Source organism: Eublepharis macularius, chromosome 9, assembly GCF_028583425.1.
Source record: "Eublepharis macularius isolate TG4126 chromosome 9, MPM_Emac_v1.0, whole genome shotgun sequence".
NCBI lineage: Eukaryota > Metazoa > Chordata > Lepidosauria > Squamata > Eublepharidae > Eublepharis > Eublepharis macularius.
In genome coordinates this window covers 46,959,227-47,393,159 of record NC_072798.1, presented here as the reverse complement: position 1 = coordinate 47,393,159, position 433,933 = coordinate 46,959,227, and the positions used below count along the sequence as shown (strand labels likewise).

General features: G+C 42.8%; 2 protein-coding genes across 4 annotated transcripts; both read left to right on the top strand.

Annotated features, from left to right (window-relative positions):
* Nucleotides 1-28,906: 28,906 nt before the first annotated feature.
* CFAP54 (cilia and flagella associated protein 54) lies at nt 28,907-340,786 on the top strand. The gene is given in 71 exon segments (XM_054987752.1): nt 28,907-29,106; nt 30,838-30,943; nt 42,991-43,137; nt 44,015-44,186; nt 45,454-45,512; nt 53,913-54,056; nt 54,721-54,834; nt 54,919-55,020; nt 55,413-55,611; nt 58,291-58,371; nt 58,917-59,029; nt 59,914-60,088; nt 60,861-60,952; nt 71,429-71,554; nt 74,743-74,900; nt 77,218-77,281; nt 78,081-78,203; nt 79,330-79,480; nt 81,943-82,014; nt 82,112-82,233; nt 89,807-89,977; nt 92,678-92,770; nt 95,135-95,323; nt 97,130-97,272; nt 99,591-99,738; nt 106,568-106,723; nt 113,443-113,565; nt 128,449-128,583; nt 129,958-130,057; nt 156,828-156,911; nt 159,652-159,778; nt 160,684-160,774; nt 168,932-169,008; nt 181,696-181,926; nt 187,947-188,089; nt 191,497-191,671; nt 192,742-192,931; nt 205,533-205,760; nt 206,514-206,737; nt 206,829-206,967; nt 207,312-207,399; nt 207,974-208,126; nt 212,894-213,100; nt 213,619-213,706; nt 214,484-214,690; nt 215,996-216,062; nt 220,136-220,318; nt 222,805-222,891; nt 231,033-231,155; nt 231,556-231,609; nt 232,618-232,834; nt 239,040-239,140; nt 256,385-256,554; nt 258,218-258,318; nt 258,600-258,767; nt 259,280-259,437; nt 260,031-260,210; nt 262,131-262,257; nt 273,587-273,739; nt 273,866-273,974; nt 291,920-292,025; nt 299,190-299,282; nt 301,460-301,601; nt 310,423-310,605; nt 313,174-313,382; nt 314,925-314,956; nt 328,188-328,338; nt 334,348-334,454; nt 335,398-335,557; nt 339,198-339,275; nt 340,042-340,786. Coding segments are annotated over 71 exon segments (9,609 nt in total). The 3' UTR covers nt 340,162-340,786.
* A 9,610-nt stretch (nt 340,787-350,396) lies between these two features.
* On the top strand, nt 350,397-393,549 carry NEDD1 (NEDD1 gamma-tubulin ring complex targeting factor). 3 transcript variants are annotated; one of them, XM_054989310.1, is made up of 15 exons: nt 350,397-350,585; nt 354,277-354,423; nt 360,263-360,357; nt 362,059-362,175; nt 363,642-363,782; nt 369,867-370,096; nt 370,922-371,123; nt 374,737-374,926; nt 377,550-377,681; nt 383,501-383,548; nt 383,785-384,011; nt 386,953-387,100; nt 388,228-388,384; nt 392,376-392,442; nt 392,820-393,549. In XM_054989310.1, the coding sequence occupies exons 2-15, from the start codon at nt 354,285-354,287 to the stop codon at nt 392,922-392,924; spliced, it is 1,998 nt and encodes a 665-aa protein (XP_054845285.1). In that variant the 5' UTR covers nt 350,397-350,585; nt 354,277-354,284; the 3' UTR covers nt 392,925-393,549. The 3 variants fall into 3 exon arrangements, with proteins under 3 accessions (XP_054845285.1, XP_054845284.1, XP_054845286.1); XM_054989309.1 differs by lacking the exon at nt 350,397-350,585 and adding an exon at nt 350,658-350,891; XM_054989311.1 differs by lacking the exon at nt 350,397-350,585 and adding an exon at nt 350,899-350,946.
* Nucleotides 393,550-433,933: the final 40,384 nt, after the last annotated feature.

Here is a 433,933-nt window from a genome sequence, read left to right as displayed (position 1 = left end):
AGGGCTTTTTAACATCTCCATGAAGGTGCTGGGAAGAGGTCATCTGGAGATTTATGCCAACGTGTGGATGACGTTCACCCTGTCTTGCACTTCTAGCAGTTCCCAGGGAGGCTGTGGAAACCATTAACTGCCTGGAGGCAGTTTGGGAATAGATGAGGGCTAACAAGCTGAAAGTTAATCTTGACAAAATGGAGGAGTTACTGGTGGGGGGAAGGTCCAATCCAGGAACTGAAATGACTCAGGTTCTGGATCCAGAGGAGTTAGCCCTGTTAGTCTGTAGTAGCAAAATCAAAAAGAGTCCAGTAGCACCTTTAAGACTAACCAATTTTATTGTAGCATAAGCTTTCGAGAATCACAGTTCTGACGAAGAGAACTGATTCTTGAAAGCTTATGCTACAATAAAATTGGTTAGTCTTAAAGGTGCTACTGGACTCTTTTTGATTCAGGTTCTGTATGGAATTGAACTCCTAAAAAAGCTGGTTTGTTGCTTGGAGGTGCTGCTGGACTCAGGCCTCCTGTTGGATAAACAGGTGTCATGGTGACTAACTAGCTTGGGCTGGTGAGCCAGTTGCGCCCTTCTTGGGCAGGAAAGATCCTGCCACTGTGATACATGCCCTGGTAACATCCAGATTAGATTATTGCAATGTACTCTGCATGGGGCTGCTTTTGAAGACTGTTCAGAAGCTACGGTTGGCTCAGGATACTGAGGCTAGAATGTTGACTGGAGGAGGTCATAGGGATCATATCACTACAGCCTGATCCCATCTACACCGATCCCCAATTTGCTTCCAGACCCAATTCAAGGTGTGGATACTGACCTTTAAAGCATAAATGGCTTAGGGTCAGCATACCAGAAGGACTGCCCACTCCCATATGAACCAACCTGACTCCAGTCATCTTCAGAGGTCCTGCTTTGGGCCATCTGGATGGTAACCTGGGAAACGGCCTTCTTGGTTATTGCACCAAACTTTGGAACTCCTTCCCGAGGGAGACTTGTCTGTCTCCCTCTATTGTTGTTTTCTGCCAGTACGTTTTGACATTCCCTCACTAACTCTTATTAGCCTTCCTCCACGTTTCTGAGTTTGTATGTGTTTATATGTTTTTTAATGTTTGAAATGTTTTAATGTTTGAAATATTTTAATGTTTGCCTCTTTGGGGATCCTAAATTGGGTGGAAAGGCAGCAAAGAAATGTTTTAAATAAATAAATGGGTCCCAGAAAGTAAATACAATTTGCAGTGGGTTCCTCTTCAAAAAGTTTGAGAACCATTATTGCACCCTGTTCTATTTAACAACTACATTAAGCTGCTAGGAGAAATCAATTATAGATTTTGAGTTCAGTGCCATCAATAGACTGATGACAGGGAACTCTGTGTCTTCTCCATTTACTTCTAGGGTGGTGTGGAAATTCTACATCAGTGTCAGGAGTCAGTGAAGGATTGGATGAGAGTAAACAAATTGAAATTTAAATCAGACTAAATAAAAGTACCGTGGGTTAGAAGTAAATATGATGCAGGAATTTGTGTCTGACCTGTTTTAGGTGGGGTAATACTTCCTCTGATGGAGCAGGTATGCATCTTTTGGAAATTTATCGATACCTCTTTATTGCTAGATAAACAGGTGACTGAAGTGACTAGGAATGCATTTTACCAGCTTAGGCAGGTATACCAGCTGTTGCCATCCCTGAAGAAAGAGGACCACAGGCCACAGTTACACATGCTTTGGGAAGATTTTGTTTCCATTACTGTAACATATTCTGTGTGGGGCCACCCACAGAAATTTCAATTGGTACAAAATGCAGTAGCAAAAACTATACTTATGCTCTCCATACGATATCAGCCCCCCCCCTGCAATCTCAGGCTCAGGCTTACCTTCCTATTCATTCCCCCTTGCCTCCTTCCACATATTTAGGCTTCCATACCCACTCACTTATCTTCCTCTCCCAAGTGGGGAAAGAAGCAAGCAGATGAAGGAAAGAAAACTAAAACCCATTCCAGTTTCACCTCTGCACCTGCTCTTGGCTGCATTTAGCATGTGGTTTTGGTTGCTTTGGCAACCCCCAAGGCTGTCTGAACTCTGGGAAACAGTGGTGTTACTACATCTGCATGTACACAGACATTGCTATCAACTTTTTGAAAGGGTGGTATTCCAAATTAGGGAGGTTTTCCCCAAAAAATCTTTTGGGGGGGAATTTCTACACAATTTTTTTACAAACTATCTGATTTATAAGAACACTCAATTTGTATAATTCTATATTGTAGCCATGACTGGCCCTGTTGTACAGATTTGCTTAGCCGCATGAAAGTCAGTCCTTGGCTATTAGATATATACAGAGGATGCATGTGAATATTCAAAGGGGGCAGATGGGAAGCAGGATGAAGCGAGGGGTGGGAACTCAAGGGCATCTTGCCCATGGCTTCCAAAATCTAGGATCAGTCCTGCTAGGCTCTCTTGGAAGAGAACAAAGATGTCTAATGGTGCCATCCTCAGCAGAGTCACGCCATTCTAAGGCCATTGAAATCCATGGACTTTGAAGGGTATAACTCTACTTAGGATGGGCCTGTCCGGGGTCTGGGTCCCAGCCCCCAGACTTGGTAGGAGGGAACAGCAGGTCAGCCGGGCTGACGGGCAAACAGAGGGGGCAGCCAGCAGACAGCAGGTCAACTGGTCAGCCAGCTGACAGCAGGTCAACCGGTCTGACTGGCAGGCAGAGGGGGCAGCTGGGGGACAGCAGGTCAACCCCTCCCACAGGCAAATGGAGCCAGAACCTGCCGGTGCCAGGGGCAAGGAGCAAAAGCCCAGGGCCTCAGGAGGCAGGGGGAGACAGAGAGAGGCCAGCGAGTCCCACTCCCCTAGGGAGGGAAAGGGGGCTAGGCAAGGCGGAAGGGGGCAAGGGCAGAGGGATTGGGAGCCCAGCAGTCACCCACCCAAAGACCTTACCTGAGGAGGAGAAGCAGCAGCAGCCCCAACAACCCAAAGCCATGCCCCAGCTAGAAAATAGTAGCCTGGCCCAGGAGTTGCCAAAAGCCAAGCCACTCCAGGTGGGGCTATTGGAGGCACTCTGCAGGAAGCCCTGGGCAACCAGCCAAGGAGCCGCAGCTGGACCCACCTCCAGCCATCAGCTCTGCCAGGGAGGCTGGGCTGCTAGCCAGGGGACTGCAGCTGGACATGCCTTCAGCAATCAGCCAAGGCAGGGAGGCTGGGCAGCCAGAGAACAAGGCACAGCTGGTGCTGGTCAGTGGGGCCAGATCAGCTACCCCAGCTGCAACTGCTTGGTGCAGCCCAAGGCCAGGCTGGAAGAGGGGTGGGGCAGTAGAAGGAAGCCCTATAAAAGCTGGCTGGGAAGAGCCCTGTGGTGGTGGGTGTGAGTGAGGAGTGATGATGTGGAGTGAGAGCAGTAAGATGCAAGGGTGGAGGTTTGGAGGAGAGTTCTGGAAGGAGCAGATGAAGGAGGACGCAGAGGGTAAGCAGGCCAGGTTGAGCAGGCCAGCGAGTGGACTGAGAGGGAGTCTGGGTGAGGTATACCGCCCCTCCTTCCACAGAGCAGGGTCCTGCAGAATCCCTGGCCCCCCTGTGACGTCAGGAGCAGACCGCCCAGTGCCACGCCCAGCGGCAGCGGCGGCAAGCCCTGACAAGTTGGTGGCCCGTACGGGGAGAGACGTTCCAACGCAGGCACCAGTCAAGGGGCGGCCTCCCAAGGCCGCCGCCCCAGCGGAGCTTGGACCGTGGCTGGAGGAACGCCAGGATAGGATGTGGGGAAAGCTGGAGGCAACCTACCCAGCCGCTCCAGTAGAACTAGCACAGTCAACGGAGCTGCAGAGGCAAGCCGGCGTGCTCACTGAGGCCTTGCCAAGGGTTTGCGCCCTCGTTTGGGAAAATAACCCACCGCCTGGCAAGCAGGTGCAGCGTCTATGTGCCACCGTGAAGATAGGCCGGCTGATCCTACAAGCCCTGTTGGACTCTGGGAGTGCAGTCTCAGCAATTCGGCCCCAGCTCCTCCCAGCTGCCACCCCAGTGTACCGCTGGATCCCAGTGACGGATGTGATGGGCCGCACCCAGCCGTACCCTACGGCCCTAATCATGATAGAGTACCTAGGGGTCCGCCACCAAATGGAAGTTGCCCAGTTAGCTCACCTACCCGTACCAATACTGCTGGGAAGAGATGCCCCAGGGTTCTTCAGGCTCCTCCAGCAGGCAGCGAAGAAATTGGGAAGAGACACCCCAGGGACCGCCGGGTCTCGGCTGAAGGCGGCAGGGGAAGTGACAGACCCACAAGTTGCCACCGCTCTGCAAGTGGAGGAGGCCAACGACCCGGGAGAGGGTCCCTCCACCAGGCCAGGGGAAGAACCACGGACTGGAGGCCCAGCTGGAACCCTGGCAGACCGCCCATTCCGTGATGCCCAAGGGGCAGATGAGTCCTTGCAGCGCTTGCGAGAGACAGCCGCTCGTGAGGAGGAGCAAGTGCGGGATGAACGGAGGTCCCAACGGCTCCCTCGCATCGAGAAGCAAGGAGGGGTCTGGGTTCGCATAGCTCGTGCCCCAAATGGCCAGGGGGAGGTCCGCCAACTACTTGTGCCAGCAGCCTATCGGGCGGAAGTCCTCCGCACGGCCCATGAGCATGCTTGGGCCGGGCACCTCGGGCACCACAAGACCCTGAGGAAGGTTCTTGAGCAATTCTTCTGGCCCTCCGTGAATGCAGACGTGAAGGCCCACTGCCGCTCGTGTCCCACCTGCCAGCGGGCGGCAGCCCGCCGCCCGCCGAAGGCCCCCCTCTCCCCGCTGCCCGTCATGGAGACGCCCTTCCAACGCATCGCAATGGACTTCATCGGACCGCTGCCACGCACACCCCGGGGCCATCGCTTTGCCCTGGTGATTGTGGACTATGCCACGCGGTTCCCCGAGGTCATCCCGCTGAAGACCATGCAGACCCCGGGGATGGTACGGGCCCTGTCCAAGTTTTTCGCGATGGTGGGGCTGCCAGATGAAATTTTGACGGATCGGGGGAGCCCGTTCCGTGCCACAGCCATGCGTCAGCTCTGCCGGAATTTGGGGATCCGGCAGGTGTTCACCTCGGCGTACCACCCTCAAACAGACGGGTTGGCAGAGCGGCTGAACCAGACCATCAAGGAGGCCCTGATGACGCGGGACAAGCCTCACCAGTGGGACTTGTACATCGACCCGCTCATGTTCGCCCTCCGGGAGACCACGCAGGCCTCCACTGGCTTCAGCCCATTCGAGCTGCTATATGGGCGCAAGCCAAGGGGGATGCTCTCCCGGCTGACGGAACGCTGGGGGCCCCGGGCCAGCAGCCCCGCGCCCCCCATACAGGAGTACGTGAGCCGGCTCCGTGACCGGGTGCAACAGTCCCAAGCGGAGGCAAATCGCAGACTGACTCGCACCCAGTCAAAGCAAAAGGCCGCCTATGACCGGGGTGCGCGGATGAGGACTTTCCAGGCCGGAGAGAAGGTCCTCGTGCACCACTTGGTGTTCCCAAGAGAGGAAGGGGACCCATGGAGGGGTCCCTACCAGATTCGAAGGGTGCTGGGCCCCACCACCTACGAAGTCCAGTGTGGGGTCGGCCGGCGTCAGCGGAAGACCCTGCATGTGAACCTCCTAAAGCAGTGGCACGAGCGCCCAAAAGAGGAGTGCGGCGTGGCTGAGGACCCGCTAGAGCTCCCTGACAGTGTGCTGCCTTGGACCACTGATGCCCCGGAGTTTGAGGAGCCCAAGGTGGACCCTCAGCTCAACCCAGCTCAGAGGGCCCAGCTACAAGACCTCTGGGCTCGGATTCCCGGGGTCTTCTCCCGCAGGCCGGGCAGCACGAGCCTGATCCAACATGCCATTCCAACGGACCCGGGGCAGACAGCCCGGGCTACCTGGCGCCCCATCCCCAGGAAGCGGTGGGAGGCAGTGGAGAAGGAGACCGATGAGATGCTCAGGCTTGGGGTAATCGAGCCCTCGCGAAGCGCTTGGAGGAGCCCGATAGTCTTGGTGCCCAAGCCGGATGGGACCACCCGATTCTGCATCGACTATCGCGAACTGAATAAGGTGGCCCAGTTCGATGCATACCCCATGACCCGAGCAGATGTGTTGGTAGACCACCTAGGGTCCGCCCGCTATCTGTCGGCCCTAGACTTGACGAAGGGCTACTGGCAAGTGCCCGTGCGGCCAGCGGACCGGGAGAAGACAGCCTTTGCCACCCCACGAGGCCTGTTCCAGTTCAAGAAGATGCCGTTTGGTCTACACGGGGCAGCTGCCACGTTTCAGCGGCTGGTGGACCAAGTGCTGGGAGAGTGCCGGGCGTATGCAATGGCGTACATAGATGACATCATCATCTTCAGCCCGGACTGGCCCACCCACCTCCAACACTTGGAAGCTGTCATGAGGGCCCTCCAGCGAGCCGGACTACGGGCTAACCCAAAGAAGAGCCACCTGGGGTTCCAGGAACTCCAGTACCTGGGCTTTGTGGTCGGGGGAGGCCGAGTTCGCCCACCACCAGACAAGGTGGCCTCAATAGCTGATGCCCCCCAGCCCCGGACCAAGAAGCAGGTCCGACGTTTCCTGGGACTACTGGGGTATTACGGGCGGTTCATCCCCCACTTTGCCTCCCGAGCCGCCCCCCTGACAGACTGCTTAAAGAAGGGGCTGCCCAACCAAGTCCGGTGGACCCCAGCACTAGAAGCAGCTTTCAAGGACCTGCGGTCAGCCCTCTCTAATACCACAGCCCTGTGGAACCCGGACTTTGACCGACCCTTTACGCTGGCCACAGACGCTTCTGACACCGGCCTTGGGGCAGTCCTGACTCAGGAACGTGACGGAACCGACGTCCCCAACCTCTTCCTGAGTCGGAAGCTGCAGCCTGCAGAGAGGCGCTATGCAACAGTGGAGCGGGAGGCCCTAGCGGTCAAGTGGGCAGTGGGGGCCCTGCAATACTACCTGGCCAATAATCCCTTTGTCCTACTAACGGACCATGCGCCCCTGCAGTGGCTCCACCACATGAAGGCACACAACCCCCGTGTGCTGCGGTGGTACCTCTCCCTCCTCCCCTTCCGGTTCACCATCAAGTACCGCAAGGGGGCGCAGCATGTGGATGTGGACTTCATGTCCCGCATGTTTGAGTCTGACCCTGACCCCCACAACTCAAAGCTAAGCGGGGGTGTGTGTCCGGGGTCTGGGTCCCAGCCCCCAGACTTGGTAGGAGGGAACAGCAGGTCAGCCGGGCTGACGGGCAAACAGAGGGGGCAGCCAGCAGACAGCAGGTCAACTGGTCAGCCAGCTGACAGCAGGTCAACCGGTCTGACTGGCAGGCAGAGGGTGCAGCTGGGGGACAGCAGGTCAACCCCTCCCACAGGCAAATGGAGCCAGAACCTGCCGGTGCCAGGGGCAAGGAGCAAAAGCCCAGGGCCTCAGGAGGCAGGGGGAGACAGAGAGAGGCCAGCGAGTCCCACTCCCCTAGGGAGGGAAAGGGGGCTAGGCAAGGCGGAAGGGGGCAAGGGCAGAGGGATTGGGAGCCCAGCAGTCACCCACCCAAAGACCTTACCTGAGGAGGAGAAGCAGCAGCAGCCCCAACAACCCAAAGCCATGCCCCAGCTAGAAAATAGTAGCCTGGCCCAGGAGTTGCCAAAAGCCAAGCCACTCCAGGTGGGGCTATTGGAGGCACTCTGCAGGAAGCCCTGGGCAACCAGCCAAGGAGCCGCAGCTGGACCCACCTCCAGCCATCAGCTCTGCCAGGGAGGCTGGGCTGCTAGCCAGGGGACTGCAGCTGGACATGCCTTCAGCAATCAGCCAAGGCAGGGAGGCTGGGCAGCCAGAGAACAAGGCACAGCTGGTGCTGGTCAGTGGGGCCAGATCAGCTACCCCAGCTGCAACTGCTTGGTGCAGCCCAAGGCCAGGCTGGAAGAGGGGTGGGGCAGTAGAAGGAAGCCCTATAAAAGCTGGCTGGGAAGAGCCCTGTGGTGGTGGGTGTGAGTGAGGAGTGATGATGTGGAGTGAGAGCAGTAAGATGCAAGGGTGGAGGTTTGGAGGAGAGTTCTGGAAGGAGCAGATGAAGGAGGACGCAGAGGGTAAGCAGGCCAGGTTGAGCAGGCCAGCGAGTGGACTGAGAGGGAGTCTGGGTGAGGTATACCGCCCCTCCTTCCACAGAGCAGGGTCCTGCAGAATCCCTGGCCCCCCTGTGACGTCAGGAGCAGACCGCCCAGTGCCACGCCCAGCGGCAGCGGCGGCAAGCCCTGACAGGGCCTGCTATCTATTGTACTCTGTTCTGGCACATCCTTCTCCCTCTGCCATTACTTCCACATTAGGGACACACACACACTGCTAATGGTGACAGTAACACTTATTTGCTCATACTGCTACACTCACATTCATTATACGCAACTTTACCTACTCAAACACTGCGAAGCAAGAGGGGAAGAAGCCCAAAATTTTAAACCACAACTTTGCACATAGGAAAAAATACAGTGTTACCTTGTTGTTGAAGTGATGTGTATTTGGACCCCTTTGGTTGCAAGGGATATAAGGGCTTGCTTCTCTGCATCAACAATCATCTTTATGTTATCCTTCAGACTCTCCAACAACCCACTCTGTTTGCTTCTTTCAAGAACTGGAACGGGTGGGGTTGCCAATGCTGGCAACAACCCCCTGAGTCTTGGGATAATACCTGGGGAGGGACTTCCATTTCTTCCAGGCTTTATGGTGTGCCATACAGTCTGTCTTCCAAAGTGGCAATTTTCTCTGTGTGCCAGGATTTCTTGGCAGGATGATGGGTGAGAAAAGGGGCAGCAGGGGGAAAGTGCCTTTCACTAGTATATATTCCTAAGCATTTACCTGAGATAATAGATTACTTCAAAGCAACGTTTCCCAGACTTGTGGGGAAGGAGAGGGGTGGAAAACAGATTACGATGTCTTAGTAGCTCTGTTCACAAGTTATAGTGAATGCATGTATGAATGATGGTTGTTGTGGATTTTCCAGGCTGTATCGCCGTGGTCTTGGCATAGTAGTTCCTGACGTTTCGCCAGCAGCTGTGACTGGCATCCTCAGAGGTGTAGCACTGAAAGACAGAGATCTCTCAGTGTCAAACTATGGAGAAGATGTTAGCAGGTAATTTGTATCTACTCAGGAAGGTGGGTTTGGGTTGTGTCATCCTGTAAGAGTTTCCCAGGGTGTGGAATGCTAATGGAATGCTAATGCTTCACTGTATCCTGAGGAGGTTCTTTTGCATATGGATTGGTGCTTGATATGCTAATCTTATCTGCAGGGCTATTGTAAGATGTAGAGTATTTTGTTAGCCTGGTGTTTTTCAGGACTGGAAACCATGCTCTATTCATTCTTAAAGTCTCTTCTTTCCTGTTGAAGTTGTGCTTATGCTTATGAATTTCAATGGCTTCCCTGTGCAATCTGACAAAGTAGTTGGAAGTGTTGTCCAGTATTTTAGTGACCTGGAATAAGGTACTGTGTCCTGTTTGAGTTAGGCTATGTCTAGCCGCTGCTGATTTTTCAGGTTGGCCAAGTCTGCAGTGTCTTTCATGTTCTATTATTCTTGTCTGGATGCTAAGCTGTGTGGTCCCGATGTAAACTTGTCCACAGCTGCAGGGTTTACATCGGGACCACACAGCGTAGCATCCAAACCAGGGCTTTTTTTTCAGCTGGAACGCGGTGGAACGGAGTTCCAGAACCTCTTGAAAATGGTTACATGGCTGGTGGCCCTGCCCCCTTATCTCCAGACAGGGGAGTTTAGATTGCCCCCCGCGCCGCAGAGGGTGGTAGAACCCACTGAGTTCCACCACCCCTTTTCCCAGAAAAAAAGCCCTGCCCAGTATTAACAATTTTTTTAAAAAAAATTTTATTGGTGAGTTTAAATTTTCAAATTTAATACATACATTCCCTTCATATCTAATTAGTTCTGTTCCCCACCCTTTTCCTCCCCCCTCCCTATTGACTTCCAACAGCTTTCCAACCCTTACCCCCTTTTATTACTTAATTCTATTTCACTTATTTTTTTCTCCAACACATAGATCATAATATCTCTTACTCTAAGCATATTCTAATTCTTTTGTACATATACTCTATCAAATATACTATCAATATAGTATTTGTTATATACTATACCATACAATATAGCATAGTATGCATTGTAATATAACATAACATATATTTATCTGCAACATATAGATCATAATATCTCTTACTCTAAACATGATCTAGTTCTTTTATACATATTCTCTATCAAATATACTATCAATATAGTATTTGTTATATACTATTCCATACAATATAACATAGCATGCATTATAATATAACATATCATAACATCTCAATATAGTATGCAGTATAATATACCAACACCATACATCATAGTATATTATCTATAGTGTATAGTATACATTTTCTAATATATCCATAATATTAGCTTAGATTGTTATAATTCAATTTCCCCCTTAATGGTAAAGTCACTTCTCTCCTCCATTTACAACACCACCCTTTAGAAATTCTCAAACTGCCACAGTTCTCCTTTCACATCCCATTTTTTCTCTAAATATTGTTTCAATTTCCCCCAATCAGCAATATATTGTCCTAGGTCAAGATCTTTAAGCTTCCTTGTCATTTTGTCCATTTCTGCCATGTACAGCAATTTGTAAATCCAGTCTTCTATGGTTGGTATTTCTTGTACTTTCCACTTCTGTGCGTACAAAAGTCTTGCCGCTGTAGTCATATAAAATAGCAATGTTTTATACTGCATAGGAACAACTTCCATCCCCAAGTTCAGTAGCAACAATTCTGGGTTCTTATTTATTTGAATTTGTAAAATCTCATTAATTACTTCAGTTATATCTCCCCAATATTGCTTAGCTACTTCACAAGTCCACCACATATGGTACAATGATCCTTCATGCTTTTTACATTTCCAGCATTTGACTGACATATTCGTATTCCCTAGCGCAATTTTCTTTGGTGTTAAGTACCATCTGTAGATCATTTTGTATACATTCTCTTTAATATTCGTACAAGTTGAAATCTTCAGTGTATTTTTCCACAGATGTTCCCACGCCTCCATTGTTATTTCTTTATGAAAGTTTATTGCCCACTTCACCATCTGGGTTTTAACTGTTTCATCCTCCGTATACCATTTCAGAAGTAATTTATAAATCTTAGATATTTCTTTCTTGCCTTCTTGTAGCATCACTTCTTCTAGTTCAGAATTTCCCATTCTTATACCTCCTTTTAAGCAGTCCGAGTTATAAAGATCTCTGATCTGTCTATATTGAAACCATCCATAACAAGGAGACAATTATACAACCCTAGCAACATTTCATCTACTTTGGCCCTCAGTAGCAGCACCAGAGGCTTCTTTTTGGCTTGAATGTTTTCCACCTGATCCCTCTTCATCCTCCATTTTGTTGACATTAGTCTCTACCATTTGTCTATGACCAGCCCACCTGTTCTGTTCTAAAAGGTCTGGCAACCCCCAGGTTAGGAATTTTTTGTTGAAAGAATTGTACAAGCCTCAGTTGAAGTGACAAAGGGGGTAAGTTATATATCAGAACAGGCAGGAGCATGATATAAATTTAGGCATGTTATAGAATGACTAGTTGGCAACCCAGAAAAGATGAAACCTGACACAAAGAAAAAACCAGTCAGGCACAGTCAGCTCCAAGACTATTATTAATAACATAATAACATTCGATTTATATACCGCCCTTCAGGACAACTTAATGCCCACTCAGAGCGGTTTACAAAGTGTTATTATTACCCCACAACAATCACCCTGTGAGGTGGGTGGGGCTAAGAGAGCTCAAGAGAACTGTGACTCGCCCAAGGTCACCCAGCTGGCTTTGTGGAGGAGTGGGGAATCAAACCCGGCTCTCCAGATTAGAGTCCCGTGCTCTTAACCACTACACCAAACTGACACAAAGAAAAAACCAGTCAGGCACAGTCAGCTCCAAGACTATTATTATTGCCTAAATCAACCCCCAGCTTCCAGCTCTGCTCCTGGAACTCCAAGCCTCTATGTTTATACAGGTCTGAAGTTTGCTTGGATCATTTTGAGTTCTGAACCTCCATATGCCACCACAGATGACATCCCAACAAAGAAAGGTATTAGGGGCGGATCTACATTTTTGGGGCCCTGAAGCTTGAACTGTTATGGGGGCCCCTTTGCAACCAGCAACAATAGGGCAACATCCAACAGGGTTCAAAGGGCCTTGCTACCCTTGCAAGAACCCTGAGGCCCAAATGGCAGAGAACGGGGTGGTGAGAGGGAGCCCTTGAAAATGGGCCATACAGTGATCCCCTTCCCACCAGCAACAAGGCCTGTGTAACCACTGTTATCTTCTTCAGTGGGGTTGTTCCGTGGCAGATCACCACAATTTTTAAAAAAGTTTAACCACTATATCTCAGATTTTGATTAAAATTGCTGTACTGGGTTATCTCACATATCAAAGTCATTTGTGTGAATAAAAATTTCCTAGTCTATGCCTTATCGTTTCTGAGTTATGCGGGATAAAAAAATATGGAAATATTGTATACATACATGATGCATCATAGAATCTTTAAACATAAAAGCCAAGCTGTGTTCCCAACTACTCACTTTTTATCTTGGCGTAGGTGCACTGAGGGCCCTGCAGTGTGCTTGTGCCTGGATAAAAAGTGAGTCAGCGACAGCAGGCCTCTGAGGGGCTGCAGAGATGGCAAGGAGGCGAAGTGTGGGGAGCCCTCCAGTGCGACATCCCCCTGGCTCCACAGCCCCCAGAGGCCTGCCTGGGAGCTGGCGGGGAGGCAAAGTGAGGGGGGAGACCTCCTGCGCAGCCTCCCTGTCAGCTCTGCAGCCCCTCAGAGTCCTGCCTGTGGAGCCGGTGAGGAACCACGGCATGGAGGACCCCCCTTGCGTGGCCTTCCTGCAACTTCCATGGCAGCAGCGTGGCCTTGGACCCGTAGTATTTACTTTTGCAACAGGCTCTGTTGCTAGTCTCTAATAACTGCACAGGTTACCAACATTTACCTGCAATAATCCGAAGCAGGCCTTGAAATTACAAGATCTGTGCAGGCCTTTCCCCACCCTTATGGTTCTGTAGCCAGGCCGAACTCCTCAGAAGCATTAACAAATAGAATACTACAAAAGATGTATTGCAATAGTTCTAAAAGGATTAACAACTATAACATTACGTATTTTTCATGATCATATGAATTTCCCATGAAAAGTCTTAATAATTCCAAATCACATTTAATAACTTCCCAAGAAGTAACTTCACCTTTGTTTTAAATAATTTACCTGCAATAATCCAAAGCAGACCTTGAAACAACAAGATCTGTGCAGGCCTTTTCCTACTCTTATGAAGCTGTTGCTTCTTCCCCGGCCAGCCTGAACTGCTAGACTGCTGGGAACAACCAGCCCACTTTAGGGGAAGCTTCAACACTGAGCATGCTCCATTCTAAGGTCAATATTAAGTACTTCAGCCTATTGGCTTATAATTCTATCACTAAAATAGCCTTATTTTAGTAACAAACACTTTTTAAAAACTCCATTAATTTTTGTTGAAAAATTCACTCATTTTTTTTAAAAAAAGTTGCTTCAGGGGCCCTCTGGGATTAGGGGCCCTGAAGCTTAAACTTCATTAGTTTCACAGTAGATCTGCCTCTGAAAGGTATAGGTAACATCCCCCTCACTTTGCTTGCTGTCCTTTCTTTTCATCTCCACACCTTTATTCCTTGAAGTTCATGTTGTATAAGTAGGGTTGCCAGCTCCAAGTTGGGAAATTCCTGGAGATCTGGGGGAGGAAACCTGGAGAAACCAGGAGAAAGTGGGGTTTGGGGAGGGAAAAGACCTTGGCATGGCATAATTCCATAGAGTCCACCCCCCCAAAGTAGCCATTTTCTCCAGGTGAACTGATCTCTGTGGCCTGGAGACCAGTTGTAATTCCAGGAGATCTCCAGCCACTACCTGGAGGCTGGCAACCCTATGTATAAGGGGTTTGTGTGGGCGTTGGAACTGTACACAGGTATTGCAGACATTTTGGCATTCTGTACTATAACATACATGAATATTACTTTAACTACATATGTACATTCCTCCCACCTATCCACCCTAGTATCTCTGATTCTTCTGGAAAATTTTCCCTTCTGTTTTCCTTCCATGACTGCTTGGAGCCCTCAAAAGTGTGTATGTGTGAGTACTTCAGCTGTTAAAACCCAGACATGCTTCCTCTTTAGAACAGATACGAGAGATGGTGGAAGAGAACCGTATGGGTCTGTCAGAGAGAAGCCCCTTGGCTCCCCCAAAGTGACTATGGACCAGAGCAGGGAGGCCTCACTCACATAGACGAGTCTTCTCAAGCACACATCATAACCTCCTGCCTTCCGTTTGCATTTTCTTTGCTTTCTCTCTTTACTAGATTCCCTTATTAGACTGTAAACTTGTGATCAGGGCCTGTCTTCAGTTTTCACATTTGATTTTCTGTACAGCACCTATTTCTTTTCTTTCTGAGTAATAATAATCACTATTATATAAGTTCTTCTGTCCATTTATGGTGTTGATCATAATGCAGCTGTTCATTTCCTGTTGTCAGAAGAATGTCAAATTGACATTCATATCCCACTCATTACCACAAGCTTCTGTACATTTCTTGCTATTAAGACTCTTGATCCTTTTGTAGAACAATAGGTAGAAAATACAGAATTTAAATTAACTGTGAAAGTAATACACAGGAAAGAAAGGGAAATAAATTCCAAGTATGTATTAACATGATTTTTGGGAAGGAAAAATTCCAGGCATGCTAGAAATTGTATGCTATGCTCCAGAAATTTGAAATAGCTTTCAAATTAATTTGTATTTTGTTTCTCCAAAATGTCATAGTTTAATGTACCTGCTCCTTCTGTAAAGAAATTCTCTATAGAAACAGCTGTATCTTAGTAACGTGCCAAGAATAGATTGAAGGAGGTGTGTGACACACCACAATTTTTAACCAAATTTTGCAAACCAAATATTGAAGATTGCTACCACACTAGATGGGACAACTGAATGATGAGACATGTATGTGGTCAAGGCACATTTGTTTTCTATTTAACCACTGTTTCATATGTTGAGATCTGAGTTGGACCTTATAATAATGTATGGAAAACAGTTTTTGAGCATGGGCTTAGATAGTCTAACATGTACATTAGATTCTCGTAAGACTTTGCGGAAAGGAGAGTCTTTTACATTGCATGACTTACTTCCCATTAGTGTTGTTTCACCTATGCTACTGTTGTTCTGTAACAAACCCACTTGTCAACTGATTGCTATTTTATCCAATGTGCCTGCTTTTAGCTTGAAATTGGCCCAAACTGCAAACATTCTGGGTAATTTCTTGACATTTATTTAAGCATGTCATTAAGAAAAACTTTTAAGATAATGCTTGCATCTGTAATTCCAGTAACTTGTATACTCAGTTATAATCATTGTTATATGATTATGATTATGATTTACATTATTATAATTATTGCAATATATGCAATAATAAAATGGCTGGTTCCTGCCAATCAAGAAGCAGCAAAATCAAACTGCTTACACATAAAGCAAGGGTTTCTATGTGCTGAGGGGGACTTCCCAGGAGTGCAAAAAAATATGTCTTTGGAAATTAACATAATTTTGGTGGGGGGGGGATCTTAATGTGGACCAATAAGGTTGTAGCATTCTCATTGTAAAGGGCAGTTGATAGCCATTTGGAGGAGGAGAAGAGAGAGGAAGATGAGCTGCTCCGGTTTATGTTATCCCAGATTAGGAGAATTGTGGTGGCTGTGGAATTCCTTATCATGTATTCTATTTCTTTCATTTTAACCCACTCTTCCTGCAGGGAAATTAGGGTTGTATACAGGGCTTTATGTCTGGGAAAAGAGGTGGTGGAACTCAGTGGGTTGCCCTCAGAGAAAATGGTCACATGGCTGGTGGCCCTATCCCCTGATCTCCAGACAGAGGGGAGTTTAGATTGCCCTCGGCAATCTCAACTCCCCTCTGTCTGGAGATCAGGGGGCGGGGCCACCAGCCATGTGACCATTTTCAAGAGGTTCCAGAACTCCGTTCCCCCGCGTTCCCCCTGAAAAAAAGCCCTGGTTGTATACATAGTTCTCCTTTCCTCCATTTCATGCTCATATCAACTCTGTAATAGGTTAGGCTGAGAAAGAGTGACTGGGCCAAGGTCAGCCAGTGAACGTAATAATGGAGAGGGGATTTGAGGCGAAGCCTCTAGAGTCCTGTTCCAACGCACTAGCCCAGGAACCATGCTGGCTTTCTGTTCTTTCTCCTCCATGATTCTTCATCCAGCTTGTTCACTCTAATAATAAAGTTCATGGTCATCTTTATCTGTAGGACACTGAAATGGGGACACCCATTTGAGGTATTAGTTTCTGCAGAGTCCTTTGATAGGATTGCCAGCCTCTAGGTAGTGGCTGGAGATCTCCTGGAATTGCAACTGGTCTCCAGGCCACAGAGATCAGTTCACCTGGAGAAAATGGCTACTTTGGGGGGTGGACTCTATGGAATTATGCCATGCCAAGGTCCTTTCCCTCCCCAAACCCCACTTTCTCCAGGTTTCTCCAGGTTTCACTCCCCAGATCTCCCGGAATTTCCAAGCTTGGAACTGGCAGCCCTATCCTTTGAGGACTCCCTAATCATACTGATAAATACTGTGTGAATTGAAAGCAGTGTGGGGGGAGAGTATAATGAGGAATAAACATGCACTTTGATCTCCAGGAGATATACACGTTGAGGGCAGATGAAAATCATGGTTAAATAGAAGAAACAAGAATTAGGTCCAGTAGCACAGAAACAGAAGGGACTATTGAAATGCTGCAATAGGAGCAATTCCTTGCAGTGCACATACAGTTTATCAAAGGATCATTTATTGAAACTCCACCATTAAGAATTTTCTTGTGAACTGTATAATTCATCTTTTTTGTAACAATGTTGGATATCCTCCTTTGCCTACTTGTAAGCAGAAGTGTCATGTAGTTTGAAGATAAACACAACAGCTTGGAAATCAGTATATGAACTGGCACCAGTAAGGACCACCTGCTTTAATTTACAGGTGAAACATTATACTGGAAGAGCTCTCTAATAAGTGCTCAGAATGAAAGAGCCATTCATTATTCCATGTTAGGTTGCCAGCTACCTCTCTTCTGACAAAGGCACTCTGTCTTAACATTTTTAAAGGTCAGAAATGTAACAGGTGCCTATGGCTCCATCATCTTCAGGTGAAGCAAAACTATACTTGTTGAATTTGTCCTTGTCACCCAGGTGTTCAAGACAAAAAGCCTTCTTCTGGAAAAACTGCAGCACAATCCTATTTGGCATTAACTGGATGAAATTACTCTTACACCTATACATTAATGAAAGTACACTATTTTGAAATTCATAAATCAGTATAATTGAAAGAAACCAAAAGTCACAACTCAAAGACAGCATCTCCTACTCATAATGATGTTTTACCTGTAGATGCTTATTTCCCCAGACATAGTATGTTACATATTCATAACAGTTAAGGGTAGAGTTACCAACTTGGGCTTGGGATATTCCTGGAGATTTGTGGATAGTGCCTGGAAAGGATGGAAATATTTGAGTCTGGTGATACCTTAAAGACCAACAAGATTTTAAAAGTATAAGCTTTTCAGAGTCAAGGCTCCCTTCTTCTGATTAGGGTTGCCAGCTCTAAGTTGGGAAATTCCTGGAGATCTGGAGAAATTCCTGAAGATCTGGAGACCTGGAGAAACCTGGAGAAAGTGGGGTTTGGGGAGGGAAAGGACCTTGGCATGGCATAATTCCATAGAGTCCACCCCCTAAAGTAGCCATTTTCTCCAGGTGAACTGATCTCTGTGCCCTGAAGACCAGTTGTAATTCCAGGAGATCTCCAGCCACTACCTGGAGGCTGGCAACCCTACTTCTGATACAAGAAGGAATGGAAATCCCTGAGCCTTTATATCTCTATATCACTTAGGATGTAGGAGTGGTAAAGCAAAGAAAAGAATCAGGATGCAAAGATACAACACAGTTTGATTAGAACAGAAATTAGTATCTGTAGTGAGATAAGAATCCTGTGACTCTGTTCAGCCCTGGGGGTCCATTGTTCTGAATTTGTGAATACACTCAGGTTCAGCAATCTCCCCTTGAATCTTCTCTGAGTGCTGCCACTTTGGGGTTAACAGTGGAATATCCTGGAAGGTAGATTAAAATGTTCACCCACTGTTTCTTGAGTGTTGTTATTTTTAATGTCAGATTTATGTCTGTTTATTCTTTTACGTAGGAACTGACCTGTTTATCCAATGTAAAGAGTGAAAGGGTATTACTGACAATTGGTAGCATATATCATGTTGGAAGCTGAACAAGTGAATGAACATGAGATGGTATAACTGATGTTGTTACGTTCAGTTACGTGCTGTTGGAGTGAATATGTGGACAGAGTTGGAATCTTGGTTTGTTGAAGGACCTGGTCTCAGAATAGATTGGGGAGGATGGAGTTTGGAGAGGGGATGGACCTCTGTGGGTATGTGATGCCATACACTCTGCACTCTGAAGCTGCCATTTCTTCCAGGAGAACTGATCTCTGTAGTCTGGAGATTAGCTGTCATTCCAGAAGAAGTCCACGCCCCACCTTGAGTTTGGTAACCTTAGTTAAGGAAGAAAAGATGATTCTAGTTTTACTTCCTGGCATCTCTAATTAAATGATCTCATGTATCATGGGTTGGGAAGAACGTTTCTCTGCCTGGAATCTTGGAGAGCCATTGCCAGTCAGGTTGAAAATGGAAGATCCCTTTCTGCTGGCAAAAGCAGGGTGGGAGGGAAACTGGAAGCTCCTCCTCCTCCCGCACAGCACCCTCTTGCTGTGCCGAGCCAATGAATGCTTTTTAAGATGGGCTACTTGTCTGTTTGCGAATCCTATCATGCACCTGTGACCCTGCATGTGTTGGACGTGCCATATAATTACAACCTTAGATCAGACGTTTATCTGGATATCCAAATGCATATTAACCTCTGTATAAAAGTTTATAGATCAATGGCTATCTTGATCTAGTAAGCTTTGACAAGACTGTCTAGAAAGTGTTAAGATTTTAATAAAGAACAGCAACATCCTTGATAAATTTATGGTAAGAGCTCTCAGGGAATGGAGCACTGACTGGCAAGTAAAAGATGAGGGGCTGGAAGAAACAGAAGGCAAGATATGGTAGTTCAGCAAAGCATAAAATACAAATGTTACTAAAAGAATATCTCAATCTCAGAATCCTACTTTAGGAAAGAATTCACAGTATATTTTTAAGAAGCCGCAAAGGGTTTATCTAACTCTGGACAAAGCTAAGAAAAAGGGAAGCAGTGGAGTGATACCCTGGGCAACTGCATGCATTGAATAACTAAGTCAAATGGTTTGTGCCACAATAGCTAAAATAGCTCAATAGGCAATAAGAAAGAACTTTCCTCCTAAATCTTATCACAGTTAGCCAAGCTACTATTTCTCCTTCTTACAGGTTCTGTCCTACCCATATAACTGGATGGTGTCTGATGATCCAGTTAGGAAAACTGATTGCAGTATCGAACCCTTTGCTTCCCCAAGGACAGGTCCATTTTCTCACCAGCAAAGTTTGGGAACACAGAGCTTCTGAATTAATATACTGCAGCAGCCTAAAGCACTTAGCAACAGAAAGTGTGTGGGATGCAGTGACAGCAGCATGTATGTAGCAACCCAGTGACATCAAGAAAATTGTGCATGGCGGGGGGGAAGCTTTAATTTCTTTCTGTCTATAACTGTGAAGACATGATGGACACTGTCATCTTCATTTAGAAGAATGTGGTGCCATCCAACCATTTATTTGTTAAGCATCTTACAGGTTAATAGAATGGGATGGTAGGTTGATGTTTTATCAGTAAGAAATAATGGTTAGTATGGATGTGCAGGGGGGGTTTCATTTTGTTTCAAAAGCTTGATTAGTTTTCATCTTTTTAATGATATGTTAATTTTCATTATCACATGAAATCCACTGGAATGCCACTGCTGTCCTGCTCCTGCCCCATCTCTTCTCTGTGCTGTCCCCCATCACCCTTCCAATCCTGGTTGGGACCAGCCAGCCAATTGGTGAGCAGGAGTAAAACCTCACTTTCCCTCAGTTGGGTACTGATTGTGCCACATTAAAGGTGCTGTGCCTTGGTGCACCCTGGGAAATGTTATCTTCAGATCACCTGATGTCTTAATTTCACAAGGTGTGGTGCTTTAGCCACTGCAGAAACAACATCCAAGGTACCAGGGATTGCAGAAGATAGGGGAGGGGGTGGCATTCGCCTTTCCACCACTACAAACCATGCAATACTTTTGCCTCAGTAATAGCCCTCAGCACAGGAAGTATGGTAGGTGGAGACTCCCAAGGAGACGGGAGAAAGAAGGAATACCAGTTGGAAGAGATTCTGTTGAGGTTGTACCAATAGTCAAATAGTTTTATAATAGATTGTTTTTAAAATGCCAGCAATAAATGTAACAACTCTTAATGTAAAAAGGATGGCACATGCCTACAAATGAACAAAATAGCCATCTCTAATATAAATAACCACATAATTTTTATCTTGGAGACATACCTGGGACAATCATAGTGAATATAGTGAGTGAGTTATGAGTTGTGTAATTGCACTAAACCCTGGAGTTAGATTGCTTAGCAATATCAATGAATACATTGAAATGTCAAATTTACAACTAGCGGAGCTAACGAAGGAGCTTAACAAATGGTGATATATAGCCAATTTGATAAAATTGTCAATTTAGTTACAGTTTAAAAAAAACAGCTCAAGACAGACTAATTTGCTAACAAGGTTCTTTTGTTAGATCTAGGTAGGGCCACACAAACTAAGTATTGTTGCTTGGTTGGAAAATTCCTGGAGATTTTGGGAGTGGAGCTTGAAGTTGGAGGGGTTTAGGGAAGGAAGGGATCTCAGTGGGGTATAATGCAAAAGCAGCCATTCTCTCCAGGGGAACTGATTTCTGTGGCCTGGAGATTAGTTGCAATTCCAGGAGATCTCCAGCTACCACCTGGGACGTTGGCAGCCTTAAAATTGAGTAATACAGAACAATGGGTATTGTGATTTTTTAAAATTCTTTTTGGCACTTCCATGAAACACAGTATAGTCCTTCTGCAGTGCTTATACTTTGCTCCTATTGCAGCACCCACCAGTGCAAGGGGCTTTGTGAAGTGGGTGGGAAAGAAAGATTGGACTGGAAATGGGGCTGACAACAGCCAATTATGTTTTATCCTAAAAGTTGCTGAAGCGGCCATACCTCCTTCAAGGTGGCAAAGGTAATAGGGTACGTTTCTATAAGCTTCTAAAAGTTTCAGAGGAGTAAGATGTGTTTTTTGCTGTGACAGTATAAAATTAAACCACAGTATGTGAACTAGAAATATAGGATCAAACTTCCCATCAGATACTTTTTTGTCCTTGCTTTAATGGCAAGTTTTCCTACAATCATAATGGTCTTCTAATCAGGTCATAATAAAGAGAAGACAGGGAATGAAGGGATTTCTGAAGTAGTCTTTCAGCCCAGTTATATTAGAGGGGGCTGATGGGGGAGCTGCGTGGCACAGCCCACTCCTCCTTCCCAAAGCTTTTTCTGCAGTCTTATATGTCATGTTCTTCAGGCAATTTGCTGCCTGCTGCCAAATAAATTTGTGAGCACTCCTGTGGGAAGTTGCCTGTACATTCATCCACCTTTGTCAGAAGCTGCTGTTTGCATTCCTACTTGTGCCTTTTATAGAATCATACAGTTTTAATATGTATTTTTGGAGACTGCCATGTGTTCATAAATGAAGGTCAGACTTTATCCTGCCTTTTATATGGCACAAGGACCTCCTCTATCTACTTATAGCAAAAAATGATCAAAAGTTGCAGCATGGTTTATCAATATAAAATTGAGCTCTGGCAAACCTTTACTTTTACTTAAAAGCAGCAGAAGTTTCAGGCTATCCCCAGTCATTCCAGCAATTACATTACTATTTTTCTCCTTCATAGCAGGCCTACATAATGTGACCCACAAAGCTGAACGCAGTTCAAAAGGGATCACAAAGCGTCCCTTTTGATGCTTGCTGAGGACTGAAAAATAAACATAAAATTCAGAGGGTTTGCTTTTATAGGTTGCGAATGCTCGACATTACAAACGAATAAGCATGGATGCATATCTGCACAGGCAGCTGCCTGCCTGCTGTAGGAACATGAGAAATATCATCTTTGGCAAGAGGAATTATATGGCTGCAGCAAGTAAGCAGACTAATCGTGCAATCCTAAGGAGAGTTATATTTGAGGCAAAAGATGTGCTGTGTTTCCTAACCCAGATACTTATTTTATTTAAAATATTTCTACACTGCCTTCCCACCCAAATAGGGTCCCCAAGGCAGCAAACATCAAACAATTTCAGCATTAAAACATTTAAAATAAATTATGTATACAGTAATTCAGTAAAACATATAAACTGACATAACACCCAGGAAGTACGCCAGACAGAATAAAAAAGTCTTCTTCAGCAGACCGAATACAACAACGGGGGAGACAACTGAATCTCCCAGGAGAGGGAGTTCTAAAGTTTGGGCACCACGATCAAGGACACCTGAAGCAGGGTCTCTAAAGATTACCAGAGTGGCAGCCAGGTTTGTACGGAAGAAAGTAGTCCTTAAGGTCTGCTGGTCCCAAACCACATAGGGCTTTGAAGGTAAATACTGGCATCTTGAACTGGGTCCAGAAGCAAACTGGAAACCAGTGTAGGTGGAACAAGACTGGAGTGATCTGGTCCCTATGACTAGACATGGGCACGAACGGAAAAAAAACCATGAACACCTTGTTCGTCGTTTGGTGCCATCCATGAACAACAAACAACGAACATGGACAAACATGAACTGTTCCCGGACATGTTCATTGTTCGTGGGGGCCAGAACCCCCCCACCCAACCCCCCCACTTAGCCCCCCTCCCCTCAAACCCACTTACCTGGCCCTTTAAAGATCCCTTTAAACTATCAGCTGGCAGGCGGCAGGGTATCCATCATATAAATTGATCCCTCACCCTTACGGAGGCAGGGCTGCCGGACCTCCAGCCTCTACTCCCTGCTACCACTCAACTGGACAGTGGAGGGGAGAAAGGCATGGGGAATGGACCCAGGAGGCAAAATACCTCCTGGGCAAGCCTGCAGTGGGTGCGCTCCCGGCGGGTTGTGACAACATCACTTCCAGGAGTGATGTCATCATGCTTTGCTTGTGGCTGATTTGGGCCCAAATGAGTTGATTCTTAAAGAATCAACCCCACACAAATTGCACAATGTCACTCCTGGAAGTGATGCCGTCGCGTCATTGCTAGGAGTGTGCATGTGTAAAGCACACATGTGTAGTTCAAAATGGTGAGTACTGGGTCACCTCTCCCACCAGGAGGGTAAGGGAGCTTGACAATCCTATATGGAGTCTTGTTATCCCTGTTACTCTAAAGCCCAGCTGGCAGTGATCTGTCCATGACAAGGGGACTGTCTTCAGTCTCCTCACCTTCAGATCACCTTCTTCCTGCTCAAACAAAAAATCAAGACTGAACTGCACAGTTTGTGGAGCCTGTTAATATGTGAGACAGGCCTATAGTTTTCATGAAGACCATGAAATCCTGAGTCACTCCCAACAAGGATGCTGAAGTCCCCCAAAACAACCAGCCTCTAAGACTACCTCCACCTGCTCAGACAAGGAGACAGTTGGATAGTGTGGTGTCTCTCACTATTGTATATAGCCTTTGGCTGTTACAAGATTACAAAACTCTCAACAGTGAGGGTACAAATTATATACAAACAATAGATCAGTAAGTACACAAAAAATAAGATGTAAAAGTGGAAACTGATTTTAAAATATGACTACAAGCGCAGTACGGTAGGAATAATAAAAAGAACAATTATCTAGGTAGCCTCCCTTCGCGTTGCCACTTTGGAGCATATGTTCTTTGCAGCAAGGGCAAATAATGGACACGCAAACATCTGTGTCAGATAACAGGAATGAGACTTTCTCCCCCAGTGAGTATGACTTTAGTCCGGATAAGATTCCTTTCAAAAACTTGGCCCTCGGGCTAGAGTAAAGTGGGCAGAGAAGGATGTAATGAGGTAAATCCTTGGGTACATGGGAACCACAGATACATAAGCGTAGGGCCTTTGGGATTTGCTTAAAGCGACCCTCCAGAAGTGCCATTGGCACTGACTGGAATCATAGAAGGTCACTCTAAGTGTGAAGTTGGAGATATTAACTAGATAGAGAGATCTAGTATGGTCCAGTTTAATTAGTTTAAACCATGGAGCTGCTTTTGATTTTAAAATTGAGGAATGGTCTAACCTGGCATCGGAAACATATATCCAATTTTTAAGTTGGAAGTTGTCGCTTGATGATCCTAAAATATCATCTGGGATGGAGTATCTTGCAAGAATGGTATTCAGAAATGCAAGACATTGCGGATCCTTGGTTAGTAACAAATTAAAGGATTGATGACTAAAGGTATTGGATCTCGATTTTTTAGCTCTTTTTCAATATCTGAGAATTATTAAATGGGACCGAGCCTTGAGGGAAGGGATACTGGTTTCAGTTCTGATCAGAGCAGCTGGAGAGCCCTTAGGAAGTGCTAGAATACGCCTTAGGAATTAATTCTGCACTACTTCCAGGCTAGCCAAGTTAACATCGTTCCATTCCCAGACTTCGACTCCATAGAGGAGATGAGGTATAACATTATATATAATTTTATGACAGGATCTATGAGGCATCCACCTTTAGAATAATAGAAACTCATGGTAGATCCAACCATTCTTAGAGCTGATGCTTTGACTGATGTCCCATGGTGGACCAATTTAGAGTCTCTCTAAATATAACTCCAAGATATTTAAAAAAGAGTTGCATTGTTTGATTGGGTTACTCAAGATACTCCAGAAAGAATTTTTTGCTGATTTTCAAAAAACCATTACTTTAGTTTTATCAAAATTGATAGTGGGAGCTTTTTCTTTACAATAAACCCCAAGTTAGTGTAATAACCTTGTCAGACCCATTTTAGTTAGGGAAATTAGGACCATGTCATCTGCATATAACAAGATTGAGATTTTTGCTGGCCCAGTGAAGGCAGAGTGAAGCGGGGACCTGATAGGCTTCCAACTATATTGTTAATATACAGATTGAATAGTAGGGGAGCCAGCACGCTGCCCTGCTTCATGCCTTTCAAGATTGGAATTCTGTCAGTTTGTGAGCCAGAAGTTCCTTCTCTGACTTGGGCATAAGTATTTGCTTTGTAGGTTTTTCAAGTAGGATAGCAGCCTTTAAATATTTACAATAAACAAACCAGCATATAATGAATTCATTACAGGCTGCATTCCTCTCCTTATCAAAGGAACTGCATATGACTGTTGCTGGCAGTTGGCCAAGCAAATTTTAGTTGCCCATAAGCTGTTCAGACCCGTAGCATGTAAACTTGGGTTTCAGTCAGTCCTAGTTTGGATACATGCATCTATACCATATTGGGGAGAATAAGGGAATAAGGGAAGATCCTCAGTTAATATTACCCTCTGACTTCTCTGTAGGAGGCCGTTGTATGAGGTGTAGGATTTGTATGTGTTTGCTCTGTCAAACTCATAGCAGAGTATGCCCTGATCCACATGTACCTCCTTTTACAAAAATGCAGATATACAAATATTGAAAAGAATCACATAGTAAGGAATTTGATATATATGATTAATATCCGTAAACATTGTATTATAATCTAGGGATCACCACAGAACCCAAGTTCTGAGATAGGGCCCAAAGTCTGAGACTGTGCTTAAGCACTGAAAGGCTAAGAGACCAAAGAAATATTGCTGAACAAAGATACAGCTGAGACAAAAATTTTCCAGACAGAAAAGGCAACCTATCTGCTAAGAAGAGATTTTTGAAGTAAGATAACAAGTTAAGCAAGTTTGTGGTTAAACTGGACATAAGTTCATTCTATTGTGGTCTCTACATGGACAGACTGGAACTTTAAGCAGCATCTGTTAATTCATTGGTCAGTTCAATAAGTAGCTGCTAGCTAGGTAACTGGGACACCTGGATGCTTTTATGTTTATATGTCTGGCAATTCTAATCATTCTTGCCAAATGACAACTGTCAACTCTCTATTCAGAAACTGAAGTGTGCTGTAACATTTGAAGAATGCTATCATTATAGTAAGCAGGAGGAAGATAGTATAGGAGTTGTTAGCAATTGCCAAATCTTGTTTAAGTCCGTCCCTTCACCCATTCACGTGAAAAGATCCTGTCTTGAGTAAATGTTGCTGGATCACACACAGAATAACCTATTTCAAGAAGATGGTGCAACTGACCTTTGACATTCACTGAAAGCAATCTTCCTTGAATGTAACTAAAGGTGAATGGTTAGTCCCTGAGCAGACTCTCAGAGGTATCATTTGAACTATCATGTATGAGGCAATATACCAGGTGTATATGCACGTTACTTGTTTATTTGTAGTTGCTAGAATAGTGCACTATTGTGATTAATAAACTGATTCAATTCACAAATATAAGCAGTAGCTTGCGTGGTTGTCTTGCTCTCACTGGAATCCTAGAGAACATGGTGCACCATGAAATACATGGAAGGACAAAGCAAGCTATAACATTCTACACTGTAAGAATCCAGAACAATTTCTCAAGAAAAAGCAAGCAACAAAAAGACACAAACAAGAACTCAAGCTAAACATATACATAATAACCAGTGTATTAAATTACAGATATACAATAAATAACACCTTTCACTTATAAACACATCAACCATGATAAATGTAAAACTCTTCTGTAATTCAAACAAGTTTATTTGACAATAGGTACCTTTGTACTGTACTTATACAACAGGAAAGTATTTCTCCTACCATGTGTCAGTCCACTACACACATTACAGCGAATACAAGTACAAGCTGTGTATAGCATACACATTTTCTTTGTATGCCACACATAGTAATTTTTATATGTTCAGCAGAATGTGCAATTTTAACCCAATGTTTATCCAGGTATTTGTTCTTGGTTGGCTCTTCTTTACAAATAAATGCGCTTTTTTTGTTTTGTTAAAAAAGATGCCTGTACTCATGATGTTTGTCACTTTGGGGACCTTAATAGCAAACAGATCACTGCAAAAATACATTCTACAATTGTTAATTGCTTTATGCAATGTGCATATTTTGAAAAGGATGCAGGCACTCCAAAGAGGAACAGAGTTCCTCAAAGTAAGTAAAGAAGTGGGGGAACAGACCTTTCTTGCAGATTTAAGCTCATCTACAAATAAATTAACTTAAAATCCCCTTTGAAGTTAGCTTTTTAAAACAAATTATGAGTGGGAGAAACAAGAAAATGGGTGCAATTTGTCTGCAGAATTAGCTAACAGTTTCCCACTAGCGTCACACAAAATCTTAGAAGCCTTGGCTTCTCCCAAGATGGCTTGATTCACAGTAGCAATCTGTCATGCCACAGAAGACAACAGCTCTACAATATCACCACCATTTCTCATGCCCAAAGAAGTGTCTACACCAAGTCACACTGGGAGGGGAGAGACAGGGAAACCTGGCCGTTGCTGGCCTCTGTCTGTCTCCTCAAACTTGACTGTGATGAAGAGAAAGCTGATCCCACGCCATACCACCAAAGCAGAATGGGCCACTTCCAGGAAGAATTTTGACCATGATGTGGAGAATTTGAGTCCAGTGGCCTTAGAGGCCAACAAGATTTTCAGGGTATGAGCTTTGGAGTGTGAAAACTCCCTTCATCAGATACAAGTAGGAATGGCGATTCCTGACTCTTTATATCCCAGCCAGAAGGTGGGAAGCGTGTTACATGGAAGGGCATCAGCATGCAAAGGTACAATGCAGCTTGATTAGGCAGGAGGGGTTAACAAAGGAAGATTTATGTATTTTATAGTCTGCCTTTCTCACCGAGATCCAAGGCAGATTAGACACTGCACGTGAATACAATATAATTGATAGCTAGGACATTCACTGAGCAAAAATACAGTATAATCAATAGTTAGGACATTCCATGAAAACAGATACAATGGAGTACGGTGGCATCAATTTGAGAACTAGCATAAAGCCAAAAACAAAGATATAAAGGTACAATGCAGCTTGATTAGAGCAGAAATTAGTATCTGTAGTGAGAAGGTGGTGGAGAGTGCCATTAAGTCATAGCTGACTTCTGGCAGGGTTTCCAATGCAAGAGACTAACAGAGGTGGTGTTACCATTGCCTACCTCAGCAACTTTGGTCTTTAGTGGAGGTCTCCCATACAATTACTAACCAAGACCAACCCTACTTAGCATCTGAGATCTGAGACGATCAGGCTCACCTGGGGTATCCAGGTAGGAGAATCTGTAGTGAGATAAGAATCCTAAATCTCAGTTGCGGGGGTGGGGAGGTGTCCATTGTTCTGAATTTGTAAATGAACTCAATTTCAGAAATCTCACACTAATTTCCCCTTGAAATTTCTCTGTTTGAGGACAGTGATCCTGTGCTCCGGAAACATTCGAGTGGAATAAGCCACCAGTCTCTGGGGAGAGAAAAGCGGGAGCGACTCCGGGGCGCAGGAGCAGCCCAGCAAAAGGGGCGCGTGCCAAACTGCAACTGCTACGCAATTTGCCCGACCTGGCCTCGGCAGAAAGGCACAGGCACAAAAAAAGCCAGTATGTGACGCGTATACGGGGTAGAGCAACACACTAACAACTCGACCGCCTCCCCACGAAGAAGAGCGAAAAGGAGCCCAGGACGCAGGCGCAAAGGACTTAAGCGAAACTCCGCTTCCCAAGCTCCCCTTTCCTACCTCTCACGGCTCCGCCCTTCTCCTTCGTCGCTCTCGCTCCGCCCGCGGCCTTGTTGCCTAGCAACTGTGTGCTTGCCGCTTTTCGGGCCGTTCGCCATGGCTGAGGTTCCGAAAGGGAGAGCCAGGTCCCCGTCTCGGCCTCCCCCGCCGCCCGCCATTTTTTATGGGCCGGTGGGCCCTGGGAACCCGGTGGTCGATAGCTTCGAGAAAGACCTGCACGAGTGCCTGAGCTTCTTGCGGCGGAACCGAGAAGCTGAGAATGAAGGCTGCAGGGCGCAGGAGCTGCACAGGCGAGGGTAACAGGGGAGGGAGAGGGGGGGAGTCTATCCACCTGTCTATAATTATTAAAAGAAAAATCTGCAAAAGTCGGGTCATCATCTCAGCCTACTGCATCCTACTGGGTGAAGCCTAAAACGAGCTATGTGCATTCTATGTTATATACACCGTTTATGCAGTTTGAAACTTCAGAGCATCCAAGCAGTATGGGCTCAACTGATTGAGCTTTCCTAATTCTCACAGCTCTGCCTTACAGTGGCAGCCAAATCATCGTACCAGTCTTAGTGGGATAAAGCTTCCAGGGTTCAGCATTCCTGCACCATTTGTTTAGGGGGGAGGGCAAAATCCAGGTCTCCTTAATATATCTGGCTGGGCCTTCTCATCCATCCCTTGAACACTTGCACCACAGGCAAAAATTCAACCAGGGGAAACGTCTCTCATCAAAAGTCACAAAATGTCTTTTTTCTCATTGCAAAATAGATCAGATCTTCTCTGACCACCTTCATTCTACATTACACTAGTCTTTTTAGTAGACTGCTCACATGAGCGCAACTTAGCTCAGTTGTAGTAACGTTTGCATGAGTGCTTGGATTGTTTGTCCTATAAAACATTGAAACTATCAAGCACCTTTTCTCAATATCTGTGTGGTAACTTTCTGTTAGAAGTATGCAAATTTTTAACCTCCTGTACTCTAAAGAACATAAGAGTTGATGTGGTGTAGTGGTTAAAGTTTCAGAGTAGGACCTGGAAGATCCGGATTCGAATCCCCACTCTTCCCTGAAAGCTTGGGTGACCCTGGACCAGCCCTTCTCTCTCAGCCTAACTTACCTAACAGATGTAGTAAAGATAAAATGGAGGAAAGGAGAATGAAGTTGTAAGAGAAAAGGAAGTATAACTATTTAAACCAAAAGGACATAAAAACAGCCCAGCGAGGTCAGACTGACAGTCCATCTACTCCAACATCCTGTTTCACATAGTGGAGAACCAGACAAGGCCAAAACTTTTCTCTATTCTCATATCCCCTAGTATTCAGAGGGTTATTGCCTCTGAACATGGAGTTTCCATTGTGGCCAATAATAATTAATGAACATATTCTCCATAAATTTGTCTAAAGTAGTATCAGAGTTGTTTAGAGGTAGAATTCAGTGTTCAGTGCCTCACTGGACAAATGCAACATTTGGTAACTTTTCATTTTGTTCCCCATCTGTAACTCCCAGGCAGTATCTTTAGTAGCTGTATATCTTCTGCTTATTTTTTCTACTTTGGGGTTGTGTTATCTGGTACTATTTTACACTGACCAGTATCAGTTTTGCTTTCTGTATTCACTTCCTTGCCTTGTGGCTCCCTGATCAGCTTTACTGATTCTGACATTTTTCTTTTTCTGTTTTTGTTATTTATTGTTCAATCCAATGATTTTTCCACACAGCATCCAATAAATCCATTTAAATATAATAGAAGGCCTGGAGAACACAGACAATTTCCAGTATTTCATGATTTTCAGAAGTATAACTAATATAGTAAAAAAGTATCTAATACATTTTACTACTTATGTTAAATTCATTTAAAATGTTTTGTGATAAAATCACTTTATGACTTGGAGGCCTGACATCTGACTCTTTTTATTTTATTTTATTGATAATTTTGGGGATTTCTGTGGCTTTTGAAAAAAAAGTCCCAACATGTTTCTCCCGTGTTTGATATAATAAAATTGCTATCATAATTCAGTCTGTAATATTACATTTTTTTTTTAGAGCATCTAATTTGTTTAACATTTTGAACAAGTACAAACATCGATTTCCAGATTGGTATTACAAAGAAAAACTTGTGAAAGTTGGTGATCAACTTATGGAAATAAAAGTAAGAGAAACTCCTGTTATATTGCATTCTAGGGAGATTCATGTTTTGTCACAAATCAAAATGTGAATAATTGCTTACAGTTTTTTTGGTATTGCTAACTATGCATCTGTTGAACTGGGCTCTAGTCCACTGGAGAGGCACTGTTGCTCTGTTGTTAGTATGTTGGAATAGGACCGGTGAGTTCTGGGATCTGATTTCTTTTATGAATCTTACTGGGGCTGCAATTCTATGCACATTAGGAGTAAGCATTATTGAAATTGGTTGATACTACTTGAAGCAAACATGTTTAGAGTTGGTTTGCATGAGATCTGGTCAGTCACTATTTCTCATCCTAACCTATATCTTGCAGCATAGCTGTGAGGATAAAATGGGAGTGGTAAGCATGTATACTTAGAAAAATGATGGTATAAAAATGCAATAATTTAGTATATCCCCAATTTTTATGACACAATACTTCTGTTAGTCTAAGATATCAATAATACTTTGTTGCAAATAAGTAAAATGTCTGCTCTTCTGGAAGTTATCACATTTTGATTAAAAGCAATCTGAAGTCAGGAGAGTGGGAGCTTTCCCAACCTCTTTAGGTAGGCTGGTCCATAAAGGTTGTTCCATAAAGTGAGGGCCACCACAGAGAATGCATGTGTACAGGCAGCTGTTGATTCTGCCCATGTACAAGGTGACACTTACCTGTGGAGTACCGAATCAGATTCAAGGTTTTGGTTTTAACCTCTAAAGCCCTATGCGGACTGGGACCTGCATATCTTTGGGACCGCCTCTTCCCATATGTACCCCAGAGGACACTTCGGAAAAAATCCAGCTATTAATGGTCCCTGGCCCCAGAGAGGCCCACCTAGCGTCAACTAGAGCCAGGGCCTTTTCTGTCCTGGCTCCAACCTGGTGGAACACTCTGTCTAATGAGACCAGGACCCATCAGGATCTGGTAACCTTCCACTGGCCCTGTAAGACAGAGCTGTTCCGCCAGGCATATAGTTGATGCTGGGAAGGGCCCCTACCAGCCGAATTGAATCGAACGGGGCCCTCCCTATCAGAGCATCCACCCCCTAAAACCTTCTTTCTAGTATTTTTCAGTGACGGTTGGATGTTGGAATAGTCAAACTATTTTTGTGCTGCTCTATGTTTTTAAATATTTACATTGTATTTATTGTAATTTTAATTCTCCCTATCGATGGAGGCCCAGGTCACGGCAGTTGCCAAGTCTGCATTTTTCCATCTTCGTCAGATCAGGCAACTTGCCCCCTACCTGACGCCCCAGGACCTGACTACAGTGATCCATGCAACGGTCACCTCCAGGCTAGATTACTGTAACTCACTCTACGCTGGGCTACCTCTGGGCCTGATCCGGAAACTACAACTGGTCCAGAATGCGGCGGCGTGGGTCCTGACTGGTATATCTTACCAGTCACATATTACACCTGTCCTGCGCCAGCTGCACTGGCTTCCGGTTGAATTCCGAATCAGGTTCAAGGTATTGGTTCTTATGTATTGTCGAAGGCTTTCACGGCCGGAGAACAATGGTTGTTGTGGGTTTTCCGGGCTGTATTGCCGTGGTCTTGGCATTGTAGTTCCTGACGTTTCGCCAGCAGCTGTGGCTGGCATCTTCAGAGGTGTAGCACCAAAAGACAGAGATCTCTCAGTGTCACAGTGTGGAAAAGATGTTGGCAGGTCATTTATATCTACTCAGGAGGGGTGGGGTTGAGCTGAGTCATCCTGTAAGAGTTTCCCAGGGTGTGGAATGCTAATGGCGGGAGGCTTAACTGTATCCTGAGGAGGTTCTTTTGCATATGGATTGGTACTTGATGTGCTAATCTTCTCTGCAGGGCTACTGTCGGGTGTAGAGTGTTTTGTTAGCCTAGTGTTTTTCAGAACTGGAAACCATGCTCTGTTCATTCTTAAGGTTTCTTCTTTCCTGTTGAAGTTTTGCTTATGCTTATGAATTTCAATGGCTTCTCTGTGCAGTCTGACAAAGTAGTTGGAAGTGTTGTCCAGTATTTTGTTGTCCTGGAATAAGATACTGTGCCCTGTTTGAGTTAGGCTATGTTCAGCCACTGCTGATTTTTCAGGTTGTCCAAGTCTGCAGTGTCTTTCATGTTCTTTTATTCTTGTCTGGATGCTACGCTTTGTGGTCCCGATGTACACTTGTCCACAGCTGGAGGGTATACGGTATACTCCTGCAGAGGTGAGGGGGTCTCTAGTGTCTTTTGCTGATCGTAGCATCTGTTGTATTTTTCGGGTGGGTCTGAATACTGCTTGAAGGTTATGCTTTTTCATAAACTTTCCCATCTGATCAGTAATTCCTTTGATATATGGCAAAAACACTTTTCCTGTAGGAGATTGTTTTTCCTTGGTTGTTTGATTCATCCTGGGTTTGATTGCTCTTCTGATTTCATTTCTGGAGTAGCCATTTGCCTGAAGTGTGTGGTTTAGATGATTAATTTCCTCATTGAGAAAGTGCGGCTCACATATCCGTCTTGCACAATCCACTAATGTTTTCATTATGCCTCTTTTCTGTCGGGGGTGGTGATTGGAGTTTTTGTGTAAGTACCGATCAGTGTGAGTTGGTTTCCTGTAGACCTTGTGACCTAACTGAAAGTTTGCTTTGCGGATGACCAAGGTATCCAGGAATGGGAGTTTTCCCTCCCATCATCATTGTCTGACAACCAGTTACTTCCAATGGGATAATGAATTCTATGAACAGATGGATGGGGTGGTCATGGGAGCCCTCTCAGCCCAGTTATAGCAAACTTCTACATGGAACATTTTGAAAAAACAGCTCTAGAATCAGCACCCCACAAACCTAGTGTATGGTTTCGGTTTGTGGATGATACATTTATCATTTGGAGCCATGGGGAGGAAGAATTGATGGGGTTTTTGAATCATCTCAACAACATCCACCTGAACATACAATTCACAATGGAGAAAGAAATCGAGGGAATGACTCAGGATGACTCAGCTCAACCCCACCCCTCCTGAGTAGATATAAATGACCTGCCAACATCTTTTCCACACTGTGACACTGAGAGATCTCTGTTTTTTGGTGCTACACCTCTGAAGATGCCAGCCACAGCTGCTGGCGAAACGTCAGGAACTACAATGCCAAGACCACGGCAATACATCCCGGAAAACCCACAACAACCTATTGGTTCTTACCTTTAAAGCCCTGAGCGGGTTGGGACCGGCATATCTTCGGGACTGCCTCTCCCTGTATGTTCCCCGGAGACCACTTCGATCAGCGGATAAATGTTTATTGGTGGTCCCCAGCCCTAAGGATGCCTGCCTCGCTTCAACCAGGGCCAGGGCCTTTTCAGTCCTGGCCCCAGCCTGGGGGAACGCTGTTGGAATCTGTGCAAGTGTCCTACGCACAGTTGTGAAAGAGTTAAATTGTTGTTCTGTTTGTTTAGTCAGATAGCTAGTTAGCATAGGACCACTTAGGCCTCGAGAGAAGTTCCCGCCAGAGAAAGTGGGAGTCTTTAGTCTTAATGAGGGAATCCAGGATTGTCTATTGGATGAGCCAGTTTATTGGGGGGCAATTAGCTAGCAACATATACTAAGGTTTTATTGCTCTTTGCTCAGTCTGCTACAATACTTCTACTACTTCACTAGACCATGCAGTCTAAGCTTTTCTCTCTCTAGTACCTAGTTGAGACTATCAAGATGTAGTCAGAAACTGTTTGTTGTTTTTCCTATCAAATGTACCCTTTTTACCCTATTATGTAGTAAAGTATTTTTATAGAGCTAGAATCACAGAAGTCTGTCTACTTATTTCCGCTGTGCTATTATCAAACCCTGCTACTCTGCAAACATTATTATTATTATTATTATCATATCTTGCTGCTGCAACCACCAACAAGGTTATGGCGCCAGATGTTTAAGAGGCATGACTCTGTGAGTTCTCAGCTTGAAAAAGCAAGATATTTTTAAGAAGAAACTTTTTCCAAGATTTTTCCCTGGACTTGCAAACTAGAGGACCTTTTCTGATTTGAGCTACCCCTGAGGAGACAACCAGAAGAGCCGAAAGAAAGCTTATGCCAGGAGGAAAGAAGAAATGAAGCAAATCAGCACATCAAAGAAATTCAAACAGCCTGTAGAAAGCAGAGGCAGTGAATGGAAACCGAGGAGCTGTGGGTGAGAGAAATCCAATCTCTTCCTTTATGCACATCCCTAAACTGAATGACCATAAGTTTTTAGTATGGAAGACAAGAATTTTACATGCCCTAGATGTTAATGATGAGAAACACGTAATCTCAGAGGACCCACCTGAAAATCAGGCTGAGAGGCAAAAGTTCATGAAACTAGATTCTCAAGCCAGAATTATTATTCTGAGTGCAGTTGGAGATGATGAATCCCCTTTAATAATAAGTGCCAGCACGGTCAAACAGTTGTGGAATCAGATTGAGCAAAAATATTCCCAGAATTCTGACAAGAGAATCCAACTCTTAAGAATGAGACTTTATAGCATGAGGCTTTCTGAGCATGATGATATTCAGGCCCACTTAAAGGAAAGCATCCAGATCGTTGGGCAGATTCAAACGTCTGGAACAGAAATCAGCAATTCTGAAATTAATGCTGTAATCTTAAACAGTCTTCCTAAATCATATTCAAGTGTACAATCTGTCTTGGAATCGCAAGACAAAATAGACTAATTGTACTTTGAATTTTTTAAGGGACGACTCCATAAAAAGATCTCTTGAGCAGTCAGAAATCAAAATGAGTGTATTAAAGGTAACTGAAAGACCCAGAGAGATCAAATGCAGCATCTGCCAAAAGGCTGGTCATTTGACCCAATACTGTAGACAAAGGGAAAGACCACGAGGTTGTTTTGAATATCAAAGCAGAAGGGGACATTCCAATCCTCATGATAACAGAAGCACACCAAAAGGCTTTACTTGTAAGATATCAGACAGTGATTTTAACATGAAAGATTTATTCCTTTTAGATAGTGGCAGCTGTGAACATATTTGCTCAAATTTAAACTCTTTCCTAAGTTTCAATGGAGAAAGCAGAAAGAATCTTTTCCTAGCCAATGGGGATCCTATAGAGATCAAAGGATCTGGAGATCTTAAGCTGAAAGTTGTTGATTCAAAAGGAGATGCTGTGAAGTTAATTCTAAAAGATTGTGTTTATTCTCCACAAATAAATCAAAATATTCTGTCAGCTGGTAAACTTCTTGATGATGGGCACAAAATAACAATGGATAAAGATAATTGTAGCATTCATATTTCTGAATCGAAAGCTGAAATTAAGGCTTTAACAATTGGCAAGAGCTTTTACTTAAGAAGTGCTGATTCTGTGATGGAACAGCAAAGCGAGGTGAAAAGTGATGCCTGTGAATATGCATATCAAAGGGACGGCTCTCTCAGCCACAGAGCTGAGGAATTCTCTTTTACTGATCTGGCAAGACCCCTATCTGCTGACTGGGTTGCCAGCCTGCAGGGAGAAAAGCAAGCAGTTCCCCTGCCAGAAAGGGATGCAGAAAACCAGGGTTCAGAAGGGGCAGGAATGGGTGAGTCAGAGGAAACTAATGTGAGTCAGTCTCAACAATTAACCCAGGCACCAAACTTAAAGCTATGTGCAAATGAGCAACCTAACTTTGAAGCTGCTAAAATACCCATCTCTAAGCAAATTGCAATGAGAGCTATGCTCAGTGTAGCAAACTTCAAGGAAATGCATGTTGAATACTTTAAAATCAAAGCAGGATTTTCCAAAGAGAAACTGACTATGCTGTTAAGAAGGATATACTTCCAATCAGGAAGGGCAGAGCCAAGCCAGTTTGCAAAATTAAAAAATGGACAGTTTCAATACCTGCTAATCTTGGATGAGAATTTAATTTTGTGTTGTGCAAACAGAAAGGATGCAAAGGAAATTTCTAAATACTTGAGTAGGGACATGGACTTAATATCTCTCACAAAACTGAGTGAATGTCTTGGATTACAAATTAATAAACTAACAGATAAAAATGTTCTCCTAAGCCAGATAGATGAAATCTTCAACTTTCTACAGTCTCTAGGAATGCAGAATGCCACAAGAAAAGACATATCAATGGAACAAGCTTATCTCAACCTCACTGAGGGAAAGCAACTTGAAAACAACCAAAGCAGCTGGACAAGCCAAAGGCAACATCTAGTGACCAAGCCTACCACTGAAGCACAAGCCTGCAATGAGCTGGAATTCATCCTCCATCTACTCAAAGACTTTGGCATAGACAAACTAAACCAATGTTTATATTTTGCAGGTACCCTCATCAAACCACCTAAGAAGGAGAAGCTGGAACAGCTACACAAGAAGAAGAACCTTCATGACCTGAGCTTCAGAACTTGAGAAGGGGTTGTTGGAATCTGTGCAAGTGTCCTACGCTCAGTCATGAAAGAGTTAAATTGCTGTTCTGTTTGTTTAGTCAGATAGCTAGTTAGCATAGGACCACTTAGGCCTCGAGAGAAGTTCCTGCCAGAGAAAGTGGGAGTCTTTAGTCTTAATGAGGGAATCCAGGATTGTCTATTGGATGAGCCAGTTTATTGGGGGGCAGTTAGCTAGCAACATATACTAAGGTTTTATTGCTCTTTGTTCAGTCTGCTACAATACTTCTACTACCTCACTAGACCATGCAGTCTAAGCTTTTCTCTCTCTAGTACCTAGTTGAGACTATCAAGATGTAGTCAGAAACTGTTTGTTGTTTTTCCTATCAAATGTACCCTTTTTACCCTATTATGTAGTAAAGTATTTTTATAGAGCTAGAATCACAGAAGTTTGTCTACTTATTTCCGCTGTGCTATTATCAAACTCTGCTACTCTGCAAACTTATTATTATTATTATCATATCTCATTGCTGCTGCAACTACCAACAAACGCTCTGTCAATGGAGACCTGGGCCCAGCGGGACATATTATCGTTCCACTGGGCCTGTAAGACAAAGCTGTTCCGCCAGGCGTTCGGTTGTTGAAGGGGGCGGTGCCATGTCAGCCTCCCACCTTTGGGGGGGGGAGTTCTCCCCACCATTGGACTTGGTTAATTTATTTCATTATTGTTTTGTATATTGATTTTAGTATTGTTGTTTTCTTGTTTTTATTGATTTTAAACTGTTCACTGCCCAGAGCCCCTGGGGATGGGTGGTATATAAATGAAATATAAAAATATAAATAAATAAAGGTTTCTGTTGAACTACAGTGACCTATAAGTCCTTGATGGAATGTCCTGGTAGATTGAAGTGTTCTCCCACTGGTTTCTGGATGTTGTCATTTTTAATGTCAGATTTGTGTCCATTCTTTTGCATAGAGGTTGGCTGGTTTGTCCAATGTACAGAGCAGATGGACATTGTTGGCACATGAGGGCATATATCACATTGGAGGATGAGCAGTTGTAAGAGCCAGAGACAGTGTAGTTGACGCCATTGGGTCCTGTAATTGTATTTCCTGGGTAGATATAAGGGCAGAGCTGGGATCTGGGTTTGTTGCAGGGTCTGGTACCTGTGCTAGTGACTCTGCTAGCCGATTCATGATTGTAAGTGAGAAGTCGTTTAAGGTTGGGGGGCTGTCTGTAGGCAAGGAGAGGTCTTCCATCATGGGTCCATGGGAAGGAAGCCCTTGAGAGATTTCATCAGGACTTCAACAACTTTCACCCTACTGTCAACCTGAGCCTGGACCACTCTACACAACAGGTACACTTCCTGGACACCACTGTACAACTACATAATGGACGGATAACTACCACTTTATACCGGAAACCCACAGACTGATACTCATATCTACATGCCTCCAGCTACCACCCTAAACATACCACTCGGTCAATTGTCTACAGCCAAGCCTTACGTTACAACCGTATCTGCTCCAATGCTCTTGATCGGGACTCCCATTTAAGAGATTTACAACAAGCGTTTTTGGGACTACAGTACCCACCAAATGAAGTGAGGAAACAAATCGACAGGGCCAGACTAGTACCCAGAAACAGCCTGCTCCAGGACAAACCTAAAGGAACTAACAACAGAACACCACTGGTTGTCACCTATAGTTCCCAGCTCAAAACCATCCAACGTATCATCAGTGATCTACAACCCATCCTGGAAAATGATGCCTCTCTCTCAGAAGCCCTGGGTGGAAGACCTCTTCAATCTACCAGGACATTCCATCAAGGACTTAAAAGTCACTGTAGTTCAACAGAAAACCTTTCAAAAACAAAATCCAACGGGAAGGTGCTAAATTGGAATTCATATGTAAATTTGACTCTGTCAAGCTGGGATTGAGTAGAGACTATGAATGGTTATCTCATTATCAGAAATAACGGACTTCCTTGACAGAAGTAAACTGATCGCCATATCAGAAGCTACTGTTTGCATCTACTTCTCCCTCCCCTCTCCCTATATATCTGACCAGTTTCTTCTTGTCCTCCATGCATCTGACGAAGAGAACTGTGGTTCTTGAAAGCTTATGCTACAATAAAGTTGGTTAGTCTTAAAGGTGCTACTGGACTCTTTTTGATTTAGCATCCATTCTGCCTCCATTGAGTGAGTTCTCCTTGCCTGCAAGCCTCAGATTAAATGCTCTTCCCAATTTAATTGTGTAATTGTTACTTGCTGCTATTTTTGTATTTATGTGATATTTAACTGTTTTCTGAGATCTAGTCAGCATGTATAGGACGCTTAGCACTGTACAGAGTATTGCAAGCCTTAGGAAGCAGCCACTACCACCAGCGGACATTCTAGAAAGAGAAGTGGCTAATAAATAGTTCAGATAAATAGATCTTAATATAATGGTGCTAGGTCAAAGATGACAGGTGTAGTGTGTGTGATAGCCCTCTTTCATCCTGACTAGCTTGCTTTCTTCTAGTCAATTTCTTTACCCTAAGGAGTAACATTATGCTGTGACATAAGTTCTATTATTTTCATCATGTTGCTTTGCATTCTCAGCCTGCATAGCTCCTTTCTTCTCCTAGCTAATGGGCACTTTCTGTTCAAGGGCCTTGGACAGCCTTAACTTTCATTTCTTCCTGCCTACTATTATATGCATCAGTAGTAAGAAAAGTACATATGAAACAAACTGGAAAAGGAAATATAATCACTTATGGCTCAAGATGATAAATATGGCTTAAGTATCAGAAGATGAACTCTCATATCCTTACAAAAAGTCTATTGGAGAAAAGAGGATAAAGTTGTATGTATAGTCATTGCTTGAATTTGCATTATGTAGTCTTATTCCACTAGTCAAGGTTACTAAGGATTTACTAAGGAAATCTTGCTTTGAGAAGTTAGTGATAATGTTGCTGGTTTAGTAGCTGACATAAAACTCCTGATCAGCAACAGAATGGTAGTCTTCTGGCCACTCAAACAGGCAGTTATCCGCCCACTAATTCAAAAACCATTGTAGACAAAACTGATGTGGCCAATTATCACCCAGTCTCTTAATCTGCCCTTTATGAGCAAAATGATTGAGAGAGCAATAACTGACCAACTCGAGATCTTTTTGGAAAACTCTAGCACTCTAGACCCTTTCTAGTCTGGATTCAGACCAGGGCATGGGACAGAGACAGCATTAGTAGCATTAATGGATGATCTCTATCTGATTATAGACAAAGGCCATGCCTCGTTATTGCTCCTCCTGAATCTATCTACAGCCTTTGACACAGTAGACCATGGGCAAATCCACATGCCCTCAGAGTGTCCTGGCGTTGCACTAAATGTTTGCTAAACACCCGGAAGTGTAGCATCTTTCTATTGCGATTTCTAAAATCGTGCTAAAAAGACGCTATACTTCTGGGTGTTTAGCGAACATTTAGTGCAACGCTGGGACGTGCCAAGGGTGTGTGGATTTGCCCCATGCCATCCTTTTGAGGTGTTTAGAAACAGAAGTGGGTATCAAAGGATGTGCTTTGAATTGGTTTAAATTGTTTCTCATGGAACGGACCTGAAGGGTTGCCATCAGAGATCAGCTATCTCTATAAAGGGAACTATCTTGTGGGCTTCCACAGGGCGCAATCTTACCTCTCATGTTATTCAACCTCTATGTAAAACCTTTAGGAGAACTCTTTTGCAGCTATGGAGTGGGATGTCATCAATATGCAGATGACACCCAACTCTGTATCTTGCTATCCAGATCCCCACAGGATGCAGTAGAAATCTTAGATTGCTGCCTGACAGCTGTGGTGAAATGGCTGAAAAATAACAAATTGAAATTGAATTGAGACAAGACTGTAGTGATGCATGTTGGGAAGGCAGAGATCTTGAAAGACATTGTACTCCCCACTTCTGATGGAATTTGTCTGACCCTTGCAGACTTGGTTAAGAGCCTAGGGGTTATACTGGATCCAGCACTACTATTAGAAAAACAAGTTAAGGCAGCCACAAAAAATGCTTACTACAGTCTCACTCTAGCCAGGAAGATGGCTTCTTACCCTTGACACGACTGACCTTACCCTAAGGAGCCGCCTGGATCCATGCTATAATAACATCACAACTTGACTATGTAATGCCGTATACATTGGTTTCCCATCTAAGTTAACTAGGAGGCTCCAATTAGTGCAAAATGCTGTGGCTCGACTGTTAACAGGAGCTAGCAAGAGCATGAACATTACTCCCATCCTACAGTCACTCTATTGGCTATCTATCAGTTACCTTGCTCAATTCAAGGTATTGGTTATTACATACAAAGCTCTTCACGGCCTTGGTCTGGCATACCTACGGGACTGCCTCCCTCCCTACGTCCCTCCGCGGCAGCTTCACTCATCTGAACAGGGTCTCTTGCAGGTGCCAGCCTGCACACGGGCAAAATCAACAGCAGCCTGTACAGGGGCTTTTTCTGTGGTGGCACCTACCCTGTGGAATGACCTGCCTGAGGAGGTCAGGTGAGCCCCTACTCTCCAGGCTTTTCGCAAACGATGCAAAACTGAATTATTTAAAAAGTCTTTTTAATCAGAAAGGAGGGCGGTATTGTAGGGAGGGGGTCTCAGATGCTTCACTAATGAGTTAAGGACCATAGACTTCACCACTATGTTGCCTTACATATTATCTGTTGCTTTAAATTTGTACACCTATATTCTACCTGTGCTTCATGTTGTCTAATGTCAGTCCTAGAATTGATTATATTCTATTTCAGCAATTCTTCAACTCTGTATTGGATCCTTGCTAATGCTATGTCTTTGTAAACTGTATTTATTTATCCTATGGCATTGTCTATGGAAATGTCCTTGACACTGTATGGAAATGTCTTTGATACTGATTGTACTAATCTCACACTATGTAACCCGCCTTGAGTGTCAGTGAGAAAGGTGGACTACAAACAAACAAACAAACAAACAAACAAACAAATAAATAAATAAATAAATAAATAAATAAATAAATAGTCAAGCAAGAGATAATTATTGCAAGAAATTTTTGTGCCAATGAACCCTTCTTTTTGAGTTACACAAACTTTATACAGTCATAGCTAGGGCCTGTTTTTGTTTCTTTAAAACTCCATGTAGTTCACAACTCTCGAACTTTATCTAGTACAGGTGTCTAAACACCATTTGCAGTTTCAATGTACATGGTTGTTGCTTCCTTTTAAAAACATTGCTATGTATTAGGTTTCCATTTGATCAGGAAGTGGTTGCAGGCTAGAAGCAGTGATCTCAATGTGTAAAAGTAAAGCATTTTATTCTGATACAGAAAGATAGAGAACTGCTAAATTGCTACGTCCCTCTGTTTACCAAAGCTTTCAAACAAATGATTCCCCCACTCCTCCACTTGAAGCCAGCTGGGTGTCCTTGGGCTAGTCACAGTTCTCTGGAGCTCTCTCAGCCCCACCCACCTCACAGGGTGTTTTGTTGTGGGGATAATAGTGACATACTTTGTAAACCACTCTGAGCGGGCATTAAGTTGTTCTGAAGGGCGGTATATAAATCGAATGTTGTTATTATTGTTGCTATTATCATCATCTCATCATGACACAACCTATTTTTGTGATATATTGGCTGTTCAAGATCTGATTTATTTTCTCATAAATGCTTTACAGCAAATAGTTTATAAAAATGAAAATGAATGCACAACTCATTGTGTTTGTTTTCAGGAATATAAACTGGCAGTTGTACAGTGCTATAGGCAGTATCTTCAACAAATCAGTACCATAGACATCGATAAGCTTGAATTAGATGTGCATCAGTTTCAGTCTATTTTTTTCCCAAATGGATTTAGAGATAAAACAGCTGCAATTACAGTAAGTATCAACACCATATATTTTAAACTATGTTATTTTGCTTGATATTTTACTATTTTAGTATTAACCAGCCTTCATCAAGTATTCAATAAACGCCATGTTGGATCAAAGTCCCAATAAACACATTTTATGTTACTGTTAAATAGTTCATCATTGTGTGAGAGTAGTTGTTTTAGGTTAGCCGGCTGTCTGTATCTGATCAAGTGAGCTGTGACTCACAAAAGCTCATAGCCTACCACAAGTTTTGTTAGTCTTATAGGTGCTACTGGACTCTTGCTCCTTTCTATTCTGTCATACGTTGATTAGGATCCAAGGCTGTTCAGTAGCTCAACCATATATTTCTATCCCGCATATTTTCCCTTGGAGAGGCATTAAATGTTATTTGTTACATGGAAAAATTGCAGTTGTCTGATCATTTGAAGGTTAAAAAAAATCGAGTTTCTACAATAGCAGCTGCGGCTTGAGGAAAGGTCTCTGGGTCCCTTGCAATCAGTAAGTAATAAATGAGCAATAGTTGCATAAAAAAATACAGTTGCAGGTGGCTGATATGGTGTTTCATTGGAGTACTTTTTGGAACTGCTGGTGAACATCTTGGGGGTGGTGGTGGTGATCTGACACCCTTACTGGAAGGAGTCAGAAGGTGGCAGAGGAACTGAGGCTGCTCCCACAGTTGGTATGGGCCCTGGTATTGAAATCACTGGACCTTCAGCAAATTATCATGAGTCATCTCTGGAGAGAAGGTTAAGAGATGGAGAAGGAGAGGGAGCTGTTGACTGAATACCTGTCAAATCAAGGAGGCCAGTTAGGGAAGAAGGAGTGAATTCCACATGTTGATTTGAAGCATTCCTTCACTTTAATTTATTACAATTTGTTTTAGTTCCATGTGTTGCAAGCAAAGAATGTTTGCATGTACAGAATTGTATGCAACAGTGATATGGGTCTTCTGAATCGGGAGTCTTTGAAGACATGTTTTACAGTCTTGTCCATATTGCAACTTATCATGCAAATGACTCTACCTCATGAAGACTTGTGTTGGATTGTCTATAATGGTATGTTGCTCATTTTTAACTTCCATATGCACTTTAAATATTATTTCTACTCTAAGCTCTGAGAAATAGTTTTTGAGTAAACTCTCCAGATTTAAGCAGAGATTTTACTTTTGTGAGCTCAATTTCAACAGATTGAAATTTATGAATAATTTTAATTTTGCTAATTCTGTTTTCCTTTTGTGTCGATCTTTTGCTGTAAAGCAAATTACTGCTTATCTGCATACTTTGGTGATAGTTTAAACCTGGTATGAATAAGCATGAAATATTTTTGCAAGTGGGAACATTTTTCATATGTAGGCAATTTAGTTCTTAAAGTTTAGAAATAAACTCCCAGAACTACTTGAATTAAAAAAAAGATGTGGTTTCATGTGATTCTACAAGCATTTAATATTCATTTCATGTCAAGGGTTCTGCATACGGCTTAAAGGTGTACTACATATTTTTATTTATTCAATTACCCAGAAAATTAGCAGAACTCCAAATAATGTGAATGGAAAAACATGTAACGATTGATATTGAGAAAGTTAGATTATTGGGGCTGGTTTGAATATTGGACTGAGACCTGTGATGACTGGATTTGACTCTCTTGCTAAACTGTGGAAACCTGCCAGGCGATCTTGGGCCATCACAGTCTCCCAGCCTAACTTACTCTCACAAGGTTGTTGTTGGGATTAAGTGAAGGAGGGGGGAATATTGTGAAAAGCTGCTTTGGGTCCCCAATCAGGGAGAAAAGTGGGATATAAATAAAAATATGCATAATAAGCATAAGTAATAAGCAATAATAGTATATAGCCTATGCTTAAGTTTCATAAGAAGAAATAAGATTGTCCTACCCTTTGCCATATATGCACATCCTTGGCTGATTCTTTTGTACAAATAAATAAATACTGACAAGGCAGGAAACTGGTAGCAAGCTAGCAGCAGTTTAGTTAACATCTTAGCTATATTTCTTCTCTCCTTGCAGGTACTTATAAAGGCTGGATGGGGCCAGAGGTGTGAGTCTTTGGATGTAAGCCAAAGGCAGGAGCCCAAAGGCACCTGTCCTTTGCTCTTAGTTTGTGACTCACTGCCTGGGGGCCTGTGTTCGGAAGCCTCTTTGACTGAGGCCAGCACTGATTTGTTTTATGTAATTGGATTATTTGTTTAAACTGATGAATTCTATTTTGGTATTGTTCTGTTTTGGTCTTTTAAGTGAAAAAATGCACACAAACGCCATAAATAAATACATACATGTGCTTAAGTATATTGAAATATATTTTCCTTACAGGTACAATTCATATGTACACCATATGTAGACATTTGATGACTGTTGGTCAGTCTGCTAAGGTATGGCAAGATAAATTAGAAACATTTATCTCTTTTCAATTTGTATGTCAAAACAAATAGAAATAGTTTGTCTTGACAGCTCAGTTCTAGTGGCTGTTGTAATTTTTTTTAAAAGAGAAAGGCTTGGGCTTTATGCTAGTCAGTATGAACAGACCTATATGACTAGAGGAACAGCTCTTCTCCCTTTGAGGCAGAGGACATCTTGGGTGATTCCCACCATCCAATCAGGGAGGCAGGAACTCAATTATTTCTTCCTCTTCCTGTTGGTGCGTGGGTCACCCCCTCCTTTCAGTTCTTTCCTACCTCCAGGGAGAGCAGAAGCCTGCAGCATGCTTGCTGAACCTTCCTTCACTTTCAATTTCTCTTCACTCCTACTTCTGCTTCTAGCTTATCTAGACTGACTTCACATCTGTTTCCTCTCTCTTCTCTGTCTTATTCTACCTTTGAGAGCAAGCTTGACCACCAATTGGAGATGGACTCCGATGTGAGCTTCATGGAGGAAGATAGATGCAGAGGAGTTAGCCGTGTTAGTCTGTGGTAGCAAAATCAAAAAGTTAGTCTGTGGTAGCAAAATCAAAAAGGTGCTACTGGACTCTTTTTGATGGAGGAAGATGGAGAGGAAACTGGCCTCCCTGCGAATGCCGTGGCCATGGTCGATTTGCAACTAACCGGTGCCATCCTGCCTTCATGGCTGCAGTGTGCTCCTGGCTCTGGAGCTGTGCATTCCCGACAAGAAGCCCAGATGACAGACAACAGAGGCTCAAGGGAAAAGCCTAGAAAGCCCACCTCCTGGCCTGCTAAGGCTGCCCTGAAGGCCACCCTGAGTAATCAGACCACCGCAGGGTCTCACTGGGGAGAAGGATCATCCTCTGACAGCGATAACCGGGAGGAGGGCGAATTTCTGTCAGAGGAGGAAGAGGAAACTATCTCCACTCCAGAACAGCCTGATAGGCTATTTAAGATGGAGGGTTACCAGTACCTCCTTTCCAAGTCTCTAGCAGCTTTGGACTTGCAAGAAAAGAGGGGGAGGGAGGATCAGAACCCTAAAGCAGGCAAGATCAGGCCCAAAGGGTGTCGTGAGTTCTTTCCCAGGGCTAACACAGCCGAGAAAGTGTTCCCATTTCCTGAATATTTTGAAAGACAAATGAAAGCTAAATGGGAAATGCCTGCTGCCAATAAACAGTGTTCTAATGCATCCAAAAAGTTATATGCCTTACCCTCTTATGCAAATGAGTTATTGCAGGTTATGAGGATAGACACGCCAGTAGCAGCTCTACAGTCATCAGGCCTTCTATCCAAAGATGGTCAAGGTTCCGTCAAGGACAGCCTAGATAGAAAAGTGAAAATTTCTCTCAGAACGGCACACTAGGCTGCAGCAGTGGCCATCAAGGCATCAAACACAGCATCCATCGTGTCAAGGGCATCAGTTGTTTGGGTGTGCAAACTGCTGCAGCTAATTCCCAACGGTAATAGTCGCTTGCTTGAGGGAGCAAACAGAATTCTCAAGGCAAGCACTTTTGTGGCAGATGTGACCCTAGATGCCATATCTTTTTCCTCACGATCCCTGGCCTTGGCTGCTGTGGCTAGAAGGCACCTTTGGCTTCGAGCCTGGCAAGCTGACATTTGATCAAAGATCCTCCTAGTAGCATACTCCCTTCAAGGCAACAAACTCTTCAGGGACTGCCTAGACAAGATTCTAGTGGAAACAAAAGACAAGACAGAACTGACAGGCGCCCGTTTGGCACACAGTCCTTTCTAAACTACCATACCATGGCTAGACCAAGACAGGATTCAAAACGTCCATCCTGGAACAACCCCAAACAGAGCTTCAAGCGTGGACCATTTGGAACCAAATCCAGCAGGCATTCCCAACCCAGAGGGGACAGACAGGACTTTGAGAACAAGACGTCTAAATCCTGACTCCTGTCAGGAACCAGTAGGGAGGAGACTGCTTCAATTCCACCAAGCATGGATTGACTCCAGAGCAGACGAATGGACCCTAGAAATTGTCTCCAGAGGCTACTCGATAGAGTTCAAAACCCATCCTCCAGACAGATTCATCTCATCCCCCCTACAAGAAAAATGCACAAAGAAACCATATTACTCATCAGGTAATCAACCATCTACTGAGGATTCAAGCAATAGAACCTGTCCCTCCCCAGGAGCGAGGCAAAAGAGTCTACTCTATCTTTTTTACAGTTCCAAAAAGGAACGGAGATTGGAGAGTGATATTAGATATAAAATTTGTGAACAAATTCCTAAGGGTTAAGAAGATTCCGGATGGAGACGCTCCGCTCAATATCAGAGGCCCTCCAACCGGGAGAGTTTATGACGTTAATAGACTTGATGGAAGCTTACCTTCATATTCCCATCAACGCATCTCATTGCCGTTACCTGTGCTTCCACGTCAACCGCAACCACTACCAGTTCTGTGCCTTACTGTTCGGACTGGCCACAGCACCAAGGGTCTTCACCAAGGTACTCATCAACTCAGTGGTCCGACTCAAGGAGAAAGGCATCTGTGTTCATCCATATCTGGACGACATCCTCATCTGGACCAACTCCTGAGAAAAAGCTCTACAGGACACCTGCAGCATCATGGTTTCCTGATAAACTTGGAAAAATGCTCCCTTCAGCCCACTCAAGCTATCCAACACCTGGGTTTGATAATTGACACGAAAAGGTGCGGTTTCTTACTTCCTCAGGAGAAAATACAGAAGACCAAGAATCTAATCAGCTCTGTCCTCCAGAGCAGGTCAGCACCCCTGATGGCACTATCCAAACTCGTTGGTACACTAACAGCAAACTGCGAGGCCATTTACTGGGGGCAACTGCACTCTTGAGCTCTGATGCTCCTATTATGTCCTTATCAATTTCTCATCACGTACCTTGGAAGGTAAAAGAAAGTCTTCTGTGGTGGATCAAGGACCAAAACCTGAGGCAAGGATAGAGTTTCCTGACTCCCCCAGTAACCCAGTTATTCACGGATGCAAGTCTCACAGGATAGGGAGCATCCTTGGAAGGAATCCCGACCCAGGGGCAATAGTCTCCAGAGGAGTCGCGGCTCCCGATCAACATACTAGAATTGAGAACCATCAAACTAGCCTTAATCAAATTCTCTGACAAGATTGTGGGCTGACACATCCTGATCCACACCAACATGTCAGCAAAACCTTACATCAGTCGACAAGGGGGGACCTGCTCCTCAGCACTCCTCAAGGAAGTGACCAAGATCCTGTTTGGCCAGAATCCCACCTGAAGTCGATTTTGGCAGAACACATGAGAGGGCTGGACAATGTCCAAGCAGACAGCCTGAGCAGACAAACCATTCAGCCGGGGAGTGGACCCTCAAGAGAGAAACCTTTCAGGCAGTGACTCATTTTGGAATGCCCATGATGGACTTGTTCGCATCCCATCTGAACCACCAGGTGCCTAGATTCATGTCCAGATTTCAGCACTCACGTTCAGAGAACACAGACGCACTCACCTCTCAATGGCTTCAGGGATTACTGTATGCCTTCCTGCTGATACCGATCCTTCCAAAGCTCCTGCAGAAGATACGAGAGCAGGGAGCTCAAGTCATAGTGATAGCCCCCTGGTGGTCGAGACATCCATGGTTCTCATCACTGCAGAAAATGGCGGAGGCACCCCCTCTACCACTTCAGATGACCCTGGACCTGCTGCATCCGGGTCCGATCTGGCGCCTCCGTCCAGAGCAATTGTGCCTGACCACCTGGAAATTGTGAGAGGGGCTCCCTAACTAGCCTAGGCTTCCAACCAAAGGTAGTCAGTACGATACTGGCCTCAAGAAAGGGTTCGACAATAAGAATATATAACACCACTTGGAAGGCCTTCACCAGGTGGGATAGGAGGAAGAAGGTAGACCCTCTACACCCATCACTGAGTGAGGTGTTGACGTTCTTACAAGACGACCTGGACTCAGGCTTAAAGCTAGCCACTATCAAGAGACAGATTGCAGCCCTGGACTCGATCTTACTGCTTACAGAGGGACTAAAGTTGTCTAGCCAACCACATGTTCAGCGCTTTGTTAAAGGGGCAGCATTGCTAAACCCACGGACAGTTCATCGATTCCCGACTTGGAGAATTACATCGTTCTCCAGGCTCTGACCAAACCACCGTTCGAGCCACTGGAAGAAATTCCACTGAAGTGGCTGAGGTTAAAAACTATTTTCCCAGTCACTATCACTTCCACTAGAAGAATATCGGAACTCAGCGCACTGAAACCTCACCTATGCATATTCCATAAAGACAAGGTGATCTTGTGTATGGATCCTACCTTCATTCCAAAAGCAAGTTCCACCTTTCACAGAAGTCAAGAGATTAACCTACCTTCCTTCTGTCCATCGCTGAGACACCCTAAGGAGAGGGAGTGGCATTGTCTGGATGTGAGAAGGGCCCTCAAAGCCTATATCACCAGGACAGAGGGCATCAGACAGAGTCCATTTTCATTAACATCAGTCCTCCTAACGTTGGGAGAAAAATGTCTTCAGTAGCCGTAGGGCAGTGTATCAGATCCTGCATTGCAGAGGCATACAGAGTATCAAACAGAGAGGTGCCAGAAGGCATTACAGCTCACTCTATAAGGAGCACAGCTACCAATGCGGCGTTCAACAACTGAGCATCGGTAGAAGTGTCCAAGGCCACCACGTGGTCATCAGTCTCCACATTTGTAAAACACTATAGGCTAAACGGATATGACTTGGCAGATGCCGCCTTTGGGAGAAGAGTTCTTCAACGTGTAATCCAGAATGAAGACCATAACCCACCTGCGGGAAACTGACTGCTTTGGGAGCACCCAAGATGTCCTCCGCCTCAGAGGGAGAACGGACCATTGGACACTTACCGTGAAGGGTCCTTCTCCTCTGAGGAATGGAGGACATCTTGCCCTCCCAGGGTCTTCGTATGCTGGTCTCTCCTTGCTTCTCCCTCAAGTATTATGCTTCCTTTTAAATATCATTCTTCCTCTTGCATTTCAGAGTTAAATAGTTAAAGTTGAGTTCTACATGTTGAGTTACTGCTTCGTGGAGTCATCCGAACTGAGCGGAAGGGTGACCCACACACCAACAGGAAGAGGAAGAAATAATTGAGTTCCTGCCTCCCTGATTGGATGGTGGGAATCACCCAAGATGTCCTCCGTTCCTCAGAGGAGAAGGACCCTTCATGGTAAGTGTCCAACGGTCTGTTCTCCATGGAATTAAATAAAATACTTTGGTATTATCCCCGTTAAAAGCAACATTTTATGAGGATTTTAGGACATTCTCACTTTAGGTACAAGTAATTCATGTCCAATTGTCTGCAATGTTTGTACCCAATACTAAAAACATTAAAATGTGTGCTAAAATAAGCTGAATTCTCTGGACTGTATGTTATGCATTTCTCTTGTTCTGTTAATTTTTTTTTACTATTTTTCATAATTTACATTAATGTTATGAGCCCTAAGGAGGAACAAGAAGCTATATAAGGAAAATGAAGCTTCACCCACAACTACTGGACATCTTGTTTGCTCCCCCCGCCCCTGAGATTTTAGCTATCTTTGCCTACACGCTTTCAAAAATATGTTCAAAGCCTGTAGGGATAGATTTTTTTTTAAAGTTGAGATTCTGTGTCCAGTACCACGTTTTCAGTGCAATACTAAGAAAAGTTACTCCAGTCTACGACTATTGGTTCCAAGAGGCATACTTGAGTAACTCTGCTTAGGATTGCACTGTTTATGCCTTTTGTGCACTTCTGCATGTCACAGCATGCATACAGTTCTTGCTTAGAAAAACAAATCCTGTAATCGGGCAGACTGGCCCTTTAACTTAAGGATAAAGTTTCTGGGGGGCTGCTAGGGCCACTTGGCCCAGCTTGCTCCAGGGCTGTTGTATTTAGGGATGTGCATCTGAAAAAAAACCCACAGTATTTTTTGGATTCCAATTTTGCAAAGGGCACACATTCTGGTATCTAATGGTATTTGGGTTTCTCTGGGATTCTGGAATTACTTGGGTTCCATTATTTGCTATGGTGGACCTTTCTTGGGGAGCTGGAGTGGCTGTTTTTCAACCAAATGTCACCAAAATAACAGAGGAGTTAGTGCTGCCTGTCCACTAAAGACATGCCAAGTTTCAAGTGAATGGGACCAAGGGGACCAGTTCTACAGGCCCCTGAACAAGGTACACTCAGCCATCCTACTTGCAGGGAGGAAAAATGTCATTGGAAAAGAGGAAAATCCAGTATAATTGGCTATACATTCGGAAACAGAGGAGCTGGAATCCTGAGAAGTATGCAACTAATTCCAGATGTCCAGGAATTTTTGTTTTTCTCAAAGTCCCTGAGGCTGCATGGCAAAAAAGTAAATATGCTAAATTTGTAACAGACAGTGCTCGTAATAATCATTGAAGGTCTGGTGCTCTGTGAAAAAATAAAATATACCAGACATGAAAAAGTCCTTGAGCATACCTAGGGTAGCTTTTTAGATGTTTTGAGCTAGATAGTGTATTGATTGATTGTCTAGCTACTGAACTATAAAGATATGCGGACTTGTGACTATAAGCCTTACTATTTAGTATTTTGTATGATATGTCCTCCAACCAAATTCAGATTTAAATAAAAGGAAGTTATACAAGCAGGTACATGTTGATTAGTTTTTAATTTTAGAATAACCTACCATGTAAATAATATATTGGATACATAAATTTGTAATCTCAATGCAATGTGTATCATTCTGATATGGATGATTTTACTATTATATGTATTTAAGTTAAGCTGTAGTGCCATCAAGTGGATTTTTAAAATAGTGGAAAGTTAACTTGTAATGACCTGGATAGCTGAAATCTGTGTGCAGAGAAAGTCAGTGTTAGGCAGGGTTGAAAACAAATAACTAGGCCTGGCAAATAAAGTCTACAAAAATTTCTTGCCCATTGGCCTATGTATTGGTATAACCAAAACAAAGGGAGAAGATTACACTTCCACAATAGTTAAGTACACACCAATACAAGGAAGTGTGCCAACACAGCTATTATTATTGCAGCACAAGTAAATTATTCAATCAATATAATCAATATAAACACACCAGTTTCGATTCCATTCAATACAATGTGGCTGCAAACTTGTTCCAATAGAATGAGAGAGTCAAGTCCCATATATTAACGGAACCTCTTTATCACAGGCTGCAAACGGTGCCAATTGAAGTTAATCGGTGGCGTCCAAGATTTATGAGCTCCAAGGTGGCGACGAGCTATACCGGTCTATTCCTTTCGGCTCGTTTCAAACCCAGTTCTTCATCAGGCCACCAGTGTCCTACAATTTATATCACAAACTATCAGAAATCAGCCCAATATTGGCTGCCCCTGCGTTGCCGTCTGCCAGTTCATACTTACAGTTAATCAAAGTATTTCGTATCCAAACTCAAAAAGCATTCCGGTTAACATTCAGATTTAATATTTACAGATCCAGCTCCCGAGTTAGGTGCGGGGGGCGTAGATATCCACCATTAAATACAAGCCACTAGATCAATTATCAATTACCATACAATTAATTGATTTAAAGACATATCAGTACCAGATACATTTATTTCAAATGACTAATGTCTAAGTGGGACCTTAACAAGGGAAGGGGGGGGAAGGAAAAACAAAGGAAAAAGAAAAGCAGGAAAGAAGAGAGAAGGAGGAAAACACAGTATAAAAAGAAAAAGGAGCCAGAAAAGGGGGAGGGAGCCAGGAGAGGGGGAGGGGGGAGGGAGCAAGGAGAGGGGGGAGGGGGGGAAGGGAGGGGAAGAAAACGGAGAAAAAAGCGAAAAGAGAGGAAACCAAAAACCAGAAACAGGAAGAAAAGGAGCGGGGGAAGGAATGCCAGTTCATACTTACAGTTACAAAGAGAGCCTGTCTGACGGGGAGGGCGGTCTAGAAGTGTAAAATAATAATAATAATAATAATAATAATAATAATAATAATGTTTGTCTTTTTTAGCATTTGATTCAGGTCTGATGTAAGCATTATGCTGACTGCGGGGGGAGGGAAATGCTCTTTTGCACTCTCATTTAAGATGGGCATCTATTTGTGCTATTTAACATGGAACTGCTTTGTACAGGTAGCAGTCCAGTTTAATCAGGACACTGTAAATGCAAAGTTCCATGGGAGAGTGATTTTGCCTCAATCTGCTGCATATATATATCATGTTTCAACACATGAAAATCAAATTTAATTTTCTTGAAATGAAGTATTTTGTGTATATTTCCTTTTGCTTTTAAGAGTGAATAGCACTCTTCTGAAGTACTGTTGCTTAAACCTACCACTTTAATATTTTTTGAATATAAACATATAATTATATAACAGGGACTAATTAGGTTAATATAATCTGTTGTAGAATGTGTTTAATTTATAGTTATATTTTCTTTAACAGGTGCTAGAATATTTACTTTGGGCTTGTGTATGTATGGAGTCATCAGTTCCACTTTTAGCTGTATACTACTTGACATGGAGAACCACACTTTATGTTGCTGTTTGCCAATGTTACTATGACTGCCAGTTGGGCATTCATGGAGAGGTAGCAATTTACAATTTCAAATACATTTTAATTTTTATTAAAAATGGTACAAGGAAAAATATTTGCTTTTAGGAGCTTCTGTTAAGATCTGTGCAAAGAGTGCTGTCTTCCCTTTGTGTACTTAGTGCAGAACAGAAAGATAATGTTAGTCGACCTGTCCTTAACTATCAACAATTGGGATCATTGATCTCATTGAATAGAGGATATTGTTATATTCAGCTGTGATAAGGAATCAGTTGGCCATTTTCCATATAATTATGGCTGAATTTGTCGCCAGCTGATGCCTTCAGCCCCACTGTGCTCATTTCTTATCCTGTCTCTAGCCTACTTCATTGTTCAGGTACTCTTTATTCAACTCACAGCTTTGCTGCTTCTTCCTTCATGGTTATATGCACCCTCAGTATTAGGCAGTTAATCATAGAATGGTCATCTATCACCACTACTGATTGGACCTGCTCCTCTATAACTTTCTGAACCTTTGCAGTCTCCTATTGGACTTCCTATTGGAAGCTGACCTTAGGATAGGCGTTGGAGATTTGAATGCTTGAGGACGGTTGGACTCAAACAGGTCATTACTGCCATTCTTTTCCCTTCCATACTCCACTCTTTTTAAAGATAAAACAGTCTCATATATTAAAGTTATACATGTATTTTTATTCTGTAGGTATTTGCACGCCGTGGTTTGAGCAAAATTGATGAACTAAAACAAATGGAAAACATGAGTTCTTCATCATTAAGTGTGGAAACAAAGCAAATATTCAAAGAAGCCACTGTGAAGGTACCAAGATTTTATGCAAATTATATATTTAAATAGCTAGATAATATAAACATTTCTACATTTCCCTCTCCCTCCTTGAGTTAGATGGCTGCAATGATCTTCAAAAGATCTGTATTTGAATCTAGAAGAAAACCAAAAGGGATTCTTCGACCAAGACTCAGAACTAATCTTAGAGAAGCTCAATATGTAAGTTTTGACATTTGTGACAGTTTTTAAATTTTGATTTGTGTTTATTAGTATTTTATAATTCTGCACCAATACATACACAGTCCTTTGGAATTATTTCTGCAGTGCTGCACAAATTAGTTTTCTTTAGAAATTCTGTTCCATGAGGATTTACCCCCTTCATATTATGAATACAATATAAATAAGCAAAACTTTCCTTGAAGAACATTAACTAAGTATAATATTTTTTATAAATTTATAACACTCCTTGAACAGTGCCATTGACCATATTAGTTTGGAATAAATTTCAGCCTTTAATTTTTTTGCTTACTGTATTATGGGGAGCTATTTCTCTATAATGATTGATTTGAAATGGAAATGATTCTTGATGCTTTCTTTTTGCTTTACTTTAGCTGCCATGGCCTCGAACAATCACAGAACGGCTACTGCTGGAGTTCTTTGATTGCAATTCATCTCATTTTTTTGCCATCCTGGAAGCTCTGTTTGATAGAAATAGGAGGACACTGATCCCTAGTCCTCCTGTTCCTGATGAAGTAGAAATTCGTGATGTGGTTTCGGAACTCTTTTTTGCAGGCATGGATGTTATTTCAGGTAATTGGATAAAAATAATACTTTTGGAAAATCAACTACAGGGAGAAATAAAGTTATAACAATAGTACATAAGGAAAACAAAATATATTCCTTTTATTCTTCTTTTACCAGTATTGGAAGTAATTAACAGAGCAGTCCTCTGCACTTACTCCAGTTTAAGATCATTCATTTCAGTAGGGTCAGACTAGAGTGGGATTGCACTCTAAATTGACCCTGGACTTTAAGAAGCATAAGCAGAATCATATTAGGGGAAGCAACTTTCCTGCCTCACTCTCTCAATGCAGTTTTCTTTGCTCCACAAAATTGTATTCCTGCAGGTCAAATATTCCTGAAGGAACAGTGTAGGGAGCGAACTGGGAGTCTGCAGCAGGATGGAAGAACTGGCAAAAATCTCCTTTCCCACCTTTATAGGTGGAAGAGCTATTCTGTCAGAGGAGCTGCTGCTGGACCAGTGGAACAGCCCCTTAGGATCCAACCCTAGATCGTGTGTCATTGTTAAAACAGGAATTCTGTTCATTTTCAATCAACATTGATTTTTTTAAAAAAAATATTATTCATACTGTCTGAGGGTGGACTCTGCTCTCACCCAGTCATTGATAGCATACTAAAAGTTATGAAGGAAAGAGGAAAAAAACTGCTGTTCTAGTCCCATGCATGCATGGATATTCAAAAATTAGCAGAGGAAATTAAGCCACATGGGAGACAATGGAACCATTGTAGGGCCTTCAGCACATAAAAAAGCTTGCTAACTTTATTGTGTCATATGAGATTCTACCACAAACTGAATGAGGGAAGAAGTTCTCTTGTTATGGTGGATAATTACTGTAAAAGAACTATGATCCCCCCACCCCCCGATACCTGGGTTAAATGTAGGCTGTACTCAAAAGGGGAAAAAAAACAGAATCTTTGGTGTGGTGGTGATTTTTTTCCTATGTTTTTTACCCCATCCATGCATTTCTAACAAAAACAACAACAACAATAACAACATTCAGTATGTATACCGCCCTTCAGGACAACTTAACACCCACTCAGAGCAGTTTACAAAATGTGTTATTACTATCTTGATGACAATCACCCTGTGAGGTCGGTGGGGCTGAGATAGCTCCAAGAAGTTGTGACTGACCCAAGGTTACCCAGCTAGCTTCTAGGGGAGGAGAAGGGAATCAAATCCGGTTCTCCAGATTAGAGTCCTGCAGCTCTTAACTAGAGATGGGCATGAAGTGGGAAAAATCTGAACCATGTGGTTCGTGGTTCGTCACATTTCACGAACTATGAACCACGAACTTCCATGAACTTGCCCCCGTTTGCGAACTGGTTTGTTTGGTTCGTGAAAACATCACTTTCAGGGCAGCAGAAGGTCTGCAGAATAGATGTTTGCACTTCTGTTTTCCATCTTTTAAATGCCTGCCGCTTTTCAGCTGATGTGAGGGGGACCCCCCATCAGCTGAAAAAAGCTGCCAGCTTGAAAGCAGCAATACTTTTCTTGTGGCAAGAAAAGTGTTGCTGCTTTCAAATTCCTGCTGCTTTTTTCAGCTGAGGGGAGGGGCATCCTCCTCCTATCAGCTGAGATCCTTTTCACACTGAGACTTTAAAGCATTTCAATATCAGTTCTGCTTCCCATGTTTGCAGGAGTTTGCTTATTCCCTGCTGGCCTTAAAAGCCAGGAAAGGGTTAAATGGCTGGGTTTTCCCTTCCTCCTTTGGGGTATGCACACTCTCTCTCTTTTTTCAAAAGCAAGGAAAGGTTGTAACATTGTAACGTTGCAACGTTGCAACATTGCAGTGTTACTGCACATTCCTCCTGGCTTTAAAAGGATTAAATGGCTCCTTTTACCTCCCTCTCAGACATGTTTCAGGCTTTGAAAAAGAGAGAAAAAAACAAACGTTTTGCACAGCCCTTTGGAAACAAAGTAGCTGGGAAGCTGGGAGGAGATGAAGCAGCAGCTTCCCTGCCACTTTTTTCCAATGCGAAAAGGACCTCAGCTGATGGAAGGGGGATGCCCCTCCTCTCAGCAGAAAAAAAGCAGCAGGCCCTTTGAAAGCAACAACACTTTTCTTGCAGGCAAGAAAAGCGTTGCTGCTTTCAAACGCCTCCTATCAGCTGAAAAGCGGCCGGGTGAACTCCTCTACTTCAGAAAGCCCATCTCTGGTTGCCTAGGAAATTGATTGATGGTGCCAGGCTGTCTGCAGTGACGAAACGAAAAATGAACCGGCCTAAAGTTCATTGTGGTTCATCAGAAATGGGCTCTGACCAACTACCAGTTCATGAACCGGCTCAGTTCATGATGAACTTTGGTTTGTATTTCGGTTTGTGCCCATCTCTATTCTTAACCACTTCACCAAACTGGCTCTCTGGGTTACTTTCTGGTTGACAATGTAGAATACATGATTGTCTCCAGTGCACCTTGAGTTTTAGCAATGGGATACATTAAATGAAAAAAGACTAGTGATTCCAGTAGACATAACTTGCACAGCTACCAAGCTATGGTCTGGGACACAATAATGAATTTGAACAAGTTAACTTATTTTAAATATGTGCTGAATTGTTATTAGAAAACGCTCTGTTAAGAAACTGATGTAAAAGAAATGCATTTGAAAATTATATTACTTCTAATGCACTGTAAACTGAACTAATGTAACTGTTCTAATGGAAAAAAATCACAAGTTAGTTCTGTTAAAGGTGGTGTACATGGAATTGCATCCACTGACCATCCTAGTGTAATAACCGCATCATCATCACTTATGGAGCTGATACTAGCAGGTGAATTCTTTTTTTTATTAAGTCATTTTTTGTGTCTTTTAAAAAATAGAACATTGTGCATTATAGAAGAGGCTGTGATAAAGATTTTTCTGATTCAAGGGAACATTTAGCTGCCCCCTTCTAGCGTTTTCTTCATAAGGTTTTCTTCATTCATGTTCCTTTGAAACTGATGATTGTGCTATACATTTTTTTCTTTCTAGGTTAGACCCTGAGCTGATTGTATAAATTCACTGATTGTTCCTCTGTGCATAGTAGGAAATGAGTGCATCTTTGCTGTCCCGTCCCAGTCCCACTCAACATTCCTGCACATTCCTGTGGGGGGTTATTCAACTATTAGCATATTTTGTAATTGGCTTATTGATTGACTGGATAGTTCTATTGTACTTGTAATATACCTTGATTCCCACATGTAGCTTCTGAGCCACTGAGTGAATATTGCTAGTTAAAAAGTTATATAAATGAGTAGAAAAAAACTTATAGCTTCATTGTTTAAATTATAGATGTTTTACTTTCTTACTTTTTACACATTTTGGATTATCTTGTAGGGAAGAATGCGGTTACTGGTGATGCTACCTTGAGGTTTATGAAGATGGCTTTCAGCTATGAAGAATGGGATGCATTTGATCAGGCAGCTGGATTGTTTTCTACTTTTATTAAGGTAAACTAATACTTTGTTAACCCTCTCAAGGAAAAAAACCTGATTACACTACTTTGGAATTGGAGTCAAAATGACCCCAACTTACAACCCAAAAAAATGGAAACCTGATAGCTCTCTCAATCATGGCATTAGCTACTAAAAAAAAAAAATCAGGTCTCAAGAATAACTTTCTTCAGCAATGTAAGACAAAGAAGTGTAAAATCCGGAATTGGGGTCAAAAATACCCCTCATTGAAAACATCAAATCTCACAGAAATGTAAATGGGGTAAAATTGACCCCTACCACTTTTAAAGCACAAGACAGTTTATTTTAAAGAAATCAAACATTTTAAACTGTTATAATACTGAAACTGCCACCATGTGTGACTTACCTGCTGTTGCCACCCTGTGTAACTTGACCGCTATTGCCAGTATGTGGCTGATTCACACCTGGTGGCAGTGGCGGGCAAGTCACACATAGTGGCAGTTCCAACTTCCTATAAAATGGAGGTAATAGGTGTTGGTCCATCTATTTATACAGCGCTAAAATCATTTTTCAATATTTGTTGGGGTCACTAGAACCCCCATTTACAATTATGAAAAGTACTTTCACTTTCTAGCCAAGTCTACTGGGGGCCAGAATGATTCGCTTTATACTTTTGATGAACCTCAAACATAAAAAAGAAAGGAAGAGAGGGTCTTCGGGGCATTGGAGTTCATTCAGGAGAAAGCATAACAGGAAATTTACCCAGTTTTAAATGGGTAAAGTAATTTTTTCCAATGACTTCTTGAGTCAAAATAACCCCTGTTTTCTTGGGAGGGAATGAATCAAAATAATTTAATTTATATTTTTGCAATATATTGAGGCCAATATAAAAATCTATTATTTCTCTAAATATTTATTAGACTCAAGAAGATAAGTCAGTATGGAAGAAGGCAGAAGCAGAACTCAAACTACTACTTATAATGCAGTCTTTATTGTCTCCAAGAAAGCCAAGGCATAATTTGTATGTCCAAGAAAATGCTATCAAAGATGTAGTTTTTGGTCGAAGTTCACGAAAAAGATCCATTGCATTTCAAGGTGTGCCATTGTTACAGTTATCTGTCATCTGAAAGAGTTTATATTAGTTAATAACATCATTAAGAGATTTTAGCACAAAATCAGGAGAACCTTTTTATAAAGTACCCTGTATGGTTTCTTGTAACATTAATAAAGACATAATAATGTACTGCTTGACATTTTCCCAAATGTGACTAACACCCTTAAATGTTAATTTGCCAATGCAACTGTTGGTATAATATCCTTGAAGTACTTTTGTATTAGACCATATGACATTGTACAGATACAGCAATTGTTATTTCAGATCTCATATACTTTATTTGTTGCTACAGTAACAGTGAAATCCTAAGCAGAGTTACTCCAGTCTGAGTCCATTGAAAGCAATGGATTTAAGAATAACTCTGTTTAGGATTTCAGTGTAAGATTTGGATTAAGCTGTTAATTTATTTCTCATCCAAAGAACACATCCTGGCTGTTTTTTAGAAGGGGGGAAAATAACCTTTTATGGGAGTAGGGGGATTAATCTTTTCTGTATATTTTTTGCCTGTAAATGATTTCTTATTAATATCACCTAACTCTAAAAATCATGATTTTTGAAGTTTTTAAACAGTCATATTTTTTCTGCCATATTTAGAGCTAAATACTGGATAACATACTTCATTTTCACTACTCTTACTTCATAAATTGAAATCTCAGCTGATATAGTTTTAAGTCTAAATTGTATTTGATGAAATTAACCGTTTTAAGTCAAAGAATTTCCCTCCTCTCTTTCAACAAATTACAACTCTCCAAGTGTCAGGAAAAGCGGGAGAAACTACTGATGATCTTTTTCGATTGGCCAAGACACTGTATTCTTGCATCTGTAAAGAGGTAAAGTAAAATTGTGTCCATTAGTTTATGAAATATTTGGTAGTCATATACTCAGTATCTTAAAATCAAAATAAGCTGTGCATTGCTACAAACAAACTAAAAAGTTATAGATATTACGTCAGTTTTAGAAAGTTGGTATCTTTAGCTTTTTAACACTCTAGAAGGCAATATAACACCTCCAAACTGTAAACAAGGGAACAGACACTAATATTAAATAACATTTATGTGATTGAAAGTTGTAAAAAGGAGAGTAGTTGAATGGTGATCTGCCTGCTGTATATACAAGCCATATGTCTGAAATAAGCTGCAGAAGCTTCAGATAATCAAGCATCACAAATGAGTTCTTAATATGATCAAACTGACATAAATGAAAAAATAGTATAAACTATAAGTTTTTTGAAGTATAAGTTGATCCATAGCATCATCTTAAATCCTTTGGGAAGCTTTGGGGCCTCCGGGGATTAAATTTAAAGGGCCCTTTTGCAAGTGGCAGGGCCCTTAAAACTTACCCATTTTTCACCCTTACCCCCCCTCCCCACCCCCATTTCTCCCCACCCCCACTTACCGCTGGAGGAGGCAGCCTCCCTCCTGCCCATGGCAATGGTGGCAGAAAAAGCCCTCTCTGTCGGCCGGCCGCGACGGCCGCAGCTGCGCAGCTCTGATGGCAGGGAAGGCCTTTTCCGCCGGCCAGTTGGCCAGTGTGGTATTGAGCCACTCCAGCCTTCCGGCTGACCAGGTAAGTGGGGTGGGGGGTAGGGGTGGAGGTTTGAAGGTGTGAGTGGGAGTTTAAGGGTGGTAGTGGGCCTCTGCCTGTCAGACTGTGGCTAGATAAGGCACTCTCTGCAAGGTTCCCTTTAGAAGCAAGAATAAGTCCAGTGTCTGGCAAAGGAAGTTTTATTGCAGAAAAGGTCCATTATAGTCCACTGTCCTGAATAGGAGACTCAGGATGGTACATGGTCATTGTTACCAATGAAGAGCAAGCATAGGATACAGAGTAACAATACCCATCTGGAACAGCCTCCCCCCACAGTTCTCAAAACAACATCTTTCAGTCCTGGGAAGCTGCTCTCCTTCAAGGCCAATGCTTGGTGGAACGGTGTTAGACACAACAATCTCCTCTGGTGGGAATGCTGCCTGGGAACTGGTGCACCTGGGGAGAAAGCACTTAAACACTAGAAGCATTAGAAAATGGAGTCAGTACAGTTTAGATATACACTGGACCTGACATTCTGCCCCCCTTAAAATAGATCCCCCCCTGGCTTATATGGATAACGAGTATGAAAAGCTTTGGTTAATCTAGGAGCATGAACATGTGCAGAGTTCACCCATTCATCGTAACCAGAATCAAAGTCCTTCCAGCGAATGAGGTAAAAAAGCTGGTTTCGCTTGAGCTTAGAGTCCAAGATTTGTTGTACCTCATAGTGTATTTGGTCGTCAATCAAAGTTGGAATGGGGGGAGCTTTGATGTGCCATTTGTTGTCGGTGGGAGCTCTCTTTAGCAGGCTGACGTGGAACGTATCATGCACATGGCGCAGGTTTTTAGGCAAAGTTACAGCAACAGTCACCTTATTTATTATTTTGCGCACAGGAAAAGGTCCCAGGAATTTTAGAGCGAGTTTGCGGCTGGTTTGAGCTAGCTTTAGGTTTTTTGTGGAAATATACACATGATCTCCAGGTTGTAATTCCCATTCGGCCACACGATGGCGATCTGCGTATTTTTTGTAATCCAGTTTGGCTTTTTCAAGGTGTTTCTTAATAAGAGTCCACTGCTGCGCCGCCTCCCCCCACCATGAAGATACATCTGGCAGTTTAGAGGAATGGAGAGGGGGTGCGTCTAACGGGAAGGGATCGAAGTGAGTCCCGTACACAATTTTGAATGGAGCCTCTCCCGTTGAAGCGTGTACACTGTTGTTATAGGAGAATTCGGCTAGGGGGAGAAGGTCCACCCAATTATCTTGTTGAAAATTAATGTAGCAACGAAGAAATTGTTCTAAAATTTGGTTAGTTTTTTCGGATTGTCCGTCGGTTTGTGGGTGGTGGCTTGAACTGATGCCTTGTTCAATATTCAACATTTTCAAAAGCTCCCGCCAGAAGTTGGCAACGAACTGTCCGCCGCGATCCGAAATCACCTTGGACGGAAAAGAATGTAATTTCACGATGTGTTTTAAAAACAGATCCGCTAGCTTTCGCGCGGAGGGTATAGCAGTACAGGGGATAAAATGGGCTTGTTTGGAGAACAGATCTACCACCACTAAAATACAATTATGTCCTTTTGAGATGGGTAGATCAGTAATAAAATCCATGGATATTACTTCCCAGGGTTTGTTTGGTGTTTCCAATGGTTGCAGGAGACCCGGAGGCTTCCCTTTTCTGGTCTTGGCGCTGAGGCAAACAGGACAGGAACTAACGTATTGGGAAATGTCTTTGCGCATGCCCGGCCACCAGAATTGCCTTTGGACGAGATGTAAAGTTTTTAAATACCCATAATGTCCAGCAGTGGGAGCATCATGACAGCGCTGCAAAATTTCCAGTCGGAGGCTGTCTGGGACATACAACTTGCCCCCGGCCAGCCAATCCCCTTGTGGGGATTGGGTCAGTTTGCTCCGCGGAGCTCTATCCCCCTCCTTCTCTATTTCAGCTTTAAGTTTCGATTTCCATTCCTGGTTGGCTGGGAGGGGCTGCTTGGCGCGGCTGCGAGTAGTCACCACGCCCCCAAGTTGCTTAGGCGAGAAGACCGTGTCGACCGTCTCCGCCCGTTTGCTCTTATGTTGGGGCATGCGCGATAGGGCGTCCGCCAGAAAGTTAGTTTTGCCCGGGAGATAATTTAGAGTGAAGTTGAATTTCGAAAAGAATTCCGCCCACCGCAATTGCTTGGCATTCAGTCTACGTGGGCTTCGGAGGGCCTCCAAATTTTTATGATCTGTCCAGACCTCAAAAGGGTATCGCGCCCCCTCCAGCCAATGTCTCCAGTTAGTAAGGGCTGCTTTTACTGCAAAGGCCTCCTTCTCCCACACATTCCAATTCCTTTCCGCCGCAGAAAATTTTCTAGACAAGAACGCACAAGGACGCAATTTCCCATCCTCCCCCTTCTGCAGCAAAACCCCCCCTATCGCCGTATCGCTGGCGTCGACCTGTACTATGAAGGGGGATTGTTCGTTGGGGTGGGAGAGGATGGGTTCTGTTACAAATTGTTCTTTTAGGCAGTCGAAAGCCGTTTGGCAATCGGGGGTCCATTGTAATTTGGAAGAGGGCTTCTTAGCTTGGTCCCCTTTATCTTTGGTTTTCAGCAGTTCGGTTAAGGGGAGCGTGATTTGGGCGAAATTTGCTATGAAGTCTCTATAAAAGTTGGCAAAACCCAGGAAGGATTGCAGCTCTTTGCGGGTGGTGGGCGTTTGCCAATCTTGTATCGCCTGTATTTTGGCTGGATCCATTTTCAGACCCTCTTGGGAGATACAATATCCAAGGTAAGTGAGTTCTGTTTTATGGAATTCACATTTGGACAATTTGATGGGCAGTTTATTCCTCATCAAGGTGGCTAGGACCTTTTGTACCATTTGAACATGCTCTTCCTCGGTGTCCGAATAAATTAAAACATCATCAAGGTACACCACCACCCCTTTGTACAGAAATTCGTGTAGAACTTCGTTTATCATGGACATGAATACAGACGGGGCTCCCGTCAATCCAAAGGGCATAACTAAGTATTCATATTGTCCGAGGGGCGTATTAAACGCGGTTTTCCACTCATCCCCTGCCTTGATACGAACGTGGAAGTAGGCATCTTTTAGATCTAATTTCGTAAAGATCTTACCTTGGGCCACGACGTTGAGAAGGTCTCGGATGAGCGGTAGAGGATAGGCGTTGTTGGTGGCCACTGCGTTCAGTCCTCGGAAATCCGTGCAGAGTCTGAGTCCCCCATCCTTCTTTTTTACGAAGAGGACCGGAGCGGCATGGGGGCTAGAGGCTGGGCGGATGAACCCACGTTGAAGGTTGGTGTCGATGAATTTCCGGAGTTCTTCGCGTTCATGGAGACTCATGGGGTAGAGTCTCCCTTTGGGTAGCGAGGCTCCTGGTAAGATTTCCACCGCACAGTCCGTTCGTCGATGCGGGGGCAGTGTGTCCGCTTCCTCCTCCGAGAAAGCGTTTAGGAAAGGCCAGTAAGGTTCGGGTATTTGGTTGACTTCTTCTTGGGTAAGGAGGGCCTTTTCTTTCTGAGTAGGGTCTTCGCCCCAGTTTTGATTCCAACGGTGATTTTCACAGTTGGCGTGGCTGAAGGTAATGCATCCCTGTGCCCAGTCTATGTAGGGGTTGTGATCACATAGCCATTTGCTGCCTAGGATTAGCGGGTACTTGGCAGTAGAGCTGATGACAAAGGACCTCTTCTCCCAATGTTGTCCCATGCCTGTGATCACCGGGATGGTTTCAGTTGTAACAGGATTCATATTGGTACCATCCATTTGTTCAAAGATTACTGGATTTTGTAAATCCCGAGTTGGTAAAACCAGTCCATTGACTAGAGCAGGGGCTATGATGTCTCTTGAGCAGCCCGAGTCGATTAGGGCTTGCACTCGAATGTGCATTTTTCTCTCTGGGTTGATCAGAGTCACGGGCATGAATAAAATGGACCCAGGTGGCCGGTTCGGTGCAGGAACGGGCTTGGGGCGGATCTGTCGTTTGGGCCCTTTTATGACAGATCCATTTCGTTTCCCGACTGGGGGCTCTCTGGATTGACTTCTGCGTTTGGGGAAGCGGGGTCGTATTCCATAACTTCTTCCGCTTCTAATCCCCTCTCTGAGGCGGGCCTTTGTGAAGCGCCGCGGCCTCTGTTCGCTCGAGGTGCGGGAATCGGGCGTTGGAGAGTAGGAAATGGAGCAAGGGTTGGGCGCCTTAGTTGAAGCGGAGGTCTTTGCACAGGCCGGTAGGGGCATTGTGCTGCAAAGTGACCGGCTTGTCCGCATTGCAAACACAGCCCTTGTTGCCATCTAGCATCTCTCGCTCCACGGGTGGCGTACCCAGCTCCCCGTCCTCCCTTCTGCAAAGTCAAGGGTCTTCTTTGTCCCGTTTGTTGTTGCTGTTCAACCAAACGGACTTCCAAAATGCGATTCTCAACTTCGCATGCAAGTTGAATCCAACCCAACAAGGTAGGGGGATTGTCCTGCATGAGGGCTCTGTCCAAAAGTCTCGGGTTTAGTCCTTGTTTGAACAGGATGATTTTGGTGGACTCCTCACACCTAGGGCATTTGGCAGCCAATTGTCGGAATTTCGTGATATAGTCTCTCGCTGACATGCTGCCCTGCTTAATGGCCTGCAATTCTGTTCGGGCCCTGGTTTCCTCTAAGGGGTCTTCATATTGTGCTCGAATAGCATCCACCAACCCCTGGAGAGTATCGAGTTCTGGGGCCCCGATATTATATAGTCCTACGTACCAGTCTGCTGCTTTTCCTTGTAAGCGGGAGCCGAGATGTTCGATTTGGCTGGCCTCGCTGCCAAAGAGGTGTCCCCACCGGTTGAAGAATTGCACGACTTGCACTAGAAAAAAGCCCAGTTTGGAGGGATCCCCATCAAAAGTGGCTTCCAGTTTCACCCAACCCATTGGAAGGTCTTGCCTCGGAGCCGGTGCTGGGTAGAAGTCCGCCGGAAGCATCAATGGCACTTGAGGTATGGGGGGATCCGGTTGTGCTAGCGGTGCTGGTTGCGCTGGTGGCGGCATCATCGGGTGAGCCGGGGGTAGCGGCCTCGGCTGGGCTGGCGGTGGTGCTCTCGGCTGGGCTGGTGGTGGTGCTCTCGGCTGGGCTGGTGGTGGTGCTCTCGGCTGGGCTGGTGGCGGCAGTCTGGGTCGGGCAGGCGGCTGCAATCTCGGTCTGGCTGGTGGCAATGCAGGAGGTGCTGGCCGTAGCGGTTGAGGTTGGTGCGGCGGAGTAATGATCGGCCGCTGAGGGGTGGGTTGGTGGGGTCGCAGTGGTGTAGGCCCCATCGGTTGGTTCGGAGGTGGTCTTACGGGCTGCTCCAGTGGCAAACGTATCGGCTGCAGCGGCGGGGTTAGTTGTGGTCGAAGCGGAAGGGGCCGCAGCGGCGAAGGCTTAATGGGTGGTGGGCCGCGCGGGCTTGCCCCTCTTGGCGTCGTGTCTCTGGGACGCACAGGCTGGTCTTGTGGCGCCGGTAGAACTTCCCCCGAGGTTTGCTGACTAGGAACCACTTCTAGCGGTCGTTGCGGTAATTCCTCCTCAGAAGGGGCCGGGAGTTCTTCCGTCTGACCCGGCCGAACTGTTGTTGGAGAAGCGGGAGGGTGTATCACTGTCGTCTCGGTTGGACGGGTTGGTCCCTCTCCTTCTCTTGGCTCATCCGCTGGAGTCTCCTCGGGAGACGGATCCCCGTCCAGTTTAGGGGGTTCCGTTGGAGTCCCTCCGGGCACCTCAGCTGGAGTATCCCCGTTCGGCGGAGTTTCGTTTAGTCCAGGGTGTTCCGCGGGCGATTCTCCCGGTTCTTCAGGGTAGGTTTCTTCCTCTCCCGAAGGTAGCGGCTGCTGCGGGTCGACCTCCACTGGATAGGACATGACACTTTGAAGGGTGGCAATTTGTATCGCCATTTCTTCGGGCGAGATTCTCTCTCCTGCCCCCATTGACGAGATTAGGTGAATGGCATGAGCCAAACTTTCCTCCATATCGATCAGCCTAGCTTCCAACTGTTGCATTCGGCTAGGCTCCGGTTGCCCCATCACGGAACCTCCCTCAGTTGTACTCACCGGGGAAAACGGCCCCCAGGGCGGAGGATCGCCTTGATCGACTCGCGATCTCGCTGCTAGAATTCCTTTGGCTAGGCCCGTCACGGCCGAGATGCCGGAGTCTACAGCATGGGTACGGCTTTGTATTTGCACCCAACTTTGCTCAGGAACTTCCGTTGGCTCTTTCCACGGGGCAAGTTCCGAATAGTCCCAACTCAGGGCGCCGCGGTGAGATGTGTTCCCGTCCGTCCGTTCGGTCGTCCGGTTCCAAAACAGCCACGGTTGGCTGCTGTCCAGCTCAGGGACCGTCTCTAGGCTTCGGCGCCCGTCCATCGAAACTCTTGGATGTAGCCCTCCGGCCCGGCGCTCCCGTGTTTCTCGGGGTCGGGCTCCCCACTCTGACGGGGTGGGTAGCGAGAGCAAGGGAAGAGCTGTAGCCCTCGGCCTTGTCCCCTCACTGCTGAGGTCGATGAGAGGCGGTGTAGGCGTCGAAGCACCAGCCCCGGCTGGCACCTGCGATTCTTGGGGTTGCACTGTTTGACTGTCGGGGGACGCATACGGATCAAACAAAGGATCCCTGTCCGGGACTACCTTGGAATCCGCTGGGCCCGACTCAGGCATGATTGGTAACAAAATGTCAGACTGTGGCTAGATAAGGCACTCTCTGCAAGGTTCCCTTTAGAAGCAAGAATAAGTCCAGTGTCTGGCAAAGGAAGTTTTATTGCAGAAAAGGTCCATTATAGTCCACTGTCCTGAATAGGAGACTCAGGATGGTACATGGTCATTGTTACCAATGAAGAGCAAGCATAGGATACAGAGTAACAATACCCATCTGGAACAGCCTCCCCCCACAGTTCTCAAAACAACATCTTTCAGTCCTGGGAAGCTGCTCTCCTTCAAGGCCAATGCTTGGTGGAACGGTGTTAGACACAACAATCTCCTCTGGTGGGAATGCTGCCTGGGAACTGGTGCACCTGGGGAGAAAGCACTTAAACACTAGAAGCATTAGAAAATGGAGTCAGTACAGTTTAGATATACACTGGACCTGACACTGCCCTCCCCCTCCCCTGTCACTTCAGTATGCTCTAAATCTTTCCAGAGCATACCGAAGCGACTTGGAAACCCGAATCTGAAGCAGCATGCCGCTTGTCTATTAATGTAGTGAAATCAAAGGTCATGGTATTTAGCTGAAAGAAAAGGGGGGAAATCTTTAGATAGTATATAGCAGGGCAACCTGTGGAACAGCTTAACCAATTTAAATATCTGGGAATCTATTTTTGAAACACCTTCTGCATGGAAAATACATTTGGATCTGGTGAGGAATACTGCCTTGAGAGAAGGGAGGAGAATTGTAAAATACTTCTATAAGGTGGGAGGTGAATTTATCCCCTCGGCCTAAAAAGTATATAACACCAAGGTTTCAAATCAATTTCTGTGTGGTGAGGAGATCTGGATTCAGGCTGCTACCAAGAGAATGGACAACATCCAGTATAATTTTTTCTGATGTATATTAACTATTCCTAGATGTGTTTTAGGCATAGCGCTGAGATCTTAATTGGACAAATTATCGCTAGAAGCTAAGGCAAGGATAAAAGCATTCCTTTTTAATGTAAAGATTTTAAAATCTGCCTACTTTACTTGGACTCATCCAGGCAGATAAACGTAACAGTCAATGGGACCCAGGGCCGGATCAAGGGGGGCAGGGGGGGTAGTCTGCCCCCTGCTCCGCCAAAGAGGAGGCGCCGGGCGCAGCTGCCAGCCCTGGGAGTGTGTGGGTGGCAGGACAGGGAGCATGCTTGGCACGCACCCCCTGTCCTGTGGGGCAGGCAAACGGTGCAGGCAGCCTCCCAGCCACTTGCGCTGCCGTCATCAGCTCTGCGGTGCGCCGGGACAGCTGGCTTGCCATGGGGTGGCACGCGCTGCCCTATGTGATGATGTCACGAAAGTGACATCATCACGCAGCACCGGGAGAGCACGCGTACGCTGTGCGCACGCACGAGTGGTAAGTCTTCGGTTGCTCTGGGAGCTGGCAACCATTGATCCAGCCCTGATGGGACCAACTGCTGGGAAAGAAAATGAAATGTCTAGGAATAACAAATGACATGGTCAAGATTACAGAGACTAAAGATATAATCAGGCAAATAAAAATGTGTGTCAGGAAGTTGGATATTATGAGTACATCTGTTAGGGTGCGGAGGGTATGTTTGAGTCTTTATTTAGGTATTGCCATCCTAATGCAACTGCCAAAGTATTTTTATTATTTGACAGTTCCAAAGCTTAGAAGAGCTTTTACTCTGGCAAGAATGAATGCTCTTCTCTCAGTGATTTTGGAGGGTAGATACAAGAAAGTACCGTATACTGTCAGAACAAGCAGATGCCCATATGATAAAGTTGAAACCATTGAACACATGAGTATAGAGTGTCCCTTATTTAATGAGTTAAGGGCTAGTTTAATTATTCCTCTACTTAAAAATATAAAAGTACGTAATATGAGAGCCCAGGTGATGTGGTTATTATCAGATACAAATGATTCCGTTACCCTTTCTGTGGCAAAATACATAGGGGCAATAATTAAATACCAGAGAAATAATATTAAGTAAGGTTTTTCCATTTTAATTTATGCTTAATGTTATAGCTGAATGAGCAGTACTAGACAGACAGACAGACAGACAGACAGAGCTAAACTCACTGATGCAGATGGGCTGGATGCCATGTTGGAAAATAGAGATCTGCCACTGCCAAGCAGTAGTTTGTGGTGTAGGTATGCACCCACCATATCCATTATAATAGTAGGTGTTCCACACGAGTTGCCAGTGAGGTCTAGGTTTGGCTACTGCTGTTAATGCAATGTTAAAAAACATGTTATCTATAACTTTTTTGAATTAAATACTGTAAACATATTAACAACATGCTAAATAATAGTGGTTAAGTGGTAGAGCTGTGAGTTAGTATTGTCTGGTTTGAATCCCATTACTGCCATGAACTCAGCAGATTGCCTTGAGTAAGCCACTTCTCTCACTCCCAGCTCCTCAGCTGTATCGTGGGGATAATGATAAAACTGACTTTGTTTACTTATCTGAGTGGGGCACTAATCTGTCTAGAAGAGCAGTAAGTAAGTACACTTACGCTTATTAAACAGTCAGGTTGTGAGGTTTTTTGTGGTAGGATCAGTCCTTTGGAATGGTTTACTGGAATGGGTGCAGAGGCAGCCTTCATCTTCCTTATTCAGGAAGGTGTATAATGCAGTTTTAATTCACAGGGAATTTAGTGAAGGGTCAACTGTTTTGGCAGATCTGGCTGTTTTTCTTTTGTGCGTTTTTATCTTGCTGATAGACAGTTACATTGCTTCTTAATGTATTTATATCTTTATTATTATCTGCTTTCAGTCTAATAAGATAAGGAGGGATATAAATATTTAAAATAAATAAATTAGTTGAAGTTGTTTCGGAGCAAATGGGAAAACCCCACGGGGAGGGAGACTTGGTTACTGTCCATGCCAGTGATATTGATTCCCTGAGAAGAGCAGAGGTGATATAACAAGTAAATGTGTCAACTGCTAATTCTATGGGATGTTCTCATTTCAGGCTTCACCAGAGCAGCATGGCATATAACCATATAGGAATGACCATATTTTTAAAGTAATGCAAGGATCAAACTTTTCAAAAGTACTAATTTGGCAAAATACAAATTGGTGTGCATACTGTACTATGACCAATTAAACAGTACTTGTTTATGAAACTTGAAAATATGCTTTTTTTTAGGGTCTCCAGCCAGACAGAGAAATGGTAATAGATGCAATGATGTTTTTGTGGCAAAGGTGTAAGGTAGGAATTCAGAAGATCCTTATGAGTGGAAACAACTACTTAAAGACTGCTCGTAAATACCAAACCTCTAAGGTAATCTTTTATTATAAATGTATGTTGAGGAGGGAAAAAATTGCCTGTTATTTGCTTGCACCACAGTTGTCAATGGTGTTACAAAATGTTTATTAATACTTTGCCTGTTCAATGCAAGTAGTGACAGTCTTGCCAAATAATTCCATTCCTGTGAGGGAAATTATAGGTCAGTTTGTTTATGAATAATACTGCACAAAAGAAAGGGTTGTGTGTGCAATTTAGGCAGGCAGGGCAAATGAAATAAGAGGGTCTAAGAAGTGAGAGAAGCTTTGATAGCTAACCCCCCCCCCCCCACCCACAGAAAACAATTCATAATACAGCAGCAAATACAAAAAACAATAGGTAAAAGAGCAGTGAGTAAAAACCACTGTTGCATGGGGCTGAGGGCATGGCTTCTTCATATCCAGTAGTATGTCAACATTAAGTGAAAACTCTTGAACAGATTAAAAACAAAAATGTTAAGAGATAAAGCCATCAAATGCCCTCTAGAATAATTTGAGGGCCAAAAACAAGGGTGTGAAGCAAACAGTCTGGATCAGAAAATTCCACAGTCTGGGGGCCATCCCCGAAAAGCCCTGTACTGCATGCTTGTAATGTCACTTCTCATTGATGACATGCAGAGCAGAGCACTAGCAAATGATCTTCAGTCCTGGGAAGGCTCATGTAGGCAGAGGTATAGTCCTTCAAGTACTCTGGCCCCAAGTTAGTTAGGGCTTCACCTCCAGGATTCTGAATTAAGTCTAGCAACAAGTCTGGCATTGAGTGCAGCTCACTGGCATAGCACTGGTGTAACAGCAGGTTCCACTCAGAGCCCTCACCACTGCCTTTTTGACCAGCTGAAATATCTAGACAGTTTTCAAAGGCAGCACCACACAAGGACATTAGCTTAGATGTTATAGATGCCCTTTTAAAAGACCAAAGTTGAACAGCATATTTTACATCTTTGTGAATGTGGATTTCTAAGCAGTGCAAGTCTTGATCTTGTTAAAATGGATCCTTTGTGGTACTTTGGATGAGGAGAAACTTCAAGCGGAAATTCTGATACGCGATTACTGAAATGGAGTTCATTCACAAATTCAGAAAAATGAACACCCCCTGCCCTGCACCCCTGGGGCTGAATAGCTATTTAAGAGTCTTATCTCACTACAGATGCTAATTTCTTGTCATGGCTGAGCCACATCCATGCCTTTAACAGTCCTTTTGTGCTGAACCAATGTATCCTGCTGTAACTCGATACATTTTACCAGTGTCATAACTATTTCTTTCACAGGCTTTCACAGGTGTTTATCTGATGGACTGTAACAGCGTCCAGTGTTTCTGACCTTGTACTCCCTCTCAGACTTTGCTATGTCTTGCTTCCTAGTGACTCAACTCGATAGTACAAATATGTGAAACGTTCTCACACCAGAGAAGCGGCAAAATCTTGTTTATGATTGGGAGGGGGGAAAAGAGCAGACTCGAATGTTAAAAGAGAAGTCTCTTTCACATGATGTCATTTCTATCAACTTTTACTCTTGCTGCTTAGATGCTTACCTTGCTTCTGAGTAGTCCTATGGACATATATATGGAAATGATCTGATTTCTGATTAAAAACCATTTAACCAAGAACCTGTGTTTTGCTGCAATGGTCCAGAGAGCTGTCTACTATATTCTGTCATTCATAGCCTGACATTTCTGCTCTAACCAAGCTGCATTGTGCCTTTACATCCTGACATCTTCCTTTGTTATATCCTTCTCATCTAATCAAGCTACATTGTACCTTTACATCCTGATGCTCTCCCTTGTAACACCCCACTGGCCTTTCGGCTGGGCTATAAAGGCTAAGGGATCTCCATTCCTACTTGTGTCTGAAGAAGGGAGCCCCAACTCATGAAAGCTTACACCATGAAAATTTTGTGGGTCTCTGTGGTGCCATTGAACTCAAACCCTGCAGTTCTACTGCAAACTAACATGGCTACCCACCTAAAACTGTCATCTTGGATAGGCATGGTATGATTCATGAGGTGGTGTGTGGGTTTGAGGGCACGGCTTCCTTATGTTCTGTTACTGGTGTAGCAGTGCTGGCTGAGTACTTTGAGGCTTCTGGATATTTAATATTCTATTGTTAATGGGAGTTTTTCTGCTTCCTGTGAGATACTTAAGTTGGACACTTTCTAGATTTCCGAGAATCGTATTACCTGCTATATTCAGCAAGGAACTTCTGAAATTGATGTAATCCAATGTGGATTGGCAATCTGTGATGAGTTAATTGAGTTATACAACAAGAGTTGATTTTAGATTGGCAAAAAATCTTGCCAAAGCAGTTCCTACTTTCAGATATATTGTGTAGACAAGAAGGCTCTAAGTACCCCCTACACAAATTTCTTGCTCCACTGGCTAAGACCTCTATTTCCTCCTTTTTGTCTTTTTCTTTGAGGCGTGTTTTCACTTATGGTGATCCTATGAATGAATAACCTCCAAAACATCCTATCATTAACAGACTTGCTCAGATCTTGCAAATTGGAGGACATGGCTTCCTTTATTGAGTTAAGCCATCATTTGCTTCTTCCTTTTTTCCTACTGCTTTCAGCTTTTCCAGCGAGTCTTGTCTTCTCAATCCTTTGTGGACATGTTTAATATAAGCTATCTTTTCTATTATCTATTTGGCCTAATTCTCTATCTATTCATTCAAAAACTTGTTTGTGCAATTAAAGTTAATCTACCAGATGTATTTGACAAATGCTTGTTTGTGTATGAACTCTTATCTTTCTCACCTCCCAGAAAAGAGGATGTTCTCCCCACCTTGCCAACTGTGTGGTAAGGTAGCTGTGAAGAACATCACCGTTCAATAAACTGTGGTATCTGAATTAAGACATTACAATAAACCACAATCAGTACAAACTGTGGTTAATAAACCAACTATAATGCCTCCTATTGAAATCCTGGTTTGATGCCACCAGCAAAGTTGCTGTGTTGGACCTTTTTCATTTGGATTGTACAAGTATCCAGGGGTTTGATCAAATCACAATTTATAAGCCACATTTTATCATGATGTTGAAATCCACCTATTAATTCATGCAGTGAGGCGTGGAACCTTTTTCTATAAATTATATTATTAGGCAAATGGATTGGTGGTAATCTGCATACGTAGTCATATGCATGTATTTTGTGGTAAACCACATTTAAAAAAGATTTTGTTTTCTCTTTAGTGGGTTCATATTCTTTATATGCTTAATGAAGTAATTCACACAGTGAATTTTGGAGATGCTAATGCTGTGGTGATGGCTGAAGTTGTCTTACGTTTAACTGAAGTGATGGAGAATACAGCAGAATACACACTCAAATCTGAAACCCTATCAGGTATACTGTTTAAGAAGACAGTAGCTTGTCAATGATACTGATTTATATTTTTATGACATCATCTAGGAAATATTAGAAGAAAGTGTAATTGTATTCAGGAAACTCTTCTAACATTGCTTTCTGTTGAACTGATGTCCTTCGTGAGAAACTGGCTTTGATATAAGCTACATCAAAGAAGGCCGAAGGACTCTATAAGACTAAGGAAGACAACTGTGTCTTCTTATTTATGCACCCTCCACCGTCATCCTTGATAATGGAGGAAATGCAATCCACACAGTGCCAAGGAATGCACTCAACCATGGATGACAAGGAGGGCAAGAAATTGGATGAAGTGGGTAGGAACATACTTACCTCATCAGCGTTAAACATCACAATGGTCAACTATATTGCTATAATGGGCACTATAGTGACAGTCCTCTTACCTTTCACGCCCCTTGCCACCCACCACAAACCTCCCTTCACAGATTTGGGGCGTCACAGGCAGGTAGGCTGGGTCACCACATGCACCTGTCTAGCCTCCATATAGCAGGCAGAGACCACTGACCCAAATTCTCACAATGTCCCCTCTCTCCTCTTCCAGAGGCTCCACCAGACAGGCAGCCAGTTCCCTGTATGACCCTGGCCTAACCCAGCTACAGCCCAGGGATATTGGGGAAAAGGGAACATAGAGGTTATTTTTCCTATGTATATGCTGCCACCATTTAAACTTGGCCCAATCAGCATTAAAGATCCAGACACTGCTTGTCTTCAACCACAGTGGCTTCACCTCTATCAAGGTTGAACATGAAACAATTACAAGTTTGGCTCCTTTTGGTCCATATAACCCAGATGGGGTAAGTGTACTGATTCTGGATGCTAGAAAGCCAAACACCAGATTATCATATGCAAGAAAATGGAATAAGTTTGAGACCTGAGCACAGTCAAGGGAGGGGTATGTGTGTGTCACACCTCACTCTTGTTCTATAGCTACTCTATTAGAATACCTGCTGAAATTAAAATGACAAGAACTGTCATTTTGTCCATTAAAGTTCATCCGGCAGCTATAGCTGCTTTCCATGCCCCAGTTGATAAGATGCTTTTCTCACAATAGAGGCCTACACTGTACCTTAAGGGTCTCAACATGTTCCCACCAGCATTACCTATAGTGGTTGCTGTCGTTAGTACTTTCCAAGTTGAACCCATGTCCACCTGTTCACTGAAATCCTAAAGGTGGCATTTCTGGTGGCCATCACCTTGGCTAGGCATGGCCAAGGTGCTAAGGATGGGCCTGCCATTTATCAAGGTACATATGGAGAAAGTGGTACTTAGGCCTAGCTTGCAGTTTCTTGCCAAATCGTGTTTAAATTCCATATCTCGCAAGAAGTTGTGCTTCCAACCTTCTTCCCCTTGCCTACCTCAGATGTGGAGAAAGCCCTTTACATCCAAGACGTGTGCAGAGCAATATTGTTTGACTTGGATTGTACTGCACTCTTCAGGTTGGAGGTCAAATTGTTCATTTGTTATGCAGGAGCCAGAAAAGGAACTAGGGCTTCATCACAGCCTATCTTCAAATGGGTAGTCCAGGCAACTAGGCTGTGTTATGAACGGGTCTACTTACTTTGTCCATAGCGGTTATATGCTCGTTCCATTAGGTCTCAGGCATCCTCAGCAGCCTTCATCAGAGGAGTTCCAATTCAGAACATTTGTAAGGCTGTGACTTGGTTGTCCGCAGACACCTTTATAAGGCACTATGCTCTGGATGTCAACACCAGGAGAAATGATTTGTGGGTCAAGTGATCCTTCAGTCATTATTCCTGTGAAGAGACTCACTCACCTCCTATAGTGTTTGTTAAATTCCCATGTGGGACTGCACAGAAGACTGACGGTGAGAATAGGGTTCACTTATCTGTACTCCAATGTTTTTCATTGGAGTTTTCTGTGCAGGCACACATACCCTCTCTCCTGCTCTACTGTGTTCTTCATAACTTACTTTGAGTGGGAAATAGCTGTGTAGATGCTTTGGGAGAGGAGGATGCCCCTTTGCAGATTTAAGCTACAGAATCCTACTGATAAGCAGACCTGTGCATACAGGTCTGCTTATCTGTGCAGACTATATGGGACTGCACAGAAGACTCCAGTGAACAACAGTTACAGGTAAGTGTAACCCTGTTTTTTAGAGCCCAGTGGAGGTATACAGTTGTGGTAATCAGGTGAAGAAATAGGGGACTTTCATATTACTAGAGTCTTCAGTTACCTTAGTTACCCCTGTATTGGTGGTTAATATTAAAGGGATATATTTAGTACAGGGCTCCTTTAACTACTTGTGTTTTTATTTCTGTAGTAAGAGAAAAAATGGACTCCATGGCACTATCAGAATTCTGTATTGGAGATGTGCCTTCATTGATACAGGTATAATTTCTTTTTATGTTTGAAGTTTGAATAATAATGATATAATTTTGAATATAGTAAACACACCTTGAAACCTGAGAGGGTAGCATAAACTGCCGCTATTTTGGTTGTTGCATTATAGAAAACAAAAGATAATCTAGAGACTGGAAAATATACAGAATATTCCTAATTCTATAGCAATCAGAACTCCATGTGGAGTAAAGTGGACCTTTACTATGTGTGGTAAAACAAGGACAGGTTAAATAAGGGTGAGAGCAAAGTGTGAATTGTTTAGATGATTGTCGGGTCTGGAATAATGGCCTTGTGCATGCAAATGTTAAATACTTTTATTTAAAAGTATTTATGCATTTATTTACTTGTTAGCAAATTTGTGGTAGATTTGAAAGCAACCTGTGACGGCAAAATGAACTACTAAGAATTGCTGTGAATCATGAAATGTGGACTGTTGTCAGACTGCAGATTACTACTCTCTTATTCAAGTCCAAGGAAGGGATATTGTCATTACTTGCTTCCTACTTCGTTGTTCATCTTGAGCCCCTTTATTAGCTCTTCATACTGTCAGTTGCCTTGGAGATACCATTCTTGGGTTGCTCAGAATGCAACCATACCTCAATCTGCGGTCTTGGGTAAAGTTTCAGAATTCACCAACAGCAGCAAAACATAAGTTTGACACCTCAGACATATTTAATGTGTTCCATTTTGCCCATCTCTGTTTTAGTGGTTCAGGTCTGAGATTCAAAATTAACTCTGTTTCTATTTTATTTGTCATTATTGGTCCTTACGTATGGATTCCTTTCAGAGATCCCCTCCAGAACAACTGCATTTCGCTTTTGAGTGTCTGGATAGAGCAATTAGTGCAATGACCCATGCTCGCTCAGTTTTACCTGCTGGGACATCAGTATTGGATAGCTGTTGCAAAAAGGTAAGGACTGTAAATGATACGGTGGACATAGGGTTGTACCTAGAGCATTCCCTCTCCACAGGATTTTTTTCCGACCCCAGCAAAGTTGATTCCCCGGGTTGTTGGCCCTGTGTGGACCAATAGACATGTAGGTTGTAGGGCTGCACAGAGAAGAGGAAAGGGAGTGGAATTAGCCCTCGTATGATTTCCATTTAAAAAATAAGCTGTCATTCTTTTTAATAAACTGCTGTAATTTTCCTTAGTTGAATTATATAACTTAGACAGAGAAAAACTGGGATTTACATGCCAGGGGTAGATATGATTAGGGGTGTGCAAGGCCTGCCTGTTTCGTTTAACCTGATTCAGTTTTAACTGAATCAGAAAACCGATTCGGTATTCAGGGAATACCGAAACAGCAAGCTGATTCGGTATTCGCGTTTCGGCTTGATTCGGCCATTGTTTTCAATGAGAAAACCTCCCAGCTTTCCGGGAGTCTGGGGGGGGGCATTTTCTGTCCAAATCACACCAAACTTGGTGGAGACCTTCTCCTAACTCTCCTCTAACAACCCCCCAAGTTTCAGAAAGATTGGACTTTGGGGGGCCATGTTATGCCCCCCCAAATAAGATGCCCCCATCCTCCTACACTCTCTATGGTTCTCTATGGGGAAAAACAAGTCATCTTTCTATTTAATACAAGATGATTAATGGTGGTGGTATTCACAAGAGTAGTGCCATTTGGAGAATTAGTGACTAACATATCCATTAAATGCGAGAGCTGAAGCTCCTTCTATGTGGAAAACAGAAAGCATCTTACAAAGCGGGATTAAGAAGAATGTGGGACACTGTGAAGCTTGTTTATTTTGAGTAACAGAACAAAAGAATGCATGTCTTCATAAATAATTGGAATTTTGGAATAGAACATGTACTCAAAATATTTAAAACAATATTCTTCATTAACTTTCATTTAAGTATCTCGATATTGTGTCTTGTTATTACAGGAATAAGTGTGTATATATTGTTCTGTCTCTGTCTGACATAACTGTGGTGTAATCATTACTTTCTATTGTTTTAAATTTTAAAACAAATTTATCAAGGGATTGTATAATCTAAATATTTAAGAGTGAGTTTTATTTAATTTTTTTATCAGCTGACATTAAATAAGCAAAATTTGAATGGGTCTGCAGAAAATGAAACTGCTCAGAAATCAATGATAGGAAACAATTTTATTATGGATTTACATCTTGAACTTATTTTGGTTCAGCATCGAGTAGCTATTAAACTACTTAACTTGGCACAAGGTAAGAACAAGATAAAGTGGCATAATAGCACAGACTGATATACATTAGTGTTGTCTTTGGAAATAAAATTTTATCCCAAAACACCTTTCTGTCTCTGTGATTATATGTCATAAAACATTATTCATTATAGTGTTTATTCTAGGCACAATCCAGATGTCTTTAACCAAATTAGTAGTTCCATTGCGTGTATTGGGTGTTTTTGAGAACAAAGCAGGATATAAATTACCAAAATACATAAATATACATTTCCCTCCAAACTGTATTATTATGGTTTGCATTGTATTGTATATATTGTATTGTATAAATTTTATAATGTATATCGTTAAATTGTATTATTATGGAATAAGGTCATTCCAACTAGAGTTGCCTTTGCTCTTTTATTGTGCATATTGTGGTTTCATGAGTATCAGAGGCATCTATTGAATAGTACATGTAAATCAGTAATAATGAATAGCCGTATCATTTTAAGAGCTTTTCAAATTTCTTAATTTTTTAAAAAATTCACCCATAGCTGCATACTCCCCATACAGTGCATACTCCCAACACTCATCAGCATCTGGCTGGGGATTTGGACTTGTCTGTCTGGAACTTGCTTCATATTATTGAAGTGATCACCTGGCTTATCTGCAGGCTTGTAGTATCCAGGGGTCACCACTTACACTGTCAGGCTGCAGGCTGATCCAATAGTGGGAGGAGATGCTGGATAGGGTTAGCAATAGAGTGATCCTTTAAAAGGCTGAGGACAAGAAAAATTATTGTACCATTTCCTCATGTTTCCCCAGCAAGAAAATGTGGCCTCCTGACTGTTCTCTGCAATACCTGGCCCTTCCTGTGTCCAATTCACCCTCCTGGGGTGAGAGATCCTCTCTTGCTGTTATCTGCTGCTCTGCCTCTCATATCCTGGGAGAACACTAACCCCTTTAAGAGGGCCTTATTTTACTTTTCTCTTGGTCCACTCTCCTCAGTGATCATTGGCCTTCCTTTCCCCTTCAATTTCCCTTAGTCATATCCTAAAGCTAGGAAGGATCTTGGGAAATGTAGGCCAGCAAGGGAATAGGCAGTCAGGTCTAATGGAAATTTTTAAGGCCTCAGGTTTCCTTTAGGCCAACACCATTTTGCAGAGTTTTTGTTGTTAGGATAAAAAGGAAATGAGGAAAATAATGTTATAAGCTGCTTTGAGTTCTTGTTAGGGGGAGAAGCAAGGTGTAAATATCTAAAATTAATAAAGATTCAAACCAATGTAGACAATAAAACTTCAGCAAGCCTTCTCCATGGCAAAGTGGAGGGCTTCGGAAATATTTGCGACCCTTGTGGCACCTTCAAAAATGGTGGATCCATCCAAAGTTCCATTATCCTAAATACCCCGTTTTTTTACTCTGATAAGCGTATTGAGTCCTTTCTTTTCCTTCTGTTCTAGCAACTGTTATTACTCTTATTTGGATGGAAGAGTTCATCAGCTTTTTACTTTTTGATACGTTTGCAGGTTCTGGAAGAGAGCTAGTTATTCTAGACGTATCTCACTGTATTTGTACAGTTGTAACACCTGGAGAAAGCTGTCCAATAATGTTAGCTTCTTTCATGGTGTTTTTTTCTTCAAACTTTAAAATGATTGACACTTGGTTTCAGAATTCTGCAAGCAGACTGATAAATTACAGTGTGCTTTGGGGAGCCCCAGCTTAATCGGGGACCTGGTGGGACCCAGGTGTATAAAGGTATGACTGTATTATCCAAGTTTTACATGTTTGCTGTGGGAAACTCTGGTTTAGCTACCTTTGTTCCCAGAACAGTTATGTCCATTGTGAAAAGTGTGGAGTTACCCAGAGTGGCACAAAAGACTAATGAAATTTTACTTACTCCGATGCATACTTCAATTTTAGATATTCCTAAGATTCAGATGCAATGAAATAGAGTAGTATTAATGTTGCTTTGAGATAGGGCTCTTAGGTAACTGCTGGTGGCAGGCAAATTCTTGGGGATTTGCCACCTTGCCTGCCTGACCCCTTGGTGGGAGGTGGCAAGCTCCTGGAGGTTGCTCACCACCAGCAGGCACCTCAGGAATGTGCACTGTGCACACACTCCAACAAGGCACGGCAATGTCATTTCCAGAAGTGACGTCATTGCGCCGGCCACTGGAGCATTCCTGCGCTTCGTTTGGGGGCTGATTTGGGCCCCAAATGGGCCAAATTGGCCCTGCATGGAGCACGGGAACGTTCCTGTGGCTGGCATAATAACATCACTTCCGGAAGTGATGTTGCTGGCACTCGTGCTTTGTGCACACGCAAAGAAGACTTCACTGCTGGCACAAGGTAAGTGCCAGGTCCCCCCCTGCTCCTGTCGAGAGGGTATAGGAACCTGCCAGCCTTATAGATCTGGGAGCATAGATACACTGAACTTTATGCATTGTATTGTCTTATGTAAATAGCATATGTGATACATATAAACTAATACTCCCTTTCTTGTAGACAACCAATATGATAAAAGCATTACATTGAATTCCCCTATGAAAGATGTGAACCAGGTTAAACATTTAACAGGTAATGTACATTTATGTATACTTGCAGAATGTCATATGGAATTATCATATTTTGTACAAAGGAAATTTATTATCTTGCTTTAAAAATTGTTTCACAGAACAAGATGTAATGAATAAAATAAAAAAGAATAAATTGTCCAAGGCGCTCTTTCTGATGCAGAAGGCTGTTCTGATGCTTCCAGTAGAAGTAGCCAATTCTTCTCCAAACCAGCTTCTTGAGGTAATATATATTGAAAATTAATTACTGTCCTAATATAGTGCATTTTGTGACCTGGGAGAGAATGTGGGGTGTTTGCTGCATCTGGGGGAGCACTCACACGTTCTTCTTCCCCTTGGTGATATCCTTACTTCAATCTACCACCACCAAAATTAAAAGGGTTGCCTTTCACCAGCAATTTGGAAACTGGTGAATCCCTGACCGTGTTCCAAGTACTAGCAATGGATGAGCCTCTAGGCTTGTGGGTAAGGAAAAGACTGACACAATTGGCTCTTAATCAAAGACAGATCTTTATTGTACTACACTAGTATATATGCAGAGCAGGGAAGACTATATCATGACAAGGAAGATAGGTAAGAAAAGGAAAAGACAAGATTACACCCTAAGGTCTAACTACATTACTTGAGAGTCATAGGGTTACCATAGCATATCACTCTTTAGGAGGGATGTATATCTTTTGGAATTGGGGAAGGAAAGACAAGACACTCTCCTACCCCCTGCTCCAGTTCCCAGATGTACAATAGACACTGCACGAAGGACTGGAGAGCTTTTAAATCCTTCTTCAGAGAAGTGGATCCCCCCCCCTTCCTGAGTTAGGACAAGCCTCAGGTAAGGCTCCATAGCATTCCCAAATCCTTGTCAAGCCGTCACCCACATAGCCCAGGCTAGAAAAACACCATCCCTCCATGAGAGGGTGAAAGCTATAACAAATGGCTATACACAGGGTCTATTAATTGCGCTCTTTTTTCTGAGAAGTAATCAGCTTTCTTAGGGCTTGTTAGAAAGCGAATTAAAGGGCACAGTGATAACTACATTATCTGAGAATCTTAAGTTACATGGAGACCAGGAGCAGCAGGCATAGTGTAATACCTATTGGACACTGTCAAGTTTGGTATATCACAACTGTAGCCCTGGACTTTTGCATGGTTATCTGTGGACACTAGCTTGTTGATTGTGAGGTACCTGAGATTTATTTTTTTCCTATTGTGGGGGCTACCTCTTCCTGGAGCAGAATGTATAAGGTATGCACTGTCCCAGTACAGATATGGGGTTTTTATTAAATATGGCTTACATCAGGCAAGGTTACTCAATGCTTGCTGAACCTCTGAAGCATTCCTGGAGTTGATGATGCAAGGCCTTCTTCTTTCCCAACCTTAATGCTATGCAATGCCAGATCAGTGAGGCACAAATCTACCTGCCTGTCTGCATTGTTGCAGGAGAAGATAATTGACCTGGCTTGCATAACTGAGACATGGTTGGATGAAACTGGTGTGGTGTCCCTATCCCAGCTAACTCCACCTGGTTATGCTGTTCTCCACCAACCCCTCTTAGCTGTCAAGAGAGGTATTGTTATTATTGTACTCCATGAGACCTTCAGTTTCTGCAGACTCCTGATACAAACTATAACAGGCATTGACTATATGCTCCTTACATTGGGAACTAAGGACAATTTGGGTATTCTGTTAGTTTACTGGCTACCTAGCACCCACAAAGCATTCCCTCTGAGCTGGAAGAAATGCTCTCAGATTTGATGCTGGAGTCACCTGGACTGATATGTCTGAGTGACTTCAACATCCATGCTGAATGCTCCATGTCAAGGCTGGTTCCTTAGGAGCCCTGGACCTCTCTCAAATAGTGACAGGACCCACACATGAAAAGGGCCACACCTTTTGCACTGAGCCTTTGAAGGAAGGTCTTCTCTCGGGATTGGAGATTCAGCCTGAACCATGGACTGACAATTACCTGCTGAAATCAAGGGTGAATATAGCCCTGGTATCCAAGAAAATGGGGGGGCCAAGCTAAAATGGTCCGCCCCAAAGGCTCATGGATTCTTCTGGATTCCAGAATTCCAAACTCAGGCCCTATTGAGGCTGTGGTGAAAGCATAGAATCTGAAGCTCTTTGAAGCTATTGACAAGATTGCTCCTTGTTGACCCTTCCCTCCCATGCAGCGGAATCTAGCCCCTTGGTTCACCATAGAGTTGGGTGATCTAAAGAGGACTGGAAGAGGTCTGAAAAGAAGCTGGTGGAAAACTAGTGCTGAATCTGATAGTGCATGCTACAGAGCCCATTGGAAGACTTATGAAGCAGTGGTGAAAACAGCAAAGAAATATTACTTCTCTGCAATCATTGCATCAGCTAAATTGCATCCATCCCAGCTGTTTATATCTCAACACCTTTTGACGCCTCACTCTGAACTTTCGCTGGTTTAAGAACAGACAGCTATGACACCTTTGCAAAGTTTTTTGCTGATAAAATAGCTCAAATATTGGTCTGACCTGGATGCCACCTGTAATATAGGTGAGCCAGAAGTAATGCTTAACACACCGTCTGGACTGTTTCTGAATCATTTTGACCCAGTCACAGTGATAGATATTGACAGAATTCTAGCATCTGTGAAAGCCTCTACTTGTACTCTGGATCCTTGCCCTCCTAGCTACTAAAATCCTGTAATAACCACATAAAGGAGCCATTGATGTCTATTATAAATCAGTCACTAACTCAAGGTACCATCCCTCAGTCTCTCAAAGAGGTAGTCATCTACCCACTCCTTAAAAAACCATCCTTAGACAAAAATGATATTGCTAATTGATGATTGTTGTGGGTTTTCCGGGCTGTATTGCCGTGGTCTTGGCATTGTAGTTCCTGACGTTTCGCCAGCAGCTGTGGCTGGCATCTTCAGAGGTGTAGCACCAAAAGTGCTACACCTCTGAAGATGCCAGCCACAGCTGCTGGCGAAACGTCAGGAACTACAATGCCAAGACCACGGCAATACAGCCCAGAAAACCCACAACAACCATCGTTCTCCGGCCGTGAAAGCCTTCGACAATACATCGATATTGCTAATTATTGCCCATTCTCTAATCTACCCTTTCTGGGCAGAGTGGTTGAGAGATCAATAGCTGACCAACTCCAGGCCTTCTTGGACAACTCTGGTGCTTTGAACCTTTTCAGTCTGGTTTTAGGCCAGGCTATGGGATGGAAATGGTTCTTGTGGCTCTAGTTGATGACCTCTGCCTGAACGTAGACAAAGATCATGCTTCTTTGTTGCTCCTCCTGGATCTGTCAGCAGCCTTCAACAATGTAGACCATTTCACCCTGCTGTGGCCTTTGGAGGTAGAAATAGGTATCGGGATGTGCCTTGGACTGGTTTAAATTGTTCCTCATGGGACGAACTCAACGGGTTGCTGTTGTAGACCAGCTGTTGTCCATGTGGGAATTATCTTGTGGGGTTCTACAAGGCACCATGTTATTTAACTTCTGTGTAAAGACTTTGGACAACTCATTTGTAGCTATGGAATTAAATGTCATCAATATGCAGGTGACACCCAGCTCTATATCTCATTATCCAAATCCCCTGCCAATGCAGTGAATGTAGTGAGTAGCTGCTTGACAGCTGTTGTCAATTGGCTGAAAGCAACCAAATTGAAATTGAACTCAGACAAGATGAAAGTGATGTTGGTTGGAAAAGCAGAGATCTTGAAGGATGTGCTTCTGACCTTTGATGGGACTCTGGTTGACTCAGTTAAGAGCTTAGGAGTTATACTAGATCCAGCACTGTTGCTAGGGAAATAAGTAAATGCAGCTGCAAAAAAAAAAGCGCCTTCTCACAATTCATACTAGCCTGGAACATGGCCTCCTGTTTTAACATGGCTGATCTGGCCACCTGAATTCATGGCACAGTAACATTGATACTAGACTACTGTAATGCTCTCTACATAGGTTTCCTAGAGACTCCAGCTGGTGCAGAACACTGCAGCTTGTTTACTCTCAGAAGCTAGACGAAGCATGCATATCACTCCTATTCTACAGTCACACCATCGGCTTCCCATCAGTTACCAGGTTCAATTCAAGGTCATGACTATTACATTCAAAGACCTTCATAGCTTTGGCCCCACGTATCTGTGTGATTGCCTCTCTCTCTGTGTTCCGCCACATTAACTTTGCTCATCTGGACAGGGCTTTTTGTAGATACCACCCTGCAGTTGGGCAAAGTCAACAGCTGCCCATATGCATACTTTCTCTGTGGTAGTTCCCACCTTATGGAATAGCCTGCCTGAAGGGGTGAGGAACGCTCCCACTATCCTGGCTTTCCACAAACTATGCAAGACTGAATTATTCAGGAGGGCTTTCTACCAAGGTTATAGGGCTGTATCGTAAGAGGTAGCTGAGAGACATGTCTTGGTAAGGACAGGGACTATACGCTTCTCTGTTGGGTACTGTCTGCTGATGTAGTCATGCACCTTTTAGGGAGTTTCCATGTTACTAAACATGCCATGTAAATGTGCTATGCTTTGTTTCAGAAAGATTTCATCTCTGTGCTTGGCTTTGTGCTTGTTCACCTTTGTTCTTCTGTGCAGTCCTACGTTGGAACTATACATGTGCAGGACAGACACTTGGCAGAGTTTCCCTCTAAAGCTTCATTAGGAGCTGTTTCTCTCTGAGCACATAGGCACTATTTTCCTGCCTAAACAGTCACATGCTCTGAGAGTGGAGCAGCCCCTTTCCTCAGTTCTTTCTTAGCTGCTGCCAGGAGAGGTCTTCCCTTCTAAGTGCTGTCTTTTTTTCTCTTTCCAGTGCTTCCCTTGGACTGATTTTTGGCCCTGTTCAAAGCACAGAGTAACTTTATTCATCAGAATCAAATAAAAGAACATTAGGCCCAGCACAGGCCTTCCCTACATCCAGTTTACCCAGACATGAGTAAAACCAGAACTGGAACTGCTCCAGATTTTAGTATCCTGGGACTAACAAAACATGAAACAGACTTCACAGCATTACAATTGCCACTGCATGGAGAGAGTTCTTGTTGCCATTGTTTTCATCCTGTCTCTGGGGTCATTCCTGTATGATACCATTTCTAACAAGAGCCAGTTTTGTATAGCGGTTATAGCACTGGTCTATGATCTGGGATATCCAGATTCAAATGCCATTGTGCCTATGACTTTGGCTCGTAGCATTCCCTTATCCTGGTCTGCTTTGCAGGGTTGTTGTGTAGATGGATAGGAAAGTTATAAAATATTATAACAAGTTTGAGTCCCCATTGGGGCTTAAAGGTGGGGTTTAGATAAATTCCACACCCATCTTTCTAAAGGACGTCTTATGTTTCTTCACAGAAAAGGTGTCCCAGGGCAAGAAGTCCTTGATACACAAACTTTATTAAATTGGCTGTTGTGAGGGCCCCTTTGTAATCCTTTAGCAAATTTATACTTCATTCCATTGATCATTATTGTTGTTGATGGCTTGCAGATTAAATAGCACTTCATCTCTAATTCAGTAACTGTAGTGTGTGAATGCTATAAGATGTTGGCATATGTGGGAAGCAGAATTCTCCTGCTGCCATTTTTCTTTTAAGCTGTTAATCAACAGGTCATTATGATCCTTTTACCATTCCCTTTGAAGTGAGCATAAAACATGTTTTAACCCTATCGTGGGGTATAAAGGGTATTGGCCAAAGTGTTATAAAGTGAGGCCATTGAACATATCCAATGGCAGATTGTCTCTTTGTATAATAAGATAAAAGGCCAATAATTCTCTAAGGAATAAAATGTATTTGATTTGAGCTTTTGTGAATTTAGCTTATGCCTTCACATGTCTGGGTCTTTCATAACATAACTGTAGTCTATGTGACAAGGCTGTTCATTTAATCTGGAACTGGATTTGCTATGTTTTCACTCCTGGTGACAACGTTGGCAGTTTTGATCAGTTTCTTTTCCTGCACTATAGCAGTAGTCTCAGTTTTTTCTGAGTAGCAACTGGTGCCCCTTGACTACCATATCTTGCACCCCTAAGTGGAGAAGGGTCTCTACTGAGGTTATAGCAGGACTTGGACTCTACTTCTTGCGATATTGATTGTGAACGTGCACATCACCCACAGTGCTGGCTCCGCCTTCACTGTTCTTGTCCACCTGGGAGTGCTCCCTCAGCCTCAGATATGGGTAGGGGAGGAGGCTTACAGCACCAGTCTCCTCCTCCTACCCTGCTGTGCTCTGACTTCTCCTCCCTCTATCTGTCCCTTTGTGTGTCAGGACAGCCGTCTCCTCCCCGGCGTCCCTCAGAGCACCCCTTTTATTCCTCTTCCTCCACCAACCCCACCAATCCCTGAATCACTCTGATTCCTTGGCTTGCCCCTGCTCAGGTGGGGCCTCTGGTTGCTTTCCCCCATACTGGCTCCTGTCCTCTTCTGCCCTGGCTCCTGGTGCTCTCTGTCAACTCAGCGCTGTCTTCTCTCCCCCCCATCCCTCCCCCCATCCTGGCCAAGCCCATCCCACGTTGGCTGGACGCAACTTCTTTTGGCTATTCCCGGTGTCCACTGCTGCTGAGGAGGCCTGCTCCCATTGACTCTCCTCCGCTGGGTCACCAGGAATAGTGACCCAATAGTCACCCTTTAGGCAGGCCCAGGACACTGGCAGCGATGGCTGCAGGAGCTGCTGCCACATCACCATGAGCATGAGTTGGTTGGCGGCATCGGGCGGCTTTTCCTGTGGTTTCCTGCCAGAGCAGTAGGAGAAGGGGGCTGTCAGTTTCACAGATCTCGTGCTGGGTTCAGCCGCGGGGTCTGTGAAACTGACAGCCTCTTTTCCTGCTGCCCAGGCTGTCAGTTTTACAGACCCTGAACCGGTTCCAGCGCGGGGTCTGTGAAACTGACAGCCCGGGCAGCAGGAGAAAGGGGCTGTCAGTTTCACAGACCCTGTGCTGGGTTCAGCCGACATTATCCATGAAAGTCTGGAGTTGATTGCTACTGCTCTCTCATTCACTTTGCCCAGAAAGGGCAAATTAGAGACTGGGCCATAATTGGCCACATAATTTTCTCTAAGGATGTTATTTATTTATTTATCTATCACTTTTTCGAGGACTGGAAATCCAGTTTGTGGGCATGACACAAGCCCCAATTTATCACAGTGCTTAAATTTGGATGTCACCAGATTGTGATTCGAATGAGGATTTTCTAAACAAGGAAGTCTTCAGTTGTGGCTCTGTGTGTGAGAGGCAGAGGGATGGGGAGGAGGCATTGAAAGACACCAGGTTCATTTTTGGATTGAAGAAACTGGTGTTGGACATCCATTTGATGTCCAAATGGAGCTGTTGATTTCCCAGGTGCATATATAACGGCATGTCCAGACCAGTACTCTTTTTGGAAAATTTTATTTAAGTTTGCTTCTCATTGTACCAGCAATGATCTCATATATGCAACCTCTTGCCATCAAATTGCAAACACAGATAAAGTACTGCAAATTCAGCACCTAAATAAATAAAAAGAGAAGGGGAAGGGAAAAAGTCTGTGAAGACAGACACTGAAAATCCTGTCGGTACTAATTGCAAGAAGGTCCTATTATAGTGCTATAAACCTTCACCCCTTAAATCCTGCAAACTGCAATGACCAGTTACTAGATATAATGCAGAGTGTATTGACTCCTTGCATAAACAAAACAAAAAAAATTATGTGAAAAACTGATTGTATGGATAACCCATAATAGTCTTGTTCATTGGATCTTTTTTGTACCATTACAGTGCTTTATTTTATGTGTCGTATAAATAAGCCAATAACATATTTCTTTGGCTTTGATTTTAAACCACAGGAAGCATTAATTTTAATTCAGAAGGCAGAAGCTGAACAAAATATATTATGTACCAGTCTCCAGCAACCTGCAACTACTGTGAAAAGAAAAGTTCCACCTCCTCCTATATTGCTTTCCAGATCTCATAGTTTCATGTTATTTAAACCAGCTCCATTTATTTCGGAAGTGAAGGTGATTATTTTCACGATTGGGGTATTACTCTAAGAAAGCTTGTTTGGTCTTGAAAATTGGATCAATTTGCATAGTATTATATTTTGCTTGATTATTGAAAGTATAAGTGTTTCACTTTTTTCTTTAGTAGTGTTTTTGTTTAAAGTCTGAAAGATTTTATCAGTTAATTAAATCTTTCACATATCAGCGTTGACAATGAAGTCTTTTTCTACAAATGTAGGCTGCTTGCCACAGGGTGGTGCAATGTGCTCAGTTTTATCCTTTTAAATGTCTTTTAACTTTTAAAATTTTTTTAATACTGGATAAAATATAAAATCCACTTTATTCCCTATTTTTAAAAAACAAATCCTTAATGATTTTGTTTGATTTTATAAATTCTGTTGAAATATAAATGTATAAAATATTTATCCACAACGTTAGTACAACTCATCATATTAATTATGATGTATTTCAGTTGGAAAGTTATTCCTTTTCTATTAAAACGAGTATTTGTTTTTTTAACAACTTACCATATGCTACACCTTCCATTATTGTATTTCTGTGGTGTGTGGGTACACAAAAGGCTTCAGCATCGGAACAAACACAGGAATGGCTTTAATTGTTGTGTTAGTACAGCACTAGAGAGGTAAAATTTCTGAAAATTTTGAAGCCACAGCAAAAACCAGGTATTTGGGGAAAAAATGTACTGTCCTGTCAAACCTAAACTAATTTTACTGCTTTATTTGGGGGAAAATATTACTGTCCTGTGAAACCTAAACTAATTTTACTGCTTTAACAACATAAAATGAATCACATCTTATTTAGTATATAAGATTGCAATAGTTGACGTATTTATGGAATTTAAAAGTTATAAATACCTTAGTTTTCTACAGTCGACATTGCACATGTACCCAAAACTTGAGAGAAAACTGCAAGCTGATGCTCACTATGCTACCTTAGCACACGTACCTTAATTTTTGCAATCTAAAAAAAGAAAAAAATAGGAGTTAAACAGAAAATACAAGCTTTATGGTAAATAACATGAAGTATATTATTTGATCAAAGAAAGGGTCACACAAAGGGTCAATATATGCATAACTATATGTAATTCCAGCTACATGATGCCTTCTTAGTTCTGCCTCTACTGGTTAGAGAGATCTCAGTTCTCAATGAGGCTTTCAGAGTTTTCTTCTGAGGCTTTGGTGCAGTTTCTGCCCTACTTCCTTCTGATCTTTTTCTCCTCCAGCAAGGTAGAGCAATATGCTTCTTTTCATGCAATCTGTGGGTATATGTGTCACAGTGGTTTGAGGGAATGGTGAAAAGGTCAGCCACAAGGGAAGAGTCAGGTCAGAAGGACAACAGAAGGCGTTTAGCAGTTGAGAAGCGATGAAAGCCCTGCATGTTCTCCACTTGAAATTAGGCTTCCTTTTAGATGTTGAAATGCATCTTTGATTTAAGAGCTGTAGTATCTACAGCATGCCCATCTCTATCATTAAAAGCATTTCACTTATTCAAAGAGAAAATAGGAAGTTTTTTGCAGTACTCCCCTAAATTTCCAATTTTTCCAGTGGAAAAATGGGAGAGGAGGACATTGGAAAAAACCTCCCCTCCTCCACAATTTGACCAAGTTTTATCCAGGCCTTCACAATGCTATACAGCACTATTGCAGTCATGTCTCAGGAAGCCAGGTCTCTTTTCTGCTACAGCGGGAGACCTCCTGGCTCCACTTCCTGCTGTTGTCTAGTGCAGTAGAGGGAGAATGGTGGGGAATTGATGATGTGAACCTGAAAGTTATGCATCAGTACAATGCTCTAGGATTCCACCCAAACTCTGGTACCATGCGAGAAGTAATGTTACGGCATTGATTTCAATGTCCCCACTCACTAAAACTCCACTGGTTACCAGAGCCATGGAGTAGTCTTTTTTTTTTGCAGCAGAGAGAGATGTGATAGCAAAGTTAGACCAAGCTTGCAAAAAAAAGTGATATTGCAGGGAAAAGTTCCCATATTGGAGACAAATAAAGCAATATTTTTTTCTGTTTGAAAACTGAATATGAACTGGTGATGTATACAAGCTCCAAATTTTGTCATTACCTCTAGGTTACAGAGGTTGCAAGTTTCCTGAAGGGGCAAAAGCTCATTTAAACCCTGAAATTGCAAACTATGACTTTTGTGCCCCAAACTACAGTACTTGTGTGTCAGTCAGTTTGAACTTTAGATTTTTCATATGTGTAAATTAGTAGTGTAATGAACTGAAGTTAGCAAAACATTTGGTAGCTATTAAGTTAAAGAAGACTCTAGAGACTGTGGTCATAATGCTATATAGTATTTGCACAGGGTTATTGAGCAGTCTCACTCAGTGGGTTAAAGAAAATATGTATTGATATCATGCAAATATTTCCATTATGTTTAATCTTTACAGCCTCACTTTCATACTTAATTATAAGTGCTGTTGTGGATCCAAGCTTCGCTAGGGATCACTGGAAGAATTCATTTTATAGTGCATTTTATTTGATAGACATTGATAAAAATAACTTCAGAAATTAAAATTATAGTGATTTTGAAAACATTTCCCCCGTAACTTACAATTTAACTCTTTAATAAGTGAGTAGTCATATAACTAGAAAATTTGGAGATATATTTCCTCTTAACTATATTTAGGATTGCATCTTCAAAGGTTACAGTACATCCATATATTTTAGTAGTCGTTTTTTTTTTAAAGGTTTCATGGTATGCTATTTTTGGCTGTGTAGCAGAAGGAAGCAATCCAAAAGTCCGGTTAAATAATTACAGTCTTCAGAACACTGCAGAACTGGTAAGATCTCTTACACTTCCCCTCTCTGAGTCTATTTTATCTGTCTCTTTCTGAACCACTCTGATTGCATGTGTGGGAGAGGTCCTGGCTGACATGTAATATTGTATATAGACATGGTCACAAAATGGAAAAAAACCCAAATGAGAGGTTCGTGTTTCATCATGTTTCACACTTCATGAACCACGAATTTTCACAAAATCGATCCGTTTCATGAAACGATTCGTTAGTTTCGTGATTCATCAGAACCAGGGGCATTTCAACAGCTCCCTTCACCCAGAGATGCCAGAGAAAGACAAGCAAAGAATAAATAAGGGAGGCCTCAGTCAAGCTAGGCCCCAGAACCAGGCACGTGCCTGAGGATAGGGGGGGTTGGGTTGGAACTTAGAGGGAAAAAGGCACCCTCACCCAAAAGACTTTCCCAGCAAGCTCCCAAATCCATTCTCCCTCTCTTCCCAAAAAGCCAAATGCTTCCCAAAAAAATCTCCACTCCACTCTCTCTTCCCCAAAGCTTCCAAATCCACTCTCCCAATTCCAGCAACTATTCCTCCCTCTCCCTCTGTCTACTGGAATTGAACCACGAGGCAGGGCGAGCTGTGCCTGAATAAGAAATGCTCACATAGAGCAGAATAGGAGTTCTCTGGTGATTGGCAGACAGACCTTACCATCAGGGTTTGGAGGGAAGAGATTGGTGTTCCCATGGCTACAGAAGGCCCATCTCAGTTGCCTAATCCCCTGCCCCTTGCTGTATAGGGCGAAGTGGGAGATCTCCAGTTGGCAGGGAGAACTGCCTATCAGGGTTTTGAGGGCTAAGATTGGGGTTTCCAGGGCAATGAAAGGTCTGCAGCCTTTCCCGGCCTCCGTTGCCTATGGAATCAATAGATTGGTGCCAGCCTATCTGGCGTTACAAATCAACTACGAAGCTTACGGATTGGCCCAAAGAGTCGTGGATTTCATGAAGAACACAGCCCCATGAATCATGTTTTCGCAAAGCATGAAATGGCCTGATTTGTCATGAAATTCGAGTCGTATTTCAATTCGTGCTCATGTCTAACTATATATTAATAAAGACACATTTGTAGTTCATAATCTGAATGCTGTCTTATGGGCAGACGCTGAAAGCAATAAGGAACATTGTCCCCCTCAGAATGAAAGGATAATTTGTTGTTGAGCATAACCTAACTGCAAAGAGAGAGAGGAATTAAAACACCACATATAATGGAACATATAGGCACACTTGTTAGGTGGACAATTTTTCTTTTATTTGCTGATTTAAAGGGCCTGGGGAGATGAAAAAATTGATTATTGTTCTGTAGAAAAGCAAATCAAATTAACTTGGATTCATTCAGAGCTGAGATGTTTCTGGTAATGGCAAGTCTCTGAATCTGATGGGTAATCTACATACATTTTCTTCTTCTAGGGGATTTATGACTGACTGTTTTTGCTTAACCAGTGTATTAAATAGTATATATGCTATAGTAAAAGCTTTGTTAACTGGACAACTCAGTTAACTGACATGCTTGGGATCTAGGGGCTACCCAAGTAACGTGTGCTGCCTCCTACTGCTATCTTGCTGCCACTGGGCTGGGGTGGTAACAGGTGAATGAGAGACTCAGACAAATGCTGTGGTAAGACTGCTGAGGGGGTGACATTGGAGAGGGCCACAGGTCCTGGCCAAATAGCAGGTATGATGACCACATGCTTGCCTCTTGCTGCCAGAGAAAAGCTTTGTTAATTGACATATTTAATTAACCAGCAACCCCCATTTCCCATGGATGTTGGTTAGCAAAGCATTTACTGTGTCATACTTTATTGTGATGTCAATATTTGTAGTAAAATCAAAAAGAGTCCAGTAACACCTTTAAGACTAACCAACTTTATTGTAGCATAAGCTTTCGAGAATCACAGTTCTCTTCATCAGATGCATGCATCTGATGAAGAGAACTGTGATTCTCGAAAGCTTATGCTACAATAAAGTTGGTTAGTCTTTAAGGTGCTACTGGACTCTTTTTGATTTTGCTACTACAGACTAACACAGCTAACTCCTCTGCAATATTTGTAGTGTATCTATTGTATTGTATCTACAGCCCTGAGACTGCTTATTTAAATGTAGGCTGTTCATTATCCTAGAATTTAATTTTCTTTGATTACTCTGTTTTTAAGTTTGTTTTAATCATTTGATTCTGCTGTTGATTTTGTTAGTTCTAAATTGTTAGGTGAGGTTTTGGTTCTATTGTACTTTATTTTAAAAATTTTGTGCAAGATTTTATCTTGTCTGAAAGCCCATGAGATGTAGTAGACAAACCTGCTAAGAAATGGAATGGAAATGTTTTTTTTTCTTTTAACAAAATTATTCTATATTAACAGGTACAAGCTGATGATGAAAACTGTGTTTTAGAAGTAAAAGATTTAGAACCCAATGAAAAGTATATATTTGCAGTTGCAGCATATTCCTCAGATGGAAAACTCATTGGTGATGGCATTGGGGAAACAACAAAGCCAGTTCTTGCATACCCACCTCTTTCTGCTGCTACTGCCCGAGCGTACCTGATTCAGGTAGCAATGATTTTTCAGTGAGCTGTTTTGTATCTTTAATTTATAACTTTTTTATTTGTAAAATTACTGTTCTTCCATCCCTCCTCTTGATATTTTTGGAATACAAGCATTGTTAAAAATAGAAAACAGAATGGAGGGTTGGACTCTGGAGAAGAGCTCACATGAGCAGTTGCAGAGCAGATCTTTCTCCATCTTCCTCTTTTTCATGGAGCCTGCCTTTTGTCATAAAAATCCTCTCTGGGTTCAAAAAATTCTTGCAAATGACATACACCAGTGGACAGTGTGCTGCAACAATGAGGAAAGAGCAAATAAAATTTAGGGGTGTGCACCCAAAAAATATTCAGGTTTCCTGCTTCCTGGTAAAAGCTTCAGAAAAACCTGCAATATGGAGTGGCCTGCTGCTTTGGATTCGGGTTTCTCTCTTCAGTATGCTCTGTAAAGATTCGGAGCATAGTGAAGTGACGGGGGAGGCACAGAGGGCTGTTGCTGCCGCTGCCACTGCCACCGCCGGAGGCCAGCGGGGAGGCGGGAGTGTCGCCTCCTCCAGCATGGTGCCAGGTAAGTGGGGGGTGGGGAAGGTAAGGGTAGGGAATGGGAAAGTTTAAAGGGCCCTTTCCTGCTGCTTGAAAGCGACAGGGCTCTTTAAACTTCAGCAGGGAGGTGAGGGGGGTGAAATTCCCCTGCCTGCCAGCTGAAGTTTAAAAGGTCCTGCCGCTTGCGAAAGGGCCCTTTAAACTTAACCCCCGGGGCCCCGAAGCTTCCTGAAACATTACAAATACTTTGGGAAGCTTTGATTCAGGATTTCCGAATTGGGGCCAGCATGCTGGCTGACTGTGGGATTGGACACTCCTAACTCCCCCTCCCTTCCCTGATTCCCCTCCCTCCTCCCCCTTGTACTCACTCACCCCTCCTCACCCCTCCCATCCTGTAAATTAGGCGGGAATCTCTGCAAACTTTGCTGGCTGCCTGCCTGCTTGCATTACAATGCATTGCAAACAGTCAGCAAAGTTCTGAAGCTAATTCAAGCTTCCTGCCTTTTTTTACAAGATGGGAGGGGTAAGGAGGATGTTGTAGTGAGTCACTCACTCCTCCCCCCTCCCCTCTTCTAAGAAAGCGTGCAAAGCTTGATTTAGCCTCAGAACTTTGCTGGCTGTTTGCAAACAGCTGGCAAAGTAGTGCTCCTAGCTGCCCCAAAGCTTTCCGAAGCGATCCGAATCGCTTCAGAAAGCTTTACTTCGGTATTTCCAAATCGGGGCCAGGTTCAGAAATACCAAATCTTTCTGAATCAGGCCAGATTTGAGTAAAAAACCCGAATCGGATACCCAAAGCACATATCCCTATTACTCACCACAAAAGCTTCAATGGATGCATCTACTAAAGCACATTTCTTTTACTTCTTATTCTAAACTGCTCAGCTTCTCCATTTTCTTTGCCTATCCCAGCTCCTACTCTAAGTTCTGCAATCTTCCCCCCCCCCGCCCTACCCCCACATTCTCAATTTGATGTATTTTTGCTCACAGGTATCTGGGTTTTCTGATCTCACATCAACCCATTCCTCCATTTCAGCAGGTTTATAAACCCCCTTTGTGATCAGTATGACAAGACAAAATGTTTGTGCTTCCTCATATCTAGTATGAGAGTCCACCTTCTTAGTTGAGATGTGGTACTGTGTGATGTATTCTTTTGTGTATAACTAAAGAAATGTTAATTATTTTTGCTGATGATTTAATGATTAGCTTTGATATTGATTAATGCGGCTGCAGATATTCACAGAACAAAATACCATGAAGTGTTCTTTTCTTCTAGTGTGCTTTTCAGACTGAGAACTATATGTTATCCAAAAAGGCATTTCAACCCCTATGGAACTATTTTGTCTCAGCTTCTCATACTGCCATTGCTAATGCTGAAATCATTTCTATAAGCAGCAGTTTGTCCATATCTCAGTACAGGTAACCAGCAGAGGGGATTTTTAAATTATGAATAGAGTTATAGGCCGGTTTAAATAGAGAAGCTGTATATTATGTATGTAGTCTATATGATTTTTTTTTTACAAATGATCAAGGAAAGTAACTATCCAAATATTTAAGATAATAAATCCAGCATATTATTCTTTCTTCATCAATTATATTTTGAATTTTTTTGTAATGTTATTTCCCCAAATCATCTAATTTGAAAGCCAATGATTTGATACTATGATGCCAAATGAACATGCAGAGCCAGCTGCAAAGAGAGCATACTAACGTAACTTCACAATTTGCAGCATTGTACTGATTCCTGATGATGCCTGTCCTTTACAACACCACTACACTACTGACAGCTCTTGTTATCAGATAGGGCATAGTGACAATGGTACACTGCACAGAAATTGATGTAGATAAGGTCGGTTGAGGAGCAAATCTCAAGGATAGTTAGGTACCATCCAGAAGTTTATGTGGCACCACCGAACTAGTCATGTTGATACATCAGATATATTGCAGTAATCAGTTTTTACCATCCAAATATCCAAAATATTGTCTCTATCATTGCAGCTGTGAATATATCCCAATTACTTAGACAGTGAACATTCTAAAAAGCAGTGTCTAGCTTTTAAAAATGAGATATCCTAGGAGGAGTACAATGTGAATACTTTTGGTTCTGGATATAAGAAACACGGCTTTAAATTCCTACTGAACTCTGAAATGCATTTTATTATAAACTCTCAGCCTAAACTACTTCAGATTGCCGTGCACTTAAAATGATACTCTTGAGTTTCTTGGGGGAAGTGGAGACATACATGGAACAAATTAATGTACAAACAAGCTGACATATTTTGGATTGGAAATACTAGGTTGCGTTCAACTAGCTTTTCTGTATGTTAAAAAGCAAAGAGATGTCATCTTTGATCAAATAGAAAATCTATGCTGAGAACCACGGGACCTGCATATACAAAAACCTTTGTGGGATTGGGGTATTTATTTATTTATTTTTAAAATTTATATACCGCCCATCCCCAGGGGCTCAGGGCGGTGAACAGTTTAAAATCAATAAAAACAAGAAAACAACAATACTAAAACCAATATACAAAACAATAATGAAATAAATTAACCAAGTGCAATGGTGGAGAGAACCCCACCATATGAAAAGGAATTGGGTGAAATTGAGTGAAAAAGCTGGTTGGATCCAACCCGTTGTTACATTGTGTGTATATTTGTGAGTATAAAGTGTGTCTGTGAATGTAAATATAAAAGGGATTCACTCTACCCCAAGAACACAATTTTGGGGAACATTTCAGGCTGTTTTGGTAGGGATGATGTGGGAAGATCATGCTTTATGACCAGAAATTCTTGCATCCATGGAAATGTCTTGTCTGAACTCAAGCCATTTTTATTAAGTTTAAATAGACTGGTTATATTTAAAAGTTTAGTACTTGCTGAAATGGGCTTGGGACATATCTGCATAAAACAGATCTTCAAAATCTGTTTTTCCTGGCTGTGTTGAAAAGATGTGAACATTTTCTAGTGGTGTAATTTGATTAACAGAATCCCAGATGCATTGGAAACAACTCCCTAGTTGGAGGGCAGAATAATGTAGATGGTGATTGTGGGGTCACAGTCACACTTAAATAACCTCTCTGAACATCAGCAAACAGCTTGAATATTTCAAATGCAAGTGGAAAACCCACATGATAATACACATGATGCATGATAATAGAAATGACCTAATTTATCTTAAAAACTATTAACTATTCTCAGATTAGAAGTATTCAGATCATTCCGTGTTATGTAGAGGCATACTAAATCCATTGTAAAAGGGAAAAGGTGTGAGAGAGATTCTGTAGATTTTCCCCAAGAATCAAAATTCAGAGAAGTGGCTTGGCAGAAGGAACAGAAATCAAATGTATACATAAATAGTGAATTTTTCAGAGCACTCCTAAGTAGCACTACAGCCTTCTTAATTCATTGCAAGTCAGTGAATGTGCAAAGAAGATGACATATTTTGCTGAGAATTAGAATTTAGATTTAAGATTCCGCCCCCTCAAATTAACGATTCTGTTCCCCTCAAATTAGGATTTAGGATTCCACCCCCCTCAAATTAACGATTTCACAAAGGATTCCGCCCCCCTCAAATTAACGATTTTACAAAGCATGATTCAGTGGCAAGAATCTGCCCAATAGCAGGAGATGAAAGCTTTCTGTGTGGAGTTCTGAAACTAATGTCTATTAATATTAATTACTGTTAATTATTGTCATATATATGTGTATGTTAACAGGGTTTTCATGTTTTGCAGATTGATTCCTGATACTCTATGTCATGCATCTCCAAACCTTTTATACCTGTTTCTCAGGAGCATTTTTATTATCAATGACATCTGTGTGAATGATAAAGCTCTCTTCTCTGATTCTGTTTCTTTCAATGAGCTAAAATACAGCAGACAGGTATGTGTGGTATGCTTGGGTTTGATCTTTTTTTTACTTGTCAGATTTTTAACACACATATTAAAAGTTGTTTTTCCCCATAAAATAGAACTTTCTAAGAAGAATTGATGAGGAAAGTTAACTTCTTGAATTTGGGAACCAGTTTCTCTCCCTTAGGGTCTGTAAGTCTCTAAGAGAGTCCTAAAGAGGCTATCTGAGAAGACTTCTTGTCGTAAAGTCCACAAGTTACCCCAAAGGGGCCATATTCAGGTATCATGAGCCAGCCCACTTCCTTTTATGTGTCCTATAAAAGTCCGTCTCTAGCCATGTAATTGTGGATGGAGGCTAGTACAAGAAATCTCTGAAAAACAAAGTTGCTGTTTTTCCTATGTAGAACCATACTGGCTCAAGCTTAACACAAACATACCACATCCTCAGGATCTGATTCAGCATATTGACCTTTCTCAGTTCTGTGTGCCCTGCTGAAACCAGTAGGCCCTATTAAATTGCTTGTCTCAGTCTTTCAGTCTAGCTTTACATGTGAAACTGGTATTCACCTGGTTCTAACTGCTCCTCTCCTGTGACGCTTCATGAAATTGTTTTGTGAACCTGTTCTGTGCAAATTATCAGCCCTGAGAAAAAACTAGTGCTTGGATTGCCCATATTGCTTTGCTGTGAGCATTATTTAACAGAGAGCAGCAAGGAAGCAGGAAGGATTATCAATGAATAACTTGTTAAGAAAAATCTGCATTATTTTGCCTCCTTCTACCCCACAATCCAAATGTTTTATTTTTAGAGACTGTTGCAGAAGTAATATGGTTTCTAGATTTAAATGATGTCCCATTCTCATGAATGATACCTATAGGGACAAGTTATTGTTCATCGGCGGTCTTCCTGTGCAGTCCCACATGGGACTGCGCACGTGCAGGCCTGCCGACTTTGGAGATTTTTACAGCTCAGAACCAATAGGGGGCGCTCCCGCCTCTCAGCGCGCATGCGCAGCCGTCTTCCTGCCGAAAACAGCTCCTAAGAAGCGGGGTGCCCCCGACGTACCCTCAGTTCCTCTTTTGCTGCTGACTTGAGAGGTTCTTGGCTAGTTCTGCTCCTTGGATTGGCGTCCTTCGTTCTTCCAGGATGTCTGAGAAAGCTTTGTTTAAACGTTGTACAATGTGCGATAGAAAGATGACCAAATTGGATGGTCATTCCCAGTGTCTATATTGCTTGGGCGAAACTCACAACCCGCAGATTTGTAAGTACTGCCACACCTTCACTGCGAAGGCCAGGGCAGAACAGTCGGGTAGACTTCAGGCCTATCTATGGTGACGCGCGATGGCGGTAACAGACCCGTCTACTTCGGGCAAATCCCCCACGCTTGGGAAATCCACTACTCCGACTTCAAAATCTGCGGAGAAATTGCCTAGCTCCCGCCATTCTTCCGCGCACACCGACTCGAGACCACTGACCCCGGTTAAATTGGCGCGCAGCTCTTCGGATCCAGTTGCTACAACCTCATCGGATCCGACCTCGAGGTTGAGGCCCGCCTCGGAACCACCGGAGTCGAGGTCTGGAGATCGCCCCGAGAGGGAAGCCTCCGTGTCTCGCTCGGAACCTAGAACCCCTCGGAACGACTTGCAGTCTGACCAACGCAGCACCTCACAAAAGTCATCAGAACCAAGATCTTCGGACCCGGTGGGATTGAGTGGGGAGAAGAAAAGGAAGAAGAAGAAGCACCGGTCCTCGAAGTCGGACACACAGGTGCTTGAGAGTGTCATTACTCCTCAGCGAGATGCTTCAGAGTGGGAACCACCTACTAAGTGTCATCGAGGCTCAGGAGATGCAACCTCCCAGAAGACAACCCCTGTATCTGAGAGATCCCGTGAATCGGACGTGATTATGATAGAGAAACCTCCGACTCCGTCGGGTGTACCTCGTTCCCTTTCCTGTGATTCATGGTCCTCGCGTTCCTCCCGGGAGAGAGGTCGATCACGACACCGATCAGATAGGTATAGCCCGTATTCTACCAGACACCGTTATTACGAGGAAGGACCCTATGGTTCTGACCATGGTTCCGGGAGACGGTCCCGTTCACCTTCTATGCGTGCGTCTTCTCCCAGGGGTTCCAGACGGACCCCTGTTTTCTCGGATGCTGAATTTGATCTTCCTCTTGAGAGGTCCTATGGCTCTCCTTCGGATTCGCCAGAAATGGTCATTGGCCCTTCGGAGGAAGCTTCCCCGACGGAAGATTTTTGAGCATACAATGACCTACTCCAAAGGATGGTGAAAGTGCTGGAGATTGAGGTGTCTTCCTCGGAACTACGTTCCAAGGATAAGATCCTGAAGCATATGTACTCAGGTTCCACTCCAACGATTGCCTTCCCTATGATTGAAGGATTTGTGGAGCTTCTGACAGGATTGAATTTAAAACCTGCCTCCACTCTGGCGACCAACAAAAAGGTTGAAAACCTGTACAGGGTCAAGGATGATCAGTGTCCATTCCTATCACTTCACCTGCCTCCCTCTTCTTTGGTCATGGAAGACATGCAATCGAAACCGAAGCAAGGATCCCTTTCAGTTCCAGCGGATAAGGATAGTAGAAAGATTGACTCTCTAGCAAGAAAGGCGTATGCTTCGTCAGCGTTTAGTATAAAAATTGCTAACTATGCGGCGATGATGGCCGCTTACCAGCTGCTGTTATGGACAAAGGTCGCAACATTTGTTCCTCAGCTTCCTGAACACCAAAGAATTTTTCTTCGAGTTATCCAGGAGGAGGCTGTGCGCCTGTAGCGCCACCAAATCACTGTTAGCAGAAATATGGCTGATTCATCTGCCAGAGCTCTTCTATCTGCACTTGTACTCCGTAGATTCACGTGGTTGAGAACTACCGCTCTGCCCCAAGACACCAGAGTCAAGGTGGAAGACCTCCCCTTCGAAGGGCAGAATTTGTTTTCCGACAGAACGGACGAATATTTGTCCAAGAAACGGAAGGACAGACTAACGGCCTGCTCTTACGGGGTCATGCATCAACAACAATCTACTCGAGTGCAATACCGGTCTTATGCTAAGAATCGCCAACAGCGCTTTCACCCTTACTATGGGTATGGGTTCCAATCTCAACGCCGTTACCAAAGCCTACAAGCTACCTTCTACAAGAGAAGGCAGAACAACAAGGGTAGACAGGGAAACAACCAACACCAGTCCACAGAACCTGGACATTCCCTAAAACAGTTCTGACAATTACAGGGCCCTGAGCCCTATTTTGGGGACAGGCTCTCTCTCTTTTTTGCTGAATGGCATGCCATTACTTCAGATGTTTGGGTGTTACATTTAGTTAAAGTTGGTTATAAAGTTGAGTTTGTTCAGTGGCCTGGTCTCCGGCTCCCTGTTTTTTCCTCTCGAACACCCCAAGCTGGGGTGGTTTCTGAACTGTCAGCCCTATTATCTAAAGGGGCTATTGAAGAGGTAGCCCCCTCTGATTCCCCATCTGGCTTCTATTCGAACGTTTTTGTAGTAAACAAGAAGGATGGGGGTTTGCGTCCCATTTTGGATCTTAGGGGACTGAATAAGTTCATAAAAAATCATAAGTTCAAAATGACTACATTACAGACAGTTTTGAATTTATTACCTCTTGATTCCTGGTTTGGAGTCTTAGATCTTAAAGATGCGTATTTCCATGTCTCTATTTTTCCTGAGCATAGAAAATTTTTGCATTTTATCTATGGTACTAGGATTTTTCAGTACCGGGTGCTCCCCTTTGGATTATCCACGGCCCCTAGGGTGTTCACTAAATGTGTGGCAGTAGTTATTGCCTTCCTTAGAACCCAAGGGTGCTGCGTTTTTCCATATCTTGATGACTGGTTGATCGTTGGCCAGTCAGAGCAGGATGTTACTAATCAAGTGTCTCTGACCTTGGATATTTGTTTAAAACTGGGGTTATTTGTAAATCAGAAGAAATCTAAACTTGTCCCAGCTAAAGTGATTCAGTTTATTGGAGCTACTATTGACGGATCCCAAAATATGGGTTTTTTGCCTTCAGATAGGGCCTGCAGGATTAAGGCCCTTATTAGAAGGTTTAAGAAACGCAAGTTCCAGCCTGCTAAACTTATCCAGGTTCTTTTGGGTCATATGGCTGCCACTACTGCTGTAATCGCTCTAGCGAGGCTTCGAATGAGACCTTTACAACTTTGGCTCTCTAGAGTTTTCTTCCCTGACAGGGATTCCCAGAGGAAGAGATTTAGTATCCCCCGGAAAGTTATCTTGTCCTTAGATTGGTGGTTACAGGATTCTTATTTATTTGGGGGAGTCAGCTTTGGTTATAGACAGCCGAATGTTTCAGTCACTACAGATGCATCTACCCTAGGATGGTGTGCACACTGTGAGGGTTCATATGCGCATGGTCTGTGGGATGACTCGGAGTGCACAGAGCACATTAATCTTTTGGAACTATTATGCTTTAATTTCCTTTTCTGACTTAGTACAGAATAAAACAGTCCAGGTCCTTACAGACAACACCACCACAATGTTTTATTTGAATAAACAAGGAGGTATTATGTCTCCAGCTCTATGTGAGGAGACGATGAAGATTTGGGAGTGGGCCATTCATCACGCAGTTTGGATAGTGGCTGTCCATATACCAGATGTTGACAATGTAACAGCCGATCACCTTAGTAGACTGGGAGGCGATACACATGAATGGTCGCTTCACGACAAGTATTTAACTCCTGTCTTTTCAGAGTGGGGAATCCCAGACCTTTTTGCTACAGAGGAAAATCGCAAGATTCCCAGATACTGCTCCAGAGGAGGTGTCGGCCTCGAGTCACTTGGGGACGCGTTTCAGTTAACTTGGTCCAGTTGTCTCCATTACATGTTTCCCCCGTTCCCCCTGTTAGCCAGGGTGTTCTCCAAGATCCAAATGGACAAAACATCTGCCATTCTCGTAACCCCCTACTGGCCGAGACAACCATGGTTTCACGCTCTTCTGAGACTTCACTGTCAGATGCACCAGTTCCCGGTACATCCGGATCTTCTATCCTTTCGGGGGGTGTTCCATCACACACACTCAGACTGACGGCACGGCTGATTCTACAGGACGAGCCCTTTCTGAAGGAGTGATGCATGTGCTTCAGAATGCACGTCGCTTATCCACTCGGCAGTCGTATTCCCTTAAATGGAATAGATTTTCTACTTGGTGTGCGGGTAGAGGACTGGACCCATTGACCTCCCCTCTTTCTGAGATTCTGGAATTTTTGTGGGGACTAAAGCAGTTGGGGTTATCAAATTCCTCTGTAAAGGTTTATTTAGCTGCGATTTCCGCTTTCCACCCCCCGGTGGATCGGAAGACATTTTTTCCCCATTACACGTCTAAATTGTTTTTGAAGGGACTGAATAATTTGTTTCCCCCGGTAAGGGTGATGGTGCCCCAATGGTCCCTTCCCCTGGTGTTAACCAAACTTATTTCCAAACCGTTTGAACCTTTAGGTACTTGTCCCTTGAATTTTCTTTCATTTAAGGTTGCATTCTTAGTAGCCGTCACATCTGCCAGGAGGGTAGGTGAATTGGCGGCTCTGTCTTGTGATGTCCCTTACTTGAACATCCATCCTGATAAGGTGGTTCTCAGGACTAAAGTAGAGTTTTTACCTAAGGTAGTTTCCAAATTTCATTTATCGCAAGAAATTTCTTTACCTGTATTTTTCAAGGATTATTCTTCAGAAGCAGAGAGATCCCTTCATGCTCTAGATGTTCGTAGGGCTCTTTTATTTGGATAGGGTGAAACCTTTTAGGAAGGACTCTCATCTGTTTATTTGCTTTGCGGGCCCAAAGAAGGGTTGAGAGCCAATCCTCAGACTGTGGCTCGATGGGTGGTGCAAGCTATTTTGTTGAGTTACAAATGTGCTAACCTATCTTGTCCGTTGGAGGTGCATGCTCACTCCACTAGGCCGCAGGCAGCTTCTGCGGCGCTCCTGAGAGGCGTCCCTCTGCAAGACATCTGTAAAGCGGCAACCTCGGCTTCTGCGGACACCTTCGTTAGACACTATGCTCTGGATGTGATGGACAGGAAGGAAACGATAGTGGGCACGGTGGTCTTGCAATCGATCTTCCTGTGATGAGGCGTTCTTACCTACCACCCAGGTATGTAGCTATGTAATCTCCCATGTGGGACTGCACAGGAAGACCACCGATGAAAAACAGTGTTTCATACCTGTAACTGTTGTTCATCTAGGTCTTCCGTGCAGGCACACATGCCCTCCCTCCTTCTCCGCTAATTCTCTTGGTACTTACCTTGCAGTCAGTGGTGAAAGACGACTGAGGGTACGTCGGGGGCGCCCCGCCTCTTAGGAGCCGTTTTCGGCGGGAAGACGGCTGTGCATGCACGCTGAGAGGCGGGAGCGCCCCCTAGTGGTTCTGAGCTGTAAAAATCTCCGAAGTCGGCAGGCCTGCACATGCGCAGTCCCATGTGTGCCTGCACAGAAGACAGTTACAGGTATGAAACACTGTTTTTACTTTGCTACTCACTAGGTGGCAGACATTCTATTACATTTTCACAATTAGAGTTTTAATGTTTTAATTTTCTAATAGAAAAAATCATGAAGATGTGACTTCAGATTCACATGTGTTATAAAACTTGTTTCTAAACTTACAACATGGAGGAAAATACAACTTTTTTAGTTTTATGAAAAGTACTAAATTTGTAGCTAGGCATGTTAGAAGCACCTGGAATATAAAACTCTTGTGCTGGGCATGGTTTCAAATACTATAAGCATATTTCTCTTTCTAATTCTTGCAATGTGTATGGTAAATGTAACATAATATATATATATATATATATATATATATGTATATTTTTCCACTACAGGTTGCTAGGTTAGCTGAATGTGAGAGGATGTTAGTAGCACTTGAACTCAGTAACTGGTTGAATGATATGCAGTATGCCCTGCAGTCTGTTGTTCATTGTTATGGCCTTATAGCTCCCCTGATCTTTCACAAGATTCACTCAGTCCCACTTATTCAGGTAAGAGTACTTTTTAAAATATTAAGCCACATAATTTTCATTTAACTGTGATGGTGAAAAAGCAACTAATCAACAACAACAAAACCCTCAAAGCTATCTAACAGTACAATCCCAATTTTGTTAATTAATTACCACTAATTTTGTTAGTCTTTTGTTTAATAAAATTTTTATTGGATGGGTTAACATACAATTAAGATTATAACAGTTACATTTTCCTTCGTTTCCCATGGTTATATGCTTCCCACCCCTCCCCTCCTCCCCCTTTTCTGTGTTGACTTCCAACAGCACTCCAGCCCCCTGTTTTCTAATCTTATTTCTAAATCCTAGTTGTCACATTTTTTTATTACTGGTAAAGATCTAAACTATATCTTATCTTATTTAATAACTTTCAAAAGACCATAATTGTCCTTTAACATCCCATTTTTTCTCTAAATATTTTCTCAGTTTCCCCCAATTCCCAAAGTATCCCTTTGGATCTTGATCCCTCAATTTTCTTGTTAATGTGTCCATTTCTGCCATGTACAACAATTTTTGTGTCCATTCTTCAATTTCTGGTATTTCTTCTCTCTTCCAATATTGTGCATATAACGTTCTTGCTGCTGTTATCATATAATACAATAGTACGCTGTTATCATATAATACAATATTTTTTTCTGTTAACGTCCTCTAAATGCAAGGATAATAATAACATTTCTGGATTCTTAACAAAATTATATTGAAGTATTGAAGACATTTCAGCACATATTTTAGACCAGAAGTCTCTAGCCTTGCCACAAGTCCACCACATATGAAATAGAGAACCTTCATGCTCCTTACATTTCCAACACTTACTAGATAGCTGTTTGTTCGCAATGGCTAACTTCTTCGGTGTTAAATAGCATCTATATATCATTTTATAGCCATTTTCTTTATTACTGGTACAAGTTGAAATGTTTAATGTATTTTTCCACATTTGCTCCCAAGCTTCCATCATAATTTCATTATTACAATTTATTGCCCACTTTACCATTTGAACCTTAACTGTCTCATCTTCTGTGTACCATTTTAATAACAATTTATACATTTTAGAAACTGCTTTGTTATTATCCCCCAGCAAAAGTTCTTCTAACTCTGAATTTTTAATTCTAAAACCTGTCCTCCTTTGATCTGACTCAAATAGATCTTTGATCTGTCGGTATTGTAGCCAGCCATATTTGAATGGTAATTCCTCATTTGACCTGAGTTTCAACTCATTATTTTCTATTTCTATAAGCTCTTTAAAGGTAAGCCATTCTTTTCCCTTATACTCTAAGTTCGGGTTGATTACTTCAGCTGGAACAATCCATAGTGGTTGCTCTTGATCAACTTTTTATATTTTAGCCAGGTTAAAAATAAATTCCTTCACAAATAGTGGTGCTGGAACATTGCATCCATTTTATGTTTATCGTACCACAAATATGCATGCCATCCAAAAAGCTTGTTATATCCGTCCAACGTTAACAATTTATGATTGGATAAAGACACCCATTCTTTTAACCATACTAGACATATTGCTTCATGGTATAATCGAAGATCAGGTAACTGCATTCCTCCTCTTTCCTTAGCGTCACAGAGCACTTTCATTTTAACTCTAGATTTCCTTCCTGCCCACACAAATTCCGTTATCTTCCTCTGCCATTTTTCAAATTGTTTTTTGTCTTTAATAATTGGTATCATTTGCATCAGAAACATAATTCTAAGCAGCTCATTCATTTTAACTGTGGCAATCAGACCTAACCATGATAAATTTAATTTGTTCCATTTTATCATATCCCTTTCAATTTGTGTCCAAAGCTTTTCATAATTATTCTTAAACAAGTCAATATTTTTAGCTGTCAGCTCTATTACCAGATATTTGGTTTTGTGTACCACCTCACAGTCTGTTACTTCCCCCAATTCTTGTTGCTTCTTCTTGGTCATGTTTTTGGTTATTATTTTTGACTTTTTTATTTATATAAAAACCTGCCAGGTCTCCAAATTCTTTAATCTTGTCTAGTAATCTTGGCAGAATTTGTATTGGGTCTTCTACTATGAACATCACATCATCTACAAAAGCTCTCAACTTGTATGAAGATCCCTTTATTTTAATTCCTTTTATATTTTCATCATCTCTAATCTGCCTTAACAATATTTCTAGAGCCATGACAAACAGTAACGGTGATAGTGGACAGCCTTGTCTTGTTCCTTTTCTTATTTCAAATTTCTCTGTCAAGTCGTCATTGACACAGATTGTCGCTCTGTTTCTTATAAATCGACTTTACTGCTTCTATAAATTCTTTACCTAAATCCATCTTCTCCATCGATGCAAACATAAAATCCCAATTCAGGTTGTCAAAGGCCTTCTCTGCATCCGCAAAGAAGAACCCAACTTCTTTGTCTGGACGTTTATCAAAGTACTCAATGGTGTTTATGACCACCCTCAGGTTGTCTTTTAGTTGTCTGTTTGGCAAAAATCCAGCCTGTTCTTCTCCTACAAAATCCATTAGCCATATTTTAAGTCTGTCTGCTAGTATTCTTGCAAATATTTTATAGTCATTATTTATCAACAAAATTGGTCTATAGTTTTTAACGTCGGTCAGTTCCTGTGATTCCTTCAGTATCAAGGCAATACTCGCTTCATTCCACGTATCTGGAAGTCCTTTTCCTTGCAATATATCATTCATTACAATTTTTAGTACTGGTACAAGGTCTTCCTTCATTACTTTATAGAATTTAGCTGTAATTCCATCCAGTCCTGGTGCTTTACCAATCTTTGCCACGTCTATAGCTTGTTTGATTTCTTCTTCTGTTATTGGAGCATTTAACCTCTCCTTCATATTCATTGGTATAATTGGTAAATCTATTCTCTGTAAATATTGATCAATATTCTCCTGAGCTATTGCTTTCTTTTGAAATAATTTTGCATATTTATAAAAAGCACATTTGATTGTTTGTTGATCTTTTAACTCTTTCCCTTCTTCAATTATTCTGTTGATTATTTTCTTTTCTCTCTTTTTTTTTTCAATTGCCAGGCTAGGTACCTTCCCGGTTTATTTGCTCCCTCAAATGATTTTTGCTGCAACGTCTTCAATTTCCATTCTAGTTCTTTATTTCCAATCGCTCTTATTTGTTCCTGCAATATTTTAATTTCTTGTGTTATTGATTTTTTCCCTGTTTTTTTAATTCCTGTTCTTTTTTGTGTAGTTTCTCTTGTATCTCTTGCCATTTTTCTTTCTTTCTCTTTTTATCATTGTTATTTAGTGTAATTAAAATTCCTCTTATCACTGTTTTATATGTATCCCATACCATCTGGGTTGAAACTTCATTGTTATTATTAATTTGAAAAAACTGTTTTGTTTCTTTCTGTATATATTCCATATTTTCCTGATCTTGCAATAAATCTTCATTTATTCTCAATCGTAATTTCTTCTGTCCCATTGTAGCTTTCCATAATACTGGATTATGGTCAGACCTCACTCTTGGCATTATTTCCACTTTTTTTGTCCATAAAGCTAATTCTTTCGTTGTCCAAATCATGTCAATTCTTGAGAATGATAGATGTCTCGCAGAGTAGTACGTATAATCTTTACATTTAGGATTTTCCTTCCTCCAAATATCCTCCAATTTTTCTTGTTCTATTAATTCAAAAAAAGATTTTGGTAATTTCCCAGCTTTCTGTTTGCCGCCTTTTGTTTTCCTGTCCATTTGTAAGTCCACAACTCCATTAAAATCTCTTACCATTATCATCTGATCATATGAGTCTTGGTCTAATTTATTATTTCCCTATAAAACTGATCTTTTGCACCATTAGGTGCATACAGACCTATTACTAAGGTTTTCTTACCATTTACATTGATTTCCAAAGCAAAATATCTTCCATTTTGATCTCGAAAAATTAATTTAGAGTCCAGATCATTCTTAATATAAATCACTACTCCTTTTTTCTTTTGTTTTGTTGACGCTATATATTCTCTTCCTAATTGGTTATTTTTTAAGAATTTAACATCTTGTTCCTTGATATGTGTTTCTTGTAGGCAAATTATATTGCAATTTTGTTTCTTTAGCCAATGAAAAATTGTCATTTTTTGAGGTGAGTTTACTCCATTTACATTCCATGATATTAATTTGTATTCCATTCTGTTATTTCCTTAATACTCTAGGAAAGTCATTTACGTTTTCCTCAAAAAACAATTCCATTTCATGTCTTGTTTTAATTGTGACTCTCAAGCCCTTAAATTGAAAGCTGAGCCCTTCTGGTAATTCCCGTCTGTATCTGATATCCTTCTCTCTTAACTTTTGGGCCAGCTCTCTCTATTTTTTTCTCTCTTGGAGAATTCTTCTAGGCATCTCTCATTGTCTTAATCCTGTTTCCATCCAGTGATATGGGATTTTCAAAATGTCTTTTAATAATTTCCTCTTTCATTCTTTTTGTTATTAGCTGCACAATAACATCTCTTGGTAGATTCTTTTGTTGTGTATAGGCGGAATTGACCCTGTATACTAGATCCAAATTTGCTGTAATTTCTTCTGGCTGTTTATTCAGGAATTCTGCTAAAATATCCCTCATTGTTCTTGCACACTTTGTGTCGTTGATTCTAACACGCCCCTAAATAATTTTTTTAGTCTTATAGGTGTTACTGGACTATTGCTCTTTTCCACTGCTACAGACAGACTAACATGGCTACCTATTTTGATCTAGTACAATCCTAAGCAGAGTTGCACCCTTCTAAATCCATTGAAGTCCTTAAATTTAGAAGTAGGGATGTGCGATTTGGGTTTCCGATTCGGGAAAAATACCTGAATCGGACCTGATTCGCAAAGATACAGGATTTCCGAAGCGGCCCCAGCATGACGGATCTGTTTCGGAAAACCCAAATCAAAGATTCCCGAAGCTATTTGTATAGCTTTGGGAAGCTTCGTGTCAAGGAGTTTAAATGCCCATTTCTGTGCCCCTGCGCAGCAGCACAGAAAGGGGTATTTAAACCCCAGAATCAGCTGCTTGTCGGGGGCTTCCCCGACAAGCAGCTGAGTGCCAGCTGTGGGGCTTAAAATGCCTCTTTTGTTGCTGCTGCGCAGGGGTAGGAAAGATGCATTTGAAGCACTGAATCAGCTGCTCCACTGGAGCTGGAGCCACTGGGTTTACTGCACCCGGTGTGAGAGGGGCGAGGGAATCTCCCCGGCCCTCTTGCACCGGGTGCAGCAGCCAAGTGGCACCTCTCTTCCTCTCCCGATGCGAGAGGGATGGGGAGATTCTCCCCGCCGCTCTTGCACTGGTGCAGCAGCCTGGTGGCGCTGCTCTCCCGATGCAAGAGGGACGGGGAGATTCTTCCCGCCACTCTTGCGCCGGGTGCAGCAGCCCTGCAGTGCCTTTCCTGATGCACGTGGGATGGGGAGATTCTCCCCACCGCTCTTGCACCAGATGCAGCACCCCTGGTTGATTGTAATATCTAACATGTCATCTTAGCCATACTTTGTCTGGAGTTGTGCAAATCCTTATCTCCACTTATAGTAAGTCCTGATTTAAATTGTTAGATGTTAGTTAGCATATTCTTGCCTTTTAGTAGCATTGCATTAGTATGTTTTAGTTTTTGATTGGTCCTGATGGACTTCTTTTAATTTTATGAAATTTGTTTGTTATGAAACTATGTATCCACATATAGTCTTGTTACACTCTTGCTGTATTTTATATATGCTATATTCTGGTCATTTTTATCTCATTCCTCTCTGGTCATGGACTGTAATAAAGAAAGAAAGATCTCTCCTTCCTGTCTTCACTACTACTGGAAAAAGCAGGAGCAGGAGCTTAGTTTACTTCTATTGATTGCAGAGATGCCAGCTTCCATACTGCAGTTTACTGAGAACATTACAGATTTCTCAAGTTTCCTGTGGGATATGTCCAATACCTGCCATAACCCCTCTGACCAGCCTTCTGACTGGCTCAGTGACTCTGTCTCAGAGTATGCTGGCTCAGAGTGTCCAGGAGAAGGCCCTGAGGAGCCTGAACCAGGAGGACCAGGAGGCACAAGATAGGTTTGATGCTGCAGAGGTACCTACTGACCATGCCCCAGCATTACCAGAAACCACTGTGCCAGAGCTTGCTAGTGTGCTCACACCCCGCCCTGAAACAACCATTAGGTCTTCACCAGGCAGGAGATCTAACGGGGCCCACTGCCCCTCAAGACCTGCCTTAGCTTCCAGCTCCTGCTTCCAGTTCCCAGCTCCAGGTCCCTGCTGCTCTGCCCTCCTGACACCAGCCAGCCGAATGACTGGCTTACTCTTGAGGAGTCTGGTCCTACAGAGTGCAAGACAGTACCAGTACAACATGTTGTCCTCTGACCTCTCTGCCACCATCAAAGTCTTCATCAGCTGCATGGCAGTGGTTGTAGGACTTCTTCAACATCAAGAGTTAACTGTCTTTCCTACAAAAATTACATGGACTATTTCACCAAACAGAAAAAAGTAACCGGTTTTCATCTCTGTTAGGTAAGGGTACTAGCACAAATTACCTTCAATGGAGCATAGTAATCTAACCATAAATATTTTATCCCTTGAAACCTATGAGTATAATTAATTATAATATTAATGCTGAAACTTCATTGTGGAAAGCAACTGCAGAAATTTAAACATTTTAAATTGAAATGAAAAACAAGGGTGCATTTTTAAATACCTGTTGTATAGTACTGTGCAGCTGTGATGTTACATTTCTATTCCTTTATTTTTAGGTTCTCATTAAGTTTCTCACAGTTCTTCAAGAAATCCCTTGTACTACACTGCAAAGAAAATCAGCAGAGTATTATGAGAGCATTCAGCACATGATAGCCTGCTCTTCTTTTTTCACAGCAAAGGTATTTATTGTTTCTGTGATTGCCTATTAATAATTTATTTATCTGGCGAACACATATTTGATATCACAGTATTTGGGACACATGAAACATTATTCAGCAAAAAAATCTCATTATGGAATTTTACATTATATCTTCATTAATCAAAGTTGTTTACTGCTTGTTGAAGACTAGCAAAACTCTCATTAAGTTCAATAGATCACATTTCCTCTATGATTATAATGAACACAATTTCATTGTCTGCATGTTCTGAATATTCACTGGATTGGTAGACCATTTCAGATATCAGTTTAATTCTGCTCCCTCTGTTTTTTATAAAGCTTAATTTTCAGATGATTTTCAATAGTGGCTTGGTGCAAATACGCTGTTTCTACATCTCTTAACCATAATGAAGAGATTGGAAGTACTTCTCAGGGTTGTCTACCTCTCCCTCCTCCTAATGTAGGACAGCTTTTCAACGTATTTTAATTTTGTTCTTTATTGTTCTTTTTTGGTACAGTTTAATGTTTTTTATATTTTACATTGTAAGCTGTCTTGATCACCTTTGGAAAAAGGTGACTAATAAATGTTTCAGACAGGCAGACAGAAAATATTCTTGGTCTTGCGCATTCCTCCTTCCTTTCTCCGGTGGTCCTAGGAGTGGGGCAGTCCTTACTCTTGGGATATAGCACCTCCTCTCCGAAGGCAGTGTCAGTCAGCTGATTTTGATCCCAGAGGGGAGAGGCTTGTCCCTGGAATTGCCAGTGTTTCTGGCCCTGCCTTCCGAGCAGGATGTTTTCAGCAATGCTCTGTAGAGTGCAGCGATCCCAATGAAGAAGAACCTGCCAGACACAGGCAGCGCGGAGCTCGCACGGGGAGGGAAAGGCCCTACCGTCCTACCCCACCCCTCTATCATTTTGGAGCGAATGCGAGCATTAGAGCCAACGGTTCTAGGTCCTCCTAGGTTCCACGGCCTCAACTGCAAAGGCGAGCGAAGAGCCAATGGTCCCTAGGTTCTCCTAGGTTCCATGGCTGCAACCGCAAACTCCACCGAGGTTCCCCAACTACAGGCTGGGAGGAAACCCTCCCCCCCCATCAGAAGACCAGAGGGTGCGGTGTTTGCGTCCGCAGTAGCCTGTTATGGAGACTGATATTTCCAGGAACTCCCTCAGGCTTGATAGGAGTAGCCTTCAGCAGCAGCAGAACTGCTCCAATCCCGGCAGCCCCGACTGAACCACAGTAAGACTGATCTAGTGGGGAATGGGGGCCGTGAAAGGAAAGGGAGAGGAGAAAGAAGTAGCAGAAGCCCCCGAGCCAGCTTGCCCCAAATAAAATGGAGCCTTTTATTTCTCCCTGTTTCAGCTGGGTTTTTCTGATATGCACCTTTCACTTTTGTTTTCTCCCTTTGGTGGAAAAAATTCTGTTGGCGGGAATGTCAGTAATGGCATGCCTCAGACATTTCCCAGGCCCCAGAGAGCCCAAATCTGTGGCCTAGATGTGCCAAACTCTCAGGCTTCATCTCTCTTCTGGGCCTCTCAACAGGCCAGTGAAAGAGAGAAGGCCCAAGGGCCTGCCTGAAAATTCCTGTTGGGTGGAATGCCAACAAAGGCAGGCCTAGCAACCTTCCAGGCCTCAGAGAGTACAAATCTGTGGACTAGATGTGCCAAACTCCCAGGCTTCTGCCCTCTCCTGGGCCTCTCAACAGGCCAGTAAAAGAGAGAAGGTCCAAGGGCCTGGAACCTACAGGCAAGGACGCCTGAAAAAAAATTTCTGTGGGCAAAATTGCTGTCAAAGGTAGGCCTAGCCACCTCCTAGGCCTCAGAGAGCACAAGCCTGCGACCTAGACTTGCCAAACTCCTAGGCTTTGGCCTGCTCCTGGGCCGTGAAGTGAGCTGCTGTAACATTGTAGTTAAGTGATTGGGCCGTGAATTCAGCACTCTGCTGGTTCAAATTCCTTACTTACATGAGCTCAGTAGCTGGTCTTGGGCAAACCTCCCTTCTCAGCCTCAGGTACCCAGTAGTATTGGGGTAGGATAATGATAATTCTGATCTCCTTGTTATTTGCTATGGCTGTGCTGAAGCAATAAAGATATATGTATGTATATGTATGATAATTCTGATCTTATCACAGCTCTGACTGGTACTAATCTGCCTAGAAGTGCAGTAGGAAAGCACAGTTATTGTTATTATTTAACAAACCTACTGGCATGGCTCAAGACGGAAATAAGGAATCCTAAGAGGTTCTGAAGGAGTATCAACAAGTATCCTAGCACCTGCACTCTTAGATGGGCAAGAGGGTCAACCTGGGGCGGGTTCAACTCCAAGACAGGAAAATGAGTGGGATCCTCTCCCCCCAGCTTAAAGAGACAAGTGCCATTGAGAACACAACCCTCTGTTAAGTAGACATGGGCACGATACAAAAAATAATCCCGATTTAGCTGATCGTGATTCTGCGGCGCCGCCAAACCCTGGTTCCTGAACCTCACCGATCAAGTTCCGTTTCCGATGCAGAATCAGGAATTGGGAATCGGGAAGGCCGATGCGGGAGGGCGCCCCGCGGTTTCCAGCGCTAAAGGAATGGTGGGTGACGGCAGCTGCCGGGCCCGGCAGGCCTGGGGAGGCAGCAGCGAGCCACCTCCCTGTGGGGGCGGGGGGGGGTCTGGCTGCTCGCCGGCGGCACCCCCCATGTGCCCGGCCGCCGGGCCAAAGTGGAGCGGGGCGTATTCCCCACCAAGGAAGGGAGGTGGGTGAGGAAATTCGAGGAGATTCGAGTGCCCATGGCTACAGAAGAACACCCCCTTCCCCCGCTCTCCCCTCTCTTCTCCCAAATGGACAAGACGGGTACGCGCTTTTCTGGCTGCTCCATGGTTGGAAGGAAGCCCTGCTGACCAAGGAAAGCTGGGCTTCCATTCGCGTTTCCAGGGCGACAGAAGGAGGGCAAACAGCTCCGGCATTCCCCAGGCTCCGTTCCCACGGGGCTCCGTTCCCTCAGGAATAGATGGCTGGCGCAAGACTGTCTGCAGACTGCAATCCCGAACGTAAACTGATCGATCCGTTCGAGACCCGATAGAGCGCCCCACCCGAGAGCTGAACCGGGAGCCGTGGATGGAACCGATCAGCCCGGTCCTGATGGCGCAAACGCCAAAATCGGGGCAATTTTCATTTTTTTTTTAAATTTTTTATTGGTGAGTACATAAATTTTACATAAATTCCCCATATTACCTAAATTATAACAACCCCCCTTTCCCCCCTCCTTATTGACTTCCAACAGCTTTCCAACCCTTAACCCATCTTATCGTTTAAATTATTTTTAACTATATTCTTCTAAATCTTATATATACTGTATCCCTTATTCTAAGCATATTCAAATTATTCTGTGTCTCGGATTCTGTAATATATCCATTCTATTCCTAACTGGTTAACCTATCTATTTTTAATACAATCTTCTTAACAATAGTGTTAGCTTAGATTAATTAATGACTAAATTTCCCCATTAATGGTAGTTACTTCTCTCTCCCCTTTATAAAATCCCAAATTAATAATTCTCAAACTGCCACAGTCCTCCTTTCACATCCCATTTTTTTCTAAATATTGTTTCAGTTTCCCCCAGTCTGCAAAATATTCTCCTGGATCCAGATCTTTCAGTTTTCTTGTCATTTTGTCCATTTCTGCCATGTACAACAATTTGTAAATCCAATCTTCTATAGTTGGTATTTCTTGCACTTTCCATTTCTGCGCATACAAAAGTCTTGCTGCTGTAATCATGTAAAATAGCAATATTCTATACTGCATTGGAACATCTTCCATTCCCAAATTCAGTAGCAGCAATTCTGGGTTCTTATTTATTTGGGTTTGCAAAACCTCATTAATTATTTCTATTATATCTCCCCAGTATTGCTTAGCTACCTCACAAGTCCACCACATATGATACAATGATCCTTCATGCTTTTTACATTTCCAGCATTTGTCTGACATATTTGTATTTCCAAGCGCAATCTTCTTAGGCGTTAAATACCACCTATACATCATTTTGTATACATTCTCTTTAATATTGGTACAAGTTGAAATCTTCAAAGTGTTTTTCCACAAGTGTTCCCATGATTCCATTGTTATTTCTTTATGAAAGTTTATTGCCCATTGCACCATCTGGAATTTGACTGTCTCGTCTTCCGTAAACCATTTTAAAAGTATTTTGTATATTTTCGAAATGTCTTTTTTACCTTCTTGTAAAATCACTTCTTCTAACTCCGAGTTTTTCAGTCTTATTCCTCCCTTTAAACAGTCCGAGTTGTAAAGATCCCTGATTTGCCTATATTGAAACCATCCATAGTGAGGAGATAACTCTTCTTGTGTCTTTATTTTTAGTATTCTATGTTCCATCGACATTATCTCTTTATAAGTTAAACATTGTTGTTCATTATAGACAGCTCTCGGATCTATTACTTCATATGGTACCACCCATGAAGGGATGCCACTTTCCATGTAATTCTTATATTTCTTCCAGATTGTGAAAAGGCTTCTTCTAATATAGTGATGCAAAAACAGAGTCTGCTTTAACTTTATCATACCACAAGTAGGCATGCTATCCAAACAATTTTTTGTGTCCCTCCAAGGCCAGTAGTTTATAGTCTCTTAGTGTTATCCAGTCTTTTAACCAAGTCAGACAAATTGCTTCGTAATATAATCTTATGTTTGGCAGTTGCAGTCCCCAACTTTCTTTCAAATCTTGTAATACTTTCATTTTCACTTGGGTTTTCCTGCCTGCCCACACGAAGTCTGAAATTTTTCTTTGCCATTTGTCAAATTGTTTGAAGTCTCGGATAATTGGAATAGTTTGCAGCAAAAACATCACACGTGGTAATACATTCATCTTCACTGCTGCTATTCTTCCCAACCATGACAAATTTAATTTATTCCATTTTATCAAATCTCTTTCTATTTGTTGCCACAGTTTCTCGTAATTATTTTTGAATAAATCTATGTTTTTTGTAGTCAACTCAATTCCTAAATATTTCACTTTGTTAGTTACCTCGCAGTCTGTTATCTCCATTAATTCTTGCTGTTTTTGCTTCGTCATATTCTTACACAATATCTTCGACTTCTTTTTGTTCACATAAAATCCAGCCAAGTCTCCAAATTCCTTAATTTTATCCATTATTTTTGGCATGCTATATATCGGATATTCCACTATCAACATTACATCATCCGCAAATGCTCTGACTTTGTAGAAAAATTCCTTTATTTTTATGCCACGAATTGTATTGTCCTCTCGTATTTGGGTCAACAAAATTTCCAAGATCAAAATAAACAACAATGGAGACAATGGGCAACCTTGTCTTGTACCTTTGCTTATTTTCAATTTTTTAGTCAAATCATCATTAACTACAATCGCTGCACACTGGTCTTTATAAATTCCTTTAACTGCTTGTATGAACTTTTCTCCCATTTGCAGCTTTTCCATAGGGGCAAACAAAGTCCCAATTCAAATTGTCAAATGCTTTTTCCGTGTCCACAAAAAAGAAACCAACTTCCCTATCACAGTGCTTGTTGTAGTATTCAATAGCTTTTATTACTGTCCTTAAATTGTCCTTAATTTGTCTATTAAGTAGGAATCCAGCCTGTTCTTCTGCAATAAATTCCGACATCCATCCCTTTAACCTTTCCGCCATAATTTTCGCAAATATTTTATAATCATTATTCAACAGCGAAATAGGCGACAATTCTTAACATTAGTCAAATCTTGTCCATCTTTCGGAATCAGTGATATATTAGCTTCATTCCATGAGTCGGGAATCTTTTGGCCTTGCAAAATTCCATTCATTACCTCTCTTAGAAACGGTGTCAGGTCATTGGCCATCATTCTATAAAACTTTGCTGTTATTCCATCCAGTCCAGGCGCTTTCCCTAATTTTGTTGATTGTATGGCTTCTTTTATTTCTTCCTCTGTCACTTCCCTATTTAACTTCTCTTTCCATTTCTCTGAAATTGTTAGAAGCTTCATTTTCTCCAAATATTCCGCTATTGAATCTCTATTCACCTCCTTTTCTTGGTACAGTTTTGCATAAAATTTGAAAAAGGCTCTACTAATGGCAGATTGATCCATCAATATATTATCCTCTTCTCTAATCTTAGTTATGGTTTTCTTCTCCTTTTTTTTCTTTAGCTGCCACGCTAAGTATTTCCCAGGCTTATTTGCACCCTCAAACGACTTCTGCTTCATTTTTTAAAAATTCCACTCCAATTCTTTGTTATTCATTGCCGTCAATTGTTCCTGCAGGATTTTCATATCCTGTTATATTTTCTTTTTCCCTGGTCTTTTCTTAAGCTGTATCTCTTTGGCTTTAATTTTTTCCATAATTTCAAGTCTCTTTCCATCCTTTCTCTTCCTATCTCTTGCATTCAGATCCATTAGTATTCCTCTAATCACAGCTTTATATGTGTCCCATACCTTATAGGTTGATACATCCTTATTCAAATTGTACTGTATAAAGAATTTGGTTTCTCTTCGTAGCAATGCAATGTTTTCTTCCGTCTACAGCAAGTCTTCATTTATCCTCCATCCTCTTCTTTTAGTATTTTTCCCAAATCTCCACATAATTGAATTATTATCTGAGCCTACCTTGGGCATTATCTCCACATCTCTAGTCCATACCACCAGTTCTTTGGAGGCTCAGATCATGTCAATTCTTGATAGTGTGAAATGTCTTGCAGAGTAAAATGTATATTGTCTATTTTTAGGATTTTGTCTCCTCCATACATCTTCCAGACTTTCTTGTTCCCTGATCGCAAAAAACGATTTTGGCAAATGTCCTCTTTTTTTCTGTGCGCTTTTAGATTTCTTGTCTTCTTCCAAGTTTGTAACTCCATTGAAGTCACCTGCCAGAATTATTTGATCATAGGTCAGTTCATCTAGCTGTTTCTGTAAATCCTTGAAAAAAATTTCTTTTGCCCCATTAGGCGCGTAAATTCCAATCACCAAAGTCTTCTTTGAATTCCAAATTATTTCCACTGCTATATATCTGGCTTCTGTATCACTTAAAACTAATTTTGGCTGCAGCTCTTCCTTAATATACAATACAACTCTCTTCTTCTTTTTGGAAGCTGCTGCAAGTTCATTTCCAAGTTTTGCAAGTTTCAGATATTTTATATCCTGCTTTTTGTTATGTGTCTCTTGCAAACACACTATATTACATTTTTGTTTTAAAAGCCAGTGGAAAATAGTCTTGCGTTTTTAAGGTGAATTTAGTCCGTTTTCATTCCAAGATACAATTTTACACTCCATGATCAAATTTTAGCTCCTTTTGGTAAGTCTTTTTCATTGTCTTTAATAAACGCTTCCATCTCCTGGCCAGATCTGATGTTTCTCCTAGCTCCACCAAATTCGAAAGCCAGTCCTTCAGGTATTTCCCATCTGTATCTGATTTTCAAATCTTTTAACATCTGGACCAACTCTCTATACTTTTTCCTCTCTAACAACACTGATCTGGGCAGTTCTTTCATGATTCTCACCACTTGTCCATCGACTTCTAATGGATCCTGGAATTGTTTACTCATGATTGACTCTCTTGTATTCCTAGTTGTAAATTGCACAATCATATCTCTTAGTAACTTCTTTTGAGCTGCAAATTTTGAATTAATTCTGTATGCCACGTCCAGAAGCGCTGCTATTTCCCCTTCTTCTTTACCCAGGTAACCCACCAAGATTTCTGTAATCTGCTTTTGGGCTGATTTTTCCAAAATTTCTGGAATTCCGCAAAATCTAAGTTTTTTTCCATTTGTTTACATTCAGCTACGGCCATTCTTCCCTTCACTCCTCTCATCTCCATTCTCTGCACATCTGCCAAGGTGTCAGCCGTATTTTCTATTGCATTAACTCTCTGCTGTGTAACTTGCAAGTCTTTTTGAACTTGATCCATGTTCTTAACTAGTTCTGCCATCTCCGATTTAAGTGCCTCTTTAAAATCTTTCAAATTTTTCACCATCTCTTGCATCATACCTTTAAGCTCTTTATTTCCTTCCGAAACTTTATCTAAATTTTCTAGCGCCGCTTGCCAGTCCTTTTTCGACATCGTGGAGCTAGCTTTACTTCGCTCCCACGAGTCTGCTCTTTTCCTTAACTCTGTGGCGCTACTTTATTATTTTCTTTTATTTTTAAAAGCCCAAATTTAGGTTGTTTTTCTAAAAGCTAGTATTTACGCAATCCAAAATGTCGGGTGTCTTTTCTCTATGGTTTTATTTTGAGGCAACCGCCCTTACCCTTGTCAAAGATGGCCTACTTCCGTTTTCCTTGAAGTCGCAGATTTGCCCTTCTTCAAAATGGTGATATTCCACTTCCTTTGTTTACAAGCCGCTTCTCGCCAGTCTCTTTATGGTTCTGACGCACTTCCTTTTCCTCTCCGTTTCACAGCAGTTCTCGCGATGTTAAAACTTTCTCACAGTCTGCTATCTCTTCCTAGCCGCAGGTATGTAAACAATAATCGTTTTTCCGTGCAAACTTCTCCTTAAAATGTCACTTTTTAGTAATTTATTTGCCGGAGTTTTCTCAATTATATATCAAGTCTCTCACAGTTCCTAATTCTCTTTGTCACTTTTTTTCTTATTGTAATCTGTCCCGTATTGAGAGAGAGCAATCTTTACCTTCTTAGATGTTTCTCTTGGGTTGTAGTCACTGCTTCGATTATCCAATCGATTCAGGTTCCCTTCTTGGTTTGCTGAAGCTTGGGCATGCAGGTCTTATGCCAAAAATTGACTCCAGAGCCGCTGCAGAGATCTTGGCTACCTTTCTTTGGGTGGGACCTCAAGGGTGGATGGGGGCTCATTGCGTAGAAGCCCCCTCACACCCAAGATCAACTCTCCCTCGAGGTCTTGAGCGTACTTGCCTGTTCTCTGCCTGAGAACAGGGGGCTTGGGCAGTTTGCGCCCCTCCAGCCCCTAGAAACAGCGGCACGGATAGCTCAGCTCCCTGAGCTGCGTTAGACCTTCATGAATCCCAAACCGGAAGTCCAAAATCAGGGCAATTTTCAGACCGTAATTCTGATTGTGCCCATGTCTACTGTTAAGCCTCCAGCTGGAGGACTCTTGAGCTACTGGGTTATCCTTCAGCCAAGGAAAAAAAGGGAACTGTTAAAAGAAGGGAATTTTCCCTAGTACACATAGTCACCTCGAGGCAAACAAGCTATTTCCCCAGGAGCTCTATTCTAGATTGCTCCCTAAGGTATTGAGGACCCAGAGTTCCCAGAAGGGTGGGAGAAGATTCTCCCCAAAATTGGGAGCAACTCTGCCAGGGATTCCCTTTTCCAGTAGCCTTTTATACGTGAAGAAGGCTAAGAGGGAAACTCCAGCAAAACCCCAAAAGCTAACCACTCTATTTCCTTTTTCCCAAGTCTTATATGCTGATTCCAGAGACTACTAAAAGGATCGAGTTGCCAGTGGTGGATGATCCAGTAACCAGCCTGCTGTCCAATCCCGTTGTGCCCACTGACACAGATAGCCATACCCAAGGATTCCTGTGTCAGGTGGTTTGAACTGGCTCTATGCAGAAACTTGGAAGCTTCTACTACGTTTCTCAGAACATGGGCAACAGCTTCACTCTTAGCTAGAGTTGCATTTTCTTGGGCCTCAGACATGGCTGCAGTAGTGAGCAGCAAATCTTCAAAGAGCTGAAGAACAGAACTAAGAAAATAGCCCTGGAAATAGTCTTTGCACCTCCATGGATGCTCTGTTATGGTCAACAAGGACCATGGTGTCAACATGTCAGCCAGGCACAACGCTTGGCTTAGTAACTAGAACGTCGACCCTTAGGCCTAAGCCAAAGTAAGTGTGGTTCCCTTCAAAGACATCAACCTGTTTAGAGAAGCTCTGGATAAAGAAAAGCAGAAAGTCCTTCCCTCAAAAAAGAAGGAAGGGAATTCAAGGAAGAGGCTTTAGTCCTTTCAAGAGCCTAAGTATCCTTTCCACTTGGGATGCACTAGACCATTCAAGGAAGGTCACAGACCAAACATTGAGAGGAGGGTAGTCCCTCCTCAATAAATCTGGTTGGAATACCAAGGGACCTGAGAAGGAAACTCAGCACGATTACTCTAAGGCAGCAGACACAAGTGTGATTGGAGGGCGTTTACAATGCTTTGCAAAATCTTAGCAGCAAACAGCGACAGGTGGGTGCCGGATACAGTGATCAATGGATATTTACTGGAAATTCAACTCTGTACCACCTGGGTTTTTTCCTCCAGATCCAAAAGAATTGGTCAAATAAAACAGACACATAAGGACAAGAAAGTTCAGAATGGAAATGCACAAATTTATCTGGTCTTCCATTCAGAAGGAAAATTGTCTGGCTTTCATCCATCTCTCAGAGGCATTTCTAATAGAGGGCTCTGCCTTTTGACCTTAAAGCACCACCTTGGGTGTTCACCAGAATCCTAGTAGCACTGGTAGTACGGCTAGACTGCAGAGAGTGGCTCCTTTCCTGTATCTGGACTACATCTTTGTCATGGTTCCATCCCTGCTACAGTGGGCGGAAGTAATTAAATTGATGCTAACCTGTCTACAGGATCATGGATTCATGATCAATGAAGTAAAGACCAGTTTTACTTCCAACCCAGTAAATATTGCACTTGGGGATAGTGATAGACAGGGATTAAGGCAGAGTTTTTGTGTCACAGGAAAGGCAACAAAAGATCCGGATGATGGCGGCAGAGATCTTAAGGAGCCAGAAGGTGGAAGTGATGCTACTGACTGAGCTGCTGGGGATGAGGGTATCCTATCAGGATGTCCTCCAAGAGGGAAGGTTCTAGGTCCGTGCACTCCATAGAGTCATGTTACTATACCAAGAGATGTTAGAGCAAGAGGTTCAAGATAGTTAGCTGCCAGAGATCATCAAACAGGAGACTAACCAGTGGCTGGACCTCATCAGATACCATGATGGCATCCCACTCAGGGAACCAAAAAGAATGGCGATGACCATGGACACAAGCCCATGGAGCTAGGGAACCCACACCCAGGGAAGAATGACATAGGGCATCTGGTTGAAGAAGAGATGATCAACAGTGTAAACCCTTTTAGAACTCAGAGCTATCAGACTGGGTCTGGTGAAATTCCAGGATCTTCCCACAGGTCATCGCATGTGAATAGTGATGAAGGTTCAACTCAAATCTCTAAAAGCAACACATGTAGCAGACCAGGACAATTCCCTGGTGACTAGCTAAGCCAGAGATGGACCCATTAGAATGGATGCTATCTAGAGAGATATTTCAACTGATCTGCCAGTGATTGACAAGATTCAAGAAGAAGAAACCCTTGAGCCGTAGGGGTAGATGCCATGATTTGCGGGCTGCCTCCAGAACTTCTAAACGCTTTCCCCAGTACAGCTATTTCACAGGGTTGTTCAGAACAATACACAGCAATATGCAGAAGTGATTCTAATAGCATCCTTCTGGTCCAGAAGGATGTGGTCTCATGACCTGAAGAGACTATCAAGCATGGATCCTTAGTACCTCCCAACGAAGTAGGGCCTGTTGATGCAGGAACCATACCACATCCTCAACCAGCTCTGCCAAGCCTCACAGTCAAGAGGTTGAATGCAAACAACCAATATGGTTGTATCATGCACAAGGCGTAGTTGGTACTATGTTAGCCTCCAGAAAGAGTTCCACAGAGTCTATAACAGTACCTGCCAAGTTTCCAGACGGGGTGCATGGATAGAGGCATGGAACCCCTTAAGGGGCCAATTAGAGAGATACTATCCTTCCTTCAAGAAGGGTTGAATAAAAATTTTAATGCCAGCACCTTTAGACAGCAGGTAGTGAACATCTCAACAATTAGGGGTTCTAGGAAGGGACATTCCCTTATATATCACCATCATATCAACAGATTCCAAAGGGGGACCTCATTGTTGAATCCTCCAAGGGTTCACCAGTTTTCCCAAGTGAAATCTTAATTTGGTACTGGAAACATTATCCAAAGACCCCTTTGAGCCTATGTCCTCATGTCCTCTAAAGGAGTTGGCCTTTAAGACCATCTTTCTGATGGGAATCACATCAACTAGACAAGTGTCAGAACTGTAGGCACTAGCAATCGATAGGGGGCTCTGCTCTTTCCTTCAAGATGACAGTAGAGATAGTACTACTCTCCTTCTATCCTAATCCAAAGCACAGGAAGGAAAGGGAATCTCACTACCTTGATATACATAGAACCATGAGCTTCTACTTGAGTAGGACTAAAACAGTTTTCAAAAGTCTGAGACGCTAGTTGTGTTTTTCTTCTTTTCAGGAGGTCTTTCTTGGGACAGAGAGTGCCCTTTTCCATGTTAAGTAGGTAGAGCAGAGGGTAATTCTGGCATATCAAGCCAGAGGTTTGGAGATGCCTCAGGGCGACATGGTGTACTCACTAAGGGGGGCAGTGACATTGGCAACCTATAAATTCTTTAGTCGTTAGAGACAATCAATAAGACGGCAACATGGATAGCAATTAGGCACTACAGGATAAGATAAATTGGCTGCCACTGAGGCAGTTTTTGACAGGAGGATACTACAACACCCCCTCTAGACCTGGAAGCTGGACAACCCACCCTGGGGCACACTGCTTTTGTATGTCCCAAGAGTGAGGACTGCCCCACTCCTAGGACCACTGTTGAATGGAAGATTTGTTTTCACTTACCATGAAGCTTCCTTTCTCAGTGGTCCAGGTGTGGGGCAGTCCTACCCACTCGAGTTTCTTGGGAGCGGCTCCTAGGATTGGATGGAGAGTTAGGACAATGTTCTTCCTCCCACAGGAGTCAGGGGAGGGACCTTACTATTTTTTTAAAAAAAGTTGAGGGAAGTGGTTTTCCCTCATGGTATCATGATGGGGAGTCAGTGCTTGGGAATGGACTGGTGATTCCAGCGACAAGCCCCTCCCCTCTGGGATCAAAATCAGCTGACTGACCCTGCCTTTGGAGAGGAGGAGCTATATCCTAAGAGTAAGGACTGCCCCACTCCTGGACCACTGAGAAAGGAAGCTTCACGGTAAGTGAAAGCAAATCTTCCATTCTCATTTGAATTTTCCCTCCCATCTATTTTCAGTGTTTTGGCTAGTATTATGCCTGCACCAAGCTGTGTTGCAATCAAGTTAGCTTTAAATGGGAGTTTGAAACCTACTTCTAACCATGATTTCATACTTTGGTCTACCCCAGCTTACAGGGTAGAAGGAAAAGGCTGCAAAGGAGAATATGAACCCAAGAGGTGCTCCCAATCTTTAAATAGTTGTTAAGGGTGTCCGGGGTCAGCAGCCCGGCCCCTGGACTTGCTGGCAGGCAGCGGCGGGGGGGGGGGCAGCTGGGAGACAGCAGTTCAACCATTCTGACTGGCAAACAGAGCCAGAACCTGCCTACTCCAGGGGGAAGGGGTGAAAGGCCAAAGCCTCAGAAGGCTGGGGGGAGCAGGGAGAGGCCAACTAGTCCCACCCTCCAGGGGGAAGAGAGGGGGCTAAACAGGCTAGAGGAAAAGGGCCAAGGCAGGGGGAATAGGGACCCAGCAACAGCCCAAACAGAGCCCTTACCAGCCAAGGAGGAGAAGCAGCCACTACAGCCCAGAGCCACGCCCCGGCGAGAGGACAGTAGCCTGGCTCAGGAGTTACTAGGAGCCAAGCCCCTCCAGGTGGAGCTGCCACAGGCATTCTGGGGGAGGAGATGGGTAGCCCCGCCCAGCAGCAATGAGCAGGCAGCCCAGAAGCTGGCCAGGGCAATTCCTCGTGAGGAAGGCCAAGGAGACTCAGCAGCACAGCAGCCGGCTGGGGCAGTTCCTCATGACCAAGGCCAGGCTAGCTCAGCAGTTCAAAGGCCTACTGGGGCAGTTCCTCATGAGCAAGGCCAAGGAGACCTCAGCTGGGGATGGCTCGCATTCAACCCCACCCTGCCAGTAAGGCAAGGAAGCCCAGAAGGGATTAGTGGTAGGAGGGAAACACCTGAGGGAAGGCACAGCTGGGCCAAGTCAGGAGAGGGAACAAGCCTAGAAGGAGGGCGGGGTGGGGAAAGGAAACCCTATATAAGGTGGCTGGGAAGAACTCTGAAGTGGTGGGTGCGAGTAAGGAGTGATGGTGTGGAGTGAGAGCAGAGCAGTGCGAGAGTGAAGGCTTGGAGGAGAGTTCTGGGAGGAGGAGATGATGGAGGACGCAGAGAGTAAGCAGACCAGGTTGAGCAGGCCAGCGAGTGGATTGAGAGGGAGCCAGGGTGATGTATACCGTCCCTCCTTCCACAGAGCAGGGTCCTGCAGCATCCCTGGTGCCCCTCTGATGTCAGGGCCAGCCCAGCTGGGGCTCTGCCCAATGGCGGCAGCGACAAGCCCTGACAAAGGGAGCCAATATGCCCTGAGCCAATATGAAGTTTTACTGTTAAACTGTAGTAGTTTCTTTTTTCTCTTGCTTTTTCTAAGGAGTTCAGCATTCTGTAGGTGAGGGCACTTGCATTTTTTAGTTCCTTGGATGATCATGTGAAGTTCTTGCAGTTAAAACGAGTAGGGTTGAAGTTGAAACCCAGCTTGCCAACTTTCCTTTAAGGAGGAAGGACTGTTGTACCTGGATGATCCTTATTTATAGAGGAGGAATTCTAGAACTCTAGTCAGCCGCTCTGTGCATGTTTGTGCTGACTTTCAGTCTGCAGTTGTGTCTGTGCATTGTTGGCATTAAACACAGTAAACTGAAGGTCAATGAGGAATCAGGGAAGGGGAGAAATAAGCAACTGGGAAATTTTCCTCCAGCTTCAAAGCTACTCCCCCCTTCATATTACTAGAAGGTTCCTGAACAGCCAAGCAGCAAAACTGAACATTCCCCAATCTCTGCAGTGCATGCACAGAAATGCTTCCTGGTATCCAATTCTTAGTACTTAAGATACCGTAGGACTATATGTATTATATGGAAATGATGTGTATTCAATAGGTACTGCGATCATGGAAAGAATATGAATTAGCAATAGTTATTATCAACTATGGGAAAAAGTTACTGGATTCCTCACAGTCCATAACCTGTATTACTACTGCTGGAGAAGGAGTGGATGAAATACTAGAAGACGAGGTAACCTCTCTTTTTAATTTTTTTTTCTTTCCCATAAATATTATTAGAGTTCACTTAGTGAAGAGATTAACTAACATAAACTTGAAATACTTGAGACCAACATAGTAGAATACCCTACAGCTGTATACTGTGGTTGACCAATCCTTAGTTTTTGCAGTCTGCAGTGATAAACTAAACCAGTTGGTTAATCAATTCCCCTGTCAGATCACTCATGAATGGCTGATAGGCTGTGCTCAGCTTGGTAGGTCTTAAATTGTGCATGCTTAAACTAACAAAATTCTAGTGATTTAAGGATACCCCATGGGTGGTGCACTTATACAGCCTGTTCAGCTTTCCAGAAACCTCAGCAATGAAGAGGAGAATTGTTAACCAAATAGGCAATCTTCTAATTAGTTGAGGGGAATTTAGCTTAAACGAGACAAAGAGAGAAAGAATAATTGGGATTCTCCACCAATGTTTACAGGGATTTTTCCCTTAAGAGAACTCTTGAAAAAAACCAGCCAGATGTTCAGCTGGAAAAATTGTTATTAAAAGAGAAAGGAAAACCATCAAACACGCACAGAACATACATGAGGCTAACTAAGAGGAAATCAGGGAGGAAAGAGGAGAAAGCAATTTTGGGGAAGGTTATAATAACCAGTCTCGAAGATGGAGGTCCATGGAGACAACAGTGAAATAACCAGCATTTCACAGAGAGAAGAGAAGGCCCAAATGGATTTGGGGGTATATGTACGAGTCCCAACACAGACACATATACTGGTGGCTAGGGACCCCAGATATAGGGCAAAATGCTCCCTGGGGCAAGCTGATGTATTCAACCCTCAGTGTCTTGCACTTAAACTGCTCCTCAGTGAGGGGAGGGATGTGATTGCTAACAAAACTACCAGAGTAGATTTATGAAGTAAGAAAAAAATAGCTGGAGATCAGTGAATAAATTTCCCAATGTCTAGTCAAGTTTGGTTCTGACTTATGTTTCACTTCACAGTTTTTCTTTTAACTTTTTCATAATGCTCAAGAAAACGGGGTAATGAAATGTCAAGTTATAAAAACTCTAGACTAAAAAAATTAAAGGGCAATGTTGTAGAAGCACCTTATAATCAGGGAAATCACACATGGCCAAAAGGTGCAATTTATGCTATCCCATTAATTTCAGAAGCTTGTTGTCATGAATGAAACATAGGCTAGTCTTTGGAGAGTAGGTGCAAATGCAATGTAATTCATTTTTTTAAAATAAAAAATTATGATTATTTTTTAAAATAAAAATGTTAGCTATTTGGTCAGATTTTGAAAAATACTGTTTAAGTAATCCTGTAACAGTAGTTTTGTCTTTCAGATGATGTATAAATAGAAATTATTTTCAATTGATTATTGTAGACTCCTTCTAGAAGGCTAAAATCACAAATTGCTGCAGCTGAAAAAGTCAATGAGAATTTAGAGGCTCTGGAAAACACACTGCTGAAACTGACAAAACCAGGTACATTTTAATACATAATTATTTTTATCTTATGTCATGACTAATAATCTCATCAAGCCTTCTTGTTCATCATTAAAAATGTTACTGCATTAGCTCAAAAGTTATAGCAAATTATGTATGACATGCCATACTTGGAAACCACATGGTTTCCAATAGGAGGAATTTTTTCAAGATTTGAGCTTGAAAAAAACAAGATTTTGTTTGTTAAAAATTTTGTTCAGATTTTAAAATATTATTCTTCAGGTTTGGGCTAGTGATAATACTATACTGTTCTGGGATAGTACATTTCCTCTGCCAAAGTAGGATGAAATACTAAGTGTGTCTGGGGACAAAGGTCCTGCCCCCCTGGACTTACCTCCACAGGTAAGGGCTGCCCCAGAGAGGGCCCTTTCTGGAGCCACAGGGGATGACAGCAGGGAGACCAAAGTCACGAGGGCAGCAACAGAGGGAGCAGTGGTCCCTGGGGAAGCTACAAGAGCATGTGCAGTGGGCACAGGCAGCAAGGCCAGCTGCAGGAAGCACCTCCATGCCGCTGCCAACTCTAGGATGAGGCAGAAGCAAGCTGCCAGGGTCAGACTGCAGGAAGAGACACCGATGCAGTGGTCAGGCCGCACCAGCTATTGAGGGATGGCCAGCCCCACCCTACAGACGGGCCATAATGAACCAGGGAGGAGCCAGGTGCGTGAGGTCCCCAAGGAGGCCCTAGACAGGCCAGCAGCACTGGCAATCACCATGGAGCTGGGGAGGGTCCTCCAGAGTCAGGATGAAACCTGGGGGAGGGGCAGGAAATCCTCTAGGGCAGCCCTATAAAGTTGAGCCCAGCAGGGTAGCTGGGGTGAAGGGGAGAGCTGGGATTTTGGGAGTGTGAGAGAGCACAAGCGAGCGAGCAGAGAGAGGGCCACAACAGGTGAGAGAGAGGTGAGAGAGTGCTGTAAACCCCCCTCCTCCCCCCACTTCTGAGGCACACCCCAAAGCTAGGACTTGCATGCAGGCTATTTGGGTATGTGAGCCCCACCCCTGATACCGACACCCCGATGTGGAGCCTGACAGAGTGATTACATCCCTCATTCAGTATAGCCTCTGTTCTAAATTTCAGACAAATAGGAGATAGTGTCTCCATTCTAGAGGCCATTATTCTTTCTTGCAAAGTGGGCACATGGGGACATGGTGATAAACACCCCCCCTCTTTGTGGGATGATGCCAGTAGAAAACCTGCATGCAGTCAGCCAACAAAGTGACAGAGCTGTGGGAGGAGGGGCTACCTCAACTACTTCCCTGGAGGAGCTCCTTCCAGACAGCGCACAGGGAAGAGGGGTCGGAATATATTGCTGACTGGAGCTGGGGTTTGATTACTGATCCTACTTGATTAGTTGAGTTTGGGATGGGGTCTGGTGCCGGGATTTGCGAATCCCCAGGAACAAGGGAGTTAAATGGACCAAGGGAGGAAGAAGTAAGGAAAGATGGGGACACAGAGAAGACAAATAGGAGACAAGATGAAGTAGTGGCACAACAGCAAGGTATAAAAAGAAGAGGGATGAGAAGGGAGGGATTGTGGAAGTCAGAAGTGAGGTGTTGTCTAGCAGAGCCCCTTTAAGTCCATTGCCTGTATTGGTTCAGGCTTCTAAGTTTCAACAGGTCCAGTTCTAGCTTAACATCCTGGGAGCAGAATGTCTGGCTCAGCTAATTAACTGCACCTGCAAGCTGTTGCAGAGAGAGGGGGCCTTGAGAAACAAGGGAGTCTTATCTCAGTTCCTGCCTAGCAATGCTGATTGACGGCACCTCTGATTGGCTAGGAATCTGAGAGGGGGATGTTGGCTCCTCTCAGCCCTCAGATTGTGCCAGGCTACTTTTCCATCAGCATGAGGGAGATTTTTGCTCTATGCAAGGCCTGACGACCAGACCTGCCTGGTATAGTTTAAGGAGTATGTTAGTGAGTATAAACCTCAAGTTTTCCTCAGAGAAATGCTAAGTTAGCCAGCTTTATGTTTTAGTTAGTCAGCTATAGTTACAATAGACAAGCTTTTATTGTTTAAAATGCCCTTTGCTTGTGCCTTAGTAGAGTGGTTCCTGCTACTTGCATACATTTTTCTGAAGTAATAAACACCTTTTATGTAAGCCTTATGTCTGTGAGTGTCTGACCAAGTGTGTGCAGAGTCCCCCAGGTTGGAAAAGAACCCAGAGACCGGTGAGTCTCAACAGGAGGGGTAAGGGCTATTCTTCCAGGAGGCCTGCTAGGGGTTTGAGTGGCTATAAGCAGCACTTGAAAGGGCAGGTGGGAGGTAGCCCCTTGGACCCCTATCCTGGATAGGTGTAAACAGCTGGTGGAAGATCAGGCAGAAACAGGGAAACAATGGAGGGTGACACTGAGGAAAGGAGAAGAGGCTATCCTGTGTAGAACTTCAAGGATCTGAAAAACTCTAGTGGCTCTTTCTCATGGTCCTGGTTACCAGTTCCTGGACAGTTCAGTTATGGTGGTGTGAACCTCATGTAAGCATCAAAAAAGCAATAAGTCCTGTTTTATCTGTTAAAGGAGCCATGTTATTTGTGAATAGAAGCTATGAAGGGGGGCTGCCCCCCAGTCCTGTCATACTCCTCTATCTTTTTCTTGCCAGATGATAGCTTGCATTTAAAGCAGAAAATAGAGGGGCTGTTGAATATCCTGTCCGAGGCGTTTAGTGACTTGTTATGGAAGAGTGAGAACTAAAATAATATACAAGTTGCTTATTATACTTCTGAAAATATTCCTTAACATTTCTTCTATTTCTCCCTTCTCCCTCCACTTCCCATTGCTTTATGAAAATGTAGTCCTATAGGTCAGGCTACAAATTTTCTGTGTGAATGAAGTTCAGAAAAATAAATAAAGGAACAGTCTTCATTAAGATACAACAAGATATCCCTCCTCCAAAATTTACACTCATTCTCCCCCCGCCCCCAGTGCTATCCATTGAGGTTGTCAGGTGCTTAGCATCACCTGTCATACCTAGCAATACCCTGCTGCTTTAATGCTTTATATTATGGTTATGGTTAACTGCTGAGGCTATTATTTAACTGCAAATGTTACTCGCCTTGTCTTTTGGACCCGCAATGTGAAACTATGTAAGGGAGGCGTTTGTTCCTGCTATTATCTGTATGCATCTTTGAACTGCACCAGGGCCCTCTCTCTTTAGTCTAGGAAGAGGCACCTGCACAGACACCATGACCTTGAAAATCCCATACATAACTTCTGCTGTTTTCCCACTGATGCTTTCCTGCTGAGCTCAGCTTATGTTAGACTGGGGGTGGGGGGTGGATTTTAGAATTTGCCCGTGCTTTGGAAGCCTATATATGTTTGATGTTTGCGGGTGAACATTATTCCTGGCAAAGATGAAGTTGTCAGACTGTGGCTTACTAAAAGTTGCAATCCAGCCTATCTCTTGCAATTAGACATGAGTCCATTGGTTTCAAAAGATTTTACTGAATATAAACAACCATTATAGTCCACTGACCAAGATGCAATATCTTGGCTGGTACACGGGTATTGTTACGAATGACAGGCAAAAGTTAAGGTACAGAATAGCAAAGCCCAGCAAGTCCCATCCTCCCCCCATAGTTCTCAAAACAAACAGCTTGAAGCTGAGAGAGTGAAACTTTCCCAAGGCTGGAGAGGCTGTAGTCATAACATTCCTCTTATTTGAGATAACTGTTACTGGGCTGCTTGTCACCTGCAAGAGAAGAGCTTAAAACACTGACAGGATTAAAATGGAGTCTGTTTGGTTAGATCATACAAAGAACATAGTCAGACCTGACATTTCTGCCCCCTCTAAAATGTCCTTCCCCCAGGTTTGAGAGGGTAGAGATTGTGAAAAGATTTTACTAATCTAGGAGCATGAACATGAATAGCCTCCACCCACTCATCAAACCCAGAATCAAAGTCCTTCCATCTGATGAGGCAAAACAACTTATTACGTTTGATTTTAGAGTGCCACTGATTTGATGGTTGTTGGGGGTTTTCCGGGCTGTATTGCCGTGGTCTTGGCATTGTAGTTCCTGACGTTTCGCCAGCAGCTGTGGCTGGCATCTTCAGAGGTGTAGCACCAAAAGACAGAGATCTCTCAGTGTCGCAGTGTGGAAAAGATGTAGGTCATTTGTATCTACTCAGGAGGGGTGGGGTTGAGCTGAGTCATTCTGTAAGAGTTTCCCAGGGTGTGGAATGCTAATGGCGGGAGGCTTCACTGTAACCTGAGGAGGTTCTTTTGCATATGGATTGGTGCTTGATGTGCTAATCTTCTCTGCAGGGCTATTGTCGGGTGTGGCGTGTTTTGTTGGCCTGGTGTTTTTCAGAACTGGAGCCCATGCTCTGTTCATTCTTAAGGTTTCTTCTTTCCTGTTGAAGTTTTGCTTATGCTTGTGAATTTCAATGGCTTCCCTGTGCAGTCTGACAAAGTAGTTGGAAGTGTTGTCCAGTATTTTGGTGTCCTGGAATAACATACTGTGCCCTGTTTGAGTTAGGCTATGTTCAGCCACTGCTGATTTTTCAGGCTGTCCAAGTCTGCAGTGTCTTTCATGTTCTTTTATTCTTGTCTGGATGCTACGCTTTGTGGTCCCGATGTAAACTTGTCCACAGCTGCAGGGTATACGGTATACTCCTGCAGAGGTGAGGGGGTCTCTGCTGTCTTTTGCTGATCGTAGCATCTGTTGTATTTTTCGGGTGGGTCTGAATACTGCTTGAAGGTTATGCTTTTCCATAAGCTTTCCCATCTGATCAGTAATACCTTTGATATATGGCAAAAACACTTTTCCTGTAGGTGACTGTTTTTCCTTGGTTGTTTGATTCATCCTGGGTTTGATTGCTCTTCGGATTTCATTTCTGGAGTAGCCATTTGCCTGAAGTGCGTGGTTTAGATGATTAATTTCCTCATTGAGAAAGCGCGGCTCACATATCCGTCTTGCACGATCCACTAATGTTTTCATTATGCCTCTTTTCTGTCGGGGGTGGTGATTGGAGTTTTTGTGTAAGTACCGATCAGTGTGAGTTGGTTTCCTGTAGACCTTGTGACCTAACTGAAAGTTTGCTTTGCGGATGACCAAGGTATCCAGGAATGAGAGTTTTCCCTCACTTTCTTTCTCCATTGTGAATTGTATGTTCAGGTGGATGTTGTTGAGATGATTCAAAAAACTCCCTCAATTCTTCCTCCCCATGGCTCCAAATGATGAATGTATCATCCACAAACCGGAACCATACACTGGGTTTGTGGGGTGCTGATTCTAGAGCTGTTTTTTCAAAATGTTCCATGTAGAAGTTTGCTATAACTGGGCTGAGTGGGCTCCCCATGGCCACCCCATCCATCTGTTCATAGAATTCGTTGTCCCATTGGAAGTAACTGGTTGTCAGACAATGATGGAATAAGGCTGTTACATCCTCTGGGAAAATCTGATTAATCAGTGCAATAGTGTCTTTTACTGGAACCTTGCCACTGATTTGTTGGGGGGACTTTCTTCAACAAGCTGATGTGGAAAGTAGGATGGACGTGGTGAAGGTTCTTTGGTAAATCAAGTGCTACAGTCACTTTGTTGATGATTTTACGAACAGGAAAAGGTCCCAAATACTTTAGTGCTAATTTACGGCTGGTTTGAGCGACTTTCAATTTTTTTGTAGACAAATAAACAAGGTCTCCTGGATGCAATTCCCAGTCGGCCACACGATGGCGATCAGCGTATTTCTTATAGTCCTGTTTAGCTTTGTTAAGATGTTGTTGAATGAGAGTCCATTGTTGAGCTGCCTCCCCCCACCATTCTGAAACGTCATTGGAGGCTGTTGCGGGGGGAAGAGCTTCAAAAGGAAATGGTTTAAAGTGATAGCCATAAACTACTTTGAATGGTGTTTCTCCGGTGGATGCATGTACACTGTTGTTGTAAGAAAATTCTGCTAGAGGCAATAAATCAATCCAGTTGTCCTGCTGAAAATTGATGTAGCAACGGAGAAACTGTTCTAATAATTGATTAGTTTTTTCTGACTGTCTGTCGGTTTGCGGATGGTGGGCGGAGCTTAAACCTTGTTCAATTCCCATGAGTTGCATAAGCTCCCGCCAGAAGTTTGCAACGAATTGTCCGCCTCGGTCAGATATCACCTTTGATGGAAAAGAATGAAGCTTTACAATATATTTCAGAAAAATATCCGCCAACCTTTTTGCCGAAGGCATAGTAGTGCAGGGAATGAAGTGGGCTTGTTTTGAAAATAGATCCACTACAACCAAAATGCAGGTGTGATTTTTGGAAGGGGGAAGATCTGTGATGAAATCCATAGAAATAATTTCCCACGGTCTACTTGGAGTTTCAAGGGGCTGTAAAAGTCCAGGAGGCTTGCCTTTTCGCGTTTTGGCGCTGAGGCAAATGGGACACGAAGCTACATATTGCAAAATGTCTTTGCGCATGCCTGGCCACCAAAATTGTCTTTGGATCAAATGAAGGGTTTTTAAATATCCGTAACGGCCAGCTGTTGGGGCATCATGACAGCATTGTAGTACTTCTTTTCTTAAACTATTAGGTACATAAAATCGATCACCCCAAAGCCATTCCCCTTGTGCGGATTGGATTAATTTCTCTTTGGGTACATTCTCCCCCTCCTTTTCGACTTCGCTTTTCAGTTTTTGTCTCCACCCCTGATCTGAGTGATGAGGTTGTGTTGTACGGCGACTTCCGGTTTGGGATTCATGGAGGTCTAACACAGCTCCACTTGCGGAGCTGACCGGACTGCCGTTTTAACCGGCCGGCGGGGTGAAAATAGCCCGCGGCCAACTGCTCTCAGGCAGAGAGCAGGCAAAGAACGCTCAAGACCCTAGGGTGAGTTAGATCTCGGACGAAGGGGGGCTCTACACAACGGGTCCCCTCTCGATCCTTGAGGTCCCACCTTGCGACGGGTCGGCTACAATCTCTGCGGCAGTTTTGGGGCCAATTCGGCTGGCATAAGACCTACATACCTAAGCTTCGATTGGGGGAAGAAGCTGAGAGGAGAACTTAAAATCGAAACAGCGATTACAACCCGAGAAAAGTGAAGAGAAGGTAAAGATCATTATCTTCCGATACGGGACAGATTGACAAAAACAGAGAGGAAAAAAAGTAGATTTTTAAACTGCAACAGACTAGTGAAAAGGAGGGGAAGACTCGGCAGGAGTTGTATTTGAAAAGAGACTAAGTTTAAAGAAGTTATTAAAGAAAAAGGACTATTGTTTTGAATACCTGTGGCTTTGGAGCTGTGAGAAAAAGACACCATCGCGAGATCTGCTGTGGGAAGACGGGAGACAGGAAGTGCGTAATAACAATAGAGTGGCTGGAGAGAAGCGGCCCTTGCAGGAGGGCAGGAAGAAGGGAATCGCCATCTTTGAAAGGGGAAGGGTCGCGGCTTCAGCGGAAAAGGAAGTAGGCCATCTTGGATTACAAAATTATAGAGAAACCATAGAGAAAAGACGCCCGACATTTTGGACTCTTTAAAATCTAATTTTTGCAAGAAGACCGGGACATTTAAAATAAAAAGACTTTAAATTTTACGCCACGGAGTTAAGGAAGAGAGCGGACTCGTGGGAGCGAGCTAAAGCAAGCCCCACGATGTCAAAAAAAGAGTGGCAATCGGCAATAGAAAACCTGGACAAAAAACTTTTAGATGTGATTAAAGAACTTAAGGACACGAAACTGGAACTGATTAAAGAGGTTAAAGAGGTTACACAGACAGTAAAATCGGAGCTGTCAGAAGTGAAAAAAGGTATGGAAACAATACAAAGTGAACTACAAGGAACGCAGCAGAGAGTTAAAACAGTAGAAGACGCGATGGAGAATTTAGCAGACACGCAACAAACAGAGATGAGGCTGGTGAAGGGGAGAACGTCAGTTGCAGAAACTAAACTTATGGAGAAGCAGCTACGTTTTCGTGGCTTGCCAGAAGTGGAAGGAAAGTCAGCGCAAGAACAGATGACTGAGGTGTTAGCTGAATACCTGGGGAAGGAGGAGGAGGAAGTTGTGGCTATCCTAGATGTGGCATATCGTGTGAACTCGAGAATTGCAACCCAGAGGAAACTACCAAGAGATGTGATTGTGCAGTTTACGACACGGAATATGAAAGAGAAGATTGTGACAAAACAGTTTCAAGATCCATTGGAGATTGATGGCAAGACGATCATTATAATGAAGGAACTACCTAGGTCAGTGTTATTGGACCGGAAAAAATATAAAGTGCTAATTCAGATCTTGAAGGACATGAAAATCAGGTACAGATGGGAGTTACCAGAAGGAGTGTCCTTCGAGTTTGGAGGGGTCAAAAAACGTATCAGATCTGAGCGAGAGATGGAGCGATTTATTAAGGACAATGAAAAAGACTTACCAACAAGACTATGAGCATGGAATGTAAAGTAATATCTTGGAATGTAAATGGACTAAACTCACCGAATAAGAGGAAAAATATTTTTCACTGGCTACTAAAACAAAAATGTGACATTGTTTGTTTGCAAGAGACCCATATTAGAAAGCAGGATGTAAAATATTTAAAATCTGGAAAATTGGGCAAAGAATTTGTAGCGGCCTCCAACAAGAAAAAAAGGGGAGTGGTGCTGTACATAAAAGAGGAGCTACAGCCAAATTTGTTATGAGAGATGTGGAAGCCAGATTTGTAGCAGTGGAATGTATTTGGAATTTAAAGAGAGTGTTGGTAGTCGGACTTTATGCACCTAACGGTGCAAAAGAAAGCTTCTTTGAGGATTTGAGGAAGCATTTAGACGACCTTTCATATGACCAGATAATTCTTGCTGGAGACTTCAATGGAGTGACAGACTTGGAACTAGATAAAAAGACTACAACGGCACAAAAGAAAAGAGGATTATTGCCAAAGTTCTTTTTTGAGTTGATTCAACAAGAGACTCTCGAAGATGTATGGAGGAGAGAATATCCTAAAAGTAGACAGTTTACTTTTTATTCTGCAAGGCACTCTACATTATCAAGAATTGACATGATCTGGGCCTCAAAAGACTTAGCGTTATGGACTAAGGAGGTAGAAATAATGCCGATGGTAGGCTCAGATCACAATCCAATTATGTGGAAACTAGGAAAAAGGAGAAAAAGGAAAGCATGGAGAATAAATGAGGACTTGTTACAGGAAAGAGAGAATATGGAAGTATTGAGAAGAGAGACAAAGTTTTTTATACAATATAATGTGAATAAAGAAGTACCAACCAATAAAGTTTGGGATGCTTATAAGGCGGTTATAAGGGGCATACTAATGGACTTAAATGGTAGAGCAAGAAAGAAGAAAGAGGAGAAAAGACAAGAGATTGAGGAGAAAATAAAAGCCAAAGAAATACAGCTAAAAAAGAGACCAGGGAAAAAGAAATTATACCAGGAAATTAAAATACTTCAAGAGCAGTTAACAGCAATGAGTAATAAAGAATTGGAGTGGAATCTTAAAAGGCTGAATCAAAAAGCGTTTGAGGGTGCCAATAAACCTGGGAAGTACCTGGCATGGCAATTGAAGAAGAGAAGGGAAAAGAAAATAATAAACAAAATTTGTGAAGACAACAAAACGTATCTGGAGCAGACTACCATTAGTAGAGCCTTTTATAAATTTTACGCTAAGCTGTACAATAAGAAAGAAGTAAATAAGGACTCTATAGCGACATATCTGGAGAAAACCAAACTTCCAGAAATCTCGGAAGCTTGGAGAAATAAATTGAACAGTGAAGTAACTGACGAGGAAATAAGCAAGGCAATACAATCCGCAAATTTAGGAAAGGCGCCAGGGCCAGATGGACTTACGGCTAAATTTTATAAGACAATGGCTAATGAACTGGCACCATTCCTAAAAGAGGTGATGAATGGGGTTTTTAGGGATCAAAGGATTCCAGACACTTGGAGTGAAGCGAACATATCATTGATCCCAAAAGAGGGCCAAGACTTGACTAATGTGAAAAATTATAGACCTATATCGCTACTTAACAATGACTATAAAATTTTTGTGAAGATATTGGCGGAGAGACTGAAGGGATGGCTCTCGGAAGTCATAGAAGAGGAACAAGCAGGCTTTTTGCCAGACAGACAAATAAGAGATAACTTAAGGACAGTGATCAATGCTATTGAATATTATGACAAGCGTTGTGATAAAGAGGTTGGTTTCTTCTTTGTTGACGCTGAAAAGGCGTTTGACAATTTAAACTGGGACTTTATGCTTGCCACTATGGAAAAGCTACAATTGGGAGAAAGATTCATCAGAGCAATCAAGGAAATTTACAGAGACCAGACTGCAGCAATTGTAGTGAATGATGAAGTGACTAAGAAACTGACGATTAGTAAAGGAACAAGACAAGGTTGCCCGTTGTCTCCACTGTTGTTTATTTTAGTATTGGAGATTCTGATGATACAAATACGACAAGATGAGGAAATTCGTGGAATAAAAATAAAGGACTATTCATATAAGGTCAGAGCATTTGCGGATGACATAATGTTAATTGTAGAGGACCCATTGGAGAACATGCCAAAAGTGATAGATAAGATCAAGGAGTTTGGAGATTTGGCAGGTTTTTATATCAACAAAAAGAAGTCAAAGATATTATGTAAAAATATGACTAAGCAGAAACAACAATTGTTAACGGAAACAACGGATTGTGAAGTAACAAGCAAAGTGAAATATTTGGGAGTTGAACTGACTGCAAAGAATATAGATTTATTCAAAAACAACTATGAAAAACTATGGACTCAGATAGAGAGAGACTTGATCAAATGGAATAGACTGAATTTGTCATGGTTGGGCAGGATTGCAGCAGTTAAGATGAATGTGTTACCAAGAGTAATGTTTTTGCTACAGACAATACCAATCATCAGAGACTCTAAACAATTTGAAAAATGGCAGAGGAAAATATCAGATTTTGTTTGGGCAGGCAAGAAGCCTCGAGTGAAAGTAAAAGTTTTACAAGATGCAAAGGAAAGAGGCGGAATGCAACTGCCCAATCTGAGACTTTACCATGATGCAATCTGCCTAGTTTGGTTGAAAGAGTGGATGACATTAAAGAACAAGAAACTATTAGCCCTAGAGGGATATAAAAAAATATTTGGATGGCACGCATACCTATGGCATGACAAAGTAAAGGTCAACTCGATGTTCCTGCACCATTTTGTACGGAGAAGTCTATATATAATCTGGAAGAAGTACAGAATTTACTTACAAGAAGGAACTCCCTTGTGGGTGGTTCCATATGAGGTGATAGATCCGAGAGCTGTTGATAATGAACAATGTTTAACGTACAAAGAAATAACTAAAACTGAAGCATTTAAACTTAGAATAAAGACGCAAGAGGAACTATCACCTAATTACGACTGGTTCCAGTATAGACAGATCAGAGATTTATATAACTCGGACTCTGTAAAGGGGGGTATACGAACAGAGAATTCGGAACTAGAGCAGACCCTTCTTAAAGAAGACAAGAAAAGAATATCCAAGGTATACCAAGTACTGTTGAAATGGTATACCGAGGACGAGACAGTTAAAACACAGATGGTGAAATGGGCTATAAATTTTAATAAAGAAATAACAATGGAGGCATGGGAATACTTGTGGAAAACTACAATGAAGACAACGACATGCACTAATATTAAAGAGAACATTTACAAAATGATCTATCGTTGGTACATGACACCAAAGAAGATTGCGCTAGGGAATTTGAACACTTCTAATAAATGCTGGAAATGTAAAAAGCATGAGGGCTCCCTCTATCATATGTGGTGGTCATGTGAGGTAGCCAGGCAGTACTGGGGGGAAATAATAAGAGAAATGAGTGAAATTTTACAATTTCAAATTAATAAGAACCCAGAACTCCTGCTACTAAACTTGGGAATGGAGGGAATTCCAGCCCATCATAGGACGTTAATATTTTATATGACAGCAGCAGCTAGACTTTTGTATGCGCAAAAATGGAAAGTACGAGAAGTGCCAACTATTGAATATTGGATCTACAAATTGCTGTATATGGCAGAGATGGACAAGATGACAAGAAAACTGAGAAATCTGGACTCAGGGCAGTTTAACACAGATTGGGAGAAGCTGAAACAATATTTGGAGAAGAAATGGGAGGTGGGAGGAAAACTGTGGCAGTTTGAGAACTACTGAAGTATAGTAAAAGTATAATAGAGGGGGGTGACTTTACCGGGGGAGGAAGAGATAAATGTGAATTTATAAGCAGTTAGATTAACAGATTGATATATATATAGATATATATAGGTTAATAGATGGAATATTGATAGAAAATAATTAATGATAAGGTTTAAATATAAGGATTGAGTAACCAACAATATTTTCTTTCTTTGATAAGATTTATATAATGCACCAAACTGAATGTATAGAAGAGTCAAATTGATTGACTATGTGATGAGCTATATAGAATTACCATAAAAAGATAGAATGAGTAATATATAGAGAATAAGTCAAATTGTTTGATTTAAATGTAAGATTTTTATGGTTTATGATATATAGGTTTATGATATATAGAAATATTTAAAACTGGAAAATGGGATAAATTGTTTATCCAAGATGGAAACAAAGATTTACAGTTTGGGTATATAATAAGAAAAGTAGTTAAGGATGTACTGCTTAATATAATGGAGAATGTATATCTGTTTTAGATAGAGGAATTTAATAGAAGTAAGGGAAAAGGGACAGAGGGTGGGAAAGCTGTTGGAAGTCAACAAAAGGGGGGGAAAGGGAGGGGGTTAGAAATGAAAAATGTGGGGAAAATTGAATGTAATGTAAAAATAACGGATTCTAACCCAATAAAATTTTTTTCAAAAAAAAAAAAAGGTTGTGTTGTACGGCTGTGCATAGTAACCACACCCCCCAGTTGGGTAGGTGAAAATACTGTGTCTATTGTCTCCTCCCTCCTGCTTTTGAGTTGGGGCATGCGCGAGAGGGCGTCCGCTAGGAAATTAGTTTTGCCAGGCAAGAATTTGAGGGTGAAATTGAATTTTGAAAAGTATTCTGCCCATTTCAATTGTTTGGCGTTGAGTCTCCGAGGACTGCGTAACGCTTCTAAATTTTTGTGATCTGTCCAAACCTCAAAAGGATGGCGGGCCCCTTCCAGCCAATGTCTCCAAGTGGAGAGTGCCGCTTTTACAGCAAAAGCTTCCTTTCCCCAAACATTCCAATTTCTTTTGGCTTCAGAAAATTTACGTGAAAGGTATGCACAAGGTTTGAGAATATTGTCCGTCCCCCGCTGCAGGAGGACGCCCCCAATCGCGTTATCGCTGGCGTCCACCTGTACTATGAATGGGCAATTTTCATCGGGGTGTTGCAGCACTGGTTCGGATATGAATTGCTGCTTTAACTAATCAAAGGCTAATTGGCATTGCGGTGTCCATATTAATTTTGCTTTTGGTTTTTTAGCTTGCTCCCCTTTGTCTTTAGTTTTTAAGAGTTCTGTGAGGGGGAGAGTTATTTGGGCAAAGTTTTGTATAAATTCTCTATAGAAATTGGCAAACCCCAAAAAGAATTGCAGTTCTTTACGATTTGTGGGGGTTTGCCAGTCCTGAACCACTTTCACTTTGCCTGGATCCATTTTTAACCCATCTTTTGAGATGCAATATCCCAAGTAATTAAGTTCAGTTTTGTGAAATTCACATTTAGACAATTTGATGGGCAATTTATTGCACATGAGAGTGGTTAATACTCGTTGCACCAAGTGTACATGTTCTTCTTCGGTTTCTGAGTAAATTAACACATCATCCAGGTAAACAACTACTCCTTTATATAAAAATTCATGCAATACTTCATTGATCATGGACATGAAAACTGAAGGGGCCCCAGATAAGCCAAAAGGCATAACTAAGTATTCGTACTGCCCTAAGGGCGTATTGAACGCGGTTTTCCACTCATCCCCCTCTCTTATACGAACGTGGAAATAAGCATCTTTTAAGTCCAATTTTGTGAAGATCTTACCTTGGGCCACGACGTTGAGTAGATCTCTGATGAGAGGTATGGGATAGGCGTTTGTGGAGGAGACTGCATTAAGTCCTCTGAAGTCAGTGCAGTCTTAGCCCTCCATCCTTCTTTTTAACAAACAGTACTGGTGCAGCATGAGGACTGTTTGCAGGTCGAATGAACCCCCTTTGTAGATTAGTGTCAATGAATTTTCTGAGCTCCACTCTTTCATTTGGGCTCATTGGATAAAGTCTACCTTTGGGCAATGTGGCTCCAGGGATGATTTCCACTGCACAATCTGTCCTCCTGTGGGGAGGTAAGGTGTTGGCCTCTTCTTCGGTGAAGGCTTGCAAATAGGTTCTATACTGTTTAGGTATTTGGTTAATTTCTTCCTGTGTTAGGAGTGCTTGTTCTATGAGGGTAGGATTGTTGCCCCAATTTTGGTCCCAGCGATGATTTTTGCAGTTATCCCTTTTGAAGGTGATGCTTCCAACTGTCCAATTTATGTCTGGGTTGTGGTCCTACAACCATCTGCTCCCCAAAATCAAAGGGTACTTCGCTGTAGAGCTAATTACAAACGATCTTGTCTCCCAATGTTGACCCATGCCTGTGATGACAGGTACTGTTTCAGTGGTGACGGGATTCATATTAGTGCCATCCATTTGTTCGAAAATGACTGGCATTTCCAGTTCTTTTACTGGGAGTACTAATCCGTTCACTAGAGCTGGTGCAATAATATCTCTGGAACATCCAGAATCAATGAGTGCTTGCACCCGAATATGAGTCTTTCTTTCAGGATTGATTAACGTAACAGGCATGAACAGTATGGACCCTTGAGGTCTATCCACTATGGGAACTGACTGAGTTTTGATCTGCTATTTGGGTCCATTTACGACAGATCCATTTCGTTTTCCGAATTAGGATTCAGGTGCTTCTTCACCGATTAGAGCGGTTGAATCAAAGTCCATAATTTATTCTAGCTCTAATCCTTTCTCGGGAGGATTTTTTCTAAATGTCCCTCTCCCTCTCGTAGTTTGCAGAGCGGGCGTTGGGCGGGACGGCTGGGGAAGTGGCAGGGGCTGGGCGCCTTGGTGGGAATGGAGTTCTCTGCACAGGCCGGAACGGACTTTGTGCTGCCAAGTGACCACTTTGGCCACAATGTAGACACAGTCCTTGTTGCCATCTAGCATCTCTCGCTCCTCTAGCTGCATATCCTGCTCCCCTGCCCCCTCTTACAATTATGGAGGTTCACCGGTGCCCTGCCGTTTGTTGTTGTTCTACGAGACGCACTTCTTGCATGCGGTTTTCCACTTCGCAAGCTAATTGAATCCAACCCAAGAGTGTGGGGGGATTATCTTGCATGAGGGCCCGATCCAACAGTCTGGGATTCATGCCCTGCTTGAACAAAATTATTTTGGTGGATTCCTCACACCTTGGACATTTGGCGGCTAGCTGTCGGAACTTTGTAACATAGTCTCTGGCCGACATGCTACCTTGTCTAATTGATTGTAATTCCGTTCGGGCTCTGCTCCCCTCTAATGGGTCTTCATATTGTGCTCGGAGCGCGTCTACCGAACCCTGTAGGGAGTCTAGTTCTGGGGCCCCCAATTCGTACAAGGCTACATACCATTCCGCTGCCTTTCCTTGCAACCGGGACCCCAAATGTTTGATTTGACTGGCCTCATCTTCGAATAAATGTCCCCAACGATTGAAGAATTGTAGTGCTTGTACTAGAAAAAATCCCAACTTCGCTGGGTCCCCGTCAAAAGTAGCTTCCAATTTTACCCATCCCATCGGTAACTCTTGAGGTCTGGTAACCGGTGCTGGAAGTGGGTAGTAAGGTACGGGCGGCAGTTCCTGCCTTGGCTGTCAGTCAGGTCTACGTGGGGGCGGTTGCATTGGTGGGTGCTGGGGCCTCTGCTGCGGAATTCCTTGGGGTCTCTGTATTGGAAGGACTTGCGGCCTCAGTTGCAGTCTCTGCGGTTGCGGAGCTGGAGGGCCTTGCGGAGGTGGACCTCTTGGTCTCAGTGGTGGAGGTAGCCTAGGCACTGGAAGTCGTGGGAGAAGCGGCTGCCCTTGAGGTGGTGGTGGGAGTACCGGAGCCTCTTCCTGCGGCTGTAGCGGCTGTTCTCCTGGGAGAACCGGGAGCTCTTGTGGCTGTTCTTGTGGCTGCTCCTGCGGTGCCTCTTCCTCTCCTCCCGGAGGCCCTATGGGCGCGTCAGGGGGTAGTTCCTCCGGTCTCCTGTCTGCTGGCCCCTGAGGTTGTTCCGGAGGTTGCACCAGTTGTTGCAGATCGTCTATTAGTACGAGCGGTTGCTCCCTCGTGGTGACATTTGGACCCGGGACAATAGCCTGCAGGGTCGCCAGACAATTCGGCTGTGGGCGCCCTCTTCCTGTGAGGTGTCCTCTTCTGATCCTCCAACAACGAGTATGGAGAGCAGGTGAACAGCTTGTGCTAAGCTCTCCTCCATACTACAAAGTCTCTCCTCTAACATTTGAACACGTCCTGGGGTCGCCGTGGCACCCCCCCCGTTTCCGAATATTCCTGAGGAGGTTCATTGGGAACTTGGGTAGTCTCCATATATTCCGCATAGGAAGCCGATGCACGAGGCCATGGCCGAATTTCTCCCATGCCCCGGGCCCCGTTACCTTGGTCTTCCTCCGGACTTCCTGTTTGGGATCCATGGAGGTCTAACGCAGCTCCACTTGCGGAGCTGATCGGACTGCCGTTTTAACCGGCCGGCGGGGTGAAAATAGCCCGCGGCCGACTGCTCTCAGGCGGGGAGCAGGCAAAGAACGCTCAAGACCCTAGGGTGAGCTAGATCTCGGACGAGGGGGGGCTCTATACAACGAGTCTCCCCCCGATCCTTGAGGTCCTACCTTGCGACGGGTCGGCTATAATCTCTGCGGCAGTTTTGGGGCCAATTCGGCTGGCATAAGACCTACATACCCAAGCATCGATTGGGGGAAGAAGCTGAGAGGAGAACTTAAAATCGAAACAGCGATTACAACCCGAGAAAAGTGAAGAGAAGGTAAAGATCATTATCTTCTGAGACGGGACAGATTGATAAAAACAGAGAGGAAAAAAAGTAGATTTTTAAACTGCAACAGACTAGTGAAAAGGAGGGGAAGACTCGGCAGGAATCGAATTTAAAGAGACTAAGTTTAAAGAAGTTATTAAAGAAATGGGACTATTGTTTTGAATACCTGTGGCCTTGGAGCTGTGAGAAAAAGACACCATCGCGAGATCTGCTGTGGGAAGACGGGAGACAGGAAGTGCGTAATAACAATAGAGTGGCTGGAGAGAAGCGGCCCTTGCTGGAGGGCAGGAAGTAGGGAATCGCCATTTTTGAAAGGGGAAGGGTCGCGGCTTCAGCAGAAGAGGAAGTAGGCCATCTTGGATTACAAAATCATAGAGAAACCATAGAGAAAAGACGCCCGACATTTTGGACTCTTTAAAACTTAATTTCTATAAGACGACCGGGACATTTAAAATAGAAAAACGTTAAATTTTACGCCACGGAGTTAAGGAAGAGAGCGGATTCGTGGGAGCGAGCTAAAGCAAGCCCCACGATGTCAAAAAAAGAGTGGCAATCGGCAATAGAAAACCTGGATAAAAACCTGGACAAAAAACTTTTAGATATGATTAAAGAACTTAAGGACACGAAATTGGAGCTGATAAAAGAGGTTAAAGAGGTTACACAGACAGTAAAATCGGAGCTGTCAGAAGTGAAAAAAGGTATGGAAACAATACGAAGTGAATTACAAGGAACGCAGCAGAGAGTTAAAACAGTAGAAGACGCGATGGAGAATTTAGCAGACACGCAACAAACAGAGATGAGATTGGTGAAGGGGAGAATGTCAGTTGCAGAAACTAAACATATGGAGAAGCAGCTACGTTTTCGTGGCTTGCCAGAAGTGGAAGGAAAGTCAGCGCAAGAACAGATGACTGAGGTGTTGGCTGAGTACCTGGGGAAGGAGGAGGAGGAAGTTGTGGCTATCCTATATGTGGCATACCGTGTGAATTCGAGAATAGCAACCCAGAGGAAACTACCAAGAGATGTGATTGTGCAGTTTACGACACGAAATATGAAAGAGAGGATTGTGACAAAACAGTTTCAAGATCCATTGGAGATTGATGGCACGACGATTATTATAATGAAGGAACTGCCCAGATCAGTGTTACTGGACCGGAAAAAATATAAAGTGCTAATTCAGATTTTGAAGGACATGAAAATCAGGTACAGATGGGAGTTACCGGAAGGAGTGTCCTTTGAGTTTGGAGGGGCCAAAAAACGCATCAGATCTGAGCGAGAGATGGAGCGATTTATTAAGGACAATGAAAAAGACTTACCAACAAGATCATGAGTATGGAGTGTAAAGTATTATCTTGGAATGTAAATGGACTAAACTCACCGAATAAGAGGAAAAATACTTTTCACTGGCTACTAAAACAAAAATGTGACATTGTTTGTTTGCAAGAGACCCATATCAGAAAGCAGGATGTAAAATATTTAAAATCTGGAAAATTGGGCAAAGAATATGTAGCGGCCTCGAACAAGAAAAAAAGAGGAGTGGTGTTGTACATAAAAGAGGAGCTACAGCCAAAATTTGTTATGAGAGATGTGGAAGCTAGATTTGTAGCAGTGGAATGTATTTGGAATTTAAAGAGAGTGTTGGTAGTCGGACTTTATGCACCTAACGGTGCAAAAGAAAGCTTCTTTGAGGATTTAAGGAAGCATTTAGACGATCTTGCATACGACCAGATAATTCTTGCTGGAGACTTCAATGGAGTGACAGACTTGGAACTAGACAAAAAGACTACAACGGCACAAAAGAAAAGAGGACTATTACCAAAGCTTTTTTTTGAGTTGATTCAACAAGAGACTCTTGAAGATGTATGGAGGAGAGAATATCCTAAAAGCAGACAGTTTACTTTTTATTCTGCAAGGCATTCTACATTATCAAGAATTGATATGATCTGGGCCTCAAAAGACTTAGCATTATGGACTAAGGAGGTAGAAATAATGCCTATGGTAGGCTCAGATCACAACCCAATTATGTGGAAATTTGGAAAAAAGAGAAAAAGGAAAGCATGGAGAATAAATGAGGACTTGTTACAGGAAAGAGAGAATATGGAAATACTGAGAAGAGAGACAAAGTTTTTTATACAATACAACGTGAATAAAGAAGTACCAACCAATAAAGTTTGGGATGCTTACAAGGCGGTTGTAAGGGGCATACTAATGGACTTAAATGGTAGAGCAAGAAAGAAGAAAGAGGAGAAAAGACAAGAGATTGAGGAGAAAATAAAAGCCAAAGAAATACAGCTAAAAAAGAGACCAGGGAAAAAGAAGGTATACCAGGAAATTAAAATACTTCAAGAACAGCTAACAGCAATGAGCAATAAAGAATTGGAGTGGAATCTCAAAAGACTGAATCAAAAAGCGTTTGAGGGTGCTAATAAACCTGGGAAGTACCTGGCATGGCAATTGAAGAAGAAAAGGGAAAAGAAGATAATAAATAAAATTTGCGAAGATAACAAAACGTATTCGGAGCAGGCTACCATTAGTAGAGCCTTTTATAAATTTTACGCTAAGCTGTATAATAAAAAAGAAGTAAACAAAGAATCAATAGCGTCATATTTGGAGAAAACCAAACTTCCAGAAATCTCGGAAGCTTGGAGAAATAAGTTGAATAGGGAAGTAACTGACGAGGAAATAAGTAAGGCAATACAATCTGCAAATCTAGGAAAGGCGCCAGGGCCAGATGGACTTACGGCTAAATTCTATAAGACAATGGCTAATGAACTGGCACCATTCCTAAAAGAGGTGATGAATGGGGTTTTAAGGGATCAAAGGATTCCAGAAACTTGGAGTGAAGCGAATATATCATTGATCCCAAAAGAGGGCCAAGACCTGACTAATGTGAAAAATTATAGACCTATATCGCTACTCAACAATGACTACAAAATTTTTGCGAAGATATTGGCGGAGAGATTGAAGGGGTGGCTCTCGGAAGTCATAGAGGAGGAACAAGCAGGCTTTTTGCCAGACAGACAAATAAGAGACAACTTAAGGACAGTGATCAATGCTATTGAATATTATGACAAGCGTTGTGACAAAGAGGTTGGTTTCTTCTTTGTTGACGCTGAAAAAGCGTTTGACAATTTAAACTGGGACTTTATGTTTGCCACTATGGAAAAGCTACAATTGGGAGAAAGATTCATCAGAGCAATTAAGGAAATTTATAGAGACCAGACTGCAGCAATTGTGGTGAATGATGAATTGACCAAGAAATTGACGATAAGTAAAGGAACAAGACAAGGTTGCCCGTTATCTCCATTGTTGTTCATTTTAGTATTGGAGATTCTGATGATACAAATACGTCAAGATGATGAAATTCGTGGAATAAAAATAAAGGACTATTCATACAAGGTCAGAGCATTTGCGGATGACATAATGTTAATTGTAGAGGACCCATTGGAGAACATGCCAAGAGTGATAGATAAGATCAAGGAGTTTGGAGACTTGGCAGGTTTCTTCATTAACAAAAAGAAGTCAAAGATATTATGCAAAAATATGACTAAGCAGAAACAACAATTGTTAAGGGAAACAACGGATTGTGAAGTAACAAGTAAAGTGAAATATTTGGGAGTCGAATTAACTGCAAAGAACATAGATCTATTCAAAAACAATTATGAAAAACTATGGACTCAGATAGAGAGAGATTTGATTAAATGGAATAGATTGAATTTGTCATGGTTGGGCAGGATCGCAGCAGTTAAGATGAATGTGTTACCAAGAGTAATGTTTTTGCTACAGACAATACCAATCATCAGAGACTCCAAACAATTTGAAAAATGGCAGAGGAAAATATCAGATTTTGTTTGGGCAGGCAAGAAGCCTCGAGTGAAAGTGAAAGTTTTACAAGATGCAAAGGAAAGAGGCGGAATGCAACTGCCCAATCTGAGACTTTATCATGATGCAATCTGCCTAGTTTGGTTGAAAGAATGGATGACATTAAAGAACAAGAAACTATTAGCCCTAGAGGGATATAAAAAAATATTTGGATGGCATGCATATTTATGGCATGACAAAGTAAAGGTCAACTCGATGTTCCTGCATCACTTTGTTCGGAGAAGTCTATACATAATCTGGAAGAAGTACAGAATTTATCTACAAGAAGGAACCCCTTTGTGGGTGGTTCCATATGAGGTGATAGACCCGAGAGCTGTTGTTAATGAACAACAATGTTTAACGTATAAAGAAATAACTAAAACTGAAGCATCCAAACTTAGAATAAAGACACAAGAGGAACTATCACCTAACTACGATTGGTTCCAGTATAGACAGATCAGAGACTTATATAATTCGGACTCTGTAAAGGGAGGTATACGAATAGAGAATTCGGAACTAGAGCAGACCCTTCTTAAAGAAGATAAGAAAAGAATATCCAAGGTATACCAAGTACTGTTGAAGTGGTATACCGAGGATGAGATAGTTAAAACACAAATGGTGAAATGGGCTATAAACTTTAATAAAGAAATAACAATGGAGGCATGGGAATACTTGTGGGAAACTACAATGAAGACAACGACATGTATTAATATCAAAGAGAACATTTATAAAATGATCTATCGTTGGTACATGACACCAAAGAAGATTGCGCTAGGGAATTTGAATACTTCTAATAAATGCTGGAAATGTAAGAAGCATGAGGGCTCCCTCTATCATATGTGGTGGTCGTGTGAGGTAGCCAGGCAGTACTGGGGGGAAATAATAAGAGAAATGAGTGAAATTTTACAATTTCAAATTAATAAGAATCCAGAACTCCTGCTACTGAACTTGGGAATGGAGGGAATTCCAGCCCAACACAGGACGTTGATATTTTATATGACAGCAGCAGCTAGACTTTTGTATGCGCAAAAATGGAAAGTACAAGAAGTGCCAACTATTGAAGATTGGACTTACAAATTGCTGTATATGGCTGAAATGGACAAGATGACAAGAAAATTGAGAGATCTGGACTCAGGGCAGTTCAACACAGACTGGGAGAAGCTGAAACAATACCTGGAGAAGAAATGGGAGGTGGGAGGAAAACTGTGGCAGTTTGAGAACTACTGAAGTATTGAAGTAGAGGGGGGTGACTTTACCGGGGGGAGAAGAGATAAATGTGAATTAATAAGCAGTCAGATTAATAGATTGACATATATATAGATATATATAGGTTAACAAACAGAACATAGAGAAAATAATTAATTATAAGGATTAAATATAAGGAGCGATTAACTAACAATATTTTCTTTTTTTTCTGACAAGTTTTGTACCAAACTGAATGTCTGAAGATATAGATGGGTCAAATTGATTGACTACGTGAGGAGAGATATATAGAACTATTATAAAAAGATAGAATGAGTAATATATATAGAGAATAAGTCAAATTGTTTGATATAAACGAATGTATGATCTATATGGTTTATGATATATAGAAATACCTGAAATTGAAAAATTGGGATAAATTGTTTATCTAAGATGGAAACAAAGGCTTACAGTTTGGGCATATAATGTTAAAAATAGTTAAGGATGTACTGCTTAGAATAATGGAGAATATATATTTGTTTTAGATAGAGGAAGCTAATAAAAGTAAGGGAAAGGGGACAAAGGGTTGGAAAGCTGTTGGAAGTCACCAAAAAGGGGGGGGAAAGGGAGGGGGTTAGAGATGAAAAAATTGGGGAAAATTGAATGTAAATGTGGAAATAATGGATTCTAACCCAATAAAAATTTTTCAAAAAAAAAAAAAACCTTGGTCTTCCTCCGATATCCCCGCCAGGATTCCTTTCGCTAATCCGGTTACCGCCGAAATTCCAGCATCCACCGCTAAAGTTCGGCTCTGCAATTGTACCCAACTTTGTTCAGTTGGCTCGCGTTGCCCCGTCCACGGGGTAACTTCCGCGTAGTCCCAACTCATCACGTCGCGACGGGAGATATCCCACACCTGGGTACTTTCCGAACCTCTTCGGTCCCACTCTAGTTTGTCGGCTTCTCGATTCCAGTGATACCACGGTTGGCTACTTGAATGCTCTGCTATCGAGCCAACACTTCGTTTCCCGTCCATTTGCAACTTAGTAAATACCGCACTCGCTCTCCTTTCCCTCGTGTCTCTTGGCCTCGAACCCCACTGCCTTGGCGTAGGCAGGGATATCAGAGGGTCTGCTGCCACCCTGGGCCTAGTATCAGGTGCGAGCGTATACAGCGTAGTACGGCTGGACTCCGTTCCTCCCTGAACAGGTTGTGGAGGTTCCAGTCCTTCCAAACCGGGGGAGGTATAAGGATCAAACAAAGGGTTCCTGTTGGACGCGGCCTTGGTATCCGTCTGCCCCGGTATAGACATTGGAACAGATGTGATTCGTAACAAAATGTCAGACTGTGGCTTACTAAAAGTTGTAATCCAGCCTATCTCTTGCAATTAGACATGAGTCCATTGGTTTCAAAAGATTTTACTGAATATAAACAACCATTATAGTCCACTGATCAAGATGCAATATCTTGGCTGGTATACGGGTATTGTTACGAATGACAGGCAAAAGTTAAGGTACAGAATAGCAAAGCCCAGCAAGTCCTATCCTCCCACCATAGTTCTCAAAACAAACGGCTTGAAGCTGAGAGAGTGAAACTTTCCCAAGGCTGGAAAGGCTGTAGTCATAACATTCCTCTTCCTTGAGATAACTGTTACTGGGCTGCTTGTCACCTGCAAGAGAAGAGCTTAAAACACTGACAGGATTAAAATGGAGTCTGTTTGGTTAGATCATACAAAGAACATAGTCAGACCTGACAGAAGTAAGCTCATGATACTAGCAGCTTTTCAATAATGTTCTTTTACTGCCTGTAGTGAAGTCTTTTGAGAGTTGCTTGGCAGATGCTAACAGAGGTGGGGCTCAGTGATAGTGAGGACTCCTCAGGAGGAGAGGAGCCTCATGTAGCCAGCCCTGACTCAGCAGAAGCCAGTGATCAGGAAGAACAGCTGCTGGCTGATCAGCATCCAGAGCCAGCAGCTGAGGCAGAGGCGCTGACACCCTCCAACTCTAGCACTGCAGCTGAAGCACAGCCAAGGACTTCCAAACCTCCAGCTTCATCCAGAGAGCGCCGCAGACAAAGGCAACACATGGGGCTGCAAGAGAGATGGCAAAGCACATGCCTCCTGGCCTGACACCAGCTGCTTGTGGATAGTGATGAGAAGTAACCACGGGATAGTTCCCAAACTGCTGGCTGCAAGCCCAGCCTCACTATAAAACCCAGCCACAGAAGACCAGGAGGTGTGGAAGCAACATGTTAGATTCCTGCTACTACTGCAACCATTCCCTTGCACCTTGCTTTGCTCCTGTAGCTTTCAGACCGTGTCCTGTCTCTGCCTGCATCTAGACCTGACCTCACTGGTAATTGACCTATGGACCTCCTGTCTTGGCTTTGGACTTTGGACTCTCCCCGGCTTTGGATTTGTGCTCTGACTTCACACTGGATCCTGACTACTCTGCTTGGGCTGGCCCAGCCCACGACAGAGGTGCTGGCAGTCTCGTTTGGAGAAATGAATTGTTTCACTCAACAAGATAAGATGCAGAAGGGGCCTGTTCCCTCTAACACATGCTCTATTTTGTAATCAACTTCATCAAACAAATTTAAGAGCCACAGAACTCTAATCTGGAGAACTGGGTTTGATTCCCCATTCCTCTGCTTGAAGCCAGCTGGTTGACCTTGGGTCAGTCACAGCTCTCTTAGAGCTTTCGCAGCCCCACCCACCTCACAGGGTAATTGTCATGAGGATAAAAATAACACACTTTGTAAACTGCTCTGAGTGTGGCATTGTTGTCCTGAAGGGCAGTATATACATTGAATGTTATTGTTATTAAATTTGCAGTCCCCTCCTTGCTCCCATTCTCATATTTGTTTTACATGTGAATGGCTAGTATTGTGTATAAACAGATTCCTCCTAAGCTGCATTTTACCTGAAGAGAATCACCATTTCTCTGTTCTTCTCTACTTTTTATACTATGGGTGGGTGGAAGCTTAGAGGCCCTTCCTTTACAGATAATATAAGCAAAGCTTTTTTCTTTTCCTTAATGGCATCAGACATATTGGCAAACTTAGGCTATACCTCTGGTTTTTTGTCTCACCCCTGGTTTGCTGCTGGCTACAAGCAAGGCATGTCCTCGTTTTAACAAGCATTTTACTCATTCTAGAAGAGAAAATGTTAGGTTCTTTAATGTGTGTGTTATTTGCTGTCAAATTGCTCCCGACCTATGGCAACCCTATGAATGAAAGACCTCCAAAACATCCTACCCTTGGCAGACTTGCTCAGATCCTGCAAACTGGAGGACGTGGCTTCTTTTATTGAGTCAAGCCATCTAATTTTAGGTCTTCCTCTTTTCCTAGCGTTATTGACTTTTCTAGAGAATCTTGTTTTCTCATGATGTGACCAAAGTACGATAGCCTGTTTTGTCTTTTTAGCTTCTAGGGAGAATTCAGGCTTGATTTGATCTAGTACCCACTTATTTGTCTTTTTAGCTGTCCATGGTATCTGCAAAACTCTCCTGCAGCACCACATTTCAAATGAATCATTTTTCTTCCTGTTCGCTTTCTTCAACGTCCATACATAGTAATGGGGAATACCACAATTTGGATTATCTTGATCTTGGTTCCCAGAGAGACATCTTTATCTTTAAGGATGTTTTCTAGCTTGCTCACAGCTGTTCTTCCAAGTCTCAGGCTTCTGATTTTTTCATTGCAGTCTTCCTTTTTGTTGACGATTGAGACAAGAAATAGAATATTATTTGAAATTATTTAGTTCCTCAATAGTCATTACTTTTGTATTCTTAATGAACAGCTGTAATCCTGCCTTGGTGCTTTCTTCTTTAACCTTCATCAGTAGTCGTTTCAAGTCTTCACTCTTCTGCCAGTAACGTGGCGTCATCTGCATATCTCAGATTGTTAATGTTCCTTCCACCAATTTTCACTCCACCTTTTTCTAGAGCTAATCCAGATTTCTTTATGATATAATCTGTTTAGAGGTTGAACAGGTAGGGAGATAATATGCATCCTTGTCTGACACCTTTGCCAACTGGAAACCAGACTGTTTCTCCATATTCTGTCCTGACCATAGCCTCTTGTTCTGCAGTTTGCGCATCAAAACAATCAGATGTTGTGGCACCCCTATTTCTTTTAACACTCTCCATAGCTTTTCATGATCCACACAGTCAAAAGCTTTGCTGTAATCTATAAAACTCAGGCTGATTTTCTTCTGAAATTCCCTGCAGTGTGATCTCTAGTGGCTCTTCCTTTCCTGAATCCAGCTTGAACACCTGGCATTTCTTGTTCCTTATATGATAAGGAACAAGCAAGCATCACTTTGCTTACATGGGAAATTAACATGATTGTGTAATATTTGCTGCACTCTTTGGCATCCCCTTTTTTTGCAATTGGAATGTAGACTGAGCATTTCCAGTCCATAGGCCATTGTTTTGTTTTCCATATTTGTTGACTTGTTTAGATTTTGATGGACTCCATTTCTGTAGCTTGAAATAGCTTTATTGGTATTCCATCTACTCCAGGTGCTTTGTTTCTCCCAATTGCATTGACTGCAGCTTTTATTATCAAGGATTTCTGGTTCTTCATTGAAAGATTCTTCATCAAAAGTATCTGTCATCCTTCCATCTCGTTTGGTTCTTTAATGCTCCCCCAAATTTCCTAATTTTTCCATTGGAAAAATTAACTTTGATTGTATTGTACCTGATGTATCAAAATCTGTGTTGATCTTTGTCATGTTGTTCTTTGTTTTATTTTCATCTCAATCTAGGACAGGAACTTACAGGAGACGAAGATGAACTGTGCTTGTATCCTGTTGTTAAAAATTGGCAAACAAAGTCTGCTTATAAAGAAGGTAACAGTTTTTAAATCTTGGTCATGAACTATTAACATATTTAATTTTACTGGAAAGTTGAAAATACAAATATTTTATTTTTCTTTCAACAATTGAATTCTTGGAAAATACAAATGCAAATTACTTCTAAAATGGCTTAATTATTTGAAATTTGTATTATTTTTCTAGCTGCTCTGACTGAAGCTTCTCCATTTGAAGTGTGCAGATATTAACACTGTATTGTAAGACACAAGATAATTATGGTCCTTAAGAACTAGATGACACCTTGTATTTTAGTAAAAAAAAATATTATTTACAGATGAAAATTATTCTTGGACTTGTACATCTATGCCCTTGAAAAAGTTTCAGATGAAATGCATGTTTTAAATTGCTGGTCCACTATTGGACACCTGGGGATCAGCAGTTGCGCTCCCTGAATATAAGGTCCTTCTCAGGAGAAAATATTTGCATTGGTTTAAGCTCTTCTTCTCTGGAGACCCTGTGTGTTTGCTTTTTTGCATTTGTTAGAAAGACTCCCTGTGTTCCTCTTCAATACACTCAGAAGGAAAACACCTGTGAAAAAAGAAACAACATTACTTACATGATTGGTCTCTTTATCTTTCTGCAGAAAGGCTCTTGACTTTCCTTATGATATTGTAAACATTTACATGGAATGTTCTGACCATTATATTTATTATCTTTGTACCATTTTATATGAAAAACTTTGATAACTTGAGATGTGAATTATTCATATATGTGCACTGTGTCACTTTATAGTTAAATCAGATTTATTTTGCAACTATAAGGAGTGAGATATTGATTCTTTGACATTATAGTTGCTCTCTAGCCTCGGTTATGGTTTATCCATTCTGTTTTTTGGCTCTCACTCCTGGGAATTACCTCTTTTGTTTGCCTTCGACTGTGGCTGCCTATGGCAGCTGTCTACATCTCCCTACTGTGGTCAGACAATCTGGCCAGGTAGAGGTTAGTCCCCTTGTCTGATCTGGGGGTTGACCAGGGCAACTGGCAAAGCTGGATTATGCTGAGTCAGCATAAATCTTGCTTTTTAGCATGAAACTGGATCGCACATTCCCCAGTTGTGACAAGTAGCTATAATCCTGTGCTCAGATACTTGTTGGTAAATTCCACTGAGATCAATAAGACAATAGTTTCTTGTTACAGGTAGCAAAATTGTGTTTTTAAATCTAACATAATTTATTATAGATCAAGATGAGTAGCTGTGTTAGTCTGTAGCAAAAGAAAAGAGCAACAGTCTAGTAGCACCTGTAAGACTAACAAAATTTGTGGTAGGGTACGAGCTTTTGTGAGTCACAGCTCTCTTCTGTGACTCATGAAAGCTCATACCTTATCCCAAATTTTGTTAGTCTTATAATTTAGTGTGGTACTAATATTTCTGAAAAAGGACAAAGGTATCTGTTCTGGCCAACAGCCTAGGAGTATTCCTGGATCTAACTCTTTTCTTTGTGAGTCAGGTTGAAACTCTGGCCAAGAGTGCCACCTTTCACCTATATCTTGTTTGATGGCTGTCCCCCGTCCTAGACAGAGAAGCTCTTGATACATTGATCCATGCTTCAGTAACTTCCAGGCTCAACTGCTTTATCCTTTACATTGTACAATCCTTGAAAAAACTGAGAACCTTCAGTTGATACATAATGCAACTGCCCGCTTATTTGTTGTAGGGCACCATGACCACAACACAGCCAACTTGTGACTGCTACATTTGTAACTGATTTGCTTCAAACTGTTGGTTGCAAACAACCCTTTGTTGGTTGTTGTGGATTTTCCGGGCTGTATAGCCGTGGTCTTGGCATTGTAGTTCCTGACATTTCGCCAGCAGCTGTGGCTGGCATCTTCAGAGGTGTAGCCCCAAAAGACAGAGATCTCTCAGTATCACAGTGACAACAACCCTTTGTTGTTTGGAACTTGCATACTTAAAGGACTGCTTCTCCCCATGTGATCCCCTCTGCTAGTTGACTAGCAGGCATTATTAATGGTTCCTCTATTTGTCAGGAAAGAATGAAGAAGACCAAGTGGACTGCCTTTCTATTGAGGTTCCAATTCTCTGGAATCAGCTGCTAGAGGAAGCTGTAGAAAATTTCTTTTCTGATTGGCTTTCATATGAGAGTTCTGGTTTAGAGCAGAGGTGCACAACTCATTTATATGAGCAGAAGGGATCTTGACTTGAACTAATTGGGCCATTCTGTGATGTCTTTGTGACAATGCCTGAGTTCATTATGACCCACGGAACTGTTTGAGTGGGTGGAGAGAGAACTCTGCCATTCAGATTTTTCTTGTACTGAAAGGTGGCATCCTGACTCCCCCCCCCCCCCCGATTTCTTTGTTGAATCCCTGGAAGATCTATTGGAAAATTTCCTTGTGTTACAAACTACCTGGGAGAACATATTTTCCTATGGGAGAATATTTTCATCCTTCTGTTCCATTGGATTGGTTTTGTCTTAAACAGTTTTTTTATTGTTAATTTTAATTATAGCGTGTTTCATTGTTCCTTTAAAAGTATCCAAAGTTTACTACCCAAGTGCCTATTATGTTTTACCTTGAAGGGTTTTTTTTGCTAGTATAGATTTTATACTTTAAAAAAAATTGAGGCGTGTACTCTCTCTTACATAGCATTACTCAGTATATCTTGTGAAATCCTCTGATAAAAAGTAATAATGAAAAGTTGAAAAATGCTAAATATAAGATTACATGTAATAACTACAATTGTTTTATATCTATGCAGTGATGAAATTTAAGAAGAGCCCTCGCTTCCTTGAATTTTTTGTTCAGTTTTTGCTTAGAGTTGTTAATGAAGAAAAATTTTCACGAATAATAGAGTGGGCAGATGAAATACAAGACTACCTTAAAAAGTAATGTACAATATATACATTTCTTGTGAAGAAAATGTCTTTCAAAAATGTAAAAAAAATGGGACAATCTTTAATTTCTTTACACTTGGGGCCTTTTTCTTCTATAAATTGTACATGCTGTAATTTCTTTAAACTTGTTAGGAGCACTGTATATTTGTTGTTAGAAGGGCCAGTAAAATACTGACCTTAAATTCCTATCTAAAACCATTTGTAACATAAGTGAAGAGGACTGATAGGTTTTTAAAGAAAAAGTGGTTCTGTGGCACATTTCTGGTTATAAGGATTTATAGAGTAGGTCCACTTTTTCAGATAGAGTTTTTTCCAGATAAGGTTGGGGAGACAAATTAGTGGTAGAGTATATGCTTTGACTACAGAAGGGTCCCCAAGCCCAGAAAGTAGATCCTCTAGAAAAAATAGATTCCTGGTAGCATGGCTGGGAGTGATCTGTAGACGAGACCCTGGAATCCATTGCTAATCAAAGTACACAGTGCTGAACCAAAGATCTGACCGATTACAGTCATCTGTCTTTTTTCTGGTTAATGGGGACATAACATGAGAGAGAGAGAGAGAGAAGCTTTCTTTTGAGGTACAGAAAGGCTTCACTGAAAATAAAAGTAAAGACGCCTACAAGGTTGGTCTGCAAAGATCTGAAAAGGCATAGTACAACTTTTTTTAGCCTTATAAAGCACTGGGCAGTTTTAAAAATGGCTTCTCCCCCATTTCCTTAATGTGGGGGGAAAACCAATAACTTTACCTGGCAACCAGTTAGAAGGGGACAATGGAGTACTGGTCAGTTGGCAACTCTATCTGTAAGTGTGTTTTGGAAAATGGTTGCCTGCACAGAATGTCGAAAACTTTTCAAAACACTCACATATATGATTATTTTCACTGTTGTTGTTTACCAGACGGAATAAATTCATTCTTGGTGTCAAGCGGAGAAAAAAGCCAAAACTACTCATAGATGCAAAGAAGTATACATCAATGGAGTTGCGCAAAGTAAGCTGTTTGTTGTTTCTTCACTTGCAGTCCCAAGAACACTTTTCTAGGAAGAATAAAATAGGACTTACTTCCAAATAGACCTGTTTAGAATTGCTCCTTAGGGCAATACATTTTAGTTTAGTGCCCATGGTACTTGGTGCCTCCACAATCTGCTGTGTGGCTCCTTTCCCAAAGCTATTTACTTGTTTTGAGAGTCAATCTTCTAACCCAGCTCAGCTCCTTGATCTATCTTGCAAGGAGCTATGAGTTCATAAAATGAAAACTATAGTGTGTTGTAAAAAGGAAGATGGCTAATATTGACCAGGAAGAACATTTTTTACTTCATGTTAAATAAACTGCAGACTTTAAGATACTGGTCCTTTTAGCAAAACTCTAGATCATTTAGGGATTCAGTTCATTAATGTGTTGCAACTTGTAAGCTTCTAAGAACATAAAAAGAGCCCTGCTGGATCAGACTAGCAGCTGATATAGTCTAGCATCCTGTCTTACACAGTGGCCAACCAGTTACTATGTAGGGCCAACAGTGGGGCGTAGAGGCTGAGGCCTTCCCCTGAAATTGCCTCGTGGCACTGCTATTCAGAAGTTTAATGCCTCTGAATGTGGAGGTTCTTTTTAATCTATTCATTTAGGTTCCAGAAATTGTTTTCAGTTGGAAGCAATCAATCAATAAACCCGGAAAAATATTTAGTTTACTTCTCTTCAAACACATTCAAGCTCATTAGGGACATGGTTGTTGTTCTGTTTAGAAAAGATAAGAGAGGTGAAACTATCTATCCTCAGATAATGGAGGATGGATAGTTCCATCCTTTCCCGTACAGGCATTTACTGCATGCTGCTAACCATCCCATGAAGTATCATGGGCTTAGCTGGTTGCTTTTGGGACAAGCAAGAATTTTTGGGTTCCCTTGTTTGGCTTGTCAGGGGAATACATTTGTTGCTTGCTTCACAACATTTCTAGGGTGTAGAGTAATTAAGCCTTGTCTTTGATAAGTTAGGCCATAAATAGTTTAGCAGAATTTGGGGAGAGTCACTCAGGTTAAGCAGGACTAATTGGCAACACCTTGAGCCATCAGGTATGATGGAGGGCTCTTCCTGTAACAACCTATCATTTGTCTTACTACAGGGTGGGTAGAGAATGCTCTTGGTACTAAGCTGCATCAACCAAACCCATTGTTTTCTGGATGGCACATGGGGGGAGGGGGATGAAGGTTGACATCTCTTAGCACACTTCATGTGCAGGAAAGGATAAACAAGGCCTACATAATCACTGACCAAGGCCGTTTTCACACTGTCTATAAATCTCGCGAGAAGGCTGCCTGCTTCCTTGCGTGATTTTTAACACCATCCGATTACAAAATGCCGTAAATCACTGTTTGTGGCGTTTTGTAAACAGATGACGTCAAAAATCGTACAAGAAAACCGGCAGCCTTCCGTGAGTCTGTTAGGTTCTGATTGTGTTCTAAACAAAGAAACTCCATTTTGATCCTGTCTGTATATTAAGTATTTTTGTTGCAGGTGGCAAGCTTTCCACTGGAAGCTCACACAGAGAAGAGGAATGTTATGTCTACATATATCTGCCTTTCAGACACCCTTGGAAAACTTTCACTTTCTCACCCTCAGGCCGATTGTTTTGAGAACTGAGGGGGAGGATGGGGCCCTCAGGGAACTGCTATTCTGTACCTTTGCTTTTGCCTGTCATTCATAACAATTTCTAAGCTCAGCCCTGATCTATTGTCGAAGGCTTTCACGGCCGGAGAACGATGGTTGTTGGGGGTTTTCCGGGCTGTATTGCCGTGGTCTTGGCATTGTAGTTCCTGACGTTTCACCAGCAGCTGCCAGCAGATGCCAGCCACAGCTGCTGGCGAAACGTCAGGAACTACAATGCCAAGACCACGGCAATACAGCCCGGAAAACCCCCAACAACCATCAGCCCTGATCCTTGGATCTGGGAGTGTGGACTTATATTGGTTGTTTATCTTCAGTAAAGCCTTTTGAAATCAATGAACTCTTGTCTCATTGCAAGGGGTAGTCTGGATTGCAACTTTTATTCAAGCCTCAGTCTGACATTTTGTTACGAATCACTTCTGTTCCAATGCCTTGGCCGGAGGAGACGGATACCAAGGCCGCACCCGACAGGGACCCTTTGTTTGATCCATATGTCTCCAACACGGAAGGAGTGGAACCTACTACAACAATTCAACCCGTTCCGGGGGGAATGGAGTCAGGTCTTGCTACAGTGTATCCCCTCGCACCCAACAGAGCTGGCACCCATGACGTCTGGAGAGACTTGGGAGCTCGACCACGGGTGGCGGCGGAACCCCTGATATCTTTGCCTACACCGAGGCAGTGGGGCTCCAGGCCTAGAGAGACGAGGGAGAGGAGAGCAAGCACGGTGTTTTCCAGGTCGCTCATTGACGTGAGGCGGACGGTCGGTTAGTCAATGGAGGAAGGACCTAGCATCATTTGGGAGCTTCCCAAGCAATCCCGAACGCCGATCGAGGCACAGGCCAGCAACCAGCCGTGGTACATGTGGAATAAAGAATCCGAGCAACTGGAGGAATGGGATCCCAGAGGGACCGAGTATACCCAGGATTGGGAGACCACCCGTTGCGACTTGATGAGTTGGGATTATGCCGAAGTCGCCACGTGGACGGGGCAATGTGAATCAAGTAATCAAAGTTGGCAGCAATTACAGGGCCGAACTTTAGCTGTCGACGCGGGAATTTCGGCAATAACGGGGCTAGCGAAAGGAATCCTTGCTGGTATATCTGAGGAAGGTGAAACTACCGGGGCCACTGGAATGGGAGAGATTCAACCTTGGTCCCGTGCAACCACCTCCTCTGAAAAATATGCAGATGCAGTGCCATTCCAACCGGAGTTGCCCCAAGAATTGCCTTATGAGGATGTCAATACTTCAGTGCCTATTCATGTTCAAAGACTGGAAGATAGAATTGGCACCATGGAGGAGAGCTTGGCCCATGCAGTGCACTTATTATCGGTACTAGTTATGGAAGGACGAGGTGAGGAGCCGCGACAAGAAGCTGGGGAGCGTCCTAGGATCTCGATAGGTCGAGGCATAGCAGCCCTCCAACAGCTAGCACCTATCCCGAGGGGATCACCAGTTGCCGATGGGATGGGTAAAGCTGGAAGCTACGTTTGATGGAGATCCTTCGAAACTAGGATTTTTCTTAGTACAAGCGCTTCAGTTTTTCAATCGTTGGGGACATTTGTTCGAGGACGAAGCCAGTCAAATCGAACATCTAGGATCCCGACTGCAAGGGAAAGCGGCAGAATGGTATGTGACTTTGTATGAATTGGGGGCCCCGGCGCTAAACACCTTACAAGGCTTAGTAGCAGCTCTCCGTGCCCAATATGAAGACCCATTAGAAGAAGATATAGCCCGAACGGAATTGCAAACCATTAGGCAAGGCAATCTGTCGGCCAGGGACTATGTAACTAAATTCCGACAGCTAGCCGCCAAATGCTCGAGATGTGAGGAGTCTACAAAAATAATTTTGTTTAAACAAGGCATGAATCCTAAATTGTTTGATCGGGCTCTTATGCAAGACAACCCCCCAACACTATTGGGTTGGATCCAATTGGCGTGTGAAGTAGAAAACCGGATGCAGGAGGTACGGCTCGTAGAGCAACAACAAGCAAGAGGGCATCGAAGAACTTCGATAATTGTCAGAGGGGGAAGAACAGCTGGATACGTGGCTAGAGGAGCGCGAGAAGCTAGATGGCGTCAAGTACTGTGCTTACATTGTGGCCAAAGCGGTCATTATGCAGCACAATGTCCACTCAGGCCTGTGCAACGAGCTCTGTAACAGCCAGCACGTACAACCTCAACCACCCTTCCCCCGCCGTACCACCCAATGCCAGCTCCTTGGACTACTAGAGGGCGCGGCGCCAACTGAAGAAATCCTCCAGAAAAGGGTTTGGAGCTGGAGAAAGTTATGGAATTCGATTCAACCGCTCTAATTGGAGAAGAAGGACCAGAGAGCCCAAGTTCGGGAAACGAGATGGATCTGTCGTAACAGGACCCAAATGGCAGATTAAAAAACAGTCCGTTCCCATAGTGGAAAGACCACGAGGGTCCATATTATTCATGCCCGTTTCGCTAGTTAATCCCGAAAGAAAGACTCATATCCATGTACAAGCACTCATCGATTCTGGATGCTCCCGAGATATTATTGCACACGCTCTAGTTAATGGATTAGTCCTCCCAATGAAGGAACTAGAAACTCCAGTTATTTTTGAACAAATGGACAGCTCCAATATGAACCCAGTCACCACTGAAACCATACCTGTGATCACAGGAATGGGACAGCATTGGGAGATGAGATCCTTTGTGATTAGCTCTACAGCCAAGTACCCGCTGATTTTGGGTAGCAGGTGGTTGTGGGACCACAACCCAGACAGTGATTGGCCGTCCGGGAGCGTTACTTTTCGGCAAGACGACTGCAGAGATCACCGTTGGAATCAAAATTGGGGTATCAATCCTACTCTAATGGAATAGGCTCTCTTAACCCAAGAGGAAATCAACCAAATACCTAAAGAATACTGAGCCTATCTACAAGCGTTCACAGAAGAAGAAGCTAACACCCTACCTCCCCATAGGAGGACCGATTGTGCAGTAGAAATTCTTCCAGGAACCACCTTACCCAAGGACAGATTGTATCCAATGGGCCCTATCGAAAGAGAGGAACTACGCAAATTTATTGACACCAATTTAGAAAGGGGATTTATCCGACCAGCTAATAGTCCTCATGCTGCCCCAATACTATTTGTTAAGAAGGATGGAGGATTAAGATTATGTACCGATTTCAGAGGACTCAATGCAGTCTCCTCCACAAATGCTTATCCAATACCCCTTATCAGAGATCTACTCAACGTCATGGCTCAAGGTAAGATCTTTACAAAATTGGACTTAAAAGATGCTTACTTCCACGTTCGCATAAGAGAGAGGGATGAATGGAAAACCGCGTTCAATACGCCCTTAGGACAGTATGAATATTTAGTCATGCCTTTTGGCCTGGCTGGAGTCCCTTCAGTTTTCATGTCCATGATCAATGAAGTACTACATGAATTTTTATATAAAGGGGTGGTCATTTATCTAGATGATGTCTTAATTTACTCTGAGACAGAAGAAGAACATATACAATTAGTACAACAAGTATTAACCACCCTCATGTGCAATAAATTGCCCATCAAATTATCCAAATGTAAATTTCACAAGTCTGAACTCAGTTATTTAGGATACTGCATTTCAAAAAATGGGCTAAAAATGGATCCAGGCAAAGTTAAAGCAGTACAAGAATGGCAAACCCCCACAACCCGTAAAGAACTACAATCCTTTCTGGGGTTTGCCAACTTCTATCGAGAATTCATACAGAATTTTGCCCAAATCACTCTCCCCCTCACAGAACTACTTAAGACAAAAAACAAAGGGGAGCAAGCCAAAAAGCCATCCTCCAAGCTATTATGGACACCACAATGCCAATTGGCTTTTAATCTTTTAAAACAGCAATTTATATCCGAGCCGGTGCTACAACACCCCGATGAAAATCGCCCCTTCATTGTGCAAGTAGACGCCAGCGATACGGCGATTGGGGGTGTGCTTCTGCAAAAGGGGGAAGATAGTATAGCTTTAAACCGTGTGCCTATCTATCTCGCAAGTTTTCAGAATCAGAGAGAAATTGGAATGTCTGGGAAAAGGAAGCGTTTGCAGTTAAAGCAGCGCTCTCCTCTTGGAGGCATTGGCTAGAAGGGGCCCGTCATCCTTTTGAAGTTTGGACGGATCACAAAAACCTGGAGGCCTTACACAGCCCTAGGAGATTGAATGCAAAACAGTTACGATGGGCAGAATATTTTTCTAAATTTAATTTCACTCTCAAATTTTTGCCTGGCAAAACAAATTTCCTAGCAGACGCTCTATCACGCGTGCCCCAACTCAAAAGCAAGAGGGAGGAAACAGTAGACACAGTATTTTCGCCTATGCAATTAGGAGGTGTGGTCACAACACGCAGCCGTGCAGCCCAACCTCCTCACCCAGATAAGGGGTGGAGACAAACACTAAAAGACGAAGTGGAAAAGGAGGGGGAAAATGTGCCCAAAGAGAAGCTAATGCAATCTGCACAAGGGGAATGGCTTTGGGGCAATCGTTTTTATGTACCTGCTAGCTTAAGAAAAGAAGTTTTGCAACGTTGTCACGATGCCCCAACTTCTGGCCATTATGGATATTTAAAAACCCTTCACCTATTACAGAGACAATTCTGGTGGCCAGGCTTACGCAAAGATGTTTCCCAGTATGTGGCCTCCTGCCCAATTTGTCTCAGCGCCAAAACGCGAAAAGGGAAGCCTCCAGGACTCTTACAACCCCTTGAAGCCCCAAGCAGACCTTGGGAAATTATTTCTATGGACTTTATCACTGATCTTCCCCCCTCCAAGAACCACACATGTATACTGGTTGTAGTGGATGTATTTTCAAAACAAGCCCATTTCATTCCTTGTACCACTATACCTTCAGCAAAGAAATTAGCGGACATTTTTATGAAACATATTGTAAAACTACATTCTTTTCCATCAAGGGTAATATCTGACCGCGGCGGACAGTTCGTTGCCAACTTCTGGCGGGAGCTCCTTCAACTTATGGGCGTGGAACAAGGTTTGGGCTCCGCCCACCATCCACAAACCGACGGACAATTGGAAAAAACTAATCAAATATTAGAACAATTCCTCAGATGTTATATTAATTTTCAACAAGATAATTGGACTGATCTATTACCTTTGGCAGAATTTTCCTATAACAACAGTGTACATGCCTCTACTGGAGAAACGCCCTTCAAAGTAGTTTATGGCTATGACTTTAAACCCTATCCTTTTGAAGCTCTTCCCCCTTCAACAGCTCCCAAAGATGTTTCAGAATGGTGGGGGGAAGCTGTGCAACAATGGACTCAAATTCAGGCACATCTTGACAAAGCCAAACAGGATTATAAAAAATACGCCGATCGCCATCGTGTGGCCGGATGGGAATTACATCCAGGAGATCTTGTTTACCTTTCAACAAAGAACTTAAGAGTAGCTCAAACAAGCCGTAAATTGGCTCTAAAATTCCTGGGCCCTTTTCCTGTTCGCAAGGTGATCAACAAAGTTACTGTAGCACTTGACTTACCAAAAAATTTACGTCAAGTCCATCCTACATTCCACATCAGTTTGCTGAAAAAGGTCCCCCCTGGAAATCAATGGCGTACCACCTCTCCACCAATACCTACTTTGATTGATGATCAAATCCACTATGAAGTGCAAGAAGTTTTGGACTCTAAAATTAGACACAATAAATTGTTTTACCTCATTAGGTGGAAGGATTTTGACTCTGGGCATGATGAGTGGGTGGAGTCTATTCACATTCAAGCCCCTAAGTTGTTAAAAGCATTTCACACTCTATATCCTCTTAAACCTGGGGGAGGAACATTTTAGAGGAGGCAGAATGTCAGGTTCTGACTGTGTTCTAACCAAAGAAACTCCATTTTGATCCTGTCTGTATATTAAGTACTTTCGTTGCAGGTGGCAAGCCTTCCACTGGAAGCTCACACAGAGAAGAGGAATGTTATATCTACATATATCTGCCTTTCAGACACCCTTGGAAAACTTTCACTTTCTCACCCTTGGGCCGATTGTTTTGAGAACTGAGGGGGAGGATGGGGCCCGCAGGGAACTGCTATTCTGTACCTTTGATTTGCCTGTCATTCGTAACAATTTCTAAGCTCAGCCCTGATCCTTGGATCTGGGAGTGTGGACTTATATTGGTTGTCTATCTTCAGTAAAGCCTTTTGAAATCAATGAACTCTTGTCTCATTGCAAGGGGTAGTCTGGATTGCAACTTTTATTCAAGCCTCAGTCTGACAGAGTCTGCGCGATTTATAGACAGTGTGAAAACGGCCCAAGTTTGGAGCTAGGGTACAATTGCCCAAATGATGGCAGCCACAGTAAATATTTTTTTACATGTGGTTCAGAACTATTTGTTTTATTCTGTGCTGTGATCCTCATGGACTGGATTACAGCATACATTAAATAAAAATCTGGAGGTCCATGTACTGAAATTATAGTTTTGTGAGTTTTATTATGTTAATATAACAAATACAATTTTTTAAGGTGGCAAAGAGGAGAAAAGATTTATTGAAAAGTGGCTCAAAATGCCAGGGCACAAGCAAAGCTCTTGAAGCGCAGAGGTAATTTACCCATTTTAAGTTTTTAACTGGATTTCAATCAAATGTGAATTAATTTCTAAATGTATATCATATTATGTTAAACAAACTAGAAAATATTTGATAACTGTCTTTTACAGTAATCTCCATAAAATATCTAGTAAAATCCTTATTCTTAACTGATATAAATCTATAAAATATGTAGTATGTGCACTAATTTTTTAGAGATTGTCAACTTTTAAACATAAATTGACTTCATCAGGCATGAAATGGGAAAAATATAGGGTTACCATAAGTTTGAACTGTGTTAGTAACAACGTAAGTAGCACCTATACCTATATAGTACCTAATTAACTGGCATATGAATGCCAGATCACACACCTCTACTAGGTTTAATTCATGTCTTTAACCCAGTTAAAGTATCCTAGTCTCTACTTTTGCTGATATTATGGTAGCTGATAACCAAGTGAAGTATTTTAGTTGAAAGAACAGAGAGGGTGCCCCTTAAATGGTTCAATGAGCCAAAATTTTGATCATATGGCCTTTCTGTTTCTTTAATTCTTATCAAGATACTGTTTAGTCCTATACCCCCCTCACAGAAAAATGGAACTGTCACTTCTCCCTAGAAACCTCCTATTACTCTGAGGGCCTATGTAGCCAGAGGTACAAAGAGACTCCATCTTGAATCAAGCTAGAAAATCATAATTTGGGTTAAAGGCAATAAAATGCCATTTCATTATGAGATATGTGAGGAATTAGTATACCCCTTAATCAAGAGCTTGTTTTAACCTTTTTCTTTCCTTTCCCTGATATCCCTCTAGCGTCTCCCCTTTTCCTGTTTCCTTCTTTCCTTCCCACACATGAGCTGACCTACCTTTATTTCCCCTGGAAGGGCCATGGCTCAGCGGAAGACACTTTGCTTGGCATGCAGAAAGTCCCATGGAATCTCCAGTTTAAAAAGGGCCTGGCATTAGGTGATGTGAAAGACCTCCGTCTGACGGTCTAGAGAGCCACTGCCAGTTAGAGTAGACAAGACTTAATGGATGGATGGTATAAGGCAGTTTCATGGAAAAGAGAGCCAGTGTGGTGTGGTTAGACTAGAATCTGGGAGACCCAGGTTTGAATCCCCACTCTGCCATGGAAGCATGCAAGGTGGCTTTGGGCCAGTTACATGCTCTCAGCCTAACCTACTTCACAGGGTTGTTATGAGGTTAAGATGAAAGGGGGGAGAACAATGTAAGCTGTTTTGGTTCCCCATTGGGGAGAAAGGTAGGGTATAAATGAAGTAAATAAATAAATGTGTGTCTATGTGTGTCCTTCCCTCTCTGTGGCAGCATTGTTACCCAAATAAGAGGTCTCCTTAATTGATTGGAGAATTAGCAGTAAAGGAAACAAGCAGGAGGGAGTAACTAGGATTCTAAGTTATGCCTGTCTCCATGGAAGGGTCGTCAATCAGTCAGCCACCTATCACTCACATTCTGGTAGTTTTTCATGCTCCTATCCAGCAGGCATCCACCCTGCTCTAGGTAGTGCATTGTGCTTATGGCATATGAGGAGGGGGTTTGTAATATTACATCCATAACCTGCCCTCTTAGCTTGAGAGGGGTCTGACTGCTAACAGCTTGTCTTCGGAAAATGAGTTGTGTGATACCAACTGCTGGGCCAGGGCCCAGTTGTACAGTGGAGGACCTGCAAGGATTTGCATAGGTGCTTCATTTTCCTCTGTATCTCCTCCCCTACTATTTTCTCTTTCCCTCCTCCTGGCAACCTCCATATCATCACTTTTTACTGTTTCCTTCTCTTCTCCCACCTGTCCATCAATCTACTTCCTTTTACCTTCAGCTATATTTATTTATTTACTTCATTTATACCCCACTTTTCTTCACAGTGGGATCCATGGAGATCCAAATTAACTTGCATCATTTTTCTTCAGTGGGGGAAGGCATTCAGACTGGTTAGATCACACCTCTTCTTGCTCCAGGCAGGGCTGTGCAATTTTTTGTGTATGCCGTCCTGAGATTGTGCTTGTGCGTTCCTCCCATTTGAATAGCCCTGCTGCTCCAGCAGGATGTTAGAGCTTTGCTCTACAATCTAGACTGGAGTGATTGAATCCTTGTCGGGTCTTCAGCCTTCAGCACAATGGATACTATTCCCTCAAAAAGGATCCAAGGGTCTGGATCTCTGTGGAAGAAGAACTGCATGAAGGATAAGTCCTCCCCGTCTGAGTTTACAGACAAAAGAGATGGACAGATGGAGGTTGCTTTCCCTGCTCCATATGCAGGAGAAAGATCGGAAGCATCCAAAGAGTTTGATGTCTCCCCAATTAGACCACCGTAACTCACTCATCAATCTCTGAGGTGATCAGACATGGATGTTTCTCCTGGTTTGGATAAGGACTAACAGGAATGGTCTGGTGACAACAATGGGGTCTTGATGCTTGGTGTAAACCCTACTTTCATGGGCAGATTCAGCCAAATAGTGGGTGAGTTGACTGCTGTCTTTATGACTTCCAGTGCCATGAACACCTTCCCTGTGTGCCCAGATACCAGGTTTGGCTTTCCCTTGGTGGGTGGCTCTCTTTGCTGGTAAGTTCCACCAGCAATTTCAATGGGACCAGAGGTCATGGGAACAAGCAATATGTCGAGCATGCCATTTCCCCCCACCTTTTACGGCCAGCCTCCACCTGATTGGATAGCGCAGGCCTGGAGATTAGCCTGGGGAGCTCCCCCTCTCAGCCTGTGGGCTCTAACTCAGGCCTCCTCCAAAATACTAGGGAGGAGAGCAGAAGACTAAGGATTTATCAGTGAGTATAAAGCAGGAAAATCAAATGATGCAAGAAAGAATGGCACTGATGGAATGTAAAGTGACGGAGAGGCAATTAAGATTTAGGGGCGTGCAAGATTCGGATACACAAAGTGTACAGGAACAAATGACAGAAATTCTAGCAGGATTTTTTGACAAAGAACCAGAAGAAATAACAGCAAACATGGATCTAGTATATAGAATCAATTCAGCTTATGCACAACAAAAGAAGATACCAAGAGATATCATTGTGCAATTAATAACAAAAAGAATGAAAGAGGAAATTATCAAAAGGCACTTTGAAGATCCCTTACCAGTGGAGGGAAACAAGATCAAGATAATGAAAGAAATGCCAAAAAGGATTCTCCAAGAGGAAAAAATACAGGGAGCTGACCCAAAAACTAAGAGAAAAGAATATTAGATACAGATGGGAGTTACCAGAAGGACTAAGTTTTTATTTTAATGGGCTAAGAGTCATAATCAAGACAAGAGAATAGATGGAAAAGTTTTTTTGAAGAAAATTTAGAGGACTTTCCCAGATTATTAAGAGTGTAATACAATGGAATACAAATTACTATTGTGGAATGTAAATGGACTAAACTCACCCCAAAAGAGAAAAGCAATTTTTCACTGGCTAAAGAAACAAAATTGTAATATAATTTGTCTACAAGAAACACATATTAAGGATCAAGATATTAAATATTTGAAAAATAAACAATTAGGAAAAGAGTATGCAGCATTGTCAAAACAAAAGAAAAAAGGAGTAGTGATGTATATCAAAGAAGATATAGACTCTAAATTAATTTTTCAAGATCAGAATGGAAGGTATCTGGCTGTGGAAATTAATGTAAATGCAAAAAACCCACTGATAATAGGTTTATATGCACCTAATGGTGCAAAAGACCAGTTTTACAGAGAAATAATAGAGAAATTGGATCAGGACTCATATGACCAGATGAATGGCTGGAGATTTCAATGGCATGGTGGATTTACAAATGGACAAGAGGTTAAAGGGAGGCAAGCAGAAATCTGGGAAATTACCGAAAGTATTTTTTGTGTGGAGAAGAGAAAATCCTAAAGGTAAAGACTTTACATACTACTCTGCGAGACATGAATCTTTTTCAAGAATAGGTATGATTTGGACATTGAAAGAACTAGCTTTACAGACAAAAAGAGTGGAAATTTTGCCAAGGGTGAGTTCAGACCACAACCCAATATTATGGAAAACTATAATGGGCCAAAAAAAATTACGATGGAGAATAAATGAAGATTTATTGCAAAATCAGGAAAATATAAAATATTTAAAAGAAGAGACAAAGCATTTTTTCCAAATAAATAATAACAATGAAGTTTCAACCCAGATGGTATGGGACACATATAAGGCAGTAATAAAAGGAAATTTAATTTCATTACATAACAAGGATAAGAAAAGAAAGCAAGAGAAGTGGCAAGAGATACAGGAGAAACTATATAAAAAAGAACAGGAGTTAAAGAAAAAACCTGGGAAAAAATCAATAAGACAAGAGATTAAAATACTGCAGGAACAAGTAAGAGCCATTAGTAACAAAGAACTAGAATGGAGATTAAAGACACTTCAGCAGAAATCATTTGAAGGAGCAAACAAACCAGGAAAGTACCTAGCCTGGCAATTGAAAAAGAAAAAAGAGAAGAAAATTGTTAATAGGATAATGGAAGAAGGAAAGGAATTGAAAGACCAGCAAACAATTAAGCGTGCCTTTTACAAATATTATGCGAAATTATTTCAAAGAAAGGCAGTAAACTTGGAAGAAATAGACCAATATTTACAAAAAACACATTTACCAAGGATATCAGAAAAAATGAAGCAGAGACTGAATGCTCCAGTAACAGAGGAAGAAATTATACAAGCAATAGAAGTAGCAAAGATTGGAAAAGCACCAGGACCGGATGGGATCACAGCTAAATTTTATAAAGTAATGAAGGAAGACCTTGTACCGGTATTAAAAAATATAATGAATGATATACTTCAAGGAAAAGGGCTTCCAGATACATGGAATGAAGCGAGCATTGCCCTGATCCTGAAAGAATCACAAGATTTGACAGATGTGAAAAATTATAGACCAATTTCGCTTATAAATAATGACTATAAAATATTGGCAAGAATACTAGCAGACAGACTTAAAATATGGCTAATGGACTTTATAGGAGAGGACCAGGCTGGATTTCTACCAAACAGACAACTAAAAGACAACTTGAGAGTGGTTATAAATGCCATTGAATATTTTGACAAGCGACCAGATAAAGAAGTTGGTTTTTTCTTTGCAGATGCAGAGAAGGCCTTTGACAACTTGAACTGGGACTTTATGTTCGCATCAATGGAAAAGATGGACTTAGGTAAAGAATTTATAGAAGCAGTAAAAACAATATATAAGGAACAAAGAGCGACAATCTGTGTCAACGATGACCTGACAGAGAAGTTTGAAATAAGGAAAGGTACAAGACAAGGATGTCCACTATCACCATTGTTATTTGTTATGGTCTTAGAAATATTACTAAGGCAGATTAGAGAAGATGACAACATAAAAGGAATAAAAATAAAGGGATCTTCATGCAAGTTGAGAGCTTTTGCAGATGATGTGATGTTTATAGCAGAAGATCCACTACAAACATTGCCAAGACTGCTGCATAAAATTAAGGAATTTGGAGATCTGGCAGGCTTTTTTATAAAAAGAAGTCAAAAATAATAACCAAGAATATGACCAAGAAGAAGCAACAGGAACTGAGTGAATTAACAAAGTGTGAAGTGGTACACAAGACTAAATATTTGGAAATAGAGCTGACAGCAAAAAATATTGATTTATTCAAGAATAATTATGAAAAGCTCTGGACACAAATGGAAAGAGATATGATAAAATGGAATAAATTAAACTTATTGTGGTTTGGTCAGATTGCCACAGTTAAAATGAATGTGCTGCCTAGAATTATGTTCCTAATGCAAACAATACCAATTATAAAAGACAAAAAATAATTTGAAAAATGGCAGAAGAAAATATCGGAATTTGTCTGGGCAGGGAAGAAACCAAGAGTAAAGGTGAAAGTACTTTGTGATGCTAAGGAAAGAGGTGGAATGCAATTACCTGATCTTCGACTTTACCATGAGGCGATATGTCTAGTCTGGTTAAAAGAATCGGTGTCTTTAGCCAATCATAAATTGCTAACTTTGGAAGGCTATAACAAACTTTTTGGATGGCATGCGTATATGTGGTACGATAAGTATAAAATGGATGCAGTGTTTCAGCACCACTATCTGAGAAGAAATTTATTGCTGACTTGGCTAAAGTATAAAAAATTTATAGATCAGAAGAAACCACTGTGGATTATTCCAGCTGAGGTGATCAACCCAAACCTAGAATATAAAGAAAAAGAATGGCTTACCCTCAAGGACTTAACAGAAGTAGTAGTTAATGAGGTAAAACTCAAACCAAATGAGAAGTTGCCATTTAAATATAGTTGGTTACAATATAGACAAATTAAAGACCTATTTGATACAGATCAAAGGAAGACTGGTTTTAGAACTAAGAATTCAGAATTTGAGGACCTTTTGTTAGGAGACAGTAATAAAGCAATTTCTAAAATGTATAAATTGTTATTGAAATGGTTCACAGAAGATGAAACAGTCAAGGCACAAATGGTAAAGTGGGCAATAAACTGTAATAATGAAATAAAGATGGAAGCATGGGAACAATTGTGGAAAAATACGTTAAAAATATCAACATGTACCAGTATCAGAGAGAATGGCTATAAAATGTTATATAGATGGTATTTAACACCGAAAAAATTAGCCATAGCCAATAAGCAGCTATCTAATAAGTGTTGGAAATGTAAGGAGCATGAAGGTTCTCTGTTTCATATGTGGTGGACTTGCCGTAAGGCTAGAGACTTTTGGACTAAAATATGTGCTGAGATGTCTTTGATACTCCAGTATAATGTGGTTAAAATCCAGAAATGCTGTTGTTATCTTTGCATTTAGAAGATGTTAATAGAAATGATAGGACATTGCTATATTATATGATAACAGCAACAAGAATATTATATGCTCAATACTGGAAGAAAGAAGAAATACCTGAAATTGAAGAATGGACAAGCAAATTGTTGTAAATGGCTGAAATGGACAAAATAACAAGAAACCTGAAGGATCAAGAACCAAAAACATTTTGGAAGATTGGAAAAATCTGAAAAAATATATGGAAAAGAAATGGGATGTTAAGGGACAATTATGGTCTTTTGAAGGGTTTTAATGATACTAAGTAAGATAAGATATAGTTAAGATCTTTACCAATAACAAGGTAAGAACAACTATAATATAGAAATAATGTGATATTAATAGCGAGGGGTTCGAGTGCTGTTGGAAGTCAACATTGAAAAGGGGGAGGGGCGGGGCGGGGAAATATACTTGTGGGAATTGAATTGGATTGTATTTGTGTTTTAATTTGAATATATATTGACTCATCCAATAAAAATTTATGAAACAAAATACTAGGGAGGAGAGAAGGCCACTGAGGAGAAACCAGACGGCGATAGATCAGCAGAGGCCCCTACGAGACATAAATGGTCTCATAGGCAAATCCCCTTCCCCCTCTTCTATACTACACTTCTCCAAGCTCTTGTCCACTTCCATCATTTAGGATGAGCAACCCAGATGCAAATTATACAAAGAGATCCAGGTTAAAGAGACAGAGATCTTCTACCCCTCCTCATGCCTCTAAGGTCCCCAGATACTCTCGAGATCCTAATTGCAATCACAGGATTCAAAGGGTAAAGACAGACTATTGGTCAATTCCTCAGTAAACGCTATTCCTGCTAGAGAAAAGGGTGAGTGGTCAGGAGAGGACTCAGAAAATAATGATGTCTCTACCTGGCTTTTCCAGCAGGATTTTTTTGAGGCTTCTGAAAAAGGTGGTCTCCACTCTAAATTACCTGCTAGAGACAGACTAGGGCCAGGCAGCTCCTGCATCACCTTCCTTCCAAAAGGAGTCTGTCACACTAAGGACAAATCTGTCCTTCACTCCTAAAGGAAATTTGGCCTTTCACATCAATCAACAGTTAATACTACTTTCCTTTTGATTGAAACCCAAACACCCAGGGGAAGTATTGTGACACAAATTAGATGTCAGGAGGGCACTGCGTATTTACATCAAACAAATAGCCACATTTTGATCCTCAGATTCGTTTTTTTGTTTCTCATGGAACATTGAACCCAGGAAGAAAAGTATCAAAATCTACGTTACCCTTTTGGATAAAAATGTGCATCTGTGAGGCTTACGAGATTCAGGGTCTAAGGGCACCCCTAGGAATCACAGCACATTCCACTAGAGCAGCCGCTACTTCAGCCATATTTTCCACCAGGGTCTCCCGTGGAGGAGATCTGCAGAGCTGCAACATGGTCCTCCTCTGCGACATTTGTAGAATAGATCAACAAAATTCTAGAGAAGTTGCATTTGGGAGATGAATTTTACAACAGATAGTAGAAAAGTAAAATAAAAGTGTCACTCTTCCTAAGCCTGCTCATGTACATAACCAGTTTGGATGCCTTCCTCCACTGAAGGAGAACGAAACATTAGCCTTATCTAAAGGTTTCTTCTCTTCATTGGGGTGAAGGCATCCAAATCTTCCATTCTGTTTCTGTTATAGAGTTCTATTGTTGTTGGTTACACTTTAATAAATAAGTGTTCTGAGAAAATCTCTTTGAGCTAAGCTATTTTTTGTCTGGAGGGACACATACGCACTATCCCAAGAAGGCATACCCAAAAATTTGCATAGCTCTACCTGGAGCAAGAGGAGGCGTGACCTAACAAGTTTGGATGCCTTTGCCCCACTGAAGAGAAGAAACCTTCAGGTAAGGCCAATTTTTCTTTATTCAGGACTCCATTTTATCCTCACAACAACTCTGTGGTTAGGCTGAGAGTGTACGATTAGTACAAGGACACCCAGTGAACTTCCATGACAGATTCAAACCTGGGGCTTGGAGATCCAGATCTTACTCTGAAATTCTAACTGATACACCACATTGGCTTTTGTGGGATGGCTGCTCTTGAAGCCATGGAAGTCACATAGTATCCGGTTGCTGGCAGACTGGCTCTGAAAAATCCTCCCTCAAAGACCAGCCAAAGGAACCTTCATGTGCATATATAAAATGTACAATTTTAAATGCAGAGAAGGCTCATACTGCATTGGAATTGGATGGTTTAGCTGTTTGGCTGCTACAAACTAACAGGGCAACCTCCTTTGAAGCCAACTGATCCACACACCAAAAGGAGATGTTTACATATACTAGCAAAGGAATGTTTTATGTATTGTCGAAGGCTTTCACGGCCGGAGAACGATGGTTGTTGTGGGTTTTCCGGGCTGTATTGCCGTGGTCTTGGCATTGTAGTTCCTGACGTTTCGCCAGCAGCTGTGGCTGGCATCTTCAGAGGTGTAGCACCAAAAGACAGAGATCTCTCTGTTTTGGTTTTGGTTGCACCCTTTGGTTTTGGTTTTGGTTGCACCCTCCCCTTTCCCCCCCTAATTGCCTCTTCTCCTCCCCTTCTCTCCCTCCTCTTCTATATTTGACCAGTCTCTGTATCATGCATCTGAGGAAGAGAACTTGATTCTCGAAAGCTTATGCTACAATAAAATTGGTTAGTCTTAAAGGTGCTACTGGACTCTTTTTGATCATACAAAATGAGATTAAAATACAGATAGGAGCAGGGCAACAGTGCGGCAAAACCAGTACAGAATATTACTTGTCATGGCGTATAGCCATGGCACTGTAGAGAAACTTAGCTACTATTTCAGTTATTTCCCCATCTGGGTTGTCAAGCAGGAACTGAACCTTAAAATCATCAGAAAACTCTGAAAGTTGGGCTAATATAGGATGCAGACGATCCCGGTGTGGCGCCAGATAAAAAGAGCACTGGAGAAGAACATGGAAAACAGTTTCAACACAGTCCATCAAACGAGGACAACACCTGCTATAATGAAATCTGCCAGATAAAATGGCTGAAGAAAGAACATTAAATCTGGCCAGAGAAAAGGCTCTACGTAAATTGGGAGCCAGGAGTTGGTAAAGGTATACTGCTGGGAAAATTACATTAGGGACAATCCCCAAGTTTAGGGGAGAACAAGTTCTATTAGCAGAACTATAAAGAGTTTGTAACTCTGATCCCAAAAGACTGGATTTTCTTTTTGAGAAGGCCTCAGACTCAGATAGCAGGGATAAAGATTCTATAGATAAGTTCAAGGAACTTATTTTAGCTTCAATACAGGCTGACCAACTAGAGTTGGCAAATTCAGATAATAAATGGTATGTATAACTGGGTGGATATATGCCAATAAAGGCTTGCTTGACTTGAACCTTCATGTGCTGTATTTAGGAAAGCATGGAAAATAATTATTTAAAGGACATTTGGTGGAGGGTAAATTGTTTTCTCAGATTTGACTGTTTTGTTTTAAATCTTGCTAATATTTGTTTTAATCTTGCTAATGTTTTTATGTCTTTGCAACTTGTCACATTGTTAACTTCCTTGAGTCTAAGCAGATATGGCAGAATATAAAAATTTAAAATAAATTAAATTAAAAATAAGACAAACACAATCCTTTTAGTTATAGACATGTAAAAACTGGTACACTTTGAATACATTCTTTTTTTTTAAGTAATATTTTTATTAACATATTAAAATCAGTGAACAGAGTTAACAAAGAACAACAAAGTAATAGTTAACTATATACAATTATGTACAGGAATACTTAATCACGATTGGTTATAGCTTCGAACAAGAAACAAGGATAACAGATAATAGTCAATAAGTCAGCTTTGTTAAGGTTCATATAACTAGATCTTTGGGAGCTATTACTTCAATCTTGAGTAACAAAAAGTAAATGTTTGGGAGGATGCTGATCTGTGATAGAAATAAATTCAATAAATGGTTGCCATTTTGCCATAAAATCAGTTTCCCTTGGGTAATGTTCAGTTTGATATAATTTATCATATATTTTTTCTTGTACATAGTGATCCCAAATTTTTTCTAACCATTTATCTTTTGTGGGGATTATTTTGGATTTCCAATATAAAGCCAGCAAGTTCTTTGCCACAACCAAGAGATTGCCAATGAGGTCTTTTCTGATCTGTGGGATTTCAATTGTATCCCATAAATTTAAAAAAATGATCTTCGGGTCTAAAGGAATTTTATAGCCTGTTATTTCTTTAATATAATCTAAAATTTCATTCCAAAAAGATTCTATTTTAGGGCATCCCCACCAGCAATGTTTGAACGTTCCTATTTCACCGCACTCCTTCCAACCAAGTGGGGAGTTTGTTTTGGTTATAAGTGAAAGTTTTCTTGGCATTAAATGCCACCTGTGAATTATTTCATGATTTTGAATTCGAGATGTAATCGTTTTGGTGTTTAATATATTTGAAGTCCAAATTTTCCCCCATTGTTCTTGTGTTAAATCTATGTTGCAATCTGAGTGCCAGTTTGTTTGACATTTTAAAGTGTCAATTGGGCCAAGGGATAATAGGATGTTGTAAATTTTAGAGATTAAACCTTTTTGTTTAAATGATTTGGTGTCTAGTAAAAGTTCAAATACGGTCAGGTTTTGTTTGAATATTTCCTGTATTTTCAGTTGTTGTAGCATGCTGGAAAGTTGAAAGTAAGTGAACCAGTGGATCTTATGTTTTGTTTTCTGTTCAATTTCTGTTTTGTTTATGATTCCTTGTTTTGTTGTTATATCTATAATGCGGGTCACGTTTGACTGAAGCCATATGTTTTTGAAGGTTTTAGTTTGCCCTGGCGGGAACCATTGTTGTTCTATAAAGGAAGAAAATCTTGAAACCTGTGGCAGAAGTTTGAGTCTGGTGTGGTCCCAAACATTGATTATTGATTCTAAGAAGGGGTTATTTATTTTATGGGCCCGGTCCTTTTTTTTGTTCCAAAACAGATTTTGAATGTTGCTGTATTCAGTTTCTGGTTCCAAGATAGTAATCCAATCAATTTTGTTTGCTGTAGTTAAAATTTGTATTGTATTGGACAGCCTGATGGCTGTCTGGTAAAGTTCTAGGTGTAAGGGTATTTAAAGCCTCCTTGCTGTTTTCTGAGTTTAAGAACTTTAAAGGCAATTCTTGGGTGTTTCTTCTCCCATAGAAATTGGTTTAGTATATTTTGCCATGATTTAATTGTCTTTTGTGGAATTGCCACTGGTATTGCTCTTAAGAAAAAGAGTAATTTTGGTAGGGGGAATGATTTAACCAGATGGTAACATTCAAACCATGAGTGGGCAATTTCCCCCCATTTATGTAGAATACATTCTTATAGCATGCTTGAGTTTCAAACTGTCATGTATCAGAGGTTGTTTGCCTTGAGAAAATACACATACCTTTGTGAATATGGCCATAAAACCCTCACTTTATGCTCAGGGAAGGAAACAAACACATTTATGGAGATAAATGCCAGGAAGAGCAGAAATTATTTGTACTCACCAAATGAAATTGCTGATAATGGTTGAGCATAATGAGTATCAGGAATAGCCTGAAGAATTCTCAGTTAGGAAAGACACCAAGCAGTGATTAGATTGAAACAATTACTATAACTCCTGGTGTTCCTCATCCCCCTCCCCCACCCATCACTTGCTCTAAGATCTCAAGTGGCCAAGAGAGCTGAGTTGCTGGGATGCGTGGTTGCCAGGAATACCAACCTCACCTGAGATTCCTATTCCTCCCCAAATCCCCTTGCAGGCCTTGCAGTGCCCTGGTAGAATCTGCCACTAGGGATGTGTGATTCAGGTTCGGAATTTGATAAAAAATACCGAATTTTACCTGATACCTCAGTATAACTGAACATAATTCTATATTATAGACTTAAGAGCTAAAATACTGTGTTTTTTATTCAGGAGAGAAAAAGAAGCATTACGAAGAATAGGTTTCCACATACTTGCACAAAAGCTGAATTTTTATGGAAATGAGTTCATAAAACGAAGAAGGTTCCATCAAATTTGTATTGAAGAGATGCCATGGAGAGCGCAGATGAACATTTATTTAGCAATTGTTCATTTCAGTTTGTTTAAGAAACGGATAGAGGAGCTCTATGATACTGAAATCCATTCTTTACAGAATTTGAACAGGTAAAATGGTAATATGTGTGATATTTAGATTTCCTAATGGCACTAGGGGTGTGCAGGGCCAGCCTGATTTGGGTTCCCAATTCAGGTTTACCCGAATTGGGAAACTGCTTCGGAATAAAGGGAATTCCGAAGCGGCAAGCCACTTTAGAATATCCGCTTCGGAAAGATTCGGGTTTGCTTCATAAAGATTCGGCCGTTATTTTCGATGGGGAACTTGCTCTCGGCTTTCCGGGAGCCTGGGGGGGGGGGCATTTTCTTTACAAAGCAAACCAAACTTGGTGGGGACCTTCTCCTAACTTCTCTAACGACCCCCAAAGTTTCAGAAAGATTGGACTTTGGGGGGCCAGGAACCCCCATTCTCCACTCTGCATTATTCCCTATGGGGAAAAAGAAGCGACCTTTCTTGGTGGCTTGGGGTGGCATTTTGCGAACAAAATGCACCCAACTTTCAGGGGATCTGCTCCTACCTGTCCTTCCACCGTCCCCCAAGTTTCAGGCAGATTGCACTTTAGCGGACTATTTTATGGACCCCCAAAGAAGGTGCTTGTTTCCTCCCCCACTCTCCTTTATTTCCTATGGGGGAAAAACAGAGGCCTTTTTTTCTAGGTGGCTTGGGGTGGCACTTTGCGGGCAAAATGCACCCAATTTTATGAGGACCTGCTCCTACCTGTGCTACCATGCCCTTCCCCAAGTTTCAGGGAGATTGCACTTTGGGGGGCCATGTCATGGCCCCTCAAAGGTGGTTCTCCTGCCACCACACCATTCAATTTCTTTCCACTGTGGGGAAGACTTCCACACAGCAGAAACACATGGATTGGGGCTGCCAATAGCCACAGCCACAGTCCGGCTACACCACACACACCCAAGAAACCCATCAGAAGACCCCCCCCCCCCAAAAACCTAACCACCCCTGCAGTAACTGGCCAGGGGAGGGCCTCCTCTGCTCAGATGAAGGGACAGCCGCAGCAATCCCACCTCCCCCTCCCCTCCACCCCTCTAGACTTGCCTCTTGCCTTTCCCCCAGGGCCCCTCTCAGCTTTTCTATTAGCCATTCCTTAAACCTAAGCTAACTACCTGATTTATAAAACCCCCAAATTTACAACTTTTTTTCAAGTGTCTAACCTATCTACCTATTTCTAAGTCTTTTTTTCTTGTGCCCTATTACTATTGGAGATGGTCTGCTAAGTGTCTTTTTAAATGACCCTATTTATTTTTGGGGACCTAAATCTACCAAACAGCTAAATTCCTCTTCAGGAATCTAGATGGCCCTAAACCCCAATATAAAGGAAGGCCTATCACACAACTACTATGCCCTGCCTGGCTCCAAGGGTGCCAGAGATGGACAGAGAAATCCTACTTAAAGAGGAACCACTAATGGGCAGCCTATTTGTGTGTGTGTATAGATATAGATATAGATATAGATATATAGATATAGATATAGATATAGATATAGATATAGATATAGATATAGATAAAATAAACGGAACCTAAGTCTAACTAGATCTTCTCCTAATGAAGCATACTTAATGGGGAAAAGTAATCTTCGTTCCCTAACAATTTATTTTGGAGGGCAATCTTAATCAATGACACATGACAGCAGCCTACCAGTAGCCTACCTAATTCCACTCTGTTTAAATCTAAAGTAATTATGAGGAAACAAATACTGCTATAACTGCGAAAACACACACAACAACCCAACAAGCAACTAGCAAACAACAAACCTTTACTTTAAAACTCAAACTATGAGGAACACCAACTCTAACAACAACAGTTAAATTTGCAAGGCAACAGCTATCAACAGTAAAAAAAACTACCTAATCACCCAAGTTTGCCCCCTCTGAACCCAAACTCCTCCCCCCCCACACACACAGATCAAAGAAGCAATAAGCAAATTTAATTTAAATTAAAAACTCAGGCCCAACCCCTTAAATACAGCAAATAAAATCAGAACCCACAAGCAAGCCCCCACCTGAACTGGACCTTGAACTACCTGTATAAAAACAATGTGGAACCAACCAACTGTAACTATAAACAACAAACTATAACAAGTACAACTGTAAACAACAAATACCAACAGCAACTATTCTAACAACTCAGAACACCAACTGCAGCAAAGAAGCAAGGAAAGAAACTTTAAAAGTAACTAAAACTCAGTCCCCGACCCCCAATTAATCACAGCAACTCAAATAGAAACCCCAGGAAAGCACCCCCCCAAAGAAAGCCCACCTACTCCCACTCCCACCCATGCACCCTACAGAAAACTCGCAAAGAAGCCAAAAAAATATTTAAAAGTACCTTCACAAACTCAGCCCCCCCCCAATTAATCACAGCAACTCAAATAGAAACCCTAGGAAAGCGCCCCCCAAAGAAAGCCCACCCGCTGGGAAATTAAATGGCTAAGGCCCCCTGCCACACACACACACAGACCCACTCAGCCACACACACAGAAAACTTAAACAGCACAGATGAAACACTTACAACTCGGCAACACAACAGCAGGTACACAATAGTTAATAAAATTATATGGCTAAGCCACTCACTCACTCCAAAACAAGCCACACACAGAGAAAACTTAAGCACAGATAAAACACTTAGTAATAGTATACTCAATCCCCTCTAAACACAACTCATCAACAGAACAGCAATTATACAGCAGTTAACAAAATTAAATTGGCTAAGCCCCCCACCACCACACTCACAGTCCCACTCACTCACTCCAAAACAAGCCACTCACACAGAAACCCCAGACAATATAAGAAGACAGTAAGGCTAAGCTTAAAAAAAAATCTCAGTGGAAAATTCCCCCTCCCCCCAAATCAGGGCCTAGGACAGACACTCAAGCCAAACACAATCAAACCAAGAAAGGCCACAACCAAGCAGGAAACCCCATTCAATCCAAACTAACAGGACAAAAACAGTAAAGCAAAAGTAAGAAACTCAAACCAAGCCCCACCCCCAAACAGGCCCCAGAGCAGACAGGTCAAACGCACTATCACTCAAGGCCATAAGCAAGTAGGGATTTTTTAAAAAAAAAATTAAAATGCAAACTTAAAAAAACCCCTTCCCTATCCCCCCAACCACCCCCTCTCCCAAAGAGAAAAGAACCCTGTACTGTCCTACTAGTCAGATGCAGGTCCAGTCAGCAGCACAACAGGTGTCCAGCAGAAGTCCAACAGCAGGGCAGGGAATCCACTCCAGAAGTCCAAGTCACTCTCTCACAGCCCCAAGCCAGACAGAAAGAGACAAGCCAGCAGGTACCAGTCTCTCGAAGTCTCTACGCCAGGCCAAAGTGGAAGCTAGCTAAAGGCAAGCCTCCAATTTAAAGCCCTGCAGAATTTCAAAAAAGGCACTCTCCTTCCAGAGAATCCCTATTGGCTGAAAGGAGAATCCTGCTACAGGATTGGCCACTCCTAACTCCCCCCTCTCTTCCCTGATCCCCCTGCCTCCTTCCCCCTTGCACTCACTCACTCCTCCTCACCCCTCCCAACCTGTACATTTGGAGGAAATCTCTCAGCTGACTTTGCTGGCTGCTTGCATTTCATTGCAAGCATTGCAAACAGCCAGAAAAGCAAGTTTAAGCTTCCCGCCTTTTTTGCTAGATGGGAGGGGTAAGGAGGAGGTTGGAGTGAGTCACTCTTTCTCCCCCCTCCCCTCAACTAAGAAAGCGCGGGAGGCTTGAAATTGCTACAGAACTTTGCCTGCTGTTTAATCCGAATTGGAATCCCGAAGCATACATGCCTAAATGGCACACTGTACCAGAGCCTCAGCAGCCTTTTATACTTCTTTCAGAAATGCCCTACTTCCTTTCTGATTCCCTTTTTTCTTAAAGCTGGTGCTAGCAGGTCTGAAGAAGTCCTGATGCACTATTCAGAAGACTAATATTTCAACTCCTGTAATTGTTGTGCCTTACCTTACTGCTTATGACAATTGCTTTTTACCTACCTGCTATATTGACCAGCAGAAAAAAATGTAATTTATTTCCTTCTTTTCTTAGGATTCTTGTGAACTAGAAGAGATTTTGAAGAAACAAAAGAAATGCATGAGTGCCCCTAATTAGCTTATCAGAATTTATTTTTACGTAGTCAGTAGGCAGGGCAGTCTTCTTTATGAGTATTGCTGCCATTTAAACCGTACTGGTGCTTCATATACTCTGAGCAAATATCACTCATTATTGTGAATGACCAGACAGGGTCATGCTGAAATAATTCCACTTATAGTGAAGCAGCTTCCCTGTTCTGCTTTTTCCAAGTTTCTTCTTTTTTTCCCAGTCTCATACTGTCATTAACAGTGAACTTTAGCTGCAGATTTTTTTTTGTTGGACTTTGTATTGTATTGTCATTTTAAGTTTAGTCAGGCTCTTCACATTTCATTTTGATAGTTAGTCCAAAGCCTCTTTCTTTGTCATAAACCTCTTTACTGATATGTAGATAACGGAATTTCCTTTGTTACTTCTTCATAGTCTTATGCATCATGCTTTGTGCCAGCACAGAGCTGTGATTTGTAAACTTCTGGAGTTAGCTTTTAGATGCAAAAAAATTCTTCTCGAGTGACAGTGCAGACTGTACATGAAGAGGAGGAGACACACTTTTCTGCTCAGTTCCTTTTTTTTCAGCCATAGCAACAGCCAGTGTCTAGAAACTTCTTCAAGAGTTCTTTCTCTTTAAAGCTGCTTTGGCTTCAGATCTATATTAATAGTTCATAGTTTGTTCTCTGTCAGTGTTAAAAATTCATGCAGCAGGTGAGAAAAAATTGGGCTTTGGGCCCTGCTGTGCTTTGTTAGTATCTTGAAGTATGGCTGAAGCTTCAACCTCTGTGTGTGCTTCCGCTACCTTCTCCATTGATAACAACTGAGCCATTTTCAGTCTCATCTGAGGAGTGTGTTCATTAAAAAAAAAACCCTGAAGGCAGAATCTCCAAGCCCTGTTAAGCAGAAGAAAAAGCAGAAGCACTGTACTCTTCCTCTTCACAAGTTCTGGCGAAATGTCAGGATGTCCCTGCACTGGACTTGACTTCATAGCTGCCTGAGCTCCTGTTGGAACCTCTGCCTATCCTGGAGTGATGTCAGTCCTCCTGAAGGCCACTTCCCTGCACAGGCAGACATAGGTTGATTGTGCCATGGCAGCAAATAATCCAATTGTTAGCTGACAACACTTGCAAGCTACAGTTTGTGATCATGCTAGTATATAGACGATCACGTGTGTGTGTGTGTGGGGGGGGTCATTTGGATATGACATTACAGAAATGAGTTTTTAAGGGGAACAGAGGGGAAATTCAAATTATGTGAACATTTCATGCAACAGGAAGTTTTCCTGCACAAGCTCCGTTGAATTGACTGTACTGATCACCTTGAATCTCAGTGAGAAAGGTGGATTATAAATAACACAAATAAATAAATTCTCCTCAGCATTGGGCTTCTTTATCAGAGGGGCAATTAGAAGATTCTCCAAAGATGACTATGCAGCCATGATGTGCGTCTTTTGGCCCTGAGCCCTCCCTCTTTGATGTGGCACCCTCAGTAGTTGTGTCAGTGCTTTGTGTGTGACTCTTCACCTGATTCCTTCTCTCTGAATGGAATCTTGGCACTGTGAATACAAGGACAGGTTCTTCTTTTGCCCTATCTCATCTAGATTTCTCTTCAGATTGCATAAATACTTCACCTTTAACTAAAGGTTTCTGTGCTTCAGACTGTCTCTCTTTGGGGCAGATATTTTCACAACAAAAGCTAACGCCAGAAGTTTCTGAATTGTAGCTTTGTACATGCAGAAAGTCTATTAGTGTGTGAATGCAAAGATGTCCACTCAAAGAATAACAGTTGCTGATAAGCAATCTGGGTTACCTTCCCTGGAAGATCTAACAGAAGGAGGAATTCAATGAAGTATGCAAGACCCAAGCCAGCTATGACTTTAAAGATCAAAATTAGTATTAAAGTATTTGGAGAATAATTATGATGCAGTCTTGGTTATCTTTTTTAAAGAATGTTTTTTTCTCTCTGTTTTTAAATAATTTTTTAAATTATTCAGATATGAAGATCTAGACCCCGAAAAATTCTCCTTAAACAACTCAGGCACCATAGTGGTGCGAGCAGCAGTACAGGAGGTAGTAAAGGTTAAAAGCACTCCAGTTTTAAAAGCAATACCATCAGGAAAATTCAGGAAAAAAACTGGTAAGTGATATAAATGGAAATAAGTATCATATTTACAATCTTGCCTTATTCAACTGCCTATTTAAAACACACTCAATTTCTATCACACAAGCTTTAGGACAGGTAAAAGTAACCTACTTCTGTATGTTTTTTGGAATGATTTAAAAGATCGCAAGATTTGTACATAATGTAACAGTTAACAGGTCTGGTTTAATATGGGCTTAAACGCACCTCCAAAAGAGCACTTGGTTCACTGAGTCCTGTTTGCCATCTCCGCCCTAGTTCATTGTGCTTTGCATCTAGACCTCATCCAAAAGCTGAGCTTTCATCTGAATCCATTCTATTCTTAAACCTTGGTGTATATTCTGAGCTCTGTCCACTACCACTTACAGACTTATCTTCCTGTTCTTTAATCTCTTGCTTCAAAAAACCCTGGTGCATCTGCTCATGGTCTTGTTTTGTTGCATCCAACGTTGCCTTTCTGCTCTGGGGAGTTCTGGTGCCTGATCCTTGCCTGTAGTTCCTCATTTCATTCCATTTCATCCCATCATCCTATCGGAATGTTCTGAGGAGTTTAGGTCATGTCTGTCCTTCCTTATGCTCTTGAACCCTTGGCACATCCTGAAGATTCTGATGGGTCATAGGAAAAGAGACATTTTGTAAAGGTACAATAGGCTTTATATACAAACCTTTAATCAAGGTGGGGAAGGACCTAATGTTTCATGCCTGTCCTATGAAACTATTCCTGCAAGAGTGGCAGTCTTCTCTTGCTAAAACTCTTGCAGAAGGATTTTCCACAACCTCCCTCTTTTGTTCTTTTGCTGACCTGTGCTTTAGGGTTTCCCCTAACTCTTAACTTAAGTGTTACTAAACTTAGTGGACTGAGAGAACAGTTTTATTCCATCTTCTTCCAGAGAGCCTCGTACTTGAAAATGGTCTACATATATTCTTGAACATATATGTTCAGGGTACAGAACAGGATTTCCTTTTGCTATTTTCTCTTAATCCTTTACAAATGGTCAAGAACCTTCTTGGACTGTGGTGCCTCAAGGTTGAAAACAGGTCCCCAAATGAAATGTTTATTATGTTGAATGCAATAGATATATTTTTGAGTGTTGGGAAACTGCTTCACATTAATGACTCATTCAGTTTGATACTTACTTTAGTACATACATCTTTCTCAGATATTCTGCTGCATGTTCAGTTAATAGTATTTGTATTCTTTCTTTTTTACACTTTATATTTGACTTTGCTGAAAATGTCTCTTTGGTCTTTTCCACATGGGGCTTTTTCACCAGTTTTGGCCGCATAATGCATCGTTTTCTCTACGAGGTTCACACACCGTCAAAATACCCTGATTCAGTCTCCAAACTGCTTGCAAGACTTTTTTTGTGTGTTCTGCGTGGTAAAAGGCTGCCTTGCCACCAAATTAATCTTCCTCTGGCTTTTCTGCAGCTTTCCCCCCTGTGCTCATATTTCAATGTTTTTCCCCCAGCAAAGTCAAACCAGGGCTTTTTAGAAGTGCAGAATGCATTCTTTGGTGTGAGCCCTGGCCCTGCCTTTCACCCTCCCCTTTATTCCCCTGGATCCTGCTTGGTTGAACAGTAACCAATCCATGTATTTTCCCTGAATTTTTAAAATAAATTAAATAGCAACGTTGCAATGTTGGCGCCTTAAAGAAAAAAAAACAACCCTTGCAACTGCTTGGGGCGGGGGGGGGGAATGCTGCAATATGGCTAACACAAACTTTGCAGAGAGTGCTGAATTCCACTTGATATTTTAAAGTTTTGACTTGCACTTCCTGTACTTTTTCGCCCATTCTTTTTTGGTGTTTTTTTTTTTAATTAAACAGCTATGTTGCAACATTGGTGCCATTAAAAAAAGAAAAAAAACCTTATTTTCTCTGCCAAGCAACTGAGGAAACTGGCAAGTCCTTAACCTATCAACTGAGGAAACTGATGAGTCCTCAGCCCATCCACCAATGAAACTGGTGTGATCTCAGCCAATCAGCTAATGAAACTGATGTGTCCTCAAAGTCCACAGCAGAAACAGTTTTTTTTTTCCTAGTGCAGAAATAAACAGACACCATTTTAGTTGACTCGTGCAAAGTGTAGAATTAAAGAATCGTCACAGTATGGGGCCATAACCGATGAATAAAGTGGATCCGATCCTCAGGGTTTGAATATGCAGAAAGCCCAATGTAAAGTTCACCATGTGGAAGAGGCTTTAGTTCATTTCCCAGTCTATGAACTATACATTATGATGAAAAAGGCTAACAAAATGGATTTCTTAGTATTGGCTTGCTGCCTTTTAGTTTTGTGATTCAAAGCATTTTGTTATGTAGTAAGGTTGAAGGAAGTTATGCCAGTAATCTGATGCCAGTTATTTAATGAATCTGAAGCACTAATTTTAAATGACGTTTATAGTTTGGCTACTTAGGGAATAGCAGAAGCTTAGAAACTGTCAGTTCTTCTTGACTGCAAATGTATCAAAAAATCTAATAAATTCCATAATGTACATCTGTATCACAGAGCAAAACCTTGCAGCTGATTCCAGAGAATACTGTATATATTGTTCTGTTTATTTATTATTTGTGTTTGTATGTACACAACTCCATAGCTATACATTGAATTTGTAGTGTATGTATGTATTCCAAAACAATTCTGTTGTTTCAGAACATTTCTGTGATAGGAGAATGGATTTTAAATAGGAATGTGATTCATCCTGGACACAGGCTGCCACAATGCCCTTATAGCCCACAGATAGGTTATTTAGTTCAAGTTAGCGTTTCCTGGTTTTACTTTTCTAATTAACAGCATTGTACTGTGTGCAGTCCTTAGCTGTCCCCTCTAACGGTTTCCACAGTTGTGTGGTGTCATGACATTACATGAGTAGCACTCTGTTGCATCTCTTTGAACAGCTAATTAGAAATTCTGTGTGTAAAGTTAGTCAATAGAGGTGGCATGCTATTTCCTGCCTCTATGTAGTGACCCTGAGCTTCCTTGGTGGCCTCCCATGCAAGTACTAACCAGGACTGGCCCTGCTTAGGTTCTGAGATCTGACAAGCTTGGGCTGGCCTCAGTCATTCAGATCAGAGTAATCAGATATTAGCACTTCCATATTTTGAGGCCTGCTGCAGCATGATCACTTTGATTTGTAGCTATTTCTCAGTACTGCACCACAGTTCTTGTCTTTCGCCGGCTGCTTTGGTCTAGAAGCTCAATTTTTCAGATCAAGTGTAGTGGTCACAGCCATTGAGTAACCAGAAATGGTAGAACTTTTCACTATGGTTTCATAATCATCCATTCTGGACTTTCGTTTTTCGAAGAGTACTTGTAACATTCTGAACCCTAAGAAATAATATCCTGGATATTCTGTTGCCAGATCTCTTGCACCAAGTCAGGACTTCCTTGCTCTTCTTTGTTCAGATACACTTAACCCTACTTCCCCCACCTTCTGCTCTGGTCCTTCCTTGCCTGCATCTGACCATACATTACAGAGTGCTTCCTCAGACACTGATTCCAGCTCAAGCCTACTTGACCACAGTATCTGTCTCACTCCTGAAAGTGATGCCATGACGGATCCCACCAGTCTGACTCAGCAGTCATCTTCTTTCCAGGATACAGGTGGGTTACTATATGCTGACCAGGCACCTGACAACTCTTGAAAGAATGGTGAAATAATTTGAAGTTAAGGGGGAGGGCCATCTCTCTTTGAATGTTTACTTTGAATGCAGTATATTTACAAATTTCTTAAATATCTTACTCGGTTGCTTTATTTATAAGAGATGAATCAAACTTTTCCTTCTGCCAGGCTTAGATTGTGGGGGAAGGGGTGTGTCATTTCTCCACAAATACTCCATTGAATTTTCATTTCCCTAAGAGAGTATTAGTTGTCAGTGTTGTTGGATTTTCTATGCAGGTTTTGACAGTGATAGAAGCCTCAGCCACTGAATGTGGTTGGGGAGCAAGCATTTGCAGATGAGATGGCTAGTAGTTCATGAGCAAAGGTGCATGAGATGTATGTAAAGCAGGGGTGGGCAAATTGCGGCCCGTGGGCCACATGCGGCCCGCTACAGAGTTTTTTGTGGCCCGCCAAGATAGTCAGAAAAATCCGCCTTGAACCGAGATTTGCAGCTATAGATGATATGAAATTTGCACAGTAAATAAATTGAATAAAACTACCACTATTTTATTTAATTTATATTTATTGATTTTTATGATACAATTTATACCTTTTCTGAAATGCAAAGTTAACTAATGGATGCAATCATTCTAAAAGGTGCGGCCCTCTGCTAACCTCCGCTCCCACAAAGTGGCTCCTGAGCCAAAACAATTGCCCACCCCTGATGTAAAGTATTAACAGGATAAACTGAGGAACTGATAGATGAGCCAACACACGAGGCAGATGGGAAATACTTTGGCACATACTAAGAATTAAATAGCTTCCGTTGGTCCAAATAATAGCATTCCTCAGTCCAAATAAGAGTTGTAGGCTTGGAAATTATGTTTGAAAAAGTGGAAAGTATTTCCCCCCCATAGTTTGCTGACTGTATTGCTGGGAGAATCATATGCAAATATTTTTGATATTTTGTTCTGTTGCAATATACACTGAAAATTTTGTTATTGAACCAATGTCTTTAAGAACTTGCTCTTAATATAACCAGTAATAAGTTCTTCTTTGGCTCTCAATCCAGATGAGACTTCTGAGCATAGCAGTAAATTGAATGAAAAAGATATTCCTCGATGCCAATCAGCAAGCGACAAAGGGAGTAGTGCAGTCAAAGAACGTGAACGAGCTCAGGCTTTTAGTGCTGCGGTAGAACATTTTACTAAACTATTTCTCCATCTCAGAAGAGCCGTGGTAATTTCTTCTTGAATTAACTTAATGCTTGTACTATATCAGATGAAAAAATACAGTCTTCATCAGTTCCATATTGTAATGCCTGTAACAAACCTGCCTTGGCTGCTCCTGCTCTACCCTTTCTCTTGGGCTTCATCCTTCTGCTCCGTGTTGGCCGAGAATCCAGAGTGGGGGGAGGGTGCTGGTGTTTTTAAGAATTTTCCTGCTCCTGGGAACAAGAGACTTTCCTATTTTGGAATCTTCCTCATTGTAGGCTGCCACTGGCAAAAGCAATTATTTTGACTCTGTCCCCTTTTCCTAGCCAGAAATCTGTGCATGTGCCTGTGTTTTGTGAAAGTGAAAAGTGGTTTGTGGGCTTCTTCCCTTCCCTCAGTGTTCCTATGTGTATTTTCCTTGCTGGAGCTGTCTGTGGATGCTGGCTAGTTCTAGGTAATGAAACTGAACGATCTATTAAAAGTTCATCTTTGTTCTTCTGTGCAGCCCCACTTGGGGACTGTGCATGCGCAGGCCAGCTGACTGAGAATTCTGCAATGCTTTCTAGAGCTCCAAAGGGGCCATTGCTCATGAGCCTCACAGCAACCGTTCCCACCTAAACAGTCACATGATCTAACGGTGAGCAACAGACCTCAGTTCTCTTCTTGCTGCCGCTTGAGGAAGAACTTTACTCTTGAGTTCTGCTTCGTTAGCGTTTTCTCTGGTGACTTCTTCTGGTTTTTGACTTTGGACAGTTACTGATTACGATTTCTTGGATTGCTGATTTGGATTGGACATCTTCCGTGTGTATTGACCCGGCCTGTTTGATGACATGTTTTGGATCTGCCCCTCTGTCTCTTGAGTGCCTTGGTATGTCTTCAAAGGCGCTTTTTAAGCACTGTACTCAGTGTAATATGAAGATGACCCATACTGATGCCCATGAGCTCTGCCTGTTTTGTCTGGGTGAGGGGCACAATGTGACAACATGTAAGATCTGCCAGAACTTTACTTCCAAAGCCAGGCATGATAGAAGCCAACGTCTGAGAGCTTCATTGTGGAACAAAGTGCTGGAAGGGTGAGAGGTGCTTGGGTCTCCTGCACCTAAGGAGCATGCACCACAGTTGGTATCAAGGGCAGGTGCAGCTTTGGCAGCTGCCGGGCGACAATCCAGAGCTGGTTCTGTGGTTTCCTCTAGTTCGGTTCCGACTTTGGATCCTATACGTAAGACGTCAAGTTCTGCGAGGTTGACTCCAACATCGGATCCATCAGGCAGACCACTGAGTTCTGCGAGATCGGTTCCAGCATCAGATCCAACAGGAAAAATTCCAAAGCACAGTTTGAAATTGAGGTCTGCATCGGAACCACTGGCCAAGAAGCCTAAGAAGTCAAAGCACTCTTCTCGAGAGGCTCCAGGTTTGGCCCGTTGCTCTCATTCACTGATGCCAGCACCCACCAAAGATGTGATACTGGTTATTCCTCGTACTCTGTAACTGCATCTGAACTCTCTGAGCCATTTGATGTCGGAAGGGGAGAATTCGGATCTGAGGGAAAGGTCGGAACCGAGTCAACAGGCTAAGACCGTGAATACTGAGGCCGAGCATTCACCCTGCCGTGAACAGGATGCACTGATTGAGTCATCTCCGTGTCAGGTCCGCCAGCACTCTAGCTCTTCGGTACAGTCTCATTGGAGCCAGCATGCCTCAAGAGAGAGGACCACATCAGAACCGAGAAGATCTCTCTCGACCCAGCGTCAACATGCCTGCTGTGTTTCGGCTCCATATCATTGTCAGTTGCCGGATGACTACATTGATCTGAGGCCTTCAGGTTCGAGGGAGCATAGGTGGTTGCCCCCTCCTTTTCCCGAAACATCGTTGGTATCAGAAGAGGGAGATATCAAGATGGACCGTTCTGATGTCGGTTCAGAGTCATTTTCTGATCCTTCTCCTGATGAGTATGTGGGTCCAAGTGCTAGTTTTCCATTCGAGGACCTCCGACTGTATGCAGAGCAGATGACTCGGATGGCAAAGGCTATGGACATTGACATGTCATCAGTTACTCGGAGGACAAAGGATAAGCTACTCTGTCAGATATATGGTGACACTCCGGCAGTAGTAGGATTTCCCATGTTGGAAGAATTGGAAGAAATTGTGCACAAGGTGTGGAAGACTCTTGCTAAGTTACCTGCTGCATCAAAGAGAGTGGAACAGATGTATAAAATTAAGCAAGATACGTGGCAGGCACTAATAAAGTACCCACCTCCATCCTCTCTAGTTGCAGTGATTCAGCACTGTAAGGCAGGTTCTCACTCTGTCCCACCTGACAAGGAGAGCAAGAAATTGGATACCCTGGCCAGAAGGCAGTACACAGTACACCTTAAATATGCGAATTGCCAACTATCAGACAATAATGGATGGGTATCAGCTATATCTGTGGGAGAAGTTACCATTGTATATGTCTGACCTCCTAGAAGCCAACAAGGCAGTGGTATCGTTGCTCCAGACAGAGGCTGTACAGTTATCTATACAGCAAATGAACGCAGGTAGCCACGCAATGGATACTTCAGCCAGGGGTATGGCGATTGTGGTACTTCTGAGAAGGCATGCCTGGCTCCATTCCACAGCCCTTCCGGTGGAGACAAGGGCGAAAATTGAGAGCTTACCATTTGAGGGAGATCAACTGTTTTCTTCTGTGACGGATGAAGCTCTAAAAAAGAAAAACAGACTGACGGCAAAATCTTTGGGGGTGACAGTAGCTGATAGGTCCCTACAAGCCAAGGTATTTCCCCAGGCACACCCCATATCACTATTATGGGAAGAATAAGCAATGTCAATACTTCCAGCATCAGCCCTAGAGACAGTATTCTGCCTCTCAGCAATCGAGGAGATGTAGGCAGTACAAGCCTCGTTCATCTCTTGTGCCTGCTCATCAGAAAGATCCTCAAGGCACTGCAAAACAGTTCTGAAGGGAGCAGGCGAACTCTAGTCCCTTGTTTGGAGATTGATTAGCACCTTTCCTCCCTGATTGGAGGTCAATAACAACCGACTTGTGGTTCTTGACCATTGTGAACAGTGGTTATGGACTAGAGTTCGCTGAACTACCTAAAAGTGTTTGGCCAGCAATGACAGTTAATAATACTTTACCTGAGTTGGAAGGGGAAATTCAGGCTCACTTAGCAAAGGGGGCTATTGAAGAAGTAAAAGTTGATGATTTAAGACCAAGTTTCTTCTCATGCTTCTTTTTGGTCCCGAAAAAGGATGGGGGTTTATGCCCTATCTTAGATTTAAGAGGCCTCAGTGCTTTCTTTCGGGTTTCAAAATTAAAGATGGTCACACTGTCCATTGTGTTGTCATTACTAAAGCACAGGAATTGGTTCGCGGTCCTTGATCTTAAGGACGCGTATTTTCAGATTGCAATAAGGGAGGAGCATAGGAAATATCTGGGTTTTGTGCACCATAACAGGGTGTTTCAGTATAGGGTACTTCCCTTTGCTCTCTCTACAGCACCAAGGGTTTTCGTGAAATGTATGGCACCTGTTGTGGCCTTCCTGAGAGAACAAGGGTGTACTGTTTTTCCCTATTTAGATGATTGGCTGGTAGTAGCGCCTACAAGGGAGAAATTAGTACATGACTTTAATAAGGTGGTGCAAACCTGTGGAAGATTGGGCTTTCTTATAAATGTTGAGAAGTCCAAGCTAGAGCCCAGTCAAAGGGTGTCCTACATTGGGGCAGTGCTAAACTCCTCCTTTTCAAGAGCTCTTCTGCCACAGGAGAGAGCGAGGTCGATTAAATCTTTGATTTCACTTGTGAACAGGAACCGTTTTCAGCCAGTGCGTACCATACAGCACCTGTTGGGATACATGGCATCTACTATGTCAGTGGTACCCTTTGCCAGACTGCAGATGAGACCATTACAGAACTGGTTGTTAGAAAATATAAGCCCTCAGAACATGTACCTTCAGTGAAGTTTTCAATACCAAGCGGGGGTTGTCCATTCTCTGGCATGGTGAGTTGATGATCAAAATCTATTTAAAGGAGTGGCCTTTGGCTATCCTCATCATGATGCGGTTGTAACAACAGATGCTTCCCTGGTGGGGTGGGGTGTGCACTGTAATGGTATGCTCGTTTAGCGTAGTTGGTCTGAAAAGGAATTAGGGTTACACATTAACCTATTGGAATTAAGAGCTATACGATTTGCACTTGTTTCACTTGCAGGCTTCCTATGAAATCGGAATGTATTGGTACAAACGGACAACACCACTGCGATGTACTGTGTAAATCATCAAGGTGGTACTGCATCCCTAAAGCTCTGCAAAGAATCTGTGACTCTATGGTACTGGACAATTGCAATTGCAACACTGTTCAGGCAATCCATATTGTGGGTACAGACAATGTAAAAGTGGATGTTCTCAGCAGAGTCATTGTATCAAACCACGAATGGGAGTTAAACAACAAATACCTAATTCATATTTTCGACCAGTGGGGTACACTGGAGATAGATGTATTTGCGACATCAAGCAATGCAAAAACCAGGGTGTTTTGCTTCAGGGCAGGAAACGGCCCTCTGTCCACTGGGGATGCATTCCAGATCACATAGAAAAACGGCTTTCATTATATGTTTCCCCCAATCCCTCTCTTAACAAGAGTCCTATGCTAAATAGAGAGGGAAAACCCCAATTGTATACTAGTAGCACCGTTTTGGCCCAGGCAGGTACGGTTGCCCAAACTTGTACAGCTGTCCAAACAGATGTATGTCAGGTTGCCAAGACAGCCAGATTTACTGTACAATGGGGGGCTGTTTCACCACAACCCGGACAGTCTACATCTAATGGCGTGGCTGATTCACTTGCACTGTTAGACTGTTCGGCTCAGGTTAAGGAGGTCCTTCTAAATGCTAGAAGACCTTCAACAAGAAAGTCTTATGCAGCTAAATGGGCTAGGTTTTTAGCTTGAACAGAAGTTAGTGGTGTGTCAGCTGTGTCTTGCCCATTAAATCTCATATTTGTTTATTTATGTGACTTAAAATCGAATGGGCTGAGTGTGACATCGCTAAAATTACATTTGGCAGCTATCACTTCAGTGCATCAACCAGTGGAAGGGCGCTCTGTATTCTCTCATGCGGGTTTGCGCCAGTTTATGAGGGGAATGTGCAATCTCTATTCACCAGTAACATTGCCTGTCCCTCAATGGTCGTTGTCTCTGGTGTTGGCACGGCTGATGTTATCACCCTTTGAGCTGTTAGCTACCTGTTCCTTGAATGTTTTATCTTACAAGGTGTGCTGGAATGCAGGCAGGGAGTCTGCCACGAGCTTCTCTAAAAGTTCAGAGTTCAACCAAGCCGACCAGGGAGCAAGCATAGTCCAGGGAGCCGAATTCAAAGGTCAGAACCAATAAAGCAGTCAGAGAAGAGCTGGGTCGCAGTAGAGCGAGGCGGGTCTGTGCGCAGGTGCTTCTGCAACGAGGGAAAGGGCGTCCTGGCTTAAGAGCTCTCACCTTCAGGGCAGTGCTGCATCCTGTTAAGACTCAAGGTCATTACGCCGCTGTTTGAGTGCCTGAAGCCTTGCACTTCGCCTCCTTTCCTGTGCAGCAAGACGCTGCTCAGGGGAGCTGGGTGGAGATGTTGCCATGGTCTCCAGTGCTGGTGCAGGTAAGGGAACAGCCTCTGTCTCTGAGTCTGCCCTGGATTCCTCAGCCTGCTCCGGCAAGGGTTCCTGCTGTTCCATTCCCTGCTGGTCTTCCAAGCGGCTGACTCTGGAGGGGCTTGGCATATCCCCACTCCTGTCGTCCTCCCTGAGGTCTTCATCCTCTGAGGACTCAGAGCCCACGACACAAGGTGGCATTTTTAGTAGCTGTCACCTCTGCTAGGAGAGTGAGTGAGTTGGCAGCACTCAGGGTTGACCCCCTATTCCTGAAATTCCACCCTAATAAGGTGGTGCTCGGGACTAGTTTGCAGTTTTTGCCAAACTGCATTTCATTTATCGCAGGAAATTTCCCTGCCTGTGTTTTTTCCGAACCCTGTGACGAAAGGAGAAAGAGCTTTGATTTGAAAAGATTTGAAAAGAACTTTAGCTTTTTATTTAGATAGAACAAAATCTTTTAGAAATACCACACATCTGTTTGTTTGCTTTGGTGGTGTGAATAAGGGAAAGAAAGCTTCTGCACAGATGGTGTCACGATGGGTGGTGCTTGCCATTGAGAAAGCATACAGCATGGCTGGTATACCATGTTCTTTGAAAATGAAAGCTCATTCCGCAAGGTCACAGGCAACGTTTTCGGCCCTGATTAGGGGTGTCCCCTTTGTACAGATTTGTAAAGCAGCAATGTGAGCTTCCGCTTACACTTGTAAAACAGTACGCAGTGGATGTGAATGCAAACCAGGACGTGATAGTTGCAAGATCTGTCTTGCACTCTCTCTTTACCTAAAAAAAAGAAAAGAAAAAAAGGAGGTTGTTAGATGAGAGGTTACAGGTTGCAACTCTCAGGTAGTTACTTTGTTCAAGGTTTGTCATTATTGCCTGAAGTCTGCATACTGTTCAAGCTCGATGTTATATAGTGTTACAGTTTTTACTCATGCAGTTATGGTTGCTCTGTTGCATACTGTTCAATAAAATTGAGTTGGAGATTCACCCCGCCTCTTTGTGGTGTATAGCTTGGTACTCTCCCATGTGGGACTTCACAGAAGAACAAAGATGAAAACAGGGTTACACTCACCTGTAACTTCTGTTCATCGAGTTCTTCTGTACAGACACACATGCCTTCCCTCCTACCCCACTGTGAACTCTCTGGTCGATCCAGTTGTTAGTCGTGGTGGCATGTGGAAGAACTGAGGGAAGGGGCTGTTGCTCACCGTTAGATTACATGACCATTTAGGTGGGAATGGTTGCTGTGAGGCTCGTGAGCAACGGCCCCTTTGGAGCTCTAGAAAGTGTTGTAGAATTCTCTGTCGGCTGGCCTGCACACGCGCAGTCCCTATGAGTGTCTGCACAGAAGAACTCAATGAACAGAAGTTACAGGTGAGTGTGACCCTATTTTCTCCCCAAACCTTGTGACTGGCTTATGAACCCCTTAGTTGATCAAGTACAGGTTGACGAGATTCGTTTTCGTTTTCTCAGCCATGTCGGACGCTCCTCTCGCTGGCTCGAGAGGAAGCGGCCGAGCACCCTGTCCGGGCGGCTGATCTGCGAAGATTAGCCCCCAAAACTCCCAGTGAGGGAGGCTGGGTCCGGGACGCTGCGGGAAGAGCCTCCCGGAATCAATGCGGGGGGTTAATTGCCCGTTTGTCCCTACGGAGGCCGGCGGACGTGCGCGGCGCCTCGAGTGCTGCCGGGCCATGAGAAACGGCAAAGAGCAGAACTAGGCGAGAGCCTACAAGCAAGCGAATTCCTTCTGTTATTACAAGCGCACGTGAAGGAGAGGTGAGATCTGAAGCTAAGAAGGCTCACTCTTCCCCTTTGCTGAGTTCCAAAATTTGGTTGGCGCCCCCCCCCCAAAATGGCAACAAAAAAACAAAGTCCTGCCCTTGGCAAGTCAGTTTTGGCTGCCTTAAAGGGAGAATCGCTGGAGGAAATAATACGGAGGGCGGTTGGTGAAGCTATAAAACCCTTTGTTGACAAGCTGAATGAAACAGATCAAAGGGTGGGCTTAATTGAGAGCGAAGTGAAAACCATCAAGGAAGCAGCGGGGGGGGCAGAGAAGTCTGCTCGGGAAAGTGCGTCACTCGTGAAGGCTACGAATAAAGAGCTTAAACTGGTGGAGAATCAGTTGATCGGGCTACAAGTGGAACGAACACAGACAATTTTGCGCCTCCAGAATGTGAAAGAGGAGGAAAATGAGGATTTATGGGGTCTCGGAACTATTGGCGACACCCGCGAGGGCAACTAAAGAAGAAGTAAAAAGCGCCATTTTGGAAGCCCGTCGGGCTACCTCAAAATATGCAATGAAGCGTCAGTTGCCGCGCGAGATCATCATCAATTTTTCATCTAAGAGGATCCGGGACACTATCCTATACAATTCATACAATGTGGATTTGGACTTCTTGGGCAACAAAATTAAGATATTGAAAGACGTCCCATTTCTAGTTCGGAAAAGACGTTTTAAGTATAAAAAGTTCGCAGCTCTTCTGAGAGAACGGGGAATAAAGTACAAATGGTTATTCCCGGAAGGAATCTGGTTCAGCCGTAAAGATCAAGCCTTTAAGATATTATCAGAAGATCAACTAAGGGATTTTGAGGACAGGAACCCAGAATTCCAGTGCACCAAACAAGACGAAAAGGAGAAGTCTGAGGGGGAGGGGGAGGAAATGAGCACTGCGGCTGCAGTTGCTCAGAGAGAATTGCGTCCAGGACCCAGGAGGGGAAGAAAAATTTAACTTGAAATTAAATTGTAACTTGCATTTAGTAAGGTCAACCACTCCATCAATATAATATAAAGCTTTAACTTTTGAATAACGGCAGTATGAAGGAAAAACAGAAATGTAGTGTTTAGTGTTTGTAGGGCACCTTCCCCTTTTTTCCACCCCTCCCTCCCTTTTTTTTCCCTCTCTTTTTTCCCATCCCTTGTGTTATTGTAGTCTTTTGTAGTTACTGTTTTGTAGGGTATGTATGTATGTAGTAGTTGTATGTTAGATATTTAAAAAAAAAAAAGTACAGGTTGACGAATTCCACGTTTCCAATGAAAATTAAACTAGTGGAGTAATTTGGTATTACCTTGAATTATTCCATATAAAGAAACCTCAGAGTCATTGGTTCCTGAGATTCTTGGGGGTGAAGGACTCAATCCTGGGACTTGTCTCCAGTAAGGATATTATTTATTTATTTTTACAGCATTGGTCTGCTGCTTCCTCCCCCCCCCCACAAAGTGACCCAAAATAGCAAAATACAATTTCCCCCCAAATTTAGTTAACGAAAACAAAAGAAACAAATCCTAGGTAGGTCTTCATTGATAAGGATGCCTGTGACAGGTTGTTGTTTGATCAGGAGCCCTTTGACTTTGGCCATTTGGTCCTCAACCAGGCTTCAAGAGAGGTAGATTAACAGACCAGGTGGAACTCCACTGCTACTACCTTACTGCTTGCAGGATCTTCCCCTCTTTCTAACTTAGAATTACTGTAAAATACAGATAGTTGATATGTTTGCTTTTATTTTTATATTTTACCTTTTGAAATGGAATCTGTGTTGGTTTTTCCAATTAGATTTGTATTTATTCTAAATACAAATCTTTTAAATCTTCCTCTATTTCTTATATCTAAATAATTATCCAGAGATGGCAACAGCCGCCTTGGACTGGGCGACTGCTGGTGAACTTCCTTGTCCTCCTATCTGCTGCTGCCCACCTTGCCCACCCACTGCTACCCAGGGAGAACCAATGCCTTGAACACATCAGGTCAGGAAGCCACCAGAATGGGACAGACCCCCAGATGGGCAGAGAGGGCAAGAGGTGGCAGCCCTCCTCGTGGTGCCTTCAGCCAGATGACACAATGGAAATTAATGTGATGCCAACTGATAATGTCACTGGCCAGCCTGTGGCCCACTGCAGTGATGATCAGCCCTGCTGGGATGCTGCTGGCCTTATCCCATGCCACCGGCCACAGGGCAATTGAGCCACAGTGCTGGCTGTAGTCTTCCTTTAGGGCTAGTATACTAGTCTGGGCTCAGACAGACTGGGTGTTGCTCCAGGAGGTGAGAAGAGGATGGAGCCAGACATTAACAAGATCTGTCTTGCAATTCCTGGCCCAGGTGCTGGAAGGTGCCTTCAGGTTGAGGCCTAGATGATGGGGCTGAGGGTAGGTGAAAGGGAGGATAAAAGTGTGGGAGGGGGAGGATAAAAGGAGGGCTCTTGGTCCTGATCAAAGAGGAGATGGGAAGGAAGCTCTGATGCATTGAAGCTACCTCCAGGGGACAAGAGAGGACCCAGGAGATGGAACCAGCCTATCCCCATATCTAAGGCCAAGATAGAACCCTCAGTGCTCAAGGACTATGATGGAAGGTCAGGAGGTGCCTCTCCATCAGAGGGCATTCACAATAATAAATTATTTCCTTTTAAACTTGGAGTAAATGTCACTACATTATCCATTTGAGCTGTATCTATGCCCAGTTAATGTTAAATCTTCTTGTTTGCCCCCTGCTGAAGCTATTGAGGATCACTGTCAAGGTGCAGTGGGCACATATAGATATCAGCTGGGAAATGTCTGGAAGAATTAAAAGAAAAGCTCTAGTCCCTTCCCTCTCTTTCTTTTGTCCTGGCTGACAATGGCTTAAGATCTAATTTTTCCTTACTTTGTGGAGATTTTCAGCTACCATCACCCCTGCCTGAGAAATACATCAGTCAGTCCTCAGGTCACACACCATTTTAACAAAGGAAGAATACTGGTGTTCACAGTGGCAAGGGGAGCATGGGTTTGGTCATTCTCATTGACCAGTTGAAGGGGGCTGCAGCACTGGACCCAGCTTTGGTTTCACTGGAAGAATTCTCTGGAAAGTTGTCAGGAACAGTAACCCATGCAAGGTTCATGCAAAGTACATTATCTAGACTCCTTATGCTAGAACAGAAAGAAAGCCAGCACAAATTTTCTGGACAGATTGTGGCCAAAGCAACCAGGGAGTTAGTGCTTATAAGAGCTGGCCAAACTAAAATGGGGCTCTACCAAGAATGCATCATAAATCATACAGAGTGTAGAAGATCCAGCAAGAGCCTTAAAGCTCACAGTAAGTCCATACTAGCATGTAGTCACTCAAAGGGATGTGCTTAAAAATTGGTATGAAATGGTGCATAATTCAATCTGTAGTGGTCAACCAGGCGCAAAGTGCAAACAAGACATGAAATCTTTGATCATTTTATCCAGTGTTTGGTCCACAGTTTAAATGGACCCTCTGAAGCCTCAATTTGTTCTGTGATTGACAGAAGACAGGTCCAAGCACTGTCTTTTCTGTCTGCAGATCTTATTGCAGATAGGGACCATTTAATTTGTGGAAGAGGCAGCAGAGGAAAGGGTTAAAATTACCTCCCCCCCCAATCCTTCTCCATTCTTCAAAGCATACACCCAGGTCTACTACTTAGATTTAAAACACACATGTGCGCATGCATACACATGCACACAAAAGATTCTAGTCACAGATCTTTCTTCTTGTCTAGTTTCTTCCTCACTTTCTAAACACCCTATAGAGCTCTACCTTAAACTACAATTCTGCTTGTAGGGTAAGAGAGGCAAGGGGAGGAGTTTGTTCCAGAGCTTTGTTGATGTTTGTAAGTTGTAAACACGGGATATTTGTAACTTAAGTATATGGCAGATTGGTAGAGTCAGGAGACTTAGATCCTGTTTTGGGGCTGGAGGAAGGTGCTCCCCAACAGGAGAACTACACAGTTACATACGACACTGCCTTATATCAAGGGAGACAAATGGCCCGTCTAGCTTAGTGTTGTCTATTGTGACCTACAGCGATTTTCCGAGATTCAGACAGAGAGATGTTTACAATGCTACCTTCTGCCTGTGATTCTATAATTAAAAATAGCTGGGATTGAATCTGGTGCTTCATAAATGCAAGGTTGCCAACAAGTCTGGAGAAAAATGTCCTACCTCTTTAATAGAGGTTTAATGTGTGGAGAAGGGCAGATGAAGCTTTTTGTGGCAGGGAGGTAAATAACATCCCTCAGTAAATAGCATCACATTAAGCCTCTGGGGAGCCTTCTGGAATACTGTGGTATGTATACTTAGTGCTTACATGCTATAGGTTTTGTTATTTGATCCCCACAATCTGTCTTGTCAATTTTGAATATCTTTACACCTTAAATAAATAATTCAATTTTTAGTTCTGTGTGGTTCTTGACTCTGAAACCTCAAAGTCTTGATCCCTCTGTTGAACCCACTTTGTGAAATCCTTGGACCACCTACTAAGTAAAACTTTGTTTCAAGAACTCTGCTTGCAAGACAGCCTTGCAAAGTAGACCTTCTCTTTTAGTTCCCTGATAGGCTTGGAAATTTGTCTCTTTACTCCAGTGCCTGGGGATAGACAAAGAAACTGGTGGCAGAAACCAGGGCTAATGTGAGAACAGTCACTCATTGTCAGTTAGTTAAATCCAATCTAAAAGGAAGCTGGGCTCTGTATTTGCTCTCCCTGCTCCAGAGAGAGATGGTAGGTCCTGACGACCTTGATAGGAAGAGACTTTGATTCTTTCCTTTCTCTAACAGATAATAGGAAATATATTTGATGTAATATTTGTATTGCATGAATGGAAACTACTATTGATTTATCAAAGTTTTAGGTAGTAATAGGTAAGGTAAAGGTAGTTCCCTGTGCAAGCGCCAAGTCATTACTGACCCATGGGGGGATGTCGCATCATGACGTTTTCTTGGCAGACTTTTTGTTACGGGGTGGTTTGCCATTGCCTTCCCCATAGGTAGTAATAAAAGTAGCTAATAAACTATATAATTGTCATGCGGAATATATGCAGATATGCAATCTGCTTCTAATCTTGGAAATAAGTGTCCCTGTATTCAGTGGGGCTACTGCTAAGTAAATATGCTTCCAATTGAAGATTTAACCATTTAAAATAATTTGTGTTTTCATGTTGATACCATTCAGAAAAGAAGTCTTTGATTGCTACCTTTCAAATCAGTATTTTCAATTACACATCAGGTAATTGCTCATCGTGGTGGCCACTGGACATTGCTTCAGAATGCCTGCCGAAGCCTTTGGAACTATACTCAGGAAGTACGATTGATTACCAAGAATATAGAAGCTTTACATGGACCATGTCTTATTAGCAGGGATGTTTTCCTTGACACCATCTGGCTACCATACTACATGGCATCAGATTCATTGCTTGATATGATAGTTGATCTCCAGTCTAGTAATTCTATTAAGGTAAATGTATTTTTATTACTGTGGTCCTCCTACTTGTTAGTCATTTTCCCATGTAATGCCAGCTAAGTAACAGTCATCAGCTAAGTAACATTCCTTCTTTTTTTCTTGCTCTTATCGCCTTTGAACAACTGTCCACTATACTATGGCTTTATTTGTAGCATTACAGCACAGGCTTAAACACAAATCTTAAAAGGAGACACTAATAATCTTTATTGCATATTCCATTTCCATTTTCTAACATGCTATAAAGTGTATCAGTTTTCTTCTAAAATAAATGACTGATAAACAGAACATTGGTTTTAAACCCTTGAAATATTTATGTGCCTATACTTGTGTGAAATAGAAGGTGTGAGCATACTTGGTATGCTTGGTATACTGAACGAGGAATCTAACGTTTTTGCCCAAACTGGACTTGTCGTCACATAAGAAGACTGTCACTAAGCATAATAGTTCTCAGAGTGGCAAGGGGATCTTAACAGACTCAAACATTATTTCTTTACTTCATTTTATGCTCCATTTTCTCCCCATTGGGTACCCAAAGTGGCTTAAAACATGCTTCCCTCTCCATTTTATCCTCATAGCTCCTGAGAGATAGATTAGGCTGAGAATGTTCCAAGGTAATCCAGCAAGCTCCCCTAGTATCCCAGATCCTAGTCTGACACTCTTAACATCTGAAATAAGGCCTCTGCCACCCCTCCCCCCAGCCTTGCTTGTAATCTCTGCTGTATAATGCTTTCTGTTTTCATTGTATAGATTATTGAAGCAGAAGGAGATTTCTGTGTTCCAAGCTGTATAGGAGGCATTGCTGATGATGAAGGTGGTTTTAATCTTTCTTTTGAAAATCCATTTGATGATGTGAATGTTGTTGACTTGCGAGGAATGCATGATTTGATACTGCGAACTTTAGAAATTCTGTTTCATTTGAAGAAGTGGGAATCCCTAGCATATATAGCCATGCAGTTTAACATTCTTACACAGTAAGTAACATATGTAGCCTTTCTGGAAAGGGAGGGATGGTTTATTTGGAATATTTTTTAAAAAAAAAAATATTTCTCTGGCTTTTCCTAGTGAGAGATATACAGAGGTAGTGACTCCTCTGCTGGTGTTTGCTCAGAGACAGCTGCAGGAAAGAATACAACAACTTAGTGACTTTGAAAACCCACAACTTGTTTCCAAGTCAGTTGGCTTTCTCGATACTGGAAACAAGGTGAGGATGTTTTACATGCATTCATTAAATACATATAAGATATTGATAAATGTGATTCTACTGGCACTGGCTTGCAAAAATGTACTCAGCGTCAGCTGGCTGCACTTACATTTCTGTTAATGTGAATTTGTAAGTCCCATCTTAAAGAACAGTCACTGATAATGGACCTTGGTTTTATTTCTTTATTTTCAAATCTAAAGTATCCTTCAGTCACGTTTAAGAATTCATACTATTTTCAGCAGTTGAATTTTATGTATATAAATATTGAGTTAGGTAACTAGACTTAGGTACCCAAGTATGACAACATTAATAAATTTGACTGTATGAGTAATATTCTCTCTTAGGCGCTCTGCAGACATTTTATTGCAACCAAACTACATGCTGTTCAAAAACATAATGCAAGATCTCTTGATCACCATTTCCACAGAACAGGTCAGAACACTAACTGTCTCTAAAAGATTTTTCCTTCAAATCCTTTTAAGCTAATAAAATGATATTTTTATGTGTATAACAACAGACTATGTATCAGCCAGATACCGGCCATATTAACCACAGACACTCCAGTATATTAAGTCATATTGTGACAGTATTATTAAAACTTCCTTAAAAGTTTGTGATAATTGAAGCACACCATTGATTTCATAGCACATGATTTATTTGAAACTCCTGTGTTAGTTGCTGTCCATAGAACACAGTCAATGTTGTATTGTTATGATTATAAAGATGAGTACTTTTAAATTTTCCAGAATAGATTTCTGAATGCTTTAATACTTTGTGTAAATTCAGTGGATACCGCTCATAAGAGCTTTGCTTATACTAGATATGCAATAGTCATTTTATTTACAACTGTACGAAGTGTGTACAAAATAGCAAACTATGGTTGCAAATCTAAAACATTGAAATATTACGTATTTTAATCTTACATTTAAGAAATTATCTTGTTGCTTTTACAATGACATTAAATTATCTGTAGCTACTTTTAATTGTCTTTATTACATCATTTTAGATGAACAACAAGCAAGGTTGTTGTTTTCTGTTCCTCTGGATGTGACAGATTCACTGAAATGTTTCCGAGAGAGTCTAGAAAAATCAAAACATCATAGCAGAGCCCTTAAATATAGCAGGAAACTGCTTTCATTATTTCTTGCTAATTCACAAGGTAAAAATGTATGCTGAATTTACTTTGAGAATTCAAACATTGGCTAATTTCACTTATTTGTTTAGTGTAGGAATCCTGGCCCCAACCCTCATGAACTAGGGCCCACTTTGGCTTAAGTGCCTTCCCTTGGCCTTAGACAGAGAGGGGTGGGAGTTGGATACCACCCTAGTCCACTTCCTCACCACTCCTCTCCTCTTACTCTGCTCCTTTCTGAACTGAGAGCTAGAGCTCCTCTGTCCTCCTTGGCTTCCTTCCTCAAACCTTTTGAGGGCTCTAGCCAGGCCTGGGGCATGCCCAGTGGCCTCCTTTTACCCAGAAGCCTTAGTTGGATGTGACCCAGCCTGGGAGGGACCAATAGTGCCTCCTGAGCAATTCCTGCCTTGTTACTCCTCAGTCCCCAGGGTGGAGCTTCCCAAACAGCTTATTATCAGACAGCTGACTATCAAAGGCTCAGCTGTCAGAGGGTGATTGACCCTTAAAGGGCTAGCTGCCATTGATCTGCTGGCTGGTGTGCAGCTCTTTATAAGGTGCCTCAACCAACTCACTGGGATTGGTGGTTTCTGTGTTTGACCTTGTGGGGAGCTGAGCAGGATGGGGCATGATTGTTGTCTCCATCGCCCCCCACCATTTAGATATTTATACCCCCATTTTTCTTCCCAGTGTGAACTTAAGCTGGCTTACAACATTGCTCATCCCTCCTCTATTTCATCCCCACAATGACAACCCCGTGACATAGGTTAGGCTGAGAGAGTGTGTGATTAGTCAAAGATCCCTCAGTGAACTTCCATAACAGAATGTAGATTTAAATGTAGGTGTCTCAGCTTCTAGTCTGACACTCTAACCACTTTCCCGCACTAGCAAAGAGTAAAAAGATAATGACTAATCAACATACTCATTTGATATAAAGGATCATCTCAATTTATTGTTTTTAAATGCTAATTTTACTCTGTTCATATAATGTATATGTTAATTTTAAGGGCAAAGTATTCACAGCACTGTTAGGCGCAAAGGTTTGAAGTTCAGATTTCTGAACATATTTACAAGAAGGAAACAAGGGAAATTAAGTTCTTTTTATGGTTTATTTTAAAGAATGAATGGGGGAAAGATACTGATACTTCTGTGATAATTTTGCAATACTCATGTACACCACATTTGTAAGAACAGGTGAAGATGTTGTTATTATTAATAATTATTTTATTTTATTATTGACCAACTTTCTCATTGAGGTCTAAGGCAGATTACACAGTGCAAGTGAAATACCATATAATCAACAGCTAGGACATTCACTGAGCAAAATACAATAATGAACAACAGTTAAGATATTTAGTGAGCAGATACAATAGGGAATGATAGCAGGAAATTTGAAACAATTTTTTTAAATAATTTTTTATTTTTCAATATCTAACATACAAAACTACAATGACAGTAACTACAAAAGACTACAATAGCACAAGGGAAGGGAAAGAAGGGAGAAAAAAGAGAAAGGGAAGGGGGGGTGGGAAAAAAGGGGAAGGTAACCTACAAACATTAAACGCTACATTTCAATGCTTTCCCTTCATACTGCCATAGTAAAAAAATAGCTTAATAAAGTAGTGACGGAGTGGTTGATCTTACAAATTACAGTTCAAATTAAATCTTTTCCCCTCCCCTGGGCCTCGGACGCAATTCCCTCTGCGCAGCTACCACCAGAGCGCTCATTGCCTCCCCCCTCCCTTCAGGCTTCGGATCCTCTTCTTTTTGCTTGGTGTCTGGTCCAAATTCTGGATTTTTATCCACAAAATCCCTTAGCTGATCTTCCGAATTAATCTTGTAAGCTTGATCTTTATAACTAAACCCAATTCCTTCCGGGAGTAGCCATTTATACTTTATGTCATGTTCCCTCAAAAGAGCTGCCAACTTCTTGTACTTAAATCTTCTCTTCCGAACTAAAAATGGAACGTCCTTCAATATCTTGACTTTATTTCCCAGAAAGTCCAATTCCGCATTGTATGAATTATATAGGATACTGTCCCGGACCCTCTTAGATGAAAACTCGATAACAATCTCGCGAGGCAGCTGCCGCTTCATTACATATTTTGAAGATGCCCGACGGACTCCCAAAATGGCGCTTTTCACTTCTTCTTTAGTTGTCCTCGCGGGTGTCGCTAAAAGTTCCGAGGCGAGATCCCACAAATCCTCGTTTTCCTCCTCTTTAACATTCTGGAGACGCAAAATGGTTTGTGTTCGCTCCACTTGCAGTCCGATCAGCTGGTTTTCCACCAACTTTAATTCCCTGTTCGTTGCTCTCGTAAGTGACGCACTTTCCCGGGCAGACTTCTCTGCCCCCCCCGCTGCTTCTTTAATGGCTTTCACATCGCTTTCAATTAAGCCCACCCTTTGATCTGTTTCATTCAGCTTGTCAACAAAGGGTTTTATGGCTTCCATAACCGCTCTTTTAACCAGTTCCTCAAGCGTCTCGCCCCTCTGCAAGGCAGCCGTAACTGACTTGCCAAGAGCAGGACTCTGCTTTTTCGCTGCCATTTTAGGGGGGGGGAAACCGCCCATCTTCCGAGACTATGAGGGGGGAGAAATCCGAGTCTTCTAACCTTCAGACCCCCCCACTCCTCACATACGCTTGTAGTAACAGAAGGGATTCGCTTACTTGCAGGCTTTCGCCTAATCCTGTTCCTTGCCGTTTTCCATAGCCCGGCGGCACACTAGGTGCCACGCTCGTCTGCCGGCCTCCATAGGGACAAACGGGCAATTTACCCCCTGCCTCGATCTGTCAGAGGGCTCTTCCCGCCGCGCCCCGGACTCAGACTCCCTGCCTGAGAGTCTGGGGGCTAACCTTTGCAGATCAGCCGCCTGGCCAGGTGGCTCGGCCGCTTCTTCTCGGACCTGCTGAGAGGAGCGTCCAACATGGCTGCGAAAACGAAACCGAATCGAAATTTGAAACAATTATAAAGCCAAGGACAGTAATGAAGTCTTTCTGAAGCAAAGCATAACTAGTTAGCATGGCATGTTTAGCAATGTGGAAATTCTCTAGTAGGATCATATCAACATCAGCAGATAGTACCCGATGGCAGGGACAGCTCCCACGACAGCATGGGAAGGCTGCAGGAATAAGCCTGGGGATACGCTGCTGGCCTGAATGGAACTAGATAGAGCCTGTCTATGGCAGGCCCTTGCAGTGATGGAGTTGCAGCCTGGAAGATTCAGGGCAGAGGAAGCCTGCTTGGGGGAGGGACTAGGAAGACATGTGACACACTTCCAGTGGCTTGGATGCTGGGCAGCGCCATAGGGGTGGGTCTCTGGAGGTGGTGCTGAGAATGGCCAGGGATGGATAAAGGAGGGCTCCAGAATCCAGGCTGGGGAGGAGAGATTGGAGAGGAATTGGCCTGACACCCAAAGGGACAGTGCTTACCAGGATTGGGCCAGGCCGGAGAGGTATCCAGGTTCACCCCTTCCTCTTACAACTGAGGCACAGGGGAACCCCTGTTCAGAGCGGGGGGGGGACGTTGTTGCAGTACAACGGAGGGCTGGCAGGTGGCCACAGTGAAGACGAGGTGTGACAGTTAGCTAAGCAGCAGCGTTATATTACATTATCATGACTCATAAGTGTGAATCTCTTTTTCTTGTGAATGCTTATTGTACATTTAGATTTCTTAGCCACTCTTCTATAGAAAAGGTGGACAATACCTTCCAGCTGCCATTACAGTTTTTAATACCAAAGTAATACCTCAAATACTATATGGCGCAGCAGTGTGAATTCATAAGATAGATGAAACTATAGATCGACCACTAATACAGTTTTTATGCCAGGTCTGTGGAATACTGTAGTTTGTGGCAGGTACTGCCCTCAGACTAGAATTGGGCCAGCATTCGATTGAAGCCAGAGCTTGGATTCTGGCTCTGAACAAGTAACAAAATAATTTTCTCAGAGAACAATAGCTTATTGTTTTACTTAAAGTATGATAACTATTCTAGTGCATGGAGCCAAGCAGTTGAAGGAAAACTGAATATTTTATAATGTGCAGAGGATATAATCACTGCTCTAGGATGGTCTTCAGCTCATAAAACCATCAAGGAATTAATTTTGAAGATAGACACGAACAGCACAATCTGTAGAGCTAGGAGAGTTTGTTCTTCCTTTTATATGGGGATCCTCCCAAGTTTTACGACTCCAACGTATTTGTTTGGCTTAACAGTCCCTAAATATAGATGAGCAATTATGCTTATAAGATTAAATGCGCTACCTTTTTCAAACAGATATTGTGGCTGTGGTCTGGGTGTTATTGAAACTGTTACCTATGTTTTATTTGAATGTCTATAGTAGAACAAGGCGGGACAGAAATGGATCAAACCCCTGACATTATACTGGACAGATTTTATACCAAATATTTTAGTCCCTAAATTACTAACAGACTCAAGAGTGGAAAATTTACTCATTTTAGCTAAATTTTTAGTTCAGGCCATGGGAATTTGGGAAACTTATAAGAAATCACCCTTTTTGTAGTTTGTGGACTAACTTTCTCTGGCTTGAATTCTTACTTTCTTCCTCATATTCTCAGTTACCACTTAAGACTTATAGGTCAGAAGAGTAGAGCAAGAAAGAAAGAAAGAAAGATACTCTTCAGGCTGGCTGGAAGATTTAGTGTATTTTCTAGAACTAAAGAGCAACTGTCTCAGATTTAAACTTACTCTGCAAACTTCTTTCACTTCACTGTTAAGATTCAAATTTTCTTGGATAGGAGTATTTTCAGTAAATGAATTGTTTTTCTATTCTAGAACATTTTGAAAGATTAAGCACAAAATCAGTAAGCCAGATGAGTTTACATGGAAAAGTGACTTTTATTACGGGGGCTGAGATGACATATCAACCAGAACCACCAGATCTTTCTGAAGAAAGGTTTACTTTTCTCAGTATGGTTGAAAGCAATTCAATTCCCTGGTCAAAACTGTCAGTAGTCGTCTCTTCATATGAGTATACGCTTGGTAAGATTAAAATTCATTTTTTGCTTACTTGGATGCAAACACACCAAGCCTCTCTTTGTGGAGTTCTACTTCAGTCTTCCTCTTGGTATGGCACAGTATATTTGGTGGGTATGCACTCTACCCACATATTCTATTATCAAAGAAACATAATTCCAGATCTAATAAAATTTCAGCTCAACTATTTGAATATGAGAATATTCTTTTGTTTCTTGTAATCCTTTTTTTCAAATAAGCCCTTTGACTAAATTAATCCATCTGTGGATTTTAAAGATGTATGCATATGACAGCCCATTATCTCTACTCTGTTTCAAATTACAACTTAAACTCAAATCTTCATATACTCTTGTGATAATAGGAAGTGATGGCAGCAATTGTTCTGTCTAAATAAAATCCAAAATACTAACACATGTGCAACAGTATTTAAGATAGTATTTCCCCCCCCCCCCCTGATATTTACAGACTAAATTCTAAATATATTCATCTTTTTACCATTCTCCCTTCAAATTGGTGGAAAACAGAAGCTCTTCAAACAAATGACCAGCAAGACCTCAGAGTGCAAGCGCTTCATGAGCTTGGAAATCTTCATTTTTGTACAGGAAACAAAAGGTATATTCTGTCTATAGTGCAGCAGATACAAAATGGTACTGTTTTTAAAATGTCCTAAGTGTATAATTATAATTCATTTAAAAACTATAATCAGCGTTCGCAGGCTGAGTACTGGAAAGAAGTGTAAGTGGAGAAAAAATTACCTTTCCTCTCTAGTCATTTTTCAGGTAAAAATCATCTTCGAGTTGCTTTTTCAACATTTAGGGGAATCCAGCATTTGCAAAAGCAGGCAGGGGAGGGTGGTTGTAGCTGAATAATGATCAGAGTGAAAAGGGTGAAGTGTCTCTTTGTATCTGTTCTTCCCCCACCCTAACTTGTACTCTGTGTAACATGTAGTTTGAGCCTGAGTTGGTCACCGGAGAGGACCTTTGAGATCTTATTCCGGTGGCCCTTACTTCACCTAAACCAAGTGACAGTACTTCAGTTTGCTGTATTTTGAGTGGTGAGGGGGTGAACTTCTTCCATATCTTCTCTTCTGAGCTTTTTTTTCTTGTTTGTTTCTTCAGATTTCCGTAGAGTATGGTAAAGTTTGCTGTAATTTAATTGCAGTCCACAGTTGTCCAGATTATCAGTTACACCTTGGCTTCTAGAAGGACCCCAGCCTCTGTGTATGTTGTATAACTGTGTCTCTGCCTCTAATGTGAAACACTGTAGTTTTAGCAACATTTTCTGGTCCCCATTACATCTGCACTTGAGGACTAGATGCAAAATAAAAATGCCTTTATTTTTCATTTTTTAAAATGCAAGTAATATAATAGATATTTTAATTCATTACAGAGCTGCTTTCAAATGTTGGTGTCAAGGCCTTGATGGAGCCCTCAACATAGTTGATGCACTTCATCATTGGCATGAGCTAGTTGACTTGTCAGAGAATGCCATTGGCAACTTGCCAAATAGATTTCAAGGTTACTGTGAGAAATTCATTGCTCGGGCCGGAATTTGGGGATGCATACAAGGAGCTGTGTTAGCAGCTAAAATCGCTCAGTGAGTATTTTATTAATGTATAATTGTTTTCTCAGCCAGTGAGCCTAAATGTCTTTGCAAAATTCACATAAAAATGCATGCATATATCATTAGTGAGGAATGGAGTGCTTCCTAAAAAATTTTTTTAAAGAGAAGTGCCAAGAGACTCAAGTTTGTACAATCATTTATATTCATCTTGTATGCAGAATGTCCCAGGTTGAATGCCTGGCATCTCCAATTAAAAGAATTAGATAATGTGAAGGACTTCTGCCTGAGACTCTGGAGGCCTGTTTCCAGTCAGAGTAAACAATATTACCTTGATAGACCACTTGTCTAACTCAGTATAAGGTGGCTTCATGTGCATTCATGGGATTCCCTTGTGTGCAGTCTTTTTCCTATGTGAAGATTGCCCTCACTAGATCAGCCTGTCAGTCTACCATTTAACATTTATCCAATAGAAACTAAACCATCATGCTTTCTTCCAAATATTTTTTCATTACTTGAAATATTTTTTCATTATATTATCTGAGTTCATTATCAGAATTGTAAACACTTGTAATAGTGCTATAGAAAATGTTACAGTCATGACTGTAAGTAATGCAAACCTATACAGAGTTACACTTTTCGAAGTCTTTTGACATCAATATATTGAGAAGGGTGTAACTTTGCTTAGAGCTGTGCTGTTACTCCTTGAAACAAAGCATTGGGTGGAGGAATGAAGGGATGCTCCTGTTCCTGACGCTTCAAATAAAGGTTTGCCGATATTGACAACAGATTCCATTTTCAGCTGCGTTCATGTTGTCTGGACTAGTAAGGATTAAATTGGAAAGGAAGCAATGGGGAGAACTAGGGGGATCCTGTGCATAACTTTTTAGCAACCACAAACATGTCCATTAATGTTTTCTGTTAATCTAGAAGCAATAGTTGCTCAACAGCCATATACGTTATTTCTCCTGTTACTTCCTGTTCCTTTTCAAGTCCAGTCAATGTAAATGTGGATGGAATTAAAAAGGTTGCTGTTATACCTTAATTTAAAGTAGAGTGTGTGTGTGTGTGTGTGGGAGGGAGTATTATTCCACTGCCATGCACAACTAACAGTACAATCCTAAACAGAGTTACTCCTGTCTAAGCCCATTGACTTAAATGGGCTTAGACTGAAGTAATTCTTCGTAGGCTTGCATTGTAACTATACTAACTGATCATTATGATGTGATTATCTTGTTGGAACAGAGAAGAAATGATCTTCATTTTGAAGCTAAAGAATATTAAATACTAATTATGTGAAAGCAGCCATTTTTATTCTCCCTCTCCCTTTTCTTCACTTAGACACATCTTATTATATGATATAAAATTAAGAACCAATGCTTGCATTTTATCTGCTGTTCTCTTCAAGGTAATTAATATGCTTTAATTTTAGATCATATTTGGCAATTGTAAAAGTTGTTTTCAATATTTTATCTGTAAGTAGATAGCAATATGCTAACTATTTTGTTATTCAAAAGAAGATTGTACTGCAACAGAACACCTTATCACAGATATGATATGCCTAGCAATGTGTATCATTGCTAGGCATATCGTATCATGTCTATCATTATTTGTTATGAAACAGAAGTGAAGCACTTTGGTGTTAAAGAATACATAGGACTAAACAGCTGAAGCTCTGGACACAAATGTCATAGCTCTGATCCAGGAGCAGGAACAGATGCTACTGCCAGTTTTGACAGTGGCAGTCATCTGTTAGAGAGAAAAAGACTCTGGAATTAATTTCTGTCCTCACAAACAGGTAATATACACTTTCAAAACTGACATCTGATAGACACTTCCTTTCCTTTCACTTTCGTAATTTCTGGCCAAGCAAGATATTTATGCATGAAAGCCTTCTTCTGCATGGACATAGCCCTTATTGGATCCAGGTGATTGGATTTTCATGCATTTGTATCTGGGAGTACAAAAAAAAAAACCCTGAGTGCTGGACCCTAGACCTCCTTTCTGCTGGAGCAAGAAGCATTCTGCTGGCAGTAGAAACTCCATTGATGCAACAGTATTAGTGCAGCAAGGGGTAATTTCGAACTTTCTCCTTCCCATGACAGCCTCTTGTTTTGTGTGGCTTTCAATCCATGCAGGCCTTCAACCCTCATTATCACTTTTTGGATGCTCATCAGGGAGTTATTAGGGAAAAGTGAAGATGAAAAAAAGTTTCACCTAAACTAGCATCTTCCATTGGTGCTGCATAGGATTCTTGGAAATTATCTCCTCTGATGTGCTCAGTCCTCTTCACAGTTTTGCCTCCCCATTCTATGCTATCAGCTTGATTTGCCCCTCTCCTTGCCACTATGGACCCTCATAATATGTGCAACAGGGCTATAATCACATGTCCAGTTGTCATAAGTTGTACTATTTAATATATCAATGTGTGGCTCTCCCTCTACCATTATAGACATGCTTAACCTTTTCTTGCCTACTATTTCTCCTACCCAAACCACACCCCAGCAGGTTCCTCTTTCTAGCAGGAAACTTCACATTTAATAAGTTGTCTTCAGAAAAATACTCTTTTAATAAAATTTTCAATCTTTGAATTTAAAACGTGTGCAAAGTGGTAAGCTGCAGTACTGCCGGCCAAGCTCTGCTCACAACCTGAGTTCGATCCTGGCAGAAGCCAGTTTCAGATAGCCAGCTTAATCCCATGTTCTTCTCCAGTGCCCTTTTTATCTGGCGCCACACCGGGATCTTCTACATCCTATATTAGCCCAACTTTCAGAGTTTTCTGATGATTTTAAGGTTTAGTTCCTGCTTGACAACCCAGATGGGGAAATAACTGAAAGAGTAGCTAAATTTCTCTACAGTGCCATGGCTATACGCCCTGACAAGTAATATCCTGTACTGGTTTTGCTGCACTGTTGCCCTGCTCCTATCTGTATTTTAATCTCATTTTGTATGGAGTCTCAGTATTTAAAATTTTATATTTTATATATGCCAATAAAGGCTTGCTTGACTTGACTAGCCAGCTCAAGGTTGACTCAGCCTTCCATCCTTCTAAGGTCGGTAAAACGAGTACCCAGTTTCCTGGGTGTAAAATGTAGATGACTGGGAAAGGCAATGGCAAACCACCCTGTAAAAAGTCTGCCAAGAAAATGTTGTGATGTGACATCCCCCCATGGGTCAATAATGACTCGGTGCTTGCACCTTGTTATGTAGAAATAGCCTGATCAGCCCATATTAGCTCAAGCTTGTCCAAGTTCAAAAGCTAAGCATGGTTGGCCAATAGCTAAGTATGGTTGGGTGGGATACCACCAAGGAAATTCAGGGTCACTGTGCAGAGGAAGGCAATAGCAAACCATCTGTGCTAATTTTTTGCCTTGAGAACCCCATGAGAGGTTCCCATAAATTAGTTGTGACTTGATGACACTTAATTATTAATTATAGTTGTTTAAGACTAGAAGCATCATTTGTACTAACCATCTTTACTGGTTGAGGAGCCATAATTTATGTTTTGTTCAAGGCCAATTTCAGAATATATTGCACAGAATGTTGCAGGAATAATCTTCCTCAGAATAATGGTATTTAAGAAATAATTGTTGTTCTTGAAATCCATTCTGTTAGTGGTGTTATGCATGTGGGTAGCACTGGCTAAAAAGCCAAAAACTTGCCCCAAAAGTGGAGGATTGAAAGTACAGTTGTGTCTTATTTGACTCTCACCAATTTCATTTCCAGTTGACTAATATTGTATGTATGTCCAAATTCTACAACATGTGTATATGTATAGTTTCATTTTAGCCAACCAGTTTAGCTGCTTTATTAGAGTTCTGGGTATCTTATACTACAAATAAATCTCTTCCTTTAGTAGATATCTCCCAAGAAACTTGGGGATCAGAACAAACTGTTGTACATATTCCAGATGACTAATGTATCGTACTCAGGGCTGAAGTGGCATTTTTGATTAATTTTCCATAAATTTCAGGGATTGGTTCTGCCAAATTTATGCTCTAGAACATTGTATCCCAAAGAAACAGATTTATACAAGCCAAATAAAGAGCCTTGTAGTTCTAACTAAGAATATCAGATATGGATGGAAGCCTTGTTAGAATTCTTTAAAAAGAAGGAGTCTATATAGAACAATTGTCTAGATTAAAGGAAGCAGTTGGGCTGCTTGCAAGGCAGAGACAGAGGTTCAACTTCCTGGGATCTATGTTGCTGGGTAAGGGGGAAAGGACCATGCCAGCTTTGGGAGGAAGTTTTACTAAAAATGAGGTTTGTGAGGGATATTAGACAATGGAATATAGGTTAACATATAGATAAAATCAGAATTGTTAGAACATACTTTGCCTCCCTGCTTACTGGCTGTTGAGGCCTATCTGGAAGGCTCTCAGTTTTTGCAGACCCAGCTAAGCCCCAAATGTCACTGGACGCAGACAGTGCTGCACCTCAAGGCTAAGAGTCAATTGATCAAGAGATGTTTCACAAACATGTTTAGTTTGATAACTCATGTCACAGTGTCCAGATGAAATGCTGACTTGAAATAAAAAATCAATTTAGAATGGAGGATTCTTTGATCAATGAAAATGCTTTGTTCCCTTTGTAATTTGAACATCAGTATACCTGTATCGCTACAGGCAATACAAGTCAGAGCTCATATATTTGGCCCATGCAGTCTTTAGACAGAGGATTTTAGGGTGAGTCCAGTTCTTCCTATTCCCCAGAGATACCAGCTATGTGGATGTTCCTAGTCTTCTACAAATTGGATGGAGAGACTGCTCTCTGAACATGTGTGTCAGAACCCAGGGACCATAAAATAACTGTATAAAGTTCCTTACCTTGCACTCTCAGCTGGTTCCTCTTTGAAAAAAAAATCCATCAAACCCAGTAGTAATCTGCCACCCTAAGAATGAGTGCTAAATAAGTTTCATTTTATAATTAATAACTTTCAGATGTTTGGTCATGTTTCAGTTTCACATTAAAGCCAAAATATGTCTTTCAGTATCATAAAACATGGCAAAGAGGTTAAGAATAGATATACAGTGAAGGCTAAATCCAAGATATCCAAGGCTAATATAAACTATAAATTCTGTTTCTTCACCTGATAGCAAATATTTTGAATGGACTGGACATACAGATTTATGTGAGAGAGCCCCCCCCCCCATTTAGAGCCCTACAGGAATGTTTCTTATATATCTTTAGTTTATTATTGTGCCCTTTAAATTGGTTGACAAGCTTGTAATTCAGTTATATATTCCCATTATCTGATTTCCTATCCAGCTAGTAAAAATGAATTAAAACCCATAACTGAGAAGCAAGGGTATATTCTTATGCAGAATCATGATTCCATTTTATCTTAGGCTCTGAAATAAATCATGCCATGTCAAGTCAACATTTTATAGGTTAAACGAGCATACATATGCAAAATATGGAACATATGTAGATTTTTATTATATAGGTAGTATTTGAAAATTAATGTTTTGTAATTTTCAGTCTCTTTTTAGAGCTTCATTACCACATCCTATAGCTGATTGTGACTTTGCACAGTATGAAATAGATGAATTAATTCCTGGAATTGATCTGTTTCTGGATAGCTACAGAGCTGATGTTGCATCAGTTGTTGCAAGTCTGAGCTTCATTATGTATGAACTGCATTGTTGTAAGCAAAATCTAATAGTAAGTGCTATGTGTAAATCACTTGTAAAGGTTTATGTAGAAAATAACTATGAATATAAGAAGGTGTGCACTGAACAGTGCTAGTGGGTCCTGTCAGCGGGGTATCCTTTTCTTGAAAATGTTAGTATAAAAAAAATAAGCTGGGACCACACTGTTAACTTGTGTGCATGCTTTCAGCATGAGAAAGAACTATTTCTCCAGTGCTCTAAATTGCCTGATTCCAAAGACACTGGAACAATAAGGCTGAAAGAGACACTCAGTGGGGTTATGGTAGTGTTCACTGTTGAATTGCTGATGTCACCTGCTTCCTATGGCAGTAGAGTGTCACCTTAAACACTTTCCGAGGCCAATTGTCTAGCGCAGTGTGACCATTTATTTACACCCGGCTGGAAATTCAAATGAGCCATGAAAACATGTACAACGCAATCCAGAAAATCCTTCTTCAGTAAACATTTTTCATTTCAGCTAGGCAAGAGAGCACGGCTATCGTATGAACACTGCCATATGATTCTAGCAGCGTGAGGGTAGGAGTGTGTGCTGGAAAAATATTCGGGTTTCCCACTTCGGTTTTACCCGAAGCGGGAAAATAATTGAGAATGACCAGAAACCCGAAGCAGCTTGCTGCTTGCTGCTTCGGGATTCAGGTGTTTAAAAGCTTCAGTATGCTCTGTAATGTAAAGATTCAGAGCACACCTAGCTTAAAGCCATGCTTCTCCTGTCTTTCACAAGCAGCAGGAGAAGGGGAGCTGCTGCAGGTGCCTCAGTTTCACCCAATGTGCATCGGATAAAGCAGGGGCAGGGGGACATTTGCAGCTGACAGCGCCCCTTCTCCTGCCCCTCACAAGGGGCAGGAGAAGGGGTGCTGTGAAATGCTCGGCTGGCTTCACCCAATGTGCATCGGGTGAAGCCGGAGCAGGGGGCGTCTGTGGGTGACAGTGTCCCTTCTTCTGTCACTCATGAGCAGCAGGAGAAGGAGCACTGAAACGCCTGGTGCCCACCTTTACCCGATGTGCACCGGGTGAAACCGGGGTGGGGGACATCTGCAGGTGACAGCACCCCTTGTAGCTCACGAGCGGGAGGAGAAAGAGCACTGAAATGCCTAGCACCGACTTTACCCGATGTGTATTGGGTGAAACCGGGGTGGGGGCTGTCTGTAGGTGATAGCGCTGCTTCTTCTGTCTCTTGCAGCGGCAGGAGAAGGGGTGCTTTGAAATGTCCAGCGGACGGCTTCACCCGATGTGCATCAGGTGAAGCCGGGGTGGGGACATCTGCAGGTGACACCGCCCCTTCTCCTGTCATTCACAAGCAGCAGGAGAAGGAGCACTGAAACACCCGGTGCCTGGCTTTACGCGATGTGCATTGGGTGAAACCAGGGCGGGGAGCGTCTGCAGGTGGCATCGCTGCTTCTCCTGTCTTGCAGCGGCAGTAGAAGGAGCACTCAAATGCCCGGTGTCCAGCTTTACCTGATGTGCATTGGGTGAAGCTGTGGCATATGCAGGTGATAGCGCCCCTTTTCCTGTCTCTCACAAGGGGCAGGAGAAGGGGCACTTTGAAATGCCCAGCAGCCGGCTTTACCCTTCTCCTGTCAGTCTCCCCGCCAAGCAGCTGATTCAGGGGTTTAAATGTCCCTTTAAAGGGATATTTTAACCCTGCTGGCTTGATTCAGTTGCCTGGTAGGGAACTCCCCACCACAGGCTTGACTCGGCTGCCTGGTTGGAAACTCCCCATCAAGTAGCTGATTTGGGGGTTAAAATGCCCCTTTCTGTGCTGCTGCACAACAGTTTGGTTTTAACCCTGATGGCTCAACTCGGCTGCCTGGACTCCCCACCAAGCAGCTGATTCAGGGGTTTAAATGCCCCTTTCCATGCTGCTGTGCAGCGGCATGGAAAGGGGCATTTAAACCTCTTGACCTGAATCTTCCTGTAGCGATACAAATGGTTTCAAGAATCTTTGATTCAGGGTTTCTGAAATGGACTCGGCATGCTGGGGCCGATTCAAAATTCCTGAATCTTTGCGAATCGGATCCGATTCAGATATTTTTTTCTGAATCCGAATCACACACCCCTAGGGTGGAGTGCAAGCACAAGTCGTCTCTGCCTGTTGGCCTTTAGAATGAAGAGAAGTAGCAGCCCCCTGGGAGTCAGAATGGGAACTGCAGAGCTGTCCACCCTCTGATTCCAATTCTTCCCTTAATATCCTTTTAAATTAGCTGTTCCTCCACAATTTAAATAGGGTGACAATTAATTGGCATTCAAGGGAGTTCAATCTTAATCCCAATTTTAAAGTGCCAGGGCAGAGCAGCCTTCTTAAGGCATAGAAGGGCTTCCTCTTTTTAGTCTTCTTCTCTCCTAATTGCATGTTCTTTTGTAGCTTCTGATCCTTGATTTTAATAAAAATGTGCTGTTTGTATGTCATTTAAAGTAAAGATGTAAGAAATAGATGTAAAAGTAAACAAATGTTTATAGAACTCTCCAATTCCTCTGCAGATTTTGCCACTCTTTTCACTGTATCAGTATTTTGTTTCTGAAGTTTGTCGGAATGCAATTAAATGTATTGAAGGAAGGATTCTCAAGGTAATACAGCCTTTGAACAATACATTACGTTTTTCAGCAATCATTTAATTTTTATTCAATTCTAAATTAATCTCTATTCCTCAGTTTATTTCATGAGTCTGACAGGAAGAAAATTTATTCACTTGAAATATGTTGGAGACGGCTATGAGCCATCATGAAGACGAGAGTGGGTTCCAGACCAAATCGAGCCTGAATTCTCCCTGGAAACTAAAATGACAGAACTGAGGTTCATCTACGGTCTTCCTGTGCAGTCCCACATGGGACTGCGCACACACAGGCCCGCCGACTTTGGAAATTTTTAAAGCTCAAAACCACTAGGGGGCGTCCTCGCCTCTTAGTGTGCATGCATGGCCGTCTTCCCCGCCGAAAACGGTCTCTAAGAGGCAGGGTGCCCCCGATGTATCCTCAGTTCCTCTTTTGCCGCCAACTAGAGAGGTTCTTGCTCACTCTACTTCTTCAGAGAGAGATCTTCTTAATCTGTAAGAATGTCAGAGAAAGCTCTATTCAAAAGGTGTATATCTTGTACGATAGGAAGATGACCAAATCTGATGGCCATTCTAACTGCCTGTACTGTTTGGGGGAAACCCACAACACTCAGGCCTGTAAGCACTGCCGCACTTTCTCTCCAAGGGCCAGGGCAGAGCAGGCCTTTTTGTGGCAGCGCACCATGGCGGCAACCGACCCTCCCTATAAGGAAAAATCCTCTGTGCAAGGATCAGCTACCCTACTGGTGCCTGGGCCCTCTGGAGCTAAATCACCTCGCTTCCGCCTGTCGCCCGCCCATACCGAGCCCTGGCCATCGGACCTGACCACACCAGTTCGGAGTTCCTCGGAACCAGCTGCCCCTATCCTGTCGGATCCGACCCCTTCAGACTCGAGGCCAGCTTTGGAACCACTGTTGGCGATGTCGGGTAATCGATCCAAGAAGGATGGCTGCATAAGTCCAGGGTTGTCGGAACCAAGAACTCCTCGGAGTGGAGCCCCATCGGATTGTCTAAGTAACTCTTTGGCTCAGAAAACTTTGGATCCGAAAGAATCTTTGGAACCATTGGGCGCTACCCTGGAGAAGAAAAAGAAAAAGAGGCATCAATCCTCCAAAACCGATAAGCAGGTATTGGAGAGTGTCATATCTCTGCAGCCAGTGGTGGAACAACGTGTTGAAGTTAGACCCGAACCACCTGAGAAGAGACGTTGTGGTTCCGGTGACAGAGTCTCCCCTCGAGACATGCCAAGATCTAGGGAGTCTGGAGAGCAGGATGTCATTCTAATTGAAAAATCCCCAACACCATCGGGGATAGCTAGATCACCTTCTCATGGCTCTTGGTCATCACGCTCCTCTCATGCTGAGAGGAGTCGCCTGAGACAGAGACAGACCCCGCGTTATCAGGAGAGACATAGCCCTCACTCCAGACATCATCACTCTCCAATGGGCTCTACTTCACATCGCTATCACAGGGAAGGTTCCTACTTCTCGGACCGTGGAAACAAAGGGCGCTCCAGGTCCCCCTCGGAGTGAACCTGCTCTTCCGTGGGCTTCAGAAGGACCCCGAGGTTCTCTGATATGGAGTATGAGGACTACACCCGTTACGAGCGGTCGTATGACTCCCCTCCCTCAGATTCATCTGTCGGGGTGATTGGACTGTCGTAGGAGGCTTCCCCAATTGATGATTTCCGTGCTTACAATGAGCTCCTTCAACACATGGTGAAAGCGCTTGATATTGAGGTAGTTTCTATGGAACCATGTTCGACAGACAAAATAGTGAAACATATATTCTGGCTCGATCCCGGCTGTAGTCTTTCCTGTGATTGAAGGCTTTGTGGAACTTTTGATAGGCTTAAACCTTAAACCTGCATCAACCCCTGCCACCAACAAGAAGGTAGAGAATCTTTATAGGGTCAAGGATGACTTGTGCCCATTCCTGTCTCTGCATTCTCCCCCATCCTCACTTGTGACGGAGGACATGCAAGCGAAACTGAAGCAAGGATCCCTGTCGGTTCCTTCAGACAAGGAAAGCAGGAACGATTCCTTGGGCAGAAAGGTCTATACTTCTGCAGCGTTCGGCATCAAGATTGCCAACTACACGGCAATGATGGCTGCTTATCAATGATTGCTGTGGACTAAAGTGGCAACTGGATGACCAGAAGATCTTTCTCAAGGTCATACAGGAGGAAGCGGTCCGCTTGTCCCGCCATCAAATCAACATGAGCAGAAATATGGCAGATACTTCAACCAGAGCTCTTCTCTCAGCGTTGGTCATATGCAGATTCACGTGGCTGAGAACTACTGCTCTACAGGCAGAAACCAGGAGCAAGGTCGAAGATCTACCATTTGAGGGACAAACCCTGTTTTCGGATAAAACAGATGATTACTTGTCCAAGAAGCGCAAAGATAGACTCATGGCACATTCCTATGGTGATCTTCATCAGCATCAGGCTCCTAATCAACCTCAATATAGATCTTTCACCAGAGGTCGACAGCACCGTTTTCATCCCTACCATGGGTATGGCTATCAACCGCAAAGGCAGTATCAAAGCCCACAGTCATCTTTTTTGAGAAGAAGGCAGGGCAATAAGAATAAACAGGGAAACCACCAACAACAACCAAAAGAACTGGCACACTCTTAAAAGCAATTCTGACAATTACAGGGGCCTGACCCATTGTTTGGGGACAGGCTGTCTTCCTTTTTTTCTGAGTGGTACCATATTACTTCCGATGTTTTGGTTTTGCAGTTAGTTAAAGTTGGATATAAAGTTGAGTTCTTTCAGTGGCCTAGTGTCTGGCTCCCTGTTTTTTCTTCTCAGAGTACTCAGCCTGGAGTAGTGTCTGAGCTTTTGGCTCTACTACGAAAAGGGGCTATTGAGGAGGTTTTAGTTGCTTCCCCTTCCCTTGGGTTCTATTCCAACCTTTTCGTAGTAGTAAAGAAGGACGGGGGACTCTGCCCTATTCTGGATCTTCGTGAACTGAAGAAGTCTGTAAGGGTCTGTAAATTTAAGATGACTACTTTGCAGACAGTCCTGGCCTTGATACCTCCCCCCCCCAACTGTTGGTTTGGGGGCATAGACCTCAAAGATGCATATTTTCACATCTCCATTTTTCCTGAGCATAAGAAGTTCCTCTGTTTCACTTATGGTACTCGTATCTTTCAGTACCGTGTACTCCCCTTTGGTTTGTCCACTGCCTCCACGGTATTTATTAAATGCATGACAGTGGTTATTGCCGTTCTCAGAATGCAAGTTTGTTGTATATTCCCTTACCTTGATGACTGGTTGATTGTTGGGCGATAGGCGTTGGATGTGGATAGGCAAATTTCCACTACTTTATCCACTTGTCTGAAATTGGGCTTATTTGTCAACCAAAAGAAATCAAAGCAGTCCCCTTCTAGAGTCACCCAATTCATAGGGGTGGTCATTGATGAAATACAGGATGCTGGCTTCTTACCCTTAGACAGGCACAAAAGATTAAGATGCTGATCAGGAAATTTAAGATATGCAGATTTCAGTTAGCTAAGCTTATCCAAGTGCTACTGGGGTATATGGCTGCCACTACGGCCGTGATCTCAATGGCAAGACTTCGGATGCACCTGTTGCAACTTTGGTTTACCACAGGTTTTTCCCCCAAAAAGGCTCCCAAAATCGGAGACCTGGAGAGTCCTTCTGTCTTTAGATTGGTGGTTGAAGGACTTAAACCTTTTTAAAGGTGTCAGATTTGGCTATAGACAACCTGAGGTTTCCGTCACAACAGGCGCGTCTACACTAGGGTGGGGTGCTCATTGTGAGGGGTCTTATGCCCATGGCATGTGGGATGAAGAGGAGTGTGAAGAGCACATTAATCTTCTGGAGTCGAGAGCTGTATTCTATGCCCTAGTCTCCTTCTCCGATACTGTTAAAAATAAGACAGTCCAAATTTTGACAGATAACACTACCACAATGCTTTACTTAAATAAGCAAGGGAGTACTATGTCTAGGGCCTTATGTGAGGAGGCAATAAAAATTTGGAATTGGGCTATAGACCACTTGGTGTGGCTTTTAGCAGTCCATATCCCAGGTGTTGATAATACTATGGCTGACCAAATTAGTAGACTACAAGGGGACAACCATGAGTGGTCCCTTCAAGACGTGCATCTATGTCCTGTCTTTACAGAATGGGGATTTCCAGACTTAGACCTTTTTGTGTCGGATGAAAACCACAAGACTCCCCGTTACTGTTCCAGAGGAGGAGTCGGCCTCGAGTCTCTTGGGGATGATTTCAACTAGAGTGGTCCAACCGTCTCCACTACCTTTTCCCTCCATTCCCGCTGTTAGCCAGGAAAATAGATTTTTTTAGGAAAATAGATTTTTTATTTATAAATACCATTCTACATACCTACAAGAAAACAACTTGATTCGGCATTACAGCAACTTGCCGTCACAGAAGAATACTTAAAGGAACTTTTTAAAAACATGAAATAACTTTAAAAAAAAAAGATTCAGATGGACAAAACATTGGCCATTCTGATAGCCCCTTATTGGCCGTGGCAACCATGGTTTCATACGCTCTTGAGACTCCACAGACGGATACATCACTTCCCGATACAGCCAGATCTGTTGTCCTACAGGGGGGTGTTTCATCACAGAGTACATGCACTCAAACTGACAGCTTGGCTAATACTTCAGGACGGGTTTTCTCCGAGGGAGTAATGCATGGACTCCAGAATGCCCGTCTCTTGTCTACCCGACAATCCTACTCCTTAAAATGGAACAGGTTTACTGACTGGTGTAGAGGATGGGAGTTGGACCCATTGGCCTCTTCCCTCTCTGAGATTCTGGATTTTTTATGGGGACTTAAACAGGCGGGTTTATCCAACTCGTCTATTAAAGTCTGTTTGGCTGCTGTTTCTGCTTTTCACTCCCCAGTGGATCGCAAGACGGTGTTATCTCACTACACTTCAGAGTTATTTCTGAAGGAACTGAATAATCTATTCCCTTCTATCAGGGTGTTAGTTCCCCAATGGTCTTTGCCTTTGGTTTTAACTAGGCTTATCTCTAAGCCTTTTGAACCTTTAGCCACTTGCCGTCTGAATTACCTTACTTTTAAGGTGGCATTCCTGGTTGCTGTTACTTCAGCTAGGAGAGTGGGAGAGTTAGCGGCCTTGTCCTGTGAAGCCCTTATCTGAATATCCATCCAGAAAAGGTAGTCCTTAGGACTAAGGTGAAATTTCTACCTAAGGTAGTGTCTAAATTCCATATGTCTCAGAAGATTTCCTTACCTGTATTTTTCAGAGATCACTCCTCTGAGACAGAGTGGGCCCTTCACACCTTGGATGTTCTCAGGGCTCTCCTTTTTTATTTAGACCATATAAACCCATTTCAAATGGATTCTCACCTTTTTGTTTGTTTTGCGGGGCCAAATAAAGGAAAGAAGGCTAGCTCTCAGACATTGGCTTGCTGGGTAGTTCAGGCAATTTTGTTACGTTACAAGTCTGCTAACTTACCTTGTCCATTGGAAGTGCATACTCATTCCACTAGGTCTCAGGCATCATCATCAGCTCTTCTGAGAGGTGTTCCGCTCCAAGACGTCTGCAAGGCTGCGATTTGGGCCTCGGCAGACACGTTTGTCAGGCACTACGCCCTGGATGTCCTAGACAGGAAGGAAACGATAGTGGGTACAGCGGTCCTGCAATCAATCTTCCTGTGATGATTCTACGTTACCTACCACCCAGGTATTTAAGCTTTGTAATCTCCCATGTGGGATTGCACAGGAAGACAGTAGATGAAAAACAGTGTTTCTTACCTGTAACTGTTGTTCATCTAGGTCTTCCGTGCAGGCACACATACCCTCCTTCCTTCCCCGCTAATTTTCTTGGTACTTACCTTGTAGTGTGGCGGCGAAAGAGGACTGAGGGTACGTTGGGGGCGCCCCACCTCTTAGAGACTGTTTTCGGTGGGAAAGACGGTCGTGCATGTGCACTAAGAGGTGAGGATGCCCCCTAGTGGTTTTCAACTTTAAAAATCTCCGAAGTCAGCAGGCCAGCGCGTGCGCAGTCCCATGTGTGCCTGCACGGAAGATCTAGATGAACAACAGTTACAGGTAAGAAACACTGTTTTTATTGTTCTTTGGTCAGGTCGCTGGCCAATTCTTGAGGTGCTTGTAATTACCACCAGAGAGTCTCAGTGTGGTGCTTTTTTTCTCAGGTGTATTGTTTCTGCAACTCCTGAGGAAGGTTCTATGAGATGGGTCACTTGCTGGCTCCTTGTTGAGTCGCAGAGTCTTTGCACCCCTGTATTTACAGCACCTGTAGAAAGGAAAAAGAAAAATAGACTATCATTGTTTGTTTGAAGTATTATATACTTACCTGGTATGACGAGACGTCATTGCTCTGTCCTCTTCCCCTATTCTACTTAGCACTTGTATTGGTACTTAGACTATTAGTTACTAAAGAAATTGTGTTACTAAAGAAATTGTGTGACAGCCGCTGACCTAGTTTACTACGTACTTTTTTGAATGAATGTTTTCACTATATCCATTCCTTTTTACAGTTATGTAGCATGTGCACTTTACTAGTCTTGGAATATACCTTTAATAAAAATGGAAAGCAGTAGGAAAAGAGGAAGACCCAAAATGAGATGGCTTGATCTTCAGTTTGCATGACCTGAGCATTAATTCATAGGGTTGCCCAGGGGTCATTTTGTAGAAAAGGAGCTGCAGGAACTCATTGGCATAACTCATTAGCATATGCCACACCCCTAGATTGGGCCGAAATGGCCGGTATTTGGTTGTTGCCAGATGGGGGAGTGTTCCCCCACCTGGCAGTGGCCGATCAGGGCCCTTTTGGCCCCAATCCAGGCTGAAACAGGCCCAGAATGGCTCAAAAAGGCCATTTTAGGCATGTTTGGGCCCGAATCAGGGCCCAAAACAGCCCAGATCAGGTCAGTGCTGGGCAGGGGAGGGGTCCCCCACCAAGCACTGATCCAATCCCAGCCATTTCGGCCCCAATCCCAGCAGAAAATGGCCCAAAATGACTGAAAATGGCCATTTGGGGCCTTTCAGGCCCAGATCAGGACCAAAATGGCCCAGATTGGGTCGAAGCTGGGTGGGGGAACCGTCCCCTGCCTGGCACTGATCCGATCCGGGCTGTTTTGGCCCTGATCTGGGCCCCAAAGGGCAAAAGATGGCCCTTGGGGCACTTTTGGGCCAGGCTTCCCCCACCTGGCACCGACCTGATCCAGGCCTTTTCAGCCCCGATCCGGGCCATTTCGGCCCTTATCCAGGCTGAAACGGGCCCAAAATGGCTGAAAATGGCCATTTGGGGCCCATTTTGGCCCGGATCAGGGATGTAGCAGCCACGATCGGTTCGGTGCCGGGTAGGAGATGGTTCCCCTACCCAGCACCGACCCGATCCAGGCTGTTTTGACCCGGATTCGGGCCATTTTGTCCCCAATTGAGGCCTAAACGGCCCTAAAGTCTGGTGCGTTCCCCCTTGAAATGAGCCGTGAGGTTGCCATAAGTCGGATGTGACTTGACAGCACAGAACAAGCCCTGTTAATAGAAAAAATGTAATTAAAAAAAGCATTTTACGCATGCTTCAGGATTTTGTTATTCCAGTAAACTTTGTTTTAAAGCAAAAATACCCCCCTTTTTTGCTTATATAAAAGTTTTCACATCACAATGTGGGATCTAGTTAAGTGCTGATGCAGATAATCCTGGAAGCAGAGTGAAACATGGAAATCCACCATCTAGAATATTTACAGTATCCCATAACTTTTTGTACTAATTTTAGTCATTATATCCTTGTAAGGACATATATGTTGTTTGTCTTGATAAGGGCATAGGTTAGTAGAAAAGTACTGGCATATCTATCAATATTATAGGTGGTGGATTTCCATGGAGAAACAGCTGTTTTCCAGCCTGTTATACCACTTGAAAGCTTTTTTTATGAATCTGATGCAAAATGAGAATATATCCAGACTCTCAGTATTGTTTATTGCTATTTTGTATACATACTGTATTGGTTGTTTTTATAATGGCAATACTATTCATTGTGGTCTTCTGTTTTGTTCCATTTCATATTACTTGCTTCTAGGATCTACTTCCCTATTGTTACCCCTTACTTGCATAATTATCACCATTTTGTGTAAAGCTAACTTTTTCTTCTTTTTAAAAGATAAAAGTGCTTACAAATTTAGGATTTTTCTCTGATGCATTCCATGAACTGTGCATTCTTAACTTTGGAGACAAAGTTCCCTGGAAACTGCCTGCAGGCTATAAGGTTGTTCCAAAATGTCAGGTAAAAAATATTTTCTTTCTTCCATGCCCTAATATGTCTAGGAATTCAATCTATGATATGTGCTTTTTAGATTGGACTTGCCTGATTCTTTTCTAGCAGTTGATTTGCAGTGCATAGTCTCTCATGTTTTTAATGACTACCATTTCCCTGCTCCTGAGGCCTTGACCAACCAAGGAACTGCTGCGGCAGGCCTCAGTGGAGGAAGCTAATGCAAAAATAAAATATAGACGTGAAGACAAAGCAAAACAGACAGAAAAAGATATTAAGATAAATTGGTCATGATGTGGATTTGAGCCCAAGTCAGAATGTGCTGTATTACTATATTGTTTTTCCAAACTTCGTTTGAAATAATGTGCTTTGTTGCCATGTAATGTCATTGTTATGTTTTTTTAAATTGTAGACTTATGAAAAATTTGATTCATCATTGCCTCTCCTGACGATCGTAAATCTACAGGTAATTGAAGTGTTGTATATAAAATGGGCTAATTTGTGCCTGTTCTGTTTTATCTGTTCTTTCAATTGTTAATGTACAATAGAAAGTATGTACTATTTTATCTTTTCCAAACACAGTATTTTTGTTATGACCCCTTTCTTTCTCTTGGGTAGATTTTGCCTTTAATCTTTTTCTGGGTAGATTGCTGCCAACAGGAATATTATATTCCAGAATAACTTAAATTTTTCCTTTTTGTAACGAGCCCAAGGGTCAGGCTTTTTTGTGGTACTATGTGGCCCTGAGGATAGGAATGGGATATAGGAATGACAGATACTCTAGGATATAAAAAAAAAACAAAGTAAACTTTTATTTTTATGAGAAACGTACCGGTTTCATATTATTTCTTAAGCTTGATGATTTCAAAAGAGTAGTTCTCAATTCTTAAAGTTACTTTACTTAAATTCAGTCACATAGATCTTCTCTCAGGCTTCACACACAGTTTGCCTGCTTTTGATATTAATTTCTCTCTCAATTACAAGTAAGACCTTTTCTCAGGCGCACATACAGTTTGCCTGCTTTTCCTGACTGAATGTTCTTTCACAAACACACAGTTCAGGGTATCACACAAGTTATATTTCTCTCAGACAACATAAACAAGCTCAGGCTGCACACAGCTTGCCTGCTTTTGATACTAATTTCTCTCTCAATTACAAGACCTTTTCTCAGGCACACACACAGTTTGCCTGCTTTTTCCTGACTGAATGTTCTTTCTCTCCACTCAGTCTAAAACTACATTCACTCGGCCCTCACTCTGTCATCAACCAATCATATCACTCATTCATCCCTCTCTTTCACCCCCACTCTTCATCTATACCACACTAAGCATTTAAAGACACATACACACATTTACTTAAAATCATTACAATTTTCTTTTACAGTATTATTTGCATCAACTTTTGAATTAAATTAATGACATTTTACTAGAATTATGTCCAATTATTTTAACATAATTTCCTTTTAATTTCAAAGGCAATTGAAGATGTATTTAACAGGCCTCTACATTCAGTTTGGACTTCATTGTGTGATTCTCGAATCATAAATAACTTAATGTTGGCCAAAATGCATTTCATTCTTTCCCTGTCTGCAACAATAAATTGCATTCCCGAAAAGGTGATGAAAGCAACATATTGCGTTGACAGTGATACCTTACGAAAGGCAGGCAAAACCACACATGCATTTTTAAAAGGTACTGTTACCATAAAATAAAGAATATTTTTATAAGGAACTTTTGCTTGATATCATGGAGGTTTATAATATTCCTGAAATGATTTATGGTCTTGCTTAATATATTTCCGTTACTTCCTTTAGGAAGTACATCTAGCCAAAGGTAAGGACTTAAGTCCAATTGATTTCAGAGGAAGATGTTTTAAATCTTTCAAATTTAAATGAAATGAGCATAACAGTTTTTACATTGTTCTTATCATTTTAAACATTTAGTGTTTTAAAATGTTTGTAGTAATCTTATTTCCACTGTTCTCAGAGTCTTTGGTTCCAGTGCAGAATCTATGGACTATGTTCCCAGTATGAGATTGGAGGCAGACATATAGGGAAGAAGAAAGTTTCCTCTGAAAAAGCTTTTCCTCTTCTTGAATTCTCCCAGACATCTTCTGTCCTAGTAGCATACGGCAGCCTGTATAACAGGTGCTTGTTTTTGTTTTCTGTCCTCACCTTTGAGAAGAATATACCAGGATTTCAAATTGACTTTAGTACCCAGAAAGCTCAGATTGAGTAGTAATTGGTTTAAACAGTTTCCCAGGAGATGATTTCTTATCTAACTAAAGCGCTGGTCTTTAGCCCATAGGTCAGGATGCTCAGATGGCTCATCTGTTTCCTCTCAGGTAATATTCTTGGTCTACATTGTTGAAGGAGGAGGCTGTTCTGAATGCATTTACAGACATTTATATGTTTACAGGCATTCTGTAAATGGTATTATAGTTATATAAGTAAAAGTTACTCAGTCATATGTTCAAGTTCAGAATCTGTTGTCAACTATATAAAGTAGATACAGAGGAAAGTTACAAAAACAGTTCAGGCGTCATTCTTAAATTTACATTCAACTAAAATGAATAAGTTTTTTGCATCTGAGTTCACAAACCAGGACTTAATTGACAAGTGTAAAGCAATGGAGCTGACATGCAGTTCTATCAGAAAAAAGGGACAGTGCTTCTAAGCTACCATAGATGGAAGTCATGTATAACCACAATTTAGAAAATATAGGTCTGCTTAATGGCTAAAAAAATATTTGGGACTACGTGGTATATGAAGGTATGGGACCATTTGATCATGGAGAAATTAACAGACAGGATGCAGTTACGAATGAATCTGGCCAAATCTTCAGATTTTTATGAGAAGTGGTTTCCTTTCCTGGATTTCCTCTCTAAGGAAAATCTACTCATTACAAAGCTACCGTATTATGAGATTGTAAACCCGGAAATTTAATTCTGTGAATGAAACATAGCATTATATCGGTAGTAACTGTATCAATCTAGTTATAGTGTTGTATTGGACATTTTATCACCACCACTACTGTTTAGTTATATGATCTTTGTTATGGTAACATTGTACTGTAAAGTGGTCATTTCTTTATTTGTTGTATTTTTTTCTTTAATAAAAAAAATTATAAAAGTTAAAAAAAATATTTGGGGATCCTACACACAATATTCTTTAGTTGCTGTGATAATTAGGACAACATAAGGTACAACTTAAAGGGCTGATTTGTGCTTTTAAAGTCCTGGATGGCTGGGGGCAAGAGTACTTGAAGGACCACCTCCTCCTATATTATCCAGCCTGCCAGTTAAAATCTGCCTCACAAGTTTCTGTGCCCCTGCCTTCCAGGTTGAGGCAGGTGGCAACTAGAGACAGGGCTTTTTTTTAGTACTTGCTTATGGAATACTCTTCCCCTTGAGGCTTTCCTGGCACTTATGTTGCTTTCTTTTAGGGACCAGTCCCAAACATTTTTGTTTACCAGGCTTTTAGTTAAGGGATTGATTTTTTTAAACCCTATTTTAATCTGGCAAGTGTTATTTTAAGGTGTCAGTGGTCTGTTTTATGGTCTGTTTTTATGTTGGGCTGGGTTTTTAATACTGGATTTTAACGCTTTGCTTTTATTTTTATTTTATATGCTGTTGTCAGGCTCTGCCATTTGGGGGTTGGAGCCTGGGGGAGTTTTGCACTCCAGGATGTCCTTCTAGTTAGGCATCCTGCAGATAGGCCTCAGAAAATGGGAGGAGGGGGTTTACAGCACCCATGCACCCTCTCTTCCCTCAGAGCATCCTGGCTTCCTCTCTCTGGCTGATGCCAGCACAGCCTTCAACTTCCTCCCTGGCATCTCCTACTTGTTCCCTTTTTATAGGACCCTCATGGTGTGGTTTTGCCCCAGCCTCCATTCCCTCCCAGGGCTTCTTTTTTCTCCCCCCGGGCTGAGTCACAGGCCCACAAACCTATCCCTGGGTCCTACAGCCACTCCCTGTTGCCTTACAGCCATTCCTGGATTTGATAAAGGGCAGGGCTGGCCATTCCCTTCCTTGGGTCGCGAATGGGATGCCGTGCCTATACCCCCAGTAGCTTGCCTGCAAGAAAAGTGTTGCTGCTTTCAAAGGGCTTGCTGCTTTTTTCAGCTGAGAGGAGGGTCATCCCTCTCCCATCAGCTGAGGTCCTTTTTGCACTTGAACTTATTTATTCTGCTTCCCATGTTTGCAGGAGTTTGCTTATTCTCTGCTGGCTTTAAAAGCCAAGAAAGGGTTAAATGGCTGGTATTTCCCTTCCTCCTTTGGGATATGCACACTCTTTTTTTCCAAAGGCAATGTAATGTTGTAACATTGCAACATTGTAATGTTACTGCACATTCCTCCTGGCTTTAAAAGCCAGGAAAGGATTAAAAGGCTCCTTTCCCCTCTCTCCCAGGCATGTTTCAGTCTTTGAAAAAAAGGGGAAAAACCCAAGCATTTTGCATAATCCTTTGGAAACAATGTGGCAGGGAAGCTGCTGCTTCACCCTCTCCCAGCTTTCCAGCTTCCCTGCTACTTTGTTTCCAAAGGGCTCTGCAAAATGCTTGTTTCCCCCCCTCTCTTTTTCAAAGCCTGAAACATGCCTGGGAGGGAGGGAAAAGGAGCCATTTAATACTTTCCTGACTTTTAAAGCCAGGAGGAATGTGCAGTAATGTTACAATGTTACAACCCTTCCTTGTTTTTGACAAAAAAGGACAAAGGTTGCATACTCCAAAGGAGAAAGGGAAAAAACAGCCATTTAACCCTTTACTGGCTTTTAAAGCCAGCAGAGAATAAGCAAACTCCTGCAAACATGGGAAGCAGAATTGATAATAATAATTCTGGCATCGTAATTAAGGAAGCTGACAAAGGTGGAGCAGTTGTCATCATGGACAAACATAACTACCTACAAGAAGCAGAAAGACAACTCTCCAACACAACATTCTATAAAATACTACGTTCTGACCCTACGGAGCAATACAAAAGAGAACTCAACAAAATATTAGACTCTCCCCATGGACATACAAGAATGCATCCATATGAATACACCCAAGGAACCACGACCAGGAAGATTCTACCTACTACCCAAAATCCATAAACCAGGTAACCCGGGACGCCCCATTGTTTCAGGAATAGGCGCTATCACAGTAGGAGTCTTAGGATACATGGATTCTGTCCTCAGGCCCTATGCCACCAGCACACCACTGACTTTCTCAGGAAAATACAGTCCATTGACAACCTACCAGATGACACCATCCTAGCAACCATGGATGTGGAGGCTTTATACACCAATATCCCACATGCAGATGGACTGCAAGCCATAAGGAATATTATCCCGGACAAAACCACAGCACACCTCACCACTGAACTTTGTCACTTCGTACTCACTCACAATTACTTCAAATTTGGTGACAGCTTATATCTACAGGTTAATGGCACAGCCATGGGCACATGCATGGCACCACAATATGCTAACATATTCATGGTGGACTTGGAGCAACGCTTCCTCAGCTCCCATCCACTGAAACCACTACTATACTTAAGAGTCTTGGATGACATCTTCATCATTTGGACCCATGGGAAGGAAGCCCTTAAGAGATTTCATCAGGACTTCAACAACTTTCACCCTACTATCAACCTGAGCCTGGACCACTCTACACAACAGGTACACTTCCTGGACACCACTGTACAACTACATAATGGACAGATAAATACCACCTTATACCAGAAACCCACAGACCGATACTCATTATCTACATGCCTCCAGCTACCACCCTAAACATACCACTCGGTCAATTGTCTACAGCCAAGCCTTACGTTACAACCGTATCTGCTCCAATGCTCTTGATCGGGACTCCCATTTAAGAGATTTACAACAAGCATTTTTGGGACTACAGTACCCACCAAATGAAGTGAGGAAACGAATCAACAGGGCCAGACTAGTACCCAGAAACAGCCTGCTCCAGGACAAACCTAAAGGAACTAACAACAGAACACCACTGGTTGTCACCTATAGTTCCCAGCTTAAACCCATCCAATGTATCATCAGTGAGCTACAACCCATCCTGGAAAATGATACCTCTCTCTCAGAAGCCCTGGGTGGAAGACCTCTCCTTGCCTACAGACAGCCCCCCAACCTTAAACGACTTCTCACTTACAATCATGAATCGGCTAGCAGAGTCACCAGCACAGGTACCAGGCCCTGCAACAGACCCAGATGCCAGCTCTGCCCTTATATCTACCCAAGGAATACAATTACAGGACCCAATGGCATCAATTACACTGTCTCTGGCTCTTACAGCTGCTCATCCTCCAATGTGATATATGCCCTCATGTGCCAACAATGTCCTTCTGCTCTGTACATTGGACAAACCAGCCAACCTCTATGCAAAAGAATAAATGGACACAAATCTGACATTAAAAATGGCAACATCCAGAAACCAGTGGGAGAACACTTCAATCTACCAGGACATTCCATCAAAGACTTAAAGGTCACTGTAGTTCAACAGAAACCTTTCAAAAACAAAATCCAACAGGAAGCTGCTGAATTGGAATTCATATGTAAATTTGACTCTGTCAAGCTGGGACTGAATAGGGACTATGAATGGTTATCTCATTATCAAAAGTAACTGATTTCCTTTACAGAAGCAAACTGTTCTCCATATCAGAAGGAGCTGTTTGCATCTACTCCTCCCTCCCCTCTCCTCCTCTATATCTGATCAGTTTCTTCTTGCCCTCCATGCATCTGACAAAGAGAACTGTGATTCTCGAAAGCTTATGCTACAATAAAGTTGGTTAGTCTTAAAGGTGCTACTGGACTCTTTTTGATTTTGCTACTACAGACTAACACGGCTAACTCCTCTAGAATTGATAATGAAACACTTTAAAATCTGTGTGAAAAGGACCTCAGCTGATAGGAGGAGGATGCCTCTCCCCTCAGCTGAAAAAAGCAGAGGGCATTTGAAAGCAGCAACACTTTTCTTGCCACACAAGAAAAGTATTGCTGCTTTCAAGCCGGCAGCTTTTTTTCAGCTGATGGGGGATCCCCTTCCCATCAGCTGAAAAGCGGTAGGCATTTAGAAGGGAGAAACCGGAAGCACAAACCCCTATTCTGCAGACCTTCTGTTGCCCTGAAAGTGATGTTTTCACGAATCAAATGAACCAGTTCACAAATGGGGCCAAGTTTGTGAAAATTCGTGGTTTGTGGTTCATGAAACGTGACAAACCACAAACTACATGGTTCGGATTTTTCCCAGTTTGTGCTCATCTCTATGTGTACCCCCCATCTGAGAATCACTGGACTGATTACCTTTGTAGATCTCCAGCTGCTGAAGTTTACTGTGGTCGTCATTCTAAAGTTGCTTAAAGGCTGCTGCTCCTCAACAAATCTCACTAGTTTGTTCAAATCCATACAATCTGACCAGCTTGGTGACTGGATGGGGAGTGAACTGTGCCCTCAGATATGTGGAAAAGGTTATATTCATTCTTGTATCAGCATGTTAGCAGTCCACTGATAAAGCTTGGTGCTGCTTGGAAGACTTCCATTTCCTGCTAAAGTCCAGGTTCTACTACATGCAAGAACTTCTGCATCACAGGGTAAACCAAATCAAGGCCTCCAATCAAGTGTAACTATTTTAATATTTATATTGTGTCCTTTGACCTAAAAAGATCCTAACAACCACCAGCACCAGCACCACCACAAAAGTTCTCATCTAGAGGTCTCAAAAAGTGGAGGTCTCCTGCCTCCCGTGCTGAGCTGAGAGCATAGTCCATACATCCTGGAGTGGCAAAGAAGGTACCTGGAGAAGGACAATTCCTAGGTTGAATTCAGTTGGCTCATTTCATTGTTTCTTTGCTTTTGTTTTACTGCCTCAAATTTAACAATGTACTTTTCCTTTTACAAAGGTTATATACCACCTGCATTTATAAATGCAAAACGAAGTCCAACAGTCCTTATTTTGGAACTTGAAAAAAATAAAGATATCTTAAATATGGGAATGCTAAAGGTAATAATATAATATTTTCTATGAAAATATAGAATAGCCTTTCCACAAATGTAGAAAAGTGTGGTGTCATTTTGTTACTTAGATCATACAGTTTAGAAATGTTTTTTTTAAAAGCACCTTTTGATTAAGTTAAATGTCATGTCCTCAAGTGGCTCTGGGGTGGAGCAGTCATGATAGATAGGATGGTTCCCATTTTGGTCATCAGAAATGACATTGTAAAGGATTGAAACAAAGGGAAGAGGCTTTCCTTCAGCTTCCATACCTGCTCTGTCTGACTAGCAGAAGTAGGATCTGATCTTGACCCGTGAACGCAGAGACATCATTGTTTTTTGTCTAGCTTTAGGCATTCAGATAAAAGTATCTCTTCATTGTCATGGCCATTGTGCAGTCTCCTGTGGAGTACTATGTGTGCCAGGCCTGCCACAGAGAGTTTTAAAGCTCTTTGAAGTATGTCTGAGGCACTTATCCCCCTACACCTCTTTCCTGCCCATAAACACTACCATCATTACTTTTGTGAGGGCATCATCTTCTTTCATATGTTGTCATAATAGTCCTATGTAGAGGTTCTTTTTAACTGACCATGATTTTTAAATCTAAATTATTATGTGTGAACTTGTTTGGTTGTTTCTTTTTCAGATGTGGGTAATTTCACATTTAACACAAATGGCATTATTTTCCGGTCCTTAAATGTGTATTCATATTTCACATTCCTGCAGTTGAAAATACGTTTAAAGTTGTCAAAAGTATTTACACTTCTAAATGGATAACAAACTGAAAAAATGTAACTCAGTTCATGCACCTGACAAAGGAAGTCTGGCTCATGAAAACCTGTACCAGTCAATGAATATCTTAGAACCCATACTTGGTGTGATCTTAGTAAAATAAAATCGCACTTAACGGAATCCGCACGTGTTAGTTTATTTTCAAACAACTGCATTCTGTCAAGAATGCAAATCACCCATCATTAAAATTTATTACCTATATAATGAAACTAACACCACTCCCATGCTTATATTTCTTATGATCCCATAAGATTATATTTGCTGATACTACATGATTAATGGAATCATTGTTTTTCCGTGCAGTCCTAAGCTGAGTTACTCCAGTCTAAGCCTATTGATTTCAATGGGCTTAGACTGGAGTAACTCTCCTTAGGATTGCACTGTTTGTATATCAGAAGGAGAAGATAAGGTCAGGTATGGGAAGCAAGTAAATAATTTTTTAAAAATAATTTTTTCAAAACAGATAAAGGCGTACAGAAAGGAAAGGAGGAGAGGGATCAAAAGTTGCAATTAAAAAAATTAAAGATATGCATTACAAGGACTATCAAAATGTAATAACCATATAACATTTAAAATGCAGTTTTCAGGTGTATAACACTACCATACTCAGGAGTATTTCCTCTCTCCAGCCTGATCTCATTATTAGATCAACTATTAAATATTTAGCATTATATATTAAAATACTTTTACAACAATGAATCTGTATTATTATTATTATTAAAAATATTTTTATTTTATTGAAGCAAAAATAGGGTACAGAAAAGAAGGGGAGAAAAAAGGGACAAGCAAAGCAGATATAAAACTGTACTACAAGGATTATTAAAATACAAAGTACCAAAGTCATGACCTTTATAGATATTAAAATAGCGATTAAATATTTTTCCAAAATAAACAACACATGCAAAATTCAAACCTATTTCTACTCATTATTTTAGTAATAATAAAAAATAAAAAATTATTAACACTAACACTGCTTATTACTTAATATAACTGATTATCATAACCTTAAGAGACTTAAGAATAAAATACTGTTAAGAATGCTAACCTATTTTTACTCCTTATCTTCATTACCTATTACTTATGCTGAATTTTTGCCAGTATTTCAGTATTATACAATCTATTATTTTTATGTAACTAATTATCTTACAATCAGATTCAATATACAATCATTTTCAAAACTGCAGGACTAAGACATCTTACGAATTTTTTCCGTTATAAGCAAAATGTTTCCCCCCAATTCTCTTCAAATTCTTTAATTAGCCTTCTATTTATGTAATTTTATCTTTCCTAGAGAACTTATCAAATCTTGATAAGTTATAAAGTCATTAACTTTTCTCTTATTCTTATTACAAAAGACATCAATCGGTGACAGTATTGGTGATATCAAAGGGCTTATCTTCATTCTTACTGAATCCCAGATTTGAATCAATCTTATCTCTTATCACATGACTTTTATGTTCAGTCTTTTCACCCAAAGATAGTTATGCAGTCCTTCAGATAAAACAGCGGTTTCTAATCATATTAATCTGTCTTTTGGGTTTTTAATTCAGTCTATAATCCAAGCGAAGATGGATGCTTTATAATATAACTTGATGTTTGGCACCGCCAATCCTCCTCTTCTTTTTTCATCTTGTAGTACCTTAAATCTTACTCTTGGTTTTTTGCCACCCTAGATACATTGGTTTATCTGTTACCAATCTTTTATACTGATTGGTAACATTTGAAATAGAAAATTAATTTTCGTTAAGATATTCATTTTGATTGCAGAAATTCTTCCTATCCAAGATTGTTTTAACTTCGACCAGCTTTCAAGATCTTTTTGAATCCTCTTCCATAGTACTTCATAATTATCTTTAAATAATGTTTCCTTTTGTCCTGTTATATTTATACCCAGATATTCCACATGATTCACTGCTATTTCACATCCTGACAGTTGCTCATTTTTTTTCTTTTTGCCTTGTTAACAACTTGGGGATTTATTGTCGAAGGCTTTCACAGCCGGAGAACGATGGTTGTTGTGGGTTTTCCGGGCTGTATTGCCGTGGTCTTGGCATTGTAGTTCCTGACGTTTCGCCAGCAGCTGTGGCTGGCATCTTCAGAGGTGTAGCACCAAAAGTCTTTTGGTGCTACACCTCTGAAGATGCCAGCCACAGCTGCTGGCGAAACGTCAGGAACTACAATGCCAAGACCACGGCAATACAGCCCGGAAAACCCACAACAAACAACTTGGGGATTATTCTAGTTTTTTTTCTGTTAACTTTAAGTCCTGAAAAATTTCAAAGGCTTACAAGATGTTCCATAATGTGTTGCAGCATCTCATGTGGATTCAAAATAGTCAAAACAACGTCATCTGTATAACATTTCAATTTAAATTCTTTGTCATCCACTTTCAAACCTTTAATTGTAGAGTCCTGTCTTAACTTTGAGGTGAAAATTTCCATTGCTAAAATAAATAATTGTGGCGACAATGGACAGCCTTGTCTTGTACCCTTCTTGATTTGTAATTCTTGTTAATACCCCATTAATAAAAATCTTGGCCTTTTGCTTTGTATAAATTCCTTGTATCCAGTTCTCAAACTTTGAGCCACAATTTAAATTCTATATTACTTTTTGTAAAAAAATCCAAGAAAGTTTGTCAAATGCTTTTTCAGCGTCCAAGAAAATAAATGCGGTCTTGTGTCCCCCCCCGCCCAATTCCATTGTGTCATTACCAATAGAACATTTCCTTTCATATATCTCTTTGAGACAAAGCTCATCTGATCTGGGTGTATTATATTGGTTATACATTTTCCAAGCCTTTCCACCAATATAGAAGTAAACAATTTGTAATCCACATTTAATAACGGGATAGGTCTGTATGATTGGGGCAGCCCTGGATCATTTCCTTCTTTGTAGATCAATGTTATATGGGCTCCTGCCATGTTGAAGGTAAAATCTTCGCTAATTTTTTTCATCACCTTTTGAAGTGGCAGTATCAATTCTTCCAAGCATTTATAATACGTAGCTGTTAACCCATCTCGACTCGGAGCTTTCTCTTTTTTCATTTTTCATATTGCTTGTGAATTCTTTTGTACTGTAATATTATTATTCATCAGCTCTAATATAAACTTTGGAATTAATGTATCTTTAATATAATCCTCTATTTCTTGTTCTTTCTTATATAATTTGGAAAAGAAGGAAATAAATTGCTGAAGTATTTCTTTTTGTATATGCGTAATTCCATCTGATTTTTTAACTCCTATTCTTCTTTCGGATTCTTTCCTTAAACAATGGGCCAAAAAGCGACCTGTTTTATTTGCATGTTCAAAATGTTTCTGCTTCATGAAACTTAATTTCTCCTGCATTTCTTCAACTAGTAGTAAGTTCAGTTTATTTCTTAATGCTTGATTTCAGCTAATACTGTCTTTTTAGGGGATATTTTTGTGCTGTTCTTTAGCTGTGATTTAATGAATCTGTTTTGCTTCCTCTTTTTTTTTTTGAGGTCAAATATATCAAGTTTCCTCTCATAAAAGCTTTACTTGCTTCCCAAATTGTGGCGATGGAGGTACCGTTGGTGTAATTCAATTTAAAAAACTCTTCTAGATCTTTCTTACATTTCTTTAAGATATCATTTTGCAATAAGATGTTATTGTTCATTCTCCATCTTCTGTCTTTAAATCCACCTTGTTGCTACTCTATCAATAAGGGATAATGAACTGTGTAAGTTTTCAGTTGAATCTCTGCCTTCTTTAAACTCAATAATGTAGATTTTGAAATCCAGCACATATCTATCCTGGAATATGTTTGATGCCTATTTGAAAAGAAGGTATAATGTTTAGATTTGGGGTTTATAGCTCTCCAGATGTCCTCTAGTTGAAACATTTCCATGTAGTAAAAGACATTCTTGGGTAATTTTCCTCATTTTTTTTTATCGATCCTTCTTTAAGTCCAATACTCCATTCATATCCCAGCAGATAATAATTTCTCATAACATTTTTCTTTTGCATTATTTGGTTCATATAATGTGACTAAGGTGCTTATTCTCCTTTCTGGGCTGTTGATTTTCAGGAATATGTATCTTCCTTCAGAGTCTCAATTCCTCAACAACATTAACTTGTTGATTCCTCACATAAACCACCACACTTTTTTTCTTTTCTTCTGTTGATGATGCATAAACTTTATCTAATTTTTTATTTAAGATGTGCTCATGAATTCTTTTTATGAGTTTCTTGAATACATACAATGTCCACTTTCTGTTTTCTTAGCAAATTAAATATTTTGGATCACTTTGTTAGGGAATTTAAGCCATTAATATTTACTGACAAGATACTGAAATTTCTCATTTTGTTAATATGCTGCTGCTTGGTCCAATTTCCCTTCCTCGCCTTCTAGTATTTTTTTGCCTTCTCGCTCTTGTTGATCTTCTGGTGGGTTTCCAGCCAACCATTCGTCAAACAATTGTTAGGCTTGGTCAATCATTAATATCACTCTTTTTCCTTTTGATAGAAGAACTTCCATAGCAAATGGAATGGTATGGTATCTTATCTCTTTCTTTAGTGGAATTTTGTCTTAGGAAATCAAAGTCTTTTCTTTTTTTCAACAGGCTTTGTGAGAGATTGATGTCAGGTCCAGTGTATACCTAAACTGTACTGACTCCATTTTCTAATGCTTCTAGTGTCTAAGTGCTTTCTCCCCAGGTGCACCAGTTCCCAGGCAGCATTCCCACCGGAGGAGACTGTTTTGACTAACACCGTTCCACCAAGCATTGGCCTTGAAGGAGAGCAGCTTCCCAGGACTGAGAGATGTTGTTTTGAGAACTGTGGGGGGGAGGCTAATCCAGATGGGTATTGTTACTCTGTACCTTATGCTTGCTCTTCATTGGTAACAATGATCATGTACCATCCTGAGTCTCCTATTCAGGACAGTGGACTATAATGGACCTTTTCTGCAGTAAAGTTTCCTTTTTCAAACAATGGACTTGTGTTTGCTTCTAAAGGGAACCCTGTAGTGAGAGCCTTATTTAGCCACAGTCTGACATTTTGTTACCAATCATGTCTGAGTCGGGCCCAGCGGAATCCAAGGTTGTCCCGGACAGGGATCCTTTGTTTGATCCGTATGCGTCTCCCGACAATCAACCTGTGCAAGCCCAAGACTTCCAGGAGCTGGGAGCAGCCGGGAACGGGACCGGAGCCTCCACTTCTACCCCGCCTCTCATCGACCTCAGTGCTCGGGACGAGACCGAAGGCGACCTCGGGGCAAGGCCGAAAGCGACCGCTCTCCCCTTGATCTCGGTACCCACCCCGTCGGAGTGGGGAGCCAGACCCCGAGAAACGAGAGAGCGCCGGGCAGGTGGACTACATCCGCGAGCTTCGATGGACGGACGCCGAAGCCTAGAAACCGTCCCTGAGCTAGATAGCAGCCAACCATGGTGATATTGGAACAGGACGTTCGAGCAGACGGAGGGGGACATGTCCCGCCGCGGCGCCCTGAGCTGGGATTATTCCGAACTTGCTCCGTGGAAAGAGCCAACGGAAGCTCCTGAACAAAGTTGGGAGCAGATACAAGGTCGCACCTATGCGGTAGATACCAGCATCTCGGCAGTGACGGGTATGGCCAAGGGAATCCTAGCTGCGAGATCGCGAGTCGTTCAAGGGGACCCTCCTCCATGGGGCCCCTTTTCCCCGGTGAGTGCAACGAATGGAGGTTCCATGAGCGAGCAACCGGGGCCAAGTCGGATGCAACAGTTAGAAGCTAAACTGATGGATATGGAAGAAAGTTTGGCTCATGCCATTCATTTAATTTCTGCAATGGGAGCAGGAGAGAGACTGTCTCCTGAAGAGATGGCGATACAGATAGCTACCCTCCAAAGTGTCATCTCCTATCCGGTGGAGGAAGTCCAGCAACGGTCGTCACCTACCGGCGAGGGGGGCACCTACTCTGGCGAATCGGGAGAACAACCCAAGGAATTTCCCAAACAGCAGGAAATTCCACCGAGAAGGGATAACCCGGTTGAGCCACCCGGAGAGACTCCCACCGAACCTCCTAACTCGGGAGGGGATGTGCCGCCAGACGAGACTCCCGTTGAGAGGCCTACGGAAGGGGAAGAAAAGCCAAGTGATACACCGGTGATACCCCCCCGTGCTTCTTCTATAACGGTCCGGCCGGACCAATCGGGAGCACACGCGGCTCCATCCGAGGAGGAAGCCCCTCGTCAACCGCGAGAAACTGTTCCCGTCGGGCAACCTTCGGGAGACGGTCTACCAGCGCCACGAAGCCAGTCTTTGCTTCCCAGAATAACGACGCCCGGAGGGGCAAGCCCGCGCGGCCTTCCACCCGTCCGACCCTCGCCGCTGCGGCCCCTCTCACCTCGACCGCAGCTCATACCGTTGCAGCAGCCACAGGACCAGCCCGCCTTACCACCCCCGAATCAACCGGGAAGGCCTGCACCACTACGACACCTCCAACCCCCTCCTCAGCGGCTGATATCCACTCAACCACCCCAGCCTCCTCCACCTCGACAGCTACCGCCAACGCCTCCCGTGTTACCAGCCCGACCAAGACTGCCGCCACCTGCTCGCCCGCCACTGCAGCCTCCGGCCCAACCGAGACCACCCCCGGCAGCTCAACCACGGCAACCTCCGCCAGCACCGCCGGCCCAACCTCCGCCGGCACCGCCGGTTCAACCGCCGCCAGTACAGCCGCCACCTTTGCCCCAACCGAGACTCCAGTTACCTCCTCCCGCGCCCCAGGCGCAATTAAGACTGCCGATGGACTTCTACCAAGCACCTGCTCCGAGACAAGAACTCCCGATGGGCTGGGTGAAACTGGAAGCCACCTTCGATGGGGATCCCTCCAAACTGGGATTTTTCTTGGTGCAAGTGGTACAGTTTTTCAACCGGTGGGGACACCTTTTCGGCAGTGAGGCCAGTCAAATTGAACATCTTGGATCTCGCTTACAGGGCAAGGCAGCAGATTGGTATGTAGGACTATACAACGTTGGGGCCCCAGAACTCGATACTCTCCAGGGGTTAGTGGATGCTATCCGAGCACAATATGAAGACCCCTTAGAAGAAACCCGGGCCCGAACCGAATTACAAGCCATCAAACAAGGCAGCATGTCAGCAAGAGACTATGTCACAAAATTCCGGCAGTTAGCAGCCAAGTGCCCTAGGTGTGAGGAGTCCACCAAGATTATTCTGTTCAAACAAGGACTTAACCCGAGACTTTTGGACAGAGCCCTCATGCAAGACAATCCCCCCACGCTGTTGGGTTGGATCCAACTTGTTTGCGAAGTGGAGAATCGCATTTTGGAAGTCCGTTTGGTTGAACAACAACAACAAACGGGACAAAGAAAACCATTGACTTTACAGAAGGGAGGACGGGGAGCTGGCTACGCCACCCGTGGAGCGAGAGATGCTAGATGGCAACAAGGGCTGTGTTTGCAATGCGGACAAGCTGGTCACTTTGCAGCACAATGCCCCTACCGGCCTGTGCAAAGACCTCCGCTTCAACTACGGCGTCCAACCCTTGCTCCGTTTCCTAATCTCCAACGCCCGATTCCCGCACCACGAGCGAATAGAGGCCACGGCGCTTCCCAAAGGCCAGCCTCAGAGAGAGGGCTAGAAGCGGAAGAAGTTATGGAATACGACCCCGCTTCCCCAACCGCAGAAGTCAATCCAGAAAGTCCCCAGTCGGGAAACGAGATGGATCTGTCGTAAAAGGGCCCAAACGACAGATCCGCCCCAAGCCAGTCCCTGCACGGAACCGGCCACCTGGGTCCATCTTATTCATGCCAGTGACTCTAATCAACCCAGAGAGGAAGATGCACATACGGGTGCAAGCTCTTATTGACTCAGGCTGTTCGAGAGACATCATCGCCCCAGCTCTAGTCAATGGACTAGTTTTACCAACTCGGGATTTACAAAATCCAGTAATCTTTGAGCAAATGGATGGTACCAGCATGAACCCTGTCACAACTGAAACCATCCCAGTGATTACAGGCATGGGACCACATTGGGAGAAGAGGTCCTTCGTCATCAGCTCTACTGCCAAGTACCCGTTAATTCTAGGCAGCAAATGGCTATGTGATCACAATCCCTACATAGACTGGGCACAAGGATGTATTACCTTCAGTCATGCCAACTGTACAAATCACCGTTGGAATCAAAACTGGGGCGAAGATCCAACTCATAATGAAAAGGCCCTTCTCACCCAAGAAGAAGTCAACCAAATACCCGAACCGTACTGGCCTTTTCTAAATGCTTTCTCTGAGGAGGAAGCTGATACTCTACCCCCGCACCGACGAACGGACTGTGCGGTGGAAATTTTACCCGGAGCCTCACTGCCCAAAGGACGACTCTATCCCATGAGTCTCCATGAACGCGAAGAGCTCCGGAAATTCATCGACACCAACCTCCAACAAGGGTTCATCCGTCCAGCCACTAGCCCCCACGCCGCTCCAGTTCTCTTCGTAAAAAAGAAGGATGGGGGACTCCGACTGTGCACGGATTTCCGAGGACTGAATGCAGTGTCCACCAACAACGCCTATCCTATACCGCTCATCCGAGACCTTCTCAACGTCGTGGCCCAAGGTAAGATCTTTACGAAATTAGATCTAAAAGATGCTTACTTCCACGTTCGTATCAAGGCAGGGGATGAGTGGAAAACCGCGTTTAATACGCCCCTCGGACAATATGAATACTTAGTTATGCCTTTTGGATTGACGGGAGCCCCGTCTGTATTCATGTCCATGATAAACGAAGTTCTACACGAATTTCTGTACAAAGGGGTGGTGGTGTACCTTGATGATGTTTTAATTTATTCGGATACCGAGGAAGAACATATTCAAATGGTACAAAAGGTCCTGGCCACCTTGATGAAGAATAAACTGCCCATCAAGTTGTCCAAATGTGAATTCCATAAAACCGAACTCACTTACCTCGGGTATTGTATCTCCCAAGAGGGTCTAAAAATGGATCCAGCCAAAATACAAGCGATCCAAGACTGGCAAACACCCACCACCCGTAAAGAACTGCAATCCTTCCTGGGTTTTGCCAACTTCTATAGAGACTTCATAGCAAACTTCGCCCAAATCACACTCCCCTTAACAGAATTGCTGAAAACAAAAGATAAAGGGGACCAAGCTAAAAAACCCTCCTCCAAACTGCAATGGACCCCCGATTGCCAAACTGCCTTCGAATGCCTAAAAAAGCAATTTGTAACGGAACCCGTCCTCTCCCACCCCAACGAACAATCCCCTTTCGTAGTACAAGTCGACGCCAGCGATACGGCGATAGGGGGGGGGTTACTACAGAAGGGGGAGGATGGAAGATTGCGGCCTTGTGCGTTCTTGTCTAGAAAATTTTCGGAGGCGGAAAGGAATTGGAATGTGTGGGAGAAGGAGGCTTTTGCAGTAAAAGCAGCCCTTAGTAACTGGAGACATTGGCTGGAGGGGGCGCGATACCCTTTCGAGGTTTGGACAGATCATAAAAATCTAGAGGCCCTCCGAAGCCCACGCAGACTGAATGCCAAGCAATTGCGATGGGCGGAATTCTTTTCCAAATTCAACTTCACTCTAAATTATCTCCCGGGCAAAACTAACTTTTTGGCGGACGCCCTATCGCGCATGCCCCAACATAAGAGCAAACGGGAGGAGACTGTCGACACGGTCTTCTCGCCTACGCAACTTGGGGGCGTGGTGACTACTCGCAGTCGGGCCAAGCCGCCCCTCCCGGCCAACCAGGAGTGGAAATCGAAACTTAAAACTGAAGTGGAGAAGGAGGGGGATAAAGCTCCGCGAAACAAACTGACCCAATCCCCACACGGGGATTGGCTAGCTGGGAGCAAATTTTATGTCCCAGACAGCCTCAGGCTGGAGGTCTTGCAACGCTGTCATGATGCTCCCACTGCCGGTCATTATGGGTATCTGAAAACTTTGCACCTAATCCAAAGGCAATTCTGGTGGCCGGGCATGCGCAAAGACATTTCCCAATATGTTAGTTCCTGCCCCGTTTGCCTCAGCGCCAAAACCAGGAAAGGAAAACCTCCAGGTCTCCTGCAACCATTGGAAACGCCAAACAGACCCTGGGAAATAATATTTATGGACTTTATCACTGATCTACCCATTTCCAAAGGACATAATTGTATTTTAGTTGTGGTAGATCTGTTCTCCAAACAAGCTCATTTTATCCCCTGTACTGCTATACCCTCCGCTCGAAAACTAGCGGATTTGTTTTTAAAACACATCGTAAAATTACATTCTTTTCCGTCCAAGGTGATTTCGGATCGCGGCGGACAGTTCGTTGCCAACTTCTGGCGGGAGCTTTTGAAAATGTTGAATATTGAGCAAGGTATCAGCTCAAGCCACCACCCACAAACCGACGGACAATCCGAAAAAACAAACCAGATACTAGAACAGTTCCTTCGTTGCTACATTAATTTTCAACAAGATAATTGGGTGGACCTTCTCCCTCTAGCCGAATTCTCATATAACAACAGTGTACATGCATCAACGGGAGAGGCCCCGTTCAAAATTGTCTATGGAACCCACTTCAATCCCTTCCCGTTGGACGCTCCCCCTCTCCATTCCTCCAAATTGCCAGATGTGTCTTCATGGTGGGGGGAGGCGGCGCATCAGTGGTCTCTTATTAAGAAACACCTTGAAAAAGCCAAACTGGATTACAAAAAATACGCTGATCGCCATCGTGTGGCCGGATGGGAATTACAACCTGGAGATCATGTATATATTTCCACAAAGAACCTGAAACTAGCTCAAACAAGCCGCAAACTCGCTCTGAAGTTCCTGGGACCTTTTCCTGTGCGCAAGATAATAAATAAAGTGACTGTTGCTGTAACTTTACCCAAGAACCTGCGCCATGTGCATGATACGTTCCATGTCAGTCTTTTAAAGAGGGCTCCCACCGACAACAAATGGCACCTCAAAGCTCCACCCATTCCAACTTTAATTGACGACCAAATACACTATGAGGTACAACAAATTTTGGACTCTAAACTCAAGCGAAATCAGCTTTTTTACCTCATTAGATGGAAGGACTTTGATTCTGGTTACGATGAATGGGTGAACTCTGCACATGTTCATGCTCCTAGATTAACCAAAGCTTTTCATACTCGCTACCCATATAAACCAGGGGGGATCTGTTTTAAGGGGGGCAGAATGTCAGGTCCAGTGTATACCTAAACTGTACTGACTCCATTTTCTAATGCTTCTAGTGTCTAAGTGCTTTCTCCCCAGGTGCACCAGTTCCCAGGCAGCATTCCCACCGGAGGAGACTGTTTTGACTAACACCGTTCCACCAAGCATTGGCCTTGAAGGAGAGCAGCTTCCCAGGACTGAGAGATGTTGTTTTGAGAACTGTGGGGGGGAGGCTAATCCAGATGGGTATTGTTACTCTGTACCTTATGCTTGCTCTTCATTGGTAACAATGATCATGTACCATCCTGAGTCTCCTATTCAGGACAGTGGACTATAATGGACCTTTTCTGCAGTAAAGTTTCCTTTCTCAAACAATGGACTTGTGTTTGCTTCTAAAGGGAACCCTGTAGTGAGAGCCTTATTTAGCCACAGTCTGACAATTGAAAGATTTGTACTTCTATCCCAGATACTTTAAGTGGATTCTCTCTCCAGTACGAAGGCTCTGGTTTTCTTATGTGTAAATTTCACCAGTATGTCATGCTTTTTTTTTGGTCTTGGCCGCAAATCTTGAATCAATCCTGTATATTTGATCTATATCTAAAAAATCTTCCTCGATTTTAAAATGATTGTGTAATAACATTCTGAATTCTTCTTCCAAGTCTTTCCATAATCTTCTGAGATGAACCGAAATCTTAAATTATTCTGCCTTTTCATCTAGTTTCTTTTTTTTTGATCTGCTAGTTCCAATTGTTGGGTTAAGACTTCTTAACGCTGTTCAAGATCTTTGTTGCTTTTTGACTGTCCTGAGCGTTCTTCTGCACTATCTTTTGAACGTCACCTGGTCCTGCTGAGAATTTTTGCTTCAAGGTTGAAATATTGTTCTTTATCTTATCATAAGTATTCTGACCTTCTAGTTTAATATTCTTTTGGGTACGTCCCTCAGATTTCTTAAATAAATCTTCAATTTGAGTCATAATGGTCTGGGAATGTACTGCCAAAGTTTGCTGAATTTTATCCATAAAATCTTGTGATTCATACTCTTCCATCAGACTCCTCCTTCTTATCTTTAATGTCCTTTTTTCTCAAGGCCATTTCCCGCAATCTATGTAATCTTTCTGCAAATATCTCATATAAGCTTCTCATTTACTTTGAAAAAGGACTTTTTACAATAAATATTGAACATGAGCAATTCTGATATTATTGCTATTTAGTTACTATGAGAATTACAATCTTATCCAAAGTGACTTTTAATTTTTTTTTAAATTAAAAAAACTTAAAAAGATACAAAAAGTAAAATATTAATTAAAGAAGAATAAGAAAGTATTAATTTAAAAATAGTGCACTTCCAAAAAGAGGAAACAGAAAAGGAAGAATAATAAAAGTAAGAAAAAGAAAAAAAAACTTAGTAGATATTAATATTAACTTGTTAGTATATTTAATCTAAATATCATATACATACACACACACACACACACACACATATACATACACACACATACATATAAGATTAATCAAGCTATTAGTAATCCAGTAAGTAGCTAATTAGTGTATTACGCCCTTTATTTCCTCCTGTTGCAACTCTTGCAATTGTTCTTTCTGGCTACTTGATGACAGCAAAGACCACATAGCATTTCTCTGGTTCACTCAGAATTCATCTTCCTTGCAATTTCCTTCGTTATCCACTTGATGGCAGCAAAGACCATGCAATTAAAAGTGCATATAGGTCCAATTTCTTTTCAATGTGAAGCTTTAACAACAGGTATATTTTTAACACACTCCTCTAAATTGCTTCAGCAGAACTTTTCAGAATTCAGACTATCTTCCAAGTATTTGTTTCAATATTATTCTCAAATCCAAAGTGGGGGGGGTATATCGGGGGGGGGGGGAAAGGAAGAGAAAGAAAGAAAAAGGAGGAGGAAGAGGGCTCATATAAAAAAATATCCACGGTGGAGGCACAGCCAAATTCAATATTTTCACTTAAGTATGCTTTGCTGTCATTATTGAAATATCTCACTGTCTAATAGTGGCCAGTTAAAAATCCAAAATGCAGTAGCCAGTAACAGAAAAAGGTAAATGATACAGTTATAGTGTGCTGTTCAGTGCTAATCTCTGATGAACTTTTAAGGACTTTGAAGCTTGAGTTAAAGTAAATACAAGACTTTGTATCCTTTAATGTCTTCTGTGATTCTTTTCTTTATTTTCCCTACTCCCAACAATTTCTTGAGTATCTGCTGCTCATGTATGGAAATAACAAGCCCAGGGGGGTGGGGGAGAGGAAAGATTACATCTCCACATCAAAGGTTTTCTTTTTCTTTCCAAATGTCCTTGTAGCACAGATAAATATTTCTCAAAGAGAAAGTCTTTATGTAAAGCTGGGGAGGCAGGGGGATGATAGAAAGAAAAAAATACACAGTGGGAAGCCAAACTTAATTAGCTATTGCAGCCTTCTCAACTTACTTAGTCTGCTGATGTTATCAAGCCAAACTGAGACCCCTTGACCCCAGATGCCTCCAATCTGACCAATAGCCCTTCATTTGAATGGGTTGGGGAGATAAATTCTCTCCCCCAATGTTACAAATAAACGTCCCTGGAAGTTGAGAACCAAGGAGCTGTGCAAAACTCCCTCGTTCAGCTCAGCATTTTCTCAGGTGTTTCAGCGTATCTATACTTTATGATTGCTTGTACAGAAAAAATAAGCGATAAATATAAAAATATTTCCAAAAGGTATACTCCTAAAATCCTAAAATCTAAGACTAAATTATATATATTATATCATAACAAGTTTTTAATACTGATTGTGTTATATTGATCAAATTAAATAACATATATATCTATATACTATATCAAAAACTTAAAACAAACGTTTCTATAACCTCTTAAAATCAAAACCCGTAACAGAATTGATCTGTATCACTTTATTTCTCATCTCTATCTGTAAGAGGAATAGTAAATTTCCCATATCTTTTCAAATTCTTCAATTAGTCTTTTATTTATATAATTAGTTAATTTTACCATTACAGCATATTTTGCCATTTTGTCTTTCCAATTTTCTCTAGTTGGACATTCCTCCATATTCCCTTTTGTTGCCATTACTACTCTGGCTGCTGTAAACATGTACCTGAGCAATTCATTTAATGTCCTTTTGACATTATCTGGCAAAATTCCCAACAGCATAGTTTCAGGTTTCATGGCTAAATCAATTTTTAAAATCTTCTGAATATCAGCATATATATCTTTCTAGAATGTTTTTCATTTTTTTGCATGTCCACAACATATGGTAAAAAGTACCTTCTGCTTCTTTGTACTTCCAACATGTCTCTATATATTTCTTACTCATTTTTCCAATATCTTTTGGGGTAATACACTATCGGTAAAACATACCAATTTCATCTTAATGTTTGACTTGCAGTGAATTTTTTATTTTTCATCCATAAATTTTCTCACTTCAGAAATGTTATCTCTTCTCTGAAATTCTGATTCCATTTCAACATACACATTTTATGTATTGTCGAAGGCTTTCACGGCCGGAGAACGATGGTTGTTGTGGGTTTTCCGGGCTGTATTGCCGTGGTCTTGGCATTGTAGTTCCTCCTGACGTTTGAAAGAATGAACAGAGTATGGTTTCCAGTTCTGAAAAACACCAGGCTAACAAAACACTCTATACTCGACAATAGCCCTGCAGAGAAGATTAGCACATCAAGCACCAATCCATATGCAAAAGAACCTCCTCAGGACACAGTGAAGCCTCCTGCCATTAGCATTCCACACCCTGGGAAACTCTTACAAGATGACTCAGCTCAACCCCACCCCTCCTGAGTAGATACAAATGACCTGCCAACATCTTTTCCACACTGTGACACTGAGAGATCTCTGTCTTTTGGTGCTACACCTCTGAAGATGCCAGCCACAGCTGCTGGCGAAACGTCAGGAACTACAATGCCAAGACCACGGCAATACAGCCCGGAAAACCCACAACAACCATACACATTTTAACTTATTCTGCTTCTGTATTATATTGGAGTAAAAGTTTGTTGATTTGCCCCAACAAATTACCTTTCTGCTGGGTAATTATTTTTTTTAAATCAGTTAAATCTCTTATTCGATCTCTGTAAGCATGAACAGCTTCTTTTAATCTGGAAGTGACCTGGAGGTATACCAGCCATTGTATCTTCTTTCCTTCTTCATTGACTGTTTTCCACATTCTTATTTTCCCTTGAGAATTTATCATGTCCTGATAAGTTATAAAATCATTAGTTTTCCTCACATATTTGTCCCAAAAGCATCTATTAGTAACCTTACTGGTGAGGTCAGAGGACTGATCCTCATTCTTGCAAACAAGTAAATAGTCTTTTATTTTGCACTGTTGTTGGCTCTGATCTGTTAGTGACTATAAATTAAATATATATTTGGTTTCATTCTGAAATATATTTACTTTCAATCTATTGATGGGTGGCAAATTCTCCTACAAGATCATAACTGGCTCGGAAACAGTAGAGTGAGAACTTGAGACTGACTCCATGTTTCAAAGTAAATACAAAATTGTAGAATTCATATTTTTAAATCATTTTGTAAGCCACCTTGAACTGTGTGGAAAGATAGGGTATAAATGCCTTTATTAAATTTTAAAATAAAAATTTCCATTATTGAATTTTTGATGGAAATTTTGATTTAAACTGTACAGTTGCTTGTATTCAACAGGATCCACAAGCTCTGTAGATCTTGCAGACTAACAGTGCAATCCTAAGCAGAGTTACTCCAGTCTAAACCCATTGACTTCAATGAGCTTAGACTGAAGTAACTCTTCTTAGGATTTCACTGTAAGACTTTCTACCTTCCCCTCCTGGTGTCCCCCCCCCCCATTGCTACTGCAAGAGTTCAGGGGAGCTGTAGGAACAATGCTGAGCACAATGTAAGGGTCTGTGTGGGAAGGTCAAATCTGCTGGAGGAAAAAACCCCTAGCAACCCCCCTCAGAAGTAACTCAGGATCCAACAAGGATCACTGCAACACTGCAAGAAACAATACCGGAATCAGCATTGACAACTGTGGATCTACAAAATATGCAAAGTATAGGAAGTTTTTGCAGAGGAAAATGAAAAATAAATATCATGAAACTGCATAATATTATGCAGCCATATTGTGCATGCAGGGCACAATTTTAGGTCCTCTTGTACCGCTGCTTATTATACTTATGGAAATTCCTGTTGATTACTAAGAGGGAATAGGCTATATTATTCTTGGTTGTGCTGCTGAATTGTACTCAAATAGGCAGTTTTGTTTTTTTAAAACTTTGTACTCTATTAATTTTACAGAACAGTATTTTTTATTGTTAGGGTATTTTATTGGCAGAAGCTGAAGAAAGGATCAGTTCCATTTTTGAAAACATACAGAATAAATATGGCAGAATGATCTCTCAGTGTTCAGCAGCAGACTTAGAAACTGTCATTGAAGCAAAGCTTCAGCTTGCAAATATTGCTCAACAAAGACTTCAGACAGCTTTCAGGTAAATATGGCTTACTTAACTCTAGAAAATTCTTTCTGATGTTTTATATAGGTTCAGTCATTCCAGTTACTCAGACTTGAGGATACAGAGCTGAGTGAAAATATGAGAACCATTCAAAGACTTTCCATTGGCCCAGTGCTGCCTGTGTGAGCAATCTTGAACACATATGTAATGGACAGCACTGGCTCCAGCTCTGCCTCTCCTGAGAGACAGCCAATAGGATTGGGTGGAATGTTGGGCCAATGAGAGTTAGAGTCCGTTGGAGAAGGAGAGAAGGGTTTGTGATGCTGCTAAGAGAGGCAGCAGAAAGCTAGTTGGCTGTTACTCTGTGTTCTGTTACTTTGAAACTTTTCATGTTTAACTCTAGTATGTGTTTTAGTTTAAAATCCATTCACTCCTGTGTTCCATCTTGTAAATAAAGTTTATTTTTGTTTTGTTTATCCCTGGCTGACCTGAAATTAGTTGAGGAAAAATAAGACACGCATACAAACGCTCTGGTCACGACTAATATTGAGGGAAAGTAACTTCTGAGTTCTCTTTTCCCCAATTGCCCTAGGCTGTAGCAGGGTGAGGGGACGTACATATAGGGAACCAGCTGCCTGTCTGATAGAGCCTGTGGAAGAGAAGAGAGGGGACCCTCTGAGGATTTGGGTCAGGGCTCTCTGCCGACTGTAGCAGAGGCTGGACAGGTGGCATGTGGCGGTAGACTCCCAGCCTTTACTTGCCTGGGAGGCCCAAAACCTGTGAAGGGAGGTTTGGGGATGGGTGACAAGGAGTGTGAAAGGCTTGTGTTACTGTGAGGAGTCTCATTGCTGCCATAGCATGTAATCAGGAGAGACCAAAACATGGCTTTCTCAAACATGTGGGAAATTGTAATCACAGTGGACTGAATAATGCCTTTAGTGTCAAAAGTGGGAAAAAATTTACAGCTGTGCATGAAACTTCTCAAATGCCATCTTCTCTAGATAACTGCTAATCTGGCTGTTTGGTCTTTTGCAGGCATTAATCCTTCTCCTCTCTACCTCTTACAAAGATAGACAATGGTTGCAAAATGCTCGAATCATTAGAGACAGGGAAAGTCCCATGCTACAGGGAAGGCCCTGCTTTATTTATATATATCTTTTCAGTCACTGCATATTTGAAGAATTTTTTCAGCATACTTACAGTTTGAAGAATTGTGGGACATGGCCCTCAATGCTCAGTGCATTTTGTATATTATATTTCAGTGAGGTTAAAGTAGTCTCAGTATATATTCTATAAGCAGATAATGTTGCTGTCAGCATTTAAATTTTATGAACTAGTGCAAATTAATTGTATGGCATATGGATATATTCTGGTGGATTTATGCAGGCAGCAAATACATCTGTATTTCCTACTAAAACTGCTCAATAAATCATTTGAAGCACTAAGCAAAATGCTATGTTGCGTCTTCTTTCTAGACGTAGTTGAAGAATGTTATCTACTTAGAATATTTAATCTTGAAATCAAGTCTAGGACATCTATAAGCATGATAAAACATAATCACATTTTCCTGTTTTTATATTATACTTTAAATGTTTCTAACTATCAAAAATATCTGTGATTTTTTTACCCTTTTTGCCGGATTGAATCAAACTCCATTAATGGCAGCTGAGGTACTAGGATGACTTTTTGTTTATTACAGTGCTGCTTTGGCCTTTTCCACAATAAAACTCCTTCAAGATGCAGATGTCTTCAAGAAAACATCTGATTTACCACAGGATACAGAGAAAACAGATGAGGCATGTATTTATTGATACAGATTTTCTGGTTGATAAATTTGATACAAAGTGTTGTCTCAGTAGTAGCAAAGTGCTAAAAATTGTACAAGTTGATGTTAGAAAATGGTTTTCTATATTTTTTTCCATGCTGAGTCTTTTCAAATTTTAGATTAACAGTTAAGTATCATTAATGGTCAGACTATAACTCATGTATTTAGAAGCAGAGCAACCATTTTCATAAATAACCTAATATACAGTTTTCTCTTTCTGAATAATATATTTATCCATTGATTTATTTTCCAAGAGACTTTTCTTATGTTTTCTAGCCAAATGAACATGTTGATACTGAGGATTCCCATATCTTACACAATGTAATAGCTCGGGAACGTATGAATATACATCTATGGCTGAGGTGTCGTCTGGCTTTAGTGACTGCAATTACAGCACAAATACGAGGCATTGAAACAATGACAGGTAATATTTAATCCGGAAATTATTAGCATTAATATCTCTGTATTGGCTTACTCTAAACCAACTTCACATTGATTGTTATATGTGGCACCATTTCTCCAAATCAATTATTTATTTAACTTCATTTATACTCCATGTTTCTCCGCAACAGGGCCCTAAAGCAGTTTACATCATTCTGCTCTCCATTTTATCCTCACAGCAACCCTGTGAAGTAGGTTAGGCTGAGAGGACATGACTGATCCAAGGTCACCCAGCAAATTTCCATGGCAGAGTAGGGATTTGAACCTGAATTTCCCAGATCCTAATCCAACACTCTAACCACTGTGCTAGACTGGCTCTCATATACTGTCTAGAAACTCAAGACCCAGTGTTGTCTCTGGTCTCTGAAGTTTTCTCGTTCCAATTTTGGTACCCTGCTGCTGCTGCTGATTACTATTACTGTTACTGTTATTGGCTAATTTTATTTTGGACTATGTTTTATTGAACAAGGTATATTAATCTATTTTATTTTTAAGAAAATGAACTGGCAGAGTGCTCATACCTGATCCGTGAGGTACAAATGGAAGCTGAAACATTTAATGATGTTGAAATACTTGCTGAAATTACAATGCAAGCTGTTATGCTAGGCCTGCAAGAAAGACAACCAGTGACTGACATTAAGCTTCATTTACAGGTATGAATACTAAACAAATAAAATTCTTCTTATAAAATTGCTGAGAAAATCATCATTGTCATAACTGATACCTTTATTTTAGCTGATTAGCTTAGATAATCTTTTTTATCTTAACCAGTGATTCTCAAATGGGGGGTTGGTAACTTCATGGCCTGGGATAAATAGAAGGGGGAAAGGTACCACAAAGCTATGGTCCTGAGCCAGTATCATAGAATCATAAGGTTGGAAGTGACTTCTAGGTTCATCTTTCCTATATCAACAATCAAAGTGTAAATTCAGTGCCCATAAAAAGGATCCCCAATATATACATATGATTTGTGAAACAATTACATCCTCATCATATCAGATTTATTCTAATGGTGTCAGAGATGTCCCTCTCTGTCTCTTGTGCCATTGTTAAATTAGTGTTGAATTACAGACTGAAGGCATACCAATATATACAGTTTTTGCATGCCCAGATGTGAAACTGATGGGTCTGGGAGAGGGGCAGAAAGAACAAATTTAAAAGGAGGACCCAAGTTAACAGTGTTTTAAAACCACTGATCTACACTTTAGCCATTAATATTTTACTATGTTCTGTCATGTTTCTAAAGGATGTAATCAGATTACTTGAAGAAAAGACACTGATGTCACCTCCAGCTTCTTTAACATTGGTGAAAAGTATGCTTCTGTTAGCTGACATTATGTCACAAACACCAGATGAATTGAAACACAGTTCTAAAACTGATCAACTAAATTTATTAATTCTGGCACACAGAATTGTCATTGAACAGGTAAGGATACAAGCATACACTTGTACACACATGGACACTTGTATGCTTGTCCATGTACATTTTTTTTCAGAGTTCATAGCCCAGTTATGGCATCCAGATTGGTTTTAGCACAGATTAAGATCCTTTGTGTAGAGGGTTATGCTAATGTTCTAGGGGCTGGAAAGTTGTCACTTTTAAAATATGATCAGGAATAAACCTTGGCATGATGCTAAATGCCATTGCATCAGACAGCAGAGAATAGAGACAAATTTTAACACAGAAAATTAGGCCAAATAGACAAGTGGCAAGGCTCAGAATCTCTCTACATGAGAGCTCTTACACAAGGATGCTCAGATGTAGGGAGACGCAATGTTAGCTGGGAAGCGTAGTTTCATCAAGATTCCTTTTCAGAGGGTTTGTTAAATTTCATCTTCGCCTTTCCAAAGGGGAGGTGAAATTGACAGAGCCCACAGGGAGGCAACAATTAAATTAACAAACTCTCTGAGGAGTGATATTAGCTGGCTCTGTCTTTTTAAACTACCCTCCTATAGAGAGGTGAAATTGACAGAGCCTTGGGTCTTTGTCTTTTTAAACTACACTGACCAGCTAATATTGCTTCTCCCTACACTTGAGCGTCCTTGTGTAAAACGGTCTCGTGTAGAGACACTCAATTGGGAGAAGATAAGGATGGTGTTTGTATGAACTGTAGGATTTTTGTAATCTGTAAGCAGAATCTGCAGATCAATTAATTCTACGAGTGCTTTGGAATTATGTTCTGGAACAGCAGTCCTTCATGTTCTGTTGCAAAACATTTTTGAAGAAAGTTTAGAAAGCAGTTTGTGATAATACATCACATTTTTATTCTGTTCTTCCTTGAGCTTTTGTTCCTTTAAAAATTGTATCCTCACAACAAATGTATGAATTTGGGTTAGGCTGTGAGACAGTGACTTGCCCAAAGCCATCTGATTAACTTCATGAGATATAAACTCAGGCCTCCCTGGTTCAAATCCTCCACTCTATCTGCTACTTTACACTGCTTTTCAGTCTATAACAGAGAACAGAGAAGCTGGGCTCTAAAGAGAAAGTTTAATTTAGCACTCACCTAGTAATGTGGATTAGAAAATCTGCTGTATTCAAAGGACAAACAGTAAAGATCCCACTGACCCAAACTAGATTTTTGGATGTAAATCTTTTGTGTTTTTCTCACAGTTTTATTCACATGGTATTTGTGGTGTAGCAGTTTCTTGTATATATTGTTTTCATTCTTTCTTTGGTCTCTGTTTTCTAACTGCCACTACAATTTTTTACCTATAAACAACTGAAACCTCTCTACATAATTTTCTTTTTTTGTGAATGTATTTTCCAGCAGTTTCTCCTAACTTGGGGAAATTTGAATGCTGGCCAGCAGAGCAGAGAAACCATGACCTTGGATCCTAAGAAGTTCTGAAGGAATGGCTTTCTCATCTGTGGCGGAGGGGAGGGAGATATTTGCTGATTTCACCTACTTGCTGCAGACTCTCAATTTGTTCCCCATGTTGTTTGTTCAAGTCAAATCCTGTTCTGCATATTGGATGCACAAGTCTTTGATTAATTAAGCTAATTGTGCATAGAATTTGTGCAGAGGATCCATGTCAACACAAGGAACTGCATGGATGGTATTCTACTTGGGGCTTTCTGGCTCACATAACCAATGATTGCTTTATTCCAGCACATTGCTGTTTATTTTATGATTATTGCCTTCCGTTGACCTAAATCCTTATTCCTTAACTAGCTACGGTAATTCAGTATCTACTTCATCACCAGTACCTTTTATACATCTGAAATTATTGGACTTCTGAGTGTGTAAAGACCTATCAAAGAGACCAATGTCGGATTAGAATTTGTATAAAATAAATGATATTAGTAAATATTATATAATTTTTATTACATATCTTTTGACAGTTATTTATTTTGGGAGAATCACTTAAACAGCATGCAGAAGACCCAACATTTATGACTCCATTGCTTCCTTTGAAAAATGTATATCTGCCACATATCAGATTACTGGCAAAAGTCAAACTGAGAATTGGTATGAACATTTAAGGTTCCTGTATAGCCTTTTCTTATAAAGATCATTTGTTGGGCTTTAAGTTGTACAAGATATGTATGAATTCTTTCAGTTTCATCATCGAATATATAAATGCTTATGTTTAAATTGGTAACACAGTGATACTCAGTGACTCAGGAGCCACAAGTGGCTCTTTCAGCATGCCACATGTGGCTGTTCTGTGCACTGTTCCTCACAATGTAGGTAGCAAAGTGGGAGGGAGTAATTGGCAAAAATTGCCCCCACCCCTGCCAACAGAAATGCTGTTCTCCTAGGGTATGTTCTATTATGCCAGTGGAAAGTAACCTCTGGATGCAATTCTATGTTTTACTTTTTGATATGTGTTTTGGCGGTACAGTATTTTTATGTTGTGATATGTTACAAAAAAACTGCACTTCATATAAGAAATTGCAACAATGGCTAGTGATGAATCTTTGGCTATATTCAGATGTCATGATAAACTGGTTTGTTTAAATGACACTGCTGCACAAACCCTGGTTGGTCTACCAGACATACAGATTAGATCACAGTTTGTAAATTCCTATTACTATGCAGCTTGTCTCCTTTTCTGCATAGAAATAGGATCTTGATGCTATCCCAGACTTCTTTGCATTGCAAGGCTGCTGGCAAACCCTCGCTACATATACAGCCTGCTTTCTGTTGATCAGTTACAGTAAATGAAAGGTGAATGGGAGCTGAAGTGTGGGGGGCAGGGGCAGGGGGAGGCAGCTAGGGGGCTATAGTTCTTTCTCCTTGCTCTTGGCTGAGAATTGTCATCTCTCTTCTCCTTTTTGTCTAGTTGGTTCATTGAATTACTGAACTTTTAAACTTTGGGGGGGGGAATCTTTTATAACCTCACCTCCTTTACCATGATGAAATTTCTAGGCTCCATGGCAAGCTTTGCTCCTGGGATTTGATGACTTGGATCCATTAATTAACTCCAAAAGATACATTCAAATGTTGATAAGTGTATAGTGTCTTCAATGCAGTGATTTACAGGATTTGAATGTATTGTATATAGAAGGCAATTGTGCATGGACTTATTTTTAGATATTTGGAATTTTTTAATAGATATCTATACAAAGGTATCTATAAAAGATTTCCAAATATCTAAAAATATTTGCCAACAATGTTTTTGTAGCCAGCACTGATTTTGTTTTTCTCTCCTGTTTTCTTTTTTCTTTTTTTTTGATTTTGTACTAATATTTTTTTTAAAAAACTTCCAGAAGATTTACAGTTCTGTCCCTTAATGTCTCTTGCTATGGTGATGAACAAGTTCAATTGCTGAGGCCCAGAAAACTATGAAGTCAAATAGATTTCAGAACAGCTAAAAGCTGCTCTCTTGATAGCTTGGCTGAACTGGCGCAAAACAGCGTTTTGTGGAGCTGTGGTTCATCTTCGTTCTTCTGTGCCTCCACACATGGGTACTGCGCACGCGCAGGCCAGCCGCCGGAAGATTTTTTTATCACTTTCCCAGCTCCGAAGGGGCCGTTTGCCGCGTGCCTCAGCGACCGTTTCCCGCCCAAACGGTCACATGCTCCTCCAGCGGCCAACGGCCCCTTCCCTCAGTTCTCTTCTTGCCGCCGCTTGAGGAGAACGTTCGCTTGTAGCTCCGTGCTTTTTTGTGACTTTGGATTGCTTTCTCGTGACTGACTTGGATCTGGATTTGACTTCTCTTCTGCTTACTGATTTGGACGGACTGATCTTGGTGAAGTATTTGACCCGGACTGTTTTGACTTCGCGTGTGTTTTGCCCCTCGGAATGGCTTCTACGGCCCTGTTTAAGCACTGTGCCCGGTGCCGTGCTAAAATGGCTCAAACGGATGGGCATAGCCTTTGCCTGCTTTGCCTGGGGGAGGAACATGTAGTCCCCACTTGCAAGATCTGCCAGGGCTTTACGCATAAAGCCAGGCAGGAGCGGTCCGCCCGCCTCAAGGCTTCACTGTGGCAGCGGGTCTTGGACGCCCCTGGGCCCTCCGAGGCGGAGAAACCCGGGGCCGCGGAGAAGGCTGGCCGAACCTCCACCCATGCCGGAAGCCGGTCTCGAGCGGGCTCTGTAACCTCTTCAAAATCGGTGGCTACATCCCGCCCGGCGGACAAGCCGGCGTCGAGGGCAAGCTCGGTGGCGAGGTCTGCGAAGTCCCCGCACAAGTCGGCGTCGGTGAGGTCGGAACCGGGGAGGTCGACTCCGAGGCTGGAACCGGGCGAGTCGGATCCGATACGGTCAGCCCCGGCGTCGATCGAAGGGCCTGTGGCAGTCCCGGGACCGGAGGCTGCACGGAAGGCGTCGACCAAGAGGGCATCGGTTCCAAAAGCTTCCTCCGAATCGGTTCCGAAGAAGAAGGCTAAGAAGACCAAGCATCGCTCTCGGTCCCCTCGGCGCCGGCCTGCAGAGGAGGTGGTCCTGGTGTCTCCACCTACGCCATCACCTCACCTAGACTCCCCTGACCGTCCCCTCCTTGAGGAAGAGGTGCCGGATCCGGGGGCCTATGTGGTCCTGTCGAGTGGGCGGCGTTCGCCAACACCGGAATCGAGCCCGGCTCCGCGTCGTCGGATCTGAGAGACGACCAGGGATCCTTCGCCTGCACAGTCCGCCCGTAGCCAGCGGTATTGGTCGGAGGGGAGTGTCGGATCCGAGCGACTCGGATCCGAGCGGTCTGTGGCTGCGCGTCACCAACAGGCTACAGGTCTACCAGAGGCCTATCGGTGCCAGTGGAAAGGGGCTCCACCTGGCTTCAGGTCATCGGATCCGGGGCCGTCGTCATCTAGCCGTCGTGAGTGGTTGCCCCCACCCTTCCCAGGAGACGAAGTGTCAGCTCTTGCATCTGATGAGGATGACGAGGATGCGGGGTCCGGCTACCGCTCTGAGTCGTTCTCTGAACCATCTCCAGACGACAATGTCGGCCCATCCACCAGCTCTCCCTTCGAGGACCTGCGGATTTATGCAGACCAAATGGCCCGCATGTCCAAGGCCTTGGAGATTGACGTGTCTTCTGTGGTCCCGAAGACGAAGGACAAGTTGCTGTGCAGAATCTATGGGGAGAACCCGGCTACAGTAGGTTTTCCTATGTTGGAGGGCTTGGAGGAGATCATCGACAAGGTCTGGAAGTCACCATCTGACCTGCCTGCCACGTCCAAACGCATCGAACAGATGTATAAGATCAAACAGGGGACGTGGCAGTCTCTCATCAAGCACCCGCCACCTTCATCCCTGATAGCCGAGGAGATTCAGCACAAGAGGTCGGGGTCCTCCTCCGTCCCACCGGATAAGGAGGGAAAGAAGATGGACGCACTGGGTAGACGTCAGTACTCAGTCGCTGCTTTAGCCCTCCGGATAGCCAACTATCAAACGATTATGGCGGGCTATCAGCTCTACCTATGGGAGAAGCTGGCCAACTATGTCACTGACCTCCCTGCTGACAAGAAGGCGGTGGTGTCGTTGCTGCAGACGGAGGCAGTACGATTATCAAAACAACAGATGAATGCCGGGAGTCATGCGGCTGACACGGCTGCTCGGGGTATGGCGTCAGCGGTGCTTCTGAGAAGGCATTCGTGGTTGCGGTCGACTGCCCTCCCGCAGGAGGTGAGGGCCAAGATTGAACGTCTGCCCTTCGAGGGTGACTCCCTTTTCTCTACCACCACCGACGAGGCGCTTAAAAAGAAGGAGGAGGACCGGCAAACGGCTCGCTCCCTGGGGGTCACTCCGGCGGACAGGTCCACGTTCAAGCCTCGGTACTCGTCGAGGTATAATCCCTATCAGTACCGCAGCAGATACCAACCCCGTCCGTACTATCCGCAGTACCCTACTTCGCAGCGCCAGTATACCCCAGCGCAACACCAGGGCAGGAGGCGTAGGCCATTCAAGCCCCGCTCGTCTCAACCTCCACCCCAGCAGAAAGATCCGCAAGGGGCTGGAAGGCAGTTCTGAAGACCCGGCCCTGCGGCAGCCCTGAACTTTTCGGACAGACTCAGTCCTTTTTTGTCTGAATGGGAGTCAATAACATCTGACTCATGGGTCTTAACGATTGTTGATAAGGGGTACGGGCTGGAATTCACTGAACTGCCGATGTGTACTTCACCGCTGAGTGCGGTGAATAATACCTTGGTTGAGCTGGAGGATGAAATTAGGTCCCTCTTGGCTAAGGGTGCTGTGGAAGAGGTGCCATTTGTGGAGTCTGAGAAGGGTTTCTTTTCCCGGTTCTTCCTGGTCCCTAAGAAGGACGGGGGTCTACGTCCCATTTTGGATCTTAGAGGCTTAAATGCCTTTCTAAGGGTCACCAAGTTTAGGATGATCACACTGCCTGCTGTAATTGCCCTTTTGAGGAAGGGGGATTGGTTCGCTGTCCTGGATTTAAAGGACGCGTATTTCTACGTGGGGATCTTGGAGGAGCACAGGAGATTTCTGTGCTTCGTTTACAAGCAGCGGGTATTCCGTTACAAGGTTCTCCCCTTTGGCCTTTCCACAGCCCCACGTGTGTTTACTAAGTGCGTGGCTCCTGTGGTTTCCTTTCTTCGAGAGCAGGGCTGTACCATCTACCCCTATCTCGATGATTGGCTTATAACAGCGGGCTCGGAGGTTAAGCTGCTGCAAGATGTGGCATTGGTGCTAGACACTTGCGAACGCTTGGGCCTCCTGGTTAACTTTGAAAAATCTAAGCTGACACCCAGCCGTGTTGTGCCTTATATTGGGGCAGTGTTCGACTCAGTGGAGGCCAAGGCTTTATTGCCTCCGGAGCGGGCACGTTCCTTGAAGAGACTGGTAACCCTGTTTAAACGGAATCGTTATCAGCCAGTGCGCATGATTCAATGCTTGCTAGGGCATATGGCTGCTGCCACCCCGGTGGTCCCTTTTGCGAGGCTGCGGATGCGCCCGCTCCAGAATTGGTTTGTGAGGAGATACAATGCTTTACAGCATCCTCCGACTGCTAAATTCTCTGTTCCCAGAGCCGTTATATCCTCTCTTGACTGGTGGTTGTCAGATATTAATTTGTTTAAAGGGACCCCATTTGGTATCCATCATCCCGAGTTCTCCGTAACCACGGACGCCTCTCTGCAGGGGTGGGGGGCTTTCTGTGGGGACCTATGTGTTCAGGATGTGTGGTCTGAGAGAGAAATGGGTCTCCATATTAATGTGCTTGAACTGAGGGCTGTTCGTTTTGCACTTATGTCGTTCACAGCAATCTTGCAGAACCATCAGGTGCTGGTGCAGACGGACAACACTACCGCTATGTATTACCTGAACCAACAGGGCGGCACGGTGTCCATGATCCTCTGCAGGGAGGCCGCGCTCATTTGGGAATGGGCAATCAGGAATGGGGTGACGCTTCGCGCCATTCATGTAGCTGGGTCGGACAATGTGCAGGCGGACACTCTCAGCAGGGTGCACATGCTGAATCACGAGTGGGGGCTCAACGCAAAGTACGTTGGGCCGATCTTTCGGAAATGGGGTCGCCCGAGCATAGACGTATTTGCGACATCGGCGAACACCAAGGCCGAGGTCTTTTGTTCTCGGGCAGGAAGCGACCCCCTTTCTATTGGGGATGCCTTCCAATTTACTTGGGCCCGGGGACTACATTACATGTTTCCGCCCTTCCCTCTCATATCCAGAGTGCTGTGCAAGGTGGAGAGGGACAACACGGACTGCATCTTAGTGGCTCCGTTCTGGCCACGGCAGCTCTGGTTCCCGAAGCTGCTGGAGATGTCCGGCCGAACTTACGTGGCCCTTCCGCCCCGGAAGGATCTCCTCCTACACGGGGAGCTCTTCCACCACGAGCCCAGGAAACTACACCTGACCGCTTGGCGGATTCGGCCCCGTCCCTAGGCTTCTCTGAACCCGTCAGGAAGGTCCTACTGAATGCTAGGAAGCCCTCCACACGGCGTGCCTACAAGGCGAAGTGGAGTAGGTTTGAGGCTTGGGCCGCCTCTAGGAAGGTGGCGCCTCTAGATAGCCCCTTGGGGATGGTCTTGGATTATCTTTGCGAGCTGAAGGACCAGGGCCTTAGTGTAGCATCTCTGAAGGTGCACCTTGCGGCCATCTCTGCGTTCCATGATCGGGTGGATGGCTGCACGGTTTTCTCTCACCAGAAGTCCCGCCAGTTTTTGAAGGGGATGCTTAATCTTTACCCGCCTGTGTCACCCCCTGTGCCCCAGTGGTCTCTCTCCCTGGTCCTGGCCCCCTTTTGAGCCTTTGGCTACGTGCCCTCTGGACTTGCTCTCCTACAAGGTGGCATTCCTCGTGGCGATCACTTCTGCCAGACGGGTCAGCGAACTGGCTGCTCTTAGGGCAGACCCCCCGTTCCTTCGCTTTCATGCGAATAAGGTGGTCTTGCGACCGTGTCTTTCGTTCCTGCCCAAGGTGGTGTCAACCTTCCACCTTTCACAAGAGATTTCTCTGCCTGTATTTTTCCCTGAAGCTTCTACTAAGGGGGAAAAGGCCCTCCACAGTTTAGATCTGCGGAGGGCTTTGGCTTTTTATTTGGAGAGAACAAGAGTGTTCAGGAACAGTCCTTACCTTTTTGTGTGTTTCGGGGCGAAGGACAAGGGCCGCAGGGCGTCTGCACAGACGGTGTCACGTTGAATTGTGACAGCCATTGTGAAGGCCTACGCCACGGCTAAGGTGGACTGTCCTTTGGGTGTCAGGGCTCACTCCACACGGTCCCAGGCGGCATCGTCGGCACTGCTCAAGGGTATACCTTTAGCTAATATTTGCAGGGCTGCAACTTGGTCGTCCGCCGATACCTTTGTACGGCATTACGCTGTGGATGTAAATGCCAATGAGGATGTAGCTGTTGCTAGGGCCGTCCTCCATTCCTTGTTTCCCTAGGAGTATGCTGGTTAATATGCTCCAATGGGGAGGTGGAGGCACGGTATATGGTGTATATTATATATAGATATATATTTATACTTGCTGGATGTTGTGGGGTTGGTATGTTTTCTTTTGCCACATATGTGTATGTGTATATATGTTGTCTTGTTCCTTTCTTGTTGTATAATAAAATTGAGTTGGATTTCACCCCACCTTCCTTATTGTGTGAAGCTTGGTACTCTCCCATGTGTGGAGGCACAGAAGAACGAAGATGAAGACAGGGTTAACATACCTGTAACTTATGTTCATCGAGTTCTTCTGTGCCGACACACAACCCTCCCTCCTACCCCGCTGTGAATTCCAATGCAGATTGCTGTACTATGGCTGGGCTATGGCTTTAGTCTTATCGGGGCTATGGCTCTGTGTGTTGGATGAGCGGCGGCAAGGGAGAACTGAGGGAAGGGGCCGTTGGCCGCTGGAGGAGCATGTGACCGTTTGGGCGGGAAACGGTCGCTGAGGCGCGCGGCAAACAGCCCCTTCGGAGCTGGGAAAGCGATAAAAAAATCTTCCGGCGGCTGGCCTGCGCATGCACAGTACCCATGTGTGTCGGCACAGAAGAACTCGATGAACATAAGTTACAGGTATGTTAACCCTGTCTTATCACGAAATTATCATGAAATTCACGACTTTTGGGTCTGTTTCGTTAGCTTCGTGAATTATTCATAATTGCAGACTGGCTGGCACCAATCCATTGATTCCCTAGGCAACAATGGGCCCAGACCTTTTGTTGCCATTGGAAACCCCAATCATAGCCCACTTACCCTTGACTGGCAGCTCTCCTAGCCATCTGGAGAGCTTCCATTCTGCCCTATACAGCCAGGAGCAGGGGGTCAACCCCCTAGGCAACGAAGGAGGTGGGCCTTCTGTAGCCATGGGTACACCAATCTCACCCTTCCAAACCCAGTTAGGCAAGTCTGTCAGCCAACCACAGACCTCCTGTTCTGATCTATGTCAGCATTTTGTTGGGATTGGAGTGGGAGACTGTGTGGAAGGATTTGGGATTGTGCTTTTGGCTGCTGCTGCTTTAAAGAGACTGAAAGAAGCTTTTTATTTCCAGCTCTTGGCCTTGCTGTGGGAAGGTTTTTGGGTGAGGGTGCCTTTTTTCCTCCACCCCACCCCACCCCACCCCTCACTCTGTCTGCCCGACCCAGCTCCACCATGGCTGATCCTTCATCCTCCTCTGATCCAGCAACTCCCAGTCCCCATTTCAGTCATGCACTCTGGCAGCACTTCCCACCCTTCCTGATCAATGTATTGAAAACTGGGAGGGTGGGTGGAGGAGAGCCTGCTGAAGTCTCCCTGCAAATTTGGCATCTCCGAGTATGAAGGGGGGCGTTGAAATGCCCCTGGTTCTGACGAATCACAAAACTAATGAATCATTTCAGCAAACGTGTCAATTTTGTGAAGTTTCATGATTCGCGATTCGTGGATCATGACGAAACACAAAACTCTCCTTTTGGGCTTTTTCTCTTTCGTTCCCATGTCTAATCAAAACTATGTTATTATTAACAGTTTTAATTTATAATGTCCACACTGAGCATCAGTGGTTAGAGAATATTAATTATGATGAGAACAGAAACACAGGTAGAACAGTGACTGGACTTTTTGAGTAGTTATTGGTGATCATTGCTGTGCCTCCATTTAGGATACAACTGTACTTGCTGCACAACTGTCCTCCCTCATTTTTTAGCAGTATAGAAGCCCTAGAAGGGTAGATGGGTGATTGTGGATTCCCACTGATCATTTCTGCTTTTGGTTTTGCTCTTATTCTTGCTTATGGCTTGTATTCTGCCTTACTTCTCCACAGTTATTCCCTCTTATCTACCCATTTTTGCCTCTTGCATTAGTAGCATGCTGTGCCAGTGTTAATGCCAATTCAGTTGTGGTGCCACTATGGTGTAGATGGACTGTGTTGGCATATCTGTAGTTTCTGCATGCACAAGGCTTAAATAGCTATGCTACACTATATTGAAATGTAAAGTACATAAAATCCTACAAGTTAATGTCACATTCTCCCACTTATTTTCTCTTTCTATAAATGGCTAAATAGTATTGAGAACATTATTAGAGCTGATATATTACTGACTTTGTTAAGAATGTAATCTGAGTACTTTGTTTTCATGTTTCAAAATTCTGCCCAGATATTAAATGTATAAATAACAGAAAAAAGAGAAATGCTAAAAATATATATCTTCAAATAATCTATGTTCCACAAAAATAATATTTGACACTTGTCCCTCAACCAGCCCCTAGAAGCAAAAGTCCATATATATAGATACTTTCAGATCTATTAGATGCAAAAGTGCTTTTGATTGTAACAGATGTTTTTGTAGGATCTGATGCCCCAGTTGTCATCCACCAGAATCCATTTTTGCTGAAGTGCCTTCCCTTGGCCTCAGACAGAGAGGGACAGGGATTGAACCCTATTTCACCACCTCGTGCTGGACTCCCTTCTAAGTCGTGAACCCGAGCAAGTCTGTCCTCACCAGCCTCCTCCCTCAATCCCTTTAAAGGTCCTAGCCAGGCTTGGGACATGCACAGTGGCCTGAGAGGAGAGAGAAGTCCTATGAGGATGTGACCAAGCCTCTGAGGGATCAATAGTACCTTCTGAGCAATTTCTGCCTTGCCACTCCTCTTCCCTGCCTCCAGGGAGTAGCTTCTGAATAGTTGAATGTCAAACAGCTGGCTATCAAAGTGCCAGCTGTCAGTGACTGACTCTTAAAGTGTCAGTTGCTATTGATCATCTGGATGATTTGAGGATCTTTAGAAGGTGCAGCTGGGACACCTCTAAGCCTGTTGACATTGTGGGGAGACAATTGCCTGATGTTGTTGTCAAGTTCTGCCATAGGTGCTGCCCTGTGAGATGCCGGTATGCCTTACTTCAGCCTTAAAGGACCTTCAGGAAATATGCAGGATCCCGCTCTGTGGAAGGAGGGGGGGTATACCTTACCCTCTCAGTCCACCCGCAGGTCCCTTCAACCTGACATAGTCCCAGCTGTCTTCCACGACAGCTGTCTCCATCCAGTTGTTGGTCTTACTCCTTCTCTTCCACTTCATCTTTCCTCCACCTCCTGTCCACTGCTTTCTCATTCTCTCTTTCCTCCACTCCACCACACTCCTACACAACCCACCATGCCCTGTGGTTGGATTCTCCTTATATCCTTTCCCCTATTCCCAGCTCCACCTGTCAGTCACGCCCCTCTCTGCACTCTAGCCACAGTCCCCGATGTCTTAGGCAGCCACACCTGGGTTTTCTCTGCTGGCTGCCCTGATCAGCCACAGCTGTGCTTTCCTGGCTGGCTGCCAAGCTTTCCCTGCTGAGTGCTTCAGGTCACCACACCTGGGATGGCTTTACTGGAGGCTGGGGCATGGTCTTTGCTGCTGATTTTCCTCCCCTGCCGGTAAGGTTGCTGGCTGGCTGTCCCTGCTCCCTGTCCCTTCTCCCTCAGGTCTATTTCCCTCCTGACGGTCCTCCTCACTCTCCCTGCCCAGCCTCCCGGTCTCTCAGCAGAGGATGGAGCTAGCTGGCTTCCACCTGTCCTACCTGATCCTTTGGGGCTTGGGAGCTGCTCCGCCCTCCTGTGGCTGGGGTGCCTCTTTCCCCCCTTCTATTGCTGGTCCATGCTGGCCCTGGGTGTCCATTGGGGTGACTGGGTAGTTGCCCCCCAACTGTCTCCCACCCCCTCTTCCAGGTAAGTCCGGGGGCTGAGCCTCAGACTCCGGACAGTTGTATCTGCCACCCACTGACAGTTTTTGAAAGGCAGAACTTAAAATGTAAGTGACTCTAGGGAAGCATGCTATATCAGAGGTGGATTGAACTACCCATGTTTCTTTTTTTACCATGTATTTTTCTGCATAGTGACCATAAGGTCCCCTTAGTAATGCACTTCCACTTTCCTCTATTACTCCTTTGAGCTGTAAACAGATATTGGAGGAATAAGGATAAAGGAGGAAGTAGAGGAATAAGGGAAGCATGCAGCATGAGGAGATTGCATGACTTAAGGATTGCTTCAATGCAGCATCCAGCAGCCATAGGAGAGCATCTCACAAAAGCATCAGTCCCAGTCATGACATTTCAGCATCACTGAGAATGCTAGATTGAGAAGACAGTGACACTGTCAGGCAATTTTCAGTGCACACACAAATACGTCTTTTTGTATGAATGTTAGTATTAGAGAGTCATGTGACTCTCTAGTGTTTGGTGTGGTTTGGCCAGACTTCCACTTAATTAGAACTTACAACAGATCTCCTGAATGTCTTCTTGGACTGAATTTATTTGTGTCTAAATTCCATTTGGATTTTTTGTCACCAAGAAAGATGGACTATAAATAACATAAACATACTACAGCAGTTTTAGGGTAAGGAAACCATTGTATTTTTGTAGTATGCTTTTTGTTTTACATTTTGAAATAACTCCTGAAAGATTTTCTCACAAATTGATTTCTAGGACATACACTAGCTCTAGAATTATCTTGCTCATCTAAAATAAATAAGTCACAGTGGCAACAAGCCCTCAAGCATACAGAAACAGCATTGGAACTTTGTAGAGCATCACTACAATGTGAATTAGACCTGGAAGTAGAGATTCTTTTTTGGAAAGGTAATATACATCTAATTTCCCATGCTATTCCTGAATCTAATTTTTGAATCTATAATAGATTGTTTCATTCATTAGTTCTGATGGAGAAAAAATCTTGTCACTTTAATTCACGTCTTTCTTTTTTAGGGAAGATAGAGCAACAGATCACTGTAATTGCTAACAATAAATCAACATCAGCTGTCGAGACTTTGCTGGAAGCTATCCAGTTAAGTCTGCAGAATTACCAAAATTATGGGTGAGCAACAATTCTTTTGTTTCTGTTTCTTGACAGTGTTATGTATTTATTTTCTTATAAAGTACAGGCAGTATTGCAGCTCAATCTTACTCATGGTTATTCAGGAATAATTACTACAGATTTCAGTGGAACATGCTTCAAAGTAAGCATAGCTTGGAGGGCAGCTCTAGTTTCTTTCATATGAAAGATTTGCCTACATTCATTTTAAAGCCAACCAAACTAGTGGACATCCCTATTGAACACCACAAGTTAATGACCTATTGAGTAAAGAACTACTCTTTGCACATTGACTTTATTGGGTACTCAAGAGTTCCAACATTATGGGGGAGGAAGATGAAGTTCTCTTCATGCACTTTTTCCACCTAGCATAATTTTGGAAACCGTTATCAAGTTTCCCTTTTCATCATCTTTTCTCTAAATGCAAAAAAAAAATTAAGTTCTGCCTTTCCTCACAGAGAATGAGCTTGATCATTTAGTTGCCCCTTTCTCCATCTTTTCTGGTTCTAAAATATCCTTTCTGAGGTAGAGTGACCAGAATTGTTCATGGACTTTGCTGGCCTTTATCTTTCCAGTGAGATGACCCTCTGTTGTTTGGTTCTTCTCAGGATGTAATGTAACACCCCCAGGAATTCAAAGCAAACAAGCTAGCACAGCATCTATACCAAATGATGGCATGACCAGATCTTGAGTACAGAACCAGAAAAAATCTACATGTTTCCTCCCCTCAGGCTTTAAAATTTTGATTTTATTCATCTGACCCGATAAAGGGTTCTGGTGAGCTCAAAAGCTTGCACAATGTTTTGCCTCATTTGGTTGGCCCTAATTAAAAAGTATTACGTGGATTTTGTTTTGAATCTTGGGTGGACCAATACAGTTGGTCAAAACGTTTATCATAGTATTCCAAATGCTCTTTTGACCCTTTAGGAAGATGGGTTCTGGGTGTCTCCCACCTTCCACGCATACAGCCTTCCCTTGATCCCCCCCTTGGGGAGATGGAGTTTGATTGGGGAAGGCCTCCCTGGCAGCCACTCCGTTGGTGAGGTGGTTTAGGGTTGATGGGAGGTGGGGAACTACCAGTAAGGCCAATTTAAGTTGATGCATCCCAACAGCGGGAAATGGTTGTCGGTAGCCAGGAAGGATCCGACTCCACCCCAGTCTCAGCACCAGTGCCAGACTCAGACAACAAGTGTCTAGGAGGTCCAGCCTGTGTCCCATCACCTGTTTACTGATGCACAATCCTCCCCCCCCCGGGGAACTTACAACGGTCTTGGGGAAGGCCTCCCTCCAGGCTTCCCCCTCAGTGAGGTGGATTATGCTGTTAGCCGCCACTCTTCCCTAGAGGGGAAGGTCTTCACTTTCTGTCTTCGCTCCATTCCCATCGGTTGGAGAGGCGCACCTCTCCGCAAGGGAACTTCTAACCGCCTTCCAGTTGGTCAGTGAAGTGGGTTCTGCTGGTGGACATTGCACTTGTGACAGGGGTGCACCCTTTCTTTTGCATCCCTTTCATCCACATGCCCTTCCCTGTTGGAGAGATGGCCCCCTGCAAGGGGACTTAGAATCACCTTCCCCAAAGGTAGGGAAGGCATCCATGCCCTTATATTCCGTTGCAGGCACCCTGTTGGTGAGATGGTTTTTGGTAGTCAAAGACTTCCTAGCAATGCAAATGCACCCATTCTAAGGGAAATTTCATTCTGCTTCCCAAGGGGTGGGGAAGGATCCCCTTGTGGCCACAGGCTGCCGGCAGTTGACATTCTTATCTTGACAGAAGGTGCTTTCCCATTTGTGCCTTTCCACCTCCTCTTCCAGCAGAAGGACTTGATCATCCTGAGCCAGGTGCCGTCCCTTCCCCTTTCGCTGTGTGAACGCGTACACAAGGGGTGTGTATGAATCTGCTTCACCAGGGGTGAGGAAGGCTTCCCTTGCAGCCACCTTGTCAGTGAGGTGGGTTTTGGCTGACAGGAGGCTGGGGAACACCCATAAGGCTAACTGAAATCTCCTTTCCCCATGGTCTACCAATGACAGCTGTTCCCAGCTGCATCCCAATTATGGGAGTTGGTTTTCCAGAGCTGGGCTCCGACTCCTCCCCAGTCTCTGTGCCAGTGCCTGATTCAGAGAACTGGTGTCTTGGCAGTCTGAGCAGGGGCTGCCGACAGTTTTCTTAGGAGTGAAACCCCACCCCCAAGGGGAATTTAAGTCTGCTGTCACTTCTGCACCATGGGGTGGGGAAGACCTCCCGCACAGCCACCTGGTCGGTGAGGTGGGTTTGGGTGGTTGTCGATTTCCTTGCTGTTGGAAGGCTCCCCACATGGATTGTCCCATTGTCCTGTTGGCTCCCCACATGGATTACCATTGTCTCACTGGGTGCGCACTCAGAGACCGTTGGGGAAATATAGGTGTGGAAGGCATCCATTCCATTCTGTTCTGTCACAAGCAGCCCCATCGGTGACCTGGGTCTTGCTGGTGTACATCTCTTCTCAATAGGTGGAGCGTCCTTCCGTCTCCATCATGTTTCATGGGTGGGAATCAGCCCCACCTCTAGGGGACTTAGAATCACCTTTCCTGATGATGGGGAAGGCATCCATTCCTTTCTGTTCCATCGCAGCCACCCCATCAGAGAGGTGAGTTCTGCTGATGGCCACCTCTTCTCAATAGGGGAGGCATCCTTACATTTCCATCTTTCCCTTCAGGTCGCCTTAGAATGGCCTTCCCTGAAGGTGAGGAAGGCATCCATCCGTTCCCTTTCTATCACAGGCACCATGTCGGTGAAGTGGGTTTTGGTGGTTGCCAGCCTACTTGCCAGTGGAAGTTGACCCTCGCGGCCAGTGGCAGACATGCTAGTCTTGGCCCTTGGAGTTTGGTCTGCTACAGAGACCACTGGGGACAGACATAGGTGAGGAAGGCATCCATCCATTTCCTTCTGTCAACGATGAGGTGGATTTTGCCCATGGGCATTTTTTCGTCCCTGTCACATTCCCAAGGGGAGAGGCAGCCCTCCCATAGGGAACTTCAAATAGCCTTTCTCGTTGTTGCAGAAGGCATCCTTTCTGTTTTGTTGCAAGCACCCCATCGGTGAGGTGAGTTTGGACAGTGGCACCGCTCCTCAATATGGGAGACAGCCACTTATCGATGTCATGTTCCCTGTTGGGGGAAGGTGGCCCCCCCTCAGAAGGACGATGTGACATCCTCCCGTCCCATGGGCCAACAGTGTCTGCGGCCCCCTGGCTGCATCCTTGCGGAGGAACTTGGTCGTCCGTGGCCAGGAGGATCTGTGTTCCGATGCAAACTCACACTGGCAGCAGGCAAGGGAAAACTCCCAAGTTGTCCGAGCAGGGCAGCACCCAGTTCCAAGGTTCAGGCACCAATTGGGCACACTCACGGCTTCAAGTCCAAAGGGGGCTTCCAGAAACACATCCACAGGAACAGGCCAAGGTCAGGGACAAGAGAATCAGTTCAAACCACAGCAGCAAGGTCAGTAGTAAGCGGACTCGTTGCTTCCACGCAGCCACTCCCTCTTTGGCTGCTTTTAACCCTCACAGTGCTTAGCTGCCTGTGCTACAGCAAGCACCTGCCGGCTGTCTCAGTCCTGCTCCTGCGAGCACTCATCATCACTAATGATGCTGGGCTGGTGCTGTGCTGCTAGCCTGGCACTGCGCCTTCTGGCTTGGAGGGCTCTTCTAGCCCTCCTCTGGCAGCGCTCCCAAGGCTCTGGTGAGGAAGGGGGAGAGCTGGCCTGCACCTGGCTTTCTGTTGCCAGCCCAGGGCTGGGAAGCTGAGGAACCGATGTGCTGGGACCTGGCTGTGGATCAGTATCTGAGCCTTCAGGGCCTGCCTCCTCCTGCAGTGCCTCTGCCACTGGCTGTGGATCTGGGTCAGGTTCACCAGCTGCCTCTTCCTCAGAAGAGTCCTCTGAGTCTCTCTGCTCCGCTGGGCCAGGTTGGTCCATGACAATCTGATTCTGAACTCCCTCTTCAGGAAGTTGTTGCCACTAGACCATCCAGGGCCTCGACATCCCAACTGCTTGATGATTCATCCTTCCACATCACCCACCACACCTCATCCCGTTTGATCCTCTCCTCATGACTCCGCTTGAGAATAGCCCACCCTGTTGCAGGAAGGCACCTGTTCTGTTCTTTTGCTGGCAACCTGTTGGTGAGGTGGGTTTCATCGGTCTCAGACTTCCTCACATGATGAAAAAGCAACCCCCACAAGGGAAAATTCATTCTGCTTCCCCAGGGGTGTGGAAGGCTACCCTTGCAGCCACCCCGTTTGGGGAAGTATATTCTGGCTGCTGTATAAAATCATTGCCAGGTGCAAATGCCCCCCCCCCAGGGAATTTCAAACATATTCCCCATGATTCAGCTGGAGGAAGGCATCCCTCATGTCCACCCCTCTGGTGAGATGGTTTCTTCTGTGTGTTGTAGCAGCTTCTACCCAGGGATTGTTCCGACATCAGTTGGCTTCTCCTTTCAGGCTTCCATGCTCCCCGTCCCTCTTGCGCCATGTTTTGAAGATGGTTTCTGGTTGTGGCTATCTGCTCCCAGCTTCCAAGCCATTCTGCACATCCAGCCCTCCCCGGCGCCCAGTTGGGGAGATGGAGTTCAGTGAGGGAAGGCCTCCCTGCCAGCCACCTTGTCAGCGAGGTGGGTTCTGACTGTTGGCAGTTGCTATTACCTAGAGGGGATGTGCTTTCCCATTTGTGCCTTTCTGCCTCCTCCAGTTGAGGGACTTCATCCTTAGCCAGGCGCCATACAATCCCTAGTCTCAGTGCCGGAATCAGAGGACCAGTGTCTAGGAGGGTCTGGGCTGTGTCTCACTTCCCATTTACTCAGGTGCAAAACACCCCCCCCCCCAAGGAGAATTATACCTGCATTGAGGAAGGCTTCTTTTACACACACCCCTTCGGTGAGATAGATACTGTGGCTACTCAAGGGGAGGACAGTCTTTCTTCGATGTCGCATTCCCCAGGAGTGGAGGCCCCCCCCTGAACGGGGACTTAAGAGTCACCTTCCCCGAAGGTGTGGAAAGCATCCATTCCCTTTCTTCCATCGTAGGCACCCCATCAGTGAGGTGGGTTTTGCTAGTGGACACTGCACTTACGAGGGGGGGGGCTCCTGTCATCCATGTCCATGTCCCATTCTGGGGGGAGGCAGCCCCTCCCTCCAGGGACTTAAACTCACCTTCCTCCAACAGTAGAGAAAGCATCCTTCTGTTCCCTTCTGCTCTGTCTCAGCCACCCCGTCAGAGAGGTGGGATTCCTGATTACTGTGGCAACTCCACCCAGATTTTGTTTCCACATCAAAAGGCCTTTCCATGCAAAACTGGCATTTAATCAGGAAAGGCCTTCCTGGCAGCCACCATGTCAGTGAGGTGGCTTTTGCTGGTGGACACTGTTTATTCATGTCCATCACATTCCTGGGGGAGAATGGCCCCTCTCCAAGGGACATAGAATTGCCTTCCTCAAAGGTGGGGAAGGCATCAATCCATTCCTTTCTGTCCCTGGGTGCTCAGTTCCCCCCATCCAGGGGACTTAGAATTGCCTTCCTCCAACAGTGGGGAAGGTATCCACTGTTCCTTTCCGATCCTGGGGTGGGGTTCACTGCCACCCATCCAAGGGAACTTAGAATCCCTTCCCTTCTGTCATTGGCAAGGTGATTTTTGCCTTAGGCCGTCTTTTAGTCCCTGTCACATTCCCTAGGGGGAGGCGCCCCCAGGAGACTGAATAGCCTTTCCTGATGGTGGGGAGGGCAGCCATCTGTTCCTTTCTGTTCCCAGGTAGAAACTGCCCCCATCCAGGGGACTTAGAATCTCCTTCCCTGATGGTGGGGAGGGCATCTATGACCGTACGTTCCGTCATGGGAACCCGTCGGATAGGTGGTATTTGGCAGTCGAAGATTTCCTCACACGATGCAAACACACCCATTATACGGGAAATTTCATTCTGCTTCCCCAGAGTTGAGGAAAGATCTTCTTGCAACTACCACGTTGGTGTGGTGGGTTAAGGCTGCTGGCATTCGCTGTTTTTTCCTTGAGGGCTGGTGTGTTCCCGTTTGTGCCTTTCCACCTCCTCCTCCAGCAGTGGGACTTTGTCGTCCTGAGCCAGACGACATTCCCTCCCCATTCTCTGTGAGAACGCACACTCAAGGGAGGGTAAGTCTTCTTCCTCAAGGGTGGGGAAGGCCTCCCTCACGGCCACCCATTTGGTGAGCTGGGTTTGGGCAGTTGCCAAATTCCTTGCTGTTGGAAGGCTCCCCTAATGGATACAGGGATACCCCTTGGCAATGTCCCATTGGGCACGCAGTGCCTCAGAGACCATTGGGAGAATTTGGTGTGGAAGGCATCTGTTCTGTTATGGACACCCCATCGGTGAGGTGGGTCTTGCTGGTGTACATATCTTCTCAATAGGTGGGGCGTCTGTCAGTCCCATCACATTCCTGGGGGTGAGGCACCCCACCAAAGGGGAATTCTAACAGCTGTTCCTGATTGTGAGCTCCTGGGCTGTGTAACAATCCAGGCCACTGTGCAGCCACACCGTTGGTGAGGTGGGTTCCTGTTGCAGAACATGAATCGTCTGTAGAATGATGGCCTACCCCTTTAATAGGCTGTCCTTGCTCTTGCTTAGATGGAGAAACTCTGCCTAGGATTTCTCTGGTGTTGTGACTGCTACGCTTCTACATTTTATCTTCACAACAACCCTTCAAAGCAGGTTACTCGGGGAGGGTTTCCTTCCTTTCCCTTCTGCTCCATCGCAGCCACCCTGTTGGAGAGGTGGGTTCTGCAGATGGCCTCCTTTTCTCAATAGGGGGAGCCTCATTATGTTTCCATCGTGTGTTAGGGGAGGTAATAGGACCCCCCTGGAAGCAGAATTAAAATCGCCTTCCCCAAAAGTGGGGAAGGCAGCCATCTGTTCCCTTTCCATCGCGGGCACCACCATGTCGGTGAGGTGTCTTTTGCCTGCAGAAACAAATCAACGATGGGTGCGAACGCACCTCCATGCAAGGGTGTGGGAAAGGTTCTTGTTTTGAGCACCTGTCCTGGCTGGATGGGGAAGGCATCCATTCATTCCGATGCGGGCACCCCATTGGAGAGGTAGATTTTGATGGTGGCAACACTCTTCAATGGGCAGAAGGCCATTCGTTGATTATGCATTCCCTATGGGTCCCCCCCCCGAAAGGAGACTTAGAATCTTCCCCAAAGGGGGGGGGGAGGCATCAATCTATTCCTTTCTATTCTGTCGCAGCAACCCCATTGGAGAGGTGGGTTTTGACAATGGCCACCTCTTCTCAACAGGGGAGGCGTCCTTCCTTCTCCATTTCTCCTACTGAGTTGATGTAGACTCGCCTGCCCTGAAGGTGGGGAAGGCATCCATTCTCTTCCCCGTTAGAGGTGGTTTTTGGTTTTCTCAGTCTTCCTCATGCGGTGCAAACACCGCCCCCCCTCAAGGGACATTTCATTCTGCTTCCCCAGGAGTGGGGAAGGATCCCCTCATGGCCACCACATTGGTGCAGTTGGTTCTGGCTGTCACTGGTTGACTGTGTCACACCTCCTATTTCCTCAGGCACTAAATACTCCCCCCTCAAGGGAAAATTTACATGCCTTGAGGAAAGGTTACCTTTGTGAAGAAAGAGTTCTGATTATTGTGGCAACTCATGGCGGGTACGAGCTTTTGTTAACTTCGCGTTACCCGGGGGGGGGCACCTCCGAAAGGGCACCAAGTCACCTTCCCCGAAGGTGGGGAAGGCATTCATTCCCTTCTGTTCCATTGCAGCCACCCCCTTGGTGAGGTGGGTTCTGTCTGCAAGCTGTTAACACTCTTACCTGGAAGGGAGGTGCTTTCCTGTTTCTGCCTTTCCGCCAACTCCTCCTGCACAGAGACCTAGTTGTGCAGAGCAGGGTGCTGTCCCCACCCAGTCTCAGTGTCAGAGCCATACTCTGAGAACCAGTATATAGGAGGGTCTGGGCTGTGGCCGCTGGCCCGTTTACTGAGAAGTGAAATCCCTCCCCCCACCAGGGGAATGTAAGTCAGCTGCCTCTTTTTCACCATAGGGAATGCTTTTCTCATGGCCACCATGTTGGTGAGGTAGGTTCTTTAGAACGTTGTGGCAATTCCAGATCCTTTCTCCCTGGGTCTTCCCATCCTCTGCTCCACAAATACCCATGCTCCACGCCTGCATTCTGCTGGCAGCCAAGTGGACAAGATGTGGAGATGTTCACTTGTACAGAAACTTGCTCGGACCCCTCCACAGTCTCTGTGGCAATTCAAGATTTTGGGGACAACTTTCTTAGTGGTTCGTGTGTGTTTTGGTGTTCCACCCTTCACCCACAGGATTCCTTTGCCTCTGGGGGAACAAATGAAGACAGACTGTTGACCATCTCCTGAGTGAGTGAGGCAAATAGATTCCCCTGGGGGAAGGCTTCTGTCGTGACCACCGGTTGATGGGGTAGGTTTTTGAAGTTGACATTCGAAAATCTGTTCTGTCACATCTGGTGGCCCTGGATTAGCTCCACAGGCTTACTAATAGCCCTCTCCCAAATGGTCCGTGTCCTGACGACTGAGAAAAGCTACTGAGACAAGGATATAATCAATTACATTGTCACACATTTAAAAATCAACATGGGGAGCTAGTTTCTCAAGACCATTTAAGATCAGCAAACCTAGATTCACTGCACAATTAACCAGTTTTTTCCCTGCAGTATTTACCTTATTATTTTTAGATCATCTTCTAAATAAATAAAGATAAGGTAACTCCTCCAGCATTTTCACTGACTCCATGGCTGAAAGAATACGGGCATTGAAATCACCTGCAAGCAATACTGAGACTCGAGGGTAATGTTCAGCCACCCACTCAAGAAGATTCTCCAGTTTTTTCCATGGCTGTATATACTCCCTCAGTATCATTTGTGGAGGGAAATAGATTGAAATAATAATAAAAGAAAAGGACATTGGAATAGCAGTGCAATAATATATAGATGTGCAACAATCCAAAAAACATTTACTAAAATTAGTGTTAAAGATATTAAACATGCTAAACCAGATTTTGGGCACCCTCTTTCTAAGCCTGGAGTAAACGAGGGAAGCATACGTAATATAACCAGGGAGGCTAACAGATTCTCTTGACCATTTTAATGCAGTAGAACAATATGGAAATTAAGTAGATAAGCCATATCTCTACGGTCCTTTAATCTACTATTCCAGCCCGAGATGTTCCAAGATACAATTCTAATATGCAGGGAGGAAGATAATCAATTTGATAGAACTGCAATTTTTGGTAATTTGAAGGGGAGGGCAGGTTGGAGTTTGCAGTCCCTCTATTTATTAGGACAGTAGGTTCTAAAGGGGAGGGGGGAATCTCTAGATTCAAAAATCTCCATAGATAAATTAACAAGAAGGGAGCTGCAATCTGCAGATGGTTTTTTTACAAGGAGCAGACTTAGATGGAGAGATCTGCCTAATTTCCCTCAAAGAAGTCATCAAAGCCTGTAGGCGATTTATCAGAGTATCGATGTATTGCCGAAGGCTTTCACGGCTGGAGAACGATGGTTGTTGTGGGTTTTCCGGGCTGTATTGCCGTGGTCTTGGCATTGTAGTTCCTGATGTTTCGCCAGCAGAAGATTAGCACATCAAGCACCAATCCATATGCAAAAGAACCTCCTCAGGATACAGTGAAGCCTTCCGCCATTAGCATTCCACAACCTGGGAAACTCTTACAGGATGACTCAGCTCAACCCCACCCCTCCTGAGCAGATATAAATGACCTGCCAACATCTTTTCCACACTGTGACACTGAGAGATCTCTGTCTTTTGGTGCTACACCTCTGAAGATGCCAGCCACAGCTGCTGGCGAAACGTCAGGAACTACAATGCCAAGACCACGGCAATACAGCCCGGAAAACCCACAACAACTATCAGAGTATCCTGTTCTACCAGCAGTAAAAGCACCAAAGGAGGAAAGGAGGCTCGTTTCAACCTCCTCCTCCGTCCCCACTAATCCTAACATAGGTTAGGACAAGAACATAACATAGGTTTAGGACAAGAAGAGTGTTGGTGTTCCATACTAACTATAAGCTTTGGGCCTATATTAGATAGCCGCACCCAAATGACCTCTGAATTTCTCAGACATCGGTTATGAGATTATCTAATCTTTTAGAAAGAGCTTACGTAAGATTCTTAAAATTGTATTTTATTTTTTAGATCTAAGACATGTAGGATAAGAGATTATGACATATATGCATATCTGTTTCTCATTTTTACATATGGAACTGTATTTTGTAGTTTTGTGATACCTGTATATTAGACTATTTGCAGCCTAATGCTGATGGCTTGGAGGAAGGCAGAGGCACGGCGACAAACTTAGACCACACATTTGGCTGGTGCGAAAAATGGCCACAACTTTATTGAGAACAGCAAGTAAGGAGCATTAGCAGTCATGTGGATTGGATCCCCAGCAGCATCGGCTGACCCACCTGCCAGCCGATGACCCCTCCCCCCTCAGACCACTGCTGAGGGGGGGAACCAAGGAGTGGCATTAAAGGGGAAGATCATATGGGTGTATACCCCTCCATGATTCCCCTGCCACCTGGGAGTGAGTACGCCCTGGCAGCCCCCGAGCTGGGCATGCACCTCCGTCCTCACTCCCAAGATTCCTTATGGGAATCCCCTTAACGGGAACCAGGGCGGAGGCCCTGATTCCCCCAAAAGAGATCCGATCCAATGACTCACCACCACCAGAGCCACGAAGAGGCTCCCGCCAATGCTCCTACAGCTGTAACCATTCCAGCAGCCCGTCCCTCAGGTTCTGCAGCCAAATGTCCTGACCCCAACTGGATAAGTGGACACCATCCGGGTGGAACAAAGTCTCCAGGTGAAATGAAATGTCCAAGTGCATGATAAGCAGGCTGCCAGCCACAGTGATGTAATGTCCCATGGCCCGGGCCAACATTTGCCAGATTCCGTTGACCTTGTCCGGGTGGCGAGCCAAATGCCAAATGCGCCTCTGAAGCAAGTCCGACCAAAGGAAAAAAGTCTGTGGAAACAAGCCCTGTAGGTAGTCCAGGTTGCCATACTTAGCCCACTTCAGCTCCAGACCTTCCTGTCTGCCCAGGTCGTTCTCTCCCAGCTGGATGACAAGTGTATCGGGCTGCCCCTGCCAATGAGCTTGGTGGACTAAGGTGGGAACCAATGCCTTCCATAGCATGCCATGGATGCCAAACCTGTGGATCTCGATGCAGTCGTCCAGCCCGAGGTGACCTCCCCATCCAGATGCCGCTCCATACTTCCCAGCCCAGTGCACAATGCTGTGGCTGCAAATCCACACAATCTTCCACTGACCTGAGAATGTGAAGGGACAGAACAAAATCAGCATGCGAGCACCTGGGCTGGGTGAATGTAGGAGAGGAAGGCCCTGGATCGGCACCGGCTGAGACGCTGGATGGTGGAAGAGGGAAGGCTGAGTTCTGCCACCACTGTGGCTGCATCGATGCAGAAGGAATGGGTGGCAAAATCCTTGGGGGGAAGCCAGCTGCCTGCAGGCCCGCCTGCAAGAGGGCCACGAACTGGTACCGTGTGAGAGGGGATCCGTCCTTGTGAACCAGGAAAGGGCCGGGTAGGTGAGGACGGACGGCTAAGTAGGACCAAACAGCCAAGACAGGGCAGATGGCTTGCTCTGGCGAAGACCTCAGGCAGACAGTGGTCCCCTGACCCTGTTGGTCCGTTTTGGGGCAATGTATGGTAATGGACACCTTGTGCCGAGGGGGGACCACATTGCTGCATTCTAAAGCCCTACCCGAAGGGTCCTGGTGAGACCCCGCCACCAGTTTGCTGACGCAGAAGGCCCCCGGAAAAGGCCAACGCAAAGGCCATGTGGAAAAGCTGCGTTTTGTAAGAGGACCAGCAGATGTCAGGGACCGCCTGAAAAATAGCCCGCAAGATGGGCAGGGTGATGGGCCTCTGCCGGTCAGGGATATGAGGGGAGAGCCGGCCCCAACCTTCTATAGCCCTGCAGGCCTCAAAACAGTTGCAAGGCTCAGGGAGCCTCTCACCTTGCTGAAGAAGGAAATGGCTGACAGATCTCTATGCATGGTTCTGAGTACAAGGCCCAATCCTCGCAGATGTGCCAGGTATTGCAGCACCATTGTCTGTGATGCTGGCCAAGGGTCCTGTTCTCCTGCCCTCATAGCAAAAGCCAGGAAGCGTGCAACAGCCTTGGAGTATGCTCGCAGGGTTGATGGGGCCACCGAGCCGAGGATTCCTTGCATCATGGTGTCTCGCCAATTTGCCACAGGCCTGAGGGGAATGGGTCGGGTGTGCGACAGGCCTCAGGAGCCAACGTGAAGAACCTCTCCATCTGAAAGCGAGATAGTGCGTCTGCAGTGCCATTATCCAAACCTGCTACATGACGGGCTGAGAAGGAGATGTTAGAAGCAAGGCAACATAAACAAAATGGTGAATGAGATGCATGACCTGCTCAGAGCTAGAGGACTGCTTGTTAATCACCCGCACAGACGCCTAGTTGTCACACCAGAAGAGGACCCGCTTATCCCTAAACTGCTCATGCCAGACCGTCACAGCTACCAGAATGGGGAAGAGTTCGACGAAGGTTAGGTCCCTGAGAATCAGAAGGTTCATTGGCCCATGAGGGGGGCCATCATTGGGTGCACCACCTCCCGTTGAAGTAAACCGCAAACCCGAGGCTGCCAGCTGCATCCGACTGGACTTGCAAGTCAGTGCCTGAGATGAGGGAACCCTGCCACAAGGACACCAAATTATATTTGGAAAGGAAGTCTAGTCAAACTCTTGATCCCTTTAGAAAGGAAGTCTAGCCAAACCCTTGATCCCTTTAGAGAGACTGATGTGATGATGAGGGGCTGACACCCCCCTGCAAGCCCTAGACAGATGGGAGCAGAAGGCCCGGCTCGGGGAAACCACCCTGCAGGCAAAATTGAGGTGCCTGATGATGGACTGAAGGTCCTTCAGTGTACATTTTTTACGCATCAGGGTGAGTGTAATGATGTCACATAATCGACCCAATTTGTCCGGAGGGAGGCGAGAGAGCCCAGCCTCGGAATCCAGATCGATCCCAAGGTAGGTAAGCCGGGAGGCGGGGCCCTCCATCTTTCCTTGGGTGAGGGGGACACCCAAATCTTTGGCCAGGGACTGGAATATACACAAGCGGTCCACACAAGTATTTCCACCAGGGGGCGCCATTATCAAAAAGTCGTCTAAAGAGTAATGTAGGGGGAACCCATGCGGTCCTTGGCGGCCCACTCAATGAAAGTACTAAATGCTTTGAAGGCAGCGCAGGCCACGGAGCACCCCATGGGCATGGCCCTATCCACATACCATTTATCCCTAAACCTGAAGCCCAACAGGCAGAAATCAAGGGGGTGAACGGGCAGCAGCCTGAAAGCAGATTCCACATCGCAATTGGCCATAAGGGCCCCTGGCCGACACGAACACACCAGGCGAACCGTGTGGTCAAATGAAGAGTACTTCACAGAGCAAAGCTCCTGGAGGATGCAATCGTTGATGGATGAGCCCCGGGGGTACGAGAGATGGTGGATCAGTCTATACTCCACAGGGGCGTTCTTGGGGACCACTCCTAATGGGGAGACCCTTAAGGTAGGTAAGCGGGGGGAGGAGAAGGGGCCAGCCACCCGCCACCTCCTTGGCTATTTTGGCAGTGACCACATCTGGCAATTCTCTGGAGGACTTAAGGTTGCCAGAGGTGGTGGTGGTCACGCGTGGACCAGTGAAGGGAATCCAAAAACCCACCGAGAAGCCTTCCATTAGAAAGGCAGCTGCTAGCTTGTTGGGGTAATGTGCCAGAAGGGGGTGGAGGGCCTGTAACTGCACAGGGGTGTGGCCTAAGCCCAATTCCCTGCAACATGGGCTATTTACTGCCGCCAGCGGGTTGGGCAGCAGTGGAACCAGATCCCCCCATCCTTATGGGAACCGCTGTTGGAGGACCGGCCATCTTGAAAGGGCACGGAGGGCAGAGGCCCACGAGGGCATGACTGGTGGGAATGAGGGCCCCCACAAGAGTCACAGTTGTGCTCATAGTGGCACTTTGACCACTGGCACCTGCCCTGATTAAACTCCCAGCACAGCCCTCAGGACTTACCCCGATGGCCAAACCAGCGACCCCCCCCGGGAGCCCTCGCCCTTGCTTCTCATGTGGGGGCCCACCAGCCAAAGCCATAATTTTTGGCTGATGAGATCCCATCTGGCTCTGGGATTATGAAAGGCTCTCTTGCAGAAGGCCTCATCATAATCCATCGCCGCAGTGTCCCCAGCTAACGCCCTCGCCTGCAGGACATTACCCAGATGGTTGGAAAGGTGCCACCCCCTCTCTGGATAGGCGATCTGGACAACCCCCATGTAGACGGTGAACTCCTCCACCCAATTACTAAAGGTATGCTCAACCACCTCCTTCCTGACCCCTTTTTTCCTCCTGTCTGGAGGAAGAGGCACATCTGCCATCCTCTGCCTCAGGCCTGAGAAGGCAGAAGATGTCTACATAATATCCATCTAAAATCCATCCCCAGACTTTACGAGCAAGATGAATCCCCGGGGGGGTCCTCATCATCCTTGAAGGATGTGAGGGTGGGGGGGAGACATCATTCTGATCTGAGTCCCAAACCCCCTGGGGGTCCCCTTTTTTGGAGTGTCCCCCCCCCTTCGCCACTGAGCCCAGCCCCAGGGACCTGGAACTGAGGCTGCTGTCTCCCAGTAATCCTCCCAAGGGGCCCCTATATCAGAGGAGGAGGACTCACTTGTGGATCCCTCTCTGCTTGAGTCCTCTTGCTGCCTGCGCCACCAGACTTTCTTCCGCGAGGTCCTTCTCCTTTTGGAGACCGGCTGCCTTTCTCTGCTGGAGCTACCAGAACTGGAGCTTGGCGATCGTGCAGCCAGTCGATCTTTGGTTGCCCTGGTCCTTCCTTTCTGGCCACGAGATTGCTTCAGGACCTCGACAGGCTCTGAGGGAGGTGCCACCCCCTCGGGCCCGGAGTTCCCCAGGTGGTCCACCCGTGCTATGAGAATTTCCAATGTCTGGCTAATGCTGAGGAGAGAACTAGGAGAAGGATCTAGATTAGTACTTGCCTATCTCTGCTTGCCTCTGCCCCCCCCAAGAGGAAAGCTGAGAACCCTTGTGCTTACTCCCCCCATTCCTGCCTGTGGCAGCCCCAGCAGGGGGAGGCAAGGAAGATTCCCCCCCTTCCCGCAGAAGCCGCCTGCCGCCTGCTCCCCTTGGGAGGCCTAGGCCCCGGGGTGGCCCTTCCCTTAGTGCCCTGTGCTGCCCTGCTACTGCCAGCCTGCCCCTGTTGGGAGGCCTTATTGCCCCCTGGTTGGAGGCCAATGCTGTGGTTCTCTGACTGGCCTGGGCAGAGGAACCTGCATCCTTTGGTCCCCCTGCCCCTGCTCTGGCTGCCTTTGGCTTCTTGGGGCCATGGCCTTGACAAGTAATCAAATAATCAAGGAGGGGGGAAAGAGGAACTGGGCCACCCCCGGTCAGTGAAGCTGGTCTCTTCCGATGCCTCTCTCTCTCTCTTCTGTCGTGCCGGGGTGTGGGCTCAGCTACACCTCAATGCCCCCGGAATCGGTGCTCCCACCCGACTCTACTTGTTGCGCGAGTCAGGGAGCCGCTTCCTTGCTTCTCCGCTCCCATCCGACTCGGGCGCTGCCTGGGTCGGGGAGCTGCGCTGCAGGTAACCAAGGGAGAGGCTCAGCTCAATCTCTCCCAAACTCGGTGTCCACCCTCAGCTCTTCAGCGCTGACACTGCTGCCGCCACTCTTCCTTCTTCCTCTCCTCGCTGCTTCCTCGTTTGCAGCCAGGAGCAGAATGCGGAGGCTCGAGGCAGGCGCTTGTTTAAATGCAAAACCACCGGACCAGAGGGAATACTGCTCCCCCGAGGTCCGGCAGCAACCCCCGCCCCACAGCTCGTCTCCCAGCCGCCGTTGATTGGACGACCGGGACTTGAATTCATTGGTTGCCAGCTTGCCCGTGGAATGCTGGGCAAGCCAACATGGCGGCCGCTGTACTCGCCCTGCCTCCCCACCCTGTGGCAGGAAACCGGCTGCCCGGTAAGGCGGGCGTTTGAGCTTCAAGGTTCAGTAGATTTTTGGCTAGGATACATGGTTTTTACTTAACAACTGGAATAAATAAACCTCTCTCAGTTAGAATGCTGTCAACCTGTAAGAGATAAGTTGTGGGAGAGAACAGCTCTCTTTAAATACACTTATGTGATTTAGTGGTTAAAGCATTGCTTTAAAATAGACAAAGAGACTCTTCAGTTTCTATGTGTCCATTTTAAATGGAATGTCCCCCTCAAGAGAGAGATTACTCTCTAACACCTAAGTGGGGATCCAGAGTGGCTTACATTGTTCTCATCTACTCCATTTTATCCTGACAACAAGCCTGTGATGTGACTGGCCCAAAGTTACCCTGCAAGCTTCCATAGAAAAATGAGGATTTGAACCTGGGTCTTCCATATCCTAGTCCCACATTCTAATCACAGTTCCACACTTGTGACCACCTCACCAGTTTCTTTCAGAACCTGAGAAGCAAAGGAGGTAGCAGACACAAGCAGAAGCATGGAGCACCTAGAGAAGCACATGCTTGGCAGCTTAAGGCAGCTCCTAAGCCAACCCTACTAAGGAGGAGAGCATGGCACTCTTTGTCTTGGCAAGATCGGAGCTCCTAATTGGGAAACAGAGTGATGGAGCTACCAACTCCCTCTGTAACTCTTCACTTGAGATCTGACTTCTTCTGGTTCAATACACTATCAAACCAGCTTATGCACCAGACTGAACAGCTCCCAGTTAAGCTGCCTGGGATCTGTTTAGATCTTGTGGATGTGTTCAGTACCTGTTCTTGAACCTTCATGCAAATGTAGCTCTGCTATGCTTAGGTTAACTGTCTATCAACAAGTGTGTTACAATAAGCTTTCCTATAAATTCTGGTGACAGAAGAATTTGGCCATATATTATGTTACATCAAAAATGAAAGCATGTTAAAACAACAAAATAAGCTGATATAGAAGAATTATGAGTTATTTAGCCTCTATTTATTTATTTATTTTATTTTATTTTATTTTATCGTATTTATATTCCGCCCTCCCCGCAAGCAGGCTCAGGGCGGATAACAACATTAAAACATTTCATTAAACATTAAACATTAAACATAAAACATTAAAAACATTGTATAAAGATATTAAAAATAGCAGCACTCTTTTACTTAATTAAAATATTTTAATGCTTCCTTTCTACTCAGCATAGGGCCACCAAGTCATCAATCAAGCACACATAAAAGCAGGGGACCCACAAGGACTTGCAGGGGCATCTAATTTCTCCCTCCTCCAGTATTTCTTCTTTCCCATTCCTGAAAGTCTCTATAGCCTCTCCCCCTTTCCTCCTGCTTCTCCTTCCTATCCACCCACCAGCCTACCTTTATCTGCTCCCCTGTTTTCAGCTTTCCCCCTTCCCCTCACCCTGACAACCTCTACAGTGGAAGACCATAACCCAGTGCCAGCCACTGGGGAGTGAAAGCAGTTGCATGGTGGGGAACCCATGAGCATTTGTAGGAGGCACCTCACTCTCCTGTTTTTTCTTCTCCACACTATCTCCTCTTTTCCTCCTGCTGGCAACCCCCATATATCAACATTCCCCAATACATTCTTTCCATCCCATCTCCCTACCCAACGACTTAAGTTTCATCTGCTCTCCATCTTCAGCTATATTTATTATTACATTCATTTTTACCATGTCTTTGGGAACCAAAAGCAGCTACATCATTCTTCTCCTTTTAATCCTCTTAACAACCCTGAGAGGTAGGTTAGGCAGCAAATATGTAACTTTATTTATTCAAAGCAACAATTAAAAACATATGATATAAAAACAAAACATATAAAACATAATATGAAATGTGGAAATAACTATCTTTTTTTTGCAGATTAATAAGAAGATCATACCTGGAGGTTGCAATGCTGTATTTTTATTTAATTACAGGCAAGGAGGAAATTTCAAGCACAGTGAAGGGGAAAGCATTCAAAGCAAAGGTGTGTGCTAGTTTTTTTAGATTTAGTACATGTCTACATTGGAGCTTTTGTCACCTAACTCTGGCTAGATCACATTACATTCTGTAAATGAGAAGATAATTGTTCATTGTTCAGGCTGGGCATATTTGTTTATAATCACAGTGAAGTCAACCTTGAAAAACGATATCTGTATAATGCAGGCTATCCCACCTCTTCATACCATTAAGACAAATATGTGAGACCTTGTTCCCAGGAGTAGAATGGATATTATTTCTCTCCTTAGGAAAACAAGATGATTATAACTATTAAAATCATAGAAAATGTAAGTTATAAATTGATCACCTTAATTGCCAGGCATGTGAATGCTAAAATGTGATGTTAATACATAGTGTTAAACAATATATATTACTTCAGAGAATCACACTGAAGTGTTGGGTACAGTTTGCTGAGGATGCTTGAATTGCAGAAATATGTGCACGCTGGTTTAAAAAAAAAACTTTCTTCCTCTGATGCCTGTTCTTGGCAAACCCCTGGGTGTGCTTTCCCTATGATCCTTGAATCATAGTACACATCCACATAGAACTTTTTAAAAAGTTAATAATGCCCATGGTCTTTGTAGATATAAAGGAGAATAGAGGGGGAAATTTTATTTTATTGTATTTACAGTACTTATAGTCTACCTTTCTCACTGGGACTCAAGATGGATTACACAGTGTGAATTACTACAGTCAAGTTTCAAGGACATTTCAATAAATGATGTAGTAGGGTATGCTGAAGAAATGTTAAAACAGAGTATAAACAATTCATATTAAACAACGTAGAACCACCCAGTAGGATAATACTTCAAGCGACAGTAAAGTCTATGGTCCCTATCTCTTTGAGACCTTACAGCACAGCCCTCCTATCTGAGTAAAAAGCCCTCTTGAATAATTCAGTTTTGCATTGTTGGGAAAAGCCAGGAGAGTGGGAGCTTTCTTGATATCTTCAGTTAGGCTGTTCCATAAGGTGGGGGCCACAACAGAGAATGCACATGTATGGGCAGCTGTTGATTTTGCCCATGTGCAAGGTGGTACCTGCAGAAGGCCCTGTTCAGATGAATGAAACTGCCATGGTGGAACATAAGAAGAGAGGCAGTCCCTTAGATATGCTGGACCAAGGCCAAAAAGAGCTTGATATGTCATAGCCAATACCTTGAATTGATCCTGGTAACTGATAGGTAGCCAGTGGTGAGACTCCAGAATGAGAGTAATATTCATACAGAACCTTGCTCCTGATAATAACTGAGTTGTAGCATTCTGCACCAACTGGGGTCTCTGAGTTAACTTAGAGGGGAGATCTATGTTCAGTGCATTACAATTGTCAAGTCTTGATGTTACAATAATAGAGATCCAGGTGACCAGATCAGCCATGTTGAGGTAGGGTGTCATCTTCTATGGCAATTGAAGAGCATTCCATACCAGACACATGACCTGTGAACATGTTCAGGATCATCTACTTCTCTTCAGACCTCCAGATGAACACAGCAACACTGACATTGTTATAGGACATATACACACACACACATGTATACACACATACACAGACACACACCTACTTCAAACAAGTGTTTCCCTTTCTGCATGGAATATTTGCATGCACTTTGCACAGGCTTTCACTGAAGGAACTGCCTCATTAAAAATAAGTATCCCTTCCCCAAAACTTGTACTAGTATTTTGTAGTGCTCAGAAAGACCAACATGCACACCCCAAACAAGAAGGAAAACACACAGTTTTTCTTAAAAATTTCTGAAATTTACTGGCTGCAAAGCAACTAGGAAAATGAATGGCAGTTTCATAAACAGTATAGCACTGGAAAAGTGTTACTGATAGCGATAAGTTGACTGCACAAATAACCGCTGAATACCCTACAAAAACATTTTGAGCCTAGCACATTCCACAGAAGTAGCCTGGATAGTATTCCAGAAACATAGCTGTGCCTCCTCCTCCCATACTGCATAACATCAAAGAGTTCTGTATAGCTAATCCTGGACAGAAGATCCATAGAATTCCCATAGATTGCATTCTTTTCTTACCTTGTCTTTGGGTGGGCAATAAAGTAAGGCAGCAAGTTTTACTACAGCAGTTGCTCTTAACTGGACTTTGCAACAATTTGTTTTTACATATGCTACAGTGCTTGATATCATAGTTACTTTGTTACAGTTGTGGTACTCAGGTGGGGATGCACACCATCTTCCACACTGTTATGTGTGTCTCATTCTGTGCTGCCAGCATAGGTATTGTAGGTTGATGGACAGGCAGGTGGGGCCAAGCAGTGCTGGAGCTGATCGTTGAGGCAGGAACCATGGACAAGATAGGGGAAGCAAAGAAGGGTTTTGATATCTGGAATACCCTCTCCATGAAGTTGTCCAGGATGGGGCATGAGCAGTGTTTTCAGTCTGTTGAAAGAACGGAGTTCAGATTGCAGTTGAAGAGTTTTATAAGGAACTGTTAAGTCTACCCTTCCTGTTGCCAGAATAGAATCTGTGCTCTTGCAAGAGCATAATGCTCTTCTCCCAAGTAGGACTAATTTGCAGAATACCTCAAGCTATGAGGCATACGTTCCTCTACCTAGTTTAGGCTTCTGCTAAGGCCACCACTGCCTTTATTCCAGAGGCCCAATAGGAAATGGTGGGGTAGTGGTGGAATCTGGAGGTGGGTGGGTCTACTCAAGGGATTTCTGAGTCACCAGCTCCACTGGATCCTGAACTGGAGCCTGCTGTGTGGCATGGGGCCTCCCTCTGGAGATCCCAAGGTGCTTGGAGTCTCAAGTGTAGTGAGCATTATGGGGGAATCTTTTTCCTCTGAAGTCCATATCTTATATCAAGGGTGTCTCATGGCTGGTCCTGACACCATGAGAGCTTCTTCTTTTCTAAAAAAATATTTTTAAAATTTTATTCATAGAATTAAAAGCCCAATAAAAAGGGCAGGAAGCAAAAATAAAGAAAAGGATAATAAAAAGCTTACAAGAAGAAGAAAAGACAGCTTAGAAATAAAACAATAATACATATTTCATTTCCATTCTTCTCTACAACACTTATCTTTTTTAACAAACATCATACTTAAAATTTAATCTCTCCAAAATTTTCTTTTCCACCACTGCCTCCCTTCTATTTGTTTTTTTTTTTCAGATTTATCTTCTTAAAAATCAAAGCCACAAATCATCAAATCATTTTTCCTTGTTTCACACAGAATCAATAAGGGGATTCCAGTTAGCCAAAAAAGTAGACAACGTGATCTCTGATCAAAGCTGTAAGTTTAGTCAACTCCGATAACTCTGTCATTTTCATAATCCAATCTTCAGTTAAAGGCAATTCTGTGCTTTTCCATTTTTGTGCATATAAACGCCTAGCTGCTTTAGTCATGTACAAAAATAAAACCCCATGCTGATTTTCCAACTGTTTGTCCATTAATCCCAACAAAAAGGCTTCTGGCTTAAACTGTATAGTAGTCTTTAGAATTTTTTGTATTATACCGATTTGAATCCAAAATTTCCTAGCCTTACTCAAGTCCACCAGAGATGATAGAATGTTCCTTCTTGTTTCTCACATTTCCAACATTTATTCAACATACCTTTACTCATTTTAGCTAATTTGTCAGGGGACATATACCAGCAATACATCATTTAATAATTTTTTTCTTTAAGTCTAACACTCAAAGTAAATTTGAGCCCCTTTATGCACATATTTTCCCACTGATCCTTCATTATATTATACCCAAAATTTTTAGACCATTTTACCATACAATTTTTCATAGATTCTTCTAGCTTATACATTTTAGAAACAACATGTTCATCATTTAAACACAGCTTTTTCAAACTCAGTCTTGTCATGTTCAAAGCCCTTTATTTTTTTATCTAGTTTGAATCTTTCTAAAAGCTGAGCATAGGAAAATCATTGACATTTGTAACCTTTAACTATTAAATCCTTCCTTGTATTCAATTTGCAATCTCCCTGTGAGAATTCTAGTAAATCTTCATAAGTCAACCATCCCTGTTTGAAAATCATCTCTCTTCTATAAAACGTTGCCTGTGTTGAAATCCAAAGTGGTGTCTTCTGTGTTAGTCTCAGTTTATATTTGTTCCAGATTCTCAAAATGGTCCTCCTGATAAATGATTTTTAAAGTCTGCATTGACCTTTACTTTGTCATACCACAAATAGGCATGCCATCCAAATCTCAGGTCATGATGACCTTCCAGTGTCAGGAGTCTCATTTCTCAAAAGCATCCATTCCATCCACATTAGACATGAGGATGCATAGTACACTTTCAAATCTGGTAAACCAAGTCCACCTCTCTCCTTCACATCCTGTAGAATTTTATATTTAACTTTCGTTTTTTTCCCTTGCCATATAAATGTTGGAATATCCTTTGCCACTGCTTAAATGGTACATCTGAAATTAACACAGGTATTGTCTGAAAAAGGAATAACATTCTAGGTAAAACGTTCATCTTAATAACTAATATTCTCCCCAACAAGGACAACTGTATTCTTTCCCATCTTAACATATCTTTTTTGATTTTGTTCCATGTCTTAACATAATTATTTTGAAATAGCATACAGTTTATCCCCATCAGCATGATATCTAAATATTTTACCTTCTTTTCAACCTTAAAACCTGTTATTTTCATTAATTCTTCCTGATTTTTAATATCCATTTTTGTCAACATTTTTGTTTTCTGTGCATTTATTTTAAAGTCTGGCAGAGTACCAAACTCTCTCAACTTCTCCATCAACATTTCAATTCCATCCAATGGTTCTTCCAAAGTCAAAACTAAATCATCTGTGAAGGCTCTTAATTTATATGACTCTTTTTTAATTTTAACCTCCTTGATCCTTTCCTCTTGGCTAACATCTCTATTCAGAACCTCTAACACTAAAATAAAAAAGAGCAGTGACAACAAACATCGTTGACGTGTTCCTTTCTGTATCTCACATGGTTTAGTTAGCTAATTAACTATGATTTTGGCATTCTCTGAAGTATGAATCAATTTCACCCATTTTATAAAGTTCTCTACAAAATTCATCTTTTCTAAGACTTCAAACAAAAAAACCTAGTCCAAATTGTCGAAGGCCTTCTCAGCATCCAAGAAAATTAGAGCCGCTTGTTTTTCACAATGTTTATCCAAGTATTCCACTATGTCTAATACAGTTCTAACATTGTCTTTCAGTTGTCTTTTGGGTAAGAAACCACTTTGATCCTCGTGGATAAAGTCTTTAAGAACATACTTATTTTTCTATGTCCTTTAGACTTTTACGCTGGATTTAACTATTTTATTGATTGTTCAGGATGTATTGCCATTGTAATGGTCTCTGACCGCAAATAAATTCATTCATACTTAAGTCTTTCTGCTAAAATGGAAGTAAATAATTTATAGTCATTATTCAGCAGTGATATAGGTCTGTAATTCTTTGCTAATGTCAAATCTTGCCATTCTTTAGGTATCAATGTAATGTTAGCATCTAAATAAATAATTATAGGGCCATTCATCACCTGATGCTGTTCTTCCATAATTTTAGGTAAATTCTGTTTTATGAGATAATCCTTCATTTTCTTTGAAGAGATATCATGTCTTTTGTACAAGTTTGAATAATATTTAAAAAGAGTCTTTTGGATGGCCCCATTATCTGTTAGCATAGTATTCTCATCTTGCAGTTCATTTATTTTATTTATTTATTTAGATTTCTATTCCGCCCTCCCTACGAAGGGCTCAGGGTGGATTACAGCATATTAAAACACATTAAAGTTAATTTATACAGTTAAAACCATAATAGATTGACTAAAAAATATAATATAATATACTCACATATAAAAATATATATTCAGATGGCGGCAATCAACAGCAGCAGACACAACTCGACACAATAAGGTGGTGGACAACCTTAGTAGGGAGGGGTTCAGATTTTATTCTTCTCCATTTTTCTTAATTTTAAAATCATTTTCTTCTCTCTTTCCTCAGTTTGTAAGCCAACCATCTTTCCAGTTTATTGGCTAATTCAAAATTTCTCTGCTTAACATAATTCAATTTTTTCTCCAAGTCTTTTACTGTTAATATTGATAGTTGTTGTTGCAGACATTTTATCTCTTCCTGCACCTTAACATTCCCTGGCGCAATTTTTAACTCTTCCTCCTTTTAAAAAATGTATTGCAAAATATTTTGCATTTTTCCCTGCTCATTCCTCTAAAGTGTCCTCTTATAAATGCTTTGCTTGCATCCCAAACCATTCTCAAATCTGTGCCCTTGTTCAAGTTTAATTCAAAAAATTCTTTCAGCCCTTTTTTTACAATAATCAACAATTGCCTCCTTATGTAATAAAGATTCATTTAGTTACCACCTAAATGTATTAGGTTTGGTCCTATAATGTACTCTTATATGATTATGGTCTGAAAAAGACTTTGGTAATATCGCCACTTTAGTTATTTTTGTCACCAAAGTTTTTGATACCCAGACTATGTCAATACATGAAAAGGATTTGTGTCTCTCACAGTAGAATGTATATTCTCTTGAATAACAATTTTTTTTCCTCCAGACATCCACTAAACCCATGTTATCAAACATGTCAAAACAAACCTTTGGTAATTTACCTTGAGTATCCTTTATGTTTTTATCAGAGCATCCATTTATTTTTGAAGAAACAACACCATTCCAATCACCCATCAACCACCAATTTTCATAAGGCCGATAAGCCAATTTTTCCCATTAGAGCTTCTGAAAGGAAAACTACCACTGATGTATGTGTTCTCCCCCACCTCAATCAGCATTTATTCCCAGTCCACAAACTTATGTGTAAAATTTGAGGGAAATTTTAATAACAGTTCGATGGGTGAAAACTTGGAAAAATTCTTTTAGAGGCATACATGGTACATGCATCTCTGGGCTAAGAGTGGAGATTTGCTTGAATTTTCGTAAATTTAACTATATTGTGATTTGATTGTATGTCTCATTTCATGAGGAAATAATCATATTTACAGCTTCCTAGCAGACTGCTACTACCTATCATGTCACACTGATTATTGCTCTATCCTTGTAAACTGTAAGCTGGTGTAAATGGTTAGAATTGTAGTGCCAGTTTCTCCTCAGGTTCACCTGTTTTAAAATGCCCAGATCTATGACAACTGACCTGACTTCAGAATTTCCCCTGCATTTTAGGCCATCAATGCACGCTATTCAAGTTCTGACGACTTTACAGCTTTGGAAATGTACAGGGTGCAGGCCTGGATTGCAATAAGAGCTGCTGCCCAGGTTGGTTTTTTTTTAAATAATCTGTTCCATCTGTGTTCAATAATTAGTAAATTTATATTATATAGGAAATTTATCTTATATAGTTGGACACTTGTCAGTTTCCCTCAAGTTTTGATGGGAAATGTAGGCATCCTGGTCTTGCAGCTTGGCTCTCCGACTGCTGTCCAATGGACTTTTCAACTGTCACTTGTCCAACATTCCACCAAGCTGCCTACATTTCCTATCAAAACTTGAAGGCAGCTGACAAGTGTCCAACTAGTGTCAGGCGTCACTTGTAGTTTGGCCCTCACCTAGACCCTTACAATGTCAATGCTGTCAGAAACATGTAGAATTGCAAGAACAGAGAAAGAGTGCAAGACTCATGAGTCATTGTCAGCTGTCAGCTGCCAAGATTGATGAGTAGTTTTGGGATGGCTGCAAAGTAATTGCCTGGGAGTTGAGCTCATTAGAACATGGCCATAAAAGCAGCTGGGAGAAACAGCAGTTTGTGGATGCAACTTTACAGCTGCTCCACTGTCCTTGCTGTTACCCAAACTCTGAGGTGCTTAGAGCTCATGATAGCAGCATGTATTTTACATCTCTTATGGAATGTTGGTATTTACCATGTCAAGAAAGGACTTACCCTGTTCCAGTTATCATTTTGAGGTATTTCCTGGCTGTCTATACATGTAACTTCAATTTCACAACTGCTGCTTGTTGGATTCTGGACTAATTTAAGTGCTGGTTTTAACCTTTGAAGTCCTTTAGTGCTTGGGACCCATAGCCTTAAAAAGACTGCCTCTTCCTAAGCAGACCTATCCATCATCTTTGCCTCAACATCTTTTGAAGTTGTCTTCCTTTCTGGCCAACATACAAGTAATCACCTCTTTGCTCTTCCTGTGGCCTGGGAGACTATTCCACAGAAAAGGTGACCTGAGTGCTTTGGTTGTGGTGAGCAATGGCTTATTGGTTTTTTTAAAAACAGGATCTGAGTTGGTTTTATAGCTGTTACATTCTGTAGTTTGAGAAAGCCACATTGCAAGAAGATCAGAATAAGGTTGAAAAGAGTTAATTGATTAAGAAAGTTTCTCCCAAAACCTAAACTGGCTGTTTTACTCAAAGAATATCTAAAAATGAAGGGAAAACTTTCACATTATGGATTTCAGAACAGTTGTACTAAACAAGAATTGTAGAATTATTCCACAGTGTCTCTTAAATTCTAACTAGAAATCGAAACCTAATCATTAGCAAATTGAAAACTCAGCTCCTTCCCTCAGCTATGTTCAGAGTGCTGTAAGACAGTGTATGGGCAGTTATGGAAAAGACATTTGCCACCAATTTAAATGCTGTATAATTTGGATTAAGGGGTTTTACTCCTGTGCAAATGCACCTGCAAGTTCAGTAAAAAGGGGGGTGTAAACATTCACTGGCTTAGTTCAGACATAATGCAAAACCATAGTTTATTTTAACTATAGCTAGTTTATGAAACAGAATTTAGCTTGCAGACCATCATTCAAATCATGATTTGGTCTGGGAATTGCTGGTTTCATCATCTTTGCTGTGGCCAGGCCACCAGGCATCTCCGTAGCTAGGCAATATGAGGATGCCCCATGGAACAAGTCAGGATTAAGTCTGGATGTCTGTGTTTGAATATCACATGACATCATAGTTAATATGAACTGTGATTATTAAACAAACTTCATGCCACGGTTACAGATTTTGGTTTGATGAATCTTAACTAGCACAGTCAATGGGAGTGGTTCACATTTGGATGACCATGTTAACTATCTGAAGAAGTGAGCTGTGACTCGTGAAAGCTCATTCCTTACCACAAATTTTGTTAGTCTTATAGGTGCTGCTGGACTCTTGCTCTTTTCTATATGCTAACTATGGTTTAATTAAAACCATGATAGAATATAATATAGTCTGTCAAATATTTTATGTGTGTCCATATTCTCTTTTGATGAAGCTAGACAACAGTAAAGTGCAAGTACATGTGTATGATTTGAAATCACTTGTGTAATAATGAACTTGTCAGAGTATACTTTGTATAAGAGAAGAATAAGGAACGTTTCTTCAGTATTTTACATTTAACAAATATTGGATGCTTGGTTTTGTTTTTAGTGTGTTGTCTTCCAATTTTAAATGCAGTTCATATTTCAAGGAACTTAGCTTAACTAAATGCATGCTAATTCTAGGTCAGTGAAGCTATTCTTGCTTACCAAAAATTAATCGGAAGGAAGGCCGTTAAATTGTATCAAGTGAGAGAGAGAGTCCAACGCAACATCCCAGAATTTGCCCTTCTGGATCTCGGTTCTAGCTACAAGGACTACTTGACTGGTATTTGTCTGTTGATCTTGTGAGATCTGTCTAAATGTTATCAAACCAATCAGAACATTAATAGGCCCCTGGATTTCAATGACTGAAAAAAAACCCAGCAATAACAAAAAAATAATTGTGCAATCTTCTTATTGTAGAATAATAAATAGAAAGGTGTGCATTGCCTTATATTGTATGCCAACTGCAGAAACAAACAACCCCCCACTTCCCAGCATTCTTCTCAGAGAGAATATTCACTTGTCAGTAACAAAGTTACTGCAAAATGACTTAGAAAAGGTGCTAGCATGCACCCTCCTAATTCCTACTTATGTAGGTGATTGCCAAGGACTGATTCAGAAACACAGAAGGATTTACATAGATAGGTCAACCACTGTTGACCCTCCTACCATGATGATCAGTTTTTAAGTCTTGCAAGTCTTTCAAGGAAAGGAAATTGAATAAAAGGGATGGGGAGGGGATTAAAAAGAAAATAATAATAATAATTCAAAGATTTCAAAAGTATTTGGCAAGAAAAATGCATTATGCTAAAACCTGATTTAAGAGACTTAAGGAAAGAAATAGACACACAAGTAAGTGAGCACTCACTGTATACATTCTTAATTTATTAAGAGGGCATAGGAAATAAAACTGTACTGCCAAAGTTACTGTACTGCCAAAGTTAGAGCAGTAATGATTTCCTGCCTTAGGACTGAAGTGATAAAGATACAAAAAGATGTAAAGAATATAATGTATTATTATATGTAGCATAATATAGAATATATATAATACCTTGCTTTGGATCCAGTTCACAGTAGACATAGTACCCAGACATAAAGGGATTACTACAGGACATGTTCCTCCCATCCCCTTAGCGTTTGTATAGACATTGCACCCAGCTGTTGGAGAAAGCTGAAGCCTTGTGCATGATTCCATATCCTCATGCTTTCCACAGTAGCTTTCCTTGACAAAGTGCAGAAGGTGGCCTGCACAGGTATATGGGAGGCACGTAGAGGCCTCCAGTCTCCCGGGATGGCTTGGTGTGATGCTTATGCACATGTCAAGCGGAGAGGGAGGAACATGGTGGTTAATGCCCTAAGCCTGCACCAGTGGTGGATTAAGTTTATTCTATAAAACTTTAATGCTCCTTATCAGAAATTTCCTGTTCTGCATGTACTGTGAACTGCAATTATTGGATGCTTTGCTTCTGTTTTGGCAGTTGTCTTAAATCCTAGCTGTCATACAATCATAAATGCAGCTCATTTGTAGTAAACGTTCTAGGTGAAAGAGGAATAAAAGAATCTCTTATACTAACATAGTTCAGATTACTGGGGGTGGGCTGTGCAATTTGAGTCGGTGCAAACAAGGAATCTGTATCAAGGTGTTTACAGAGCATCATGATCATAGTTATTTATAAAAATACCTAAACTATTTGAAGCATTATGTAGGAGCAAACACAAATGAATCCCAAACTGCAGGCTCACAATCTGTAAACCATAAAACACAAGGAGAGGGGGCTAGGAGGAAAAATACTCCTCAGCAGGTAAATACACACCGAGTTCTAGATTACTCAGTCAAGTAAGTCAAGTCACATATTACAAGGGAAAGAAGAAAACAGTCAAATTGATGGAAGACAATTGTTTATGTATCAGTTCCAAATATGATTATACAGGTTGAAAGAAGACTATTTTAAGTAATTAATAAATTTGCTTTTGGGTAAGATACAGTTAACACATTATAGTCTTAATGAGGGACAGAAATGGGAAGGAATTACTTCCTTTTCAATTGCTGGCAGCAGAGTAGCTTGCATGTAATCACTCAGAGTATAACCCCTGAGTAGCCATGGACATGAAACGGGAAAAAACCCGAAATGAGAGGTTTGTGTTTTGTCATGTTTTACGAATCGCGAACCACGAAATTGACCCATTTTGCGAATTGATTTGTTAGTTTTGTGATTCGTCAAAACCAGGGCCATTTCAACGGCTCCCTTCACCCAGAGATTTTATTTATTTATTATTTATTATTTATTTTATTTAACTCAGCAGGCTCAGGGCGGATTACAATTGGTATAGTAATTTAAAATACATATAACTTTAAAACCACATAAATATTTAAAACACACAGCAGCAGACTTCTCCAATAACCACCACCCAACCATCTCCAAAGTATTTAACAGGCTGAGTGGGTAGGGGGGCATGTTTCCCTCTAGTCGGCTGGTGGGGAGGCCCAACCAGTGTCAACCATACGCCTGGTGTAACAGCTTCGTCTTGCATGCCCGGCGGAAGGATAACAAATCCAGCCGGGCCCTAGTCTCTTTAGAAAGAGCGTTCGACCAGGTTGGAGCAAGGACCAAAAAGGCCCTGGCCCTGGTCGATGCTAGGCAGGCCTCCCTGGAGCCAGGGACCATTAACAGCTGTTTGTCGCTGGATTGAAGTGTCCCCTGGGGCTCATATAGGGAGAGGCTGTCCTGCAGATACGCCAGTCCCAGTCCACATAGGGCTTTATAGGTTAATACCAAAACCTTGAATCTGATCCGGTACTCCACCAGTAACCAGTGCAGCTGGCACAATACCGGTGTAACGTGTGCTTTAGAAGGCACTCCGGTGATGACACGTGCCGCCACATTTTGGACCAGTTGTAACCGCCAGATCAAGTTCAAGGGAAGCCCTGCGTAGAGCGCATTACAGTAGTCTAACCTAGATGTGACCATTGCCGGGACCACTGAAGTTAAGTCGCGGGTCAAAAGATAGGGGGCGAGTTGTCTGGTCTGCCGGCGATGGAAGTACAATGACCTGGCAGCTGCCATGACCTGGGCCTCCATTTTCAAGGAGGCATCCAGGATCACCCCCAGGCTCTTAACTCTTGGAGCTGGTGTAAGCACCGCCCCATCGAGTGTAGGATGCCTGGGCCCCAAATCCACACTCCCACGACTCAAGTACAGGATCTCCATCTTCGAGGGGTTTAACTTCAGCCAACTCTGCCTCAACCATCCAGCCATGGCTTCAAAAGCATGCTCTAGGACATCATGGGTTGATCCAGCCGGCCGTCCATCAACAGGTATAGCTGGGCGTCATTAGTGTACTGATGACACCCAAGTCTGAACCTTCGCACCAGCTGGGCGAGGGGGCGCATATAGACATTGAACAATAACGGAGAGAGTATTGCCCCCTGCTGCACACCACATACTAGTGGAGAGCAGGATGACAACTTCTCCCCTAGCGCCACCCTCTGTCCCCTACGGTGGAGAAGGGAGACAAGCCACTGTAATGCCATCCCTTGAATTCCCACGTCGGCGAGGCGGTGGGTCAGAAGATCATAATCGACTGTATTAAATGCTGCCGAAATATCTAGTAAAATCAGCAATGCCGTTCCACCTCAATCCAGGTGTCTGCAAAGATTGTCTGTGAGGGCAACCAGCAGTGTCTCGGTCCTATGGCTTAGGTGGAAGCCGGACTGGAAGGGATCCAGGGCTGATGTCTCCTTCAGAAAACACTGCAACTGTTTCTCCACCGCCCACTCAATCACCTTACCCAGAAACGGGAGGTTCGAGACTGGGCGGTAACTGAGCGGGTCGGCTGGATCCAGTGAAGGTTTCTTTAATAGGGGCCTCAGCATAGCCTCCTTTAGTGCCCTGGGGAAAACCCCGGAGCCCAAGGATGTGTTGATAATAGCCTCCAAGCAATCCCATAGATCACCAACACTGGCTTTCACCAGCCACGATAGACACGGGTCCAGGAGGTAAGTGGTAGGCCTCAGACTTGCCCAGTTCGTGCCAAACTTGCAGGGAGATTTCAGCAGGTTCTCCTCCACTCACCCTCCCAGTTTGGCCAAGATTGCAATATATTGACCGGTACGCAAGTGCTGCCAGAGTGCTTGACTGAAACAAGGACCGGGACTTGCTAGGTTAGGAGGAGGACGAAGGATTACCAGCTGCAGTATGGAGCTGGGCCAGGAAGATGGAGTGAGGGATGTACGCAGGCAGGGACAGTCCCAAGAGTTTGGGATCTGGACTGGAGGAGCTGGATGTTTCTCCAAAATCTTGCAATTCATCCTGAGATGTGCCCTTCGGGGGGCTGTCTCCCTCACACTGGGACATGCATGGGAGGGAAGGATGGACGCCTCCCCCTTGGGGGGAGGAAATTCTACATGCCCGGGGGGCCGTCTCCCTCACCCTGGAATGTGCATGGAAGGGAAGAATGGATGGATGGACGCCTCCCCCTTTGAAGGAGGGCATTCTAAATGCCTGGGGGGGCGTCTCCTTCACCCCGGAACGTTCATAGGAGGGAAGGACAGACGGACGCCTCCCCCTTTGCTGAAGGAAATTCTACATGCCTGATGGGGCCCTCCCCCACCCTGGGATGTGTATGGATCGGATAGATGGACAGATGCGATCAGAACGGCCGCAGACAAAACCCACCTGCCAGACATGGCGGCACTGAATGGATGGAGGCTGGGTGGTTGGTACTATACTTGAATGGAAGGCTGGCTGGCTGGATGGATGCCTCCCACATTTAGGGGAGGAGAGCCCTAAACCACCACACAGACACCTTGCCAGGTGGCACAGGTGCTCAGATGTAAATAAAAAAAACAAAAGCGAGTGTGAGACCTCAGCAGAGGAACCCACCAAGCTGTGCCCCATAGTCAGGCAGTGGCCCTGAGACTGAGGGATGAGACAGAGTCCCCAAACACCGTACAGAAACTTTCTTGTGCATGGATTGGACGGATGGGCAGATATATCCCCCATTAGGAGGAGGTTATTCTTAACTCCCTGGGGGGTTTCTCCCCCAACCCGGGACGTGAAAGTTAAGGAACAGCTGCCGATAAAAAACCTACCTGCTGGACATGGCAGTTCTGACAGAACCCATGTCCCGGGGCTTGGAGGGGAAGAAACAGTCCCCCGAACAGAGCAGGGCATGCAGTAAATGCCTCAGCAAACATGCCCCTGCAAAAGAGTGGCAGCTTCCAAGAGAACCCATTCACCATATGTGGTGGCACTCCCCTTTGGGGGAGGAAATTCTAAATGCCCGGGGGCAGTCTCCCTCACCCTGGGACGTGTATGGGAGGGAAGGACAGACGGATGGATGGATGCCTCCCCCTTTGGGGGAGGAAATTCTAAATGCCCAGGAGGGGCCGTCTTCCTCATCCTGGGACAGCAGAGTAGCACAACGGAATCATGCCCACCAGTCACCTCCACACGGTACAGGTTCACAAAATAAGGCCTCTGCATGGAGACCGTAGGGCAGCACAGGTGAACTATGCCCTTTCCCCCTGCCAGGGACTAACAGCACCCACCTGCTGGACATGGCAGCACCAGCAGAACTCCTGTCCCATGTCAGAGAGAGGAAGAGACAGTCCCTTGCACGGAGACAGCAGGGCAGCACAGCTGAGCTATGCCTGTCCCCCATGCTGAGGAGTCGTTGCTGCCAATGCCCACAGTACCCACCTTCCGGACATAGTGGTACCGATGAATGCCCTCCACATTCTCTGAAGAGGGACCAGTGTTCAATATAAGACTCTGCCTCCTGTCAGTAAAACTCACCAGTTGGGCTTGGCAGCATTGATGGATGCCTCCCGCTCTTTGGTTTGCGACAGTACCTACCACAGCACACAATTGAAACAGCCCCTCCCTGTGAGGAGATATTTGACAGTGCTACAGACCAACTGACACGGCCTTCCTCTACAAGGATGTGTGAGTGGCCCAGACAGAGTCTGACAGTGTACCACTTTTGGTGCAGGAGGGACATAACCCACAGACCCCTTACAATTCAGGACAGGTGCTCCAAGAAAGAATATCAGTCCTGTGAGCTCTTGGGTGAGGATCCCACTAAGTTGGGCCACAGAGCTAGGTGGTGGCCCCGAGATTGGCACCCAAGCGTGCACAGACACCTTGCCGTTCAAGTCAAGTGCTCAAAGAAAGAGCAAGGAGGAACAAAAACAAAAGGTTGTCCTGTGTGAGCCTCCAAGGGAGGTGCCCACATTCAGCTTTGCCCCAGAGTCAGGCAATGGCCCCGAGACTGGCGCCCAAACAGCGCACAGAGACAGGTGCTCAAAGCAAGAGTAAGGAGGAACACAAACAAAACAGTTGTCCTGTGTTCCCCCCGGTGGAGGTGTCTACTCAACTATGACCCAGATTCCCCCAACAAATCAGCAGTAGCACTCAGACACCTTCCCATGCAGGAAAATGGCAGAAAACAAGAGTGAAAGAGTAAATAAAACAAAAAGAAGAATGAGCGACTGAGCCCTCGCAACAGAAGCACAGGAGGAAGCTTTTCCCTGGAGCCTGATAGTAGGTGGATGGACACACATCGATCCGGGGTGGCTCAGGGCCCAGATAAGTCCAGGTCCAGATAAGTCCAGATAAGTCCAGATAAGTCCAGGTCCAGGGAGGAGTACCCAAGCAGGAGGAGGTTGACCTTAATAAAGGACAACATATGCACCAGGTCCGGGTGCAGACATGAACGGCAGGGACAGAGAAGGTCTCCTAGGTGGGAGAATACCTGCTCACTCTGGACACTGGTGGGAGGGCAGGAGAGGATGTCAGTGGCCACTATGGAGACGTCCAGCCAGATGGCAGACTTTCATGCCCAATACTCCAGGGGGTTGGTGTGGGGGGGCTTGGTGGGCTCGGCAAGGTACTCTCGCACCATGGCCCCCACCGAGTCCTCCGCCCTGAAAGACGCACCAACCTTGCTGGTGTCAACTGTACACTTCCTCCCCCCACGACCACCCTTGCCCTTCATTCCATGCCTCATAGTGCTGCACACAAAAATAAGTTGGAAGTAAAAGAAACAAGATAATTTCAAGGAGTTTCCACCCTCAGGCGATGAAGCCACACAAAGTTGTGCCCCACAGACAGGCAGTGACCCTGGGACTGGGGTTGGGGGGAGAGCCCCTAAACACCACAAAGACACCTGCCCAGGCAGGAGAGGTGCTCAAAATAAAAATGAGATGCACACAGTGGGTGCACAAAACAAGAGTGAGCTGCACCAGACAAGAGCACAAGAGAGAAAGGAAACAGAAGAGAGTGAGGACCTCTGGAACCCACACAAAGCTGGGCCCCAGAGATGGGCAGTGGCCCTGAAACTAGGCTTGGAGGGAGAGGCCCTAAACCCAAACCAAAGGAAACAGAAAGAGTGTGAGCCCTCAAAAGAGCAGAGAAAGAATTGAGAAGAAACAAAGACAAGCAAATAGGCCTAGGCCCCAGAGCCAGGCTAAGGCCTGAACTAGGTTGGGGTGGGGTGGAGGAAAAACACCCTTACCCAAAGTCCTTCCCACAGCAAGGCCAAGAGCTGGAAATAAGAGGCTTCTTTCAGTCTCTTTTAAAGCAGCAGCAGCCAAAAGCACAATTCCAAATCCACACTCTCTCTCACTCCAGTCCCAGCAACAGGTCCTCCTCCCTCTGCCTCTGTCTACTAGGACTGAAACACGAGGCAGAGAGAGGTGCCTTTTATAAAAAACGCTGACAGGAGGTCTGTGGTTTGCTGACAGACCTGCCTAACAGGGTTTGGAGGGGTGAGATTGGTGTGCCCATGGCTATAGAAGGCCCACTTCCTTTGTTGCCTAGGGGATTAACCTCCTGTTCCTGGCTGTATAGGGCAGAATGAAAGCTCTCCAGATGGCTAGGAAAGCTGCCAATCAAGGGTAAGTAGGCTATGATTGGGGGTTCCAATGGCAACAAAAGATCTGGGCCCATTGTTGCCTAGGGAATCAATGGATCGGCACCAGCCTATCTGAAATTACAAATCGTTCACAAACTGAACAAAACAAGTCATAAAGTCGTGAATTTCATGATAAACACGACCCCACAAAATGCAGTTTCGTGATGAAATTTGCTTCATATTTCTATTCGTGCCCATGTCTACTCCTGAATTGGCCCACGGTGAGGATTTCATAATGGTCTTTGGTAGTGCAGTTCAGAATGCTTGGTGTCTGTATATTTGTGTGTGTGCACACATACTACTTGCACTCTTTATCTCTTTATTATTACAGCACTTAGCCAGTACGTTAACCATAAAATTTAAGTGCACATTTTACAACCAATTGAAACATGAAGCATATAAGTATATACAATTTAAAAACATATTTTCCTAATATCTATCAAAATTTGTAAAAACCAGGAAGTCAGCATAGTTCTAAGCAAGCAACCGAAATGGAGGTCTACACTCTAATGGGCTTTAACGACCAGAGCACAAAATTTCGCTATCTGGTGTAATGCAGTAAAATCTGAGTTTAACAGCAGTTTCTCTAATTTTTTCTTATCCGAATGTTCTGAGATACCATCCAGAAAGGGAATAATAAATCTCATACGTGCTTCCTTATAGAAAGGGCATCTCAGGAAAACATGTTCCTGGGTTTCAACCTCCCCAAGTATGCAAGGACATAGCCTTTCATTCCAAGGAATCTTGTTAAATCTGCCATCCAGAACAGCAGAGGGTAAGGCAGAACATCTGGCCAAAGTAAGCGCTCTCCTGAGATTATTTACCTCCAGAATGGATAAATAAGAATGGATAAATAATACTTGCACATGTGCTATGATACCCTTCCTGGGGGGAAAATCCACTTCTAAAAGTTCTCAAGCAGGCTGCATTGTACACAATTTGGCTTTATTATGGTATGAATGAAAAAGCATGTTCACAATTATTGTTCTGCCATGCATACTAAAAGAGGCTATATGAGCTGTTTTGAGGGTTCTTGCTGGTCCCAAACTGGCAGCCTTCGTACCTCAAAAATGGCTTGATTGGGCTCTGTTTTGCATTGTGCATAGGATAGTCATGAAAATTACTACTTGACAAGACTGTATTGTTGTTGAGAATCAGAATGATGATAAATATGTTTGGGTTTCCAGGTGGATACGGAGTTACCTATAAAGTCCCTTCCATAGAGGCTTTTGCTCAAGGGCACGAGGATTTTGATGGAACTGAAAGTTTTTCATATGAGGATTCCCAGTCTAGACTGAAGATAACATGGGTCCACTTAATTCGCTACAATACTTACTTAAACAGGCTCTTGAACGTGAGCCCCTTGCTTGGTAGGAACTAATTTGCTTTTAGAGGACTAGTATTCTTAAGGGCTAATATTCTTTATGTTGCGTTTTGACAGGGTTTTTTTTGGAACAACAAAAATTATTTTCCTGTTGCTACTATTGTAGTAGTAGCTCAGATCTAGAATTAGTCACTTGATAATTACACGGATGTGAGGAGGCAGAAGGAGGGGCTCCTTATTACAGGAGAGAGGTTTTTTCCACTTTTTCTCTTCCCTTTTACCCAATTTTGCTAATAAGGAAAACCATCTACCTTTTTTCTTTGCAAAGGGCTATCCGATTTGATTTGTGGATTTCTATCTGCCCTTTTTATTTTTTTTTATTATTTATTTAATACATTTATCTCCTACCTTTCTCCGCAACTGGGACCCAAAGTGGCCCACATTGTTTGCCTGTTCTCCATTTATCCTCATAACCCTGTGAAGTACGTTAGGCTGAGAGAGTGTGATTGGTCCAAGATCACCAAGTGAGTTTCCAAGGTAGAGCAGGGATTTGAAATTCGATCTCCCAAATCCTAGGGTGACACTCCACCACACTGGCTGTCTTTTGTGAACTAAAAAGAAATAACTTCAGAACTGTTTTTTTTTTTAAAAAAAAAGCCTTCCCCCCTTGTTGAGAGGATGGATGTTACCTACCATGTTATTTATTTTCCATGGTGCTGCTGTGCAGTCTCCAGAAAAACCCATTTTGCAAATGTTTCAGTGCTTCAAGCTGAAGTCTAGAAACAAGCCTCCAGATGCTTAACCAACACTATCATGTATGTGTATACATTTTATTGCAACTGTTGTGGGTGCCTATTGGGTAGCTCCAAAGAAAGAAACTGTGAGCGGAACTACAAGTGACAAAAGGCACAGGTTGGACACTTGTCAGCTTCCCTCAAGTTTTGATGGGAAATGTAGGCAGCTTGGTGGAATGTTGGACAAGTGACAGTTGAAAAGTCCATTGGACAGCAGTCAGAGAGCCAAGCTGCAAGACTAGGATGGCTACATTTCCCATCAAAACTTGAGGGAAGCTGACAAGTGTCCAACCTGTGCCTTTTGTCACTTGTAGTTCGGCTCTAAGTGCCCAGTATCATAGCTCCCCCCCCATCTCATAGCTTTACAGTACTATCTCTGAATTTCTGAAAAGCTATTTGGATACAGCCTTAGTGACCACTCAAAAGATTTCGAGTGAAAACAATCTCTTTCATATGAATCTATTTTGGAAATTAATTCAGTTGAAATATATGCAATTATATCAGTCCAAAAGAACTGCAATTTGGCTATGATTTGGGATTGTTATACTAAGACCATAGCACAACAGAAGTGTTCTAGTTTAATGAAGTGGCCTTTGCATACTCTTCACTGCTGCTAATGCCCACTGGTGCCTAGCAGTAGGGAAGTATGCACTGTCCCTAGTTTTCTCTATACTTTCCTGTTCCTGGAACTGACCTGATTGGCTTGCTTGATTTTTGAGATGTGGATGATTTTGTAGTATTGGGTAGAGTGGGGCAGGGGGAAGAAAGCAAGATAGTAGCAGAGTGTGGATCTGTCAAATCCCACACATAAGTTATGGCGACCGCCTTTCCACATTGTAACCCACCCTAAATTTCTCTTCACAGGTTTTGGGGCTTCCCAGGCAGTAAAGGTCACAACATGCCACCTGTCTAACCTCTATTATCAGTCAGAGAGCCCTGACTCAAATACATGCTGGGTCCCCTCTCAGGGGCTCCACCAATCAGGCAGCCTGTTCCCTTTATTTGTTTCCACTCACCTAACTACAGCCCAGAGCTACTGGGGGAAGGGAACTTAAGAGTTTACTTCCCATATATACTCTGTTATCATATACTTAAACTTGGCCCGTTGGTTGTAACCAGTGTTTGAGGTTTGTGTGTGTGTGATAGTTTCCCTCAGCCAACAACTCCAAGCCAGCCAGGATCAAACAGAAACAACAACAACAAAAAACCTTTTATGTACAACATAGGAGTGAATGTTTTCAAAACTCATGTATATTTTAGCTAAACAGGGAATGATGTAACAGAACAGATTAACAGCCAACTATCTTTCTGTTACCTCCCTTAGCAGGGTCCCAAACCCTTCTGTCCTCTCTAACTCCCTCCAACAGATTCCAGTTGTCACTGGCCCAGCATTTTGTCTGCTCTCATTGGTTGTTTCTTAGGAGAGGTGGAGCTGAGATCAATCCTGTTCATTACATAAGTATTTCTAGAGATCCTTGGGCCTGCAACAGGCCCCTTATTAAAACCCTGAGAAAACCTAATGCCGCTATTACCAGAAATATTTTAATTCTATAGTAGAGATGATATTGCAGAAATTTTCACTTAAAATAGTTACTCCTAGCCTCTAAAATGTACCCGTGTTTTCTTTCAGCAAGAGAGATCTGTATACTTGATGACAAAACAATACATTTGTCCAGAGTATTAAAAGAAGCATTTCAGTGGTACTGAATTTTAATGCAATTCATTGCCTGTTTTGTACATAAACATACAGTAAGATCAAAATGTTTATATTACTAATGCCTTCAGTAGAATTAGTCATTACATGTCCTCTCTTTCCACAGCAGTTCCAAAAACAGCAGAAGGCTTGTTTGCTAAAGAAAATATGTTGTTCACGTCAGTGTTTGACATAGGAACCACCCTACGCTTAGCAGAAATGCATTCTTTCTTAAAAATCTACTTGCCTGTATATTCTGCCTGCTGCCTTCAGGATCCACCCAAACAACTACATAGTTTTGGACAGATGCGTGGGAGCATAGCTGCTCTTACAAAGGTATCTTGATTTTAAATATACATCAACACATGTTTTGATAACCACTCTATAGCACTCATATCTCTGGGTTCAAAGGATCCCAAGCAGAGCTTGGCTGATGGAATAGATCTTTCCTACCTCCTTTCTCCTGCAGCCATCTGTTCTCCAAAGTGCTGAGGACTGAGGAATTTCCAGGAATAATGTCAGATTCATTAATGTCAGATTCAATAATGTCCGCAGTAAGAGGGGGAATTACAGACAATTGCTGCCTCCCTTGCATGAGTGGAAGTGCCCTTCTGCTTGCAGAGGAAAACCTTGACCCAACCTTTTGTTTATTTGCTTGCTTATTTGAAATCTTTATAAAATCTAACTCTCTCCAATATTGAGAACCAAGGCAATTAAAATCATAATTTTAAACATTTCAACAGCACATTTTTGAACACTTCAGTAACAAATATAGGATCCCTGTGGCGTAGAGTGGTAAGCTGCAGTACTGCAGCTCAAGCTCTGCTCACGACCTGAGTTAGATCCTGGCGGAAGCCGGGTCCAAATAGCCAGCTCAAGATTGACTCAGCCTTCCATCCTTCCGAGGTTGGTAAAATGAGTACCCAGTTTCCTGGGGGTAAAGTGTAGATGACTGGGGAAAGCAATGGCAAACCACCTCGTAACAAAAGTCTGCCAAGAAAACATGGTGATGCGACGTCCCCCCATGGGTCAGTAATGACTTGGTGCTTGCACAGGGGACTACCTTTACCTACCAGTAACAGATCTGCACAATTAAAACAATTTTCATCTTAACTCAAGAACTGTGTCTGGGGTCTGAGGCTCAGCCCCCAGATTTACTGGGAGGAGGGGGCAAGAGGCAACTGGGAGACAGCTCCCCAGCCGCCCCAACGGGGACATACCGGCAACAGAGGTGAGGAAAGACGCACCCAAATCTCAGAGGGTCAGACAGGGCAGGTGGAAGCCAGCTAGCCCCACCCTCCAGTGGGAGGCTGGGAGCCTGGCAGGGAGAGTAAGTACAGGCAGGAGAAGACCAGACTGGAGGGAGAAGGCATAGGAATCAGGGACAGCTAGCCAGCAGCAAGCCAGCCAGCAATCTTACCAGCAGTGGAGGAAAGGCAGCACAGGGCCACGCCCCAACCTGCAGGCAGGCTAGAAGGGATTGGCAAGGACCAGGTGAGGCTGGGAGCAAAGCAACCACAGGTGGGTCTGCCTGAGGCAAGCAGCAAAGAAAGCCCGGCAGCCAGCAAAGAAGGCACAGGTGTGCCTGCCCAGAGCAGCCAGCAAAGCAGCCCCAGGTGCAGCTGCCAAGGACAGCCAGGGCCATGGCTAGAGGGCTGGGGGCATGGCTGGCAGGTGGAGCTGGGAATAGGTAAAGTGATATAAGGGAAGCCCACCCATGGGGTGGGGGTGGAGAGTGACAGAGTAAGAGAGTGTCAGTCAGTATAAGTGTGAGAGAAGGAGGTATATATTCGGTATGGAGAGAAGGCAGTAGGCAGGCAAGGCGGAGGAGCAGACGAGAGGGTGAGGTATACTCCCCCTCTGGCCGTTGTCCAGAAGCCTGCATCAAGCCTACAGGAGGCCTCACAGAAGTCCTTAACAGGCACTGAGGCAGTCCAAGCATCACAACTGGAGCAGGGCAAGGCCACTTACAGGCAGTTCATGTGCAGTGCTAGGGCACACAGCACAGCTATAGCCTAGACAGGGCTGGGTGGAGACGATGCCCACAGGCACTCGGCAGGCCAACAGGTGCAGCTATGCCCGGGCGCAGACCTGACAAACTGATAAGCCTGAAGAGTCTGCAAATGCCCATATAAAAAATTGTTGACTGAATGCCAAGAGTGTGGAAGGCTTTTCTCACAAGGAGACTGTTGCAAAGTACAGGAGTTGCTTCTGTAAAGGCCTGGGCACTGGCAGCAGCAGTATGTATTTTTGCACAAGAGGGCTCAGAAAGAACCTGTAGCTCTGATGATCAGAGTGACTGCACTCTGAATATCAATGATATTATGTGATACCTTGCATTTCAAAGCAAGGTATCTCATTTCAAAGCTTTGGCTCCGCTCCAGCCACAACCACGGCTGCCACTCCATTGGGGGGTGACCATGTCCTGAGGGCGGTGGTGGATCTGCCACTGCAGGTGCTGCTGAATGGCCCTCTCATGGGAAAGTGCTCATCAACTACATCTGAATATTCTGCTGCTGCTACTGTGGCTGTATGGAGATCTGATCTTGTGAGGGAGACAGTCGAGAAGCTGCATGCCCACCATAACACTGGAGCTATGAGACCAAGCACCCAAGCACCCTGACCTGCAGCTGTGCTCTCTCCTCTGCTGGAGGGGGGCTATCTGTGACCTTGACATGGGAAGCTAGAAGCCGCCCCCATAAAAAAACAACTGTGACACACGAGGCTCACTTCGCGACTACCTCTTGGGCAGACATGGGCCATGTTGGCTCATGGGCAGGGGCAACGCCCCTCCCCCACTGTTGAACCTCAACCACAGAGGCCAGCATTTGGGGAGTGCCTCTGGTGAGGTTAGAGGAGGGGCCAGCTTCTCAGCTCCTTCTTACTTGTTGGTGTGTCCTCACCCTTCACTGAGCCAGGACTCAGGATGGGTTATCTGTATTGGAACTTGAGACAGAGTTATTAGTCAGACATTCAGGAATTAACTCTCTTTCCAGCTGTGAGTGTGAGGTACACCCTGATTTTCACAAAGTTCCCCCTGCACACTCTTGCCCCATGCTCTAAGCTCCTGTGGCAGAGGGCTCTCAGGCAGAGCCTCTGGCTATCCCTATTTATCTGGGTCCAGTTTGGTGTAGTGGATAAGAGCATGGGACTCTAATCTGGAGAGCTGGGTTTGATTCCCCCCCTCCTCCACTTGAAGCCAGCTGTGGGTGACCTTGGGTCAGTCACAGCTTCTAGAAGCTCTCTCAGCCCCACCCACCTCACAGGGTGATTATTGTTGTGGGGATAATAATAACATACTTTGTAAACCTCTCTGAGTGGGCGTTAAGTTGTCCTGAAGGGCAGTATATAAATCGAATATTATTATTATTATTGTATTGCAGATCACTCTATTGCATCTCCATAATTATATTTCAGATGCAGTTTATTTTAGCAGCTGTGATGGATTGCATATTTAAAAATTTTTGGAAGGGCTATACACATATAGCTGCAGGACTGTTAAGGGTTAATCCCTCACAGAATCAGAATGCTTTGAGTGGCAGGCTACTCCAAAGAGTCTGGGTAGCATGAACTTGAAAGAGGAGGGTCTGTTTTCAGTCCTAGCAGAGAGAGATCAAGTGTGAAGAGTTGGGAGGCAGAGTCCTAATGACGAGCAGTTTTAACACCGGCAGGAGAACTGGGGAAATTTGGAAAGGTTTGGGAAATAGGTGCAGACTCCCAAACGGGCCAAAGAAAGGGGATAGATCTTCTAAGGAGAAAAGATTTTCCCTACTCAGTCACTCTGGAGAGTGAAGAGATCCCTAGTCGGGGGTGGTTGGAAACTGCCTGTTGAGACCTTCAGATTCAGTTAATGACTGAAGAAAAGAACTGGTGTTTGGACAGAAGGAGATTGGGGTACTAGAAATTGGGTGCCAGCATTCCTAACTCCAGCAGAGAGAGAATAATAAAAGAAAGGATACTAGAATGCTTGGGGGGGGGAAACAAGGGAACAAAAGCCTCAAAACAGAAGCCTTTAAGTATCTGTGAAGAGTGTAAAAACTGAAGTCTGCACATGTTCTGAGTTTACCTCATTCATATATATATATATAAATTACCTCAGACATTTTTAACTCCTAATTTCACTTGACCTTTCCCTTCTAAAGTAAATAAAAGTATTTAATTATTTTTGGATTTTTAAAAAACATCTCCGGTGCCATTTCTGTTGTTTAAGGATGAGGGAACGTCATGTCAGCTAATAACCAAACATGCTTTAGAATCCATATGTTGTTTCTGACAGTTATAAAAATTTGAACCTTCTCAAGTGATAGATAAAATTAGCATTGTAAATTACAGGTCATTTAGCCTTGGGATCATATGATACATCACTCATAGCAAATCAAATTGCAAAATATTGACATTCTTGGAGGTTTTATTTTTGCACAGCATTGAGACTTAAAGTTTGCTTCAGGCTGGTACAGTTTGGAACTGATTTTTCTACTAACAGTTCTCTGTAGCGAAGAGATCTACAGAATTAATATTTCTCTATTGTTTTTATATAATCAGAATTATATATGTGGTTTATTTCAGAATTATATTATGTGGTTTATTTCTTAAACCACAATTTTAATCCTTTGAGGACTTTGAGGTTAAAGAAAGCTGTAATGGAATGGCAATAGGTCTAAATGATCTTTCATATCATGCTTTCAAGAAGTACTGAGCAAGTTATCTTACAATATCTTTTTACTTTATACAATCCAATTCTCCGGTGGTCCAAGAAGTGGAGCAATTCATACTTTTGGGAATGTAGCTCTTCCTCTCTGATGCAGGGTCAGCTGACTCTTTTGGTCTCGGAGGGGAGGAGCTCATTTCTGGGATCTCCAGATTTTCTTGCCCTGTTGATGAGTAGGATGGCTCCAACTACACTCTCAAAAGAGCAGCGATCCCAGTAAAGAATGACGACAACCAACTGGGAAAAGAAGGATCAACGACTGGCTCTAAGGCTCTTCTGGCTCTTCCCGAGTTGCTGAGTAAGTGGCATGAAGCGTCTGAGCTGACGGTCCTAGGCGCTGCTTAGGCCCATGGACTTCAGACTCCCACCCCCCACGAAACACTGGAAGGCAGTGATCACTAGACCCTTGGTGCAGCGTGGACTCCCGACGAGGACCATAGCCAGCAGGCTAGATCCTCCCTCCCCACCATTGGACTAATGGGGAGGTGTGGTTGAGTCCGCGGTGGCCCAGCGCAGAGCAGGGAAGAGGCGAACTGACCTCATCCCCTCCCTCGAGCTCTACTGGAACAGACTGCAAGCCAGGACCACATTGGCCATCTGGACCTGGTAAGACTACCTTGTTCAGAGGGGGAGAGGAGAGGCCTAAAAGAGGGGAATTTCATGGCTTTCACTTTCGATTCTAAACTTGGTGGGAAGAAACCCCCCAGCAGTCCTGTCTTCCAAAGCAGGCCTCGCTGCCCCTGCGGGTGTGGGAGGTGTTGTATGTGATTTGGAACTCCCCAATTTGCCAGCCTCTACTGAGGGAAGAGGGAGAAAAGGCACAGGACCTGGACCTGACAAATGAAGATGCAAAAGCAAATTTGCTTGCATGGCTTAGAACAGAGATTTAAAAAGAATTTAGGGAAGCTCTAAGGGAACAGGCCCAGGGCAGTACTGCCTGTGGATCCTCAGATAGACAGGAGGGAGGTTGGTGTCTAAAGGAGAAAAAAGGGCTGATGCCTCACATTCTCCCCTGAGAGCTAAGAGAAAGAATATAAAGGAGGGCAAAACTTGCAGAAAGCATAGCCCCCAGTTAGACACTCAATCCAAGGACTCTAAGGAGTTAGATTCCTCCTCAGATAGGGAAGAAGGCATATTATCGGAGGAGGGGAAGCAGTTTCCACAATGCACACAATGCTCTTTCCACAAGAACTTTATGCTAGAATGCTTCCCAAGGTATTAAGGGCACTGGAAATAACTCACAAGCCCAAGGGAAAAGAGGACTGAATCCAGATTTCCCGGAGGGATCAGAGAGGGTGGGGGTGGCACCTTCTGAGATTCCCCTTTTGGCAGCATTTTACAATCTGATAAAGGCAGAATGGGAGGCACCAGCCAAACCTAAAGCCACCCATGCAATATTTAATGAGTTCTATTCATTAGTATTGGAGGCTGCTAGAAAAATCAGACTCCCTCTAGTGGATGACCCGGTGACCAGCCTTGCATCCAATTTGGTACTACCAATTAGGGATGTGCGTTTCGGCATTCAGAATGCCGAAAGAATGCCGAAACAAAAGTGTTTCGGCTTCTTTCGGGGAATGCCGAAACGTTTCGGGGAATGCCGAAACGTTTCGGGTAGCCGAAAGAAAAAAGCCGAAACGTTTCGGGATTCTTTCGGCTTTCTTTCGGCTTTTCTATGGGAAAATGCCTCCGTCTTCCAGGACGCCTGGAGGAGGCATTTTCCCACCGAATAAGCCCAAAATTGGTGGGGACCTTTCTCTAACCCTTCTCTAACAACCACCCAAGTTTCAGACAGATTGGACTTTGGGGGGCCATGTTATGGCCCCCCAAAGCAGGTCCCCCCATCCTCCCATAAGAAAGCGAAGGAGCAGCATATTGTTAGCATGCTGCTGCTGATCTTTCTTCATTATTTCCTATGGGGAAAAAATGAAGAGGCAGGCTTCCTTTGCCAGGGGTGGCATTTTGCATGCAAAATGCCCCCCAGCCCTCAGGGGCCCTTCTCCCACCCCTCCTCCCACCCCCCACCAAGGCTCAGCCTGCTCCCACTTGGGGGGGCCATTTCATGGCCTCCCCAAGTAGGTGCTCTAATCTCTACCACTGACAGCTGGGGGAGGCTTGTGTTGTCAGGGGTGGCATTTTGCATGCAAAATGCCCCCCAACCCTCTGGGGCCCTTCTCCCACCCCTCCTCCCACCCCCCACCAAGGCTCAGCCTGCTCCCACTTGGGGGGGCATTTCATGGCCTCCCCAAGTAGGTGCTCTGCTCTCATCTCTACCACTGACAGCTGGGGGAGGCTTGTGTTGCCAGGGGTGGCATTTTGCATGCAAAATGCCCCCCAGCCCTCTGGGGCCCTTCTCCCACCCTTCCTCCCACCCCCCACCAAGGCTCAGACTGCTCCCACTTGGGGGGGGGCATTTCATGGCATCCCCAAGTAGGTCCTCTCAGCCCCTAAAGTCCACCCCTTACAGCCCCACACAAACCCAATTCCCCCCCAGCTGCCACACACAGACCCAAATCCCCACATTAGCCCCTCACAGACCCAAATCCACCCCCACCTGCCCCACACCCATAACCCCAGGAACAGGCTGGCAAAGGCCAGCCCTCTCCCTTTGTTCCCTATGCTGGGAACTTCTAAACTCTCTTTCCCTAGGCAATTCTGCACAGCCCAGGGGTGCCACAATGGTGGGCACACTTCTGAGTGCCAGCTGGTCCCTGTGAAAGAGCACCTGAACCACAGACACCCTCCCTCAAATTCCCCCACCACCTACAGGGATGGCTGGCCAGCCAGCCCCATTGTTCCCTATGATGGGAACCAACTGCACAACAAAGAATAAAACAAGAACAACACAAAATAAAGTTTTAAATTTTTTTTCTCCCTTCCAAAGTACAAGTAGGCAAAGCAATATGACACATTACACCAGCAGTCCCCCACACAGAAAAATAACACAACTCACTTAACATCAGAGAATCACAAAGCATGATACCTGTCAAAAACACTTTATTTCTTGAACAGCTTTAGGTTACACTGCAGGGGGGAACACCAAAGGGCATGGCAGCACTATCTTACACAAAAATAACACAACTCACTTAACATCAGAGAATCACAAAAACACAATTCCTGTCAAAAACACTTTATTTCTTGAACAGCTTTAGGTTACACAGCAGGGGGGAACACCAAAGGGCATGGCAGCACTATCTTACACAAAAATAACACAACTCACTTAACATCAGAGAATCACAAAAGCACAATTCCTGTCAAAAACACTTTATTTCTTGAACAGCTTTAGGCTACACAGCAGGGGGGGGGACACCAAAGGGCATGGAAGCAGTATCTTACACAAAAATAACACAACTCACTTCACATTAAAGAATCACCCCAAAAAATAGCTGTCAAAAGCACTTTATTTCTGTAACTGCTTTAGGTTACACAGTAGGAAGGCACCGCAGAGCAGGAAAGCAGTGTACTACGCAAAAATAACACAACTCACTTCACATTAAAGAATCACACAAACACAATTGCTGTCAAAAACGGTGAAGTGGGTTGTATTATTTTTTGTAGTACATTGCTATCATGCCCTGTTGTGCCCTCCTACTGTGTAACCTAAAGCTGTTCAAGAAATAAAGTGTTTTTGCCAGGAATTGTGTTTTTGTGATTCTCTGATGTTAAGTGAGTTGTGTTATTTTTGTGTAAGATAGCTGCCATGCCCTTTGGTGTTCCCCCCTGCTGTGTAACCTAAAGCTGTTCAAGAAATAAAGTGTTTTTGACAGGAATTGTGCTTTGTGATTCTCTGATGTTAAGTGAGTTGTGTTATTTTTGTGTAAGATAGTGCTGCCATGCCCTTTGGTGTTCCCCCCTGCTGTGTAACCTAAAGCTGTTCAAGAAATAAAGTGTTTTTGACAGGAATCATGCTTTGTGATTCTCTGATGTTAAGTGAGTTGTGTTATTTTTGTGTAAGATAGTGCTGCCATGCCCTTTGGTGTTCCCCCCTGCTGTGTAACCTAAAGCTGTTCAAGAAATAAAGTGTTTTTGACAGGAATCATGCTTTGTGATTCTCTGATGTTAAGTGAGTTTTGTTTTAATTTTTCTGTGTGGGGGACTGCTGGTGTACTTTGCCTACTTGTACTTTGGAAGGGAGAAAATAATTTTTTTAAAACTTTATTTTGTGTTGTTCTTGTTTTATTCTTTGTTGTGCAGTTGGTTCCCATCATAGGGAACAATGGGGCTGGCTGGCCAGCCATCTCTGTAGGTGGTGGGGGAATTTGAGGGAGGGTGTCTGTGGTTCAGGTGCTCTTTCACAGGGACCAGCTGGCACTCAGAAGTGTGCCCACCATTGTGGCACCCCTGGGCTGTGCAGAATTGCCCAGGGAAAGAGAGTTTAGAAGTTCCCAGCATAGGGAACAAAGGGAGAGGGCTGGCCTTTGCCAGCCTGTTCCTGGGGTTATGGGTGTAGGGCAGGTGGGGGTGGATTTGGGTCTGTGAGGGGCTAATGTGGGGATTTGGGTCTGTGTGTGGCAGCTGGGGGGGAATTGGGTTTGTGTGGGGCTGTAAGGGGTGGACTTTAGGGGCTGAGAGGACCTACTTGGGGATGCCATGAAATGGCCTCCCCAAGTGGGAGCAGTCTGAGCCTTGGTGGGGGGTGGGAGGAAGGGTGGGAGAAGGGCCCCAGAGGGCTGGGGGGCATTTTGCATGCAAAATGCCACCCCTGGCAACACAAGCCTCCCCCAGCTGTCAGTGGTAGAGATGAGAGCAGAGCACCTACTTGGGGAGGCCATGAAATGCCCCCCCAAGTGGGAGCAGGCTGAGCCTTGGTGGGGGGTGGGAGGAGGGGTGGGAGAAGGGCCCCAGAGGGTTGGGGGGCATTTTGCATGCAAAATGCCACCCCTGGCAACACAAGCCTCCCCCAGCTGTCAGTGGTAGAGATTAGAGCACCTACTTGGGGAGGCCATGAAATGGCCCCCCCAAGTGGGAGCAGGCTGAGCCTTGGTGGGGGGTGGGAGGAGGGGTGGGAGAAGGGCCCCTGAGGGCTGGGGGGCATTTTGCATGCAAAATGCCACCCCTGGCAAAGGAAGCCTGCCTCTTCATTTTTTCCCCATAGGAAATAATGAAGAAAGATCAGCAGCAGCATGCTAACAATATGCTGCTCCTTCGCTTTCTTATGGGAGGATGGGGGGACCTGCTTTGGGGGGCCATAACATGGCCCCCCAAAGTCCAATCTGTCTGAAACTTGGGTGGTTGTTAGAGAAGGGTTAGAGGAAGGTCCCCACCAATTTTGGGCTTATTTGGTGGGAAAATGCCTCCTCCAGGCGTCCTGGAAGACGGAGGCATTTTCCCATAGAAAAAAGCCGAAAGAATGCCGAAATAATGCCGAAAGAATCCCGAAAGTCGAAAGCCGAAAGAGATTCTTGTTTCGGCTTTCGGCTTTAACGATAGAGAATCTTCTTTCGGCTTTCTACTTTCGGCTATAGCCGAAAATTTTTGGCTTGCACACCCCTACTACCAATGGACACTGAAGGGCTACCCAAGGACCCCTGCAACAGAAAGATAGAGCAAGCTCTGCACAGGGGTTTCAAAACATCAGCCAACCCTCTTAGAGCATCAGTGGCAAGCTCACTCTTCACGAGGGCAGTATTTACCTGGGCTTCTGATTTAGCCTCAGCAGACAGCAAAGTTCCTAAAGAAGTGAAGGATTCCCCTGGCGACAGTGTTCGCAGTGGGCACCTCCCTAGATGCCATGCAACTATCTTCCAGAGCAATGTTCTTCAGCGTGACAGCCAGGTGGAACACATGGCTCAAGAACTGCGATGTCGATCACTCAGCCCGGGCCAAGATGGCAGAAATCCCATTTAAGGGGGTCAGCATATTTGGAGAAGCCCTAGGAATGGAAGACAGAGACCTAATGGAAGACAGAGAGAAGAAAAATTTTCTTCCATCAAAAAAAGAAGGAAGGGAAACCAAGAAAAAGATTCCAGTCCTTTCGGGACTCCAAGCGATCCCTGTGCACCGGCAATTCAGGGCCATTGAAGGGTCATTGGCAATCCAAATCCCGAGGTGAGAACAAATCTTACACATTCACCAAGTCCAGCTAGTATGCTAAAGGACCAAAAAAGAGCCAATCAGCATGACTACCTGGAGATGCCAACAATATAGAGGATTAGGGAGCGCTTGCAAAGATTTTCAGAAATATGAAAAACAACTGTAACGAACATATGGGTCCTGGACATAATAACCAATGGCTGCAGTCTGGAATTAGAATCAGCGCCCCCCAACTGCTTCATACAGATTCCAAAGAACCGGTCGAACATGAAACACCTACTCATTAAAAAGGCTGTCCAGCACATGATAGACATAGGAGCCATAGAACCAATACCAGAAGAACATATAACTCGGGGAGTGTATTTGGTGTTCTTCATAATCCTGAAGAAGAATGGGGACATGAGGGCCATTTTGGATCAAAAATGGCTAAGCAAATTCATCAAGATGTGCACATTCAAAAAGGACACCCTAAAATCAATTGTGGCAATCATTCAGGAAAAGGACTTCTTGGCTTCCATCGATCTATCAGAGGCCTACTTGCGAGTCCCGATAAGGGAGGTCCCACTGCAAATTTCTATGATTCACATATGACGGAAATCACTTCCAGTATTGTGCGTTACCCTTTGACCGGGTATTCACGAAGGTATTGGGAGCTTTAGTGGCACACCTGAGGCTTCAGGGCATGTCATTTCCATACCTGGACAACATTCTCCTCAAAGCCCATTCACTAGAGACAGGACTGGAAGCAGTGAAATCCACAAGTGACCATGGATTTGTGATAAATGAAGAGCACTCTGCTTCCCACTCAGAAAATCACCCATCTGGGAGTGGTTATAGACACAATACGAGGCAGAGTGTTCCTGTCACAGGAAAGACAGAAGAACTCCCCACTTTCGATGGAGTTAGTCTGACCCTTGCAGACTTGGTTAAGAGCCTGGGGTTATACTGGATCCAGTGTTAATACTAGAAAAACAAGTTAAGGCAGCAGCAAAAAATGCTTTCTACAACCTCACTCTAGCCTGGAAGATGGCTTCTTATCTTGACACTGCTGACCTGGCCACTTGGATCCATGCTATGCAAACATCAAGGCTTGACTATTGTAATGCTCTATACATTGTTTTGCTCCAGTATTTTTTTCTACTCTGTCTTGGATCCTTGCTAATGGCTTTTGAAATTGTATCTGTTTACCTTATGGTATTGTATTGAAACGTACTTGATACTGACTGTATTAACCTCATACTGTGTAATTCGTCTTGAGTCTCAGTGAGAAGGGCGGACTATAAATAAAATAAATAAACAAACAAATATTATAAACATGACCCAAAAGGAACAGGAAATAGAAGTGATGAGATTAGCACAATTGCTGAGGACCATGGTGTCCTGTCAGGATGTGGTCCAGTGGTCGAGATTCCACGCACTCCCTCTTCAGAGATGTTATAGCCCACAAAAGATACAAACTAGTATGGATACCTACAAATATGTCACAAGAGCTCACCTGGTGGCAGGACCTGACAAGATTCCTGGAAGGGGTTCCTCTTAGGGAACCCAAAAGGGTAATCATGACTACAGATGCGAGCCTGTGGGGCTGGGGAGGACATACCCAGGGAAGAATGTCTCAGGGCACCTGGAAGGAAGTGGAGAGATTCAGGAGCATAAATCTGTTGGAACTCAGGGCCATCAGGAGAGGACTGATGGAATTCCAGGGTCTATTATCAGAATGCCATGTATTAGTGAAAACAGACAACATGACTGCCAAGGCTTATGTCAACAGGCAGGGAGGAACCAGATACAAATCACTCCACAGAGAAGCTACTGTCATCATGAAGTCGGCGGAGAGACATCTCGGATCAATAAAGGAAATTAATGTACCCAGACAAGACAACTCTGTCACCAATTGGCTAAGCAGGAAAAGGTGGATCAATCGGAGTGGATGTTGTGCAAGGAAGTATTCCAGCAAGTCTGCCACAGATTCGGAAAGGCAAAAATAAACCTGTTTGCAAGCAATCAAAACCACCAAATTCACAAATACATATCAAAGATGTCAGATTCTAGTGCGGACGCCGTGGTGCTGTACACCAGCGCACCTGACTTCGACTCCAGGCAGCCACCAAGGATATTGCAGTGCCTTGTTCCATGGCAGGAGGGGGGTATACTTCACCCTCGCTCCCTCTCAAACCTGGCTGACTCCCGGCTGACTCCTCCTGCTTCCAGCTCGTTGTTCCTTCCCTTCTTCAGCCCCTCCGCCTTGGCTTGGGTGTTTCTTTTCTTTCTTCTGTTGCTGGGTGTGGCAGGGTCTTGCTGTCTGTCTGGGCAGCTGCAGCTGAGCGGTGGTTGTCTGGCTGTCTCCCCTCCCCTTCTCCTGTTAAGCCTGGGGGCATAGCCTCAGACCCCGGACAAAGGAAAAGAGACCCTCAGCCTTGGGAAGTAGATGCTCTGAGTTGTGATTGGCCTCACTTGCTTCTGTATGCCTTCCCACCGATACAGTTAAAGCAAAGATTGGTACAGAAAATCATTGAACAGCGGGCGGAAATGATACTGATTGCACCCTATTCGTCTAGGAGAACTTGGTTCCAGGAGTTGGTGAGACTCTCAGTCATGGACCCATGGCATCTTCCTCTATGAGAGGATCTGCTGACACAAGGGACAATCCTACACCCTCAACCGCGCTATTAAATCTCACAGCCTGGAAGCTGAGTGTGGACAGTTGAAAGAGTTGGGATATACAGAGACAGTGATCCATACAGTGCTAGCGTCTATAAAGAGCTCTACAAACAGGAGCTACAATAACACTTGGCAAGTTTTTCAAGCCTGGTGCACAGTTAGGGGGAAAGATCCTTTAAAAGTCTCAGTTAGGGAGATTCTCTAATTCCTACAAGATGGTCCGGATAAGGGCCTTAGTACCAGCATCCTTAAAAGAGAGATGTAAGCTATCGTAGTGATTAGGGGTTCTAAGAAGGGTAGACTTCTATCCCAACACCTGCATGTTAAGAGATTTCTGTGGACTACCACACTGATCAATCCCCCAAGGGTGCATAGATTCCCCACATGGAATCTCAATATAGTTCTGAAAGTGCTAAGCCCATGGCATCATGCCCCATGAAGTAGCTGACATTCAAAACTATTTTTCTAATAGGCATTACCTCAGCAATATGGGTTTCTGAACTTAGGGCCCTATCAGTAGATCAGTAGACAAAGTCTTCTTAAGATCAGACCCAGCCTTCATTCCAAAAGTAAATTCAGTGTTTCATAGGAGTGAGGAAGTAGTTCTTCCATTTCTCTGTCCAAATCCTGCACATGATAAGGAAAGGGAGTGGCATTGCCTCGATGCTCGCAGAGCACTAAGCTTTTATATGGATAAGACTAAACAGTTGAGGAAGTCAGAGGAACTGGTTGTGTCATTCAGGAAGTCATCCCTGGATAACAGCATGTCTACCTTTTCGTTGCGCAAGTGGATTAGGGGGTGTATAATCTTGGCATATAGAGCCAGGAACCTAGAACCACCCCAGAGTATTACAGCCCCACTCACTGAGGGGAGCGGTAACTTGAACAGCATATAGATCCTTCCCCTCACTAGAAATGATATGTAAAGCGGCAACATGGAGGTTGGTGCATTCATTCACCAAACATAGAATAGACAAGATAGCCTAGGCTGAGGCGGCATTTGGAAGAGTGTTGCAACACATCCTCTAATCTTGGAGTCCATCCTACCCACAAGGCACACAGCTTTGTTATGTCTCAAAAGTACAGACTGCCCCATTCCCGGACCACCGGAAAGGAAGCTGCACAGTAAGTAAAAATAAATCTTCCATTTGCCTTGAGATGGTAATAATGCTAATAATAATGCTTACCATTTACATAACAAGTGTTCAGAAAGGACATCCAACATTGAATGCTATGAGAAACTGACCATCATCCAAAAGATAATGGCATTCCAAGTGTCCTATTGACCATGACAAAAAATAAAACAACACTTTTAAAAATTCCCTGTTAATGAAAGTAAGCTTTGGATTGCCATCTTGTGTGTCGCAATGTAACCCTAAACATGTTTACTCAGAAATAAGTCCCATTGAGCTCAATGGGGCTTACCTTCTAGTGCTTAGATTTGCAGCCTTAGCCACCAATATATTTTAAAGGAACCATGAAAAACAGGATTAGAAATTTTATCTTTACACTGTTTATAATTAATCATTCATTTTTTTCATGAAAAACTCCCTTATTGAGAACTTTAATAATAGTTTTCTATTGCACTGTCAGCATAAACTAATTTCATAGAATGTGTCACTCAATGAATGTATAGGGATCGTATATGATTTCTGTCAGAGGAAAAGCATTTTAAAAATTATAATGATATGCTTGGTTATATTTTTTCAGTCAACTTCAGAAGGTACTGGACTGCTACATAGACTGTCATCAACGAAGATATCTTCCTCTACTTCTTGCAGCTCTCAGATTGAAGGTTATTTTGACAACAAGGCAACTTGTACTTCCCTCAAAGAACTTTGTGTGCAGTGGTATCTTCCATCTGTGGAGAAATCATCAAAAGGAGAGACTATGGTATGATTTCAAAATAAAAATTGCCATGATACTTACTTTTGAAGCTAAGCAAACAAAATAATGTGCATATGCAGTAAAATATGAATGTAGGTGGTGCTGATGCTGTGTTATTTTCTTGCCAAACCAAACATTACAATTGAGCTATTTCAATTAATTCCAAATTAATTCAGCTATGATGTAAGATGCCCCAGTTAATCTCCATATCTGTATGTTGATTCTGCTTCTTAGATCTTTGATGGATCAGCTTTGAATATATCAACATGCATGAACTTTGAGGCTGATGAACCTGTCATACCTTTAGTAAAGTTGACATTAACTTGTGGGAGGATCTTTCTGGCCATTTCAAGCTGTAGAACTCTCTTCCTTAGGAGGTGAAATTGGTACCATCCCTGCAGCATTCTTCAGTGAGCTAAAGACATTTTTATTCTGGGAGGCTTTAGAATGAACTTTTGAAAGAAAGGGCTATTATTGTCTTCTTGTGTAATTTGACTGCTTTTTAAAGGATATTGGATGACTGACAGTTGTGTTACGGTATTTTAACTAGTATATTTCAAGTTGTGATTGTTCAAGTTCTGCAGGAGAAGGCAAAAAGGTGAAAACTATATATTTATAAAGAAATATGAATTAGAACAATCTTGAGCCAAAGAGTCATTCACGTTTGTTGCCTGTTCCTGTGTAGTAAAAATCTGTTGTTATTTTTGTAAAGGAGACCTAGTTCAGTGCTAGAGCACATGCTTATTTTCAGAAGGTCCCAGGGCCAGTTCTTGATATCTGCAGTTAAAAGATCTCAGCAGGGCTGGGAGAGACCATTGTGTAAGACTCTGGAGAGTTGCTGCTGGAGTAGGCTGTTCCAGAAATCCAGTAGAATTAGGGAGGTGACGTCTATATGCAGAGAACCTGCATCCATTTTGCCATTAGTAGTCAAGATTACTTTATGTTGAATACTCACATTTCTTTGCCCATTTCCATAGCATGAGGTAATGATATTTTATAACTATCAAATGTTCCTGTTTCAGTTTCTTCATTTGTCATGCCACTGCTATTCTGATTTTTGAAGAATTGTAGTGTCAACACTTGTCCATGTACTTGCAATCCAACAATAGTGGGGTTCAGTAAAATGTGGGTGTTGGTGGCACTCAAAAAGCACATCACAATAATCAAGGAGCAACTCTAACAATTGCAGACCTTTGAAATAAGGCCATTACATGTGCCTTGCATAAGTGTACTGGTATTAATGATGGAAAGACCTCTTTAGAATTGCCCTTTATATTGTGCCTTGGTCAGCAATGCCAGCACATAGCTTCATACTTTGTGACATAATAGAGAATGTGTGGTGGTGTAACAATTCCCTAGTGTCACAAGGCTTCATATCACAAGGATTATACATATGAAATCAGGTGAGAAAAGAACACGTGGTTCAAAGCATGCCCAGATTTTAAGAAGACAGCCCACTTATAAGCAATTAAAGGTGTATGGCTGACTATGAAGACTACAACTAGTTTACTATATTGAACGCATTTGGAGTAACAAGGTTTATGTAAAACTAGAGGATGATAAATCTATGTTATATTTTTGTATTCACTGAAGATAGATCAAGATAGTGCTAGTCTGTCTGTAGCAGTAGAGAAGCGCAAGAGTCCAGTAGCACCTATAAGACTAACAAAATTTGTGGTAGGGTATGAGCAGGGGTGTAGACTTGCCAATTTCCCGGGGTGGGGGGGGCTGGGGCTGGGCCAGAGGCATTGCTATATCAGGCTCTTAAAAGAAATGCGGCCCAGTGACATCATAGGGAGGAGCCAGTGACATCACAGGGAGAGGCTTCTATTGCCACCATCCATGGAGGTGGGGCCATGGGGGAGGGGCTCCCCATAAACATAGGGAGACCTGGGCACCCATGGTGACTCCCCTAACAATGCCCCTGGGCTGGGCCAAGCCTAGGAAAAGGTGGAAGTTGGCCAGTAGTTATAGTGCTGTCTCAGCGATCTGCTGTGTCGTGTTTTTGAAATTCACTTTTAGGATAGTGACTTTAAGATCTACAAATATACATACCATTTGTATAGGACAAACTAATGGTCACAAATTTGACACTAAGAAAGGCAACACAGAAAAGCCTGTAGGGGAACATTTTTTAAGTTTTACTGGACATCCATTTACAGGAGTCTTGATTCTGCCTTATTTCATAAGGATGACTTAGTACTGAAATTTACTAAATTGCAGCATCACAGATGCCTTCATTTGGTAAATGCATGGTTGAAGTCTGAACCAGGGCAGAATACAAAACAGTTGCTGTGCACTCGATTTCTGAGCAATGTACAGAGTTCAGAGTAGTAGCAATCTCCTTCTTTTCATTTCAAGCTCATATCCTATAAGTGAGTACAAGCACTTTTGAGGCAATTCAGAAAATGCTAGTCATGATGACCCCAAAGAAAATTCACAGTTATACTACCTAGGATTTATATACTTTGCTCTTTCTTAGCACACTGCTTAAAAACCACCTTAAAAACACAGATATTCAGAACACGCTATTAACAAAATCACATAATTAAGTGCACATTCCTTGCCAATGTTCTCTCTGGGCTGCACACAGGGCAGACAGATTCCTATCTTCTGATCTATTCCTGAGGAGGAAGTCCTGAGATTAGCAATCTCAGGATTGAAGTGAGATTAGGAATCTCACTGAAAATTGCCAGTGAGGGGAACTCACCACCTCCCTAGGAAGGTGACTCCACCTTTGAACTACTCTGACCGTGAAAAGTTTTTACTAATATCCAGCTGGTACCTTTGTGCATTTAATTTAAGACGTTGCTTCGAGTCCTATCCTCTGCTGCCAACTGGAACAGTTCCTTGTCCTCCCCCAAATGACAACCTTTCAAATATTTAAAGAGTTCAATCATGTCCCCCCTCAATCTCCTTTTCTCCAAACTAAACATTCCCACGTCCCTCAGCCTTTCCTCGTAAGGCTCAGTCTCCAGACCTCTGATCATTCTTATTGCTCTCTTCTGCATCCTCTCAATTTTGTCCACATCCTTTTTGAAGTGAGGCCTCCAGAACTGCACACAGTACTCCAGGTGCGGCCTGACCAAGGCAGTATAGAAAGGGACTATGGCCTCCTGTGATTTTAGTGCAATGGCTCTTTTGATACAACCCAAGACTGAGTTTGCCTTTTTTGCCACTGGATCATACTGACTGCTCATATTTAGTTTACAGTCCACTCTTACTTCAAGATCTCTTTCGCATACACTACTACCCAGAAGTATATCCCCCATCCTGTATTTGTGCTTCACATTTTTGTGGCCCAGATGTAGTACTGTGTACTTATCTATGTTGAATTGCATCCTGTTCACAACTGCCCACTTCTCCAGAGTATTCAGGTCTTGTTGAATTTTAACTCTGTCTTCTTGGGTGTTTGCCACTCCTCCCAATTTGGTATCATCAGCAAATTTAATGAGTAGCCCGTTTACCCCTTCATCCAGATCATTGATAAAAATATTGAAAAGTACCCGGCTCAAAGCCGAGCCCTGTGGCACCCCACTGGACACCTCCCTCCAATCTGATGAAACGCCATTGACCACCACTCTTCAGGTGCAGTCCTCTAACCAGTTCCCTATCCACCAAACTGTCCTATAGTCCAGTCCGCAGTTTTCCAGTTTACCCATTAGAATGTCATGGGGAACCTTATCAAAAGCTTTACTGAAATCCAGGTAAATCACGTTGACAGAGTTCCCACGATCCAGTAAGCTCGTCACTCGATCAAAGAAGGAAACCAGGTTGGTCTGACAAGATCTGTTGGGGACAAAACCATCATCTGCATATTTCATACTGTTAATGTTCCTTTCATCAATTTTCACTCCACCTTCTTCTAGATCTAATCCAGCTTTCCTTATGATATACTCTGCGTAGAGGTTGAACAGGTAGAGAGATAATATGCATCCTTGTCTGACACCTTTGCCAATTGGAAACCATTCCTCATATTCTCTCCTGACTGTAGCCTCTTGTCCAGAGTGCAAGTTGTGCATCAAAACAATCAGATGTTGTGGCACCCCCATTTCTTTTAACACTCTCCATACCTTTTCATGATCCACACATACAAAAGCTTTGCTGTAATCTATAAAACACAGGCTGATTTTCTTCTGAAATTCCCTGGTATGTTCCATTAGCCATCGTAAATTTGCAATGTGATCTCTTCCTTTTCTAAATCTAGCTTAAACATTTGGCATTTCTTGTTCCATATATGGTAAGAGTCTTTGCTTTAGAATTTTGAACATCACTTTGCTTGCATGGGAAATTAACACGATAGTTGTTGTAGTCTTTGGCATCCCCCCCTTTTTTGGAATTGTAATGTAGACTGAGCATTTCCAGTCTGTAAGCCATTGTTTTGTTTTCCAAATGTAAACTGGAGCCAAGCAATTATGTTGCAATTATGTCCAACAGAGGCCTTGCAATCTGACTGTTCCTATATTGAAAGTGGGTGAAGCCAACAGGGTTAAGGACTAAGCGGCTTAGTGTGGGCCATAGCCATAGTTATTTTAAGACAGTGTATAAATTCTTTTTTATATAAAATTTATTTTTATAAATATAAGCAAAACAAAAAAGAAAATAAAAATGATAGCATAATTAAAATTACATCAAAAGAAAGAGTAAACATAACAAACAATATAAATAACTCAGATTTTTTTATATCCAGCACATATCAATCCTTGAATCTGTTTGGTGTCTGTCAGAAAAGAAAGTATAGTCTCCAGTATTCAGATTTTTGATCTTCCAAGCATCTTCCAGTTGTAACATTTCCATATAATCAAACACATTTGGGGGAGGTTTGCCTTCTTTGGTTTTTTTCACCTATCTTTTTTTTAGACCCATTACCCCATTCATGTTTCTGAAGATCATTATCTTCTTGAAAATCTAAAATGGTTTGGAAATCATCTTCACAAAAAATTTCACTTGCATTGTTTGGTGCATATATTGCTCCTAGTTTGTAAATCTTGCCTTTCAGGAGCTTGATTTTAAAAATCATATATCTTCCGTCAGAGTCTCTTAATTCTTCTGTAACATTTATTTGTAACTTGTTTATATAAACCGCAGTTCCTTTTTTAAATTATAAATTCTTAATAAACACACAAATATATAAGAGCAAAAAACAGGAACAAAGCCCCAAAGAATCATGGAAATTGTAACATGAAACAAGACGGTGGACAGTCCTGTGCTTCATCTGCCATTGTAACTCAGTCCCTCATGTGAGTTTGTCACTGGTTGCCCTCCCCAGCCAAATCCAGGGGGGCTTTAGCCCTTCAGACCACTGTAGTTCACTGGTTGCCTGGGGAGCTCAGCCCCCCTGGCCAAATCCAGGGGGGCTCAAGCCCCTCAGCCCCCCCATAGTTTACGTCTATGGGTATGAGCTTTTGTGAGTCACAGGCATCTGAAGAAGTGAGCTGTGACTCACAAAAGTTCATACCCTACCGCAAATTTTGTTAGTCTTGTAGTTGCTACTGGACTGTTGCTTTTTTCTACTGTATTCATTGAAGTTAGTTTTAAATATTAAACTTTAGCATTAAATATTAATACTTAAGTATTAATACTTAAATATTAAGTATTAAACTTAAAAGATGTGTTCCATGTTTATGAGATCAGGTGTTCTTGGAACAATGCTGTTCAAGGGGACAGTAAATTAAAGTGAGATTCTCAGGACTGGTCCCTTGGTGATCCAGGTGCAGTTCTAAGGATAGCTCCCCCCCACACTGCAGATGGACCAAAGGCTGTCAAGAAACAATAGTGTCCAAACATTTCCAAAGGTAAAGGGGCAAGACCTAGATAATGGCTGTTAGATACTGCTTCCCACATTCAGTTCTGTAACCAGCAATGCAGAAAGCTACTAGCTGGATATAATTTAACAGATTAGTTTCTTTTAGTTCTTAGATTGCAGCATATATAAGTGTGATGGACAAAGCAATAAAGATATTATCCTTGAAATAGCAGTGTTATTATATTGCCTGTATTTTCTTTATTCTGTAGGTTTTGTTTGTTTATGCATACAATATAAAACCAGTCAAAATTATCAGCATCACAAGTTTCCATTCAGACAGTGTGTTTTGTGGTTATTTGTGGATTCCACTGAACAGGTAACTTCATCCAGTCTTTTCGATTTTTGATGCATATTTTATTGTAAATGAGAGAACAGTTTGATGTGTTTGCTGTGAACGTTTGTATAATAACTGTTTATTAGTGTTTGAAAACAATGACTAATATCCAGAGGCCCACGTGCAAGTGAAAAGCACTTTCACACTTGTGAGTGGGGTTGCTGGTTCCTCTCATTCTCAGCATCCCCATCATGCTGTTGTGTGCACTACTTTCTGACCTTTAAGTTTGGCGTTTTGAGGGCTTCAGTTAGATGGAGTGGACAAAATAGACTCTATGTGCATGTAGAATATCGTATGTAGTTCTTTGAATCCCAGCCAAAAGGGACCCAAAAGGGAGATCAGTTGTCACTGTGGTATAGTGAGCAAAATCTGGTAGTAACATGGAATAAAACAAAACAAAATATTCAGGCTTGATGTCTTTCAGCATTCCTGACACCTGATATCTAATTGTGAAATAGGAATATAATAGGTAGCATATGTGAGACTGGGACAAATGACTAGAAAACCTGATGAAGGAATATTGCCATTCTAGTACAAAAGCCATTTTATGGAAACATCCAGAGATTTTCTAATGAGAAACCTAATCTATGTTGAAAGAAAAAAAGCATGGTATAACAGAAAAAAATGTTGTGGAACTGGAACATCCTACACTGGAGGAAATAAATAATTATAAATAGGGAGAAGCTTGCCCACGATTGTGAGCTTTAACTATTGCTCCAGCATCATGGAGTTACTCCATGGAAGAGCAGCTTCCACAACATTGCCTGTGAAGAGCTCTTAAGGAAACCATCTTAAAACAGAAGGCAATGAAAAGGGAAAAACCCAAAGGCTCTAATGTTATCATGTAGTGAAGTAAGATTTACTTCAGATTTGTATAATATTTAGAATATCATTCTGTTGTGCTAACAATATTTTATTCTTTTAGCGTTGTTGCTGTACGTGAAAAATTGTCTAATCTGAAGCAAAAAATTGAAATGTTAATGCACTCAGCCATGATTCCTCATAAGTCAAGTGAAACACACAGTTTTATTTCACCAAAATCCAGAAGTACTATCTCAAGAGTGGTGATTGATAAAAAAACAGAGGTACATAATTGACGGTCCTTGGATACATGTGGCTTCTTTTATTGGTCAAGACATCTCGCATCTTCATCTTTTCCTATTGTCTTCAACTTTTCCTAGCATTATGTGACCAAAGTACAATAGCCTCAGTTTTGTCATTTTAGCTTCTAGGGAGAATTTAGACATGATGTAATCTAGAACCTACTTATTTGTCTTTTTGCCTGTCCATAGTATCTGCAAAACTCTCCTCCAGCACCTCATTTCAAATGAGTCAATTTTATTCCTGTCGGCTTTCTTTAATGTCCAATTTTCACATATGCTTAAGGCAGAATTAACCACTCTTATGAACCTTAAACACCTTCATGTTGCTTACTCTTGTCTTTTATATTTGTTGTGGAATACCCATATTGTGGTGGAAAAGCCCCACTGATTCATGAGCACTGCCCTTTCTTGCCCTCTGGGGTGTTTAGGGATAACCAGTTGGCAGTCTGAGTCTCTACCTGATTCATGCCACCCACATGGTGTGCACCTGACACTCAGAGGACTTTTGTTTCTTTTCTCTTGAGCTCACAGTACCACTTGGCCTTAGTGAGAATGGCTCATGGCTCCCCACTTCCCTGTGCAGGCTTGCCACTCTGAGCCGTGTCTTGAGCCCAGTCTCCTGCTATCCAGCACCTGGTTACTGCAGGGATTGTTTACTATGCTTGTGCACCACTGGGTTATTAGCCAATTGCCAACCGACCACACCCTTCCTGTGGCATCTGTTTTAAATAGTGTGGTCACACTGGAGTGATTAAGCAGTGAGAATCTATGTGGTACAGAGAACGGCTAACAGCATTTAAGAATTAAAAAGCATTTATTAAAGAAAAGAAAAAAATTCAAACTCACACAGCATCACAGCAAGCAAGAGAAGCAAAAAAAAGAAAAGAGTAAAACTGCAATTTCTTTATCCCTCCCGCTGTACATGGCTTAGAGCTTCTGTTCAGACAGGCTTTCTATCTGAGAAAGTTCCAGCTTTTTGAGGTGTCCTCATACTTTAATAGGTCAGGCCTCCACCCTCCACACGATCAATGGCCACCACCTGCAAGGGGCCAGCTCTCAACTTCTTCAGCTTCAGCTCAAATCAGTCAAAGAGATCCTCCTCCCTGTGCCAGGGAGATATTCTCTATTTTTACCCATCCCTGGGCAGCTCAAAGGTGCAGTTTGTTTCCCAGTTCAATTCAAAGTGCTAGTTATGACCTTTAAACATCTTCATGGCATAGGATGCACATATCTGAAGGACCACCTATGTGCTAGTTATGCCCCCTAGCTGTCACTTTCTTTATTCCATTTCTTAAGGCTGCCCATTTAACATCTACCAAAGCCCTTCCATTTCACTAGTTGTTTTCACCCTATGGAATGGGCTTCCTGAAGAGATAGGGAGGGCACTGTCCTTAAAGGTTTTTAGGAGATGCTGTAAGGTTGTTTTATTTGCTAGGACTTTTAGTGGGATTTGAGCTACAGGCATTTTCCTGGATGTGCGGTTGATAGGTAATTCGATTTTATTATAGTAAAGATTATTTTAATTTAAAATTCTAAGCTGCCTTGGGCCACAAGGAAAAGGCAGGATATGAATATATTAATAAATAAATATGTTCTCTTCTGAATTTGTCTGTTGATTTGTTTAATGGTGGTGGGCAGAAAACAGTGGACTGTTTGAAAACTAAGAACTTTCTTAAAATTTACCATGTTCGTCTTCAATAAAAAGTACTCTGTAGAAAAGTACATTTATTCAGCATGTACCCACCATTATCAGTGTCATACCAAAGTTGCAGGGTCAGATGAAAAAGCAGATGCAGAAAAAATTTTAGTTGCAGAATACTTTGATATATTGTGGGTATTGGTTCTTTGTGTCCTAGTCAAGCTGGGGTCATGGACAGCTGTATGCAAATCTAGATTAGAGACTATGTTCATCTTCAGTTCCCTGAAGGGCTATAGCTTGAGCTGCATTAATCAACCTCAATTTATTCAAATATATAGTATTTTGAATTGCATTTAAAAACTGTATGCCTGCCTTGGTATGAAATGGCCACTGGTTTCTAAAAATGGAAATGTGGCATAAAAGCTGCAGCAGATTTCATTTTTAAAATTATTTTTGTCAGCACCATTTTCCTAGTCTTCTTAACAAGATTGAATAAAGTTTTGTTACCAAAGAAATCAAGAGACAGCTGATGTGCAATATTGCCTCTGCACAACTGCTGCTTGATGAATGTCACGGCAAAGCAGACATTTATTTTTAACGTAGGAGACCTTTATCGGGTGACAGTTGTTCTTTGGTATCTATTATAATAAATGATTAATGATGCACATGCTGTCATTTCCCCTGATGGATATTATGACAGCACAGACAATAGCTAACTGCTTTCATTACTGCAAAACTGTATGTTAAGTGTCTTGAAATACAAAATCAACCAGTCATATAGTACAGTAGTTTTAAATGGAAGATAGCCCTGCTTTTTTGAGCCTGTTTTAGTTCACTGAGGAATTTTATACATATGTATTGTCGAAGGCTTTCACGGCCGGAGAACGATGGTTGTTGGGGGTTTTCCGGGCTGTATTGCCGTGGTCTTGGCATTGTAGTTCCTGACGTTTCGCCAGCAGCTGTGGCTGGCATCTTCAGAGGTGTAGCACCAAAAGACAGAGATCTCTCAGTGTCACAGTGTGGAAAAGATGTAGGTCATTTGTATCTACTCAGGAGGGGTGGGGTTGAGCTGAGTCATTCTGTAAGAGTTTCCCAGGGTGTGGAATGCTAATGGCGGGAGGCTTCACTGAATCCTGAGAAGGTTCTTTTGCATATGGATTGGTGCTTGATGTGCTAATCTTCTCTGCAGGGCTATTGTCGGGTGTGGAGTGTTTTGTTGGCCTGGTGTTTTTCAGAACTGGAGCCCATGCTCTGTTCATTCTTAAGGTTTCTTCTTTCCTGTTGAAGTTTTGCTTATGCTTGTGAATTGTGAAGCCATTGAAATTCACAAGCATAAGCAAAACTTCAACAGGAAAGAAGAAACCTTAAGAATGAACAGAGCATGGGCTCCAGTTCTGAAAAACACCAGGCCAACAAAACACTCCACACCCGACAATAGCCCTGCAGAGAAGATTAGCACATCAAGCACCAATCCATATGCAAAAGAACCTTCTCAGGATTCAGTGAAGCCTCCCGCCATTAGCATTCCACACCCTGGGAAACTCTTACAGAATGACTCAGCTCAACCCCACCCCTCCTGAGTAGATACAAATGACCTACATCTTTTCCACACTGTGACACTGAGAGATCTCTGTCTTTTGGTGCTACACCTCTGAAGATGCCAGCCACAGCTGCTGGCGAAACGTCAGGAACTACAATGCCAAGACCATGGCAATACAGCCCGGAAAACCCCCAACAACCACAATTTTATACATATTTTCGTTATTAATTTGAGTTAATGGGATGTGCCGAAGCTGAGCAATAGGATTGGCTTGGGAAGTAGTGCTGCAGTGGTATGGGAGGGCTCATAGGACTATGTCCTAAACAACTAGGGATTAACACGCTGGCACTTCAAATTGTTAGAACAAAAATAAGCATCTTTGAAATACAGTATTTTAAAATCATACAACAACTGCATTTGCTGTCTTCCTTTGATATATTCAGGAAATGGTCAGGCAGTGTTTATCAGAAATCAAATCCTTGTTGTCTGTTGGTCCAAATCAGTCAACTCCAATCATTGAGGTAAGTTACTGAGATTTTTAAAAATTAATTAACCAAATAGTATACATCATACATAGTGTTACCATTATTTTTTAAGAATATACACCTCCACATCTAAAAATATTTGTATTGGCATGAATATTTATTCTATTTATTTATTGCCTGCAATATTAGTCCTTCTTTAGGCACAGAGCACGAAATAAAATCAGTCATGTTTACAGTATAAATTGTTCTAAATTTAATATATTACTTCAATAAAAATCCTGGGATGATGCTTTTACATTTTCCCTAAAATGTTCTTTTAACTGACATTTCCTAAAATGCAAACACTTCCCTGATGGTTTTGCAATGGGGATTGCTAACTCTACCCTTCTTCCTAGACATTTTTGCCTTGAGAAATTAAATATCCTTTTTCTGACCTGAAGAAGGGGGAAAGTAGGTGCTGTTGCATACTGAATAATTTCCTGACCCTTCTCAAGCTAGGAGGGTGCTCTGGTACCCAGTGGTGCAGGCAAGAGAGGCTTCCAGAGGAATCTTCTCTTACGCTCTGGTGATAACGGCCTTGCTATCTCAGGCTCTGCTTTCCACTGATGACTTCCTCACAGCCTGCTGGTGTTTCTTTCTAAGCTCATTCATGCCCACCAAGGCATGATGTTGTTTTAGTTGCTGACCAATGAGAATATCCCTCACAGGGCCTGTCTTGGGTTGCTTGCAGAACTACACATTTACATTTCTCATTCTGTTAAGATAATCTGTTTTGCTTAGTTCGTTTTTTTTCTTTGTACAGATCCCATTTGATATCACCTTACCAGCAATAAACAATTTATGGAAATTATTTGATCCAGCTAATGGGTGTGTGATAACAGCAGGGGGCATTTTCAACTGGATAGTTTCTTTGCTCTCTTAAGCGATCTTTCAAAACGAAAATGTATGTGCATTTTATGGAGTTTGATCGTGTTTTGGAGTCACATCTTGACATAGTGAAATAGATAATAAATTGCTTGTTATAGGAGACGCTCCTCTGTTTTTGATAAAATATATTAAGTAATAATACTTTAAGAAATACATATGTATGTATTGTTGCACTTTGTAGTGTATAACAATATTTTTCAACTTAATTTTCTTATGTTCTTATGACTGTAAAAGGTTTTAAGCATTATTCTTTGTGAATTGCATGATTCTATTTGTTTCACTGATATGTTTCTTATAATAGAACTAAATTAATTTTGCCTTCTGAGATATTACAAGATTTAATAGTCTTCTGTGATCAACAAAAATTTGGTTTGATTTTTTTAAAAGTTAATACATTAAGACTGTTTTACCATTTACATTAACTAATTAAAAATAAATAATCTAAAATCAGAAACAATGCTTACATCAATTTATTTGTAAATATGCAGCAAAATAGTAGCCTTTAGTGAACTGCAGCATTTCACTGTATATCTTTTATTGACATCTGTAAAACTTTAGATGTGTGCCTTTCAATTTTTGCTTCCTTTGTAGTCTTGCTTGATTAAAAATAACAGGCACTATATATGTGTTTTTTCCACTTATTTTGGACAATATCAAACATTAATTATGGGCATTTTGCTTAAAATATGGGAAATCATGAACAGAAAATACTAGGATCTTACAATTAAGGGTGTGCAGCAAAAAAAAATCGGGTTTATCACTTCAGGAAACCCGAAACAGGTTCCCTCCTCCCCCTCCCATCGGGAGAAATAAGCAGAGGGGTTAGCTTAAATCCCATCTGGTTCAGCTGTCTGGTAGGGAATTCCCCGTCAGACAGCTGATTCGGGGGTTAAAATGCCCCTTTCCGTGCTGCTGCGCAGCGGCACAGAAAGAGGCATTTTACCCCTTCACTCAAAGCTTCCCGAAGTGATACAAATCACTTCAGAAATCTTTGATTCAGTGTTTCCAAAACGGACCTGGCACACTGGGGCTGATTCAGAAATCACGAATCGGATTTGGGTCCGATTTGGGTATTTTTCCCGAATCAGAAACCCGAATCGCACAGCCCTACTTACAATAGCACATAGATTTGGAGATTCTGACATTCGCCACACTTGGCTTCACAAGGATTCTAACAGAGAGCAAACTTGCTTTCTTCTCTTTGATTGACATAACTGTTATTGGTTAATAGAGGAACCATATATCTGCAGTGAGTTTAATTTGCAGCTTTAGAGTAAAGTTGGCTTGATGCTATGGATACCATACTTCCTTTTTAATGCTGAACATGTACCAGATCCTTCTGATGGTGCTATCTCCTAGTCTGTTACTTCTTTTCTGGCATTTTCATACTGTATCAAACTGTCCGTCCAACCTAAATTTCCTAACATGGTAGTTCCAACCCAGTAATTTCACATAATTGCAAAGTTTATTAATATACTTTACTGCAGGAAGGTTGAAAGCATCATTTGTTAGATTTTTTGGTGGGCGAGCCTTTCTTTCAGGCATTGTAGATAAGATATATAGATCTTCAGTTGTGATATTTATGTGTGCAAGATGGAGTTGTAAGTGGATTGCAACAGGTTGCCACATGGAAGCTGTTATTGTTATCCTTTACAAGAATCTATTTTGATACATGAACTATGCTTCAACTTCTCTTTAAGAAGCCATTAAGTAAAATCAGTAATTTAAGGTGTTTCTATTGAAAACTGATTGTCTAAAAGAGGACCAATTCAGCTCAAATGCATAAGGTGCAAAGAAGCAGAAGATTCATTACTACAGAAGATTCAGCACAAGATTCGATTTTTTTAAAAAAACCCTTCCTCTACTTATTTCTGGTGTGCTCTGATAAAAGTGTTAAACACCTCATGTTTTTAAGATAAAAGGGATAGTAGAAAAGTCCTTTTCTCTATTTTGGACAGATGCATCAAGAATTATTTATGCACCATAAACAAAAGGGCATAGGTCCCAGTTTAAAATTACCTTTAAATTTTATCTCAGGAATATTGTATGTTTGGATTAAAATTACTGAATACATTTGCGCGCCTCAGATTAAAAGGTATTTTAGCAATTAAATAAAAGCCTATTTTAGAAAAGCTTGTTTTGTACAGTAATCATTGTACTTATCACAACTGTTGAAATCATTTTAAAAGTATATAATTGTCAAATTTGTTTTTAAACATCTGCTTTTAAGTTTTTTAATGAAATAAGAATTTTATCACACCTCTCAATGCTGCTGCAAAATTGTAATGCTGAGATTTTGACATCACTGTAACCATAGCAACCAATGTTCCTTTCGTAAACCCGTGATTAAGAATGCACTGCAAGTTCTAGAAGAAAACTTGGAAAATATGTTTTTCTTTTGAGTAACTATTTTTTAAGATTAGGTAATAGAAATTCTTATGTTACATAGTACTATCAAATTCAATGTATTATAATGTTCAAAGTGTTCTTTCTTAAATCTATTAAATAAAAGTTTATTAAATGCTGGCTCATTATTTGTTAAAATGTCAGCCGTTTTCCAAATCAGTTAAGCTAAATATATAAACTAGAGTTAGAAAAACTAAGAGCCCAATTCAAACTCTGATTCTGAAAGCAATCCTAACAGCTGTACTCAGAAGCAAGTCCAACATTATTCTGTATATTTTACTCTCAAGAAAGTAACTTTAGGATAGCATCTTCTTCCTACTGCTTTTTTGCAGGCATAGAAAATCATGAAGCCGAAGTGTTCATGTTAAAATTCATAAGGCTAGAAGGAAGAAACATAGGTGCCCTGACAAACAGGCTGCCTGGAGGTCACTCTTTCAACTAATTAGGAATCTCCTTCCTGTGCCCTGATTTTCTAGGCTTCTAAAAGATTGCTGGAAATTGCTACCAAAGAAAGACATTCTGTCTTGGGTCCAGTGCTCTTTCTGGATGCCTCCAATTAGGCTGAATCCATATGGTGAAGATTTTGCATTAATAATATTTGATTTATATACAGCCCTTCAGGACAACTTAACACCCACTCAGAGCAGTTTACAAAATATGTTATTATCCCCACAACAAAACACTCTGAGAGGTAGGTGGGAACTGAGAGAGCTCCTAGAAACTGTGACTGACTCAAGGTCACCCAGCTGGCTTCAAGTGGAGTGGGGAATCAAACCCGGTTCTTCAGATTAGAGTCCCATGCTCTTAACCGTACCACCAAACTGGCTCTGCTGAGAGTGTAGAGGCATGCACATGGGTGGACTGAGCTTCCATTCAGGAGGGTTTTTGTATTTTTTTTTATCAGCCGCCCTTTTCTCCTGCTGTGCCACCAGAAGACTATAAGAAGACCTCTAGTGGTACAGCAGAAAAAAGGAGAGGCCAATAAAAGGGAAATGGTGCCAATGTGAAAAAGTACATGTTCCTGTTTAGACAGCATAATAACATGGTTGGACTGCAGTCTTCTGAAAAAAGATTGTAACAAAGGATGTTTGGGAAAGAGCTTACTGACGGTGGGGAAGGGACAACTGGAGCACAGAGCTTCATATTATTGGGGTACTAAAAATAGTGTTCCAGCTGAGATGCCAAATCAAAGAAAACTTCTGTAGTTCAAGTATCTGTGAGATGCTTAATTATGATTTGACCTGGAACTCCTACATAAAATCTGTCACAGGGAAGACCCAAATGACATTAACTATTCTTAAGAATTCTTTTTACACCAAAGGAGGTCAACTTATCCCACTCGTTAATGCTATATAAAGCTATCATTCTTCTCAAATTGCTCTATGCTGCCCCAATTTGGGTCAATGGACCGCTGGACCTACTTGATAAACTCCAACAAACCTCCTTTCGTAAGATTCTTTCTCTTCCTCCTAGTGTACCTTCAGCTATAGCCGGGGACATTTTGTAGAAAAAGAGCTGCAGGAACTCATTAGCATATGCCACTCCTTCATTGGGCCGAAATGGACAGGATTTGGCTGCTGCCAGACAGTGGAGTGTTCCCCCACCTGGCAGTGACCCAATCAGGGCCCTTTTGGCCCCAATCCAGGCCAAAACAGGCTCAAAATGGCCATTTGGGGCACGTTTTAGCCTGGACCAGGCCCAAAATGGCCCAGATTGGGCAGGGGAGGGGCCCCACACCACGCACCGACCCAATCTTGGCGGTTTTGGTCCTGATCCCAGCCAAAACGGGCCCCAAATGGCCATTTAGGGTGCTTTTGGGCCCAGATCAGGGCCAAAACAGCCAGGACCAGGTCAGTGCCAGGCAGGGGAGGGTTCCCCCACACAGCACTGACCGGATCCTGGCCGTTCCGGACCCTATCCCAGTGGGAATGGGGCTAAAAATGGCCATTTTGGGCCTAGATTAGGGCCGAAATAGCTGGGACTGGGTCGGTGCTGGGAGTGGGAGGCTTCCCCGCGTGGCACCAACTCAATCCCGGCCATTTCAGCCCCAATCCCAGCAGAAAATGGCCCCAAACGGCCAAAAGTGGCCATTTTGGGCCATTGAGGCCCAGAACAGGACTGAAATGGCCCACATTGGGACGTAGCCAGACAGGGGAACCCTCCCCTGCCTGACGCTTACCCAGTCCGGCCTGTTTTGGGCCTGATCCAGGCCCAAAAGGGCTCTTTTGGGCCAGGATCGGGGCCGGATCACTGCCCGGCGGGAGAGGCTTCTCCCACCCGGCACCGACCCAATCCAGGCCGTTTCGGCCCTGATCCGTTTGCCCCAATCTGGGCCACTTCAGCTCTGAACAGGCCCAAAATGGCTATTTTGGGCCCATTTCGACCTGGATCAGGGCCAAAATGGCCGGGACCGGGTTGGTGCCAGGCGGGGGAGCGTTCCCCCACCCAGCAGTGACCCAGGCCATGTCAGCCCTTATCCAGGCCAAAATGGGCAGAAAATGGCCATTTTGGGCCCATGAAATGGCTGGGATCGGGTCGGTGCCAAGTGAGGGAATGCTTCCCCGCCCGGCACTGACCCAATCCAGGCAGTTTTGTCCCGGATTCAGGCCATTTTGGCCCCAATCGAGGCCTAAACGTGCATAAAGTCAGGTGGGCAGGGCCACCTGACTTGGGGGAACTGCCAGAACACTGTTCCGCTGTGTTACCCCTCGAAATGAACCCTGGCTATCGCACAGCTCAAACTCGGCGTCCCTCAAATTTCAACATTAGCATGGTACTATGCCATTTAATTCAGATTGTCATTCCATGAATCTAACACTTTACCATCTCTACTGCAAATGGTAATAACCAATTCTTGGTTCAAAACTTGGGTTACCACAATTGACTCAAAACTTGCAATATTAAACCCAAGTGCCACAAACCCACGTCCAACACAGGCTTAGGCTGACCTTCCCCTACCCTGAGGTATAACTTCTCCTCTTTAAGCCTATGAAGCTGTATAGTGGGCTGGGAAGCCTCTGGTAGTGTGGTTGATGTTAAGCTTCAACTTTCCTTCTTTTCCCACCCTTAAGAAATATTAAAACTGGTTATCCAGTCAAGTCTTAGTAGGGAACAGATAAGGGGTTTGTGCTTCCCTTTAGCAGAAACTGGCACACAAGGCTTGGGAAGGTTCAAAAGGTAGCAGGTGGTTTATTTACAGTAGGTTAAAGTCAAAAGGCAGGTAACCAGGTGTATGAACTGAAGAAACAAAGGTTTTTGTACAGGAACTTCACTGGTGTGAGGCACAAAACACTTGGTATAACACTGGGTTGCTGGCTTCTTTCAGAGGTTGACACTGCTTCACAGATGTTACACTTTATATACTCAAACACAAACACAGCATGACTTTCCCTCCTCTCCAGACTTAAGGGTGCTCCACTGAGACAAACCGTTCCTAGATACTGGGCAGGTGTTATAATTATGAGCTATAACCCTGTTCCTGGCACTGAAGGGGAGACTCCTCTCTACCTACTTCCTTGGCCCTCTATAATTCCCAGATCTCTTGAGTCTAAGTAGGCGTTAGTGCTGGTTTTCCCCACTTTAGTTCTAGGACTAAAAGTGCTTCATAAACATTATTTCCGCACACAGATTCTCTGGCTGACCCTCTCTGGTCTAAAGCCAGGCTCCAACTCCCTTTCACTCTCGTTTACCCTCCAACACCAACTGACTGCCTCCCCAAGATTCCACCCCCAACTGCCATTTCAGGCTAGCCACATGGGGAGGAGGGAAGGAAACATGTCAATCATATTCACTTCTGGAAATCTCAGCATCTGAAGCTGAGTCCGTCACACCAAGCATGATTCATAGGGTTTTACTAAAAAAATCATCCTTGCAAGATGTAAGAAACTGATTATTTTAAAAAACTGGGCTACATTAAAATACAGAGCTGATTGGAAATGCTCCCCAATTTATTTTCACCTATCGTATCAGAAAATGTCTGAACTGGTTAAATATTTTTTCTACTCAACTGTTCCAAAATATCAGCATTCATGTTACTCAGATGCAATGCATTACCTTCCGCTGAGATGAAGGGCCGTTTTGTAAAATCCCCCAAGAAGCACTATTGTATCCATTGTACAGATCAGGTTGATTCAACTGCCCATATCCTTTTTAACTGTCCCTGTTACAATTTACTTTGCAACCAATATATTACTCCCTGGACTGCCTACAGAATATTTCTGAACAATAGACATTAAAGATCTTGCTGTCCGGCAAGATAAGAAAATGCTCATGTAATCTAGCCATACTTATCCATGGAGTCATAAATTATTTATAAAATACTTGATGTATAGCTTGTGGGCTGTTAAGTTACAGGGAAGGGAAAGGAAAACTTCTATATGAAAGCAGCCTGAGTGGAAAGTGAAGATGGTGTTGAGTTACTACTTGTAAGGTAGTCTTTGATGGTATAATTTCATTCCATAAATAGACAGCTTAACAACACTGCAAAGATTTATAGTTTAAGTAGGAGTTTCAGCGGACTTTCACACCCTTGAAGAGAGCCTATCCCCAAAAGCATAGCCCTACCACACATTGTAGGCAAACAGCTTTCTGAAATGGGGTCCTGGACCCCACAGGCAAGGAAATATCAATGTGTCTCCACAAGTATAGTATTTTCCAGGGCTTTTTTTCTGGGAAAAGAGGTGGTGGAACTCAGTGAGTTGCCCTCGGAGAAAATGGTCACATGGCTGGTGGCCCTGCCCCCTGATCTCCAGACAGAGGGGAGTTTAGATTGCCAATCTAAACTCCCCCCTGTCTGGAGATCAGGGGGCAGGGCCACCAGCCATGTGACCATTTTCAAGAAGTTCCGGAACTCCGTTCCACCGCGTTCCTGCTGAAAAGCAGCCCTGGTTTTCTCAAAGAAATGCCGCTGAAGAATCTGCTTCTGGTATATTGTTTTCCTGCACAAGGCACCTAAACTGGGTACGAACTGCATTCAGAGACCTACCATTCAAGCTCCAAAAATCTATTGAGGGAGCTTATGCTCAAAACAGTGTTGGTACTTGCTATTACCTTAGCACATAGAAATTTTACAATTGGGAGTATTTTCTGTGAACAGAAACATTTTTCATGAGGCCAAAGTAGTACTGAGAACAGGCCTGATATTTTCTAAAGTAATTCCCTTATCTTAGCAAAAAGGACTGGCTTGGGTGAGACCATCCTTGGAAGAGTTTTTCAGTTTACAAATCTTAATAACAGGGTTTTCCAAAATGGTGCCCATGGGTACTTTCCAGTACTTCTCCTGGTGCTTGCTGAGCTTTTCAAAAAGTAGGTGGGACCATTGTAAGGCAGGACTTGTTACTGGCTGCCCTCATTCAAATTAAAGGGTTTTCCATGTCATCAGGAGGATGGGTAAGCCCCTGTAATTTCATTAGTCAGTTTGTAGTTCCATTCCCACTTCCGCTTTTCCTTCCATTTGTTTCACTTTCTCTTCCCCACCCCAGCTTTCCTTTATTTCCTTTTATTCTCCACTCTCTTTCTCCGTCCTCCTCAGGCTTTCCTTTTATTTCCCCTTCTCCCCTCAAGATTCCCTTCATTTATTTTTATTCTCCTTTTGTGATTTTTGTTTGGTTTTTGCAGGGTGGTACTGGGTTTGGCTCCATCTCCTGCAGCAGCCATTTGGGGTGGCATTCACCTTCCCCTCAAAATTCAAAAGATGTCCACAGGCTCAAAAAGGTTGGGGGAATCTCTGCCTTGTACTGTGGACCTCTAGGCAGAATTCTGCAGCCCTTTTCTGCCTTAGGAGATTGTTTTAATTGTATCCCCAAAGTAGAGACTGCCTCTGGACATGGAGAGTGAGAAATTCCTTACCCATTCTTCATTATATGAAGAGGGTTAGTCTACCTAGTGGATACTGTTGGACTGTGATGTACTCACATCAGGAAAATGGGTGTCAGAAATACCTAAGTTAAAATGTACTGCTGCTCTTATACTATGTCAGTTGTTTCTGAAGTTCTTGCTTTGCATTTTAGCTTGGGGTTTTTAGGGGCTTCAGCTTTTTTAGTTACAATCTGGGAAGATAGGATGCTTTCTCCCTAAGGATATAAGTTTTGGCCCATCTTGTGGTCAAGAGGAGGAGCTATTTATGGAGGCGGGCAGTACCCTCTACATGCCTTGAAAAATAAGAAATTATATTAACAATTTTCCATGGTTTACAGAAAGTAAGTTCACCACCTAAATATACTAAGAAATGTCATTAATAAACCGGCTTGAGGGATTTGGGGGTATTTTGATGGCACCAAAACTTTTCTATTATTATTCAGCATTCCTTAGGTACTAGCATCATTCTAGCTTCTCTTTGTTTTCTCTTACCTCACTTTGTTTCACGCAAGTTTTTGTAGCAAAGTTCATGCATATCTGTCTTGTTCTTTCTTTTTGTTCATATTAAAGATGGCAAGAAAAAAGGGCAAAATATTTCAAGGAACAAAGCTCTTATAAGCAAGGCGGTAAAAAACCAAAAATACTCTCCTTATGGAACAGTTGTATTTCTTATAGCAGTTGCCCTTAAGGGCCTTCAAAAGCTCTGCAGAGTGGAAACTATTTTTTATACAAATACTCAAATTTGGTCCTGTTGTAGTAGCACAGATGTCCTTTTAGTTATACTGCTGTGATTTGTGACTGCGTTTGTTTTTAATTTGATGTAAGCCATTTTGGGTATTGCTGATCTACTGAAAAGGGACATATAAATATTCTAAACAAAATAAATCCTGTCTTGCAAAGACAAAAATTATATTTATAAACCCAGAGATTCTGGAACATCATTACCTCAGCAAGAAAACACATGAAGCATTTAGAGGTAGGTACCTGCCTTCTCATACTAGATCGCAAAAATTATCCAGGTGAGCGTGTGAATTATACCACTTTTTTGCTCACTATGCTAGTTCAAGGAAAAAATAAAAGTATCATAGCGCTCTTTCCTCACAAGGAAGGCCCTATCCTTACTAAAGAACTAATACCTTCTAGCCTTTCCTTGAAAAATTACAGCAATATAGTCTACGCTTTAATTACTTTGTGCCACAAAAACAAAGTGTCTTACCAAAGCCGCCTGCTCTACTGAAAAGCAAACTGATTATACAGGCCCTTTTCAAAACACAATTGAATAACAATGCATATTTTCTTTAAAATATTTTGAAACAAAAATGCAAAAAAAAAAAGCGCTGAAATAATTTCTTCGTGTTCTTGGCGCCAGCAAAGCCGCTGAAAGTGCAAGGCCTACGAGTCCACAACCACCTGGCTTAGGCGGAGCAGGCCAAAGAACCCCCAGCCCATGAGAAACTAAAGCTCCTCCCCTCGCTTTCTTCCTTTCGGGGAGAGATTTAGAAACAGGCCTCGGTTTCCCATCTGACAGTGCCCCGTTCCTTGGACGGATTATACCACTGGACGAATGAGAGGCATTGGTCAGGCTTAGCACGACCCGCTGCAGGCCTTCTTCCCAGGGCGGTGATAGTAGCTTTGCCTGCGGTGGAAGTCGCTGCCCTGAATCTTCCTACTTCAATTCTTCTCACCCAGGAGCAGCTATATTTCTCCTGAAGCTACCCGAGTTCATCACCTCAAGCAGGGTCATAAGTAAAGTTGCGCCGCTCCTCCCCACCTGGGATACTGCCATCGCAAGAGCCCTTAAACTCAGCCTTCCAGTCCCTCCCGATCCCCGCCTCGTCAGCAGGCGAAAAAAAGCACGTGATGCAACTCGTCCGTTTTAAACAGAAACTCCTTTCCACTTAAGGAGAAAACGAGTGCGTTTTGTTTCCTTTTGACCTTTCTCGGATGCCGTACTCGGAGGGGCTTCTCGTGGAGGCTGTTGGGATGGGCAGCTAAGTTGGAAGAAGCGCGGAAAGTCCACTTAGGGAAGTTGGGAGCCGGGAGAAGGAACGTGTCTATAAAGTTTTTTTTCGGGGAGGGGGCTCTTCTCATTGGCCGGAGAGATGAGTAAGACTGGGTAGAGGCCCCCATTCCGGGATCGCCCCGCCAATCGGGAAGGTGAGCGCGCGAGGGGCGGGGTCTGTAGTCGTCGTGGTGCCAAGCGCGCGTTACCTGATCCTGGCCCTTGGCGGGATGGGGTTGTCGCTACGGCAGTGCGAGGAGCCTCCCCAACGGGCAGGGCTAACCGCTTTGTCTGGAGGGGGCGCGGCCCTCGAGTGCTGAAGCTGTGGACTCACAACCTGGGCTGAAGGAGCGGCTTCCCTTGGGAGGTGGGAAGTGCGACGGGGGCCGCCTCGGGTGCCCTTCTTTACCTCTCGCCTGGATCGCGAGGATGAATGGAAGCAAGATGGTCCTCTTTGAGAAGTAATCACCCCCCACCCCGCCCTCAGTTTCGTTTTCAGTGCAGTCCTATGCAGAGGTACACTCTTCCAAGCTTATTGGCTTTAATGGGTTTAGAAGGGCGTAACTATGTTTAGGATTGCGCTTTGTCTTCGGTAACTAGGTTGCCACGCCCCTTCCATGCTTTTATGTGGGTAGCTGTCTTGCTTTGCAGTAGAGCAGCAAGATTTGAGCCCGATGGCACCTTAGAAACTAACAAGATTTTCAGGGTGTAAATCTTTCAAGAGTCAAAACTCTGAAGTCTCTGAAGAAGGGAACCCTGACTCCTGAAAGCTTACACATTGAAAATGTTGTTAGTCTCTAAGGTGCTATTGGACTCAAATCCTTCTTGCTGCCCCCTTCCATAATGTGAACAGTGCTTCAACCCATCATTATGTTACTGTGGTGTAGAAATTGCTTTAAGCGTCAGGCAGCACACGTGTCCGTTTCCCTGCGTGCATCTGGTGGTGGTAGAAAGTAATGCTTCAAAAGTGTCCCTATAGTATCTCAGGGTTGTCTAGTGGATTCAGAATTGAAAAGTTTCTAAAATAATAATGCCTTTGAACAAAATATAGATACTTGTATGTGAATCCTGTGTTCTCACTGTGGTCTCCCATCCAAAGTATTTATCAGAGCCATCAATAATGAGGCATGTCCATACCATTCACTTGACCAAACGCAGAGGTATTCTTATGTTTAATCTTATGTGCAAATAGTTGGACTTACTTCTGTATTAATAAGTTTGTCAGAATTTAAGTATGGATAGATAAAACAATAGTGTATTGCAGCAGTATCTGTTGAGAATTTGTAGTACAATTTATTGAGTTTAGACAATTCACTTCTGGAGCAGTTGATGAAATTGAATTTTTAAATACAGGTATTACTACAAAAGTTTGTTTAATGATTCATGCAGACTATTTTTGAAGCTGAAAAAGGACGTAATAATGATTTATTTAAAACATTTATATGCCACCTTGGTACCTAAATAAAGTTCTAGTATAATAACAATAGAAACATCTATATGTAAAAGATACTAGTAAGGAACTTTTAAATTCTTTGCACACTGTAAGTTTACAAACATATCTGTTTAACTAGTTTCAGGTAAGTACTCATGTTGGTCTGCAGTAGAACAGCCAGATTTGATTCCAGCAGCACTTTAGTGTTTATAAAGTTTATACCCTGAAAATCTTGTTCATCTCTAACGTGCCGCTGGACTCCAGTCCTGGTGTTCTATATAGCTAGAGTGTACATTCTGTTGGTTTCACTGGTGCTGAGTAAGTTTCTGTCATAACTTTTATGAATTTAGTTCATATGTTGGAATTTGTAAGATCCTACTGTGCAACCAAATACATGTTTAGGGTTTGGCATAATTCTGATTCTAAATCAGGTCTGCTGCTGAAATGATTTGTTTGGACATTTTGTTTAGTGGTTTTTGTGTTTATTTGAAGATAGTTATACAGTGTCATCCTAAGCAGAGTTTACAGCCTTCTAAACCTGTTGATTTTCTTAGACTTGCAGTGGAACTCTGCTTAGAATCACACTGTAAAAGTACTGACATATACTAATGAATGAGTGAGTTGAAGTTCTGCAAAGGTTAACTTACAAATGAATTTAATCATTTGCTTTTTAAGTATGTAGTGGCTATACATAAAATGCTTTCAGTCATCTTTTATTGATCATGTAAATCTTTACAGATCTTGCAGTTTGCATTCACTCAACCGCTCTTAGAATATGCTTGGAAGTTTAGGTATAATCCTTGTAATGTACAGGAATGGTTAAGGTTTTGATATTGAGTTATTTTTATTATTCTTATAACATTCTCTTCCCCAAGGACATGAGACTAGTATATATGGGAGTAATCCCATATTAATTTTTGTATCAGCTCTGTGATGTAAGTTTGTCTTTCAAAGAAGCAGGTAAATCAAGATCACTTTGGAATGTGAATAAGGAATGTGCATTGCTTATTTATTTTGGTTGTTTTTCCTGATCAGTTCTACCAGTTCTAAACAAGTTGTAGCAAACTTGTATGAATAATAAGAAACAAAATTTAGAAACTGTAAAGCGTTAACTCTTTCTCCATCCCCTTTTACACTATTGCAGGTACAATAACAATAACAACATTCAATTTATATTCCGCCCTTCAGGATGACTTAACACCCACTCAGAGCGGTTTATAAAGTATGTTATTATTATCCCCACAACAAAACACCCTGTGAGGTGGGTGGGGCTGAGAGAGCTCCTAGAAGCTGTGACTGACCCAAGGTCACCCAGCTGGCTTCAAGTGGAGGAGTGGGGAATCAAACCTGGCTCTCCAGATTAGAGTCCCGTGCTCTTAACCACTACACCAAACTGGCTTAGTTACAGATTATGTTCTTAGTAGTGGCCTTATAAAGTGTAACTTGTTTTTAGCCTTTGTTCACATTCCACAGCACATACTGTAATACTTTAACATGGTAACACTAACTGATTGGTTTTCATTGAGGTAGTGAGCATTCATGTTAATATATAGGCTGTTTTGGAAATAACGCCTATGTATTTTTCATCTACATGTACAAAAATGCCTTCCCTACTTGTGCATTAGATGAAGGAAGTTTTAATTGAGTATCCCAGTTTTTTCCCCTAAGTGTTCTTACCACCATCTCCTCAAGCCATCATGGAGTGGACTTCATTTGTGTGTAAAAAGTAACTGTTCCAAAGGCCTAATATTCATAGAGTTTACGATGTAAAGTTGATAGCCATACTCTGGCAAGAAAGGGGCCTGCACTGTGCATTCTCTAATGAGCAAATAGTTCTGGATCGTGGGTGCGCATTCATGTTGCCACCCCCCCCCACCGGAGCAGCTCTTATGTGAACATGGCCTATGGAGGAGGGAAGCGTTGATGGACTTTAGTCAGAATTGGTCTGCGGCATCATAATTCAAATGTGGGTCAATGTGAATAACTCAGCTCTTGGCATTTTAGGTTACAGCAATGTTCATGATCAAATGTAATCTCATGCCCAGTTTGGCAAAATGCTTTTGATCTTAGCTTGATTTTTGGTAAGGAATTAATGCTAGTGATGATAGGTGTTTCATTTTCATGGCGGACACAATCATTGCTCAGCAACATAGGGTACAGGTTTGCAGCTATGTTGCTCATTATTTATCAGTAGCTGTGAGACATGACTGCAAATATAGTATGTCCTACTGTAAATGTGTGGAAAGTGGATGCATACCATAGCTTATTACAATTACATTCCCAACTATATACTCTTGCTGATTACAACGAAGTCTATTCGCTACATGGAATAATTTATAACGTGTATCCAGCTGAACTGTAATAGAGTGTTTTCTTTCTCTTTCCCTCCCTCCACCACTGCTTTATGTTTACAGGTGCAGCCATGCAGGAAAGCATCCGTTTTGCTTCAGCAGGAGATGATGATGTGAAAATATGGGACTCCTCATCTATAACTGTAGTGGAGCAGTTCAGTCCACATACTTCTTCGCATCCAGTTAGCTGTGTGTGCTGGGGCAGCAATAGTATCCTTTGACATTTTGAGGGAGGAGATGGTTTAACATGTGGCCTTCAGAGTGGCAGGTCTTTCTTCTGGAGGCTGTGCAGGCACATTGTTTCTAATTTCTTACAGGAGATGCACTCTACATGCTACCTCCACTGTTACTGGGCAAGTTTACATTATTGTCTGGTGGCAAGCCTTATTTGTTCTGGTTAATGTTTATTTTCAAGGCTGTGCTTGATGTACTTATCCTGGGACCTAGCATCCACATGGTGCTCCATGTATGCAGAATCTGCCTTATTATCTCTGAGCTTAGCAGTGGTTGCTGTAGACAGAGGAAATTCCTCAATATGTTTGAAAAGAGGCATGGAAAGGGCTCTTTAAACTTTAGCTGGCCAGTGGGGGAAATTCCCCCCTGTGGGCCAGCTGAAGCATGGAAAGGGCCCTTTCCATGCCACTTGCAAGGGGCATGGAAAGGGCCCTTTAAACTTCAGCTGTCCAGCAGGGGGGATCACCCCTCAGGGGCCAGCAGAAGCGTGAGAAGGGCCCTATCTGTGCCATTTGCAAGTGGCACAGAAAGGGTCTTTAAACTTCAGCTGGCCAGTTGGGGGAAATCCCCACTTATTTCACCAGACAGGAGGGGAAGGAGAGAACCTCCTCATCCCCCTCCCATCAGGTGAAATAAGCGGTGGGGCGGGAAGTTTCGGTGTGCTCCAAATCTTCACAGAACATACCGAAGCAGGGCAATAAGCAGTTTCCGAAGTGGCTTGCCACTTCAGAAATCGCTTATTTCTGATTCTTTTTCCTGCTTTGGAAATTCCAAAGCGGGAAAACTGAATCTTTGTCCCTGCACACCCCTGCTCATAACTTGCTCACAACAGTGTTGAGTGACGACATGCGTAAGAGTTACTGGGCCAAGTCAAAAGATTTCCATACTGCCTCACACTACCTGAAATTTAATACTTGTTAAAGTATCTATTTACCTGCTCATCTGTATGTTGTCATGTGATAAGTAGTCAGGTGGTTTTATATGCATTTGTCATCTAGCTTTTTGTAATTGAGATGCTCTTTGTCCCCAGGTTTTAGTCCTGAGTCTGAGTCCAATAGTGGTGCACGTGATACTTGCTCCCTGAGTAGGGGAAGCGAAGTTTCATACTGCCTTCCATATTCTCTTGTAGCTTATACAACGCTTGTTTGCATTTTTGATGGAATCAGAAGTGTAGTGTGATTGGGGCTGCAAATCGCAAAGTACAGAGCTGGCCTGCTTAGTTAACACTTGGCTTTCCCTTTTGTTTACAGTGTAGGGCTACTAATGAACAACAACATAGTCTTTGGATACTGTAGAAAATATTACTGTTGTCTGCATGTTTTAGTACATACCTTGAATGAAAATGAATTAGTAAAATTACACTGTCATCTGAAGCTTTAGTTTTCTGTCTTTTAAGTCTCTTTGTTGTAGTTATAGTTAACCAAGAGGAAGTTTCTCTGAAGAAAATTTGTCTTTGTGTAGGAACACTAACACTTCACAAGTCTGACAAGCCCTGAGTTCTGTTGCATGTCTGTATTTTTTTCTTTGCCATGCAGAACTGCCGTGTAACAACATGCCATTTTGAATGTCTTTGGGTTCACCCTTTACTCTATCTAATTGCTTAAGATTTTCTGGTAACTGTGGTATTTAGCTGTTAAGTAGATCTTGTTAGCTGTTGTGGATCAGAGTGCAGCTTCCTCGTCATTGTTGGCAGCCTGATCCTAGGCAGCATAAGGTATGGTTAAGCCTGCTTATTACAGTGGATGTAAGTCCTCTTAACTCTGCCTAGGATTGGGCTCTTAAAAATGCTGGGTCTGATTTGTTTTCAGCTTTTATGAGTTATTGCTAGGAACATCACTAGCAGTGGCCATTTAACAACTGTTGCAACTTTCAGAACTAATATGCTGTGGAATTAAGGAAATGAAAGTCTTTATTCTTGTGATACTTAATAGCTGCAGCTAAAGCTTCAATAAGAAAGTTAATCCTTTATGCACTGGAGTAGGATGAGTACAAAAATTCACTGCAACATAAACTGGTATATTAAGGTACATAGAACTCTTATGTCCCTTTGCAAAGAGGAAAGTCTTCTTATACAATGGTAGTTCTTCTGTATGATTGTTAAAAATGCAAGCTTATTCATACCTGAAGACTCTGAACATTGATACATGTAACAGTTTATGTGCAAGGACTGTGCATCAGTTGTAAGCAGAGGTCAGTGTATTTCTGATGACTGAAAAGTAAGGATGGTTATGATATATAAGAGGCTTCTGTATAGTTCAAGCAAATGCTAGGAAGCAAAAACCCTGCAAAGGTATTAGACAGTATGGTGCAGAGCCAGGACCCTTCTCTGATTCTAAAGATAGCAACGGTATATTAAAACCATTGGCTGTTGTGGTTTTAATGGAGTTGTTTCATAATATTTAACATAATTGCTGTCACCTGTATTGAACAGAATAAAAGAAGTTTTCTTACGAGATGTGGTTTTCTTAGTAATGCTCATGTGCCTAGTGGTGCTCATGTGGTTTTATTTCCAACTTCTGGCTTGTCTTTTCAAGTTGCAATAGTGTATGGTGTAACTAGAGTCCAGTAGCACCTGTAAGACTAACAAAATTTGTGGTAGGGTGCTTTCGTGAGCCACAGCTTACTTCTTCAGATACAGCTAGAATATGAGTCCATCTGTTCTTATATCTTGGTGAGCTGAGTGATTTCAGATGCTGAATGACTGCAGGTAAATGACAATAGCTGGTTAATGATGATAGCAGGTGTTATTGGATAGACCGGGGTATGCAGAGGGGTGGTGGGTATGGAGAAATCAGCATTGGCTATGAGGCAGGAAACCTAGGTCTCGGTTCAATCCAGGTGGATGCATTTTCTTGAGCTTCGTTAGCAGTTGCCATTCAGCAGTTCTTCTTTCTAATCGCCCTTTGAAATTTCTCTTCAGGATAATTACTACTTTTAGGTCAGCAACTGAATGTTCTGGAAAGTTAAAATGCTCCGCCATTGGTTTTTGGATGTTATGATTTCTGATGTAAGACTTCTGTCCATTAATTTTTGGTTGAAGGGACTGGCCAGTTTGTCCAATGTAGAGAGTGGAAGGGCATTGCTGACACATGATGGCATAAATCCCATTAGAGGATGAGCAAGAACATGAACCCAAGATGTTATGGCTGATGTTGTTGGGTCCACTGATGGTGTTGCTAGGATCTATATGAGAGCAAAGTTGACATCTTGGTTTGTTGCAGGCCTTGGTACTAGAGTCCATGTTACTGTTTTTATCATTGCTGGTGAGTACTTGCTTAGGTTAGCAGGCTGTCTGTAAGAAAAGGTCACACATACCCCAGTGCCTGTGTGGGGGAAGTGTCACAATCCAGCATGGATTGTAGTATGTTTGTTTGTTGCGATTTCTATTCCACCCTCCCTGCACTGGCAGCCTCAGGGCGGATTACATTCCATAAAAGCATTTCAATAAAACTTAATACAATATAATGCCATTTCCTCTTATCTATGAATACCAAATACATGAATCTCAAATTATTATTTTTAAAGAGAAAAAGGGAGATGAAAGATATGAAAAATCAGATCCCATTCCTAGATATTATTTAAAATGCTCTGAGCTGTGAATAGCAGCTATTATTCCAAGGGAAATGTTATGCTTCTGAATAATAAATAATACAATATAAATATTTAAAAATACAAAAGATACAAAAGAGCAGCACAGAAAGCATCAGTTCAATTCTGGCACCCAAATACTCACTTGAAAATTGCTTAGAAAATTAAATGGTGGATGCTTTCTAGTAGGGAGGGCCTGCTCTCCTCTATTCGGCCAGTGGGGGCCTAGCTCAGCCCCAACCATATGCCTGGCAGAACAGCTCCATCTTACAGGCCTGGCAGAAAGATAACAAATCCTGCCGGGCCCTGGTCTCATTGGACAGAGCGTTCCACCAGGTTGGAGCCAGGACTGAAAAGGCCCTGTCTCTGGTCAAGGCTAGGTGAGCGTCCCTGGGGCCAGGGACCAGTAGTAGTTGTTTATTACCTGAATGGAGCACCCTCTGGGGCACATATAGGGAGAGGCAGTTCTGCAGATATGCTGGTCCCAGTCCGAATAGGGATTTATATGTTAGTATCAAAACCTTGAATTTGATTCGGTACTCCACTGGCAGCCAATGCAGCTGGCGCAGTACCGGTGTTATATGTGCATTACTAGGCACTCTGGTGATGACATGCTGCTGCATTTTGGACCAGTTGCAACCGCTGGATCAGACCCAAGGGAAGCCCTATGTAGAGGGGTGTGTGTGTGTGTTTATAGGGGTGTCCTATGGAAATGTTCGAAGTATGCATTAATATTGTCTAACTGAATGGTGCTTGGAGGCTGGGGGAGGAAATACACTGACTCAGCATATAATTGTATTTCCAATTCTCCAAACATTGATTTTCTGTGATGTGAAAACTGGCCAAGCATACAAACCACTATTTGCAAACCAGGACTTACCATTAACTTATGGTTAATGCTAATCAAAGTTTGAACATCAAAACAAATCATAATTCTGCCAAGTCAGAAAAGGAAAACCTGAGAGATAAAGGAATGTTAGAGTCTACAGAACATTCTTTATTCTTGGCTATGGATTACAGGACCAAGAATGTAACATCTGAATTGAGTGGCTGCTTGTTCTGATTGGCGTGATCTATGGTTATCATTAGGGGTGTGCAATTCGGGTTTCTGATTCGGGATAAATACACGAATTGGATCCGATTAGCAAAGATTTGGGATTTCCGAATCAGGCCCAGCACGCTGGCCCTGATTTGGAAGTGCTGGATCAAAGCTTCCCAAAATGATTTGGGTCACTTAGGAAAGCTTTGGGGTGTTTTCAAACCCCGCAGCTGGCTTCAGCTGACAAGTGGGGAGCTCCCCCCTCCACTGATCAGCTGGAGCCAGCCTTTGGGTTTGAATTTAAAGTGCTTGAAAGGGGTTTTAAACTTCAGCTGGGAGGTGGGGAGTCCCCCTCTCACAGCTGATGCTGGGGAAGCCCTAAATGGGCTTTAAACTTCAGCTGAGAGGCCGGGGATTTCCCCCCTCCCAGTTGAAGCCTGTGGAAGTCCTAAATGGGCTTTAAACTTCCGTTATTTCACCTGTTAGGAGGGGGACGAGGATCATACCCAAGGGAAGGGGGACGAGGGAACCCCTCCTCCCCCTCCCATTGAGTGAAATAGGAGGGGGGGGGTTCAGTGTGCTCCAAATCTTCACGGAGCATACTGAAACGGGGTTGAGAAGTGATTTCTGAAGCAGCTTATTTCCAATTCTTTTCCCACTTCAGAAATTCCAAAGCTGGAAAACCAAATCTTTCTGGCGTGAACACCGGTGGTTATTGTTGTTCACTGGCTTTTATGTTGTAAACATAATTTTTCATTCCAGCGGAAAGATTATCAAAAGCAGCAAATGTTGCTTTGAAATTTTGAGAGGGAACAAATGTATGTATGTGCTCAAGAGGAACAAGTTGGAGGTGAGAGATAAGTGTGGTGTTCTATGGGGAGAATGTTTTAAAAATCATTAACTCTCATTTGGATGGAGGCAAAGCAGAATTTATTTCTTGATTGGACAAGATTCTACATTATATATCATTCTGATGCTTTCAAAGCTGGAATGATTTCTCATCCTTGTTTTCTGTATATTGTCAAAAGCAATTGGTTCATTCTTCAAATCCACCATTTCTCTTGGCAGTACATTTCCTTCTGTTTCGAACTTTATGCTAACAAATATAGTTAAATGGACTCATTCTTTCCCTTGCCAGGTATTGTGCAAAGTGTTGTGCATTTTATGATCCATGACTCTTGCTTCCAGATAACTTTCTGGTCACTGCATCGGCTGTTGGTGATAAAATAGTGATTTCCAATTGTAAAGGTAAACCAGTCCCACTTTTTGAACTAGCTGAAGGGGTAAGTGAAATACTTATTTCTTGGCACATGAGCTTTTCTTTTCTCTATTGTGAGAATGTATCACTTTTTTCTCCCAGTATTCTGATCCTAAACTTGGGGTTTTTAAAAAAGAACTTTCTAAGTACTGCTATTCATGACCAGGAGATCAATTTAATGAAAAGAAAAGCCATATTCCATAATATTATTGAAGATTTACTTAGCTCTGACCAGAAATGTTCAAGTGCATCTACTGTCTAAATGCATATTCATGATGGCATAGGCTAGCAATAATGATATTGTATGTTGTAACTTGTTCATAGAAGTAATTGCTGATTACTGAAAGTTATCTTCAACTGACTAAATGTAACCTTTAAAGGGCTACTAGATCTGAAACACTGAATGAGTGCAAAAGCTAGAGCTTTGCTTTTACTCTTACACAGCTGCTGCCTTGTACAGATTGATTCTGTCTTGGAACTTCTTTTAATAAGTGCCCAAGACTATTGTACAGTGATGGACACTTAACATGTTAGTGTTCTGGTCTGAAGAAACTCAAAAGAAATTATTTGGTGTAATGTTGAAAATAAGTCCCACAATGAACAGTAACATTTTCTTGAGTCCAATTGTAGGCCTTTTTGTATTAATTTCTGCTTATTATACTGTATTGTTTGCTATGGCTTGTGAGCTAATACAGTAAAACTGATTAATGTATCTTTCTCACAAATTACATAATCTGAAAGTCTTGCAAGTGCTTTTCACAAAGCCAGTGTGCTAGTAATAATCTTGTCAGTCTCATGCATAACGATCACATTCCTTCTCAAAACTATGTGTATCTTTAAGTTAATATGAAAGCACTTTCTTCACAAAGTGTGTGTAGGATTGTTTATCTGTGTGTTCCTGGAAGCCATGTGAAATGTGCAGGGAACAAAGGGAAAAGTAGTTCTGTGTCATGTGTGGCAACACACCTTTAGTCCATTTGGGAGAAAGGTATGTTATAAATGCTTTAAATTAATAACACTAATTTTTTTTAATATATATTTAAAAAGCCATTGAGAACAACTTGTTACTTCTGTGATTATATACTATGTACACCATACTTTTCTTATTTAAAGAATAAGTAGTATACATTTTGAGAGGAGTAAGCAGGAATGGAATTGTCTTAATTCTCATGATGGTGAATGTTTCCTTTGCCTACATTTTACCTTAGTAGTTGAGATTCATAAAAGGAATTTTGTTGAATCTATTAATGTCTTCTAGTTCTAACCTTTCTGTATGCCATCTGTAAATTACATGGAAGTTAAAGGCTGAAGCCTCCTCTGCCCACCAGCTGTCCACAGCCCTGTACTTTCACTGGCTCCAGATGGTCCTGGAGCCAGTGCATCATACACTTCATTGAATACACTTGTGCCTCATACACTTCATTGAAACTGATCACAGAACTTCCATTAACTGTAAGAGAGGTGGGTTGGATCCAGACAAATGTTTTGTGGGTGGAAGGATTTCTGTCCATGGAGCATGATTATCCCAACTCCTACAGCAGCCCATAATGCTCCCTGAAATTGTCTTCCTAATGGATCTGTTCTCCCAAAGAATAGGATGGTAAGCATTTTGGGCTGCTCAGGTGGTGGGAAAATCATACTGCATGGACAGAAATCCTTGTGCCTGGAGAAACACCCCCCACCCCCCATGATATCAAAACTAGTATGTTTTTTTTTCTGTAACCAGGCAAAACAAACATGTGTAAGTTTGAGTTCCAACTCAATGTATATTGCAAGTGGAGGTATCGATAACACTGTTAATATCTGGGATTTAAAGTACAGAAAGCTTCACCGATCTCTTAAGGTAACAGATTTCCTTCTGTTAATTTATTTTTAAATTGATATCAGATCCTCTGATTTTAGACTCTTATCTTTGAATTTCAGCTCAGATACTTTCATTTGTGTAAAAGGTGTTAGTGTTTACAATTTGCTGACAGATTATATTACTAAATAAGGGATCCTAAGGCCATTTCAGTCTATTGCTTTAATACAAAAACAATTCATCCCCTTTTCTTAGTTGTTACAGGGGAACTGAATATTTCCCTCTACCTGTCTAAATGTGAACAGTGAACTATGTGGCTACTGTTCCCATCCTATTAAGTACACTATATTCTTCTCCTAGTGGATTAAGAAGCCTTTTGAGTAGGGATGTATGTTGTGCACATTGAAGTGCAGCACAGAAAATAATAGTTCATTCAATTTAAGAGTATCTTTTTATGTAATAATTAAAATACAGGATTCTCTAAGGCTAACATAAAACAGTAGTATTAAGGTAACTAAATACATTTCTGGCTAAGCTCCCATAGTAATTAACTACTTGTTTGTATTTTTACTAGGTAATCTCTTTATCTGTTGATAATTCCTGTATCCTGTCACCATAACTATGGATCTTAGTGTCAATGCTAATGTTAAACTTTCTAGCTTTATAATTGCCATATGGCAATAAACTTCTCTCTTAAGCACCTGTTATATGAGAATGCCTTGACATTTTAGGTATATGCAAACTTAGAATTATGTGGAAGAATAGATAGTTTTGGATGAATATCTTTAATATGCTGCACTGGAAAAAATGGGTATTACAAATGCAGTGTATTAGAAAAGCATCTTTATGTAGGCTAAAGATCTGTTGCATATATGAATTGGATGACTCTGGAGTTCCATCCAGCTGGTTAGGAATAAACAGGGGTATGTTGTACGTACATGAATGAGCTTACTCTTTAGAATCTTCAAGGACAGTGCAGCTTTAGAATGTACGGAAGACATGGGATGATTCAATGCTGTGCCCTCTGTCTGTCAGCATAAGCAGAGGTTTACTTGGTATGCTAGTTCATGCCCAGAGTTTTTAACGTGGAACAAACTGCTATGGGATTTCCACACCTGTAAAATGCTGCAGTTGAGAACAAACAGTAACTTTTTAATGAATGTATTATGGGTATCAGTCATATTTTTTTAGTTTTGATGATGGGGCTAGTTAGAATTCTAAGAAAGAACTTGTTGGCTACCAACCTCTGAGAAATATCCTGGATGAATGTGTAAAATAATAGGGGTCGTGCAAAATTAGTACTACCCATTAGTACTGTCCATGAATCACTAACGTATTAGGAAGAGTAAGGACTGGAGAAAGTAAAACTGAGCTATGCTTGGGAGGGTCAAAATATTTTAGTACTACAAACCTGGTAGAACATAAACTGAAATGATAGTTTTAAGAAGGTTGTATGCTGTATTATAAAACATTGTACCAAATTGAGATTTGTCTTTGTGTTTTCTTAGGATCACAGAGATGAAATAACTTGTGTAACATTTAATTGGAATGATTGCTACATTGCTTCAGGATCTATGAGTGGTGAAATTATCCTACATAGTCTTACTACAAATTTATCCAGCACGCCATTTGGCCATGGTGGCACTCAGGTAAACAATCTATGACATTGTAATACATTTCCGATACTTCCATTTTAAGTCTCTGTTTTAAAGCCTCTAGAAAAATTACTTTTTCTAAAAGCATCAGATCAAGTACTCATGGGATCTCGGTGTTTATAGATGATTCCTAGTTAGTGTTCTTTTTACTGTTCCATCATTCCCTTCTTTATTTGCTGTATGGGCATTTCAGGAACCCTGTCCCAAACTTATACATATTGAATATATTATCCCTGAATTCTCTCCTTTCACATTTACAGTGTACTGGATATGCAGTTCCCTCTCATACCATGTAGAATCTCTTCCCATCTGCACAGTCAGTGACCTTTGGGCCTTATCAAGGGTCCCACATGACTATCGCTGTAGCTGCGCACTTGCTTAGTATACTTGTCAAGACCACACATCCATGACAAAAAAGTTGTCGTGACATAAAGCCACTGTGCAGTGGGAAAATGGTTATCTGAATCCAACCATGGACTTCATTGGTAGTCGAGGAGAGTGATAGAATTGGGAGCTCTTGCAAGCAAATTGGGCTTCACAGAGGAAAATGTTTTCTTATTTCCATTAATGCAGAATTCAAGGGTTTAAAAATGAAATAACTCTTCTTCTCATCCTACTTAATAGTTTCATTCCTGGTAGGATTTAGCCTTACCCATTTTTAGCATTGTGGTTAGAAATGCAGGGAAATTTATCGGCGAGGCTGTAAATAACTACATAGTGATGGCTGTATTTTTAAAAGTTTTTCCCAGTAAACTAAAGGTGTTTAGCAGTGTGCAGACACAATATGGGGGAGGAACTTGTGTTCATTAGAACCAAAATACCACTTTCAGAGCTGTGATGCTTTGATTCATTGTTATCATTCATCAGTTTTATTGATGCAAAATTCTTTTTAATAGTCAGTTTGCTCTTTTTTTAAAAAAGCCATCTCACAGCAGAGCTAATAAACTTGTCATAGGTGTGCTTTATGTGTGGCTTATTTGGGAAACTGCTTCTGACAGCTATTGATGGACAGTGTGCTATCGTTTAAAAACGATACCTTCAGTGAAAGCAGGTGGGGGAAATGAGCTGCAGTGATAAGGTGCTGAAAGAGCTATAGCTGGATTATATTGACCAGTATCTTCTGTGTTTCCTGCACATTTTGTCTTGACAGCTGTTTATCCTGCCATTTGTAACTTTCCATACATTGTAGTGAGAAAAGATTAGATGACTCATTGGAGACCATGGTTTAAAACTTGGCAATTATTAATAGAAAGTGCAAGGATTTAAAGCTTCCTTTATGGAGCTGAAATCTATTGTGAGGCCACTTTTATTCTGCATTAACTATATCTAAATGGGGCTGAAATAGTATCCATCACATGAGTGCTACAGTTTGTGCAAAAATGCAGTTCTTGCTTAGTGTAGTACTGTGTAATACAAATATTGTGGTTTCTCTCCTGTTATCTGTATAGGCTTCTTCCTTTGTGTGTGCAAGATAAATTCAGAACTGTAATGTGGAATAGAAAAGTGAAAGAGGCAAACAAAAGCAATGAGTTATAGAAGTGAGTGGAGGTGCTTGAAATAAGAGTTATGGGGAGATCAAAGGACAAATACAGTAGACAGTTCATTTCCCCCCCCCCAATATGTGTACCTCCCCTGTCCCCCCACCCTTATGAAAGATAAAATACTTTACCCAAGCCATCTGATTCAAAATGATGGCAGTTGCTTTAATCCATTTGTTCTTTATCAAACAATCTCTATCCCTTTAATCTTTTTTTTTTTTAGTATAAATGCCTGGTAGTTTTCACTAGTGTAAATCTCCCTGTCCTGGGGGAGGAAACTGCATTTGATTCCTGGGAGATGCATATTTTTGTTCCTTTCTGACAAATATCAGACCAAGAGTCTCAAGTGAGAGGAGTCAGGGGCTTAAGATACTACTGTCTGTACAGTCTTTTCTGTCTAAGTCTTTTGCACATTAGTTTTATCATGTCTAGTTTTGTTTGATGTTTAGTTAGTGGATTTCTGTGCCTCCATTCCATTCAAGGGGTGCCCAAGACGGCTCACAAATGATAACATATAAAATACAGGAACTGTAAAAGTGTCAATAAAAGCAAAACAAAGAGCTGCTGTAGCACAGTGGTTAAGTGGTTTGCTGCGAATCAGCAGTCTACTGGTTCCAATCCCACTACTGCCATGAGCTCAGTAGGCGGCTGTGGGTAAGCCACTCCTCAGTCCCAGCTCCCCAGCTGTATTGTGGGGATAATAATAACACTAAATTATTCACCGCTCTAGGTGAGGCACTAATCTGTCTATAAGAGCAGTATATAAGCGCTATTATTATTATTATTATTATTATTATTATTATTATTATTATTAAGTTTAAACTCTGGTCATAACGAGTTTCAGTAAAAGTCTTCTGGAAGGGAATATCTTCAGGGAATGTTGGAAGGCCTGCAGTGATGGTTTCAATAGTACCTCCTAAGGAAAGGAATTCCAGAGTTTAATGATGGCAACATAGAAAGCCCTCCCACAGGTCACCACCAACAGTTTCTTAGAGTGCAAGTTCCTTCCAAGAGGGTCTCTGAACCTAGGCAAGTTCATAGTCCTTTAAATATTTAGGGTTTAAAGAGTAAAAATCAAGACAAAATTAGATGAAAGGGGAGAGAAATCGATGTAATTGGCATTTGGATGACATTTCCCTTCAAATCTCTGAATTATCTTTCAAGAACAACTCAAGAACAAGATGAATCCTTTCAGCATCCCAATGTCCAGTAGCTGAGGGGAATATTAGAAGTTCCCCAGTACCTTCTTGTGCAGCCTGCCTTCTGTAAATGCCTGGTGGTAGCACAGAACAGTGCCTTCTTGTTCTTACCCAGTCAGCGAGTCCAGAAAAATACCATGATTGATGTTATCGGATACTGCCATGAAAAGAGAGCCAACAGTGATGCACTCTCCTGCCAGCTGACTGATGTAGATCATCTGTCAAGGTGACCATGGTAGTTCCCATATTGTACCTAGATTGAAAAGGATCTGTGAAATCTCTCATCCAGAAAAACTGACTTTGTGATGTCATTCCCTTTCTCCCCCTCCCATGAATTTTGCCTTAGAAAAGGCAGATTAGAACTTGATGGATAATCTGCTGTATCAACACTTGGTTTTGTCAAAAGCAGACTTACTATTGCTTCTATTAAAACCAAAGGCATTGGATCATCCTTTGGGACAGTCCTCATTTTCTGTTCCAGTTAGACATGGATCCAGTGGGAAAGGTCATGGGGGTTTTCAGATTCTCCCTGTATTCTGTCCACAGTCTCATGCTGCACAAAACAGAGAACATTCAGTGTCTACAGTTAACATGAATCCAAAGTTGGATTAAGTATGATGAATTTTATCCAAAAAGTGATTAACAAATTTGTCATATATGAAGGATCCCATAATGATTGCACTGAAAGTAGTTTTTGATAGGTTTGAAATGTAGATAATTATTTAGAATTTTACAGTAACAAACATTGCTTTCAATTTGAAGCACTTTATGCCATCGGTTTCAGGTCCCCAGTGTCTTGTAGAATCATAGCCCCTGGTCTTAAATTCTCAGCAGTATAGACTTAGACAGAACTTGGCGTTTTGTCAGGATTCGGAAGTTTCCATTGTTCCTGCAAAAATGCCTAGCCTGAAGAATTTTTTACATTTTAATTGCATGTCACTCCAGTAAGGCCTAGTTGGCAGACTTGCTGACTAAACAGCTGAAATGGCTGCTCTTGTAATAAAGAAGTGGTATCAATGCTGATGTTCACTTACAGGGTTTTTTTTGTTTCTCACTACAGGATATTTTGTCAAATCCAATCTTTTTCTGTAGTATGCAGTTGTACTATAGGAGTGCTTATTGAGCTGACCCAAAGGGCAGGGCAATTTTGTGAACATTTTGAATCCTCTGAAAAAGTGACCACTCCCCTCACCTTGGCTGTTGCCAGGGTATCTCTGTTGCTCAGGCAGCTGGGCCAGTGCGTTTGGTTGTGTTGTGATGAAAATGCCATGCTATAGGATGATAAGGACAGCTGCTGTGTTGTTCCTCTTTATCTCCTCTTCCCCATTCACAGTGAAGTTGCCCATAGTCAAATCTGATTAGCTTTGTGTGTAATCATGAAATGTGGTTCCTGATTGGTTTTTATCATGTAGTTAGCAAGATCATAATTTAAAAAAAATGCTACTGAAGTTGATGAATAGGTGCAAGAAAGATAAGCTTATGGGGGGGGTAACTTTGCAACTTATAGTCACCCATCCAGCCCCTTGCTACAGAAAAAAATTTCTAGTGGAAATCAGCTAGCTCCATTTATATCAAGTTCATATCTGGGGCTTGCCTGTAAACTAGTGCTGTCCTCTCAGCCTTTTCCAATTATCTTTCAAAGAACAATACAACTTTATGCTGTATAAACTTCCATAACACAATTATTATTCTCTGCTGTCCTAATGGTCATAGAACGGGGGTGCTGGGAACCTGCTACCTCACCTACCAGTTCTGGGTGCTGACTACTGGGTGCAGCCACTCCAGCAACCAGGCAGGTAGGACGCTTTCCACTTATTTGTGAGACTGAAATTTCTCCCTTTCCCCAAGGCCAGGCTTTCCAATCTCAGGTTCATTTCTGGAGTGTACGTATGCACAAGATAAGAATTCTAGACTCAGCTTAGTAAACGTTTTTAATTATGGAGAGTCTCCGAAGGCATGAAGCACTTTTACTCAGGCAACAACAATTAAAACAAGAAATCCTTACTGTTGCTAAATATTAAAACTGCCTATCTAAAACTTAAGGACTAGCATCTCTTAAGTGGTTTCCATTGTTGCATATTTTACCCATCCATTAGAAAGTGAGCCTTCTCTCATGCCTGGCTGATTCAGCATAAGGACATGCTAAGATGATAAAATAGCATGTAACTTTCAGCTTCTCTCTCGCATGCTTGCATCATAATGAACTAGTTGAAGGAAGGAACCGAGTGAGTTGAGAATCCTCAGTGAATCACTCAGCAATTCAAGAACGAATCAGGGTTAAGCCATTAATTGGCATTACAGCAGTGTGAAAACTAAGAAGTTAAGCAAAGAGCTCTCTGAGAACAGTCTCGCCAAGGTTGAATCTCTGGGCAACTTAGAGACTGCTTCACAGGTTTTTCCAATCAGCTCTGCAAACATATTCCTGGGCTAGGCTACAAACCTTATAATACTTACAACCTAAACCTAAGTTCAGCCATTTTCTTCCAAAGACCTAGTCTTGGGCTAGCAACTTCCATACAAGGGGTTTGCCATGAAATGGCAGATGTTTTCTTCAGTGACTAATAATTTCAACACACAAGATAATTTGCATCTGTAAATGTGCAAGTTCAATTTAGATTTAAAAAGTTGCAGTTTTGATGTGCTATTATGTAAAGAACAGTCTTATACTTTCAGTGGAATCAACCTATCAAAGTCACATTATAATCAAAATAGGTGTTCTAATTGGTCCACAGTCTCTATAACATTAAATGTGTAGTGATCAACTTGCTGATAACTTTCTGCTAAAACAAATTCTACTGGCATGGTTATTAAGAATGATGGAGTACTAAGAGTTCAAAATTGTCTAAGTGATCTCTAGGTTTGATGGTAGGGTTAACCAATATAGGTTAAATTCCAGTAGCAAACCCCCTTACTAAGATTTTGAACAGTATTTTGATAGCTTGTTAGCTGTAAATTCTTTGTAACACGAAACTACTTTTGAGTGCTTGTGATGTACGCGAGTGATTCTTGCACATTGATACAATTGTGAAACAAATTGTTGATACAGTTTTGAAACAAATTGTTGAAATGGTTGGCACAAGCTGGTTATGGGATTTGACCCTGATCCATTGCCAAGAACTAAAATTCAGTTCTTGCTTGTAGCAACCTATAGTGAAACTAGAGCATTTTATACATAGCTGCCTCTTAGGCTACCAGGTACAAGTCTTCATTTAAAATCTCTATCAATTTATATATCAACAAAGGTTTGGATCTAAGCAGTGATGAATTTTAGCTTAACACTTGCCTAAGTACAAATGGTGCTAAGTTGTTAACCAACATTTAATTTTTTGTTGTTGTTGCAGCCCATTCGGCACTTGAAATATTCCCCCTTTAAAAAGGCCTTGTTGGGCAGTGTCTCCGACAGTGGGACGGTTACTCTGTGGGATGTAAACAGTCAGAGCCCATATCATAACTTTGAAAATGCTCATAAAGCTCCCGCCTATGAAATCTGTTTTTCTCCAGTCAGTGAGCTGCTACTTGTAACTGTTGGTCTGGATAAAAGAATAATTCTATATGACACTGCAAGTAAAAAGTAAGTATATGCCGGGCAGAAGATTTACTGAGATTATGTTTGGTCTCTTTTAATTGCACAAGCAAGCTGAAGTGCTTAGGGTTTCTTTACAAAAATGGCTAGGTTTAAAACTTTAATGTCCACAAAACTCAGAGCTGTGGAGATTCTTAATAAATCCCATAATATCTATGCATTGTTTAGACTTGTAGCTATAATAACAGTTACTGTGTGTGTGTGTGTGTGTGTGTGTGTGTGTGTGTGTGTGTGTGTGTGTGTGTGTGTAAAATATATGCATGCACAGTTATGACTCACTTGTTTATTGGATTGTTAAAACTGCTATGATGCTTATCTAGAAACTGTACATAGTCTAAGAAAGCTGGATTATTAGGAGAACCTGAAAATGGGAAATTAAGTTTACTGATTAGTAGAAGCTGGTGTTCAAGTCCAGAGCAAGCCAAGCCGAACATGGAACAGAATGCAGGAGTTTTGTTTCATGTGCACACACTGGAATCTCCATGAAGTTTGAGGTGGGGTGGGAGTTTCCTGTAGCTGTTAAACATGCATATATGCTTGAAGAATGTCAGTTCTGTTTACTGAAAAATTTAATGCATACATGTCTGAATTACAGAATTAAAAATTGTGGTATGAACTTGGACCAGGGTGATGCAGTTCAGGTCATGGAGCTGACCATTATCTGGCCATTCTCTGCTCATTTTGAGATAAAAAATGGATTGTGTATGACACAATAAACTCATGGAAGGGTGGGATAAAAATAAATGTTTTGGAAACTTTATATAAAATTACATCTCTCCCCCCCGCCCCAACATTTTTCTTTGCAACATGAAGGCAGTTGAGGACTTTGGTAGCAGAATCTCCTCTAACTGCGGTAGACTTCATGCCTGAAGGAACTACTCTTGCAATTGGATCTTCTCGTGGAAAGATTTATCATTATGATCTAAGAAAACTGACAGCACCTGTGAAATCAGTCAGTGCTCACAAAACTTCTGTGAAATGTATAACACTGCAGAACTGTAGTAACTTTATAAAGGTAAGGCACCTTGTGCATTAAGAACTCAAATATAGCCATCAAAACCACCCCTATGAGGAGAAATATGTGCTGTAGAACCCAAGAAATCCTAAAAATGACAACTGTCATGTTTTCATGATTTGTGATGAAAATATGCCAGGAGGTCCTAAGGTTAGCCCACACCCTCCTTCCTTTGCTATGCATGCCATGACAAAATTGAATACTTCCCAATCTAGAATGAACCACTGTTTGTTTTGATGTCTGTGATTTGTTAACAAACAAGCCTGCAAGTCTGGATTCTGATCTCACTCTCTTTTAAATCTCATTTAGAACCCTGGTAACGAACTGCAAGTTGCTACCCCCATATTTTAATGTCACAACAGATTGCAGTTTGTTTTAAACCAGGAAGTCTTTAGTGTATTTTACATGAGAGAAGGAAGAAGTCATAACCCCTGGTTTATTCTCATCATGAACTGATCTCTTAGTGACATCTAAATGCAGCCTAGTTACATTAAGCTTTAAGCATTGTACTGGTTGTAGGTCCCCAAGCTTTTTGAGCCTGTTGGCACCTTTGGAATTTTGACATGGAGTGGGTGCAGCCATAAAATGGCTGATGCAGGAGGTGGAGCCACCTACATGAAGGAAGGCCAAGAGCAGGGGAGAAAAGGGGTAATTTTAAATGATGCACTGGGAAAGAGGAGTGATAGAATAAAACCAATATTGGTGTGAGCTGCTGCTGAAACAGTTATTTGAATCTGCATTGCCAGTCATGTCTCCAGTGGCCAATCAGAAGCCCTGCTGAGTAAGAGCCCCAGGTGACACCACTCACATTCTTTTTTTTCTTTTTTAAATTAAAGTTCTTATAAAAATAATAACACCTAACAGGCAAACAACAACATTAAGAAGAAAAATACAAATTAAAAGGAGTCTTCAGATTTTCTCTGCGGCAAATGTAACAATCATTACAAAATTTTCTTTTACTCTATTTACAAAGAAAAGCTCTTTTTTTCTATTGATGAAATTCTTTATTCATCAAATCCACTAATCATCAAATCATAATTATCTATTTCATGCAAAAAAGTCTATAAAGGGTTTCCAATCAACAACAAAAAACGTAGTCTTTTTTTTCTAATCAGTGAAGTAAGTTCAGCCATCACTTTGAGTTCCAGTACCTTCACCAACCATTCTTCTATTGGAGGGAATATTGAACTCTTCCACTTTTGCACACAGAATATTCTTGCCGCTGTTACTATATATAAAAACAAAGTTCCATGACGTCTTTCCAGCTGAGTGTCCGTTAATTCCAAAAGAAAAAGCTCAGGTTTCAATTGTATGTTAATCTTTAAAATCTTGATTAATAATAGTATTTGTGTCCAATTTTTTTTCTTTTTTGCATGTCCACCACATGTAGTAAAATGTTCCTTCGTGTTGTTCACATTTCCAACATAGACTCAAAGTAACTTTATACATTTTGGCCAATTTCTTCAGAGATATACACCAATGTTATATCATCTTATAAAAAATCTCTTTAAGACTCAAATTTAATGCAAATTTCAACCCTTTTAACCACATTTTTCCATTGCTCCATTCGTATATTATATCCAAAAACTTTAGCCCATTTAATCATAAATTCTTTCAATTGCTCTTCCTGTGTTTCAAATTTCTACAAAAGTTGGTACATTTTGGCAGTAACATGTTCATTATTTGTGTATAGTTCTGCCTGAAACTCAGTCTTAGATTGCTCAAAATAATGTCTTTTATCTACTTTAAACCTTTCTAAGATTTGTAAATAAGAAAACTACTGGCAAGTATGTCCTTCTATCATCAAATCATCTTTTGATTTTACTTTATATTCACCTTGTGAGAATTCTAACATCATGGTATGTTGGCCATTTAACATATTTGTCATTTCACTTCTGAAGTGAGCTTCTTGTGGTGATAACCACAAACTTAGGATCTGTAAAACAATACCTTTGTATTTGTTCCATGTTCTCAAAGTGGCATGTGTAACATAGTGGTCATTACATTCTTCATTAACCTAAGCTTTGTCATACCACAATTATCAATTCCATCCAAATCTCAAATCATGCCCCTCTATAGTTTCCTATTTTTAACAAAATCAATTCCTTCACCCACACCAAACATCAAGCGGCAAAATATAGTTTCAGGTCAGGTAAACCCAACCCCGCCTCTTTCCTTTGTATCCTGTAATATCTTATATTTTACTTGGGTTTTTTCCCCTTTCCATACAAATCTAGATATTTCTGCCACTGTTTAAATGGTGCCTCCTTTGTCAAAACAGGAATTGTCTGAAATAAAAATAACATTCTAAGTAAAACATTAGACTTAATCACAGATATTCTCTCCAAAAGTGACAGTTGAACTTTTATCCCTCTTAACAAGTCTTTTTTAATTTAATTCCAAATCTTAACATAGTTGTTTTGAAATAATAAACGATACCCAAATATTTTACCTTCTTTTCGATTTTAAAACGTGTTTATCAGTTTCATTTGGTCTTGTATCTTCATATTTTTTCTTAACATCTTAGTCTTCTGTTTATTGACCTTAAAGCCTGCTAATGCACCAGATTCAGTTTAGCTATTAAAATTTCAGTTCTCTTTAAAGGATCTTCCAAGACCAACACCAGATTATCGATGAAGGCTCTTAATTTATAAGACTCTTTTTAAAAATCTTTATACTTCCATTTCTTTCATCTTGTCTTATATCTCTGAACAAGAATAAACAGAAGAGGTGACTATAGGCAACCTTGTCTTGTCCCTCTTTGTATCTCACATGGTTTAGTTAGCTCTCCATTAATAATTATTTGCGCTGTCTGAGCATTATATATCAGTTTTACCCATTTTATAAAATTTTCTCCAAAATCCATGTCCTCCAAAACTTTAATCAAAAAGGTCCTGTTCAAATTGTCAAAAGCCTTCTCTGCATCTAAGAAAATCAGTGCAGCTTGTTTTTCATTATGTTTATCCAAATATTCCAAAATATCTAATATAGTTCTAACATTATCCCTCAATTGCCTTTTAGATAAAAATCCACTTTGATCTTCCTGGATAACCTTCCTGGATAAAGAATTATTTTATGTCATTCAGCTAATATTGTAAACAGCTTGTAATAATTTTTCAGTAATATTGGTCTATAATTTCTTGTCAGTGTTGGGTCTTGGCCATCTTTGGGTATTAATTAGGAGTGTGCAATTTGGGTTTCAGGTTCAGGTAAAATTCGGGCTAATTTTGAGTGTTTATGAAGCCAAATTTTTTGGGGTGCACACCCCTAGTATTAATGCTATGTTAGCCTGGTTCCACTTACTTTCTAAAAACATTTGGTAGGCTCCATGAAGGTGTCGTTGGACACCACATTGGAGACTCCTGCTGTAGATAATAAAATAGCATTATTTTCATTCTGTAGAGTAGCTGATATTTTCAGACATTGATAATTTCTAGTTTTCAATATTAAATTTTGTAAGCCATCTTGAAGACTTTTCAAAATGGAAAGGCAGGGTATACTTTCTCAATCTTGAAAAATAGTGTCTGTCTTTGATTTTCAAATCTTATCAGCAATGTTACGGAAAGAAAGTGCATTTCTTTTTTATCTTTTGACAAACTTCTTTCTTTTCCAGTCTGCTCTTAAAACATCTTCAAATAAGCAGGTGAACAAAAGATCTGATATCAAAATGGCAAGTAACACTGGAGGAAATCAGAATGCTGGCATAATCAAAACCCTTACTTCTAATATACCTGCTACATTCATACCCCAGTCAACACCAACAGTGGAGAGTAAAGGAACAGATACCATTCAGGATAAATCAGGTAAACAGATTGTGAAGACCATGAATAGTAGTGGAACTACAGATCCCAGTACCTTTAAGAAGTGTTTAATTGGTCTCTATAAAATACTGAAGTCCCTGTTCCCCAATTATAAAAAGATGTACCAATATATCTATGATGTGCCAGTGTATCTATGACATATAGGTAAAATATTTTTTAAAAGCCTGATCATCTTATTATATAAGCAGGGGCCTTGGCTCCATCATACAAAATGGCATTCTACTCATTCTAAGGAGAACAGTAGTATCTAACTCTGCCCAACTTTAAAAATGCTGACATCTGCTTGTTTCTAGTGTCAGTGTTGAAAAGTGACCCAGCTGCTAAGGATGTGCAGTTTGGTTCAGAATTCCAATTAAAATACCAAATTTTGGCTGGTTTGGTAATCCGAGTATTCCAAATCAAAACTCAGGTATCTTCAATTTTTACTGAATTTTCAAAAAATAAAAATAAAAATGGTAGAGTTCAGCCATTGTTTTCTATGGGAAAATAATTCTGGGAGCTATCCAGTGGGCTGGAGGGGTCATTTTTCAACCAAACAGCACCAAATTTGATGGAATCCTACCTCTGACTGTTCTCTAAAGGTCCCCCAAAATTTATGAATATTGGACCCTGGGGACCAATTTTATGGGCCTCCCAAGAAGGTGCCTTCACCCATTCTACATTATTCCTTATGGGGAAAAATATCTGGGGGCTGTCTGGAGGCAGGGGGTGGCATTTTTCCTGCAAACTCCACCATGTTTTCAGGGGACCTACTTCTGACTGTCCTCTTAAGTCCCCCTGAAGTTTCAGAAAGCTTGAACCCCAGGGGCCAATTTTATGAGTCCCTGAACAAGGTGCCTCTAGCCACTCCATTGTTTCCTATGGGAAAAATATCAGAGCTGATTCCCATTGTAGAAATGCACTGCGGCAAGGCTGCCATGGCCAAGGCACACTACCAAATGCAAGTGGAGCTCATTCCAGAGGAGGTCCAATAGAACTAAACTGAAGTACAGGAATGGAATCCTCCCAAAACCATACTGAAGCAAAAAATCACTGTTGCAACTCAGACCAACTGAAGCAAGCTGAGAAGCACCGGAATGAATCCTGCCAGAACCAAAATGAAGCAAGAGGACCAACATTACATCAGATAATCACATCTATTCTACCTAAACCAAACTGAAGCAAGCTACACTATTGCAACTTAACCCAACAGAGCCAGTTTCATTCACCGCAGCCAGACTCACTCTGTTCAGCCAGTAGGAAAACATCACAGAATAGAACCAAGCAGTACCCAACCACAAGCACAAGGCATTCCTTTGCTTCAGTTTGCTTCTGTTGGGCTAGCCTCTGCTTAAAAACTTTCAAAGGAAAGCCCACCACCTCCCGAGGAAGCCTGTTCCACTGAGGGACCATTCTAACCGCTCTGTCAGAAAGTTCTTCCTAATGTTTAGCCAAAAACTACGTTGTTGTTTAATGTTGTAATTTAGCCTGAATGTTCTGATTCTTTTTAATGTGTGTACAAAGTTCAATGAAGACTTTTTATCCAAAACTTTCTTACTAAGTTGAAGTAATCAGATTAATCTGTCTTTGGTTCTGGAAAAGGTTTAATGTGGGTCCTTTTACCTCCTTGTGGGAAAAGGAGGGGGCTGTAATAAGAATTTTTTTCCAACACTTATAACAAAGCTTTCCTTATTACTAGTTAGCACCAGTTTTAAAGGCAGTATCTGTAGAAGTAACCGTACTGGACTAAGATTTGGGAGGCCCAGGTTTGAATCCCCGTTCTACTCTGGAAGCTTGCACTGTGACTTTACTCCAGCCACTCAGCCCAACCTACATTACAGGATGGTTGTGAGGCTAAAATGGAGAAGGGGAGAATTTTTTATGTTGCTTTGGGTCCCCATTGGCAGGGGGAATGTGGAATATAAATGAAGTAAATAAAATTAAGAGAGATTAGTTTTGTGTTCTGAGAACCTGGGTGATCAGTAATTCTTATTGTCCACTATTGGTATGATGGCTACAACAAAACCTGTGGCCTTTTTTTTTAATAAAATTTTATTGGTGAGTTGAAAAACAAAAGAAAATTTTCCAAATTTAACACATATAATCCCATTTTTTCCCCTTACTCTGTCCCCCACCCTTTTCCTTCCCCCTCCCTATTGACTTCCAACAGCTTTCCAACCCTTAACCCTTCTTATTACTTAAATCTATTTCATTTATATTTTCCTACCAACTTTGAATCGTAATATCTCTTACTCTAAGCATACTTACCTGGCAGGGGAGACACCATGATCAAAACCTGTGGCCTTTAAGGCTCTCATTTTCCCCCTGCTCTTACTTGCAACCCAATCCTAACCATATTTACTCAGAAGAATTTCTCATTGGTTTCAGTGGGATTTATTTCCAAGTAAACAATGGCCTTTAAAGGCATATTGATACTCATAAAATGAGTACTTCTGATAGGATGTGTTGAATTGTTTCATTATCTTTACTGTAGGATTCGTCAGTTTACAGGAGTTCTTTTGTTTGCAGAGATGATTAGTGCTGATATCTAAAACAATTTTTGAAGAAAACTCATTGCTTATTAAAACAACACTTTTATTGAAAAAAATAGATGTTCCTTTTTTAGGAGTTACTCGCAGCAGCAGTTTGGACGTAATTCCTTCCAAAGAAATTGATCATGGGAATACTTCAAATCTAAATAATTTTGAAGATTTGGGAAGAAATAGTTTAGGTGACTTGTTCTCTCCACTTCGAGATGGTAAGTTTTTTGAAACTGAAACATTTCTGTGCAGATATGATAACTGCTAAGAACCATTTCCATAGCCTTAATATAATCTTATGTTGCACCTGAGATTTAAGGTATATAATAGTGTTTCCCCTAGTGTGGAGCATATATCTAAAAACTATAATCAGATTTTTCTTGTTTTAAAAAGATCTTTTTTCAGTTTTAGGTGCGCAGGATCTCTTTTGCACAGATGTGCACATGTATGAACAATAAATATGATTGGCCCCAGTCAGATTCATAAAAGGCAATTCTTAGGGTGTGGTTGCATGGAGGAAAGCCTACCTGAGAGCCATTCTGGTAGCACTGATTCAGACGAGATGTGTACACACCTATAAATGTTGGGCTGGTTGGGAGCCCATTCTTTTTTTAAAAAAGATGCTTAATATTAAGAGCAATTCTGAGATATGCTTTTGTCCACCAATGCTGTCGTCCTTTCCGCCTCCCCTAGCACTGCACTGTCCCCATCAGCAGCCACTGTCCCCAGGTCTTGCACTGCCACTTCCATTGACATATGGGCTGCGTGAGCCTCTACAGAGCCCCATGCCGCCTTCTCTGTTGAACAGCAGCTACTGACACCCGTGCCCAGCTCCGGGCACTATCTCCTGGCTGTACAGACAAGTTACCTTCCTCCTGCAGTAGCACAGGTGGCTCAACATCAACCAGGTCTCTGGTTGGTTTTTGGCAACCCAGACAGGGCAAGTGCATGGCCCATGCTACCAAGGAAGCAGCCAGAGAAATTTCAGAAGCAGTAAGGGTGAGCCAGACAGAGGGCTGAGCTAATGCCCCAATCTGGACTAAAATAGAGTGGAAGGGCTGGGAGATTGCAGAGTCTACTCAGCCCTCCCATTGGATAGGACTGGAGAAAGGCCAATCAGGGAGGCTGGGAGAGGGGAGGGAACCCAGGGAGATGGGAAAGGGGCATAGTTTAAAAGCTGGTTTCTGTGAGGGCCAGGGGGAAGCACAGGGAGAGGCAGCTGGAGCATGCTGTCACTTCCTGGACAGTAGGAGGAACAAGGTGGTAAAGCCTCCTTCCCTGCATATCTGAGGCTTCAGGGCATCTGCCTTCAGCAGATGGTAGGACGGTGGACAGCAGGACAGGGTCTCCAGTGAGGGAGGAGCCTGAGAGCTTCTTAAGTGGAGAGAACTGTTTATATAGCCACCGCTGGTGACAAATTTTAACATTCTCATTCTATATGTAGTAAGAGTCTTTGTTGTAAAATGTTGAGTATCATTTTGCTTGCCGTAATCTTTGACGTCTCCTTTTTTCAGAATTGGAATGTAGATTGAATGTTATCTGTGAGGCCCCGCCCCGCCGGCCGCGCCTTCCCCGCGCGCCGCCTCCAGGGGGAGGGGGGTGAGTTCCCTCTGCCTCAGACTGGGCCGGGACCGTGGTTGCACCACCAGGGTCAGCCTCCATCCAGCTGCTCCAAGAACTTCTCTTTCCCTCTCTCTGTGCCACTTCTCAGTCAGCTACTCCTCCTCGGCGTCATCGGGACTTCCCCCTTTATAGCGGCTCTCCTCCCCGCCCCTGGACCCGTCACCAATCCTCGTGCGTGCTACCTCCACCCTCTGCTCTCACCCCTGCCCTCCCTGCATTCATTGGTCACCGTGCCCGTCTGTCCTCCCCATCCCCCGCCTCCTTCCTTCCTTCCCTCCCCGTTGCCTTCCCTCGCTGGCGGATGACCTGGACCACCGGACATTCCTCGACGTGGTGATGCACGCAGGCGATGGTGGCCTGACGGACCACTGGCAGGTCAGGCGGGAGGAGGTGGGTCCTGATCATGAACACGGAACTCCCACTGTTGAGCAGGGCGGTCAACCTTCTCCCGGCCAGCGACACCAGAATCAGCATGGGTGGCGGCCTGGAGGACCTGGTGGTGGTAGGCAGGGCGGTATCCCAGCCGAGGTCACACTCCATGAGGGGGCACTCCTTCCAGTGCCCGCGCTGCCCACAGGTGAAACAAGGTCCCTTGTCGCCGGGGTCCCGGGTTGTCCCAGGCGGCTTCGTGGGTGGGGCGGTGGGCGGAGGGAAGGCCCACCGGGGCCCCTGGGTAGGCCCTGCCGCCGACCGGCCTGGGTTGCCCGGGGTGGGGGGGCGGGGTCCTGACCGGGCCCGGCCTCCCTTCCCCCCGGGGCCCTGGCCCCCTTCACCGCCGGGGCGGCCCTTGGCCTTCAGGGGGTCCCGAGCCTCTACCACCATCACGTTCTCCCAGAGGGTGGTAGCTTCCTTTAAGGTGCCGGGTTTATTGAAGGCCACCCAGTTCCTGGCCCGTGGGGGGATCACCTGCAGCAGTTGCTCGAGGACCACCTGGTCCACAATCCTCCGCCCCTTGTTGGTGGTGGGCTTCAGCCATCAGTACGCTGTGTCCTGGAGGTTGGTTACTAGCGTGCGGGGGCGGTCTGCCTTCTGGAAGGCGGTGGCCCGAAACCTTTGACGGTAGGTTTCTGGCGTTATTTCATAACGGTCCAGGACCGCCTCTTTGAGCTTGGCGTAGTCGGCACTCTCAGCCTTGGGGAGGGCCTTCAGGGCGGCCTCTTGTCAAGTAAGGGCCAATGATGAAGGCCCATTGGGCCCGTGGCCAGCCCGCCGCCTCCGTGGTGCGCTCGAAGGCCTCCAAAAAGGCGTTCACATCGTCCTCCGGCCCTAACTTGGCCAAGTGGAAGGGCGGGCGGGGGTTAGCGCCTCCCCCGCCCCCCCCCTGGCGCTGGCCCCCGCCTGGGCCAGGGTCTGTTGGAGTCCCCGGATCAGGGCCGCCTGGGCATCTTGCTGCTGGCGAGCGAGGGCGGCTTGGGCATCCAGCTGCTGCTGGGCCACTTTCAGCAGCTGGCCCTGGTGTTCCGTAAGCCACTGCCCAAACTGTGCGAGGTCCATGGCGGGGCTGGCCGGTGGTGTCTCTCCGCTCGGCTTCTGTAACATGGCAGGGCGGATGATGGTACGGAGGCTGCTCCAGCCCGCGGGGGTGGGTAGGTGCGGAAGCGGGTGCCTCACGGGGCTGCCGGTGCCTGCTTTCTCCACCAGCTTGTGAGGCCCCGCCCCGCTGGCCGCATCTTCCCCACGCGCCGCTGTCCCTTCCGCTGCCTCCAGGGGGAGGGGGGGAGTTCCCTCTGCCTCAGACTGGGCTGGGACCGTGGTTGCACCACCAGGGTCAGCCTCCGGCCAGCTGCTCCGAGAACTTCTCTTTCCCTCTCTCTGTGCCACTTCTCAGTCAGCTACTCCTCCTCGGCGTCATCGGGACTTCCCCCTTTATAGCGGCTCTCCTCCCTGCCCCTGGACCCGTCACCAATCCTTGTGCATGCTACCTCCACCCTCTGCTCTCACCCCTGCCCTCCCTGCGTTCATTGGTCACCGTGCCCGTCTGTCCTCCCTACCCCCCGCCTCCTTCCTTCCCTCCCCGTTGCCTTCCCTCGCTGGCGGATGCCCCGTTGGCGCCAGGCGCGCGCCAACCCCCACTCGCGGTTCATACCGGCGATCCCTCCCAGGAGCCATCCAGCCAGTCAGGGGATGGCGTGGCCGACTCTCCGTCCCGCCCCCTCGCCCTGCTCCCGGCCGGGCCCGCTCCTGCGCCAACGCCCTGGGCGGCGCGGGCGGCTGCGACGGCGTTTCCTGGGCTGTGGCCTTGCTCCTCGTCGGTGGGGCCTCTGCTGGTGTCGCGGTGGCGGCGGCAGCGGTAGCGGCGCATGCGGGGGTTCCGCAGCTTCGGCCCGGCTCGCCGCCCATTCTGCCGGCGTCCGCCATGAGTACGGGGCCCCCGGGGATTGCTGGGGTGTGTGCGGGCGTGGGGGGGAGCTCCAAGGGCAGCGGGGAGCCCAGGGTGTGGGCCCAGTCCGGGGGCAGGAGGAGCCTGCTCCGGACATTATCTGTCTGCGGGCCATTATTTTGTTTTCAATATTCTTAAGATTTTGGTGGATTGAGTTTTTGTAGCTTGATACCCTATCTATTCCTGGTGATTTATTTCTCCCAATTGCCTTGAGTGCAGCTTTTACCTTCTAAAATTGTAGTCTCTTCATCAAAAGATTTGTTCTGTTTTCGCCGTTCAGTCTTTGCTCATTAATCTTCCATGTTTGACTTATTGAGAGGATTGTACTTGTTGTTTCATTGGTGAGATGTGTTCCCGCCCCTGAGGAGGTATTTTGACGAAACAACAGGCTGCTGGCCCTGGTTGTTGGGCGGCCAGACTCGTCCTCTGGACATTTGCTTCTGCAACACTCTTTACATCTGCTTATGATCAAATGGAAGGACTATTACTAGCTTAACTATGCAGAATAGCTCTTCACTTACCAGTTTACTCTTCTTTGTTTGACCTTCGTTGGAACCTATGTATTTGGTGGACTTTACTTACTTTTGTAGAATGGCTTAATTTGGGTGATTGTATGCTTTGATTCATGCTTTGACTACGCTTGGTGAATGTATGTTTTGATTTATGCTTTGATTATGCTTGTTTGATTTCCACTTTTCATGGTGTTTAAAACATTATAGTTTAGTGATTTAATACATTTGACTAGCAACTTCATTATTTGTTTTCCCCTACATAGAGTTTGTTCTGTTCTTTGTTTTTTGTGTTGAACTTTAAGCATCCCTAAGTCATGGCTTGAATTTCCATTGGATCTTGTGGATCAGTTCTAGTTCTTTCTTTTTTGTTCTCTACCATTTCTTTGCACTCGATGTTACGATAGTTCTCTTTGTCTATATGTGCAAGTTGCTGAAAAGCTGCATTTAGAATTGTGAGTCTATTTTACCTTTGACTTCTCATTTAGCAATTTTTAACATCACATCAGTCATCGATGGAGGCTTTTCATTTCTTTTGTTTACAGGAATGGTCTTTGTGTATTCTTCCTTGACCTTGTCTCTGGTTTCAACCCACAGATCTTCTGGTTCACATTCAGTTGAACTTAGTAATGCAAATCTTTTCTTCTGATGGTCTTCAGGAATGTTATTTGAACACTACGATGGTTTTCATCATTTTCTTCAACTTTATTCTAATTTTTGATATTAACAATGTGTAGTCTGTACCATAATCAACTCCTCCTGTTCTTGTTTTAGCACAAGAGGGCAGTTTCTCCATGTTCTACTTTTGATCATGTAGTCTTATTTAATTTCTGGTGACATCTACGTCTGTTTGGTTGCTTGAAGCATGTGTTTGCTTTGCAGAGTTCCATAAGTTGTTCTGCTCTCCTGCTTTATTTTGTAATCCTGGTCCAAAGCAGAATACTTTTGATTCTGGTTTGTTTCCTAGTTTTGTGTTCCAGTCACCTCTTAATTATCAGCAAAACTTGTTTAGGAGTGTGATCAATTTATTTCTGAACTTGCATAAAAGCTTTAAATTTCTTCTTGTAGTTGTGCCATAAACTTGAATGATGGGTTACATTGATGGGTTTTCCATGAAATATAGTTAACTTGCCATTATATCCCCTGAATGCTTGCTCTCTGTCTCATCTCACTATTAGAGCAAGACTGTTTCTTCCAAGTTTGTCACTTCTGGAAAAGGATACAGACCATTGTCTGTTTATGCTCTAAATACTTTAAAAGAACATTTTCCAGTGTGCACATTCAGAATTAGATTTTCTGCATCTCGGACTCTTAGTACTACATCTCATGTGCTACTAATAAATTCCCTCATGCATACAGAAATGTACTTCTAAAATGAATTCCAAGGCCTTGCTTTCTCTGTTAAAAAACTTGAAAGGCTAAACCCAACCTTTCCCTCCAAAATTATGTTAACCAACATTTCTAGTTCCACCTGTACAGGTAATTTTTCTTTTACAATCTGTTTTATTGCTTTTATTTCTTGTAGATGTTGTAGCTTGTAAAACAAGTGAAGATGCTCCAGGAAAGGGTGATGGTAAGTACTTCTTGTAATATATTTTTATTGTAACATTAATAGTAGCTCAGTGGAGCCAACTCGACACTAAACAGGTATACTGCAATATGAAATCTGACCAAGGTGTAGCAGTAGACTTACTGCTTTAAGAAAAGCTTATTTGTAATAATGCGTTCACTGTGCATATTAAACTTGTTTTCTAAGAACATCTTGTATGTCAATATTGCAAAAATAAGTGTTTCTCATTTGCCTTCCAGGTTTGGATTTTCAGTCTTACCTTTCAAGTTTGGATTTTCTTTCTCAGTTCAACACATTTCCTTCTAGAAAAAACCCAGCAGGATCCACCTCTCAAGTAGTGCATTCTAGTCCACTTAATATATTCGTTGGCTCACCTATTAAAGAGGAGGATGAGAATCCAGATCTGGATCTTGATACTAGGAAAGCAAATTATGGAAGGCAGGAGTTAAGAGAACATTTCAAACAGGTAAGTTATGGCACTTACTGGGTGTGACTCATAACATCTGGTTTTTGTTTTCTTTTCTTTTGGCTGCATAAAAATTGAAATGGGACATCTGGAAAAAATAGAAGAGGGCAACCAAGATGATTAAGAAGTTGGAGCACCTTTCTTAAGAAGAAAGGCTGAAGAGTCTGGAACTTTTCAGTTCAGAAAAGAGACAACTGGGATATGAAAAAGGTTTATAAAATCATGCACAGGGTGGAGAGAGTGAACAGAGAGAATTTTCTTTCCTTCTCCCCAAACCGCAGAACTGAAGGGATCCAATGAAGTTAATGAGCAGTAGATTCAAGATGGACAAAAGGAAATACTTCTCAATGAGTGATTAAAATGAGGAATTTGCTTCCAGAGGATATGGGGGTGGCCCTTTCAAAGACTGCTTTAAAGGGGCGATAGATGATAAAGGATAGGTCTGTCAGTGGCTACTAGCCACATTGATTAAGGAAACCTCCAAATTTAGAGGCAGTAACCCTTTAAATTGTAGTGCTAGTGGGCAATTTTAGGAGAATGCCTCTAGTGTAACTGGGGTTGACCACTTTGCGAGACGGGATGCTGGTCTGATCCAGCAAGGTGGTTCTTATATTAGATGACAGCTCCTCTTAGGGATGTGCAGATGTAATGTGCCCTGATGCTGTAACCTAGTTAGAGAGCTCCCAATGGGTTCATGTGTAGCTCTTCCTTCCTCCCATCTTGCATGTAAACTCTCACCTTCCTTTCAGTTGCCAAGCTAGCCATTATCAGTGTTACACCATGGCTAGCACAAAAACACAGTTTGCTACCATAGCTAGAAGCATGTTTGCAAACTCTACTTTGCCACTAATATAGTTAGTAAAAATACCTGTGCAGATGTAATGCTGACTTGGATTAATTGTAAAAATGAGGAAGTAAGTGGTTGGGTGGATGAATTCATTGCAAGAGGAGGGGAAGGTGCTTGGGACAGCATGTGATGTAATATCTTAATCACAGGAGATGAGGATGCCTGAGCTGGACAAATGTAGCAACTAAAGTCAGGCAGACTGTAGAATTATGCTACCTAACCAGGAAATTTCTTTCCTTACCTTTCAGTGTGTAGAATGGTGTTACATATGACAAATATTTGGCTTTTGGACTGTAGTCATCCTAGGATAAAAACATAAAACACCTGATGGATCTGGACAAGGTCCATCAAATCTAGCATCAGTGGCCAATCCCACGCCTCCTGGAAATCTCTGTACATTTCTGTCAATTTAGGACTGTGGAACTGTATATCTAAACAATGTTCCGAGTATTCTTCTTGGCTTCTAAAGTGGCTTTTGCCATTTTGTATACACACTATATAATAGACAATAAAGTAGGTAGTGGGAAAGGTTCTCCACTGTAGATAATCCACAAATGCAGGTGCGATGTTCCATAGGGGTGTGAGAATAACGCCCTGCCAAAAGAGCTCTTCTGCATCATCTGGAAGCGCAGAGCAGTGAAAGACACTCTGAGGTTGTAATGAGAAATACCAGCTAGGTAGGGAGATCTTGAATGGTCAGATTTGATTAGTTTATACCAAGGAGCTGCCTTAGATTTTGATATTGATAGCCAATCCATCACTGCATCTGACTTATAGATCCACTCCTTAAGTGGGAGGTTGTTGGCTGAGACCCCTAACAAGTGATCCAGGATGGTATACCGTTGGCAAATGGTGGATAGAAAGCCAGGGCATGTGGGGTCTTTGGATAGTAATTTACTGATTGGCAGCTTAAGGAGTCAGAGCTGGAAAATTTTATCCTTTTCCAGTATTTTGTATAAACGATTAATAGCAAGTGTGCATACTTACAGAAACAAAAGTTCTAAGTCAATGAACACAAATTAAATTCAGAAACAAGTCACGCCACCTTCTGAAATCACCCTTATGATCATTTGAATCAAGATGTAATTCAGGTAACAATTGGCTGTAATTTTTCATAGAACTAATTTGTCATATAAAGCAATAAATAAGAATTAAACTATACATTTAGCAAAATTATGTAGTTAAAAACAGTTCCTGGATTACTTCAGTTTACAGATGCAGAGGAGTTTGTCATTTCTTTTAATGCCCTTCTTTGTAATAAAATGTCCCCACCTGTGGCTAGTTAACTATCAGGGGGGAAAGCTTTCAAATTTTTGTCTTTGTGCTGGTTTTCTAAAAGTAATGCATTTTTAAAAAATATGCAGAAATGTATTCACAGATGATAGTTCAAAAATCTGCTATCTCACATAGTCTTTGGCTCATGGTCCTTATTTTTTACACTGGAGATCAAGAGTTGGGCATCATTACTAATGTATGAGGAGTGCCTTGAGGTTGTCCACTTAGGAAAGCCTGATTGAGAAACTGTCTTTAAAGAGATATTATTGAATGTCTAATGTTCAGATACCCTGACCTGGATAGCCTAGGCCAGCCTGATCTTTTCAGGTATTGGAAGATAATACTTCTTTAGGTATTGGGAGACCACCAGGGAAGACCAGGGTTGCTACGCAGAGGCAGGCAATGGCAAACCACCTCTGAACATCTCCTGACTTGAAAACGCCACAGGGTCACCATAAGTTGATTGAGACTTGATAGCAAAAAAATTAGTTCAGATGGTTGTGTTTAAATTGCATCCAGGAGCACTATAGATTTCTGTATAAAGAGTTTTAATGACATTGTAAACAGAATGCAACTAACAGATGGTAATGAGCTTTCCTGCATCAAACTGCTTTTGTTGTTACCTAATAGTGTGAGGTTTTGAATGCCTGAAGAGTTCTAACATATAAAGGGCTGTACCACTTAGTACTCTTTCAGTAGGCCTGCAAGGTGGATCTTTCTAGAAGTTCAGTAGCCATCTATCCATAACACATTGTGCTGTCTTGATTTAAATTACTGGGTTGTAGTAATTAGTTACTGAGGATTTTTTCCTCCTACAAGTTGAGCTCCTCGAGTGCTGATTCTGGAAGTCTAAGTACTCCGCCATTGGTCAATACAGTTAAGAGTCCTGATTCGAGAGAGAGATTTGGTAAGAACCTTCAGGGACAACTGACATATGAATCACCTGTGAATAGTACTACCTCAGCAAGTAAGTATAACAGTATTTTTCATCAGAGCAAGTTAACTACTGACTTTCTTTTCAAGATGCCCAACAAATATGATGCACAATAATGTTGTCTGGGGGTGGGGAAGGGAATAGCTACAAAATGAATTAAGGAGGCAGCAGTAGCTGTAGCATAAAACAGACCAATTAATAGTTGTTTGGCATAGTTGTGTATGTATTTATACATGTATATACCTTTTTATACACATGTACATGGTAAACGCTTTAACCAGCATCTCTAGCAAATTGAGGTTGCTGGTTAACAAAGCTTTTATTTAGTTTGCTGCTGAGAGAGTGGGCCAATGTCTTCCTGAGTTGCTGGGCCAGGTGGCAGTTAACAAATCTTTTTACACTGTGTGTATATTATATAAAAAATATATATGTCTGTCTTGCCTTCTTTTCATCATGGAACTCAAGGCTGCATACATGGAGTTCTCAGGAATCTCTCATTCAGGCACTGACTAGTGCCGCATCTGTTTACCTTCACTAAAGTTGCTGATTCATATGTCTTCTAACCAGCCCTTGAATTATTAGGAAGGATATACATATTTTTGAAAAATTAATTGGATGGTCTTGGCCATCCAATTACCTGAAAGACAGTAAAGTAGATACCAGCTGACTGTCTCTGAGCAGGTATTCCTGTCTGCTCCTGAAGCCCCTTCTGGCCTCTGGAAGATCGTTCCTGGGGAGGAATAATGGAGGGTTACAGTGCTGCAGTGAAGAGGAGGAAGGAGGTAAAATTGCCCTTCATCCCTTCTGTGCTTGGGCAACTCTGCTGACCCAAAACAGTAGAAGGCAGTTTCACTCTTTCCCCCTCCTTCCTGCAGCCTTGCAATCCACAAAGCTATTCCTCTACACAGGACTTGTCCTCCCAGGAATTACCTTTCTGAGTGTCAGAAGGGGCTTCAGGAGCAGAGAGGAAAATAGGAATATCAGCATTCTGGGGACAAATTGTTGCATTCAAATTGTTGCATACTGTCCATCACTTGATAAATCCACAGGATGTTTAGAAATCACTTGACTGAGTGCTTTGGTCTGCTGCTGATGCCTAGTTATGTACTGGTTGTTGGGCTTTCCTTTCTTGCCCTATACTCACCTTTTTATTTATGTAGGTCCAAAGATAACTTCTACAGTAACTGCAGGAGTTGCTAATTCCCTATCTGAAAAAATAGTAGATAATATTGGAAGTGGCAGATTGAATGCACCTTTATCATCAGTTCAAATTCATTTTATTCAGAATATGATACAAGAAACTCTGGATGATTTCAGGTAAATAATGTTGAATGGACATTTTGGCTATATTATCAGCTTATTACTTTGAGCTTTCATTTGGTATCAGTCAGAATTTATAAACCTTTATACTATATGCGCTGTTACTGCTGAACTGCAGTTCTCTTGTGAAAGTGACAGCAAACATGTTAATTTGAATAGCTCACTTACTACAAAGTTGTACTGTATTTTTTCCAGTTCATTTGCATAGAGGTAGCATCCCTCTGGATTGAAACCTTATGCACTGAACTTTCTCTGTCTCCCTCTTTGTAGTCTGGGAGAGCTTCTTTTAGAATAGGCAGCAGAGATCACCGGAGCATGCACTCGGTTTCCTTCATATGGAAGTTTTTGTGCCAGATTGCTAATATGGTTCATTTGTATTGTATTGCTCAGGAAGGTTTGTTGGAGCCAACACAGATCCACAATTACGTAAATTTTGGGTAGGAGGCATGTGGCCAAAATCAGCATCCCCAGAGCAAACTGTTTTCCTCCATTCATATAGTGCAGCAATCACAGCTCTACTCCATCCTGCTGGGAGAGACAAAGATGCACCCATTTTGATGGTTGCATTCAAAGTAAGAACTTTTATATGTTACCCCAGCATGGATTTGTGGGGAAGGCAAAAGAGCAGGTAAGGAATAGCCTCAGGGGTGCTGTGCCAGTTGTATCCCTGCAGTCACTGTGTTTCATCAGAGAAACTTTCCCTTTAAAGGCCTTGATTACAGCTTGAGTGTTGTATGGACCTCTGCAACTCTGATAAACCTGAAAAGAATCATACAATAATAGAAAAAGGACTGGCAGCCCAGCATCAGATTTCAGGCATTAGAGTGGACATGATCTGCTTTACAAAATTCTTCTGCTCTAGAAAAGCGAGTGACCAATGTTTTGTTTACAAATCAGCTTTATGTTTATGATAAGCAGTACTTCTGTCCTAGCAGAGTGACGTCTTTGTGATATTTTTGCTATCCCTTCTTGTTAACTAAAACGTTGTTGTATAATACATCTGTAATTGTAGCATAATTCAGGAATATTTAATTCAGGGTGTAAGCTAGGGGTTTTCTGCATTTCTCCCCCCCCCCCCACAATCGGTTCAGACTCCATATTGCTTTAATTCATCCCTTGATTTTCACACACACTTTTTTTTGCCTTTAGTTTTCACTTTGGGCATTTTATGTTTTCCCCCTCCCCCCCCCCCCAAACTTATTCTGAGAATACTTTTATCCTGATATTTTTTTGGAAGGCAATTTTGAGTTGATTTTTTTCCTTGTGCATAATTTTTCTTTTGGCTTTGTCCCACCCATCTCCAGCCCCTTTTCAATAATTGGACTGTCATCATTGTCAAACTACCCATCCATTGGTTGTTGTGGGTTTTCCGGGCTGTATTGCCGTGGTCTTGGCATTGTAGTTCCTGACGTTTCGCCAGCAGCTGTGGCTGGCATCTTCAGAGGTGTAGCACCAAAAGACAGACATCTCTCAGTGAAGATCTCTTCATTTTAAGAATGAATAGAGCATGGTTTCCAGTTCTGAAAAACACCAGGCTAACAAAACACTCTATACCCGACGATAGCCCTGCAGAGAAGATTAGCACATTAAGCACCAATCCATATGCAAAAGAACCTCCTCAGGATACAGTGAAGCCTCCCTCCATTAGCATTCCACACCCTGGGAAACTCTTACAGGATGACTCAGCTCAACCCCACCCCTCCTGAGTAGATATAAATGACCTGCCAACATCTTTTCCACACTGTGACACTGAGAGATCTCTGTCTTTTGGTGCTACACCTCTGAAGATGCCAGCCACAGCTGCTGGCGAAACGTCAGGAACTACAATGCCAAGACCATGGCAATACAGCCCAGAAAACCCACAACAACCATCGTTCTCCGTCCGTGAAAGCCTCCGACAATATACCCATCCATTCTTCCTCCACCTGGTTTTTTCTTTTTTAAAAAATTGTCATTTTCATATCACTGTATCAATCTACCATTGTATTAATAGATGCAGCAGATTCTCTGAATCCTCAGCTTCCATTTTTTTAAAAAAGCAAGTCTTCAACTCCTTCCATACTTTATATCTCTGCAATGGAAGGGGCTGGAGACTTACTTTTCTTTTAAATGAAACTGGGAATTCAGAATCTGCTGCATCCATAGCTACAACAGTAGGTCAATTCAGTGATACTAAAATGATAATTTTTTAAGTTGCAGTCCTTATGGCCCAGAGGAGGCGGCCACTTCTGGTACCCCAAAAGCAGCACAGTTTGAAAAGCACATAGCCACTGTTGTTCTGGACTCCATCCCAGAAGAGGTCAGTTTACTCTGCCAGTGCCAGCCTCTGCTTCCTGGCTCTGGGTCACCTCAGCCAGGGCTCTCTGGTTTGGACTGGGAGGGGGAGTGGCTTAGGCTCACTTTTGATCGTTTTAAAAAAATTCAGCCTTATCAATATAGTTTAAAATAAATTACAGTTTTAAAATTCAGCCTTATTGATATAGCATGCACAGAAATTTTAAAAAGGGGAGTACTGTGATGTCACCAATGATGCCACCAATAATGATAGCATCCTCATTTTCATATTATTTAAGGCACGTTCAGAACAAAATATACTGGTTCCACAACTGTAAAGTTACTGAGGGCCGACATATGGAAGAACCATACCCAAACAGATTCCAGTGCTTGGGGATTGACTGCTAAGAAAATCAGGAATAAGTTGTAAGGGAAATCAGGCAAGTCAGGAATAAGATTTCTGGAAAATCCCCAGAAATTCTCTTGAATATGTTCCTGATTTTTTCATCCATGCTTGAAAGTACATTTAACAGACACAGTGATAGATTAGAAGGTCATGAAGCTGCTTTATACTGAATCAGACCATTGGTCCATCAAGGAGAGTATTGACTACTCAGGCTGGCAGCTGCTCTCTAGGGTCTCATGCAGAGGTCTTTCATGTTCACCTACTACTTGATCCTTTCAACTGGAGATGCCAGGGATCAAACTTCTGCATGCCAAGTAGATGCTTTGCCACAGAGTCACATCCCCTCCCCAAATGGTTTGAGTTGTCTCCTCCTGATCTAGCAAACTTGACCTGCCACAGAGTAAAAACCTACAGGGGCCTCTGTAGACACACAATATGAAAAGCCTATATTGTAAATGAAGCATGCTAGCTGGCATTTTTTTAGTTATGCATGTAAATCAATTAAATTTTGTCAGCGCATGAAAATAATAATCCCTGTTAAGGGTTTGGTCCGAAATACAGAAAAATATTATAAGCCTGTTGATGATGTGTCAGTACAGTGCATTTTTTGAAAACTTAAGTTTGGTGGTGAGGGAATACATGCTTGGTTGTGTACTCCTTTATTTCTTCATCTTTAGATCCTTGTTCCTGGCCTTACTTAATTTATACCTAGGGCAGAACTATTCTGCCTACACCTCACTTTTCGAAATCCTGGCCAGTTCCTTTCCTGAAAATTGGCATCAGGAAAGGTTGATATGCAACAAGAATTGACAGGAGGAAGGGTGCTCAAACTTCTGAGTTCCTGCCACTTTGCCCACACAGGTAGCCCTATGTTGGCACCACTTTGCAGAGGAGCAGCGGCAGCCAGAGGTTTATAGAGTGATGGAGGCAAAATGGATAGCTATATTCTAAGAGGTTTCTATGCCTAGTTCTTTGATGATAGACAAAGGGCTTGTGTATATTACATTTTTCCAGGATCTGTGTCAAATAAACCGTGTGAGATGGCTACTATTGAGGATCCCATCCCTGGAGTTTGATAGACATGTGTAGGGAGAGGGGGAGAAGAGAAGAAGTTTGAAAGGTTTCCAAGTTTAGTGGCATCTAGAAAAGATGTGATATCACTGAATGGAACAGGAGCTTACTCCATCTGGAATTACATGCATTCTGCCATTTTGGCATTAACTTTAAAGTAACCCGAAGAACTGGCGGAAGAGAGAAAATTAGATTTTGTGAACATGAATTAAAGATGCATGGCTTTTATTTCCTCAGGGAAGCTTGTCATCGTGACATTGTGAATTTGCAAGTGGAGATGATCAAGCAGTTTCATACGCAGTTGGTATGTATAAAAATGAAAAGTAATAGGGGTGTTTGGGTATGTGACTTAGCAAAGTCATTTAAATAAAAATCTTTCCCACGCATTACATACTTTGGTCTTCTAGAGATCTCAGAACAATGAGATGAGAAGCAGTAATCTGCTTGCTAAGATTGTATCATTTCAGACTGAAGAAAACCAAAGCAGTTCTGTATTCATTTTGGGGGGCGTTCATTTTCAAAAGCTACATAGATTTCCTTTCTGAGGAGGAATTACAGTAACTTTTGACCATCTTAGTGCTCAGGCTGGGATTTCAATTGAAAAATGCATACAACTAGGTTTGGAAATCAGAATGCTTTTGCTAATAATATAATGGGTTCTCTTGCTTCTTTTCTTTCTAGAATGAAATGCATGCCTTACTCGAAAGATATTCTGTAAATGAAAGCTTAGTAGCTGAAATTGAAAGATTACGTGAAGAAAATAAAAGACTGCAAACCCACTTCTGAAAAGTCCCTCTTCATTTCAGGAAAAGTAGTTGTACTTGAGCATTGTGCATCATGGTGTCATCTGACCAACAATGAATTAGTGTAAATTCAGTATTTGTTTTTCCGAGCACTAAGGAACTTTCAAAAAATTGTAGAAATGGCACTAGGTAACAGTTTAATACAGGAAAATATGCACTAATGATGTTTTGTATCAGTGTTTTTATGCTAAACTTGAAATACATTGGTTGTATAAAAGTAACAGGAAGCATATTATCAACTAGAATTTTAGCTATATACAAAGTGCCTTTTTATTGAGGGGAAACTAAACAGGCAATATATTTTCTATAAGAATTTACCTGCCTTTCCTTTTTCCTCATACATTTATTATGTGTTTCAAAATTTCAGCTATTTTTATGATGGAGTCTTTCTAGGACAGTTGTATTTCTTTTCGGCTGGAAAAAACTCTTATGTCTGGTTTTGTGAGGGGGTGCTGTTTTGCCACTGACTTTTTCCTGTTACTTTTTAGGCATAGAGTGCAATCGTAGGGGTTTTTTGGTTAAAATGAGTTATGTATTAGACTGCATATTTACATAATTTAATGGCACACTGATTAACTTAGAGTGAATAAATAGAATTTGGACTTTAATATCTTTTGAGTAAACATACTCGGCTAACAATATTACCATATCAATAGGTTTCAGTATGGTTCTCAAGCTGTTCTTCAAGCAGAAGCCTGGTCGTCTTCCATGGGGGTGTTCACTAAAGCCAAATTGAAAGACATAGGCATTGCTGGCTTTCTGCAGATCTGTCTGAAAGGATGTATTTACTGTCCTCTAACATTTTTATGACTGGTTTACGTCTCCCATCAAAGTTGAATACCAAACTGATAAGTTTGTCTTGTGGTATTTTCCTGTTTGACAGCATCTTGTAAGTAATGGACGTCAACCATTACTGCTGTAAATGTTACTGACTTTATTGGGCTTTACTTAACTTTTTCCCATTATTAAGTGACACCCATGATTGCCCTTGCGGCAGATATCCACATGCGGCTTTTTCAGATTATAGGCAAAGCTTTGTAAAAAGGGAGGCAACTGGCCTGTGCTTGGATTATATTTTGAACCATTCATAACATTATGGTCTATGTGGATCTATCCCTCAAGTTGACTGCAAAAACTCTTCTTGCATTTTAAGAAATTGTTATGAACCTAACCCAAGGAAAACAGCCTTTCCAGTCAATGAAGTTTTTGCCTCAGGAAGGACTCTAGTTGGAGACCTCTGTAATCAGTTATAGTTCTCAACTTCCTAACATGGCTAATCAGCAGCACCACAATGGGAAAAAGATTTCAGGCTTGTATCATGTTACGAGCTTTTACACTCTTCTAGCCATTTGGATAAACACACAAAGTATTGCACAGCTCTTATTTATGTATAAACCGTATATTGTGGAGGACAGTATGCAGTTGACAATTTGCCATCATCTCTTAACCATCAGAGTAACATAACAAAAGTGAAAGAGGAGTGCGCTGCTGTTTTTATTGCAGCATGATGTGTTTCTTGTACAAGTAACAGAATATTGGTAATTAAATTTATAAATAAACTTTATCGGCCTGGTCAGTTTCTAAAAGGAAATGCTTCACATTTTGCCTTGGTACCACTGAAGAGGAAAAAAATGTTTTTTAGTGCTGCTCATGGTATTGTGTTTGAATAAACAAAGTGACCACAAAATGCTCACAATGGGCTAGATAATTTAACAATCGCATAATGTGGGCCATGCTCCAGAAGCCTATCCAGCAAGCTCTCTTAGCGCAGATGATCATTCTCTTTCATTTCCTGTCAGAAGTCCCACAGTGTTTGAAAAGTTTGAGGAATTTCCATAGTGATTTGCATAGCACAAGGAACTGTTCTTAGGGGGTAGAAAATAAAAAGCTGTGGCATGCTTGTGTGAGTTCTAGAGGATGCTTGGAGAGGACATTCTGAATGATGGACTCATTCACATTCAAGCGGATTCTTTAAAGCTCAGTTAATGTTGATTTAACTGTGAGGTTAGAAGATGCTGAGATATTCCATCTGTAAACATAGCTGTAATCTGCTGGGATAAGTGGGATCTTGTGGCTTTCTGACGTACTTAAGCCTGCCATTCGTTAGGTTTGCAAAATAAGATTCCCTTTTCAAAAGCAACACAATTATTTTTTATTTATTTATTTATTTTATCGTATTTATATTCCGCCCCCCCCCCAAGCAGGCTTAGGGCGGATAACAGCATTAAAATATTTCATATAAAACATTTAAAAGCATTGTACAAAAATATTAAAAATAGCAGCACTCTTTTTCTTTATGGCGGCAATACCGTTAATTACAAATAGTGCAACAGTGCAGTTGAACATAGCAGCAGCTTAAGAACAGTTGTGGGCAGCTCTCATAGGGAGGGGAGTAGATGTTGTATCCTCCAGCCAGCGGAGGCCCAGCCTCAGCCATAAGCCTGGTGAAACAACTCTATCTTACAGGCCTGGCGGAAAGATAGTAGATCCTGCCGGGCCCTGGTCTTGGTAGATAGAGCGTTCCACCAGGTAGGAGCCAGGACTGAGAAAGCTCTGGCTCTAGTCGAGGCCAGGTGGGCCTCTTTGGAGCCAGGGACTGATAACAATTTCTTTTCTCCTGATCGGAGGGTCCTCGGGAATATACGGGGAGAGACGTATGCTGGCCTCAGTCCGCACAGGGCCTTATAGGTCAATACCAAGACCTTGAACCTGATCCAATACTCCACTGGCAACCAATGCAGCTTATGCAATATTGGTGTAATATGCGCCCTATTTGGTGCTTTCATAATGATGCGCGCCACTGCATTTTGCACCAGCTGTAATCTTCGGATCAGGCACAAGGGTAGGCTTGCATAGAGCGAGTTACAGTAATCTAACCTAGAGATGACCGTTGCCTGGATCACTGTAGTTAAGTCGCAGGTAGACAGGTAAGGGACAAGTTGCCTGGTCTGCCACAGGTAGAAAAAAGACCTGACAACCGCTGTGACCTGTGCCTCCATTATTGATTTTTTTGTAATAAAATAGGGGGAATCTACCGTTGTGATCTTGGGTTGGCTTGGCATGTTGGGTGGAGTGGAGATACCTAATAGCTGAGTGTTGCAATTCTAGCAAAATAGCACTTGACTTTCACACACTTAATACATCTGGATTTGAGTTGGGTGACAACCAGATCTTCAGAATATAAGCTTTTGAGAGTCAAAGCTCTGAAGATGGGAGCTTTGACTCTCAAAAGCTTACACCCTGAAAATCTGGTTAGTCTCTAAGGTGTCACTAGATTCAAACCCTGTTGTTCTACTGCAGGCCAACATGGCTCCCTATTTGAGACATGATACATCTGATGAAGGGGGGGAGGGGTTGAGGGAATGTTCTGAAAGTGAAGAGTCCTACTTTACCTTATGCTTTTAAAACCCTATCTTCTTAGTGTCTGAACAGGAGAACTCAGCTTCATAATCCCCACTTTGACCTGAAGTTCACTGGGTGACCTTGAACTTGTAGTGTGTGCTCAGCCTTATCTACCAAGAATCATAGAGTTAGAAGGGACCTCCAGGGTCATCTGCACAATGCAGGAAATTCACAACTACCTGACAGGGTTGTTGCATTAACAGAGGAAGGGTAAACAGCAGACTCTGCTCTGAGATCCTTGCTGGAAGGGTGGGATAAGAACAATAAATTCAACAATATACCATATTATGTGCCCTGACTTGGATAGCCCAGGTGAGCCTGATCTTGTCAGATTTCAGAAACTAAGCAGGATCAGCCTTGGTTAGTAATTGGATGGGGTTGCAGAGGCAGGCAATGGCAAACCAGCTCTGTTAGTCTCGCCATGGAAACCCCACCAGGGGTTGCCATAAGTCAACTCTGACATGAGGGCACTCTCCACCACCACCATATTGAGCATAATAAAAACTATTCAGCAATTGCATCGTTGCTTCATATACAAGTTGTACTACATGGATGTTTCCAAATTTCAGAGAATAACTGCATCACTTGCCTGTGGGAATTGTGAGAGGGAAAAGGATTTAACCACATGAATCTACCTTAGTTTCTTACACAGAGAAAGCAGATTATTTTGGCAGAGGATGTGAAACAAACACTTGAACAACACATGTCAAAACAGCACTTGGCTGCCTGTTACCCCTCATTTCATTATGCTAAACGTTCAATTTCAGCCTCCTAGAACACATAAGGGAACTTGTGTGATATACTTTGCTTTTTGCATGATCAAAATCAATGAGACCTTCAGAATGTGCTTGTTAATGCTTTGGACATAACACTGGGAAATATCCTAAAAAGAATGGGAAAATATAGTACTTATTTTTAGCCAAATGTTCATAGCAACACATTTTTAGGCTTTTATATATAAGATGAAATTAGCAGGTCATTGCACCTAACTAATGCAACCTTTTTGAACATGTAATTGCATGTGTAACCTAAAAAGCTGGATTTTAATTATATCGTCTGTTTTTACTGCCAAGTAACCTGGCGGGGGAGGTGTTTCTGCTTCCCTATAAGCTCTTAAAGTATATATGGAGAACTGTAGGTTAATTACTGGCTCCCTCCTGCAATGCCAAAATGTCTGTAATGTTCAGCAGCATTCAAAAGTGAGAAAAACATCTGAAGAGCTGCAGTCCTGGTTAGCAGCTGTTCAGATCTGAGGAAAACTGAAATTCTTTGGTCTCTTTAGTTATGAGTTAGGTGTCAGTTGCCCATGGCCCCTTAAGAAAGCAAAAATAAAAAGATGGTCATTGTAAATACAGAAGCTCACACTGTCTTCAGAGTTTATGTATGTTTAAAATATTTTTTGATATTTTAAAGTATTAAATTATAGTCATATGGAACATCTTTTTAAAAAAGGGGGGATTAGTTGCTTTCTCATAATCTGTGCTTAAGGCTGGATTTACCTTGTTTCCTTTTGGTGTGATCATTCAATTTTTTACTTTGTCGGTTTTAGAAAGTGAATATGTGTGGGGAGGAAGCAGTGTGTATGTTCATGTAGTGGTACTGTTTGCCCCAAAAGCTTGGAAGTGAATAGGGTCCTTGAAATGGTGAGTGCCAGCTATCACAACAGGGAGTTGCATTCACACAAAAACTAAACACCACATGATTTGCTACATAAAAAGAAACTGGATACTTTCTTCCCTTTTGAAAGATGTAATAAAAACAAACTGAAAAAAAATTGTCAGGGTTTGTCGCTGCCGCTGCTGGGCAAGGCCCCAGCTGGGCCAGCCCTGACATCAGAGGGGCACCAGGGATACTGCAGGACCCTGCTCTGTGGAAGGAGGGGTGGTATACATCACCCAGACTCCCTCTCAGTCCACTCGGTGGCCTGCTCAACCTGGCCTGCTTACCCTCTGCGTCCTCCATCATCTCCTTCTCCCAGAACTCTCCTCCAAGCCTCCACTCTCGCACTGCTCTGCTCTCACTCCACACCATCACACCTTACTCACACCCACCACCTCAGAGTTCTTCCCAGCCACCTTATATAGGGTTTCCTTTCCCCGCCCTGCCCTCCTTCTAGGCTTGTTCCCTCTCCTGACTTGGCCCAGCTGTGCCTCCCCTCAGGTGTTTCCCTCCTACCACTAATCCCTTCTTGGCTTCCTTGCCTTGCTGGCAGGGTGGGGTTGAATGCGAGCCATCCCCAGCTGAGGTCTCCTTGGCCTTGCTCGTGAGGAGCTGCCACAGCCGGCTTCTGTGCTACTGAGCATGCCTGGCCTTGCTCACGAGGAGCTGCCCTGGCCAGCTTCTGTGCTGCTGAGCATGCCTAGCCTTGCTTGCGAGGAGCTGCCCTGGCCAGCTTCTGAGCTGCCTGCTCATTGATGCCGGGCGGGGCTACCCATCTCCTCCCCCAGAATGCCTGTGGCAGCTCCACCTGGAGGGGCTTGGCTCCTAGCACCTCCTGAGCCAGGCTGCTGTCCTCTAACCAGGGTGTGGCTCTGGGCTGTAGTGACTGCTTCTCGTCCTTGGCAGGTAAGGGCTCTGTTTGGGCTGTTGCTGGGTCCCTATTCCCCCTGCCTTGGCCCTTTGCCTCTGTCCTGCTTAGCCCCCTCTCTTCCCCCTGGAGGGTGGGACTGGCTGGTCTCCCCCTGCTCCCCCCAGCCCTCTGAGGCTTGGGCCTTTCGCCTCTTCCCCCTGGAGTGGGCAGGTTCTGGACCTGGTTGCTGGCTGGGGTGGTAGGGCCACTGCCTCCCAGTTGCCTCCCACTGCTCCCTCCTGGCAAGTCGGGGCTGGGACCCAGACCCCGGACAAAAATCATTTTCAGGAAAACTGCAAGGTTGACTAATTCCCTTCATGTCTAGTGCTTTTCTCCCACTATTTCTGTTTGTGGAATTAGCTCGGCCTCAGGGATGAAGCTGCTGGGGTTTTCATGTGTCTAAAGAATCTATGCCTTAGTTCAAGGTGCCTAGCATCTTTAAACAGGCTTACATTGTAATGGATTTGCATATGCCACTTGCTCAAAAGAGGCACCACTACTAGATGTATCCCCACCCATTAAAAGCTGCTCCATCTCTCCCAATAGCCCTATTCACAAGTTACAGCAAATGCGCATACAGTCTGTATACATGATACACTTAAATGTTCTTTATAAACAAATTGGGACCCTTAAGGACTTGTAGAGGGCATCTTATTTTCCCTTCCTCCGCCATGTCTTCTTTCCCTTCCTTGACCCCCATAGCCTCTCCCCTTTTCCTGCTTCCTTCTTTTCACCCACCTTTGTCACACAGTCTTCAGCTTTCCCCCTCTCCCCTGGCAGCCTCTCCACTATAGCCTTGTTGGGTGGTGCCAGCAGAGCCAGGCCCAGTTGCATAGTGGGGAACCTGCAAGGATTTACAGGGATACTTCACTATTCCCTGTCTCCCCTTCACCACACTATTTCCTTTTCTCCTGGCAGCTTCCATATGCTCACTTTTCTCTACATCCTTCTCTCCTTCAAACGCACTAAACAACTTACCTTTTATTCTCCCCTCATTGGGGCTAGGCCTGGCAACAATCATTAAGCAACTTGATACCACACAACTTGCACAACTCACCTCCCTCAAAGGCCAAAACAGCTCTGGAAAGGGCCTTGCCCCCTCCCTCTGCCTTTAACTGACAGAAATATAGCCTGGAATACTGGCTAAACTGTAATGGTTGCTTAGCAACAGCCACTGAGGGCATCATTAAAGCTACAGGCATTCCTTTTTATCATGCTTGGTCTTTTTAACCCCCCCCCCATTTTTTTTTAAGATTTCAGATTTTTCTACAAACCTGGGACATTTTTCAGGTGTGTAGAAAGATTTGTCCATTCATGTCTCCAATCTCAGAATTTAAGTATTGTCAGATCAGGGCCACTTCACTATTAGTATATAAGATGTGCTGGGTAATTTTCATGCTACAATTAATACACGTACAGCTGAATTTGTGATTTTAATGCCACATTTATCCAGTTACTGGTCCTCAGTTTTATTTGTGAACGGAATGTGCATTGGCTCTTATGAACTTATGTAGAAGCTTTGTACACAATAAAGGTCTTAAGAGGCAAAGCTTGTGAACAGGACTTGCATGTTCTTGTAAGATGACCACCCTGCTTCTTCCCACGCACCCCAGAGCTCTGTTCGGGTTCCCTGAACATTCCTCATTTAACTTCATTTCTTACATGGGGTAAAGCTAAAGGATATCTATACCAAGTAAATCTACTGTTCCCATAGTAACATCTTTCAGTAGAAGAAGAATCTTCCCCCTCCCTTAAAAAACAACAAAAAAATAAGCAGCAAAACTAAGAAATAGTAAAAATATAAAGAAGATTGGGCTTCTTCTGGGATTCTTTTTGCTGCTTTGAAGCATTGTGTTTCCCCCAGCAAACAGTGAAGTGTTCCTAGTATCTATGCCATCCTTTTTTGGTCTTCTGTTTATTTTAAGAGGACCTGTAATGAAACCCTGTATCTTTTTCTGAAGTATGTTTAGTTGCCATAGAAACAATGATGTAAGTGGCAGGGATATCTCTAACCTCTGCTTGAAAGTGAAGCATATGGTTGCTTAATATAGAATGGTTTGAAAGCCAGGTTGAGGAAGTCAGGGAACTTGATTAGAACATATGGTGTTGCAGGAGCATTGCCTGATGTGACCAGAGCTTTGCCTCTTAAGACCTTTATTGTGTACAAAGCTGACAGGTGGATGTGGTTGAAAGATCACCACTTTCTAGCTGATTACTTGATTGCAAAATCAACAGATCTTTTACAAAGGAAGCACAAGAGTTTAGCTGGCTGTTCCTGAAATGTTGCATTCTTGTTTTAATATTACAGTTCAGGTACAAGTATGCCTGTTAAAAGAGTCCAGGCCATGGGTCTATCAAGGTCAGTATTGTCTGCCTGGAATAGCAGTGGCTCTCCAGGGTCTCAGCTGTCATTCGCATCACTTACTACTTGACCCTTTTGGATGAAAGTATCAAGGACTGGATCTGGGATGCTCACCATGCAAAACAGATGCTTTACTATATAGCCCCCCCAGCCCCAAATATACAGGTAAAGATGAAGAATCTTCATATTTATATAAAATGTATTTGGAAAACAACAATGACTTTTTCTGGAAAAACCCCTTGCATGACAGTTTAGCTTTAAATCCTCACTTAGGTATACAGTATAGGAACCAAAAAACATTTGTTCTTGTTCTTGAGCATTCCTCAGTTAACAGGTTTCTTTTAATTCTATGACATGTTCACTTTACCCTCAGCACAGACACGGTTATCTCCTCATTTCTATTCTCACAACAGGATGAGAGAGTGACTCGCCAAGCACACCTAACAAAGATCCTGGCTGAATACAGATTTAAAGCTGGGTCTCTCAGTCATACTTTAACACCACATTGGTTCACAATGTGTCTGTGTGATGTACTATCAAGTGCAGGTATGGGAGCATTCACAAGTGCTCCTGAAAAGGCTCTTTAGACTGAGGCAAGCAAGTTTATCACCTGGTGTAATGATTGATGAGTTTGATTTGAACAGGGGTGGGCTCAAAGTTACACTTAGCCATGAAACTCACCAGGTGATCCCAAAGTAATCATTATCTCTTACCTTGTCCTACCTCATTTGGTTGTTTTAAGGATAACGTGTGTCACTCTGTACTTCATGGAGGAGTGCAAGGTAAAATAAATTTAAGGTAGAAAAATGAGAAGCTCTTGGATATATCCTAGCTAGCACATTTTACACTCAAGTTAGTAATGCAGGAAAAGGTCAAAATAAGCGTTAGCTGTGTAAAGATTAGAGATGGGCACAAACCAAAATACAAACCAAAATTCATGACAAACCACGTTGGTTCATGGTTTGCGAACCAGCGGTTCGTCAGATCCCATTTCTGACAAACCGCCATGAACTTTAGGCTGGTTTATTTGGTTCATTTTTTTGGTTCGTCACTGCAGACAGCCTGGTGTGAACGAACCACGAACCACATGGTTCATTTTTTCCTGGTTCGTGCCCATCTCTAGTAAAGATCCTTGAGAGTTTGGATGGAACTATCCTGTCACTCAAAAACTTCACATTTCTTTTCAGCCCAGTGCTGTCAGTGGATATCTATCCATATCATGCAAACTGAGCTAGTGGCTTTAATGATAATGGAATATAAGCCATAAAGGACTTTGTAATACATAGACAAGGCTTTTATTCATGAGGAAAGTTTTAATTGACACAGAACGATTCCCCCAGATTTAGAAAGAGAAGAGGAGGTGAGAGGAGGTTCTGATTTGGGAAATATTTTGCATGAAGTTTGAATCGGGAGGGAGGGAGGCAACCTGTGAAGTAAATGTAGAATAGAGGTAGTTTTACTGTACAATCCTGAGCATGGTTACACTCTTCTAAGCGTACTGACCTCAATGGGCCTAAATTGGCACAGCGTCCCATTTCCATTCTCCTGTATGTGGATGATGCGGTCATTCTCTCTAGAACTCCTATTGGTTTAAGGAGAACACTCAAGAGATTTGCCAGCTAGTGTAATAACTACAAACTGGACATTAATTATCAAAAGACGAAGGTGATGGCCTTCGGTAAGAGACCTCAAAGTAGAAATTGGAGTATAAATGGCCATATTCTTGAGCAGGTTACTCGTTATCGTTATCTCGGAATGATTATCCAAGCTTCAGGATCCAATGTCGTGCATAGTCATGCATCAGCATGTGTGGGAGATCTGCCCAAAGTATACTGAAGTTCTTCCACACTTCAGGGGGATATTTTGTGCCGGCGGCCTTTAAATTGTTTAGGGCCAAATCACTAACTCAGATGTTATACGGGTCACTTCTTGGACCACCAATTTCTTGTTTTGCACCTTTAGAGTTAGTTCAATCGAAATTTTTGAGAGCGGTCCTTCAAGTTCCAAAGTGTGTTTCTAATGCAATGGTTCGCCTTGAGACTGGCATGCAGAAAGTTGAAGCAAAGATCACCCTGCATTCCATTTTCCTATGGATAAGGATAAATTTAAATCCTTGTGGTTTATTACCCCTAATCTTAACTGATGATTTTCAGTCCAAGTGGATGATTGCCACTAGACAGAAAATTGGGGCAATAGGATTTTCCCCTCAAGTGCTTCTCATGATGGGAAGTGATCAAGCAAGGCAAATGGTTAGGCAAAGGATTGATGATATTGAACAACAATCTGACTTACAAGGCACTCCTGCTTTTATAGCTCCTCCTAGTAACAGATATATTTCTGCACCGGCTTCTTATTTATCCATTCTGGAGGTAAATAATCTCAGGAGAGCGCTTACTTTGGCCAGATGTTCTGCCTTACCCTCTGCTGTTCTGGATGGCAGATTTAACAAGATTCCTTGGAATGAGAGGCTATGTCCTTGCATACTTGGGGAGGTTGAAACCCAGGAACATGTTTTCCTGAGATGCCCTTTCTATAAGGAAGCACGTATGAGATTTATTATTCCCTTTCTGGAAGGTATCTCAGAACATTCGGATAAGAACAGATTAGAGAAACTGCTGTCAAACTCAGATTTTACTGCATTACACCAAATAGCGAAATTTTGTGCTCTGGTCGTTAAAGCCCATTAGAGTGTAGGCCTCCATTTTGGTTGCTTGCTTAGAACTATGCTGACTTCCTGGTCTTTACAAATTTTGATAGATATTAGGAAACTATGTTTTTAAATTGTATATACTTATATGCTTCACGTTTTAAATGGTTGTAAAATGTGCACTTAATTTTTATGGTAAATGTACTGGCTAAGTGCTGTAATAAAGAATACTACTACTGACCTCAATGGGCTTAAAAAGGTGTAGTTCTGCCAAGGATCAAACTGTTAAAGACTGCATAACAATAGAGATGGAAGTAAGAACAATAAAGTCTTCAGTGAAGCTACCCTCTTCCACTAGATAAAATTAATTCAGATCATTCCCCCGCCCTAAAAACCATGTTTTTCCAATGTACAGAATCCAAGTCTGTGTTTTCCTACATCTCACTGTCCCTTCAGTCTCACATTGTCATCATAATTATTATTATTATTTGGAATCTGTGTGTGTATTAGGATGTGTGTGAAGGCCAGTGTCCAACTCTGTATATTCTGAAGGCATCCAACTGTGCAGCTCTTGGCTTGCCAGGCTTGTAGGCGATGCAATAGAAGGCTTAGCAGCTGTTCTATTTTAAGAGCAACTGAGCATCTTTTTTAGATAAGTCATCCACATACTGTGACTGAGGAAGGCTAGGTCAGTTTTAATTAACTCGTGTTTGCTACTAATTGTGATGGTCAGCTATGTCTTCTGTAGACCACTATGCCGGGAGACACTGAAGTGAAGGAAGGGAGAGTCGAGGATGTCTTTAAAATCAGGGAATAGTCCTCTATCTGTAGAACTCTTAACATTTAGGGCAAACATGTATTAAACTGTATAACTTTTACTGATGTTACTATTTTTATTGCAATCTCCCAACCAATTAAGAAGCATTGAAGTGTGTATTTCTGTAAATGGTCATCAGATGGTGTTATTGTTTCATTTAACTCTTCTGTAAAATCATCTGCAGAGAAAGGAGCATTAACTACGTGTTTTTTAAAGGTCTTTTTTTACTAGATGTTTGGAACTCAGGAGGGCAAGGGTTGTCGGATGAAGTTAAGTGTAGTGAGCCTAAACAGAAACAGCAGCTGAAGAGGCAAAAAGAGAGGGCTAAAACTAAACAAAAATAGGAGGTGCAATACGTGATTTTTTTTTTTAGTTTACTGTATCTACAGTCTTGATTACCTCCTAACCTATCTCCTACTTGTGTGGGGCACTCATGAACAGGGTGTATTTGTAAGTTACAGACTTACCAAGTTGCCTAAGGACCTAACTAAATTTGCACATAGAAACGTATGACTAAACCCTATTTTGTAAAGAAAAGGTTTTGGAGGGGAGTGAGTACTCATTGCCGTCTTGAGGTGCCAAGTCCCCTAGGATCCAAATGGGGGTGAGAACGGAGGAGTAGGGGTTAGCAGGATAGTTACTGTTGTGATAGGCAACTTAGCTAGTATTGGACATAGGGAGATACTGCATGTGTATATTTGTTACTGTCTTGATAAGTAAGCTGCTTCTCTTTGTTTAATGTGGGAAGAACACCTCCTGAGTGACTCCTCCTCTCTCCTTGTCTCCACTGAGAGTGATTCTATCTCTTGCCTCATCCTTCCAAGGGGAAGGATATACCTTTTCAGATCTCCTACCATGAAGGCCTCATCCATACACCCACCTGCAGCCATGATGCTGAACTAGTCAGTTGTGGTATAAGAAAAAATATGCTTTAGATTAGGATTCTTTTCTCTACAAGAAAAAATGCTCTGAATGAACTCTACTTCAATAAACTGTAAGTTCAATGTTTTCTGTAATTTAATTGCCTGAAGATTGCCTGCACATTAGGGAAAAATGTGGACCGAGTAACCCTGCTACCAAATAACTATTTCTAATACTTACATCCCTGTCTATGCAAAGCACATATGCACTACCCCTCACACACCTGTTGTGCTGGAAAATGACATTCCTCATGGTGAGGAAGCACATGCATGCTTCGCACATGTCCCCCCCCCCCCGGCCAGGTACCTTTCCTCCCTGTTGACCAGGTCGTTTCCAGCAGGGTGATGACAAATTTGTCACTTTCTGTTATGCTTGAATTGCCTCAAGCTCCCCTTCCCTCCATGTTCTCCAATTGCTTTTATAAGGATAAACATGTTTGGTATGAAGAAGTGCAATACAATTCAAAGCAAAGTTACTCCACTTTAAGCCTAATGATCTCAAAGGGCTTTGACCAGAGTAACTTTTCTTAGGATTATACTAGTAGTCCCTTAAGTATTCCTCTCCTCTGCTATTTCTCTGCTTTAAATTACTTCTCCCAAAACTGCTTTTGTTTTTTTAAGTGGCTATTGGTTCTATATATCTGTAGCCAATTATTGTCTATATCCTTGGACATCTATATCTATGCCTTGGTTCCTCCTCCAGTAAAAAAGCATAAGAACAGCTTTTCTAGATCATGCTAATGTCCATCTAGCCCAGTATCTAATTTCTCACAGTGGCCAACCAGATGTCCTGGAAGGCCTACAAGAAGGTATGGACAATGAAGCCTCTCTTTGTAGTTGCAGCAACTTTCATTTAGCTATTATGACTAATAGCCATTGATGGACCTGAATTTGTCTAATCCCTTTGTAAAGCTAATGGCTATCACTACATCTTGTGGCTATGAGTTCCATAAGTTAATTGTGCACTGTGTGAAGAAATAGTCCCTTATGTCTCCAGGATCTTCTACCCATCAGATTCAGTGGGTGACCATAATAGGAATAGGAACAATTTCCCCCAGCTGTTCATGGTGTGAAGAAAACAAATGATTATAAATTTTATTTATTTTGTAAGACTTATACCTTATCTTTCTGCTCTAATAAGGGCCAACAAGGTGGCTAACAAATCAAAAGCATACATAATAAAACCAAGTCATAAAAAGCAGTAAAACCAACAAAACACATCATTAAAACAATTAAAACCAGAGCTAAAATACACATGCAAAAACATTAAAACAACAATTAAAACTTTGGGCAGGAAGGAGGGATTACCAAGTCAAACAAAATTAAAAAGCTTCCACAATTATATCATCTTCAAGCATATCCCCCTTCATCCGGCTTTTTAAAAACAGCCATATTCTGGGAACAATAATGACACTGACTTATCTGAACTGTTGTTTTAAGGATTTCTCGAATGGTGTACATGACATCCTTTGATTTTGGGAAATGCTAAACATTAACCTCAAGCTAGGAAACTAGGATTTTGCAACCTATGAAAAGTATGCAAAACACTGCTAAATTAAGCCACATTACAATAGCATTCAAGTGGGCCATTTCACATGATTCTGGCCCATGCTCTTATAATAGTGTCAATATATGAGTGGTGCAAATGATTCATGACCCCCCCTTTTTTTTTAGTGGATCAAGCAATCTTTGGATAGAAAAAAACCCATGTAATTAGAGCCTCTTGTGTTTGGAGGGATAGAGTAGAAGTGCCTACTATAGTGCCATGATAAAGTGAGAATTATGCTTCACTTAACCAGTAAGCCTGGGATAAACCTTCTGAGTGCACTTTGAACTTTGATTTGTTTATGTATTCAGAGCATAAAAAGGGTAGCACGAGCACCAGCAACTATTGACACAATTTTCTTCTTTTCTTCTTCCTTCATCTCTGGAGAGCAAGTAAACTGCATGGGTATTAATACAAATGGATACAATTTTCAGTTCCAGAAAGAAATACTGTGAGTATCCCAAGGCAAAAGGTTCTTTCTGAATTCTCTGATAGTTAAGTGTGCTTCTTCACCAAGTGACCGCATTCTCCAGCTGAGAGTTTTTCAACAGCCAGAACAGATGTCTATTGCTACTTATGGGACTTGTTAGAAAAAAAGAGCAAGACTATCTTGCTGTCACTGCGTCTGTCACATGAAGATACCAGACATAGGCTAGCAATAATTTTTGGCTGGTTTTCCAAAGATTGTTAATGAAATTGGGTGTAACTTCTAAGGTAAGCTGTGGGGGGGGGGGGGATATGCATTAGGACAATGACGACAAAATGCCCTGGGCTCATAGACTCTTACACACGAAGCTACCTTATTCTGAGTCAGACCACTGTTTTCTCACAGTCTGTATTGTCTAATGACAGGCAGGCATTCTCCAGGGTCTTGAGACCAGGTGGAGGCTGGAGATCTCTCAGAAACAGATCTCCAGATGACAGTTCTCCTGGTGAAAAGGGCTGCCTTGGAAGGTAGACTCTATGGTATTAGACCCCACTGAGGTCCCTCCCCTCCCCAAACCCTGCCCTCTCCAGGCATCATCTTCAAATCTCCAGGAATTTCCTGACCTGGAGTTGGCAACCAAATATCAGGCAGAGAGCTTTCACATCAGCTACTACCTAATCTTAGATGTTTGAAGAAGGGAGCTCTGACTCTTGAAAGTTCACACCCTGAAAATCTTGTTGGTTTCTAAGGTGCTGCTGGACTGAAATTCTACTGCAGACCAACATGGCTGCCCACCTGAAACCAACCTAATCTGGAGCTCTCTGCATGTAAAGCAGATGCTCCACCACTGAACCACAGCCCTTCTCCTCAGAGATTTGTTACAAAGGCTCAGCTGAAGGAGTCACATCTTTAACCTATCCAGTAGTTCAACATTGGCCACTGAAGGTCTTCTCTTTGCATACTAACTGATTAAATGGAAACTTATAATCCTTTGTGGTAGATCCAATATTTGAGCATCTTGACCCCTACACACAACAGGACTACAAACTGAACTGTTCTTACACTTCTTGAAGTTTAAAAAACAAACAAAAAAACTCGCTCTATAAACTCAGGCTATAAAGTCCTTCGAAGTTCTTTTGGGAGATTTTGTTGAACATAACTTTATGCAACCAGCAGAGGGCAGAGTTATCCTATATCTTGCGTTCCTTTAACTTCAGCTTTTAACAGCTGCTAACAGGTTGCTCTCATATGTATTTTATCATGGTGGGAAGAAAGAAGCTCCCTCGCCTGCCCCAGAGGTGAGTAGCTGAATTTTTCCTCCTGTTATCATTTCTGTACTGACTAATCTGCTTCTGTTTTGTTTGCATGCAAATAGCCAATCTAATATAAGCACTCTTCATTTTGTACCATTCACACCATATCTTGCCATTCAATGTGGACATTTTTTTTAAATCACTACTTGATATAACTTTACTGTGAATTTGTTCTCAGTGCACTTTGGCTAATTTCTGTAATGAAAATAAACTTCATATTAGGGGCCAAAATGCCACACCAATGAAAATTGACTTTTTTTTTTAGAAAGTATATATTTCAGACCTAAAGTATGTTCTGGAGACTGAAGTACAGAATACATGTTGGTTTTTATAAGTGAATTTCCCTAGGGTTTGGGCCTTTATATTGACCAGACTTGAAGCCACATACACAGACATAGTGCCCCCTCCCTGCCAGACTGACTTTTCCTATGGCAGAAAGACAACAGGAGACCTACATTGACTGTGCATCAGTTTACATCAAAATGGTCTGGGAAATCACACTGAAAAATAACCTCAACCTTGTCCAGGTCTAAGACCTTGTTTGGACATTCAGTCCTCTCTTCGTGTTGTGGGGTCGGACATCTATTTTAAACAGCAGCATTTTCTGTTGGTCAGGTCAACAACAAATTCTCCCTGTCAAAATTGTCTAATTCAGGGCGACATTTTCTGTTGTGCTGACCATCACAAATGTATGCTTACTAGATTTATCAGTGGATTTTTCTGATAACCAGTTCTTTTTTCTGTTGTATAAATGTCTGCCTGCCAGATTTGTCTACCAAGGGAATTTTCTGAACATTTCTGTTCTACTGACCATCTTGTCAAGTAGGAAACAGAACTGCAAACACATTGAATGCAAATACGTTGAACGCACTGTATTCAAATCTGTCGAGTTGTGTCTACAGATAAAGTGACAGATTTCACGCCTCTCTTTGGCCGCTTCAGAGAATGTCCAGGTAGGCTTGTATTCTTTTGCAGCAAGAAGACCATGAAAGTAATCTACAGTGCTTGCTTTCCTTATATGCTGTCACATCATAGCACCAACGTTTTCTTATTGGAGCATTTGTGGATGAAGGCAGCTCCATTGTACAGCCAGTATGGGCAGGTAACTGCAGTGGCCACAATGAAGCATTGAGAGTGCTGCATTCTTGCCAGCTCTGGATTTGTTTAATAGTAGGGAAGCTTTTAAAATATAATAAACAATACAAGTGAAGGGCCTGCAAAAACAGCAAGAGGCATTTAATTTCCCTCCACTGCTATTTCCTTTTTCTGTTCCCTGGAAGCTTCTGTAGCCTCTCCTGTCTCCTGCTTCTTTCTTTTCATCCCACCCATCAGCCAACCTACTTTTATCTCCCCCTGTTTTCAGCTCTCACTTCTTCCTTCCCCTGGCAGCCAGTACCTAGGAAAACTATGGCCTAGTTATGTGATGCAGGCCACTGGACCAAGCCCAGTTGCATGGTGGGGGAGCCAAGAAAAACTTGTGGGAGACACCTCACTTTCCCATCCCCAATTTCCTCTTTCCTTTCTCCTGGCAGTCCCCATATCCTCCCCTTTCCCTGCTTCCTTCTTACCCACCCACCAATCTAACTTTACCTGCCTCTCAGCTATGTTTATTTAGTTACTTCATTTATATCCCACCTCTCTCCACAACAGGGATCCAAAGCAGCTTACATTATTCTCTTCTGTTCCATTTTATCCTCAGAACAACTCTCCCAGATCCTATTCTGAAGCTCCAACCACTACACCATACTGGCTTTTGTGAAGTGGCTGTTTAAGAGTAGCAAGCAGCCAATCCTTGGTGAGTTGTGCAAGTTGTGTGGTATCAGGTTGCTCAATGGTTGCCAAGCCCTGATGAGTCCTCCCTCAAAGGCCAAACCAGCCCTGGAAAGCATCCTGCCGCCCCCGCCTTTTACTGATAGAATCCAAGGCTAACAATACTGTTGTGGTTGGCTAGCAATGGCTGCTGAGGGGATTCATATCTTAAAGCTGCAGGTGTTGCTTTTATTATTTGGGGGGTTATATTGGGTTAACCCCCCCAATATATATTTTTTTTCAGATTTCAGAATTTTTTTTGCAAACATTGGGCTTTTTTCAGGTTTGTAGTGTTCATGGCTCTATTCTCTGGATTTAAATATTTAGCCATGTTGAGGATTAGATATATCAATGATGGTACTTTTCCAACAACATGCTGCAGTCTTGGTTGGCTGTAAAGTAGCACATTACATAATCTCTTGGCCCTTACCCATAATTTAGACTCATTTGCCATATTTAATATTTATTTGTTTTATATTCTGACCTGTTTAAGACTACCTAAAGCACTTTATATTTAAAATACAGTTTGACCTTCTATTTTATATACTGATCTGTTTCCAGATGTTGGTAACAACAAAGATGTTGGCAATACCTAAGAGCTTCAGATGCAATTACCAAACATGCACCATTGAAGTGAGCATTCTCAGAAGGAGTTGTCAGATTTTGCTGCTTAGTATATATTTTTGTAGTTACGCCAGGGCCTTGAGATCACATATCTGCCACCACATTTGTTTATTGCATATGGCCAAAGGCCATAACAATCTTAAGTTAAATTAAAAATGCATAAAATAATGAGAAATCAACAATAAAAGCAGAATAGATGAAAATTAATAAGGAGCGAAGAGATAACCTAGTCCCAGATCACAAATCAGGCTGCAACAAATTAGGGTCCAAGCACAACTTTAGCTTGAATTTTCATAACAGCCAGTGTGAAAAATGAAGCTATGCAAGTGACATGTGGATCTGCATTGCCTAGAATAAAAATATTTTTCCACTGCTTAATCCAGGTCAAAGCAGACTACAAGTTTAGATTTGAGATCCCTCTAGAGAGCACAGAACAAAATATAATGAAGAAGGTCCTCCACTTCTAAGGATCCACAGGGATGTAGGTGCTGGCCAACAAGTTTTCAGGTGTAATAACCACTGCAGGCATAGTTTGTAAGTGGATGCCTATGAAAGCTATTCTAAGTTTATGAAAAGTGATTTTGGAAAGGTAAGAGGCTCTGTTGTTATCCCTTTTGGTCAATCCAAATCATAGGGAGAATTTGGAGCTGGATATGGCATGCCTGTTGAATGAGGTGTCGAAACTGAAAAAACATTCATGATGTTTGGAATTGCCTGGAGTAACATCCTGCAAATTAGCTGGTAAAGAATACTACCACATTAAAGATGTCTTCTTGTGCAAGCTAGTGTTGCCAACTCCAGCTTGGCAAATTCCTGGAGATTTAGGAACGGGGCTCAGTGGATGTGATGCAATAGAATTTGCCTAGCAAAGCTGCCATTTCCTTTAGGGGAACTGTTCACTGTAGTCAGGAAATCTGTTGAAATTCCAGAAGAACTCCAGACCTCGCTCTGAGGTTGTTGGTACAGTAACTGTAATGTAGCACCTTCCCATCACCAAAGGGATAGAAAGATTTCTGTCAGTATGAATCTTGCATATGACCATCCCACCTCTCTGAGACATCTTTTGCATGGTGCAGGGTGTTCAGGTTCCCTAGGCTCCCTCCAAATTAATAACAGCAGGCTTAAATGCCTAACTCACCCTGCGTTGGATATGGATTCTCCACCTATTGTGCCCTGTATCTTACCCTATGAAATTAATGTTCATTTTGAAACTTATTTCCTCGTTTTAGGACTAAAACAACACTATATCTTTCTTTGTCTCCTTTTCAAAAAGAGAATGATGTGGATTATTTATGATCGGTCTCTCAGTGTCATTTTCTTCCAGTTAGATAATGTCTATATTCTTTGTGTTCATTTCATATGATTTCCTTTAACGTTCTTATTGGTTGGTTTCTATTATAACTTTATCTCCATGAATGTAAAGGTGGGATGCCTTAAGAAGGTTAAGAATTAGTCTCAGACCTTCCTTTGCTAGTTAAATTCAAACAAAAGATAGTTTCTTTCTCTCCATCTCTGTATTATTAGTCTTATTTGTTTATGCCATTTGACTGCTGTGGTATGAGCCTTAATAGAGTCTAAATAGCCATGAAAACAAATAAATTTATATGAATGTGTTATTAATATAGACACAAAGCTGTAGATAAAAATATCTCTTGAGTTTAATTAAATGTGCGATCCACTGCTACACTTTATAGATTTTTTAAAATACAAAATTTGTTCCCCCAGAAAACATTTGATTTTGATTTCCAGTATAATCAATAACTTCTGAATAGGAAGAAATTTGAAAAGTGGCTTCTTGGAGATCTCTTTAAATAAATGTCAGCATGCTGAGAGAATGGATGCATAAAACAATACTGTATGGCTAATTATTTCAGAGAAATGGTGAGAATGTCTCTTGCTTTGTTGATCATGATCTTACATTGATCTTTATCTTACATTGTTAAATCCACAGTGTGTGGGAGGGAGAAGTGTGGGAGATTGCTGAGAACAAGATGTATGTGTGTGGGTTCTCATACTTTGCAATATCTTTGCCTAGGATTTTGGTCTTTTCTGTAATATGTGGAAATTCCTCCTATTGATTTTTAAAGATAAGGGTGCAAGACATTTAGAACATCAATACTGAAAGGCAGCTGGAGACTGTTACCCCAGTGCCTTATTTACTTTGTATAGGTGGGCCTTTATTCCTGCTTGCTTGGTGGCTCTATTTCAAGATGTTTAGGACTGCATATCAGACCCTTTAAACAATGCAAGATGTTGGATATAAGAAAAGGATCTAATCTACTCTGAAATACAATCTTACTTTCTCCTTCTGTTAGTGGTGATGATGAGGGAGATACAGTTGGGGAAGACATAAATGGATAGATAAAATTAAAGAGGGAGAAGCAGTCATAATGGGAAGTATTAAACTTAGCAGGTGGTTGTCATGACAAATGTAACATTTTAGATTAACAAAAACATAAAGGTGAAATAATTGCAAATGGTTAAGAATTGATTGCATATGGTTAAGAAGAATTGCTGCTGTAAGAGGAGGAACAATGACAATGTGTCAGAGAGCATATATAAAACCTCATATACATTTTTAAGATTATCTGTTTGGAGTAACTTTGTTGCCTAGTTCAAATTAATTTACTCTCTAATGCTTTAAGTTTTAAATGTTTTATTCCTCTGGTCATGGGATGAGAAGCAGAGACAGAGATTGTCTGTCAGTCTTACAAACTTGCTTTAAAAAAATTGGAGGGAAGAAATGAGGGGGAGGCCAGGCTACTTTTCATTATGACCAAATGTGAGACCCCTGAATTAGAAAATATTTTAGCTGTGGCTCATTTATCCTGTTACATAACTGTGGGTTAAATGAAGAATAAGAAAGATTGATGACGTATGGAGGAGAGTATCTCAGAGATGTTTGTATTGTTTGGAAGTTATTTGTTTGAAAGTTCCTTATTAGTCCTCTTCATCCACACAATGGCATCTTACCAATGGCAGGAGCAGCATGGATCATTTAGTTTACCTTCTGGGATCTGTATGCTGGACCTGCTAAAAGAAGGCTGCTCTGATACCCCCTGCCCCATAGTGGTAGGGGGGAAAGGGTGTGGTTTGCTGTGACTGGTGAAAGGGGGAGAGCTAACCACCTTTATACTTCCTTTTCTATGCATGCAGCATCAAGGGTGCGGCTAGGAAAGCCATATAGCTGCTGGCAGCCCCCTCCCTTTGACCACCAGTCATGGAGACACTCACCTGTACTCTATTTCAGAATAAGTGTAAGTTGGTTGCCCGTTTGAGTGTAAGTGTAAGTTGGTTGCCCATTTGAGTACACACACATACACTGGTTATTGGCATTAAACATATTGTCTCCTACTCTACTCTGAAAATGGTAGCAGGAAGTCACCAGTCTTGAGTCCTTACTAAGTCTTTGGTGGTAGTGGTGTGGGGAAAGTTGCTTGAGTGGTACTCAGTACAGCTTAGATGAGAAACCTGAAGCATCATTTGGAGAGTGAAGGGGTAATCCTCAGACCAGGGGCCTCAGTGCCTTCATGAATTTGCAACCGGAACTTCTTGAGGGGTGCCATTATCCTTGACATATTGACCTAACAGTTGAGGATGAAGACATGGCACACCTTCCTTGAGAGTTATGAAGAGATGGGATTTACCAGCTCAAGGTCACACTCACCAGAGATGTAATGACATTGCCAGCAATGGGCTGATGTCACTTGTAGAAGTGACATCATCACATTGTCGGCCTCCTGGAACTGCTCTTGTATCTGGGCAAAAACTCTTCACCTGACGACGTGATGATGTAATTTCTGGATGTACTGGAAGTGAAGCAAAGCACGTCTGCAGCCAATAATTCATGCTGTTTCCCACCATTTCTTCTCCGCAGGCCAGTTGAGTGGGGGGGGGTGCAAGCTGGGGGGGGGCAATCCTACATAAGATTTAAAGTCTTTGCAGTAGCTTCACCCGGCGAAGGAAGCAGTAGCTTCCACCAGCTGAGGAAGTAAGTAGAATGGGAATATTCCAGGGCCCATCGCACTGCCCTGGCAGTGCTCCTGCATTCCACAGCAGAGTGATTGTAGCCCCAAACTGGCCTGATTCGGCTCACTGCTGAGTGTGGGAGCACCACTTGGAGGGTCACAGAGAGATCCTGCGCTTCACTGCGGGTCAATTTAGGCTCAAAACGGGCTGAAATCAGCCTGCAGTGGAGTGCTAGAGCGCTCTCAGGGGCAGCATGAGGCCCTGAATGATGATGTCACTTCCCAGAAGTAACATCATTGTGCAACCTGGGAGCGTGTGCAAAGACATCCACAAAAGTGAGTGCCAGGTCTCCTGCCTCCCACCTGGAGGGTGAGGGAATCTAGCAACTCTATCTAAAATTAGCTCTGCAAAAGTCTTTTTCATACTTTTTATTCTGTTACTAAGATTTAAAGCCCAATAAAAGGGGAAGAGAAAAGCAAAATTAAAGAAAAAAGAATAGAAAGAATGAGGAAAAAAGAGAAAAAGAAAAGAACGAAAATTAAAGGAAAAACAAAGAAACATAATGCATATTTCATTTTCCATTTTCCTCTACAACACCTATCATATTATACATAATATACACACATTATACTTGTAGTTTTAATACCTCTAAAATTTACCTTTTCAATACTGCCCCCCTTTTATTCATTTTTCCCAAGTTTATCTTCTTAGAAATCAAATCCACAAATCATCGATTCATTTTTTCTCATCTCACGCAGAAAATCAATAAGGGGTTTCCAATTAATCATAAAAGTAGACAGTGTTTTATCTCTAATCAGAGCTGTAAGTTTAGCCATCTTCACTAACTCCATCATTTTTCACAATCCAGTCATCCATTGAAGGCAATACTGTACTTTTCCATTTTTGCGTATATAAAAGTCTAGCTGCCGTTGTCATATATAGGGATACCATGTATATTTTCCAACTGTTTGTCCTTTAGTCCCAACAAAAATGTTTCTGGTTTAAATTGTATATTGATCTTTAAAATTTTCTGTATTATCATATGAATTTATGACCAGGTTTTTTTTGCTTTAAGACAAGTCCACCAAAGATGATAAAATGTTCCTTACTTTTCCAACATTTGTTTGACATACCAAAGCTATTTTTCAAACGATCTTCTCATAGTCAAAGCCCCATATATTTTAATCTGATTTAAACCTTTCTAGTAATTTTGCATAGAGGAACCACTGACATTTATAGCCTTTGGCTATTAGATCTTTCCTTGTCTTCAATTTACAGTCCCTTAGTGAGAACTCTAATAATTCTCCATAAGTCAGCCATCTCTGTTTAGTTGTCATTTCACCTCTATAAAAAGCTTCCTATGTTGAAATCCAAAGCAGTGCTTTCTGTGATTGTGTCAGTTTATATTTGTTCCAAATTCTCAAGAAGACTCTCCTAGTATTGTGATTTTTAAAGTCTACATTGACCTTTACTTTATCATACCACAAATGAGCATGCCATCCAAATATCAGGTCATGACCTTCCAAAATCAAGAGCCTACCATTTCTCAGAAGCATCCATTCTTTCATCCACATTAGACATGAGGCAGCAAAATACAACTTCAAGTCCAGTAAACCTAAGCCACCTCTTTCCTTTGCATCTTGTAAAATTTTGTACTTAATTTTTGGTTTTTTCCCCTTGCCATATAAATGTTGATATATCCTTTTGCCACTGTTTAAATGGTACTTCTGAAACAAAAATAGTATTCTTGGTAAAACATTCATCTTAATAACTGATATTCTCCCCAACAAGGACAGCTGTATTGTCGAAGGCTTTCACGGCCGGAGAACGATGGTTGTTGGGGGTTTTCCGGGCTGTATTGCCGTGGTCTTGGCATTGTAGTTCCTGACGTTTCGCCAGCAGCTGTGGCTGGCATCTTCAGAGGTGTAGCACCAAAAGACAGAGATCTCTCAGTGTCACAGTGTGGAAAAGATGTAGGTCATTTGTATCTACTCAGGAGGGGTGGGGTTGAGCTGAGTCATTCTGTAAGAGTTTCCCAGGGTGTGGAATGCTAATGGCGGGAGGCTTCACTGTAACCTGAGGAGGTTCTTTTGCATATGGATTGGTGCTTGATGTGCTAATCTTCTCTGCAGGGCTATTGTCGGGTGTGGAGTGTTTTGTTGGCCTGGTGTTTTTCAGAACTGGAGCCCATGCTCTGTTCATTCTTAAGGTTTCTTCTTTCCTGTTGAAGTGTCACAGTGTGGAAAAGATGTAGGTCATTTGTATCTACTCAGGAGGGGTGGGGTTGAGCTGAGTCATTCTGTAAGAGTTTCCCAGGGTGTGGAATGCTAATGGCAGATCCAGACATCATCATTCTACCAGCTGATAAAGGCAATGCTACAGTGATCATGAAAACGGAGGAATACAAAAAGAAGATTAAGGAACTCCTGGACCCCTCCACCTACAAAAAACTAAAACGAGATCCCACTTGCAAAATCACCAGGCTAACAAATGCGCTGATCAAGAATTCCTCACTACATCCCGACACGCACAGAAAACTATGCAAGACTGAAGCACAGCCACCTAGACTATATGGACTCCCCAAAATACATAAAGATTCAGTCCCACTCCGACCCATTGTGAGTGCCATTGGTTCACCGACATATGAATTAGCTAGACATCTGGCAGATCTCCTGCAGGACCACATCGGGAAAACCTCGTCTTACATCAAAGATTCAGCAGATTTCATCAACAAAATCAGTTCTCTGAAACTCAATCCACAAGACATACTTGTCAGTTTTGATGTTGTATCCCTGTTTACCAAGGTTCCAGTAAAAGACACTATTGCACTGATTAATCAGATTTTCCCAGAGGATGTAACAGCCTTATTCCATCATTGTCTGACAACCAGTTACTTCCAATGGGACAACGAATTCTATGAACAGATGGATGGGGTGGCCATGGGGAGCCCACTCAGCCCAGTTATAGCAAACTTCTACATGGAACATTTTGAAAAAACAGCTCTAGAATCAGCACCCCACAAACCCAGTGTATGGTTCCGGTTTGTGGATGATACATTCATCATTTGGAGCCATGGGGAGGAAGAATTGAGGGAGTTTTTGAATCATCTCAACAACATCCACCTGAACATACAATTCACAATGGAGAAAGAAAGTGAGGGAAAACTCTCATTCCTGGATACCTTGGTCATCCGCAAAGCAAACTTTCAGTTAGGTCACAAGGTCTACAGGAAACCAACTCACACTGATCGGTACTTACACAAAAACTCCAATCACCACCCCCGACAGAAAAGAGGCATAATGAAAACATGAGTGGATCGTGCAAGACGGATATGTGAGCCGCGCTTTCTCAATGAGGAAATTAATCATCTAAACCACGCACTTCAGGCAAATGGCTACTCCAGAAATGAAATCCGAAGAGCAATCAAACCCAGGATGAATCAAACAACCAAGGAAAAACAGTCACCTACAGGAAAAGTGTTTTTGCCATATATCAAAGGAATTACTGATCAGATGGGAAAGCTTATGGAAAAGCATAACCTTCAAGCAGTATTCAGACCCACCCGAAAAATACAACAGATGCTACGATCAGCAAAAGACAGCAGAGACCCCCTCACCTCTGCAGGAGTATACCGTATACCCTGCAGCTGTGGACAAGTTTACATCGGGACCACAAAGCGTAGCATCCAGACAAGAATAAAAGAACATGAAAGACACTGCAGACTTGGACAGCCTGAAAAATCAGCAGTGGCTGAACATAGCCTAACTCAAACAGGGCACAGTATCTTATTCCAGGACACCAAAATACTGGACAACACTTCCAACTACTTTGTCAGACTGCACAGGGAAGCCATTGGAATTCACAAGCATAAGCAAAACTTCAACAGGAAAGAAGAAACCTTAAGAATGAACAGAGCATGGGCTCCAGTTCTGAAAAACACCAGGCCAACAAAACACTCCACACCCGACAATAGCCCTGCAGAGAAGATTAGCACATCAAGCACCAATCCATATGCAAAAGAACCTCCTCAGGTTACAGTGAAGCCTCCCGCCATTAGCATTCCACACCCTGGGAAACTCTTACAGAATGACTCAGCTCAACCCCACCCCTCCTGAGTAGATACAAATGACCTACATCTTTTCCACACTGTGACACTGAGAGATCTCTGTCTTTTGGTGCTACACCTCTGAAGATGCCAGCCACAGCTGCTGGCGAAACGTCAGGAACTACAATGCCAAGACCACGGCAATACAGCCCGGAAAACCCCCAACAACCAAGGACAGCTGTACTTTATCCGATCTTAACATGTCCTTTTTAATTTCTTTCTATGTCTTAACATAGTTATTTTGAAATAGCATACAATTCATCCCCATCAGTGTGATGCCTAAATATTTTACCTTTGATGTATTGTCGAAGGCTTTCACGGCTGGAGAACGATGGTTGTTTTGGGTTTTCCGGGCTGTATTGCCGTGGTCTTGGCATTGTAGTTCCTGACGTTTCGCCAGCAGCTGTGGCTGGCATCTTCAGAGGTGTAGCACCAAAAGACAGAAATCTCTCAGTGTCACAGTGTGGAAAAGATGTTGGCAGGTCATTTATATCTACTCAGGAGGGGTGGGGTTGAGCTGAGTCATCCTGCAAGAGTTTCCCAGGGTGTGGAATGCTAATGGCGGGAGGCTTCACTGTATCCTGAGGAGGTTCTTTTGCATATGATTGGGGCGATTGTGCTCGGATCGGGAAGCCAGACACTCGGGCGCCGGCAATCTATTCCCCTGGCAGCAGAGCCAGACTATCATGTTACTGCTCCCTCCTTGGTCACGACTCTCACAAGGGACAGCTCGGCTGTGATTGCACAGCTGATTGTATTGTATAGGGATACAGCACGGCTGCACAGCATGGTGGCTCCCCTGTCAATGGGACTGACTGGATCCCTTTGAGCCAGGTGGTAATGTGTCCCGTGACTCCCGTCCTTTCCACAAAGGCAGGAAGGTGGGTGATGGCAGCTGCTGCCGCTGCCCCATTCCTTCCTCTCCATCTCTGGGACCCCTCTGACCCCTCCCAACTACCTCTCAATTGTGAGCTTTCCAGTTCCCGGTCTGTACCTCTCCCTCCCAGGTACTGCCACAAGTCCCTTCCCAATGACTTGCACTGTCCCATCCCCTCCTTTCTGTGCCGGCAGGGAGGTGGATGATGCCTGCAGCCACTGATTCGGGGTCTTCCTGTTCCCCTCGCAGGATCTTCCAGGTGCAGCTTGTCGCCACGCCAGGAACCCCTTGGTCCCCTTCTCCCACCCTGACCACTTCGTGTTCCCTCTGTCCTCCTCTCCCTCTCTGGTACTGCCACGAGTCCCTTCCCCACCACGTGCACCGCCCCATCCTCTCCTTTCCATGACAGAAGGGAGGTGGGTGATGCCTGCAGCCGCTGATTCGGGGTCTTCTTGTCCCCCTTGCAGGATCTTCCAGGTGCAGCTCATCACAGTGCTCAGAACCACTTGGTCTCCCTCTCCCTGACCACCCAGCGGCTGCAGTCATCAACCACCTTGCTGTGTAAGCAGAGACTTTGTCCACCTGCGACCCGGAGGCCTGGTGGGTGAGCACATGGAGGGTGCCACCTCTGAGCAGCCAGACCCCCCGCCCCCGAGAGGAGAGGTGGCCTGCCACTGCCTCCCTGAGCCCACCAGGCCCAGTGGCTGCAATCCTCACCTACCTTGCTGCATAAGCAGATACTTTGTCTGACTCCGACCCAGAGGTCTGGCGGGCAGGCACATGGGGGGTGCTGCTGGAGAGCAGCCAGACCCCCACCTCTGAGAGGGGAGGTGGCCCACCACCACCTCCCCAAGCCCGCCAGGCCCAATGGCCGCAGTCCTCACCCACCTTGCTGCATAAGTGGATGCTTTGTCCGCCTCCAACCCGGAGGCCTGGTGGGTGGGCACATGGGGGGTGCCGCCTGCAAGTGGCCAGACCCCCCCACCTCCAAGAGGGGAGGCAGCCCACACCATCTCCCCAAGCCCGCCAGGCCCAGCAGCCGCAATCCTCACCCATCTTGCTGCATAAGCATATACTTCGTCCGCCTCCAACCTGGAGGCCTGGCAGGTGACCACATGGGGGGTGCCGCTGGCATGTGGCCAGACCCCCTGCCTCCAAGAGGGGAGGCAGCCCGCCACATCCTCCCTGAGCCCATCAGGCCCAGTGGCCAAAGTCCTCACCCTCCTTGCTGCATAAGCGGATACTTCATCTGCCTCCGACCCAGAGGCATGGTGGGCAGGCACATGGGGGGTGCCCCTGGCGAGTGGCTAGACCCCCACACCCATGCACGGGGCCAAAGTGAACTGGGAATGGTGGCTCCATTTGTGTTGAATGGGAGTTTCTTGAGGGCGTCGAATTTGGGAATGTATAACTCCGAGATCCATATTACAATCTTGACCAAACTTGGGTGATCACACAAAAAAGGAACCAACCCACAGTAATAAGGTCTACAGACCCATACAATAATTATACAGTCACACAAATGTAACAAAATAAGCCAAACAATATATATATATATATATATATATATATATATATATATATATATATATATATATATATATATATATATATATCCATCCAAGTTCAGGCTGCTGTTCACAGCTATTAAGTAAGCACTATAACGAATGCACAAACCAAAAGTCCTCCCCTAACAGGATGTAACATTCCAAAAGTAACTTTCAAATGTTGTAGAAGGTATTCCTTTTTTCTTGTCTGCAGTGGTCTATAATAAAACATTCCTGAGACCAATTCCCCACCGGGAGAAACAGCAGCTGAGACATCCAACCCTCAGGGAAGATAACAAACCACCAGTGTTACATGTAACACTGCTCATGTTATTTACATCATTGAATGCTCTTGTCCTCTCATATATGTGGGTAGCACCAGCCGTCCAATTAAAATCTGCATACAGGAGCACATTTCCCGTATTAGGAACATGGTGCCTGATGCTCCTCTGGTGCAGCACTTTGCAGAACATCATAGAACTGCCAGGGACTTCTGATTTGCAGTGCTAGAGGTTATTAAACCCACAGGACTAGGGGAGATGCAGAAACAACTATTAAAAAGGGAAGCCTTTTGGATTTTTCATTTGGACTCACTGGCACCGAAAGGGCTCAATTTAAATTTGGATTGATCTTGTTATTTATGATGGGAGTATATTGAATCTGTATACGGTTGGTTACAATGTCCGTGTATGTTCTCCTTTAACTGCAGAGAGTTGTAGCAGGCAAAGCATTTATATTGTTCCCTTCCTGATTGTTAACACCTGATATTTGAGATCCATATTGTTACCAGAACTGCTCTTTATTATAATGGGGAATTAGCTATAGCAGTCTGTAACTTAAAATTAGCGCGGATCTTAACCTATGTTTACGGAGGTCCTGATTCCAGACACTCTAGTGAAAAAGAGGCAGACTACAAATAGGTTCCAAACACGTGTATTTGCTAACAATGTGGCGTAAGCCTAAACTTGCACAAGCATACAGAGAACACACAAGATCTAAGAAATACAGAGTAAGAAATACAGAGACGTTCACATTAGCTGGTTCCCAACGATGGTGGGGAATACTCACTTATCCTGAAGCGAAGCAGAGACACAACAGCGAGGTGGCCCAATGCCAGCACTGGGACCACAGACGGACAGCAAGGGGTTCTGGATAGGGTGGCACGAGCACCGAGTGGTCTGAGAGACCAGCTTAAATACCCCAAAACGTACCCTGGGGCTGGTGCTGTACTTGGTGGTTCTCACAGATTAAAACAAAGGTTCTAATGGGTTACTGAATGGCTTGGATGGGCCACTTTGGTAATCAGATTGTGATAAGTGACACCTCAGGAAGAGGGGACAAAAGAGGGAGGGGGAAATCCGAGTGGGCTGAAAGGATGTTCCAGCGGACAGGGATTGTCCTGATGTCATCAGCTCTGGAATGCGGAGGTTTCTTTGAGATGCATTCTCTAAGTTCTTGGGATGGTCGGCACTTAGTTCCTTCTCCTGGGCGGCTCCTAAGATATGCAGAGCGGGGCGAGGTACTCTCGCTGCGGACGTGGTGTGCCCGCTTCGCCGAAATGGCTTCTCAAAGCAGTCTTTTCCTCTGGGTCTTCTGGCTGCCTGAGAACATGGATGCCGGCTGGGCATAGCTGGGGCTGGATAGCGGGCTGCCCGGTAGCGAGGGCAAGTTCGGGGACCGGCCCGCGGGAGGCTCCAGGAGGGAACTGACCAGGGAGCGCCTAGCCAGGCTCGCTGGAGGTTTCCCCGGCAGGCGCCCGGCTGCTAGCACCGGCTTGGGCCCATATGAGGCAGGCTTCCATGGAGGCAGGGGAAACAGCACACAAAACACAGTCCAAGGCAGGGAACAGGCACGGTCCGTGGCAGATGGCAATGCAGGCACGGGGCAAACTTGTAATAAAGTCCAAACATACACTGGGAAGTCCAGGTACAGGTCAGGGCAGGGCTGCCCAGAAAAAGAGTCCTTTGTGCAGTTAACCAAACATGGAGTCAGTGAACTACACAGTCTATTGCAGCAGCAAGGCAATTAACAAGCAGGCAGGAAACTGACACGTGTATCAGAACACACACGTGCAGGGCAATCTTTGGTGCAGCAGTGAAACAGCAACGCAGGAAACTTTAACACAGTTCATGGCAGGCTTTAAAGCAGGAGAGGGGGCCTACTTGGCAACAATATGGAATTGGAGGAGAGAAAGGAACTTTGCAGAACTGTAAGCAGAGATATACATTTTTGTATGTTGTTTAAATTGTTTTATTCATGTGGCTGCATCAGGGCCGGATCTAGGGTTGCTGGTGCCCGGGGCAACCCTAGTCTGGCCTCACGCGCGCACTGTGTGCGCGCTCCTGGCGCGGCGTGATGACATCATTTTGGTGACATCATCACGCGGGGCGCCGGAAGCAGCTTGAGGGGCTGGGAAGCCGCCTGCGCCATTCACTTCTCTGCAGGCGAATGGCGTGGGCGGCCTCACAGCCCCTGTGCTGCCCTTCGCCTGCCCCGCGGGACAGGGGGCGGCCGGCTTGCCACGCACCCCCTGTCCTGTAGGGCAGGCAAAAGGCAGCACGGGGGGCTGTGAGGCCGCCTGCGCCATGCGCCTACCCCGCAGGACAGGGGATGGCTGGCTGCCCCCTCTCCTGTGGGGCAAGTGAATGGTGTGGGTGGCCGGGCTGCCCTTTGCCTGCCCTGCAGGACAGGGTGTGTGTAGCAAGCCGGCCACCCCCTGTCCCGCGAGGCAGGCGAAAGGCAGTGCGGGGGCTGCGAGACTGCCCATGCTGCCGCCTGCATGCTCCGGCAGCTGGCAGCTGCTCCCGGCGCCCCCTCCCTGGCGGCGCCAGGGGCAGACTACCTCCCTGCCCCCCCTCGATCCAGCCCTGGGCTGCATTGTGATTTTGTTACATAGCATATGCATGATTACTTTGATAGGCACAACCACCAATTGCACTGCGCTCTTGAAAAAGAGATTACGAAACAGGAGTTCAGCTTGCGCCCTGTTGAGCGCATGGTGGTCTGTTATCTTCCCTGAGGGTTGGACGTCTCAGCTGCGGTTTCTCCCAGTGGGGAATTGGTCTCAGGAACATTTTCGTCATAGACCATTGCAGACAAAAAAAAGGAATACCTTCTACAACATTTGAAAGTTACATCCTGTTAGGGGAGGACTTTTGGTTTGTGCATTCGTTATAGTGCTTACTTAATAGCTGTGAACAGCAGCCTGAACATGGATATATATATATATATATATATAAAGTGTTTGGCTTATTTTGTTACATTTGTGTGACTGTATAATTATTGTATAGGTCTGTAGACCTTATTACTGTGGGTTGGTTCCTTTTTTGTGTGTATTCTGGTTACCACACAGTATTGCCCTTCCTATTGCACAAACTTGGTTGATGGCTGGAGAAGAGACTGCTGCACATTTCTTGTGAATATGGGCTCTCTAAGTGCTAAGGGGGCCGCTCTGGCACTGAAGAACACCAGACACCGAACACGTTCGTTAACGGGACATGTTCAGTTCCGTTCGTCTGTTTGTGTTCATCATCGGGAACAAACAATGAACAGTCTGTTCAGTTTTTTTTTCCTGTTCATGCCCATGTCTAAGCAGGACTTGGTGACTTCCCAGTTTTCATCTTTTTAATTGCTTCCACCTCTTTTTGAATTGTTATTGGGCTATTCTTTATTTCATTTTAGTTAAGGCATGTTAACTAAACAAACTGCACTCAGATAGCTCTCATCCAAGTTAGAGAACCAATAACTGTTTATTTATCTAAAAAATACATAAGATTAGTGGAGAGATAGAAGAAATAACTGATCTAACTAGCTAGGATGGCTTTAGATTGTAAGTAGGCCATCTCTCAGGAGGAGACACCATGCTGCCTCTCCTGGTGCATGCAGGGAAGAAGAGAAGAGAGGAAGGGGAGAGAAAGGAAGGAAGTTCTCCTGGCAGGAAGGAGACTGATAGCAGCCTATCTATCTGGCTCTATGGTTGTTGCCTTCCTTCTCTGCTGGCAGTCCTAAAGGCCTGAGCGAGAGACATCGCCAGTCCCGTCTTCTAACACTCATCACCTGTTGTTATTCTTCTGTAATTTGGGGTAACTTCTATTTTGTTAAATAATCATTCAGATTCTTTGAAGAAATATTCTGCCTTCTGTATAAATTAGAATAATACTTTTGAATGGCTCCATTTTCTGTTAGCACAGTGTTCCCATCTTGCCATTTTAAAATAATTCTCTCTCTCTCTCTCTCTCTCTTTTCTCAGTCTGTATGCCAACCATCTTCCTGGTTTATTAGCAAATTCAAAATTTCTCTGCCAGCATGTGCATTACCTAGTGGAAGACATGGCTATACACTGGGTCTTTGGAATGACTTAGGTTGCCATGGGGGATTTGATACTGGGTTTCCCAAGTCCTAATCTGACATTCTAAGCACTACCCCACACTGGCTATTCATTAAAGACTTCAACAGAAGGAAATTATGAAGAATTCTATCTTTGAAACATATTCCTCACTTGATGGTCTCTTTCTTCAGTGGCCTAGTTCATGAATATGCCTTTCTGATAGGTCTGTGACATTTAGATAATCTATAGATTCTTAATTGTAAATGTGGTGTCCTAATCTTTGGCTTTTAACATATACTTCTCACAAACTGGGGTTCTATACTGGAATTAAATTGAGGCATAGAAACGCAGTTTGTGGAGAGTAAACAAGCTCTAGTTTGCCAAGGAACATACATTTGGAAATCATAGAGAACTGGAACTTGTTCAAACCAGGAAGGTCAGAACTAAACTCCACAGGAAAGAGAAGTGGGACAAGTGAAGTGTCTGCTCTGTGTTTGTTTTGCTCTCAGTTTGCCACGGCGTTTGAATGCAGCCACTGTGGTCCTATACAATTTGGGGTCTAGCTGTCATAAAAGACACTTGAATTGGGTCCAGAAACTGACATCCAGTGTGAATCAAACTTGAGTTAGATTAATCTGCTTATTCAGTTTTAATCTTGACTCTCACTGTACTTCCTGCTGTTCCCACTTTATACAGCATAAGAAGAGCCCTGCTGGATCAGACCAGTGGCCCTTCTAGTTCAGTAGCCTGTTTCACACAGAAGCCAATGAGATGCCCTGGAGGAGCAATGAACAGAGCTCAGTTGGTAAGGCCTTCCCCCATGCTTCCTCTTAGCACTGGAATTCAGAAATTTACTGCTTTTGAACATGGAAAATAACTTTGCTTACTATGTTTAGTAGTTACAGATGGGCCCATCCTCTGTGAATCCACCATATAGTTGTGAAAAACAGACTTTAAGAATCTAAAAGAATAACATTTTTCAGACTTTTCAGCAGATTACTGAACTTGTTTTTTCATCTAGGTTATGATTATTGTTTCCCCAATTTTCATCTAGTATAATTATATTAAAGAATAAAAGTCATTTGGTTCAGGTTTTGATAAGTTAATTTCCCAAAGACATCCATCATTACTTCCCAGAATACCTTTTGAAATTAATAATTCATGACACACTTTCCAGAGGAATTGTTTTGAGTGTTTCTTCAAAAATTACATTTGTTGTTTGAAAATTAGACTGCCCTTTTCATGCTTTCTAAAATGGTGGAATGAAAGGATATGGGGAGGAGTAATGTTTTATCCCTTTTATTCCTCCCCTGATGTCTAACATCTATAATGGTTCATCCCTATATTTCTCTGAAACAACCTGTATTATGCTGTTTCCCTGACTTCCATAGAATTCCCAAATGATTTTTGCTGCCACCAAAGGTTCGCACCTTAGATATATTAGTTTACCCCCTAATACAGGATGGCTTAGTTATATTTAGTAGAATGACATCATGGTCAGCATGGGGGGGGGGCGACTGTGAGGCTACCCAGCCTGTATTTGTGGTTTTATGAGACACTATTATTTCTTTCTTTCTTTTTTTTTTGCTGAAACAGAACATAAATCATTTATTAATAAAAATTGTACATAGTGTCAATATTAATACTTGCTCAGTACCAAAACTAACAATAACAATAAGCAATCTGTACAGCCTACTGAATCGCTTTAGACTCTAATCATTGATAAACAAACATTGGACTGGCATTTACGGTATTCCCAGACATCAAACAAAAAAAACCCCAGATCTTGAAAGTGGTTCCAGCAAATCCATACTTTAGTTTATCAGCTGTCATAGCAAGTCTCATATCCTACTCTTTTAAAAAAAATTAAACTATTATTTCTGATTATTCATTCAGTCTGTTACGTTAAATGGGTGTGTATTTGAGTGCCTTCAACTCTCCCCTAATCACCCTACCCCCTGGGAGTCAGTGCCATAGCATCTTTCAGATCTCTTGGTGCTAGGGTTGCCAGTTCCAGGTTGGGAAATTCCAGGAGATTTGGGGGGTGGATCCTGGAAAGGGTGGGGTTTAGGGATGGGAGGGAAATCAGCAGGATATAATGCCATAGAGTTCACCCTCCAAAGCAGCCATTTTCTCCAGGAGAACTGATGTCTGTCAGGTGGAGATCAGTCATAATTCCAGGAGATCTCCAGCTACCACCTGGAGACTGGCAATCCTACTTGGCACAGGAAGTATAGGCCCTGCTGAGTAAATCTGTTGTGCAGATAGTTCCTAAGGGACAGTGGTTTCTGAGGTTCTTTTTGATAAGAAACAGGGAGGAAAAAGTCTTGTATTAGATATGACAAGGTAAACGCATCCTTGTTTGTTAAGAAGTTTTGCAAGGTTTCTTTTTCATATGTTCTATCCTTGCTTTGTCAAGGAGTTTGGTTTGCAACATTGGATCTGATGGATGCCAATTTCCACATTTCAATAAAGAACAAATATGAAAAGTATCTATGGTCCCAGGGTGGAACTTCATTCCTTCAATTCATTATCCTTCCTTTTGGCCTTGCTATGCCCCCTAGGTCTCCCCCAAAGTCATGGCAATAGAGCTGGCATACCCCAGAGAACTCTGATGCAAGATTTTTCCATATCTAGATGACTGACTAATAGCAGCAAATTCAAAGACAAGTTACATTTGCATCACCATTTGATTCTGTCTTCTCTATGAACTCTAAATTTAAAGATAACATGGAAAAGTCTAAGCTACGTCCCACTCAAAGAATTATGTTTATAGGGATAATATGGGATACAGGGCAGGAAGTTTCCACCACCAAGAAGGATATCCGTCATTTTTTAAATAAAAATAAATTCAAAATGGTTGCTTTGAAATGGCTATAATCATTCAGAATTCACTCATAGCATCCTCTAGTAGGGCGATTTAGATGGCCAAGTTACATATGAGACAACTCTAGGAGATGCAGACAAGGATTACCTAGGGGATGCTTTCCAGCTTTATTAGGAATGGACGCTTTTTAATGCTTTCCTCCACTTGCTCTCATCCCCAGGATGTTAGGGAAGATGGAAATAGATGGCACAAGGGCAATTTTGATAGCTCATTTTGGCCTCATCAGAGCTGTTTCCCCTCCCTCTGGGCTATGTTCAGGTTGTTCCATTCCTTTCACCCAGTCTCAGACCTCCTCACCAGTACAACAATATCAAGGCATTTCATCTCATGGCCTGGCTAATTTACCCTTACGTCATAGTTTTTTGAGGCAGAAGTCATAGCGAGTGCAAGAAAACCATATTCTCTTAAGTCTTACAAATTCAAGTCAGCAAGGTTTGTCTCCTGGCTTTCCGTCAAATCCTTGGATCGAGTCATTTATCCCCTAGGCATAGTTTTAGATTTTATCTTTCTCTCTTTCATGTTATTTATAGTCTACCTTCTCACTGAGACTCAAGGCAGATTACACAGTGTAAATCGCAATCAATGGCTTGGAGATTCAGTATACAACAGGGTATAGATTACAGAAATTTGAAAAAAATCTAATACAATGTTGAAATAATGCTGAAACAAAACATAAGCAATTTGACACGACATATTACATAATGAGAAAAATATCCAGTAGGAGCAAACTTACAGCAACAGAAAATATACAGTAGTAGAGTCTAGACTCCCTATCCTTTTTCCAAACCATCTCTCTGAGACGTTTCTTTACAGCATAGCCCTATTACCAAATTAATTGAATAATTTGGTTTTGCATAGTCTGTGGAAAGTTAGGAAAGTGGAAGTAAAGCCTATCATATGCCTCCATAAGAGTCCACCTTGCTGCCATAGCAGCTTTCCATTCTCACATTGGCAGCAAGTCAGAATTTGTTCAATGAGAATCTAAAGCTTTTTAATGAGCCTCTGAAATAACTTCCCACCTGTTCTGCCATTCGTTCCACAACAATCTTTCCCTGGTTCTCTAATGTCTAACCCTTTGAGCCCATGGCAAAGCGTTCTCTTCACCTTCTATTGTGAAATATAGCGTACACAATAGATATCACCACAGCTTATAGAGTATCAGAATTACAGGCTCTTCAGCATGACCTCCCCTTACTTAAAGACTTTTGAGTCAAAGGTAGTTTTGTGTCCTTGCCACCCCCTAAGGTGGTGTCTGCTTTTCTCTTGGCTCAGGAGACAACCCTTCCTAGCTTGTTTTCCCAACCTCCAAGATCAGTATGAATGTGCATTACATGCTCTAGATGTGCACAAAGCCCACACATTTTCTCTACAAAGAACAAAGTCATTCAGAAAGGACACCAGGCTTGTTATTGCATACAGTGGTCCAAGGAAGGGTTACAAAGCCTCCTCTCACTTTTTAAAAATTTCTTAATGGATTGTATCTCTAGTAAAGATCTACTGTGAGTTGTCCAAGGTTCCTTGTCCTCTACAGGCGATCACTTAGTTTACCAGGGCATACGCTTCCTCAGTTGCAGTAAGAGCAGGTCTACCCCTTGATCCAGTTTGCAAAGCAGCTGTGTGGTCCTCCAGGTATTATGCCATGGGTGTGGATACTGCAAGAGTCAGAAATGGGAAAAGAGGTACATGTTTCATTGAGGTCAATGTCTCATTGAGAGCATTTCCTCGAAAGGGCAAGTTAGTGCACGAATCTTCCATGTGGGACTGCACAGAGATCACAGCAATGAAAACAACCCAAAAGTATTGCATCGTTGTTTGTAGCTAGTAAGCTCATTAACTTGGCCAGAGTCAAGGTTGCACTTGTTGTTCGTTGAATGGTCTTCTGTGCAGGCACACATCCCTCCCTCCTGTCCTGCTGAGAGCTCTTGATTGTTCTTTAATTAAACCTGTTTTTTTCTACCTTGATGAATTCTTTGTGGTGACATATTAGAATTGAAGGAAAGTGCTCCCTTCCTCTATGCATCCATCAAAAGGGCAGGGAAAAGACAGCGAAAGGGGGAGAGAGTGCTTTGCCCCTATTAAAAAACTCTGTAAATTTCCCTGTGGCAGGCCTCTGCATGCACAGTACCCATGTGTAACTGTACAGAAGACCACTTGACGAACACCAGTCACAGGTATGTGTAACCATGTTTTATTCAGGACTAGACATGGGCACAAACAGCATTACGAATGCAAAAAAGCCCACGAACAGCCTGTTCGGCTGTTAGTGAACAGGCTGTTTATGAGGGCCAATTCCAAATGAACAGGTGGTTGTTGCAAGCCTCATTCATTTCTGTTCATTGCTGTTCATCAAGTCAGACAGTCTGGCACCTGCAATCAATTCCCATGGCAACTCAGGCAGGGATTGTCTGAACTCCTGCTGTTGCCCTGGAAACCTGGAATCAAAGATTCCTGAAGCTATTTGTATAGCTTCGGGAAGCTTTGGTGTTTAAATGCCCGTTTTAACCCATGAATCAGCTGCTTGTCGGGGGCTCATCAGGGGCTGAGTGCCGGCTGCCCCTCTCCTGGTGCGAGAGGGATGGGGAGAATCTCTCCACCCCTCTTGCACCAGGTCACAGTGGCCCAGTGGCGCCGGCTCTCCTGGTGCTGAGAGGGACAGAAAGATTCTCTCCCCTCCCACCGGGAGAGCCGGCACCGCTGGGCTTCTTCTGCCCGGTGTCAGAGGGACTAGGAGATTCACCTTGACCCTCTGACACCAGGCAGAAGCAGCCCAGCATGCTCACTCTCTCGGTGGGAGGGTGTCAGACTATGGAATCCCAGTTATCCAAAGTTCGTCTCCCCCCTTCTGCAAGAAGCACAAGGTTTCTTGCTTTCAAAAGGTTTATTGGAAGATTATGCTCAGGATACAGGTGTCCACAATCCAAGGGTTTGAGACCCTTGGCTGAATGAAAGCTTTGTTGAGAATGACACATGAAATGAAAGTAACAACTTTTCAAACACCCATTCCTAGCCTCCCCCTTAGTCCTGTCTGTGAAGGCATGGGAAGACGAGGACATCAAGGTCGTAGGCTGGAACGGGGTGATAAGAACTCTTCGCTCCCATGGATAGATGCGGCCTGGTCACCACCTGGGTCTAGAGGGAAAAAGCTAAACAACTATGGATTATAGCAAGTTAACATGGCGTAACTCTGGCTAGAGAACTGACAATCAAACTGACACTCTGACAGAGGGGGGAGAATCTCTCCATTGCTCTCAGCACCGGAAGAACTGGTGCTGCGTGGTTTCTTCTGCCTGGTGCAAGAGGGGCAGGGAGAATCTCCCTGCCTCGTTCGCATGGGGCAGAAGCAGCCCCAGGGCACCGGCTCTGCCGGGTGCAAGCAGAACAGGGAGAATCTCCCTGCCTCGCTCGCACGGGGCAGAAGCAGCCCCAGGGCGCCAGCTCTACCAGGTGTGAGTGGGACAGGAAGAATCTCCCTGCCCCACTCGCACGGGGCAGAAGCAGCCCGGCAGCGCTGGGGTGGGGCAGGGGGTGGGGGCTGGGGGTGTTTAAAGGGCCCTGCCGCTTGCAAGTGGCAGGACAGGGCCCTTTAAACTATCAGATGGCAGGTGGCCTGGGGGGAGTCCCCCACCTGCCAGCTGATAGTTTAAAGGGATCTTTAAAGGGCCAGGTAAGTGGATTAGAGGGGAGGGGGGCTAAGTGGGGGTAGGTTGGGGGTGGGTGGGGGCTGCAGGCCCCCACGAACAACGAACAGTGAATATGTTTGTGATAGCATTATGTTTGTGAATGTTCGTTGTTCATTGTTCGTGGACAGCAACGAACTACGAACAGTGTGTTTGGGTTTTTTTTCCGCATTCGTGCCCATGTCTATTCAGGACACTTGTGGAAAAGTGGCCAGGAACAGGGAACAGATCCGTTCTCTGACAAATGTTATGAAAATCGCAGTGTAAAAAATACCAGGAAAGTGTTGCTTGTTTTTATGGCAACAAACCCCACTCCTCTGTCCTTTGAATGTGGAAAAAAATGAAGTGCAAACCTTGTGATGTGCTAGAATGTTAATCCAACAAAGGAAGCTATTGCAATGACTATGAATCAATATTGGAATATTAAGTCAAATGGATGACATAAATGGGCTTCTTTGTATTGGGACTGCTTTTTTGTGGTTAAGTTCCATTTCATCAGGCTAGGACAAGAACATGCTGGAGTTCCAGGTGCTTATGAACAAGTTAATTAAAGCTCAAGTACACAATGCCCTTTGTATACAACTGAGCCCTTTTCACCTGTAATATACTATGAAACAGGAATGAAAATGCTCTCTCATATCAGGGAATTTCATGAAGGCTGCTGAGCTGGAAATCTATGAAGCCTGCCTTAATTATATTTAATTAAGCAGGCTTCCTTTAATGATTTCTAGGTTCTGAAGTTGGCTTGCAAGAGCTCTATGGTTTTTGATTGATTTATCTCTTTCCTGAAAGACACTTAGGTTTTAAAAGGCTGAATCACTGAGTTTAAGGATTTTCATTGTTGTCTGAAGAATAATAGTCAATAGTAATGACAGAAGGCATTTTCTCAAGGGAACTCACTGAAGAACAATATATACAGCTATATTTTCAGTTTACTGTAAAACAAGAAGCACTAGAATTTTAGAACAAACTCAGTGATTGCAAATGGTATTAGAAAATATATCTGAGGGTGTTAAATTGAAGAAATCAAAATGGGTTTAAATATCTCTCCCCAGTCTTTGATAAACATCTGGGGTATAGCTTTGTGAATGTCTCAATTTATCTACCACCGGTATGACTTGTTAAGGTTTGTTGGTTTACTGATGCAAGATGGTATGAGAGATTTCC

What these genes read in the sequence shown, in the direction of transcription:
- NEDD1 (XM_054989309.1), top strand. Translation starts at nt 350,864, where the DNA reads ATGGAAGCAAGATGGTCCTCTTTGAGAA. An exon ending in AAGATGGTCCTCTTTGAGAA is followed by an intron (nt 350,892 to 354,276) that starts GTAATCACCCCC and finishes TTATGTTTACAG; the next exon opens with GTGCAGCCATGCAGGAAAGC. An exon ending in TTTTTGAACTAGCTGAAGGG is followed by an intron (nt 360,358 to 362,058) that starts GTAAGTGAAATA and finishes TTCTGTAACCAG; the next exon opens with GCAAAACAAACATGTGTAAG.